Source organism: Peromyscus maniculatus, chromosome 11 (genome assembly GCF_049852395.1).
Source record: "Peromyscus maniculatus bairdii isolate BWxNUB_F1_BW_parent chromosome 11, HU_Pman_BW_mat_3.1, whole genome shotgun sequence".
Taxonomy (NCBI): domain Eukaryota; kingdom Metazoa; phylum Chordata; class Mammalia; order Rodentia; family Cricetidae; genus Peromyscus; species Peromyscus maniculatus.
Window position 1 is genome coordinate 84,657,418 of NC_134862.1, and position 576,716 is coordinate 85,234,133.

The following is a 576,716-nucleotide window of genomic DNA, read 5'->3' on the forward strand; positions in this document are numbered from 1 at the left end:
CCTGCTGGGTGCTCCTGGATAAATTCAAATTCATAACTGCTTATCTTTAGGCAAAGGCATGCTATGAAGATAAAAAATCATATCCACATTTGAGAAAGGACTTGTTTCAGAGGCCAGAGATTCTCTGCTTCTACCTCTGCCTTGACTGCCCTTTCTTAGACCCTCACTCCCCAACCTGTGTTCTTTAATTCTCCAGCAAGCACCCCTCTGGGTAACATCATGCTGAGCGCTGGTTTCGGTTCTTCAGTTCTTTTTCCGAAGAACCTGCTGGAGTTCCTAAGGAGATACGTTTACTTTTCTGTTTAGTACCTGTCTTTTTTTTTTTTAATTTATTTATTTACTATGTATACAGTGTTCTGCAGGTCAGAAGAGGGTACCAGATCTCATTACGGATGGTTGTGAGCCACCATGTGGATGCTGGGAATTGAACTCGGGACCTCTGGAAGAGCAGCCAGTGCTCTTAACTGCTGAGCCATCTCTCCAGCTCCTTAGTCCCTGTCTTAGGGTTACTACTGTTGTGGTGAAACGACATGTGGTGACCGAAAAAGCAAGCTGAGGAGGAAAGGGTTTATTAGGCCTACATTTCCACATCATTCTTCATCACTCAAGGAAGACAGAACAGCCACTCAATTAGGGCTGAATTTGGAGGCAGGAGCTGATGCAGAGGCCACAGAGGAGAACTGCTTACCAGCTTGCTTCTCATGGCCTGCTCAGCCTGCTTTCTTATAGAACCCAGGACCGCCAGCCCAGGGGTGGAGTCACCCACAATGGCTGCCCCGCTCCCCCCATCAATCACTAAATAAGAAAATTGCTCTACAGATTCACCCACAGCCTAATCTTTTGGAGGCATTTTCCCAGTTAAGGCTCCCTTTTCTCTGATGATTGTAGCTTGTTTCAAGTTGAACTAACCAGCACCCCCAACATTTATATGTAATACTCCACTTGGATAGAGATGATCTTTATGAGGTTTATATAAACCCACCAAACTTTTTAAAAATTGAAGGTTTAGTGGCCACCAATCTGTGGCTCTCCTAAGCCTAAAATAGGTCGCTTCCGCCCCCTAGTGGTATTTGTCGGTTCTGACAGCCACCAGTGGAGGCCTGTTGGGTTCTGAACTCCTGGCAGAGGGAGCTACATCTGATGCTGTTGTCACTTAGGAAAAAAAGACAAGGACTGGGTAACTCTGGATTGAAGGGTGCAAACCTCATGCCTGCTCAGGCTTTCCTGCTTTGAAGCCTAGGTAGTTTTTTTTAAAGATATGAAGAAATGATGCAGACTAAATAATCTTAGACTTGCAACACAGACCCTTCCTTTGGACCCAGGACTATTTGATGCTCAAACCCCTGCTCTCCCCAGGACAGCATGCTGAAGACATGTGCTCCAGATGTTGACCTGAACTCTGGGATGGATAGGGACAAAGCATCCTGGTAGTTTTTTTCTCAAAAGATGCCAGGCCGGGTGGCAGTGGTGCACACCTTTAATCCCAGCACTTGGGAGGCAGAGGCAGGCAGATCTCTGTGAGTTCGAGGCCAGCCTGGTCTACAGGGTGAGATCCAGGAAAGGCATCAAAAGTACACAGAGAAACCCTGTCGGGGTGGGGGGTGGGGGGTGGGAAGATGCCAGGTACTGCCAACTCTAAAGGCCATACAAACCATCTGAGAATCTTGAGAAATTGGGGAGCAGTTCTAAGAAGGAACTTGGGGTATTCTACATCCAGTCAAGATCGGAGGTGACGCTGATGTTGCTGGCTTGCTGACCAAACTTGGAGTCTTGAGTGGACTCTGGAGCAGTGCTTAGCAATTACTTACCTTCTTATTCTTTCCTCACAGTACACTTGACAATGTTGGGAGACAGTTTTGGTGTCACCATAGGGGTGCAGCATGCATGCCCTTCATTAAGTACAGTCCATGAGTGTTATAAAACATCTCACCACTAAGGATTATTTGCCCAGAGCCGGGTAGTGGTGGCACACGCCTTTAATTCCAGCAGGAGGCAGGAGGGTCTCTGTGAGTCCGAGGCCAGCTTGATCTACAAAGTGAGTTCTAGGACAACCAGGACTGTTACACAGAGAAACACTGTCTTAAAAAAAAAAAAGAATTATTTGCCCAAATGTCTGGTATGTAAAAACGTGGAATCTCTGCCCTAGATTGGGTGTCAGACGACCCAGATCTGACTGTGAGCCCAGCTCTTACCTGAAAGCAGTTTTGGATACAGGGGCCGCTGGTTTCTTCTACCAGTGAAAGAAAACAACACACTTAGAATTATTCCATACATATTTTAGGAGTAAAGAAGGATGAAGAGGCTTGGAGGACATTTCGTGATAGCAGGATCGAATCACAACTACAAATGCTTTTAGACCCATGAGGAGGTTTTTCATGTACATCTCTGTTCAGCTCCAGGAAAAGCCTTGAGGAACAAAATCAGTAAGATCAGAGGACTTGGCAAAGCTCTTGTCTCCCAAGAGTGGCTTTTTGATCTGGGGTTTAGGGAAAGAAAACCTAGTATCCGATGCATGCCAGGTGAGCATGCTACCACTGGGCTCCCAGAACACCCTTCCCCAGGGATATCTGGATGCTAGAACTCTCATGGTAAATGTAGAGAAAGTAGTCAACCAATGTTTTCCCTAAAGGGTCAGATAGGGTTTTAGGTCATGCAAGTTTTCCAATCTCTGCTGAAGCTACTTAATCAACACCACCATCATCACACAAAAGCACTCAAGAGACAGAAACCAGGAAGCATGAGGACAATCCAACCACATCTTATTTATAAACAGGCCCAGATCAGGTAACCTACTTCCTATGTGGTACTCAACCTTCTTGGGTGCCATGGTAAACTCCATAAAATAGTTCTGCTCCATGATCACAAAGGGTTTGCTTGTGTGGTACAGACATAGACTCACAGTCTCAGTAAATTCAAATATCCATGGAGGGATCAGTCAGTAAGTGCACACTGACAATTGGGAAAATGTCAGGACCTGAGAACCCTCTTCTGTTACCCAAATATATTGTTGTTGCTCAAAAACCTCATGTGTAAACATACTATGGGAATACAGAACGGGTAGCCATCATTTTATAATACCTTAGCTGGGAGAGTGGACTTAGAAACATGAACCTCAGAAGCCACAAAAGAAGAGATCGTATGATAAGAACCTAGGTGAGAAAATTGACTTTATGGTCAGAGGGAATCATGGAATTAGCTTTAAAACACACGGCTTACAATGAGGAAATTACTCAGTTCAAAAAATTTAACAGAAAATCACAAACAACCTAGAAGCAAAGAGATATAATCCATAGTGTACAAATTGCCAATTAGTTCCAGTTACATGAATGGGTGCCAAGAAAAGAAAGGCTATATCCAGACTAAAAGTGATCCGAATCTGTCTCCTGTAGACAGATCAGCTCCTGCCTTGGCTTCTGGGATCACGTGCTCTCCAGCTGCTGTTTGAAGGCTGCTTTGACGTGGAATTCAGCCACTGCACTATGAGTCGTTCCAGCCCTCAGCCCTGCTGTGCCCAGGCTTGAGTCTGAAATGCCTCCAGATGGTTCCTGCAGTCAGTCCTCTGAGTCAGTCCCAAGTTTTTGTGTCTTCATGGCTGAGTCCCCAGACACACATGAGCAGAGTCAGCTGTCTCTGCATATTCTGTAGCCCCCTCATCCACATGGGCTGATGTAGCACGAATCTTAAAAAGTCTTATTAGTAAAAACATGGGAGCCTGACACTTGGGCGAACGCTGAAAGATCAGAGAAACAGAACCAGCCACAGCTAACCCCACCTCACCAATTCCTCAGCTGATCTTGTTTCCTCAAACTGGAAGCCTCCGTGTCCTCATCCGAATGGATCTCAGCTGAACTGCTGCTCAAAAGCCTGAAAACTTAACCAACTCTAGTTCCTGGTTTTCATGCCTTATATACCTTTTCTGCTTCCTGCCAACAGTTCCTGGGATTAAAGGTGTGTGTCACCATGCCTGGCTGTTTCCAGTGTGGTGTTGAACTCACAGAGATCCAGATGGATCTCTGCCTCCAGAATGCTAGGATTAAAGGCGTGTGTGCCACCATTTTCTGGCCTCTCTGTCTATCTAGCAGCTGTTCTGTTCTCTGACCCCAGATAAGTTTACTAAGGTGCACAATATATTGGGGGACACAATATATCACCACAGGCTGAGCTGTTTGCAACAACAGTTACTTTTCGCTTTGTGCTTTGGGGTCCACTTAGTGATGAATGACGCCCACCCCAGCAGAGGGTCTCAAGCCATCCTTAACATCCCTTACACCAGCCAAGGAAGTCAGGGGATGAGAGTGAGGGTCTTTGAGACCAAACATGACCCCAGAGCTCCCCCAGCTCAAAACCTTGTATTGGCAGTATGACAACAATTTCAGACACCGGGCTGCCTGGCAAACCAGGGAAGTGGAGAAGGCTGGATGGAAGAGAGCTGGCTGTGGACAGTTAGGTGGGTGTGAAGAACTTAAGACAACTCCTCAAGTTCAGAGTCAGTTCTAGGAGGCAGATTTATCCGAGGAAAATGTTCACTGGATCAGGGAACAGCAGCAAGATGAATCTGGAGAATGAGTCTGGAAGACAGTGTTGTCTTGGCATTTATCAAAGAAGAATGTGGAGAAGCTGCCCAGATCTGGCACACAGAGAGGGTAAGGACTGTGTCCATCACTTCTCTATCTTGACAAAACAGGACTTTGGAGAGAAAGTTTATCTTCTAGTTCAGAGGGATAGAGACTATCGTGGTGTGGAAGATGTGGCAACAGGGAGGGGAGGCAGGCAGCATGGCATGAGAAACTGGCTGATCCTATTTTCATCCACACGAAGGAGCCAGAGAGTGAGAACAGGAAGTGAGGTCAGGCTATAAAACCTCCAAGTCTGTCCCCAGTGATCCTTTCTCCAGCAAGGTTCAATCCCTAAAGCAATGGTTCTCAACCTGTGGGTCTTGACCTTTCTGGGGGTTGCACATCAAGTATTTACATTACAATACAGTGCAGTAGCAAAATTACAGCAACGAAAATAATTTTCTGGTTAGGGGTCATCACACCATGAGGAACTGTATTAAAGAGTTGCAGCATTAGGAAGGTTGAGAATGACTACTCTAAAGGTTTACATTTTCAGAGGTTTAGTCCATTATCATCATGCAGGCCGACATGGTGCTGGAGCTGAGATTTTATACATTTTGATAGGCAGGCAACAGGAAGTGGTCTGAGATACCAAGCATGGCTTGAGCATATCTGAGGCTTCAAAACCCGCCTCCGCAGTGACACACTTCCTCCAACAAGCCACACCCACTAAAACAAAGCCACACCTCCTAATAGTGCCACTCCCTTTGGGGGCCATTTTCTTTCAAACCATCACATGGCTTAGGTCCTAACCTAACCTAATTGTTAGTTAGAATGTCCAGGAGGAGAGATAGGTTTCTCCTAGGCAGGGATACATGTTGTGTTCTAAGATCTCATGCTTTTAGGCAAAGGGAAAGGATTTGCCTATCATGATTGTATAGAGCAGTACAGATCTTTCAAGCAAACCTTGGAGTTCAAGATTTTCAGTAGTATTGGACCAGATGTTTCCATCCCAGATATCAGGTTCCAAAATGTCCCCAGCCAGAGTACGCTGACCTTGGCATAGCAAACATACTAAGTTCGAGAGTTCAACCTTCATGGGTGTTCTATTGCTCGTACAGCTATGCTCTAGGCCTGACTCTTACCTTTGTATGTTCTGTAGTCACAGACCATGAGTGTCTCCTCTGTCAGGGGTGCCCTCTATGTTTCCTGCTTTGCCCTTAATTGGGTGATTCATCACTTTCAGTGTTTCATTGACGCTGGCCTGGAAAGCATCAATAACCCCTCAGCACTGGATATGAAATTCCGTAGTCCGCATGATTACTCTTTGATCTTTAGCACAGTGCATTTCCTTCCTTCATTTGCCACCTAATTCACTAGCACTCCCTTCAGGGAAGCAGGGACCCCTGTACTGGAACACAGCCTCCGTCTCAGTTGTCACCATTGCCGATGTTTTCTCTTACTATTTTATCATTTGCAAGTCATTAGGATGACACTCGGGAAGCTTTACATTAGGGACTGGGATGGCTAATTTAGTATTTAGTTCTCCCGGGGTGGAAAAAAGGCACCTGCAGCTTAGAGAGTTGAAGTAATTTGATCGGCATCATGCAGAGGGTGAGATTAGAACCCATGGCCATATGCTACCAAACTCTTTTATGAGACAAGGCTTTGCACTGTAGACTTTAATGCCAGCCGAGAGTGGCACTATGACTATTACTAGGAAAACACTTACGGCAGCATTCTCTTTGGCAGCTCTGGGATTGTGAGTGCACATGCACAGAAACCGTTTTTCCTTCACTGACAAGGTCCGTGACTTTTGGTCCTAACGAACTTTGTGCCTGATAGCTCCCCAAGTGCTCACAGCCGAGACCCAAGCCACTGTTCTTCCATTATAACCCTTGGGGGTTAAGACTGAGTAGTACAGATTGGGGCTCAGTGGCCTCCGTCCAGAGCCTTTCCCACCAAGGGACACAAGCTGTGGACTGGCTTCACAGACCCCACGCCCACAGCCGGAAAGCTCGGCTCCTCTTTTCCCCGACTCAGCTGTGCAGCTGTTGGCTCTTGACTCTGATCCCTACCACTCTGGATGAAAAATGATACAGGCAAAAGGAAGTAATCCATGGTTTACTAATCCTTCAGACACAGAGGGAACTGAAAGGAAAAAAAATAAAAAGAACTCTGATGTGATGGGAAAGGGATTCTGGAAAGCGGCCTTTCTGAAAACAGCCGGAAAGGAAGATTAAGCCTGTTTTGCTGTGAGCCAGAGGCATTTACTCTTATACCCAGGGTCTTATAACACTCAAGGACACTGGGAATGTGCCTGTTGTACAAGAGGAAAACCACTGTTAGCACCTGTAGGGGTGGGAGGAGTACCTTCCTGCCTTCACTTCCAAGTGCTAGGATTCTATGCATGTAGTCAGAGCTGACCTCTAGACTATTGGCTGCCTACCTGTGGTAGACGCCCTCAGAGATTCTGGGAGATGATCGAGGAGTAAAATTGAGCACGGTCTCTAGCTTCAGGCAGAGAACCTGCAGTATTTTGGGGAGGCCGAGATGGCCAAGGGGGCACACAGCTGTGCTGATCGTGGGAGGATGGGGTGTAGGTGCTAGGGCAGGATTTGCTAGGAAATACGATTTCTTAGACATAGAGGGATGTGGGAGAAAGTTTTCTGAAGGCATGGGCAGAACAAGGCAGTGATGAGGGTAGAAATATGAGGGGGTGGGGCTGAGGGAGGAGGAAGAGCCTGAGAACAAAGAGGGATGCTGTGTGTTTAAGGAAGCGCTAGGGGGCAGTGTGGTTAAGAGTTCCAAATGCAGGAGGAGAACCCCATGCAAAAGTGCCTAAAGGGAAGCCGGGCAGTGGTGGCACGCCTTTAATCCCAGCACTCCAGAGGTAGAGCCAAGCAGATCTCTGTGAGTTCGAGGCCAGCCTGGTCTACAGAGCTAGGTCCAGGAAAGGCGCAAAGCTACATAGAGAAACCCTGTCTTGAAAAACAAAAAACAAAACAAAACAAAAAAACCAAAAACAAAAAAGTTCCTGAAGGGTTCTGGTGAATCTCACCAGCTGATCAATGATGAGTCCGTGGCAACTACTGGAGAGAGACTCCTAGTTGAAGTACAATGGGTTAAATTTGTACCTTGAAAAAAATTATCTATCTAGGTAGGAACGTGGAGGAGACGGGAGGCACAGCCCTGAAGTGGATGATGGGAAGAGAACATGGAAGTTTGGATTAAGAAGATTGTGATCTGGATTGAAATATTAGACACGTTTGAAAAGTTAGGAAGGAAATAAGGGGGAAACAGGGTAACATTAGCAGCTTGGAACAGAGAGAAAGCCACGTGTTCATAATTAGTGGGTTTATAGCTACAGCAGCTGTGTGAGCAATGCTCAATTATGTGGAAAACTAGGCTAGAGTCAAACCAATGTGGGGCATCAGATTGACTATGGGCATGGCTTTGGGACGTGAGACTGAAGCCAGTGAAGGGTCAGGTGATAGCTGGGCTTGGCCGGATGTGGAGTTGAGGGTCTACATTGAAGTGAGTCATAGCCATTGAATGGTCAGGATGGCTGCAGAGAAAACACAGAATAAAAAGAGCCCTGGGCTGATGTATTCTGCCGTGTTGGGGCTGAAGACTGAGCATTGCACATGAGCGTGGATTGACACGCACAGGGCTGAAGAGCCACCACAACCAGGCACGGCTTCTTAACATGTATCTTAACTGCTGCATCACCTTGGCAATAGCTGTAGTTTCATTATTTGTTTGTTGTTTACTTAAAGTGTTTCTTTAAAAAGTTTTGAGATACAGTCTCATGTAGCTCAGGCTGGCCTCAAACTCTTTGTGAAGTCCAGGATGACCTTGAATGTCCCTTATTCCTACCTCCTCCTCTGGAGTGTGGGGATTACAGGTGTGTGCCACCATGCTAGGCTTATGTTATGCTGGAGATAAAACCCTGGGTTCCATGCATGCTGGAAAAGCACTCTGTTTAGGTACAGGATGATGCAGAGAATAGAAGAGAATTCAGGAATGAGGAAAAGAGGGAAGTCATGAAAGGTAGAAAAGGCCCTTGTCCCCATTGTTGATGTTATCCATGTTCCACTCATCTATGTGTGGCTCATCAGGAGTCTCCAAGCTTCTGTGACAAGGAGAGATTAAGTGCAAAAAAAGGAAATGAGAAATTCAGAGATATTCTCATCTTTGAGACGTATCCTGCCTATTCAGTCTGGGCCAAGAAGACACGTGCCTTCTATCTGCTGTTATATAGAATTTCTCCGGGAGGGCTGGTGAGATTGCTTAGTGAATTTAAAAGGCTTTTGTTCCCAGGCCTGGTGACGGGAGTTCAATTCTCAGTATCCACAAAGTGGAAGGAGAGAACTGACTCCTGCAAGTTGTCTTCTGACCTCCAGAGGCACACCATGGCATGGCCCCCAACCAAATAAATAAGTAAACAAATAAATAAACCAACTAATGTAATCAATTAAAAAAAAAACCTTCCCTGGAACAGTAAAATGAAGGATAGAGAAAGGAAGACAAATCTCATTTTGCAAAATCTTAACTTTGACTCCTCATACCCAAAGTCAAGTGAAGATCCTCATTAGGACCCTTCACAGTTGAGTCTCAGTGCCCACAGTTCACCGTCCTCAGCCACCCCTCCAGCTCAGGCCCTACCTGACCCACTATCTCCACCCCTGCTTCCTTCTTCAGGCCTTGGGTTTAATTTCCACACCCAGAATGTTCTTGCTATATTTCTTTCTAGTCTTGCTTCAGCCATGCTCCAGGGGAGGTCTCCTCTCCTAGCACAATGCCCGTAGTGACGGTATTTCCAGGTCCACGTTCATAGTTGACATTGAGTGTGCTCCTGGGTTCAGCCAACATGATTGGATGTGGCTTATTCTCAATCTACAATCAGTGGGAAATGTGAAAGATAAATGCAGGTGTGCACGTGACCCACTGCCTCCCATCTTGGGGAAGGTAGGAGGGGACCATTTCTTCTCTGTTTGGATTATGCTTGTGCAGCTACTGGCCTGTTTGTTCCCAAGCCTCAGAGGTGCTGCTCAGGCCAAGAGCACAGCTGGGCATGGTCCCAGGCTGGTGGAGAGCATTCCTGGGAAATTGGCACCATGGAAGAGGGTGCACTCACAGTTACCCAAGGACTGCCAGCTCACCATTAAATTCATCCTTTAAAGTCTTAGCTTAGCCTTACATATTTTCAATTTTTTATTTAATTTTATTCTATTTTTGGGAGTGTTTGCTTACATGCATGTATGTGCAGCACATCCGCACTTGGTGCCCGAGGATTCAGGAGAGGGCATCAGTGTCTCTGGAATGAGAGTTGCAGACAGTTGTGAGCTGCCCCATAGGTACAGGGAACTGAAGCCTGGCCCTCTGCAAGAGGAGCAAATGCTCTGAACTATTGAGCCATCTCTCCAGCTCTGCTTTGTCTTTTTGCAAGCAAAATGACTAGGATAATCTACTTGTGAGTAATAATTTAATTAGAAATTTGAATGACCTTGAAACCAGAAGCTTTTGAGTAACAATGACAGGAAAACACCATAGCGGTCCTCAGATCTGGGACTACTAAGTTCACTTCTGCATAGGAACACCGAGAGAACACAGCGTTGCCATGGACACCAACCCTTTGTTGTCCTCATGCTGGGCTTACTAAGTTAATTTGAATCAGCTCACAAGAACACGTTAGGGTCTAACATGGTGCTACATGGCTGTAATCCTGGCACCTGGAGGATGAAGTCAGGAAGATTATGAATTAAAGATAATTCCTGGCTGCATTGTGAGTTTGTGACCAGCCTGAGATACAGGGGACCACTTCTGTGTGTGTTAGGGTTTCTGTTGTTGTAAAGAGACACCATGACCATGGCAACTCTTACAAAGGAAAACATTTAATTGGATGGCTTACAGTTCAGAGGTTTAGTCCATTATTTGTCATGGTGAAATGTGGCAGCGTGCGGGCAGACATGGTGCTGGAGAAGGAGCTGAGAGTTCTACATCTTGATCCACAAGCAACAGGAAGTAAACAGTATATCACGCTGGGCATGGCTTGAGCATAGGAGACCTCAAAAGCCATCTCCACAGTGACACACTTCCTCCAACAAGGCCACACCTCCTAACAGTGCCACTCCCTATGAGCTTATGGGGGCCAGTTACATTCAAACTACCACATCATCTTAAACAACAGTAATAACAGTAACATAATATAGGACAACAACAATACCCCCCAAACCACAAGGCAAAGTTCACTAAGAAATCTGTGTCATCAGGCTGGGAGGTGACTCCGTAGTAAGGTATGTGTTGCATGAACACCTGAACTCGGATCCCCAGTGCTCACCTGAAACATTGGCACAGCAAGTGTGTACTTGTAACCCCTGCTCTGGGTGTGGGGGTGAGGTGGGACAGAGACTGGTAGGGATGGATGGAGGGGGAACGTCCTGGCCAGCTAGGCTAGTGAAAAGGAAAACAAACAAACAACAACAACAAAACAAGCTCCAGCTCCAGGTTCAGTGAGAGACTGTCTTTAAAAAAAAATGGGAATAGGTAGTGGTGGCCCATGCTTTTAATCCCAGCACTCAGGACGCAGAGGCAGGCAGATCTCTGTGAGTTCAAGGCCAGCCTGGTCTACAAAGTGAGTTCCAAGACATTCGGGGCTACACAGGGAAACCCTGTCTTGAAAAAAAAAGTGGGAAGCCAGGCATGTGGACATGTCTTCAGTCTAGCACTCAGAAGGAAGAGGAAGGTGGATCTCTATGAGTTTAGTGTCAGCCTGGCCTACATAGTGACTTCCAGGCTAGCCAAGACTTCACAGTGAGACTTTATCTAAAAATCAATCAATCAATCAATCAATCAATCAATCAGGTGGAAAATAAAAAAGGAGATACCTCTGGTGTACACACACACACACACACACCACAACGTACTCATACACACCCCTCCACTCACACATGCACGTACACACACGTATGCTGTAAACGAAATTCTAAACAGTCTTAGTAAATAAGAAACACAGAGACAAATACAGAGGAAATAGCCAAAGAGATCATAGCAATAGTGATGAGTAACTTTAGCTTACCACCAGCATTAGCTTCCCCATAGAGAGAGACCTCTTGTTGCTTAACCTGTGCTTTTATTGCTTTCCTGTTCTGCCTTCTCATTGGCTCTAAGCCCAGCCACATGACTTCCTTATCACTGCCTGTCAATACAGACCTCCAGGTCTCTGTGGTTGGTACTGGGATTAAAGGCTCGTGTCACCACGCTTGGCTATGTCCTTGACCACACAGAGACTCTGCCTGCCATGTGATCGGATAAGGGCATGTGCTACCACCACTGGACTTCTGCTTAATGGCAATTTGACCTCTGATCTGCATACAAATAAAAGATCACATTTCATCACAAATAAAATATCACCACAGTGCACACATTCATACACCACACACAAGGAATCTTTATCATTACCTACAGCCCAACTGGCAAAGATTAAGCCAGCACCTCTTCCTGCACAGCCTCTGCACCTCTTTTCTAGGTATGAATGAGCTCAAGTATTTCATGTTTTCCTTGTGCACTGCCCTCTCACGTACTGTGGACATTTTCTGTGAATGCAGTACCGAATGGCTCTCTTGTCCTTTTCACATATTGTCCATCTCATTCAGTTTCTGTCGGGCTCCGATTCTTGTTCTACTACTTTGTAAGCATCTCTGAGACTATGAGACATTTTCCAGACACTCTGTTTAGAGTACTTTTCAGCCATAATAAAGCACATCTTTAAAAAATATGTGTGATTACTGTGTATATGCTTAATGTAAGTATGTGGGCGAGCATGCACATCATGCATGTGGAGGTCGGAGGACAACTTTGTGGAACTTTTCTCTTCTTCCACTTTTATATCATTTCTTGGGATTGAATTCAGTTTGCCTGGCTGTCTTTTTTTTTTTTTTTTTTCTGAGACAAGGTTTCTCTGTGTAGTTTTGGTGCCTGTCCTGTCCTGGATCTCACTTTGTAGACCAGGCTGGCCTCGAACTCACAGAGATCCACCTGCCTCTGCCTGCCAAGTGCTGGGGTTAAAGGCGTGCACCACCACTGCCCGGCTTTGTCTGGCTGTCTTAACAAGCTCTGAACCACCTCGCCAGCTCGGAAGTGTGTGTTTACTAGCTCAACGAGACGTTTTCTTACAGTAGACCTTGGGACCTTTGCAGGCCCTCCACTTTTGTTTGGCTTGCTTTTCTTTCTTTCTTTGGAGACAAGGTCCCACTATGTAGCCCAGCCTCAAACTTGTAATTCTCCTGCCTCAACCTTCCAAGTACTGGGATTACAGACATGTATCCATAAATACTCACTGGACAGACTTTGGCCTTTTTGAATTGAATAATTTTTATTAGTAGGAAATATATACTGAACTATCCTGTACTCACTAAGTGTTCCTGTGTGTCACCCACACTCAGATCTCCAGTCTCTTTCACTTGCTGATGGACCCTGAATCTCCTCCTCCAGCTCAGGTCTCCATCATTTCTGTCAGTGGCTAAAAACCTGCTAGGAGGTGGAGTTAACATGTACTTCAGCGTCTGCCCGGAGTTGAAAAGTGACAGACTTCTCTCTCTACCTTCTATCAGGTCTGCAAGCTCCAAAGGAAACACAGGCAGCACATTTTCATCACTGAATCCCCCACCTCAGCATGTAGTGTGGCAGTTTACATGCAAAAATCAATGCTTTTTGGCCCCTATTTACGGATAAACTGGAGGGGGAAATGAAATTAGCATCTCTCACCACTAGATGGCGCACCACACTTGATGCTTAACAGTGAGTTCCAGAGCTGTGACTCCGGACTTCACTGGGGTTGGGTTACTGTGGCCTTAAGTAGACAAAACACTTTGGTTAGGCTCTTCTTCCCTATTAAGGTCTACTTTTAATTACTCATTTGTAAAGGGGAGAGGACGCACAGGCAAAGGCTCAAGTCACTAGTAGCTGGCTTTGGAATTGATAATGTAATAATCATATGATGTCTTTCCTATTGGCTTCCTTCCTTCTTTCCTTCCTTCCTTCCTTTCTTTGCAGTCCAAGCCATCTTCAAGTCTTCAAGTTCCTGATTCTCCTGCCTCAGCTTCCCCACTGCTGGAGATTACAGATGTGTGCCACCATGTCCTACTCTGTTCTTCACTATCCATTTGCATTTCTAAGTATGTGAAAATTAGGGGAAGTAAAATAGGGGATTTCTCTGAAATGAGTTCACCACAATTTCAGCAATGCCATCCTCAGAGTTAAGACCCATTTTATTTTCTATTATTTATATGCATGTATGTAATAAATGTTTTATGGTGTTGTTATAAAGTTGTTATCATTCACATTGCTGTTTTATTTTTTATACATATGTGTGTGTGTGTGTGTGTGTGTGTGTGTGTGTGTGTGTGAGTTCCCTCTGCCTTTAGTTACTTTTCTATTTCTTTCTTTCTTTCTTTCTTTCTTTCTTTCTTTCTTTCTTTCTTTCTTTCTTTCTTTTTTTTTTTTGGTTTTCTAAGACAGGGTTTCTCTATGTAGCTTTGGAACCTGTCCTGAACCTTGCTTTGTAGCCCAGGCTGGCCTCGAACTCACAGAGATACGCCTGCTTCTGCCTCCCGAGTGCTGGGATTAAAGGCGTGTGCTACCACCGCCCAGCTACCTTGCTATTTCTGTGAAGAGACATGTGACCAAGGCAATTTATAGAAGAAAGCATCTAACATACTTACAATTTGCTTACAGTTTCATGATCACCATGGTGGGAAGCATGGCATCAGGCAGGTGCTGGAGCAGTAGCTGAGAGCTTATATCTGATCCACAAGCATGATGCAGAGAGAATACAAGACTGGGTGGGGTGTGAGCTTTTGAAGTGTCAAAGCCCATCCCTAGTAACACACCTCCTCCAACAAAGCCATGTCTCCCAATCCTCCTCAAACAGTTCCACCAACTGGGATCCAAACATCCAAAGGTGGTGCTGACACCACACCTCCTCTAGCTGCCCCAACCTCACCTGCTACCTCTGGACTCTCCAGTCCATCTCCTTAGCCATATGGCTGCTGAAATTTCTTTGGACTTTAATCTAAGAGCCTCCGCATGTGGGAAGGCCCCATGTGGTTTCCTCTGTGTTAATGTCTGCCTGTGACTATAACACAACTGAAGAGAGCACAGACTCATGCGCCTTCCATTTCACCCAGGAAGACTTTGTCACTGTAGGAGTTTGGAAGGGCCACTACTGCAGTGGCTTTGGGCCCTAAGTCTATGTACAGATGCTTCCTCTCTGGATGAGTCTCCCCAGTGACCTCACTATTTCTCACTCAAAGCCCACACAGTTCATTCTACAGTCACCTGGAGAATCTTGTCTACATCTCATCAGATAGTTCCTGTACATGTGGTGTGCATTTATTTTTATTACTACAAATAATAAAAATGTGTGTGTGTGTTTGTGTGTGTATGTGTGCATGTGCATGAATGTCTGTGTTGTGAGTGTGAACTTGTGGGAGTCAGTTAATTCTCTCCTTCCATCATGTGGGACCTGGGTATGAAACAGCCTATTCTCCACTGGAGCACATGCTGGGCCAGTGATCAGTAGCTTTAGTGTATTAACCATAGTTCCAGCTTGTGACAGATCTGTTAGGATGTAACCTCCTCCCTCATTCACTAGGGCCATCTGTGCTGGTTTCAGTTGTTCAGGGTTAGACTGTGATTAAAGAGGAAGGGATCATCATCTGGTCCAGCCCTGTCATGTTGGTGTGCACATCTAGCTTCAGCAAAGTGGCGGTGATGGGAGGGAACAGTGAGCAAACACTGTCTGCTCCTCTAACGTTATCTCATTTCATCGTCGCTTTGTTTTACAAAATAACCTGGTGCACACAAAAAACGAAGTGAGTGCCCAGAGCCGCACACTGTGACAGTCGGGAACTCAGCTGTATTAGATCCTTTTCTTGTTGGGACAAAACACCCAACACAAGCAACTTAAAGAAGGACAGGCTTATTTTGGCTTTACAGTTCGAGGACTAGTCCATGGTGGTGGGGGAAATCACGGCGGTAGGAGCTTAAGGCAGCTGGTCATCGTGCATGCACAGCGGGGAAGCAGAATGCTGGCGCTCAGCCTGCTTTCATTAGGAATGCCAGCTCATGGAATGTGCCATACACTAGGGTGGACCTTTCACCTCCATCACACAGTCTAAAAACTCCTTCACAGACGTGTCGGAGTTTGTTTTCTAGGTGACCCTAGATTCTGCCAAGTTAACAAATAATAGTAATCACCATATTAGTAGTGAACCCTGGTCACTTAAAGGTCAATCCAATCTCTCATTATTGATGATACTGGATGCCTAAATTTGAGGCCATGAAAGCAATCTTCCACCTTTGATAAGAATTTAACACACAAGCTGAAATTATCACAGTACAACAGGTCTTTTCAAATCAATAAAGAAGATTTAGTGATTTCTATGCAAGCATGTATCAAATATCTCTTTTTCCCCCCTCTTTGATACAGATTCCTTATGTTTGTTTGTTTGTTTTTGTTTATTTTGAGGCAGAATTTCTCTATGTAGCTCCCTGGAAATTGCTCAGTAGACCAGGCTGGCCTCAAACTCACAGAGATCCATCTGCTTCTGCCTCCCAAGTGCTGGGATTAAAGCCATGTGCCACCACTGCTCAGCTTATAGATTCATTTTAAACAACTCAGTTTAACCTTGAAATCTTGCCTCAGCTCCCACATGGCATGCTGGGATTACAAGCATGTGCCACTATGCCTAGCAAGGAAAAGTTGTCTTTTAAAATAAGACAGTCTGGGCCAGCCAGATGGCTCAGTGGGTAAAGACATTCACCACCAAGCCTGATAATCTGAGCTAACCTTTGGGACCCGTGTGGTAGAACAGAGAGTCAATTTCTAGGAACTCCTTTTATATTCACAAACACAAACTGCACATGCAGCAGTGCTTACGCATACACACACAGACACACAGACACACAGACACACACATACTAAATAAATGTGGTAAAATATAAGATTGCCAACAATTAAGTTTCTAAAGTAAGGTTTTTTTTTTTTATTTGTTTGTTTGTTTTACTCACTTAGACCTCAAACTACCATTTCATTGTCAGTATATCATCTCTCATTTCAGAAGTGAGAGACAGTCAGCCAGGAGCTCGGGCAGCTGGTCACACTGTGTCTAGTCAGGAAGGAGAGACACAGACAGAGACAGACAGAGAGATAGAGAGAGACAGGCAGAGAGAGAGACAGAGAAAGACAGAGAGACAGAGAGACAGGCAGAGAGAGACAGAGACAGACAGACAGACAGACACACACACACACAGAGATAGAGAGAGAGAGAGAGAGAGAGAGAGAGAGAGAGAGAGAGAGAGAGAGAGAGAGAGAGAGAGAGAGATGCCCAGCTTCACTTATGGCTTACTGCCCGTAAGTGGACTTCTGAGTTCACTCTCCACTGTCTGTACAATGATCCTTCCATATTTTGTGGCACTGTGTCATGGCTTTTAGAGTCCTAGTGATATTCTTAGTCCTGTATTCTGTATTGGGCTGTATTGTTCTTAAGGGCTTCTTGATGTATACACTCATGAGGAGCTGTTGATAATCACACATCATGGCAGTTGAAAATACCTGTTGAACTGTTACTGTTGTAAACATGAGCCTTTATTATGGTTCTATAACTTTTAATTAGAAGAAACCAAACAGAAAGGAGAGACAAATCACCAACGGGGTAAGTGATCACCACAAATGCTAATAACATTAATATATAAAGAGCTTATGCATATTTATAAGATATTAAGTCTCCATAGAAATGCTAAGCATATGGAAAGATTATTCATGGATGATGGAATGAAGCAGTTAATGGACAAGAAAATTCATGCAGATTCATTAATAAGAACATGAACACAAAATTTAAAAATAAGACTCAATTTCTAACAAGTTAACAACAAAAATTTATAAGGATTTTTTTTAGAGACAAGGTTTCTCTGTGTGTAGTTTTGGTTCCTGTCCTGGATCTCACTCTGTAGAACCAGGCTGGCCTCGAGCTCACAGAGATCCACCTGGCTCTGCCTCCTGAGTGCTTGGATTAAAGACATATGCCACCACAGGTCAGCTATCAGGATTTTTAAAATCAGGAAATAATGAGAGTAGTGATATCTTTACATCACTGTGACAAAATTCACTGAGACAAACACAGGATGAAAAGTCTATTTTGGCTCAAATTTTAGTTCATAGTCACTTTTGCCCTGTAACCTTCAGATCTATGAGACAGCAACTGATGGTAGACAATATATGGCCAGTGAGGTGGCCCCATGGTGGCCGAGAAGTGATAGACAGAGATATAAAGATAGATGGATAAATAGATGATAGATAGATAGATGATAGATAGATAGACAGATAGGTAGATAGATAGATAGGTAGATGATAGATAGATAGATAGATAGATAGATAGATAGATAGATAGATAGATAGATAGATAGACAGATGCTTTATGAAGAATTTACCTAGCTGAAAAGTGAAAGACTAGAGGTGAGGACTAGTAAGAAGCAGTTGGGAGCCTGATATGATGTGCATATCCATAAATCTAGCACTCAGGAGGCTGGGGCATGAGAATCATGAATTTGCAGCCAGTCTGGAGACCCCGTGTAAACACATGGGTAGAGGTGGGAGGGGTTGGGGATAAGGAGCAGGTTGCCAAAGGAGGGGAACTGGCTTTGGAAGATGGGGGTGAAGATGGGATATCCAAGTGGAAATGTTCAAAGGAAGAGCATGGAGATCTGGAAGAATCTCTGAAGAGGAGAGGACAAGGGAAGGACCTTGCTTTAACTTTGCTCTGTTCTCGTGACAAGTACCATGACCATTAGCAACTTGGGGGAGGAAAAGGTTTATTTAGCTTATAGTTGTAGTCCATCATTGAAGGAAATGAAGGAAGGAACCGAAGCAGGAAATCTATGCAGAAAACACGGAGGAATGCTGCTTGTTGGCTTTCTCACATCCATGCTTAGGCTAGCTTTCCTATACACCCAGGACAACATGACCAGGGAGTAGTTCTGCCCACAGTGGACTGCGTGTTCCCACATCAAGTAACAATCAAGACAATCTCACAGACATGTCTACAGACTGATGCAAGCTCATCTGGGCAATCCGTCAACCAGTAGATTCCCTTATCAAGCAACTCTAGTCTGTGTCAAGCTGACTGTTAACTATGACTGACCTTGGCAGTGTCTCTTTCTGTACACTAATCTAGCCTCAAACTCATGGTCCTCCTGCCTCAGCCTCTGATGTTTTGGGATTACAGGTACACAACGCCTTGCCTGGCTCAACGTCAATATCTTAATGAGAATGACATCATGAAAAGGGTCCCAAGATGAAGTTGCCACAGTAACAAGGAGAAATCTGAGTGCTTCTAAGTACGGTGGAGACCAAGGGAGATGAGAAGCATAGCATTTCATGTGAGTAGAAGAAGAATCCTGTCTGAAGCCACCAGTAACTTAAGGAAAATAAAATTTAGGAAAGGGATGCTTGTTGACACTGGAGCCTGAAGTTTCAGAAGTCGTGGAGATCCACCTCACTGTGGGTGAGAAGCTGGTGGAAGGTGAGGAAGAGTGTCTGCAGGAGATTGGCTGGAAAGTAAAGAGGTATGCTGTAGCCGTGGATGCAGAGAAGATGGAGTCGAAGAATGGGCTAAACCCTGAATGCTTTTTAAATTCCCAAAGAGGAGCCGGTGAAGAGGACGAGGACGAAGACAGAGGGATAAGAGGGAAAATACTTAGGACACTCAAGGTGAGCAGAGTCAGGGTGGGGATCAGCCGTAGACAGAATGATGTCAGGATGTGGCTTGAGGGCTTTAGGGGAGACCGTGTTTGTAATGGTCACTCTACAGAGCAAGGACAACAGTCAAGGGCCAGTGCGGCTGTAGCTCTGATTCTAACCTTTCATCAGGAAGGGCACAGCTGGTCTGTGCTAAGCCTCATGTTGACACTACTTTCCTTAGTGTATTAGTCAGGGTTCTCTAGAGTCGTAGAACTTATGGAATGAATCGCCCCACTCTCTCTCTATACACACACACACACACACACACACACACACACACACACACACACACTGGGGGCTTTGGTCATCCTGGCACACACACACATAGTGGGGGCTTTACTCCCTCTTGTTATAGAGGTGTTACTTCCACCGTGACTGTATCACCGCCATGACCTCATTTAACCCTGTCGGTCTCCTAGGATACCACACCAAGGAGTAGGGGTTCTCTGAGTCTAGGATGGATGTGAACACTGTATTTCCCCCACTTTGTCTTGTGGATTTCAACATTTTCCCAACAGGGCTGGTCAGAGGTGGGACAAGGAGCATGTGGTAACTCAGAGGTCAGCGGAGGTCACTATCTTACCCAGCTGATGCAATCTCTTTCAAAGTGTTAAGAGTCCCATGGACTTCCAAGAGGCTAGTATTCTCAAGGTCACCTCTGGCTTCCGGCTCCCACTTCCCCTGAATTATGAGGCCCCAGCACATTCACCTGCTAGTGTGGATGATTTGCTGGAAACCCAAGGCAGTGGGAGATTTAAACCACAAACATCTGAAAACACACCGTGACTTCTCTTCAGAAATCCTTCCGTCGCATCTGAAGTCACAGCTTTTCCCAATGTCTCTGTGGCCCCGACCACTTCTCTTAAACCCTGTTCTCAGACGCTGCCTGATGAGATTACTGCCTGTGACCAATGCTGCCCCACGTCACCAGCTTCACCCGCTGCCTCCGTGTTGCTGACTCAGTTATTTCCTGAAACAAAAATCGTTCTCTCTCCCTCCCTGACAGAAATTCTCATCTCAGCTTCTAACATAATACATGTTTTTGGGGCTGGAGAGATGGCTCAGTGGTTAAGAACTCACACCTAAGTTCAGGTCCCTGTAACCAATGTTGGGTGGCGCACAACTGCCTATAACTCTACACCTTCTGACTTCTGTGGGAGCCTGCACACATGTGCACATAGCCCCTGCCCAACACACATACAAATAATAAATACCTTAACATTTAAAAATTAAAACAAACTAAAATAATCTTATACCAATGCATAATTTTGAAAAAAGAAAAATACCCTGGACCTTCCCCTGTAGCAATGGTTCTCAACCTGTGGGTTGAAATCCCTTTGGGGTTTGAATATTAGATAACCTGCATATCAGATATTTACATTATGATTCATAACAGTAGCCAAATTACAGTTATGAAATGAAGTAGCAATGAAATACTTTTATGGTTGGGGGTCAGCACACCATGAGGAGCTGTATTAAAGGTTCACAGCACTGGGGAGGTTGAGAACCACTGCCCTTTAGATTTATCAGTAGATGTTCTAGCCACATCCCCCTGAAGCATGCAGCTTAACTGTAAAAACCGCGTCCACCTTTGGTATAGAGAATACGACTTCTTTAATTTTGGGACGGGAACCAGCCTTGAACTCACAGTCCTTGGCCTCCTGCCTGTTGAGAGAGGTGACTTTCAGACCCACCTCTGTGGTAAGGTGAGTATAGTTGCTTTAGTTTAACAACAAAAAAAAACAAACGATGATTATATAAGGCATCCAAATGTAGCGCATTCAGCCCCCGGCCCACAGGTTCAGTGTCTCTGTGCATATAGCTAATTGTAAATAGAAAATATTTGAGGAGGGCAAGACGGTTCATCAGGGAAAGGTACCTGCCACCAAGTTTGACAATCTGAGTTTGGTCCCTGGAACCCACGCCGGGGAAGGAGAGAACGAAATCCTTTTACATTGTCCCCTGGCCACCATATGTGTGCTATGGGCTGTAGTCACATGAGTGGGCATACACACACACACACACACACACACACACACACACACACACACACACAAATAAATAATAAATAAACAAAAATTTAAAAATAAGAATATTTGGGGAAAACGACGCTTCAACTAAACAGGGACAGTTTGTCCTGTGGGTCCCTAAGCAGCACAGTGCAGCAGCGGCTTGACAGCACTTACTCGCGTTAGGAACTGTCCGTTCCGTAGAGGTGGGTCCAGCGTGTGGAAGGACGGGCACCAGCCGTATGTAAGCCTTATGACCCTACGTAAACCCCACGACGCTTTATGACTTGGGCATGCGCAGAAGGAGGTCCCGGAACCAATTGCGGGCAGATAGCAAGGGACGGCTGCGTCACTTGAGTTTTATAGGAACACGTTGCCTGGGCAGTGCAGGCCCTGTTCCTTACTTACAAAAAGGAGTGAGTTGGACTCAGAGCCAGGGCCATGCTCAATGCCAGCTGTGACCGCAGCAAGGGCAGCGTGTAGGGGACTGTGTTCTTCTGTCCTTTTGTTCTAGCAGGGTAGCTGTCCGGCTGCAGAGCTCTGGTTTCGAGGCCTACTGCTCTGATCATTTCACAGGACCCCTCTAGAGCCACACTGTGGTGCTCGGCTTTTGACCATCAGTGGTGATGATTTCGTCTTACATGTCTTTTGGTTTGAGAGTTGGGGTTTATAAATCTCCTGTATAAAATCCACAAACAATCTAGTAATATATATATATTTAAATATTTTTGTTTTTATTTTATGTGGTATGCATGTTTTGCCTGCATGTGTGTCTGTGCACCATGTACATGCAGTACCCATGCAGGCCAGAAGAGGGTGTCAGATCCTCCGGAACCAGAGTTACAGACAATTGCAAACTGCTGTGTAGGTGCTGGGAACCAAACCAGAGTCCTCTGGAAGAGCAGTCAGTTCTCTTAACCACTGAGCCATTTCTCCAGCCCCTAATCTAGAAATCCTGAAATCTCCTCTTTAAGAATTTTTTTGGGGGTGCAGGTTGGGTGGGCAGTTAGGGTGCGAAGGGAAGGGGGAAGAGAAAATTGTGGATTCTGTCCTCAGTTCCCATTTCCTTTGGGATTTTCAGAGCAACACTGATGAGTCTGGCCAAGTCCAGGATCTGTATATCACCAAACACTGGAGGTCTGGTGCACCACACAAAACATTTTATCATCATTTGTCATCCACAGAGTGGAGAGTCCAAGGTCAGAAGCCAAGTGCACCTGCAAATTTGTCTGCCCTCTTGATGAATTGCCCTTTATCTCATCCGTCTTTGTTAGTGACAAGGCAAGACATCATAAATTGTTTCTCTAGATAACATAACGAATATTGATGCAGCCGAAATGCAATGAGTAGGTGGGATGGATGGTTATTAGATGAGAAAGAAATCGATGTAGTGTAACCTCAGGGCTCGATTTCAATCCCAGTTTGAAAATCTGTTTTGTGGGTAAGAAGGAAGCCATTGTAGTGGAACTGCTGGAAATATGGCAGAGGAGAGGTCCCTGGCAGTCCTGTTCAAAGGACGGACTCTCAAGCAGCAGAATGGACATGGTTCAGTGGAATACAACAGGGTGTGGGAGAGAGGCTTGCTCCAGGCCTCTAGGCAAAGCTAGAGTCCTATCAGCAGGTAGATTCAGGATGAGAAACAAAATATGGCCTGGAAATGAAGTCTCTAATGTCCTTGAAGAGCCATTTGTCAAAGGCTTTGCCTCTAGTATGGTGCTTTTGTGGGGGAGGAACCTTTAAGAGTCAGGGCCGAATGGCAGGTCTTTAAGTCACTGGGAGTGTGTCATGGAAGGGTCTGTGGAGACTCAATGACCTCTTTGCTCTCTTTGGCCCCTGACTTGGAGTATAAGCGCCTTTCCCCCCCACCCCCATCATGTCATGATGTTTTGCCATGGACTCAAGATGGTAAGACCAACCCTTTATGGATCAGAACTTCCAAAACTGTGAGCCAAACAAACCTTTTTTTCTTTATAACTTCATCATCTCAGGTACTTTGTTATAGTGCTAGAAAGCTGACTAACATCCCAGCATTATAACATTGGGCAAAGGTGGAAAGTCACGCAGAACCTTGCTTTATCTCTTTTGCTTGTTTGTTTTTTTCCTGTTTTTGGTTTTATTTTTTTGAAATAGAGTTTCTCTGTGTGACAGTCCTGGCTGTCCTGGAATTCCCTTTGTAGACCAGGCTGGCCTCAAACTCACAGAAATCCACCTGCCCATGCCTCCCAAGTACTGGGATTAAAGGAGTGAGCCACTACCACCCAGCTGTTTGTTTTTTGAGACAGGATCTCACTATACAACTCTGGCTGTCCTGGAACTCACTTTGTAGACCTGGCTGGCTTTGAACTCACAGAGAACTGCTGGCCTCTGCCTCCCTAATGCTGGGTTGAAAGGCCTGTGCCGCTATGCCCGGCTCCTCACTTTACCTTTTCATTGGAGATGCTAAAGTCTGCTTTGCAGATAAAGATTAGCAACAGTACACGGTACATAGCAATGCTCAATAGCAGCAATTATACTTCACACAAGGGAATTGTTTCATAGTCAATAAATTAGAAGGCTTTTTGGTTTTATGTATAAGTGTGTTTTAACATGATTTACTCAAGAGTAAAGTGCACAGCAATATAAAAAAAAAAAGTGCCCACATTCCTTCCCTTGTTTAATTTTCCCACAATTCCTGATCTTTTAAAAATTTTATTTTCTATTTTTTGTGTGTATGTGTCTGTGTGTTCGGGCATTTGCACATGGGTATTTGTAGGGTGCCCACGGAGACCAGAGGCATCAGATCCCCTGGAGCTGGAGTTACAGGCAGTTGTGAGCTGCTTGATATGGGTGCTGGGAACTGAACTCTGGTCCTCTAGAAGAGCAACAAGCCTTCTTAACCCCTGAGCCATCTCTCTAGGCCTTGATTCCTGGTCTTAATATACAAAATGGTAAGGTTAATGTTTAGCAATAATGTCTGTCATTGAATGTATGCCATAGATTGTCACGAGGGCCACTTGGGAAGTATTATCTCAAAGAAAATGCTTTGGGAAGCTCTAGAATGTACTGTAGTGTACTGTAATAGTATTTTTAGGTATATTTTCTCAGCACTGAATATGAGTACACATAGAAGACTCGACTTCTTGGTGCTCTTACAGTGAAGGAAATGTGTCCTTTTGCACACATGTGTTGTGGAGAAGCCTCCAGGCAGGAAAGGTGGTAGACAGGAAAAGTTGTTTCTTGCCCAAATCTCTCACAGCTGACAACCAGGCTCTCTTCTCTCATCTGTCTTCTAGCCACTCTGAGTAAACACTTGCCACACACCATTGAGCAGTGGAGATCATAAATCTTCCAGGAGAGTAGCTAATAATAATTTGGGTTCTGGGCATCAGAGAATGTTAAGCTAAAAGCCACAGATGCATAGTGGGCAATTCCGTCTCTTCCATCAACCTCTTACAGCTCTGGGACTTTTGTTTTGAAAAGATGTGCTGGGGAGGGATCTGTATGCACTTGTTATAATCAGCCAAATAATGTAAAGCCGCATGAGAAAAAGTCAATGTCTCTCCTTCCTCTGTGTCTTCCATTCTCAGTTGTCAGAATCACACGATACTGATGCCTCAGTGCAGGTTTTTTTTCTTCCACAGGTGAACGAGTGTTTCAGCCATGACACAATGGATGGATGGTTTAGCAAAATAATCTATTGCATTTTCTCTTGGCTCTGGAGGTCCCAGTGTGTCTCCTCTTTGGCCGAGTTTAATTCCTGTCTTCCCCTGCAGCAATCCCACAGACATCTTTCACCAAGTTCTCCGAATCCTTCTAGTGAATTGCTGGGCTGGAGTGTGGTTTGGGAACCCCCTGAACTTGCAGTTGGTATTAGAAGCAAGGGTGGTTTTTATGTAAATTCTTCCCTCTAACTTTTTCTTTGGACTGACATAAAATACAAAAAGCAAAGTAAATTTCCTTTTCTCTCTGTTTTGGAGATCAGGCTGCTGATGGGTTTGACCTCTGGTTTTCACAGAAACATCTTTCTATGACGTCCTGTGGTGGAGGGAGAGATCCCTGGCACCTCTCTGTCTTGTGGGACTATTTTGTTTTTCTTCTCCTTTTGTTTCTTTCTCCTCCTTCTTCCTCTTCCTCCTCTTCTTCTCTCATCCTTCTCCTCCTCTTTCTTTTAGCTCTTATCACCTTCTTAGCTGCCCCCATGCAGCTAAAAGCCTTCCTAAGGGAGACATAAGCAACATCTACCCCTCTTCATTGAGTTTCTGATGACAGACTAAGGCACATATTCATTGAAGTTCATTCTGGGGGAAAGTGAGTTTTTTGGGTTTTCTTACAGAGCATAGGTAAGGGGTAACCTACAGGGTTGTGGGAGCTCCTCACCCAAAAGACCACACCAAAAACATTTAACCTAGCAGACATGAGAGTGTTTTCATAGCCATATGGATGGTGCCTCCCTCCTCAGTCTTTCCCTGGTATATACTGTAGCTCTCCCGAGACCACATGAGTGAGGGCAGAGTCACATACAGTGACTTTCTTATGAGGAGAAAGTGATCCTAGCAGTCATTCACCACCCTTCGCTTCCTGAGTGCGGCTGCGATGTGACTAGCAGCTTCAAGCTCCTGACACCATGGTTTTTCTCCAGTGACGGACTGCACCCTGGAACTGTGAGCCAAAAGAAGTCCCTCATTCCTGAAGTTGCATTTGTTGGGTGTTTTATCACAAGACAAGTGCTGACATGCGGGATCAGTTTCTTATGAAACAGGCTGCGGCTGCAGCGGCCTCTTTGCTCCTCTTACCACGGAAGGACGCCATGCAAAAGCAAGCCCTGGCCAGACGCCAAACCTTCCACGGCTCGGACCAGGACCAGAACTATGAGGAAAAAGTCTCAGTTCCTTTTTTCATTATCCATCTGTTGTAGTGTCCCAGGTGGGAAGGGCATCTTCCTAGTCCAGGTCAGCCTTCTGAGCGAACAGTGTGTCATAGCCATGTCTGTCAGTCCCTGAAACAGAGGTCCAAGTGCCCACCAAACACACCCCGCCCCCAGACATACGCTGAGATTCCACTTCTGGGTTAAGAGGGACTGAAGGTCATGCTGAGTTCCATCACATCTGGAAGTGAGGCTCCTTTTCTCTATTGTAGGAATGGGCAGAATTTCCGGGACTCAGGGAGGAGCTAAAGGTCCCAACAGAAACACTTGTGTTGGGTTCTTACTGCTCAGGGAAGGACGTACACAGTGTTAAAGTTATGATGAACATTCGTGGGGTTTCTTACTATGGGAACCGAGGCTATTTTACCTTGTGTATGCATCCTTTGAAAAGTTGTGTACCATAGTCCTTGTCACAGGGAGGCGCTTGATGCCCAGCTACTTTTTATTATAGAAGCATGACTGTGATGAGAAAGTCTGCAGCTCCTTCTCGAAGAAGAAAATAGAAATGCTTTTCTGGCAACACATTTCTAAAACTTTTCCATCAGAACAATCCAGTAATAGATTTTAACAACTATTATATAGTAGGTTATTAAAATAAAGTGTGTGGATACTGGCCCAGTTCCTGCATGGACACAAAAATAGTGTTACGGTCTGTCATACTGTAAAAATGTGGCATTTTGAGAAAACCAAAGCTAACGAAAAGTACAGCATCTCAAAGTCATACTAAATCTTGCATAGCACTGCAGTGTTTATATAAAGGTTTAGTACAATGGAATACTTCATATGTTCAAGGAGAGCAAGAAAAGTTGTCCAGTGATATATTATATTTTAGTATGGGAAACCCAAATAATAAATTAGAAATAGCATTCTATTTAAAAAATATATTATTTGCTTCTCTTTTCCCTGTTTCAAATCCATTTGCATCCTTAAAGTATCTCTCATATATGCACATATGGTATTTTTAAAAAAAGATTTATTTTTAAAATTTTTATTTACATGAATGCTTTGTTTGCATATATGTATGTACACCATGTACATGTCCAGTACCTGCAGAGGACAGAAGAAGGCATGAGATACCCTGGCCTGGGAGTTATGGATGGTTGTGAGCCACCACATGGGTTCTGGGAATTGTTCTCTGCAAGACTGGTAGGTGCCACTAACCACTGAGCCATCTCTCCAGTCCCAAACATACGGTGTTTGTCTTTGATATCTAGCTTAGTTTGCTTGATGTAAGGATTTCCAGTTGCATCTATTTTCCTACAAGTGTCACGTGACCTCTGTTTCTGATTAATTTGCATATATGAACATGCTCTGTCTTCATTTCCAGCCTTCCTACTCAGTGCATGTTTGCACTGGGTGTATACATCAGGATTCACCGAGGACAGGCTAGGGCAGAGGCAATGTACTTTCTTGGTCACTTCTTTCCAGCGGAGACCCTGCCTCTCATCACTCTGGAGGATTGTCTAATCGGGGACACTTGCAGATACTTAGAAAGGGGTTCTAACAGGCTAGGTCCAACTTAAGTGTCCCATGAAGCTTGGAGTTCTTGGGCTTCCTGAATTGCATTAGATTTGTCAACACTGGAAGGGAATGGGGCCACAGAGAGGAAAGGAAGCGAGGGCTAAAAGAGTGTCCTCTGCTCTCTTGTCTTCTGTTCCCCACTCCATCCACTCCACTTCCCGGGGACAGGAGATCAAAGGGGAACCCGAAAAGCAGAGAAGAAGCAGAATAAAGTGCTACTGCTAGGCAACGACCCAGAATGACTCTTAACCTCGAAAGCGGGACAGGATCCATCGTTATGCTCCCATATTTCCAGCACTTGGCCCAGAGACTGAGGCGACAAATGGCACCTGAGACTCGGTGTGTGTCAATTCACTGAAGCGTAGAAGGAGACTTGCCATTCACTGGCCACAGAAGCTATGGATGATATTGGACTTTCACTCCCATGACATTCAAATTGATTCTGTGGTGAACGACCAACATTTAGTCTATTACTTGGCGATAATAATGTCTGCTGAAAGAAACCTGTAAAGCTGACCACAGATGTGGGACTATCCAGCCACAGCATCAGAACATTGGTTGATGAATGATAGTGGAAGAGATTTAAGAAAAACCACCTAGTCAGGAGGACTAACGTATGGTCTCAGGAAAGCTTCAGGCTGTTATCTACATGAGTAATGTGATGCTGCTTGATCCCTCGGTGCATAGACTGAAGCCAGACCATGAGGAAGCCTGAAGTGGGTCCCTCAGGAGGATGCCTTTATTTCAGGTGAGGAAGGAGAGGTGCAGAGCTAGTTAATTTGTGCAAGCCCTACATGACCCCCCCCCCCCAGGAGCAGAACCAACCTCCAAATATTTTCTAGTACTACAACTCTAGAGTCATTGACACTCTTAGGAGTAGATTTGGTTGTTAGCTCCACAAAGGAGTGTTGAGCCCCGGGTCAGCACAGACAAACAGCGCTGCTTTCCGCCCACTACTGTTGTGGTGAGGGGAGCTGTGTGGTGAAGGCCGTGGTTGAGCACCCGAGGAGGAGCCTGGTGGGATCATCCACTGTCTGAAGGAATGCGGAAGGAGGGCAGGAAGAGGAGGGGGTGCTTGGAACCCAAGGTAAACAGGTATCAGTGGACCTAGGATCAGGGTGTCCACAGAACAGACGGCACGGGAATGTAAGGAAGCAAACAATACAGGGGTGGTCGTGGGAGTGAGCAGACAGTAAGAGGAGAGGAGTGGGGATGAGGGGGAGGGGCCAAATCTGACACCACCCACCCCACTGCCCTGGTCACCGACACTTGGAGAGAGCCTTGTCATTTTAAGCCAGTGCTCTACTACGAAGACACACCCCAACTCTCTCTGTAGACTTCTACCCTGAAGTTCTCATTTCTTTAGAAATCATTTTCTGTGAAGATCCCAGGAATTGAACACTGACCAGGAATTGAACACTGATGTTCAAGTCTCTCTCTCTTTCTCTCTCTCTCTGTGTGTGTGTGTGTGTGTGTGTGTGTGTGTGTGTGTGTGTGTGTAGGTCAGAGGTTGACTTGCATGAGTCAGTTCTTTCCTTCGGCCATGTGGCTTCCAGGCGTTGGAATCAGGTTGTCAAGCTTGCCAACAAACGCCTTTACCTGCTGAGGTGTCTCACTGGACCACAGTATGTATTTTTGTTTAAAGCCAAATCTGGCCAGAATGAAAACTGAAAACTCCTAACTAGCCCAGGAAGGAGGAGGACCTGAGGCTTGGCTGAGTCACCCCCATATCCCTTTGTTTCACACCCACGTCTGCTGAGTGGGCATCCTCCTACGTTTTCTTTTCATAATGCTCTGTTTTTTAGTTCTTGCATCTGGTCACCCGAACACCTTTTACAATTTTGAGGTGCTACATTTTCCAGGCTGGCTCCTTCTCTTAGGTTAATTCAAGACTTTGCAGTCCAGAGTCCCAATGGGCTGGGTGGTTATTTCAACATGTCTTGCAAATGCTTAAGAAAAACAAAGGGAAAGATGCTCTTGTGTTTATTTTCAACTTCTCTGAGCCCTCATATCACAGGACATCTTAAAGTAGCAGGGTTAGGCATTTTGTATAAGTCTAGTCACAAGGACTGGGGATAAGCTTAGGACTAGCATGTTCAAGGACCCAAGATCTATCCCCCATACTATAAAAAAAATAAAAATAAAGCCAAGCCAGGCATGATGGCATACACCTTTTTTTTTATAAATTAATCCTAACCTTTAAAAATAACAAGTATACTCCTTACTGCACAACAAAATAAACAACTGTTTTAAATTAAGAAACCCAGACATTTACAGTAAAATACGCTTACACATAAGTATGACCAAATTTATTTGAAGCCCCTAATAGGTCCTAAATACATGCAGTTATCATGTAAAAACAAGACCATGAGTGATGCAAAAAAAAAAAAAAAAAAAAAAAGAAAGAAAGAAAGAAAGAAAGAAAAAGTCAAAAATCACTATCACCAAAACCAGAAAAGAAACACCGAAATGGAAACAGACAGAACAGCTAATAAAATACAAGGAACCCACCAGAGTGGCTATACAAAGAGGCCATCTTAATCCCACCACTGTCAAGAGCTCTTCATTCTCCACACTGCCATCTATAAAATGACATTCTGAAAACCTGTACTTGTAATTCCAAAACTCAGCCCTTAAGAACAACCTGGTCCATGTGCTTGCTTCAGCAGCACACAGACTAAAGCTGGAACATACAGAGGAGATTAGCATGGCCCCTGCGCAAAGACGACACGGGAATCCGTGAAGCGTTCCATATATTTTTTTTTTTCCATTTTTTGAGACAAGGTTTCTCTGTGTAGCTTTGCGCCTTTCCTGGGACTCACTTGGTAGTCCAGGCTGGCCTCGAACTCACAGAGATCCACCTGCCTCTGCCTCCCGAGTGCTGGGATTAAAGGCGTGCGCCACCACCGCCCGGCAACGTTCCATATTTTTAAAACAAACAAACAAACAAAAGAACAACCTGGTCTACAAAGAGAGTTCCAGGAGAGCTAGGAATACACAGAGGAAAAAAAAAAGTCTGTCTTGGAAAATAAATAAACAAATGGAACTAATTAGAAAATCTTATCTTTTAAATGAGGTGGGTATTTCATGTATCTAAAATAAGGTAATTAGAGCTCAGTTTGATTTTGATCCACCATTTCACTATTGCTTACTATAGATATGACCGTTTATCATTATGTCTCCCCCTAATCTTAGCTGCTAAACAATTACTTTTAAATATTTCTGTTTATGTAGTAGGTAGCTAGGTGGCATGCATGTCTGTGTGTGGGTTTGTGGATGTGAGTACAGCTGCCCATGAAGGCTTTAGAGGATGCTCAATTCCCTGGAGCTGGACTTACAAGTGAGCCCCCCCACCCCCCATGTGAGTGCTGGAACGGAACTCGGGTCCTCTGGAAGAGAAGGAGCAAGTGCTCTGAACCTCAGAGAAATCTCTCCAGCCCCAGAATGAGTTATTTTTAAACCTTCCATCTTCTCATAATCTTATTGGCTATTTAGCCTTTTATTATTTATTGAATGTTTACATGCATTATTATATGCATCATTGATACTTTCACATTTATTTATTATTTGTTTGTTTGCTTATTTATTTATTTATTTATTTATTTATTTATTTATTTATTTATTTATTTATGTGTGTGTGAGTGTGTGTGTGTGTGCACATGTGTCAGGGTATACATGAGGAGGTCAGAGGACACCTTATGGGAGTCAATTCTCTCCTCCCACTGTGTGTGGGTTCAGGGGATGGATTCAGGTTGTCAGACCTGGGAACCTTTGCTAACTGAGCCACCTTCCCAAGCCAAGGGAAGAGATCTATTAAAATCTAAGATCAATCGATACCTTCATCCTGCACCAGTGCCCTTACTGATATGAGTTTAAATTTTCTCTTTTTTCATCTCTTTCTCTATATAGCACATAATAAATCACGATTTATATTGTCCAGTTTTATTTGGATGGACCCATATGTCAAGTCTTTCTGTTAAATTCATTGTGTTTTGAATTTCTGAGCTCCCATTTGGGTCCATTTACTTTTGTATATGCTGAGACAGGGTCTCTCTATGTTGCCCAGATGGGCATCAGCCTCCCGAGTAGGTACTGTGTGTGTGGAGAAGGATCTGCATTTTGATTTCACAGGCAACAGGAAGTGGTCTGTGGCACTGGGTGTGGCTTGAGCATATATGAGTCCTCAAAACCCACCACCACAGTGATACACTTCCTCCAACAAGGCCACATTCACTACAAAAAAGCCACACCTCCTAATAGTGACACTCTCTATGAGCTTATAGGGGCCAAATACATTCAAACCACCACAATGGGGCTGGAGAGGTAGCTTAGCCCTATAGAGCACTGGCTGCTCTTCCAGAGGAGCAGGGTTCAATTCCCAGCACCCATATGGCAGGTCACAACTGTCTGTAACTCTAGTTCCAGGGGATCTGATACCAATGCACATAAAATGAAAATTAATTATCAAAAAAGTTTAAAATATTAAAAAAAAAACCCACCACAATGTGTGTGCCCAGCTTCATTTGGCTTCCACATGAAAACCATTGAGATAGGGGCTTTTTTTTTTTTCATAGTCTTGGCTGTCCTAGAACTCTAAGTGGACCAGCACAGCCTCAGACTCAGAGATCTATCTGCCTCATGACGGCTGGGATTAAAGACATGAGCCATTATATGCCCCCCTACCGTGTGTGTGTGTGTGTGTGTGTGTGTGTGTGTGTGTGTGTGTGTGTGTGTGTGTGTGTTCAGGCTTTTGTTTTGTTTTTCTTTTCTGCTATGCTATTGATGCAACTCAGAGCCTCTTGTGCAAGTACTCTGGCCCTGAGCTGCCTCTCCAGCCCGACACCTAATAGTTTTGCTTTTGCTTTCTTTCTTTCCCCTTAATGGTTTTAAGTAACTAAAATAATTTGATTGAATAATTTGGATCTATTCTTTCTTTCCCTCACTCATCTACTGGATTTGTTTTACTGAAAACTTTTCTTTTTCCTTCCTTCCTTCCTTCTTTCCTTCTTTCCTTCTTCTCTCCCCTCCTTCATCCCTGCCTCCCTCCCTTGCTCTCTCTCTCTCTCATTTTACTAAAATTTTGTTGTCCTGTAGTGCCTCCAACACATCACACAGAATCATTCTGAAGCCAGTGTGTAATCTCTTATTGTCTAGAAAACTGATTATTTCTTTCTAGTCACAATTTCTCTTCTATTTTTGGCACATGGTTTTACTTCTTTGAATGCTTATGAACTTTTCATTGGGTGTCAAACATTGTATACTAAAAACAAACAAACAAAACAAAAAATAAAAATAGAGAGAAAGAAAAAAATAGTTCTGACTGTTAAATTTCTCCAGAGAGAATATTGGTTTGCTGCTGACTCATGACTCAGCAGCAGAAAGGACGCAAATAGTCATCTTAGCTCAGCCAGAGCAGAGCACCACGAACTCTCTCTGGGCTTGTCTGTTTCCGGTTCTTCCTACTCTTCCTGTGTTGCTCTTAGCAGCATCCTGCCCAAAGCCTAGGGGCTTAACAGGATCCATTTGGGCAGTGATTTCTAAAATCACATTCCCACCCCACGAGTGTGTGTGAAGCCCTGCTCAGCATCTGAAAAAGTGGCCCAGGTTCTTGATTCTCATAAGTTCTTCCTTCTCAACCTCAGCACACAAAAGCTTCTTGTCTCGGGATACCTTGATGTGTTCAAACATTTGTGGTACTTAATTTTATTTTCTCCTGTTTCTCATTTGTGTGTTTTGCAAAAGAGTTGATAAGCACACTGTAGGGAAGGGAGGCATAGCAGTTTTTGTTTTCTTTCTTTCTCTTTCTCTTTCTCCTTCCTTCCTTCCTTCCTTCCTTCCTTCCTTCCTTCCTTCCTTCCTTCCTTCCTCCCTCCCTCCCTCCCTCCCTCCCTCCCTCCCTTCCTTCCTTCCTTCCTTCCTTCCCTTCTTCCTTCCTTCCTTCCTTCCTTCCTTCCTTCCTTCCTTCCTTCCTTCCTCCCTCCCTCCCTCCCTCCCTCCCTCCCTCCCTCCTTCCCTCCCTCCCTCCCTCCCTTCCTTCCTTCCTTCCTTCTTTTTTTCTTTTTTGTTTTTTTCAAGACAGAGTTTCTCTTTCTAACAGCCCTGGCTGTCCTGGAACTCGATCTGTAGACCAGGCTGGCCTTGAACTTACTGAGATCTACCTGCTTCTGCCTCCCCCCAAGTGCTGAGATTAAAGGTGTGCACCACTAACACCTATTTCCTATTCACTTTCTTATTTGCCTATTGTGTTGGACATCAGTGGACTCCAAGGTCTACTTAAATGAATACCTGAGACTCAGGACCACAATGAAGAAGGTTTTTGTTTTTGTTTAACTACTTACTTTCATGGTTATTTTTGCTCTTCCTTAATTATTGAGTGGGCTGAGCCCTGGAGAGATGGCTTAGTGGTTATAAGTGCCATTCCTGATGACCTGAGTTCAATCCCTTGGACCATATTGTGGAAAGAGGGAACAGACTTCAAGAAATTATCCTCTGATCTCCCAATGTGCATAGGCCACCATGCACACCTTTAATCCTAGCATTTGGGAGGCAGAGCCAGGCACATCTCTGTGAGTTCAAGGCCAGCCTGGGCTACAGAGTGAGTTCCAGAACAGGCACCAAAACTGCACAGAGAAACCCTGTCTCAAAAAAAAATTATTTCGAAATTATGAGTATAGTGTGTTTCTAAATATAAGTGCAGTGCCCATAGAAGCTAGAGGAGGATGCTGTAAACCCAAGATCTGAAGTTACAGGCATTTCTAAGACTGTGGATGTTGGTGCTGAGAATTGACCTTGGGTCCTCTGGAAGAGTCACAAAGAGTTGCTTGTAACTGCTAAGCCATCTCTTCAGGCCAGACATCTCTTTTCTTATTGTACTGACATTGAAGTTTATGATGACCTAGTCTCTTTTCTGCATTTCAGAGTTATATTCTTTTTTTGTTTGTTTGTTTGTTTTGTTTTTTGAGACAGGGTTTCTCTGTGTAGCTTTGGAGCCTGTCCTGGATCTCACTTTGTAGACCAGGCTGGACTCGAACTCACAGAGATCCGCCTGACTCTGCCTCCTGAGTACTGGGATTAAAGGTGTGCATCACCACCGCCTGGCCAGAATTATATTCTTAATCATTCTTAGAAGACATGTATCCACGATTGCTGTCTCTACCAGGTGACTCCTATGCTGTCTTGGGATTCTGCCAGCAAGAAGGCCATCACCTGCTGCAGACCCTCAGTCTCAGACCCCTGGAATCATAAGACCAAATAAACCTATTTTTCTTACAAAAACTACAAACAATTGTTCCTGTCTGTTCCTCTGACTCTGCCCTGAAGGATTGAAGTCTATGTTTGGTAACTAAGAGTGTGAGTCAGTCAGAATAGTCACTGAATGCCACGGATTCTCCACCATTTTAGAAATGTTAAGCAGGATGATATTTCTCGGTACCAGTCTGGGTGAGAGCCTTGTCTTTTCAGCAGAGGTGACTCATGTTACTTCCTGGTTAGAGAATTTGTTTGCATATATATTCCCCTCCAGCCAGCTTTCTTCCTGTTGAACTGGGTCTCTTTTGACCCTGATGAACAGAGAAATCTTGCAGACTCACAGTGAATATTCACTATGAGAAAAAAAAATATCTTTTACGGTTTCAAGTGATTAAGATTTTGAGATTGCTCACAACCATCTGTATCAGTGTTCTATTATAGGAATAGAACATACACACTAAACACACACATATACATTACACACATACTATACAATCATACACTACACACACATATGCTACACACATATAATACACACACATAAACTACACACACATACACATACTACACACATGTAATACACATACTACACATACAGACACTATGCATACACTATATACACATAAACTACACACATATACACTACATGCACACACACACACACACACACACTATCCACCACTCACACACTACATACACATTTATACGGGCTAATTTTGAGTGTAACTTGATACAAGCTAGAGTCATCAGAGAGGAAGGAGTCTCAGTTGAAGAAATGCCTCCATGAGATCCAGCTGTAAGGCATTTTCTCAATTAGTGAACAGTTGGGGAGGACCCAGCCCAAGGTGGGTGGGGCCACCCCTGGGCTGCTGGTCCTGGGTTCTATAAGAAAGCAGGCTGAGCAAGCCAGGGGAGCAAGTCAGTGAGCAGCACTCTTCCATGTCCTCTGCATCAGCTCCTGCCTCCTGCTCTACTTGATTTCTTGTTCTGACTTCCTTCAGTGGGGAGCAACAAGGTGGAAGTGTAAGACAAATAAACCCTTTCCTCCCCAACTTGCTTTTTGGTCATGGTGTTTTGTTGCAGCATTAGAAACCCTGACAAAGGAACACCATACACACCACACACACACAACACATATACACCATGTACACACACACATATATACCACACACACACACACACACACACACACACACACACACATACAAAGATTAATCTGTAGACATGTACTGACTTAAGAGATTGTGTGGGATGCTAGGCAAGAGCAAAAACCAGAGGGCAGCTTATTCTAGAGGTGGGCTGAACCTCAGGTAGGGATGAATGCTGATCAGTAGTGGGATTTCTTCTTGAAGAAGCTTTAAGTCTGTCTTTAAGCCTTTCCAGTGATTGGTCCAGTCTTACGCTGGTCATTGAGGATACATGGTAACTGTAATGATTTGAATGAGAATGGTTCCCACAGGCTCATATGTTTTAGTACTTAGTTCCCAGTTAGTAGAACTGTTTGGGAAGGATTAGATGTGGTCTTACTGGATGAGGTGTTTGTTAATCCTGAGGTTCAAGAGAAAGACCAGTTCCACAATTTTGAGCCAAATTTGAAGCAAGCTTTAGGTAAATACTGTCCAGGAAGAAGGACTCTGGCCAGGTCCACCCCTGGATTCCCAGGGAATGGCCACATTTTACAGGGGCTTAAAAAAGGCAAAACTCATAATTACTGCATTTCCCATCAGGTCCACCCAGAGGCAAGCACACATCCTGACATATTTCCTGTCTATGAGCCTCCTGCCCACACATGATCAAGTACATCTGGTACAGATGGGCCAAACAAACTTTTTTAGGGGAGTGAAAACATGTGGCTTATTTCCCAAGAACTACAGCTCCCAGCATTCCAGGAAATTATCTTGTCCTTGGGCAAGCAGGGCTTACAAGTCCACTTTGCCTCTTGCATGTGTCAATGGGGGCAGGCTTTGAGGTTTCCAAAGCCCATGCCATTCCCAGTGAGCTCGCCCTCTCTTTCTAAGCTGTGCTTATGGATCAGACGTAAGCTCTTAGCTACTGCCCAGCACTATGACAGCCTTCCTGATGCCCTCTGCTGCCTGCCATGCTTACTGCCAAGATGGTCATGGACTCTAACCCTTTGGAGCCATGACCCGCACATTAAATACTCTCTTATCTAAGTTTCCTTGGTCATTGTATCCTAGCACAGAAATAGTAGCTTATGGCCTTCTTTCACTTTATTTAAGTGTGTGCTCACACATGAGAGAGGCAAAGCCTGACTCTAGGACTTCTGACCTTCCTAATCTTCAACCAAACTGAGCTGGAACAAAGTCAGGCTCTGAGCGTCATGACCTCACCAAGACTTCCTCCAACCCTTCCAAATCACCTCCACACTCACCTTCCTTTGTCAGGCTGCCACTTCTATCTCCTACAAAGTCCTGTAAACTACTTACTGATATCAAATACTTAGCATACTGTTAACATCTTCTGTATTTATTGAGTTTGTCATTAGAATTTCTACTTATAAGCGTCATCTAAATTTGCCACATATCTGCCTCTACTTAACCCCGTGAACTCAGTGTGGGTTTTGTGCTTCATTTACCTAAGAAATATTTTCATTACATAAGAAAAGCATTGCCTGACAGCTTCAAGATGTCTAATTTATCTTCCATCTCAACAATTTCTTCTTGCTTTCTTTTTGTTTGTTTTGTGACAGGGTCTTACTTTGTCGCTCTGGCTAGCCTAGAACTCGCTATGTAGACCAGGTTGGCCTCGAACTCACACATAGCTACCTGTTTCTGCATCCCAACAATTTCTGTCATGTAGTTATTGCCTGTGTGCATGATTTCTGTGCTCTGTGCTTCTAATTAATCTTTATGAGTTCAGGATCCTTTGTTATTATTGATTTGGTATTTAATACTTGAGGATTAGATTGGGGTGGTTCACCACAAAGACAATTACACATGACCAACAGGTCACACTTCAATGTTAATTTTTTTTTTTTGTTTTTGTTTTTTTTGAGACAGGGTTTCTCTGTGTAGATATGTGCCTTTCCTGGATCTCGCTTTGTAGACCAGGCTGGCCTCAAACTCACAGAGATCCACCTGCCTCTGCCTTCCAAGTGCTGGGATTAAAGGCATGCGCCACCACCGCCCGGCTCAATGTTAATTCTTTTTAAAAAAAATAAATAATTAATTTAATTTAATGTGCTTTGGTATGAGGGTGTCAGATCCCCTGGAACTGGAGTCAGAGACAGTTGTGAGTTGCCATGTGGTGCTGGGAGTTGAACCCAGGTCCTTTGAAAGAGCAGCCAGTGCTCTTAACCATTGAGCCATCTCGTCAGCCCCAGTATCAATTCCTTTTCCTCCTCTACTTTCAGGCCATTTAGGAGGACAATCCTGGTGAGGTGGCACACAACTCTAATTCCCACACTTGGGAGGCTGAGGCAGGAGGGGGTGCCCTGTGTTTGAGATCAGCCTGTGCTTCACAGTAAACACCAGGCTAGCCCCTTCCATCCCAACCAACCAACCCTCCCCACAAAAAAAAAAAAAAAAAAAGCAACAACAAAGGCAAAAAACAGAAATCAAGAAAGGACAGCTTTCACTTCATTCCACTGTTAGTTGGGAGCCTTTGGACCGTGAAGAATAAACACGTAGTCAAGTTATGCTGGTTAATATGAGTTTATTTATGCCAATACATAGAAAGTAAGGAAGGTAGGAAAACAACCTAGTGCCTGCAAAGTTCAGAGTCATCGTTGAGACTCAGTCATTTTCTCAGTAACAAAGAGCAGAGACAGTGGCCCAGAAGGGCTCTGTCGCTGTCGTCCTTCCTGCTTGAAGGTGGTGCCACCGGGAGGCGAGGCCTGCCGCGGCTGCATCTTACTGCTCCCTGCTTAATTTCTATCTCCTACCGCTTCTCTGATGGTTAGACCAGGCATGTCTGGGTGTGTCATCTGTTCTCCGGCTTCCCCATGGCCTATCTGTCAACCAGTCATTGGAAGGGAGATGAGCAGCCATGGCCTGCGTGGGGAGCTCACAGGGCAGGTGGTGTGCTGGGTGGAGGCTTGCCTGATCTCTCGAGAAAACTTAAAGCCTGTCTTAGAGTGGAGGGAATAACAGAAAGCTTCATCGCTGGGAACAAAGTGACTTTGTTTCCCAGTGACACAAAGTGCCTTTTCACTGCTACAACTTTTCTGAAGATTTGGTGTCACCATTCTGGTGTTATGTGTCTTGGGTGCTGCCTGACATACATGCACCTGAAGGAGAAATAATCCCTGCTTTTAGTAAAAGAAGGTAGAACTGTAGATGAAGCCATTATTAACACGGATGTCATTGAATTGGACATTCTGAGTCATCCTTTGAAATGTCCATCTTTATTTAAGTTGGGAAGTCAGTTGCAGTTTCAGTATTTTTAATCTTGGAAATTGAGGTCATCACTCCCAAGATGGGTTGTGAACCTACACAACAACATTCTAAATTACACACCAGGTCTGTCTGCTTAGAGTTTCCGCTGTTCCTAAGGCTCTCTACCCATGGGAAGGGGTTAAAGTTGATAGTTGAATTAAGTTTTCAATAGGTCTGAGTCTCAGTGGACCAGCAGTGAGACCAGTCATTCATTTTACAAAACAAGAACATTGCCTTTACTAATGTTCCTATTTAAAAAAAATTAAATTACAAGTAATCTTTATCTTGCTATCATTTAATTGGGCCCCTTGCATATGATTCCTATAAAACTATATCATCTCAATTAAAAAAAGAAACCATGAAGCTATGGATCTAGACACTCCTGATCAGAGAAAATTACTGACTTGAAGATTCAGAAATTCACTTTATTACGTCTCTGTTAAAAACTCAAGTGACTTGCTTTGAGGACAGTGTGCCTCAGACCTCTCCTTATAGGCGGGCATGCACCTTATGCACAGGTTTACACAGTCCTTCAGGGGAAGTCCTGCCACAGGTCCAAATCACTATAGTAAATCAATCATTCATCCCACGTGAGCCCCAAGCAAGGCTCTGTCCTAAGTGCTTCGGGTCCGAATGGAACAGCTTCCTCTATGCATCGGTAGGCACTGGTTGAGACATCTTTCAAAGTAAGTTCTTAACACCTGACTCTGAAGGGGGTTCGGTGGGGCTGGGGTGTAGTTCAATGGCAGAGCACTTGCTTACCATCTTCGAGACCCTGGATTTGATGCTCAGCATTGTAAACAGAACCCACAACCAAAGGGAGTTTGCAGAGAAGACACAGGTTTTAGGCATAGATCTGAGAGAGGGTGATGGGTGAGTACTATAGGCAGCTGGATCAGATGTAGTCCAGGGCATGATCTATATAGATATTTCTCCACTAAACAGTGTTTTCTTATTTTCTCAAAGTATCCATATGAGGACAAACTCTTTTTAAATTGTCAGTTAAGAAAAGTATTTCAAAGATGCCTGTTGGGTGGAAAACTCCACAGTGATCCAAATTCTGTGAGGCCAACCATAGCTCCTGTGTACACTGCTTACCCAGCACCTGGCTTCTGAGATCACGCTGAAGAAAAAAGAAATGGCTAGCTTCACAGCATGACCAAGTTTTATAATACTTACGCTTGAAAAAGAAAACCTTAGCATTTGGTTACATGAAAGAATGAATCACTATAAAGCACCCCCTCCCCTGATTCAACCTTTTATTAACCAATTTACTTAGTTATCTGAAGATTGATATGCCCAGATATGTTTATCCTGCTTACATAAGAGTATCTTAAAAATGGAAATATCCGCCGGGCGATGGTGGCGCACGCCTTTAATCCCAGCACTCGGGAGGCAGAGCCAGGTGGATCCCTGTGAGTTCAAGGCCAGCCTGGGCTACCAAGTGAGTTTCAGGAAAGGCACAAAGCTACACAGAGAAACCCTGTCTCGAAAAACCAAAAAAAAAAAAAAAAAAAAAAATGGAAATATCCTTTGTATCAGAATTAAGTCAGTAGTTGCACATAACAAAAGAAAATGCATGATAACTTATTAAATCTTACATTTCTCACCATTTATTTATTTATTTATTTATTTATTTATTTATTTATTTATTTATTTATTTATCTATTTGTTTTTTCAAAACAGAGTTTCTCTGTGTTACAGCTCTGGCTGTCCTGGAACTGACTTTGTAGACCAGGTTGGCCTTGAACTCAAAGAGATCTATCTGCCTGCTTCTGCCTCCCGCATGATGGGATTAAAGGCATGAGCCACCACCATCCGGCTCTGTGTTTGTTTATTTTAAATGTTTATTATTTATTCATTTAGTGCGTACGTGTGTGTGTGTGTGTGTGTGTGTGTGTGTGTGTGTGTGTGTATGAATATATGTATGGATACCCACACACAAGCATGTGTGCCAAGGGGTGCTGAATCAGGTTTTCTCTTTACGCCCCTCAGGTCTGGGGATTGACTCAGGCTGTCAGGTTTGGTGGCATGTGCCTTTGCCCACAGCCATTTTGCCAGACAGGGTCTCATGTAGTCCAGGCTGGTCTTGAAGTTGCTATGTGGATAAAGATGACATAGAATTCCTGACCCTCATGCTTCCACCCTCTAAATGCTGGGATCGCAGGTGTCTACCCACGACACAGCTTAATATCACATTTCCCTTCCAACAGAAGCCCCAGGGCCCTGTGGACTTTCACAACTCAGTGAGTACAAGACGGCTGGGAGATCACACATAAGAAGATGCGATTTTCACAGTTTCAAGAACCTTCTTTGGAATACTCGTGTAGTTGCCATAAAAAGCAACGTATTCTAGTTCATCCAAAGATGGGAACTCTCTCAAATGGAAAATGTAGGCTAAGAGTTGAGGGTGGCCTTACTTAGGTCACTAAAGTAAACGATGATAGGCAGCTTTTGATGAACGAGATATAAGGGGACAAAGAAGGATGCGACTCGATAGCAAACTGGAAAGCACGGGATACGGAGTAATTTATCCGATCTACATTCTCAGTCAAAATGCTTATAATAGAGTGCACCATTTCATTAGGAATAATCAGAGGCAAGGGGGAAGGAGTCCACCCACAACCCAGGGGGCTGTTGATCAGGATAAAATTTGAATAATAACAGCAAAGTGTCTTTCATTACAGGAGCTGACTGCTCTATGGAGGGAGGGCAGATGTTCACATTAAATTTTAAAGACAACCCTTACAAAGGGCACATGCTTAGGCGGGGTGGGGGGTGGGGGGGTGGGGGGGTGGGAGATATGCAGATTCTAAAGGGTAGAATTCCTGAGACAGAGGGTCCTGCCGACCCCACCACGAAATTCTCATCGTCCTCCCCGCTGCCTGCCCTCCCACCCAGAACTTAGTTCCATAAAAGTTTCTATAAGAAAATGGAAATCTCGGAATGAATGAATCCAAGGCACCCAAGAAGAGCTACAGGCTGATGGGAAATGAGTTTCGGCCGTCCCAGGTTCAGTGAGGTACTTCTGACAAGCCCGAAACTGCACATTAATAAAACACCTTCTTCAAAGGGGAAGATCAATCATCAGAATGTGATCCAACACACTCGACTAAGAGTGGTGTCAGACTCTGAGATAAAGCAGAGGCAGATTCCGGGGAAACAGTGCCTGGAGCCACACAAAAGCAGAGGCTTCCACATGTCTTTCATTTCTCTTGCTGAGCCTGCGAAACTCAAAGACATTCATTTTCACGTTATGTTCGGCAGGACCTTGGCAGCATCTCTTACACGCTCCTTAAAGTTAGTGGGGTGGGTAGGGGGTGGGTGGGATGGCACAGGGTTGTTTACAGGATGTCTCAGTTCTGTCAGTCCAGGTCCACAAAGCGTGGTTTTGTAGTGTGTAGATACAACCTCCCTCCATATTCTGCTTCCTTTCCTGTGGTCTGCTGGCTCCGTGATTTAATATGCGAGTGGCCCGTGACAATGTAGTGAAAGCCAACAGGACAGGCACAGGAGAATGTGTGACAGTGACTGATGTGAGGGTGATATGTTCTTGGGAAAAGAGAATGATGCATAGAAACTGTGGATCCTATATGACTGCTTTCAACCAATTGGTCTTTCTGAGGCTCTACTGGACTCCAGATGTGGCCTGTATGGTGGGTCACTGTGGAATTTTGAAAACCAATGCTTGAGGATAAGTAAGGCACTACGTTAGTGTTAGTAATGGAGAAATGTAAAATGTATCTCAAATTGTGTTTGGTCTCCATTCCTTTGGAGAATAGCCCCCAGAATATCCCTGGAGGGAAAGTGTAGGATAGTAGTCACCGTCTTCCTGTTTTTCAGCAGGGTATATCCCCAAATTATAAGTAGCCTCGGGGTGTTTTTGTTTTATGTTCTTTCCCTTTTGAGAAATACCTCCTAAACTACTGGGAATGGGAAGGCTGGAAGTTCGTTATCTACCCAGAAGAGTGTCAAAGCGTAAAAGAAAAGGGTCCCCTGGACAGGGAGTATCCTGATGAGAGAGAACAGTCTCCTGAATTCAATGTTCTCTCAGGAGACATAGACGGCACGGGACCCACAAGACTCCTTTTCCTGGGTGCTGCAGGATAGTGTGGCACGGTGGGGTGAGGTGCTTAGCTGTGGTGGCACTGGCGCTTGGGTTACTGGCTCAGGCAGGGCTCCACTGATGCTGGTGTGCAGCAGACAACCTGCGACATAACCCAGGGCGGCTATGCTGATGGGTTTGTGAACAACTGACAGTGACTGTCATTTCATAAATGGTAATGTTCTCTTCTCCTACTGCATAGTGCCAAAGGCAGCTACAGGGGAACAGCCCGTACTACGGGGCCTACATTTGTCTCATAACTGTTGACAAGTCGTCTGGGAGACGACGAAGCTGAAAAGGAGGTAACCTCTAAAGTTTCCCTTGTATTCTCCTTTGGATCAACCCAGGTTCCTTGGTCTGCCCAAGAGTGACAACACCTCTTTGTCTCCACCTCTACTCGCCGCTTTCCTTCCTTTGAAAACCACCCCCAAAGCTACTTTTACTTGGATACCTGCCAGGATGACTCCCAATTCAAGGATGGAGTATATGGTAAATACTTGAGAGTCTTATGGCTGGCCATTGTTAATGAAAAGTATCTTTGAAAGTCTTCAAATCACTCCATAAAACCTGATACTCTTAAAGCACAGCTCTCTCATGGTGTGCTATGTCTCTGACTCTCTCTGTGTGTCTCTTTCACTGTTCTTGTTTTGTTTTCGAGACAGGGTCTGTCTGTGTGTCCCTAGCGGTCCTAGGACTCTTGATGTGACCTCCCAAGATCTTCCTGCCTCTGCCTCCTGAAAGCTGGTGTTAAAGGTGTGCATCACCATGACTGGATATTCCCCCAGATCTCTTGACTGGTTTCAACACTCAGTGAGTTAAGAGACAGAAATAACAGGAAATGAACTAGGGTGGTCAGTAGGACTGGGAACAGCCATTTTGCATTCGGTGAGCCTGAGCAAGGAACTCTTTTTGGCATAATTAAAACCAAATCTCAAGAGATGAAAGTAAACAAAGAGACTGCTTATCCTCGCTCTAAAGACACATGTAAATCCTGATCCTAAAGGTCCATTACAGCACAGCGTCTGTGTGAATTATTATTTATGTCATGATGACCGGGCGTAATGTTCCATTCAAATGTTCACAATCCAGATTGTCACCAGGACCAACCTTACCCATGCCCCAATCCCTGTTCTTGTCACCTGTGTTTGCAAATAGAAAATTTCCCCTCTGGATTCTTGGGGAGAACCTGGTGTTGTATCAGGATACCACAGAAATTATTTCAAGAAAAAGATTATGCAGTGTAATGCTTAGCATTTATATAGGTTTTTTTGATTCCAAAAAACAACTTATAAATATCGCCTACCATGACAGCATCCTTTCGAGGTAGGTGAGTATTATTGTCTCTACATTAACTATAGAAACCCGAGGCCAAAGAGTGAAGGACTCTGTTCTGAACTTGGTGTCAGGAGCCATAGTGAGCATGGGCATCTTGGCCATTTGCTCTGGGCTCTAAAGAGGTCACACCTCTCTCATGTAGCAACAGTCTCCATTAATACAGGATTATATATTGTAGAGATATAAAACAACAACACACAGTGACATTATAGAACAATAATCCAATATTTCTGTTTCTTAGTAAAATATGTTAAGCACAGTATTTAAATTGCATTTGTCTGAAAAGCATTTGGTATATTAAATAGCAGAAGGTATATTAAATAGCTCTATAAACATTTGCTGGCATACTCTTAACAGCATAATAATTCTAAATAAATTAAAATCCACCAACGCATAGAGACCTTTCCTTTATAATACTGTAAACCAAACACAAATATGAAACGGCATTGTTCTTCAAATGCAGACTCAATGGCTTGCTGACTATTAAGCAGGGGCGCTTCATTTTTCTGAGCTTGAGGAAAGTGTGTATACATACATATATGTGCATATATATATATATATATATATATATATATATATATATATATATGAAAGAGAGAGGGCCGACTGTGGTTTTTAAAAAAAATAACCAATTTGGGAGGGGAAAAGAATGCATTTGAAAGGTGAAAATGAAAGACTGTTATTTCTATATTGTATGCATTCTGGGGAATTCATACCTTTCCCAAAGATATTCTCACACTTTGCACTAGTGCTGAGGTAAACACAGGGATGCTGTTAAACAAGAACATTTAGTGAGAAGACAGACTGATACCAAAGAAAACATGGTATCAGAAGACAACGGGATAAAAATGGGTGTTTTTCAGGGGTCTTGAGGGCTGGCATGAGATGAGGGCGTCTTTGCTCAGCTGCCTGAGGTCTTGGAGATGGTTTATTAGGGCAGAAACTTGGGTCTGTCTGTCTGTGTTTTCTCCCTGCTTCCTCTAACTCCAGACTTCAGCATTATTAAAGGATAGGGCTCACCTCATACTAAAACCTGGGCAGCTGGGCCAGCAGAAAAGGTTCTAAAACCAGTAAGAAACAGGAGACAAGAACCAAGTCTTAAAATCTGTATGCAGACAGAAAAAACTAACTCCTATGCTGGAATGACATTCTCTGTTAGAGCACATAGATATGAAAGTCTTAAATTTAATATACGGTGCTAAGATGTTGTTAGCTAGATATTACATGTCATTCAGAGAACATTTTAATAAGTGTGCTTTTTTATTTCTCCTTAGAAAAAAAGAAAAGATGTAGTAAATCGTTGTCTTTGCTCTAGTCCTTCCTGCATTGGGTCTGAAGCCTTGCTTGTCTGTCAGTGAGCTATGCACTCAGGGGCTCCCTCCCGGTGGCATTGTGAGTGGCAGGTTGGTTGGAGGGAGTCTTGAGTTTGGACAGATTTGAGCAGTTCGGCTGTTTGGTTGGCTGTAAGGATTTGGCATAAGGTGAATACCAGTCTCTTTCAAAGACATCTTTAAGTTGCTTAATGATGCTCCTGTTGTCTCTCACATCTGCCTGGTTGATGACAAGGCCCGTGCCAGCATTCTGGGTAAAGTCGTTCCCTACCCAATCAAAATTTCCTGCAAACAAAGAAATCATAGTGAGAAGGTACAATCAACTGGGAAAATTCCCAATATATGAAATACAGAACAGATTCAAATTAAAAAAAAAGAAAACCATAAACACCCAGGAAAACAAGAGAGGCAGAATCGTGTTGACAGCTCCAGAGAAAAAAATTGCAAGAAGCCCTACATATGGTGGATTAATATTTGCATATTATTTTGGCATTTTCTTCAGCTTTGCTCAAGTTGAAACTCAAAACAAGGAATCTGCTGTTCTTTTTCTGTAAATGTTATTTCTTATTGATGTTCACAAGACACACTAAATACAGCAACATTTAAAATATATAGGAATACACTTAAAAATCCTGTGAACAATTACTACCTTCTCAAAGAGACAACATCGAATCCATATGTATAAACATTATTATGCAGAGACACTTCACAATTGAGACAAAGCTGAAGGCAGAGAAGTGGCTCCAGCACTCCCTAAGGAGACTGCAAGCCATCCCCAGGGCGGGGGAATTGGCTGCTTGGCCAGATACTGTGAGCACAGGCCCACAGGTCTGACTGAACCTTAGATAGATGGCTGATTCATTTCTGAGGACGGTTTTCATGAAACTGGTTGGTTTAAATAGTAGAAATGTATTCTCATGGCTTTGGAGACAAAAATCAAGGTTGGTTCCTTCTGAGAGCTAAGGGAAGTGTGAAGGCTAATGTTTGTTGCCAACTTGACACATCTAGGAAGAACTACCACCATCAGATTGGCCTCTGGCTATGTCTACGGGGCATTATCTGGACTGCTAATTATGTAAGAGGGCCCTGTCCACTGTGGGTATTGACATTCCCTGAGAAAGTGGGCCTGGGCTGGATAAGAAAGGTAGCTGACTATAAGCCTGGGATCAAGACAGCAAGCAGCATTGCCCCTGTGGTTACTGGTACAAGTTCCTGTCTTGAGTTCTGGTCTTTGTTTCTCTTGATGATGGACCTTAATCTGCAAGCTGAAACAACCCTTTCCTCCCTAAATTGCTTTTGGTTATGGTGTTCATGACAGGGAGAAAGAAGCAAATTAGGATGGAAAGGATGAGTTCCAACCCTCTCTCCTGGGTGGCTCTTTCTCCCTGTCTCTCCATGCTGTCTTTCCTCTATGCGTGCCCTCAGCTAGCCCTCTTCCTTATTTTGCTTTTGAAACAGGATGTCACTGTATAGCTCAAGCTGGCCTCAAACTCACAACAGTCTTTCTCCTCAGCCTTCTGAGAGCTGGGATTACAGACACAAGCCACCATGCATAGTTCCTCTGTGTTTTGCTTTCGTTGTAAAGGATATATAGGCCATATTAGAATGTCTACTTTAATGACCTCACTTGGGAGTGATTTTCCTTTTTCACATTCTTTAATACAGGGAATCAGGACTTCAGTATATGAATTTTGAGGTTGGGATAGTTTCAGAAGAGGTAATAATGGCTATGCCATTAAGGCCTAATCCATCTTCAAGGCTGGGGTGGTTTGAATGAAAATGGCCCTCATATGTTTACATGCTTAGTTCCCAGTTGATGAACATTCAGGGAAGGATTAGGAGGTGTGGTCTTGTTGGAGGAGGTGTGTCTCTAGGGGTGGGTGTCTTTCTCTCTGTGTGTCTGCTGTCAAAGGATCGGGTTGTAAAGCTCTCAGCTACTTCTCCAGCACCCTACCTACCTGCATGCTACCCCATTCTCTACCATGATGATAACAGACTAAGCCTGTGAAATTGTAAGCAAGCCCCCAATTTAAATGCTTCCTTTTATAAGATTTGCCTTGGTCATGGTGTCTCTTTAAAGCCATAGAACACTAACTGAAACAAAGGTATGAGAAAGGGCTGAGCAATCCTAACCTCCTATGTATGTTTCTTTGGTATCTAATGGGTAAAATCAAGCTCTGTCCTTAGAAAGGGGCAGTGCTGTTTATTTCTTGGATCTTCCTTATCCTGTGTTATTCATTAGGTACCCAATGTTTACCAGGTCTGATATTAAGAATGTGGTTATAGATCTGAAAATGACAGTTCCTGCCTTCAGGGTACCAATGAAGGAAACAGTCACTAGAACACAAACAGTAGGAAAGGGCACACTAGAACTTTACACCCAAGGCCACAAGCACTGGAGAGAAGGCTTTCTACCCTTGGCTGCTGTGGGATGTTCTGTATGGCAAATGTGTTGCTCTGATTGGTTAATAAATAAAATACTGATTGGCCAGTAGCCAGACAGGAAGTATAGGCAGGACTAACAGAGAGGAGAATTGAGGGAAGAGGAAGGCAGGGAGATAGACCGCAGCTGCCGCCAAGACAAGAAAGATGTAAGGTATCAGTAAGCCATGAGCCACGTGGCAAAGTATAGATTAATAGTAATGAGCTGAATATAAGAGTAAGAGCTAGACAACGATAGGCCTGAGCTAATGGCCAAGCAGTTTAAATAATATAAACGTCTGTATATTTATTTTATAAATGGGCTACTGAACTGCTGGAGCTTGGCGGGACCCGGAGAGAAAAACTCTCTAGCTACATTTGGCTAGATGTACCAAGAAGAAGCTGTGCATTGAGTAATGAGAAGCACACTAAAGGTTAACTGGGACAAGAGACAACCAAACTCCCAGAGGAGGGTGATATTTTGTAGGCAGAGCAAAGGTTGAGAATTTGGACTATTAAGGGGTGTGGTCAAGCTGCAAGGGAGTCTGAGAGGGGAGCAACTATGATTTATTGTCTACTTTGGGCAAAGCACAGTACTTGTATTTATATACAATATTTTGTATGATGGAAAGAATTCACCATGAGGAAGGAGATGTTCACAGAGGTTCCTACATTTGTCCCATGTTTCATGGTTAACCAATGGTACTCCAGAGAAAACTGTTGGAACTGAGGTTCATAGTCAAATATAACTCCAGAAACAGTACTTCTTTGGCTTCTATGTTGTATTGCCTCTGACCCTGAAGGCATCCACTGCCTGCGTCACTCTGGACAATGACCTCAGGCTCTGAGGCATCACAGCCACACTGAGATTTCTGCTTTGTGCACTGGCAGATCAGATTTTCTGGAGGAAACAGACACAGACAAATGTGTTGGGGTAAGCCCTGGGAGGAGGAAAGAAGATGGAGAGAGGTGAGGACTTTGGGGCCTTATCCTGTAAATCTAGCTTTTTCCTGCCATCAGTGAACAGGCCAAGATCAGGGTATTTGTGGATTTCAAATGCTTTAGTTGGCTTCTTTTCGAGATAGCTCTGGGAAACTTCATGCTGACACAGGAATTTTGGCTGACCTTCAAAGTGACATATGCTTCTGTACTTTTTTTTTTTTTTAAAGCTGGGCTACAATTTCATCTGTTATCTATTTAGATGATTTCAGCTCCCAAAAATGCACACCAAGACTGCAATATCCAGAATGCAGTGTGTCCTGTGTGTATATGTGATGTTGAGGGTGCCAAAGAGCTCACTTTGTTGGTAGGCAGCCTTGGGCATCTTGCCAGCACCTTTAATTAACCCCCTACCCCATCTTTAGCTGTCTAATCACTCAGACGCCTTCCTGATAAATTTTCAGAGCTTAACTCAGATCCATTCTGGAGAATTTAAAACGAGAGAGACGACGCTGCCTGAAGATTCTTCTGGAAGTCTCATACGAACTGAATGGAGCTATAATCCCATGCACTGGGGATTTTATTAGTTCCACATTATCAATGAGTATTGAACGAATGATTTAGGAGATTTTGGAGTGTGCTTTATCAGTTATTTTCCCTTTTGAAGTCCTTTGAGTGTTTTTATGTTAAAGCTCTTCTTCTCCCTAGGGAATCAGGGTTTTGCTAAAACTGTTGTCTACAAAAATGAACTCACCTAAAAACATCTTAGCTCAGGAGGAGAAAGAGAGCAAGAATCCAATCTTTGCTAAGATCCCAGAGCCACCAGAGCCAGTGTGTAGAGCCATTCATATATTATCTCTCTTAACCATCACACCACCATCGAAGAGTGGGTGCTGCTGTCCCACTCTCACAGATGGGGAAACTGAGACTCACATGAGATTTACAGGACTTGCTACCATCTTCTACTTTGTGTCAATGCTGTAATTCAATTACAGATTTTTTTTTCTGATCCCCAAACACTGATTTAATTTGTCCAGGGAATGTTTGGATATCAGTGAGCCACTTCAAGACCAATAAACATTCATTACTAAGCTATCACCCCATGTCTGGTCTTGGGTTGAGTTCTGTCTTCCTCTTTGTTTAAGGTGTCACTGGACATGCATGTGACATCTTACTTTAAATCAAAGCTACAATAAAATATGTTGATTTGGGGTCTTAAGCCACTGTGTGTATGATTGGACTCATCCCTAAGTTTTTGATAATTTAGCCAGAAGTTCCTATATTTTTGTAAACATTTTTGAGGTTTTTGTTACTCATTTTTAAGGTCTTTAAATTTATTTATTTAATATTTATGAGAGTTTCACCTGCATGTATCTGTGTGTACCATTTATGTGCCCGGTGTCCTCAGAGGTGAGCAGAGGGCAGTGGATACCCTAGAACTGGAGTGAATGGATGTTGTGATGCCCTATATGGATAGTGGGAATCAAACCCTGGTCCTCTGCAAGAGCACCAAGTTCTCTAAACTGCTGAGCCATTTCTCCATTCATTGTCACTGTCTTAAAAAAAAGCCAATTTTATTGTTTTCCATAGGCTGATAAAGATGAGGAAATTAAAACAATCCCATTTTGAATCACCTTTGAATGTGCTTATAATCTTAAACAATCAGAATTACATATTAAAAAACTTTTTTTTGAGGTAGGCTCTCTCTATATTGCCGTAGCTGGTCTGGAACTCATTATGTAGAGCAGGCTGTCCTCAAACTCACAGAGATCCCCCTGCCTCTGCTTCCTGAGTGCTGGGTTTAAAGGATATGCCACCATGCCAGGCAAGTCTTTAAAATTTTTTCTATTTTATCTTTAACTGTGTATATTTATATGTGTCTGCATATGGGTTTGTGTGCATGAATGCGGTACCCATGGAGGCCCAAAGAAGGTGTCAGATCCACTGGAGCTGGCATTAAAGGTGGTTGTGAAAACGCCCAACATAAAGTGCTGAGCACTAAACTCTGGAAGATCAGTAAGCGCTCCTAACCGCAGAGCTGTCTCTCCAGCCTCACGTATTAAAAACAAAACAAAAAACAAAAAAACCCCTAAGTGATCTATTTTTAAGAAGGCAAAGTCATAATTAGGAAAAATGGAGACCGAGATCCTCAGAATGATATTGCAGTGATCTCATAGTCTGGACAGGACACCCAGCTCCTCTCCGGATACCTGCATGGCCGAATTACTTCCTTATTCAGACCCCATATCCTCACTTCTAAACATGAATTACACCCTTCTCTCTGTTAAGAGCGATGCTAAGAGGACTAAATAAGATAAAAGTGCTTCACGAAGTAAAGGTTTTTTATTCACCCGTGGAATTCAGAGAAATAACTGATAGGGGTTCCATATTCATTCCTGCATTCCACAAACATGTTTTTCTTCTCTGCCGAGGCTGCCACTTCACCCCAATTCTTTAGGATTTGCGTGTCTCCTTTTTATAGACAATGTCAGTTCCGTCTGTGATGATTCCAGTAAAGGAATTACCCTGGCCTCCCACACGCTGTGAAAAGTTAGAATAACCCCACCAGTGTAATAATGATTTATGCACCTGGAATTTTATTGCCTTAATAATAATTGCTAACATTAATTGGGCATCACTCGTGTGCCAGGTGCTTTGTGTACATTATCTCTCATTTAAACGTCACTCAGTGAAGTTAAAAACTGCCACCAGCCTCATTTACAAATCAGCAAACTGAAATTCAGGGAGCTCCAGGGAGCCACTCCAAGTTAGACATTTAGAAAATGGCAGAGATGTCATGAGAAGATGGCATGGATGTCCTTGCTGCCCAAGGGAGCGTAATAACTCCCCAGAACCCCAAGATAGGATGTCTCATGATTCTGTAGACAGGAGAAGAAGCATTTTGGGTCCATATATCTGTTCCATGCTGGATGGAACTCACCTCTCACGAGCCCTCTGTCTCCTTGCTTATAAAATGAGCCAAATGGACCAGAGAATGTCTATAGGATGTAGATGGTGAACTGTCTTCCAGGATCGCCAGCCACGGAGTATAGAGAGGGTCTACCTAGCTGAAGAGCTCTTGGCCTTCACCCTCCTGCTTTTTAGTTGCACAACCTCATCAATAGCTACAGTGGACCCCTAATGTCTGGGTGATCCCCGGGAGGGAGCTTTTTACCCCCATACCCACCAATGTAAGCTGCCCCGTCTGTCACCATGTACTTGTTGCGGTTTAATTTGGGAAAGGTCTGGTTCTTTTGTTCTTTCGTTGCACAAGCATTCTCTCTTTCCAGATCAAAAAATTTCTGTAAGACAAAAAGCCAAAAGAAGAAGAAGAAAAAAAAATGGTAAGAAAGCAAAGCGGGTCAGTTGAGAGTGTTTGGGGTCTTGTTCATAAGCACAAAGGAGTCTATTATCCAAATATCAACAATAGACCTCATATTGGGTTATTAAAATGACACTCTTGTTACTTGTATAGAGGAAGCTATTTTTACTCTCCATCCATATAGGCAACAACAAAGAAAATTAGCATGCTCAACTAGCTCTATAATTAACTCTGCAAAGCTAACAAATGAACACAAAATTCATTCTCTGAGCAGGGTGAGGGCTAGGAGGTTGTTTAATTCTCACTGTCTTATTCAGCAGGGCACACTGGCACTGGAAGCAGCCTCTGGGCGCTCTGTGTCACGCATGCCAACAAACTGAATGAATATTCTTACCCGGTGCATACATTATGTCAATGACTAGCCGATTCATCTGAGAATCTGCAAAGGTCAAAAGAGATTTTGCCGCAAGAACAAATGGTTTCCATTGGAACACCTAAGTTCACGCAGGCTTTTTCAATGGACAACTAAAAAAAAAAAATCACAAATTCATACTATGGAATTCTAATGTCAGCATGACTCCAAAATTATTATTATTATTAGTTAATAATAATAATAATAAATAGCATTCTACTTCACCTAAGACCCAAAGTAGAAGAGCTTGGGGAATGAGGCCTGGTTGCAGGGAAGACAGGCCTTAGAAATTTGGGCAGTGTTGGTTGAAGTGCCCATTGTGAATGAGCCCATGCAACTCTGAAGGCTGAGCTTAGAGGAGACACACACTGAGGTCCAGGGTCTCAGGTCTCCACTGCAGTCTGGAACATGGATTCTAAAAGGTCTTCCCACTCTAGCCTCTGTGTGCTGGAAGGGAAGAGAGGCAGGGGGCAGATGAGACTTCGTGTGCAATTTTAAGGTTCTGCTTGTTCTAATTTGGTTTGGGAAAATACTGAGAGTTGGTCTGGCCTTGTGCTTCATGCTGGGGGAGGGGCAACCTGGTGATCATTAAGGGCCCATCTAGATTTTCCAAAAACTCTATTCTGAGCTTCATGTGGGAAACTTGTGAGATAGCAGAAAACAGATTAGAGTCTTTGACATTATTAGAAGTCTTAATGTGCTGGGAGAGAAGCAAAGAGATAAAAAAGAATTGGGTAATTTATTAAACAAAATAATTCAAGTTAGCTGTGAAAATATTTTTTTATATTATAATTAAAAAAATTAGGCATATGTATGTATGTTGAAGTGTGGGTGTGTGCGTGTAAATGCAGGTGTCCACAGAGGCCAGAGATGTTGAATTCCCTGGAGCTGGAGGTATAGATAGCTGTAAGCCACCTGAATCACCTGCTGTGGATGTTGGGAACTGAACTCGGGTCCTTTGTAAGAGCAGTGCATGTTCTTATTTGCTGAGCCACCTCTGCGGCCCTAAACTGACAATCTTGCAAACAACAGTCTCTCTCTGATGTCCTCAATGATACCAAGCCACATCTGGGCAGGGGATGAGAGCATCTACTTAGAGACAGAGTGCCCTGCCTGGTCCCAAACCATCTCTCTGCCTTGTCAGGGCTCTTTGCCTCCTGCAGACACACTGTATGCAAAGTTTTTATACCCTACTTTTCTTGTAAGAGCTCCCTGGCCATCTGTGTCCTAGATGATAGGGCCATGTTTCCTTCCCACCCATGCTTGTCTTGACATTTAAAAATACATGGCCTCTGTTTTATAAAATGGCCAGCAGTGAGCTATTAATGTATGGCTTATTCAAGATTCATGACCATCTGTGTCCAAAATGGTGAAGCTGATGGGGTTCTGCAGAGGCTACTATGGTGGATTCCTCTTTCTTTGCAGGATTTCAAATGCAAGAGCCTTAGATGCAAGCATGCTGTGGGGAAGACCCCTGACTTTGGATGAAGGGAGATCAAGAGTGGCTGTGGGAGTGAATGTACCATACTGTGTGCTCCAGCTCCTAGAAACCTCATAAACTTGACAGAAGATCCTTTGATTTTACTCACTGACCTCCAGGATGCATAATGCTCACTGAGGATACCAAATCATAGATGCCAACAAAGAAAAATCTGGACAATGCTTGATCCATAGGAGAGTGTCCAAGTCTGGTACTGAAAACCCAGGCAAAGGCCCACATCTTGGGAGGTCATATGCCCTATTGGGAGAGTATTGCCTTTGTTTTGCTTAATGGGCATGCCGTGTCATTCAAATTACCTTCTAAGTAGCTTTGTTTATGCACATAGATTAGTGTTGCTATCAGCTTTGGTCTAGGAAGCATCTTTCTGCAGTGGTCAGTCGTTAATACAGAGACTCATAATTGGTTAAAGCATTGAGGAGACATGACTACTGAATCAGCCATAGATGGAGCATCTATACTGCAAGGCACACAGACCATCAGAGAGAAGGTAAGAGCTGGGAGAAGGAGCAGAGAGAGGTGGGAAGCCCTCACTGCTTGGCAGGACACAGCTGTTGCACCTTTGAATTTAAAATAAGCTGTGATAACCTGCACTAAATTTCCATAAGCCTGGGTCCATCAACACTCTGTCGTGGAAGCAGGGGGTGGGGAACGTGTGGTTCCATCCTTCCCTGGTGATGTATAAGCAGTTCGTGGTTGATGGGAAGGGAGAGGGAGAGGCATTTTCTTCAGGTGTGTGGCTGCTCATGCCAGGTCTATGCTCCTGTAAACAATCCCTCTGTAAACAGCCACAAGGAAACTCACTGGGGAGAAAAAAAGACTTGGGTATTGCTCTGGGTTCTCTTTGCTCTCCTCACTGGCGGTATAGTCTATCTTATCACTGCGTTTCCCAGCTCCCCACCTTTTTTTTTTTTTTTAACTGCCTTCATTTGCGTATACCAGTTCAGCACATATTTTGAACACTACTAGCTTTGTGTCAGTCCTTAGGAATAGTGACTAGACATCTGGTTTCTGCGTCACTTGACTTCCCCTGATGCTGTCCCCGAGCTGAAACCACTCCAGCATTTTCTTCTCTATGAAGAGGCATCATGCACAGCTGGACGGGTCTCTTGGGCCTTGCCTGGCTCCCCGTATCAACCTCTGCTTTTCCTCCCAGTATTTGATTTCAAATCCCAGTTGGAATCCTTACCCTGTCTTAGTTATTTCATATACTTTCAAATCTGGCCTACAAGACAGATGATTGGTAATAACCACAAACTTGTTTTCCTATTTCCAATACTTACAAAGATATGTAAACTCATAGACATGGGGGTGTCTGCTTCAGTTTTAAAAAATTAAAGTTAAGTACAGAGTTGTACAGAGATAGAGACAGAAATTCTGGGGTCCCCCATATGGGAAGAAAGGAAAACAGGTAATGGTGCTGAGACTCTCGGACCAGGATCATCCTCAAGCCTCTGTCTTCTGTCCCAGTGAAACACAGCCACCCTTCTGAACACACTCATCAGCCTCCCTTGTCTTCTGGTGTCACCCTGCGGGTGATGTCTGTAATGGGACGAAAGCTGAGAGGATGCCACCACCTGTAGGTCTAACCACCAAGTCTTCTGCTCCTCCCTCTGTTTGTCTCTGGGATATTGAGGGTCGGGGATAAGCTGGAAGTTGTGATTCAAGATGGATACCTCAGGCACCCTGCCATCATGTGTCCGCAGACGCCTCAGGAAGCACAGGGCCTGTCCTAGAGTGGAGTCTCAGCACACAGCTGTTGAATGCACAGGGGCTTGGTTTGAAAACCGAGGACAAAGGGATTAGTAGTCACCAGTCAGCTGAAGGTGGGGAAGAATGCTGTAGGCTGAGGAAATAGCACCCACAAAGGTCCTGAGGGGAGGAGGCAAGGAAAATCAAAGGGGAGCCTGAGAGTTAAGTTAGCACATTTTGTGGGTACTGTGGTTTGAATGGGGAATATCTCCCATAGGCTCATGAGATTGAACACTTAGTCTAGCCGGTGGTGCTATTTTAGGGAGGAGGTAGGACCTACCTGAAGAAGTAGGTCTGTGGGCAGGGGTGGGACAACCCAAGGTCCGTCCTTCCTGACAGGCCAAGATGTAACAGGTCAAACTGTCAACTCATGCCAGCGAGGCACAAGTCCCAGTCACTGTGAAACTGGGGGATTAAGTCAATCCTGCCTCCCTTCCATCACTTCCTGTCAGATATTTCATCACGATGATGAGAAAAGGGGGGTTATTAGCAGCTCCCCACCTTGCCTTCCTCTGGGCGTCCAGAGATGGATGAGCACGTGACATACAGATTGGAGCAAGCCCAGGGGGCAGGGCTGGTGGAACGGTGGGCAGGGTCAGCGTGTGTTGATGGATGTTTCAACTCTTTGTCAATGTTACGAATAAGATTAGTAGGTGAATGAAGTGGTTCCAACAAAGTGTGTCCTTGAAGGGGCTGAGGAGCTGGTTGGGAGGGTAAACTGGTCACTGTTCCCACTTGATAACCTGAGCTTGGATTCCTAGTGTCCATATAAAGCTTGGCAGGCAGCTGTGTATAACATTAGTGATGGGGGTAGATGGAGACAGGTGGCCCCTGGAGCTTGGTGGCTAGCCAGTCTAGCCAAATTAGTGAGCTTCAGGTTTGGTGAGAGACCCTGTCTCAAAAAAACAAAACAAAACAAACAAAACAAAAAAAAACCAGGTAGAGAGCAACTGAGGAGGACATTTGGTGTTGACCTCTGGCCTCTACCTCCCCCTCCCCCACCATGTGTGTGGTGTGTGCCAACAGCTTTGGTAGACATGTAAAGGGAATGAGCCCTTTTTATTTAATAACACAGGCAATAAAACACTTACAACTTTCAAGCTGCAGTTGGCTATCTCGGTGCAAATAGCTTTAAGAGACGAAATGAAGTTAAACGTGAGGGGGTCAGTCTCCTTCCAGAAGCTAATGAGGAGCCGGACTTTAACGCTTCGTAACACCAAAGCTTCTCTTATTTTCCCATCCAAATCTGGCCAGTATGTCCTGCAGAGGACAAAGAAAGAAAACTAGTTGAGAAATAAATTTTACTCGTCAGCAGAACGCGTTGCTGTTTCTTTGTGTGTTGCTTTATTCTGTAACATGTCAACCATCTTGTAGGATAGCTTGAAGACACAGACCTTTGGAGGTAACCACCAAGAGGTGATGTGTTTCTGGGACCTCCTTACAGAAGATCTTTTTATACAAGTCCCATATACATAGACCTGATAGAAGGTCTCAGGTCCATGGGGTGAAGCTACGTGGAGCCAGTGTGCAGATGGACTGACCACCCTGGGTTGTCCTCAGTTTACCTCCTATGCTTTCCAGGCCTCACTGTGGTGTGAGCATCTACCTTTGGGCAGAATTAGCTATGGGTCTTGCACACTTCCTCCCCGATGTCACGCCAGCCTATGTTCTTCGATGACATCCCTCATTGTCCATTGAACTTCCACTCTGCTTATCTGAGCTGTCCACTGCTCTTATCTCCAGGTTGTCTTGAGCACCATCTCTCCAGCCCCAGCCATCCACAGCTCCCCTCCCTCCTTCCCCTGGGCTGGATACTGGGAAATCCTCCATCAGGCCACAGCTTCCTCTGCCGTCTAAGCCTTTTCCCATGCCAATTCTTCCGGAAGACGTAGCTTCTCAGCTCTTGGCATGTGTTTCTATTGCCATGTGGTCCCTGGGCTGAAGGTGTGTGTGCATGTGGCCTTCTACTCCACCCATCCCCCATCACGTCGTTTCAGAGGTGTCAGGCCACGTTATTGGGAACTGTGGCCTGTCAGTGCTATAACCATGGCATCGCCAGGAGGCTGCTCTCTGTCTGACCCTCCTGCCCTCGAAGCTCCCTTTTCTCAGTCACATGAAGCCTGTCCTTTATTCCTGATGGGATCTATGATCCCCCAAATTCTGACCCCTTTAGCTCCTCCTGGTCTCTTTTGCCCGGACAACCCAATTCCCGTTATGACCACCTGCAGGCCACGTATCCCTCTATCTTCCTCTTGATCCTCGCATGTCCTAAATCCTGGGTGGTACTAGAATGCTCTGTCAGTTTCTAGGGACTACCAGGAATGGTCACCTCAGCCTTGTACTCTAAAGTGATCCTTTACCACAGTTCTTTGCTCTGTCAAACTCACCTCTACAGCCACCAACATGACTGCCTAAAAAACGGGTGTGGTCCTGTCACTCCTTCCATTAAAGCACCAAAGCCTCCCCAAATAATGAGACTCTCTAGTGAGCAGCCTCCCCCGACCCCCTTGCTCCCCATCCCTGCTTCCTCTCCATTGTGGTTTATCACTACCTCATCTTGGCTCTGTAATCCAGCATTGAACCTGGCTGGCCTTTTTCTCCACCCAAAGTTTGCTCACACTGTCCCCTTTACCTGGAACAATCCCCTTTCTCACGACCCCACCATTTTTTGTCTACTTCGTGAATGCTTTGTGATGTAATTTACGTAAGACGTGCTCAATACGCTTCCTCCAATTCTGGCATGGCATTGTGGGGGCCTTTCAGTGTACTGTTTTCTGTAAACCCCTTCAGTCCCATTCATACATCTGTGTTCTAATAATCTTCCCTGTGCCTCTCTGCCCACTTCAGATAGCATTCCAGGGCACATGCATTCATGCTGTAATCATAAATGCACATATCTCAGCAGACAGTTGTTAAATTTATACATGAATGAAGGCTGTTATTATAGTAATTTCCCATTATCCATGGGGATCTTCCAGAGACTCCCAGAAAAGGCTTGGAAAACTTCAGATACTACTGGACACTACATGTTCCCTGATTGTTCTTCAATGTGCCGACTCAGCAAATAAGGTATTGGCAATAATAACTAATAAGGTAGAACAATTTTAGTAATATAATACACTAAAACAAAACTTTTTAAAACTCATAAAATGATTTTTAAATAGTGTTTTATTACTTCCTTGAGAATTTCATACAATATATTTTGATGATATTCATTCCCCTCCACAAATTGCTTTTTTTTTTTCTCTTGGAACTTTCCATTTGATATTTTTAGACTGTGGTTAAACTGCAGGAGGGGAGGATTACTGGACCTCGACATATTCACTCATCCTGCACACATGTACCTATTTCCTTCTGAAAGATGCACTTCACATGACTGAAGAGTCAAATCAGGAGCAACTCCAAATCGAGACCTAATCAGTGAATTCCAGAAAGAAAGAGCATTTGTCGGCTCTGGCAGGAACAAGTGAAACTGAGCTTTCCATTTTTTAAATGTAATGTTAAAAATAATTTTTAGGTTAGCATCCAAGGTAATAAATAGGTTTCGCCATGCCATCTTCATAGCTATCTGCCATTGTGCCTTGCTCTCATTCGTTTGTTTTGGTGGTCACTGTTTGTAGCACAGGGGAATGAACCCAGAGCCTTGCAAACATTAGGCAAATGCTCTCTGTCTGAGTCGATCCCCGTCGGCGGTTCTGATTTTTTTTTAATTGTAGGATTTATTGCATCATCATCACACTCTCTGCAACTTGAAAGGCAGGAATTCCAACCTTGTCTCTAGCTGATGATGTATGTTTAGATCATCTCTGTTCTGAGAGTTCATGACTTTTCTTCTTTCATTTAGGTAGCTGGCAGTGAAGGGACTAACTTTTAAATCTAAGATATTAGTTAATTCTACAAATACACTGAATTCACTTCAGAACCTCCCTATTTTTTAGGATTATGTAAATGCAAGACCAGTTTGATTTCTAAATAAAATGCATTTGTATGATTGAGAAGAATGTAATTATAATTAGAATGTTTGAGCTACGTATTTTTCTTTTCTTTTTTGGTTTTTCGAGACAGGGTTTCTCTGTGTAGCTTTGCGCCTTTCCTGGAACTCACTTGGTAGCCCAGGCTGGCCTCGAACTCACAGAGATCCACCTGGCTCTGCCTCCCGAGTGCTGGGATTAAAGGTGTGTGCCACCACCGCCCGGCTAAGCTACGTATTTTTCTTTGGTGCCCTTTTGTTTAGAAAGCTGAACGTATAGGCTTGAAACTTGATTTGTTTCTGTCCATGTCCTGTAGGTAGTCCCAGTAAGCTTATTTATTTGCTGAGCTAGGCTTGGTGGAAACTTTCTTTGGTCTGTTGACTCTTTCTATATTTGAGGTGAATAAATATTTCTGTTTTTTTTTTTTAATTCATTTTTAAGGTTAGCTCCTGAAACAATGAGTTTCAGCATGGTATCTTCACACACAATGCAAGAAGTATTTGAACAACAGCCAGAATGATAAATAACTAAGGTATTAGCTTTCAGACTGGTCTCTGGTTCTTTAAACATCTTTACATTTTTCCCTACTGGTAAGATTTTTGTTTCTTTGAGACAAGGTTTCACCATGAAGCCTAGCCTGCATTTAAACAATGTAGCCTTGGATGATCTTGGACTCCCTCCTGTCTCAGCCTCCCCAAATCTGAGAATACAGGTGTATACTACCACACACCACAGTTACTGCCCCCAGATTATGAAAGACCTCAGTTTTGCCCATGGGAGTCTATGGGACAGTTTTGTTAGTCTTGAGACATCATCATCCTAGAACCCCATGAACTTAGTCCCCCATCCTCCTTGGTAATGGGATAACCAAGCACAAGATGCTATGTTTCCGGAGGAAAGCTGACATCTAAAATTTAGTCTCAAGCCAAATGAACAGGAGGCATAGGAATGTGGGGAAGTGTGTGGGAAAATCCATGAACATTTAAAAGATTCACAATGTCTTAAAGTAGCTCTGTCTTAATAACATGCCTCTTACAGCTTGAAATGTTTTCCCACTGTCGGGAAGTGACCCATTTCTGGCAGTTTTTTTGCAATCTTATAGTCATTTGCATAAAGATGCTACATATTATGCATATGTGGGATTGGCAAGATGAAAAATTTTCAAGTAATACATGGCACACTTAATCATTTAAGCTCACTAAATGGCTATTTTGAAATTATAATTTTCCCGGAATGATGAAGGTCTTCATTCATTTGCAGTCAGAAATGTGCATTTTGGAAAGTGTTTCCTGGTTAAACTAATTATTGAAAACACTGACAAGCACGGAAAGTTCTGTCCTTGCAGCAAGCAAGCAAAAGAGGGAATCCTGGCTGTGGTCCCACATTATGTGTGAGTATTCTCCTGAAAGCTTTGTTGTATGTTCTGCCCCTGAATCATTTCCCAGTTACTACGTGATCCAACTGGGGAACTGAGAAGTTATCCACTGTAAAGATACTCTTCTTCTCATATGGAAGGGTACATGGTCTGAGAACATGTATTTTAAATTCCCTCCTCCTTCACATTAGGGGCACGGAAGGAAATGCTTTTCTGTCTAGGTAATTTTCAAAGTGGAGTTTACCCAATCTTCTTTCTGAGATTGCTCTCATGCCTGTAGGATAAACTAGTGAGGTACTCCTGCAGAGTGAGACCCCAAGCCTTTAAATTGGACCCCCTTGGGGAAGAACTGCACGATGGGCAAATTGTAGATGCACAACGACAGCATGACATGCACATCTGGAGCCCAGAGGCCCGAGCACCCCCAGAGTGCAGGCTGGAAAGTTCCTGACCTTTTTGTGCTCGTACTGGATATAGGCAGGTAGTCCGTGACAGCAATGTACACGTACTGCTTGGCATCATCAATCACGCTGTAGATGGCGTCAATGTCAAAGCTTCTGTTTTTAGGACAGAAGAGTTTGGGAGAATTCTGTGAAGATATAAAACCCGAGATGTTAGAGTCGAATTGTAGGCATCTGTGCATTTAAAAGTTTTTTTTATTTGTGTTGGTAGATCTTGGTTTATCGTTAATTACGTGATATGTAACCCTCCTGTCTGTTTTTCCTCCCTCCCTTCCCCCCTCTCTCTCCCTCCCCATTCTTCCCTCTCCCTTCCCCTCCCTCCCTCCCTCCCTCCCTCCCTCCCTCCCTCCCTCCCTCCCTCCCTCCCTCCCTCCCTCCCTCCCTCCCTCCCTCCCTCCCTTCTTTCTTTCTTTCTTTCTTTCTTTCTTTCTTTCTTTCTTTCTTTCTTTCTTTCTTTCTTTCTTTCTTTCTTTTTGAGACATGGTTTCTCTGTGTAGCTTTGGTTGTCCTGGAACTAGCTCTGTAGACCAGGCTGGCCTTGACCTTACAGAGATCCACCTGCCTTTGCCATGTACCACCACCACCACCTGGCTTCCTTTCTGCTTCTTGATCAGTTTACAACAAAGCTAGTTTGGGTTTTATCAAAGCTGAGGCAGGATATGCCTCAAGTCCTTGAAGTCTGTCCCAGAAGGGAAATTTTGTTTTCCATGCACACCTTGCTACTGTGAGAGCAACCTGCCTCAGCCTTATGTGATTCTAGGATTCTCTCCTCTTGCATGTGGCTGAGGATTTTTCACAAGTATTATTTACAGACTTATATACACATAGAGAGAGCAATTTATTCTAGAAGTCATTTCATCTGAGAAGTGATATTAGCCATAAAAATATCCAAGACACAAATCTAAAAGTCTTATTTTTCTGGATCTTTCATCGAGTCGGGAAGAGGAGTGCTGACGGTAGAGATCATCTATAACCCTCCAAGAAAAACCCAAGTTACTGTGATGCCCAAACCCATCAAGAGAGTCAGAGAAGAAAGACACTATGCCAGACATCAGCACAATGAGAAAAGAGGCAAATGATGCTGGAGGTATGTTTCTCATGTCTGAACTTCCTTACAAAAATAGGTTCTTTTTAGATGCAGATGGTATAGCAAGGGGAAGATATTCTTCAGAATCTTCATTGTTTTCCCAGTGGGGAGGGTTAGAAAGAGCATCTCCTGTAAGTGCCGCCTTTTTCTGACAAGCAGTTCCCTGTGGGAAGCATGGGTGCACAAAAGAGAGGATAAAGGTTTCTGGAACTGTCTGGAATGAATGGTACCATGGGACAATAAGAGTTCCCAAGTCATTTGTCCCCAGTGCCTTAACCTGCATTAGTGGGAATCTCACCCTATTATATGGTTCACAGAATGAAGGTACTGGGATGAACATCTCCCCACAGAAGGAGCAAAGTGGCTATGTAGGGGCATATTAAGGGTAAACACTTTCCAGGCATCCCTGCCCGGCAAGTTCTTGTGATGGCTAATAGTGATTGTTAACTGGCTAATAGTGATTGTTAACTCAACAGGCTCTAGAATCATTGAAGAGATGAGCCCATGGACATGATTCTGAGAGAATGCTTAGATTAGGTAAACTGAGGTGGAAAGACCCACCTTTACTGTGGGTGGCAGTATTCTATGGACTGGAGTCCTGAACCGCATTAACAGAGAAGGCAAGCTGAGCACCAGCATTCAGCTTCCACTGTTTCCCGACTGCAGATGTGATGTGAGCTGAATAAACCCTCCCTCCATCAAGTTGCTTCCCCAAGATATGTGGACCCAGCAGTGAGAAAGATAAGCAATAAAGTCTTCTTGGCCAGCAGTAGGCAAGGTATACTTTGGATTAGTTATTTTGCTTTTCGAAGGAAGATAAACTTCCATTCTTTAGTGGGAAAAAATGCATTCAAATGCTCTTCCAAACCCATTGCCTAGTCTCCATGACATTTAACAAATGGATACTCGTGGCTTTCAGGATGAAGTCCTGTTTGGGGATGAGTACCCCTGGCTGTTATTCTGCCCCCCACCCCCATGTCCCCAGCCCATGGCTGTGTCCTCATCGCCTCTGCTTCCTGACATTTGATCCACTGGGACCTTGGGTGACACGCTTCCCTGCTTGTCCCACTGGAGCTCTCTCTAAATTCCAGCTCAGATACATGGCTTCCATGAAACATTTCCTTTCTTCCTTAGATCTTCAGATGGAGGCTGCCTCTGGGCTCCTAGGCTGCATGTTTCTTTTTCTTTCTTATCAACTCCCTCCCTCCTTTATTTTCTCCATCTCTCCATCCCTGGGAATGGTGGGAGCCAGGGCTTACCTTAGGCTAGGCAAGCACTTTACCACTGAGCTGCATCCCCAGTGCCAGCCTCACCATTTCAACCATGCTGTGTCAGGGCATTGAGTCACACTGCTACACAACCCTTCCCACAATCCACCTCCAGAGTTTACCCTCTACCTTATTTAGCACATTCGGAGATAAAATTGCTTGAACTTGCTTCTCTGTCAGCTAGACTGTTTCCAGCGTGATTTTAGGGGTTGTGTTTTATTCATTTTCCTATATTATTAAAATCATACATTCAAATGATTTAATTTCTTCAGCCTGTTTGGCCTGTCTTAGACATGGCTCGGGGTGCCACGGAGCAGCTGAGGAAATGCTCTCTGGACAGGTCCCTGGGCTCTGAAGCGTGTCCAAACACTCATGGTTTTGTTTCAGTTAAGAACTTCCTGAGTTTCATCCTGGGATCCCAAACTGGGCTTTGCTTTTGGAGAGAAGCACATTTAGGAGGGGAATGGTTGGGGGCTATTGTGCCCAGATGTCAGGGCAAGAGTGAGAGCTCCTGTGATTTAGGCCAGATTCCACACTTAGAGCCCAAGAACATTAGCATACACCATCTACCTGTAGTCTCCCTTCCGTCTCGCCTCCACCCCCACCCCACCCCCTTTGTCTCCCTCTTTCCCTTCCTTCCCTTCATGAGACAGAGTCTCGCTGTGTAACCTCAGTTGTCCTGAAGTCTCTGTGTGTAACCCAGGCTGACCCTAGATTAGCAGCAATCCTCCAGCCTCTGTCTCCAAGTTCTGGGATCACAGGCATCACTAGGCACGGCTAGTCTGCTTCTTAATGGAGTTAGTAAGATTCTTGCCCTCTCACGCTGGTGCAATCTGAGGACTGAAGAGGAGAATAGCCTGCTCTCTGCATGGGTCATGGGCACGCGGTTGGTTGCTTTATCAGCAGATATTCCTAGGTGTCTGCCATGCTCCGGGCTCAGGTCTAGGCAAGTGGCATGTGTCAGTGGTTAAGGTAAGCTCTGTGTACTGTGGAGCTTCATGATACTGCTTCATTGGTGGCGTGTTTGCATATCTGCCAGCTCTTGGGCTGAGCTTTTATTTATTTATTTTACAGCTCCTGCCCCTTGTACCAGGCACATATTTCATGCTCAGTAAGTAACTGTGAAATGAACATGAATGTACTTCATAAACTGATAAACATTCTACATTTATCTCACCCCATCCTCTATTCTTAGTTGGAGTAGCTGCATTCTAATTTTTTGTCCCCATGTAGACATCATTATGGGCATTAATCTGGGTTAGTCTTTCTTGAGTTCCCTTTGCCTAACACAATGCTTGGGGCCTGGCAGGTGCTCCATGTGTCTATTAAGGGAAGGTGTGATTATTTACACCAGTGTCTTTGCATCTGGGGCCTTGGTTCTACCCCCATAGACAGTATAATGTCCCTTAATATACAACAACACGAAAGAATGATGTACTGCTCTGCTAGAATGCTAACTGGCTTCCACTGTGCAGAGAGGTGGATGCTACATTCTTCCCCTCAGCACTTCAGAAGGAATGTGATAACCTTGGTGAGGTGTGTTCCTTCATTGCACAGTTGAAGTAGAAGCCTGCTTGATGTTTCAGCTGCCTTTACTGATCAAGAATTCTTGAGGCACCCTGTGTCTGGCTTAATCTAGGTTTTCTCTTGGATCAGTAAGTGTTAGATGTATGCATATTTTATTTTGCATACTCAGTCAGTAGGTACCTTGTAGAGAATTTAGTAGGTTTCCAATTTACTTCACAATGGTCTCCTGGTTTTTAAAAAGGTCATGGTGTCTTTCTAGACTATATACATTGAGATAACAAAACATGGAAAGAAAACCTACAGAATAGGAGAGAAGATGTGCAAATTTTCCATTTGCCAAGGGCCTTGTACAAAGAATGTAGAAGACCTCCCTAGGAGCTCTCCCAGTGGACACTGAGTACAAATGAAAGATGTAGTCAGCACATAGCAACATTTAGGGCACACCCACTAGGAAGGTTACCGTGAGACAGAAACAAGAAATGTTGACAGGAACATGGATATATGATGGGTAGGATTTTAGAATGGTACAACCCATTTAGAAAGCAATTTAATAGTATCTCAAAGTGATGAACAATCAGCAATTCTATTCCTAAGTATAAACCCCAAAGATCTAAAAATGCACTTAGATATAATCTTGGATATGAATGCTCACAGGGGACATATATACAAGAGCTCGAATATAGAAACACCAAACGTCTATTAACCAACACACACTTACACAAAGTATTGCATATTTACAATACAATATTATTTAGCCATAAAAAGAAGCAAAGGAACTACTGGTAAATCCATAAATCCATGCTATAACATGCTTGGAGTATGCTAGGTGAAAAAAATAAACAGTCACAAAAGACTACCTTTTGTAAAAAGACTATGTTTAGATAAAATCTCCATGAAAGGGCACATACATAAAGGTCTAGATCAGAGGTTTCTAGGGCTGTGGGAGGGGAAAACAGAATGTAACTGCTAATGATTATGGCAATTCCCTTGTAGTGAAGAAATCATTCTGAAATGTGAGGGTGCTGATGACTGCAGAGTCTTTTGGATAGACCAAAGCTCATGGAACTATGAACTCTAAAAGGACTAAGTTCAGAGTAAATAACTTCTTTCTCAATAAAGCTGCTAAAATATAAGTATTAATAGAAAATAGGAGCTTTAGGAAGGAATATGGTGTGCTACCTTTTCTTCATAGCAGCCCTGAGTTCTTTTCAGTGTCTTCCCCTCTCAACTGATACATCTCCCTGACTGACAGGCAGATGAACTGATTAAGAACAAGAAATGAAACCCATCTCATACCTGATCAATATAAACAAACCATGAACAAATGAAACTTTGGCCTAGAAAGCAAATGTGTAGGGTTTTTTTCAAGTACATTAAGGTCTGTGAAAAGAAATCTACAAGACATAAACCTCATTCTCACCCCTTTCCATCTTCTGACTTCAAATATGTGATAATCACAATTATCTGCTACCTGGGAACTAGAAGTCATATAGATAAGTCTAACCACATGCCAATTTTTGGTTCATGAGAAAACTATAAATAATTCCTATTTTTTTATCATAACTTGAAATTTGTATTTAGTTGTAGTGAGTTAGGAATGATCAAATCTCTATATCATAACTAGAAATTTGCTCTTAATTTTAGTGAGTTGGGAATGATCCACACTCTATATCATAACTGGAAATTTATATTTAATTATACTGAATGATCAAAAGTATAATTTTAGGACTGGTGATTCTTCAAGTCTTCAGATAGTCTCTGCATGTGTTCAACTTAGTTTTGGGACTGTCAACTTCCAAAAATATGATGTACTATTTTTTTTTACAACAAATATATTGAACTTAAATTAATTTGCCTTGGCATTTGCTTGGCATATATTACTGCAGAAGCTATATACATTCTGGAACTTTACATCAACATTACTACCAATAAATCCAGTCTAACATTTATTTATTTATTGCTGCTTTCAAAGCATTGAGTGAGGTCTGGGGAATATGAAGAGGGCATGCAATCTTTAGAGTCTTATAAAATTATGGGGAAAACATCATAAACAAATAATTACAAAGCTCTGATAAATAAAAGAGTGAGAGCAAAGAGCCAGTTCTGAAGGTGGGGCTTCTCTAAGGGTTAAAAAAATACAGGTAAGACTTCATATCTTCTCAAAACCAGGTGTGCGTGTGTGTGTGTGTGTGTGTGTGTGTGTGTGTGTGTGTGTGTGTATGCACATGGAGATACACACACACACACACACATACATATATTGCATATGAGTATGCTGGTTGATTTTTGCCAACTCGACACAAACCCACACATATTTGGGAAAGGAAATCTTAATTGAAAAAAAAAAAATCTCTTCATGAGATTGTCCTGTAGGCAACACTTTGAGGTATTGTCTTGGTGAATGATTGATGTGGGAGGACCCAGATTATTGTAGATGATACTGTTCCTGGGCTGGTGGTCATGGAATAGTACAAGAAAGTAGGCTGAGCAAGCCATAAGGAGCAAGCCGGTAAGCAGCACTCCTCCATGGCCTCTGCATCAGCTCTTGCCTCCAGGTCCCTACCTTGAGTTCCTGCCCTGACTTCCCTGGATGATGGACTACAAGCTGTCAGGTGAATAAGCCCTTTCCTTTTCAAGTTGATTTTGGTCATGGTGTTTTATCACAGCAATAGAAAGCTAACCAAGACAATAAGAGAAAACATGAGATTTATCTTTCTGAATCTGGCTAATTTCATTAAATAATATCTCCATGTCCATTCATTTTCCTAAGAATGATATAATTCCATTTTTTTTATGGTTGAGTAAAATTCATGTATATGTGTGTGTGTACTCACAGGTTTTTTTTTTTGTTTGTTTTTTAATTCCTTTCATCTGCTGAAGGGCATTTTGGCTGATTCTACATCTTACATTCTGTGACTAGCATAGCAATAAATAAAGATCTAAAAGTGTCTCTGTGGTCTGTTGTCCTAAATTCCTGCCAATAGATGCTCAGGAGTGGTTCAGCTAGATCATACGGTAATTCTATTATCAGGTTTTTGAGGAACCTCCATATTGATTTTCACAGTGGCTACACTGGTTTACATCACCAGGAACAGTGATGTATGTGTCTCCCTTTCCCTACATCCTCACTAGCATTTTCTGTCATTTGTTTTCTTGATGATAGCCATTCTAACTTGGGTGAGATAGATTCTAAATGCAGTTTTAATTTGCATTTCCCTGATGACTAAAGATGGTGATTTTTTTCCATATTTTTACTGGCCATTTGTTTTTCTTCCTTTGAATACTATCTGCTTGACTAAACTGCTCATTTATTGATTGGATGATACAGTTTTGGGGTGTTTAATTTTTGATATCTTTATAGATTATAGGTACTAATTCTCTGTCAGATAGATGGTCAAAATTGTTTTTTACTCAGTATCTGTTGGATTTAAATTAAAGGTAGAATTGATATTATTAATGAGAAAATAAAATAATAAATCAAAGAAATGAAAATAGAAAAGAAGGATTATGTAATTTTGAATAGCTAACTACCAGAATATGTATTTTTCAGTTCATTTGCTAGCTATATCTTGGATTAAAAGTCAATCTTTAAGTTTCCCTAGACTAGAGCAAAGGTATACTGTCATTTCTAGTGAAGAGGTGTCAGAAAAGAGACCTTGTACTTTCAGTGGTTTAACTAAGGGCCTGAGACTCTCTATGATAGATATGGCAATGTTAGAATTCACAAAGGTAACATCTGCCCTTTTAAATGTGGACAAGAACCTTATTCACTTATGTCTAAGATTCTCATCTTAAATTTAAGCTACATGATTGTTCAAACAGTTGCTCATTCCTTCATTTATTTCTTGTTGCCTCTCTTCTATTTTTCTGGATCCTTTATGTGAGGCATCATGTACTTTGTTTCCCATTGCTGCTTATGTACAGATTGGGAATACATTCTAGCCTTTGAGTACTATTGTTATCTTGAGATGCAATGAAAACGCTGCTTCTAAAAGGCTCTCTGTAATGATTCTGCTTACTATTGCATTTTGTAGGAGCCAGTGGGGACAAGGACACTGTAAAAACCCCTACAGAATCAACTAACCTGGGCTCATAGGGGCTTACAAAGACCAAACTGACAATCAGGGAACCATGGGACCAACCTAGGCTCTCTGCAAATGTGTTACAGTTGTGTAACTTGGCCTTCTTGTGAGACTCCTAATGGTGAGAGAAGATCCTGTCTCTGACTCTGTTGCCTACTTTTGGGACCTGTTCCTCCTATCAGATTGCCTCATTTACCCTTAATAGAAGAGGAAGTGCCTAGTCTCACTGCAACTTGATATACCTGGCTGGTTGATACCCATTGGAGATCTACCCCTTATCTGAAGAGAAACAGAAGAGGAGGAGTGGATGGGGGAAGGGAGGAGAAACTGGAAGGTGAGGAGGGAGGGGAATCTTTGGTTGGGATGTAAAAACCAACCAACCAACCAACCAACCAACCAACCAACCAACCAACCAACCAAAAGTCCCACTGCTCCATGGAAGTCCTTCCCATCTTGGGCTGTTCACATTTATGTGAATTTGTTATTTTACACAAAAAACTTCACCCTCCTTTTGGCCATCTGGTACTGTCTTCTGGATGTTCAGACTGTGCTTTTACGTGCAAAGGGTAAAAAGGATAGAATTTACTGCTCTCTGATAAATGTTCTCTGGCACCCATTCAGGGAGAAAGAACAGCAGTCATGTAGGAACACGGTTTAGAGAGGACTTGCTGAACATCAGGATGAACTCAGGAGTGTGATTCAGGTCCGACTCGTGAGGTCTCACCCTAGGTCAGGTGCTAATTCTTAGTGGTTCTAAAATTTGGAAAGACTGGGATCAGAGGCCTAGACATACACACCCCCAGTTCCTAGTAACAGCATGGTGGGGAGGGTAGTGGGGTGATAGCAGGAAGTAAGGATGAGGTACTAGTTTTCACCAGAGTCAGAAGATATCAGGGGTAGCCTTGTGCTGGCCTGCCCCAAGCAAATACACCAGCTCTGGCTTTGTTTGTTTTCCATACTAAGTTCCCTCAGATTTGTCTCACGAGGGTTCTACTGTTAGGTACATGTGGGAATCATGGATGAAGGGCTCATCAGCTGTCAGCCCACAGAGCTTGGGCCTCAGTGGTGCTTCCCATGGGATGGACTTCATACCACTGGAATGTGTTTAGTGTCTTCTTTTGTAAAATGGCCCCAACGGGCTCCCCTGCACTCCCCTCCCACAGGCTCAGGGAATGTTGCAAAAGGAAGTGCAGAAAGATTCTAAGAGGCAGAGGTCAGTGGGAACTGGAGCTCAATAGTGTCTTCTGGACATGACAGGGCAATTGTACTCATGAACTCATACAGCAGTTGTGGTTGCATGTAAGACTTACATAATAATATCAAGCCAGTCAGCTTTCCATGATATGGGAGGGATGCCAAGGACCATCTCTAGCTGAGAGTATTGGCAGGTCATGGCTTCTAAGGGACAGAGAGTCAGTTTTCCTCAAAGGTGTGGTCTCTGGTATGCTGCCCATGCTATAGTCAATGGCCTTCCACCCATGCCCACATGGGTAGTGCTAACTGAACTCAATGGGTTATAAGAAAAAGAGGTCATGAGATTGGGATGTGATGGGGGTTAGGGAGGAGTCTGAGGGACTGGTATACCAACCCTTGGGAGGACAAAATTTGAGGGGTGATGAAGCAGTGACGGTGTACGACTCACCGACACAAAGGCTTGTGACTTGGTTTCGTTCAACTGGAGTTGAAGCTTCTTCTCATTGTCATACACTCCGTAGAGTCTCTTGGACCAGGTCTGAGGTACTCTGCTCTTGAATTTTAATGAGCTATATAAAGCAAATATCCTTTGTAAATCTAGGACCAGGCAGCTGCAGTTGTAGAAGATGACACCGAGTTCTTTCATCTGTGAAATTAAAATTGAGAGCATCAACGTGGGGTGCAATCGATGCTGTTATTTTCAGAGAAAAAAATGCATAAGAATGCTGTAGCAGAGACATCTTTTTTTTAATGCATTTTTTGTTACACAGAAGTATGTAGCTAGGACCACATTATAGCATATAGAAGAAAAGTATCCTAAAATGTTCATGTACAGGAATAGAACTTTTCCTCCCTTTTTGCATTTGGCCTTTTACAGAGACAATTTTACCAGCTACAGTTTTCATATTGGCTTTTCACGTTTTTCCCCCTCAAAACCATTTTTTTTAATGGATACTTAAGCAGCAGGACAATGACCCTCCATTGCAACATTACAGAGCAGTTGTAGTCATAGATCCTGGAGCCGCACTGCCTGGAAATCGGCCCACGTTCTGCAGTGTGAGAGCCATGTGATTTTTGAGTAATATGTTTAATCTCTGGACATCAGTGTCCTCTTACATAAAGTGGGGGTAATAGTGTTAACCACACAGATGGAGTTGCTATAACAGACTGGTTAATACACATAAGAGCAGTGCTTACAATCATTAAAAATTATGGCAAATTGTTATTCTTACAAAAATGGCATGCTCCTTGACAGCAGTAGACTAACACCCTGTACCGAAGAGACCATGGAAGTATTTTTTGTCCCTCTTTCCTCAGTGCATGAGAAGGAAAGTGAAGCCCACAGAATTAAGTAAAATTACAAGTCAGAGATCAAATTGGTGGTAAATTAAGAATTTGATTGCAGGTTTTGTGAATGGTGGTCAGATATACCCCGGCAAAGACCACAGTGGCTTCCTCTGAGTCTACCGTGTCCTTGTGGAAACTGTTCATTATATCTGATTTGCTCAAAGAAACAATGTAAAATTTTGATTGGAAGAGAGCAGAACACACATGTGAATGCTTTATATGACTTAATCTCCCAGTCAAGAGTTATTTGGGAGACCTGGGCTCCTGAGGAACCAAAGCAGGAATATGAAATTTCCTTCCCATCTTTTTCTTTCTCCAGGAGAGACTGACTACCATGTAGGGATTGTATGCCCTTGTCCTCCAGGGCTACCAGTACAACATACTATGAGGGCCTTTCCATGTTCATCTGTTTTGAACTGTCTATTTCTCTAGCTCCATGGCAACCACAAATAGATATACATAGATTATTTAACCTGCTCAGGAACTTGTCTCAAAAATAACATAAACATCCTTGGACATATTCTTGTGTGCATTTGTGCAAGTATTTCTTCAGTATTGTTACAGTCAGAGGAACACATACATTAAAGTTAAGAAAAATGAAAGGTTTCAGTGGGCAGGTAGGTCAGGCATATGCAAAGATACCTAGTTATGACATGGGCCATCTACTCAGACCTGAATGGCTGGAGCTAAGCAGGGAGGAGAGACTGTGTATACAGGTCTAAGTGTGCCAACACCTCTTTCTAGGTGATGGGGTTGAACTACAGGGTGGGGATGTTGGATCCCGAGGGTCTTTTAACCTGTGAGCCTGCTCCCCAGCACTCCACAGTAACTCTTAAAATACACCCTTTGTTAGGATCTACACCCCATTGTTTGTAGTGTGGGGAGCTCAGCAAAGGAGAGAAGGCCCACTGACCCATATAAGGCCCCACATTCCTACTGAAGATTGAGTCTCCAGAGGTCTCAGGCTAGCCTTGTCAGGGGGTCTCTCTATGACCATCTTCAGCGTTGTTACTGCTGGACCCTTGCACCACAAAAGCTGTTCTGTTAAATTAAGCTTTCAGTATCAGGGAGCATTGGGTTGATCTGCTGTGAGGACGTCTTGTTGAGAACACAGCTTGTTTGCATTTCGGACTAACAGTTATTTCAAGGGCCAGACATCCGTCCAGTAGACAATATCTGACCAGCTACTGTTACCCATCCCTGAAGCTGGCACAGTCTCTAGCTCCAGACACTCAGCATAAAGTTACAGAAGAGAACTAGCATGCATTATAAAATCATGATACAATCTAAAATGAGCCACACTGGAGACCTCCAGTCAGCAGTGTTTCCTCACATAGGTGTGAATACTTGACCCAAAGCCAGACCAGAGATGTGGAAAGGGGAGGGAAAATGGCTGCCACTGAAATTAGGTAAGTTAATTAGACTTTGGATCTCACTGAGATCAGCAGACAGCCCGATTCTTGAGACTGAATGCAATTCTCTCCATGGATTCTGTCAAGAAGCTCAGCAGGATTCTCCTGGGAAATCAGGCAGATACAACAGACTTTTTCATAAGCTTGTACACTACCATGTGACTGAACTTAGAGACAGGCAGAATTGTATTAGCATCATGGCCCCTCAGTTTATTAGCTGTGTGGCTGTGGTGTGGTGGTAATCTAATTGTATTGAAATATTATTTTGATTTGTACTGAAATATTAATTTGATTGTATGTTAATAAATAAAGTTGTCTGGGGGTCAGAGCTATTAGAGCCATAGCAAGAGTGTGGCGGTGGTGGCACACGCCTTTAATCCCATAAGATCTCTGTGTGTTCAGGGATACAGCCAGCATTGGAGACATATGCCTTTAAGACCTAGGGGGCTGTACATTCAGACAGTGACGAGGCAATCATGTGTTTGGGTTTACAACCAATGAGAAGGCAGAACAACATACTTTAAAAATACGAACCGAGAGGAAGTAGGTCTCTTTTCGCGAAGCTGGGACAGCAGGAGGAAGGGTGAGATTTTAGCTCTGAGCTCTGACCTCTCGGCTTTCTCTTTTACATTGTTTCTGTGTTTCTTATTTAATAAGACGGTTGGTTACATCTACACTGTGGACAAGCTCTCCGACTTCTTTTTGTCACTGAGAAAGGCAAAAGCCAGCTGTGACACCTGGGGACCGACCTGCAACCCTCAGCCATGTCTCTGTGTTTCTGAGATCTGGTTTGAGCCTTCAGCTTTCTGGGAAACAGTTTCATAGAACATTATCACAGATAGGGCCACCCTGCGGGCATTCATGATGAACTGAGGCAAAACTGAGACCTTGTAATTGAGACTGAACACACACAAAAACGTGAACATTATTCGAGCCATGAAAATGACCACACATGCCTTAGCCAAGCTGACTCAGTGTGGTTTCTTCACTACAGCTTAGCTTACCTCATTTTAGAACCTCCTCCCTCACTTCCCACCAGCATCCAATCATGAAAAAAGCCTTGCTTCCTCAAGCATATCCCCAAATCACCTAACAGAAACCTGAAGCCATAACACCCTAGAACTCACTTATTGAGATGCCTCAGGAACCTTCTCACCACATCTGGCTGTCTCTCTATCCTGTTGGCCTTTGGCTGGGGGCAGTGACCCTACACCCACGTCGTAGGACAGTGAGGACAGACAGGTCTGTGGTGCTGCACAGTGAGCATTGCTCAGCAGTTACTTTTAGACAAAGTGCTAGGTAGGTGTTGAGTATCACTCTAGTTAAAGTGGCAAGTTGTTCAGCAGCAGGGCAGAGGAACTTCAAGGGAGATGATTGAATGAACGGCAATAGTGATAGCTGTGGACAAGCACCGAGAAGGATGCTGTATTTGGAAAAGGTTTTCCCATTGGTACCTAAAGCCAAATAGTCCTCTTGGGACACTTCTGGTGTCTCTGTGATAGACTGTATCTTAGAACATGTGCCACCACGGATTTTAATCTGGGTATCTGGTGAACCAAAACTTCAAAAGCGAATGGGAAAATTTGGAGCATGGAATGAAAATGCTTATTTGATGAGAGATAACAGAAGCAGCACTCATTGGTCACTGTGTTCCGGGGACCACTCCAAATGTCTCACCCATCTGTGTCTTAAAATCATTTTCTTGAACAGGCATCCTTTTCTACTGGCACACACAGTGATGAGCTTCACAGAGACATTTTCATAGAAGTCTGTTGTGTACTTGGACCACATTCACCTTCCTCTGCCCTTTCTCATCCCTCTGGCTTGTTACTCCCATTCATTTCTGTCAGGGAGTCTCACTTCCATGATCATATCTTATGTAGCATATGGTTTCACACAACTATATAAAGTGGAAGATCTACAAATGTGAGAAAGGCATGGCATTGATTTTCCTGAATGACTTAGTTCATGTGACGCCATGATCTCCTGCTGCATTCATCTTCATGGGCATGGCCCACCTTTATCCTTCTTGTGGGCAAATCATACTGTGTTGTGCACGTATTCCACATTATTTTGGTCTGTTGAGCTGCTGGCAGACAGCTAGCCTGATTCTGTAACTTGGCTATTGTGAATAGTGGTGCAACACATCTGCTTTCTTAAACTTCTCTTGAAATCCCCCTCATATGTAAGGAAACTAAGGTTGGAGAGATCAAATGCCTAACAAGAAAGGCAGCTGAGCCTAGGGAACTTAATGACAGTTGGATGTTGCATTTGTAGGAATACTTCTTTAGTGAGTGATATCTTTTCATTTATCTGTGTCTTTAATTTCTTTTTATTAATTTAATGTTTTTGAGAATTTCATAGAGTAATAATGTATTCATACCATCCAGCTCCTCCTGTGTCCTCCCTGACTCCATCTCAAATTCATGACCTTTTCTTTATTATTCACACACACACACACACACACACACACACACACACACACACTCACAAATACAGCCTACTGAGTCTACCAATTGTTGCTCATATGTGTATGTGTTTATGACTGACCACTTGGGACTGAATAGCCTATCAAGGGGCCCATCCTTGAAGAAGAGTGACTCTCTTTCTCTCCCTCAGCATCCATTAATTGCCTGTAGCTCTTCATCTAGGGCCTGGGTCTCATGAAATTTCTCTATCCAAGTTGGCATGTCAACTGCCTTTGTTATTGTGTTGGTCTTATTTAGGCAATCACATCATTAAAATTCTGTGAGTATAACTTCCCTGTCATATAGAAGTAGCAGATGTCCTAAGCCTCTGGTTCTTAAAATATTTCCAACTCCTCTTCTATCATATTCTCTGAGCCTTAGGTATAGGGATTGTATTGTAGATGTATCAGTTAAGTTGTCTACAGTACTGGATTTTTATAAGAATTTGTTTTTGAGACAGAGTTTCTCTATGTAACAGCTCTAGCTGTCATGGAATTCACTTTGCAGACCAGGCTGACCACCTGCCTCTGCTTCGCAAGTGCTGGGATTAAAGGCATGTACCACCACACCTGCCTTATAAGGCTATTTTAATATAAATATATAATGAACTTTGGCCATGTTTCTCCACGTACCCTCCTACCCCATTTCTTTCTCTAACTTTTCCATTTCTTTAGTTTCCTTCATCCCCTTAGACAATTTTCTCTCTGCTTTCATTTCATATATAACAAGATGAGTTTGTGTATCTATATAGAATCTGGGGTCCAAAGTGTATAATGTGTGTTGCAGAAACACTCATTCCTTAAGCAGAGCACTTGAGTCAAGATGTTCCCTGGAGGTGAAGGCCCAGTCCTGCTGTTTATTTCTATGTCCTTTTTTGTCTGATCAAGTGTTCTGAGTCAAAAATTAAGAAAATTTTCAAAATTAAGAAAAAATTAGAGAAAACATGACATCACACTAGAGCTTTTTTCCTTTTACCTTTGTTTATTTGTTTGAGACAGGGCCTCACAATGTATCCCTGGCTGGCCTAGAACTTGCTATGTAGATCAGGCTAGCCTCGAAGGTCCAGTGATCCTCCTGCCTCTGCCCCTTAGTTCAGGGATTACTGGGTGTTTTACCACCATGCACAGCTAAAACCCATTTCTAATTATTGTTAATAATTTCTAATAATTATTCTAATTAACTTAGGATGGGCAGAAGGTGGTGATCAAAGTGAACAAAGAGATTCCTCTTCGCTAGGACACAAGTGGAAGCCTAACAGCAGCCAGGCTAACAGCAGCCAGGCCTGATGGGTTTGTGGAGTGGCAGCCAGGGCAGGCACCTGATGGATTCTCTTGTTAGCATCACAGGGAGTGGAAAGACATTATAGCCTCCTCATCTGCTGTGCTTCAGAGTAATTCATGCAACCAGCCAAACCACAGCATCATTTATCATCCACATGTGTGCAGGGTGCTGTTTCCATAATTGTATGGAAACGTAAACAAGTATTTTTAAAAATTTCTTGACGAAGACAAAAGATCCTGCAACTGCGAACAACTTCCAGGCTCCCAGTTAGCTGCTGATTAATATTTTGAGTTACTGCAGGAAACTTAATTACTGTGAGCTCTAGCTTCATTTATTTCAACCTTGAAGGTGAAATCTTTGTTATTGATAATAAAAGAATGAATAATAGCACTTTGGGGGCTCCAAGACATCTCCTGTCTTGAAATGTACCCACTGTCCTGGCCCTTTATTCCCAGTTAGGTAGCTGGTACTATTTAACTAGCTAATGTCAGGTTTTCTATGTCTGCCACATGGGAATAATGTTCCCTGAAGGAACAGGACCAATGGAAGAGACAGGCAAGGACACAGGAACTTGAGAACAGCTAGCTCACCCTTGTTTCTAAACTAAGGAAACGGAAGCTCCCAAAGGAAACTGACTTATCACAGAACAATGTCTTCTGATGTCGGACTCAAGCCAGACCTTTCCCAATAAAACTATGAAAGCATCATACTATGTCATTTGCCTCCCCGAGTCCGCCATCCCCTTCCCTTTCTTCCTCCTTTCCATTATCCCAATTTCATCAGTGCTTCATCTTTAAAAAATGTTTTATTTATTTTGTGTGCACAGGTGTGTATGTGCACAGGTGTGTATGTGCACAGGTGCATACATACACATGCATCCTAAAGCCCATGCGTAGAGGTCAGATGCTAACTTTGGGGAGTCACCTCTCTCCTTTACTCTGTGTATTCTGATATCATCCTCAAGTTGCCAGGCTTAGGGACAGGTGCCTTTGCCTGCTGAACCATCTCACTGGCCCCTCATCTTTTTAAGGATCTGAAAACTTTCCAGACTACCGTAATGTTTTATGAATCTGCCATTTCTGCTGCAAAAAATCCACACAACCACCTCTTGACCTTATTTTGGAAAAGGGAAATCAGTAGGCCAAACCTTGACAGATTAAGGACAGGAGAATATTCATGGAGAAATCTCAGAGGAAGGAGACCGGAGAGTAGAATGGGATCAAACCATTTGGAAACACACTTCAGTTATTTTGGGGGGTATTTTAATTTCATCTTCCTTCTTTACAAGAGTTGAAATTATCCCCAAATAGCACCAGGGTTCTCCTGTCATTCTTGCTCTTGTCTTATTATTAGTATTACTTTTTAATGTTCTTCAGACGGGGTCTTACTGTACAGTTCAGGCTGTTTCAAACCCTCTCTGAAGTGCTGGCGTTAGAGGTGTGTACCACCACATCCACCTCTGTCTTCTTGCCTGCTCAATGACCACAGGCAAGGTGAAGTCATTTCAGCTTCAGGTGACCATCTTTGGTAACCTTTTCAAGCCTCTCCAATGATCTACTGACTCTGATAAAACACAGGGCCAGATCTGAGCAGCTCTATCTTCTCTTCACGTTTATAAAACACCCCATCCCTTCCACACCAGGATAATGATGATGATGATGATGATGATGATGATCAGTTGCCATGCAGAGATGAAGTTATTGAGGAAATCCAGAAGCGTAGAGAAGATCTCCTCTGTAAGTACATTGGAAAGTGTGTGAATCTTGTTCTACTCTTTATTGTCAAAGTGAAGTCCTCAAATTAGGGCAAAATGGACAGGTGGATTGAATGAGTAATTTTCAGCTTATAGTTTGTAATTTGCACAACTAATTCAATGTTAGGTTCTAGTTGGAGATCTTGAGATATAGAAAGGTTTTGGTTTGAAGATTTTCAGAGGAAAAGGACCTCCATCTTTCCTGTTTGTGCCTTTTTAATTCAGAGTGCAGACTCCCAGACTTCTCAGGATTGCCTCTGAGTCAGGGATGCTTCAGGACACTTGTACCCTCATAAAGGGACAAATGAGGGGTGGTGGGTTTTTTGAAAAAAAAAATCCTATCTAGACACCTATCCCTATTGCCTTCCCCTTTTCCCTGCCATGTGGCTCTAGGAACATATCAGAATGACCAGAGGAGGCATGGCCTCTCTAGACCAGAGGGCTGGGCTCCCACTAGGCCCGCTGACACACTGATTGCAACGGATAATCATCCTCAGTTCATCAGCCTGGTAAGGTGAGCAAGGACTCAGGACTGAATTTTAACTACCTCCTTCCTGCTTCAGGGAAAGTTCCTCACCCTTTCGTGCCTGTAACTGACAATGTTCTTAATATATCTGTGAATGAGGAATGAAGCATGCAGGATTTGGAGGAATCTGACTCAAAAGTTTCCCCTCTGAGGACTAGCTTTTGTACTAGTAGAAGATGCTATACAAGCTTCCAAGAAAAGAAAGCATTCAGTATCTCTACTCAGCTGTGATGCCTAGGAACCATAACAATAATCTGCACAGCAAATACCTCTAAATGTGCAATTGTAGTACTCATATTTGGGTCATAATCAACAGCTTTCTAATTGGCCTTATGGTCACTTAGACAGGAGGGATATCATGTCTAGTACTGGAAACCTAGCCAATGGCTAGTGAGGTTTATATCTCAGAGGAGAACGTAGTATCACCACTTCCCCAAACCAGTATAATTCCTAACTGTATTGTAAATACGTATCCTTATACCCACAGACAAATACAGTTCTCATCCCTCAACAATGAAGCTTCTTTTTATAGATGGAGACTACTACAGAAAGCTCTAATTGGTCAAAATGCAGAGAACAACCAACTGTGGGGTGTCCGGCCCCAGTCGACACATCTACAACACTTCCCTTACTTTTAAGGCTCAGGGAACATTGTCAAGAATGAGCTGGTAAGACTGTAAGAGCCAGAGGGCCAGGAAGTCTGCTGTAAGATTGAGTCTTCTGTGTACGACAGGGGACCTACTCCCATGAAATCCCAACAGTATGGTTACTTACACAAGACCTGAACAACAACTACCCATGTTGTCATAGGTCTCATGGATCTGACCCTCGATACAGGCAATTAAAAACTAGAGAGAGAGGGAGAATTAGCCTTCCCCAGAAATGAGCACCCCAAACAGTGATCTGATTCCAAGTGGTCAGCCCTAAAAATTATTATACAAACAACACTAAATGGACTTAGCAGGTTGCATCTATAAACACACACACACACACACACACACACACACACACACACACACACACACACACACCAATAATAATAAAGAGTATGAGGTCATGATTTGAAAAGGAGCAGGGAGGAATACCGGAGGAGTTGGAGGAGGAAGAGGGAGGAGAAAATTAGGTAATTATATTTTAATTTAAAAAAACCAAGTATGTGTTAGACTATACATATATAGTCATAAATATATGCCCATAAATATGCACATATGTATATGAGTAGCTACTTTGCCATTGCTGTGATAAACACCATGACCAACGCAGCTTATAGAAGAGAGGGTTTATTTGGGTTTGTAGGTCCAGAGGGATAAGAGTCTACCACTACACATTCGGGAAGTGCGGCATAAGGTAGGCATGGTGAATGGAGCTGAGAGCTCCTATCTGGAACTGTAAGCAGGAAGTGGGGAGCAAACTGGGAATGGTATGGATCTTTTAGCTTTCAAAGCCTGCCTCCAGTGACATTGCCTCCTCCAGCAAGGCCAAATCTCTTACACCTTCCCAAACAAACTTACCAATTGGGGATAAAGTATTCCAATGCCAAAGACTGTCAGGAGACACGTCATTTGAACTACCACAGTATATATCTACGTGTGTGTGTGTGTGTGTGTGTGTGTGTGTGTGTGTGTGTGTGTGTGTGTAGGTTGAAATCTTGCACATAGAACAATAAATATTTGCCATCATCTTCCTCCTCCTCTCCCAGATTCAGCATTTTTCTAAGCAACCAGCTATCAGAAGGGATCATGCTGGGTGACCCTTCACTTCCATCACAGCCTTACTCAGGGAAGGGCTGTCAGACACCCAGTGACCTGCTGCACTTGGATATGGAAATCACAGAGGACTCGCCATGCCCTGCTGTGGCCTGACTCAGATTGCCTTCTCAATCTTCTTAGTTTCAAGTGGGAAATTTACCTGATTAGACATTTTCTACATCTCAGTTTATCACTATGGCAAGCTGATAAACAAAACACCCAGGGAAGCTTCCAAAAGGAAATGGAGGGAAAGAGGCTGCAGATTACAGCAGGATGAGACATTCACACAATAGCTCATAAGGTTGTCTAAAATACAGAATGGTGAATCATGACTGTGTCTCCACACCACTGTAACCTGGCCATCTGTGTCTCCATCCAGATTCTCAGACCCATGCACCCCTCTCCCACATGTCCCACCTTGCCCAAGACTTTGGCCCAAAGAATTAAGAGCTTCTACTTTTTCAGAAGTATCAAAAAATATAACTTCTGCCTTCTCTCTACCCCAACTCCTCTTCCCATGGTAGGCAGAGTGAGTCCTTCCTAGTGAGGCTGGCAATGGATTCAGCATGTAGATCCCTGGCTTCTCCCCTTAGTACAGCCATTAACCTTTGGGTATCTGAGGCCTGCCCTCCAAGGTCTTGTACAGAAATGACTCACAGATTTATGGCTGGCACATGCCTTTAACTTTGGTGAATTCAATACTAGGGAAGTAGAAGGAGGTTCAGTTTTGATCATACATGTGAGCATACTTTAAACTACACCTTCTGTTCTGACCTTACCAGTAACAAAAGGACATCTGTCCACCATTTTCTGAGCCTCAGGGGCATTAAAAATGGCACAGAGCTCATAAAGATCAGGGTGGCATTTGTTGGCTTTCTAAATGTCCAAGAATGATCTCTGTGTCCAACACTCTCAACTTCACTCTCCTGCTGTCATTCCCACAGGTTTGAATCAGGTAGGAACATTCCAATCAACTTCCATTTTCTTTCCTAGTATTTGCCATCACTGCCAACACAGTGCTCTGAACAGAGCACTGGCTAACAGTTCCAATAGTGATTAATACATTGAAACTGTACCCTTAGAGAGAAAGCACAGGTTAGAGTATGAAAACACAATTGACATGGGCTACATCCTTGTCTGACCCTAGATCCATGTTCCTAGAGCTTACTCCCCATAGAACAGCCAGAGCAGGGCCAGGTGAGATTGTGGAATCAGGTTGGTGACCCTGTGGTGTACCAGTTATCCTTCAGTGCCTATCTCCTGATCTTGAGATGGCAATGTTGGGAAAAGTATCAAAACTCCCAAGTAATCAAAATCCCAGAATCTTGTCCTGCAGGAACTTCACAGTTACGAAGCTCTCATAATCCATCTTGAAGCTCCTGAGATGTAATTCTCTTAGAGTCAGGGTGATTCCCTCTCAAAAGGGTTTAGGAAGCAGACAGTCCCAAAGCTGCTTGACAACAACTGTCAGAAGCCATGAAAGGGAAAGATGGAGAGGAGTAGGAAAGCTTACTGTAAATAATATAGTGCTGTTTCCACATGAATAAGACCAACAATGACTTTAAGTCAAATAACATCCAGGTCTTAGGGGCTTCTTTATGATGTTATATTGTGTACCCTAATTAACTTGCCCAAGGATCAGAGGACAGAGCCAGCCACTAGATTAGACATAGAGGTCAGGCAGTGGTGGCATACACCTTTAATCCTATCACTTGGGAGACAGAGATCTGTCTGGATCTCTGTGAGTTCAAGGCCACAGTGGGCTATACAATATTGATGCAGTATAGGAGAGAAACAGAGCCAGGCAGTGGTGGCACACACCTTTAATCACAGTACTTGAGATCCCATGCCTTTGCTTGGGAAGCACACAGGCCTTTAATCCCAGGAAGTAATGTGGCAGGGCAGAGAAAGATATATAAGGCGTGAGGAAACAGGAACTCACTCTCTTTAGCCTGAGGATTTCGTAAGGTAAGAACTAGTGGCTGGCTGCTCTGCTTCTCTGATCTCTCAGTTTTCACCCTGATACCTGGCTCTGCTTTTTAAAAAAATTTCTTTCTTTCTTTCTTTCTTTCTTTCTTTCTTTCTTTCTTTCTTTCTTTCTTTCTTTCTTTCTTTCTTTCTCTCTCTCTCTCTCTCTCTCTCTCTCTCTCTCTCTCTCTCTCTCTCTCTCTCTCTCTCTCTCTCTCTCTCTCTCTCTCTCTTAAAAGACCATCTAAGATTTGAACATCACTTCTTACTTAGAAACACATCTGCAGTCATACAGATGGAAATGGTTCCAAGAATCTAATGGAAGGAAATGTTTAAGGGTTTTCTACTAACCCACCCAGTAAGGTTATAGCTATTATATAGCTAAAGCTATCATATAGCATGTGCCCAAGTCTAGAACTGTCATATAGCATGTGCCCATGTCTAGAACTGTCATATAGCATGTGTCCAATTCTCGAACTGTCATACAGCATATGTTCAGTCTAGAACTGTCATATAGCATGTGCCCAAGTCTAGAACTGTCATACATAGAACTGTCATATAGCATGTGTCCAATTCTCGAACTGTCATACAGCATATGTTCAGTCTAGAACTGTCATATAGCATGTGCCCAAGTCTAGAACTGTCATATAGCATGTGCCCAAGTCTAGTATGGGTGGGACAGCAACAGAATCCAGGGAACTCTGGGCCAAGCCTGAGAACATCTTCAAAACCACATTGCAACCTCAGAGAGACCAGATACCAGGGAAAGCTGGCCAATGAACATCTATCATTTGATGGGGAAAATTAAGACAGTGTCTGTTGGATGCCCAGAAGGAGATCGCAGATGCTCTGTCTGCCGACTTCAAATTGCTTGTTTGGGCCAACAATGAAAACTGAATTATTCACTTCTTTGCATGGTTTGGGATTACCAGGACATGGCTGTCATCAATAATTCAAATGAACTAGAGGCCTAAGGGCAGTTATAGCAAAGGAAATAGTTTGGCAATCGAACATTACCAGAAAGGTGTGTGGTCCCATGTGTAATTACAAAACAATGATTCCCCCAATCTTATTAGTAATGCATTTCTACAGAAAGCTGGCACCTGTTTAGTGAGCTCATAGTCTGGTATCCAGGGTTTATAAATCAATTCAACCCAACAATTAAAAATGTGGCACCTCCTCTGTGTAAAGCCCTGAATTAGGCACATAGGGTGAGCTGACAGACAAGTCTAGATCCCCGATGTGTAAGTAGATGCACAAGGGCGGCTGGCTATGTGAAGTACTCACAGTAATGAAAAAGAAGAAAAGCACACCCAAAGAACGATGGGGCAAAGTTGAATGGGATAAGAGGCCAAAGGAAAACACGGCCGTTGTTCAGCAGGATTGGATGGAGGGGAATACCACCAGATCAGGATGGGTTTACAACCCCTGGACCAAGTGTGGGGCTCAGCGGTGCAGTGTGCACCTGCATGACTTTAAGGAGAGCTCACGGGGACTGAAATAGCTGCAATCTCGATGGGCAGATCACCGCTGAAGTGGCTGCATGGAGGTGGGGAGATCCCAAATGATCTTGACACTGTAGCTAAAGTTTCAAATGACAGTCGGAAGATGCACCCCAAAGGGAGAAGGTGTGCACAAAGCTGGGAGGTGGGAAGGGTCAGGAGCAGAGGTGGAGGCAGAGGATGTCTGGTGCGTGGTGGACTCCAGCCTGCAGGACCACAGCGGCTGGAGGGCTGGCTGTGTTCAAGGTCAGAACCCGGACTTGGGCCCTAGAATAAACATATAACCTGAATGTATGTTAAGCCTCCACAGGACTCAGGACCCAGCGGAACTTCTGTGCTTGCTTGTTTAGGAACATTTGGAGCTACCAGAGTGCTCCAGAGCACCACCAGACTGCTAATTAATTAAAAATGACTATTCACTTTAGTGACAGTGCTTATTGATTTGAAAAATATTTATTTATTTTTATTTTATGTGTATGTGTGTTTGCCTGCATGTATATACATTCCCCATGTGCAAAACTTGTGCCATCCGAGACCAGAAAAGGGCATTAGATCCCCTGGAACAGGAGTCACAGATTTCTATAAGCTGCCATGTAGGTGCTGGGAACCATATCTTAGCCTGGCTCCCTGAAAGAACAGCAAATACTCTTAACTGCTAAGCCATCTCTCCAATTCCCAGGGTTTCTCTGTGGAACAGCCTAGGCTGTCCTGGAGCTCACTCTGTAGATCAGGCTAGTCTCAAACTCACAGAGATACACCTGCCTCTGCCTCCTGAGTGCTGGGATTAAAGGTGTGTGCCACCACCTCCCAGTAGTACTTGGTATTCTTTTTAACTTACTTTAATTTCATTTTCAGTTTTGAAAAGTTGCATTTTTCTAAAGGCCAGGTGGTGTCACTGCATTTGATTTTAGTTCACATTTCTTTGATGACTGATGGTATATTTTATGAGCTATCTTGCCTTCCATGCAGGGAATGCCTGTTCATATATTTTGCACATTTTAGAAATGGATTATTTTCCTTAATGGATTTGAAGAGTTTCATTCATGTTAAGACTCTTGCATATTCTGGAAACAAATTCTTTATGGGGGTATAGGTTTGTATTTTTATTTTCAAAGCAGTCTACTTCAAACACCAGAAACCCTTGATTTTAATCAACTCTAATTTAGTCAATTTTTTTCCTTTATAGATAATGGTTTGTATATTTTTAGAAATCTTTCCCCAATGTCTGTCTATAAATATTTATTTCTATGTTTTCTTCTGGAATTTTTACAGTTCTGGTCCTTGTGTTTATGTCTACAACTCATTTGAGTTGTTTCTTTTACAAGGTGTTAAGCCTGAATCTACTTTATTTATGGACACCCAATTTTAAAAAGTATTTTAAAAATTCTGTGTAGTGTGTGTGTGTGTGTGTGTGTGTGTGTGTGTGTGTGTGTGTGTGTGTTCATACATATGCAGGCAGTATCTGTGGAGACCAGAGAGAATGTTGAGTCTCTGGGAGCTGGAGGTATAGACAGCTGAGAGCCAGCTGACATGGGTGTTGGGAGCTGAACTTTGGTCCTTTGTAAGAGCAATGCACACTCTTAACCACGAAGTTACCTACCCAGCCACCTGCTTAAAAAATGTTATTTATTTATCTATTTACTTAGTTGTGTGTATGTGCTTGCATACAAGGGGGCCCTGGAGCTGGAGCTACAGGTGTTTGTAATCCACCTAATGTGGGTGCTAGAAACCACACTCCAGCCATGAAAGAACAGCAAGTGCTCTTAACCGCCAAGCCATCTCTCCAGCCCACAGACACCCAATTTCTTTTTTCTAGATTTATTTATTTATCATATATATATATATCTGTGTGTGTGTGTGTGTGTGTGTGTGTGTGTGTGTGTGTGTGTGTACAGTGTTCTCATGTGTATGTATGTCTGCAGGGAAGAAGAGGGCACCAGATCTCATTACAGATGTTTGTGAGCCACCATGTGGTTGCTGGGAATTGAACTCAGGACCTTTGAAAGAGCAGCCAGTGCTCTTAACCTCTGAGCCATCTCATCAGCCCCAGACACCCAATTTCTATAGCAGCATTAGTTGAATATAGTTGTTTTATACTTTGGCTAAAAAGAAATCAGCCATACATCTGTAGGACTGTTTCTGAACTCTCTATTCTGTCTTATTAACCTACATGGCTTCTGTTTTGTTAGTAGGACCCTGTCTAAACTTGCTGGCTTCATGTAGGTCAGAATATCAGGTCACATAAGCCATCCACCATTGCTCTGCCTCAAAATTGTTTTATCTATTCTCATTTTCTGGTCTTTCTAAAGAACTTTTAGAGTACAGTTGTCAGTTTCTATTACAGTTGTGATTGGATTTAGATTTGAATTGTATTGCAGCTGAAGACTAGACTGAGGATAAGTGACATTAGAGTGACATTGCAACTAAGAAATTCTGAAGCCCATTTCTCCATTTAAGGTACTTCTTTATGTTAGTATGCATTCTTTGTATGTTTTGAACACACAAACATACATGTATGTATAGAAATTTACATGTATGTTTGTATGTCCACACATTGTGTATGTGTGTGCACACAAACTCAAGGTTGATGTCAAGGATTTTCCTCAATAATTCTACTTTATTCTTTCAGGCAGGGTCTGTCACTTGAACCCAGATCTGCTGATATGGCTAGTATCATTAGACATCTTGCTCTGAAGGTCCCTTGTCTCCATCTTCCAAGGTGAAAACTACAGGTAGGCTGCAGGACCCATGCAGCACCTGAACTCCAATCTTCTTGTTTCAATGACAAGTATTTCAACAACTGAGCAATTTCCATTTTTTTAAAAGATTTACTCAACTTTATGTATATGAGGGTTTTGACTGCATGTATGTCTGTGTACCACATGTGTATCTGGTACCCAGAGAGGTCAGAAGACTGTGTCAAATGCCTTGGAACTAGTTATAGATGGTTGTGAGAATTGAACACAACACATGGGTGTTGAGAATTGAACCCAGGTCCTCAGCAAGAGCAGCATGTGCTCTTAACAGCTGAGTCATCTTTCTTGCCCCAACCCCTTAATTTTAAGGTAATACTAAACTTTATTTTGTTGAGGATTTTCAGTATTAGCTTCTTTCATAAGATTTATACTTAAATATTTCATAGTTTGGGTGCTATTGTAAAGTTACTATCTTAATTTATAATTACTTGTGCTATTATATAGAACACTGACATTTTAAACAGAAACACTGAATTTAAAAATGTATATACCCAGTGAACTCCATACTCTACTACAAAAATATCTACACCCCATGTTTATTGCTGCTCTATCCACCACAGCAAAGAAATGGAACCATTTAATTGTCCACCAAGAGATAAATGGATGATGAAAATCTGGTATATCTTAGTTAGGGTTTCTATTGCTGTAAAGAGACACCATGACCATGGAAACTATTACAAAGTAAAACATTTAATTGGGGCTGGATTACAGGTTTAGAGGTTTAGTCCGTTATTGTCATGGCTGGAAGCATGACATTGTGTAGATAGACATGGTGCTGGAGAAGGAGCTGAGAGTTCTACATCTGGATTGGCAGGCAGCAGGAAAAGAGAGAGACACTGGGCCTGGCTTGAGCATTTGAAACCTCAAAGCCCACCCTCAGTGACACACCTCCTCCAACAAGGTCACATGTTGTAATCCTTTCAAATAATGACACTCCCTATGAGCCTATGGGGGCCATTTTCATTCAAACTACCACATGGTACATACATAAAATGTAAAATGGAATACTATTTAGCTCTAAAGAAAAGTGAAATCATAAAGTTTGAATGGACTTAGACACATAACATTAAGCAAGGTCATATCACCTAGGAAAGAAAGAAACCACATGTTCTTTTTCATATGCAGATCATGAACTATAATATTTATGTACACATTTAAACAAATGTACATGTGGGTACAGAATAACGTTTAGAAAGGAGAACAAGAAAGAGTAGTATTAGGCAATGGGGAAGAATTGAACTCAGAAAATGGACATGTAGTATGAAAAAAGACATAAAGCTAATTGTTTTTCTCCTTCTATCATTGATATTTTTGGTTCTTTGTGATGGATAAGTATATAAAATATTATTGACAGTGAAAGTGTAAAATCAAAGGTGAGGTTCCATGGCTTTAGAATGGCTGTTTTAACTATGCAGAATCTTATTGAGATGTGTAAACTTTGGATCTGGTTAATCTCACTGTGGAATGTTTTTTTTTTTTTTTTTAATTTGGAAGTTATTTATAATAAAGTTTAAAAAATATTTCTCTTTGTAGAAACACTAAACCTATATGTTGCTTTTGTATTATAAAATTTTAAACTTGTAGTAACTATTTTTGTAGCCTTTTCAGGAACTTCTACATAGATATACCTCTATTTTGCAAATCGAGACAAGTTTTATCTCATCTTTCCAATCCATGTGATTTTTGTTTGTTTGTTTCTTTATTTTTCCTTCACTGCAGTGGGTATGTGTAGCAAGAATGGTAATAATAAGCTTCTTTGCCTTGTTGCTGACCTCAGTGGGGAAGCATCTAGCTTCCCCTTTCATTACTAAACATGATGCTCCCTGTGGGTTTTTGGTAGATAATCCGTATCAGATTAACATATTGGCTTTTTAGTCCTGCTTTCTAACAGTATCATGAATGGCTACTGAATTCTGTCCAAGTTCTTGTCCAGGGCCATTGAGTTGGCTCGGTGGGTAAAGACAAACCTGGTGGTCCAAGTTCAATCCCTGAGACCCACGTAAAGGTAGGAGGAGAGAACTGACCCTACGTAGTTGTCCTCTGACTTCCACACACACTTGTGGCATGCATACCACATATATCATAAACATAAACACACAGTAATAGAAATCTTTTTAATTGCCAGGTGGCGGTGGCGCACGCCTTTAATCCCAGCACTTGGGAGGCAGAGGCAGGCGGATCTCTGTGAGTTCGAGGCCAGCCTGGGCTACCAAGTGAGTTCCAAGAAAGGAGCAAAGCTACACAGAGAAACCCTGTCTCAAAAAACCAAAAAAAAAAAAAAAAAAAAAAAAAAAAAAAAAAAAAAAGAAGAAAGAAATCTTTTTAATAGGTTTTATCTGTACCCATTGTGATAATTTTAGGATGCTTTTTAAGCATTTGGATATATTACTCTGATAAGATTTTAAATCCTCAAGTGTGCATTCCTGGAATCAATGCTACTTGATCACAGTGTATTATCTTTTTATATATTGTTGCATTTGATTTCCCTGTAGGTTGTTGGGATCTTTATAGCTGTATTGAAGGCTGGGTTGGTCTTCCTGACCAGGTATCTGTCTAATTTTGGTATTTGGGAGGTGTTGGCATCATGAAAGAGGCTGGCAAGCTCTTTCTTCTTTCATGGTGTGGAAGATTTTGTGCAAAATTGCTTTTGTTTCATCCTTAAATATTTAATAGAATATTCAGGTGAAGCCATCTGGGGCTGAAGTTTTTGGATATGAATTATTTATCTTCTTTTCAATTTATTTAGAAGACAAAGTAGCGGTATTCAGGTCATTATTTTTCTTAATTGAACTTTGATAGTTGGTGGTTTTCAAGACTATCTACTGCATCTAAGTTGTTAAAATTATTATAATAGAGTTGTTAATGGTATTCTTTCCATTTACATAAAACTCCCTTTCTCCCCACCTCACTGAGGATGCTATGAATGGACACTGCCCTTTGCATTGTTAATGCCCCATAGTCTCACTTCCTGGAGGCATGATTCCCGTGTCTGCCAATTTCAGGAGCATTTTAGTTATTCAGATTTTTTTCTGTCCTGTTTTTTCTCTCTTCTCTTTCTGATAATTCAGTCACATGAAGGTCCAGTCTTTGACGTGGTCCATTTTCTGGACTCTGATCACCTTAGCTTTTAGAATCTTTTTCTTTGTCCTTTCACTTTGAATAATTTCTATGGACCAGTGGTCTAGTTCTTTGATTCTGTCCTCAGTTATGTCTAGTGGCCTGATGAACCTAAGTGACAGAATTTTTTTGTTGTCTGTCTGCTTTTGGGATCAAGCACTTTCATTTAAACTTTCCACATAGTCCACCTCTCCAACGAATTTGACCATCTGTCCTAGCATGGTGTTGACTCTTCTAATAAACTTATTAATGTATTGACCATGGTTGTTTTAATTCTCTGATCTGATCATTGCAATCCGTATTTCATGAATGGCTATGATTCTTTGGATTGCCGTGTTGCTCTTAAAAACATGCCAGTATGTTGTACAGCTCATTTTTTTTTTTTCATGAAAGCTGGTTGTCTTGCATGAGAGCACAGATGGAGACAAACAACTTTATGCTTGTTGATGACAGGCACTTAATTACTGAGTGGGCGAAGAGTGAGCCAGTCAGGGGCTTCATATTACTCGACTGATTCCTTTGCTTTGGGGTGAGCATGGCTTGAAAAGGGGGTGCTAACATTAATACCTCCTCTACAGTTCAGGTCTCTGCTTTGCTCTGGGTCTCAGTCCAGGCCTCCATGTGTTTTTCCCTTTTCTAACAAGAAAAGCCTCCTAGCTCTTTGTAGAAATTGCTTTGCTTTGTTGTGAAGCTTTGCTCTCAGACAGTCACTGTGCATGATTCTCAGAAGTAGAGCATTTCCAGCCATTCCTCCCTAGCTCCAGCTCTGGGTCCACGATCGACGGGTATCTCTCTTCCTACCTCCCAAGGGTAGAAGGTTTGGGGTTTCATGCCCCAATATCAATTTTGTTTCTGTCAATTCCCCAAGGGCACAGAGTTTGTTGCCCCCCTCTCGAGTAGTCTAAGAGCAGCCAGGGAAAAGGATCCAGGTCTACTTTATGCTTTTCTACAGCAGCCACTGTTTCTGAACCCCATACTCTTGTAATAAGCAAGGCTTCGTAAGAATCTTTCCAGTCACTTTGGTGAGACCTGGTGAGGTCCACGGAGAAACTTGGGACTGGGTTCCGTGTCTTCTAGTGTCAGGATCCTCAGTGCTTGGGTCTCTTGGGAGACAAATTTGCTTTTAGGAAGCCACTGAAAACCTTGAATTGTTTGTAGCTACAGAGGGCAGTGACTTCTTCAGCTAACTGCCTGTGTCATGTTTCTTTGCCTCTCAATGATTAATCAATTACAATGTCAATGCAATGCTTTATTCAAGAGGAATTGCTAATTTGATTGCCTGGTTTTCTCCACCCCTGTCTGTTACTCTCAGACACATCTCTCTCTCTTCTCTCTCTCTCTCTCTCTCTCTCTCTCTCTCTCTCTCTCTCTCTCTCTCTCTCTCTCTCTCTCGCTGTGTGTGTGTGTGTGTGTGTGTGTGTGTGTGTGTGTGTGTGTGTGTGTGTGTGTTCTTTTTTGGAGCTAAGGACTGAACCCAGAGCCTTGCTAGGCAAGTGCTCTACCACTAAGCTAAATCCCTAACCCACATCTTTTTTTTTTTTTTTTTTTTTAAATTTTTTTGTGACTTTACAAGACAGGGTTTCTCTGTAACTGGCTGTTCTGGAACTCACTCTGTAGACCAGGTTGCCCTCAAACTCAGATATCCACATGCCTCTGCCCTCACAAGTGCTGGGATTAAAGGCGTAAGCCACCATTACCTGGTAAGAACGAAATTCTTTATAGATTTTTTTCCCCATCATAAGCAGAAGCTCCCCAGAAAATGAGAAGCAGAAGTTTCCTTAAAAATAAAGGTCTGAGCCCACCAGAAGTTTACAGTAAGACCCTTCTGCTGAAAACATCACATACTTTGGTCACAGGACAAGAGGGATGAAGTTGCTGCTCACTAAAAACTTCTCTGCTAGCTAGTTATCATAGCACCCAAAGTTGCACTGGACCTCTGGGGAAAAGGTCACAGCTGTCTTATCCAGTTGTGAATCTTGTGAGCTATGATAATGACTGCTGTGGCAAGATATGTCTATGTTGCAACAGTGGTACAAATATCATGTGTGTAACCAACCCCTTTCTGATTGGATGTAAGGCTCATTCCACAGGAGTCAGTGCATTTCTGGTTTGTGGGGCGTTTACCCACCACCCCCACAGCTTCCCAGAGTTTTCTTGAGTGCGAGCAGCAGGAAATATTAGATAGAAGGATTTATAGCGGAGAATGTTGCGGAGATAAACAGATAGAAAATAAAGGATAGCCTCGAGCGGGCCTGGAACCTATTCCAACGGGCCCCGACTGTCTCTGGTCCAGGGTTTTTATAGAGACGCCAAGGGGTGGAGCAAAAGACCTCCTCCCCCAGCACAGCCAAGTGCAGACCATCTCAAACACCTGCACTCAGGCCCATGGTCATGATCATCCTCTATTCGGACCTGCTGGGTAAAGCCACGAGGAACCCCAGAACGGGCTCCCACACTGGTTCTGTCAATTTGGCTAAGAACCCATGGTTGGGGAGCTCACAGACCCTAGGTGTGAAACTACTGTTGTTATTTTGCTAAATGCCTCATGTCAAATTGTCCTCTAAAGTTGTATTTCTGTACTCATAGGTTTGTGAAGCTCTTGGGCATCGCCAGAGAAGAAGTTACTTTGTGTAATGGAAGGAACCTAGCAACTGATCAAAGTGAAGGAGAACAAGTGTCTGTGGAGTGCTTAGCCACAAACTGAACATCCATATCACCCTTCTCTCTAAAGCTCAGGTACCATTATAGAAGATGTAGTGGGATGATTGTAAGAGCCAGAGGTTGGAGAGGACTGGAGCAATACAACGTCTCCAAGACATGACAAAACCAATGCAGGCATGAACCTACAACAGCTGTGGTTGCCATTGTAAGATCTGCATAAGATCAAATCCATCAACATCCCAGCACTGGGGAGGGAGGGCACATTAGTCCCCACCGCTAACTGAGAAGCTCTTGATAGTTTATGCCTTCTGGGGAAGGGATTGCCAGTTTTCCTTAAAGGTATGGCTCTTGGTAGGTCAAGCATGCCCATTGGATGTATCCCACTGCCCAATCCCTACTCAAGTAAGAAAACAAAAAAGAAAAAGGAACACAGATTTGGAGGGGCATGAAGGTCAGTGTTGGATCTGTGATGAGTTAGGGGAAGAAGTGGGATTGAACATGATCAAAACACAGTATAGGAATGTATGAAATCTTAAAGAATTAATAAAAAGTATTATTTTATATAAGAATAACTGAAGGCATTCCATGTATATACATTAAGAAGCCAAGACTTAGAGAGATCACGTCTCTAGCTGAAATTGCTTAGTGGTTCAATACTACACTCCTGAGAGAAGAGGGACATGTCAAAACTGAAAACGGGCTGCAAATTAAATGACCAATATATTATTGAACCAAGCTGGCTTCAAACTTGCTGTATAGCTGAGTTTGACCTTAAATTCTAATTCTTCTGACTTTACCTGCAGAGTGTTGGGATTACAAGCCAGTGCCACAATATCTAGTCTGCTAGTCTGTGTCGTGCTGGGACCAAAAACTAAAGTTTGCCTCATGCCCAGTGAACAGTCTTCTGATTTATCTATAACCCTCTTCCCTTCCCCCTTGATTGGTTCACTGTCATCTTTAAGATCTTTTCCAGAAGTAGTATGCACCAAGAAATAAGACATAATACATTTCCAGCAAGGGATATTAGAAATATATCTGGAGCCCCTGAGTATTTCTCAATCAAGAGGAAGAAGACTGAGGTTCAGCCACATAGGGACTAGGAGGCAGAGACTGCTCTGATTCAGGCCATGAATTCTCACAAGCTGGACATCTCAGGATTCAACCACGGTAGTGAACACCCTCATCCTCCACCTGCTTCAAAATCACCTCCTACGTAGCAGGTGTGATGGCTAATCTTGCTTGTCAACTTGACTACACCCAAAAAGCAGCTAAAATGCTAGCAGCTGGGCCTGCCTGTTGGGGGATTTTCTTAACTGGGTCATTTGAAGTAGGAAGACCCACCCTAAACCCCGGCCACGCCTCCAGGTGGTAATCTGTGTAAAAGGACAAAAAAGGAAGCTTCTGCTTTTTGCCTTTTTGTCTTCACTCTCACTGGCAAGTGCATCTACCCTGTGGCTGAGGCATTCCTTTGATGGTGTCCTTAGAGCCTACCTCTTTGGGATTCTTTTTTCTTTTTTCTTTTTTCTCTTGGGGATTCTAACATAGGCTGAAGAACAACAGCTCTCTAAAAATTCCCTCCAACTCCAGCACAGCTTAGAACTGATGAGACACCCAGCCTTGTGGACTGAGCAACTCCTGGATCTTGGCCTTTACATTGGGAAACAGCCATTGTTGGACTATCTGGACCACAGCCTGTAAGCCACCCTAATAAACCCCCTCTTAAATATATATACTTTCATTCTATCAGTTCTGTTCCTTTAGAGGACCCTGACTAATGCAGTAGGCCAGGAATAAATATTTGACATACTTTGTGTATGTCTGTGCATGTGCGCATGGATGCACATGAGCATGCCTGTGTGGGGGTACCCACACCCATAGTCACCTGCAGAAGCCTGGGGGAGAATTGAGTGTCCTGCTCTATCACTTTCCATGTTATTCCTCAGACAGGATCTCTCCCCGAACCTGGATCTCTTGCAGCTAGCAAGCCCTGAAATCTTGCCACAGTGTTACAGGGCACATGCATAACCCCTCCAGGCTCGCATGTAGAAGCTGGGGATTGGACTTTAGGTCCTTACACAGCGACCGCTCTTACTCACTGAGCCATCTCCCCACCCCCTACTTGGCATGATTTCTAAGTCATCAAGATGAGGATCTTTATTCAAGTAACAGATTGGATCGGGAGTTGAATTCGGCTTTAAATCTTAAACAGAACTGAATCTCAGATTACAATTTCCCCGAGGCTGACATCCCAGAAGGAAAGAAGCCGGAGGAGGGATCAGGAGCTTTTGTTTAGATTCAATAGGGAGAAAGAGCTCTTTCTCCTCGGAATATGGTGAAGCTTTTTGCCAAGTGTTGTCGCAGCTAAAGTGCCTTCCCATTGTCACACTCCATCAATTGTTCACTCTCAGCAGCAGGTCGCTAATTTATCAGCCGAGAAGCCACTAGACAGTGACTACAGCCATTACCCAGGAAGCAGGTCAATACGAGAATTGTCACTCTGTAACTGAGAAACCTGACATATAAAGGAAACCGTCTAGCCCAGAACCCCAGGAAGCCAGCGTCTGTTATTTCTGGGGCTAAGCTATTTTATTTTGCTTAGTTCTGCAGGCAACTTGAATGAAAAACAAGAAACCTGCCCCAGGAAGAGTCTCTTGCAATTACACAGAATATCACTGAGCATTACTGTGCTTCTGTTTGAAGATTTCCAGCAAACATTTAGTTCCCTCTTAGGTTCAAGATTGTGGTGTTGCCAACGACTTGGTCTAAGGTTCAGGGAACAACATCACGGAGAGAGAGGAAAGAATGTAAGAGCCAGAGAACGTTTCCTGTGGGATGTGTCTCCTAAATATGACAGGGTCGCTCCACCCATGCTACTGCAATATGGCTGCATAAACAAGACACAAAGATGACAGCTCCTACAGACATGCTAATGTGGAAGGGGGACGTCTCAACACTGGTCTTGCATCTGCAAGTAGGGTGGGAAATGCATGTAGTTATATGTGATAAATGGAAAGGCTTTGTTTGTTTGTTTTAATGTGTATGGGTGTTTTGGCTGCATATATGTCTGTGCACCTGTGCACCACATGCATGCCTGGTGCTGAAGAAGACCAGAAGAGGGCAGCAGATCTCTTGGGAGTAGGGTTATGGATGGTTGTGAGACACCAAGTGGGTCTTGGAAATGAACCTGGGTCCTCTGGAGGAGTAGCTAATGCTCTTAACCATTGAACCATCTCTCTAGCCCTAATGGAAAGTATTTTAAAATGCTGTTTTTGGAAAACAAATCATCCCCAGCCCCAATGGGTATTAAAACTGTGGGAGCTTCCAGACTTTATGCAAATGAAAGTATAAGGCTACACCATGTTTCTTCAGTGTGCTGGCTAGTTTTCTGTCAACTTGACACAAGCTAGAATTATCTGAAAGGAGGGAACCTCAATTGAGAAAATGCCTGCATATGATCCACCTGTAGGGTATTTTCTTAATTAGCGATTGATGGGGAGATGGCCCCTCTCACTGTGGATGGTGCTATCCCAGGCTGGTCATTCTGGGTTCTATAAGAAAGCAGACTGAGAAAGCCATGGGGAGCAAGCCAGTGAGCAGCACCCCTCCATGGCCTCTGTATCAGCTCCTGCCTCCAGGTTCCTGTCCTGTTTGAGTTTCTGTCCCAAACTCCTTCAGTGATGAGCAGTGAGTGAGTGATGTGGAAGAGTAAGCCAAACTAGCCCCCCCCCCCCCCCCCCCCCCCGCCCCAAGTTATTTTGGTCATGGTGTTTTATCACAGAAATTGAAACTCTAACTAAGACATCCAGTGAGTTAGGGCATGTTTCAGAGCTTCAGGAATGCTCTCCAGCATGGTTCTTGAGGCATGGCCAGTGTCTCAATTTATATATCATGCAACTACCGAGCAGCCAATGTGCGACTAGCCATGGTGCGGATCTTTCACTTCCAATGAAATTCAAGGCAAGAGAAAGATGCATGAGGTGGAGAGGAAAGGGAGTTTTAGAAATGTTTCTTTCAGGGCTGCTGAGATGGCTCGGTGAGCAAAGCCTTGGCTGCACAACCTGACCCTGGTCCCTGGAACCCATGGAAGGAAGGGAGAAGTGAACTGACTCTACAAAGTCCTCCGACAACTTTGCATGCTATGAGGCACATGCCCACACACCACAACACCGAACAGAAGGAAAATTTTAATGTTTTTTCTTCAACTCAAATTCACTGTTTTTAAGTATAGACGGGAACTCAGGAGCCCAGCAGGCGCGTTTATTCATCGGATGTGGTGGGCCTTTGTGATGGCTGCCACTGGAAGAGAACTCCCACCTCTACCTTACTTGAAGGCGTCTTTTCACTTGCAAGCCTCCAGAGTCCCGCACACATCGGGAAGCCCCTCCTAAGTCTCACCTGAACTCCCGACTACTTCTGTATCTCATGGTGCAGCTGCCCTAACGCCTCTGCACTCGGGTTAGATGTGATTAATTTCCACACATTTAAACTCCCCTTGTAAATCTTTGAGGCCTTTTTCTTTTATGGATTTCCTGCGGCTCTGACTAAAGGGTAAATTCTGTTTCTAGCCTGGCCCAGAGCACAGGTCCGACTGTTTTCCCAGCTGCCACTATCAACCTAGACATCGCAGGAAATCTGTCATCCTGAAAAGGGCTTTTCTAGGCAGAGGAAGAAGTTCTCCCTAGGGGAAGACCATGCTTGGGTGAGGCCTCTCCCCCAGATGACCTTTCTACCCACCCCTTTCTTATCATCCCCACCTTCATTTACAGGGAAGTAAAGTACTCTTTCTTGTGAGGGAGTGAGAGCAGAGACCTTGCTTGGCTTCGACCAAAAAAAAAAAAAAAAAAAAAAAAAAACCCAAGAGCTTGTGCTCTGAGCTTCCTGTCACTGTCCAGCAATAGTGACAGGCCACAATGCTTATGCTAATTCGAGGTTTTGCTGACCTTTAGCGGGGGCATTTTCTCTAATACAAGTTGTAGCTTTTTTTTTTTTTTTTTTTTTTTTTTTTGGTTTTTTTTTTTCGAGACAAGGTTTCTCTGTGTAGCTTTGCGCCTTTCCTGGAACTCGCTTTGGAGACCAGGCTGGCCTCGAACTCACAGAGATCCGCCTGCCTCTGCCTCCCAAGTGCTGGAATTAAAGGCGTGCGCCACCACCGCCCGGCCAAGTTGTAGCTTTTATTTATGGGAAATTAAGAAAAGTCTGCTAATATCCAGAGCCAGATGAATAGCATCTGTGCGTGGCCCTGAGGCAAACAGTCGGCTGTTAGCAACTAGCTAGACGTGAAATATAGGTTGTGCAGAAATCATCTTTCATACCCTCACAAGGGGAAAGAAACATCCAGAAAAACAAGCCACCCTTAGATCCTTCCTGGACTTAGGTACGTGACTTAGGGTCAAATGTAAACAAACGGTGCTTTAAAGCATCCTGGCCTCTGTGCACTGTTGACCACAGGCCACACATCCAACTGGGTATCTCTAGCATAGAAGAATGGAGCTCAGATCCCCTAAACTCCAAGACAATTAAGAGACCATGAGGAAAGAAACAGAATTCACTCACCCAATGATTTTCCACCTTTCCAGTTACTACAGTTTTCTTTTTAAACGGAGAAGGTTTTTAAAACCTTCTGGAGGATTGGCACGCACATTGAATTCACAATAAATTACATTGGAGATCAAAAGCCAACCCTTTCTTCTGGGTCAGCATGACATCATTTTTGTGTGTTTGGCTTTTCGTGCTTTCCTTTTCTTGTCATTGTGTAACACATCATCGATCGTTGTAACCTTTTTGTGCTACAGAAAACCGGGACTAATTCCTCCCCCCTCACCTGACGCCCTTTATCAACCATCTCTCCCTGTCATCTCCCCTGCTCCTCTCAGTCTCCAGCCTCGCTCTCCCTGTCTGTTCTTTCCAGGCCAAGGCTCCAGATTCCATGAATGAGAGTGTGTGGTCTTTGCCTTTCTGTGACCGGCTTATTTCACCCGGAGGCCTCCAGGTCCATCCATGTTGCTAAACATGAAAGGATTTCATTTGAGTGTGTGTGTGTGTGTGTGTGTGTGTGTGTGTGTGTGTGTGTGTGACTGAATAGTAGCCTGTTTGCATACATACCCCATGTTTAAAATCATCCATCCACTCATCCACTGACGGGTGGCATTCAGGTTGACTTCATAGCTTTAGCTGTAGTTATTAAACATAGATCAGTAGGCATCTCTGATAGAGTGATTTCATCTATGTGCCCAGTAGTGGAATTGCTGGGTCATATTGGATTTTGTTTTTAGTTTTTGAGACATCTCTATACCGTTTCCCATAATGGTGGCTACTCACCTCCCCGCCATCCTTGTGAAAGAATTCTCCCTTTCTTCACGCCCTCGCCAGCATTCATCTTCTGTCTTTTGATAACACCCACTCTGTGATGAGATTCTATCCTGTCATGTTTTTGTTTTGTATTTCTCTGCTAATTTGTGAGAATGAGCATTTTGTCATATACCTAGGTGCTTGTGTGTGTTTTTGAAAATCACTGTTAAGGTCTTTATTCCATTAAAAACTGAATTATTTGGACTTGTTTTGGTATTTAGCTTTTGAATGCATCATATGGTCTTCATATCCATGCTCTGTCCAATAAATAACCTGCAAATACTGTCTCTCGTTCTATAGGCCTTGTCTTAATTCTGATGATAATGTCCTTTGCTGTGAAGGGGCTTCTTGGTTTCAAAATGTCAGAGACTAAATGGTGTTTTTGGTTTTATAAAGTGGTTTTTGCAATGCTCGCTATCTTAAAGTCACTGACACGCGTTTTTTTAGCATCCTTTTGCGAATGATAGGCAAATGCAGGGGACTGAGCAGCTATCTAATCTGGCCAGAGCGGGCTCCTGGGTAGCAGCTGTGACAGTACCAGCAGCATTCATGGTGACAAATATAACAATTCTAATGCTGATTTTAATAATTCCCTGACAAAGTTCACACAGATCTCTTAAATCCTCCCAGCACTATGAGGTAGGTACCAGTTTTTCATTCCCATTTTGCAGAAGAGGCAACCAAGCCACAGGGCGGTGCAGGGGCTGACTCCGAACTGCACGTTCATTAAACACACCAGTGGGTATGGACTACCTTTGTGAAGTCAGTTTGAGAGCTGCCGTCTGGTTGGGATGAAAACAAACGGAACAGCGTGTCTCAGAGGGTAGACAGGTGGCTCATGCCTTTGCATTGATCTGCGATTTACCTCCGGGTCAGAATGTTGCAGTAATTGTCTACTGGGTCGCTACTGAGAACAGAGAGGTAAAAGCCATGGGAATTTGTATGGCTACATGTGAGCAGGGGATGCTAGCTTGAGAAGGAGGTACTGTTTCCCCAGGCTGGGCAGTAAAATGTACTGGGTAGGCATTTACAAAAATGCAAAATGATGGATCCAGAACCTCTAGTGTTTATGAAAATAATGGAACAAGTGTCCAGCGGCAATGAGGCAATCAGTCCTTCACTCTGAGGTGTGTGTGTGTGTGTGTGTGTGTGTGTTTATATAGTTAGGCTGTACTTATGTATTTAGGAATGTACACACACACACAGACACACACATACATGGATACACATGAGACAAGTTCTCATGTCGTCCAAATTGGCACCAAACTCCTTATGCCACTGTTGATGACCTTGACCTTCTGATGCATCTGCCTTTACCTCTCGAGTATTGATATTACAGAAGTGGATCACCATGCTGGTTTATGCAGTGCTAAAGAGCTAACCTATGGCTTCCTGCACACTAGACAAGCATTGTACCAATGGATCTACATATCCAGCTATCACAGTTTGTTTAGTCATGTTATTGGAATGTACAACTAAACAAGGATCTTTAAGGAGAGCCTCTGACTGAACACGAAGAATACATTAGTTGATCAACAAACACATTTGCATGTCATTATGCTACCCTAGAAATATGAATAAGCCATTGAAGAATTTCAGTTTTTGGATTTTCCTTTAGTGAGATGTTTTGCTAAGAAATTTCAAAGATGGCAACTGGAACACCCTGGGACTTCAGTACTGGGGCAGCTGTCTGGGACCTCAGTACTGGGGCAGCTGTCTAGGAGAGTAAGGTAACAGAAACGTGGTTAAAATGTAAGCTTTTTCTCAAGTCCATGTTCAAAGAGGAACTGGGAATTCCCTGTTAATTTTTAACACTGTAAATTTAAAATTACAATAATTTTACTAACATGGATGGGGCATTAGGCCTCAACCTTACTTGAAAAACAGCCAAGAAATAGAGTGGGAGAAATCAACTTCCCCAGGAAAGAGCACACTAATGGGTTATCCAATAACAAACAGACAGCCATGAAACCATACATACAAGTAATATTATTATACAAACTGTGAAGGTCTTGTTTACATATTTAAGAACACACACACTCTCACACACACACACACACACACACACACACACACACACACACACACACACACACAGACTCATGCATGTTAGGTTTCGAACCTGGGACAAAGGGCTGAGATGCCTATTTAACATATCAAAGCAGAACTGGCTGCCAGGTTCTTCCCTGCATCCCTCAGCCCCTACCTGTTACAGGGCCCTCCTGGTTGGCATACCCCAGCCTCTACACTAAACTCGCCAGTCCAGGGCGCTGGGCTGCTCTTCTCTATATAATGCAGCCATCTGGGCCTCCTGGCTGCTGGATCTGGATCCCCTGTCTCTCCTCTCTCTTCCTCTCCCCCTCTCCCTACATGGTCCAGTTTAGGGTCATGTACACTTGGGACTCTCCCAGAGGTCCCTGCCTCTGCCTATGTTCTCCCACATATCTATAATAAACTTTCTCCTCCACCATACCTAGGAGCAGTCATGTTTCCTTTCCCCTTTTTCTTTCTTTCTTCTTATTCATGCACATGTGATATGGATATAGCATGGAGGAAGGGAAGAGAAGGGGAATGATGTAATTATATTATAATCGGAAAAAAATAAAAGCAATAATTTTTTTTAAAAGCTTCAGTGAACAACAGGGAAACAAAGACGATAAGATTTAAACAGGAGCTACAGTTAATAGCAAGGAGAGGGGACGTCGAGGGCTCCTGGGACAGCGGCACCACCTAAACACATCAGTGTGATTTGAATACCAGGGCTGGTGTGCAAAGGAGGCTGGTTAAGAGTGAGTTATTGGCTCATTAACACAGCAATCTGCCGCTGCACAGCTGGTGGAGAGCTGAGTCTGTAGCCACTCGGATGCTGTGTATGAAATATGTGTTTCAAACATTAAACTACCATGCCTTTTAGTATATTGCATATATTAAGCTTCACTCATCCACACAGATAACAGTTCTGAATTAATTTCACTTTACAAGCTGAGCTTCTGGGCCTCTGCTCTCGTAAAGACAGAGAACGAGGGGGCCCTAGTGACTGTCAGCCCCAACCACAAGTCATCAAGACTCTCAAAACACCCCGTAAGGCTGAAGGGGTTTTAACTCCCTCAAAGCCAGCTCAGAGGAACACCAGAAGTCTCCTCAAGGTACACACCTTTCTCATTCAAACATCAAAAGCTCTCAAAATCCAGAGAACAGTCCTGCTTAAGTGGTTTTAAATTGTCTTTCTCAAGTCCACCTCAACTGGCTTTCTCTTTACAGACTGAAAACTCCCAATAACCCCACACTTTCCCTTTCAATCTGTGAGTAACTATTCTTCTTTTGAGAAGAATCCTGGTCTCTTCTTTTGAGATCCAGACTCCTAGGAAAGCACCATGCAGGTGTTTCCCGGGTTATTACATTACTTAGCACAAAAGTGCTTGAGGAGGAGGTGTCAGCACAAACGGGTTGGGTTGTGAGTTATTCCACCTCCCAAGACAGCCATTTGCAAAGGTAATGTATATCCTGTGCCATTATATGCTGGAAGTATAGGATCTGCTTTTTGATTTTCATTTTTACAGGGGGATTACAGTTAAGAAATTGCCATGCATTTCAGAAGAGACTTTGGACTTTGAAACAACTTTGAGACTTATAGACCATGGGAACTTTTAAAGTTAGATTGAATGTATTTGTGTGTGTGTGTGTGTGTGTGTGTGTGTGTGTGTGTGTGTGTGTGTGTGTGTGTGTGTGTTATGATATGGCTATAAGCCTTTGAGGACCAAGGAGTTGAATGTGGTAGTTTGAAAGAAAATGACCCCCCAAGGGAGTGGCACTATTAGGAACTATGGCCTTGTTGGAGGAAGTGTGTCACTGTGAGGGTAGACTTTGAGTTCTCTTATGCTTAAGTTTCCCTCAGTGTGACAGGCAGTTGACTTCCTGCTGCCTGCAAGATATGGACCTCTCAGCTACTTCTCCAGCACCTCGTCTGCCTGTATGCCACCATGCTCCCCATCATGCTGATAATGGACTGAACCTCTGAAACTGTAGGTGAGCCACCCCAATTAAAGTTTTTCTTTATAAGAGTTGCTGTGGTCACGGTGTCTCTTCACAGAAATAATAATAATTAAAAAAAAAAAACCCTAACTAAGACAGTGACAAATTTGAGGACATGGGAGAGAGCCTAGAACAAAGACTTGCCCTGATGCTAAGCCCTGGGGGGGGGGGGGGCTGAGCAGCTATGTCTTTGCCTCTGAAGCACTGTCCACCTTTCAGACATTCTAGTCAGTTATTTGTATCAGGAAAAATGGGCTGACTGAGGACAGATGGATTCCTTAAACTGCCCAACATCCTGAACCGGTCTCTCCAGGCTGAAGGTGACTCAGTGTCTAGGACCATCTTTGTGCCTCTCGGTATACTGAAGTGCTACTGTGATTGTTCCGGTTAGAGTTAAGCAATGGCATTCACTATAGACTGCTAACTCATCCACTTGTCCGTAGGTATTGTAGGTGCCCTCATCATGTTTCAGCTTCCACCACCCAGCTGGAGGCAGAGCAGACTCCTCATTTACCCCAAGTTCCTAAGTCCTCACACAGCGTCCCTATCCATGAGGTCCAATACTGTATCCAGGAGTGAAACGAAGCCAGCAGAATGGGAATCTTTCTCCATGAACTCATTCTAGGGCCATCGCTTTCTTTCCAGGGACTTTCCTATAACTACTCTGCTGCTGATTTTGCCCAACTCTCAAGCATAAGTTTTCAAGGAAGACAAGATGGCTCCATTTCCACTGTTCTGTGTAGTGAGCAGGATGTTCATATTTTGCTGCCAGCTATGAACGCATTAATTAACACCGGAATCACAACGTAATCTCCACAGAATTACAATCTGCTGCCATGTTGTAGAATTTGTGCTGCTACAGAGAGAAACGAAAATGATGGCTGGCTTCGGAAAGCAAGTCCTGAATTGGGTCCCATCACAAAGCCACTGACCCGCCACAGGGGGAGAAAGGAGACACACGTGGTTTTATGGTTTAGAAAAATGGCTTGCCAGGGGAAATATCCTGTGGGACTGAAAGAATTGAGACAGTGACGGGGCTCTCCTTAGCTCACACTATGTCTAGCATTGGAAGCTGAGTATTCAAGGGCGTCTGAAGAGAATATCTCAGCAGTTACAAGCAAATGTTCATGTAACTGCTCTGTATAGGCCACAAGCACACCCTGTGAGGTGAGCCACAAAGGCAGGTGACCGAGGGCCAATGAGGAGACATCTTCTCTCATGAAGATGTTTATGGGGTAGACGTCACCATGATATTTTTTTGTTGTTTTTCTTTTCTTTCTCCCCCCCGCCTTATTTTTGGTGTGTATGTGTGTATGTGTGTGTGTGTGTGTATGTATGTGTGTGTGCATGTGCAAGTGTGTACATGCAAGTGTGTATGTGTGTATGTGCAAGTCTGTATTTGTGTGCAAGTCTGTATGTGTGTGTGTGCATGTGTGCAAGTGTGTGTGTGTGTGTGTGTGTAAAAGTATGTATGTGTGAATGTAGGTGTCAGAGGTTGGTGTCAATGTCTCCTCAGTCACCCAGCACCATGCCTGCCTGCATGCCACCCTCAGTGATGATCCTGGACTAAACCTCTGAAACTGTAAGCCATCCGAATGAAATGTTTTCCTTCATAAGATTTTGCCGTGGTCATGTTGTCTTTTCACAGCAATAGAAACCCTAACTAAGACAACGAGAAACTGTTTTAAAGGGTTGCAGCATTAGGAAGGTTGAGAACCACTGCTCTAGAAGAAGGTGCTTCTCAAACCTTAATATACACACTTGAACAATGTCATTAAAATTTAAATGGAGATTCAACAGGTCAGACAGAGACGGCTGTGAGAATTTTGCGTTTTTGAGGATGTTCCCAACGACACCACTATAGTGGTGCTGTGTAGACCACCCTTGGAGAGCCAAGCTCTAGAGCTGTTCTCTCATGTGGCAGCCAGTAGCCACATGTGACTACTAAGCACTTAAAATGGGCCTAGTCTGAGCTAAGTATTTATAAGTATAAAACACACACTGGATTTAGAGTAAAAATGTCAAATGAACTATTTCATATTGATCACATCTAAAATGCTAATATTTTTGATGTCTTGGGTTAAATAAAATATTAATTACTCTTAATCTTTGATTTTATTATTATTAACGTATGTGTGTTGTGGCTGAAGTCGGGGGCCATATATACTATGTGGCATGTGTGGCGCTCAGAGAACAACTTCGCCAAGCTGGTTTTCTCCTCCCATCATTATGTGAACTGTAGGGATCAAACTCAGGTTGTCAGGCTTGTGGATCAAGTACTTTTAGCCTCACAGCTATCTTGCTGGCTTAATTATTTAACATTTAAATTCTTTTTAAAAGGTAGAAAATGTAAAACAGCCTGCAGGAGTCTTGTGAGTCTATCGTACGGCATCATTGTAGAGAGCAGACATTGTCTTCATTACTGAGTCCAACACTGCTTGTGAAGATGCTTCACAATGAGGGGTTTAAAGCATCAATGACTACTTTGTCTTCAGCACACTGTTTTTAATGTCAGCTCTCAAAATATGCCATTCATAAAGTCAACATGAACTATCATTAATGGCCTTCCATGGTCTTAAAACAGTGGTTCTCACCCTTCCTACTGCTGCGTCCCTTTGATACAGTTCCTCACGTTGTGGTGACCCAAAGCATAAACTTATTTTTGTTGCTACTTCATAAATGTTATGTTGCTACTGTTGTGGAACATAATGTAAATATCTGTGTTTTCTGATCACCTTAGGCGACCCCTACAAAAGGATTGTTCGACCCCCCTCAAAGGAGTCACAACCTATGGGCTGACAACTGTTGCCTTAAAAAGTAAATGTCAAAATCGACTCTTAGCTTTCCATCTCATCTTCTTTCCCAATTTATGGATAATTGCTTGTCTCAAGACAAGCTTGAAATGTCAGTGTTTTGTTTGGCTAATGATGATTCTGATCAATACTGAGAAAGCTTTTTCTAGAACAGCCTGGCCTACCCTGCGCTTTTCAAGTTAGATTTATTTTAATCTTTACTTAGTTGTAAAAGTAAAGGTTGTAATTTCTACCAACAATGGTAGATATGAAGCTTTACTGAGGCAACTAAAATGATGAATTACTTTAAAAATTCTAGGGTGACCAAATACAGCAATAATTTTTGCTGTACTTGCTTTAGAGATTTTAAATAGTCCACGGTGCCTCTGTGGATCTGCTGCAATGTCCTAGGGTGCCTAAGTATGCAGTTTTGAACATCTATACAATATCTTTTAACTTTGAGGAGTAAAGGGTTTTTAAAATTGAAATTTCAAACTCACCACTCTTCACTGATGGCATTCACCATCCACTGCTCTAGCAGAGAATAGTGGAATGTTAAGATGGAGTAGGCTGGGCATGGAAGACAAGACTGTTTTAGTGGGGGCAAGGAAACACAGTCTTGTGATGCCATCCAAGAATCAGGTCTGGGGTGGACCACTAGAACTTCCAAGCAGTCCAAAGACTTCTGTCCCCAATTCCCACTTTTCCTTTTCTACCTTGCAGTATGGTAGTTTGACTTAGAACCTATCTCCTAAAACAATGAGTTGAAGACCCAGACAGTGATGACTTATGAAGACCTTATTGTCCATGTTTATGTCATGTGGAATGCACACAGACACACATACACTCATTACAGTATGTTTCTGAAGCAGGTGAGAGCACATCCCAGCTGGCCGCATGACATCACATCAGTTCACACTGCCATTGACCCAAGCAATGCTTTATTTCTCAAATGCTATGGGAACCTACCATAGGCCCAGGGCTTCCAAAACAGTGACGCTGGAGAGTAAGGGAGAATGAAACTTGGTCAAAGTAATTATCAATGCATCCAACTAGAAACTTCTAGAAGAGAACAAGATTACACACATAAGTTATTTTTGATAATATTAATAATGGTGACTAATACATATTCTTTTTATAATTTTGATTTGAAGGCTATTTTCTAGATGGCCAGATACAAAAAGAAAGCACCACAAGGCTTGCCTGCGGCTTAAAGAGATTATAGACAGGAAGTTGTTTATTTGTCAGAGAGGCAGACTCATGCTTTCCCAGGGGCTCTCAGTCTCTTAAATAGAACTTTAATGCATCTCTTTTCCATTTATACTTCTTCTGTCACTAAAACAAACTGAAAAAGAAGAAGCCATTTGGATATTTTTTTTTAAAGTTAGTGGTTTAAATTTAACTTGCAATTGTATTTTTTTCCCCTTTTAAAAATATTTCTTGGAAAGAATAAAAAACAGTCTTCCCAGCTTGTGGTATTGACAGTGTTCCAGAAGACCCAGGACCCCTGTGGCTCCCTGATGAGTGTTGGGAAGCCAGCATCTGTCAGCACTGCTCCTGGTGATCAACCAGAAATAGGTGCCTGGTGACAGTCCCAGTTCATCATCCATGTTGCAGCCCCCAGGATGGAGGAAAGAACTATGCAGTTGCCTGGCAATTATGCTATAATGGATAATTCAATTAATAAAATAGCAACTCAACCTTAACCTATTTATTGGTCATATATTGAGGGCTAGAGGCTATTTTGTATTCTATGGGTAATAAAAATAATAATATCATTATCTTCACAGGAAAAAGCTGAGGAATTACAGCCACACAGCCAGCTACCATAGAAGGCAACAGAGAGGAAGCATAAGACAAATACTGTATTCTGTGAATTCTTGTGAGGAAGAGAAGTAGCTATTGAGAGATGACTAAGCATCCTTGACATTTCTTCATTTAATTTCCACATACTTTCCACAAAAGCCCATAGGATAAGAGAACCCCTCTTTTGTACATGAGGAAACAGTTTCTTCAAAGGCTGTGTCATTTTGTCATGGCCACACAAGCAATTTGAATTCTCATTTAAAATCTATTCTCTTTCTACATGTTACTTGAGGCCAAAAAGAAAAAAAAAAAAAACAAAGAAAAGAAAGAAAATCTACAATAATTTATTAAAATGAGGCCTTATGACAGGCTGTGATAAGAGTGTGACAGGGGGGCAGTTTCTTTTCTTTAACATTTTAAGTAAAATTTTCTTTTCTCTGTTTTGCTTGTATAAAAATTACACATGCAAAATCTTCTACTACTCTAACTGATTAGCTATTTTCTGCGGGCTAATTCCCCATTCATATCCAGATAAGAGTGATTAGTTGGTTGTTTCAGTGTTCAGTCATGACCTCTTTTTTCCAGTTAGACATGTCCAAGAGCCTGGGAGGGAAGAGTAGGGGCTAGTGAGGTCAACCAGGTCGAGTCACACCCTGAGGAGACACTGTTCTTTTCCTTGCACACTAGCAGCCTTCTTACTATCTGCTTCCTGGAAGATGAAATTCCTTCTCTCTTGTGAACATAATGCCCAATCATGAGGATGAAGGTGAAAGAGCTGGGATGATATGGCTTTGGGCTTTTTCTTACATAAAACAACTGAACTCTGAAGACCCCGTCTCAAAAAAAAAATGTTGGTCAGTACTTCAGGAATCATGACACCAAGAGTTCATTGAGATGTTGAAGTTGTTTTCTAGCTTACACACACACACACACACACACACACACACACACACACACACACACACACACACAGTAAATTTGGATCTATTCAAGCCTACACTAGCTTTTGTTGTTATTTGTAGACATGCATTGATAATTGAGATGCACACTATTAATGTTATTATACATTCCGATATCCTTCTGTACCTCCAATTTTGAAAACTGAGTTTTTCATTAACTATGCCTGAACATATAATATTTAATATTTAATGCCTGCACATGGTTTAAGTAAACAGGATGCTATTCATTTTACCACCCCTACATACATAGTTTTTTTTTAGACACTATAAATTGATCTTGGTATTTATCTCCCTGTTTTACATCTTTGAATATCTAATGGGTTAGGGGTGGCACCAAGCAGGAACAAAGACATGCACAAAAAGACACAGAATGAGAAATTTAAGTCTTGTTCGGAGAACAGTCAATGATGTCAGTTGGCTGCTGGGTGGGACCATAGAAATTACTGGAAGAGCTTTTGATGGATGGGAGTGAAGCCAAGGAGAATGTTGCACGACAGGGTGAGGAGAGTTCCTGGAAGTGTCTGAGTGCTAGACGGTGGAGTAATTTAGGGATATGATCTCCAAATAGAGATTGGAATTAATGATGATAAGAAGCCAGAAGCAACCAAGTCATGAGGTTCATCAGTCCCAGAGCAGATGGCTGATGCCACACTCTGGTGTACACATGAGTGAGGTGACTCTATCTGTGGAATATATGGTGAAGACTTTCTACCACTTAGGAGTTGTACGTCTGGACTAGGAAGGAGAGGGGGAGAGAGAAATGAAAAATGGCCCCAGCTTTGAAGTCAAATAGCTGAAGAACGACGTGCAAAAACAGGGATGGCAGTGAGGGAAGGAGAGGGATTAAAAAATTTTGTCCGAGTTTATTTGGAAGGTCAAGATAAGGTGGAGGGTGTGAGGGCAGAAGTTTGGGGTTACAATTGAATTTAGAGCTGGGAAGGAATTTGGGCACAGGGGTGACATGCTGGATGTCAGCAGCATGGGGGTAGGCTGTGATGATCAACCACTGAATGGAGAACTACTGGGGGCCTGACCTGGGGGCAGCTGCAGACAGGAGGAGGTCTGCACTGCTGCTGGCCCTCCAGGATTGGCTGACCAGTAACTGCATTGCTGTGTCAGTGGCAGCCAGCTACTGTGACCTGGGTCATAGACTGTTCCACAAATTACACACATGTAATGGTTTAGAGGTGGTACTTACGTAGCCACTTAAGGGGACCAGTTTGAATTCTAATAAGGCAGTTGTAACTGACAATTAGTTTGCACCTCTCAAGCACATAGAAATGCTGAAACCAGTCACATATTATTCCCCAACACAGATCTTGGGCAGACTGTCAAATAAAGAGAAATATCCTTCATAAGCAGCAATGTTAAACTGTAGGAGGCAGAACAAGAAGACAGAGACTGAACTGGTTTGACATTGCCTGTGCTAGGCACGCAGCAAAGGAGAGAGGGAGAGGCCATAGAATTTTAGAAATCTCTTTAGATACTGTGCAGGGATGCTCACATATCAGTGAGCATCTTTTGTTTGTCACTGTTGTGGGTATTGGAGGCACTGATGTTGGAACAAGAGACAGGGAGCCAGTGATGGGCTGAGCTGTAGAGGTGATGAGGAAGAATTAAGCTGTAGCTATCTTCTGAATGGCCATGACCCAAATCCTGTCTCATATTCAGCTAAGACAGGAGAATTATAAGAGCACAAGGTTTGCTTGGATCACAAAGAGATTCTAGGAAGGGAACTGTTTATCAGAAAATCCACTGCAAGCCCCTTTAGGGCTTCTCAACTCCCCTAATTAGAACTTGAGTGGGTTTCTTTTTATTTTCTCACAAAAGTTACACTGGCCATGTCACTGGTGAAAAAGAAACAACCCACCTCTTTGAGGTTGACGAGCAAGGGGCATGAATATGAAATTGGGTAATAGCACCAGGAATGATGGATGAGCAAGCTGGGGAGCTTAGGAGGGATGCCCTGAAGGGGTGCTGGGGAGCACAGGATAAATGATGCAACATGTAGGCAGGAGCTATGGCAATGGGAGGAAGTGCCAAGCCTAGGAGCAAGAAAGGGGTGGAGGAACACGGGAAGAGGTCAGGGTCAGAGGTGTCTGAGTGGAGACTGCAGAAATGAGTTTCGTCATGAGAATGCAACTGCAAAGTCAGACCGTGAAGCCGTTCTGGGTCTCTCTGGGCAGCGTTCTATCTGGTCCTCCACTGTTGGTCTGCAGACTTCATCTGTGTTCCTTTATGGGATGTGGCTACTCTCAGGACACAACCACAATCTAATCACCTCCATGTGAGCAGCAAGCAGAGAGCAGTGCCTTTTACAAGCCTTTGTTCAACCTGTGCCCTGTGGATGGGCATATCTACTCATTTACTTAAAACTTCAAAGACCAAAGATGCCTGGTGGTGTTTGTTCTTACAGAGCTGGACAGAAGCTCTTGAGTGTGAAGAAGTCAAACAGTCATGTTGCCTGAGGTTTAGACATAAGACAGTCTTAAATCTGATTCTCTGCTGGGCTTTCCCAGGATTTAATCAGAGGCAGTTCTGTGAAATGCTCTGAGTCTGTGAACTGTCAATGGAGGTGAAGAGGGGACAAGTGATCTTACTCAACAGGGAAATGTGTGGGATGACAGGTCAGAATAGGATGTACCAGCACTAATGGAATTACCAGCCTGCTGCCAGATGAGGGCTGCTCTAGGCTTTAGCCAGGAGTCCATGACCAGAGCAATGCCCAGGCTGCAGGAGCTGTGCCCACAGTTTCTTTTGCAGGTGCTGTAATCATTATGCTCCTTGCTTTTTATGGATAGTGTTAAGAAACGAAATATGATTTTCGTACATGTTCAAGGGAGTTCAAAGATATTTATTTTAAGAAAGAAAGAGGAGAATGGCTGTGAAGAAAGGAATAAACTTGGATACTGGGAAAGGAGAGAAAGGCACAGAGCAGATTGGGAAAAGATGAGAGATAGAAGCTCTTAAAGCAAAATTCACAGCTGGGACATAGAGAAGGCAGTCTCTAACTTGGTTCTCAAAAAAAGAATGGATGAATGTAGGTCACTGTTAGGGTACTTGTTAAGCATGTGCTAGGTCCTGGGTTGCACCCTTAATACAGTAAAAAAAAAAAAATCAAACCGGAGAAAGTTTGAAAAGGAGAAAGAAAATGAGACACAGATAGACTGGATGAGGTGATGTTGGGTGTGTGTGTGATATAGAGCCAGGGGTAGAATCAGAGAGGAAAGGAAAGAGTGGACAAGAAAAGATAGACACATGCCTGCCTGCCAATACCTTTACAGAGACTACTAGAAGGTGTGACGAGGTAGGAAGCTGGCAAGTGGACAGGCCACAGTGCTCTGCCACGGTGCAAGGCCAGCATACTCGCCCAGTGGCACATCTGTCCCCTTCACCGCTAAGCATGCCACTTAACTACTTAGATGGCATTGCTTCTTACATTCCATATAGGTTATCTTAAAATTAAAGTGTCTAAAATTGCCCCTGCCACCCAGATGCCTGGTTTAAGAGGCTGACATCACCAGTGCATGGCCCTCCCCGAGTCCATCTGTGCGGTCGACCACTTGTCTCCCCAGAAGGTTGTGAAGCCAGCCTCTCTCCCCACATGCTAGCTTTAGTCATGCCTCACTCCCCCAATCACAGACAATTCAGATATTTTGATCTAAACCCCTTGCTTCACTTCTGATGAAAATTGCAAGAGAGATGTTTAGGAGGGGAGACTAAACAAATACTTTCCTGCTGTGTCTACTCATAGCATTTTTTTTTTTAAGGGAGGGGAAGTTCTTCAAAAGTAAGAAAACATCCACAAGGAGTCGGATGGTTTCAACGCAGAGTCACATGATATGGAAGATATGCTGAAGCAGGGAAGGCACGTAGATGACTTTCTTGACATTCTTGAGGCTACTAAAGGTTCAGGGTGGGGTAGGGGAGAAGATGGAATACAGATTCCTGAATGGCAAAGAAGGAAAAGAGATGTAGGAATGTGTAAACCCTTCCTGGCCCTCAACCCACTGTGTTGGCGCTGGTCACTTGGGCATTCCCTATCTCTAAGTTCCTGGATAAGCCAGGCTAGGAAAGTTCTACAAGTCCTTCATTCTTCCAGGGATTCAGGCTCTGCCATCTCTTCATCAGTGGTAATTCCCATCTCACGGGTTTGTGTTCTGTATCCTTTGAGGGCCCCCACTTCACGACAGGAGAGACAAAACTGATCCTGTCCCTCCCATTGGTCCATCACCATTTATCTCAACAGTCTGTCTACTCCCTTCCTGGTGTCAGTCTAGACACACCCCATTCCTTCAGCTCTGTCCTCTGCAGCTGGCCTCTTCCTTCAGATTCTAAGTTCATTAGCATCAAGGCTATGCTTTTCTATTGGTCTATTTTTACTTCTATGACATAAATTATGTTGGTAAACTGTCATGAGCTATTTGTGTTTCTCGCAGTGAGCAGACTCTGAGAACAAAGCAGAACCCCTTTGTCTCAGACTCATGTTTATCCAAGGGCCTCGGAGATTTCTTGGCCTGAAACAGCCTGGCTCCCTGACACTATGATAAGGAGGAAGGAGAAGAGCAAACAGGTGAACAGTATTAGAAACGCTGTTTCTTTGAGAATAGCTAGGAAGTAAATCATTTCCAATAGAGGTCACTATTGTGTATTCCATGGTGGGGTGAGCAAGACTATTGCTTCTGGTTGTTGTATGTGCTCTGTTCTGCTTTCTACCCACTACTTGCCGTTTGTTCTTTTACTTTTGCTTGCTCTATACTTATAGGCCGACTCACTCAAAAATTAAAGTACAGCTCTGATAGGTAATTCTCCAGACAGAACAATCTCTGATATCGGTCATGGTCTAGATAAAATGGGTAAGTGAAGAAAAGTAGAAGTGATTTTCTGGCTTTTCTCTACAAATTCTTACTACTATAGTTAGGATTTGGATGTCTCATGTATTAGTTACTTTTTGCCACCGTTGTGACCCTACAGAAAGCAGCTTGAGGGGACACAATTTATTTTGGCTCATGGTTCAGGAAGTCACTGTCCATCACAACCAGGAAGGCATGGCAGAGTTTGTGGCGAAGGAAGTGCAAGTTTGGGACCCCTCAAATCTAGAGGAGCAGGAAGAGGGCGGGGAATGCTGGCCTGCTTTCTTTTTCTGCAGTCTAGGATCCCAGCCCATGGGCTGTGCTGCCAAGTTCAGGGAGGGTATACCTTCCTCTGTTGAAACTCTCTGGAAAGTCCACCAACACACTCCCAGAGGTGTGTCTCCTAGGTGATTTCAAATCTGTCATCTCCCCACGGCCCATGTGTCAATGGTTTGTTTCCTACTACATTAGAGTGGGTGAGGTAGGGCCTTTAGGAGGAAGATCTGGCAGAAGACCTTCAGGAATTTGAGGAAATGCTATTGAACTTGTGTGGCCCCTGTCTTGTACTTGCTATCCATGACGTGGTTGTTTACCACCTTGCCCACCCCCTGTGATGTTCTGTGTCACTATGGCACCAACCCATCATGGACTTAAACCAATAAAACTTTGAGTCAAAATAACCTTGTTCCTGGAGACTGACAAACTCCTTTTGACCAGACTTTAAACACAACCTGCCCACCCTCACTTTGGCAAAGTCTTCTTCTCCTTGACCCTGGCCTCAGGCCTTGCACAGGGTGTTTTTGCAGGAATCCTGATACTTCCATTTTAACAATGTTTCCCTTTCCCCATGGAACACAATGAAGTCCACCTATACCCTTGTCTGAATCCTTGACCCGGACTTAGGAAGAATTCTGTTAGGCTGGTTTAGTGTACCCAGAGCTCATCTTGGCAATTGTCCATCCAATGATGCACCTCACCCTATTTACAAGGTATAAATTCCTAGCCCCACATTCATGCATACAGTTCAGCCCAGTTGCATACTGTGATCCACCCCTCCTTTGGCAGCATACTGGCAAAAGTCTGATTTTACTGCCCTTAGAAAAATTCAAAATGCAAATTAAACTTTTCTCTTTGTAAATTGATTATGGCAGGTATTGGCCACAGTAAGAGAAAGCTGATACACTCTGAATATTGTTTGGGGCACATTTGAGGACTCGGGGAGGCTTTGTGAGTAGAAGTCCAAAGTGGTGAGGAAAGTGCCAAGAGGTTTGAATAGCTTCTTTTGGGGAGACAGAAAATACCCCTGGAGAAGGTAAGCTATGTTAGAACAGTCTCTCTGCTGAGGATCTCACTTTGTGAATGACACAGAGGCATGGCCACAGCTTCACAGAGTAACTGCTTCTGGGATTGGGAGCAAAGAAAGCATTTGCCTCATTGCTTACTCTTTGCCTAAAAACTGGAGCAGTAAGCCAATAGTCTAAGTGCCTCTCACTAGGCTACCACCATTCATTTTCCATGCTAGAGACCAGAGCAGTCATCACCGTGTAAGTTACTCCTTGATATCATGACCTCGGGCTAGCCATTTAGCATCTGATTCTTAGGACATTTGTGACCCTAAGACTGTGACAAAGGTTCTTGTTGCTGTCATAGGCTTTGAGAGGATCAGATAAATGAACATGAAAGGAATTGTACAAAATCCACAAATGGAGTTATTGTTATTTGCTGTAATAGAATTTCACCTACATTTTACCTTCCAAGAAGCTGTCAAACTGTGGAAATGCTATAAAAAAACTCACATATGTAACCCTAGATACCTTCTCTGTGCATCTGTGGTAAGTTGGAACCTGAAGGATTCAATGCTACACTTCTCCGTGAAAAGTCTATGATTCCAGTTAAGTATCAGCAGCCCATTGTATCCCTGAACAGATTGAGTAGCTCTGGGAATGCCTAGCCTCCAGGGCCAAGATCTTCAATTTCCTGTTTTCTGATGGCGTGAGCCCTGGATGCTCACGTATGCCACAGTATGAATCTCTGTTATTTTCCTGGAGTCTATGGGAACATGAATCCCAGACATTAATCAGAGGCATGGGAGACTTGGAATTAACACTGAGGGAGATGTCTAAGAGAAATTCAAGAATAAAATGCACAGGCTGAAGTGAACCCTATTACTTGTGTGTGGCAGAAGCTTGTCACCGATGAAGGGTGCTGTCTATGAGAGTTCTGAGATAATTAGGAAGAGAAACAAGCTCCCCTAAATGATTTTCTTTTTCTTAGAAAATGTCCCCAAGCCATGTTCTTCTGTCCTTTAGTTCCACCTCTTTTTGTTTCTGTGTTTGAAACAGTAAGCCTTGCCTTTCTTCTGGCAATCCCTCTTAGTTTTTCCTAGTGCTGCGTGCAAACATTACAGAAATGACAATACTAACTAAAAATAACTTGAAAACAAAAACATCTGCAGGCTGCCATTCTCCATCTGTTTGAGATGAATCTCTGAGACTCTGGAAGGCAATTCTACACTTAGAAAAGGACCTAGGGTCACCTTCCCAGCCCCCTCTGTGTACATGTGTCTGCATCTCAAGAGGAGTCTGCCTGAGGTAAAATACCTCAGGTACACCTAGGAGCTATACTCAGGTATACCCTAAGAGGGCATCACAGGGATTTGGGAAACTGAAATATTCCTCTGAGAAGACTACAGAATGGCAAGAATAACCATCATGTCATCTGACACGTATATAGTCAAGGAGTTAATTTGGAAATTGATAAATAAGGATTAGAAAGCAAGAGTTAATCAATGCAAACCCCAATATGGGTTGAAACCCAAGTGACTGAGGTGAGGAGGCTAAGAGAGAGGGGGATGACGGAAATCTTATAGGAAGGGGACAGGCAGAAATAAAGGAAAACCAGATAGGCCAGGGCAGGAAGCAACAGGCAACAGATTGTGAAAATGGTTTGACCTATACTGTTTTTTTTTTTTTTAGCCAAAGTGTTATCTAGATAGAAGCAACTGAATGAAGTTTCTTAATCCCTACATTTAAAAATGCCCACTAAGAGGTAAATAAAACCATTGACTTTGTATTAATGAGAATTTTGGGAACATCCTATGCCTTTGTTTCTAGATAGTGAAAGCAGGGCAAGGCCTCCCTTGGGGTCTTGTCTTCAGTCATTGTTAGTAGGCTATAGGGACCAGCGGTGATGCCCCAAGGATGAGGCAGATGACCTGAATTCCACTTTGCACTGATGATCTGTAGGCTCAAGTCTCATTCAGCCTTATTCCTGTGGAAGATACTGAGCTTCCGGTCACTGTGACAAAATTTCCAACATAACTAACTTGAAGGAAGAAAGCATGTTTTGGCTCATGGTTTCAGTGGGTGGTGTGTTGGTCCTACTACCCTGGGTTTGCCTGTGAGGGGCTCCTGATGGTGGGGAGCAGGTGGTAGAACAAGATGCTCATGGCACCTGGGATGCAAAGGGGAGCAAGCAGGAGGTGCATGTATGTGTAGTAACCTATTGCCTTCACCAGGCCTTGCTGCCTAGGGGTTCCACCATGTTCTAACTTGAAGACCAAGTCTTCTGCACACAGGCCTTTGGGAACCTAGGTGAAGAACATTCATTATTCAGAGACTCAGGAGGTTAAAAAAGTATTTGATGATAATCTCTTCCCAAAAAACCAAGGCCCTGGGTTTCTCTTTGGCAAGTATAATCCTGGGTTGACACACATACATACACGTGTATTCACACACACACATTCATATGCACAAACACATAGATGTAGACATACATTCTAAATGCTTTTTATGCTGTATGTAATTAAGCTATTGAATTTAAATTAACTGACATTTCAAATACTGTAGTATAAATATGCTTCCTATACAAGGGATACATTCAAGGTGTATAATGTTTCTAGGTTTAATTGTAGAAGTGGTAAACAGTCTGTTGACTAGTTTTTAAGGCACATAACAGAGCACGTATGTGGAGGCAGAGGACCATCGTGGGTATACTTGCTTATAATCCTCACCTTTCCCTTTGTTTGAGACAGGGCCTCTTGTTAGCTGCTGCACATGCCAGGCTAGATAGCTTTCAAAGTCAGAGAATGCCCAGTAGCACTGAGAGTTCATTGTTCTGTAGAGCAAGCCTTCTAGCTGTTCTGTGAGTGAAGAATTTTGTATCAAGAACAAGAATTTTTTCCAATTAAATATTAAAGCCAGAAAGTAAGAAAATGGGTCATAAAATTAACTTAAGTGAATCACTGATAATATAGCTTTTAAAATAGATGTATTGCCTGGGTCTGATAAAGCCTTCAAAGAAACTCAGTGAAACATTTGAAAAAAAGTTTGTTAATAGAAGCAGTGTGTGTGTGTGTGTGTGTGTGTGTGTGTGTGTGTGTGTGTGTGTGTGACAAGATTCTTGTTTCTACTCACAGAAATTGGATTTGGAATGCCACCACTTCTCTATCCAAAGAGCATGCACAGATATGCTCATTCTTTATGTTACACTTAGTGACAGAGCAGTCACCCTCCCCCAAAGCCAATTTAGTACCCAGTATCAATTTGGTAACATTTGCGACATGGCTCTTGTAATGGTTGAGAATATTCTTCATAAAAATAACACTAAAAAGCCCACATCAAGACCTGGAGGATTTGATGATGATTGTAATTTAACACTCTTAACTGGTATAACTTGGTGTGTGTGTGTGTGTGTGTGTGTGTGTGTGTGTGTGTGTGTGTATGTGTATGTCACAAGATTCATGTTTCTACTCACGGAAATAACTTTTCCCTGAAATTTCCAATCTTTAATTTCAGTTCTCTGCTCTAAGACTTACTTGATGACTAAAGACATTCTATTTTGTGAAGTCATGTGTGCATTCATCAATACTTCTTAACACTCAGTATGTGCCAGGCACTGAGTGGGTGCTGAGATTTCATGTCATTAAGTATATTCAGAGGACATCTATCATGGTCCTCAGTATGGCTCCTACACACCTACCAGGGACTGAGAAACCACCTCTAGGGAGACAGTGGGTGGGGGTGAGTGCTTAGGAGGACATTGTCACCCTTCCTCTGACCTTGAGCATACAGTTGGAAAACAGCCAGGCCACATGAAAAGTTGGAACTCTGACTTACAACCTGGAGCAGCCAGCCAGGGCTCCACTGGCTGCCACAGTCCCTGCCAGGAGCCAGCGTTTTTAGCAGTCAGTACCAGTGGCCAGAGCTTGATCTTCAGTGACTTCAGTTTACTTTGCTTTTGTCTTTGCTTCTGACATAAGAATGATAGAGAAAGTGTATACAATACACCCTCCACATCCAGAGGCATCTTGAAACTTCCCTCCAGTGTGTCCACATTCCCCTTTGACTTCCTCTTGTGGACACTCGTCTGATTTATGTGAAAACCCAAGTCTACTTCCCCAAAACTACGGTTTTAGCTCTATTTTCTCTATTTGTTTCACTTGGCTTAATTATCAGGGCATTGTAAGTAACAAAATAAAGCTCTATGGCAGGGCATTAAAGCCTTCAGCGGGTCATAGCCAGTGGGCTTTGGCCCTGTGGTGCCATTGCTCCCCATACTGTATTGTTAAGAAGGCCATTGTGTTTGTGAGAGAGATCAGTGGCACCATCATTGATGACACGAAACAAGCATTACACCGACATTCCTTGTTGGCCTAGACAACCCAGTTTCCTTGGTATCTGCTCAATGGCCACAGTTTAACAGTCCTTAGGCCTCAGCTGTGGGGCCAGGTAAGTTTGCGTAACTCATCTGGTTCCCCGGCAACTTCATAGAACATTATGGTTAGTTCAACTGTAGAGATGAAAAAAATGAAAACTCAAGGAAGTGGCCCAATTTGCTTGAGGCCATATAGCTACAAGAGCAACAAAAACAAAAAAACAAAACAAAACAAAAAAAACCCAGTTTCCATTCTGACTTCAACCTCTGTGTTTTACTGCAGAACAACTGCTTAGAAACAACCAACATGAAGAGCAAGACTGGTGAGCAGGAAACTTAGCAGCAGCCCGGAGCTTGACTGGTGAGAGGAAAAAGTCCACAGTGCGAGAGGAGGGGGAGTTGGATTTGGTTTGAAGGCAAGTCTCTTACTTGAACTCAAGGGAATCATAATTTAGGAGAACCTTTAAACCAGGAGACAATATCTAGGGAAAAAAATGATCAGGGGCCAACAAGATGGCCCAGCAGGTAAAGGTTCCTACTGCCAGATGGTGTGAGCCTGAGGAACTGAGTTCCATCCCAGAAACCCACGTAAAGATGGAAGAAGAGAACAGACCACATGAAGTTGACCTAGACACACACACACACACACACACACACATACACACACACACATACACACACACACACACACACACACACACACACACACACACACAAACACCATGGCACACATGATCCGTCCATCACACACAAAATAATAATAGTGAACAAAATAATTTTTAAAAAGTGACCAGGACAGACATCTCAAGATAAGCCACATTAGGAGACCTCAGGCGACCATGCCCTTTAGCACAGATGGAGAACATGAAGGTGGACATGGCATTGAAGACAAGTTCAGAAATCAGTTTTACTCAGAAATGATGCTGTGGGTGTTCCTTTTGCTAGGAAGGGCAGGAGAAAAGTGAAATGATCTCTTGTTCCTCCATGTCACCACATAAATGGAGGCAGGAGACCATTCAGTGACTTTGTGGGAACAGTACCCATAGGAGACAAGAAGAAAAGATTTAGTTATGCTCCTTTGAATAATACTACTTGCAGAATTGCCACTATAGAAATTGCAGAAAATTTGCATAGCTTTGTTATTGAAAACACAGTCTCCTAATACATATATTTTATTAAAAGCAGGGAGTTCCACCTCCTCATTCACTTTACAATGTACGTGCAAACAAAAACGGCCTTTCTGAGCTGCACAGGTAATTTCTAAACCAATAAGGAAGAGCTAATTATTTGCTTTCCTTTGTTAAATGTTTTCTAAGGAGTATTAATTATTCCCTGCTGTATTTGCGGCTGAATTACCTTTTGCCTTTCATTTGCATTTGGTCTCGATAACTACTTGTCTGGATCACAGGTGCACCCCTTCCCTAGGAGCTGAAGCACGCCTACCGGAGCTTGTCAATTTTAAGAAAAACCTCGGCTCAGTGCTAGCACCAAATGGGAAAGCCAGAGCGGCCTGCACCATGATCCTTGCCCACAGCAAACTGAAGGGAGCTTCAGCACGCTGCCTCTGACCTTTTCTCGGAATGGAAACAAAAAGGAAGAAGACAGACTCAAGGGCTGCAAGACGGGCCAGTCAGGAAATTGCTTGCTGTGTGATCACGAAGGACCCCAGTGCCACCTCTGATCCCTCAGAATCTATTTCATAAGAAGCCAGACCTGGTAGCATGTGCTTGTAATCCCAGTGCTGGGAAGGTAGAGGTAGGTGGATTCTCAGGACTAGTCTAATTGACAAACTCCAGATAAAAAGGGGAGGCCTTGTCTCAAGGGGGTAGTGGTTGGTGGATGCCATTCTAAGGAACAACACCTGCAGCTGATCTCTGTCCTGCAACACATACACATGTGCACATGTGCACACACTCATATGCTACACAATCACACACAAAGGAGGGACTCAGAGACTGGTTAGGTCTTAGCGATGTTTTCATTATTAATTCCAGGCCATAGGGACAGCTGAAAGAAGGGATGAGGCTTAGTGAAGGACTGTGACTCGTGTCAACGTCCATCAAAGGACCACTGCTGGAAACAGCAGCTGCGATGAAATCAGCATCTTTAGGGCCAGTCGAGTGTCCCAGCTATTAACAGCCACATCAGTCCATCTCCTTACTGTTTTCCCAACAGTCCACTGGACATCGGACTTCCCTCCAACAACAGACTGTCTTCATTGACAGTGCTGTCCTCTCCTGGTGGCCCAGCTCCAGGTGCTGGGAACAGTGCCACCTACTCACTCTGGTTCATGTCTCATGGCCCACTAGTCACTGTGACACCACTCTGCCAGCTCTCTCCATCACATCTTCCACTTCTTACTCACCGTCCTTATCAGTCAGAGTTCAGTCAGAAAAACAGAACTAATAGGAGAGGTGTATTCTTGTGAGATGCAGAAGTCCACAGATACTCAGGTCCCTTGCATAAAATGCCACAGTGTTGACATCATCTACCCCTACCCTCTAGTTTACTAACAATCCCCAACGCTCTGAAAATGCACCAAAAATGCTATGTAGGTAGTTGCTGCTTTGCTGTGCTGTTTATGGAATGATGATAAGGGGGAAAAAAATCTTATAATCCATTTAGAAGTGAATTGTAATGAATATTTTTGATCTTCAGTTGCTTGGATTTGTGGCTATGAAACTTCTACAGTTACAGAGGTCAGATCTCTGTAGGTCAGAGGTAAATGATCTACCAGCTTCCAAACTCAGATCCTGCCTCAGTGTCCCTATGCGCGTAAGCTTCAAGGATCATTGGTCATGAAAAGTGTTTCAAAGTCACCCAACCAGATGTGATAAGGGCTGCACCCTTCCCACCCTCTCCGAGCACATTAGCATATGGAAGGCTCTGTGAAGAGAGTGAAGAGGCACATTTAAGGGAAACCCATAGTTTCTCAATCTTAGGTGTGAGAGTCCTTTTCCCAGACAATGGCCAGGACCATGTCCCTGAAATAACCTTCCTAAGATACATCTTAGAAACTAAGTCACTGTCAGATTCATTTCCAGCTCCAAACTGGAAAAGCTCATGATGCAACCTATCACACAGATCCAGGGCTGGTCATGCAGTTCCCTGTCCACGCTGCAGCTGGTCCAGGCAGGTTGCTAAGTTTCGGGGTCTTCCTCACTGAAGCTCTGCTTTCACCGTCCCCACATTCTCCTGCCCACGAGCCGACTTATCTTCACATGTACCTTTTAATTCCTTCCACACACAAAAAAGTAGCTAAGATGAAAATGCGTGCATGCTCAGGGTTTAAATAGGCCTATTCTTGTTTGTTGCCATTCCATTAAAGAACACTATTTAAATCTCTCTCCTTTCCAGACTTGCCAGGTTCTTGATGTCAATGGACCTATTGAATCCCACCTTTCAACTCCAAGCTAAGAAGGATGGTTCAAAGATTATAAATGCAACTTTTTCTAAAAGCCTGATTTTCATAACCCCCCCACCTCCGCCCAGCTTCTCCCATTTCAGCTTCCCGCCTCCAGAGCATTTGGAGACTGCTGTGAACTTCCCTTTCAGCCTCTCTCACTGGCTGGCCTTCTGTTCCCTTTGTTCCTGCTGCAGTTTTCCTTTCCTCCCTGGGGTTTTGAGGTGCTCACAAAGTAGGAAGTATGGAGGGGTGTTCTTTTTCTTCCCACAGGACTCCACATGGGCAGGAATTCTAAGGGAGTCCTTGAAGGAACAGCAGGAGGTGAGGAATACAGAAGCAAACGCGAGCACACACACACACACACACACACACACACACACACACACACACACACACACCCTCTTGGTCTTTGAAATCCAACCCAGAGATGGAGGGAGTTTGCCATATCCCATAGCTCCCACATCACCAAGGGCTTGCTGTTGGATGGAACAGGACTTGTGACAGAATTGTGTTGTTGACTTTTCTCACCCCAACGAAGTAATGTAAACAAGATTTTTTTTTTTTTTTTTAGTTCTTAAAAATCACTTTCATATAAAGAACAAATGAAAGCATGGAGATGGACCTGAGCATGTTTGCTTTAGAAATTCAACACAGAATAAAGAGTGCATCTCACAATTCTCTGCAAGCAGGCTCTCCATAAGCATGTTGTTCCTTATATACTTCAATTTCTTCTGGAGAATCCAACCGCATGGCTATAGCTCCTAGGCTTATGTTAATGCTTGCCAAGGCTGGCCATATTGGGCTCTCAGTCCTCATTGGCATCAGAAGGGGAGAGTTTTTCATGAAGGCCCAATAGGTCTCTGCCATGTTGGGCTTCAGCAACAGCCACAGGGAACACACAGCACTCAGGAATCCAAAGAGGAACTTCATTGTCCTATTCAGAGGGCCTGATCCAGCTGGGAGCCCCTCAGCCTTTGGTTCATAGTTCATGTGTTTCCATTCATTTGGCTATTTTTTTCAATAATTGAGTAAAACTGAAATTTATTATAAGCCACAATCGTCCTAGGGACCTCCATGCTATATATATAGCCTCTATGGTTCTATGGGTTGTGGTCTGATTATTCTTTATTTTATATCTAGAATCCACCTATGAGTGAGCACATACCATGACTGTCTTTCTGGGTTTGGGTTACCTCACTCAGGATGATTTTTTCTAGTTCCATCCATTTGCCTGCAAATTTCATGCTTTCATTGTTTTTCTCTGCTGAGTAGTACTCCATTGTGCATATGTACCACATTTTTTCATCCATTCTTCCGTTGATGGGCATCTAGGTTGTTTCCAGGTTCTGGCCATTACAAATAGTGCTGCTCTGAACATAGCTGAGCATGTATCTTTATGGTATGAATCAGCATTCCTTGGGTATATGCCCAAGAGTGGGATGGCTGGGTCTTGAGGTAGTTCGATTCCTAATTTTCTGAGAAACTGCCATACTGATTTCCACAGTGGTTGTACAAGTTTACATTCCCACCAACAGTGGAGGAGTTAAACAAGATTCTTTGCTAAGTGTAGCTGATTTTTAAAAATGAGTGGCAGGCAAGGTCAAATAAAAGCGAAAAGTTTAGTTTTAAAAGGCATAGGCTTGAATTTTAGCTTCTCCATTTCCTGGAAGGTCACATGACCTCAAGCTGACCTATAGCCTCTCTTCCTTTGTGGAATGAAGTGATGGCAGAATTCTTTACAAGGAAAAGAACAGTGAAAATGGAATGAGTTTTGTTCTTCACATGCTTAGACAGAAGCCAGGCAAAGCTCACAGTGCATGAAAGTTGAAGACCATCTCTATTATTTCCTTGACTTGGCATAGATTTAAGATGATCATTACAAGCAATAATTATGGATTTCACTGGAAAACTTCAAAAGCTGATGGCATCGGCTGAACTTGAGTCTTGGAAGATGTATTATGGTTGAGAGGAACACTCATTGAAGATGACATAGTGTAGAGTCGCTGTTAGGTTTTAGGACCAGAAATGACAGTCTAGGTTCAATTCAAGTTGGGCTATAGAAGGATTTCTGGCTGTTAGATAAAAGCCAAGGTTCCTCGCGAACTCTTGAAGCAGGTTCCTCTTTGCCAAAAGGCGTCATTTCCCTTGCCTCGGCTGAGAAGACACACATGGCCTTCCCCTGCCTTATGCCTGTGGCACCTACCAGCATATCAAAGTCCACGCCTGCCTCCCAGTTCCCTCAGTTTCTGTTTGCAATACCAGTTATACATTCCAAAGCCTCCACAGGAGCATCCTGGCCCTTCCAACCTCAGCTCGTGCTTTCTCTACAGGCAAGGCTTTTCCCCCGACCCCTGCTACTCCCACTGTTTTCTTTTCTTGTTGTCTCCACTATTCTCTCCCGCTACCCTCCCTTCTCACAGATAACCTTGGCCATGTTCAGTCCTCTTCTTTTGCTCTCTGCTCTGGACTCTTCCAAACGCCTTTAGATACTTTCTTCCTCTTATCCACAACGAGAACCTTCCTCCAACCATGAACCAGCCATTTTGGTGGTTTATTACTGGGCCTCCTCACATACAGTAACATGGCACCTGAACTGAGAGTGATGTGGGAAAGATGGCCCGGGGCAGGAGGCAGCGTTTGTGCTCAGGTGTGGAGAAGAGGAGGAGGGAGGACTAGACACAAATGAGAGAGAAGTCCTGGGTGAGTGGCAGTTGATGCAGGGAAACTCCATGGAGAGTAAATGTTCACGTGACAGAATCTTAAACCCCCTCCTTTTTTCTAGATGGTGTCTCCTCTACACCTCTATCAAGAGTGCAGTTTGCTCCAGGTGGAACATGGGGACAATGGCTAAGAGCATAGGAACAAAACTTGTTTAAGTTTCAGAGTTTTGTTTAGCAGCCACAAGATTAAAAAAAAAAAAGTGTGACTTTGGGTTGATTGATAGGAATGCTCCAAATCACTAAGAATGAAATAAATGATGTGGATTTGGCTGATAAAACTCTTAATCTAAGACTGTGAGAGGCGATCCTAGCCAGGTTAGAGTGTATTTTATTATTTTGAATGAGGAAAGGGCAGGAACACGTTCTTTATGTTTTATTTTTTCTGAGATTACCATAAAAGGAAGATAGAGATAATATCTACCATTAAATTGTTATGACAAACGAAGAAGTAATCACAGAGACTAGGGACAGCTCAGTGGTTAAGGCCACACAATGCTTTTACAGAGGACCCAAGTGTGGTTCCTGGCAGCTCACAACTGTCTGTAATTCTAGTTCTGGGGGAATCAATGTCCCTGGACTTAGGACACCTGCACTCATCTGGACACCTCCATATACTAACTCTCTCTCACACACACACACACACACACACACACACACACACACACACACACACACACACACACTGACACACATACATACACACATACTCACAAAATTAAAAATAAAAATAAGATCTTTAAAAATATTCACCAGCACAGTGTCTGGCATGTAAGTGGTAGCCTCTTGGAAACCTGCTCCTGTCTTGGCCCACATCTCTGATCTACAAGGAGTTTAACTTGCTAGTAAATTTACAACCAGCAGAGGAACACATATTTCCATAAGAAAGCCCAGATGGGGAACATCAAATGGTTTAAATACTTCCCATCAGCACACACATCCTCCTGCTTTAACCTCCCCAGAACAATTTTCAATTCTTCAGACAGCACTTTTTAATTTCCTGAATAGATATAAAACAAGCAATGTTTTCTTTGGTGGTGTCTTCCTCTCCAGGGAGTTCTTAGAGTTCCCATCCAAAGCTGGGGTGTGAGACTGTCATATTAGCAACAACAGTCCAACCTAGATTCCTGACTGTACCTGTCTTCTAAAACTGAAACTAGAAAAAACATCTTGGTTGTGATAGAGCTGAGTTGTGAAAACCCCTCTTGCCTTGGAGGAGAGTGAGCTTTTGCCAGACTTGCAGCCATGTTTGCCTCGAGATCACTTAAGACTGGCATGCAAACTGCTATTCTATTGTGTATTCAGCTTATGTAAAGTCTAACCTGCCTTTAGCAAAACAATGTAATCAGCCTTACTGTGCCGTGGATTTCCCATGTAATCAGATTTAACAGTCTAAGCTAAATGCATATTAATCTTCAGTTGTAGACTCTTCCATGCCCCCACCCAGAATAATGTATGTGTGTCTGCATGGGTTATAGTAATCATTTGCTGAAAACAGCCAACGGGTTGAAAGTGACCTTAAACAAAACAAATATCCACCATAAATGCTGGAAGCGATATGCAGATGTAGACAGATGACAGTAATTTCTTTCCTTCTAAAACTCTGTTAGAGAGATTTCTGTAAAGGATTTCTCATTCCTTTCCCATCTGTTTTCTGTGCTGTTCAACAAATACAGAGCAAAGCCCTTTGCGAGGGGCAGGCAACACAGATAGACACGACAGACAGACATACAGACAGGTGCACAGACACACAGAGCAGACACAGTAGTACAACACACAGGCACAGCAGATGGGCAACAGGGACAGGTCAGACACACAACAAAGTACAGAGAGGCTGGTAACCATGGACTTCAGACAGATGGACGGCACAGGAAGAGAAGTGGAGAATTCCAGCTTGGGTTTGCTCTTGGTCATACTATTCCAAGAGGAAGTTCTGCCTTATTCTTTAAGGTGACAATAACACGCTTGCTAAGCTTTCTTTTAGATATATACCATCTTGTCAGTGCTGAGGGAAACAACTGGTTTGCTGATATGCTGTTTGCATAGTGCTTATCTGTTCTATACCCGAGCATGCCTGCCTGTTCTATACCCGAGCATGCTTGCCTGTTCTATACCCGAGCATGCCTGCCTGTTCTATACCCAAGCATGCCTGCCTGTTCTATACCCGAGCATGCCTGCCTGTTCTATACCTGAGCATGCCTGCCTGTTCTATACCTGAGCATGCCTGCCTGGTTCTATACCTGAGCATGCCTGCCTGTTCTATACCTGAGCATGCCTGCCTGCTCTATACCTGAGCATGCTTTTCTGCCTCACTGTAAAGTATGAGAAACAGATGGAGAGAGTGAGGAGGAAGGGCAGTGGCTTAAGAAGGCGAAGGAAAGAATGGAATCAGAGAGGCAAATGGTTACATATGCAAAGCAGGCCATAGTAATATGAGCTCCCATTTCCAGTTATCCCACACAATGCCAACTTTTTCCATGGGTCACAGAGAATTACTAGCACCTTGGTGCTGTCTTCCCTTAGTGCCACTCACTCAAAACCCAGCTAGGATGGGCATGTGTGGGCTCTGTAGTATGAGTGCCAGGTGCCCTAGGCACCCAGTGACTAGGAGCTTTCCATTCCTATAGACAAATGGAAACACAATAGTTTTACAATCTTCTATGGATAAGCCCTGGCAAGCACAAATATATGAAAATTACAGGAGTGTCTAAATTGATTTTCAAGATATTTGACATTAATTAGCTGTGAAGAGTAAGATGATAATATTTCCCTCTTAAGACTGTCTACAGAAATACTTCACATGCTTTTTGTCCTAAATCACACTGTTCTATGTTGAGCTGGCATGTTTCCCTGTCTCACTGATGGTGTGGTATCATCCTTAAGAACCATCTCTGGTTACTACAACCTACATGTAATTTGTTCTGAAGATGACGACAGTAGCATCTGAGTTCCTAAGGCATTGACCCAATGGCAGTTATGTTGTTTATCTGATAAAACGATTCTCCGGAGCAAAGGTTTGTCTTGTCACATTAAACCTCTTAAAACCATACAGTTAAACATAAGAAACACTGGATTTGGGAATGTGTATCAATGGTAGAGAGTAGGCTGAATTCAGTCCTTGGTATCCCAAATTAAACAAACAAACAAATGTCATAGGCATCTGAGTACTCTTTGGAGGCAGACATTTTGATGGCCACAGCTGTTGAGTTTAGATATGGTGGGAAGATTACCTGTCCAAGGGATCTCCAGTCCAAACCCGCGCTGCCGATGTACACATGTTGTTTGTCCACAATCCAGAAGGATGACTGCAGCCGGCCTTTGTTGTAGGCGGTCATGTTCATGTATGTCACCTCGGCTCCTAGAAAGGCAAGCAGACACCAGTCAGCCTCTGCTCCCAGACCACGCACCCACTGGCAATCAGGCATCTATAAGCACCAATACCCAGGGCTGTACTGATCACAGTGGAGACCTGGGGAAGCCAGGTATTTGCATAGGGCTGGGGTGGTGAAGGCTCTCATGATGCTACTTTGTTCCTCACCCTAAAAGAAGAAAAAGGATTTGCCCATGTCTACACACAGGAGGCTCTGTACATTGAGATAAGACCATGGCTTCTCAAGTCACCCAGATCAGCATGAAAACCCTCGGGCTATCTGGACGGTGAGGTAGGAGTAGTACACGCTCCTTCTTACTGTTTTGGGATAATGGTAATACAATTTGTAATTTTTAAAAGAATGCCTCACTCACCATCGCACCTGTCCAGGTAGGAAGACACCTTAGGTTCCCATACCTAATTTCATTCTTTTCCTCTTTCCATCGTCTTTCCTTCTCCACTTACTGTATTCATAGTGCAATTTAGATTTAGCCTCTTCTGGCTCTTTTATTTAATAGTTCTTAATTCAAATCATGATTATCCAGGGCTTAATGAGATGGAACCCAGAGCAGTAAACTGTCACTAAGATGGTCATAAAAACCAAACCAAAACAAAAAAACAAAAACAAAAACATAAAAACAAACAAACAAAACAAACCAAAAAAATCCCCCCAAAAAACTACCCCAAGAGCTGAATGTGACGATTTAATCCGAATGTGATATAATCCACTGTCATGTCTTGAAGCATCACCATCCCAATGACATTGCATTGACAACATTAGTTCATTCTGACGCAAGGCCTGTTAAGTGTATTAAAGTCGATTCTCTTAAAAGAGCAGATGTGCATGGATATATCTAATGAACTAAGCTGTTGTGCCTTCAGATACTCAGTATTAATGAGGAGGACATATCTCACCGATATGTTTCCTTGTCAGGATCACGATTTACCAGGAATCTATAACATGGCATGCATAAGGATACTGCCAGGATATTTGACAAGAGAGAGGGTGATTTACACCATGAACTCGACCTCTCACTAGGGAAAACACAAGCTATGCCTCTGTGAGACAAGGATGAAAAGAATGACCTGTGGGGACAGGAGCACCCTGACAGATTCCTCTGAGAGCACAACAACTTAGTTCTTTCTTTGTTTTCCACTCTAGAAGCAAAGTCCATGCGGTCCTTAGCTTTTAGTTATCCTGGCCTAAGACCAGTGGAGGAAGAGTGACAGATCCCAGGGGAGGAGCTACCAGGTACGGTAGAATTTGAATATCAGCACAGGAGGTCATCATCATGACACCCGTGAGTCTGCATGGAGGGGACATAGGGCTCAGAGGCACAGCTTCTACTACAGCTACTCAGGTGAGCGACTCCTGAAAGATGGTCTTGGTTTCCACAGAGCTACCATGCCAGAGTGGCTGAAAACAGTAGAAACTGCTAACTCTCAGTTCTGGGAGTTAGCAGTCCAGCATTGGGCTGGAGGTGAGTGTAATAGTGGGACATTTGCTTGGTCTGCATGACCCCTGGGCTGTTCAGGTCTCAGCATTGCCAAACCAAACCAAGCCAGACCAGACCAGAATAGACCAGACTAGATCAGATCAGACTAACCAAACCATGTCAAACTACCTAAGACAAGTTCATACTCAGGGGTATGAAGAGGGCCATGCTTCTTTCCGAAACCTGTGGGGATCTTTCTTCCTTCTGCCTGGCTTCCAGATGCTCTTGGATTGTGGTTACAGCACTTCATTCTGCCTGCCTGTCACATGCTATCTGTTTACTGGGTTTCTTTTCTTATCAGGACACCAGTCATATATGATGAAGGACCAATCCTACCATAGACACGTCATTTCAACTATTTATATCTGCAATGATATTATTCTCAGCAAAGGTGACATTCTGAAGCATGGAGGATAAAGTCTCCAGTGTGTCTTTTAGGGGATGTGATTCAACTTTAACTGGAGATATATATATATATATATATATGTGTGTGTGTGTGTGTGTGTGTGTGTGTGTGTGTGTGTGTGTGTATACATATACATACATACATACATATACATATATATATATATTTATTTATACACAGCAATAAAAAGATCAGCACTGAAGAAAGGACATTCCCTTGTTTTATAAGAAAATGAAGGTGCCTTTGGGGCTTGGCCCAGATTTTACCTGTAGCACCTGGCTCCAGGCAAATCCTCCATATCCTGTCTAGAAACAATTGGAATGCTCTGAGATATTGCCTGCCCCTCACACAGTGTTGAAATCTTGGCCAAGGAGCAGTTGTTTATCTTCTGTGTGCTGTTTATTAGTTTCAGAGTTTCCCATCTGTTCTTATTAGGTCCGCTCCAGCCCCAGATCACTGAGCCACCTGAGTTCGCAGGGTCCATGGAGACCTTCCCCTTCGAATTTTCTAGTCCATGCTGCTTAAACATTTCTACACTTTGTTACTTGCAGATCCTTCGCCTTGCCATTTAGCCTAAATAGTTTGCATTTGGAACCCATGAGTCCTAGGTGAATCTTCGGCTACTGCCTCCATAGATACTTAAAGATCCCTAAAATGATTCTTGCATAGAAACAGTGGCTTTTCTTTGGCAAAAGTTTACTGAATAATACATATCAGAACTCTGTTCTAAGTCAAAGTCAAGATAAAAGGTATAAGTTGGTTGATTCAATTCAGGCTTGCTAAAGTGTTCTCAGTTAATGCAGGCTCCCTCAACTAAGCACTATAGACTAGACAGTTATAAACACCTAAGTTTTATTTTTTACAGTTCCAAAGGCTGAATGGCTCAACAGCCAGCCATCAGTCCATCTATTATCAGTTGAGGGTCTGTTTCTGTCATAGACGTCCTGACTTCATCCTTACATTGTGGGGGGTGGGGGCAGGGAGCTGCTCTCAGGTCTGTCTCTCTGTCTCTGTCTTGTTTGACAAGGTCTCAGTATGTAACCCATGCTGGCCTCACACTCACAATCCTGCCTTAGCTTCCTGAGTGCAGAGACTAAAGGCATATACAACCCCATCTGGGGTCACTAATCTTACTCAAGAGGGCTTCATGTTCATGATCTCGTAACTTCCTAAAAGTGCTGTCATCTAAAATCAGCACCTTCAGTGTCAGAATTTCAACATGCAAATTTTTCACAGAGCAGGGCAGTGTACTTTTTACAATGGCCAGGATGTGGTCCATTCTGAGAGAGAGCAGAAAGGAGACTCCCCATCACTCTACTAGGGCACCCATGAGAAGGTGAGTCTGTGAAGTACAGTGACTAATTCACAGTTCTGTCCAGGGCCAGAGGTACTCATACAAAAGCCAACAGAATTGGATGTGGAGATGAAGCAATACACAATAATATCATTTCTCTTTTATTAAACATCTCTGGCAGACTCATTGCAATGCCTGGGGACATTTTCTGGTTTATAATAACTGCCAGGAGAATATTACTAGCATTCAGTAGGAAGAAGGTATGGCCATTGCTATATTCCACAAAGCACAGACTAACCCCCAGAACAAGAGTCACCCACCCCTCAGTGTCAGTCCCAAGGATGAGAAATCCTCTCTCACAGCCGTGTGTGTGAGTGTGTGTGTGTGTGTGTGTGTGTTTGTGCCTGAACCTGTATCCCTGCTGTTCCCACAATCATATTCAAAATTCTCTGTCCTTCATGCTCCTGTTTCTAAAGTGTATTTTCTCACATATATATGGGTCCAAAATAGCATTACAAAAAACATTTGTCACTAGCTTTTGAACCAGTTACCAGTGAGACTCACACATCTATCAGCGAGAGTCACATCAGTCATTATAGATTTCTGGAAAGGCTTTCAGATGTTTCCAGAGAGTCGGGCCTGTGGCAGAATCTGTCTTATTAATCCATCTTCTCTTCAAAAGAGGGTCACAGTCAGCCTGTTTCTATAAGCTTCACTTTTATTACCCAGTACGGCTTAATCACTTACTTCACAGCATTTAGAATTCATAGACTTGAAGGCTAAAGGGGAACACTGAAGAGTAAGTGGCCCCATAATCACACATCTCTGCTTTCTAACCATTCAGGAAGGGAGAGGAAGAAAATGTTAAAAGTATCAGTTAACAGTCCAAATGTGGAAAGAGTGAATCCCGATCAACGGAGATGGCTCGGTGGTTAAAATGTTGGTTAAAATATTATCACACAAGCTGAAGAGCCTGAGTCTGCAGCCCCAGGACCCAACCAAAGCCAAACCCAGCATCTCACATCTACAGTCCCAGTACTCCCATGGTAAAGCGGGTCGAAGAGACAGCAGACTCCCTGGAGGCTCTGGGTCAGCCCACCTGACATACAGAGGTTAACAGGAGACCTTGCTTTAAACACAGTGAAGGGTGAACCTCAACATCCAAGGTTGATCTCTGGCCTTCACACTCAAACCATGGCACATATGCCATACACACACACACACACACACACACACACACACACACTCATGTATACAAACACACACATATCTGTACATACACAAGTGCACACATACACTCACACATGTATGTGCACACTCATACATGTATGAATTACATATGTGCACATATTCACACATATGTACACATTCATACATGTATATGAACATAGTCATACATATATGTATACACATACATGTATAAACACATATAGTGAAACTTAAGAGCTCACCGCAGTTCCAACATCTCTTGAAATATCCTGAAATCATGATGAGGAATTTTTTAAGTGGCTCATGAAAGTCTGTCTTTAGTTTTCTAGTTTAGATTACAAGGGCAATTTTTAGGAGCTGTCTCTTCCTTCCTACATGTTTTCCTGAATATTCTTCTCTGCATAAAGCCATGCTTTGATTATTATTTAATACTCCATTACCAATGTTACCTATAGGAATGGGTGATTTTATAAACCATTGGCTTAAAAGTAAAAATTATGCTTAAAAAGAACAATTCACTCTGATCTGAAAATTAAATTTTCTTAATGATATCCTTTAATTATTCTTAAACATACAAAGTTCTAAACTCACAACAGATCAGCAAAAACATTTACTACAGTGGCTCACCATTCAATCAGACAATGATAAGGTCTGTTAGCTAGAAACCCGACTTACGACATCTACTCTGCCCTTCCTTAAAGCACATAGCTACCTTTTCCACTGCCGAGCTGGGGAGAGGGAATAAGGATTGCTTCTGATCCCCCCCATGGTTTTAATTGTCTTGCCATTTGCTAGCCAGTGACCAGCTTCTACAACCTGTGTTCCAAGATTCTGAGAGAGATTCATATGCTTAGATTACACATGATACTTCAACAGTTTGGAGGCTCACCAGGTAGCAAAGTCACATGGCTACCTTGGTCAGATTGAATGGAAGAAATAAGCATTCACTGGGACATTAATAAGAGCAATTTTAAAATAATGAAGAATAATCTAGGAATAAGGCACTTTGAACATTCTCCCAGGATCTCATGGTAAAAACTGGCTACCACCCTGTGATGCTACCTGGAGCTGATGGAACCTCCAAGAAGTGAGACCCATGGAAGGAAATTAGGCCTCTGTGTTGTGCACTTGAAGGGGATTGTAGAAGCCCTTCTTCTCCTTACCTCCTGGACACCATGAGATAAGAAGCTTAGCTCTAGCCTGCATTCACCACTACAGGCTTCAGAACAAGAGACCAAGACTCTGGATTTAAACCTATGAAACTGAAAGCCCCAATAAACTTTTCTTTCTTCTCAGTTAGGAATCCCAGCTAACATAGTGACATGATTGGAATGTTTTTTTGCTTTTGCTCTTGATTTTCATTTTGAGATAGGGTCTCACTATGTGGCTCTTGGCTGACCTCAAACTCACAGAGATCCACGTGCCTCTGCCTCTTGAGTGCTGGGATTCAAGGTGTGCTCACGATTTGAAGTTTTAAAAATTCAATTGAAGCAGTCAACTCTTTGATTGACAGTGGTGGAAACAAGGAAGGATCCAAATGTTCTAATGATAAAATAATTTACAACATGGGACATCAAGAGATTAGAACTATGATTGAAAAGTCAGTGTATGATGGAGTATCTGGGCCAACTAATATCTCAATGAAAGTCTCAGGAAAGAAAAAGAAACTTCCTCCAAGGCAGGAAATTTAGATATGTGGTGTGATTTGCATGTGAAATGTCTCCCGTAGGACCATATGTGTGAACACTTGGCTGGTGGCCCTGTGTGGGAGGTTGGTAGAACCTTTAAGATGTGGAGCCCCGCTGGAGGAAGTGGATCGCTCAGGACTGGTTTTAAAATTTTATAACCTGCTTCACTTCCTGTTAGCTTGCTGCTTCCTGACTACTGATGTAATGTGACAAGATGGCCACCTGTTCCAATGCCTGTGCTTTCCTGTCATCATAGACTGTGCTGCCTGGAACTATCAGCCCCAATAAATCTCTACTTCTTCAAACTGCTTCTGAACAGACTTTTAGCCAAAGTAACCAAAGAAGTCACCGTTTGCTATGTCCATAATCCAATCATGGTAGTTCTAGAGAGCCAAAGTCAGAGGGGAAGAAACTATAACATAAAGCAAAATCTCTAAGAATTGAAAAATGAAACCTTTTTAAATTGAAAAGCCCACCCACAGCTGATAAGAAAATAAAACAGACCCTACACATCATAACCTGCCAAGGGAGATTCCAAAAGCTATTGGAGTGAATCAAACAAACCACGATAATAACTTGCAAGAATTATTTAACATGCTTTTTAACTGCAACAACAAAAACTAGGAAACTGAGGGCAAATAAATCTGTGCTTGTAACAAAGACTGAAGATAAAAGAAAAATATTTTGTTCTTATAACCAAAACACAGATTCTTCCAGGAACTAATAAAAAAATTAAGTGCTGTTTACAAATGGAAAGATTTTATAACTGTGTAATTTGGGGTAGATGAATTTAATTTTATTGGGGACAACAGTGGTCATAACTGTAATACATGTATTGTCATTATATTTACCAGAAGGGAAACTCAGTAGATTTTAATATTTAGGTGCATATTCAATACCATTTAAATTTGGTTACTAGACACAGTCATGACTGTCCTACTAAAATCACTATGTTCACATGGTGCTTTACAGTAAAAAAAAATCAAAGAGTCATGAAGAATTTGCTCATCTTTGTGTATGGCCATGCCACCCTGAGCATGCCTGGTCTGATCTTAGGAACTAAACAGGGTCAGGCCTGGTTAGAACTCTGATGAAAGAATTAGCTCATTCCCCAGTTTTATATCTAAGACAAGCACAAGAGAATGGTTTTCAAGGGAAAGAGATGACTTGCCTGATACCACAGTGACAAATTCCCCCATCGCCTACTCTCCTCTTCTCTTTTTTGCAGTGCCTGGGGTCCGATCCACTGCCTTGAATGTGGCAAGCAAACACTGGGCACTGAGCTACATCTGCAGCCCAAACCCAAGGTCTTGACTGCCAAGTAAGGATTCTGCTTGCTTCATGGCCAGAATCACATGACAGTCTTTTCTAATAACTATAGAGACTTTACTCTTATAAGTGGTGATGCTTGGAACTTATTAAAAGAGATTCAATATCCTTAACCAAAGGTCAAAAGAAGATAAGAGAGAATAAGGAAGGAGAACATGATATGCTTCCAATATCTGGGCTTTACTCTTTAACTCGAAGAGATAGCACAATTGATGACCCTGTTTTAGGAGCCCAATAGACATGAAAAGAAATGTCAGACAAACTTAATGATTGAATGAATGTGAGCATCTCATCTCTGTCTATGGCTGTAGGCAATTACTTGTGATCTCCATTAAGATCAGAGTAGACCTAATAAGCAGCGAAGGCCTCAGCACTGTGAAGGAAATAAGATAGGAGAACAATCCTTCGTATGTGGGAAGTATGGTTAAATTAAACTTCAAAGCTGGTTCCATTCCAAGCCAAAAATCATAACAAAAGGAAACATCAGACAGTTAGACAGTACTTACTAACACGACTTAAATAAAACTCCCAAATGTTGACATTTCCATTGTTCCTTCCTTTGAGAACCAATAGTTTCAACATTATTCTTCTTTCAAGAATGTTGTGTTCCGTTGCAAAGGAGATAGGAATTCCTTTCTTTACCACCTTCTCAAGGAACTCACTGAAAGGGAAGTAAGGTTTTCTTCCCACTGTTCCTTTCAGCCAACCTTGTATTCAGTGAATGAGGTTTCCTACTGACAGCGTTGGACAGCTCCAAGGGCCCTGAATTCTTGGTGGCTTTGTTCCCAGTCTTCTTACTAACCTACCCAGTACCCATTAGCTCTGAGTTCCTATTAATCTTATATGTATATATACCTATACACACACACACACACACACACACACACACACACACACACACACATATATATGTCATATATATGTATGATGGGGAAAAGACAAGGATATTGACACACTCTGTGAAGTAGCCATGGGTAAAAATTAAGTCATATGTGAGGTGAAGAGGCAGTCCCAGATGTCAGTGAGAACCAAGTCACTGTGGAGACGGAGGAGCTGAAGCTAAAGCCAGTTGCTAGGGAGACAGAGAGTGGGGCAGAAAACAAGGACTGGGGAATGGGTTCGGGAGTCTGATCTACCACTCAAGATGTGTCTCCTCGGAATTTACTGGCCTGTTGAGGTCTCCCTGAGTCTCGGTGGCAGGGCATGCCATAGGCACCTCCCTAGATGAGCCAGCACTAGACATACCTGAACTCATCTACTGTTTATATTTTTTTTTCAGTTCTACCAATAACCCTGATGAAAGGATTGGATGGGAAGGAAGAGTACAAGATGGGAAAGGGAGGTGAGAAGGTAGATTTGGAAGAAAATAATAAACACAGAAGACATCTCTAGCTCGTGCTAGACTCAAGGAAGGGCCCACATGTCAGAATTCTTCATCTGAGCCTCCACCACTGAGCAGCTGAGAGTCTCTGAGCAGTTCACCTAAATTCCCGTGCCTTAGTTTGCTCTCCAAAAATGGGGACTCAATAAGAGAAGACTTTTCAGATGACTATCATGAGATCTCTGTGTTAAGAGAGTGAGGCAGGTGCACGCAGGAAAGGCTCAGACATGTGAATCCACATGCAATTGTTTTCTGTAACCATCCTTAAGAGTCATGCCATTGCTTGTTGAGCACTGTCTTCTTTATTAGAGTGTAAGTCTCATGAGGGAAATGAGAGCTCTGACTCAGCCACATTTGGGGACACATAGTCACTTTCTGTTGAAGAACCACATGTAGATACACCTCCTTCAAAAGCTACTGAGATGTCAAAGCACATACTTTATTGTCATGTGGCAAATTAACCATATGCAACCAAAAGAAATTCTTAAGTTCCAAAATTAAATCCTTCATGGTTAATGTCGATTCACCACACCCAGCGAAAAACTGAGTGTGTAACCAGGAAGCTCCCAACTCTTCATTCAGCCCGAGAAACTCAGAACTTTGAAGTAGGAAACATTCCCAGGACGTGAAAGGAAATGAGAACCAAGAATATGGGGGTGGTCTGGGGGGGGGGGAGAAGGAGAGGAGAGGAGACTGCATGAAAGAGAATGAGAACATGTGAGTTTGTGTTATGAAAGAAAAGGAAGACGCCTTAAATCCAGGCCAAGCAGTAATCTGAAAGTCAAGGACCTGCTGCACCCTCTACTCTTCCCAAAGCTATTGGTGTCTGGCTTCCTTTCAGTGCAGAGCTGTTCCGGCCTAGAGCTCCCTGTCACAGATGTACACTATAAACTGTGATCCTTTTGTCCAGTTCCCTCTTGGCTGTCAATGTAAAAAATGGGAGGAGCCAGCCTGCCCCTGACGACTTCCCTTCTGGACCAGAGGTGAGTGCCTGGGTCCAGCCCGGACCCCATCCCTGGCCACCAGCCACCCCGGGAGGACCTGCCCAACTTGGCACCAGGTTCTGGCCACCGGGCAACTCCCCTTCTAGCCCCACCGGGAGGGATCCTCTTTTCCAAGCCCCCGGCAGCCCCTGCAGTCTCCGCGCCCTGCCCCCACGCCCATCTGCCCAAGACCCCAGCCACTTCCTGAGACTTAGAGACCGGCCCCCAGCTCCCAGCCTGCCCCAGAGGACTTCCCTTCTGGACCAGAGGTGAGTACCCGGGTCCAACCCGGACCCCATCCCTGGGCACCAGCCACTCCTGAGAGGCCTGCCCAGCTTGGTGCCAGGTTCTAGCCACCGGGCAGCTCCCCTTCTAGCCCCACCGGGAGGGATCCCCTTTTCCAAGCCCCCGGCAGCCCCTGCAGCCTCTGCGCCCTGCCCCCACGCCCATCTGCCCAAGACCCCAGCCACTTCCTGAGACTTAGAGACCGGCCCCCAGCTCCCAGCCTGTCCCCGATTGCCATTCTGGACCAGAGCTTGCCCCTGACTTCCCTTCTGGACCAAAGAGTTGGACAAGAGAACTCCCTTTTGGACAAGAGAGAGAGTCTTCCTGAGTCTGTCAGCTCTTTGTGAAACAAGTACACTGATAAGACCAAGAAGAAACCACAAGGAGATGGGCAGACGTCAAAGCAGAAGTACATACAGCAAAATGAAGAGCAATACAGCATCACCAGAACCTAGCTCGCCTCCAACATCTAGACCTGAACACCAAAAATTGGAAGAAGCAGAAGAAAGTAGCCTTATGAGTAACTTCATGAAGAAGGTAGAGGCTTGTGTAGAGGAAAAGACAAGAAAATTGGAAGAACGCTGTAAACAACTAGAGGAAAGGGCAAACAAATTAGAAGAAAACAATAAAGCCCTCCAAGAAAACAATAAAGTCCTGGAAGAAAACATTAAAATCCTGGAAGAAAACAATAAAGCACTGAAAGAAAATCATGAAAAAGCAATGAAACAAACAAAGGAAACAGTCCAAGAACTGAAAAGGGAAATTGAAAAAATAAAAAAGACACAAACAGAGGGAATGCTGGAAATAGAAAACCTGAGTAAAAGATCAGGAACTTCGGATGCAAGTATAACCAACAGAATGCAAGAGATGGAAGAGAGGATTTCTGGCATTGAAGATACAGTAGAAGAAATAGTTCCATCAGTCGAAGGAAACACTAAAGCCAACAAAGTCATGAACCAAAATGTCCAAGAAATCTGGGACACCATAAAAAGACCAAACCTACGAATTATAGGGATAGAAGAAGGTGAAGAATACCAACTCAAAGGCACAGAAAATATATTCAACAAAATTATAGAAGAAAACTTTCCCAACTTAAAGAAGGAAATGCCTATGAAGATACAAGAAGCCTATAGAACACCAAACAGACTAGACCCCCAAAAAAAGTCCCCTCGACACATAATAATTAAACAACTAAATGTACAGAATAAAGAAAGAATATTAAGAGCAGCCAAGGAAAAAGGCCAAGTGACCTATAAAGGTAAACCCATCAGAATAACACCCGATTTCTCAATGGAGACTTTGAAAGCCAGAAGGACCTGGACAGATGTAATGCAGACACTAAGAGACCATGGATGTCAGCCCAGACTAATATACCCAGCAAAACTTTCAATCATCATAGACGGAAGGAACAAGACATTCGAAGACAAAGCCAGATTTAAACAATACCTATCCACAAACCCAGCCCTGCAGAAAGCACTAGAAGGAAAATTCCAACCGAGGGAAGTCAGATACACACTTGAAAACACAGGCAATAGATAAAGCCACAACAGTAAACCCCAAAGAAGAGAAGTACACACACACTACCACCAAAAATAACAGGGATGAAGAATCACTGGTCATTAATATCCCTTAATATCAACGGACTTAATTCACCTATAAAAAGACATAGACTTACAGAATGGATACGAAAGCAGGACCCATCTTTCTGCTGCATACAAGAAACACATCTCAAATTCAAAGATAGACACTACCTAAGAATAAAAGGCTGGGAAAAGACTTTTCAATCAAATGGTCTTAAGAAACAAGCAGGGGTAGCCATCCTGATATCCAACAAAATAGACTTCAAACTAAAATCAATCAAAAGAGATCAAGAAGGACATTACATCCTCGTCACAGGAAAGATCGACCAAGATGAAGTTTCAATTCTGAACATATATGCCCCAAACACAAGGGCACCCACATATGTAAAAGAAACAATACTAAAGCTTAAACCACATATAAAACCCCACACATTAATAGTGGGAGATCTCAACACCCCACTTTCACCACTGGACAGATCTCCCAAATCGAAACTTAACAGAGAAATAAAGGACTTAACCGATGTCATGACCCAATTGGACCTAATAGATATCTACAGAACATTTCATCCTAACAAGAAAGAATATACTTTCTTCTCAGCACCCCATGGAACTTTCTCTAAAATCGACCACATACTTGGCCACAAAGCAAATCTCAACAGATACAAAACAATCAGAATAACCTCCTGTGTTCTATCAGATCACCATGGTTTAAAGCTAGATTTCAACAACAACAAAAACTACAGAAAACCTACAACCTCATGGAAACTGAATAATGCTCAACTGAATCACCAATGGGTTAAGGAAGAAATAAAGAAAGAAATTAAAGACTTCCTAGAGATCAATGAAAATGAAGACACCACATACCCAAACTTATGGGACACTATGAAAGCAGTGTTAAGAGGGAAATTCATAGCACTAAATGCCCACATAAAGAAGTTGGAGAAATCGCACACTAGTGAATTAACAGCACATCTGAAGGCTCTAGAACAAGAAGAAGCAAAGTCTCCCAGGAAGAATAGACGCCAGGAAATTATCAAAGTGAGAGGTGAAATTAATAAATTAGAAACTAAGAGAATAATACAAAAAATTAATGAAACAAAGAGTTGGTTCTTTGAGAAAATCAACAAGATAGACAAGCCCTTATCCAAACTAACCAAAAGACAGAGAGAGAGAATCCAAATCAACAAAATCAGAAATGAAAAGGGGGATATAACAACAGACATTGAGGAAATCCAGAGAATTATAAGGTCATATTTCAAAAACCTCTACTCCACAAAACTGGAAAACCTAAAAGAAATGGACATTTTTCTGGATAGATACCACATATCTAAGTTTAATCAAGACCAGATAAACTATTTAAATAGTCCAATAACCCCTAAGGAAATAGAAACAGTCATTAAAGGTCTCCCAACCAAAAAAAGCCCAGGACCAGATGGTTTCAGCGCAGAATTCTACCAGATCTTCAAAGAGGAGTTAATACCAATACTCTCTAAATTGTTCCACATAATAGAAACAGAAGGAACATTACCAAACTCCTTCTATGAGGCTACAATTACCCTGATTCCTAAACCAAACAAGGATGCAACAAAGAAAGAGAACTACAGACCGATCTCCCTCATGAACATTGATGCAAAAATACTCAATAAAATACTGGCCAACAGACTCCAAGAACACATCAGAACAATTATCCACCATGATCAAGTAGGCTTCATCCCAGGGAAGCAAGGGTGGTTCAACATACGAAAGTCCATCAATGTAATACACCATATAAACAAACTCAAAGAAAAAAACCACATGATCATCTCACTAGATGCAGAAAAGGCATTTGACAAAATCCAACACCCCTTCATGATAAAAGTCTTGGAGCGATCAGGAATACAGGGAACATACCTAAACATAATAAAGGCAATATATAGCAAACCAACAGCCAACATCAAATTAAATGGAGAGAAACTCAAAGCAATTCCACTAAAATCAGGAACGAGACAAGGCTGTCCACTCTCCCCATACTTATTCAATATAGTTCTTGAAGTTCTAGCCAGAGCAATAAGACAACATAAGGAGATTAAGGGGATTCAAATTGGAAAGGAAGAAGTCAAGCTTTCCCTATTTGCAGACGACATGATAGTATACTTGAGTGACCCCAAAGATTCCACCCAGGAATTGATAAAGCTTATAAACACCTTCAGCAACATAGCAGGATACAAGATCAACTCAAAAAAATCAGTAGCCCTCCTATATACAATGGACAAAGAAGCTGAGAAGGCAATTAGAGATACATCACCCTTTACAATAGCCAAAAATGACATAAAATACCTTGGGGTAACACTAACCAAGCAAGTGAAGGACCTATATGACAAGAACTTTAAGTCCCTGAAAAAAGAAATTGAAGAAGATCTCAGAAAATGGAAAGATCTCCCATGCTCATGGATAGGCAGGGTTAACATAGTAAAAATGGCAATCTTACCAAAAGCAATTTACAGATTCAATGCAATCTCCATCAAAATACCAACACAATTCTTCACAGATCTGGAAAGAACAATACTCAACTTCATATGGAAAAACAAAAAACCCAGGATAGCTAAAAGAAACCTGTACAATAAAACAACTTCTGGAGGCATCACAATCCCCGACTTCAAGCTCTACTATAGAGCTACAGTAATAAAAACAGCCTGGTATTGGCATAAAAACCGACATGTGGACCAATGGAATCGAATTGAAGACCCTGACATTAACCCACACACCTATGGACATATAATTTTTGACAAAGAAGCCAAAAGTGTACAATGGAAAAAAGAAAGCATCTTCAACAAATGGTGCTGGCATAACTGGATATCAGCGTGTAGAAGGCTGCAAATAGATCCATATCTGTCACCGTGCACAAAACTTAAGTCCAAGTGGATCAAAGACCTCAACATAAATCCAGCTACTCTGAACCTGCTAGAAGAGAAAGTAGGAAATAGTCTTGAACGCCTTGGCATAGGAGATCACTTCCTAAATATAACACCAGTAGCGCAGACACTGAGACAAACAATCAATCAATGGGACCTCTTGAAACTGAGAAGCTTTTGTAGAGCAAAGGATACGGTCAACAAGGCAAAGCGACAGCCTACAGAATGGGAAAAGATCTTCACCAACCCCACATCTGACAGAGGACTGATATCCAGAATATATAAGGAACTCAAGAAATTAGACATCAAAAGGACCAACAGTCCAATTGAGAAATGGGCTTTAGAACTAAACAGAGAATTCTCAACAGAGGAATCCCAAATGGCTGAAAGACATTTAAGGAATTGCTCAACTTCCCTAATCATCAGGGAAATGCAAATCAAGACAACTCTGAGATACCACCTTACGCCTGTCAGAGTGGCTAAGATCAAAAACACTAAAGACACTTTATGCTGGAGAGGATGTGGAACTAGGGGAACTCTCCTCCACTGCTGGTGGGAATGCAAGCTTGTACAACCACTTTGGAAATCAATATGGCGCTTTCTTAGAAAATTGGGAATCAATCTCCCCCAAGATCCAGCTATACCACTCCTGGGCATATACCCAAGAAATGCTCAATCATACCACAAGAGCACCTGCTCAGCTATGTTCATATCAGCATTGTTTGTAATAGCCAAAACCTGGAAACAACCTAGATGCCCTTCAACTGAAGAATGGATAAATAAATTGTGGCACATATACACAATGGAATACTACTCAGCAGAGAAAAACAATGACATCACTCGGTTTGCAGGCAAATGGATGGATCTAGAAAAAATCATCCTGAGTGAGGTAACCCAGACTCAGAAAGACAAATATGGTATGTACTCACTCATAGGAAGATGCTAGATGTGGAACAAGGATGACTAGACTGCTACTCACATCACCAGTGAGGCTACCTGGAAAACGGGACCCCAAAAAAAGACACGGAGAAATGGACGAGATCTACATGAATAGCCTGGTCATGAGTGGGAACAATGAAGGGCGACAGTCGAGGGAAAGAGTGGGAGATCCTAGCTGGATCAAGAAAAGAGAGGGAGAACAAGGAATAGGAGACCATGGTAAATGAAGACCACATGAGAAGGTGAGGAGGGGAGGAAGCAGAGAGCTAGGGAGGCCCACGGAGATCCACAAAGATACCCCCTCAAAAGACTGCTGGCAATGGTCACGAGACGGCAGGAACTGATCTACTCTGGTGATGGGATGGCCAGACACCCAGATAGTGGTGCCATAAACCCCATCCAAGGACTGAGGAATCTGAAGGCAGACATCCACGTCTGGGTCCCTGGTGGAGCACTGGGAGTCTAATTAGTGAGAAAGAAGAGGGTTTATATGAGCGAGAATTGTTGAAGCCAAGGTTGGATAAAGCACAGGGACAAATAACCAAATGAATGGAAGCACAGGATCTATGAACCAAAGGCTGAGGGGCCCCCAACTGGATCAGGCCCCCTGAACGGGTGAGACAGTCATTTGGCTTGATCTGTTTCGGAGGCAGCTGTGCATTGGTGCCAGGTCCTGGGCTCGTTGCATGAGTTGGCTGTTTGAATCCTGGGACTTATGCAGGGACACTTGGCTCGGTCTGGGAGGGGGGAATGGACCTGCCTAGACTGAGTCTACCAGGTCAACCCCGGTCCTCGGGGGAGACCTTGATCTGGAGGAGGTGGGAATGGGGGGTGGGCTGGGGGGAGGGGTGGGCGAGAGGGGGAGAACAGGGGATTCTGTGGCTATTATGTTGAACTGAATGGTGTTGTAAAATAATAATAATAATAATAAAAAAAAAATGGGAGGCGTTTTTTCAGGAAACAACCCCTGACAAGGAAGAAAGAACTTGAACCATTTCGAGCAAATAGAATCGTGTCCTTATGAGATAATGTCCTCTCTGTCACCCTGCATGGACACTCATGGCATCTATGAGCCAGGAGGTGGCTTCCTGATAGACACCAAATCTTCTAGTGCCTTAGTCTTGGACTTCTCTGCTTCTACTGTTCTTAGAAATGAATTCCTGTGGTACATAAGCCATACCATGTGTGATGTATGGTTACAAGATGTGTGATCACAAAGACTTTGCATAAAAGCAAGCATACATAAATAATACATTATTTTCATATTGATTCCATGTTGCAATAATCATATGTTAGAGGTGTTGGATTAAATATAACTATCAAGGGAGCTTCATTATTTAAAACAGGTGAGTTATAAGAAGTGCTCCAGAGGGATCTGATGTAAGTCAGCAGCTTACAGAAGCCACAAAGTGACCAAATTCCATGTTTGTCTTTACAAGTTCCCCATTTGCTCTAAAATTTTATGGGACTTCTTATTTTGTTTTAAAATAAAAGTCTTTATTCAAGATGTAAGCTGCTATCTCTCAGTCTCCAGAAGGAATTACCTTTGCTTTGGGGCAATATATCTCCCCCAAACTAACCTATAAGCCTGCTGCTTTAAGTCATTCAAATTTAAATGTTACCAAGTGATATAAAGGGAGAGTTACACCATGGGAAATATTTTGCTTTTCAACAAAATACAACTTATGAATACAGAGTTTTCATAAACTATTTTCTATAAGACAGTGAGCATCACTGCTTCTAAAATACAGGCTCAATATTGGTAGGAGGGCAAATATCAGACTAAACTAACTTAGTCATAGGTTCTGGTGGCCATTTTTTCCAACTTTGAATTCCTCTTTTTTTCAATTCCTCCATTAGTAGAATGTGGCCCTGGTTGCAAATCATCCTTTAGGCTGAAATCCATGGAGAAAGAATTTGACTTATAATCAACTGAAATTTGATAGCTGTGATATCCCAGATAAAAATAAGAAGGAAGCCAGAACACTGCAGAATTGTTATCACCAATCAAGTGAGGGACAGAGCATGCATGGTATAGCTCAGGAGAATCCCCTAAATTTATTTGTAAAAATTTTTTCCTCCAAATGCTTAAAGAATAAAAATTGTGAGGGGATTAGGTAAAGAAAGGACCAGATTCCACAACCCTGTACAAATACCAAAGACAATGTGTCATTTTTCTCCTGCAGAATATATGCATGAGTAATGCATTAATTATATCCATCATATTTCATATCACGGGATAGGTAAATAAAAATATTTCTGTGATTGGTGGGGAAAGAAAAAAGCTTCACCTGGTGGTTATTAACTTATGATTTCTAGTTCCAATCTGCCCTTCGATGTGTGCTCCAGAATAATGGAAGCAATTCTCCTAAGTGTCCTGTGCAGACAGTGAGCATGGCTTTAGTTTTCTGAGTAGAGGTGCTGTGAGAACCGTGCAGGGGGAGGGTCCTCCTCTTGCTACATCCAGCTAGTTCACAGTGGTGTGGGTGTGAGGATGTGCCCATGCGCATGCGCACACAGACACACACAGACACACACACTCACTAAGAGAGAGAGAGAGAGAGAGAGAGAGAGAGAGAGAGAGAGAGAGAGAGAGAGAGAGAGAGAGAGAGAGAGAGAGAGAAACCTTGAACCCTTGCTGGTGGTAAAGCTTCCCAGGACCCTTTCCTCATTGACACCATGGGTTTGGAGTCTCCTTCTGTGACTAGAGCTCCTATTTCCTTGCCTTCTTTACTTGCTGGTTACCAGTCATGGCTTACCTGTGCTCTGCCTGCACCCTAGACCAAGACTGCCAGATGGAGGAGAATAAAACAAAGCTTCTGGTTAGATTAGAATTTCAAATAAACAACAATATCGGTGTAAGCACTTCTATAAGTGTAGCCTATATAGTATTTGAATCAACATTTATATTGTATTTCCTATCTTTTTTTTCTAGCAACAGCACTCAAAGGAATGCTACTCTTAGATTCCCACAGACTTGTTCATGCAACACAGCCTATGAACCCGTCATTAGTGTCCCAGTTTGGGCGTGTTACCATGCTTTGGTAGAACTTAGGTGCTGCTTCTCAGTTGCTTGGTCACTACAGATCAGCAAACTAGTGACTTCTCTACTACCCACTGTGTCACAAACATACCTTTGTCACGGCAGCTGAACTCGAGCCTCAGTTTCCCCTTATCTCTAAGGTAACATGTCGAATTTTCTATAATATTCAGTCACTTGAATCAGAGGCAAGTGATCCTTTACCCTAAATTTCCTTTAGCTTAAGCTGTTTTGTGACATCAATCTGCCAATAATACATAGACACGTGTATGGCCTAGGCAGAAGAAAAGAGAAATCGGCATATGAGAAAATGTGAGTGGGGGAATATTAGTTGTATTAGTTAATGTTCAATGCTGTGACCAAGTACTTGATCATATTGGGGGGGCGGGGAGGAAAAAAGAAAAAGAAAAACTTCACCTTTTAAGAGTCCCCGGGAGTTATAAGATCTCAAAAGTCTCTGAATTTCTTTTCAACTCAAATACTTAAAACTTAAACAGCACAAGAAAAACGTCTGAACACAGTGTTCTTTTCTTGTAGCATATGTCATTTGCAAATGACACCCGAGAGTTCGCAAATCTCATTGGAGGGCCGCTAGGTAACTTCCCAGACCTGACAGCATAGTTATTTGGGTGAGCAGGAAAATGACAGGTGAGGTGATTTGCTAGAATCTGCTGCTATGTCAACTCTGGTGATTTAAGTGCCTGGAAACCAGCTCGGCAGAACAAAGAATTCCAGGCAATTTGGCAGATCCAAGGAGTCTACTGGAAAAACATGTGCTCAGGCTGGTGTACAGGTTTCTCCAGCTTTCACAACCATCAATTCACTCAGAACGGCATCCATACCTGCCTCAACTACTACTGATTTCCCATTATTTATTCCTGGGCTGGTTAGGAGGGTCTTTAAATAGAAAGAAATTTCTCTACATCAGTTTATTTACATCTCTCTCTCTCTCTCTCTCTCTCTCTCTCTCTCTCTCACACACACACACACACACACACACACACACACACACACACATACATTCATGCAGGAAGAAACAAAACCTATAGGTTAAATTATCCCAAACCAATTACATTCAAATCAGACATAAAAAAAAAAACCCAACCAACCAACCAAACAAACCAAAAAAAAAAAAAAAAACCCACAAAAAAGCCTCATTGGCTTTAATCTTCATTTTTATCTTAAATTTTTTTCTTGTGGTGATTTACTTATTTTGTAGGTTTAAAATGGGAGGCATATGGTGCACCATGGCATGTGTGTGGAGGTCAGATGACAATTTGCAGGAGTCAGTTCTTTCCTTCCATTGTATCACGTGGCTTCTAAGGATCGAGTTCAGGGCATCAACCTTGGCAGTAAGCATTGCTACTTGCTGACACACATCATCAGCCCATTTTTATCTTTTTAAATGTAAGGGCCATTGAAAACCTTATTTCATTGATTTTTTTAAAAATAATAATACACACTGATGAAAAGATAGAATCTTCAACAAACTGTGGGGAGAAAATTGGATGTTTATATATAAAAGAATGCATCCAGGTTGTCTCTCACCCTGCATAAAAATCAACTCCAGGTGAATCAAAGATCTCAACAAACAACCAGAAAGTCTGAAACTAGAGGAAAGGCAGGGCATCCTTTACAAGTTATGGGTGTACATAGGCTATATTTTGGGATATACGTGTATATGCAAATACTACATGCATGTACTGATAATTAATGAAAAAGGGGCCATGAATTAGGAGACTGAGGAGGAGCATGTGAAAGGATTTGGAGGGAGGAAAGGGAAGAGAGAAGCATTGTAATGGAATTGCATTCTCAAAAATAAACAAAAGAAAAGATATAGGTATAAGGAGTTTGTAAACAAGACTCCAGTTATCCCAGCAATTAGGCTGCCAGCTGACAAACGGGACATCATGAAACAGAAAGCTCTGTGCAGCAAAGGAAAGCATCCATCAAGCAGAGAGGCAGCCTACGGAACGGGTGGAAAACCTTGTTAGCTAATAGAGGATTGATGCCTAAAACCCACAAAGAACTCAAGAAATTAAACATGAAAGAAAGAAATAACCCATGGAAATGAACAGAGTTCTCAAAGGAAGAGCTAGGAATGTTCCATAAACACTTTAAAATGTGTTCTACATTTTTGCCAACAGGGAAATGCAAATTCAAATTACTTTGAGATTTCATTCATCCCAGTCACAATCGCTATCGTCAAGAAGGCAAGTGACAACAGACACTAGCAAGAATGTGGAGAGTGATGAGCCCTTATTCACTGTTAACTGCAGTGTCCGGGCTTCTCAAAAAGCTAAAACCAGAACTAGCATATGACCCAGCTTCACCACTACCGGGTACACACCCAAGGGACTCATATGACAGAGCTATGAGGATATTCACGTTTCTTGCTGTTCTATTGATAATAGTAAGGAAACGGAAGCAGTCTAGATGTCAATCAACTGGTTTCTGGATAATGAATATGTGGTAGAGATATGCAACAGAACACTACCCATCACTAAACACAAGTGAAATGATGAAATCTGTGGACCTGGAAAATATCATACCGAGTAACATAACCCAGGCCCAGAAAGACAAAGGCAGTATGTTCCCTTTCCTATGTGGATGCTAGCTTTACTTTTTTTTAAGTTCATGTGTTTAAGTTGGAGTGAGTGTCCACAGAAGCCAGAATCACGGTGGGAAAGAACCATGGGGGGTTGGGGCCAGGGAGGTCTTCAGTGAAGAGATCATAAAACATAGAAGAAAGTAAGGGGATTCTTTTTTTTTTTTTTTTCCGAGACAGGGTTTCTCTGTGTAGCTTTGCGCCTGTCCTAGAACTCACTCTGTAGACCAGGCTGGCCTCGAACTCACAAAGATCCGCCTGCCTCTGCCTCCCAAGTACTGGGATTAAAGGCGTGCGCCACCACCACCCGGCAGTAAGGGGATTCTTAGGGCTTGGAAGGCTTAAAATGGGGTTGGGATGGGATGAGGAGACAAGTCAACCAAATTTAAAAACAAATGTTGATTCTATTTTTTTCTATTTTCTATTTTCTATTTTTCCTATACATTTTTTTTCTCTTCATACTCTGGTCCCATTTAAAAATTGTGGCGATTCATATTTTTATAATGAAAAATAATTGTAATTGGAAAATGTCTTTGTATATCAAAGATATTTATCTTTTACACAGCACACCAATTAGTTAATCGTGCTGCTGATAGAACTCTAGGTCTTGTTCATTCCAAATAAGAGCCCCACTAGTGATCTAGTCCCTCAGCCCCATTTCAGCCATTTTAAACTTAAAGAAAAAAGGTATCTTTGAAACATCACAAAAAGTAGTGTGGTCGAACCTGAGCAAGGGTAGCTCTGCATTATTACTCGATAAATATAATGGGGCGAAGTTGTGAGGTTTTTACGTTGGGCCTCTATAACACGATGTTACATATCCTTCTTATACATTCCTTCTAGTTGTCATTAGACAGCCGGTGGTGGGGTTGCGTGTGTCTTCACACTGGTGTGGCATTCTTAATAGACAAGGAACATGGTGAGTGTTCTGCCTATGGTACAGCTGCTTCTTGACACTGGGTGTTAACTCTTCCATCCCCTCTTCCAGAGATCTAGCCCGTGCCAGGGGTGTGGTGGTGTATTGTGTTCCCCAAAATATTGTGCACCCTAATAAACTTATCTGGGGTCAGAGACAGAACAGCCACTAGATACAAAGGCTAGAAAATGGTGGCACTCACACCTTTAATCCTAGCATTTCAGAGGTAGAAATCCCTCTGGATCTCTGTGAGTTCAAGGCCACGCTGGAAACAGCCAGGCATGGTGACTCATGCCTTTAATCCCAGAAAGCGAGCCTTTAATCCTAGGGAGTGGTGGTAGAAGGCAGAAAGTTATATAAGGTGTGAGGACCGGAAACTAGAAGCATTTGGCTGGTTAAGCATTTGGCTGGTGAAGCTTTCAGGCTTCTAGCAGCACAGTTCAGCTGAGACCCATTCCGGATGAGGACTCAGAGGCCTCCAGTCTGAGGAAACAAGACGAGCTGAGGATCCGGCGAGGTGGGGTAGCTGTGGCTTGTTTTGGTTCTCTGATCTTCCAGTTCACTCCAATACCTGGCTCAGGTTTGATTTTATTAATAAGAACTTTTAAGATTCCTGCTACACAGGGGCTCTACCTCATCCTCTGTATTCCACATGACAAATGACACCTGGAAATATAAAAAGAGACTCCAGTGGTCTTGATCATGTATGATTGATTAGTCACTTCCTCACGGGGTGTTCTAGTTCATTCCATTGCTGTGATAAACACCATGACCGAAACCAACTTAGAGAAGGAAAAGGTTACTTTGGTTTACACACTCAGGCCATGCTCAATCGATGGCAGACAGGGTGGGAACTCAAGGCAGGAACCTGGAGTCAGGAACTGTGTGAACTGGCTCACTCACCCTCAAGTTCAGCTTCCTTATTCCCAGACCTAGGGAATGTTACTCCCCACAGTGGACTGGAGCCACTTATATCAATTACCACTCAAGACAATCAGTCTCTCACACACAGATAGATTCATGCGTGACTATTCTTCAGCTTCTCTTCTTTCAGAACGTGAGTGTTTAATAACCTCCCATTTCACAGATTTTTGTATATTGTGCTATGGAAAAGTTTTTAAAAGTTCTTCATTTCCATTGTGAGATCTTGATTGAATAGCATTTTTTAAGGATAAGTAACAGGAAGTTTCATTTCCAATGATATGAAGGCTTTATAGTTATCTTTTTTCTATTGGTTCCTAGCTTGAATTCACTGTAGTCAGAGAACATATTAGGCATAATTTAAATTATGTGATATGTGTTGAGTTTGCTTGTAGGTCATCATTTTTAGACTGTCTGTTTTTTAGGATATTCCAGTTGGAACGAGCATGCACTTGTTGAAATGTTCTGCATACATTACATAGATCATGTTTATTCACTGTTCAGACCTTTTACTCTGTATTGATTTTTCTTGTGACTTCTATTAGTGTTCAAATCTCTAGCTGTATGTGTCTCCTTTTAATTCTGCCAGTTTTTGTTTCTCGTTGTTTGAAACTTGTTCCTCCATATAAAATTAGTATAGTTACAGCTTTCTGTTGTGTGGGCTTTCTGATCATTGTGGTAGGACTGTTATATCTCTGGTAATGACAAATGAAAGCACCATTTGCTATTAGGGTAGGTTCATTTGTTTTTCTATAGTTAATATCACATGTAAGACACTTTCCATTCCTGTCTCTGCTACCTTTTCTGTGACCTAAAATATATAAAGTGAGATGTGTATACATGTGTGTGTGCATACATATATTAATCCAGCCTGATTTTTTTTTAAAATCTTTCAGCTTGAGGTTTTAGACAGTTTTTATTTATTATAATGACTAATATATTAAAAACATCAGCTTGCAACTAGTTTTTCAATTAGCTAACCGTGAACTTCATAATTGTGTTTTTGAGTTAGTAGAATCTGACTTGATGCTTCCATCATACATACATACTGTGAGCGCAGCACAAACTTGCATACCTCAATGTAACTGCCTCCCTCTTCTGTCCTTCCCTATTTTTGTCATGTATTTTAATCCCCCATATGTTTTAAGTCTCAGAAGCGAGAGTCTTATCCAGTTCTGCATCTACCAATGCAATCTAGATGCTGGTAGCTTACCAGACTGTACTTCTAATCCTGACTCTTCTTTGTACTTGAAACTCACAGAAATCAGATCCAAATCAACCTTGCTACTTGGTTATGTAGGAAACATAAAGTGGATCTTACTAAATCAGACAGTGATTGGCATCTGCCCCCAATGGCAAGCTATTTCTCCTATTAAACTTCCCATGTCAGGAGATGTAGACAGCTTGTACTCTGTCATTCACAGGGAAGCCCTGACAGCCATTCTTGATATGTTTCCTCATCTCCATCCTCATATTAAACAATCTCTGCCAGTCCTAGTCTTGACATGTACTTTTGAATCATGTTTATTTCCTTCTGTCCTTGTTAGTCCAAGGCACTTTTGTCTCTTGCCTGGGGTTCATCTACACTCTACTAGCTTGTTGCTCTGCCTCAATTCTCCTCTAGCTCATCTTCCACAAAGAGCCAAAATAATATTTAAAAACTCAGATAATTTCCAACAGAGGCTGGCTGTTGGGGGATATTTTGGTTGCACTCTGACACTCCCAAGACTTCCAATAAAGTTAAACCTTGAATCAAAGGAAGGAGTCAACACTCAGCTGGGCAGAATAACTATAGAGTTTTTGGCAGGCCCAGATTAGGATAGAGAGACAGAAAAGAATGGGGAGGGGCTTAGAAAGATTCACACCCCGTTTGGATCTAGGGCAGTGTGGAGAGGTTGGGTCAGCTGATCGTTTCTCTATCACTGTGTAGACCTATTAGGTTTATACCCCAATGCCTGACTCCTGAGTTTTAGTTAATAATAGAACAATAAAATTCAACTGGCATATTGCAGAGACACAATAAATATTCCTTAAAAGAATGAATGGATGGATGAAAGGATGGATTATTTAATAGTTTGCTGAAGGTTCTATAACAGCAGTTCTCAAGCTGTGGGTCATGACCCCTTTAGGAGTGAACGACCCTTTCACAGGGATCACATATTGATATCCTGATTATCAGATATTACATTATGATTCGTAACAGTAGCAAAATTACAGTTATGAAGTAGAAATGAAAATAATTTCATGGTTGGAGGTCACCATGACACAAGGAACTGTATTAAAGTCCTCATTACTAGGAGGGTTGAGAATCACTGTTTTAGAAGGTCTTTCTTGGAGGCCTTCTCACTGACTCTGAAGTTCATGGGTCTACCAGACTTGCCAGTGAGCTCTAGGTACTCTCCTTGAATTCAAATCCCTAGCCCCATGTAAAATGTGGGGACAGCAGCACATTTCTGCCATCCCAATGGTTGGTGTAGGCAGTACAGGAGGGTACCTAGAGCCCATTAGGAAGAGTGTAGAGCTGAGCAAAGAAACGCACAATTCCAGGAGAGCTGGCCATTTCCAGAGGACCTGACTCTCAGTTTTGGAGAAACTTGAGGAGGGAAAGTTGCTCTTGTCTGGAGATTCAAATCAGTAAGTATCCATTGAACACCAGTAGTGCTAAGTATATATGGCAAAGAGTTCAGTGGCATTCAACCAACACAGTGCCTTCTGGTTCACAATCCAGCAGAAGGCACAATGATAGCATGATGAGGGGCTTCTACAGATAGAAGCCCCTCTGGTACCCACAGAATTCAGTCCCAGAGCACATGTCAGAGCTCCTGTCTCTGCCCTGGCTTCCCTGGTTGACCAAGTGATCTATCACAGCCTAACTGCTCTGCTGAAGTCTCCCTGCAGCTTCTGTTTCTTAATTTTAAACACTATAATATCATATCCATTTACATCTTGTGTGATACAGAAGTTCCCTAAACCATAATTATTTTGCATTGTAGCTAATTAATGCTCCTAGAGTTTTCGAGGCCCCTTTAAAAATGGTATCACAACAAATTCAGAATGATCATGCTTCCCATTAAATAAATATGCGTATATTTTACCTGATAGGTGTCAGTCAGTACTAGAATGGGGAGTGTGTTAAAATAGGCAAAATGCCGGGCGGTGGTGGCGCACGCCTTTAATCCCAGCACTCGGGAGGCAGAGGCAGGCGGATCTTTGTGAGTTCGAGGCCAGCCTGGGCTACCAAGTGAGTTCCAGGAAAGGCGCAAATCTATACAGAGAAACCCTGTCTCGAAAAACCAAAAAAAAAAAAAAAAAAAAAAAAAAAATAGGCAAAATGATCACCCCACTTACTCTTTAAACAGCATAAGAAAGTTAACTTGAATCCGACCCCTCCCACACACATTGGTAGTGGTTTTGTGTGGTGTTAGGAATAGGTCACATGGCCCTGCACATGCTAGACAAACACCTTACAATTGAGTTAGATCCCAGCCCTTAGTTTAGTTTTTTCTTTTTCTATGTCTCATTATGTCACCTAGGCTGTCTTCAAACACTGGAGCTAAAGAGATACTCCTGCCTCTGTCTAGTAGTTGGGATTAGAGGCAATCACCCCTGTACCCTGCTGACTTCCAGAGTGATATGATGATAATGATGATATAGCCTGATGTGGAACTTAAGCAGTGGGTACTAAGCTGCCCCAAACTCTGGGGAAGTAGCAGAAGTGATCCAGGAAGAGCTTATCCCTATTCAAGGGAACAGAATAACAATGACAGCATCAAACTAAACTGCAGAATATGTGGTGGATTGGATACTGATGGGAATTCATACATGGGGAAACTCCCTGAGTACTTGAGCTAGTGTGAGAACAGATTCACTCAGGCAAGTATTGGCTTTCACAGAGTGTGAATACATGTTTATCTGCAGAGACGAGTTGGGAGGCAATTGAGAGATTACGAATAATTGGAGTGTGGCATCCATCTGTGATTAAGGAGTAAGTAAGGGACCATAAGGGCGTGTTGTGATTTTTGGAAACATATCATGGAAATTTCAGCATAGTTCACCACTGTTGTGAGATTTTCATGATCAAGACTTCAACTTCTAGCAATAGTATATTTGTGACTTGCATGCCACTGTGACTGCAACACATGGCAGAAACAACTTGTGGGAGGGGAGATTTATTTTGGCTCATGGTTTCAGAGGGTTTCAGTCAATCACAGCAGGAAAGACATGGCAGCATGGCTAAGTCCATGATGATGGAAGTGTTCGCTTTGGATTGTCCCAATGGTAGCGGTCATGATGATGTGAATGTTTGGTTAGGACTGTCCACAAGGCAGTGGTCATGATGATGGGAGTGTTTGGTTAGGATTGTCTCCATGGGAGTGGTCATGATGATGGGAGTGTTTGGTTAGGACTGTTCCCATGGGAGTGGTCATGACGACAGGAGTGTTTGGTAAGAACTGTTCTCATGGCAGTGGTCTACCAAGCAGAGATTTGCCAGAACTAGGTACCTGGTTATAACCATCAAAGGTTTGCCCATAGTTATCTACCTGCCCATGCTAGCCAAAACCTCCTCAAGGTTCCACAGCCTCCTGAAATGTCACTGCCTGCTGGAGGACCAGCACTCAAAACACATCGCTGGGAGAGACATTTTATCGTCAACCATAACAGAGGCTTTGGACGGTGGCCCCACACTGCCTGCTGTATGTTCATAAACTTCTTACCTATGAGCAGCTCTTGACAAATTTGTTTTTCTCAACTGTAACTTCAGTAACAATAAACCAGCAGGTAAAGTTCTAGTTGAACTTGCCAATCAGAATAAAATGAGTATCAGACTCAGGAATTTAGGTAGAACTCAGAACTTTAGCCTCATTAAACTTGCAAGACATTGCCGAATTATTTCCTAGACTGAAAGTACATCATGGTGTAAGGATGGAGGAAGAGGGTAGTTGAATTGAAGGAGTAATGTCTAGTGTTCTATAGCACAGTACAGTAACAGTGGTTCACAAGAACTAATTGAATATTTCAAATAGCTAAGACTGTGCATATTTCTAACACAAAGAAGAGAAGTATTCCTGAGTGATGGACATGATGATTACAGATTGTACAGATGTACCAAGATGCCACACTGCATCCCATCACTATGTGTAGTTAGTTACTAGCTATCATGGCTCTAAAAATATAAAAAAGTTTGTATAAGACAAATCAGGGACTAGAGCTATGGCTCAGAGGTTAAAAGCTTGGCTCTCATAGAAGATCCAAGTTTGGTTCCAAGCATCCAAGCTGGACAGCTCACAAACACCTGTAACTATAGATTCAGGGGATCTCATGCCCTCTTCTGGCCTCTATAGACACCTACATATAGGTAGTATTCACACACACACACACACACACACACACACACACACACACACTCAAAAATAAAAATTAATCTTTAAACAATAACCCCCTCCCCAAATTTAAATCACATAACACTTATGAATGAATTTTGTGAAAACTGATCATTCCAGGAGACTCAAAAATTCTTTTAAGTGAATTGTTACACTGTTGATTTTCCAGCAACATATGAGATACTCCTATTTTTTCCTTCTCAGACCACTATAGCACTGAATAGGAAAAAAGGAAGGAAAAGTCTTTTAGAAGGGTAAATTGAGTTAAGCATGGCTTGGACTAAGGACAAACGAAACCACAGCAATGTTCTGAACTCGGGCAGCAATGCCATGAGTACTCCTCACCCAGGCAGTCCCAGGAAAGTCATGTGAGGAGACACAGGGGCTCAGGCTGAGCTTCCAAGACTGCATGTACCTCCTCATCAGCTTTGCTCAGGAACAGATTTGTTCATCAGCCGCTTTATTGGATGTAACAGCCTCCAATCAGGGCCCTCTTGTTCTGCACACCGTGTGGGGCCCCACGGTGCGGGCTCTCTGTGGAAAATCTGGCCTCCTGAGCAAGCACAGACACCAACGCAAGGCTGGGGCAGGAGTTAGATCCTGTCTTCCACAAAGCAAGCAAGATCTAGTTGTCACTTGGGTTCTAAGTCATTCTTATCCAATATTTATGTGTTAGAAATTTTAGCTGAGAAACCCTTGAGGGTATGTGTGAGGGAAGCTCCCAGGAGAACTGAGGTGAGGGAGGGGGTGTGCAGAGCTGCCCTTCAAGCCCCAAGGACATACTTGCTGACCAAGAGTCTGCTCTGGTGCTGTAGGGCTCAGCACTGCAGCCCTCACTACAGGGCCCATTTGTAACCCATATGGCATCATTTATGGACTAACTTCCTCTCCTGATTCTTCTCCCTAGAGTCTCTTCTTCCCCCTTCCCTCTTTTCCTAGAAATTTTTCCTTTATAAAAATGCTCATTATATTATTATTATTATTATTATTATTATTATTATTATTATTATTATTATTGCTGTTGTTTTTGGGACAGGGTCTCTCTGTACAGTCTTGGGTGCCCGGGAACTCACTATATAGACTGGGCTGGCCTCAAACTCACAGAGATCCTCCTGCCTCTGCCTCCCAAGTGCACCATCCAAAGTGCACCACCACTCTACCAAAGGTGTGCACCATCACACCTGGTTCCCTGTTTTTTAAAAAAATTGAAAATGTTTTGAAGTTCCTGACAGGTGCTGTATTAAATACTTCCTGTGAATTAACTCAGTAATAGCACTATGCAGCAACTACTACTGTTAGCCTATTGTAGAAATTGGGTTTGTTTGTTTGTTTGTTTGGTTTGGTTTGGTTTTTCGAGACAGGGTTTCTCTCTGTAGCTTTGCTCCTTTCCTGGAACTCACTCTGTAGCCCAGGCTAGCCTCAAACCCACTGAGATCTGCCTGCCTCTACCTCCCAAGTGCTGGGATTAAAGGCGTGCGCCACCACTGCCCGGCTGGGACACAAGTTTTAAGAGGTTAAATATTTCACAGAGTTCCACAGGAGCAAAGCCAGGGACACAGTCTTCTTTCCAGAATCTGAGCTTTTGGTCTTACACCCCATACTTCCAAAGAAATACCTTCACAACATTCACCATCATCACCACCACCATTATTACCACCATCATCACCACCACCACCATCACCACCATTATAACCACCACCACCACCACCACCATTACCATCACCACCACCACTATTATTACTACCACCATTACCATCACCACCACCACCATTATTACTACCATCACCACCACCACCACCATTATTACTACCATCATCACCATCACCACCATTATTACTACCACCATTACCACCACCACCACCACCATTATTACTACCATCATCACCATCACCACCATCATCATCACAACCTTCATCACCACCATTACTAACACACACACACACACACACACACACACACACACACACACACACGCCAGGACAAAAGAGCAAAACCAGCTCTAATCTCATCACTGATAGGAACCCATATTAATACTCTAAAGGAATTTCTGGAGAAGATGAGATGACACAGTGGCTTCTATCCTGCAGAGGACTGTTTTGCACATGGCAACGCCATCCCTGCACCGCTGACTGTTCTCCCTCGGCATGGTCTCTATAGGACGAATGGCTGCCTGTCATGTATAATTTCCTTGTGAACCTTTCTCACAGCAGCTGCTATGGCAACCTGAGGGAAACAGGTCTGGAAAACAGTGGGCTAGCTGAAGAAATGTCCCACCTTAAGTCCATGTCTATTGAGGTCATCACCATTTAGTAGCAAAATGCCACCACCATGATCATGTGTCTCTGATCTTAATACTTTCTGTCAAGTTGTCATAACTCTAGTGAAAGCACATGTTGAACAATCGTTTGTGTTCTGTCTGGTTGTAATGCTACAATGCAGCGATTTCATAGTTATTTTACATTTCACCACATAGTTAGTTTGCATGTGACCTCTGCTCAAGATGAACCAGGAGTTTAACTTTTCATAATCAGTCCACAAAGTTACACATCTTCATTTCCCTTGCTGTGTGGTTTAATTGTGGTCCCTTCAAAATGCTTAGAACTTAATGGCCAGTGTGACAGTACAAATAAGTGGGGTCTAAAATGCAATTAGGTTATGAGGAGCCACTTGAGAATGTGACTAAGACCCTTACAGACTTGATGGAGAGTTGGTCCTCTGGCCCTTTCTGCCTTCTGCCACAGGAAGAAGGGTTTCACTAGCTACCTGCATCTCCACCTTAGATTTCCTAGCCTCTCAGATTATGAGAAACATCTGTTCTTTTAAAGTTGCCTAGTCTCTGGGTATTTTGTTATGGCAGAATAAAATAGCTTCAAACCTTCTTTCAAAGAAAAATGATAGTCAGCAAAAAGCTGCAAGAGAGGCAGTCAAGCATTTGTGCTCTTAACCTTCTGTTGAGGAAGGAATCACTTCATGTCTTTGCCTGTCTCCGTTAATTAGTCACATGGATGAAGAAGTTGGACACTTCAACAAACTGAAAGGCTCCCTGCTCATCCACCTGGACAAGTGACCATGTGGTAAGGCATGGTGAAAGTGAGGCGCTCAGCTCTGATCTCCACGGGGGGGGGGGGGGTATTAAAAGAAATCGTGACAAGTCAAAGTACTCTGAATTCCAGTAGCCCTTCCAGTGCCCCTTCTGTTAGGAGGAAGGCACTGTGTGTATTTCCATGGAATCAGCACCTGTGTTAGCTTTCTGTTACCACCACAAGCAACTAAGACAAATAACTTATAAAAAGAATGGTGTTATTTTGCTCAGTTCCAGCCCACGATCTAGCCCATGGCTCTATTTTGGACCAGTGGTGAAGCATCATGTTATGGTGGAAGCCTGTGGTGGAGCAAAAACTGATGGCCTCCTGGCCAGGAAACATGCCAAACTGAGGAAGAGACCAGAGTTCAGTGATCCCCTTCAAAGACACGAGGCTGTCACCCAAAAAACCTCCCACCAGGCCCCACCTCGTAAAGGCTGCACCTCCTCCCAATAGCACCTCTCTGAGGACCGACCTCTTAGCACATGCGCTTAGGGGAGACAGTCAGCTTTAGCATTATTGCAGAGGCGTAGAGCATTTACACCTTCCAATGCCTGTCCCATCATCTGACAACTAGTACAGCCACTGAGAACCAGCTTAAGGTGTAACTCTAGGGCATCACTTTTTAGCAGATTTCTCTTATCACAGAGAAAAGTATCCCTTTGAAATTCCCCAGGTCCTTATTACATTGGATAAAATCTGCCAGCTCTTCCAAATTTTCTGATTTTAAACTTGGCAGCTTGACACAGCGCACAATTTCTTTTTACAAATAAATAGAATTCTCAGTGTTCTAGACACCTGGGAGATACAAGAGGAGCTGCAAGGCTCTGTGATTCTTTCCATATGCAGGCTGGAGTTGCTTCATCAAATATTTCTTTATTGCCCAGGCACACTGAACACCAAGTATCCTTCTTGCCCTCATGTAGGTTAACATCTAGAGGTAAGAATGGTATTATGGTGTAGGGACAGCTATGTGGCAGGATATCTTGGGGCCTGGAGAAATGCAGAGGAGCCCAGGGCTCAGCTGGAAGAAGGAAGGATCTGATTTACCGCTTGAGTTTCACATTTTATTTATTTATTTACTTACTTATTCTCCAGCTGAGGATCCATTCTGCTGCCCAATCTGGCCTGAACCTCAGGGCTCAAGTGGTCTTCATGACTGAGCCTTCTAAGTAGCTAGAGCCACATGTGAACCGTGCCTAGCTTCACAGTGTTGTGTATTCCCAGTCCTAGCTCAGACCTATGTACTATTTACTTAATTATACATAAGTCAGATGTAAAGTGATGAGTTTGTAACCTGGCATTTTCTTAAGTCCCCATGTTTATAAAATGACATGTTAAGCATATTAGCTATTTTATCCTAATATTTAGTAAATGAATACATTCAAATTTTTAAAAATTGAAAGAAAAAAAACCCTTAAAAATCAACTCACATACCTCCTATGAAATTGGTGCTCTTGATTGGGCTACAATACTAATGATGCCAGTAAGCTGCTGAGAAACGTTCAGAATTTGCTTTTTTATTTCGTTTCATTTTATTTTTTTTAGCAGCATCCTTTTATGTGGAGACTAGAACATAGCAAGGCCAGAGCGGGGAAAAATGGTTAGCATGTCATTTGCATTTGTGCCAGAGACAGGATATAAAAGCCCAAATTGGAATAGAAAATTGGGAGGGTTGTTTTGTCAGCAGCCTGGCGTTTTAAACACCCGCAAACCTCATTGAACACCTAGAAGTCAAGCTGGTGCCTACCCAGAACCACTGCATGAATATAAAGGGAGGGGGACCCACCCACGGTCTTCTCAAGATGTCCTAGAACACACAGTTAGAAGTGGATTTTCTTTTCACCAGAAGATCACAGGGCTCGGGGGAGCAGAAGTGAGCTCAGTGTAGACTAAGACCTAACATACTGAAGTAATGTGCCATAAATTACACCAAAGGCCAATGTCATTTGCTTAACTCCCATGTCCTTCAGGGAAGCTACTGTGCACCATTTTACTGACAAGGACACTGAGGTTCAGAAAAAAGAAATTTACCTAAGATTGTACTCCACCCTAATGACAGGACCAATATGTCAGCACCATTTATGTGTATGACACAAAAGGACCTTTCTCTAAATTATGCTGGTCACTGCCGGACAGCATGAGAGCACACTGTGTTCAGATACACACAGGTGGAGCGGTCCCCACTCTACTAAATGTTTTTAGTGTTCTGTGAAGAAGTAGAAGATGGAGTTCTTTGAATGCTCATGGCCAGACACGAAACAAAGGGACCAGCCTTTGTATTCTGTAACATGTGCCCAAATGACATCACCTTTAAGAGGGTGAAATGAGAGCAAAGGCTGGCAGACAATCGTGCCTGGGTACCAGTAGGACATCTTGACCTTAGTCTGGGCCACTGCCAGGACAGACTGAAGAGATGGCAGCAGCTTCAAGGATTCCACACCGTGTAGAAGGCCATCAGAATAAAGCTTCTCCACAACAGGAGACCACTGGGACTTTTCAGTTCCTTTCCATTGGCAAGCTTCCAGAGGGTGGAAGCTGGGATAACATGGTGTGACCTCTAGGGAAATTTCCAAAATATACTTCTCAATGCTGATAGGAAGTGAACACAGACAAGCTTGTCTACCTGAGAGTCAGACGTAGGGATAATTATAAAGCACTCTGACCTAAGTCACACCTAAGCTCAATCATCACAGTATCTTAAATTATACTCCACTCATTTGGAGTAAGTGGCTCAAAAGCCATCGTAAAAATGTTCAAGGTGGAAACCATGGTACCTTTTATTCCTTTTCAATGTGAACAACTCCAATCTCAGACATAGAATGTTTTCCTTTGAAGTTTTCTTAAGTCTACACAGTGGATGTGAAAATGAAAATGAGTTATCATTGATGAATGAGTACAGGTTCCTTGAATTAGAAAAAGCAATGGTAAGGATTGCCTTTGGAATTTGATGACAAGATTACAGAATAGAAAACCCACTCTGTTTTTCTTTTTAAATAAATAGCAAAAAAAGGCAAACACAGTAACTTTTAGACATGGTGTCACTGGTGAAAAGGCTTCTGTCTTGTTTCACATTTAATTTTTTGGGGGGGGGTTGTTTTGTTTTGTTTTGTTTTTGAGACACCGTTTCTCTGTGTAACTTGCCCTGGCCGTTCTAGAATTCTCTCTGTAATCTGTAGACCAGGCTGGCCTTGAACTCCTAGAGATCCACCTGTCTCTGCCTCCTGAGTGTTGAGATGTGTACTACCACCACCCGGCAACATTTAAATTTCTGATGTAAAGCCAGGCACAATAGCTCATGCCTGGAATTCTAGCATTTAGGAGGCTGGAGTTAGATGACCCCTGTGAGACCTAAGCCAGCCTGAGCCATACTATGAGTTCTGAAGCAGTCAACTACAGTCTGAGACCCTGGCTCAGAAAACAGACACAAGATAAATGACATAAAATTCGGACTTAAATCAATGAATTTTGACCACAAGTAAGCATCAATGAAATGTCTGCTGTTGAAGATACTGCAGTGTTCAGTGGACCCAGCAGCTGTCAGGTGTTCCGCAGAACAGAGAAGGCTGTCTACAGAGCTCACCTGCTAATGAGGGAAGTCCCAAATGCCAGTTCCGTTCAAACCCCAGATTGCATCTGTGTGAATCACCTAATGAGATCTTAGTCACAATGGGCAGAGATGACATGATGCAGAGGGTGCAGAGCCTGAGCACTGTCAAGGTGATGGGGAGTCTACCTCAAGCACACATGCACTGTCTTCACAACAAAGGCAATAGAACTGAGAGAGGTACAGTTGTGCATGCCAGTAATTGCAGCTATTCCAGAGGCAGGAGGATTGCTCCAGCTCCAGATTCAGGGACAAAATGAGCAGTGTAGTGAAACCCCTCTTTCTTAGACTTTTTATTAAAAGGAGACAATATGAGCAAAAAGAAAGAAAAGAGAAAAGCCTGGAACTTTAATTTTAAAACAGCAATTTCTGTCTGTCCTGTCATTCATCTATTCATCTCCCTATGTCCCTATCTATCTCACTGTCTATCTCCCTATATCTATCTATCTATCTATCTATCTATCTATCTATCTATCTATCTATCTATCTATCTATCTATCTATTCATTCATTCTTCTATAGGCTTTGATCTAAAATTCCTTCCAAATTCATATGTAGACATTTACCCTCTTGTATCAGTAACAAGAAGTGGGGCCTTTGGGAAATTGCTATGAAAAACATGTCTACCACTTTATCTTGTCTCCTGTGCTGACACAGCAGGGGGGACACTGGCACAGGCTCTATCTTAGACATAGAGAAGGGGCCTTTGCCAGACACCATTGTGAGTGCCTTGAGGCTGACATTTCAGACCCCATACCGTGAGAATATACATTTCTCTTCTTTCTAAATCCCTCAGTCTCTAGCATTTAATTAGAGCAGCATAAGCTGATTAAGATACTGTCTATGTATCATTTATCCATCCACCTACCCACCTACCCACCCATCATCCACCCATCCATCCATCTACCCACCCACTCATCATCTATCCATCCACCCACCCATCTACTCACCTATCTATCTATCTATCTATCTATCTATCTATCTATCTATCTATCTATCTATCTATCTATCTATCTCTTTATCCCTTACTGACAAACCTAAGCCTCTTGTTTTTCACAGCATAATTGATTCTCTTCTGTATTCATCAACACCTCTGCAAGTACACTTCTTTGTGGATAGCTTTATACTTTTTTGTGTGTGTGTTCCTCTATTTATGGACAAAGTTTTAAAAACTTCACAAAAGACAAATTTCTCCCTAAAAAAAGTTTAAAGCTTCTTCTTAAACAAGATACTGAAAAAAAATTTTTACATGACTTCATAAAAGCTATTTCTAAGATGTAGTAGACTATTATTTAATATGTGTCTATTGAGGGGGTAAGAGTAGAGATCAGTAGTACTTGGATTTTAAAGATTCATGTATCTTGTACTGAGACTACACATATATGCAGCACCTACTAAAACCTAGGTATGCCTAACTCTGGACACACAGATACTGTTGCTTCACCAATGTAAAAGCAAATCACTTGTTTTCTTATTGGGATAGTAACTTCTGTTATGAACAGGACCTACACAGACTTGAAGATTCAGACAGCTACTTTTCTACGAGACACAATGGCTGTCACTGAGTTTAGACCTTAGTTCATAGCAGAAAGGAAACCAGGTCCTTATCAACAGCTTTGTTCATTCTCATTCAGCAATGTCCAGGGCAATGCATTCTGCCCCCTAATGCCTCCGTGTTTTAACTTTTGATTGACTTTACAGGATTTAGCAAGGGTTACAGCTAGGAAGACATGGTAACCCTCAGGTCCCCTCTCCCCCCATTTATACATCCAATGTAGGCAAGCGGATTTATTGAGAAAAGGATCCTAAACTGCAAACATAGCCCTGCCCCCCAGTTAACCAAGGGGAATCCCTTCCTAATGAGGGTGTGTTAAATAGCAAATGCTCTGATGGAAGGGACTCAATTTGATATTTTTTTTTTATTTTATTTTATTTTATTTTATTTTTATTTTTTTTTTTTTTTTTTTTGGTTTTTCGAGACAGGGTTTCTCTGTGTAGCTTTGCGCCTTTCCTGGAACTCACTTGGTAGCCCAGGCTGGCCTCGAACTCACAGAGATCTGCCTGGCTCTGCCTCCCGAGTGCTGGGATTAAAGGCGTGCGCCACCACCGCCCGGCTTGATATTTTTTTTTTAAATGAGGAAAGTAATAATACATTTCAGAGCCATGCTGACTGTATCTGAACTGGACATTGTCTGGTTTTAAAAAGTATCGCTAAATGAAAAAAAAAGCTAATTGAAAATTTTCAGATCCAGCGATATTGTATCTATATGTTTTTAAACTTTCTTACACACAGAAAAAAAACAAAAACAAAAAACCAACAGCTATAGGTGTAGCAGCTCATGTCTGGAATCTCAGTAGTCTCAGGACAGAGGCAGGAGGATTGCTACAAATCTGAGGTCAGCCTGAGTTACACAGTGAGGCCTAGGACAGCCAGGGCTGTATAGTGAGATTCTGTCTCACAAGACTAAGATGAAACAGAACAAAATTGGCCATAGTAACATGGTGATAATTTTTGTGATAAGTGTTGCCCAATCTCCATGTCAGACTAGTTTGGCCTTTGGACTCTGGTGCTGTATGGAGTGGTGGTGGAGCCTTTAAGTGGCCTAAAGGCCTAGAAGAAGGCAGCTACATCACTGAAATCGTGCCCCAAAGGGAGATTGGCACCTTGGTCCCTCCCTGTTTGTCTGATGTGCTTTGTGACTGCCTGAAGCTGAACGACCTCCTCTGCCAAGTGCTACCACTCGAACTATTCACCAAAGGCCCAGCGCATTAGCGACAAGTGACAATGGACTCAACTATGAAACTATCTGTCAAAGTAAAGCTTTTCCCTTATTGGGTTAATTATCTCAGGTATAGCAACGTGAGGTGGACTATACATGTGTATATCCAACCTTAGGTCTTTTATTTCTCTATTTAATTTTTTTTTTGAGATAGGGTTTCCTTGTGTAACAGTCTTGGCTGTCCTGAAACTCACTTTGTAGACCAGGCTGGCCTCAAACTCACAGAGATCTGCCTGCCCCTGCCTCCTGAGCGCTAGGATTAAAGGCATGCGCCACCATGCCCAGCTTCAATATGTATTACACCATTTGGGCTCACTTACTTGTGTTGGTCTGTCCTAGTTTCAGAAATTATTACCACTTAATGATGTAAGGACAGTGACAAGCATGCACACTATCTTCCAACAGCAGATAGCTGAGACCCAAGGCAACCCGGTAAAACATGAAGACTCACTGAGAACATTGCCTTATTCTGTTCCTGCAGCTTGAACATTTTCTCTGGTTTACAGGTGTCAATCTTTTCTACACATTAGCAGTTTGGCATAGGAAATGCTGAGAAAATGATTTTACAAAATATATTTTTTTTAATATTTGGAATGGAGAGTCCAGCTAGAGAAGACTACAGGAAAAGAAAATTATGCCAGAAGGAAGATCAATGTGACTGAGGTCAGGGCACACCCCAGAGAGGATGGGTGAGTGGTGCTTTCTGCAGAATTACCCAAAAGTCAGGAAGCACAGAGCTGCAAGGGTTACTAGACCCAATGGTACTATTGAAAATTACATCACACAAAGAGGATTTCCATCTGATTGGCAGTAAAGAAATGGAAACCTAGTACTTCATTCCCTTGAAGCGGCTCTTTCCTTCAGATCAAATTATTGATATGTGTAGAAAAGTCTCATTCTTGACTAAATATCATTTAATGGACAATAGATTATTTCCCATAAACCAATACATAAAACACTACTTTCAAAATCCCAGGAGCATTAGTTAATTAGTTCCCTCACTTAAAAGCTGTAATAGGCTTTTTTTTGGGGGGGGGGGTGTCAAAGGCAAACTAAGAAACATATTAGGTGGAATGTACTAATGAGAAAGAAATGATATATTATTTTAAGTGAAATTCAAGGTATTTTCACAGAATGTCCATGGTAAAGTAGCATCAACCTTGGCCTTACCCTTTAATTTCAAGGCTTCTAATACCTTTGAATCAGCAGTCACATCGCTCACCAGCTTGACTTCGATATTTTGAGATGTCAGTTGGAGCAATTTCTCAAAGAGACGTTGACCCTGGGAAAAATATTCAGAGACAAAGGAAGAGAGAAACCTAAATGTTTGCCATTTTGAGTTGGTATAAATAAATCTTTTAAATTTTATGTATTCAGTTTGTAAAAGGCAAGGGCTTCAATGACAGATATTCACAGATGTGTGAAATTCTCTGAGTTTCATGACTGGAATAGAAACATGAACGTAGATGGCATTCTGTCTTTTCAAGCACTGTGTAATCCAGCAATCTGTAATAACAATTTTAATAATAGGATACAAATTTACTTCCCTTTTGCTTTTAAAGCTGTAGATACCTGCATGAAAGGAGGCAGTGAAAAATATTCAGTAGCCACAGTTTGGCACAGAAAAACCAACTGGCTTTCTAACTTAAAAACTGTGCTTTTTAATCTCACTGATCTCCTGTTCCTTCCTTGAAAATACAGACTATAATTACTTTAAAAAGTTTCTTATAAAATGTCAGCAGAGACATTTATGGTCACTGATACAATTCATCTTGTCTAAAACCTATTTCAATGAGCAGAACAAATGGTATATATATATATATATATATATATATATATATATATATATATATATATGATATATATGTTACGTTATATAAATATTTGTATAACAAATGTAAAATGCAGGCTTGCCTGGTAAAAGTCTTAGAAGCATATAATCTTTATAAGATTTATTTAAGGTAGATTGAGTGATGGTGGGTCCAGGCATGACCTTATCTCCAGGGATTACTCTGAAATAGTATAGTATTTGTTTTCCCTGTATGTTTAGATAGACACTTCTTATCTTAAAAAGAAACTGGTCTGTTGTTATTGAATTTTCATGTTTGTTTGTATGGACCTCAAACACAAATACCTTCAAAAGGGCCAGCCAGATAATAAGGCTTAGGTCTTAATGGGCCCCAAGTGCACCATTAAGCTTACCTTATCTTGATAAAAACCTTTGTTGGTAATGATTATTTATAAAGGATTTGGTGATTGGGAGGAGTTGATGAAGCAAATGAGGATGCAAATGGAGATGCAAATGAGCATGCAAATCAGGATGCAAATGAGGACCCAAGCAGTGATTCCTGAAAAACCTCCTTATGGAGGAAAAGATCAAAGATTAAAAGTCTAACTAACACTCCAAGGAGCTGGTGTGACAGCTGACAGCAGAAACGGGTGTCTGGCACCTCTAGCCTGGAGCTGGCTGGCAGCCAAAGGTCCATATCCCTTGGGCTATGGAGGCTACCCTTAGCCATGCAGCCTGTTAGTAGAGGTTAAGGTTGGCCAGTGTGGTGCTTACCTCAGACTCTCAAAGTTCTCAGTACCCCAGAGCCTGGAGGGTAACTTCACCCCTAGCACACAGTATGGGGAGTGCATAATTGACAGATGCAAATGCCTCTTTTTTTGTTGTTGTTTTTTTTTTGTTTGTTTGTTTTGTTTTTCGAGACAGGGTTTCTCTGTGTAGTTTTGGTGCCTGTCCTGGACCTTGCTCTGTAGACCAAGCTGGCCTCGAACTCACAGAGACCCTCCTGGCTCTGCCTCCTGAGTGCTGAGATTAAAGGCGTGTGCCACCAACCGCCTGGCTCTGCAAATGCCTTTTAACAAGGCCTAAAAAGAAAGGAAAGTGGGGGAGGGTGACCTCTAGCTGCTGGTTTGTTGCTATTGTGAGGCTGTTGGTATGTGAGGCTATTTTTTTTTTCTTACAATTTATCTTTTGTGTTTATTTGTGTATGTGTGAGTGTGAGCCACTGTGCTACATGTATACAAGGGGTTGGCGGAAGCTAGTGGAAGCTATCAGATGTCCTGGAGCTTAGTTACAGGGGATTGTGAGCTGCCGGACATGGGTGCTGGGAACCAAACGGGACTCTAGAAGAGCAGCAAGTGTTCTTAACCACTGAGCCACCTCCCCACTCCCCTTGGTGTGTGATTTTAAGTCAGGGCACAGGCAACAGGAAGCTTCATACACAATATGAGAGCACACCCATATTGTGGCGCTTACGGCTCTTTCTGTTCCACATAAGCAACTCATCCTTGTCAGCTTTGGCCCATGTTGTGCCTGCCACACACTGCTGAAGGTCTAGTGCCGTCTGCATGGTGCAGATTGCTACCCCACCCCTCACCCCGGTCAACATGGATTCACATGCGTTGGTTGTATTTCCCCCTTTCACACAAAAACCCACTTCGTGTCTTGGCAATATCCTATAGATAGTGGGCCAGTGGTTTTTTGTTTTTTTTTTCTCTTAAGTTAATTCTTTTAAAATTTTAGTTAACTAGCCAGGCAGTGGTGGCGCACACCTTTAATCCCAGCACTCGGGAGGCAGAGCCAGGCGGATCTCTGAGTTCGAGGCCAGCCTGGGCTACAGAATGAGTTACGGGAAAGGTGCAAAGCTACACAGAGAAACCCTGTCTTGAAAAACCAAAAAAAAAATTAGTTAACAAAACATATTTAGCACAAACAAAATAGAAGCTACCACCCGACTGTCTTCATTGTTGACCCTGTACCTTCAGCTTATACTCCCCTTGAATTCTTTTGTGCAATTTGAACCAAAGACCAGAAATCTTTCACATGAATGAAAACAGAAAGTCTGAAACCTATAGATACAGGCTGGCTTCCATTAAATGAAGCTGCTTTCCCCCTTCAGTGTGTGGTGATGACTCATGCTGGGGAGTCTGATCAGTTCAACTGTAGCACTCACTATGATGAACTTGGGCTTGAAGAACCCAAGTACTTGGGCTTGAGTGAAACTTCTATTAAGTCATCTGTTTCTGACATGTTAAGTTCCTGCCCCAACATTTTTGTCATAACATTTAGGATGTACCAACTTTCTGGAAGTGTGTGTGTGTGTGTGTGTGTGTGTGTGTGTGTGTGTGTGTGTGTGTTTATGTGTGTGTGTGTTGGGGGGATATACATGTGCCTATGATGGGGGTGCACATGTCTCTCTGTGTGTGTATGAAAACTCAAGGTCAGTTTGGGTTGTTGTTCTTCAGATACTAGTTACCTTGATTTTTTAAATTGTTTTTGAGACAGAGGCAAGGCGGGCTGGCCAGCAAGCACTGAAAATCCACCTATTTCTGTTTCCCCAGTGCTGGAAGCACAAGCACATGTCACTATGCTCAGCTGTAGTGGCTCTTCAGGAGAGGAGCAAGATATCTATATCCTGTGGGGAGATCATTCCCCACTGCACCCCAACTCCCAGTATCACCCGACTCCCCTGAGCAGTCAGGATACCTTTCCCTCCAGAGCTGAGATGTCCTATCAGCTCCAGCTGCCAGAGCTGTCCTAGCAGCTCAAGGTGTTGCCTGACTCACCCGAGCAATCAGGATACCTTTCCCCCAGAGTTGCAACACTGGCTTACAGAGTGGGTGTTGTTTTCAATGTCTCATTACCTCCAGCAAGTGGTTTTAGACCTGGTCACCACATTTTGCTCACATGTACACACCTTGTTCTGAGCCAGGGGCATGAATGGGTCACAAAGGAAAAGTAAAGCACTGCTATAAAAGTAAACCCACAGGTTGTGCATTCAGCTGAGCCTGTAGGAGTTAATTACAGTGGAAGTCCACAACGTAGTAGGGCTGATTACAATGTTTTCCTTAGACGTCAGTTAACTCTGAACAGGTCACCCACAGACTATGTAAGCAGAATGAGTACATAGTCATAAGTAATCTCGAAGTGTATTATTAACTTGGTTATAGGTTGGGTGAAAGGTAGATGTTTTAAACAGAATTTCTCAGAAAATCCAATCCCACAGCGGCAGAGTTAGAGTCTGGGGGTCAAAGGCACCTGATGGGTGTTTTTCACTTTACTCACAGGATCCAAAGTTGTTTGTTCTCCAAGAAGCAAGGAAGGCACCAAGGCAACACCCCCAGGTCTAGGACTGAGAGGAAGGAGTTGATGGGAAGCTGGTCTCCATTTGCCCCAATACAGTACCAGTAAATCCCTCCAATTTACCTTCCTATACCTGGGAGGAAAGGGCTACCAACATTTTGATAAAGAGGAGTATCAGTACATTTAAGTGGATCCAGCAAAAAGGCACGAATGCTTGAGCATCACCGTGGCTTGAGTATTGAGTGTCCTCCAGAGTCTCATGTGTTACTGTTCAGGTCTCCCACAGGGGGAGAGGGATACATGAGGAGGTGGAGACTATCGAGAGATCTTCAGATCTCTGTGATGTGCCTTGAAGGGAAGGGGAAGACAGTCTTTTCCCTTTTTCTTTCCACCGTCCATCCAACAGATGAGTAGTATTGATCTGCCTAAAGCTTCTAGACAGTAGAGCCAATGGACCCTGGCTTACACTTGGCAACACTGTGAGTCAAAATAAATATCTGGTCTTTATAAATTTACTCTCACAGATATTCATCCAAAGGATGGGACGTTGACTGACACAAACATAATGATGCAAAAGCCGGAAGCCAGGACCAGATACAGTGGGAGTTCTCCAAGTTGGTGAGATGTGGTTGGGATGGATGGAAACTAAGCACTAACTTAGATGAGTAATCAAAGGACGCCACAGCCATGGTTCAGGCTCAAGCTAGCGGCCTGAGGAGAAAGTGTTGGAAGTACTTCCAAGAATCTATGTGCATGCACGTACACATGTACACGAATGCGTGTATGTTCATACATATGTATACACATATGCACACACAAACAGCAGGAGGATAATCCGGTAGGCAGAGGGAATATTCAGCTAATCAATGCATTGGAAGAAATGAGGAGCAGATGAACTAAGTCTGAAGAAATAGAAAAACAAAACTATCCAATTTAGGAAAGATATAAACCTAAGAAAAGCTGAAACACATTGGATGGTAGAGAAGTGACTGGATCTCTCTGTAAAACAGCTGGACATCAAAGACTGAAATTTTTACATGCCTCTGGCCAAGGGAAAGAATAAAGTGACTCAGAAAGGAATCTGAGTGGCAAGGAACCAGCCGGCCGCTGCACTGAGTTCCTTCCAGTGGACCAATGACAGCCAAGAATCCTGTGCCTGTGCAAGAACTTTACACGTGGGGCTGAAAGAGAGACATATTTGCAGGTATGTAGAGATTTAGCAACTGTGAATTCATACTGTGAATCCGGAGTTTGCAGAAAGACAGTTTCTTTGGAAGGTGCCAGCAAGGAGAGAAGGCTAGCTAGGTACCACTCAACCTCTCTGAGCTAGCAAGTTTTCACCCCAGACTTGGAGTCTCGGATTTTATTTATTTTATTTATAAATAGAACAATAGAGATTTAGTTAAAGCTACCTTTAGCTGCAGCAGCAGAGCCAGTGGGGGAAAAAACTCCTGCCAGGCCACTGCCAGAGAAGCAGGCAGGCAACTGCGGAGTCGCAATTGCTGTCTGAGACAGCAGTGGATGAAGGTGCAGCCACTGTGCCCAAGTTAAAACAACACACTGGGCACCAGTTCTGCCTGGCCTGTGTAGCCCATATGAGGAACAGCTTTAAGGAAGGACGCCAACCAAAGAGAAACAAAAACAAAATAAAACAAAGGCCTCTGAACACCGACGAAAAAGAAGAAGGAGGGAAAAAACAAATGAGTGGGGTACAATATTTTCTGCATCAATATTTAATACATTTGCTAAGTTAAGATTCTTAGTAGAAGAAATACATTATGTAAAATAGGAGCAGGTGCATCAGGGACCCTGAAACAATAGACTGCAAAAGATTGAAATTTCTCCAGGGAATCCATGCAGGGTGAGTCTTGGTGCCAGAGGAGCAGCTGTCTCCTACGTAATGGATCTCTGTGTGTGTGTGTGTGTGTGTGTGTGTGTGTGTGTGTGTGTGTGTGTGTGTGAAATATCAAGCATCCAAAACCTTTTTGATCGCCACAGAGGGACAATTTGGCTTTTCTTTTATTTTGCTGTTGTTTTTCAGATATTTTATAGCAAGAGGCTATTGCCAATAGAATGAAAAAATGTCCACTTGTCCTTTTTAAAAGAAAGTACTAAGCCACAGACATCGGTGCACACCCATAATTCTTGTACTCAGTCAGTAGAGGCAAGGGGGTTGCAGCAAATTCGAGGTCACCCATGGATATCTCGTGAGTCCTGGTCTCAACTCAAAACATCAAGCCCCCAATGACAAACCAAACAACAGAAGAAGGAAAGGAAGAAAGGAAGGACTGAAAGGAGAATTATTGTAAGATAGGAGGTACATGGAGGGGAGAAGAGAAAACAACCAACCAAACAAACTCGAGGCTCGTGGAAGGCGAGCTTAGCCTCCACTTCATCCAGAGAATTAGGGAGAATGCTCCTGGAGCCGTGATTTATTGACTCCTACGTTACTGGCTTCGGCCGAAATCACACAGGTTAAAGGCCTGCCAAGAGCGTTATTTATGCATTTGTCTCAGAATAATCATCTCCCTGGGAAATAAACTGGAATACAAGCAAGAGCACAATCCTAATTAGTCAACAGATGGGGAGAGAGGAGCGTGGAGAAGCAGCAGAGAGTATCCAGAAAGAATAGACTGGGGGAGGACAGAATCCACAGGGGTCTGAGAGCTGCCCAGCCGCAATGGGCAGAGGCAGGCCTTTCCTGGTGCATTCTCTTGCAGCTTCTTGGGTGGCTGGTCTCCCAATCCTGAGTATTCATAGGTGGTTTGGGGGTCCCCTTTGTTGTACTTCCAAGTTTTACTACTGAGCATTTGTTTTCGTATTTTCAGCCAACAGCACAGTTCCTCCATAAATGTCTGCTCAGTGAAGGCACATTCAAAAGCATTTGTTGTCATATTTTTTTTTTTAATGGGAGAAGGCTGACATAAGTAAGCATTTGCTGAGCGTTGATGACAGGGAGCTGGGGGGAGATGCTATTTTGAAGCAAGAGGCACTCATCATCTCCGGCTATGCTAGCTTATGCTGACACTGCACCAGGAACTCCGCTGAAATGGTGTTTGGTCTGGAGATGACAGTTAGTTGTCAGGAGGCATTTACGGTTTGACATCAACCCACCACTCCCTGCTCGTTTTGGCCATATGCTAGACAATCAAGACACAGGGATAAATACCACCCAGGCTCTAGAGTCCAGGAATCCATGGGTTACTCAAATGTAAGCTGCTGTCTAGTCACTGAGAGAACAATTGTAATACACGGGATTAAACTGAAGTGAACAGAAATCAGGCAGACAAGAGAGGTGGGGAAGGGCCAACCTGGGGCTGTCTGAAAACAGGAAAACCAAACCATGTTTACTAGACTGGCACATCTTCATCAGCAATTCTCAATCTTGGCTGCCCGGTGGACTCCTCTAGTCATTTTTAAGCTTGGCCTCTTCCCAAGTGTTCTAATATGAAAGTGCTCTGAGGGGTGGAGGAACACATCCATCTATTTTCAAGGCCCCCAGATTATTCTGGGCAGTCAGGGTTGGGAACCAGGAGTGGACACTGGGGATCTACAGAGGAAAAAGCATATTTGTCCTTCTGCTTTCTTCATATAAATCTGAAGGACAATGTAAAGTCATATTCTGGGTAGGACCTTGGCCTCCTCTCACAAAGGCTAAAGTCTTTGTGGGCAACCAGATATTATTCCTGTTGACAATACTTCAGACTTGGGTGTCCACTAGATTTAAAGTCCCACATGTAAAAAACAGAAGAAGTGTCTTTTTGAACTCTGTTTCATAAGTATTAAATCAAATTCACAAAGCAATGTGAGGCAGACATTAGCATATATGTTTCATAGATGAGGAAATAAGAATCAGAAGAGTTATGGCATTTGTTTAATGTGGTCACAACTATTAAACCACTAGTTATATCAAATACACCAAATGCCAAATCCTATAGCTATGGTATGCTGAAGGTCCGCCAGGTCTCCCTGCAGTCAGCAGGATATACCATAGGGAAAAGACTGTGGTTATATTAGTCATTTTTTTTTCATATTTTAACAGAATATAAAGGCAAACATGGATTTATTTATTTATGTGGCTTTTAATTTTGGGGCTTCTATGAACAATGGCTCCTTAACTCTGGGCTCCCAATGGAACAGCACCTCAGAGTGGGAACACATGTTTGAAGAAACCACTCACCATTTGAGCCATGAGTGAGTCAGAAGCAAAGAAAAAATTAACATCCCAGAATCTTCTTTGAGGGCCGGGGTCTACCCTCAGTGACCTAAGGACTTCATACTATCCTTTTAGACCTCAAAGGTTCTGATACTTGGTAAGGCTTGAGACTGTCACCGTAGCAATGTAGATAGCCCTGAGGGGCACTGAATTCAGTGAAACCAGTCAGTCACAGAAATAAGAACACTGATGGTCTCCCTCATAAGTGGAGTCTAAGAAAACAAACCCCATAGAAGCTGAGAATACAAACAGTGGTTACCAGAGACTGGAGTGTAATGTGAATCTTAAGAGGTCTTATAAAAAAAATCCCATAACCAGATATTGGAGTAAATGCTGAAAGACCAGAGAGACAAAGGAACAAGCCACAGCCACCACCTCTTACCTCACCAACTCCTCAGCCTGAAAAAGCCTTAGCTTCTGTCTCCTCATGCCTCATATACTTTTCTCCTCCCGGCCATCATTTCCTGGAATTAAAGGCATGTGTGCTTCCCAGTACTGGGATTAAATGTGTGCCACCACTGTCTGGCTCTGTTTTCTCTTCTAGACTGAGTCAATCTCATGTAATCCAGGGATGCTTTGAACTCACAGAGATCCAGATGGATCTCTGCCTCCTGACTGCTAGGATTAAAGGTATGTGCCAACACTGCCTGGCCTCTATGTTTAATCTAGTGGCTTGTTCTGTTCTCTGATATTCAGGCAAATTTTATTAGGTTATACAATATATCACCACATTTCCCCTTTTTTGTCTAAAATAATAAAAGGTTATAACTAATATAAGAAAAACTATATACAATAAGTATATACAATATATACAGTCAAGAATTACATTAACAATGTCCAGTCCATAAACATATGACAGATTCAGAGAAAATACCCCATTATTTATCCTATTTTGGTGAGTTCAAAGTGTTGTACCCAATTCATTTTCTATCCTAACTTGTGTTCCTAACGGAAAACTGTCTTTTGATGTCTTTCATCTTTTACTTTACACCTCTTTAGTGAGTTTCTTTTCTGAATTTGTTAACAGGGAAAACTATAACTATCTAGTCTTAAACTCCCTCAGAGACCTAAAAAGGAAATAATATTTACTGAGTAAGCAGGAAGAGCAAACAAGCAACTTCCAAAAAATGTGAGAAATGACAGAGAATAGCCGGCTGCCTGGACAGTCAGCCAAGGTTCCTCTGCAATGCTGAGGCTTCTGTCTTCAGCCTATAGGTCTAGCTTATCTGACAGACTTATCTGCAAAGCAGGATATTCTGAAGGGCTGTCCTGCTTTGTCATGGCAAGTTTCAACAGTCCTCTCTTTTGTGTCCTGCTTGTCCATTTGGACAGCACACTGTCAGCAGTTGAGGCAAGGGCATTTTCTTGCCCAGTGGCTAACTTTTGCCACAAAGAAAGCAAATTCCATATGGAGTTTCTTCAATGCCCATCATCTTCTCTGAAGTAGATTGGTACTGCCAGGAGTAGACATGTCTCATTGTCATAAAAAAGGAAGAACCTATGTTATTAAAATATCTTAAATGCCATATTCTGTAGATCTCTGAAGTGTTTGAAAATTACCTGTCTATCTAAAATATATTTGTTTGACCTTGAAAACATACCTAATATGACTACAAGTTCGATTGTAATAGGTGACTAACTACTAACTTGCATTTCCTTATATCCTAATTAGTTGGTAATAATTTTCAAGGAATAGAAAATTGCATTGTTAAGTGAATTATATAGGTACAATACCTTGAAAAGGATTAGAAATATATGTACAGTATGTTTTAACTAAAATAATCTCAAATTTTTATCAGTATACAAAATTTGTATACAGTATATAAAAATCCAATCCATTGTAAAATATTTAAAACTAGTAGTTGCTTTTTAAAAGTAGATTCAATAAAATACCTTTTTATCTTATCATATCCATATTATCCTTCTTTTTCTTTTCAGAGTAGATTCAATAATCTACCCTTTTATCCTATTCTCTGTCCAGTATGTGTGTGTATTTATGTATATTTATATATATAATTAAATATATTTATATATATAAATTAGAGTAGATTCAATAATCTACCCTTTTATCCTATTCTCCCTCCAGTGTGTGTGAGTGTGTGTGTGTGTGTGTGTGTGTGTGTGTGTGTGTGTGTATGTATTATACACTAATTTATTAACCTACCTTTTTATCTTTGGAATAGTGTTGGTGGAGTAGGGGGCAAGGGGACCAATGAGACCAATAGGTATGATTCCATTGTTTGGCAAGAGGAACAAGTTCTGTGTCTCATGGGTGAATATAATTAGCACTAATGCTTTAATTACCTCAATATAGCTACAAGAATTTGGATGTATTTGCCACCAAGAAATGACAGAAGAAATGGATATGCTAATTGCTCTGTGCTGATCATTACTTCACATATATTAATCCATACATCATACTGTGCCTCATAAATATGTATAAATAAGTGCCAGTCAAAAATATCTTAAACAGAAGAGATAATAAATCTACAACTTCTAATACTTCTAAAAAGTAGAATTCTTCTGGGTTCCAGAAAGAGTTATTATTTATTATGAAGTGGATCCTTACTATGTATACTAGGGGCTGAAGAGACACCACAAGACTTGAAGGAGGAATAGAGACCAACCAAGGGCAGTGGGGACAGACACTTAAAGGGAAGAGGGCTTAAGAGAGTCACCGACAATGGAGAATTGAGGAGATGGAAACTGGGAACAAGGGGGAACTGGAGTTCACAGATCCACAGATGATGCCACTAGTTGCTAGGCATTATGGGCTAATAGGAAAAGCAATTACAATTCAAAATGTCAGTATCACTTATGAATACGTCATAGGATGGTTGTGAAATGAGCATGCCAAGGAGAAGCTTTACCAGTTAGAGGAAGCAAAGGCTTTTGGTCACTGGCTGAGCCACAGCAAGAGTCAGCTGGAACATTCCTACTGCAAGGAAGGAACGGGTGAGCTACCACGTGGGCCCTAGAGGTAGGAGGCCACCACGGGCATAGCCTCATGAGTCAGGACAGCAGGGTACATCCTACCCATGCCATGGAGCATGGACCGGCCTCAAGTCCTCCCTCCTCCTGTTCATTGAGATTAGAGGCATGTGCCTACAAGCCTGGCTTGTTTTGATTTTAATCTCAGCAAATATAGACTGAGGGTGGAGATTGTTTTCTAATAAAATCACACTTTTCCAAGATCAATATGTCAAGAATATTACAGGATAAAAACTTTGTGATGGCTAATTTGATGTTAACTTGACATAAGCTATGTTAACTGAGGAAAACTTCACTAAGAAAATATCCCCACCAGATCAGCCTATGGACAAATCAATGGGGCATCTTTTCTTGTTGACTGGTGATTGAGAAAGCAGGATCCAGCTCACTGTAAGAGTATACCACCCCTGGGCATGTATTCCTGGGTTGTATACTGGAGCAGGCTGTGCAAGCCGGGCGGGGGGGGGGGGGGATCAATCCAATAAACAGCATTCCTCCAAGCCTCCCAGTTCCTGCTCATGACCCAGCTTTCTTCAATAATGGACTATGAGATGGAACCATAAATTGAAATAAACCTTATCATTCCCACCCCCTAAAAGAAAAAAAAAACTTTCCATATAATGATTGGTGAACCCACAGAATGGTAAAATGAAGCTTAGAGAATTCTTAAGAACACTTATATTTTTGGTTGTGAGCCTAGCCTTTAATGGCTGAGCCATCTCTCCAGCCCAAGGGAATAGGAAGAAGCAGAGTGCTAGAGAGGTCCCCAGAAATCCACAAAGATACCTCCACTGTAGACTATTGGCAATGGTTGAGAGAGTGCCTAAGCTGACCTGCTCTGGTGATCAGATGGCCGAACACCCTGTCATCATAGAACTCTCATCCAGTGTCTGATGGAAGCGGATTCAGAGATCCACGGCCAGGCCCCAGGTGGAGTTCCAGGAGTCCAATCAGTGAGAGGAGGGATTGTATGAGTGTGAGGTATTGGGACAAATGATTAGAAAAAGCACAGGGCAAATTGCCAAACTAGTGAAAACGCATGAACTGTGAACCAATGGTAGAGGAGCCCCCAAGGAACTGGACCAGGCCCTCTGGATAAGTGAGACAGTTGATTAGCTTAAATTGTTTAGAAGGCTCCCAGGCAGTGGGACCAGAACCTGTCTGTCCTTAGTGCATGAGCTGACTTTTTGGAACCTAGGGCTTATGCTGAGACACTTTGCTCAGCCTTGGTGTAGGGAGGAGGAGACTGGATCTGCCTCCGCTGTGAGTCTACCAAGCTGGGCTGACTCCCCAGGGAAGACCTTGCCTTGGAGGAAGTAGGAATGGGGGGTGGATTGGGGGGAGGGCTGGGGGATAGGAGGAGGGAGGACCAGGGAATCTGTGGCTGATATGTGAAATAAAGTTAATTATAAAATAAAAATATTAAATACAAAATATTTATATATATAAAAAAGAATTCTTAGGAATGGGCTTTTGGGGGTGTTGATTGGGGCATATGTTTCAGATCTTTACCAAAACTGAGATAGACCCTGACTTCCTGAACATCAGAGATTGGGAAGATGTTCTTCAAAGAATGAGTTCATCAAAGCCTAACATAGAGATGGGTGAAAGATTGTGCTCTCTCTGTCTCTGTCTCTGTCTCTCCCCCTCCCTCCCTCTCTCTCTATATGTGTGTGCATATGCATAAAAATCTGTAACAAATACATAAAATGAAGCTCAGAATTTCCCACATCATGATGGTTTATCTAATCCTCTTCTCCCTAGGGTCTCACTGTTGTAACTGCTTTTTTTACGGATAATTACCCAGTTTCTGCCAGAGGGAAGCCTTGAACTCATTATTGGTTAACAGTATTAAACTGACTGGAACAAGAGTTATGGTGTATGCACAAATGAGTGAATGTAAAATGATGACATTTATGGTAGTAATAAGCACACACATAGGTTCTAACTCAATCTATAGTATCTGCTACCACCCTGGCTTTGATGCTGAGGAAATGGAGGCACAGAACAGTCCTGGATCCCAGTCAAAGTCACACAGCTGATAAATAGGCAAATCCTACAGGTTTTCTGAGAGCTGCTAACCATTTAATGTGTGGAGACAGGACCGAGCTGTACTTTGCAAAAGACCTTCTGGATCATTGCGCTCCCTTATTCCTCATTAACTCCACCAAATCCTGTGTAATTTAAAAACAATCCAAATTTTCCAAAATCAAACAATTTCAATGTATCATCAGTTGGCAATCACGCCAGTTGGGAGCTCTCTGGGAGGCCAGCATCTAATTGATTTCACATAAATGCATCTCTCCAACATTCCATTGTTTCAGCCCATTAATTATTTCATTTGGTGCCTCACAGTGAAGTCAGAAAGAACTGGTACTCTCACCGCATGAGTTAGGTAGATCTACTGATCAGCCTCCAGCAGCCACATTACCTGGCTTTTCCCAAAAAGTCTTGATTTCATAAAATCCTATCACTTAATCTCATAAATTAGCAATCAAAAAGTCCTGTAAATTTTAATATCGTGTTAGCTAAAGTCATCATCCTGGCAGAAAGAAATAAACTGTCTTTTTCCTGACGAAGCATTTTCATTAATTGTAGGTGTGGTCACCATGACACTTCAGGTTCCACTAACGGTGAGCTGGGCAAATCACACAGACACAAAGGTTAACGATGCCAGTGAGGTGTAGGGAGGACAAAGTGGGGCGTTTAGAGTGGGAATCAAAAGCTGAGGCTTGGAGAGAGCTCTGTGGGTACTTTTGGTGTAAACATGGTTACCTGTGCTCAATCCCCAGGACTCACGTGAAAATCTGGGCATGGTAGAACACTACTGTAATTCCAGGGCTGGGAAAGCTGACAAAGGCGGATCCCTGGGGCCCATTGGCCAAGCAGTCCAGCCTCATCATCACTGAGGTGACCTATTCAGAGACCCGGTCTTCATAAACAGGGTATATAGTATTTAAGGAAGGATGCCTGAGGTTGACCTCTGGCCTTCCACAGACAAGCACACATACACACATGTACCCTTACACACACACACACACACACACACACACACACACACACACACACACACTCACACACACACACACACACTCACACACACTCACACATGCTTACAGCAGCCCTTTGGACACAGATACATAATACATTTTTAACCAGCTCCCATCTCCATGCAGCATTTTTGCAAAGCCCACATTCATCACTCCTGCTGATAACAGCCGCCATTCATTCTTACGAGCTCACCTCTCATCTAGAGAGACCATGATCCCAGAGACCATGCTTATTTGTGTCTGTCTGCTGCTGATCTGGTTGCTTGCCACTGTCTACAGTTTCTCCGTATATTTTGCTTTCAGCTGCATTGTAATAAATAGATAGGTGCTTTGGGTTATACTTCCTATTCATCTCGCTGCTGTTTATGGTCCCCTTGAGCACTTTGCAGGCTCTGTTAGTTTAGAAATAACTGCCATGTGTGACTATTCTCCATTAAATAAAAGGTAGCTTCTTTTAAAGAGAGAAAAAGGGTCAGAAGATGTAACTCAGTTGGTGGAGGGCTTGCCTAGCATGCATGAGGCCCTGGGTTCAATCCCCAGCACTGAATATATGTGGTGGCTTATGTCAGCAATTCCATCACTTGAAGGGTGAAGGCAAGAGGACCCGACATTCAGGGTCAGCTTGGCTACACAGCAGGTTTGAGGGCAGCCTAAGCTACATGAGACTCTGTCCCCCAAAACCAAAGTAAACAAAACCCATCATCATAACAAAGAACATACAGGAAACTTGATGGTTTGATGTGTAAAGAAGTTGAAACTTCTTATGGGATAAGAATACGGGTTGAGGATATGGCTCTACAGTAGTAGAACACTTTCCTGGCATGCCCAAGGCCCTGGGTTCCATTCCCAGCACAAAGGAAAGTACACAGGCAGACATAGCTTATGAGATGAGCAGGTTGGGAAACAACTTGTAAAGAACTAGATCCTAGCTAGGCATAGTGGCACATGACTTAAATTCCAGCACTTGGTAAGCAGAGGTGGGACCTCAGTGAATTCAAGGCCAGTCAGATCTATAGAGCAAGTTCCAGGACAGTTAAGGCTGCCTAGGAAGTCCCTGTCTCAAAACAAACAAAATACAAATGAAGAAACAAAATGGCCACAGCAAGATTCTAGAACATACTCTTGCTTCTAAAGTTGTAAAACTCAAGATATGTGCTTTGCTGGATCTCACCTCACCAGAGACTAATGGCTGATGTGTTCTCCTTTCCTTTCCTTTAGAGTGTAAGTGCCCATGATCATCTCATCCCTGCCTTGACACTGTATGTTTGGAGTGTTCATTAGGGCATATGAACAGTCTTTTAAGCCCATGTTTCCAAAGCAAGAGAATCGTGCATGCAGGTCCCGAGCAGTGATCCTTTCACGACAGGGATTCAATTGCATTTCAAGGAGTGCAGTGGTTTGTATTTTGTATGTGGAAGGGAATGAATTGCTGTGGTCAGAAAGAGGCCTGTGGTGTATCATTTCCAAAGATGGCAACTAACTGGTCCTCTCAGTTCCTGGATGTATCTCTTCTCATCATATGTGTATGGCTTGCTTAAACCAATAAATATGATGGATGCAGCAATCTGGAGTGCCAGGCCTCAGGTTAACAAGCCTCTGAGCTTCTGTTCTTTTTCTTTTATGGATCTAACTCAGGTCCATTCACAGAATTCTAAGAGAGACCCAGTGAGAGACCCGAACACTCCACACATTTCATCCCCCAATTACTGGCTGTCAAACCCTACTCCAAACTACAAATAAGTAAGTAATCTTTGTCTTCCCAGTCACTAAATTGTGGGTGATAGATTATGCAACAATAAACCCTGAAATATATGCTTAAATGATAGAAGTAGGAACACATTGAACACAGCATAACTTAATAAATTTACTCAAAGACTTCAGCATGACCATTGTGATTTTTATTTGCTTTTACTTATTTTCTGATAACCATTACTTAAAAATAGTTCAAGTGCTATAACTGGATGAATAACAGACTTTAGGACAGCACTAAAGAGTGATGATAAGTTCTGCCGACATGATTTGAATGTTAAGCAACAAAACTAGTTTGACCCATGACCCGTAAAGGACATTTAAATATATGCCAATGGTCATACACATGGATAGGAGCTCAATGCAAACCACCATGATTTTTACCAACATAAATAAAAAGATATTAAAACTTATAAGGATCTTTTTTGTTTTTATTTCAGGCCATTAATTCAGAAATTATCTTTTTCTTATCTACCCCAAAATGACAGAGTCAAAAATATACACTGTCTTGGGAAGTTTGACTTGATTATTTAAGAAGTTAGCTCAGAGGTCATGAAGGTGAATTGTATAACATGACACAATTTGACCAAATATATGTCTCAACAGGCATACAGATGTGTAAGCATATATACTACATGGAGCAGAATTCTAGGCCATGCTGTCAAAAGGTGCTATGATGTGGGTGGCATCCTTGTAGTCATGCTTCTTAGCAGCTCTGTACAGAGAACCTCTTGTAGACAAAGATGAAAGATGGTTTTGCCATGAAAAAAACTGGGTTGCTTGTAGGCTGAATGACACATGAGTAACAATGCAACAGCTACCTAAGTGCATAAGCACATAACTGTCCATGAGCTCTGGGGGAAGGTGGAATTGGAAAACTGAGCTGGTCTGGTCCTCTTGAGGGTAAAGTCAGTAAGGAGTGTAACATGCACATAAAACCATCCAACTTGTAGAGGATGTGCCTTACCTGACATGCTGACGGGTGGGTGTGGTTAAGGTCCCAATGGGAAGACACTATGTCAACTGATTTTTTGGCCATGTTGAGTAAGTTCATCCAGCCTTGGAAAAGCGGTAAGTGAAATGGGGCATCTTCAGAGTAGTTAAGGCCTTCAGGAATGTTTTCCACAAGGGCGATTCTTAGAAAAGATGTTGAAAAACAAACAAATAAGAGCTAGTCAGACTTGAAGCCATTGATCTTTCTTCACACATGCACACAGAGAAACATGGAAAGTGCTCTTTAAGTTTTCCAATTATATTTTTCTTAACAATTTATGTTTGTCTATCAAAGGCCTCTTACATATGCCCTACCCTGACCCAAGGGGTTTTGAAAATTGATGTTTTTCTTTAGCACTCACTCATATTTCAGAAAAATCTAGTACATGCCACTAATATTGTTTTAAATTAGTCTTGGAAATGAAAATATGCCAGTGCTTCCTATGAAAGTATTTTCTTCAGAAATATATTCCTAATGTTTCCCCTGGAACAATCCAATTTTTCTATACGATACTATTCCCGGAAGCTGTTTGAAGGATGAATTAAAATTTTCATATCTGCAGTGTCTTATACAATGTTGGATATATATTGGAATTCAATAAATGTAGTTATTGCGGCTTAACACTTCTATTGGTGTTTCCCAGCTCAAGGAGAAAAGCAGCACTGAGAAGAAAGTGATAAACTTCCTGGTTCAGAGCTTCAGTGAAGTCAGAGATAGAGAATGTGTAAATGATGGTAATAGTCACAGCTTAGACAAATGCCAATCAACAGCATCCTGGCAATCTTTCTGCTTCTTTCTGTTTAATATAATGAAATCTTTCTGTTTAATATAATGGAAACATGTCTATGGTGGGCACTCATCTTTGGTGGGTCCTTCAAACTACCTTTTCCACCACTGATTTAGGTGACACATAGATTCTGTGTTGTTGTTGTTGTTTATTTTTGAGATTGCATTTTAACTGCATTTCTCCCTTTCCCCCTTTCCCTCCAAGCCCTCTCATACACCCCTCCCCACCCTCCTTCAAATTTACAGCCCCTTTTTCATCAGTTATTATTAGAGACACATGGAATATTAATGAAAGGATGAATAATTTGTTTCCAGTTTACTAAATGTATATTCTTCTATAAATGGAGAAATCCTCAACCTCATGAAATCATGTGTTAAATGTTTCCAGAACAATGATCTGGTTCATTCACAGCTGAATGCCCAGAGACAGGTAGGTGCACAGTGGGGGGCTGGAACTCAGTGGTGAATCATGTACTTATCATGCATGAGGCTATGCATTGATTTTAGCACCCCCCCACACACGTGCACACACACACACATCCCTTTACCACACAATCAGAATTCCATAAATAATTATCAAATGATGATTTTTAGTTTTCAACACATAATTCAGCATTTCTTAGTAAAATTATTAATTGTTATTCTTTTTGAGATTCCATTTATCCATATTCAGAAATAAAAAAAAACATTGCTAACAAAATGGTTTTGTACAGTAGGTGAATCTATAATATCAGAGCTAGACTGAGGTTTGGGTATGTGGCCCAAAACATTCTCAGTATTGTAGTGCAATCACTCCATTCCTACCTACAAACTTGCTAATGCTTGTTGATTTCCTAGTAGAGAAGGACAATCAAGTCACAACACATAACACAGAAATGACTATGAAAGTTCTCCTTGCCTCCCAGGAGCTTAAGATCTAGTGGAGACCCTGTCCCAGATGCGCTGACTTGAACAGGAGGCATACTGCCGTGAGAGATCAGACATGAGTAAAAACGTCTGATTGGAACATACGTAGAGAGGAAAACTCTAATTCTGGTTAGGGACATCCAGAATTGGAGGAGGCTGGACCTGACATGAACCTGAGACACAGGAGCTTTGCAGAGTAAGTCAGAAGATGAAGACATTCGGGGTCAAGGGAAACGTTTGGTATATCTGGACATTTGTGAGTTGGTGAGTCAAGGAACAAGTGAGGTAGGAGAGTGTGAGAGCAGCTCCTGAGGTGGAGGAGACTGGGAGTATCCACAGAGCCAATACCATGGAGGCTACGAACAGAGAGAAAGAGTTTGGATATAGTTTTGATGCATTGAGGAGCAACCAAATGTGTTTCTGAGGACTAACAACTGTAGGTAGCTTGAAGACAAGATAGGGAATTAGACAAGGACTGGAAGAGGGTAGAGGAGGTTTAAACACTTGGCAAGAAAAGGATGTTTGAGTTAGGTAAATGGGAATAATAAGAGGCATGCAGCAGACATTTTAGAAAGCCATCTCTTAAACATACAGTAGTATTATGAGTAGAGAAACATATAAATGAACAACAGACAGATCACATGGACTCTGATTTTCCTGCAGGGACAGCATATTGTCTCTGAGCTGACTCTAGAGTTACTTCCAAGGGTCTCCTTAGAGGGTCTTATGTCCTTTTCCAAACCATTTTCTTCCATGGTTGGACTAGTCTTTTAAAAGAGTAAATTTGCCGGGCAGTGGTGGCACATGCCTTTAATCCCAGCACTCGGGAGGCAGAGGCAGGTGGATCTCTGTGAGTTCGAGGCCAGCCTGGGCTACCAAGTGAGTTCCAGGAAAGGCACAAAGCTACACAGAGAAACCCTGTCTTGAAAAACCAAAAAAAAAAAAAAAAAAAAAAAAAGAGTAAATTCAAGGTTTTGCCCAAATTGAACTTTCTTCCTAGAGGTTCCCCACTGGCCTTAGGGAACTGCTACCTCCAACCCACACTGAGTGTGGTGTGGTCAGAAGTTTCTCTGGTCCCACCCAGGCCTGTGGTCCTGCAGCTGCTTATAAAATAATCATTCAGAGGCTTAATATTAATTAGAAACTGTATGGCCTATTGCTCAAGCTTCTTGTAAGCTAGTTCTTATAATTAAACTTAATCCATTATTATTAATCTGTGTATTGCCACATGTTCCATGGCTTCACCCATGTCCCATTACATGTTGTTCCTTGGAAGGCAGGCTGGTATCTTCCTGACTCTACCCTTTTTCTCTCTGTATCTCTGTTTGGATTTCCTGCCTGCCTCTAAGCTGCCTTGCCATAGGCCAAAGCTGCTTTATTTATTAGCCAATGGGAACAACACATATATCCACAGCGTATAGAAAGACATCCCACAGCATTTCCCCTTTTCTGTTTAATCAAAAAGGAAGGCTTTAACTTTAACATAGTAAAACTATATATAACAAAACTGTTATCAAGCAAGAACTATAGTTACAATATCTAGTCTATTTGTATTTGGTAAAATTAAAGAAAATATTCTATCATCCATCCTATTTTTGTGAGTCTAAAGTTTCATATCTAATTTACCTTCATCATGATTAAGGAAAACCACAATTATAACTATCCAGTCTTCAACTCTGTCAAAGACCCCAGAAGGATATAATATTACCTAAGTAAACAGGAAGTGCATTGTAAGCAACTTCCAGAATTTTAGAAATGAAAGAGACATCTGGCTGCCTAGACAATCATCCAGAGTTTCTCTGCAACATCGGGGCATCCATCTTTAGCCTACAAAACTAGAGTCTCGGACAGACTTTTTTTGTGAAGCAGGAAATTTGAAGGCCTGTCTTGCCTATTGGCAAAGTTCATCAGTTGCTCTTCCCTGTGTCCTGCAGAATGTCTGGCAATCTCCTCTGTGAAGCAGGAACCTGAAGGGCCATCTTGCCTTGCAAAGTTCAGTGGTCATCTTCCTATGGGTCCTGCATGTCCAGTTTATATAGCATCTTGTCAAGCAGTCGTGGCAAGGGCACTTTTTTGCCCAGTGGCTAACTTTTGCCACAAAGAAAGCAAACACCATAATGAGCTCACCATCCTTTTTTGAAGTAATTGTCTTACTGCCTAGAAAAGTCTAAGTTCCTAAAATATTTTAAATGCCATATTTTGTAGGTCTTTGATGAGTTTGAAGATTACCTACCTAATTGAAATATATTTGTGTATACCTAGAAAACTTAACTAACATCTGTAAGTTTGAGTTTTATAGATGACTAATTATTAATTTGTTTCTTAATTATAAATTATAATTTTAAATGAGTTGCATAAACATAAGACCTTAAACAAGAGTAGAAATATATATATATATATTTATATATATACAGTATAACAAAATTAACTTTAAATTTGTATCAATAAACTAAAATCCATAACAATGTAAAACATTTCAAACAAGTTGCTCTTTAAAAGTAGATTCAATAATCTACCCTTTCATTCTATCATATCTCTACCCCCTTTTATTCTTTAGAAAGAGATTGCTTTTATAATCAACCTGCTTTAAATAAAAATAAACACTCATAAACAATATTTTGGGAATTTGGGTGTAGCTTCCCATACAACTTCCTGCTGATTAGGGGTGCTGGCAATCTTATGGGGATCCTGAGAAAATTAAGAATTATAGTTAAATCTTGGCTGTAGTAGTCTGTGAGGCTGGATCATCTCAGCCAGTTGCCTTGAAGCTGTTTTGGATGTTGGATCATCTGGAGCCCTTTCAAGGGGTCTTCCTTGATGGAACTGTATTAACCTGGAAGGAATCCACAGCTTCTTATCTTCTGTGGAAACAAAAGTAGAACCGAACTTCTTTTCCAAAGCAACAAATCCTTAGGCATAAATTTTGAAGTCAAGATACCTTTAAAGTATACATATTAGTTTAGCTTAGTAGCCCCTACAATCAATTTTTTCTCTCTAGTTCAAAATCCCAATGACAACATAATCCAGACTCTGTGTAATTTCCATCTTCATGTGGCTCCTTTTTTTTATATTTTCCTTCCTAAGGATTTTTTTATTATTTTAACATTATATATGATTGTCTAAACCTTCTTTTATTTCTCCCAAGCCTATGTATATTTTTAAACATATTATAATCCACCTAGAGTTTTTTTTCCATCTGAATCTGTTCTTATTGTGTATCTCTAATTATTTTTTGACCTGGAGAGATTTTAAATTGCTAAGCTTCATGGCTAGGACAAAAACTGCAGCCTTGGCTGCTGACTCTGTCCCTCTCAGCTTTTTAACATGGCAGAGGTATATTTACTGCCAGGTCTGGGAGTCATGCTCACCACTAACTCTAGAAAGCAGTGGGTTTATGCCTCCATCAAGCAGAGTGTAGCCCAGCAACACCCCCCACCACCACCACCCTTGTTTTTTTTTCTGTATCAGCAAAAGCTAAATCCACCATGTAGTGTGTTGCATAGCTTGGAGATGCCTCTGTGTATTGTGGTGGGAATCCACCATGCTTGGCATCCCTGTTCTGAGGTCTGCATGAGAGACGTGAACTAGGAAGCTGCTCTTAGCTACATTTATAATCTCTTTTTAAGCTATCTCAGATTTTAGTGGAAACTCTTGTCCCACATTGGATATCAATTGTAGCTGGAGGTTTCTCCAGTCCCACCAAGCCTTATAGTTCCACAGCCACTTATAAAATAATTATTCCAAGGCTTAATATTAATTACAAACTGTACGGCCAATGGCTCAGACTTCTTGTTACCTAGCTCTCATAATTTAATTCAACCCATTTCTATTAACCTATGTATCACCACATGCTCGATGGCTTTACCCATGTCCCATTACATATTGCTACTTAGACAGCAGGCTGGCATCTTCCCAACTCTGCCCTTCTTCTCTCTGTATCTCTACTTGGATTTCCTGCCTGCCTCTAAGCTGCCATAGGCCAACACTGCTTCATTTATTAGCCAGTGGGAGCAACACATATATTCACAGCATACAAAAAGACATCCCACAGCAGTGTGGCACATGTTTCTACTCTGCGTGCTCCTTTGCAGCTTCACGGGACTCAAATGCTTTGTCTGAGGTTTTAAACTACAGCTGCAACTTTTCCTCCTCCTCTGCTCTTCCCTCTGGACTCTGACACAGCAAGTGCACTCCCAAGTCCTAATTCTTATACCAGTCATTGAGTGATCTCAATAAACCTTCTGATTTCCAATTTAAACATCATGTCTCTTTAGGCTTCCCTACATCCATAACACTGGTTACATTTTTTTTTAATCAGTCCTCATGGTAACCTGTTCTTCCCCTGTCATCCTACACATCACACTGAAAAATATCCCATGTCCAGTATTGTTTTCCTGTATACTCTGTGTGTGTGTGTGTGTGTGTGTGTGTGTGTGTGTGTGTGTGTGTGTGAAGGAACATGCTCAATTGGTCCAGGTTTGCATCTCCAGTAACTAGCATATTGCACATAATGTACCCAAACGCTCCATATACTTCTTTCATTAAAATCTGAACAACTGGAAAGATGGGGGATTAAGTCAGTTAAAGATAATAAGGAACTTGGAAAAGAAGGTAAAATGGGACTTGACATAGTTATACGGGTAGAAAAGATGAAGAGAAAACCACCCTAAAGTCAAGTGTAAAAAAAAAATGCCTATTTTTCTGGTTGGTAGAATGTGAAACAGGTGAGAAGATTCAGAGGGGACCATTAAAGAAGGAAGCCAAGCTAGGCTCAGGAGAAACAAGTGTTTGGGAAGTCAAGGTGGGAGATGGTTAAATGCTATCTACTCCAAAACACACGGAGGCAGTAGACAGTGGTTGAAGGTAGATATTTTAATTCCAACCACACATGAAGCCCAATTATCTGTTAATAGAAGCTCAACACAGCGGAAATAAATGACTCAAGATTGTAAGCAGTTTCAGGCTCTCTGATAAACAATGCACACATTTCAAAACCACCCAACAAACACTAAGGCATCCCCCATCAAACTGAAAACACAAATGAAGGCCATAGAATGATTGTACAACTGTGGATTGCTATACACCAAGCCATTCTTTCTACTATACCACGTGACCTCTGCAGGGCCTACAAATGAGTCAGGGTTCCTCATCTCATTTGGAAACTATCGTCTTTCCATTGAATCTACAGATAGAATTCATGGCTAATCCATGAATTTGAATTTTGACATTTTTATTTTCCTTAATCTCTAATTCATATTTAGCATTCCCTACATGTATGAACACAGGGAACAAATCAGAGAAATTTTAGCATGATCTTTTGTTTGGACAGCATTAAGAATTTTCATACCTTTAAATCCCTCACTAGGAAGCAGAATCAGGTGGACTATGAGTTCAAGGGCAGATAGAACTGTATATCTAGATCCTGTCTGAATTTTTATTTTATTTATTCTTTTTTGATACCTAAGTTGTTTGTATTTCCCACAAAAGAGAGGTATGAAAGATTGTTAGAGTCAGACAGAGTAGATTTCTGCAGTAAAACAACAATTGCTAGATATGACAGTATAGTTGTACACATGCACTCACAAAGGTTGGGACTGCATTTATAAAATCTGCACCAGTTGAAACCATCAAAATCCCAGCAGGGATGAGGAAGGGCTCTGAAGTCTCACCCCTAGCTGAGAGAGCTATTGGAAGTTGATGGTAACAGAGTCACTTTTCTTCAGGGCTGCAGGCCCTAAGAGACTACTCCCCATGTTCTAGTAAATGGTCCCACAAACATGCACATACAGGAAACTCTAAATGGACTTGGTGGGCACCAAATTAAAGAGTGGGGAGGGAGAAGATGGCATTGAGAGGAAGAGAGAGGGAAGTTGAAGTTGAAAGGAAAAAGTGGGTGGTGTGCAGGAGAGGATTTGGAGAAGAAGGAAAAAGAATTGGAGTGGGGTGGACTGGATCCAAACACACTATATCCATGGATGAATATTAAATTATTTAAAAATAATTTTCCTCTTTTTGAGAACATGTCATGTACATTATTCTTCACAGTGCAAGAATAAGGAGTATGAATGACGAGTGGTCTACCACATTTTACAAGAAAGCACAGCTTTTAAAGGTGGTCTGCTCCATTTTCTACAAAGTATCCATTTTGAAAGCCTTCAGCCTTCTCAATATCAGGCTTGTTCATTATTGAGAATCTGGGAAGTTGACAATATACCTTTAATAACATGGAGCCTTATTTGTCATGATCAATAGAGAAAACAGATACTGGAAATTCAAGAACAATAGACCACACTGTTCCATGAACTTCCCAAAAGCAGTTTGTCCTGACAACATGGCAATCTCACATTACTCTCAAGATGATACAGATATTCAACTATAGCTTTAGGATGTGAAAACAGGGTCACATTTGCATCTCCCATCCAAAACAACAACAACAAAACAAACAATAACAAAAAAGATAGTACTCTTGACTACTAATGAAGATGGGATCCTTTGTGACCTAAGTGATAATGGTGAAGTTTAATTCTTTGAAAACATCGATTTTTAACTCAACTACAGATAAATTACATTCAAAACACATTAATGGTTTGTGATATCATCTCTAGCACAATCATGAGGGTGCTGCGTTCCAGGAAGAAAAGAGCACCCCCACTTGTTAGACTGTCCCAGTACCACACCTGCAGTCGACCATGTCATGGATCTTTAGCCAATAAGCATCTTTAAGGATGGCAGGCTCTGGAGAATGATGCAGGTGTGTGATGCAGATGGCCACTCCTAGTTCATGCCTTAAAGTAGCTCGTGCACAAAGCTGACACATGCAAGAATCCTTAGAGAGTAGTGTAAGGGGGAAAGAAGAGGAGGGGGAGTAAGAAGAGGTAGAGGAGGAAGAGGAGGGGCAGAATAAGAGGAGGGGAAGAGGAAGAAGAGGAGGAGGAAGAAAAAAGGAGAAAGAAAAAGAGATGAAGAAAAGGTGGGGGAGGAAGAAAATGTTGGGGGGGAAGAAGAGGAGGAGTAGTAAGAAGAGGTAGAGGAGGAAGAGGAGGGGCGGAAGAAGAGGAGGGGAAGAGGAAGAAAAGGAGGAGGAAGAAAAAAGGAGAAAGGAGATGAGGAGGAAGAAAAGGTGGGGGAGGAAGAAAATGTTGGGGGGAAGAAGAGGCAGGGGAGGAAGAAGAAGAGGAGGAGAAAGAAGAGATGGTGAGGAAGAAGAGGTAGAGAAGTAAAAAGAAGAGAAGGAGGAAGAAGGAGATGGAGGAGGAAGAAGAGGGGGAGGAGGAAGAGGTGGGGAAGAAGAAGAGAAGGAGGAGGAGGAAGAGGTGGGGGAGAAGGAAGAGGTGAGGGAGGAGGAAGAGGTGGGGGAGGAGGAAGAAGTAGAGGAGGAAGAGGTGGGGAGAAGGAAGAGGTGGGGGAGGAGGAAGAAGTAGAGGAGGAGGAAGAGGTAGGGGAGGAGGAAGAAGTAGAGGAGGAGGAAGAGGTAGGGGAGGAGGAAGAAGTAGAGGAGGAGGAAGAGGCAGGGGAGGATGAAGAAGTAGAGGAGGAAGAGGTGGGGGAGGAGGAAGAGGTGGGGAGGAGGAAGGGGAGGAGGGGTAGGATGAGGACTCGTGGGATTGACACAGAGACACAGCATCACAGTAGGTGAGAAAGACTAAAGGTCATGACATGCAGGAGATGTCATAATGAAACCCAACCATTTTTAGAGTTAACATACAGTAACAAAGGAAGAAGGAAAACATGAAATATTGAGAGACCATCAATTATCAAGGAAATCATTTCCTTGCTTAGATAATATTTGTTTGTTTATTTACTTTTTGGTAAGGTGTGCCTGCATGCACATGTGTGTGTACATGTATGTGGGCGCACCATGTACTGTAGTGTGTGTGGAGGTCACAGGACAACCTGCAGGTATCAGCTCTCTCCTTCCACCATGTGGGTTCCAGGGACTGAAGTCATGTCGTTGTCAGGCCTTAGCAAGCAAGTCCCTTTATCTGCTGAGCCAGCTTACCGGATCCAAGGGAAATAATTTCTTACCCCCAAATTCCCTATATAAGTGAAAATATCAGAGGGTTAGAGAGACCAACCCATGTGACTTAGGATGTATTTGGAATACCAGTTCTACCAAGCTTTGTTGATGTAACCAACTGTCTTATTAAATAAGAGACACAGAAACAATGTAAAAGAGAAAGCCGAGAGGTCAGAGCTCAGAGCTAAAATCTCACCCTTCTGCCTGTGGTGTCCCAGCTTCCCGAAAGAGGGCTACTTCCTGTCTGTATGTCTTTTTTATAGTATTATTGTTCTGCCTTCTCATTGGTTGTAAACCCAAACACGTGACTGCCTCGTCACTGTCTGAATGTACAGCCCCCTAGGTCTTAAAGGCATATGTCTCCAATGCTGGCTGTATCCCTGAACACACAGAGATCTATGGGATTAAAGGTGTGTGCCACCACCGCCACACTCTGTCTATGGCTCTAATAGCTCTGACCCCCGGGCAACTTTATTTATTAACATACAATCAAAATCACATTTCAGTACAATTAGAATACCACCACAAAGCTTCATGTTGTTTATGTTTTCAAAGTGAGAATTTTCAAATTAATATGTGATCCTGTGTTTTGGCTATGGAGTTGGTCCTTGCAATGAGCCTACAATCACCCTCACAGACATACTAGGCCTCGCTTGATAGGAGAGTTTGACTGAACAAATGGAATGTGGGATATTAAACACTACACATTTATGTCTTTACTGTGAGCTCTGATTCTGCACAGTTTGCTTGGTGTCTATAGACAGTCAGTCCATGCTATTACCCACATGTGTTCCCAGGTTATATTTTCATACCGGGTACATGATTTGGTATCTCATCCAAGTAGAACCTCTATGATGAGTAGACATCTCATCATAGGCAGAATCACAGCAGGTTTCTTTCTGCACATTTTTATGGAGTATTTATGCAGAACAGTAGCTTCCCAACCAGTTCCAATTGAAGTACTCAGCAAGGCAACTAGACTTGTACACAGATCCCAGCTATAAGAACTGAGACAGCAGGGTGTGGTGGCACACTGATAGTCCCTGCAGACCAGAGGCAGAGGCAGATGGCTTAGCAGCTCAAGACCAGCCTTGGCTAAACAGCCTTGTCTCAAAGCAAAATAAAATAAAAACAGACAGACAGACAGACAGACACACACACACACACACACACACACACACACACACACACACACACTAAAAAGTAACAAGAAAAACATTTAAAAAATACAAATGAACTAAAAAGTCAAGAAGACAGAGAAACAAACAAACAAACAAATAAATAAATGGTGGGAGATCTAAAAGCCATAAATCAGGGAGCAAGAAGTAACAAGACAGATTTGGCACCTGTCTGTCTTTTGTTTTCTAGAAGTACTGGGAATTGAACCCAGGTCTTCCACATGGCAGGCAAGAACTCTAGCATGGAACTGTATCTCAACCTAGCACTCATTCCTGTCCTACAGACACAATCAGGAGAAGTTGCCTCTCAGTCAATTTCTGGAGACCCTATAATGGACTAAAATAAACCAATCATTTAAGTAATTAATTAAATGATTACAATAGAGGATCTAAAGAAGAACCTAGAATCAATTGAGTAATGAGTAACTAAAAGAAAGAGCAGCAACCAGGAAACCTGAAGAAGCCAGGAGGAAAGTGTTAGCAAAGAGAGAGCATCCTCTAGGCTGGAAGACTTGGATATGGGTGAAGATTCAGAACTGAGTTAAAATTCACAGGAAGTCATTTGATTACTAGAAATCAACACTTACACATTCTGTTAAACACGTTGATGTATACAGAATAACTTTGTGCCCATCGATGCCCATCTGCAATTGAAACCACTCAAAATTCTTCACATGTTTAAAATTGCTTATCTATGACCTTCTACATCCTGGAACTTACATCATGGAAATGCACAATGAAAATAGATATATGATTCTTTTTAGCTATAGACACATTGAAAGAAAAAATTTTGGTGGAAGACTGTATCTGTCATATAAATGAATAAAGATCTTTAAAAAAATGGCTGAGCATGATAGTACATGACTACAATTCAAGTACTTAGGAGGCAAGAGGATTGGGAGATCAAAGTCAGTGTGTGATATGCAGTGAGACTCCTGTATTCAAAAACAAGAGAGAGAGAAAAAAAGAAAAAAGTAAAAGTAAAAAAAGTAAAAAAACAGTGACAGCCATTGTCAAGAGCTCTCAAGATGATGTCATTGCTTTGGAACTGTGGGAATGTCCCACCTTGTCATTTCAGGAGTTTTTACTGCAAGACCACGTTTCTACATCAGAAATTTGTTTCTGAAACATATTTTGATAACTTTATTTCAACCTTATTGGAATTCCTCATAATAATTTGTATTTTAAATTATGCATCTGAGGGAAAGATCAAACTTGACAGCTTTATCGTGGGCTCTCTGGCATGGTTAAGAAGCTCTCCTTAGATGGCTGAACCTTGGGATCATTGGTCATTGATGAGCACTGATCCCCTTTTCTTTATTTTACACAGCTTTATTTCCTTAATGTCTGAGGTCTTGGCAATGAAAGAGATGTTCAAGAGAATTGGGTCAAAGCCAAATATGGTAATGCCGGATTGTTTTGGTCAGTAGAGGAGGAGAGACAAGGGAAAGACAGGAAGAAAGTATTGGAGAGAGCTGAAGAGAGGGGAAGTAAAAATCCCTGGGATGCCAAGAAAACCAACTTCATTTTTCCTTTTAATGAATATCAGTTCATGAATTTAGAGTAAAAATGTCAGTGGGGACAAGGCTCAGAGTGAGGAGATCAAGTTTTGGTTGGGTAAGGAATTTCAGGGGATGATCCCCCAAATAGTGACCAGTCTTCTCGGTCCTTTCCTGAAGGTCTTGGTTGCTCCCTCTGTGTTTACTTACTATTCCCAGTCAGGAAAGGTGCCTAGAAATCAGCTTTGAAAGGATTTGACTTATTGCTGCGAGCGACTTATTATTTTATTTCCTCTTACAACCAACAGCTGGCTACTCTCCAGGGGCCCTGTCTAATTAGTTGACGCTTTGAACTCATTTACAAGCCATTACTATCCCTGCTATGTCCCAGGAAGGAAAGAAAGAAGGAGGCAGAGCTCATTAAAATGCACCTGTGCGCAAATCCCTGCCAGGGCTGCTCTGTCTCTAGGAGAATTCAGCCTAAGGCCCTAGCACCCACCCACCCACCCACCCACCCCCCACAAAAAAAAAAAAAAAAAAAAACAGGGAGGAAAGGGAAGGGTGGGAGGACACATGCAGCCAAAATCTAATGTCTCTTTTCACTGTGCTTTAGAATAAGCTATGCATGATGGGAACTGTGGAAGCCAAGAGAGCTAGAAGGAACAGATGGAAGAAAAAGACTATTTGCCTTCTATTACCTTGGTAGTAAATTTAAAACAGATTTCCCTTATGGATAGCGCATATTTATTCTGTAAACTTGTTCTGATCATCAACATTTTAAAACTAGGAACAAAGACTGTGCAATCTTCTGTGTGTGTCTGTCTGTGTCTCTCTGTGTATGAAGTAAGGAACACGCTCCATTGGCCCAGGTTTGCCTCCTCAGTACCTGTATGAAACTGGTACAAAGTGACATCTGCAGTTGCTAGCTTTAACAGGTGTTCTAAGTGTCAGTCTGAACTGTGTTGTTTTCTTTTTGTTGTTGTTGTTTGGTTTTGGTTTCTTCAAGACAGGGTTTCTCTGTGTAGCTTTGGAGCTTGTCCTGGAACTTGCTCTGTAGATCAGGCTGGTCTTGAACTGAAAGAAATCTGCCTGCCTCTGCCTCCTGAGTGCTGGGATTAAAGGCATGCACCACCACTGCCTGGCTCTTTCTTTGTTCCTTCCTTCCTTCCTTCCTTCCTTCCTTCCTTCCTTCCTTCCTTCCTTCCTTCCTTCCTTCCTTCCTTCCTTCCTTCTTTCTTTGTTCTTTCTTTTCCTTCCTTCTTTCCCTCCTTCCTTTTTGAAATGAAGTCTCACTATATAGGTCAGGCTTAAAGTCACAATCTCTCTCCTTAGTTTCCTAGTCCTCAATGCTGGGCTTACAGATTTGAGTGACAAAACCTGGCTTCATTTTATTTTTAAAATTTAATAATTTTATTATTTTTAATTATGTGTAGGTGTGTGTGTCTGCATGTGGGTATTGTGCACTCTAGTGAGGCCAGACGCATTGGATCCCCTGGAGCTGGAGTTACAGAAGATTGGGAGCCGCCTGACATGGTGCTGGGAACTAAACTCGGGTCCTGAGTAAGACCAGCAGGTGTTCCCAAGAGTGAACCACCTCTCCCAACCTGTGGCTCCTACTTTTGATGCTTTCTTTTTCTCACAGGGGTTTTACTTTCATTAACTTTTAAATTGATTTCCTTTGCTTGTTTGTTTGAGTTTCCTTTGTGTTTTTATTTTTTTGAGATAACATCTCACTAAGTAACCCAGGCTAGCCTTCAACTCATGGTCCTCCTGCCTCAGCCTCCTGAGTGTTATCAGTCCTGGCTTAAAATGACCTTCAAAGAGAGCAGCTGCAGAGCACTTGTGTTAAGTTCAAGTTGGCAATTGCAGGTCCTTCTTTCTGCACAGCTGGTGATTTGGGCATATGAAAAGCTAGAATTGTTTTAGTGAAGAACAACTATGGGGTGAGTATTCCTGTTGCTTTAGAGCATATATATATATATATATATATATATATATATATATATATATATATATGCTCTAATGCAAGAGAAGAAATGGACTTGCTAGCAAGAGCAAGAGTAAGCAGGAAAAGAGAGAGCAAGCTTCTTTCCATGTAGTTTATATAGGCCATGGTCCAGATTAAAGGTGGATCCTCCCACCTCAAAGATCCAGATTAGAAGTGGGTCTTCTGTCTACAAATGATTTAATTAAGAAAAAAATCTCTCACAGGTGTGCTCAGCCATTGGGGTTTTAATTAACTCCAGATGTAATCAAATTGATGACCAGGAATAGCCACCACATCACTTTTGAGGGCATTGGAACTTCACTTAGGAGATGAAAAGGGAATAGACCCCATGGCCACATGTCATCTAGCTATGAAGAATGCTACAGATCTAGCCTTTCCCTCAGCAGTGTCTGAAGTTCTGTATATTCTTTTTTTTTAATTTTCTCTTTATTTTCCTTTTATTTTATTTTACAATACCATTCAGTTCTACATATCAGCCACGGATTCCCTTGTTCTCCCCACTCCTGCTCCCCTCCCCTTACCCCCAGCCCACCCCCCATTCCCACCTCCTCCAGGGCAAAGCCTCCCCCGAGGACTGAGATCAACCTGGTAGACCCAGTCCAGGCAGGTCCAGTCCCCTCCTCCCAAACTGAGCCAAGCATCCCTGCATAAACCCCAGGTTTCAAACAGCTAACTCATGCAATGAGCACAGGACCTGGTACCACTGCCTAGATGCCTCCCAAACAGATCAAGCCAATCAACTGTCTCACCTATTCAAAGGGCCTGATCCAGTTGGGGGCCCCTCAGCTAGATGCCCTTCAACTGAAGAATGGATAAATAAATTGCGGCACATATACACAATGGAATACTACTCAGCAGAGAAAAACAATGACATCATGAGGTTTGCAGGCAAATGGATGGATCTAGAAAAAATCATCCTCAGTGAGGTAACCCAGACTCAGAAAGACAAATATGGTATGTACTCACTCATAGGAGGATACTAGAGGTGGAACAAGGATAACTGGACTGCTACTCACATCACCAGGGAGGCTACCTGGAAAACAGGACCCCAAGAAAGACACGAGGATTGCCCAATGACGGAGAAATGGCTGAGATCTACATAAACAACCTGGACATGAGTGGGAGTAATGAAGGGCAAGGGTCGAGGGAAAAAGAGCTTGGGGGAGCAGGAGATCCCAAATGGATCAAGAACAGAGAGGGAGAACAAGGAATAGGAGACCATGGTAAATGAAGACCACATGAGAAAAGGAAGAAACAAAGTGCTAGAGAGGCCCACAGAAATCCACAGATACCCCCACAATAGACTGCTGGGCAATGGTCGAGAGACAGCCGGAACTGACCTACTCTGTTGATGGGATGGCCAAACACCCTAATAGTTGTGCCAGAAACCCTATCCAACGACTGAGGGATCTGGATGCAGAGATCCATGGCTAGGCCCTGGGTGGAGTTCCAAGAGTCTAATTAGCGAGAAAGAGGAGGGTTTATATGAGTGAGAATTGTTGAAACCAAGGTTGGATAAAGCACAGGGACAAATAGCCAAACGAAACACATGAACTAAGTTCTTTATATTCAATGACACCATGGCTGATGCTAAGTCTTCACCCAAGGAGTTTGCTCCAGGTGGAGTCCCTGGAGGGAGGGAGGGAGACAAACTGATGAAGAGGGTCCTGCTTTCATGGAGCAGTGGCTTGAACCAAAATGTTGCTCTTGTCTGGAGACAAGGGAAGGAAGATGTCAATGAGTGGCTTTCTCCCTGAGACCCCTTGTTTTGCCCATCCCACCCTGTCAGTCGGCAGCAACCAGGAAATCTACAAGGACAGGAAAAAAAATCTACTTTTCCTGGTTTAGTATTTCCACATGTTGGAGTAAAAGGAAATGAAAACTAACAGAAAAGCTGGGAGGGCAAGAAGCTCAGCAAGGGGCCAGTTAGAAGGCGCGGCAGGGCAGGGATGTAGCTCAGTGGTACAGTCCATGTTAACACATGTGGGGTACTGCCTTCAATCCCTAGCACAAGAAGAGGAGGAGGAGGAGGAGCAGGAGGAGGAGGAGGAGGAGGAGGAGGAGGAGGAGGAACAGCCACACCTAGGCCTAGGATGAAATGTTAGGGGCTTGAGTTTTGGAGACAAGTATGAAGATGTGGAATACGTTGGGGTGTCTATAAATTTGATTTCTAGCTGGATTTATTTATTTTAAAATAAATCCTAAACTGACAACGTTCATATTCAAGTTGTCTCTGAATTAAATTAACCTCTGGTGACTTTTTCGTTTATTGAGGGTCAGTTATCACCACTGTCTGCTTCTGAAGTAAGAGCCAGGAACCAAGTGGAGGAGCTGACATGGGCTTTTTTAACACTTTCTTGTTGGTTGCTGTTGTTCTTCCCACACTAGGGATGGGACCAAGGTTTGTGTATGCTACCAGTGAGCCATGTGCCAGCCCTGATACCAACTCTTACCTGATAACCAGGAAGCAATTAAGCTTTGCTCTGTCCCTGCTGGAGGGCAGCAGTCAAATCTTTTGCTAAGTATTCTACATCTTTTTTTTTTCACTTTCTCCCCCTTGTCCCTGTGTTGAATCCTAGTAACCCCCAGAATTTGAAGCCACCTCATGAAGTCATATTATTTGTCATGTTCTTCTATGCTCTGCACCAAGAACTGTGCTGTACTGACTTGTGCCTCACTGATGCTGAGCAGGTGATTGTTGACCTCCATGGAGTCCAACCCCTTGCCTTGATACATTCTCTATGCCTTGAGAAGACTCCTCCAACCCTTGAGAGGGCCAGGACCAGGAAAGCAACCTAAGGAAAATGATGTTTTCCTCAGTAAGTAAAGTTGCACATTGCTGGCACTAGCTGGAGACTGAATAAGAGGGGATTCTGAAAAGGATAAGTGTGAAACCAGTGGCCCAGTGAGAGTGAGAAACTCGGAAGTCGTGAGGTACCTCATGAGCCCTCCAGCAGCCTTGTCCTAGGGACTATCACTGCTCAGCATGGTGATGATTTTAGTGTCTGTGTTCCACATTCACCGCACACCATCAGCATCATCTTCAAACATGTGCCATCAAGAGAGGTTTAAAATAGTCCTTCCAGATGTGCCTTTTCACAGCCCGAGTGTGGCTGAAGCTTCTTCGGAGGTGATGAGTGAGAGGGGATGGAATGACCTTGTAATGACTGAATTGTGCTGGATGCTCAAATAAATTCTACAGGTTGAGTCTCTTTCAGGTCCCCAAGAATGGGAGCGTATAAGCCCACATGCAAGGGTTTTTCTTAACACATGTTTCAGTTCCCTTTTCACCACTGTGATAAAACACTTCCACCAAAGCAACTTGGGGAGGAAAGGGTTTACTTGGTTTCCATTTTAGGTCACAATCCATCATTAAAGGAAGTCAGGGCAGTTCTTGAGGCAGGAACCTAGAGGAACAGTGATTTTTGTCTCTTCTCACTCATTCACAGGCTCCTGGTTAGAGGAGTGGTGTTTCCCACAGCAGGATAGGTCCCTATACACAAACTCATAATCAAAACCATCCCTCACAGACGTGCCCACAGTCCAGACTGATCCTGGCAATTCCTCACGTGAGGATTCTCTTCTTAGATGACTCTAGGCTGTGTCACATTGACAACCATGGCTAACCAGGACAGTGTTCTAAATGACTGCCTACCAACTTTACATGCATAAAGAATTTCAACAATCAAATCCAAATTTGAACGTAACCTAACATTATCTTAGTTTTTAAACAATTCAATTGAGAAAAACAACTTCAAATGATTTGTTGAAACAAACTGACTTATTAAATGTTTCTACCAGTCAAGAAGCCTCTTTTTTATCGAGACTCAGTCTCTAGACCAGGTTGCCTTGCTACATAGCTGTAGCTGAAGGTTACCTTGAACTTCTGTCCTTCCTGCCTCTTCTGGGATTATTTCCAGAATGCTGGGACTACAGGCCTACATCACCACAGTTACAACAGTTTTGTTTTATTTTTGTTTTTTTTACAGTTTTATTTATTTATTTGGTTTTTCGAGACAGGGTTTCTCTGTGTAGCTTTGTGCCTTTCCTGGAACTCACTTGGTAGCCCAGGCTGGCCTTGAACTCACAGAGATCCGCCTGGCTCTGTCTCCCAAGTGCTGTGATTAAAGGCATGGGCCATCACTGCCCAGCTTACAGTTTTTTTAAACTAATAAAGACATTAATTTATTTTTCAGAGTCACAAACAAAAAACAAAACTTCTCTACATATGCAGGAAGCCTTGCATGCATAGGTTAGATAAACTCAAATGCTACAGATGGTCCTCAGGATAAAGCCAACCCACTCCTTGTGGCTGTGTGCCCAAGATCTCCAGTGCAGGGTCATTATTAGCAGTAGCTATTTTCTGCAGCGGAAGGGTTCTCTGCATACACACTCATGAACCCACCAGCTCTCTGTGTTTTGATCTTCCAAAGCACTTGTTTTCTTCCGGGACTCAGCTTGAAGAAAGCGAGACCCCAGGAGAGGTTTATTCAAGGGCCTGAACCTGAGGCTTCCCACAGCCATGGTGCATCTCTTTCTACTCACAGAATCCGGAACTGTGGAACAATGGCATTGAATGCTCCTGAGTGGAAGGGGATGGAGGAATGCCTCCAGAAGCAGAGAGGAGTAAGATGCCATGCCTGAAACAGGGAGAGCTCTGCTGTCTTGCAAGCTGGAGAAGACTCAGCACCAGTGTCCAGGACAGCTCAGGAGAGGGGAAAAAAAGCTCCCAGGCCAGCAAGAAGTGAGACAGGACTCCAGACTCAGGGCCCTAAATCCGTGGATTCTAGGACCGAAAGGACACAGGGCTATGTGACCATCAGCCCCAGGGAAATAGCCCAAGGACTCCTGTTGAAAATCTCGAGGATTTTGTAGAGCCGTGGGCAGTCAGTGCTGAGCCTAAATTCCTCCAGTCATGGCTCTGGCAGGTCAGTAACACCTGCGATTCAATGCAGGTTTGTTTAAATCTGATTTTTAAAATGGGTTGGAATTCCCAGCGCATGGAAGTTTAGGAGCGGACATTCATAGCCGTGACACAAATGCAGCCCTTGGCCGACCGGGAAGGTGACCCCGAGCGTTACCTCCCGTGCTCCACCTGCTCAGTAAGCTATGACAAAGGAATAGTCAGTGACGCAAGCAGAGCATCCTGTGGCTGCACCTAGCCATGCAGCTCATCCTGGCAAGGGATCAGAGGTAAAAAAAAAGAAAGAAAGAAAGAAAGAAAGAAAGAAAGAAAGAAAGAAAGAAAGAAAGAAAGAAAGAAAGAAAGGAAAGGAAAGGAAAGGAAAGGAAAGGAAAGGAAAGGAAAGGAAAGGAAAGGAAAGGAAAGGAAAGGAAAGGAAAGGAAAGGAAAGGAAAGGAAAGGAAAGGAAAGGAAAAAGGTGTTCTCTAGCCAGTGCTGTCTTTTAAATATAATGTATAGCCATCTACCTGCACAGATGAACATTTGCTCCTCTAGGATAAAGGGAAGACAAGAGAACATTTAGATTTGTAGTTTTGTTAGAGGGTGGGGGGTCTCGCTATCTGCTTAAGCTGGCCTTGAGTTCCTGGGTTCAATGATGCTCCTGCCATCACCTCCCAAGTAGTGGGGACTACAAGTGACTGCCACGACACCCGGCGTAATTCATGCTTTTCTCCTGTACAAGCCAACTCCATCAGGGAACAAACAGAAAATGCTTACCATCCAAAATATTCCATAAATGATCATATAAACTTAGCTCATTTTCATTCTTGAGACAGGGTCTCATTTTACAGCCCCGACTGGCCCTGAACTCCCACATCTCTTAACTTAGCCTCCTGAGGGTTGGCACTACAGAGCCACTAGGATTTTTTTTTTTTAACAGACGTAATGCACATAGTTATACACAAACATCTTTTTAAGTACATTATGCAAGCAGGAAACCTGGGTGACACTTAACTCATCCCATGAAACCCTTAAGATGGCATCCACACACCAATTCCCTTGTCGGGAGGTGGCATTTTCCATTAACGTTTCGATAGAGAAATCGCAGTAAGCTTCCCAGAGGGTGGATCAAAGGAGCTAAGACTTGTGTGTCTTGGACAGAGCTGCTATTTGCTCTTGTCTCATTATTGGTTTATAGGGCAAAGCTTTGTTAGATGGCTTATTTGTCTCCGGTGGGAGATTTAAATGTTACCGAAAAGGAAGCCTCCAGGTACCAACGGAACGTCTGGTCTAGAGGAGGAATATTAAGTTGGGTCCTCCTCTGTTTTAACTATTTCAGCAGCCTGCAACACACAAAGAGCTGCACAAGCTTATCGCGTGTGTAACTATGCGTGTCAACAGACGATGCCTCTCACCTCAGGAAATGAGCAATATCATGAACATTGGAAACTATTGGGAACATGCACACAGATGCCATTATAGTCATTCAATTTCAGATAACAGGATGACGACGGCAACAGCGATGATGATTGTGTTGCTGATGAGGGTGATGAGGATTATGGTGGCAGCGGGGTTATTAGCTGTCAATCATTGAGTATGAACATGTGTCAGCTACACAGTCACATCACTCGTGTGTCATGCTAAGTATTAGCTATCCTGTTGTAATTTTTTTTTTTACCTAATCGGCAGATTAAAAACATAAAAGGTGTACATATTAACAGAGTACCAGGTGCTGTTTTTACACAGGCATAAGCTGTGTAATGCTTAAATCAGGCTAAATCTCTCCTCAGGCAATCAGCCTTTCTTTGTGCTGAATACATTCTGACTCCTGTCTTCTGGCTTGAAATACAGAGGCATAACTGCTGCAGGTCGAGCCCCTGCCATGCAAGAGCACGCCAGAACGTCCTCCTCCTGTTGAACTGCAGCTTTGTTCCCATTGGTCAGTCTTTCCCACCCTCTGTTCTCATGCCCTCACTAATCTCTGACAACCACTGCTTTATTCTCTCTCTCTCTCTCTCTCTCTCTCTCTCTCTCTCTCTCTCTCTCTCTCTCTCTCTCTCTCTCTCTCTCTCTCTCTCCGAGACAGGGTTTCTCTGTGTAGCTTTGGAGCCTTTCCTGGAACTCACTTGGTAGCCCAGGCTGGCCTCGAACTCACAGAGATCTGCCTGCCCCTGCTTCCTGAGTGCTGGGATTAAAGGCGTGTGTCACCACTGCCGGGCACCACTGCTCTATTCTCAACTCTTATGACATCAACTCCAACTCTTTTAGACTCCACACAAGTGGGATCGTGAGGAGCGTCTCTTATTCATATAATGAAACAATTCCAGAAACATCTAAGATACTGCAAGTGACAAGATTTTATTATTTGTTTGTTTGTTTGTTTATTTATTTATTTATTTACTTACTTATTGTGGCTATATTTATTTATATATTTATTGTGGCTGCAGTGTATAGGTACCACACATTCATTATCCATGCATCAACTGATAGATGCTGACAGGTTGTTTCCATGTGGTGGTTACTGTGCATCGTGTTAAAGCAACTAAACAATGAGTAACTTGGAGTGTGTCTCTTGAGTACTAGTTTCATCTCCTCGGGCTATGCACACAGAAGTGGGATTGCTGGATCATGGTGAGTTCAGATCTCAGCTACTAAGGTGAAGACCATGGGGCTTGGGCAACCATGCAGTGGATGAAGACCAAAGCCATGATCAGTAACAGGACCAGTTTTCAGAGCTTTTTCTGTGTGGTGTGCAAGTCTACCTTGATGCCCTCTGTGTGGTGTGTGTGTACGTTAGCATGCCAGGTAACACGCAAAGGCAGCCCAGTGGGGGCTCAGCAAGGGCAACGGCATGGGTATGAGGACAGAAGAATGCTTGCAAGCCAGGCCTTCCCTGTGTTTACCCTCTGCCATACAATAAAACATATTTATTATCTTTATCAAATATTGTCTATACTCCACCAATACACTGTTGAATTTTTAATACTGTAAGTACTACATTAATTAGCCAATTCTAGCTACAACAGCTGTTATCAATCTTTCAAAAGGCTATTCAATGCTCTCAGGGGTATAATTTCTCTCCTTAATGTCTCTATGGATTTTAATACATTTTAAAACTTATGAACTCTGTTACACAATATGATGTAGTGATTAGGTTAGTATAGACACAAGAAAAATTAACATTCAAGTACCTTCTATGAAGTTTCTTATAAATATGTAAATATTTTAAATAATGAGCAATAAACCTTTCATTCGTATTCACATGATAATTAAATTTTTAATTTAAGTAGCATGCTAGAAGCTATAAATTTGGGCTCCTGATTCACTTCCAATCACCTTCTAATTTATATTTGCTCTCATTACAACAAGGCCGTGAAAAAATTTCAATCTTGTAATTCTCTAATCTTGGAAATTTAAAAATTCATAAGGCAAAATTAGAATGTGTGTAGGAGATATTGAAGCTGAGTTTGCAGTCACAGGAACCTGACTCCAGATGAGAGTCTGTCTCCCACTCACACTGTGACTTTACCCAGCTCTGCTATGATGAGGGTACAGTGGACTCTCAGCAGGGCCTTTCTGTGTAATATAAAAAGGTAAAGAACTATAAAGAGTAATGTAAATATTATTCATTTTTAAATTCATAAGATTATTTAAACTCATTAAATAGTGAAAAATTAAGGTGTATATTTATAGATAGGTAAGATGCATGTATATAACATATATGGATGTTGTATTTATATATTATAGTTATCATATATGATATCAGAAATAACTTGCTTATAATAATGAAACCACAGTAAATGCCGATTGTAGGTATCTAGGTTGAAATATGTTAAATGAAAGGGAAACATTAATTCCTTTTTAAATTTCTTCAAGACAGAGGTTTAACTGTCTAGCCCAGGCTGGTCACAGACAGTAGCCCTCGCTAAACAGCTTAACCTTTTCAAGCTGTTACTGCTGGGAGTAGCTTACCCAGTTAGTCATTTTAATTAGTAGTCATTTAACCTCTCTCTACTGCATTTCTTTATCCTCACACTAAAGGGACATAACAATATCTTGACCAGGCAAAAGACAAAAAAAAAAAAAAAAAAAAAAAGTGGTCCCCGTTCTTGTCTGCTCAATCATGACCACCACCGCACAGTCAGGTATCCTCTTCTGAATTTGTTACTTTGGACGTTGGAGGAGTGTGGGATAAGAGAGGCAAGGGAGGATTAGATAAGGATACAGCATGAGGCAAGAATTGAGGACACTAAAAGCCTGATGAGAATCAAGAGAAAACGAGTTTCCAGGAGGAGGTGGGACCACATTTAGCATACAGAATTTCACCTAAGGGCGGTGGTACATTAGGAGGTGGAGGCTATGGAGAATGTTCAGGCAGCATCCATCCTCCAAGCTTTGTTACAGGAGCCGCCCCCCCCCTCCGCCCCGTGTATGTATCCTCCCTCCCCAGTTTCCTATCTGGAATTCAATCAGTTATTTCTGATCACATTTCAGGATGAAAATGGGAACTTCCGAGGCATCTAGAATCCTTCAATACGGATATCTTGAGCAAGCTCCCGTCTGGGAAGAACACATTGGCTGAGGCTGCTTTTTTAAGGCCATGGAAGCAAATTTCACCCGGAGAAGTTCAGCAGAACACCTTGCCGTGATGAAAGACAAAATGAGGTGGGTTTGGTGGGTCATGTCTGTTTTCTCAGGTTTTGGGAGGCTGAGGCAGGAGGATCGCCTTGAAGTTGAAGCCAGATTGAGCTATGGAGGGAATGTAAGTCCTGTCTGGGGTACAGTCTTGTTTGTAGTATGAAACCCAGTTTCAAAGAAAGGAATGTTAAGAAACAAAACAAACAAACAAACAAAAAAAACAGAACAACAGCAAAATGGCATGCAAAGCTTGATCTTGGGTAGTTGGTTTTGTGTCCAGGCTTAAATGCAAAAGCTGATTTGGACATGGGATTTATTTATTTATTTATTTATTTATTTATTTATTATTTATCTATCTATCTATCTATCTATCTATCTATCTATCTATCTATCTATCTATCTATTTATTTTTGGGTTTTTCGAGACAGGGTTTCTCTGTGTAGCTTTGAGCCTTTCCTGGGACTCACTTGGTAGTCCAGGCTGGCCTTGAACTCATAGAGATCCGCCTGCCTCTGCCTCCCAAGTGCTGGGATTAAAGGCATGAGCCACCACCGCCCGGCCTATTTATTTATTTTTTTATCTTCACAAAAAGTAACACTCAAGCAGGGCACTCGAGCAGCCATGGTACCAGCATGCTGTCAGGATGTGAGACTCCATCTCAAGTGGGTTGAGTTCCCTCCACACACATGCTGTGAGCAGACAGCCTGAGGTCTTGATGCCTTTCTTAACTTTCTCTCTCTTGCAGGATGCGTGCAGACCAATGGGATCCCTGTGGCTTAGATATCTTCCCAGGGCGACCAATGGGATTCCTGTGGCTTAGATATCTTCCCAGGGTGACCAATGGGATTCCTGTGGCTTAGATATCTTCCCAGGGCGACCAATGGGATTCCTGTGGCTTAGATATCTTCCCAGGGTGACAAATGGGATTCCTGTGGCTTAGATATCTTCTCAGAGAGACCAATGGGATTTTTTTATTTGTTTCCCAGCATACCTGATAGAACCAAATTTCCCTAAACTCCAAGTTCAGCAACAATACCTTTTAAAATGACTATGTCTGATATCAGGGCTCTTCCATGATATGAATGATAATGACCACATCTCTGTGGGGAAACACACAGAATCACCCTTTTTACAGTTTGCAGGGGATCAGAGCATCTGGCTTCTTTGTCTAGAGGGAGGTAGGCAGAAGCTGGGGAGAAGTAATGATGGAAAAAAGGAAAGAGCAGCAAGCCCACGCTCCGTCCCCACCAATGGATGGGGAGACAAGAGACTGTGTGATTGGCAACTTCAATGTCTATTTTCAGGGTAGAAAGTGAGACAAAGTAAGAGTGTATTGCAGCAGTTCTCAAACTGTGGGCCATGACTCCTTTGGGGCCACATATCAGATATTTGCATTATGGTCCATAATGATAGCAAGATTACAGTTATGAAGTAGCAACAGAATAATTTTATGGTTGAGAGTCACCTCGACATGAGGAATTGTATTAAAGGTCACAGCATTAGGAAAGTTGAGACCCACCGGCTTATTGCCTCTCAAAGGAGCAGAGACAGCTTCAGCTAGAAGTAGGTCTGGCTTAGCCTCAGGCTTCCAGGAGCTCAGCCTAGTAATCCTTCGTTACTGAGCCAATTCGAAGTTCTTTATGTGAAATCTGAGGGCCAAGTGCGTGGACCACGCCTACCCTACAAACAGAAACCCTCGCTGGACTATGAGGAAACACCTTAGGGTGAGACACACACTAAATAAATATCAAATAAGTAAATAAATAAATAAATAAATAAATAAATAAATAAATAAATAAATAAATAAAATCCCAAGTAAGTAACAATAGCTGTTTTAAATTTTTGCCATCACCAATTGATTTTTATTGTATATGTTTAGTATGTGTGTACATGTATATATGTATGTATGTGTGTATGTGTCTGTGTATATACGTATGTATGTGTATGTGAGGGTCATGTGCTGTAGTCCGAGGAAACCTTGAATTACTTCTCTCTTATCCTGTGGGTGCTGGGGAGGCAACTCAGATTCCAAGGCTTGGCTGCAAGCGCCTTTCTCCACTGAGCCATCTTGCCAGCCCCTGTTTTGATTTTTAGAAGTATAGGTTATATTCTCATGCAGCTAAACTTCTTCCGCAGAAGGGAGTGAAGACCAGTTCCCCAGCATCTCAAAGTAGAACAGCTGCTGTACTTCAACAGGGAAGAGTGGTCCGTTCACACAGGAAAGATTGCTGCCCCCACCCTACAGTTTCTGATTCTGATCCCTAACCACTTTCCAGGACACATTGCTGCTGCTGCCCCAGAGCCACACACACTCTGAGAACCACTGGTTAAAAGCATAACGTGGGGCTGTTGTGTTCAAGTCCACCATTTACTACCCATTGATTGCAGGCAAATTACATAATTGTTCCTGGTGCTGATGATCTTACTGAGGACCCCACACATAGACATATGGGTGATGTGTAGACCCCACACATGGACATATGTCTTATCTTTCACATATGGCTGCCTGGGCTTTATTTTTAACACACTCACACATGACAAAAAAGTAGAAAACTAAGTCACCTTGTTCTTGTCTCAGCTTTCAAGACTGCCCATGTTCCTTGTAAGTAGCTGTCATCCCCTACATTCTGGTTCAACAAGGAGCCTGGTTCTCTCATTTCCAACTGTCTTTTACCTCTCTCTCTCTCCTCTCCTTCTCTCTCTTAGGAAGAACAAATACAATGAATTGCTTTGCAAAAGACATGCCCTGTCTTTAGAGAGAACACGCTTCATTGTTTTTAGAGTGGAAGAGACATGGCTGAGCCAAAGAAGCCAGTGTCAGAGCCAAGACACCGTGGGGCTTGCAAGGTGACAGTCACTTTGGGTTAATACAATCCTGGGACAAGACGACTTTGAATTACTTCTTCAGCTATGCTTATCTTCATTTCTGGCTACCATCATTATCAATGAGGGAACACATGAACTTCAAGTTATTAATTATTTAATAATTACCCAATAAATCAAGTATGAATTAACTTTATAAATGAACCTATAATTTAGAAATATCCAAGAGCTTGTCAAATGTTTTTTTATTAGAAAAATATTAAGTCTGTCCTCCTTCCTACTCTGATTTGGACAGTCATGAAGAAGGGCTCAAATCAAAGCCAGCTGCCTCGTCTCAGAACGAACAGGGCTTTTCTTTTAAGATTTTATCCCATTAGTTTTCAACTTCATGAGGCAAGAACCACATTTGGTGTTAGCTCTGCTTCTGGGGATAATCTTATGAACTGGGTCAGAAGGTAGTTAAAGAAGAAATAGATTCATAGCTAAGAACCTCATTAAAAAAAGAAAAAAAAAACTTGGCAGTGTTCCGTGTTCAAAATAAACTATTCTCTATTCCAGGGAAATCACAAGATATTTTTGAGAAAAGTGCCAAAGAAGTAATCCATGGAGATGAGGAAGAGTGCAGGGTCTGACAGGCTGGCCAGGATGTTGCCCTGCCCCTCACTTGGTCAGTGAATATTCCCTCTCAGTCGATGCTTCTGAGTACTGTGGCTAAAGAGAACAAGGCCTCTGATTCTGGTCAAGGAGCTATACAAAAACTTGGCCTAAGTCAGGCCTGCAATGCCAGCATCGGGAGGTCGCAGAGGGAAGATGAGGGTTTCAAGCTTAGCTTTAGCTATGTCGTGAGTTCCAAGTCAGCCTGGGTTACACAAGAGCCCAGATCAAACCAACCAAAGTCTGGCTTATATTAGAGACTTTATCTGCCACTTGAGGAGAGCTGTGGAATGAGGATGTTGGAATATTCTGGAAAACGTGGCTTGCCTAGGAAGAGGCAAAAAAAAAAAAGTAATACTAGTGGCAATTAGACAGACAAAATGATGTGCCCCAGGACTGTGGAGACAGAGTTAGGAAGGGGCTTGGTTTACAAGTACTCCTTGCCAACATGACTAAGGGATGCAGGGCAAGCAAGGTGATCTGCAGAGCATGTTGTGCTTTCAGGACTCTGGGACCAGGAGAGGCCACTGTGTTTCCTTTGCCGTAGGGGAGGGGAGCTTTGCTAACTTTCAGACCTCTCTGCTTTCCCACCTGCTAAACACCGCCAGGACTTGAACATCTTTGTGCCAATTCTCAGGCAAGTGCATGGGGTGGGGGTGGGGCCCACCTTTGCCCCTACAGGACATACAGTTTATTATTTTGCACTTTGGTTTGCATGGAACTATTTTGTGTGTTGTGAGTTCTCAAGGAGGGTCGTGAGAAGCCTGTCGTGGGAAAATGTTAACTTGACTGGTAAACATGTTTTTAAAGGTGCTGAGGATCACATTTAGGGCTGAGCATGCTAAGCACACGCTAGGCCACTGAGCTTCACTCCCAGCCTAGGATTTTCATTTTGAATGTGGAATGTGGGGGAAATTGGGCACTTAGAAAATGAAAGAAAGTCAAAAGCTGGCAAAAACCATCTTGATGAGCTGAGGCCAGGGAGGGGCAGGAACAAACTTCAGAAACCCTCAGAAACCCTCCTGCATGCTGGAGCCCTAAGTCAAATCTCCACCAATTTTGCTTTAAAATCACCAACCAGTGAAATTAAGAAAAATAACATTGGATAACACTGAATTGTTCACTTTTTATTTTGTGGATGGGCTGGGGTGGGAGAAATCCCACAATTTCTTTTTTCCCCTCTTTTCTTTTGTTTTTGTTTTTTGTTTGTTTTTTTCCTTTTTTTCCATTTTTTTATTAAGAAAATTTCTGCTTACTCCACATACCACCCACAGATCCATCTTCCCACCTCCCAGCCCTCTTTCCCAAGCCACCCAACATTCCCCAAATCGAGGTCTCCCATGGGGAGTCAGCAGAGCCCAGCACACTGAGTCTAGGCAGGGCCAAGCCCCTTCCTACTGTACCAAGGCTGTGTAAGACGTCACACCACAGGCACCAAATTCCCAGAAGCCTGCCCATGCACCAGGGATAGATCTCAATCCCCCTGCCTGGGTACCCCCCAAACAGTTCGAGCCAAACAACCATCTTCCATGTCCAGAGGGCCTAGTCCAGTCCTATGGGGGCTCCACAGCCACCACTACACAGTTCATGGGCTTCCACTAGTGTGGCTGGTCATCTCTGCACGTCCTCCCATCATGATCTTGATGTCCCTCACCGGCAATATCTCTCCTCTCTCTCATCATTTGGATTTCCAGAGCTCAGCCTGGTGCCTGGCTGTGGACCTCTGCATCTGCCTCCATCAGTCACTGGACAAAGGCTCTATGATGACACCTAGGTTATTTGCTAGACCGGTCACCAGAGTAGACCAGTCCAGGCACCCTCTGGACCACTGCCAGTAGACCAAGGAGGGGTCATCCTTGTGGAAAATCCCACAATTTCAACGAGAATGTCATCAATATAGCTTGAATCTCACATTCTTCACCCCAATAGCAAAAAAAAAAAAAAAGTCAGGATAAGCTGACTTTCAGGCAGATTATATTTCTAATAACATACATGTTCACAGACATGCATACGCATAAGAACATATGTATGTGTACCCAGATGTAAGGATTATGTGTGTTTCCTCACATGTGCCACACATGGATGTTGGTTGCAAAGACAAATGTGAAAATTTAATATTGCATTAATTTGTGGTATTTACACAGCTGGTGATTGTTTTCCAGTATCAGTGAGTCAACTGTGAGATCATACTGCACAGTGAAGTTTGGAGTATGGCTCTCCCATGTAACTTGGGGATACTCTGGCTGATACATCTTAATAGCCTACATTTCCTCACAGACCTTCTAATGAAAATGGCAGCATATGGTCAGCTGACGTTACAGTCAGCTGACATAGACACAGCAGTGGAGGGACCAGGCAGAGCTGAGGGGAAGTCTCAGGAGTGGGGCCACAAAAAGACTTCTACTTTCAGAGGCCCTAGATCTATATCGGGAGAGCTGTCCCCAACACAAGCAGCCGGGATGGATGTCACACACAGACAGAAGTTGGACCACGTGCCAGCTCTGGTTTTGGACTTGAGGTGTGTGAACAAGTCATAAATTAAGCTGAGATGAGAAGATGGGGTGGGATGTTTTAAGGTCTGGCCTTTAGAGACATGGAAATTGAAAAGGAAGACACCAGCATACCAAATAGATGAAAAAAAAAAAAAACCTAATGCACTAGCCTACAGGAAGTTGGCAGTCATATTTGGTCCAGAGACTTGGGTAGGGGTTCTCAACCCTGGTAGAACCCTGAGGATGACTGAGATCCCAGCTCTACCTCCAGAGGGTGGGGCATGAAGCTGAATAGTGTGCTTTTAAGTTCTCTCGGTGACTCTAAGACACAGCTGAGAGTCATTTCCTAAAGAGTTGAGAGAAAGATCCCCTCATCAGAGATGTTTAAACTGACTAATTTGCAAATGACTCAGCGTAGAATAAAATAAAGCATGCCATAATCAGTCATTTACAAATTCTCTTCTCACTATAAAACATTGATGGATTTAACAAGCCAAAACTCATCAAAGTGTCAGAGACAGTGGAGTGCAATGCAAAATAGTGTGATCATGTGTTCTCGGGACAGATGGCAGTGTCACCAAGACCCTGAGGACTGAGGTCATTCAGATCTTACATGTCACCCAAAGGCCCATGAGTTAAACATTTTGGTCCCCAGCCTGTTGCTACTGGGAGTCAGTGGAACCTTTAAGAGATGGGACCTACTACCACTGGTAGGAAATGAGGTCACTGGGGTCCATGCCCTGAAAGGCATGCACATTTTCGCCTTTGTTCCCCATAGCTGTAAGGTACTGTGAAACTCTGAACCAAAGTAAATCATTTCCTTTGGGGGGGGGGGTGGTAGAGGGAACAGGGATTTGCCACATAGTTGCAGGATGGCCTGGAACTCATAGCAATTCTCCTGCTGCATCCTACTTAGTGCTGAGATTGCAGGCATCAGCCATCACATCTGCTTCCCTTTCATCCTCTAAGTTGTATCTGAGTGATTTTGTCACAGCAACACAAGTCTCGGACACAGCCTCCTAGGAGAGTCCTTAGGTTACTTCAAGAAGGGCTTATAGTTTAGCAGATAGGCTGGAATAATGGCTTTCTGAAGGCAATGTTCCCACTGCTCTGCATCCTTGGTTCTATGCCAGACACTATGCTGTAGATGCAGTGGTTCTCAACCTTCCTAACGCTGTGACCCTTTAACACAGTTCCTCATGTAGTGGTGACCCCCACCATAAAATTATTTTCGTTGCTCCTTCATAACTATTTTGCTGCTGTTATGAATCAAAATGCAAATATCTGTGTTTTCCGATGGTCTTAGGCTACCCTTGTACAAGGGTCCTTCGACCCCCCCCAAAAGGGGTCACGATCCACAGGTTGACATCATGTCAGGTGGACCCTCAATCTGTTATGGCTGTACTGTGGGAGCCCACAAAAATTCCAACTTGTGGTTTGGCTCAAGGTCAGAGAGTCAGGGTTTATGTTGCTCTCCATGGCTGCATAATAGGGTGCAAAGGCATGGCTACCAGGTGTCTTATACTTCAAGGCCAAATCATAAGATGCTTTGCCGTGGGGCATGGTTACCAGGTGTTTTGAAGGGTCTACACTTGGTTGTACATTGTGTTTTGATCTTGAAACGGGAAGGTCTTTTGCTTCCCTGCTTGCTAGTGTATAAAAAGCCCATTCGAAATAAACTCAAGGCTGCTGGGTATTGACCTAGAGCCCTCCCAAAGCTATTCTATATCTCTTTTTTTCTTCATCTATATTTTCTATCTAGCATTTCCCAATTCCTCACTCCTCTCTTCAAGGAACCCTTCAATAGGTTGGTGCTAAACCCCAACACTGGTCCCCCTGCACTGTACCATCTAGCTGCCATTCTTTCAATATGGCAGCCATATTCTCCCTACTCCTAGAACCTTCTTTCCTTGACAACCAACTCCTTTATATCTGTGTCCAGTACTCACCAACTTTGAGGATGATGTATGTATAGTACAGTAGCTGCCTCTCCACATACATGGCTTCACTGCCTACAGACTCAGTCAATTGTGCTCTGGAACTATTCATCCTATAAATTATTTTGTAAAATGTAAATTATAAGCTGTTCTGGGTAGCATGCTGAACTTTATGTCATACCACTATGTCCCAGGAAGATGTGAATCACCTTTTTGTTCAGTTATCCAGGAGTGTGTGCCAGCAGCCACCCCCGTTATTGGACAGACAAGACAATAGAGGCCAATGTTCCCTTAACCCTTGTGTACCTGAACAGTGGCACCAACATTTGACACTAGCCAGAGAAGCAATGAAGTTGAGGCAGGGTAATGGGACAGAGAGTGAGGTTCTCTCTCTCTCTCTCTCTCTCTCTCTCTCTCCTCCTTTCCTGCTTTTGTTACATGCACACATGTTTGTGTGCATATGTACTTGTTAGAGGTCAAAGTCAATGCTAGGTTCTTCCTCATTCATTCTTCATTGTGTGTTTTGAGACAGGATCTCTCACTGGACCTGGAGCTCACCAATTTTGTCCAATGGATGGCCAGCAAGCTCTAGGAATCTTCCCAGCTACTTCTCTCCAGCCTGCAGTGACAGTGCAGTGACAGGTGTATGCCGCCATGCCAGCAGGCCTTTAACGTGGGTTCTAGGGAATCCGAGTCAGATTTGCACAGCAAGCACTTTACTCCCTGGGCCATCTTTGTAGCCTCAGAAATGTTCTGTCACTTAGCAAACTGCCTCTGCTTCTGAATCTTTGCTCAGTTCTTGCTCAGAGACATAGGAACGTGGGACCATCCCCGGCAGCGCATCTGAATCCTGTATCAGCCAACACCACAGTGCCTACTCTAAGTGAATGGGCAGATGTGTTCTGCTTAATAAGGAAAGGAAATAACCTCATGCTGAGGTTTCTAAAATCTTCGGTAAAAATGAATTTATATACAAAATTGTGCCCCCCTCCCTGTCTACGCAGGAACTTTTCTTTTTCCTGCATCATTTCCATTCTTTAGCATCATTTGCTCATCCATCCCCATGTCTGCCTTTTTATCTACTAATCTCTTCCGGGTTCTTCTTGGTCTTTCCATGCTCATCTAAGGTCCCCAGGACAGTGCTATCTTACCAGTCTCATGTGCCTTCTCCTGAATCCCTTCATTTCCACTTTACCAAGTTTGGCCTTGTTGGGCACTTAGTAAATCACTGAATGAACAAAATGTCTGGTAATATTGCTATTTCTATCTTTAATTTTTTTGACTGCATTTAGTGTATCTGTGTGCATGCATGCATGTGCACATCAAACTCAAATTATCAGCCTTGGCGGCAAGCACCTATGTCAGATGAGCCAACTTGAAGTCTGTTATTTCTATTTTCAGTGACAAAATTCTTCCTGTGCAAAAAAAAAAAGTCTTGTTTAGTTAAAAACAGAGCAGATGAAAATGAAAGTTTGCGTGGGAAAACAAGGAGAAGGGAGGAGAGGAAGCTTCGGTTGGCTGTTGATTTGGGCTTTTTCTCCAAGAGTCAAAGGACGCGTGTGGCTTGAAGCAACAAAGCAGGTTAATTCTCACTTTGGTTGTCTCTACCTCCTTCCTTTGAAGTCAGTGAACTACTAATGTCATCCAAAGGAGCTAGGCACTCTCCAGTCTATCAACAGGCATCCTTCTGGGTGCAAAGACTATCAAGAGTGCCACACTAGTGGCAATGCTCCACTTTCTACAGCTCTAGTATCTACCAGGGGTTATTCTGATAGTGTGGAACACAACAGATCCCAGGTGCCCCTTTGCCAGCAATGCCTGAAGCTTTTCTTGAATTCTCTAGTGCTGTGGGATGCCTTTCTGTACACTGTGACTATGTGTTGCTATGATTGGTTAATAAAGAAGCTGCTCTGGCCTATGGCGAGTCAGGTTATAACAGGCAGGGAATCCAAGAGAGAGACAGGAAGAAGAAAGGCAGAGATAGAGGAGATGCCATCCCACCATCCAGGGAGCAGCATGTAACGGCACACAGGAAAAGCCACAGAAATATGTGGCAACATATAGATTAATAGTTATGGGTTAAGTTAAGTTGTAAGAGATAGCTAGCAAAAGGCCTGCCATAGACCATACAGTTTATAAACAATATTAAGCCTCGGAGTGGTTACTTTATAAGTGGCTGTGGGACCACGGGGTCAGGCAGACTGGAGAAACCCTCCAACTACACTCTAGGAGGCTGCCCCTGCTCAGAATTCTACATGTAAACTCTAAAGCCCTTACTCAGTAAGAAAACACATTAGAACATTTATTTTTGCTTCTAGTGTATCAGCAGGAAAAAAAAATATATTAACAAGATTTGGCCTCTTCTAGCCCTGAACAATTTTAATGAACTAAGTGTTTAGGATCTGAGGTTGACTAGATGGTCAGATACTTATGGCAAGGGAGGAGGATGTCATGGATGACTCAAGGAGAACAGAAATAAAGTTAGCAAATGAAGTGTGCTCCATGGTTGGATCCTAGAGACGCATTCTATTTTCAAACAAAGAGAATGCATATACCTGCCGTCAGATCTTGGCAATCAGATGCTAAGATCTTTATCTTCATCAAATGTATCAAATGGGAAACAAAATTTTGACTGAGAGAGATGAAAACAGGTTTTGCCCTCCGCTTTACAACAAAGCAATCTGTTGTAACTGCACTCCGAGAGGCGGCCCCTCAGGACTATTTTAGGCAAATGGGAGTGCCTGAAAATATAAAAGGTGTACTGAGTCCAAATTCATGATAGGAGAATAAAGCTAGACAAGTCAGGCTGGGAAAGTAAAAGGCAAGCCGGTTTCATTACGGCGATCAAAGGTAGAACTGCATTTCAATTACAACGATAGTTTGCATGCTAAGCAGAAATGCTCTCAATTACTCTTTGCTAAACACAAGGTAAGTAGGCTGTGGAGTACATGCTTGCATTGATAAAAGGTTTATTGTGCATAAAGATAGAAAATATGGCCTGCCTCTAAAACATCATCCACAAAAATAAGCAGGGGCCTGGAATCTAGAGTCTAGGTGGTTATTTTCCAGGCTGTTGCAGGTCCTGTGTGCACTCTCTGTACCCAACAACCCGCTATGAGAGGAAAGCTGAGGTCCAAGCGATGGACAGGCTGATGCCATGGATAGGAATTTTGAGTCTACAGGTGCTTAAAAAAACTCAGGGCTGGGGAAATGACTTACTCAATAGAGCACTGGCTGCACCAGCACAAGAACCTCAGTCTGATCCCTAGCATCCACACCAGAACCCGGGAGAGCATCAATGTGTTTTTAAACCCAGCACAGGGAAGGCAGAGAAGGAAAGATCCCTGTAGCTTGCTGGTCAGGCAGTCTAGCCAAATCAATGAGTTCCAGGTTCAAAGAGATATTCTGTCTCAAAAACACTGGCAACTGAAGAATGATAACACACACACACACACACACACACACACACACACACACACACACACACACACTTTAATCTTATATGCACAGAAATAAGGGTGCCAGTTCTTCCTAGATATTCCTTGCTATACAGCTAACACATTTCATCATGTCTAGAGCCTGAAGTCTTTGTCATCTTGAGTAACAAGTGTGACCGAGACACATCCATGCAGGACCTCTAGGGAGGTGTGCCTTTTCCTTGGCAGCCTGAAGCTCTCAGAAACTATTTAGGAAGCTGAGATCAGGCTATGCCCTGCTCTCAGTTAGTTCATGTGGTATGAAATAGTGGGTTTCCAGGCTGTGCCTTGCCCTGGGTGACTCTATTTGCATCACTGAGTGGAAATACAGGCAGAATGGCTGCACCTCGGAGAGCAAACAAATAACACCGTCTGTCCTGTGCCATCCACTAGGCAATGGTTGATAACATTACTAAAGTAAAAAGAGTGCCATCCTATTAGTTTACCAAAGTGAATCTGGGCCATGTGAGCACATTGGCATATCAAAATTGTATCTAGAAAACCATGCCTGAGGACTTACCGAGCACACTAGATGAAGGGAAACGTGCACCCTCACCTGGACTCCATAAAGAGGATAGCAGTCACTGTGACAGTGACAGCCATCACTGGTCTGCCATCTCATCACCCAATGCTCCATCTGTTCTGGAATCTTTCAGCTCAGTCCTCTTCCTTGCCTCTATGGATGCTGTGGTCCTGTAGCTCTCCTAGACAGCCCAGCTCAACCCTAAGGCTTGGCTTGACTTTCCAGTTGCGCCTCCAGCAGATTTCCAAAAAGATTCCTCATCTAACTCCCACAGAGACTTGCTTGGCTCCTGTATTAGCCTCCTCTGCCTCTCGGGAAACTCTCTGTCTCTCTGACCTTGAACTCCTGCTGCAGCCACTTTAACTCCCTGCAGCCATTCTGAAACATTCTATGCATGTTTATAAACCCAGAGAGATTTACTGTGTGATGTTGCATGTGTGGTCAGAGAGATAATGAGATTGGGATAAAAGAACTTGTGTTTGCCCCAGCCGGCTATCAAGGAAAATCTGGACTACTTGGCAATTTGCCGCCAGCAAATCCAATGTAGCATTATTGTTACTCAATAAATGCTGACACTGGTGAAAAGCACAGACATGGTCATGTGTTTCTGACCTAGTACATTCACAATGGAGAGCCATTGTAAAGTTACGACGAGAGCCAGGAACTCAAGATAGCGTCTTCCTGGATCATAGTTGCAGCACTTCTGATTAGAAATTAAATCACCTAACTTGTCCATCTTCTACTTGTTCAAAACCATCCTACTGCTGGGGCTCAGAAAAAGCAAAGAACAGAAGTTGTCTCACAATCAAGGTCCCTCCCTCTAGCCTTGTCTCGTTTTCTCCCAGCCACCATGCACAGGGAGAGGCTCTCTCCCGAACTGACCCACCAAAGAGGACTATCAAAGAGAAGACAGGACTGTAACCACATTGGGACATGTCCATTTCTAGGCCTCGTGCAAATCCCATAGAATCACATTCCTTTCTGCGTCGACAGCCCAGCCTATCTCCGTAATAATCATCGACTATCCCACTAAGATTGCACCCACACCCGGCCCCGTTTCCTTCTCTTCTATGAACATGAAATTTAAGCCATCAATCCTCTGGCTTCCCAGTGTCTCTACATTCTGAGACTCCCTGTTTCTCCATGTCAGTACATTTGTTACAGCTTTTCTTCTATGAATCTGCTTACTGTGAGTTTTTTCCAGGAAGCCAGGAAAGTGCAAAAGGACTTTCAGGATTCTGGGAGTCAAACCTAGCTGCTATTTTAAACACATGATAATAGCAGTGTTATTGCTCCAATTACTCTTCCTTTGGGTGGGAATGTATGCTGATTCTGGGCTCCTGGGCATCAGGCCTGGATTCCCAGCTAGGCAGCAGCTCTATTTGTGTGTGGATACATCTTGTGGCTTCTCCTAGCCCAATCAAAGCATAAAAAGACACATTTTTTTTTTTAAGTTTCCTACATATGGCCATGAAAATGACTAGATCGTTCACCATCTCTACTCCTGGCTTCAAAAAAGCAAAACAAAGGTAAAGACTACAGCCCGTTCTCCACCTGAAACTTGAGTTAAGGTGGGGGTGTTTGGTATCTTTTTCTGTATTTTATGAGAAAATTCAAGAGCTATGACTGTGTTTAACTCATTTAGTATCATTGCATTTGAAAAAAATGAGTGAATCAAGCACTCTTTTGACAATATAGAATAGATCCACATCCCAAACACAGCAAGCTGTAACTCTGGGTATAGGCACCAGACCAATTTAATATGCTGAACCAACCCTCAGCATTTGCTAACAGTTTTCAATGATACTTACACAGAAAAATAAACCTCACACTGGAAACTTCAGGGCTGAGGGTGTGTCCCAGTGGTAAAGTGCTTGCCTAGTGTATGTGAAGTCCTAGGTTCGAGTCTTAGTACTGAGAAGGGGAGAGAAATGTAAAATGTTCTGACTTCTTGGAAATATTGCAACAAAGCTACCTGCTTCAAACAGAAGAGGTGGCAAAAATACCATCGTTAGGACTGGTGATAGAGCTCTCTCCATCCACCCACCCAAATATTCCCACACTTTAACCTCCAATAGTAAACTGTATTTCATTAATGAAGATTACTAAGTCAAACTCATAGGACTTCTGATTCTTTAGGGTTTGGTCAAATCCAGGAATGGGCATTTGCACACACCTATAGGATTCTAGAACCGACATCTAAGAATGTATTTGGGAAATAACTGGTTGGCCCATCCATCATGACCATATCAACATGTTCCCCTGAAATGTAAATAGAATTGTGCCCATATTCTTTTTAAAAATTTTTCTAAATGATTTATTTTATGTGTGTAGGTGTTTTGTCTATGAGCATGTTGGTGCACCACGTGAGTACCTGTCATCAACAGAGGTCAGAAGGAGGCACTGGATTTCCTGCAACTGGAGTTATGAAGGGTTATGAGTTACCAGGTGGGTGCTGGGAACCAAATCTGAGTTCTGATCTCTGTAAGATTAACAAGTGCTCTTAACCACAGAGCCAACTCTCCTGTCCTCCAACTCGGTATTCTTAACTGTTTAGTGGCTCTCAGTGAGTTTCACAACGAGGCCCAGGTTTCTAAGTCCGGTATGTGGCCCCTTATAGTAATCACAGCCTATCTCTCTTCCTTTGCTTCTCACTCACGTTCTGTACTCTGGCACAGAGCCCAGGGCTTGCTGTTTTTAGAGCTGAGCTTGCATCTCACCAAGTCTTTGCTGTGACTCCCATTAAGAAATAGCTAGTAGCGTTTCAATCCTGTGGCCAACTTGGCTGCTCCCTAGAGTCATCAGCTCTCTCCTGTGCCTCCTGGACAGTAGCCACCCGTCAGTCTAAAACGTTCACAAGGCGATGGGTGATGAATGTGTGTCTGAACTCATTCATCTCAGATAGTCTTAATGATCGTGACTAATAACTTCTCTTTATAGCTTCAGATTTAACACAGTCCCTCCATAACATAGCTTCTTGACAGAGAACCCATCCCATCCATCAATTAAACTTTGACAGATAATCCCAAAAGCTTAAAAATTCTGAAGCTATGGTTAGGCACTTCGCAGACATGTTAATGAAACATGCCATCAACTCTCTTGATCTTCTGTTATTTTATTAACTTACATAATTTAGGGGAAGAGGAGATTTGATAGGTCACCTTAAATGGTTGCCTTTTTTTTTTTTTACAGACAGAAAAATACAAATCCAGAAGAGGTTTCCTTAACTAGTTCAGCAGAGATGTGAGGGTTTTTCTTTCTCTGACCCAGTTCCTCTTTCTTTTCATACCATCTTGTTCTTCTTTCTATAGTCTAGTTCATAACTGATTTGAATGCCCACTCTTGGTGGGCGCTATTAGAAGAGTATTATGTCTGTGTTATATTCTTTCATCCCCTTTGTCTTCAGCACTTAGGTCCTTCAAACACTCGGGCAGTGTTCCAGTTGCCAGAAATCCAAATATCAATAAGATAACCATTTTCAACTCCAGCAAGCACGAAGTCTAGAAGAGCAGACTGCTTAAAATTCAGTGACTTGGATATGTTCTCTCAAGTGTTTGCCCTAACGAGGAGTGTGTCCTTCTGGACATGGCAAGCACCTCTGGGATCAAACAATGAATGTAAATGTGATGATGATGTTTACAAAGACAAATGTCATTTCTCCATTATCTGCCTAAGTTGTGATAGGGACCAAAGAGTCAATCAGATAAAGTGTGATTAAACATATACATGAGAAGTCTTGTCAAGTCTTACCATCTGTCAGGCAAATTGCAGAAGTAAAGAAGTGGGGAGAAGGAAGAGGAGGAGAAAGAGGAGGGCCAGGAGGATGAGGATGAGAGCAACTTCTGAAGGGAGACTGTTTTAATAGATTAAAACTGTGCCCTCTGAAGGTATAATAATTTCTGCCTCCCCCCCCCCCCGTGTGTGTGTGTGTGTGTGTGTGTGTGTGTGTGTGTGTGTGTGTGTGTGTGTGTATTTACATGTGTATTCATCTGTGGCTATGCCTATGTAGGCCATAGGAAGACACTGGGGCCCCTTATTGCTTGCACCTGTGTGTGTGTCTCCAATTTAACATTGGCTCTTTCTAGGCTTGTGAGCTCATGGGATCCCCCTGTTTCCTGTTGCTAGGATTACAGATAAGCATTGCTACACTGACTTTTATTTGGGTGCTATGGATCCAAATTCAGCCTCAGTGTAATTATCAATGCCTAAACCTGAAGGAACTGCAGTAGGTACAAAGCAATATAATCAATCTGTAATGTTACATTTCCAAGCTAGATTGACTCCACTTTAACTGAATGTGTTTTAAGTTGCTAAATCATTGCTTGATTCGACTTTCACTTACCATAAAGCAAGGGCCAAACTCAATGCTCATCTAAGATCATTTTGAGAGATAAAAGGCATTGATGTGGATGTTTTGGGAGTTCTGGAACATCCAAGGCTCAATATTCCTGATGTGTTCAAACTGGGGAGGAAAGTTTCTGTTTTAGCCCTGCTTCTGTGGTTTGTTTTGTTGTGTCTAATAACAAACAAAATAAATAACAACATGAAGGATGACAGCCACACTCCAGACTCCTTCCATCCAGCAGCTCAGTTAATGCTGTGGGCAGAGTTCATAGTGTCTATTGTTCTGATTGTTTGTTTGTTTTTCATCTCTTTCCCCTTCCCTCCTTCTTTTATTCATAGCTCCTCTCTCTCTTCCTGAGGAAGGTTCTTGCCCCGGCTGTTCTGGAATTCATGGGCCTCTGCCTTAACCTCCTGAGTGCTGGCATTACCAGCGAGCATGACCACACCTACCTAGTCCAGATTTCTAACAGGATTTTCCACAGACCTCAAGAGACTTATTTTGCAAGACAAGACTCCTGTGCAGATGGAGATGAGTTAAACTGCTGGGAATGAAAACCCTAACTAACCCTGGTGTCTGTCAGTAGAAAGGGCATTCTGGCAGAGGTCAGCTCTAGATAGCGTGGAAGCCCCCAAGAAGCAAGGTATTCTGAGCATACATCTTATAGTAACACTATCTCCTATGAGACTTGTGAGATGGAGATTGGTGGCAGAGAGGCTGCATTCAGCCACGGAGGTGATGCACAGACAGGCGCTGAGATCTGGTGTTCGAGGGCTCAGGAAGTCATCTGGAGTAACCACAGCAGTGGGTGGACATTGGTAAAGATGGGGAACATCCAGAAATGGAGCTAATCAGGATGGTAGGATGTGCATAGAACACTGCATGTAGGAAAGCAGAGGGATTCCAGGGGAATTTCCAAGAAATTTAACTTAGTGGAGAAAAATAATCTAAACCAATTCCTCAAATAAATTTTGGGCTTAAAAGATGCAGTAAAGGGCTGGTGAGACTGCTCAGCTGGTAAAGGCACTTGAAACCAATGCCGGCAACCTGAGTTTGAACCCTGGGACCCACAGGGTGTGGGAGAAAACTGACCCCTACAAGTTATCCTCTGACCTCCGTATGCATGCTTTTGACCTCCATAGGGATGCAAGACCTAACAATAGCAATATTTTCTGTTCCTCTGACTAAGTCTTGGTTCTCCTTGGCACCCTATGAATGGCTGCACAGAGCTGTGATCCTTGCTGTCTGATGCTGGCAACCATTCTTGGCATTAGTCATGACTATCAGGTACGGCTCTGCTTATAAAGGTTCAGTGAACTTTTTGAGAAATGCACACTACATTCAAATAGTCTTCTTGGAGAACCAACCCGGCAACAGGAAATGTCAGCATCATTAGTCGTATATTAAGTTTCATTAAAATCTTTGAAATAATTAGCTTCTGCTGCTTCCCTGAGTGGTAATTATGGACCACAAGGAAGTGTCACACTCACCTGGATTTCCTCTTTTAAAGCACTACACGTTAAAGATAAGGTACTATTTAAAAAATAATTTCAGATTTCTTTTTAGCTGGGGGCTATATAAACATCATTTTCTGAGTATGACTACTAATAAATATATCTCATATTTAGGAAATATAAATTTGATTGGGCTCAATGGTGAAATAAAAATGTTCATATTTGCCATTATATATGGAAGTCATTTAGAGCATTAAAATGTCTGCTCTGAAATGTGTTTAGAGGCTTCTCTTTGCCTTCATTTAGAATTAGGCTTTTATCTTCTGATTCTAATTATTGTTGAAAGTTATTTACTTAATGCCAGTTAGAAAAATTTATAGTCTAAATTATTCAATTTGGTTTTAGCAATTCCTCCACAAATTTCTTTTCTTTGAAAAAATATAGAAGTTCCTTTGTTTGACCAAGACAGCTTTGGACAGTTTCTCGTTGCTCCTGCTGGCTCTGTCTCTTAGGGATCAGTTCCCACCTACTGTCACCTGAGAAGGTTAGCTAGTGATGTACAAACCCCATTCCTTCCTGACACCTCCTGTCCCTGGTCCCAGGTTAAGGAAGAAGGTTGTTTGTAGGGGAGACACACTGGCCACAACAGTCAAGTACAGGGCACTTCAGTCTCAGTACTTTGATCACTTAAGTCTTCCTGAGATCCACTGATCCTACTCTGTAGACCTGTGTAAATGAGGTTAGGTACAGTCACATTCTACAAGGAGCTTGTGGTGGTTGAATAAATATAGACCCATAGATTCATGTGTTTGAATGCTTGGCTCATAGGGAGTGGCACTATTAAGAGGTAACCTTGTTGGAGTAGGTGTAGCCTTGTTGGAGGAAGTGTGTCACTGTGGGGGATGGGCTTTGACGTCTCATATATGCTCAAGCCACACCCAGAATCTCAGTCTACTTCTGGTTGCCTGTGGATCAAGATGTAGCAGCTCCTTCTCCAGCACCATGTCTGCCTGCATGCTCCCATGCTCCCTACCATGATGATAATGGACTAAACCTCTGAAACTGTAAGCTAGCCTCAATTAAATGTTTTCCTTTATAAGAGTTTCCATGTTCATGGTGTCTCTTCACAGCAATAGCAATCCTAAGACAGGGCTGCTTTCTATATCACTGAACAGCCAAGGCACCTATCTGTCTGGAATTCATATGCCTTCCTTTGAAAAACTATATCAAAGATTACCCTCTTAGGGAAACGGAGGATGTTATCATTAAAAGGCAAACTTGTTGTTGTCAAGCTATTTCTTTCTCAATCACTCTGCCATCAAGAAGCAGAAATCAGAACTTTGTGTGGTTATATGATAACTCATCTTCATGACACTCTCTAGTTGTATCATCTACACTTTGGTCTTTGCTCTCACAACCCTCAGCTGTTACCCCACAGAAAATTCAATTATAGAGATACAAGAAATTGACCCAAGTCACACATATTACCCCAACGAACTGTACTGTCCCAGTAATTTGCACTTGGATTACATGGAAATTCTCGCCTATTAAAAGTTCAGTGCTAAGCTATGGAGGGGTTGGCAGATGACAGTGTGTGGGTTCTTGTTTTCAGGAGTTGTTTTAAAATCCAGCCTGGTATGCAATGAAAGGCTCAAAAGTGCCAATGGCACCAACAGAAGCCAAAGTTGCCACAAAATAATTGGTCATGTATATGTAGGAAGTAGGAAATATATGAATAATCCAACTGGGTTGCAGTTCTGGACCAGGAATCTTGAGATGACAAGAATGCAGATGTCCTTACAAGAGGAAGACAGCAGAGGGATGCAAACCACAAGAATAAGCTGCCTGGGTAATGCAACAAAACTCCATCCTTATACTTAAATAAAAGGTACTGGGGGGACAGTTTTTGATCAGTTTGCATTTTATAGATCTACATGGGAAAATGATGGGTGAGCACATGATTATCTCCTGTTAGTACAGTCATATATCAGAAAAGTAACATGTGGGACAAAGAAATAATGCAAACCAGACAAAAAAGATCACGGGGAAAGACAGTAACAAAAGTGTCAGAGTTGGGACAGCTGACTGAGAAGCCTGAACAGACCCAAGATCCATCATGGGAGAGATGGGCTAAGAGCGGAACAAGATGAATTACAGGGAGATATATTGTTCAAATCTTAAATGGTCTTAAAATAAAAAACTCAGAGCCAGATATCAGGGTAAAAGGTGGAAGATCAGAGAAGCAGAACAGCCAGCCACTAGCTCTTACCTCTACCAAATCCTCAGTCTAAAGAGAGTGACTTCCTGTGTCCTCATGCCTTATATACTTTTCTCTGCCCTGCCAAATTACTTCCTGGGATTAAAGGCGTGTGTGTTTCCCAAGCAAAGCATGAGATCTCAAGTGCTGGGATTAAAGGTGTGTGCCACCACTGCCTGACCTCTAGGTCTAATCTAGTGGCTGGCTCTGTCAAGTTTATTAGGGTAAACACTATATCACCACAGAGAAATTTGGAAAAGAGCATGGGAAGAAAAGAACTTGGGGAGAGGCCATCAAAACACAGAGAAGAGCTGCCAGCTGCCAGGCTGCTTTCAACTTTCAGGAGGGAGCAGACAGACAAACACCGGGAGTTTAATTTCTAAGGAACAGATCTCAGCAGAGGTTGCACTGGGCACACGCACTGTTTCTGGCAACCCTACCAGGGGTAGAGAAGCCTACAGAGAAATTGCACCTCTGTGAGATCACAGCTGTTGGACAGCAGTGTCACTTGACACAATGAGTGTCACCATAAAGTCTGAAAAGAGCCAGAGAGAAGGGATGAGGTGTTGAGAGGAGCCTGAATAAGCACAGAAGGTAAGGCTGATGACGGCCTCTGGGAGCATCTATGGACCAGAGCATTTCTTCCTGCTGGGCTGCATCAGTCTCAGGAACTCAGGGATGGGTCTCTGTTGGAACAGCCTGCTCATTTTTACTAGTGGCATCTGTGCCTGGAGGAAAAACAGCTAGAAAACATGGAGCTCAAACACTTTGAGGGCAAGGGTGAGAGGACCAAGGTAAAAATTAACATCGTGCTTCAAAGAGGCAAGCCATACTTGGTGTGGTGATATTTTATTTATGCTGAAACATGGTGATATTTTATTTGTATGTTAATAAATAAAGTTGCCTGGAGATCAGAGGACATAGAGAGCCAGCCATAAACAAAAATCAGGCGGTGGTAATTGCATGCCCTTAATCTGATCACATGGCAGGCAGAGTCTCTGTGTGTTCAAAGACACAGCCAAGCGTGGTGATCCACGCCTTTAATCCCAGTACCAACCATAGAGACCTGGAGGTCTGTACAGACAGGCAGTGACGAGGAAGTGAGGTGGCTGGGTTAAGAGCCAATGAGAAGGCAGAACAGCAAGGCAATAAAGGTGCAAGTTAGACAGGAAGAAGCTGGTTCTCTCGAGAAGCTACCGTGGCATGGTGAGCTAAGGTTAGTTGGTAGCTATCACTATTTCTCTGATCTCTAAAGCTTTCACCCCTTATTTAGCTCTGTGTTTCTTATTTAATAAGACTGCTTAGAAATTCGTCCACAACTTGGTGCTGAAGAAATCACAGAGATGTGTACACTGTGGTCTAGAGGAAGGCCAGGGCAAATTAAAACAGAAGAGCCTAGCCAGTGTGGCAGCCCGTGTGCTTGGGAGGCACAGGCAGGAAAATCAGCAGGGCAAGGCCCGCTGAGGTTACATAAAACCCTTTCTCAAAAAAAAAAAAAAAAATGAAACAAAACAAAACAACAACAACAAAAACAAACAAGCAAAGGAACACTTAAAAGGGACAGATATGTATAGGAGAAGCTTGTGGAATGAAGACTGGATATACAAAAGTATAACAGCCATGCCATAGTGAGAACACAACTCAACTCTGGCCATAACTTATAGCGACATTCCCAGGAGACCAACTCCCTGGGCCACCAGGCCAGGCCCGCAGGAAGTGAGACCGCTATCTCCAGCAATGGTGCAGGCATCTAAACAACAATTTAGATGACACTGGCCCCAAGTGGCCAGGAATTAGTGATATGTTTACCATCTCAACTCTGGGAAGTTTCTGAGTCCACGCAGCCACCGAGTAGCATGCCACCCGCTGCTCATAAAACCCCATTTAAGTGTTTGGTGGCAGGGGCCTCTTGAAAGAGCCATGTGGTTTTCACCACTAGCACTGAGTCAGGAACCTGTCTTTTAAAGGAGTTGTGCCTTTGCTTGCTGCTAGCAAACAGAGCCCACCCAAGAAAAAGCAGTTACCAAGTAGTCAAGGTTTTGTGTGTTTAGAACCCCTTTTAAAGCTTTTTCAGGCTTTATGTGGAAATGCTCACTAGACCTTTGGGTGCCATATGTAACCAGAAGTTTCCTGTCCCAACCACCCAGATCCCAAATAACCGACTCAGAGGCTGAATATGAATTATAAATGCTCGGCCAATAGCTCAGTCTTGTTACTAGCTAACTCTTGCACTTAAATTAAGCCATATTTCTATTTATGCTTTGCCACGTGGCTCATGGCTTATTACCTCATTTTCTACATGTCCTGCTTGCCCAGCAGCTGGCTGGTGTCTCCTCTACTCTCCTGACTCTGCCCTTCTTCCTCCCATCATTCTGTCTGCTTCAGGCTGTGTTGCCCAATCTCTTCTTGGCCTGCTATCAGCCAATTAGTTTTTTTTTAATTAACAATGAGCATAATCCATAGCTAGTAACTCCCAGTATTCCTGATTTTATCCCTACTTCAGACCCAGAGCCAACCAGAGAAAGCCAAACATACTTCCTCTAAATAGTCACAAATCATGCTAGCCACCTTATTCTGCCCCACATGGGCAGCCTCCCCTTTGAGAGGCTATAGCCACCTTCCTCTCATTGCTATGCCTGCTTCAGAATCTCTGGGAAACACAGTGGTGGTGTTGACTCCCTTGTTACAGTAAGGTTTTGCTACAATAAGCTCTGAATGTACCCTGTGTTCCCATGAGGCGGGTATTCATTTATTTCCACAGAACCAAAGACTAAAATCAGGCTAAAATAATGATCTCAGTTCAATTGTTCTCCTATTAGCCCAATAAAGAAATGTACTTATGACACACATTTCTAATATTGAGGATAGAAATCCAAATGGGTGGCTATTTCTTGTGTCCTTTGCTCTGTATATAATACTAGTTGCCTGGTAACTAGATTGCAGTGTATCAAAGGTGGGGAGGAAAAGTCCATTGCTTTTAAGAACATTTCTCACACTAGAATATTTAACTTCCAGGCAAAATATCCAGGGTAAAATGTGTGTACTCATGACCACACTGCAGTCCACATGACCTCTTTTTAGCAGATGTCACTGTAAAGCTGAACTGAGGTCACCAAATTCTGATAGCGATTATGAAGTAGGGCTGAACATGAGTTTAAATTGTAGCTTACATCGGCTTGAGCATTCATGCTTTCCAGCTTGACGTTGACAACAGCTTCTTCTTGGGATGTTTCTACTTCAATCCCCGACCTCAAAATTTTAAAAAGTAGGATGGTTCAGTGGGTAAAAGTGTTTGCTGCAGACCCTCATGACGTAAGTTCAGTCACTGGAAGGAGAGAATCAACTCTGGTGGGTTCTTCTCTGACCTCCACTTGAAATCTCTGGGACATGTGCCCACATATTTACAAATGTGTGCGCATACACACGTACACAATACACACACACATACATACATGCATACATACATACACACAAAATGTAAAAAGTCACAGTTCAGGAAGAGTGGAAAAGGAGACTTCTTGTGCTGCTAGCTCTACAGGTGAGGAAGACTCCCAGGGAGATGCTATACAGCATAATTGATGTCACACAATATAATCATGTATATATACACAAGAATGGAGACATGCTCTGAGAAACACATTCTTAGTTGATTCCATCAACACGTGAACAGCACAGTGTATTTGCCTATCTGCCAGTAGGCAAAGAATCTTATGGGACCCCTGACATATATGAATTACTGAAATTTCAAGATATGCCCTGTGATAGCAAGTGGTTAGTAAAGCTGTTGTAACATTTAGATTAAAATGAATAAGCAAACAAAACAACCATGTGCTAAGCCAAGGCCAACTTGGGGAACTCCTGTTCTTACCTGATATAATATATCCTGAGATGCATGTCTTAACTTCTGCATAAACAACTAGAACATGTTCTCTGTCCATTCGGGCACTTGCATTTGCCAGGCTTTATCAGAGAGTGGATCAAAATGTCATACACAGAAGTCTCCAGAAATGCAGGCTGTCAGATATTTTATTTGGTCAATCGCCTCTCTGTATAGACTAGTGCCAGGTTGTCAAGCGAATGAAATCATTAATCTTTCTTAGTGCCTGACCTAGTAAACACAAGCATCTCTGAGGAGAGAGTGAGGCCTCAGCTAAGTCTTGCTGAAAGCAGACGCAAGGAGACATTTCTCTCCTCCGTGTCCAGGCCCCTCCCTGACTTTCTCACCCACCCCCTAAAAGAGAATTTTTGGTTGTTACCTCTTACCGACATTTATTTTGGCAATTTTTCTCTGAGAGTCCATCCTCATCTTCTCCCATGATGTCCACAGCTGAGAATATCAGCGCGACCAGAACCGCAAAGCAGCAGACCAGAGCGAAGATCACAATGCACTTTTGCTGGGACTGGAAAGCAAGAGAGGGAAAAACCATCAGGAGCTGAGGGCACGAAGACATGCAAGCCCTGAGACTTTTCAAAACACCATCATGCGTCCTTTGGGAATCCTTAATACATAGTCGATAGAAAGAGGTCACTCTCCAGGAGCAAACACCCAAGATGTTTATGTTTATTTCACAACACAGCCTTCAACCCCTAGTAGATTATGCTATTTATGGCAAGCTAAACATCTCACAGTGGTACCCATACTTCAGAACCAGCCTGTCCTCCTCCCCAACCCAAATACAGGCTACAAATGATGTACAAATGATGGCGATGGCTACAAGCTCTGGAAGCAGAGATGCCAGCATGGCGGGCTATGCAATGGACATACTTCCTCACTCGCTGCCACGAATAACATTCACACATTTGATTTTCAATTAGAAGCTGAAGGTCCTGACTGCCAAAGCCACTAGTTGTCCCCATCTTCAGGTCCAAGCAATGTAATTGCAGGTGCCCCTGTTTCTATGGCTAAGGGAAGTAGAAGGCGGCAACTGGGTGAGAGCTGTGAGCACAGGGAAGAATGTTTTTTGCTTGCATTCCCTATGCAGGGGTCTGAATGGTTGTGCCCAACTCCCAAGTTCATGTTAAAATGTCACCCCACCCCACCCCACCCCCATCCCACCCCCACTCCACCCCCACCCCAATGATGGCTTTTGGGGCCAGGGTCTTTTTGAAGACAATGAGGTTGTGAGAACAGAGCCATCTTAATTGGAGAGATGACCTTAAAAGTCCTAGAGAGAATCTTTGCCTCTGTACCAATTTAGGAGGCAGGATGCAGCAAGAAGGCTTGGCCAGGAATGGTGGATACCCTTTGTCTTTGCTTCATCTTTCCTGCTTATAAAATGGGGATAACAAAAACAGCTGCTTTTGAAGGTTGCAATGAAGAATCCAAGTAAGTGAAAAAAAAAATGTTTTATGTAGACCATCTGTGTCGTAACTAGGTGATGCGCTCAGTAAACATGGGTCACTGTTGAGACCCTCCTCCGTGAGCTGCCCCAAATATTTTATAGAAACAAGGTGAACGTATGAATAAACCAAGAGCATCAGAATGTTGGTTTTGGTTTATTCATATATCGGCTATGGAAAGGGACAGAGAAAGAATGAAAAACAGTACAAGAAAGGACACTGGGTTACTTTTCTTCTCCCCCTTTCTCTTTTTAGACAGGGTCATCTTACTATGTAGCTCTGACTGTCCCAGAAGTCACCACATAGACCAGGCTAGCTTCAAACTCACAGAGATCCACCTGCCTCTGACTACCAAGTGCTGGGATTAAAGGAATGTACTACCATACCCTGCCTTTTCTCATTACTTTTTTATGGTTCTGGGGATTGAAGCCAGGACCTTGCATACACTAGACAGGTGCCAGGCCACAGAGCAACATCCCCAGTTCTTTTTTTTGTATTTTTAATTTTGAAACAGGGTTTCATTCAAAGCTGCCTTGAATTCTCTCTGTAGCATGGGTAGACCTTGAACTTGTCATCCTCCTGCCTCAACCTCTGAAATAGCTAGGGTTATAGATCTGAGTCATCAGGCCAGGCTATAATTTTTGAGAAATTGTACTGGTCCAGTTTCAGAACTTAAAATCTTAAATGGACATTTCTAAACTTCAACACGTATTAAAATTATCTGAAGGGCTTATCATAGTAGATAACCTGAGCCCCCTTGCCATTTCTGATTCAGCTGGTCCAGGGTGGAGCCTCAAGGATGTGCATTTGTGGTAAGTTCCCAGGAGATGCTGATGCTGTTGGTCCCACAGGCTGCACTGAAGGCTGTGCTGGAAGGATATGCTCCAGGAGTGCCATTGGTACCCCAGTCATGGACAGTAAGGACTGGACACAACGGTTTTGGCTAGACACACAGCTATGTTGAGTTTTATTTATAAACTAGGCACAGTAAGAGATCAATAACAATAGCTAGAAACATGACTACTCTGGAACTCTGGGTCCATTATTAAGAAAATAAAGGTTATTGGTGTCAGTTGTTTTTTTGTTCCTAGGACAGGGTCTTACTTTGTTACCCAATCTGGCCTCAAATTCATGATCCTTCTGCCTCAACTTCTCAAGTGCTTAGATTATAGAAGTGTGCAACAATGTCTGATGTTCATTCTCTCTGTCTCTTTCTCCCTTCCTTCTCCCTCCCTCCCTCCCTCCCTCCCTCCCTCCTTCCCTCTCTCTCTCTCTCTCTCTCTCTCTCACACACACACACACACACTATTTCACTATGACATTTCATAACTACATTCATATAATGTACTTTCATCAATCATATTCACCATTCACTCTTTCTTTTATTTCTTTAGTATTTGTTGGTTTTTCATAACTATTTTTATTGATGAAATTTTTCATTTATTTTACATCCTGACCACAGCTTCCCCTGCCCCCTCCTCTTATTCCCTCCCCCCAGGTCCCCTTTGCCCCCTCCCCAACCCACCCCTCCTCCACCTCTGTTTCTCCCCACTCCTCTTCCCTTTTCCTTCCAGACCCCTTATAGTCCTGCTTATACTTTCTTGGACTTTGCTTTTTCTCCTTAGATTCCACGTCCAGGAGAAAAACGTGCAATGTTTGTCTTCGTAAAACTGGCTTGTCTCACTTAACATGATAATCTCAAGTTCTATCCATTTCCCTGAAAACACAATGTTGTCTTTCTATTGTGAATACTACAGCAACAAGGTCTCCTGGAGCTATAGTTACACAATTGTCAGATCTCCCGGAGCTATAGTTACACAATTGTGAGCCACCTGATGTGGGTTCTGAGACCTGAGCTCAGGTTCTCTGGAAGAGCAGCTAGTGTTCTTAACCACTGAACCATCTCCCCACACCTCCATTTAGTTTTGATTTGCACTTTCTGCATGACTAACAGCATTGAACATTTTCCATGTGTTTATTGGCTACTTGTATGGTTAAGTTTTGTACATGCATGTTTGTGGATGTGCATAAGCATGTGGCAGCCAAAGAACAACCTTGTGACCTCGGGTGTCATCCCTCAGGAACTGTCTATCTTTTTTACTTTTTTTTTTTTTTTTTTTAAAAACAAGGTCCCTCGTTGTCCTGGGATTCATTAAATATACTAGGCCAGCAAGCTCCAGGGATCTATCTGCCTGTCTCTGCCTCCTCAGCACTGGGATCACAAGTGTGCACCTTTACATCCAGCTTGGTTCTAGGGATCCAACTCAGATTCTGCAAGCATTCTACTGACTGAGGTGGCCCCCCATTCCTGTACTTCTACTTCTGGAAACTGTGTGTTCAGCTCACTTGCCTATTCATGAACTTGAATATTTTGATTTGAGTTGTTTGACTTTTTGAGTTCCTTATATATTCTGTCAATTAATCCTGTGTCTGAATAGCTGGCAGGTCTATTCCAGAGGTCATTTCTGATGCTTTGCCAAAATTTTCTAACTTAATGTGAGTCCATATGTCAATTCTTGCAATTATTTCCTGAATGATTGGAGTCCTATTCATAAAGTCATTCTGTGCTTATACTTTGAGCTGTTGACCCTACTTTTTTTGCTTTAAGACTTTCAAAGTTTTATGGCTTCCATTCAGGTCTTTAATGACCTTTGAATTAATTTTTGTGCAAGATGACAAACAGAAATATGGATTCAATCTTCTCTATGAGGCTTTCCAGTTTTTCCAGTGCTACTCATTAAAGAGGCTGTTTTTTTTTTTTAAATCTCTCTCGTGTTTTTTGGCATCTACAATAAGTATTGCTTGAATGTAGAGACCACAGTACCTCAACAGCTGATCTGAAAACTGAGACAGCAACTAAGCCATGGGGAGGCAGCACACACAGTGTGGACACACTAGTTAATATGGGGAGGTAGTACACAGTGTGGACACACTAGTTAATATGGGCAGGTAGTACACAGTGTAGACACACTAGTTAATAACTAAGCAATGGGGAGGTAGCACACACAGTGTGGACACACTAGTTAATATGGGGAGGTAGTACACAGTGTGGACACACTAATTAATAACTAAGCAATGGGGAGGTAGCATACACAGTGTGGACACACTAGTTAATAACCAAGCAATAGGGAGGCAGCACACACAGTGTGGACACAGTGGACAAAGGCATGATTCATGTCTCATGTTGAACAGAGCAGGACAGTGTGAGAGTTCCTCATAGCAGTCTAAATGCATGACAATTAGAACTAGAAAACCGTTTCTGGAAGTTTACTTTTTTCTGATCACAGATGACTAAAGGTCATTGAAACTGCAAAGGTGAAATGACAAGTAAATGGGGGGCACTGTGTCATCATTCCATCATTCCAAGTATTACTGGATATACATTTGCCCTTGAACTTCTGTCTTCAGTACTTCGTTTATCTTCCTCCCTCCCTCCCTCCCTCTTTTCCTCCCTCCCTCCCTCCTCCCTCTCTCCCTCTCCCTCTCCCTCTCTCTCCCTCTCCCTCTCCCTCTCTCTCCCTCTCCCTCTCCCTCCCCCCCTCTCTCTTTCTTTCTTTGAAACAGGATCTCTTATAGCCCAGGCTGGCCTTAAACTCACTTTGTAACTGAAGATAACCTGGAACTCTGCACTGTCTGCCTCTACCTTCCAGCTGCTGGGATTATAGACATGCACATACCTAGTTAGTGACTATTTTCAAACCCCAAAAAGGATCACAGTAAATACACCCTAATGATTTAAATATTCATCTTATGTTTTATTTTCTTTGAGGAGATTTAAACCATATTTTAAAAAGAATTTTGTCCTCCCCTTGAAAATTTCATGGTAATATGAGTTGCTCATATAGTCAGGAAATGTTTGCTGTTAAGTTTTTTCTTTTAATAAAACATAATGACATAATGTAAAATAGAAAAGTCTTCACAGTGCCACTCAGTGATGATCACCATCATCTCCTGCTTTGGTTCTTACCCAGCACCTATCTTTCTGACAATCTCATGATGCTCTGATATTCTGTACCTATTATAGCATAGGTTTGGCAACTGACCATATTTTAATGTTATCAAATGTTCTTATAACATAGATTTCAATTCTTACTTAATATTCTGTTATAGGCATGCAGTCGGAAATTTTCCTGTGTCCTGCTTGGTCATGCAGCTGCTTAAACCCAAGTAAACACACAGAGGCTTATATTACTTACAAACTGTATGGTCTAATGGCTCAGGCTTCTTGCTAGCTAGCTCTTACAACTTAACTCAGCCCATTTCTATTAATCTATGCAATTGCCACATGGCTTTGTGGCTTACTAGTACTTTCACATCTTGCTTCTCCCAGTGGCGGCTCACAGTGTTTGCCCCACTCTCTTTTCTTCTCCTCTCTCTCCAGCTCAAATGTACTGCCTAACCTTATTCTGCCTCACCATTGGCCAAACAGCTATATTTAATCAACCAATCAGAGCAACACATATTCACAGCATACAGAAAGACATCCCACAGCACAGGGGCATGCCTTTATCTTCTCCACTCTAAAAATCTAAAGAAAAATCAGTACTAATTCTAATTTAATGTTAATTAATTTGTGGAGACAGAGTTTCACTGTATGGTCTAGACTGGCTTCAAATGCATAATCCTTTGGCCTCAGACTCTTGTGTGCTGGGATTCATTTCATATACTTTGACACACAGAAATAAACAAAAACTTCTAGAGGAGTTTAAAGTACTGTGAAATTATTCATCCATTAAAAGTCCCAGGGGTGGGGAGCTCAACCTGGGTAGTAAAAATAAACATTATCTAAAAAATAAGCCTGTGAACAACATCTTTAACATGCCGTATCAGGTACATATTGGGAGCTTTGCAAATGAGTCCTAGAGAATGCTAAATGCTTAAATTACAACAGTATTGATTTGTTTCTCTTTGTTCTCAATGTCATGGCAAAGCAGTAAATGAAAACCCTATCTAATTTGTTTGTTAGTGCAAGTTCTTTGATGTAATAGCCCTTTACACTTCCATTAACATCTATTAATTTAATTCTATGTTATTAAATTCTGTGAGAGCAATCTACCTAGTATTTTCATTTTAATTTGTCAGAGAGAAATCCACAGTCTGGTCCTTATTTTAAAATGTGTCCTTGGAACAGTGTACCCTAACAACATAAGGTCTCACTAAAACTTTCTTTAGTTCATTTAATTTATATCTCATCAGTGAAATATTTTGTTCAAATATTGTGTAAAAATCTCATGAGACCAAACTTCAGGTTATAAAGAGAATTATTCATTTTAACTCCTGAATGAGTCATTCCAGAAACTGGTATGAACCATACTTTTATGTTTTTATTTAACTGAATCAAAGGAAATTAAGGAGAACAAATAAACATGCATATAATCCAAACTCCATTGATGAACTCAATATATGAGAAGAAAATGAAATTTGGAGTAAACAACCAGACAAGCCTGTTACTGATGTTGTCCTACAAATGGAAATGAATTACTTTCTTGGTCAAGAAATACATATAACTATGACTAACATTCAAAGTATTTGAATGTGATGTATTTACTCTATGCACTTTACCCCAAGTAAGACATAAATACATAAGACCTCTGACTAGAGATAAAGTATTATACCTGAGAATTTGAAATACTATGTGTTTCCAACCAGGCTTCTACATTATTTAACAAGCACTGAGGAACTTGCACCCCACCCATGAGCTTAAAGGTAAAATTTAAACATTCATATTGTTTTTCATTTATTTATAAGTTCTTTTTTATTTTTGAGTTTATAATATAATTATAACATTTCTCTCTTCTCTTTCCTCCCTCCAAACTTTCCCATATATTCCTCTCCACTCTCCTCTCCTTCAAATTCATGACCTCTTCTTTCATTGACTGTTACTGCATGCATATATATATTCCTAAATATATATATATATATACATTATATATATATATTCCTAAATATAACCCACTCTGTCCATATAGTGTTACAAATTCTTTTAAAAGCAAAATGACAGGTTTTTAAAAAGATGGTAAAGTCTTAAAAATACAATGCATTTTATGTATTTAACACTTAATCCTTGCAAAGCTGGCAGTTAATTTGCAAGGAGAGATGGACCAATAAAGACTCAAAGACATTTGAGTGATTCAATGACAAAGGTGATCCAACCAGTTGGTAATACTCTGGTTATTTAATTCGGGTCTCTAGATCCAAGTATTTAAATGTTTTATAGATTCAACTATTTTTCTTTATGCCTTTTAATTTTATGTCTTAATTTTCTACTTCATATCAAATCTGGTTATTGTCTTATTGCTGTTGGTTTCAGTCAACAGATCTTCAAAGTGCTCCATCAGTGTAGAAATCGAGGTTGAACATTTGGCTCTGCACTGTGACATCATACTGTCAGTGGGTCAGTATGATATTCCTGTATCTCAGGTCATATTATACATTGAGTTCTTAGTCATATTTCCAGAAACACACATCACCTGGAAGATCCAGAGTCATCTCTTCTGATGACTTACCAGGTTGCAGGATAATGACTTTATTGAACCAAATCAGAAAATCTAGACCACATACTGCATAAGCGCTTTGGGGGAATCTTTACTGTGGACATTACTTCACCCTCATATTCTTTAGTGTCCTCAGTTTGATGCTTCTATCCCCTGCAGCCCTTCCCTGAGCTATGCTAATTTTCTTCCGAAGCTTTACTAGCCATATATAATGTAGCCAGCAACCTACCATGGATCCTGCTACAAACCAGAGGAACAACGAATGAGCCCAGTGAAGGGGAAGCAGGGAGAATCCACTGATCTAAGCGGAGGTGAGAAAGCTGGGCGTTTAGAGAGACCAAAGCAGCTAGAGCTGGCAGGCAAGAGAGCTCACAGAAGAGCTTTGAAGAGCTTCAGAAAGTCTCACTGAGTTTTGAGCTGAGTATGGATCAGCACACACATGTGAGTCAGCTGCCTGTAGGAGATGCCACTTGAAAGGAACCAGTAGAATAATCTTTGACCTATGACAGGGCCAAAGAGAGCTAGTATTCTGAATGTCCATATTGGAGTGGGGGGAATCCTATAATATATGGGCACCAAGCTCCAGAACCCTCATGGTGGAAGGAGAGAATCCTCTCATGAGCTGTCTCTCTGACATCCACACACTCACCATGGCATGCACACTCACACACCGACAAAAATAAATACATGCAATAATAAAAAAAGAAGCAAGCCTCAAACCCCAAATTGTTGAAAGGTAACTACATGAAAGACTAAAGCTCAAGGATATTGTTAAAGCGCTCTGCTATCCAGCACATAGAAAAATAAAGTCCACAGTGCTTGGTATCCAGAATGAAACTACAAGACCTGCCAAGAGTTGAAAAAACTCATGTGCTATCATGAGGACAATAATCAATTGAATCCGTTCATAAATGATACATATTACTGCATTATATGGAGGCATTAAATGACTACTATAGCTATACTCTATAAATTGAAAAAGATAATTGTGAAAAAGAAAAATAAAATATAAAAATAATACAACTGAATTCCAGACTCAAACAATTCACTGAAAAGAATTAGTAGATTAACTACAACATAAGAAGCAAATTAGGGATCTCTGTGAAAACATAGACTATAATAGAAAAAAATCTTAGTATCAGTATCCATTCATGAATCCTACTATACATGTTCTTGGAGCCTCTGCAAATGAAGAGGGACAAAAATATTTCTAAAATGTTAAATGCCAACATTTGTCAAAAATGTGAGGAAGATTTAAGAGTAACAATCTAATGATAACTAGATTAAGCAAGAGGACTAGTACTAGACATACATGCAACTGATAAGCAATCTTTAAATGCATAAAACAAAAATGAATCAAACAATAAGAAATTAAAAATTCTCATCTACTCAGTGATTTTAAAAAATATTTTTTTCTCATAGATAGATGGAATTACGTGGTGAGAAATCAACATGCTTGTAGAAAATTTGAAGAGTACTGAAAGCTAATTTCACCAACTTAAGATTTACGGAGCATTCTAGTAAAGACTTAGCAGAGGTCTGCCTTTATTTGATCACCTAGAACATTCATCCAAAAGACCATAGTCTGAATTTTAAATAAGTCTCAATGAAGTGGTAATGACTCCAGTACTCCTGTATTCTCTGACTAAAATAAAATTAAATATAAAACAATCAAAGATAGGTTTCTGAAAAATCCTCAAATATTTGGAGTTTAAAGCTAATTTACATAAACCATGGGTTAAAAAAGGAATTAAGAAATGAATCAGAATTTTTAACTGAATGAAAATGAAGGTACACTGTATCGAAAACATGTGAGACACTAGTAGAAACCCATGAACTGTGGACCAGTAGCTGTGGAGCCCCCATGGGATTGGCCTAGGCCCTCTGGATAGGCGAGACAGTTGTTTGGTTTGAACTGTTTGGGCGGGGGAGCCCAGGCAGTGGGATCAGGATCCGTACCTGGTGTATGAGTGGGCTTTTTGGAGCTCAGTGCCTAAGGTGTGACACCTTGCACAGTCTTGGTACAGCAGGGAGGAGCCTGGACTTGCCTCAGCTGAATGTACCAGGCTCTGCTGACTCCCCATAGGAGACCTTGACTTGGAGGAGGTGGGAATGGGGTGTGGGTTGAGGGGTAAGACTGGGGGTGGGGCGGGAAGAGGGAGGAGGAGGGGAATCTGTGGTTGATATGTAAAATGAATAGAAAATTTCTTTAAAAAAATGTGAGAGTCTGCCACCGAAATGCTTACAGGGAAGTTTACAGCATTAAATACATAGACTTTAATTTTCACAGAAGCCTTAAAACTATATAAAGGAAAAAAGTTCATTAAATCCAAAATAGGCGAGTTAGTGGAAATAATAGAGATACTATGCTAAATCAAAACAAGCAAAGACATGAAGTCACAGCACCTATGTTCTGAGGACACCCAACTTATGAATCTCTATATCCCAGTAGTTTTTCTTTTTAATGTAGCATGCTTCAGTTAATCTTGAAATAGTCTTAATGTGTGGGAGACACTCAGGGAAGCAGAGATTAAATCCAGGAGTCAGTACCTGTCAAGTAATTTCTCCTTACGGCAAACCCTGAGAGTGCAGGGCTCTTAATCATAAAGAAACAGAGGAAGAAAAACTTCAATAGGTGAAACAGATTTCTCCCAATAAGTACTTTTGGTGGGCAGGGGTACATGAGTTTGGCAACAGTTCAAGAGACTGAAAAGGAGTTGGCGGGGATCAGGACGATGAACATTGGTTAACAAGGCAACCTGGCAGAATTTGCTTGGATTGAAAGTATGCAATATCCTTGTCTTACATTCCCATTTCAAGACTTACTTTCACAAAAGGGTTTGCAAACGTGCACACGGGTACAACCACCAGGAAGTTCATAGCCACGTTTTTATTAAAAAATTAATTTGGAAAGGTAATGTACCTGAAAACAGAAGATTTTATGGGGTGATTCTATGGGATGGGTTTCACCACTAATGTGCATATGTACTTGTGAATAAATGGAGAAAGATCGTGGAATCACATTAGACACTTTCAGCACGTATCTATGGGGAAGAGAGAGAGGGGCTTGTGAGGGAAACTGAGGTACACTGTTTATGGCACACAAGGTTTATGCTGTGTTTTTATCCACTATTTGGAATTTTATATTAGCCCTGAATCTAAGTTGTCTCTCATAGCAAGAAGGAAGGGAGCTATCTGTCTACTGGACTACACCTGTCACAGGACAAGTTACTTATCCACAACACGATCTTATTTGATTGATTGTTGGTTGGTTGGTTGATTGATTGATTTGTTGATTGATTGATTGACTGACTGACTGACTTTGCAGTACCAGGGATAGAACTCAGGGTTTGTGTGTGCTAGGGAAGTGTTCTACCACTGAGATACACTGCCAGTCCTCCACCATTCATCTGAATTTGCTACTGAGCATAATCAGCCATGACATCTACATTTATTTACAGTGGAGGATACACCCTAACCCAGATTTCACAGATTACAAGGGCAACTACTGAACAACCAGAACTTCGAGAGGTCATCTTGTTCAACCCTCCACTCTCTCTTTTACTTGATAAAGAAATCACTGGGGATAAGGTATTGGTTCTCTGGCCGCCACTATATTTAACTAATTGAATGACATGCCTGTGAGTAAGAAGAAGTCTGGCTTTCACGAAAGACCAGTGTGGCAGCCAGCCTGCACAGCAAGTGTTCCTGACACTTCCCAGTTGGGAAGACCTGTGGAGTAAAGGAGCCTCCCCAGCACCTCACTTTAGCTTGCAGTCATTGGCGACATTGGAAAAGGGAAGAAAAATGTGCTTCATTCAATTAAAAAATACTTATCAAGCATCCAACACAGATGTTTATAAGTGGACACAAAATTTTGCAAAAAGAAAAATTCATCCTTTGTATTCCTAGTGTTTATTTTCTTTCTTATTTTACAAAAAGAGTGTATGCATGTTATACATACACGGCTAATTCACAGTCATGGCCCCATTACTAAGAAACTCTGACTGTAAGGACCTCACAGTTGAACTCTGTGTGTGTGTGTGTGTGTGTGTGTGTGTGTGTGTGTGTGTGTGTGTGTGCTGTAGGAGAGGAACACATCATTCTAGTGTTGTAAGGACTGACCCAGGGGTGGGCAAGGATTAGTGATTCACTTCAGAAAAGAGTTGAATCCTTCCTGATTCAAGTTAACTCCAACATATACAATAAAGATTCTCCCTGTACCCACAAAGCAGGTGGAGTGATTTTGAATTCAGCATATGAGTAAGAGTACTGTGCCTGTCAAGGTGGCACAGCCATTATTCCACAGCTAAGATTCTATACTTTCATGTTCTCACTCCTCCTCCCCTTCATTACAGATAAAAGTGAACAGAAAATGACAAGAAATTGCCGGGTGGCCTTTGATAAACTGATGGCTGTTTGGGTAACCTGAGTTCCACAATCTCCCTTTGACAAGCTAAAGAAAGCTTTGAGCATTTCAATACATCAAACTAAGTCAGGGTTCTTTCAGCTCTGATGGGGGAGTTATTCTGAAGTTAGCTGATCACAATGGTTTCATGTTTCTTTTCTAAGGTATTTGTTTTCCAGTGGTCTCAAAGATGAATAGTTCATCCAATCAGTAGGACAGAAACACTGTTGACAAAACTCAATAACCTGTATGCTAATTAAAAAGCAAAGTTGACTTTGGGTGTAATAGGAAAGAAATCAAAAAGCAAAATTCATCTTTGGTGTCCCCTGTGTTCATATCTGTTTTCAAAGAGAAAGTGCCTGCGTACAGTACAGATACCTCCACGAGAGTGCATTCCAAGCTTAAAGGGGGAATGGGAAGAAAGTGTCCCACTGTCCTCACCTTTAGGACTTCTCCCCTGAGAGCCCACATCACCTTCTGACTGGACACTGCTGGACACCTACACTACTACTTGATGAGACACCAGTGGTTTCTGGAAAGTTTCCATTGACAGGGTGTAAAGGGTCACCCTCGTTGTCAACCTGCCTGGATTCAGAACTGTCTAAGAGACACATCAGAATGTGTCTGTGAGAGAAATTTCCAGAGAGGCTTAACTGAATATAGGTGGCACCATCTCATGGGCTGGGGCCCAGGACTGCATAAAAATGAGCAGATGAGAAAGCATGAATGAGAGCACCGTCTCTCTGCTTCCTGGTGGTAGATGCCTTGTGACCAACTCCCTGATCTTGTTGCCTCTCTCCTCCCTCCCTTCTCCAACTCTATGGGATGAATTCCTGAAAATTGTAGGTTAAAACGGAGCCTTCCCCATCTTGAGTTGTGGTGGTTAGACATTTGGTCACAGTGCTAAGAAAAGCAAACTACAGAAGAACATCACAGGTGAACATCCACATAGACAGGCCCCTCCTCTGAGGGCTTGTCCTTGGCGTCATTCCCCCTTGAGATCTCTCCTCTCTAACCCTCCTTTGCTGCTTTCCTTTGTTTCTCTCTTTTGATACTTCCTTTTTCTTAAAAAAAAAAAAGCATATCCTACCTTATTTATATGTTAAATAATTATATAATAGAATGCTTTGAACAGAAGGGACAAAAAAGGAAGATGAAAGATTTCAGGTCACAAAACACTTGGCTTCCTGACCCCTTGCCCCTCACCACCTGTGAGGGATAAGGCAGCTGACCCCTCCCCCTTACCATCAGTAGCACTTAGGAAAGTGGGCCCTGCTCCTCGCCTGGACAGTACAGCAGATCTGACCCTGTTGGCAGAGTTGGCATGGGTGAGATAGCCCTGAGTGTGGGATAGCTGGTCACATGCCCCCCTCATCTGCCATGTGGTGGCGAGGGTGAGGGAAAGATGCCCTCCCCCCTCCTTGCCCTTGCTACCTGTGGTGGGCAAAGGAGCTGACCCTCCCCCTTACCAGCTGCAGCATTCAGGAAACGGGACCCTGCACCTCTCCTGGGCTACACAGTAGAGCTGGCCCTGTTGGCAGAGGTGTGGATGAGGCAGTCCTGAGGTTGTGAGCATGGGAGAGCTGTCCCCTTTACTAATCTGTCATGTGGCGGCATGGGGCAGAGGAGAGATGCTTCCTCTTCCCAATCAAAGCCTGAGGCAGGTAGAAGAGTTGGCCCTGAGGTCACGAGAGCTGGAGAGCTGTCCCTACCTCTCATCAGCTACAGCATTCAGGAGAGTGGTCCCTATACCTCACTTGGGCAACACAGTACTGCTGGCCCTGAAGGTGTAGGTGTTGGAGAACTGGCATTGCCCCTTGCCTATCACTGCAAGGGGTAAACTAGCCAGGGCAATGCAGGAGAGCGCACCCTGGTGGTGAGGACAGGGGAGAGCTGGTGGACTGACGAACCCTGCAACTACCCAGGCCCGGAACCAGGGTCATGTGTTGGCTTACTCAAACATCCACCCCATCTGTGATCTGCTGTAGCATGGCAGCAGTGGGCTGGGGGGGTGTCTGTCCCATAGACCCAGGGCTGCAAGATCTCCATGACACAAGGCAGCACCAGGATGCCCAGGAAGAGTCTCAGTGAGGGTCCAGCATCAATGGTGTAACAGAGACCAGGGGCCTCAAACCAGACCAGGGAGTCTTTGCAATGAACGCCTGCATGTAAAAAGGTATGGATAAAGGGGTTTACTGAGAGACTCACTGTGTCACACTGCAGCTTCCATGAGATTTCCCCGCCCCCCCACACACACCCCTTTTTCCTTTTTTCTCTTAAATGTTATTTTGTTTTATTCTTGGGTCGGGGAGACAGGTAGGATCAGGAAGCATGATGTGAAAGACACAAAGAATAAATAAAAAGAAAGTTAAAAAATAATTGTGTTGTGGGAAGTAAGGTGCAGTTCTCTAAGATGTAATATACAATTAGGTTAAATGAAGGTGTCCTCATATTTTAATCCCTACCGCTTATATGTTTATAAGCTACTATGAAGTCTCATGCAAACTTAAGTAGATTTTTAACATTTCAATGATTTGTAAAACAATAATACTTTGTGTAGATAGTTCCATCTCAGTGTTGGCTGATGAACTTTTGATAACTCATTCCAAACTGTGTGGTATTTATTTATGAGATTATATCATAAATCAATGTGAAAAAAAAACCCCTTTCCTCAAAAATGATTTTTTAAAATCACCTTTTCTAAATGGTTCGATGTGACAAATATATTCAGTGACCAGCCATGTCTGACTTGTTTTGCCGCAGTGGTCAATGAAATTAAAAAGAAAGCCCGGAGACTGGAGCGATCATTCAGTGGTTAAGAGTGTTTGCTGCTCTTGCCGGGCAGTGGTGGCACACGCCTTTAATCCCAGCACTCAGGAGGAAGAGGCAGGTGGATCTTTGTGAGTTCAAGGCCAGCCTGGGCTACCAAGTGAGTTCCAGGAAAGGTGCAAAGCTACACAGAGAAACCCTGTCTCGAAAAAAACAAAAACAAAACAAACAAAAAAAAAAAGAGTATTTGCTGCTCTTGTATAGGACTAGAGTTCAATTCCCAGCACCTACATCATTCAGCTCCCCACCACCTGTAACTCCAGCCTTAGGGGAACTGAAGCCTAGGTCTGCCCTCTGGGGGCATCCACACACATGTGTATACACATCCACACAGACACACACATACCCATAAAGAAAGATAAAAGCAAATCAACAACAATAATAACAAAAAAGGAGCCCCAGTGTTCACAACCACTGTTCCAAGGAACAACTCATGTTAGAGTCTTTTGGATGTAAAAAAAAAAAAAAAAAAAAAAAAAAAAAAAAAAAATGGTTCTTGCTGCTTTGATATCCAGAAGGCCAAAAACCACAAACAAATCTACTGGAAAATAATGGTGATGATATCCGAAAAACCTATGATGAAGTTGAAACTAGAAAAGGAAAAACATTTTCTATCCTCTTTCATGACTCGTGCCCTTTCTGTCTTCACTGTTTCCACATCAGCCACTGTTCTTGCTCCTTTCAAATCTCTCAGCGCTGCTTCATAGTCCTCTCCATTCAGTGGTTCCCACTCTTTCTCCATCCACAACTAACTCTGTTCGGGGCTTTCCCCACAGGACACACATGATGTCTATAGACAAGCAATGGGAGCCTCCTTGAGCACTGGGTAAAGAAGGGCAATTGTGAAGCATAGGTCAGCAGAGTCACTAATCGAGGAGGAAAGGCAGGGCTAAATATTTCAGCTTCTGCAACAGATGCTGAGAATCTTGTCTAATTGACTTCACCATGGGAATGAAGCACAGCCTGCTGCTTCTGTGGACGCCAACACTATCCTCCCCTTCACCACTAATTTACCAACCTCCGTTTCCAAAGACTCAGGTAAAAATCCCATCACAAGCTATGCACACAGCTCAGCTGTTTCCACCCACAGCAGGGCCAATCCATTGGCACAGGGCAGGGAGCCAGACCAAGTGCAAGGAAATATGAACCCAACCTGAGTCGCCAACCTTCCTCCACTGGTCTTCCTTACAGCTACCGCTCTCTACTGGGAGGGTGGCTGTCACTCACGCCGGTCTGAGCAGCTGTCAGACTGTTTATGACTCGTTGGCTTAGCTATTGACAGCCCTGTTCCTCATTCCTCCATGCTTCCCTAGTGTGGCATAAATATTTATCACTTCTTCAAAAACAGCACAAATACCTTACAAACTCCTGAACCACAGAATAAATTATTAGCCCACCGTGGACTTGGGAGAGGCAAAGAGTAAGCATGCCTCACACATTCTTTCTTTTCTCAGAGCGACACTCTTTCTACCCCCTCCAGCCTTTTCCAGCTGCCCTGGGCTCTACCTTGGAGCCCGGGCTTCACACACAGCACCAGTAAGCACCACTACCGCTTCATATTCAGCTCTGAGGAGTCAGTCTCCTTCCCTGCCCCTCCCTCTTTTCACCTTTGCTGGTCCTGTCTCTTTGGTGACCATTCTTGTGCTGCTGACCATCGAGTCTGGCCTGACCATGCACCCTTAGTCTCTCTCTCTCAGGCTATGGAGACAGAGTCAAGGCTCAGGGCTGCATCCTGCCCGAGTATGCCATCGGAGAGACAGTTCCTCAGAGGCTTCTCGCAGTGTTGTCTGCCCATTTGTAATGGGGCCCCATTCTCCTCAAAGGTGCCCGGGTACTGGCTCCAGAACTTGTGGTTTTAGTTTTTCTGGAAGGCCAGACACTAAATTGCAGGTTTCATAACTTCCCCCACAGGACAATTTAATTCTTTAGAAACCAACAGATGATTCCACAAAAGCTTAGGGAATCATATTCTGTCTAAACAATGGGAGTTCATATTCTGGTTAGAGATGTGACCCCATTCCCAGAAGAACTACACACTGGAGGTTTGTTATACCAGACATATATAGCTTGAGAAGTATGGATGCAAAAACTGATAGAAAACAAAACTAAACAATAATAACATGAAACCCCCAAACAACCCTGTCCAAAAACCGGAAAAGGACCTGAAGAGACATTTTTCAAAGATAATGATGTGCAATGACCAATAACTACGTAAAAACCACTCCATATCTCCAAAGGAAATTGCAAAGCAAACCATAAGATATTTCACACTCATCAGAAATGCCAGTAGCAGGCTGGTAACCTGGCTTAGCAGGTAAGGACGCTTGCTGCCAAGCCTAACGACGTGAGTACAATACCTGGAGTCCACATTGTGGAAGGAGAGAACCCACTCCTGCAAGCTGTCTCCTGACCTCTACACACATGCCATAGTACACATGCCCCACGGCATGTGTGCATGTGTATACGTACACACACATACACAAGAAGGGCAATACAGAAAACCAAAGCCAGAGTAAAACAACAATATCCAAAGCACAGAAATCAGTGTTGTTGAGTGGGTGGAGAAACTGGAACCCTTGCGCATTGATGGTAGGAATGTAAAGAGAGGACATTGTGAAAATACAGTGTGGCATTTTCTTTAAGAATGTAAACAGAAGCACCATATGGCTCGGCAGGTGAAATGATTCTCTTCTAGGTACACCCACACTCGCTTATTAAAAGGTTTTTGTTCCAAGATCTAGTAGATACATAAAGCCACAGATGGCATCGCACAAAAACTATACCAACTCTTCTCCTTTATGTACATGCCTATAATAAAGTTTTATTTATAAATTAAGCACAGTAAGAGATTATCAGCAATTAATAATTGAATAATTATAACAATGTCATATAAAAGGACTATGAAAGGGGAATATCTAAGTATCTGGTACCATGCATGCTTTTGTATCTTTTGATGATGCCAGAAGATATGGTACTATCTTGATGTGATTCGGTGAGCTGAATAAGACAAACATTGTGAAGGGACATTAAGATTCTAAAGACCTTCTGATCATGTGTCACGCTTGCAAACCACTTCTTTCTAGAAACTTCCATTTTTGGACCACAATTGATTACTTGTAACTAAAGCCAGAGTAAAGGAAAACTGTGCCTATGTAAAGACTAATATACAGACAACAGATAACAGGGTCTCCACCATGGATCTGAGGGCCAATGTTTATAGCAGCTTGTAACTGCTGAAAGTGGAAACAATTCAAATCAGCAGGTAACAGTTAAACCAAATGTGGTATATAGAGTCAAGGAAATATTATTTATCCCTAATAAGGAACTTGTGACACATGTGCAACCACAGATGTTACTTGCTACATTGATTAATGCCCATACGAAAGGAAACATGCTGAATAATTTCATTTATATGAAACCCTTAATAGAGTCAAGTTTATGTAGACAAAGAGCAGTGACCAGGACTGGAGTCCAGGGTGGGCAGAGAACAGGGTAAAATGTGATGACGGTTGCACAATGTGAACATTCCACACCACTGAGCTGCAAACATCACAACAAGAATAGTTTACAGGAAAACTCAACAACCTGAGATCTGAACTTCCGCAGGTCTTCGAAGCAGCCCAATGCTGCCTTCTGAGACCTTAGCTCTGTCATCTCATTCCCTGGTCTTCAATACTTCAAAACCTTCTCCTCACAGTCTGCGAGATGATGCCAATTTACTAATTCTAGATTTTGCTCCTTGCCCTTCCTGCCCAGGGAAGCGCTGGCTGGATTGGTTAAGCCAGCTGTGAGGGACCTGAGGTCAACAGATTTACCCCTATGTATACACAGTGACAGACACTGGCACTCTGCCTGCAGTGTTCATTCATCCCTGTGCTCAGGGCTGAGGACCTGGATGAAACCTGTGTTCTCACCAATAACCAACTCAGCTCTCCAGTCCTGAAATATGCTGGAACGCACCTAGACATGAGGCCAGCCTTCACCTTCACAGACTATTCTCTGCATCTACCTGGCCTGGGCTCCCTTTCAATCAATCTCTGCTCATTCCCCACACTCAAGAGACTACATGAATAAACTGTGTATGTACATTCTCTAGGAGGTGGAGATGCAACCAGCACTGCTAAGATATGAGATGTGAAGATAAGGGGAAACGTGTTCCAAGTTCCAAGAACCATGACACTAAGAGCCTCTTCCTTTGAACCCCAGCACAAGGGCTTCCTGGAAAAGAGTACTTCAGTTGCATAATCACAGTCCGGCTGCAGCCAAGCTCTGTTCACCTGGCCTTTGTTTCTCCTTGTTACAAAGAGTTTCCACCATGTCTGAGATCAAAGAGAGAAGCAGAGCTAATGTTTCAAAATGTTTGCTCCGCTATTTCTTTTCCCGACATTTCAACAGTTCTATTAGGAGGAGATGGATGTCCTCTCTCATTTTCTACTGCCTTCTCTGGGTTTATGTGAAGGTGGTGTTCAAAGATGATACCTCACTTTTGCTGTTTATTGCCTGCACCCCTGCTTTTGTTACTTTTCACAGTTCCAACATTCTCTCAGTTTCCAGAAACTACAAAAGTAAGCCCTTGCCAATACATTAATGGATGTTAACAGTTTTATCCAGCTTAGTTTTTTTAAATAGTTTTTTAAAAACCTTTTTGAGTTTAAAATATAATGATCTCATTTCCTCTTCCCTTTCTTCCCTCCACACTCCCATGTACCCAACCCCTTGTTTGCTCTTTCAAGTTCATGGCTTCTTTTTCTTTAATTGTACACACACACACACACACACACACACACACACACACACACACACACTCACACACACACCCCTCCTGCACCTAAGGCTTTGGGATTATTGTGAAAGATAGGGCCAAAAGATTATGAAAGCCAAAGAAACAGAGTGTGGTATGGCATTGTGTCTTCTAGAAATGTCAAAAAAAAAAAAAACAAAAAAACAAAAAAACAAAAAACACTCGTGAAATCTCACCAACAGGCTGCTTAAACATGACCTGAACAATGATGAGACACAAATAGACATGCTAACACTGACAAGGAAAAGCCTCCAAGACCTCAACCACAGGCAAAGAACCACAGGCAACTAAGGAATGCTGAGATTGGGAGAACAAAGAACCACTCTCTAACTGTCTGGGCTTAAACTATGAGTGAACTGGGGCAGGGGACACCCTGCCTTGGTGTGAGAGATTCAGCTAAAGAAGATGGTCTGGGTCTCAGATAGTCAGTTTGCCTATGAAAAGCATATCTGCAAGCAACTCATTTTGTACATCTAGGAATTAGCTACCCTGGAAGGGATCATCTGCCTGGAATTAACAATGCCCAAAGCCTCATAAAACAGATAAAGATGTGATTAACAACAATACAAAGCCATATCTGTCAGTTTTAACCTAGAAATAGTATAAATCAACAGAGAACCCGTTAATGGATGCACACATACAAATGCACACACACATACACATCTACACATCACAGTTATGATGAGACCACAGTTTTTTTGTTTTTTTTTTTTTGGTTTTTCGAAACAGTGTTTCTTTGTGTAGCTTTGCGCCTTTCCTGGGACTCACTTGGTAGTCCAGGCTGGCCTCGAACTCACAGAGATCCGCCTGCCTCTGCCTCCTGAGTGCTGGGATTAAAGGTGTGCGCCACTACCGCCCGGCAAGACCACAGTTTTATGATGAGACTAAGATGGCCAAGACCATGGTGAATTCTATATTATCTCGAAGCTCTACTAGCATATGTTGTATTGCACACTATTTTAACGTTTTATAATACTCTCAGGAATAAAAAAAGAGTTTCCCCCAATGGAACCATGCTGAGAGAGAACAGAATCTTCCGATGTTGGGAAATGTCAGCAGATGAATTTCCAAGTTTCCAGTTTACTTAAATTTACTTTCTACTTTTATCCTTTGAACTTAAAAACACTTTCAGAATTTAGTGTACCTCTGAGCAACTAAAACTAATTTGCAGCCACAAAAATTGAGTGAAAAAAATCTTTGGAATCCGTGCCCGTAGCGTTAAATGTCTGAATAACCCAAAATTGGTCAAAAGCAAACCAAGGATACAGCCTTGTGCTCTGCCGTCTAACAAAAAAAAGGCTTTCATAATGCATTTCAATATCATCAACTGTACCTCTAAGTATCTGGACAGAACCCAGAGGAAATCGAAAGATGTGTATTATAATAAACGTCTTTGGCTAAGAACACCTCTTAGCCAAATTGAAGAATGCTTAAATTTCCATTAAAAAGTCCAATTAATTGAAACAAGGAGTGGGACAAACCAAAGGGCAAGATAAGCAGCAATGGTGGGGGCAAAATTTAAGGAAAGGGGTGGAAGCAAAACCAGGTAACACTAAGGAAAATATTGATCTAAAATGAGGAGACACGGGCACCACAGTTGCAGTAACTACAGTAACGGCTGGTAGAGTCGGAAGGCCAATGGTGACCCAGCAGCACTCCTGTGAGGCATGCCATGGAAAGGCCTAAAAGGGTCCTTGGTGAAATGTGGTGGTATTGTGTTCCCCAAAATATTGTGCACGCTAATAAACTTATCTGGGGTCAGAGAACAGGACAGCCACAATATTAAACATAGAGAATAGGCAGTGGTAGCACACACCTTTAATCCTAGCATTCCAGAGGCAGAAATCCCTCTGGATCTCTGTGAGTTCAAGGCCACATTGGAAACAGCCAGGCATGATGACACACGCCTTTAATCCCAAGAAGTGAGCCTTTAATCCCAGGAAGTGATGGCAAAAACAGAAAGATATATAAGGCATGGAGACCAGAAACTAGAAACATTTGGCCTGGTTAAGCATTTGGCTGATTAAGCTTTCAGGCTTTGGAGCAGCACAGTTCAGCTGAGACCCATTGGGATAAGGACACAGAGGCTTCCAGTCTGAGGAAACAGGATCAGCTGAGGAACTGGCGAGGTGAGGTAGCTGTGGCTGGTTCTGGTTCTCTGATCTTCCAGCATTCACTCCAATAACTGGCCTCAGGTCTGACTTTATTAATAAGACCACGTAAGATTCATGCTACAGTGAAATGGCCTCAAGGAGCCCTAGTGCTCACTGAGATTGCAGGCAGGGTGTGAAAACAGACAGGCAACAAAGATAAAGGACATCCTGGACGACTGGTGAGGGGCCTCGATGCCTTCAGCTGGCCCTAGAGGCCTCAGCTTGGGTAGCCTACCCCGTGGCGCCTCACACATGCCACTTGGCCTGCTTCATGATGCACACCACGCCCTCCCCTCTATAGCCCGGGATGTCCTTGTGGTTTTGACCGCCTCGGGGGTCGCTGAAGAACAGGAAATTCTCTGTTCAATTTTTTTTGTCTCCCTCTGCATCCTTGTGGGCAGATCACCATGGTGTCAGAGAAGACCTGGGTCCTGGCTGGCATGGTACAGGTGGCAGCAGATGGTGGGCGTGGCAGAACTCTTTTCTTCCTCCTTCTGAAGGAAGCAGGTCACATCCTCCTTTATCCCCAGGGTCTTATTCTCTCTCTCTCTCTCTCTCTCTCTCTCTCTCTCTCTCTCTCTCTCTCTCTCTCTCTCTCTCTCTCGTATAAAGCCTGCCTTGGTTCTCGGTTTCTCGCTTTTGGGTGGTGGTAGTTGTTTTTGTTTTTGTTTTTGTTTTAAGCTGTTTTGCTTCCTATTAATGGGGAGATTGGTTCTTTCCATCCATCTTGGTGAGATCTTCAGTAACAGCATCAAGGTTGCCGACAAAGTCCCTCGGAGCTTCTCATCTCCTGGTGGCACTTGAGCTCCATCTCTGCTCTGAATCTTTTGTTCTTGCTGTTCTTAAAGGCCCTTATTTGTTATATAGATCAAGGGTCAGATGGTGGTTCTCATGGTGGGTTGATAGTCATTCTGGGGATACTCCATGATAGAGGACTCAAAAGCTAGTGGTCGCCAGGCAGTGGTGGCGCACGCCTTTAATCCCAGCACTCGGGAGGCAGAGCCAGGCGGATCTCTGTGAGTTCGAGGCCAGCCTGGACTACCAAGTGAGTCTCAGGAAAGGCGCAAAGCTACGCAGAGAAACCCTGTCTCGAAAAACCAAAAAAAAAAAAAAAAAAAAAAAAAAAAAGCTAGTGGTCTAACAAACAGTGTAAGTGGAGCCCTAGGAAGTTAAGATGTCACCAGGGAAGTCATGTTGGGTGAGGATAGAGCCTCAAGCCCTGATGGCAGAAGGGGAACTTATAGAGGAGGGACCATAACCCAGGAGATGATTCTGGTAATTTACTTTCTCTCCCAAGTTCTGGCCTGAATTTTAAACTCATTCACTTTTTACCAATTCCTGTCTCCACTGTGGTAAAGCCAGAGATAGTGTGACCTCAGGTTCTGGTAAGAGCTTTGCCGAAGCTTTAGCCCAGGAAATGAGCCTGAAGGAGCTTGGGCTGTCCTTGGCAAAATTGCCTCAGGTCATGCTATCCCACCAGGCACCGAGACACACTTTCTGCTTTGGGACTGTCCTCTCTCACTCTGATCATCTCGACGTTATCTGAAAAGGAAGCTTTTGGTTTGGGGACCCGTTTGTCTGGTCTCAGCTGAAGCGTACTAGGTTTTGTGATTCGGTGTCTTTTGGAAAACTCCAGAAAAAGTGCCGCCTCGTGCTTGGTTCTTGTCATTTGGTTCTGCTGCCTTTTTCTCAGAGCTTTGCCCTTCGTGCCTTTGGCTCGAGCTGGGTGCCAGTTTTAAGAGGAACTGGGAATGCTGTATCTTCAGCTGTTTTGATGTGCTTGGTTCTCTTGCCAGTGGCCGTGAGGAAAATTTGAATTCCTGTTTTTGTTTTTGATAGTGTACTCTTTGGAGCTATTTGAGTTTACCTGACAGGGAAATTTGGGTTCGTGTCATTTAGTGAACTCTTTGAGCCATTTGGGGATGTCAGGTAGAAACATTTTGGTTCTTATCATCTAAGACTCATTCAAGATGTGGGTATGGCTGAAAGGAAAGTTTGAACTCCTGTCATTTAGGGGGAATCCTTGGGGCCATTTTGGATACTTTTTCTTCTGTTTGGCCAACAGGAAAGTTTCAGTGTGTTCATGACTCGCAGGGGAGGAATACAAGAGAAAAAGGGGTTTGAGATCCCTAGTGATTTTCTGGTCTTACAATTATATACTCTAGCTACTCCAAGTTTGCATTTTTTTTTTTAACTCACCCGGGTTTTGGTTTGGCTGAGCTGATATTCCCAGCATGCCTAATGTAAAAACTTACCTTGCATGTGTGTGTGCACACCTGTGTGCATGTGAACATCTTTCTATTAAACTGCAACTGTAGGGTTTTTCTTCCTTTCCTGTTTTTCCATCTTAAACTGGCTTTATTTTTTTCCCCAAAATTGTTGTCTTTGTCAGTTCTTATTGCAGGTATTTGAATGAACTCTCAAACTGTGACTGAAGAAGGAGGGGAGCTAGTTAAACAAGCTATCGCTATATAGAACTGTTTAGTTTGAAGCTTAGGTAGAACCTACAGTTAAATATGAAGGTTTGGCCATATAACCTAATGGTCTATACTTATTAAAAATTATCATACATAGAATTTAGATTTAGTTGTCTGTGGATGTAGTAAACTTATATTACCATACTGCTTCTAAGTATTCTTGGCTTCTTAAAAATCTATATACTTAGAGCTATTAAACATATTTCTAGAATATTGGCATATAAACAGGTGGATATAATGTGTGATATCTGTTAGAGATATCTGATCTAGTAATTAAGAACAAAGAAACATCTCAGGATAAAGTATATGTCATCTAATGTAAGCTCATAGTTTGGAAGAACAGATGTTCGAGAGAATTAAGGGTAGTATTTGTCTACCAATATCCTTGTACTGGTTAAAATGTGCTGCATGGATTTTCTTTGTTTTTATACCCTGATCAAAGAAGAATTCAGCATGACTCAAAGGGATGTTACTGCACCATCCGAGGGAGGATTAGCCCACAGAGTCTTGGATTATTGTCTCTGCACCCTGTCACTTTCTTCTTTGACTGGTATCTTTAAAAGATGATGCCTTTAAAGTTTTACTCCTCCTAGTGTCCGTTACCACTCATCAACAGAGGTCTAAGGCAGAAACTCTTCTGTCACTCTGGGGACTGCTCATGACTGGTAGTCAGGACATCCTGCAGCTGCTTAGCTAAGAATGAGCAAGAGAAAATTTAAACTGGACAAATAGGAATTATGGTCTGACTGCCTTTTATCAGCTGTTCATCTCCATTGCCTTCTACTGCTTCTACTTCCTACCTAACAATTGACACCAGGGCAAATCACTTGGTATTTGCAGTTTAAAGTAGTCAAAACAAGTAACTGCTATTGCTCTAAATTTGTAGTCTTTGATTTTTAAGAATGGATGGCTCACTTAGCGTGTGTGTGTGTGTGTGTGTGTGTGTGTGTGTTATAAATACAATAGCATTTAAAAATAGCCAAGGGTATTAGAATATGTAGTTCTTAAATTTAAAATTTTACTATTTCTTTTGCCTTTTTCTGTTTTCTTTTTGAGAGAGGGTCCTGCTATGTAGCCCAGGTCGGCCTTGAACTCATAGCAGTGATCTTCTGTCTAGTCTTAAGCCTTCCAATAGCTAAGATTATAGGTATGTGTCAGTGTGCCTAGCTAATACTTTTGTTTCTATAAAAATCATCATATATGATTTATTAAAGATGTTGGATAAATTTGTATGGCACAAACCATCCTGTTCATGATGAAATTCTGGAAGATGCCAGACTCTCAGAACAATAGCATTTGGGTTTGGGTAGGCTTTTGCTATTGCTCAGAATATATACTAGGAAGTCTTGCCAAGAAGGGAGATGACAGATGTTTTGCATTTGAGGGGTAAATTGTAAAATGTGACTGTGCCAATTCTCAGAATTCTCTAGAGATGGCTTCACACCAGGCAAATTTAAAATGTAGATTTGTGAACTAAGAGAATAAAACTTGGGAGACTGGGTATATATGCAAAGACAGTTTTGTATAGCCTCTAGGCTGCGTGTGAGAATGAAGGGGATACACATGTATTTTATAAATGTTAAGTAACAGTGGCTATTTCTGCCATTGCTATAAAGTTACTACTCAATGTTAAAGTAATTAGAACATTAGTTCACTGCTGATGGGTATATCATATGTTAATTATACACAGTGCTGTTGGCTAAATTATTTTATTTGGTTGTTGTTGTTGTTGTTGTTTTGAGATGGTTTTTCTACATAGCCCCGGCTGTCCTAGAACTTATTATGTACTTCAGGCTGGCCCCAGACTCACAGAGATCCACCTGCCTTTGCCCCCCTGAGCCTGTGTTTGGTTAAGCATTTTAATACTTAAATGGCCCATATATATTATGTCAATTATAAATGTTTATAAGGTTATTAGGATAGAGGCAGTATTACTTATCAAAAGCAATGTTAGATTCTCTATGTTCACTGAACCACTGGGCGTGTGTGTGTGTGTGGTGTGTGTGTGTGTGTGTATACTAGATACAACAGGACAGGTTCTATCACTTGCTTTCTTGCATTCTGGACAGACACTACTCAGGATCTAGGGCTCATGCACTCTCCTATAATAAAATGGGAAGGGGAAGCTTAAGAGAGGTTTTCTCAGGTCAGGTGGGCATTGATGCTGTGTGTGTCGTTCTCCACAGAGACTTCTGTTCTCTTCCATGACCTCTTTAAAGGAAGTTTCAATTTGTAAGGGAGTCTCCCATGGCTGATTAGCTCTGCCTTTTTCGGTTTTGTTTTTTGAGACAAGGTCTCATGGAACTCACACTGGCCTCAAAAATCCCTATGTGGGAGCAGGAGAAATGGCCCGAGAGCATGAGCTGAGGAAGCACAGAGACCTGAATTTGAATCTCCAGCACTCACATAAAAAGTTCAGTGTGACAGTGCTCATACCTGCCACCCCGGTACAGGGTGGGGGTTGGAGACAGGAGGGTTCCTCAGGGCTTCCTGACTTCCTGTCCAGCTCTAGGTTCATTAAGAGACCTGTCTCCGGAGATTAAGGTGGGATTCGAGAGAGCAGGATGGTAGACCTCCCCTCTGGCCTCTGCTCATAGGCACGGGCTTAGGCACATGCAAACACAGTGTGTATATAAATCCTTATTAGCAATGACCACCTTGGACTTCTGACCCTCCTGCTTCTACCCCTCAAGTGCTGGGGTAGTGAGTGTGCACCACCACATCTGCCTGGTTAACTCTTAAAATAATGGTACCAAATCTGCAGGACAAGCCTCATCTTTGGGCTTTTCTGCCTTCACTGCCTCTTAGGCCCTTCTCTGTGACAGGTTGTGTGCTGTGTCTCTTTATTGTCTTTGAACTAAGAGTCATGCTTTTGAAGAATAGATCTAGGATTAAGGGTTGCTAGTGCTGTGGAGGAAGTAATCAGGACAGTAGTCTAAAAAACAGTCAAATGATGACTCTGAGCTGTGAAATCTGTTTGTGTATTTTAATGTATAGCTGCATATGTGTACAATAAATGTATAAGTACATATATGTTATATTTGCATATTATTCCCATGGTATCAAATTCGTTTATAGGTAAATGAGTGCTCACGTAAACTGAAACTATTAAATTATACCAAACTCCACTTAGTGCACAGGACTCAAACATATGTTCAAGAAATGTTATATTTGTTGGCAAGAGAAAACAGAAAAATCTCCAGGAATGTTAACATATGTCTTACCTGTATTTATATGTATAAAACCATTATGTCTTTAAAACATAGTGCCTTTGTTTTCTAGGTTTCAAATACAACTTCCCAAGACTTCATTGAAATATAAAAAGTCATTCTGATAAAAAGAAAACCCAATTTTGGAGTATATACAAAAGGAGATACTCTCCTGGCATTACCTCTCTTGTTTTCTAGATGACAGTTCTTAGATTCTGGGGGTCAGAAAATTGCAGATACTCATTTATGAAGTTTTGTGACAAAAATTAAGGCATAAACAAACCCCTGAGTGGGAGAAAGCTATGAAAATTTACAGGTGTGGGAATATTTGGCAAGAAAAATAGTTAAAGAGAAAAATAGTTTAAATGAGAAGAATTTTATATGTCATATAAGATTTGGTCCTAAGACTCTTGTTCCAACATGTAAATTGTTAAGGGCAAACCCAGCTGGTTATAGTATGCCACAAAAGGTCAATGGAAAATTAAACATAAACATATTGGTGTAGGACTGACCAGGTGAGTTAAACATCAAGGTTATTTAAAGGAGCTCCCAAGGTCCACATTTTAACGCATCCATGTAGAGCTAGAACCTGAGTCTATTAAAGCAAGTGGGTTTTCTGAAAACACTGATCTGCCATTAGTGTTGCTTACAAAAACTGGTTTAAAGAGTGCACACTAATAGTTGGTGTTTGTCAAGATCCTTTCTTCTGTTTTCTACTGTATAATACGTTTTCATTGCTTTGACAAACTAAATCATTAAACATGGGAGTCTGTTTTACAGTCTTTCATAACTGCTTTTTAATACTGGTTAAAGAAACACACTTTATGTTATTACATTTGGTGCCCTATGTATGGCTGTAACTCTAGATGTATATGCATCGGAGAGCTTAAAACGTGGTGTGCCTAAGCTTTATGTAAATGTTATGGAAAATCTGTAGTGTTAAGGGCACATGGATTTAATACACACAAAGTAGCCAGTAAGTACCGTCTTTTATATAACACATATTGCGTCTAGACTAGACCTTAAATACCTCAAATGCAAGGAAACGCTTGGCATTTCTGCTGTTTGTATTTGGTCCCATTCTGATCGAGGGACCTCATTACTTAGGGAGTCCTGCAGTTGAGAAGCTGCTATGCATCTGTTTCCTCTAACTAAGTAACTGTTTGTTTTGCTGTATATGTGAGATGTTGTATATGAGACATTAAGTCTACTTTTGATAACAAGTACTCTTCACTAAATTTGTATAGGTCTAAAGCTGTAAATATTCTAAATTTTACTTCAAAAGTGAAAGCTAACACACACACACTACTGTTGGTTGGTTTGAAAATTTGTGTTCCTCCACTATAGGAGTCTTCTTAAATACAACGCTTAGACAGGAGGCACTCACCAGCTGATGTCATCCTAATTATATTAAAATCATTGTGTGAAGCACAAGTAATTATATGTGCCCAAGCAAGCACCTTACATTCCAACAGTGGAACTCTAAAAATGAAAAGGATCAACCGATGTTACCTAGGGATTCCTGACAATAGTGTGTGTGATTAAAAAAAAAAAATACTGTTTTGTAAATGATGAACCCTTCCTGGATTTGCTTTTGTAATTTCCTTGTAAAGTGTTACACTTGTTGCACGCTAGCGTTGTGCAAGAACAACTTGTGTAGCAGAAGAGAAGGGACAAAATTCAACGTGAAAATGGCTCCTGGGTAAACTTAGCCTAAGTGCCCTCCTTTGACCTCTCAGATGCTTGTATATGGCCCAAAGGGTCTTTGTGCCATTAACTTCCAACTACCAGTGTCAGATCAGACTAACTGGGACAGATTTCATCTCACCAAGGACAGTTAAAACCAAACCACAGGATGGTGATCAAAGACATATTCAGCAAATAAATGAGGAGGAGTTGTCGCATCAGAATGGATTTATGACAGACATGAGGACCATGAGTTCATAGCAAGGCCTCATCTCAGAGACCAGCATACACACAAAATGGAGTTACTTATGCCAGTCCTTCCAGAAATAAAGCCGAGAGGTCATTAAGAAAGAGTTCCTAAGCACGGTTACCTGGTACTAGTCGGTATTTTCTGACTGTACTGTACTTCTACTGTACTCTGCCCATGGTGTTCCAGCAAGTCATATTTCCAGAATTTTCACATCACTCCAAAAACTCTCAAGATTGAGGAAGGGACAAGAGAGAGAGGGATTGTAACTATGTATCAAGGACCCTAAAGTTTTGCCGGGTGGTGGTGGCACGCACCTTTAATCCTAGCACTCGGGAGGCAGAGGCAGGCGGATCTTTGTGAGTTCGAGGCCAGCCTGGTCTACAGAAAGAGATCCAGGAAAGGCGCAAAGCTACACATAGAAACCCTGTCTCAAAAAACAAACAAACAAAAGAAACAAAGTTTCCCAAGGAAATCCCATGCCCAGCAAGAGAATAGCCCCAAGCCCTGACACCAGGAGCAGAGCTACTAGAGGAGGCACAGAGGAGGAGGATGTCAGAGAGAGTGAATCAGGTGACTTACCTCACAGCTAAATCCACATGCTCATATTTTCTGACTTTTGTTTCATGTATAATATTGCTTTGGGAAAGGCTGAGGAAAGCTGACAAATTTTCTTTCCAGCTGGAGCCCAAGCTGCAAATAAACCCATTTCATGTTGCTAAATACTCGGTGATGGTTCTTTGGTAGAGCCCCAAAAAGCAGACCTCAGATTCAGGAAGGCAGGGAAGCTCAGACCAACAGTTCCAGAGGACAGGTCCTCACCGTACCTGGCTAGGGTGACCCATTTGAACTTGGGTTTCTTTAGAATAACCTGCAAGTAACTTGCACTTGTGATGTCAGTTCTTTGACAGCTCTCATCTCAAAATAAGTAAGAAAGTGATAGAAGGAGACACACACATTGACCTCTGGCTTTAACATGCACGTGCATCTGCACCTGCATGCACATGTACATACACCCATATGAACACATATATCACACTTACAAAACTATAAAGGTATAACGGTGGCTACAGGACATTGAAGAGTGAATAAAAGATATCTTTATGGAGATAAGAGAAACCTTACTGATTGAACAAATAGAGTAGTCCATAAAAGATTCATTAACGTGCCTTTAAAAGTTAAGTCTAAGGGGCTGGAGAAATGGCTTGGCCATTAAGAGCCCTTTCTGGTCTTGCAGAGGTTTGGAGTTGGGTTCCCAGCACCTACATTGGGAGTCACGCTGATACCTACGACTCCAGCTTCAGAAGATCTGGCCTTCGCAGGCACCTGCACTCACCTTCACACATCCGTCCCCCAACACACATACACATACTTGAACAATTGAAAGAATCTTAGAAGCAAGTGTAAAGCATCCCCAGGAAAATAAGAGCTTTATCTCTATGTTTTTTCAAAGACGGGCTCCGAGTCTCACATTCCTTCAAGGACTTCTATGTTTTCACAGACTCTTTGCAGGTGTAAAATCACTTCTCTTGGGTCGGGAGTGATAGCCTTCAGGACAGAATTAGCAGCGTCTCCACGGAGGTCTTGACTTGCACCAGAAACGAGTACCAGCTGTCTACCAAACATGGGTCTAGCACCTCGCTCCACTCCCCTTCCTCCCAGGAAGTGGCTGCTGGAATGGAATTGGCATTTCTCAGTTCAGACTCCTGCTTCCTTTACCCTGAACTTTCATTTGCCACTCAGTAGTGACTGCTTCTCAAAAATTTCCCTGCCAATCTTTTTTAACTTAGGATTTTCCTCTAGAGTCCCAAGTCTTCCCCTCTCTTCCTTGTTTCATGTTTCCCTCCCCCACCACCTACTTTCCTTCCTGGACTCTCTCCTTTGAGCTCCTCCTTTTGTTCAATTTTCTTTTTCCTTACAGCTCTGAGAGCTTCTGCATAAGCTTGGTTTTATTTCCTATTTCTATGAAACTGTCTCTGTTAATTTTCATAAACACGGTATCTGCTCCTTTTTCACTTCAGTTCTAACATTTTGAGCAACCTTGGAGCAGTCTTGCCAAGACTAGAAAAATTACGGGTTTTTAATTTGAAGACGAAGCTGCATTCACAGTTTGCACGATCTCAGACATGACACAAAATGCTCTTGCGTCCTTTTCCAGCACAGCTCTGCCTGTCAGGGGCTATGGACTGGAAAGGCCTGGTGTGTTTTGCTGGAGTACCTTCCCTGGACTGCTTTTGTATGCTTGTTTGTCCAAAGACAACATCTGGCTCTTCCTGGATGACAAAATCCCCAGAGCTTGGCATCTGCTGTGACAAGAATCAGTGCAGCAACAGGGATGGATGCTTGACAAAATCATGGGCATTGCTGTTGAATCCTCTGCAAACCTCAGTTTACCCAAAGGATGGTTCTGAGCCACCTCATCTCTGGGCTTTACAATTCCGTTTGCAGCCAGTACAATTTGTGTTTGCATTTCACATTCTCTTTTCAATCTCCTCAGAGACTCCAGAGTCCTCCTACAAGATTTAAACCCATTGCATACACACCCTGATAAACAGATGATGTCTCTGGTTCTGATTTTGAAGAAAATGCAACATGAAGTTACATCATCTTCTCTTCTGCAAACCAGGAGGTAAAGACTTCCATGTGCTACTGGCTGGAGCTCCATTCCTTCACAAGGATCCATTATTTTTAAGTGTACAAACATAATTATTAGCAAATGTTAAAAACGGGTTCCCTGATGCGCATGCTGAATTCTGGATAATTAATAAAAAGAGGATTTGTAATTTAATACATGTTTGATTCTCAAAAAGTTTCAGTTATCTGCAATAATTTGCATAAGTTGAGCCACTAAAATAAAAAAAAAATATGCAACTCTTAAAAGAATCTTGCTTAGATATTCTTTATGACACTATTATTGATATACATAGTGTCTAAAACTATACCTAAGAGAATCTCTATAGAATTATGGATATCTCACTATTCTAGGAAAAATCCTGTCAAAGTGTAAGATCTTTGGTAGTATATCTAAACTAACAGACCAAGAAAGAGGCAGCCTACTTAGATTTTCTATGCTTCCTTGTCCAATATAAAGTGATATAAAAGAGCCTAACCATCTTGAATAATAGGCACACATACCAATATCTTTCTACAATGGGCAGAGTGAAGTTTCACTGGGAGATTAATAAACAATAGGATCATAAAATATATCCTTTAATAGCTCCAAGGAGCAGGCAAGTGTGTAGATTTATATACAAGCCACTAAAACTGGACATATCAACCTTTCTCTTTTATGAGCCAAGGAGGCAATATAATCACATCTGGGGAACATACTTTCCTGTGAGATACACTGGCACTCTGTCATGCTGTGGTTAGAGTAGGCAACCATTCTGGTGCCCTGTGCTGGACACATCATACATATCAGCAAAGGTACTGTCTGGACAAACTTGTACTGATAAATGATAAAGGTCATCCCCTGGTCATCAGGGGAGAAAAGTCTTCACCATGTGATGCTTATTCTGGAGTCAAACATAAAGGTCTTCTGCATGGAGACTGGAGATCATCTCTCATTAGGGTGAGTCTGGTCTTTCTGCATACTAAGCTAGATGTACTCTCCTGGGTCTGAGTACAGATTTTTACAGTGGACTGCATACAGAAATGAAAAGATTGTAATATTTTTGCTATTACAGGGTCAATTTTTGTGTTTTGTTATTTTTCTCCTTCAGCAGCATGTTCGACATCTCTACTATTTTTAGCCCTTTAGTGATTGGAATAAACAACCCCACCAGGGTCATTTGACCACGGTAGCAAATACCAAGCATGTTATAGAGTTCCCTCCACAGGATGTTATAAAAGCATATTTCTTTGTTTGGTATCATAATAAAAGACTAAATCTAAGAATGGAGAACTGAAAAAACTCCTGGCAGAGAACAGGAGAACAAGGCCTTGAAAAGTGACCACAGAAACATTGCTGTGCCTAAAATGTCAGCTCCCATGATGGTCAGAAGTTGGGGCTCCACCTGGTGTGTATATTGGTTTTGTTTTTAGTTTTTCTAAGAGGTGATCATTATCTCAATAATTCTATTATGCAGGAAAGTAGGACTGTTTTGTAATGTAGCAAAGTAAATAGAAAATGAGAGGTAAACAGAATTGTCTAAAAATCTTTAAGTAAAATTTAAAAGTATGGAAAGATACTAAAGTCTGTAGAACAATAAAGTTAAATACTGTTCAGAAAGGGATTCTAGTTTTCAGGAGCAGAGGTATCGAGGATTTAACTGAAGAAAAGTTCTTGTATTCTTTTAGCCACACAAGTGAAGGCAGTCAATAATGAAATAAAAAATTTGATCAAACATAAATTTCCATGGGGTTTCACAGTATCTACTCTACTTATGCCTCTCCAAGAAACAGGACATCCACCTGGTGAGAAGTGAGGTTACTGTGAATAAAACAAGGCAGGCAAGTGGATGGCATCGCCAATATTCTTGGCTCTGCCTCAGAGCATGCTTTGGGGACTGGGAAGAGGAACATGTCTTCCTCTTGAAAGCAATGCCACTCCAGGGAATACTCAGAGGAACATGGGCCTCCAAGCTCCCGGCAGACAGCTGGGCTCGCCCCTTCAGATTTGGGCTAGAAGAAGCCTTGAGCAAAAGCTGCCTTGGGGGAGCCACAGCGGGTGTAAGACAGCAAGGAGGCTCAGGGGACCCGGCCAGATGGGACAAAGCCTTTTCTTTTTGTGCCTCCAGCATTCCCAGCCCTGGAGGCCGCCCGTGACCATGCTCTACCTAACCTCACATCTCAGAAGACTAGGAAGCCTTCCATGAAGATGGAAGGGTGACCCAGGAGGCAGGAAGCAAACCCAGAAGTTACCAGTTAGCTAGAAATTTTGTCAGGAAAGTATGAAAACATAAGCTATGGACACATTTTGCTTGTTTTCTCTGCTCAATATGAAGTTTACAACGAAGAAATTAGATACATGCCACATTAGATGAGAAACTAAAATGTGTTTAATGGATACATTTCCAAAACAAAAACCTTTTACTGAGATAGGTGTTTTTATTTACCAACTCAAAATTAATTCTTAAAGTGTGACTTCATAGGCAGGAATGAGTTCTCAACTTCTTCCACCTGGCGTTTAGGTATTAATTCATTTCTGAAATATTTTAGTCGACACAATTCTGTTTGCCTTGTTCTTTGCAGTACAGGACATCAAACCTACAGCCTTGTCTACCAAGCCCATCACCACTGAGCTACTGAGCTACATCCACAACCCCAACATGAAGTTTTGACTAATATGTATATGTATAAAATATGTTATATAATTATATAAATATATATAGTATGTTATATATATGTAGGTGGTGATCAACTTAAAGTAATTAGCACATACATAACCTAAATTTCTATCATTTATGGTAAATTCTTTCTCAGTTTGGATACTCTTAAGTATTCTGAAATATATAAGGCATTGCTGTTAAATATATCTGCCCCCCTGTGCCGAAGAACACTAGGACTTGCCCTATCAAATGATATTATTTAGGTTGATATTCAGGCCTTCCCTTCTCCATCCACCCTCTTTTTACACATCTGGTAACCACTCTTCTCTCAGCTTTTCCAAAATCAGTATCTTTAGATCCTATGTCTAAGTGAGATCATACAGTGTCTATCCTTCAGTGTTTTATAAATTTCACTTGACACAGTATCCTCCAGCCCACCCATGTTCTTGTCCCCTTTCCCTACATGAAATCTACTTTCTGCCTAATTTTTTTTTCTGTTTGAGTAAATGCCATTTCTTCTTACATACCCTAAAGCATGCATCAAACTCGCCACACCAAAGTTATTTTTCTGGTTTTCTGAAGACTCATTAGAGAATTCGGGAACAAGAAGTAGGTGATATATCCAGGAGTCAGCAGATACAAGAGCCGCCTAAGTTTGCAATATGTACTAAATCTTGGAGATGATCAGAGTGCTGGGGAAAGGGGAGGGGCTGTCTTGGAACTTGAGGGTGATAGAAAGGTGATGATGACAACCACAAAGAGATACTGGCCTTACCACCTAGTGGCAAAAGACCAAGCAGAGTTTACATAGCAACTATGCCTGGCAAATCAAGTTGTTTTCTTTTTTAAAGCTACTTAAGCAAAATACACAGGACAATTTCTAGTGAGCTAGAAAACAGAGTAGCTGGCTGTTGGGTGGTCAATAGCAGAAATGTCTCTAAGGAGAATTGATTGCAAAAGAAATGTGCTCCCAACTCCACTACGCTCCTCTTGGTACCACATTACGACTTTCACAATAACTATTTCACAGTATTTGCAACCACCGTCCCAGGCTCTCATTACTTCATAGACTGACTGTCAGCAGCAACAGGTTTCCTGTGACCTCCAGATGGCCGAGGCGGCTCTCACCTCTCACTTTCCTTACTCTACGGATAACATCATTGCCCATTCTTCTAAAACGTTCCTTTAGCAAGCTGTGAAGACAGCAGGCTTGATTTTTCTCATACAATAAAGCCCACTCATAATAAAGAAGCGGCTAATGTTTTATCGAATGATGAAAAGATGGAGGATGCCTATTGTCAAAGCTGTCTCACAAAATGATACTGGAAATCCTAAACAGAGCAAGCAGACAAAGGAGTAAACAAACAAATCAGCAATAAGCAAATAGCATCCAAACTGGAAAAGTCCAATGGTCATTGTTTATAGATAATACATTAATAGCTAGGAAAAGTCTCAGAAACTCATTAGAATTAATAAATTATTACTCTGCATGATCTCAATTACTACAATCTTAGTGTGAGTCACAATTAAAAAAAAAAAAAACCAAAATATGCTTTGGGTAGAGAAGCACCATTTTGCAGTGAATAGTAATCACTGTAGAAACTCATAGCTGCCCAAAGAGCTAAGGATAAGGGATGAGTGCATAGTCCTACTGTACCCATTCTGTGACTCAGGGAACATCACAGAAAGAATGTAAGAGCCTGGAAAATGGGGAGGAAGGCTATGGAGACATCTACACATGGCATGGGCACTGTGCTCATGACCTCATAGCATCTGTTGTTAACTGTACAAGATCGGGCTCCCAAATATTCTACCATAGGTGGGAGAGTGGACCATGAGCCCTCACACCCTTCTCTTGAGGGGATATTGGCAGCAAGTGGTTTCTGGAGGAAAGCGAGGCAGTCGTCCTCAGCACTGTAGCCACTGCTGAATTTCTCGTGTTCCAGTGGGTAATTTCCCGCCCATGCTCATGTGAGCAGCCCTAGCTAAAGCTCTGTGCCCTCCTCCCAACACACAAGAAATAGAAGCTTAGTTGGGAAAAAGAGGTTCAATAGGAGAGGGAGGGGGATCAGAGAAGGCAACGGGGGGCGGGGGGGTGAACATAATCAAATTACATACATCTATGAAACTATTGAGAGATAAATTAATAAGAAAGAAAAGAAACATGAAATAGAAAAGTTTAAAACGTATCTGAATGGGAGAAGAAGCTGTGAGCCTGCGGTCAGGAGTAGCCATAAGGCCAGGGCACGCAAACCACCATGGTCTGTGCTCCATTTCAACAGGATCAGGAGAACTCTGTGCTTAGGTGGAGACAAAGCTTAGGAGACGTGTCTTTCTACAACAATGTGCTCACTGTCTAGGCCACTAGGATTTCTCCGTTGTCACTGTCTCCGAGAACTCCTTGCGCATCCCAGAGTTCTGCAGAAGCACGCACAAATCTTCGCTTAGAAAAAATGTATGAGGTAGACAATGTGCCACATTTGCTGCTCATGCTGTTCTAGAAGCTGGGCCATGGCTGGCAAAGCTAGGAGCAAAACATTTAAGAAAAAAGCCCCGATTATAGACACACAAGCTCCAGCACCTTTTTTGAAAACACCTGAAGATTTATTTTCCAGATTAAAGCTTCCCTATTAATTATAAGACTCAAATACAAACTCTTGGGAAATGAGGATAAATTGATACCAAAGAAAACCAGGCTGGGCTGACTCCCCAGGGGAGACCTTGCGTTGGAGGAGGTGGGAATGGGGGGGGATGGGGGGGAAGGCTGGAGGATGGGAGGAGGGAGGACAGGGGAATCCTTGGCTGATAGGTAAAATTAAATTAATTATAAAATAAAAATATTAAAAAAAGAAAGTCTAAATAAAATCATAGAACAGAAGGAAAACTCTCACATATTTATACCACAGTATAAAGTGGCCAAAGACCACTTTATACTGTGGCCAAAGACCCCAGCATTACAGCACACATGTGCATGAACACACACACACAGACACACACACAGACACACACACACACACACACACACACACTCCAGAAATACAGGTAGTTACATGTAGGCTAAAGAGGAAAATGGTGAGTCCTCTACTCTATAGACTTACTATGGATGAAATATACTACATTTTTAAGGACTGTGTTTACTTACAGAAAGTTATCACTACTCAAACAATTCCTTTCTTTTAAAAATTCTGCAGCCCATTGAAAACATTCTCTCCTGTGATCACTTGGGCCATGGGATGGGGGAGAAATGTGTTTCTTTTTGTCCATAAAACTTTCCATCTACCTGGAGCAGAGCAGGTGTCTTTCCCCATGGAGTGCGGCTATCCATCATCAAGGGCTTTGCTGTGCCTCTTGTAATCACAGACACCATAGTTAGGTGAAACAAATATAGATTTTGGAGTTACAACTTCAAGATTTAAGTCTAGCTGAAAACTTTAGCCGGGCTGTTTAACTTCAAGATATAGTGCCCTCACTGGTAAATGGGGAAAATAGTACTTTACCCTTGCTATGGTTTGGATAAGTGCTCACAAAAGGCTCCTATATTAAAGGCCTGGGCTCCTGCCATTGGCATTACTGAGAGGTGGTGGATCATTTAGGAGGTGAAGCCTCAAAGAGGATTGTGGGACTCTGTCTCTCTGTCTCTGTCCTGGAAATAAGGTGAAGGTTTTTCCCATGAATTCCTGCTATGGCATGCTGCCTTGCCACAATCCCTAAGACAATAACCTGAAATCTCCGAAACCATGAGTCCAAACACAGATTTCTTCTTTCTAAACTGATTGCATCACATGCTCGTTACAGTAACGGGAAGCTAACACACATGTCATAACCACTCTGAGGAGAAAGCATGCAAAGCTCTTGACAAACCTTCAACATTATACAAACCCTAATAAGTGTGAAACTTTATAGGGAACCTTCAAGTTTTTATAGACACGGCAGGGGATGGAAAGGTCAAGTAGAGGTCACAGAGATCTGCATGCCAGGCTATGACCAAACTTTAAGGATCAAAGCTTTTTCAAATTCTAACAAAAATCCCAGAGACTTGATCATCCTCCACATTGACAGGGATAAAGGGGAAGGAAATGGCAAGATGAGAAGAATCTGTGCAAAGGACCGAGGGAGCTGAGCAAGAGGTGAGCTGGGAGCATCCTGGGTTCCTGCCAGCCTTAAGTTTCTCTGGTTTTTTTTTTTTCTCAAAGAGGTTTAATCTCAACTTTCTCTCAGTAATTAATTTGCAGTAATTAATTTGCAGGACTGTGTGCAAGTTTTTGCATTCTTCCCATGCTCTGTGTTGGGTTCCACACATACCCTAGGCTCGATAAATATTAATCGATTGAGAAAAGCTATAATAAGTGTCAGTCTCCTGGAGGTTTGCTCAGCACGAGTAGAAGAGATTTATGTGAAAAGAAATAACTAAATTGCCTGTGTTCAACATAAACATTATTAAATCCAATTTGTGCTTGAAAAAGATGTTGGCACTCACTCTTACATGTCTTGGGAATGATTCCAAATTATATGTATTCCGGACCAAAATAAATAAATAAAATAGAACCAGCTAACAACAATTAAGAAAATGCAGGATATATAAAATTAGCTGAGCTTATTCATTCTTTCCTAGCAATCCAGTCACTGGAGTACTTCCAGAGAATAAAGCCCTACTTGGTCTCAGAAATGTGTTTTAGTCATAAAACCAAAAGGATTCCTAGTGACAAGTTTAGCCTGTTGTCTCTGTGCTTTGTAGGGGACGCAATGATGGCTAAGTGGAGAAAAAAATGCCAATTCATGATAATGTTTTTCTCACTATGTACTGAATGCCAAGCAGTTCTGGTTTAATAATAAAAAAAAATGAAGATATTCCATTGAAACCACTTCTGATGAAAAGCAAGCTTTCCCAAAGACTTTGTTTCTAGAAAGAAAGAAATTTGTAATCCCTGATAGATACACTAAAGATAAGATTAAAACTCATCTTTAGTTAAAAGCATCAAGCACGTATTGTACACCAATCTGCTTGTCTGTGGTCTAGCACCATGTACAGGATTTTAGCCAATAAGAGATCTCATATATGACAGTGGTCCCATAACTAAGGAAATCGTGGTCAGAGTGACTGAAGCTTATAATCCCAGCACTTGGGAAGTAGAGGCAGAATGACTGTAAATTCAAGGCCAGGCTAGGATGGATAGTGAGACTGTGTTTCAAAAAGGAAAAAAGAAATCTAATGGGAGTAAAAATCCATATCACCTATTGACATAGCCACTATGATATTGTAAGGCCACGAGGCTAATGTCTACAAGGCTGCTGTTGTATACATCATAAAACTATCCTCAGTGTGTAATGTTGGAAAATGATAAGTAGCTGCTGGTTCTGTCCTTACTATTCAGCAGTCTGGTTATTATGTCAGAGTGCACTCTACTTCTTCCTCCTTTCCTTTTTATTTTGTGTTGCTGGCATCAGACCCAGGGCCTCCTGCATGTTAAACAGCCCTCCTATCTATTTTTCTTAATATTAAATAATATGCTGTGTTCAGTAGTCAGCATCCTCATAAATCTTGTGTGTAATGAATCACTCAATTACATCAAGAGTTCACACTGAGGACAGATCTATATCCTATAGGGTTGTGTAAGCACAACTGACATCAAATCTATGGTGTTTTCATAACAATAAAATCACCTAATGATGCATCTCTCAGAATCTATCCCGTTGTTAAGTAACATGACTACAGTACACACAGAAGTCTCATGTCAATCACTGTTAAACAACCCACAACTACATCATATACAGAGTCTTAAGTCAGTGTTAAGCAACCATGATTATAGCAAACATGAAAGTCTCATTATAGCAAACATGGAAGTCTCCTGTGATGACTACTCCATGTTAACTATTACCTCCATAATTTTTTCAGATAAAGAGCTTGAAGCTGAAAGTGAGAATATCCCAAGATAGATCTTGAGCCAAGGTGTTCAGATTCCAAGTCTTGGATTCCTTCCCCGCATCGGACTGCTTTTCCAATTCCCTGGGAACCTCAGGTCAGTTAAGCTCCATTATATTGGTCTTTTTGGCACACACTGAGGAGGAAAACTCAAGGAGGCATAAGCCTAGATGGACTACTGCACAGGAGAAAATGTTGGAGTTAATAGAAACCACATACATGCACACACACACACACAGAGAGAGAGAGAGAGAGAGAGAGAGAGAGAGAGAGAGAGAGAGAGAGGTAACAAACTCTGTAGTGTAAGTACCAAACTTGAGATAGTCCTTGATTGTGTTCTTTCTGTACTGATTACATCACTGTCCACACCAGCCATACTTCTAAACTCTAGTCAAAACTGGATCTTTTCATTCTGTTCCCACTGCCATGGCCATTTCAGCTGCTCTCACCTCTTGCCCAGGTAGCTTCAATGATCCTTTGTGTCTATTGGGAACCTCACACTCTGTTTCAGCCAGGAAGCTACAGTGGTCTAAGTAGCCAGAAAGGTGCTCTTTCTAACTCTCTTCTCCAACCTCTCATCACTCTTGAGATAAAAAAACAAATTCCTTCCTATGTCCTGTGGGAATCATCATGATCCAGTCCTTGTTGACTCTCCATTCCCATGTCCTACCATATTTCTCACCTCGGGGTTCCCTTGCCATGTGGATATGACACTTACGCCCCCATCTAGACAGTCCTTCTCTAGGATCTCTATATGCCGTGTTCTTTCAGATGCTTGGATGTCATTTTACCAATCTCTGTGCACTTGTTTGGAGAAGTCACCTTTGACAGAACTATTCAAGGACACCTCTATGCTCTCTACCCCTAGTCTGTTTTGTTCTTCTATGGTTGTTACTGGTTTGAATGCTAGAATTTTCTCATGCACTTCACTTTCCTGATTACAGATCCCCAGGAGGGCAAGGACCCTGCCTGTGCTCACCTTTGCATCCCCAGTCCCTAGGGCAGCTGCTGGCATAGGGGAGGAGTCAATAATTGTGGAATGAATATATGTGTGAGACGGGAGTCCCGTTCCAAGGTCAAGGGGAAAGAATCTATTTGTTTTCTGCATACATTGTTTTCCTGCTTGGGCTTCAGCTTTGTTCTACATGTGGTATTCTCCCAACCATCAGGGCTGCTTAAATAAAAAAAAAAATGACCAGGAGGTTTCAAGCCTATTCATGCTGAGAAGATAAAATGGAATGCATTTCAGGCACCAGGCTGGTCAATTATGTTTGTGGCAGGATAACTGCAGGATATAATTTTATATAAACTAGAGAATAAATGGAATAAATAAGATTATTCATAGTTTTACAGCTCCTATAATAAAAATAGAACATTATAAATATGACACATTTTTGCACAAACCTTCACCACACTGACCTTTGTTGCATTAATCAAGTTTTCCAAAGAGCTATTTTTACTTAAGATTTCTTGCACATTATAAAAAGACAGACTATAGAGTCATAAAGGAAATGATAATTGATGTCAAAGTGTCTCCATATAACACAAAAGGAAATCATTTAAAATAGGAATAATTAAAGTATATGACTGCCTACTTTATATAGCATTTACTTATGTATTGGAAGCTTTATAGTATTAAATTATTATTTATCTGTCCATGAATGCACATATAAATGCACTATTGACACTTTTATAAAATATGGATTTAATGTGTCCATGAAAGATAGATTTTATTTACTATGCCTACATATGAGATAATTCCTCCTATAAATCAAAATAATTTGCTGTTTCATACCCAAGCTCATTTTTCCCTATAATATGAAAGCATTCAAGAGGAAGTTTCCATTAAAAATGAAAAATAGCATCACATCTCACTGTGGATACAGGAGGAGCTGGGCATAGAGTGAATGCAATTTTTGTATGAACTAATCATGTCACACAAGGATTGGGAAGCGGAGGAGGCCTTTAGAGTCCAATAACGATGACAAGAGTTATGAGCACCATGCTACAGCAATAAAGTCACAGCGGTGAATAAGGGAACAGGAATACAATGTAAAGTCTGCATTGTCATGTCATTTCCACAGCAGTATCTTCTAGAATCCTCCCCTCACGTCACCCGTCAATACTTCACGCACCAGCTTGAGACACAGAGATCTTGAGGGGGTGGGCTTCCTTTCTGAAAAGTGCTTGCTCCCCCCAGGGAAAGCACAGCAGTGCCTATGTCAGGATTTAGCAGTTGAGATCCCATGTTCAGAGGTCATCGATCAGAGACTGTCCAGGTTAATTTACTGTGTGTCTCTCAGTCCCATCACATGGACCTTCAGCCTCTGCTAGTGGCTGTGGCCAGGCCTATGTGTTCCAAAACTCCCTTCCCTCTACATCTTCGTGTTGTTGAAATACAGCATGTCATCCTGCTACATGAGCACACAAGTGCATGCCCAAATCACAGGGCTATTCATGCCCAGGGAAGTTCTCCACCCAAGGAAACAAGGTTTTCGGACTTCTCCCCATTATCCCCTGGGTAGGCATTCTCTATCTTCCTGAGTGGGATGGGTCCCATATGCTCACAGGGAAGCCTTGAGAACACAAAACTGTGGGTGGGCTTTTATTCTCTTTCCCCTTCTCTTCAGTTCCACTTGGTGGGAGTGTGAAGTGGGTAAACTCTGAGTTTCCTGCAAATTCAATTCTGTGTTATAACACACACACACACACACACACACACACACACACACACACAGAGAGAGAGAGAGAGAGAGAGAGAGAGAGAGAGAGAGAGAGAGAGAGAGAGAGAGAGAGAGAGAATCTGCTCCTGTCCCCAGCCTCACAAAGCATCAGGAAAATTTTCAAAAATTGGGACGGTTGGTCAAAACTATTTGTTGACCATCTACATTATTACATGACCGTTACAGTTTTATTATTTTGCAGTGGTTGGAATGGAACCCAAGATTTTGCACATCTAGGTGACTGCTCTACCACTCAGCTACATCCTCAGCCCTGGTGGCCAGCTATATACGACAGGCTCTATGCTAGCTGCTGCAGAACAAGCAGTAGCAAGCTTACAGACTAAATGGGAGAGGCATAGCAAACAAACCATCATCAGAGGCAGGTACTACACATGCGCTCTCTCTCTCTCTCTCTCTCTCTCTCTCTCTCTCTCTCTCTCACACACACACACACACACACACACACACACACACACACACAAATACATGCATACACACTCACTCACACACATGCTGGGCAAGAATGACAAATACACACCTAAACTAGGACTGTGGTTAGAGGTCATGGAAGGTTTTCCTGATGAGGTAATTTTTAAGACCTCCAAGAAAGGAGCAGAGGAAGAGAGATAGAAGTATTTCTAGGCAGAAGAATTAGACTTTGAGATGACTTGGAGCAGGAAAGAGCATGGCGCATCTGAGGTACCTGGACAACCAGTCATCTTCACTTTTAATCAGTGTGAAGATCGAAATGTTTATAGTCGGTTTCTATAAGATGATGTGCAGGGAGAGAATGAAAAGACTGGAGGAGGCATCCTGGTGCTCATTGGTCAGAAACACTTCCAAAGATCACCGTTCCATCCTTACAGGTACCTGCCTTACATGATGGGGCTGACTGCGCCACAACTCCATCCCGCTTTACATTCTGCTGCTGACTACGCCGCAACTCTGTCCCGACTGCTCCCTTTACTCCCTCTCCGGCTGACTTTCTATTTGGAATTGGGACGGAATCCTTCCTTTTCTTCACCTTTCCACTTCCCCTACTGAACTTTCATAATCAAATTTTCAAGCCTCATCCTCCTTCCTTCTTCCTGTTTCTACGCCCATCCTTCCTCCCCCCCCCCCCCCCCCCCCCCCCCCCCCCGCACCCCTGTCTGCTGTCTCTCACAACAGCTCCATGTGATTCCATGTTGCTGACTGGTCTCTGAAAATGCATTTCCTATCGGAACAAATCCAAATTCTCAAGGACTTCCTTCCAGGCTTCTCTGGGTTCAAATCCTTTATTGCTGTGTTTCTCAACTGGGCCAATTGACTTCCACGCCCCAGGGGGGTCACCTGACAAACGTCTGTGCTTAGGTTGTGTTGCTGTTACTGTCACAGCTGATACAGACATTGGTATCTAACCAGAGACCAAAGATCCCGTTAAACATTCCATAACTCACAAGACCTGAATTATTTGGCCCCATCTGCACAGGGCTGCCTCTTCCACATCTAGCCCTGTCCAGCTCACAGCTCACCTTTTGCTATTTCAGCTCGGCACTCCCTTCTGCAGCCACAAGAAACCGGTGGTTTGCGCCACATGAAATTGCCAGTTTGGCCTTTAAAAGGCAGCCATTTAGTGATTTCATTTGATCGGACAAGCTATCTGTAGTTTGCTGAGAGCAATTGTGCACCCTCTGCCAGAAAGGCACTTCTTTATCCCTCGTCGCTTTCTCCTGCATGTTTTTTTCTAGGGGCCGGAGTGGGTGACATTTTCCCAGCAGCTGGATCTGAGTTGGGAGGATGCCACACGAACCTCTCTGTGTGTCTTCTATGTTCTCTGCCTCTCTGGCATCTTATTCTTACCCCTATCTCCCTGGGGACAGCTGACATCAGGTGTGAACAGTCACCATGTGCCCTGGTTCACTTTAGTTGACCCAAGACTTTATATCTAAGACTCCTGACAAGGTTTGCTACCCAAAAGGCACCCCACAAGAGGCAATGTAAGGAATGAATATCAAACCTGTTTTATTTCTATCTCCACCAGGGGACCTGACAACAGTATAACCCCAAGAAACTAAAACACATCTTCTGATGTAATTATAGCCATGAAAAATATCATCCTAATGAAAAAGTGTGGATCCCCCAGACGATTCAGCACTAGGCAGGTATTAAGGAGGACAGGAATCAACGGTCTGTGGTCAGTGTTTCTTGAGACAACCAAAGAGGTTTTTTCAATAAAACCCCAGAAAAACCTGTGAAGAAACGGACTCCAGCATCACTTTAGTTGCTGTTTGTTCGGCCAGTTGTTTGGTTTTAGTGCTCGGGATGGAATCCGAGGCCTTCATCCATCCGAAGCACCTGCTCCAACAGTGAGCTAAGGCCTCTGCCTTTGGCATTAGCTTTGAAGAATCATGCTCCGTTATATCAAGATTTTGAACAAAGCCAAACCTTGGCCACGGTCGTGTTTAGGGCTGTTTCCTTGCTAAAAACTTAATACATCTTTAAAAAAGGTTTTATCTTATAATTTCATCATAAGTATTAAACTAAGGCTAGAAACACATACAGAACTTCTCCCTGGTTTCGCAACATGTGAGGGAGACTTCATTTAGCTATTAGTTTCCTACATGGGGACTTCCAAACTGGAAAACACACCTATTTAACAGAGATCTGTGCTGTACGAGTTTTTGTAAACTGGCTTAATCCCGTGTTTATTTTTAGATGTGCCTATCTTTGTGTTACCATAATTCTACATGCCCTCTGATCTGTTTTCTGCTTGCTGATCTATGCGGTCGTTACATGTTAGTTTTATGAGAAACTATCAAAATGTCTTATAGAATGGTTGCTCCATTTTATATGCCTACCAGTGATGGATGAGGAACCGATTTCTCTGCATCCTCTCTAGCACTTCATGTTTTTACTATTTTTGTTTCTGTTTGGTCAGACATCCTGAAACATGTGTGATAACTTTTCATTAGAGCTTCTCAGAAATCTCCAGTGATATGAGCCTCACAGTTTCTTTTTAAAAAGTTTTTATTTTGTATATATGGGTGCTTTGCGTGCATCTACATGGGCCTGCATGGCCCATGAAGGCCCGAAGATGGTTTCAGATCCCCTGAAACTGGAGTTACAGATGGCTGTGACCTGCTACTATGTGGGTGCTGGGACTTGATCCTGGGTCCTCTGGAGGAGCAGACAAGTGCTCTTAACCATTGAGCCATCTCTCCAGCCCCAAGTAAGTCCCACAATTTCTAAGGGAGGGTTTCATTTACTCTACATGAAGTTGTGATCTGTCGATTGGCATTACCCATGCCCTGACCTTTGCTCTGCTTTTCAGAGCTTCTCTCCCATCCTCTTTCCTCCTCATCTCATATATACTGTTTTTTTTAAGACTGCACTATCTGTTATTGAATTATTTATGGAAAGTCGTGTTTTAACAGACTTTTGTCATTATGATATCTCTTTTTTTCTTTCACTTAGCAAATTGTTTTTCTTGAACTCCTATTATGGGTGACACTCTGTTCTGGGCTCAAGAAAATATGGACAAATAAAATAAGGTTTCATTTCATAAGAAACTCATAATGCGGTGGAAGGGAAGACACATGAAATATGCTCTATACATGAAATAGTTAGTATTATTTATATGTATATGATACATGTGCATATACTGTGATGAATGCATTTACAGAGCTTAGACAACGAGTTAAAAACTGGAAATAACCCATCCATGGTCATTAGTTAATTCAGCTAAGTAACCTTCACAGGATGGAGGTACCCAATCCTAAACAAACTTACTAACCATGTATTTGTAGACCCCATCCCATCAAACAGTATCTATCAGAAACAAAGGTAATAAAAAGTCATCATAATAAACTATGAAACTAAAAATAAATGCTACAAGTAAGGAATAAATGTTCTACATTGGAGTGCTCATGATTATAGTCTAGTTTCTTTTAAAGTACTTTATTTAGCGCGTTTGACTTACTTTTATACAATCATAAGCAAAATTAACTTTAAAAAGTAATGCCTAGACCTTTTAAATAAACCAAATCAAATTGAATGTGCATGTACTTGGATGCCCGTGCATCTGAAGGAAAAAATAGAGCAACTATTAAATGTTCAATGACTGGGTTGTTGGTGACAATGTTGGGTGTTGTTTTCTGAGATTGTTTCCTGTGTACTTTGGGGCCTGAGCAAAAAGAAACCTGGAGGAATATTCTGATCATAGCCTTTCCGTTGTCGTTAGCTGGGATTCTCAATGTGAAAAAGAAAAGATGGACAGTGCAGCAAAAGAGACAGAAATTACACTCATGTGTCAAAACATTTGGAAGCTGCATGAGAGATTCATATACCCTTCTATTTTTAAGTTTGAAATATTCCACAGTAAGTGTTAAAAACTGGAAGAGGCTCTGCTAATTCGGGGAACATACTTTTCTACAGGCATTGGGAGAAGAGAACTCAGTATGTTAGATTACATAGAATATGCAAATGTGATGTTCCATAAGAGGGCTGAATGTGAGCAGGATCTTGAAATACTGTGTCCATCATCAGTACTTGGAAAGGAAAAGAATTCAACAAACTTGACTAATCACATGAACTTTAAAATCTGGCAAAATAAATATAATTACCCTTTAGAAAATAATTACTACAGAAACCTACTGAGAAAAAGTGCAACATTTTGGCTTCCTGGTCACTGCTTGAAAAAATGTCATTTTACTTGCCTTGCTTGCTGGCTTATGTTATTCTATCACACAACTGGATACCACAAAGCAATCCTTAAGTTAAAAACCAGCTCCTGTACTTATATAAGGTCACTTATATTTTCAACAAATTAATTTTGAGACACGATCTTACTGTACTCCTGGCTGGTCTGGAACTCCCTGTGTAGACCAGACTGGCCTAAAATTCAGAGAGATCTGCTTGACTCTTGAGGGCTGTGATTAAGGCTGTGCCCCTTTGACAGTTTAAAATGGGCTAGAGAAATACAGTTATGAGCACTTTCCATTATGCATCTGATACCATGCTGCATCCAAACAGGACAGAAATAAAAAGTAAACACTATTCTGGGAAAGATCCCACCCCATTCCCAGAATGTCCCGCATGTTCACCATCTTAACTAAAAAAACTAATCCTTGGTTCAAAATTTTCAGGAAATTTTCAGTAACTCTCTCTTAAAGCCCACATTCAACTTTTGAGTATGTACTTAAGACCATAATCAACTTTATCCCAATTTCCTTTTTTTTTTCTCTTCTGAGAATTCTTTCTTTCTTTGACGTAAGAACCAGGAAACATTTGGCAGAGGTATGAATCTGGTTTATCTTTGGGAGTTCGTTAGCTCTCAACCGGTTTTTCTAGCAGAAGAATGGGCAACCTAGCAATTATCACTCCAATGGATCCGAGGGTAGAAAGAGAAGCTGTTGTCTCTATCTAGGGGGCAAACAGAACAAACTTCAAGGTAGGACATCTCACTAGAAGTTGTAAAAAAAAAAAAAAAGATCCAATTTTGAATATGCTTTGAAAAGTTCTGTATTTATTTACAGACAAGGGCCTGTGATCTAAGAGCAAAAATCAGAGCCAAACAAAGTGCTAAGGTTTGGGGGCTCAACAACTGAAGGAGAAGTTTCCACTGATTAGCTAAGAACTGTTGCAATTTAATCCCAGTTGGGGGTGCAGGCAAAGGGCTTGGTAAAGTCAAGTGGCCACTGGACAGACTCATTGAGCATCCTCAGGGAACGAGCGAGCCATGGGAATGAAGTTGAAGGGCATCGGCACTATAAAGACTGCTTAGTGAGGTCATCAAAAGAAGCACAGTGGGGCTGGGGAGGTGGCTCAGAGGGTAAGAGTACTTACTGCTCTTGCAGAGGACCATAGCTCAGTTCCCAGCACCCACACACACCAGTGGATCACAGCTACCTATAACTCTAGTTCCAGGGGAATCCAGCTCCCTCTTCTGGCCCCTATGGGCACTGCACTCACGTGTACATGCCCATGCACAGATGCACATAGTTTTTTTTTTAATTAATTAAAATCTCTTTTAAAAAGAAGTACACTGGGCTACCTCAGTGGTTCAATGTCAGTAAAATGAAGTGTCATTATCAAAGATGAACCCAGAAGAGCTGGAAGACAAGAATCTTGGAAGTTCAATAAGGTAGGCATTTCTAGGAGCAGGAAGCAAGCTATTTTTACCAGTCAAGGGCTTCTGGACACGAAGAGGAATGGCAGCTGAGCCTGAGAAGCCCTTCTTGTACATGATTTCTTTTCTGTTTCTTTGCCTAATTTAACATTTATCCGACACCCTATGTTCTGCTCCACTCAGCAACACTTCTGTTATATATATGAAGCTATGACCACACACGCTTGATAGAGGGTCCCAAAAGGAGATTGTCTTTATCCCAGAGGCATGTGCCAATGCTAGCACTGAATAATAACTTGGAAGACTATAAAAAATTCACTGAAATCTATGCATTATTAGACTAAGAATCAGTATTTCAATTCCAGGGCTGGAGCTAGAAATGGGCCCTAAATGAGGGAGATGTGTACAGAGATGTGGAATCTCCCATCAAGTTAGAGCTGACACAGGCTTTAATGATACCTCCTAAGGTCCTTCTGAAATACAGCAGGAAGAAAGACAAGATCTGTAGTCTGAGGGGGATAGTGAGACACACACCAGCAACATAGCCTGGTTCATGCTCAGCACGGTGATGATGAGTGGGTAGAATATTAATCTTCTCATCACCCGAAAGACATTTTCCATATCATGAAGAAAAGCAGAGAACTTCCCTCAGTGGGCAACAGAAGACACAAAATTTATAACAATGGCTAGTGGTGTGACTTGTGGTCTCAAGCTGCCCCATACTACAGTCGGTTAATAGTGCACCCTTGACTGTGCTCCTGAATTTGATTTTAAGCAACTAGGAATACAGGGCACAGTCTGCCCAAGTACAAAGGAGCTCACCAGTCCTCAGGGTCCACCCTTGCCTTTCACATTTCAAACAGCTTTAGCAGCCCAACTCACAACCCTGTATCAGAGTTGAATTATATCAGACAGAGTTTAATCCAAGGCTTTTCTGCTTCAGCTACAGTACGGGATGTTCTGATAATAAAACCAAATCCTATTAAAAAGTGGCATTTGCTCAGGGATTCCCAGGCAAGAAATAAGACTATACCAGGGATGCTTAGAGAATTCTTCACTATGCTCATTGCCTCTGAGACTCCTGATTCTTGCTTGCTTTAGAAGGGTTTTCCAGCCTTTCCTTTCTGTTGCAGACACGATGAGCTGTGATGAGCAATTACAAGGAGACAGGCACCATTCTGAACAGTTTATGTGCGTGATCTCATTAAGACTCACAAATCCTCCGTGAGCTGGATCCATCACATGCATGAGAAGACTGAGATTAAGAAAGATTATTTGCCCAAGTTCTCCCAGCAACCAAAACATCAGAGACAGGACCAACCCTAGACTTTCAGTCTCCAGGGCCCCAGTAGCTCACTCATTTCCTTTCTTTCTGGGAAGGGTCCTGGGTGAGGTAGCACTTCATTTTACAACCTCAAATTCTACATCTACGTTACAGAGTAACTGAGATGTCTTATGACTGACTTCTTACTCCTATGCTATCGCTGAATTCTGTAAATATGAAAACGCATTTAAACACGAATTATATTGTATATATAATTTTTATGTATACGTATGATATATAAGTGACAAATTTCTCAACATGTAACTGGAATTACTAATACCACGAATAACCTTAGTCATACTCAAAAGTTTGCTTCTGAACATACTTCTTTTGATGTAGTTCAATGGAAAATTCTGTGCCTTTTATGATTTATTCTCTCACACAGAAACAACAATTCCAGGATTAGAAAGACTCAATCGATGCACAGCAGGGGCTCCAACTCCTCTGTTTAAATATCCGAACTTCATCTCATACGTATACCCGTGAGTCAAAGCTTCCCGAACTTTCCAGCTAAAATGAATGTCATGGTGTGTACCTCAGGCTACGAGGAGTTTGTTGAATCAGAAACATGAATATTCACAGCATTCTAACGCTCTCTATTTTAAAGGAATGCCAGCTGGGTATGATGGGGCATGCTTATAATCCCAGCACTCCAGAGGGTGAAGCAGTAGGAAGACTGAAATTTCCAGGTCAGCTTAGGTAACATGGTGAGACCTACTTAAAAAAAAAAACAAAAACAAAACAACAACCAGCAAAGGACGGATGCCCATTTTATATCCTGTGTCTTCTTCCTGGTGGTTTTAGTATTAAAAAGGATGCTTACATTATTGAATTTTAAGCTACATGAAAATAAAGACATTTTTATCATTTTGTATCACCAACGCCTGTGTATTCCTTAACAGTTTATCGAATAGGTAAGCGATATTCCAGGTAGCAGGTTGGGCTCTGAAAACAAGGCTAAAGAGACCACTTTCATGAGGTCATGACTCCTTCCTGTAGGGTGTGATGCATCACTGAGTTTCTGGTTGCCAAACAGATCACAGCCAAGCTTGACCATAGGAAGGGAAAGTTCAAGGACTGGGGACCAGGGCACTGAACAGCCATGCAACTGTGTCAGTTAGGAACATCCAGTCGCTTCTCAGAGTGCCAAGTCCCAGTTACTATAGATGTAGTGTTGGGTGTGCAATTTTGTCCTTCTTGTTGCTTCAGTAAATTCAAATGCATGTTGAAGATGTTAAAGGACCCCAGTTTTAAAGAAAAAACATCTGATGGAATGTAGAATCCCTGTGAAGCACAAATGCTTCCTGCAGCATGTGATGAACCAGCCTGTCTCCATCTTGGGCTTGAAAGCCATCTTATAAACAAACACAAACTAAGTCCATTCCTGTTTATGATTAAACCCCTGTTTCTCAAGTATTGGGCCATGCCCCACCTGTAAATTTAATTACAAATGTTTCTGCACTGCCTGTTCCAGGAAACGGCAACCATGTCTTTGTCTCAAAAAGTTATTACAATCATCTTGTAACTCCACCTTTGTCCCAAGAGGTTGTTATGACTACCTTGTTATTATTTTCTTCTTCTATAAGAAGAACCTACCTATTTTGACCACCAGATTCCCCATTTTGAGACTCTCTACCCCTAAGTTATAAAAACCTTGTCTTCCTCACACTTAAGGCTGATCTCTTGAATCTTACCTTTTAGGGGGAGACAGCCCATGAGCACGAATAAAAAAAGCATGCTTTAGTTCATTGCTTGCTTTAGGCCATGATGAGTTGGGTCTATGGTCTTTCTCCTAGAATCTTTGGATTAACACATGTGTTTAGCAGCATGTGTCTGGGATGTACCTTGCTTCCCTCAAGCACAACATCCCCTGCCTTGTTTGCAGAAGCACAACACAATTCAACTGAAGAAACCTCGACAGGCAAAATTGTGGTCCAACCCTTAGACCTGATTCTAATTCTGGCTGCCTCTAGAAGGCCCTTGTTCTCCAGTCTGCTTCCTAAGTATTTTTATGAGACAGTCTGTTTCCTTTTTTTTCCAGAGACACTCGGTTTTCATGCAAAGCACTGGTTTATGTCCCAGATAAATGAACAGCCCTAAATATATATGTACCTTTCCTTCCGTATTTACCAAGAGGAGGGAGGGCAGAGAGGAGGCACACAGAAGGGCAACAGCGTCTGCTGCAAAGCTAACTGCCAAGTGCATGGCAAGATGTTTTTGGCTAGTATGTTCATTTACCACAAAGTTGCTTCCAGCCCATGCCAGCTTCCGGCTCATCATGCTGCATTAGGAGAGGAAAAAAAATGGACCTCCACATGAAGGGTGATTGAGAAAAGATATACAGTAAGAAAATAGGTATGTAAGTTATTATTAGGTAAATTTCTGAGATTTCAGCTTGTGTACAGACACACACACACACACACACACACACACACACACACACACACACACACACACCTGGGGATGGCAGTCAGTAAATGCAAACACATCAGAAAAGTGAGAAATAGGCTGAGGTCTCAGCAGAGCTCCAAGGTTACCTGGGAGACGTGAGATCAAGGTGATACACAGCAGAAGGACAAAAGTCTCGTTTCTGGGAGGACAGACTACTTTGGCAAAATAGCTATGTGAGATGAGTTCCGGGTCACCTGTATATGCAGACACTGGGGACTTACTGGTGGCCCTGGAGACTCTCAGGCTGTTTGGCCTGCAGCCTCCTGGTTTACAAAAGGGGAATGAATAGCAACTCACTTGAACAGCATGTGGTCTGTAAATGCTCCTATCAGAAAAGTTTGCTCCCACACCCTGCCATGCCCAGCACTTTGGGGAAGGCTAGCCCCCATGAAAAGGGCACTCTCTGGCTCACTGCCCCACCTGGGCTGCCTGGTGGGATGTTCTACACAGCACCAGAGAATTCACTGATTATGAATCTCGGAGTGGTGCCAGAAGGAAGGTCCTACTCGTTACAGAAGGGAAACGCGTTCCTCCCCCACTTCCATCTTCATCTGCCAAATTCTCGCCTCTGCAGGTCTATCTCAGACACTCCCCTTTCGAAGGATGCTGGTGCCTGCAGACTCCTCTGGGTGTTTAACTCCACATAGGAGAAGCAGAAAAGAAGTCGTTAATGTAACAACAGTGCTGCTGCTGGCCAGGACAGCTTTCATCTGCTCAGCATTTGCTTAGGGCTCATGGCGAGAGTGAGACCCATGTGTAGACCCCTTGCTGATAGATACTGCTTTCTGCCTGGGAAAGGGCTCAGCAGGCAAAGGCACTCGCTCCAGTGGGGCCTGAATTTGATGCCCAGGACCCAGAGGTGAAAGAAGAGAAGTAAATCTGGAAAGTTATCTTTTGACTTCCACTCAGGTGCTGTGGCACATAGTCACATCACACAAATACACAAAAAGTAAATGCATATATAATATATACATTTTACACACACACACACACACACACACACACACACATACACACACACACACACACACACACACCTCATTATCCAGAGACTAATTTCTCTTACTTCCTGTTATTTTTCCACTTCCCTTTTAACCCCCTTCCATCTAACTTCTGCCTTTCCTAATGATAATCTCGCCAGCATCTTCTAAACTCCAAGCCAGGGATCTTAGTCACCAGCCTGCCTGGGGCCCCTAATGCACCCTGTTCTCTTCTTTTGCACTTTTCTGGGTAAGCTGAGCTGATCCCATGGCTTCAAAGACCTGGCTGATAGGCAATGACCCAAGCCTTGATCTGCTCTCAATTACAGATGTAACTTCCAATTGTTTCCAGAACATTTCCTCCCTCTGGCCACCTCATAGTTCATCCCTCTTGTCCTGTTTCCAAACTTTGTTCCAAATGCTTTTGCTTCCGTAGGGGGAAATGAGAATGATCCTTGACTCCCCTCTTCCTGGAACCTCAGATCTACTAAAACACGAGGTCCCATCCTCCATATCCAGGAGCTGTCCTTGAAGTGGGTCCCTGCTCCCAGACACAAAACTATTGCTTTATTATAGCAACCAAGATAGCGAACAGCATTTTAAAAGTTATGGGAGCATACGGCCAGGGTATTTGTGCAGTAGTTCACACATCTCATATTTCTCTCTCTCTCTCTCTCTCTCTCTCTCTCTCTCTCTAACCTTCCTTCTCCCTCTTCTCCCTCTCTTCCTCACTCTCCCCCTCTCTTTCTCTCTGTCTCCCCCACACATACCTCTCTCTCTCTTTCTTTCCCTTCCTCCCTTGCTTCCTGCCTACACAGCTAACAACCTCACTAAACAAATGTTTCTCTGTATTTTAAATTAAGCATAAATGTGACAGGACCTTCTATTTAAAACGTGGGAAGGCCAATAAAAGCTGAAGCGGGAGCAACAAAGATTAGGTTGGGAGCTTATATAAATCTGCTGTTAGATTACGAAAAAGAGAATCATTTTTTTGCCAAACCTGTTTTTTCCTTTCAACAACTTATTTAAGCTACATCTCCAGCCTTCTTGGTAGTTGGGTGTGGCTCTGTGCCTGAGTTTCAGCCAATGGGACACAAGCAAAAGTAACCAGCTCCAGCTCTTCCATCCCGGCCAATAGGGATTTGGGGGCTTTCATGGCTCCAAGGCTTCCTTCCCTTAGTGAACTCTGGCACCATGTGAGTCACATGATAAAGGTGATAAAGCGAGGTGGAGGGCCCCTGCCTCACTGCTTAGACAAACAGCCACACAGCTTGAACTTCACTGGAGACAAAACAAACAAACAAACAAACAAAACCCACCAGAAATCCTCTAAATCACTCATATTTTAGAATGGCTGAAATGTATTCTAATTAACACATGATTGTGAACCTCAGTTATCATCCACTAAAGTAGCAAGTCGTTCATCCAGAAGACCAAAAGTCTCACTGCAGATGACAACTTCTTCATTAACTGTCACTGATGACTGAATTGCTGCTATTGCCAAATAAAAAAAATCTCCTCAACTGAGTTCCTCTTTTTGTATTTTGATTAAGAGGAAAGCATCTATATCACAGCTTCTTCCCCCCCTCCGTGTGTGTGTGTGTGTGTGTGTGTGTGTGTGTGTGTGTGTGTGTGTGTACACCTGTCTACTGAGAGATGGTAGAGTAAGTACCTATTACCATATCTGGCCTTTTTACATTCGTTCTAGGGATGGGGCTCAAGTCTTCATTGTTGTGTGTCAAGCTCTATACCAACTGAGCTATCCCCCAGCCTGTAAACCATGGCTTCTTATGCTGTGGGCTATGACTCCTTATTGGGTGGCCAGTCACATAGCTGATGTGGGATGGGGTTGCAAAACAGGAAAAAAAAAAAAAAACAACCAGCAACAGTAAAAGTTGAATGCACAGTGACCAAAACTTAATTCAAAGTCAAACATGCTATGAGTCTGAGGCGCCTCTGCTAATGCTTGCCTGTGTTGTGCTGTGTGACATGATTGCAGCCTTAGTTCTGAACACACAACATATCCACTTGGCCCTACACACACCTGAAAGACCCAAAACTCCAGTCAATATTGCCTGCAACACCTCAGCTCAGATTCAAGACGTGTTTGCTATGAACTGTTGTGATTTTACTGTACACACGTTTTCTCTCCTTTTAGAAATAGAAATGCTTTCATTCTGAAAAGCAAAGGCTTTTAATATATTTTTGTATCATCATTCCTCAGCATGTGAGTACCACATTTATATTGTAACAAGTTAGAAATGTGCTTGATTAAAATGCTTTGTTCTAAATGCTGCTATTTGAATTGCTGGCAGGAGTTTCATTAAGAATAACCATTGAGCTGGGCGGCGGTGGCACATGCCTTTAATCCCAACACTCAGGTGGCAGAGCCAGGCAGATCTCTGTGAGTTTGAGGCCAGCCTGGTCTACAGAGGACAGGCACCAAAACTACACAGAGAAACCCTGTCTCAAAAAACAAACAAACAAACAAACAAACAACCATTGAATGAATAGTGCACATGTATGGCAATCAGAAGACAACTTGTGGAAGTTTGTTCCCTTCCTTCCACCATGTATGCTCTGAGGCAGGAGCTCAGGCTTGTCTACAAGCACCTTCACCCACTGAGCCATTTGCTGGTCCTTTCCAGCATTTCAGTGAGCAGATGTGAAAAAAGAGTTTCTTCAGGGTTGGGGAGATGGCTTAGTCAGTAAAGTGCATATTGAGAAAGCATGAGGACCTGAGTAAATCCCCATCACCCAAGGAAAAAAACAGCAGGAGAGCAGAGTGCAGATGCAAGCTCAGCACTGGGAAGGCCAAGACCGGAGGACCCCTGGGGGTCTTGCTGACCACACACCCAAATGAATCAGTGAGACCAGGTTCAGGGAAAGACCCTCTCTCAAGAAATGAGGTGAAGAGCAAGGAAGATACCTGAGGTTGACCTCTGTTCTCCACACACATATATGGGCTACCTGCACACTTACGTGCACACACACAAACCATACACACACAGGTTAAAAAATTAATTAAAAAAAAGGCTGTCTTCAGTGTTCTTGGTAAATGGCATTTCTCTAAACTAAATAACCAGAACAGGGGCTGGAGAGATAGCTCAGCAGTTAAGAGTGCTTACTGCTCTTGCAGAGGACTGGAGTTCCATTCCGGGACCCACAGTGGGCATTCCACAACTGCTTGTAACTCAGGTTCAGGGAACTGTAGGCTTTCACACACACACACACACACACACACACACACACACACACACACACACACATTTTTTTTGAATCTTGAATGACAAGAAAAGTTGAAAAGATGGAGAACAAAGAAGAAAAAAAATGTAATCAGATCAAAATTGTTCTGAATCCCAAGAGAATTTCTCCTGAACTAACATGGGAGCCACTTGGTTCTCGGAGCTGTTCTGGAACTTGCACACACAACCCTGTGATAATTCTCTCTCATCTCCTTGCCTCCACTTGAAACAAGCATAACGAATTCTAACAGACACTTGGGGAAGCGCAGGGTGCCATCAAAGCCTCCAAGGAAAGCTATTTTAGACTCTCTGATACAGTGAGCTTTTAAAATAAGTGAAAATGCTCATCGCTGAAATCTGGTGTAGACGCAAGCGAAAGCCAAGATTGCTTCCTAGTTGGCCTTCCACCGCCTTGGCTTATAAACCAGTTGCAGAATCTCACAGTTTTTCTGTGTATGGGGAAAATATTTATTCTCTGGTTAGAAAAATAACCCAACCACTCTTCCAATATTTATTCTCAAACAAAAATTAGCTTAGTAGGTAGAGTTCCTAGTGAGTAGTGGTTAGCGAGTGGGTGGATGCTTCAGCTCCAAAGAAGAAGCAGTTCTCCCAGAGAGTCCTCCAGCTCTGTGAAATGTCAGGTTCTCTCTCAATTTGGGGGCTGCAATGCATGGTCCCCGGTGGCTCAGCTCTCAGCTGCAGGTTATTTATTCATCAGCATCATACTTAACCTAATGGTCTGCTTCCATGACACAAAGCTCCCAGACGATATTTTCTGAGATCTCCATAACCCTCACACCCTGGTTCTATACTGAAAAAGTGTCCTCGGAGAATAAATTTTTCATTGTACTAATTTTGTGGTTGGAAGAGGCAGCAGTGAAGGGACAGGAGAAAGGGGAAGCAGTCTTGGTGATTTCGTTACTGTGACAAAACACCAGAGAGAACCAACTTAATATGGGGAAAGGTTTGGTTTCAGAGGTTTCTGTCCATGGTTGCTTGGTCTCATTTCTTCGGGTCTATGCACAGTGCATCATAGTAGAGAGCAGGTCTTTATATTAGGGAAACCAGAGAAACAAGGAAAGAGAGAGGAGGGGCCAGAGTCCCTATATCCCTTTTAGGGCTTTTGGGGTGTGCCCCTATGACCTAGTGTCCTCCAACTAAGAGCCATCTCTTAACAGCTTCCTACATTTTATTTTGTAGCCCCTACAGGCTGGAGACCAAGTATTCACATGGGCTTTGGAGGACAGTTGAGATCAAACTACAGCAATGGTAACAATGAACACAGGCACAAAGCAGGGTGAAAAAAGGGCAAGCCTTTATCTAGTCAAGATGGGAGGCCATGCTCCTCCTGGACTGATTCCCAGGCAATGATTCTCAGCTGATCTCAGGCATGAGCCTCCACCCTCTGCTGAAGATATCTGTAGTCCTGTGAGGTTTTTTTCATAGTCTCTTCATATGACACTCCATAGTCCCATCAGTCCTGGAGACACAATGGTTCTGTGAACACTGAACTCCGGTTCAAAGGTGAGGGACCGAGCACTCAAACAACAACGAAATCTCTCACCTTATGAGAAACAAGGCGTCCCGTGCCCTGAAATATGAGAAACATCTGATCTTGAGAAAGCTCAAATAATCCTACACACCAAATGCAGTTTCCTTGGATGCTGGTCCAACTTTAAAGTCGGCCAGAAGCCGCTGACTTTGGCTTGGCAGAGAACTTTTGCTTTTAACGTGGGTGAGAAGGGAAACATTCCAGAAACAATTTAAGCCATAGAAAAGCAAATCAGCAGCCTATGTTTAATGGGAGAGCTGAACGTAACAACGACATGGTCCCTCACGTGTTTATCAACATGGCTCCAGAGGGCAGCAACCACGCAGGAAAATTGCATCAAATACTTCAGCTGTTTTCCTGATTGCCGCCTTTTACTCTTTATTGCAAGTACATTCACAAAAGCATCTAAATCACCGGTTCCTTCCTCTAATTAAGATCAATCACTATTTCTGTGTGTTTAGCTCTGCATGACAATTTGACCATAAAGTGAAAGGCCAAATGCAAATAGACAGACGAAAATAGCCATTGCCCCTCCCCTATTCTTCCTCCAAATAACATTTAGCTATTCGATAATCTCCAAGGGAAATACTTACGATATGGATGCAATTTTTCTTTCTAAGACAAATTTGAAATTCATTTACAGGTAGTTTTTCTAAACAATTGACTCACCCCACTACCAATTTTCTACCATGCCAACCAAAGATACACGAGCCAATATTTTCTGGTCCCTACCTTTACCACAGAAAGCCCTGGCTAAGCCTTAGGCCGGGATGCCTAAAGATCAGCTCAGCGGCTCTTGCCACTGTGGAATCTGAATGCCTCTTAAATCCAAAAATAACACTGAGATTTCATGTAGTGTCCCAGACTCCTGCAGGGACATCAGGCTCAGCATATGACATCCTAGATGTCATTGTCTGCTTGGACTGCAACAGCAGAAGGGTTGGAAGTGGCAGCGCGGGAAGGAGAGAAGGAAGAAGTCATAATGGCTGTGTTACTGTGACAACACACTATAGAGGATCAACTTAGCAGAGGGAAAGGTTTGCTTCCAGAGGCTTCTGTCTAAGGTCACTCAGCCCTACAGCCTAAGCCCAAGCACAGTGAGTGCACTGTGGTGGAGAGGAAGTCTTCCTCTCAGGGAAAGTGAAGCTTACCTGAGCAACAATCAATGCATTTTTTTTCTTATTTTTAAACATTTAATTTAACATCTAGATCCATCTGTTTCCTTTTATGTGTATCAGCGTTTGGTCTACATATGCACCGTGTACATGTCTGGTGCCCACAGAAGTCGGAAGGGAGCACTAGATTCCTCTGGATGTGGAGTTATGGATGGTTTGGGCTAAATGTGGGTACTGAGAACTGAAACCTAGGTCCTCAGCAAGATCAAAAAGTGCTGTTAAGCACGGCACCATCTCTCCAGCCCCCAAGAATTGCAAATTCAATATCAAAGGGGCTGTCAATTCCTGTTCTAGGGAAGGACCTCTTCCTGGCTTGCAAAAGGCCACCTTCTCCATGTGTCCTCATATGTTTCTTTTCCTCTCATCATGGGGCCCCACCCTTATAATACCATCTGAACCTTACCATTCTTCAAAAGCCCTGTCTCCAAATATCATCACACTGGGGGAAGAATCCTAGCATAAGAATTGGGGGGGGGGGCACAAACATTCAAAGTCCATAACTCCCAGAAACGACCATGGATCACCCAGTGCCTGCCATTATCCTACCCTCAGTCTTGGTCCTAGTGGTTGCCCACTTTATCTGCATAGGCAATCTGCCCTTTCTATATCCAGGTAAGTCCTTCCTTCCTGCTGCAGAGGCCCTGCCCATGCCTGACACCTGCCCATGCCTGACACCCAGCGATGGAGATAGTCTCAAAAAAGGTTTAGCTTGCTTGTTCAGCTTCAGAGTTGGATGCTGGGTCCCCAACACTGTGCTCTCAATAATCACCAAGGCAAGATGAGTTCTGACAATGTTTTCCCCCATAGAGCCTTTAGAGGGAGGCTCTGAAATGGATGCCCTGTGTTCATTTCATCTTTCATTTGGAAGCAGGAACTGATCCTGAGTCTGCCATTTCTCGGGGTCCTGCTGACTCTGTGCTCCTGGAAGCCAGCCACAAGCTGTGTGTCTAAGCTCCTGATCATTACGCATGTCTCCAACACTTTTCGAAAATGTGATAAAATGCATACATCATACGTTACCCAATCATAGCCACTTGACATGTGTCACTCCATGTCATCAAGTGTGCCCACAGTGCTGCATAACCAACACCACCATCCATGAACCCTCTCCACCTAACAAAGCTGTAACCTTCCATGGAACATAAACTGTGTGAACTAAGTACAAACATCACACTTCCTCTTACACGTGGATCCCAGTTTGTAGTCACACATGTGCTTGTATATAAAAGTGAGGCTACACAGTGGAGTGCAGAGTGAGAAGCCCGAAAAATATAAATATTGAAAAATGTTAAGCAGTGATTATCTGTGGCAAGTGGAATTCTAGGTAATTTTCTTTGTTATTATCATTAAATTTACTAGGCTTTACTTCTCAACTTTTACATAGTGATGAATGTGGACAGTTTTCATCCACACTTAGAAATTATAAAGGAATAGGTGCAGTCAGAGTCTCTATCCAACTTCATACTGATATCACAGGCTGTACTGAAGTGAGGGAAAATGTAAGAGTTGGAAGGAAACAGATTCATTCTTTACTAGTGATCTAATTGTGAAAAAAAATCTAGAATCTTTTATAATGAATTACCAATACTTATGAAAATCTGGGTGAAACATTTTATTATTTTATTTTTGGCACAGGATCTCACTATATAGTTCTGGCTGTCCTGGAACTTACTATGTAGACCAGGCTGGCTTCAGGCTCACAGAGATTCACTCGCCTCTGCCTCCCAAGTTCTAGAATTAAAGGAGTGCACCCTATGCCCAGCTGGAACATTCTATTGTATTCCTATACAACAGCAATAGTCAGAGAACTAAGTCACAGAAGAATAATTTTTGACATTATCTTAAACCCTTCGGTTAGCTTGTAATAAATATCTTAGGAATTCATGAGATCTCTACACAGGAATCCATAAAAAACATTCCAAGAATAAAAAGCAACCCAGGACAGCCAGCAGAGGATATATGAAGAAACAAACGAAAGACTGACAGGGCACAGCTCAATGGTACTACACTTCCTTGGCATGCTTGAGATCTTGGCTTTGATCTACAGAACTCCAAATTAATCAATTAGAACACATTTATTAAAAAAATAATTCCATAGTTTCTCTAATGGAACATGTTTTTATTTAAATATAGCTATGTAGAGTCATGATTCCACCAGGCTCCAGAAAATGGTTCCGATCCAACAGTCACAGAGATGACCCTGGTTCAACTGATTGGGCCATGAAACAAACCCAAAGTCATGATTCTGGGAAAGAGACAGGTAGGGACGAGAGGGCAGCGACAGGGGTAGGCAGAAAGTAAGAAAGCGTAACAGAGAGCTAACCATCAGAATACATTATACACACACACAAAATTGCCAAATAACAAAATTAACCAATTAAAAAAGCACTGGACTGGTTGATTTTTGTTAATCAAGTGCCACGTTGCGGTCTCACTGTATAAAAGGAGACTGATGGAAACCAAAGGAGGAAATCAGCTCATTCCAGAGCCAGGGAGAAGCTGCTGAGGTGGGGGATTCGTCGTGAGCTCAGGGACTCATTGTTCCACAGGAGGATCTTCACCCACCTCTGTGCTCACAAAGGGAGGGTAGGGCTTTAGAAAGCTGCCATTTGCTCCAGTGTAAGCTCCTGATGGCTTCTTTATTTACATTTATTTATTTGTGTGTGCATGTGTGTACATGTGTGTGCATGCCACAGCATATGTGTGGAGGACACAGGACATTTTTCTGTAATCAATTTTCTTCTTCTACCATATGGATCTAAGGGATTGAATTCAGCTCACCAAGCTTTGCAGCAAGCTCCTTTACCTATTAAGGCATCCAGCCAGCCCTCCCGATGACTTCTGAGACCTTTATCTGCAGACATTCAGACTGAGGTATAACTACAAAGGAGCGAATACCATGCACCTCTTATTCCAAGTGTGCCCAGAGAGATGTCCGGGCAGACAGCCTGGCTGGCTACTGAGTGTTTGAGGTCACAGGGGTGGAGCCCAGCAAAGGACAGAACAGGGCTGACAAAGACCACCTCCAGATCATCTTTGTCCATTGTTCCCGAATGTGTGTGCAGTGCCAGAAACCCAAACGGAAGGCTGTAGGGGGAAAGTCACAGGAAGGGAGAAACATCCGAGATACAAAAGGGAGGTTTTAAAAGTAAAATGTGGCACTGTACAGTGAGACTGCGACGTGGCATTGGACGTTTACAGATGGAAATGACATTCTAGATGCTGCCAACTTGACACGCTGCCCATCTCTTCCTGGTGTCAGAACTTCAGTGGCAGATGGCAAGGCACACAGTGACCCAGAAATGTCAATCCTTTTCTTCCCCCTTATAATAAAAAGAATAAAAGCTAAACACACACACACACACACACACACACACACACACACACACACACACACCTCCAAAATACACAAAACAGAAGAGGAAACAAAGGGAAGAAGAAACTCAGGAGTGTGGCAGGAATGGGGCCACACACGCGAACTTCATGAAGTGACTCCCGCATCATGGCTTCAGCTAGTCAAACGCTTCAAACTAAAACTGATCTTAACCTGTCCGGTTGCTTTCCTAGGGGAATGCTGAAACATGTAACTATAAAATGTACATGGGTGTTTAGTGAACATGGCTGCATGCCCACCCCCAGGATACTTTGCCACAGTCCTTTCTAGACTGTTATGCGCCCCCAGGAAGTCATGTTTAATGCTGCCATAGAGAGGGTACAAGCTTGCCCTCGCTTCTACTCAAAATAGTGCAATCCAAACTTTTTCTCTGTGCCATGTGCCCTGCTTTTCTCAGTTGCTATACTGAGTGCATTAGTCTATCATTCATTCATTCATTCATTCATTCATTCATTCACTCAATTGAATGTGCTCCTGTTCATAATCTGGGCACTTGGTATGGCAGGAAGCAGATGCCTTTGCTTTGAAGGAGCATCTATTTAGTTGAGGATGTCATAGAACAAACCAATGTCCAGAAAACAGACACTGTGTCAGATTATACTGGGGAAGATTTAACACACTAAATCAGAGTATGGGGAGGGACATCGTATGCTCCCTTTTCAAAGCATTGGGTGACATAGTATGTATCAGAAACATTCCTAAACATTAATTGGATAGAATGCTAATACAATTTGCCACAACAATGACATTTTTAGGCAGGGTATAAACTCTTGGTTTTTATTACCAATTAAATGACCTAGGGCCTCATTAACTAAAAAAAAAATGTGTATACCTATATTGTGTGTTAAGCATACTCCTCACTTATCGTTCCATGGATACTTTCCTTGTTCCTCTACATGGTTTCACTTTTGTTTTTACGTCACATATTCATAAACAATCTTACACATCTCTGTAAAATCCATGAATCACAAATGAGAAACCACACAACACTGTTTTTCTGAGACTGTCTGCTCTTCCTTAGTATGATCATTTCCAGTTGTATCCATAAAAACAGTGGCTTGATGGGGGAATAAAGAGGCGCACTCTGCCTACACACACGTCAGTAATGACCTCAAGATCGGATCATGCAGACATCAGAGGTGCACCTGTTCAGAGAGAAGGCAGAGCATCTGTAAAGGTCCCAGGGCTCTTACAGTTATTGAGGGGTGGGGCACAAGATCATCATGGCCAGTGCAGATTAACAAGGGACAGGAAGACAAGAAGTGAGGTCAGGGAGTAAGGAATGGGGGACAGGTTCCTCACAGAGATGATGGCACCAAATACTGCTCATTCTGAGTGAGATGGACAGTCACTGACATCTCCAGAGCACAGGAGAGGCCTAGCAGACAGACTTCAGAAGGGCCACTCCAACTACTGTGATGAGGAGAAACCGTAAGGCCCCTGAGGAGATGGTCATATCCAAATTCTCCACACTTCATGCTCAGGGTAACACTGGAACTATTAGTCACTAGGTCTGGTCTTAATCCTTCATACACTTACACATATTTAACCACTCTATGCTTTACAACCGTCTACATAAAATTGTCTCATCTACCTTAAACATTCTTTCTTAGGGCTTATTTTCTATCCTTTAATTCTTTGTACCCCATTGAATGATCCATTGACAATGATATTTCCATGTTGCTACTTCGAGAGCCCATAGACTCATCTTGAATGTTTAACTGGCAAGCTCACCACTAGCAACTGCTTTATGTTTTTGTTTGTTTGATTTTTGTTTTTTTGAGATAGGGTTTCTCTGTGTAGCTTTGGAGCCTTTCCTGGAATTCACTCTGTAGCCCAGGCTGGCCTCGAACTCACAGAGATCTGCCTGCCTCTGCCTTCCGAGTTCCAGGATTAAAGGCGTGTGCCACCACTGCCCAGCTAGCAACTGCTTTAATACATAATTTTTCTCATACTCTTCCTACTTAAGGATTCACTTTTAAAAAATTAGACATACTAATTTTAAATGAAACCCTGTTAATTTTTAAACACAATAGCTCAGGCACACAGACAGAAAAAGCTTTTAATCCAAAAGAAAAAAAATACAATTAAAACAAATACTCTTATACTATAAATGTAAACTAATTACAAAGAGATTTGATGGGTTATTGACCTGTTTTTAGAACAGGCTCACTTTGGGAGCTTGGGGACCCAAGTAAAAGCTCAGGTGTCATTTGTTTTCAGTTCTAATTAGCAATGTGTCTTGTAATTTTCTTATTCTTCAACTTTTGAAGAAACAAATTAATATTATGGTTTAGAGCATTGGTTCAATTGGACTGTTTCCTGTCTACCATCATGATATGAAGTATTTCTATCACATATAATAACTATTCTAATAAGCCAGATGTGGTGTTGTATACCTCTAACCTCAGCAGTTGGGTGGGGGAAGCAGAAAGATCAAGAATTCAAGGTCATACTTGGCTACCTAGCCAGTACAAGGCCAGCTTGGGCAACATAAGACCTTGAATCATAGAACAAATACACATTCTAAGAAATGAGCCTGGGAAATAAAAGAATTAAGAGAATGTCCTTGAGTTATGAAGGTAAACCATCATGCGGTTAGCAAAAACGGAGGTACCATGCAGGGATTCTAGGAATTGGATCATTCTACTAGAAGGCCCTCTGAAGCTTCAGATTAACCACTTGGGCTTCTGGGATCTAAGCATCTTATGAAGGATCAGCAAACTGTGCAGTTTTGAAAGCCTGGACTACTAGGTAAGCTCCAGGCCAATGAGAGATTTTGTTAAAAAATAAAATAAAATAAAATAAAATAAAATAAAATAATAAAATAAAATAAAATGGTAGATGACACCTGAGAAACAACATCTGACTTCATGCTTCAACATATGCATAAACACACACACACACACACACACACACACACACACACACACACACACGCATAAACACACAGAGAGAGACAGAGAGAGACAGAGGCAGAGACAGAGAGACAGAGCCTATGCTTTTACTGGACAAGGTTTGGACACAGAATAGTGACAGCACAAATTTCATATGTCTTCAAGACTAAATTCGCAGGATGGGCATGTGATTATGGTTGGCGTTGTCTATTTGACACAACCTTGACTCCCCTGAGACGAGAGTCTCAGTGAGGGTGTAGTGGCTTGAATGAGAACTGTGAAGAAGGCCCCAGTTGAAAGACTATGGGAACTTTTGAAATTGGACTAAATGCATTTTGCATTATGACATGGCTAAAAGCCTTTGGGGACCAAGGAGTGAATGTGCTGGTATGAATGAGAATGGTCCTCACAGGCTCATATATTTTCATGTTTAGTGCCCCAGTTGGTGAACTCCTTGGAAAGATTAGGAGATGCGGCCTTCTTGGAGTAGTTGTGTCCTTGGAGGAGATGTGGCGTTAAGGTTTCAGAGCCCATACCAGGCCCAGTGTCTTTCTGCTTCTGTCTGTGGATCAGGATGTAAAGCTCTCAGCTACCACTCCAGCACCATGCTTTCCTGCCTGCGGCCATGTTCCCCACCAAGATGACATTAGACTAACCCTCTAAAACTGTAAACAAGCCCCAAATTAAATGTTTTCCTTTTAGGAGTTGTCTAGGTCATGGTGCCTCTTCACAGCATAGAACTCTAAATAAGACAGAGGGTTTGTCTATGATTGGGTTGGCCTGTTGGTATGTCTGTGAGGAATAGTCTTAATTAAGTTAATTGATATCAAAAGACCCAGCCCAGTGTGGTAGTACCATTTCTCAGGCAAATAGTTCTGAATAGTACAAGAGTGAAGAAATTGAGCTGAGCTCAAGAAAGCAAGCCAGTGAGAATACACACATTCATTTTTCTATGTTCTTGACTGTGAATGATGTAACTAGATGTGTGTTAGTCTAGCCTTGGGCTTCCCCTACAGTGATAGACTGTATCCTAAGATTATAATCTGAAATAAAGTCCTTTCCTTCTAAAGTTACTCTTTGTCAGAGTCTTTTTATCAAAGCAACTAAAATGAAGCCAGAATATATATGGTGTTACGTGTGGATGTTTATGCATCTCCTTAGGGTCTACCATACAATGCCACAGTTCACATCTGGAGATCAAACTGAAGCATGTCATTTTCCAATAAACTGAGTGCACCATTCTACTGCAGACCAGCCAGTGCTGCTCTGGCATGATTTTGTGTAATTCAATTCTGAAATTACTACTTAGTACTCTGTCTCTCTCTCTCATACACACACACACACACACACACACACACACACACACACACACACACACACACAGCGTCCATACAATGTCCCATTGTCTCCACACCTGCCTGGAATGAGGACCTTATGTGCCTGAACTTCTGCCCAGGGGACTATTTGATGGTGATGCCTACAACTTCACTCTCCCAGGCTTCAGCAGTTCTAGAAGATAACTCATGGAGCTCAGGAAAGCACTGCACTTACAAAGATAGTTTGATTATAAAAGATAGAGCTGAGGAATTCCAAATGGAAGAGACCTGTATGGTAAAGTATGAGGAAGGTATGAGCTCCAATGCCTCCTACAGACCCAGAGCCTTCCAGAACATCGATACATGCCCTACCTGGTAGCTCCCTCCCTAGCCTTTCTGTCTCAGAGATGGATGGAAGACCACCATGTTCACATAAATGATTAATGGGTTGCCACTGGCAAGTGAACCCAATTCCCAGCCCCTTTGACTTCCCAGGGGTACTGGAAGGAGTATGTAAAGGCTGAGACTAACAAGTCCTAACTATAAATTAGGATCTTTATTGTCACATCCTAAATTGTATATGGGTGGCCTGGAGTCATCTGTTACTATTACTATAACTGGGGTGCAAGGGAAAGGGTCTCATGGATAACACTCTCCTATCACGCAGGGAATCCCAAAAGCCTTGGGTAGGTGTCCCAGCCAATGAGGACAAAGATCAAGTATTTGTTTAGTATCACACATAAGAAATCAGAGTTCTGTATCTTGGTGTCTAGGTCTCAGGCCTGAGAGCAGTGGTGACTTAGCACATCCTCACCTCTGGGGGAGTCTTCCCCGTGTCCTTCTCACAGGTGGCAAAGGACACCGGAAACAACTGTGTTCTTTCCAGCAAGCAGATTCTGGAGTCGTTGACATTTTAGGATCACAGAAATCCTGCTTGCCGAGGAAGCAACTAGGAAAACTGACCCCTGTGACTCATCCATCCTCCTCATATCCCCTCCTACCTGCGTTCTCAGAGAGTCAACTGAGCTTATATAAATACTACATGTCAACTTTATAAATACCCCCTGTGCGTCATAAGTATTTACTTATTCTTGTGTTGTCCTTTGAGGCAGTGGCGACATTGAAGAAACTGACACACAGAGAAGGACTCTGCATAAGGTCATCCATTCAGTGACTGTCAGAACTGAGAACCAAGTCTGGGGACCCCATTGTCACGCTCATCTTTGTGCTGCTTGACTCAGTCTAGTGTCTTGAATGAGACTGTCCCCTATATGCTCAGATAGAGGAACACTTGGTCCTCGGGTGTTGGTGATGAGTGGGGAGGTTTCGAGGTCCACCCTTGCTGCAAGTATATTCCTGGGGCCCACAGTGAGAGTAAGCAACCACTCCTCCTTCTACTTTGCTTTGTCTGCTTTATGCTTGCAGTTGAAGGGGTGAGCACTCAGCTCTCTGGCCCAGCCACCATGCCTGCCCCCTGCAGTCCCCCCCCCCGCCCCGGCCATGAAGGACTCTGGCTGTCTGGAACCATGAGCTCAAATAAACTCTTCCTTTAGTAAGTTGCCTTGGTCACGGTGTTTTGTCATAGCAGTAATTTAGTACACTGTGTAACTCAAAAATGGTGATATCATGGCGGGAGCTTTCTCTTTCCTTCATTTGAGAGCTGTATTTCTTTCTCTTCCTCCTGGGTCTTTATACTCCAGCGGGGGTAAGAAGTTGCAAGCATTTTGGAGGGTTTTGAGTAGAGGTCTTTGGATGTCATGTCTAAAACTAACAAGAAAAATTTTCAAAGCTCCCCAAATCTCCTCCAGATGTACTGGCTATATTCAGCCCACTTAGGGCAACATGTGGTTGGGGAGGGGGTAATACCATATATGTTTGTTTGGTTGTTTGGAAATTTGTAAGACTAGACCTGAAGAGCAGGTCTGTGTAGATAGAAGAAGGTATGTATAAATGGTGGTCTCTCAGTGGAGAATGGCAGATTGCTATTCCTCATCTACCCATTGATAAGTGGAAATTTGACCAGGATAAGCTGTGCTCCCAGACACGGTGAATTGAATTAGTGTCTACACAGAGAAGGGTGTTATGTGCATTACAGTGTTCCCTGAAGTATCTGAGGGTGGGGTGCAGACACTCCAGTCACCTAGATCTGACGGCTATGTCAGAAGGTCTAGTGAGAGACAGTCCTGCGTACTGATTTATTAATGAAGGTGCTGTGAGCAGGAGTCTTCAGGGAAAACCAGGAGAACTGAGATAGAGAGTTTGCAGGGATAGCTCAGCAACACGTGACTCCTGCCTGCTTTGAGATACACACATACCCTCTCCAAACAAAGCAACAGGACACTCCACCCCAACAGTTCCTAGCCACTCCCCAGCAGCCTCTAGCTACTCCTCGTTTGTGTTCAAATTCATCCTGGGACCTATCTTGGAACTGGGGACAGTGCACCAGTCCAGCCTGGCGTAGTTTTAAGTGTTTGTGTAGTACAGCAAACTATGTCCTTTATGTGAACTTTTCGGGGAAACACCCGTCTTTATCATCTTGTGCCTATGCATGGTTGAGTATGCATATGATTAAAATAAAATACATCATAGAAAAGGGCACATGCAGTAAGCCAAGACTGTCTACTGAAACAGAACTGCCACCCCACCCCACACAACCAACTCCTCCTTCAGGGCCCACAAAGGGAAGTCTCCAGCATTAACCCGGGGCTCTTGAGCAAATCCAGTGTGGAGGCTGCAGCTCCCTGGCAGTGTAGTCTCAAAAGCCTTTGCTTCTGAGCGAACTCCTTTGTTACTTCGCTATTTGTGCCTCCTCCTTTATTTCTTTAAAGTAGATACCGTGAACCTGGAACACTCAGTCCAGGTGGAGCCCAGGGGTCAAGGAAGGGAGCTGACACCTAAGAGGAGATGTGAGAGAGGGAGAGACAGAGAAGCCCTGTGGGAAGACTCTCCACAGGAAGAACACCCTAGCTGCTCACAATAATAATTTAAAAATCAACTTAGGTCTTTCTGAGCATGTTTCCATATCTCAGATTTTTCTTTTTAAATCTTCCATGAGTGAGATTTTAGCCTGTGACACAGGTAAGTTTGTGCTTTCAGTGTAAAATCAAAGTCCTAATTTTGTCCACATTTTGAAGACTATTAAGGAAAAAGGAAGTACCTCTCTCAAATTCCTGTTTCACAAGGGGTCATTCAAATTTTAAGGAAACCCCCTCAGTGTCCCTTATTCAATGCTCTTTTCCCTTTGATCATTAAAGACATCAAAAGGAAAAAAATCGATATTAAGCCACTTGGGGCCACGGAGCGCAAGCATCACTAGCCTTTAAGATCTTCAGGAGCCCTCAAGGACACTTTCCCAAACTGCACATCCTAAATGACCACCAAAGTAACACAACCTGCAGATTTTTTTGGTTTTGTCTTTGAGTTTTCATGGAAACAGTGAGGATAGATTTAAAAGGTAAGTGTGGGATGCTGTCGTGCATTTCTATGATTTTTCATCAATACTTATTTTCCTCCTTTCAGAATGTAATAACTCCTATCTAAGAGTAAAGATCTACATTTCACACAAAGCCAGGTGGCTTCTCTGGGACTTAACAACCTTCTCTCCCTGTTAATTTTCTCTGCTATAGTACTTAACCCCAGATGTAAAGTTCCTGTTTATTCTTTCCATGTTTTCTGTTTCCTCCCCCCATGAAGACCCAAGTCACAAGCAGAAACTTTGTTTCCCCTGGACATTGCTACTTCCTCTTCACCTTTTGTGAAGTCTAGACCTAGGAGGCTAAATCAAGGCTCATTCACTGCTGTAAGAAACAGAGAATGGCCGAGCAGTGGTGGTGCACGCCTTTACCCAGCACTCGGGAGGCAGAGCCAGGCAGATGTCTGTGAGTTTGAGGCCAGCCTGGTCTACAGAGTGAGATCCAGGACAGGCACCAAAACTACATAGAGAAACTCTGTCTCAAAAAATCAAAAAAGAAGAAGAAGAAGAAGAAGAAGAAGAAGAAGAAGAAGAAGAAGAAGAAGAAGAAGAAGAAGAAGAAGAAGAAGAAGAAGAAGAAGAAGAAGAAAAGGAAGGAAGGAAGGAAGGAAGGAAGGAAGGAAGGAAGGAAGGAAGGAAGGAAGGAAGGAAGGAAGGAAGGAAGGAAGAGAAAGATGAACAATGGCTCAGCTAGGTTACTTTTTGCTCATGCAGAAATCAAGTCAGGGGCAGATGTGAAAGGGGAAGGGGGTTTCACATAGTAGGGTCACCTGAAGACGGAAGCTGAGGATAGCTTTGCCACCTTCATGACACGGCTTACAAGCACTCCAGTCAGTGGCCAAAAAGGTGTAAGGGGTGCTTATGGCAGGCCTGGGAAAGTCCCATGCAACTGACCCAGTCTTTAAACCCAGTCACTGGGAAAGCAAGGGAAATGGGGTGTACTCATGCCTGGGCAGTGGGAGACGAGTGCCTGCTAGCTGGTGAGCAGTCTGCAGGCCACAGACACCTGCTACAGAAGCAGTAACAAGGGAAGCAAGGGAGAAGGAAGAAGATGGCCTCCCCCTGCTCCTGATTCTACAGAAATGGCTGTTTCCATGCACCCACTGGTCAGCTTTCTGTTACTTTCATACACACCCAAGATAAGCAACCTGGAAAAAGAAAAGGGTTGATTTCCCTCTCAGGAAAGCTCGGTTTTGAAGGTTTTGGTTCATGTGTTATTGGCCCTGTTACTTTGAGTCTGTGGTGAGGGATCACACCCTTGTGACGCGATACATTAGAACAAAGCTCTTACCTCGTGGTAAAGAAAGAAGGAGAGGAAGGGCCTAGATTCACTTTCCATTCCAATGACCAGACCTCTACTTAGGCCCTGCCTCTTAAAAGTCCTACAACCTTCCAACAATGCTCCACTGGAGATCAAGCTGTCAACAGGTGACTTTGAGGAGACTCTTACAATCCAAACTTGAGGACCAGTTGGCTGTGACACCACACTATTACTGTAGGCATAAATTTATGTGTTCTCTGTGTCCTCCTATGTGTAGCAAACTCCATAAAATTTAGAGCCTTTCTTTAAACCCCAGCTCTCTAAAATGAGGCCATGCTTGCACTAAATGCTAAACCCATTTTTGAAGGGAAAAAAAGCAAATCACAATCATTATGTTGCATAGGTATTGAGAGAAAGAGAGGCAGAGATTTGGGAAGCCTCAGGTAGCCCTAAATTCTACACCAACCAGAGTTCAGTTGGGGAGACGGATGTCATTGTACATTCTAAACAGCTACTGAAGGCTGGGGCAGCACTGTGTGATTTGTTTCCCCTAATTCCAATTCTTTAAATACCTTTGTGAATAATGAGTAGAAATGTGAACTGTCTCAAACAAGGTCTTCATAGGTCTTCTGTCCTCGATATTGACAAGCAAATCCCAGGATGCAGTTCAATCTGTGATTGACTAGACAAGCTCAGGTTATATAGAGTAACTTATTGAGAAGTTTTAAAAGTAGGATTTATGATTCTTCCTGTTTTAGGCAGTGGTATGGTTTTAAGTCATTCTAGGGAGCAAGGGATGGTTTTCATCTCTTCCTCTCCCTGCCCCCTCCTGTGGTTCTGTCCACAGTCTATTTCAAACACTTTATTACTTTGTGACAGTTTGTGTCTCTTGCAGCCCACCCTGGCTTTACTCTCCTCCTCTTCCTCCTCCTCTTCCTCCTCCTCCTCCTCCTTCCTCTACCTCTCAAGCACTGAGTTGACAAGCATGTGCCAGTACACTTGGTTTAACACTTTTAAATCCAATCGTTTGCCCTCTTGATGTGGAGTTAGTAGTTATCAGATCTGACTGGCAACTGCTGGGATTTGGATGTTCAAAGACACAGTCTTATTATTAAAACAAAACAAAAAACAAATTAGAGGAAAATTCAGAAAAAAACATTTATGTGCATTAAAATGGTGATGGAGAATTGCATTTGTTAGAATAGAAAGATGAAAAATATATGCAGAAAAAATCCAGGGCTAATCAATATGAATAACATTCAACTTTCAGCATGAAATATGTGTATAAACATTCAGCTGTGGTCATCAAGATTATGAGAGGGGCCATGGTCCCTACCCATGGACCCTTAGAATCTGTTAAGGAGATAGACAATTGAATAATAGTGTCACTAAGAGCACAAATTAAAAGTGGTAATGGCATAGGCAAAATTCAGGATACAGTTTAGCAAAAATGGAAGTTTTACTAACAGTCATTACCAAACTTGTGCATGTGTGTGCGTTGTATATGTGTAAGTGCGGACGTGTGAGAATAAAGCCTGGAAGCCAGCACTAGTAAACGAGGCATGATAGTTCACTCCCAAATTTCCAACAGTGGGGAAAGCTGAGGCAGGATCCCAGGTTCCAGGACAGCCTGGGTTCCATACCAAGACCCTAACTAAAGAAACAACAAACAAACAAAACAATAACAAAAAGGAAAGGTAAGCATAATAGTAAGCTTTGAGAGAAAAGTCCTCAGAGGTCCAAGGTGGCTGACACTGGAACGTGGCAACTTTGTATAACCAAGCCTCTGCCAAGGCCGAAGCATCCATTATATCTCAATATGACAGTCCTCAAAAGGCTATTGAATTATTTCTGAGTTCTTATAAAGAAATGCAGAAATTAACTTGTGACATACTTTGGTCCTTGCGATTTATAATTTATTTCTTCTACTTAAAAGTCTATGGTACTTTTACAAGCTCAGCCCTGAGCTTCATTCTAAGGCAAGAGGGAATGGCCTTCCTGCTGACCACTTAGCGACTCTCTGATGGCCTCAGAACCCATAGCCTGGGGTTCAAGAGTGGCCTGGCCTCGGTCTTCAGGGAGTACATGGGGTGTTCTGATTCAGCCAATTCTAGGGCACCCCAAGGGCTTCCTCTAAGCAACATAATCCCTGTGAAAAATGTTCGTATGATTTTTTTTCTTTGTAAAAGATTTATAATCATGCTCATAGGAAGAATCATTTAAAAGAGAGAACAGCCGGTGCTGGTGGCGCACACCTTTAATCCCAGCACTCGGGAGGCAGAGCCAGGTGGATCTTTGTCAGTTTGAAGCCAGCCTGGTCTACAGAGCGAGATCCAGGACAGGCACCAATACTACACAGAGAAACCCTGTCTCCGAAAAATAAAATAAAATAAAAAAGAGAGAACAATAAGACAATTCTAAAATATCCCCCAATGTTACCACTGTCAGCAGTGTGGAGAGCTCACTCCCCATCCCTATGTACAGGCAGCATCCACTGACAGAATTTTAAGCAATGACACTATTCACTTACTTTTAAAAGGAAAAGCAAAAGAGGACATATAAAGCTCAAAAAAGAAATAGACTTAAACTTGTGGGTTGTAAACGAGACTGTGAGAAGCTGCACCCTGGCTTCTGGAAGCCCACGATTGTGTATTCTCTGAGCTGTGTGCTCATTTTGCAAACATGTGCATTGTACATTTATGATTTATGAATGTTGTCCAGTTCTTATGTTAGCTTAACAGATCATTTGTACTAAAAGGGTCCTGCCTAAGTAAACCAACATGCCAAACAAATTAAGAAGATGGGCAGGAAGAAGAAATGTATACAGTCCAAAATTCAGCAAAATCAATTTTTGTGTAGTATTTAATTTTCCGTGCCTTAAAAAAAACAATTCATTATTGGTTAATGCATTTGTACATAAATTTAAATAGGCAATTCTTTCCAAGTGTTAAATTGGATAAATGAGTACTGGTTTTTCTTCACTGGTATTATAGTTAAATTATAAGCAGTTTTGCAAAGAATCTCCATGATCAATGAACAAAGCTGGGGAAATCTTACATCTAGCCATAGGATGTAAACTGGGAAGACTGTTCATCTACTGTAGTACTTAATCAAGGTGATTGCTGTGGGGCGGTCTGTATGTCAAATTACTCTGATTGGTCAATAAATAAAACACTGATTGGCCAGTGGCTAGGCAGGAAGTATAGGCGGGACTAATAAAGGAGAATTAAGGGAACAGGAAGGGAAAGGGAGTCACTGCCAGCTGCTGCCATGACAAGCAGCATGTGAAGATGCTGGTAAGCCATGAGTCACGTGGCAAGGTATAGATTTATAGAAATGGATTAATTTAAGATATAAGAACAGTTAGCAAGAAGCCTGCCACAGCCATACAGTTTGTAAGCAATATAAGTCTCTGTGTTTACTTGGCTGGGTCTGAGCGGCTCTGGGACTGGCGGGTGACAAAGATTTGTTCTGACTGTGGGCAAGGCAGGAAAACTCTAGCTATAAATGGCGCCCAACATGTTGGCAAGAGTTTCCACCTAAAACCTGAGTAAAAAGATTCTAAAACGGAGCTAAAAAGAGTTCCTAGTTGTCTCTTTTAAGTTAGCAGCAGCCTGAATGTTTGAGCTACTATGGTGGGTTCCTGGCATGTGCGCTCGACCTGCGGTATGGTGGGAATGAGGCCTCTGCAAGTGGCACATTAAGCTGCGTCATGGGTTTAGCCTTTGCTAGTACAAAACAAAAAAAGAAGTTTCTGGGCTACACACTGCTTTGATAGAAGCATAGACCCAAGATGGCTCCCAGAGCTGGTGGTAAAGGTACCACCGCCATGTTGGGAAGCTGAAGTGAGTGGAGCCAGCAGCCACAGTGCCATTTCAGTCTTAGAATGCTACAGTTTAAAGCAATAGGGTCAAGGTAATATAAAAAATAAGCCACGTAAAGATGGCTACCACAAAGAGAATCTGGATTATGTTCTCTTTGATATTTGTAACTGAAGAAAAATATTTGATTGCAAAAGCTGTTGAGTTATGCCAAAATGTATATTTTAAAGATACCTTGACTTCAAAATTTGGATGTAAGGATATGTTGCTTTGGAAAGGAGGTTCTGCTTTTGTTTCCACAGAAAGCCAGAGGCCATGGGTTTGTTCCAGATTAAGATACATCAGGTTTGACCAGGCAAGACCCCCTGAAAGGTCTCTGATGACACCATGGCCCAGATGATCCAACATCCAAAATGGTTTGAAGGCAACTGGTTCAGACAATACAGCCTCATGGACTACTCCATAATCCTAAAATTTTCTTTGTGTCCCCATAAGATACAGCACCCCCCTCCAGCAGGAAGTAGTAAGAGAGGCTACGCCCAAATTCCCAAATTATATGTAATTTTACTATGTTAAGGTTAAAACCTTCCTTAAAAAAAAAGAAAAAGGGGAAGTGCTGTGGGACAGTCTGTATGTCAAATTACTCTGATTGGTCAATAAATAAAACACTGATTGGCCAGTGGCTAGGCAGGAAGCATAGGCGGGACTAACAGAGAGGAGAAAAGAAGGAACAGAAAGGCGGAAGGAGTCACTGCCAGCCACCACCATGACAAACAGCATGTGAAGATGCTGGTAAGCCACGAGTCACATGACAAGGCATAGATTTATGGAAATGGATTAATTTAAGATATAAGAAGAGTTAGCAAGAAGCCTGCCACAGCCATACAGTTTGTAAGCAATATAAGTGTCTGTGTTTACTTGGTTGGGTCTGAGCGGCTGTGGGACTGGTGTGGGTGAGAGAGATTTGTCCTGACTGTGGGCAAGGCAGGAAAACTCTAGCTACAGGTGATGTTCAAGGAACACTAGCAGGAGTCTGTGGTACTGATCAATGAAGAATATTCAAACAAGAAGACAGAAAGGGAAGGAAAGAGTCTATAAGGCAAGCTCAGCCTAAGACAGCCAAGGAAGCCGCCATGCTGCCATTGTGCTCACATTTAGGGAAAGGCATTTCAGCTGCAGTCAGGGATAAAGACATCAACAAAGGTTCCCAGCATCCTGTTAGAGGCTTCATTTGTCTCACGTCTATTTAAACTCTCGCTATCTGCTAACAAATGTCTTGGTTCTGAGTCTTGTGTCTGCCACTCAGCATCAGGCAAAAGAGTCATAGTCATCAACTAGGTCAATGGCATTTTCTCCAATGCCCCCATGGAGTGTTCTTTCGTTTCTCCACCTGATGGGACCAGAGCAGCATCCATGGTGGAGCATCAGCATCCATGAAGCTGCTCCATCAGATGAAAATATGAATCAAGTCCCAATTTGTTTTCAGCTTCATGAGTAGGCCCTTCTCAAAATACTACAAAAAAAGAAATAAGAGAAACACTTGCTCTTATTATATGAGGTTGGCATGTATTTTATAATTTTTTAATGTTCTTGGCACAATCATGAAGAAGAAACTCAGATCCAAACAACACATTCAGTTCCTCTTTCCCAACAGTCAGTAGCTTGTCTGTGTTCTTGAGACTGTGCACACCTTTATCATACATGCTTTGGTTTGGGGCTGGGGACAAGGAGATCTTCTATACATACTCTGTCCTTCACATCTTTCGTTTTATCACCTATGTGGTTACAAGTTACTAAGAAAACAATACTGCAGTCACCATTAATTTCTAGCTGTATTCAATTTGTCCTCTACACATCAGCCCTTAAACTTACAATATGTGGACATGTGAACAATATTCTATATTCCTCTGTTCTTCTGATCCTCTGTGTCCACAGTCTGTTTTTGGAAACACAATCAAAAGGCCATTTCATACTTTGAGCCTACAGGGTCCTCTCAGAACATACTACACTGTTGAAGCAAATATTAAAACACTTCAAGACACTTCAGTAGACTTTGGGTAATAAGCTAAAGTATTGATTTCATATTGTGTGTGTGTGTGTGTGAGTGAGTGTGTGTGTGTGTATGTGTGTGTGTGTATGAGTGTGTGTGTACATGAATGTCCTCAATGACAGAAAGCAGAGAAACATGTGTATGAAAATATTTCATATATAACTATATGATATACACTCTATTGCCTGTTGTCTATGGTCCAACATATAGAATAATATATACCATGTATAGATATATCTATATATGATGTGATATAGTATATGATATATAGAAATATACTCTCATATTTTCCTTTATTTCTATCTTTAATTTATTAATCAAATAATCTAATGTTTTTTTTCACCAATCATCTTACACTGAATCCTAATCTGCAGTATAGTAATAACATAAGGTGTGCATTGGGATGCAATGAGGCCCTATGGGATTTGCCATGGGAATGAGATAAGAACCTTTATAAAGAAGCCCAAAGAACAAGCTAGCCTCTTCCAGCCTGTGAGGACACAGCCAGAATATGTTATCTATGAAGCATCACCAGACACTAAAGGTACAGGAGATGTGAGCTTGGACTTGAGGTCCCTGGAAGGGTAAGAAATGAATTTATATTGTTTGTAAGGGCCCAGTGGAAGGCATTTTGTTGTAACAACCTAAGGAGACTAAAGCAGGAACCCTGGCCAATGATGCATGAACCCTGGTCAGTGAAGCAGGAACCCTGGCCAGTGGCTCATGAATCGCAAGGGGCCCTTCCTTCACTTTCCTTGGGCTACTTGCTCTGCATACAAATCATTGCTTCTTTTCACACTCAGAGTCTGATCAGTGGCCAGTGGGGGTAAATGTCTTCTTTACATGACAGCCTGCTTTGGTTTCCTTCTCCTGTCTCCCATCAGTCCTAATTAGATGATAGTTTGGACAGTTTGGATGCAGTTTGCCCCAAAGGCTTTGTGTGTTGGATTCTCAGGGCAGCATGTGAGGAGGAAGTGAGACCTGGAGCAAAGTCTTTCGGTCTCTGAGAGACTCAAGGGCTCAAGACAGTTCTTGTAGGACCCTTGACACAGACCTCAATAGAACAATTTACTGTAAAAGCTGAGGCTGACACTAAGACCTCAACCTTCCTGCCTGGTAGCACGGCCTCTCTGTCTCACACTCACTTCTGTCACTATGGTGTTGTTCACCATAAAATCAGTCCCAGACATGAGCTGATGGCAACACCCTGTCATTGGAACCTCGAGATTGGGGGCTAAATAAACACCTTTTCTTACAAAGTTAGCTTATTTTAGCTATTTCATTCTATGAACCAAGCCAGACAAATGCAACACACAAATGACAGGGAAACCTGAGCAGGTGACATTGGGAACAGAGGAGAAATGTCAAAGAGGAGTTGAGTTTGGAGGCTGGATCACAAGACGTTCGGTAATTTACTGCCAAGGGCTTGTCTAGGTCTGGCTCTTCTCCTGTAGGCTTGCAAGACTGTGTGATGAGGAGGGGTTCTCTATGGGGAGATGGTTCAGTTCATAAAGTGACAGCCTGTGCAAGCATGCAGATGCATGGAAATGCCAAGTATGTGCATTTGAACCTTCTAGTGCTGAGGCAGGAGAAGCCAAGAGGAGCTCACTGGCCAGCCAGTCTATCCAATCAGTGAACGCTAGGTTCAGTAAGAGACCCTGTTTCAACAACAACCAAAAGGCGGAGAGAGATTAATGCAGACAATCGATGCCAACCTCTGGCCTCCTCACACGTGCACACACATGTGTGCAAGTCCACATAAACACATGCACACACAATGTAAAATCAAAGAATAGCTAGTGGTGTGTCCAGCTAGCACTTCAGCATGCCTTCCATTGATGCAAGTATAAATAATTCTAAAATAGATACTCAAAGACAAGGCTAAAATTTACCAAGTTCATGTTTGTCAACTACTGTTTGAGAGCACCCATGATTATCCTTTGCTTTGAAATAACCCTAAATTGTTTGCAACCATGCAGGATGGATTTAATTATTCACATGTCCTTTACACTTCTAAATAAAATAAATTTTAAAAAGGAATCAGAGGCCAGAGTCCTGGAAGGACTGATTTTTGCTATAACACGCAGCAAGCCCCAACAAGCTCCCTGTTGTAAGGAGGTCAAGGAGAGCCTTCTAAGCAGTGTCTTCTCTCTGGGAAGTAGGAAATCTGGGCAGGTTTGTGTAATGAGAAGCCTGATTGGTTTCTTCCCTTATGGGAAGGACTTCATGATGAACTAATTTTCCCTTCCAATCACAGACTGCCTCACCTCCAACTCACAGTTTTCAGTCGAGAACTGGGATTACGGCTTAGGATGTCTTCCCTGTAAAGGAAAAGCCCATTTAGACTGGCTATAACTAGGGACTTCTTTCCAAACTTCTCAACAGCAATTAATCGACATGCCCAGAGGATGGCTAGACACAATCATCTGGAAGCTAGAATCCATATTACACCTTCTTCCCAATCCCTAAGGTTAAGTCTGCTGTCACTGGGGATCTGCATTCCTTCATTCAGCAAGTTTCCTATTGCAATTCACCAGTCTCAGCCCGACGACCTCCTCATCTTCTGTCTGAACTGTACAAGACTGACCTTGTGTTTATGTCTGTGTCTGTGCCCAGGGTGTTGGCAGAGCACTCTCTACATTCAGCCTGGTCCTTGGTAATCCCCAAAGGAATGTTCTCAGGGGAGAAAGAAGAAAGGAAAATCACTATGCTTCAAGAATTCCAGCAGAACACATCAAAGCACCATGAGTGCTTTCTTCTTTATCTTCAGGTTGGAAATGCTGATTATGGGTTTTTGTTTTTGTTTTGTTTTGTTTTCCTACCCTGATGGCTGGGGAGAAATGGATGAGACTTGTTGTTTTCAACAGGTCAAAGAAGCTGCTAAAATGTTTACAGGGATGAATGGCAGCAGATGTCCACAAGAGACTGGGAACCTTGACCTTGCCATTGCAGCTTCCTTTCCTGGATCTGCATACTTAGGGGTGACCTCAGGACCCATCAGGGGGACAGCAAGGGGAGTGAGATATCTCTGGAAGTCAGTTTCCTCTTTTTCTGAATAGTTGGAAAGACAGACATGCATCTAAAAATCCCTGCACTCCATCAACGGTCTCTTCATTCATCTGGATTATAAACAGAATAATTATTTCCCACTCATCAGCTGTGCAGTTAGATAAATATATTTCAGGCATCCCTTCTAATGCAATTATAGTTTTTGTTTTCTTTTTAATGTTATATAATCTTGCTATTACCAACATCCTTCACCCTTTAATTCTTTAAAGAAAACACTTAAATGCTTCACTGTTAATACTGATGCTTCTTCCATTTTGCCCCCCTCAACCCGTTCCCCCACCTCCCCTCGTGTCAAGGACGACTAGGAAGACAGTTGGAAAAGAGGCAAAGACAGCAGAGACTACGAAACAGCCTCCTGTCATGTCCTCTGAGAATTCTAAGACTCTGTGTTTATGGTAAGGTGCACTTCGCTCTGACAATGTGTGGAGTGAATTAAACTAACTTCTCCAAAGTCCCACAGAGCTTCCCTTGACCTCGAGGCTCCTGTTGCTGTCAACTGCATACAGCAGTTAAAAAAACAAACAAAGACGCTTAGAAGTTGTCTCCAGCACTGTGGAGTGTGTGCAGGAGAGTGTGAGGCTCACAGAACACTGACAGCTCAGGAGGCAGAAAAGAAAGCTGACTCCATACAAAGGGTCTGTGCCCCCACGGAAACATCGGAATGACAACCCACCAGTTCCTTGAAGAGTCACACGGAAATTAAAGCTATTTTCAGGAGAGAAAAGTGTACTCAGACACAGCATTAGGCAGGGCTGAAATTCCAGGTTGCATGGAAGTTTCCCTCTCTGACAGAGGCCAGCAAGTGCTCCTTATTAATTATTATTAATTACAAGGCACAGTTACCCATTACCCCTGGCAGGAAAGGCGTCATTTAAGAAAAAAAAAAAAATCAGGCTCTGGTGTGAAGGGCATCCCTTCCCCTCTGGTGATACCTGACCATGTCCCAGAGCTCAAGTGACTGTTCATTGTCAGTAGCCATGGTCACCAACGGCCGATAATCATCCGACCCCAGGTTGCAAATGAGGTCCGCAGAAAACTCCCAAGAGCCTTACCATTGCGATGAGATGCCTTTCAGAGTCTAGCTGCCCCAGCTGGTGCTGATCTGCTGCTTCCCACGGCCACTGGAGCCTTCCGAGGTAGGGCAGGTCTCATGTGGTGCAAGTGTTTCGCCACCGGCTATATTTCAGTCCCTCAATTGCTGGCCTGGATGCTCTGGCAATCAGCCAGCCGAAGCTCGAAGGGAGAGGGCTGCAGCTTGCGCTCTCAGCATTTCCCGTGGAAGACGGTCTGAGAACCACAGGCCCCTCATTCAGCATTTTAGCGAACACGGAGGGCTGCCGTGCTCAATCACATTTCTTTGGCTTTTCCTCTTCAATCGAGAACAGCCGTGCAGCTTCCTGGAGTGGAATCACAGCACCGGCTCACAGTGACCGGGAGACGGGAGATGCAGGCGTTCAAGGTGGAGATGCCCACACGCCACCAACCTGAGCAAAAACAACTGCTTCCCAATCAGGGAAAAGGAGAATCCTACCTAGACTAGGAACTGGGCTGCTGAGCGATCTGTGGTTACAGCGTCTGGGAGTTATGCAAAAAAACATCAGACTAATTCATTCTGTGAGGCTGTCAGATCTGGACAGGTGGGAAGAAAAGTTCTCCACGGAGACTGCTTATCTTCCAGAATAAACTTGAACTTTCTTTCCTAAAATGCATTCATCTAGCCTGTGCTTTGGTATCACAGTAAGTTAATGGGCATTTTCCTTTTCCTATGTCGACTGTATTCTGTTGCTTGTGTGTATTTTCTCAAAGGGTTGAATCACTACACTAGTACTCAACAGTGATGACACACCATCCAAAGTTCAGCTCCTCGGTAGCACTACACATGAGTAAAGGCTGTCCTGATGGTGAAATCATCATTGCCTGCCTTCTGTTTCCCTCTTATAAGTTCTAACAGGGCAGCTAGCCATGTTCATCACTCCCAGCACAGAATCCACGTCACTCTATTTACTATTTACTAGAGGAGTACTCTAGGTGACACTGAATTCCTTTCATAATTGCCTTTCCTCTCATCAAAGAGGTAATATTGGGGGTCTGGGGAGATGGCTCAGCGAGCAAGGTGTTTACTGTGCAAACATAAGCACCTGAGTCCAAATCCAGAACCCGCAGAAACAGTCAGACATAGTACATGCACCTGTGATCCCAGAACTGAGAAGCTGGTAGATCCATCCCTGAGACAGGCTGATCATCCAGTCTAGTCAAGAAGGTGAACTCTTAGGCTCAGTGAGAGATTGTGCTTCAAAAAACTAGGGTGGAGAAATGGTGGAGGAAGATATTCCTATGCCGAAATCTACTTGCGTGGTGAGCCCACCTCCACCCACACAGACACCACACCCCTCCCACATAGGTGCACAGAGGTAATAGACATACTTCCAGTTAGATCTAGAAAGACCAGGGGTAAGACCCAGTACAGGTAAGCTGTTGTCTCAGGATCGATTAAGCCAAGGACCAAAATTCATGCCAGTGGCCAAGGAATCTGAGCTTGTACAAGAGTCTGTGGCATTTATCAGCATGGATGGCATCTAGAAGTAGCTGACTCAACAGTCTGGAGCATCCACTCACATTTCTGCTCCTCGTGGGCAGCAGTCCTTCTGAACAGAGAAGCTGGTGGAGAGAGCAAACAGGGTACTCAGAGAAGAGGGCACCTGGACAAGATGTAGCTTGGTGCTTCTATGCTGGACACATCCTGGGTACTTACAACACCTGTAAAGTGTCACTCTGAAGTTCTGGAAAGTCAGAGACTTGTTCCCTAGCTGGGATGACACACATTGCCTACTTTGGGCCATTACTTAATCCCCTCCTTGAAGACACATGGGTACACAGCCTCAAGTCTTCCTTATCTGTTCTTTTCCACAAACCTTTGTCCTTGCAAACAGTGGAAGTCCCCAACACACCATTAGGGAAACACTGTCTTTTCTTCTATTGGCTATTCAAAGGGCACCATTAATTTTTCCATCTTCCAGAAGATGCCTCCGATGGCTTCAACCATGACAAACTCTCCTGCCATCATGACAGGCACACATCTACCAATCATGCATTTAATCACATGTTGTTTTGGTTGTGCTGGAGGGGCCTCCAGTGCTCAGCAAGCATTCTATCCTGCACCCTGGACTCTGTTTGAAATTCTCAAGTTTAAGCCTTCCTGGTCACTAACACAACACCAAGATTATTCTCCTCCGTGCTGTTTAATATCCTACACAAAGGCACTCTTGATGCCTCTTCTCCTACCACACCCCACAGGGACCTTATATTTAGTTGCAAAGAACAATCCCAGCACCCTTGAAACACTGTGCTCAGCCTTGCTACCTGGCTTTGCACACAATGTGCTCTCGGTTGTCCCCTTAGACATTCTTGCTCAGTCTCTACTGTCTCTGCCATTCCCTTCCTCCTCCCCAGGGACCAAATGCCAGGCTGCAGGCAAAGTGCATTAAACCTCACTATGTACTTGCTGTCCCTATGGCTTTGTCCAGAGTTCCACACAAACATGAGTAGAGTTAGGATCAGTGGTCTGTCTGCACGACAGAAATGTTCACACAGCATATTGGCATTTTTTTTTCTAAGAAAGAGGCTTTTTTTTTTTCAGTAAGAGATGATGGGAAAAGATTTCCATATAATCATTTGCCTTTTGGGAGAAATAGAATTCTACTGATTAAAAAAAAAGATGACCACTTGTGTTCTTTGAAATTGTTGGACTTCACCTGATTTGGGTAGACCACAATGAGGCACTGAATCACACTGCACTGTCAGAGCCCCAGATATCAACAGTAAGAAAATTTTGAATTTTTGCAGAGAGAAGTATTAAAACAATGGTGGAATTTTTCTATAAATCAGAAATTTGTAAATAACGAAACGCCTCAGATCGATGGAGTAGGAAAGCAGAGGCTGTGGTCTGACTCCTGCCTTCCTCCTCAACACTCACAGCTGAAGCCGGATCCTCCATGTTGATGGTATTCAGAGGAGGAGGTGGGACTTTGGGAGGTGACATGTGCCCTTATAAAAGACACAGGGGAGTCTGCTTGCCCCTCTTGCCACGAGCACACCCACTTCTTAGATGCTGAGAAGGTGCCATCTCGGAAGTCGAGGTCAAGGCTTCCCTCACTAGAAGTCTAAGCTGCCAGGGCCTTCCCTCATCCCAGACGTCTCAGCTTACAACACTGTGAGCCACAAACTCCCGTTGCTTGTAAGTCACCTAACTGATGGCACTTGACATCTGAACAAAGATAAAATGTATATTAGTAGCACCTGTTTCATTCAGTATTTTCTTATAGTCAAGTTTTATCGTTTTAATGAAATCTCTATTGCACCTTTAAAAGGTATCTAAAAATGTATTTAAGAAGCCTAACAGGAAAATTATTACCTCTCTCTATGGAGTACTCATCACTCACCGGTTCAATAGTTTAGAGCATTGGTTGGTGTTACATGGATGGAAAATTTACTAAACGTTCTAACACGCAGTCACAAGACTGGAGCCTTCTACAGTTGTGGTGGCACCCACTCAATTCAGGGCTCTCCTGCAGGCAGGCATGTAGAGGAAGTGAAGGAGGGAAGACTTTCAGTCACTCACAAGTAGCACCCCAACATTCATTTGCCCTGCTCCCCAGAGGACAGAGAGAGCCTGGCCGGTTTCTCTCCCTGCTTTGCTTGTGTCCGGTTTCGATCCCCAATCCCAGGCTCCTGACTTGTCTCGGTGCTGTTCTGTGGCATTTGATAAGTTCAGACGCATGCATTTCCTCCCAGCCCTTCAACGCAAACACCCCAGGCTGTCATACTGGACAGCCTCCACGGACCAGTGACTACAGAGTCCATCACACAGTCAGGACGGTGCCTTCAAATGGAATCTCAAGTCACCTGTGCCTAAGAACCATAGAGCATGGAGGGGTGCCCTTCAGTTCTTAGTTGTTTCAAAGGTTTCTCTTTCAATGGATCTAACAGTTGTTGGTTGAGGCAAGACAGGTCAGAGATGGAAGGAGGAGGAGGAGGAGAAGGAGGAAGAGGAGAAGAAGAAGAAATCACTTCCTAAAACCACCCCCAAGGTTGCCAAGCATCCCCATGTACACAAAGAGTGACATCCAGGAAACACATTTTAGCAAAATATTTACATTGGCATTAATTAATGTATCATTTCTGAGATACACAAATTAAACAAGATAGTTTCTAACCTGACCACAATAGGAAAGAAGTTAAGGAGGCAACGTAAACTGTTGCATGGCCATGGCAAGGCGGTTGCAGTCATGTTTCACAGTGCTTTGGGGGACGGAGTCCTCCAGAAAACAAGGAGTCTGTGTTCAGGGGAAACTGTGAATTACACATAGGCGGTCTCTGCAGACCATCCCAATTCCAGTGGCCGCTTTCCAGTTCCACCCAGAACCAATTTGTCTCCTTCAAGTCAGATATGCTGTGTACCTGGCCCTTTCTACCACAAGAGGGAGCTGTAACATGTAAGGGTAGCACGCCATTAACACGATGATTTTTACTACCAGTGGGAACCCTGGTATGCATGCCTGCAACCAAATAATAATAATAATAGTAATAATAATAACAACAACAACAACAATAATAATAATAATCTGTTGTCCAAAACACACTTCAGAGCTAGCTGTGATATCACATGCTTGTAAACCCAGCACTTGAGAAGTAGGAGTAGTAAGATCAAGAGTTCAACACCAGCCAACTACATAGTGAGTCTGAAGCTAGCCTGGGCTGCACGAGGCCTTATAGCAGACAAAACAAAACGTAAAGCTTCAGCAGCTGTCCTCCAACTGATGTGTGCAAAAAGTGTGACTGCTGCTTTTATCTCTCTTCTATCTACTTTAACACCAGAGTGCATAAATCACTGGAAAGGTTTTATTGAAATGATTATCTAGATACACTTTATGCCTGATTTTCGAAACTAATGACTGCAATCGGATGGAACTCACTGGACTGATTATTTTTACATGGACTAAAAGCAGTCTGTAATTTATCTTCCACTCACTAATTCTTTAGGCATAAATGATTAATCCCAGCACACAAAGTCTTCCAGGACATTCAGTAATGGTGAGTAAGCAGTTTAATGAAGTGAACTCTGCTTATTAACCTTTGGCCAAAGTCACATTGGTACCTGTCCCTCGCTCCAGCTCTTCAGCACAGTGAGAGCGGCGGCCAAGTTGGCTTCTAATTTGTCCCTGAAGAATTCAACACAAGTCCATTTAGGAAGAAAAAAAAAAGATTATCCTTCAACTTGTAGGCAAGGAAGTGGGTGCTTGCACAGAATCCCCAAAGGCATCAGTCAGACCATAGTGCTTGTCCCCATGGGGAGCTTGGTCCTCAAATCATCGATGAGCTCATATCCTGGGGCAGTTTTGCATAGCCCTGTGTCGTATCTTCATATCAATGCCACTACATTCACGAGAAAGAAAAACCACACAGTGGAGACACAGGGGATGCTGAAGACAGCGTCTGAGCTCCAGCTTGGTTCAGTTCACTGTTTCCAGGCTGCACACAGACAGGGACAGGGACCTGTGTGAGGTCAGAGGCCAGATGCCCCCACACCACCTTGTTCCAGAACTCTGGGAGTCTAGGAATTCTGAATTTGTACCTGGCCTTCCAGGCTTTTCTGAAGGGATGCTTTATAAGCAAGAGATGGGGCTGGACATATTTTATTTAAGACTGTGTCAACTCGATTTATAAATTGCATGCATTTAGCCACGAAATTTTTTCATAGTGTTGGGGTAGACTTGTTCTAGAACTTTCTCCTTACTGTTTCATCAAAGGTATACTTTATTTGGTTCAACAAGTCAGTAACTCCTGGCTGGGTTTCTGCAGGGGTGAGGGACCTGCAGGTAAGGCTTGATAGCTCATGGCTGCATGTGGCCATCTAAATTTAAGTTTAATTAATTGTGATTAAATAAAATTTAAAACTCAGTCCCTTAAGTGGGCTGAATCTCAAGAACTTAGTTTTCCCACAGCATGGTGGCTGCACTGGAGAGCACACTTTCAGAACTCCAACATCACTTCAGGATGTTCTGTTGGGCACAACTGTTCTGCAGGACTTTAAGAATGTGTAAAATCTGGGAAGATGGAAACATCTTCACAGCACATGTACAGGCCAGCAGGTAGGCTTGGACACCGCATTCATGGCCTAAGGTGTTGTGATGGTTGTGACAGCGTTTGCCTGGTGATGGCCTCTAAAACTGGCCCCCTGCAGGATGGATGCTGTATTTGGCTTCTGCTCTGTTGTCAACATGGTGGAATTAGTTTCCAGCATTTAAAAGTGAGGACCTTAGGGCTGGTGGGGTGGCTCAGTAAGTAAAGACACTTCACACCAAGCCTTACCTGAGTCTCATCCCTGCATCCCACCTAGTGGAGGAGAGAACCAACTCCTACAAGCTGTCCTCTGACCTTCATGTATGTGGAGTGGAATACACACACACACACACACACACACACACACACGTACACACACACACACACACACACACACACACACGCACACGCACGCACACACTCACACATGCATGCATGCATGCATGCACACTACAGATATATTCACATCAATTCATAAATTGTATACATACCACACATCACACAGGTATACATACACCACATTAGTATATATCACACACTCACACATACACGCAAATACACACATCACACATGCATAGCATACACACTAGCACATGCACACATACACACAATACAGTTACACATACATCTCTCAAATGTGATGGGGATGAAAGGGGGTCGGCCTACGTATAAAGAGTCCACTTCTGAATAAGATTTTCAGTTCCCGAATAAGATTTTTAGTTATATTTGTGGACATAATTCAAAATTATCCCAATAAGTGTCTTCATTCAAGACCTTGCCTCATTCCCATGAATTGCACCATTTAAATTTAAGCTCCATAAACAAATTAGGGACTTCATGTGTCCTGCTCAGTACCAGCATGTAACAGGTACCCACTTCTCAATGACAGAAGCCTCACAAGAATAACATACATCCTATGTAAGCTTTCCTCACATCTCCTTGATCACAGCCCAACAGTGAGAGCTCCATTCATTCACGCAATAGGTGAAGAAAGCCTTCTGCATGCTGGGACTCTGCTGGAGCTACGTCAGAACATGCTGTAGCAGATTCTCTAAGATGCGGGTCACAGGAAGAGAGAACTGTGACTGGAGGTGGGCAAACACGTGTGTGCATCACACCGTGCCCATGCACACACAGAGGCCAGAGGAGGACATCAGGTGTCCTGTTCACTCATTCTCCATCTTATTCCTTTGAGGTGGGGGTCTCTGGAAGAGCCTGGACCTAGGCTGGAGGCTGGCAAGGCCTCAGGATTCTCCTGGCTCCATCCTCACAGGGCCGGGATTACAGGCTTGCCCTCACCAGGCTTTTTATATGAGTGCTGGGGATTCAAACTCAGGTGCTCATGTTTCTTTGGCAAACCCTTCTACTCACTCGCCACCTCCCCAGCCCACTACGAAAGAAACTGATTTTAAGTACCACAGTGTTGTATGCTGTATAAAAGGGAGGGACTCATGGATTTGCACACCAGCCTCCAATCCTCCACCTCCTGCTGTGCTGACTGCTATCCTCTTGGATGGCTGCATCTCTCTCTCTCTCTCTCTCTCTCTGGCCTTGGAACAGGCTGAAACTTCTGAATCAATGGATAACGTAAACCTTTCTTTCCTTTAAGTTGATTTATCCTCGGTATGCGTTATAGCAGCACCAATCTAATACCAAGTAAATCAAAGTGATAACTGTGACTTTTTGTCAAAGTATAGATGCCACTGAATCATCAGCTTTAAAATTATTCACTTTTTAAGTTACGCGTGTTTCACCTCGATAATAATAATTTAGAGAAGACTCCTTTACTTGGTGTTCTGAATCTGTCAGAATGTTGGCTTCACTTTCAGGACTCACCCAGAACCTGGTCACTTCACCTCTTTGTCTTAGACCCACCATGGCCTCCTTTGAGGAGACTATAATATCCTCCTGGTTGCTCTCTTTCATATGATGGATTCTCAGCACAACATTCAGTTGGCTCAGGCACTGGTCAGTTTGAACCCTGGGGTGCCTTCTCATCTCTCTCAAGGGTAAAAGCTGAAGTTGTAAGGCCGATCCCAAGTCTCGCCGTGACGGTGTGATCCAGCTGCCCGAGCCGCCTACATGCTTCCATCTCTTCTAGTTTGTGCTTTGTCTTGCTCTCTGCAAAGCAGCCTGACTTGCCTCACTGCACATCAGAAATGCAGAAATAGCCTGTCGATCCTGGACGCCTTTCTTCTTGAAAATCTCTCAGCTAATTCCTGTATTTCTTACAAGTCTTAGCTCAAATCTCCCCTTGTCAAAGAGGCTTATCTTGACCAACCCATTTTGTACTAAAAACTGTCCATGTGTTACAGTAATTCTGCTTCTCCTTCACCTATTCCAATTTTATTTTTTTCCCCACTGCATGCTTTTCTTCTAATGCAACAGACTGCTGATATCCCCTCGTTAGGGTAATAGATTGCTTATGCCCCCTTGTTAAAGTGACAGCTTTGTAAATAGAAGTCTCTCTGTCTGTTGTGTTCCCTAACAAATCCCAGGTTACCAAAACAGTACCTGACAAATACAAGATTTTTGGTGAAATGTATTGAGTTGAACTTCAAAATATAAGAATGGACCTTAAAGGTATTCACCCAACTGATAACAGCAATTGAAATGAAATTAGGAGTCACATGAGATTAGGGATAGGTTCAGAGTTTCCTGTAAAATATATTTAGTGGAATGCAGTGTAGCCTTTACAGATAGAGCACCTGGGCAGTAGCTTAGTGGATAGCGCCTGTGCCTATCACATGTAAGGATCTGGGTACTAGCAATACCCCCCAACACACACACACACATGCAGAAAACTCTGTCATTAAGGACAATGTGGGTGAACCCTGAGGACAACAGGTTAAATAAAGTAGGCCAGGCACAGAGAGACAAATACTGCGTGGTCTCACTTATATGTGGACTCTTAAATCAAACTCACAGAAGTAAAGTTTAGGGTTATTTCCAGGAGAGCGCGGGGGTGGGGGTGGTTGGGGGTGGGTGGAAAGGACACAGGAAGATAAAAGGCAAAGGATATACACATACAAGTTCAGTTAGGAGGCACAAGCCTAAGACCTATTGCACAGCTTGGCCATAATAGTTAATACCAACACAGATTTCAAACATGGGGAAAGAGTATGCTTTATTATTCTGTTCATAAAACATGAGTATGGGGATATTACTTAAGTAATTGACTTACTTATCTATTTAGAGGTGAGGAGTCTTGCCATGCTTCTTAGGTTGATCTTAAACTCCTGGACTCAACTCATCCTCTTGTGCCAGCCTCTGAGGAAAGAGCAGCTGGGATTCCACATGTGAACCCCCAGGCCTGACTCTAATCATGGATTTATTCCAGCCATCCTTTCTATTTACTCCCTTGACAGTATAAACTGGTATCAGAATATCATGCCAGAATATCATGCTGTACTTCATAATCATGTGTAAGTACCCTTTGTTGATTAAAAACATGATTTTAAAAATAAATATTTTTGATTGGCTTTGATTTTATCTGGACATTTGGTTCCTATTGGTTAAAAAAAAAGAAGTATTAAAAAACGCTATCACTTGTCAACTCTGGTTGCATTAAAGGCATGGTTACAGCATTCTGTGCACTTTTTGTATGTCTTAAATTCCTCCAAAAAAGACAAGAAAATGATGTTTTAAAAGCTACTCTGCTTTTTTACTGCAGAAACTTCCTTTGTTCTTAAAAAAAAAGTTGCCCTCTTAGACTCCCCATAGCAAATTCCTTTATTGACAACATATAGTCGTTCACCAACTACCTCGCCCATCTCTTCTTATGTAAGGATCCTGCAGAGTTGTGGATACAAATATAAGGTCTTCCACTGTCTTTAATGCGCCCTCTGAAAATGCAAGCTGCAACCAAGTCGGCCTGAAGTTACCAAGAGTACCCACCAGGTGGCGTGCTTGCACGGGCGTCGCTCGTCCTCCTCCGCACTATGGGCTCGCAAGCGTCCCGGGAAGCCTGCTGAAAACATCCCCTGTGGCCGAGTCCACAATCTATTTCAATCTGTCTGTGACTTGGACACTGGAGCTGAAGTTCGCAACTCCCAAGGAAGCCCCTCTCCACACTGCCGGAAGTCCCCTCTCTATGGCACCCCCATATTTCATAGCACCATGACAAAACCTAGGCAGCCTTAAATGTGGATTTATTTTGGAAAAAACAAAAGCAAATGCTATACCCTCCCTCAGTGTCTGCACTCACTTCCTTTTCTAACATTCCACAGCAAAACACAGGTTGCATTGCCAAGAGTTATAAAATTAGAAAGGAAATGAAAATCTGTTATTTTCATAACAAGGTCTTTTAACTTAGCCAAAGAATTTTGAGTTTCAAAACAAGTCACGTCCCCAAATGGTAGAGATTTTCCTGATTCACTGCTTTATGCATTTGCAGACTCTAACTTAACCAAATTTTGAATACATTTATTTTTAGACTATGCCAGCCACCGCCAGATAATCCAACACTGTGATTAGATTAACCCATCACAGGTTATGTAACATGCTCATGATATGCTGGGCAAGAGGGTAAATCATGCTGACGTCCTCACTGCAAAGGCGACCTAGCCTTGTGGAAAACAAAACTCAAGCAGCATGGAAACATGAACAATAAAATAGAGTGTTTCTCCTTTTCCTTGATTTTCCTGCTTGTCTTACTTAATTACATAAGTAGTTTCCTGCTTACATTGCTGCGGCCGCTTTTGTGCACACACTTGGAGACCTTTAAATATTTTATTTTTATTTGACTAAATGGAATGTCACCATACACACCGTTCCAAAACAGCCCTCTTCTGTCCCCGTAGCATTTTATGGCAGAATCACGCGTGCCTCCCGAAGGTCATTTGGATACCGTTTAACTGTTTAACGGTCCTGCAAACCATCATCCTTGAAGGTTTGGTTCCCTTGACGGTGTTTAACTGGAGGTGCTGTGGACTTTTCAGAGGTAGGGTCTTACGGGAGCTGTTAGGTTGAGGGGCTGTGCCCTCAGAAGCTGTAGGACCCTCTTGTCCTCTCTGCTCCAGCTGCAGGAACCAACATTCCCCACACTCTCTGAGAATAAAACCTTGGGGTTGCCTAATCTTGGGGTTTGACCCCCCTGCCAAAACTGAGAGCAAAGCCTAGCTCTCTATGCTTTCAAAGGAGTCTGCATCAGGCTTTTACTTTTGGCAGAAAACTCACTGATGGAGGATTAGCAGAATAAGAATAACGCAGGAGTCCTTCCTTATTTACAGCTGTGGCAGTGCTATTTATAAATTAGACACACACAGAGATTAACAACAACTAGTAATATAACATGAAAATGATAACGACACACTAGAATGAAAGTTGTTTTAAACTTATGAGTTGCTTCTTCCTGGGATTAAATACTTAATATTTTGTTACTGTACTTGGCTGCGGTTCGTAGAAGCTACTGAGGGTGAAACTCCAGGTAAGGGAGACCAAAGCACTTCCATTATGTTTCCCTGTGTCTGTCCAAGGGCACTGTGCGTTTAGCTTAGAAGAACCCCATCAGGAAGTGCTGCTTATATACCTTGTACAGATAGGAAAACTGGTACTACCAATAACATCTTCAGAGGTCATAGAGTTAGTGAGAGGTGATGTGAATTCAGGCAGCCAGTTCTATGGTCTCAAGCACCAGGCTAGACCAATTTAAACACATCCAATCTGCCGCTGAGGACAGCTGTGAATGTGGTCCAATACAAACCCATACACTTACCTAAAATATTATAAGATTCATCGTCACTATCATCATCATCATCATCATCATCACCATCACTATTTTACTATTTGATTTTGGTAACTTGATTTTAAGGTTCTATCTTAAGCATAGATCTTGTAGATGACAATGTCAAAAGTCTGGGTATATCAGAATATAAGTTGCTTAATAATCTTCTTAGAAATTGATACTTGGATTTTTTAAGTGTGTGTGTGTGTGTGTGTGTGTGTGTGTGTATGTGTGTGTGTGTAGCAGGAATCCTAGAAGGTCTTATTAATAAAATCAAACCTGAGGCCAGTTATTGAGGTGAACACTGGAAGGTCAGAGAGACAGAACAAGCCACAGCTAACCTTACCTGGCCAAATTCTCAGCTGATCTTGTTTCTTCAGACTGGATGCCTTTGAGTCCTCTCAGCTGAACTCTTCTCAAAAGCCTGGATGCTTAACCAGCCAAAAGCTTCTAGTTTCTGGTCCTCACGCCTTATATACCTTTCTGTTATCTGCCAGTGTGTGTGTGTGTGTGTGTGTGTGTGTGTGTGTGTGTGTGTGTGTGTGTGCAGGTACCCACAGAGGCCAGAAGAGGGCCTCAGACTCTCTGGAACTGGAGTTACAGGCAGTTGTGTGCCACCCAACATGGACGATAGGAACTGAACTAGGGTCCTCCGCAGGAGTATCACATGCTTTTAACTGCTGAGCCATTTCTCCAGCTCTATTTATTATTTTAAACAAAGCTACAATAAGATGATTTTAAAATTATGTATATCAATAGTTTCAGATAGTACATTTCTAAAAATGAGATTGCTTGCACAAGTGTTCAAACCTTTGGTGGATGATAGCAAATTGACCTGAAGAACAGCAGCGTCTTCTACCTATGTTCCTCCAAGTAGGACTGTGTTCTTGCCTTTTACTAACTCCAGCTCCTAACAGTAATTTTTCTTCTGACACACTGGCATAAAAGAGCAACACAATGAAGCCTAACTTTTAATGGCTCTGCTGGCTTCTGGGTCCGAGCAGCATTCAAGTGTTGCTGGTCCTTGGTATTTACTGGTCCCTTGATTGCCACTTTTTCACCTGTGTCCCTTACTCTATTGGGTTTGTCCGTTCTTTCAGATTGGTACACACTCTTTATCCACATGCCTGGGCATCCAGTGATCATGCACCAAGTCCTTCAGGGATCCCCATCTGGAACTGAAGCCACACCTGCAGGGTCACCAAGGCTCCTGCATGTGTCCATAGACACAGTTGAGGACGGAACTTATGAAGTCAGTCACTTTCCCTCAAATAGGATCACCCACAAATAGATGAGAAAGCATATTGGAGATTTGTGAGTGGTCCATGTTAAATCATTTTCTTTTGTGGCAGTCTACTGATCTAACATGGGGAAAGCAAAGGTAGCCAGCCACCAACGGCACCCAGAGGGGGCCTCAGAGTCACACTATCCCCGGGTTTGAATTGAGACCCTCATTTATTTATCTGGGTGCCTTTGGGTAAGTTTGTCACCTACACCTCCAGCCCTTTGAAAACTCATAAACCCTACACATAATTAGTCTACAATTATTAGCGCTACTATTAATATCCATTATTTTTACTATTATTATTATTATTGTGAAGAATATTGTTGGTGGCAACTAAGGACACAAAGGTCCTGACTTGCCAAGTAACTGGTGTGATTGGTTTTGTTTTAGGTGTCGATAAAAAAGACTAGGTAACAACTTTGGTTTTCCAAGTAGAAATCCATGTCTGTCTCCATTTGCTACTGAGTGGTTTTTACTCCCTTTACTATATTTATCACTTCACTAAGGAAGTGGCCTGTCCTCCACTCCCAGCTTTTTCTTCTCTCTTCATATCGAGCTACCTCAGCTGTATTCCAAACCCAACTTGCTCATATCTCAGAGTGCTGACATCAATTCAACTCCTCTTTGGGCATAGTAGGATCCTCCAGTATCTCTCCTCATCTAAGACAATGTCATACAGCTCTGGCATCAGCAGAGGTGGTCCTTTGTGGGAAGGGTCACCTGAACCACTCCAGAGGACTAAATTTATTCAAGGGCTCTGGGGTGGAGTCAACCTGGGGTTACTTAGACTTAGTGTAAGGAGTGATTTAGTCTTGGTCACTAGTCCTCAGTCTAAGGATTCATCTCCTTAGACTCCATAGCCCAGAGTGGCTGAAAGAGGGGGGGGGGAGAGCCCATAGCCCAGATTGGCTGAGAGAATGAGAGAGAGAGAGAGAGAGAGAGAGAGAGAGAGAGAGAGAGAGAGAGAGAGAGAGAGAGAGAGAGAGAGAGAAAGAGAGACCTATCCCTTCCCTACTTCAAGTACCATGAAAGCCCCACCCCATCCCTCATGGACTTCTCAGTCTCTGTCCTTAACCTACAAATCCCTTTGTCTTTGTTACAGCTCATGACATTTTTGTTGTTGTTGTTGCAGAATATATGTAATTATTTCAGGGATAAAGATGCTTGCTATTGAGGGTTTTTCTTTCCTCTTTTCATCTTCCACAAGACCACCTATACATCTAAGCAGTTCCTTAGGAGCCCATCTTATCTCAAGTTGCCTACAAGAGAGCAGGGAGTTAATGATATTATCCCATTAATATGCCCAACTTCTGTGAGTCTATGTTGGGCTAAAAATAAACATAGCCAAATAAATTTTTGAAAGAAAAACAAATTAAGAGTGAATTTTCTTGCTTTCCTGGTGAACAGTCCCCATTTTATCCAATACATGCACCCCAAACATATGATTTCGGGTTACAGAATCCATGGAATGAACATCTTGATGCATCCTTTAATACATTGTGTCTGACTACTTCTTAAACACAACTTTGGGATCATCTAGGACTGCAGGAATGTTTTAAAGGCAAAGTCAAATAAAATAGAAAAATCTTCCCTTTTATGTTCTTAATCTCCAAGTCCCTTGAGATTTTTATGAAGAAGAGGAAAAAGGAAAGAGGCGGAAGGGAATATAAAGACGGATGCTTGAGGATGAGCTGAGATGTGAGTCTAAAAATCTAAAATAGCATGCCAGCATCCAGTAGAGCAAGGATATCCCACAAGAGCCCCCCAAAGGAGGTTTCAATTAGCAATACATTTCATGCTGTCAGAGTTCCCAAGTTGAGATTTAAAGACTTTTTTTTTTATCATTCTTCTGCGTTAAAAATAACCAAAAAAAAAAAAAAAAAGGCAGAGAAACTTAAAACAAGTCGATAGAAAAAGAATTGGGGAGACAAAAGAGACTAGAATCTGGGCTCCCTCTGACTCAATACCAATTTTCAATAACTCTTTGAGTCAAATGCAGCTTCTCAATTTTGATCCACTTTCCTTTTTGTGTGGGGACAGTGTGGAGACAAATGACACAGGACACAGTAAGTGCAGAGAATGTAAAGGTGCACCCACCTGACACAGGCTAGTTAAAACAGTAATGATGTTAGAAAACTCCATTGGGTTTCCAGTGTTACTAAACATGAGTAGATGTGTTCTATGATGCACCACGAGTTTATTGAAATAAAGGTATCCCATAAAAGCTGTTTCCCCATGAAATAGAATGATCTTGTAGAAGATGAACACAGGAACAGATACAAAGAATCATAAGTGAGCTGTGGGCATCAGGATACTGGCAAGAGCTTCTATCCTTCCTGGTAACATCAAAGGAGGAAAACACAAAGTGGTTTGTGTGTTAAAAGGGTCTACCAGGCTAATAGGAGTTAGTATCGGATCAAAGTATTGATAAACATCTTAAAATAATAAGAACTTTTAATAAAGGAATTATAAAAACTAACGGGTGCCTGTTTAGTTGTAGTTTTTAAGATTTAGTTTTCTTTTAAAAATAAGGTTCAATTCCTGGGGACCATTCTGTTTCCCAAGACAGTAATTCTGTAGACAGTAATTACTGTAAATTACTGTAAATCTGTTGAGTTTCTAATACAAATCAATCCAGCACCAAATGGCCTGTTAAACTGTACACTAATAGCTTTATCACTTAGGCATGACAGAATGAATTCCAAGGAGACACTTCTCCAGAATGGGGACCCTCAAGGGAAGAAAACTTGGGCTAGGGAATCAGTGAGAGATGCCCACTTTCAGGCCACTAGCCACATCTAGATGGAATCCTATGAGTCTCCAAGGTCAGTGTAGATCCAGGTACAGAAGTTACTCCCATGCCTAAATCTGTGCTTCGTCTGTGCTCAATGCTCAGCCAACAGCTTCAGGTCCAAGATGAAAGCCGCACTTCCTCCTTGTCACTCACCTGGATTTCATCAGTTTCCAAGTCCCTCCTGTGCCATTCCTCAATGAAGTGCCTGTCCTTCATACCAACTGCCATTGCTTTAACATAGCTCCTACTGCCCCTTATCCAAAAGACTGCAACAGAAAGAGCCTCAACTGGTCTCTCTCTGTCATGTTCTTCTACAACATCACAAAAACTATTAGCCAAATACAGAACCCGATAACACTGTTCCTTTCTGAAAGCCCCACCATGAAAGTAAGCAGAATAACCTGCCTGATTTCGTCCCTTCCAAGAGACTGCATCACTCATCTTTCTTACACCTCTACCTGTGTGTACTGCCATTCTCAAAAGCAGATACAGCTGCCGCAGCATCTGTCAGCCACTGTGCTAACGGAAACCCTTTACGGCCAAGTCTTCCCCATCTGCTCTCTGTGAGTCGGTGCTTCCCCTGTGCCAGGCCTGCAGTGTACTCCTAACTCTTTCCTGCAGCTAGCACACCACATTGTAAATATGTGCTCATATGCAAATTGTCCATGACTTATGAGCTCACAGGGCAGAGCTATTTCTTATTTATTCTTGTGTCTCTTGGGTCCATGGTGCCTGGCAAAACAGAAATCAAGAAACGAAATGTTGAACTGGAAAGTTTGCGACACTGAGGAGGGAGGGACCAGCCATCTTCCTTCTGTCAGCTAAGAGGGAAATAGATCTTGATGGTTAAGCAACAGATACATAGGCATGTGTGGGCCTGTACATATGAACACACAGGATGCACACACATACTAGCAATACACAGTTAGAAGCTGGTTTTTCTAAAAAGCATGGATTCCTCACTTGAGCCTACAGGCTAACTAAAAACAGGTGAAAGCCTAGTATCTCTGCCTTCATTTTCATCTGTCTCCTCTGCGTTGGGTCAGGTGCTGTTTTTGTATGTTAGCATGTTAATCACACAAGAAACACCTACAAGGACTAGTGACAATGACCCTATGTCATTCTCCTTTAAAGTTCAAGGCACAAAGATTGTGGACACTTCACAATGTCTTGTTCCAGATCCCCAAAAAGCTCTTAAAACCTGTAGTCATTGTCTTAGCATATGGTTACCTTGGATTTGAGGAGCAGCAGAGCCTGGCAAGAATACCTATCCACTATCTGAGGTTGTATCCTGAAGCATGATGAAGCACCTCCTTGTCCTTCAAGTGATAGCTTCTTATGTTCCCATCTTTTAGGACTATAGATGAGACAATAATCTTCATTAATGCACCTTGACCAGGACATAATTATGCATACCTCTCAACTCTATGCCAGTTCTTCATAGTCATACTAAAGCTTGCATCTATACCATGAAGATGTACTAAAGGTCACTGGACACCTAAAGGATTCTGCCTCTCAAGAATCGTGGATTAAACCTCTGCTTTTCACCATTGCTCATCTCTTTAACTGGTGTACTGGGTACCAGATCACAGCCTGAGTCAAGGTTTGTGTCCTGTAATTCTGGTCTCTCTCACACATGCACACACACACACACACACACACACACACACACACACACACACACGGGGGGGGGGGAGATCAAGAAACAATAATGTCAAGTTATACCATGAGAGAAAATGAAAGTTTCCAATGATTTTTCAAACAAAATCTGTCTGAAATGACTTGTGTCTTCTCCTAAGACAAACTGTTTAAGGTAGAGCCTAGGATTATCATAGCAGACAACTAAACAGTGCAGAGAATCTAAGCACCATGCTGTCCTTCAAAATGCAGTGTAGAAACCACTACCCCATAGCTTCATTGAGGCTAGCCTCGAATTCACTATGTAGTCAAGACAAGGTCTCATATATCCCAGGATACCTCTGAATGCCTCTATCTCAGCAGCACTGGGATTACAGGTGTGTGGCATCAATCTAGATTTTATAACTTGCTTGGGGTTAACCCCCAGGACTTCATTCATGTTGTTACTTACATAGCCCAGAAATTGAATGAGAGAGAGAGAGAGAGAGAGAGAGAGAGAGAGAGAGAGAGAGAGAGAGAGAGAGAGAGAGAGAAGCATCTTAAGAAACCAAACATAAGATATTCAGAGGTAATCAATTTACAATGATGCTAAGACTATCCTATGAGAAGAGATACCGCCCCATGACTGGTAAGTGGACAGTTCTGAAAAAGATGTTAGCCTCCATGCTCACAGAAGAAATCAGCCCTGCTTACACCTTGATCTTGGGCTCACTGCCTGAAGAATGGGTGAGAATGACAAATTTCTCTTGTGTTAGGCTCCCACTCTGTGGAATTGCACTTGTTATAATACAACATACATGTGTACCCAATGTGCAGGATCTGCTTGGGAAAAGATGAACCCCACATGAAATGAGGTTTGTCTTCAAGTATCTGAAAGTCTCAAACTAGGTAGAGAAATATTTTGAAATCCTATTCCATTTGAATTGTAGTTCAGCTCAAAGTAAAGAATAGTAAGGATTAGGTAACTGTCCAGACAACATCTATTCCTGATAGTCTAGGATAGTTGAAAAAGACATCCTCTTCCATTGCACCCAGGGCCAAGATCAACACTTAAGGGTTCAAAGCACTTCTGTAAATAGACTGTACTTCAGGTGAGACTTTATTTAAGTGTCACAGGATGGCAGAGATCAAGACCAGATCAAACTTTAATTCTGGTTCTTTGTTACCTTTTCTGACTTTCCCCCACAGTAGATTTGTTCTTTCCCATTGGTTGACATGAAAGGTGCAGGACTTCCTGGAACACAAAAGGACAGTTGTACACTATATAGAGGAAATGACTGTGGAAGCCTGGTGGAGTGTATGTGAGTAAAACCACAGAAGAAATAGCTAAGGAAAAAGGAAGGAACCCCATAGAAAGACATTCTTCTCAGGACCAAAAGGTGGAGGAAAGCATCCTGGTTGATCCATTTATCAACTTGACACAAGCTTGAATTATCTGAGAAGAGGGACCCACAACTGAGAAAATGCCTGTGTAAGATTGGCCTCTAGGCAAGCCTGTAAGGGCATTTTCTTAATCAGTGATTGATGTGGAGGGCCACCTCTGGGCAGGTGGTCTTAGGATGTATAAGAAAGTAGGCTGAGCAAGCTCTGGGGAGCAAGTCAGTAATCAGGACTCTTCCACAGTTTCTGCCTCAGTTTATTCCTACCTTCATTTCCTGCGCTGGCATCTCTCAATGATGGAGTGTGACCTAACAGTTGTGAATTGGAATAAACCCTTTCCCCACAAGTTGCTTTTGGTCATGGTGTTTTATCACAGCAAGAAACCTAACGAAGACAGAAGGGAAGCTATTTCATGGTAATTGTTAAGAAATGTTTGACTGCAATGCTGGTCACACCCCTCTCACAGAGACAGCAGGGTACCTGTAAGGTCGATGAAGCTGCCTTCCCATATCCTGCACAATGTCTTGGACCCAGCAACATGATATTGGGCAAAGAATACAGAAGAGCTACAATTTCATAGTGACTAAGGAAAAGAATGCCATGACCCACTCTCTCACTAGAGTACTGAGCTACATCCACTGTAGAAGCAGAGCAGGTAGAATGGTACCCTGGAAGGGAGGAGTATCAGATGCAAGAAACCAGGCAGCAGAGGTGAAGGATGGTGTCTGGTGAGCAGGTGGCTTCCTGCCTTAACTGGTGGTTAAGAGCCTTGCAAATTTCACTGATGAGATGAGCCAACACCTGGCCATCAGGTTTGGAACAAGTAAGGATGGGGGCTTTACCAAAGGTTGGTCCAAGGGGTACATGGAAAATTCCCTGGAGGAAAGAGAGGGTGCCATGAATTCAACCTTGCAACAGCCCATGCCATAAGAAGGCTCACGGAGTTTGTCTGATGTTGGAGAAGATCGTGCGGCATCAGAGCACAGAAACTCCCAAGATTTGTGGGTGACTGGGCTGATTCAGAGAGCACAGGCTGAGACGATAGAAATGGGAACAGAAGAGGGGTGACTGATCCCCGGTCCCATCACTTTCGGTAACCAGGTAGTTGGCCCAACTTCCGGTTTTCCTGTGTCTCAGTGTCTGCCAACACGGCAATACCGACATATATGACCTGTCATATGTGTGAGGCAGTAGATGTTTCCAGGAAATCTTCTAACTCACATAAATTAAAGGCGTACTTCCAGGTCACTTTAAAAGGTCTGTGATAACACTATTTAATAAAAGTCCTCTAATAATCTGATACTAAAGAGATAACTGAATAAATTACATTACATTCATATGATGGCATACTGGACAGCCTTTAGAGGGAAGCTTTTATGGAGAAGTTTTTAACAATATGAAAAAATAATGATAACATCCAATTAAAAGTAATAAACAAATCTAAGATATTTAGAGTAAGATAGACTCTGCTCAAGTTACCCTCACAAGAGTCTATCTTCTAGTGATGATGAGCTGTTCACCAGCTCAAACCTCCCAGGGTGAACAGTTAGGAAACTCAACAAAATATATGGTATTTATTTTCAGACACGCGGCTGTAGACAACACAGCAAATGAAGCGAGGAACACAACAGGCACTCTGAGAAGTGAAACTGTCTGCTCCCTCACAACATGGAAGCCTACAGGGGAAAGTTATAAGGAATCCGCAAAGCCACTAGAACTACTAACATTTAGAAAGGTGGTATAATAATGATCAAAAATAGAATAAAATGAAACAAGCCACAGTCCTATATCCAAGCCAGGAACTCGCAAGTGTGCAAATGTGACTAAGATCACAATTTGCTGAACCACTGATGCATGCATGGTTTATGATTGAGTTTAACAATACCTGTTCACATGCAGATGAAAGAAATTAAAGAAGTTCTGAATAAATGGAGACATATTCTGTGTTCAAAGGTTGAGGGATGGGTTTTGTTACAAATTCAGTTCCCTGATACTGGTTGACAGATTACTCATAACCACAATCAAACAAACTTCCAGCAGAATATATACAATGAAATGAAAATTGTCTAGAACAGAAAAAAAAATTTTCTTTTTGACATGAGGAGCATGGGGCACTTACATAATTTGATTTCCAGGCTGACTGGAAAGAGGAAGGAATCAAGAGAGCATCATATTGGCTTGAGGGTAGCATGCAGATCAATGGAAAAAATAGTGAGTTAAGAAACAGATGAGTGCTTATCTCAAATCGTATCTTATTGCAAATCCGGCCAATTGGTTTTTGTAATGGTGCTAAGAAAAATGAATGGAGTCTAAGTAGTGCTTTCCAAAAAGCGTTGCTGGAACCAAAGGACAGCAATCTAGATTTTTAAAAAATGAACTTGAGTCTCTACCTCATATTACATACAATTATTAGTAAAAAGTAGACAGTAGACAGCTCTAAAAGCCCAGATTCTAAAACTCTAAGAGGAAAACACTAATGATAAATTTTGAAACATTGGGGTAGGCAAAAAAATCTTTAAAAAAAATTTTTTGAGACAAGTTTAAGTTCTTACAATTAGTCAAGGCTGCTCTCAAACTCATGATCTTCCTGCCTTACCCTTCTGAGTGCTGGGGTAGCATGTACTACCAAGCTCAGCTTGCCAAAAATACCTCAATGAGGGCACAAACACTGCTAATCATAAAAAGATACAGTAAATTGGATGTTATCAAAGTGGAAAACATTTGCTCTACAAAAGATGCCATTATGAAAGCAATGTGCAAACCAGAGAGCTAGAGAAAATGTTTGTACTACATAGCAGAAAAAAGATTTATGTGTAACCCCAGAGAGCTCTCCCTAGGATAAGATAACCTATAAAAATATGCAAAATACCTGAGTGGATACCTTATAAAAGTTGCCACATAAAGAGATATTCAACATCATTAGTCACCAGGCAAATGTAAATTTAATCCAAATGAACTTCAAAGACACATATTACTGAGGGAGTAACACTGTAAGTGTTAGCAAAGATGTGGAGAAAACTGAATTTATTTACATTGATAGTGGGGCGTTTGAATTGATATAACCATGAGAAATAGTTTGGAGTTTTCTAAAAATTGATTTTAATAAAATAAAGGCACACAACAACCCATCAACTGCCCATTCCAATGCTCTGTTTTTATGTATGATAAATAAAAACTATGTCCTTATAGAGCTCTACCTGGATGTCCATAGTAACCAGAACAGTACAATGTTGGCATAAGGACACCTAGCATTTACTCACAACAGACAATGGGAATTTCTATAGACAGATGAACAGCAAGAAAAATGTGGTCTATTAATACAATCTGTTACTACTTAACAGAAACAAAGAGGAATGAAGTCCATGTCCTTAAAAAAAAAAAACAAATAGAAAAAAGGGAGAATCTAGTTTGTATCTTTCATCTTTCACAAAAAAAAATTCCTCAGTGAATCAGAACTATAAATTTTACATAAAACATAAAATTATAAAACACCTAGAATGTCTACAGGTGACCTTGGTTTGGCCCTGACTTTTTGGTTTTTTGAAGTTTGTGTATGTATGCCTGCATGTGCGCATGCGCACACCACACACACACACACACACACACACACACACACACACACTCTCACTCACTCTATAACATGCATGAGGACAAAGAACAAGTCACAGGAGTTGGTTCTTTCTTTCCAACACGACCTTTACCTGCAAAGCCATCTCCCTGGCCCTATTTTACTTTGTTTTATGAGGCAGAATCTTGATATGTAGCTTATTCTGGACTCAAATTCATGACCCTCCTATTTTGGTTTCCCCAGTGCTGGGATTATAGATATGGTCAACACACCCATGTGGCCACAAATGTTTAGATATAACATGAGATCAGGAGAAAATCTGAAAAAAACATACAACTGATGAAGAACTAGTAGCCACAATACACAAGGAACTCTGAAAACTCAGCCATAAGAAAACAAACACCCTGCATCAAATACAGACAAAAGAACCCCAGCATGGTGGAGCATGAACAAGAGGACTGCCATGGGTCTGTGGTCAGTCTGGGCTACATAGTGGGTTCCAGCACAGCCTGGCCTACAGAGTGAGGCCCTGTCTCAACAAAACAAACAAACAAACAAACAAACAAAATGGACAAATGATCTGGGCTTCGTCCAAGAAGATGTACAAATGGCCAGTCAACATATGAAAGATGCTGGACATGACTTGTCATCAGGGAACTGCAGAGGGGATCAACCATGAGACAGAGACCAGGACTCTCTACATGGGGAGAAAATGCAGACAACCTGGAGGGACTTCTAACACTAAGTAAGACAACTAAGGTCCGAACAACAAGCACCCCAAATTCAGCAGACTCTGAAGAGGTGGGTGCTCTCACTCTTCACTGGTGGAAATGGAAACTGCTAAGGCCACTCTGGAAAATAGTGCAGCAACTTCTTACAAGGCTAAACGTTCTCTCGGCATCCAGTCTTGCAACTGTGGCCCTTGGTTTTCAGCCAAGTGAGTTAGGAAAGCAAACCTACAAATAAGCAAAGAAACAAAAATCCTGCGCGCTATTTTCAGTAGTCACACTGATAATTGGTCTCATTAGGGATAAACCAATATGTTCTTTGGTAGGTGAATGGATAACAAACTGACATATATACACATCATAGACCATTATTCAGTAGTACTGAAGAGAAATGAATGATCATGTCACAAAAGACACAGAGGTCTCTAGGTGAATAAAGATAAGGGAAATAAACCACCGTACAAATGTTACATGCTACTACATGCTAAGTGATTACAACTACACAGGACTCTGGAAAAGAGATAGTACAAAGATCGACCAGGGGAAGCCATGGACTCAGAGAAGGGAAGGACCAGTCAAATCATAAAGGATGTTTAAGGCAGTGAAACTACTGTGTATGATATTAGAGTAACTGATACACACCGTTATACACTTGTCAAAGCCCATAGACGATATCACCCAAGGAGAGTGAACCTTAAACTGTGGACATTAGCTAACACTGTTAAACACTGACTCATCTGTGATAACACCAACGTTAGATGTTACTAGGGGAGGCTGTGTAGGGGAAGGGGGCAGGGTTGTTTGGGAGCTTTCTGTAAGTTTTTCTCATTTAAAAAAACGATGCATTATTTATTTGTTTAGTCATATGCATGAGTTGTACACACCTCTGCATTTGTATGGAACTAGAAGAGACGACAGCCAACTGAACCTCCATCACTCTCCACCTGAGGCAGGGTCTCATCCCTGAACCTGGTGCTCACATTTTCTCAGCTATGCTAGAATCCAGAAAGTCCTGGCAATCCCCCTGTCTCCTCCACCCTCAGAGCTGGGGTGATAGGTGTTTGTGGAGACGCTTGGCTTATTGCATGGGCTCTGGTATCTGAACTTTGGTCTTCATGGTGCTCAGTGCCTTTCCGCAGCTTCATTCACATATTTTGGGGAACTTTGTGCCAGGTTAGTACATTCTAATGCCTGCTACTGAGGGAAGGATGGTGGCAATCCTGGTGAGAGGTGTGGCTCCAGAAGGACTCAGTCAGGCCTGGGATTGATGTTCCCCAGGATTATCTCTCACCTGGAAGATTTTACACCTTCACTTACAATAAGCCAAGAATTCACAATCATCAGGGTGGCTCGTGGTTCTTTAAAGATCACTTAGTTTTGCTATATAGCTCTAAAACCAACCAAATACAATTGTTATTGTCTTGAATTGTGTGCGTACATATGGATTTTTTTTGTTTAATGTTGTTGTTTGTTTTTATTTTTTTTATTTTTCTTTTTTCTTTCTTTCTTTCTTTTTTTTTGTTTTTTTTTTTCAAGACAGGGTTTATTTTTCTTTAGAGATACGATTTCTCTATGTAGCCCTGGCTGTTCTGGAACTCACTCTGTAGACCAGGCTGGCCTCAAACTCAGAAATCCATCTGCCTCTGCTTCCCAAGTGCTGGGATTAAAGGCATGGGCCACCACCACCCACCTTTTTTAAAAATATATATATATATATATATATGTATGTATGTAAAATTTTAGCTATAAATATGGCATGGGATTGTTAACTTTCGACACACTTCAGTGTTGTCCAGGCACAAGAGCTCTCCTCTGATGGTTCGGGTTTTTCTCTTGCTGCACCGTACAGCTCACTGAGTGCATAGCTTCATCTCTGAAGTCATTTTTGGGGAACACAGTGATGGGTGCTCGCTCACCTGCCTTTTGTCTGGAGCCTGAAGCTGCATCATAGAGTTTTACCATCATAACCTCCTCTTCAGTCTTGAGGATTTCATCAGTGCCCACAAATTCTGCCTAGAAAAACCACTGGAGACACATCTAATAAGAGTTCTGCCCAAGTTCTAACATCCCTCAAATAGCCCTGTAATCTCGGTAAATGCAACCCCAACCCCATTCTTTTTTCTGTCGCCCACACCCGTGCCCTCTCTTCAGCAATGATCCCTGAGCACTGGGCGAAGGGCAGAGTGCAGTTTATCGGCTCCACTTAGGGCTGAGCATTCCATAGTCTCTGATTCTCTGCCCCTTGGCCAGTTGTGGGTCTCTGTGTTAATCACCATCCACTGCAAATAAACACTTCTCAGACGAGGGTTGAGAGACGCCTTGATCTACAGATACATGACAGTAAGTTCTTGCCCCAACTCTGGTGCCGGGTCTGGCTTCCATCTTGTGGAATAGGACTTAGATTCAATCAGAACCCAGTTGGTTACTCCCATCCCTGACCCAGTTCTGTTGGGGGAGGCAGCTGAGGTTCTGCACCTCCAGCAAGATTCCTGGAGAAGCAGCTGGCCCTTTGCAGACAACAAGCTTTAGAGCAACAAGCTTGCCAGGAGCTTCAGGCTGCCAGGCGCTGGCTTTTTTATTATTTTTCACTACATGGACCCTTGGGGAATGGTAGTCTCTTCCTTTTATTTATGGCCTTGACCTTGACTAAAAGAGTTTTCAGGTTCAGCTGGTCCAAATTAGACCTCTAACTCCCACTGGTAATCTTGCCTGCTCAAAACTTCTTGGCATTGTTTTCCTCATCTCATTTTCATTTTCTTGCTTACTATGTTTATATACAGTACTTTCTTCAGTCCTTCCAGCTCCACATGTACTGATGCTTTTAGGGCATTTCGTTGTTTTTGTTTTTCCACACACATTGATTTATCTGCATGTGTCTGTGTCCATGTGTAAGTGTGTAAGTGCCCCTGTGTGAGCAGGTGCCAGCCAGTGGCCGTCCTTCTTCCTGCCTCTTCAGAACTGAGGTTAGAGCCTGTGCTGGGCACTCAGCTGGTGTGTGGCCCTGGGATCTGAACTCCAGCCCTCCTGATGTGCAGCAAGCACTCTTAAGTGCTCCAGACCCATCGCTGCTTTTCTGACCCTGGGCCTCACTGTGCAGAGCTGGGGTTGGACTTGAACTCGTCCTTCTTCCTCAGCTTCCAAAGTGCTAGGATTTCAGAAGTGCACCACCACACCCAGTCATCATTTCTAACTTAATTCACTCCCTCTCTGGGTTTTCAATTACAATTCTCAAAGAGAAGATAAAAGTGAGCTCCTCCCCATCCCCCCCCTTGCCCCATCTTCCATACAACTCATAGAAGGGTAGGGAGATAGGCAGATAGAGAGATACATAGATAGATTGATTGATTGACCGTCATGGACCAATTATCCATAGAGATTCATGGAACACACAGAATCATTAATGAGCACACACATTGCTGCTTAAGAAAACCCCCCAAAGTCATCACACCTTTGCAGGATAAACATGCTCCAATAGATGAGGAACCTAATTCTAGCCTTAAAAAAAAAAAAAAAGGTCAAAATGTAGATTAGTGAGCATGAGACATTGGGGAGGGTGTGTGATGGGGGAATCTGATCAATTCATGAGTGCACTCGGAGGATATATCATACTGAGACACAATTAATATGTATAATTAATACATATTAATTAAAAATAAGACAATTATTTTTGAAACCCAATTAATAAAATAGCAAGGAAATAAAAAGCGGTGATCTCTTGTCTTATCTAAATACTTCAGAAATTTAAATCATTTCACGAGATTAGTTTTGTCCTGTGTCAGAGTTTTCAGGTACCCCACTGTCTCATCTATTCATGGCTTTCTCTGCTGTTACTTCCTCATTGAGTGTTGACTCACTCATTCTTTTTCCTAAAACTGGCTCTGGGATTTTCTATGTTCTTGATCACCAGTCTCTGGTCCTTGCTTTGAAAACTGGCTTTGGGCCACCGTTTGAAGCATTAATCCCTTGGTATGCAGAGGACTTTGCATGATGTCATAGAATTTTCTTTCTGTGCATATTAATAAAACTCAGCTCATTTATGCCTCTTCTCACTCTCCTTACAGCTTTGCAATTGACAGCATCTTACGGATCCTGAGCTGGAACTCCAGATAGTTATCATAGGTCTCAAATCCACAATTCATCTCTTTGCCAGTCAGCATGACCTTTATCTGTGTAAGCAACATATTAGGCTTAACATGTCTTTTTCTTATTATCTTTTTTGGTCTATTTCTTTTCAGTATATCAAATAATCTTTCCCAGGAGCAGCTACTGTCCATTTGTACAGCTTAGACTTATGGACACACCCAACTCTCTAATGCTTTGTCTCTTCTTCCTAGTCATCAATGTCAAAGTGTGTGTGCCACTGTGTCATAGGAGTGAGCACAGCATTTTATTCCTACAGTATTACATGGTGGATGACTACAGGGTAATGCAACTCCATACGTCCCATGAGTTTGCAAAGCAACCTGCAGGTCTTAGGTCAGGCTTCTATAACTGCCATGGACTGTGTGATTTAATAACAAACATTAATTTCTTCTAGTTCTGAGTATTAGGAAGTCTAAGAGCAGTTGTCTGCACCTGTCACATGTACACTTTTCTAGCTAAGGTGCATTAGGAAAAGAAGTCAGAAATAATCCAGCATTTACTATCTGCTACAGTGTATATTTTGAATGCTCTCTAAAGGACTTTATGTTAAAGGCTTGGCTCCAGGTTGGGGGAGGGGTGGTGGAGGGACCTTTAGGAGGTAGGGATAGTAGGAAGAACTCAGGTTACCAAAGGTGTGACCTTGATGGTGATATTAAGACTGGCCATTACCTGTTAATCTCCTTTGTTGTCTCAGGTACCATGTGGCAAGCAATCTCTCTCAACCATATGCTCTGACCATGATGCATTGTGCTGCCATGGATCAAAAGCCACACAGCCAATAGAGCACAGACTGAAACCTCTGAAACTGTGCTAAGAAGAGTTTCTTCTTCTTAAGTTGATTGCCTCAGATACTTGTTATAGCAACAGAAAGGTGACTAATACACTCTCTTAGCATCCCTCAGTTTTCCAAATTGTATTCAGAATGTCTTACTTGGCCACCTCCCATTACTACTGTAATGTACCAGCCCCTGCCTGTGCACACCACTTTGTTCTCAGTATGAGAGAAAAGAGTAAGTTGTGGACATGAAAGAAAGAAACTGAAACTTGGAAAACTCCACCGGGATGACAGGGGTTAGCTTACCCTTTCCTGAAGTTCCTATCTGATGTCACAGCAAACCTCAGCTCAGCTAACCCTCAGCAACAAAGGTTAAGGCACAGGGATGGTGTCTCAGGGCACTGTCAATCTGAGGGTGAGAAGGGATTTTCTAATCCTGGGATGAGCAGGTCCAGATCCAATGGGAAATGCTGGCATGGTGGGTGAGCTGACTGAAGCCAAGTGACAGCTGTTAGTTTCCCCCTTTTACCTAAAAAGCCAAAGGCTAGACCAGGGCTCTCCAGGATAACCAATGAGAGAAGCTTCTTGAGATAGATGGTCCGTTGGTGATCAGGCTGGGCCTCATGGGAATCAGAACACCTCATTATCCCCAACAGCACCCTCCTTGACAGGGGGTGGGGGATGGTTGACTTATAATATTGGTCATTTACAGATTATCCATACCCAGGCTTCCTCAAGTGGCAAGAGGTTGCCCCTGCCTATGGCACTAGGTAGGACACATCCTCATGGAGCCAGCCCCCAAGTGCAGAGCTCTAGTGGACAGGAACTCACAATTCAATGTATTCTAACCCATGCCCACTCCTGCTCCCTTCTTAGCATTCCAGACTACAGTCTCTTGTCACAGTTGAGCTGTGCCAGGATGTAAGAAAGCAATGAGCTTTTTCATTTAAATGTGGCCCTTAGGAGAGAACGCAGCCATCTAAAAAAAGAAAGAAAATAAAAGAAACCTTTTCTCTTTCATCACCTCTAATAATCCCATTTGTCTTCACCTTGATGTACATGTTTTTCTTTCTGGATTCTAATGTTAAGCATCCTTCCTGACCTCTCTTCCTGTTTCTATCCTGAGCCTGGTGACACTTACCCTTCCTACAGGTGGCGCAAGATACTATTTGTACCCCAGAAGCCCTCTCTGTACACTCAGTACGCTTTGGTGTGTGACAGCCCCGTGGATGTCCCACAGACCCGTATGAATTGCCGGCTGCATGCAGATAATGTCTGCAGTGGAGGGCTCTTCCTTGCAGCTAACCGCCTAAGCAGATGGCTTATCCCAGATGTTGAGGACACAGGTTTCCCATCACCTCTGCTGTCCCCATCTCAGGGACCACCCTGAAGGTCCTGAAGCCAGCCAGGCTTTACACAAGAGACCTGCCTGACATGTGGAGTTCTTTGTTGGATATCACCTTAAGCCTGCAAGGTTTTTGTCACGTTCTAAAACGACAGAAACAGCCCCAAACTCAGCTTTGACTGTCTCACCCACAGAGCTGCTGCAGCAGAAAAAGAACACCTCTTCACCGATTATTTCAAAGGAGGTTCCAGGGTAATGTCCGTGGCTCGGTCTCTATTCTTCTTCTCCCTACAGTCCTCCCCTTTATCAGAATATGGATGGTCCCCAACTTATGATGGCTCAGCTGGCAACTTTGCAGTGGCACATTAACAATGCACACTCAGTAGAAACCACATTTCAAATTCCAAATTTTGATCTTTTCCCAGGCTAGCTATAGGTGGTACAATACTCTATTGTAAAGGTTGGCAGGGCCAGCAAGCCACAGCTCCCAAGTCACTGGGGCCACCACAGAAGAAATACTCTGTCTACATGTGCCATTCCAAAGCTAGAGAGCTTAGAAGGTTAGATGCACCAATGTGCATTTTCACTTGTGTGATTTTCAACTTACTATAAGCGTATCGGGCTATAATATCACCCTGAGTCAAGGGGTATCAGCTAATACGGTAATGAATTTCTCTTTTTAGCTTTTATGGAGAATAAATCCAAATTTCCCTTAATTGCCTTGGTCTATTCTTTCAGTCTTTTATTTTTGCTCTTGTGGATTCCTCCCAGGCTGCAACTTATTTAACAGTTCTACCAAGTTTAAAGTAAGAATTCAGTCTGAAGGCGAGGCAGCCCCTGAAGCCACCCCCTCAGTGGCCGGTCCCTGTCATGTTGCCATATGTGTCTGTATTAACCAACACCCTCATTTGGTTCTGTGTCAGTTTTCTCTCTCTAATTATGCCCTAGTTAGTCCCCAAGACTCCCAGTCAGAGTGAGAGACTATCCTGTCATTGTAACAATGAGATTCCCAGGGCACTGTAAACATTGTTGCTACTCCATCTACTTTAAGAGACACTTACACACACCGACATACCATTTAGCCAAGTTAGATACATCTGCCCAGACTGAAAGCCAGATTTAACAAATTATCCAGACCTCTCAGACCTCCAAGGGACCAACTTCTCTATGACTGAATTTCCAAGCCTCTCCCCAGTCTCCCATCATCTTAGCTCCTGACTCTGCACCTAGCAAGCCGTCCACCTTAGCACCTGGAACTGCAAGCGGGTAAGGGCCCTGAGCTAGACCAACTCTGATTCCTCCAGCACAGGATCCATTGTTGTTTTTGTTTATTTGTTTGTTTGTTTTTCCTTTTTCAAGAAGAGAAAGTCCTAGAAGAATTTGATTTTAAACAAATACCTAAGTGAAAACAATCAGGCAGATTCAAGACACTAGCAGAATCTCAGGGAGCAGCAGAGGCAAAGACGTAGCAACCCTTCTAAAATTAGAAGTGAAATAATCCATTTACTATTGCTCAGCTGTTACTTCTATTTTGGAAGGCCTTCAAGATAATCTCGTTGCAGACATGTGCATGTTCAAGGAAAATCTCTGAATGAGAAAGTGGGTGAAGGAGAATGTGGGGAAAAAATGGGCATGTGAATAAGAAAGGAAAAGCTTCGGAGGGTAAATTTGATTAGTGTGATTTGCATTTCTAATAACTGTGGCCTAGCAGACCAGGGCAGCCTCATTTGGACTCAGACTCCCAGTGGCTCAGTGAACACTGCCTCAAAGAACTCACATTCACATTATTCATGTATCTGTTAGGAGTACCAAAGTATTGAATATGATGCTTATAACCAGAACTCACCATGTTACACAAAAAAGAAAGAGAGAGAGGAGGGGAGAGAGGAGAGAGAGAGAGAGAGAGAGAGAGAGAGAGAGAGAGAGAGAGAGAGAGAGAGAAAGAAAGTATTAGCATAAGGACCCAAAGTGCCATATTCTAGGTTAAATTATGGAACCATAACATCCCCCATTAACTCTGAGCATCAAACTGGAAAAATGTAAGTAAAGAAATTATTGTGAGTACTTACATTGAAATGCTGCCTTTTGGTTTGGGGACCATCATTGGCAGGGAAAGCGTTCCTTACCTTAGTGTGTCTGCTACACAACCAGGGACGCTTCTCAGACCACAGAGGTATCTAAGAACCTAAGAATTGCACACCTCCCGGAAAATTATTGCAATGGAGAAAAAAGTCATCCAACTAAAATAAGCTTAATTGTCTTTTAAACTGTGGAAGGCAGATAAAGCCAGGAGGAGGAGGAGGAGGAGACCTGTCTTGCTTGAATTTTCTGCTCTCCCACGACAGAAGGCAGCTGTGAAGGAAATATTATTCCATATAATTATTCTTGAAAATGCCAGTTTTGACTTCAGTGGGCACAGGCTGACACTTCTTTCAATAATGCTTTCAAAATGAAGGTTTCTGTTCATTACTGTCCTATAAGGCAAGGATTTAATGGCTTCCACTGCAGCCTTATCAAACATGGCTTGATTATGTGCCTGCTGGCAGTTTTTGCAAAAGCATTTTTGTAAAATGGGTGGATTTGGGTTCTTACATTTCATCTGACTTTTGAAGGATTGTTTCCCCAAGATGACAAGTAGAAAGGCAAATTTAGAATTACTGATATTGTCATTTTTAATTCTCTTCTTTTGTCTTCATATACACAACATACACACACACACACACACACACATGCACACAGGTATACACACAAAACCGATGTTTTTAGAGGTAACTGAAGAATCACAGAATGCTAGTGATCCTTAGGAGACTGTGGCACGGTTTTGCAAGTGTCCTAGGGACCCTGCACTCTCAGAGAACTGCACACGGTTCTCTCTCTCTCTCTCTCTCTCTCTCTCTCTCTCTCTCTCTCTCTCTCTCTCTCTCTCTCTCTCTCTCTCTCAGAGTTACCAAGCCTCTCCTGCTACGAGGTGTGCACAAGTCTGAGCTCTAGACAATGAGGTGAGTGGGGTTTGCAGTGATACAATCTTTAGCTAACAGGGAGGTGGTTCTCTTCTTGCCTTTCTTGCATCCTGCCGCTGAAAATTTGGACTTGTCTTGGAGAAAAGGACCCACATCCTACAGCAGCTGAGTGATAGCTGAAGGAACTTGGAGAGACAATGGAGACTCTACACAAGCTCGTGAGTGGCCTGCATGTGGACTCCTGCATGAGAAATGAAGTTTGAGCTTCACAGGTCATTGTCCCCAGACCTCTGAGGCAAGCAGCTTGAACTGCCACAGTAGAGACGCCATGCTACTTAGCTGAGACCCATACCCAGGCCTTCTGGGTGCCGTGTTCTCTCCTGTTTCGTTATTGCTTTTTGGTGGTTTGGTTTGGTTTTTTTTAAACAGTGCTGTGCCATACTGGTTGGTTACCTGTCAACTTGACACTAGCTAGAATCATCTGGGAAAGGGGCCCTCAGATGAGAAAATGCCTCCATCAGATTTGCCTGTCGGCAACTTTGTGGGGCATTTTCTTGAATGATGATTTATGTGAGAGGGCCCAGCCCACCATGGGAGGTACCATTCCTTGCACAAGTAGCCCAGGGTGGTATTTAAAGAAAGCAGACTGAGTGATCCATAGTGAGCATTTCTCCCTGGCCTCTGCTTCAGTTCTTGACTCCAGGTTCCTCCCCTGACTTCCTGATCTGACTTCCCTCAGTGATGGATTATGGCCTGGGACATGTAAGCCAAATAAACCCTTTCCTCCCAAAGTTGGTTTTGATTGATGTTTTATTACTGCAATAGAAAACAAACCAGGGCATGGGTGTTGGACTCTGGGCCTTCCGTGTGTCAAATGTGCACTTTACCATCACGTGACATCCTTCCACCCCAGCCCAATTCAATTCTAGTTCTACCAAATAATCTTAGTGAATAGTTGACAATTTTAAAATTGTATCATGCTGCCATATTTTAAAACTATTGATAACTTCTTATATTCACCTACATGAAGTTAGGCCTCATTCATACTGCAATAACATAGCTTGGATCTAAAATGCCCCACCCACCCCAAGCCCATGTCTCATGGGTTTAGCTCCCAGTTTGGTGCTCCCGAGAGTCAGCTGAAGCTTTAGGAGTCACAGCTTCATAGGAGAAAATAAGGAAGGCGCTATTGCAAGGAACATTGGGAATGCTCCTCCCCTCCTCTCTCTCTCTCTCTCTCTCTCTCTCTCTCTCTCTCTCTCTCTCTCTCTCTCTTTCTTTCTCTCTCTCTTTGCTTCCTGTGGCCACAGGCAAGCCGCCTCTTCAGCCACTTGTTCCTGCCATGAACCACAGCCACAGCTTCAGAGCAACAGGACCAAGCCACAGACTGAAGCCCTGAGCATCACATGAAGCCACGAGACCACACATCAGAATTTCCTTCTGACTCCAGGCAGGGCTGAGGATTGAACTCAGGACCTCAGGCTTGTTAGGGGAGTATTCTCTCTGGCCTACAGCCCCAGCTCCAAACCTCTTTCTTGTTTTGAAGTTGATTATCTCAAAGATGTTGTCACAGAATAGGAAACTGACTAACATATTATTCTTGCTAATAAAAGAGAAAATGACCTCTCAGATGCAAAGCACCTAAAAACGCCTCCCAAACACATTTTTCTTTTTAAAATTTTTTCTTTATTTATTGGACACACCGTGTGTGTGTGTGTGTGTGTGTGTGTGTGTGTGTGTGTGTGTGTGTGTGCATGTGCCACAGATTTGCCAGGGGCTAGGGCTAAGTAAGGTTGATGTTAAGGGTGATAAAATTGAGACCTACCATCCAATGCAAACAGGCCTGGGCTTAAGGCCCTTTTTATCTATTTAAATATATCATCTAATTTCTATAAGCCTGTTTTCGGGTCATAAAAAAACCTTCATTCTGTCAAACTGTTGCTGCAGAAGTTAATTGGGATAGCATATATTTTAAGTATCTGACATTTGGCATGAGAGAAATCCTTAATAAATACTTTCTTTTGCATCTGTATATATTTATTCACCCAATAATAATTTATAAAGTACAACATACCATAGCCTTGGAAAGGATTTGGATAATTCAGGAGAGGGTGGCTGCCCTTGTGGAGCTATTCTGTGGGTGGCAAAGAATGAGTATAGTTTAAAAGAATAGTTCAGTTACAGGTGCTTTTAGGATATATATATATATATATATATATATATATATATATATATGTATGTATACATACATATATATATCCTTAATTTGACCATTTAGAAATAAGTATTGTTAGTATTTAGGGATATGCCCTTTCTTTTATTTCATCCATGTTGAATGTAGTTTTACATTCAGATAAGGTGTAAAAATATACAAAGCATATTGGACTTTTTCTTTAAAAAAGAAACTATTGAAATTCACTTACAAAACTGTATGCTATTACCACTTCAGTGGTCCAGTTGTATTCCCTTGCCTAGATATGAGAGTGTTCATTCAAAAGTCCCCGTCTGGGGATATTGAATTCTTTCCCCTTTCCTTTCAGACTGCAGCTACTCTAAGGACACATCCTTGAGAGGATTTCTCCGGTGGCTCTCACGTAGTTTTCCCTCTCCGCAGCTACTCTTTGCTTCTTTACTTCATCACAATTGTAATTTTTAAAGTTAGATCACATGTGGATGGCTTATTGCCTGGTCCCTTACCAGAACCGAGGCCCAAACACAGCCACTGACTTGGCTGTTGTCAACAGGACATCTCTGAGATCAAGGCCTCTGCCCTGCACGGATCAGGCATCAGTGTGTGATTATCAAGTAAATAAGTGCAAGAGGGGCATTTGTGAGGAACAGTCTCACATAAAAACTTTATGCCATAACAGTAATTCCTTAAAAGAAACCCATCAAAGGAAGAAAACTTCAGAGTCAAAGAATATTAGCAATGTCAACTCTGGGTGTCCAGTGTCAAGTAATTAGACGACAATGATTAAAGTCATCACCGCCAAAGAAAAGCGTCATTTCTCTGTCTCTTCACTAACATTTAATATTTTTGCATGGATTTTTTGTTTGTTTTGTTGCTGTGTTTTGAGACATGGCTTCCCGTTGCAGTCCAGGATGGTCTCTAAAGCGTAATAACCCTCCTACCTCAGCTTCTCAAGTACTAATGTTAAAGGCATGAGCCACCACACCCAGGTTCTTCAGTATTTAATGTTATTTCTAGAACATTAAAAGCTCTTCTGTTCTTTAATTTTCAGCTCTAGTTCTTGCTAAGCTCTTTCACATATGAGTTACTCATTAACATCTGAGAGAAAATGAGTCAGGGAAAAATTTGGACATCTTTTCTTTCGTAGGCTTTAACATGTAGCAAGTAGGTTCCATGGAGAAACATGAATTAACAGCAAGAATGATGATTGCTATGATGGACCTTAAATAGATTTAAAGATACAAAGAATTGAGAGATTAAATGTACTAATAAAAGGACTATGTTAAAAGTATACTCAAGCCTTTGCTATCTGTATTTTATTATCTATGTCTATCTGCATCCACATCTATAAATCTTCAGCACTGGAATCCATGTACCTACTATCTATCCCAGTAGTATTTAACATTAACTCAGCTCACTTCTTTAAAACCTAAATGCAACCATTCCTGGGTATTCACAGACGGTGCATTATTACACTCTCTCTAGCATCAAGGTCCACGGATGACAATTCCTTTATATAAAATGTCCTATTTGCATATAACCGCAAATCTCCACATTTATTACTTATCTCTAGGTTACCTATGTCTAATAAATGTGATTGTTATGTAAATAGTCATAGTGCACTGTCTAGGGCAGTGATTCTCAACCTGTGGGTTGTGACCCCTTCGAGGACTGTATATCAGATATTTACATTACAATTCAAAACAGTAGCAAAATTCAATTTATGAAGTAGCAACAGAAATAACTTTAAGGTTGGGAGGTCACCACAACATGAGGAACTGTATTGAAGGGTCACAGCCACTGGAAGGTTGAGAACCACTGCTCTAGGGGATAATGATAATGAGAGGGAAAGTCTGCCCATGTTCATATGCTCATGTCTTTTTCTCAGTACTTTCATTTCATCCAAAGTTGGTTGAATAGTGAGTGGATCAGAAGCCAAAAATACAGAGGGCAGACTATACATCATATAAAAATGATAAGAAAGTTTGTATCTGTATTATATATGGGAAACTATTACTTCTAGATCTTTCTTTCCCTCTGACTATCAATAAGAGAGATTAATGATGGACAGTAGTCAGAGACTCCATAACACTGAATTGAGATTTGTCTCCCCACTGCTGTGTTGGCAGAATTAAAAGAGAACATAGGAAGGAATTGTTCTCTCTTTGAGAGATACTAAGGCTACCTACCCATCATGCCCTCACCTCATAAATCCTCTCCTTCACAGGTGCTATGAGAAATCTCAGAGCACAGCCCCGAGCAGAGAGCAAAGAATCTGAGCAGAGCCCCATCCTACTACACTGGCAAAGGACAGGCCATAACTGTAGCTGCTTCCCTAAACCTGTAACTCCCAACACCCTCTGCTTCTCCCTTCTAGCTTTCCCGTGTTTATTCCATCTTCCTTAGGGGCAAGTCTCTCTGCCTGTTCCATTGACAAAGACGTTGTAAATTCTTAATGATGGATGTTAATAATAGGAATGGAGTAAGCCAAACAGTTTTTATATTTGTCCTGAGGCCAAACACTTCTTAATGGAATTGAGAGATCTGAAATGCTGAGGACTATGGCAAGGGGAAAAAAATCCCAATATTGCATCTTTTAAGTTATAGAATGTATTGTGTGCTTGGGGACGGGGGGGGGGAGCAGAAAAGGTTTATTTTCCTAATGTTCGCTTGTCCAGTCTAACATGAAGGTATTCAAGCTTTGATAACATTGTCAGCAGGGTGGGAATTGAAAGCAAGAGGTAGATTATGATGCTATGAAGAAGTTCAGGTGTTTATCTCATCTCTCCTGTGCTGACCACTCCTAAGTCCTCATCTTCTGGAATCTCATGCACACATCTAGTTCTACTGGAAACCTGTTCCTTGTTGCCTCCCAAGAACCTCACACAAACACACCCAAAACATAACTCATTATCAGTCTCTTCAAATTCTGAGCTTGCCTTTAGGCTCACAATGTTGACGGCTACCATCTTGGATGTTAGCCAAGAGAGGGAAACTTGTATTTCGATCACATTCCTTATCCTGTAGCAGACAAGCATACATATTGCCCCTTTTAAGAAGTTCAGAGAGTGTTCTTACAGACTAATGAGTCTAATGCAGAATAGTAACACAATGGAATTATATACTCTAACAGTTATTAGTTACCAAAACTGCTACTTTTTTCAAATAATGAAAGTATAATGGATCATACAACACTTAAATATAAAATAAATTTCCTTGTATTTATTATCTAAGAAAGTCTCAGGATGCTAATAAAGAAGCATTCAAATCAGATACAATTACTTGTTTGTGGGTGCTTGTATGTGTCCATGTGTATAAGCATGTAGGCATGCAGGTTTGTGTATCTCCTGACTTTGGCAGGCAATTTGAGGCAGAGAAAAGACAAAGACGTGGCATAAAGAGTTGCATGGCAGGACTGAGTCTATTCTAAACAGCCTCGGACCCCTACCATCTTCATTGAGAAGAGGGTCCCAGATCAGATGCTACAACCAGTCCTGCATTTCACCTTGCCCCTCATCTAGGATGGGAAGTTTGATGTTTCCCTTTCCGACAACTAGTTTAAGAAAGGCCTTATAAAGCTCTGGCCAGGGACATAAAGTCAGGTGGTCAACCAGCCCTTAATGAAAATACAACTGGTGGCATTTTATCACCTGGGACAGCTAGAAGTTGGGACACAGCTTCAAGATGAAAAGAATCTGGGGACCTCGATCTTGCTGCAGAATTATCAACCCAACAAAGCTTTTATGTGATATAATAGATTTCCTTATTATTTATGGCTTTCTTATTTGGGTGTTTGCACAGTTAAGGCTTACACTGGTTAGTTTTACCTGTGAACTTCATATGGCCTAGAACTACCTGGGAAGAGAGTCTTAGTGAGGAATTATTTTGATTGATAACTGATACAGGAAGTCTAGGCCCATTGCGGGTGGTACCATACTTTGCGGGGGAGGGGGGAGAGGGGCGATTCTGAACCGTGTATGACAGGGGAAAGCCAAACCAGCTGAGAGCAAGTAAACAAGGAAGAACCCATTTATTGGATTTATATATATATTCTCTCTCTGTTCTTGACTGTGTCTGTGACTCTTTCAGTCCCTGTCTTGACTTCCCTGAACTAATGGACTGTAACCCGGAGTGGAAGCCAAATACTCTTTCCTCTCTGAGTAGCTTTACGTCACAGCAACAGGGTTGAAACTATAGCAAGCCTACATGTATCAGAATTAAGAAAGGTTAAAGCACAATTATTTCCTAGTACTTTCTGTGATTTGTTTTCACGTTATAAAATAGAAATCACTTCTTATCTCATAAACAGAGGAAATGATGTTTATATAGTTTGCAGATGTGAGATAATCAAAGCTTTAAATATACCGAGAGAGGGAGAGAGGAAGTCCCGGTGACTTATTAAAGAGACCAAAACAAATGCATGTTCAGGTGCCCTTTGGAAGTAACTGAGGTCATCCTTAGATGCCTGTCAAAATCAAGGACTTTATCTGCCTTCAGTTGACTTCTTTGGGGGCTTTTCTAAGTTCAAAAAGGACAGACACAGGTATCACTCACTACTCTTCAGGGCTCTGTTAGACTGAAATATCATGCCATTGTGACCCCTAGGATCCTATCATCCACAGGGCCTCTCTGATGTCATCATCCTTGCTTAAAGCCAGAAGGAGCCTCAATTTGTTTTCAGTTTAACAAGCTGGATTCTCAGGAAGATTAGAAGTTGTTCTTTAGACACTGCCACCTTCAAAGATCCAAGAAAAACATCTCTTATACTGTGACTTCTAAAAATAAATTCTAAGATATCCCTAAAACAAATTCATAATTTAAGCTTACTTTTTACGTTACTTAACTCTAAAAAATTAAATATTAAGCATTTTCCCTAAGTAAATAATAAATTACCCCATTTGGATTTTGGAAATTGTTAAATTATTAACTTCAAAATATTTCTTGCAAATTATAACTTTGTTGAGATGTAGCATAATAATATATAACTCAAAAATTATAAAATTACCATTACTATGAAATAACCCATATATTTGAAGATACCTTCCTTAAAAAAAAAAAAAAAACAACTATTGAGTCAATGTGTTTTTTTCTGTTTTTACCAGTGAGTTTTCCTTCTCTATGACAAAATACTAGAGAATATCAACTTAGTAAGAGAAAAAGGTTTTCTTGACTCATACTTCCAGCCTATGGTTGTTAGACACTGTTGATTTGGGGCCTTTGGCAGCACAGTTCACCAAGGCAGGAGCCCATTGTGGAGGGGATGATTCAGCTCTTCACATCACTGTGCTTAGGAAGGGAATCGGTGAGAGAAGAGGCTGGGATCTCAATATTCTTCCTTCAGGGGCACTGCTCAAATGACCTAACTTCCTTCCAGTTGGCCCTAACTCATAAAGGTCGTATCACTTCCCAATGATGCCAGAAGCTATCAATGAGTTTTCAATACTCAGGCATTTGTGGGAGGGGTACTTAGCTGTAAACTGCCCCATACACACCAAAGAGAACAGAACAATGGAGAAATGCTTAATTTATAATGGAGGTATCAGATGCCAAGATATTCCTAAGTAAGGATCTATTTCATTTTTAACTGAATATTGAAAAATTATGATCATGTATGTTTATAGAACTTCATCTCAAGCTTATTGAATTACTCATAACAGCTAAGCTATGGAACAAACCTACACATCCAATGAATGGATGAAGAAAATGGCATGAATTTGTAAGGAAGGTTGTGATAGGCACCTGTTCATGTTTATGATTTTACTGCATCCCACAGACACCACAGCAAGATTCTGTGATATTGTCTCACTAGAGCTAAAGGTCCCATTTAATGGGCCAGAGAAAAGGAGACCTTCCCTCTGAGCTGTGAATTAAATATATATATATATATATATATATATATATATATATATATATATATTAAGAGAATTTAAAAAAAAATGTATCCTAAGACCTCAAAATGAAAAACAGGGCAGACCTCAAGGTGAGGCACTGGGAGGTGATAGACACTGGAAGTGATAAGGATGGGTTCCTCTACACAGTTATGCTACCCAATCACACCCACCATGACTGACCAGACAGCCTTTTGGGAAATCACTACCTCCGACCCACATTCTGCACCAGCAACTCTCAACAGAAGCAATGCAAATAGGAAACAAAAATGAAAAGTAGTAAAGAAGCCTTGATTTAAAAAACAAGTAAGTGGAAAAAAATAAATATAGAGCAGTTGCTAGAGAGAGTCTAACAGTTCCCACTTTTCTCAAGAACTTCCAAGAACTGTTGTTGCTAATCACATGAAAGTAGCAAGGGTCTCACATTGGAATTGTTTGCCTAACATTCACATTCAGCAGACACTTGCATATAGAATTTTAGCACTGGGAGGCAGCACTGGTGTCTCCACGCTTTCTCTGGCAGGTTAATAATCCCCTCGTTGTACAATGGAAAACTGATGCAATTAAGAGGGGGCACATAACTTAGTGGTCTGGAGCTGAGACATTCAGTTGCATGGCAGCTATTCCCTAGTGAGGTTCCAGGATGTGAGATCCCCACTGTGATGCCTTCCCTTTCCTGAGCCATCCACCTTTGCTGCCCCTGAAGAGTTCAGGCAACAAAGAAGATGAACTCACTAGGCAGAGGCATGAGGGATATAGTATGAAGTACATATAAGTATGCATATTAGTATAAGTACATGTAAGTATGAAGGACATATAAGTATGAAGGAATGGACACCCCCCTGAGAAAGAGCTAAGGGCAGAAACATGAGGAATAATGATCATCCTGAGAAGAAATTGTCCCTGAAAGGAAATATAAAAAGTCAAGATGTGTCCCCAGCACCTAGGAGCCACTTTTGAGAAAGATGTATTCCTTGTCTCTCGGCTGTACTGTAAGCTTTGTCTCTGTAAAGTTATTGGTGCTAAGAAGGGGGTGGGGACTGAGGTGGTAAAGTTGGTTTCCACAGAATATTCCAGAGGTTCTGTAAAGCAACATTGCCAGAGAACCCAACCATCAGTGAAGAGAGCAACACCCGTAAGAAGACAGCCAGCCGTTAGCAGAATGAGTTCAGGCCCCAGTCTGCGAAGGGGGAAACAGCAGCTGAACATCTGGCAGGAGTGAAGGTGACCCCAGTGTAGCCACCATGCTCAGCAGCAGCAGCCACCAAAGGCCCAGTAAGTGGCCCCACAGCTTTATAGGCAGCAGGGCACATTACCCTTATCACTGGTCCGTTTCCTGGATCTGCCCAGTCTGCCTCTGGGGTTCATCATCTCTCCAGCCAACTATGGGAATCTGAAGAGTAATCCTTGGCAAAGCTAGAATCGTGAAATTCTTTTGATCCCTGATCACTACAAATCTTAACACTCAGATAATTTTGTTCCTGATTTTAAAATGCTATACACTGGGTGGAGTTACACCTGCCTGCAATCCCAGTGTTCGGGAGGTTGAGGCAGGAGTAACTTGAATTCTAACACAGTCTAGGCTACAGGATCAGACCCTGTCTCAAAACTAAATGTATGAGTACTTGAATAAAGACGTGAATAAAATTTAAATGGTTAGAGGAACAACAGAGGGATTTAATACACCTGGTCTAAATTTTTCACAAGCAACTCTGAAGATCACTGCATTGAAGTAATGTATAAAACTTTGGGACACACATACCATCTCAGATGTCACACATCAGTGATTGAGGCCTGCAGCTTCCTACACTCTGCAGGCAAAGGCAGCTTTGCTGGGCCGGTGTATAGGAAAGAAATAGTTGGCTTCACTGGAGAGACACTTGGTTGGTGATTACAGTGATAGTGATAGGTAATAAAGTGCCATATTCTCCATGTGAGTGTCTATACCTTGTGGATTATTATAGAAGTGAATACGAAGGCCAGGCTAAATCTACACACCCAGGATACCTTCAAACTAGATGACTAATCTTGAAATTATGTCTGGTAATAATTACATTAGATCTCCTTTCCATTTGAATAAGCCTATTGGCTACAACAATGCAAACCCAAAAGTCTTTCCCTATAATAGCTCAAACTACAACTCAGCGATTTATCTGAAAGCATTTCTCTTTATTTCAATGGAGAAACATGCAAGCAAGACTCTCAGAGCAGGTGCTGGCACTGATTGACTTGTTTTAGTGGAATTTAAATTTAATTAATGATTATGGGAATTACTTTGCCTCTCCATGAAAGACATTAAATTTTCCCTTTTAAAATAATTTTATCAAGGAAGACTCGTTTAATCATTTTTTCCCTAATACTGATCTACAATCTTACGCAAATACCATTTTAGCCAATAGCTAGCCTGTTTCTGAGTCAAAGAAATATATTTTAATACCACAAGAATTAAGTACACGAGTGAGAAGATCAAGTATATTTCAAAGCTTTTAGTCAGAGGGCCAAAGGCTCCCTTGTTAGGTTGGTGAGCATCCATCCCTCCCTTCCCCCATTCAAACGTAGGAAAGAAATAAAGACTAAAGGAAGGCAACTAGTTATCCACACCCATGGGTTCACCACTACCTGTAAGCCTGTCACTTGAATATGGTCTTTTTAACCATTCACACTTTGTTCAGGCATGTCAATTATCTTCCCTTGGTTTCATTACCAACTCTGTGACAAGTATTCTAAACCCAGTTGAAACTCCACGGAAATGACTCATCCAGAGAGAAAACAATAATCTCATAAAATAAGAGCAGCAACCATGGAGAAGTCCCAGAGTGCCACTGGCTGCCAGTTTCAAATGTCTCCAGACACACAGCTCACACTGCTGAAGTCCTTACAGTACCAACACAGCCCTCAGGTCTCTGCTCCCCAAGGGCTGTGGGTCTCTTCTTCCTCCCACTCAGAGGATGGACTTCCAATTCATCTTATGCTCAGTGTTAAAAAAGGGGGGGCAGGGTTATGAAAACCCACTCTTCACGGCTCTTTCTGCAAGGCTATGGGAGTTATCTGCCATTTTACAGGCAGGGCAGAATGGAAGACAAGCATCCTATAAACAGGTAGGACACTGGACACAAAGGCCATTCTTCATGGTTTTCTTCTCCTGAAATACTCCACCAAAGGTCAGTGTCTGTCCTGGGGTACAAGACACAAGCAGTTCAATGCCTGTTTCACTATGGTTCTTCCTCTTTTTTTCCAATCTTTTCTTGGTCTTAAGAGGTATTCTTTTTGGTATGAGCATGTTGGTATTGAAAAGTCCCCAAGTTAAATTTTTGAAGAGAATTTCAAAACTCAGATGACCATATCTTGGCTCAGAAAACAAAACACACAAAAGAAAACAAAACAAGAAACAAACCACCACTACTATCATCAGCAACAAAGCACACGATCACTGACGACCCCTTTCTATACACTGGCCAAACAAGCTAAGTATCAAAAAGGAGGCTGAAAAGTGATGCCAAAGTAGGAATCTGGAAACATGAATGAGGATATTAATCCCCAAGTATAAGGCTAGGGATTAGAGCTCACAGGTAGAGTCCTTACTTTGCTCACACAAGGCCCTTGGTTTACTCCTCAATGCTTCAAAAAAAGAATCTTAATTCTTAAGGGTAGAGTTTGATGTTCTTACAACAGAAAAAAATATAGGAATACCTCCATATACATACTGGCATATGTATACACGTGCACTTGAGCACTTATACACACACACACACACACACACACACACACACACACGCACACACACACACACACACACACACACACACACGCACACACACACACCCCTTGTGATACACCATAAAGTCACTGTGTCACTTGACATCTCTGCTATTGGTTTCTTTTCATGATATGAAAGGGATTGCACAGTGAAGGTTATACTCGAGGCTGTAGCTGTTGTTTTTTTCAGTATGAAAATTATTGTATTGGAATGAACTCGCCAATGAAAGACATCATGCATCTAGATGAAGGCAGCCACTCAACAAACACTTACCCAACCCAAAACTTGACGCATCTCAACGAACTTCTAGACAGTCAGAACAGCTATTCTGAAGCCATGGAGCTTCACTCAGGATTTTACAAGTTTACCATCCATGACATGTTCTAAACACTTATCAGTGACCAAAGAGGGAAAAAAATCATGCCAGAGTTAAAACTAGGAAGTGATTAGCTTTATATCCTCTCTTGTGATTCATCTACATTCCATCCCCTTGCCTCACCCGGTATTACCCTCATTTGTTCTCCTTTCTAAATATTATCCTGTACCCAGATTTACATCTGCTTACACATATACATTAAAGACTAGGATCGTTCAACTAACGATGTTTCATCCTCATCAAAATAAGTCCACTGAGCTGTTATTGGAAATGTTAAGTGACTGAGTATTCTCTTACTGGTGCCTTGTGAGATTAGACAAGGCTGGATCAAAGGATACTTTTTCAAAATCTCTAAGGATACATTAAGGAGGAGCAGGAAAAATACAAACTAAGTTTGAAGAATTCTGTAGCATCAGAAAGTAAAGAAACACTTCCCGAACTGGAAGCATGCGGGCATGTCCCAGGGTCCCAGAGCCAACCTTCTGCAGGCTTCCAATGACAAAGTTAAAAAAAACCTTAAGGAGCAAACAGAAATTAGAAGACAACCCTGGTGTCAGATAAACACCAGGTGCTGGGGAGATGGCTCAGAGATTGACAGTGTGTACCGGCCTTGCAGAGGACCCAAGTTCAGTTCTCAGCACCAGTGTCAGGCACAACACAACTGTTTGTAACTCCATCTCCAGGGAAATCAATGCCTTTGGCCTCCATGGGGATCAGCACTCAAGTGCACATACTGAAACACACACACACACACACACACACACACACACACACACACACACACATCTATATCACACATATACATACTTAAAAATAATAAATCTTTTCTAAAGGTAAACATGCAAGAATTTACTAATATAAATAAAAGACTGAACAAATGAATATTGGAGGAGAAAAGATAAATCTCCCTAAAAATACATTTAAAAAAATAAAAGCCATTTCTCTTTATTCCAGGAGCTATTGAATAAGGGAGTCTGGAGCTTAATTTTGGACACGAAGCATGGAAAAGAAAATTTAACAATGTTATAGTGACAAAACCTGCCAAACACTTGGATTTACCCACCTGACCAAGATCCAGTCGTCAGTAATGGCATGTGGCTGCCATGGACAGACACTTTGACAGGTTAACACCAGGAGGGTACTCCATCTCTGTCATGTTCATTCCAAAAGCCCACAATCATATTCAAATAACGAAATAACAAACATCACGGAGACCCCGAGTGGGGGAACTAGTCTACAAAACTCCATGCAGGCATGTTTTAAAGTTGTCAGAGTCATGACAAATGAGGAAAGCCAGAGAGACTATCATGGGCCAGAGGTGATTAAGGGCACTTGACAACTAAATGCAATGTGGCACTTTGGACAGGGCTCTGCAATACAAAAAAGGTAGCCTCAAAGAGACTGGTTGGGGCTGGGAAAAGGCCCATAGAAATGTTTTCCTTGTGACCCTGAGGACTAGAGTCCAATCCTTAGAAACCACATTAAATAAACAAACAAAAGAAATCAATACATAAATAAACAAAAAAAAGCTATGCATGGTGGCATGCCCTCATAATCTCGGCACTGGAGAGGTAGAGACAGACGTATCCCAGAGCTCCTTAGCCAACCAGATTTCTTGGTGAGTTTCAGGCCAGTGAGAGACTCAGTACCTAAAAACCGGTAGACAATGGCCGAGGAATGACATCTGGAATTGTCCTCTGACCTCCACATTCACACACATACACATGGGTGTACAAACACACACATAATCATGTTCTCTCTCTCTCTCTCTCTCTCTCTCTCTCTCTCTCTCTCTCTCTCTCTCACCTGCTGACATAAAAAGCACTGGTGGAATTCAGTCTGGAACAGAAGAGGCAACACTGGAGAAACTAAAATTGCTGAGGAGCACACAGGGAAGGCTTCGTCGTCTTTACAAATCCTCGGTAAATCTAAATTTTACTTTATCTTAGTTACAGAACGAGTTTTTGGCAGTGTGTGCACACCCTGGGCTAAAGCAAGATTTGGGAGGATGAAAAGAGTTTGCAAACAGTGGAGTCAGGAAACTGCCGTAGAAGACTCCTGACGATCAAGGCAGACAGGAGTTAAGGGAGTTGGGAAATTCTGACATGTTCTCTGACGCAGTGTCTTTCAGACTCTCACTAACTACCTCAGCAGAGCAGGGCAGGAGCTCAATAATGAACCAGCATATCGGGGCAAGACAAGAAGTCAGATCGAAGTACTCAGGAAAGGAACCAAACATTTTCATGTTCTTTCTTGACTAGAGAAGCTGAAATATACAGAAAACAACAAAGGCCCCTTGGACGTGATGATGACAGAGATTATTACTAAGGTGGCTGCTGAACCTGCATTTCCCAACTCTTAAAAGAATTTAAAAGCCACAGAGTCTAAGTTGCTGAATGGTTGGGACATAGCCTTGACTGTTATCTTCTCCATCTGGCATGGAATAGCTACTCTGTGAATACCTTTCTTGGGTCACTTCTGCTGTTCCAACTAATTCTTACTGAACATCTGTCTGTAGTGTTCAGTGAGCAAGTAGTATAGTAGACACTTATTCTTCAACTCACATGTTCTGCCTCATTGAGCACAGTTTTCTTCATTCATTTCCTCACCCTTAGTAGCTGGGTTAATCAGTACTGGGGTCTACCAGGCACTGTGCTGAACATCAGGAGTATATTGTTATGAATACTACATCATGGTTACAACACTTTCCTTTGAAAGCAGAGGATAGACCACCAGGACATTTTTAAAACTTAGGACGAGAGCTGTAATGGATGCCTGTCATCCTGTTGGAGGATGAGACAAGGGAACTGTGAGGCTTAATCTTGACTGTCAGTTTAGAATCTCCGAAAAGACACACCTCTGCTCATGTGAGGTTGTTTCCATGGAGATTTAACTGAGGAGGGAAAACACATCCTCAATGGGGACAACACCATGTCCATGGACTGGTGTTCCAGGCTAAATAAAAAGGGAGAGGAAAAGAGGGAACGAGTCACGTATGCATTCATGTCTCTCAGCTTCCTTGAGCACAGAGGCAACATGACCACCTGCCTCATATTTCTGCCCTCATAGTTACAGCTACTCCCATGGCCACACCTTTCCAGCCCTGAGGACTGCACTGTTTAACTGTGAGCCAAAATAAACTCTTCCTATCCTGTACTGTTTTTGATAAATATGTCACAGCATTAAGAAAAGCAACAAATATAGGCACCCAACCAGCCTTTAGTTTTATGGGTTAGGAAATGTCACTTGAGTTCAGATGGACAACAAGATCTTAACTGACCCAAGCGGAAATACCTCGTCATATGCACTTCAATCTTTCAAAGCCAGAAGTTAGTAAAAAGCAAGTACTGGCATGTAATGATGATCAACAATGATATTGATAGTATGGATTGAGACAATACCAGTGTCTTGGGTCCAGCAAACAAAAATGAACAAAGCAGAATTCCAACTCTCGAGGAGTCTTTTGAAAATTGCTGTGTTCTTCAGATTCATAATGCCAGCTGGAATTTCTGGGGCATTCCTGACATTCCATAAATGAAGGTGCTTCCTAAGATACTCATGTATAACCCAGCACCAAGACCTGGAAGCTCTTATTTCACAATATGCCTTGCCTCTCTGTCTCTTTGCTTTTAATTCTTCCAAAGCCTTCTTTGTCACTTCTTGGGCAATTCCCATAGATTTGTAAGAAGCTGAATATCAGTTTTCCTAGTCCCAAGCTCCCTCTTTTAGTAGTCCAGCTGGAAAAGCAAGGTCACTTGCCCGTTACCTGCTTGGGCTTCCTTCTTGCCTGAGTTCATTTACCCAGTTGCTGCTGATTCCTTCACCGATTTCAGAACCAGCACTTCCAGGCTTCCATCTTGGACTAAGGACCAGTAGCACTCCAGAAACCATCTAGTTTTTCAATGCCAGATTTGAATTGCCGGTGTGCTCAGCCTTATAGGCTACACAGCTACTGGGTTGTTCACCTCTCCAGTGAGAGACAGAAACTGTAGAACTACTCCAACTGCTGAGGCATCCAGCCCCCAAACTATCAGGTTTTCAGTCTCCTAGGTGTGGTTCAGTTATTAGTTTATTTTACTATTTTTTATATAAACTAATTTTATAAATTCTTGAATACACACATACACATCCCATTGCCTCTGTTACTCTAGGAAACCCTAAGTAATACATAGTCCATCATCAGTGGAAGTCAAAGCATGAACTGGAGGAAGGAACTGAAGCAGAAACCGTGGAAGAAGGCTATTTACAGACTTGCCTTACCTAGCTTGCTCAGTTACCTTTGTTAGATAGCCCAGGTCTACTTGCCTGGGGATAGCATGACCCACAGTGTCTTGGGCTCTTCTACATCAACCAGCAGTTGAAAAAATGCCTCACAAACACAACCACGGACCAATCCGATATAGGCAATTTTTCAGTTGAGTGTTATGCTTGCCAAGTGGCTCTAGTTTGTGTCCAGTTGACAAAAGGTAACACAGAAGGTCTCTTCACTCGGGTCACAATTCACTGAGCTCCTGGAGAGCCCTTGGTAAGGATTTACTAGAGCCGTCTGGTAGAGATGGTAAATAAACACTCAACTCAAATATACTACAAACTGTGGAGAGGATAGCATGGCAGGTTGAAGAGAGGTGAGGAAAAGACAAATGAGCCATAGGAAGGAAATGCAAGCAGGAGTCATGGGGGCCCACACCAACAGATTAGAAGGGAGGGAAAAGCATGGGGTCTATTGGGAGAAGCAGCAAGCAAGACAAAGGCAACTGCTTAGACTTCCTTTTTTATTTAACCGTTATTGAAACATTCCAATATAGAGTATGAAGGTCTTTAGTGCACACCTCCACAAGATTTAGTTCATAACTACTATTCAAAAAAAGAGAAAACACTACTGCCTCCACAGGATCCTCCCTGTAGGCTCACTTCAGCCTTGAAGGTAGTCATTAACATTCTATCTCCCTAACTGAGTTTTGTCTGCTTTATAAATGGAATCCTACTGCCTGTACCTGACTTCTGTTCCTCACTACACTGTGTCTAAATGAGCAATCTACACTAATACATACATATACAATAGACACACATGTGTCATCCCTTTTCACATGAATAAATTAAGTTGTCCACTCAGCTATGGTTGGATAATTTGGATGCAACTTTTGGGCACTACTAAGTTAATTCTTTAGTAAATAATTTTGTACATCCTTGGTGTACACAAACATGCATCTATTATACAGATAGAATTCTAATCACTGGGTCACAAGATATAAATATATGCTTAATTTAACAGTCTTTTATCATGGTTCTATAATTTAAAGTCTTACCAGGAGTTATCATATATATGATCTTTATTTTCACTAACATTTTGGATACTGTCAATCATTTTAATTTCAGCTGTTTAAGGGTTTTATGTATAATACATAACTTTTGTACATACTTGATGTCTGATGACAAGGGTCATTTAGATACTTTGTTGCTGTTGTTAAGTTTTCTGTTCAAACGTCATGCTCACTTTTCTGTTGGGCTGTCTGCTTTTACTGATTTGTAGGTAGTTTATATATTATGGACATAAATCCTTTGTTAGAGTACAAATTGAAAGTATGGCATTCTAGTTTGTAACTTGTCTTCACCCACTAAATGTAATCTTCTAGAGATCTAATGATTAGTTCCACTGTGGTCTAGGTTATTTATCTTAGTAACTTGAGATTCTTAAAAATGCTTAATTTTTCCCTGGTCCAAGTTAATACAGATTTTCTTTCCTTATTGGTTCTTCAAGTTTAAGTCTATAACTCACATTAAACTGACAATTGTTGATGATTTGAAAGACAAACCAAGATACATTTTGTAATGTACACAGGTCTATTCCTACACTTTCTTAACTATCAATTGATCTATTGGCTATCCTTGTGCCAGGACCACAGTCATAGTAGTTACTTTTCTGTTGCTGTGATAAAACACTATGACCAAGTCAACTTATAGAAGAGTTTATTTTGGCTTATGGTTCCAAAGGGATAAGAGACCATGATGGCAAAGCAGAGGGATGGTGGGAAGAGACAGGCTTGGCAGCAGAAACAGCAAGGTGAAAGCTCACGTGATAAACCATACTCACTAAGCAGTGACAAGAAGTAGAAATGTCATCTTTAAAATCCCAAAGCTCTCCCTCCAGTGACATACGTCCTCTATCAAGGCCATACCTCCTAAACCTCCCCAAACAGCGCCACCAACTGGGGAACAAACATTCAAATACATGCGCCTATGAAGTTACACTCATTCACACTGCCACAACTCTGACTTAATGAATTCATCTCTATTACAAGTGTTGATGTCCACAGCCAGTCTTTGTCACACTTCAGTACTGTCTTGTCTGTTCTTGAACCTCTGCTTTCCATACAAATTTCAGAATCACATTTCAGTGTGCATACATATATGGACAAACTGGCTGAGATTTTAATAGAAATTGCATCTGGTGGAAATTAAAGAGTTTTTTTTTTATTAAACATTCTTAGTAGTTGTTATTTTATGATAGCATAAATGGTACCATCTTTAACTTTACTTTGGAATTATTTCTAATACTTAATTTTACAAGATGACCTTTTATCCAGTGAGCCTGAGAACTCCAAGGACATTCCTAATTTGTTAAATTTATCTATTGTTTACCTTGGATCTTTTAATGTTCATAGTTATACTCTCTGCTAATAGCCAATAACTTCCTTTTATTTTTTCATTTTTAAATGTCTTTTTCTTATCTGATTGTATTACTTGTCAAATCCAGTGAAATTATTAATTTATACAGAATATCTATAATTTATCTTGGATTTCCAAATGTGGACACTTGATCTTAGCCAAAAGGCCGAGAAGCGATTCCAAATGTGGACAATCACATCATCTGACAACAATAATAATTTTATTTTATTTTTAATTATTATAATTTTTATTTCTTTTTCTTGACTGATTTCATTGCCTATGAGTTACCATACAATGATGGGGAGAAAGGCTGATATATGCGTCTCTCTCTCACACACACACATAATCTTTGTAGATAATTTGAAATATTTCGCCATAATATGTGATTCTTTTGAAAGAAATCCATTATCAGAATACTAAAGGTTGTTTTTATTTGGAGTTGAGACTTTTATCATGCATGCATACTTGACCTCATCAAATAATCAAATCCTTCACTTTTTCTTTCAGGAAGTCAAGCAGTCAGGAACCTGAAATAACTAGTTATTTCACATCCATACACAGAGCAGAGAAAAATGAAGACATGCATGCTTCTCTTCTTCATCTCCACCTTCTCTACTCATACATAGTCTAAGAACCAACTCCAGAGAATGGTACTGTCCACACTGGATTGGCCTTCCCACTTGAATTCATATAATCAAGATAATCTCCCACAGATATTCCACAAGCTGTTATAATCTAGAAGATTCCTCATTGAGATGTTGTAGCATGAATCTTAAAGGTACTTGCTAATGAAATCAAACCTGAGGCCAATTATCGGGGTGAATGCTGGAAGATCAGAGAAGCAGAACAAGCCACAGCCAACTTTACCTCACCAGTTCCTCAGCTAATCCTGTTTCCTCAGACTGGAAGCCTCTGAGTCCTCATATCCGAATGGATCTCAGCTGAACTGTGCTGCTCAAAAGCCTAAATGTTTGACCAGCCAAATGCTTCTAGTTTCCGGTCTTCACGCCTTATATATCTTTCTACCATGATTCCCTGGGATTAAAGGCTCACTTCTTGGGATTAAAGGCATGAGTCACCATGCCTGGCTGTTTCCGATGTGGCCTTGAACTCACAGAGAACCAGAGGGATTTCTGCCTCTGGAATGCTAGGATTAAAGGCATGTGCTACCACTGCCTATCCTCTATGTTTAATATTGTGGCTGTTCTCTTCTCTGACCCCCAGATAAGTTTATTAGCATGCACAATATTTTGGGGAACACAATACCACCACAAGACTTTCTTCTGATGTGACTACAGACTGTGTCAAATTAAGAAATAAAAGTAATCATCATAGATACTCAGCGTACCTACATAGTTTGGTTCTGTTATTTTGATAATGTGTTAAATTACATTAATTAACCATATAATTTTGCACAAGATTTGTATTGTTGGAATAAACTCATTTGTTACATTATACTATGAATACATAACAGTATTCATTATTTTTAATGGTAATTTATCCCATTCTAAGCAATGAGACCCTTAACAACCAACAGTATTATACTGTTTTGCTTTATCTTTATTATTCACAAAACTATAATCATATTGTATTATAAAATACAATATGTATTTAAAAGTCTATAAACATCTTGTAAAAAGGAAGCATAGTCTGGTCTTTGTATATTGTTCAGGTTTGATAAGTTCTTATGTCAGATGATGCTTGTTGAATTAAAGCCCTCACAGTTTCCTAACAAGTGTTTTTCACATAAAAGACACTCTCAACAACTATGCTTTCATGAATGACATTGGTAGCAGTGGTTTTGTGTCAATGGGTACCATCTTCCCAGCCTCACTCTTCAGGCCACTTCTGGATCTAATCTCACAACTTCCTGGGAAAAGGACAGTGGTCACAGCTCACTGCAGGTAAATACCATGTTCACGATGCTCACTATGCTCTGGAGAATAAAGAAGCATATTTTTCATCCAATGGTCATGGTATCCATCCCATGATTTGAGCCTCATACACAGGTCAGTCAAGATTGAACTCTGTAATAAAGGTAAGGCTACCTGGGAAAATTTGCCATGGTCTCCATTTAAATTCTTATGAAGGGCTAGAATTATGATTTTCAAAACTTAATTCATCTTTCTGTGTTTAAAGAAAAGTTAGAAAGTTGGGCACTGTGACTGTGGCACACACATGTAATGCCTGAACAAGAGGGGCAGAGGCTGTAGAATTTGCTGCAAGTTGGATTACACTGAGAGTTCCAGGACAGCCAGACTACACAAGAAGCCAGAGAGAATATGGGGAGGAAAAGGAGGAGGAGGAGGAGGAGGAGGAGGAGGAGGAGGAGGAGGAGGAGGAGGAGGAGGAGGAGGAGGAGGAGACTGAGGGGAGGGGAGAATAAAGAGAAAGGGAGAGGGGGAAGGAAGGAATTAAGGAAGGAAGGAAGGAAGGAAGGAAGGAAGGAGGGAGGGAGGGAGGGAGGGAGGGAGGGAGGGAGGGAGGGAGAAAGGATTGTATACCTTTTGTTTAGAAGCTCTATGTCTTTAAGCATGACAGTTTGACATCTCTACTATGCCTTGACAGTGACATTTACGTTGTATCTTAAGATTTCACAGCTCCACTTGCAAAGGTATGAACCCCAGGTAACTTGCTTTGATGTTACCAGTTTAGGCAATATTTCTGGTGTGAGATTTTGCCATGCAGTCTACGTATATACCTATACATTTCCACTAATCAATCTAGTATGAGAACTTACTGTTGCTACTGTCACATCCTAGAGCCCAAAACTATCATCAGATTTCTTGAACCTTAGAGCTTAAATAGAAACTTTAAAAACTATTCCACAGATGTATGCCTGAGATAGACACAGAAGTCTGTAAGGAAAAGGAAAAACTTTTAGAAATACGAGCCAGAAATTGATATTTGACTGCTGCTAGATGAGAAGACAACCCTTCAATTCAATTATCTTGGGCTTCTCAAATTCAATGTATTGAATGTGATACATCACAGACCACATTTAAACTCAACAATCAATAATAAACTACACCCAATAGAGTTCAGACAAAACAAAACTTCTTCAAAACAAGCTGTCATGTTGATCCTCAGAGAAAGAAGTTCATTAGTGCAAAATACATGTTAACTGTGGTAGGGACAAGGACAATATATGGGCCCACTGATATCCATTAGAAGGCACCCATGAGACACCTAAATGTGCCTTTCTCAATGGAGGAGTTAGAGAGACAGAGAACTTTGCCTCTGCCCAGGCTGTCCCTTTATCTAAAATCACAGGAACTAATCCTGGTGACCATTATTGTCCTTGCGTGTTTGCCAGGCTGTTTGGTTGGTTGATTTTTAATGGGGCATTTTAAAGATTCATTGCCTCGAGTTGAGTTGTGTCTCTCCCTGCTTTGCTGATCTGCTCGGTGGGGCACAGTGCTTTCATGGGTGTGTTCTGTGGACATAAATGGCATTATATAACACAAGCCTGTGCCACAGTAGCCAATTTTGCTCTTGTTCATTGCTCATCATGTGAATAATTCATTGTAAGGGGCAAGTGTGAACATGACATTTATTTACTATTTGCTGATAACACAAACAATTGTGTTAAAGCTGGTGTAAAACACACTCAGAGGAGACATCTTTTTTTTCCTTAAGTTAAAACACTAGACCAAAATACAATGCTAACTATAAGTGAGAACATTAAGAATCGTCTTTTATTCTTTGTATTCTCTCTCTCTCTCTCTCTCTCTCTCTCTCTCTCTCTCTCTCTCTCTCTGTGTGTGTGTGTGTGTGTGTACACATGAGTTGGGGGAGTACATGCAGGTGGCCAGATGTCAGTGCCAGGTGTCTTCTTTGGTCATTGTACACCTTACTTTTTGATACAGAGACATTTAGTGAGCCTGGAGCTTCACCAGTACATGTGGATTGGCTGGCCAGTGAGTTCCAGGGATCTGCCTGTCTCCATTTACCTCAGCTCTAGAGTTACAGACATGTAATGCAGATCTGGGCTTTTATGTGGATGCTAGAGTTCCAAACTTGACCCCTCAAGTCTGTGCAGTAAGTACTCCATCAACAGAGTCATCCTTCCATGCCCCTGCTGTGAGGTGTTCTGTATGGCAAACGTGTTGCTCTGATTGGTTAGTAAATAAAACACTGATTGGCCAGTAGTCAAGCAGGAGGAAGTATAGGTGGGACAAGGAGGAGAATAATTCTGGGAAGTGGAGGCTTAGTCAGAGACACTGCCAGCTGCCACCATGACAAGCCGCATGTGAAGATGCTGGCAGGCCACGAGCCACATGACAAGGTATAGATTTATAGAAATGGGTTGATTTAAGATATAAGAACAGTTTGCAAGAAGCCTGCCACGGCCATACAGTTTGTAAGCAATATAAGTCTCTGTGTTTACTTGGTTGGGTCTGAGCGGCTGTGGGACTGGTGGGTGAGAGAGATTTGTCCTGACTGTGGGCCAGGCAGGAAAACTCTAGCTACAGCCCCCTGTCATTTACTCTTTACCAATCTCCTCTCCATCTTTCTCCTTCTAGTTTAAAGAGATTCCCAGACCAATCTTGCAACTTCATCTCATCCGCACAAGGATGTGAGATATCTGTAAAGAGCTCATCTCTGCTTGCATTGGCCAGCAGAGATCACAAGAAACAACGAAGTCAGGTGAGAATGACCAGGCAGGGGCTAAGCAAAGAGCCACTGGCCAGGAAGAGTCAAACACTTGGAAAAAAACAGACTGGAAACATCCTTAGTGGCTCAAAGGTCCATATGTCTTGAGTCTAGGACACAGGGAAGCTGATGTTAAATGTGAGACATGGGAGAAATGGAGATGCTTAGGCAGAGATTGGAGAAGACTGGAGAAGTCATTTTACCTTAGGTGCATTATTGATCATCTAATATAGTCCTAACATGACACTGAGTGCTTAACATTCTAGAGCGGTCCTATGGAGACTAGGGAAAGGTGCATTTCTCTCCTCTCTGAGTTTTGGTTGGTCCTCTTATATTCCTTTCAAGTGAACCTCGACCACAAAACTTGCTTTGGCTAATAGGTATGGGCTTTACAGATGCATCACTTGTGGGTAGAAACTTCAGGAGTCATCTCTAGATTCTCTTAACTTCTAAGCTGCCGTGGCAATAGGGGCAGTAAGCACTGAGACTAGCATTTCCTTCCATCAATCAGGAAGACTCAGAAGAGGAGGATCCCTATCAGCCTGTGCAGATGAGGAGTTTGATGACAACATTTGCTTGACACATAATAGGTTTATTTGTTCCTGAAATATAGAGAATATCTCATTTAATCACCATTGAAAAACCATGACTTTAAAAATATGACTGCATATCCTACATTAAGCCTTTTACATATATTTGGCTTATTTACTGAAAATGAATCAAAATCCAAATTCAGGTCTATCCAACTAGGACCTTTACTTACAACTACTTTAGCAATGCCTGGTGGAGTACACAAGGAAGAAAGCAAGGCTTCTCCCCATCCATATAACCTGGAATCTTGGTGCTTAGAGTAGTGGTTCTCAGCCTTCTTAATACTGCGAGTCTTTAATACAGTCCCCCATGCTGTGGTGACCCCCAACCATACAATTATTTTGTTGCTATAATTCTATGAATGGTAATGTAAATCTCTGATATATAGGATATCTGATATGAGACCCAAAAACTTTTTAAGACAGCTGGCATCAAACTGAAGAGCAGAGCAGACTCATCTCACCCTCTTTCCAATAGAAAAATATAGAAGAAAGCTCAAGAACACCAAATGTCATACTGTCCTCTGAGAAGACCAAGACCTTCAAAGGGTGGCTCCGGCCCAGGTTGCTTTGCTAAACCCCAATCCTCTATAGTATCCCTCAAGGAAATACTTGAATCCTACAAGAAACAAGACTGTCGTTGGTTTACAAGCCCACTGTTCTCTCAAACAATGAGAATTGTTTCCAGAACAAAACAGGATGCAAAAGACTCTAAACCAGTGGTTTTCAACCTGTGGATCATGGCTCCTTTGGGTCTCATATCAGATATCCTATATATCAGAGATGTACATTACGATTCATAGAATTACAGTTACGAAGTAGCAACAAAATAATTGTATGGTTGGGGGTCACCACAGCATGGGAGACTGTATTAAAGACTCGCAGCATTAGGAAGGCTGAGAACCACTACTCTAAGGACCAAGAGCCTCACTCACAATGAGTAAAACAATATTCTGCATGCAACCAAAAAATTTCATTTTCCTCAAATGTACAAGCTGAGTTTGAAGTTCAGAGTTCAGGGCACACAACATGACCTTCTTGCACATTCTAATCGTGGTTAAGGAATGGGAAAATTCCCTACATAACTCTATCTTTCAGGTGGTTAAGTCAGTTTTTTGAGACAGTGCCTTGTTGTGTAGCGCAGACTGGCTTTGGATTACCGATTCTGTTGCTTCAGCATCCTGAAGGCTAGTATCACAGACACCTGGCACTATGTCAGGCCATGTATTTATTTTCCTTTTGTGGCCCCATTTGACCCAGGATCCATCACGCAGCCCAGGCTGTCCCTGCCTCAGCATCCCCGGTGTTGGGATTATAGGCATGCACCATAATGGACATTTATGTAGTTACAAATCTTCATTTTAAGTATCAACTAACTAACTAATGATAGGAATCAAGTTTAGGATCAATTGAATGTATTCCAATCCAACTCATGTCACTTTCTTTTTGCATAACCTGAGATCCCTCTGATGTCTTTCAGCCAAAGTAAGAGATAAATTACTCTCACTTTTAGCAAAGTGGGTAGAAATATATTATTTAGCTGTCACTTTACACGGTGTTATTGACTTTCAGATTAAGCTGTGCCTCTAAAGCCTGGCTAGAATCCACACACTGCCACGTTTCATCTGGGGGAATTCCGTTACTTGTGATGACTAAATGTATGTGTCATTTGTAGTCATAATTTATTTATTCCCTTAATATTTAGATTGATTCAAAGCACCAAAACAACCGAATAGGCTGTTTTCAGGCATATGATCTCCCTCATAATTATTTCTTCCTTTATTTCCACATAATAAAAATGGTGGTCATCCTTTTGATTAGACAGAGCAGAGGAGTAGTTTTTAAGTTACCCTCGACTTTCTATGACATTCCCACCTTGCTCCCTGTAACATGTAAACTAGAAGGTGCCATACAGCTTCTGCATGTTGTTTATAATGAACTTAATATAATATTTTCATGTTTTATGTAGCACCCATATGCCAGGTTACATTTGTTATATGTTTTTAAAATCTCACATGCTGAACTATAAATTTACAGCAATCTACCTAAACATCCTAGCACACAAAACAGGACATATAAACACTGAGTGCTTGAATTTGAATAAAATTTGTATCTGTATATGACTTTAACTTTTCACAACATGTTCATAAACACTAACTCATTAAGATGTCAATATTTCAATGGAGCCAGAGAGTAAACCAAAAATCATTTGAAATAAAATCTCCATTTCTAATTCAAGGTAAACATAGAAGAAGATAGAACATACATCTCATTAAACATCAAATGAAGCACATGATTTTTTTTTTAACTCAGTGTAATTCTCTTTAGGGCTTCTGAGTGAGGGAATGTGCAGATGTTCACATACTTGTGAGCATAACCAGACCTCCCTTCACTTCGTCTCTCATCCTCAGGAGAGCCGAGCATCCCACACTTCAAGCAGAAAGGGGAAGCTGCTGTGGCCCACTAGGTAGGCCTAATACTTTGCATGCAAATCAAAAAGTGGGAGAGCATTTCTGTACAATGCACCCAGCAGCATCTGTGACTTGGGATGACATACTCCCGGAAGGTTGCACTATTGATTTTCAGTAAAAGTATACAAGAAATGGACCAGCCTAAAGCAACCACTGCAAATGAACACAGTTATGATGAACACAGTTGCATCACCACTCTGAGGCCTGAGGCTGGAGCCAGTATTCTTATGAGCATCCAGAGCTGAATTACACGAGATACTGTTTCTATGTGTCCTCTATAAACTCCAGACATCACTGATCCCTTCAAGCATCATTCTGGAGTGAGCATTTTAAAACAGGCATCGCTGTTACCTTTCAAACAACCAACTTGCACGGCAGTCCTTGGAATCCCTTCAGCAACCTCCCCTGTCTCAAGGATCCAAGACATCCATCCTTTTGGTTCTCCCCACACCAAACAGAGCCTGTTACTCAACTCATCCAGGAGCTTTAAATAAGGGCTTTAGAATTAGTCATTCGTGTGACTTAATCAGGTCCTCAAAAAGGCACGGGCTGTCCTTTCGGCTTCTAACAGAAATACCCACTTCCACGATTCTTTCCAGGGACACTGTTGGTGAGGCAAAGCTCGGGAAGAGCTTTGGGGGCCGAATGGGATTTCAGGTGGGTACAGCGCTGGGGGACACGAGTTTCCAGAGTTTCCTGTCTCATCTTTTTGATATGGTGACCCAAATACGAGGAACCCTCCACATCCCATTAACGGACTCTGTTTGGATTCTGCAGCTCTGCTAAGGGCAATGACAGTCCTCTTCCTGCTGCTGACACACTCCTAGTTTCATTTCAACGTTTGGTTAAGGAGGTACTGACGGGTCAGAGTTTTAAGTGTGGATTCTCAAAAGGTCCCTGTGGAAGGACCTCTCTTCTTTCTAGAATAGCCAGACTTAGGGACTCCACACCCGAGCTGAAGACACAAGTCCTCACCCAGGAGAGAAAGGCGAGGGGAAATCCACATCCCTGGGTCCCGCGCTGCCTAGGAGTGGCAGACAGCAGGGGACCTTTGGTCTGTCCATTCTCAGAGCAGAACCTCCCTCCACTTGGGCTCAGATGGGAAGGCTCCCTAAAACCTCCTGCTAGCCTCTCAGCACACACTGCCCAAAGCTCTGGATCGCCGGCGGCGACAACTTTATTGCTGTGTTTTTGTAGTTTCTGGACTGAGCGAGCCGTCTCCAAAGAACCGGGTAAACATCCCACTGAAACCCTCCTCGTGCAAAGAAAGCCCAGTCTCTTGCAATCAACCACCCTCCTCACAGCTACCCCCAAGAACACAGAGCACATGAACTCTGCAGTGAAGAGCTAATCAGGAGGTCCCCTGGATGCCAGAACTGGGGTACCTTAAAGCGAACCTTTCTTTTCTCCATGCAATTGACTCATTACGCAAAAAAAAACGTGCAGGGTTGACAGAGGGTACAGGCAACCTGGGGCTGGCCGCGCGCTGGGGTCCCCCACTAGAGTCCCTACACTCCTAGAGCTCTGTGCTCCGACCACCTAGCCCCCCAGGAACGAGTGGTCCTTACATGTTCTAGCTTATCTTTTCTCCGGAGCCAGACGCTGGCGCTGTAGTCCTGCTGCTTGACACTGCTGTAGAAGTTCGCGCCCACTCGGGTCAGGCTGGGCGAGGGCTCCTTGGGGCGGCTTTTCAACCTCATCTGCTCGAAGCCCTCGTGGGGGGAGGCCGAGAGCCACTCGTGCTGCCGGATCTCCATCCTGACATGACCAGGCGGCAGCCCGGCGCGCAACCCACTCGGGATGGGAGCAGGGTGCCGCCGGCGAGCGCGAGGCCAGGCGGGCGGTGAGATGGAGCTGAAGGAGAGAGAGGGGAGCACAGGGGTGCAGATCGCCCCGGGAAAGCACCGGTGCTGATCGCCCGAGGGGTGCGCAGCGTGCTGGCTAGAGGCGCAGGAGCGGGGACACGGGGAGAGGGACAGAGGAGGGAGGGTTTCGCGGGGCAGGGGATGGGAGAAGAGATGGGGGAGGGGGCGGATGGGGGGGACCGGACAAAGGGAGACCGGGAAGGAGTGGATGCCAGCTCCCGAGTGGCAGAAGTGAGGGTGCAGCGGAGGTGGCCAAGACGTCGCCTGCCGCTGCGGTCCCGGGCGGGAGCTCCGCTCGCGGCTGCTCCGCACCAACTGGAACCCGGGCCCCGGGGCGGGCGGACGGCGGGGGTGGGGTGCGGTGGGAGGGGCCCGGCGGCCAAGCGGGAGCCCGCAGGTTGATGCAGTGAGGAGCCGCCCGAGGCGAGCGCTGGGTCCGGCCGCCGCCCTCTGCGCGCGCCTCTCCCCGGCCCGCCTGCCTCGCCCTTGCCCTCGCCCTGCGCGGGTTCTCGCCGGCAAACCACTGAGCGACTAGGGAAGTGAGCGCCGTCCGCGCGCGATTGCGGGCAAGGCTCCCGAGAACGACACTCTGGGAAGCCACCACGTCCGCCCCGCACCGCTCTAGTTCGTTCTGATTCTACTATCTACCTTCACTCAGAAAGTTCACCAACTTCCCACCTTAGGAACCCAGACATCTCACCCCAGGGGACTTGGCCCAGAGTGCCCCTAGAAAATGGTTTGGAGGACGTGTCTTTTTGCGAACCTTGCACTGTACTTCATCTGGGAGATGTTGCAAAGTATGCCTCGCCACCAGCGAGGGCAGTCCTCTCCCGTCCAGCTTGTTGGACTTGCCACTCCTCAGCCTTCAGGCTCCTGGAAGCTGTCTATCTGGCCCTGCAACCCAGGAAGAGGCGACCCAGAACCAACCTACACCGTGTGCTTAGATTCCGTTCTTTAGGTGTGTGTCGCTGGCTCATGCGCTGTTCTCTCTGCTGTTTCTAGGCTCACAAGGGCTTTACCCCCAAACCCAGTCCAAAGCAAACAAGCCTGAGAATCAGGGTGGCTAGTTAATAATTGAATCTTAAATTCTTTGTCTTTCGCTCTCCCTTAGTCAAAGGCTGAAAACATTTTTGGTTTCTTGTTTTAATCAGAAAACGGAACCTTAACTACTGTTAAGGATTTGCGAGGTCCATTTAAAAGCCTGGAAAGTCAAGATGAACTTGGGAAGCACCCTGGGGTGTTGAAAAGGCTGCAGAGGGTAAACTTTTCTAGCCCCTGGCAGCGCCCACACACACTCCAACCCAACATTCTTGCTCAGGCCATGGCTTCACAGAAAGACAGTCCAAGTTGCAATCAGTCAAATTTGTGAAGACAGGGGTCTCATATCTATTCAGAGCCCCCATTTTATAAGATTGGCTGGGAGTAGGGTGTATCAGGAGGTAGAGTCCAGACTTTGCATGACTGGACCCTGGCTCACACTGCCTCTCCAAATGCTATGCAAAAATAATGGTTAAAATAGAATCCCGTGGGTAGTCCATGTGAGGAAGAAGCAACAGAATGTAAATATACAGTTTTCAGTCCTGGCGTCTGAACTACTGGGCAGAGTGACCAAGGTTATCGCTAAACCTTGCAGATAATCCTGCAAGATAAATGTTCTGAAGCCCATTTTTCCAATGAGGTATCTGAGGCTGAAGGAGAAACCACACTTTCAAACACAAGCACTTGAGCCAGGCTTAAAAAACTGTGGAGGCTAAGTTTGTAGCTCATTGGTCAACTGTTTACCAGCAAGACAAGGTCTTGGCTCTAATCCCTACCCTAATAGATTGAGAATGGTCTTACACCCCATTGTATAGTAGCTTCCATTTTATACTATAATTATCTATCACATTATTCATCATCTCTCAGTTTTTACTATTACAATTTTTAAGTATAACTACAGAGCTTAAATGGATACAATAGATGCAAGCTGATTGCCTTTCAGCAAAGGAAGCAACTGTCTATTACTCTCTGGGATGATGCTGAAAATAGTACGGAATTCCCACACCTTAACACGTGGTAGATAGCCACTTCAGAGTAATAATGAAGTGTCTCACTCCAGAAGAATTTAAACAAACGGCTTCCTGATCAAACCAGATTTTTGAGTTGAGTCAATTTTTTTTTTAATTAAGCTTTTATAGGGGAAAATACTATGGAAGCTCCCATTCTCTCCAGCTTTTCAAGACTGCAAAAGCAGTGTGTATTTCTTGCTACATATATGTGACACAATCGAGCATTGTTATCAACTCACAGATAACGTCTGCTGTGTTAAAAAAAAAAAAAAAAACTCAGGCAAAGCATGAATTCCTAGAGCTTCATGCTGATCCTCATTGGCGTAGCATACCAGGCGTAAAATGGACTCAGTGAGTCCAGTGAGTCTTTGAACTTTCACTCTCAGCCTTTGGCTTCTATTTTTGACTCTTCTTCAAGTTTATTGTTTGTGACATTAGTGTGGAACATTCCGGTTGGTGTTCAAAAGAACATTATATCAAATTGAATTTGATGGAAGGAAGAAAAACATTTCTGAAGATGATCAGTTATATAGATTGAAGCACCAGACAGAATATTAGGATAGGATTAACCTTATGGAACACGCTAAGTACTCCTAGAACACTTATTTCTGAGCATTTCCACAGACCTTTGGACTGCGGAATGCAGTGTAAGTATTATATGTAGTTTATCCTACCAACCCATTGGCTTCTTGCAAGCTGGAGCCATGCATGATCTTTTACTCTGCTGATAGTGCCTCTCTGATAATAATCATACAATAAACCATGGAGAATAGATTAATGAATGTCAACATCCCATAAACCATTTTTCACTTCTTTTTCTTTGAGAGAATGTAAAATTACAATACTCAGAGTTTAGGGCCCACTAGATGGCTCAGTATGTAAGGGTACTTACCACCAGCTTGATAACTAGAGTTCGGTCCTTGAACTGCACTTGGTAAAAGGAGACAGCTAACTCTTGCAAGTTTTCCTCTGCCTCCACAGGCCCACCATGGAACCCCACCCTCCTACACAAGCAAAATAAATACATAAAATATTCAGATTTTAGAACCATCTCCTTTAATTTCTTATTCAATTAATTTTTTAATTAATTTAGTTATAGCATTCATAGTTTGTATTTGGTTTCCATTAGCTTCAAGTTCATAACAACAGATGGGGATGTATTAGTCAACTTTCTGTTGCTGTAAGAAATACCTGAGGTAGTCAACATTTGGAGAGAGGAAAGGCTTGCTTGGGTTCAGGGTTGGAGGGTTCAGTCTATGATTGACTGCCATCATTGTTGGGGCCTGCTGTGAGGCAGCCCATCATAGCAGATGGCAAGCTGTTTGCCTCCCAGTAGGGAAGCAAAGCGAGAAAGATGTAGCAGCTGAGGTCCCCACATCTCCTTTAATGGCACCCCCTAAAGACCAGAAACTTTCCACAGGCCTCCATTTCTTAAAGGTTCCACGACTTCTAATATTGCCAGAGGCTGAGGCCCAAGCCTCTAAGCAACACGGGCCTTCGAGGAACTCCCATTGAAAACCACACTAGACGACTAACTGTTGCTCACTCCAGTGATTGCCGTGGGAATAGAATGAGAAAATACTGAATGAACTACAGAGCTCTCTCTTGTTGTTCTTAGCACCTTTAGACACAAGAATGTTCTCTGCATTATTGTCATGATAGTTATCTTTCCTTCAACAGTCATACCACTTGAGTAATCAATCGCAACTGTTTAATGCAGAAACTGCATTCAGCCACAAACTCACGGCTCACTGATATTTGTATTTATTCTATGAGTACTTTATCTTAGTTGCTACCTGTGCTTCTATACTTTAAAATCGCATGGAATAGCAAATAAAACACCTTTCTATTGATTTCAAACCTGAATTTGAAAGGTGTCCTTGACTATGACATGCTAATAATTATGTGAATTTAGCTATTCTTCACGGACATGAAACCTAAGACCCAAGGTGTTGAGAAGTAACCGAGTATCTTGGGAAAGCCCTCACTACTTTGGTGATACCTGATATCTCCATACTGTTTATATCTGTGGCATGTGCTTACTCCATTTATCATATCCCTTCAGGGGCAGGGGGATAAATGACCTTGAAAGTGCTGTTGCTATTTGCTATCAGCTCCATTTCTTTGCCTTGGGGTAGGAAATTAAAGTTCGGGAACATTAAAGAACCTGTTCAAATCCATTGTCTAATAAGTCACAACGTGAGATATAAAAGGCAAACCCACTGACTCTAAATGAGGATCCTTTCCCCCTTCACTTCAGATGAAAAATCCTCACATGTGTGTGCATGTGGAGCCCAAAAGTTGACACTGGGTTTCTTTCTCAATTGCTCTCCACCAGGGTCTCTTCACTGAGCCCAGAGCTCACCAGTTTGGTTAGACTACCTGGCCCGTGAGCTCATGGGATCCACCTGTCTCTGCTGTTCTCCTAGAGCTGGGAATACCTATGCGAACCTCCCACAGCCAGCTTTCTATATGGGTGCTGGGCACCCGAACTCAGGTCATCGTGGCTGTGTGGCAAGTCCTTTATGCACTGAGTGACCTTCTCAACGACAATATATTGTGTTTTTCTTACATGGGTATTTTCATCAAGTATTACTGGGTTTTGTCAGAGGCTTACCACTAATGAATAAAAAATTTCAATAATTAGATCTTCCCTGATAAATCATAATTATTTTTACACTATGCAAGTCTGTGCTGAAACACTGGCCCGAGAAGGACTCTCTTTTTTGTTATCAAAGAACATATGTAACAGCTAAAATGGCATTGCTTCTCAAAATAGATGTTAATTATAAGCTTATTTCAGTAGAAAATTTAAATGAAGCACTCCTATTTGAATAAAATTAAAATATCCCCAGATTCAAAATGTTTTCTGAATGGATATGCAAGTAGTCATACTCACTGAGAATTATGTTTTATTTTGCATTATTGTCTTTACTTAAAAAAGTTGCTATTGATTAGGTAGAAAATAAATTTCTAAAAGATATTAAATTGCTAATAAAATAGGTAAGTGTCTACTTACAACTTATTTTAGACTAACAGTTCCTTGGGAGTCTGTGTTAGGCACTGGCTGGTCTTTGAAGGCATCCTATCATTTAATTCTCACAAAAACCTCTGCAAGGTAAACAGAACCATCCTGGTGTGGAAGAATCTGTTTTCTGATGTTAGAACAGTACAGACTATATAATTTATGAATAGAAGAAGTTTATTTAGCCCTTGGCTCTGTAGGATGTACAGGTCATGTATGAAGAGGGATTTCTTGTTGCATTGGAAGAGAAGGTGAAATTCTGCACAAAGAATAAAACTCACAGGGTAGAGTTGCTGTTGTAGCCCCTTCTTATAACAACGAACCTCTTCTATCTGTAATGGTTTTACTCTGCACACAATCCAACCACCTCTCATTAGACCACCTCCCAGTATCACTACACTGGGGAATCATGCTTCCAATAATGAATTGGGGAGATGCACTTCAAACTCGTGCTACAAACAGGGGAACAAAGACTCAAAGATACAAGGGATAAAAAAGCACCGTGACTGTTTTAGGGGCTTCATTCCAAATGCCTTTTCACCACCAGTATTTCCCCAGTGGTGACTTGGAGGAGGGTAAGGAGTATTGGAAGAGCATCTAAGTCCCAAGGTGAGAGCCAGGCACAGCAAATGTTTACAATGATGTAGTGCTTACAGTCTTATCTACACAAGAAGAACCAAGTCACATGGCACTGGAGTGTCCTGAGGTCTGCCCAGCTCAGTAGACAAGGTGCCAGCTGTAGAGACTCAAGTGAGTTGCTTTGCTTAGTCAGTCTGTCAGGTTGCTAACATCTGGCCACCAGCTTGGACAGGAAATATAACAATGCCTCACTAGGAAACAGATCCATAAGGAAGGTAATTGAAAGAGTTAGCCAGATAATTCGGAACACCTCAAAGTTTCCAGTAAGAAGCACAACAGTTCAGTTCTCCCAGCTCATGGTGTAGATGGATTACCAGACAATTGATTAAGCTGCTACTTCATTTGGTCAGTGTGCCCATAGTCTGGGAGTTATGATTAAATAATTGTGAAACATTGAGTACTTCAAAGTTATTTCCCCTGATGGTCTAAATTTCATTTTAATTATTTATTGTGTTAGCCAACTTTTGATTACTATAACAAAATACCTAAGAAATTAACTTAAAAGAGAAAAGGTGTGTTTTGACTGAAGAATTGTAGTTTTAGTTCATGATCAAGGAGCACCATTGTTTTGGTTTTCAAGTGGGAGATTGGGGTGGTGAAAGTTGGGACTGTAAGGCAGAGCGAAACAACTTACATCACTCGTCACGCAATCCCTTTCAGGATGCACCCACAGTGACCTAAAATCACTGGTTAGATCTCACCTTCTAAAGGGTTTATCCCTTCCGATAGCACCATGCTGAGTATAAAATTGTAATACACAGGATTTTATGGCCTATTCAACATGCAAGTTATAGCAGCAGCTAGGATGATCTGCATATTTAACAAGAATAATGTATGACCGACTCAAGAATGAGGAAGGAAATATCTAACTGGACTGTATTCTTACACATCTGTAGATCTTTGAAACTGAGATTTACTCTAAAATCAAATGAGGTGAGAAGGGTGCATACTTACTGTCTGTACACATCCTGAATGGCAGGTGTTGCCTGAGCTCACCTTCAGAGCTTCTAAAACTTCCCTTCTTCTTTAAGAGCCTGCTGTTATTGAGAGAAACAATATAGAATTGATGTCATAAAACAATCCAAGCATCCCTGACATCCACCATCTGTGCTAAAGAGGGACCTGCTGACTCCTCAGAACACCAACATTCCTGACACATGGAGTAATTGTTCCTCCAGTAAATCACTTAAACAAGTGTAACCCAATGGGCAGGTGTCTCAGTGCTTGCCCAAGGCATTATGGGTAGCTCTGTACACGTCACAGTACATGTGAAAAGAGGAGGTGAATTCATATTTCCTGGCAACAGAATTCAGAAAACCTAGAGGCAATTTTCATCTTCTTCTTTGTTCATTTATTTGTTTGTTTATATTTTCAAGACAGGGTTTCTTGTAGCCCAGGCTGGCCTTGAACTCCTGACCATCCTGCCTTCACCATGCCCAAGTGCCGAACTTGTAGGCATATGCTGCTGCACCTGGCTCACAGAGCTAATTTTTATGTTTAAGGACTCAAGCTTTCTTTGATCTCAGGTTTTCTGAACCAATGATTTCTTCCTCCATCATAATTTTGAAGTTCTGCTTTTGTACCCTTGTCTAATGATGTTATTTTTGTGGCCTTTGTTTTTCACTTTATGCTGCTCTAATGACATTTTTAATACAGGCAGAATATAAATAATAGATGAAGAATTAGTTAATCTATCATGAACCAAGACTGCCTCACAACATGTCAGACTGATGGATAGGTTCCAAGTTATATAAAGTATTAAATTGATATACAAAGTTGGAAGAAGCATATTAAATATCTGTCATTTTCCTCTTTTAATATTTCTTCTCTAATTATGTTCAAGGCAGTCTTATTTTTTTCCTGAAAGCATGCATTTTAACAATTGATGTGTGCTGGACATAGAGACACAAGATTGAAAAATAAATAAAACAAGGTTAAATGTCACCCCAGCCTGATCTGACCAGGAAAGCAGACAATATTGTAGCACAACTCCAGGGTCTCATTAATCAGCCTGGGCTTGAGGTGAGCGGGGTAAGGTATGGGAGAAAATTTTCCATATAGAGATAAGGTTTGCAGGAAAACAAGGCAGAAAGAGCGTGAGTTGGGTCTACTGAGCTAGAACTCAAAATTTCTACTTGACAAATATGTATTGAGTTTCTGATTAACCATGAGAGTTTGGCAAATACCATGGAGAGTCAAAATTCCGAGAAACCATGAACTCCAACTTAAAGGAACTGATAGTTTTATAAATAGACAGACTCTAATAAGGCCATGACTATCAAGCTTTTGATGAGATGGTAAGGTTAATGACACAGAAAATAAATGCTAAATCAATAGTTCCCAAATGAGATAGCATTTTAAACTGTTGAAAACACTGGTTCCCAGAATTTGGGGTATGCATCCTGGTTTGGGAAGGTGAGTCCAAGAGGCTGAAAAGTCACTTCATTGTAAGTATGAAGTTGATCTTTAGAGTTGTTTGAGATAAAGTGAAAAGATCTTCTCTGGAAAAGAAACACTGATCACCAGACACAGCTCAAGTATTTCTGTGGAACAAGAAGGGTGCCTAGGCCACCATCAAACTAAAAACTGAGCCAACTCTTGGCCTAGTTACAGTATATAATTTCCAGTTTGAAAATGAGAAAATAAACTCTGTATTTTTAATCTCTTTATTGTAAATGGACATGTGAGGAACATGTCATATTTAATACAGTGATAAAAGGTTTGTGATGTTTCTCTCCTTTTAATTGTTACCCATGTGCACAATTGGTTATCTGCTATCTACTCATCCATCAGAATTCTAACATTCTCAGTATTCTTAGGATTACTCTGAATGATGCTGTAACTTGAATTTTATTGTCACAATAACATGGAACCCTTGAAAATTATTTGCTGATATTTGCGATCACCTTTTGCTGTAGTTTGTATCTGGAATGGCCACCTAATGACTGTGTGTTGAAGGCTTGCTCCTAGGTTCATGCTATTGGAAGGGCATAGACCTTGAAAAGATGAAGACTAGTGGGAGGTTTTAAGTCACTGGGCATTACGGGCTGCCAGTCACTTCCCCCACTGTCTCTTTCTCTGTTATCCCTGCTGGGAGGTGAATAGTTTTGCTCTGACACTGCTGCTATGATATACTACCACAGGCCCAACTGTTCTGCGACTTTTCCTGGAGAGATGTGAGCAAATGCCTATTCAACCAAGACATGGCACCAATGGCAGACCATAGAATTGATTCCACTCTAGTCTAGCTTAGTAAGCCAGTGACGTTTCTGAAGTGACTTACAGGAGCATGAAACTCAAAGGCAACTGTATCACTGAAATGCCCACCTCAATAGATGTAATGGTTTATGACAGTTCTAGCTCACCTGACTAGAGGGTCTCTTCTTGTTAGTGCTCATATAACCTTGGAGTGGGGCCTTGTAACTCATAAATTTCAGGAACTTCCTGAGACTTGGAAGTTTTGTTTACTTCCTGAGTCTTGATTGAGTGTTTTCATTTGAAGAAAATAGCCACCAAAAATCAATCAGTAAATAAAAAGGCATAATAACCCCTTTTCTTTATGTAAAGTGACTATTTTAGATATTCATTGCAGTAATGGGAACTATCAGAGCCCTTTATATTTGCACTTGTTGAATTTTTGAGAGTATCAAAGTCAATGTGCATACCATGGGAGGAGAGACAGCCGTGCTATGACTTACACTTAGCAGAAATCACTGAGGTCACCTGCACATGACTGGCCAGAGAAGCCACAAATTCCATGACTGGAAAGAGAAGCCAGTGGAAGAGGGACAAGTAATAGCCAGAAATCACGAGGGAGACATCTGCCAGCATGCAAGACAGATAGGAGAGCTCATCTCTCTCCAGAATACAATCTTAGGAACAGAAACCAGGATACAAGCCTATGAAATCTTCAGATACCAGTCTTTTCAACAGGCTGACAGGAGCCTGCCAAGGAACTGCAGGAGAAACTGTTCTTTTTTATCATAAGTGGTCTCGTAAACTGAATACACCTTGTCATGAAACGATTTAGAAAAAGATACTGCGACAAGCCAATTGAAGTTGCAGAAAATTATTGATTCCATTTATAATGTTATTATGGGGAATAAAATGCTAAGGGAATCCATAGCAAGTCTTGTTCTGGTTTTCTCTTTTGTGCCTTTGCATGTAAGAGGAGACAAAACCTGGCTGGAAACATCACTTCCTGCACATTTCCTGCCATGGGCAGAAACCACAGACTCTATTGAGGAGGAAGTTGGGGGCTGACTCCCAGCCTCATCTTACACTAAGAGCATTAGTTACATTCTCATTGTATCCATGTGGCAATCTTCTGCCCTCCCGTTTCATATTTTGAGACTATGGCATCAAGAGGTTAAAGTCAAGGACACATTACAGGTAAGTGACACAGATTAAAACTGAACCCAAGACTCATTTCAAATACAGATTCTTTTTTTTTTTTCTTTTTTTTTTTTTTTTTTTTGGTGATATATATTTTTTATTTTACAGTACCATTCAGTTCTACATATCAGCCATGGGTTCCCCTATTCTCCCCCCTCCCACGCCCTCCCCTTATCCCCAGCCCACCCTCCATTCCCATCTCCTCCAGGACAAGTCCTCCTCTGAGGACTGTGATCGACTTGGTAGACTCAGTCCAGGGAGGTCCAGTCCCTTCCTCCCAGACTGAGCCAAGTGTCCCTGCATAAGTTCCTGGTTTCAAACAGCCAACTCATGGAATGAGCACAGGACTTGGTCCCACTGCCTAAATGCCTCCCAAACTGATCAAGCCAATCAACTGTCTCTCCTATTCAGAGGGCCTGATCCAGCAGGGAGCCCCTCAGTCTTTGGTTCATAGTTCATGTGTTTCCATTCATTTGGCTATTTTTTTTTCAATAATTGAGTAAAACTGAAATTTATTATATGCCACAGTCGTCCTACGGACCTCCATGCTATATATATATAGCCTCTATGGTTCTATGGGTTGTGGTCTGATTGTTCATTTTATATCTAGAATCCACCAATGAGTGAGTACATACCATAACTGTCTTTCTGGGTTTGGGTTACCTCACTCAGGATGATATTTTCTAGTTCCATCCATTTGCCTGCAAATTTCATGCTTTCATTGTTTTTCTCTGCTGAGTAGTACTCCATTGTGTATATGTACCACATTTTTTTCATCCATTCTTCCGTTGATGGGCATCTAGGTTGTTTCCAGGTTCTGGCTATTACAAATAGTGCTGCTATGAACATAGCTGAGCATGTATCTTTATGGTATGTATCAGCATTCTTTGGGTATATGCCCAAGAGTGGGATGGCTGGGTCTTGAGGTAGTTTGATTCCTAATTTTCTGAGAAACCGCCATACTGATTTCCATAGTGGTTGTACAAGTTTACATTCCCACCAACAGTGGAGGAGTGTTCCCTTTGCTCCACATCCTCTCCAACATTGGTTGTCATTGGTGTTTTTGATCTTAGCCATTCTAACAGGTGTAAGGTGGTATCTCAGAGTCGTTTTGATTTGCTCAAATACAGATTCTTAATCACATGCTACTGCAATTGGTTCACTAAACAATGAACATGGCTATGCACCATACTCCTGTTAAGCCACTCAATGTGCTAGTTCTTGCCCGTGAAAGATGTGTTTGTCTTATTTTTCAGTCTATTCAATTCACTCTTAAATTTTTAATGATTTTTATACACTGTATTTTGATCATATGTTTTATTCTCCAACTCCTCACAGGTTCTTCCCACCTCTCTACCCACCCAACTTTATGTTCTCTCTCTCTCTCTCTCTCTCTCTCTCTCTCTCTCTCTCTCTCTCTCTCTCTCTCACTCACTCAAAAATCTAAACAAATAAATAAAAACCTTACAATAAGATCAAAATGCCAAAAAAAAATTAGACACCCTCTCCTGACAAAACCAAAACAAAATATGGAATTAGTTTTGTGTTGGACAGCTACTCCTGGGCATGGGACCTAGCCTGGAGTATGATTGATACAACCAGTGACACTCCATTGGAGAAAACAGATTTCTCTTTGCCAGTGGGTATTAATTGCAAATAGCCTCTTGGTTAAGGGTGGGCTCCCATGTACATTTTCCCTACTCAGTGCTGGGACACCATCTTCTTGAATCTATGCTGATCTTGTGCATGCTGCCACAACCTCTGTGAGTCCCTATGTGCATTGGTACTGTTGAGTCTACAAGACACTGTTTCTTTGGAGTCATCCGTCACCTCTGGCTCTTACAGTCTTTCTGCCTCCTCTTCCACAGAAATGTCTGAACCTTGAGGGTAAGGGGTTGATGAAAATATTCCATTTATGACTGAGTATTCCAAAGTCTCTCAGTCTCTACACATTGTCCAGTTGTGGGCTCGGGGTTCATTTCCATCTACTGCAGGAATAAGCTTCCCTGATAGAAGTCGAGTATGGCATTGATCTAGGAGTATAGCTGGTATGTCATTAGGAGCCCTTTTATTGCTTTGTTCCTTCAACAGAACAATAGTAGTAAATTTTCCTCGAAGCCCATGACCTGTCTAGTCTCAGGTTCTTGGCCACTTTAGCAGTGTGTCAAGTCTGTGTTCATAGCATAGAATGGGCTTTTAATTTTTTTAAAGTGGTTGGTTAATCCCATTACGTATGTGCCACTTCCTCACCAGTGTATCTCGCAGGCTGCTTGCTGTTGTAGATTGCAGGGGTTGTAGCTGGGTGGTACTGATGATTACCTTTCTCCTCCAGTGGTGTCACATGTAGGGCAACTGGACTCTTCTGCGTGCAGAACTGACATCACTCTTTAATTCTAAAAAATCCAGTCTAAGAATCACATGCAATTGGAACATCCTCCTTCCCCCACTTTAGAGTCAGAATCAGGCTTAGAAATTTGCAGTGGGAGGGGGAGACACCTCCATATCCCCTAACCCTTGTTAGCTGCTGTGTGTGGCCCCACCCCACAAGTCTTATATAGGATGAACAATTTTATGACTTGAGTTCCCCGGAAAGCAAACTCTGAATGGAGAGAAAGGTGCAAGGACTGCTCTAGGAATCACACCTGGAAGTGGGTGGGGCAAAGGCAGAATTTGAGCAACTCTAACACCTACTGGGGGTACTTTTTGCTCATAAGGCTGGGCATCTTAGTTAGTATCTCTCCATATGTGCAGACATTCAAGAGGAGAAAGTTTTTCCAACCCCAGGCTTCCTCAGGAATATATCTTTTATTAAGTCTAGAGTCTGCCAAACTCAGAAGTCACCAGCTGAGTTCCAAGACTCTCTGGAAGGTTCTTCACTTGGTGTGAGTTGGTTTGAGGAAAGTGTCCCTTCCTCTGACAAATTGTACCCATCTGAGAGAATTTTCTGTTTTTTCTCTCCCTCCCTCCCTCCTTCCCTTTCTTCTTCCCTCTCTCTTTCCTTCACTCTTTTTAAAAATAAATCTAGTTTAGAAGTAGATGATGAACTAATAATGGAAGAACTGGTTTTGGAATGGGTGTTTTGAGAGTGGTCTAGTACCTCAGGAGTCCTTGAAATGATGCTCTAAGAAGGTCTTTGTTGGAGTTCTGAATCCTTAATGTATCATTAGACATCTGGTCTCATTAGACTACCTCTGTCAGTTACCTCTCCAAACAGACTGCACTCCCCAAAGCAGAGATAGGGATTCAAAGTTTACCATAACATAGTAGGTTTCTGCTCATCTCAGAGGCTCACCAATGGGAGAGAAAATAAGAGAGAAGAGAATGAGGAGAAGCAAGAGGAGGGGAATGGAGTGACCAAGAAGAGAGAAGAGGGCATACACAGTACAAGGCGATAAGAACTTCTGAAAAGAGTGAGTGAGGGTCTTGAGAGGTGGGTCAGTAGGGAAAGTGCTGAGGATGCAAGTGTGAGACCCTGATTTCAGAGGCAGTGTGGAGCCCTGGAGTGGCAGTAAGTTAACACCAGCTCTGGGGGTGTGAGACAGGCAGATCTTAGGGCTCATTAGTAAGTGAGCCCAGCCAACTGAATCAATGAGAGACCTTGTCTCAAAAAATAAGGTGGAAAGGAATGGAGGAAGACCCCTGATATCAACCTCTGGCCTCCACATGCATGCATGTGGATGAGTTTACCTGCAGTCTCTGTCTCTGTCTCTCTGTCTGTCTGTCTCTCTCTCTTTCTCTCTCTCACTCTCTCTCTGTCTCTCTCTCTCTCACACACACACACACACACCACACACACACACACACACACACACACACACACACACACACACACATGCATTTCATGACTGATAGGACATGCCCTCAGTGCCCCACACTGAATATGTTCCTTTTGCACAATGCCACCACTTAATCGATTTAGAATGGAGCCCAGCTGCTAAAGACTATCCCAAATTGCTTGCTTACTGTACAGATCTGACAGAAGTTTCTGCAGTCAACACCACTCAGCTAACTACTTGCCTTGACCATTGATTATAAGAATTAATCTCTACCCAGTCCTAATACTATTTTATTTATCCCAAATAGTGCTACATTTTTATGAGTCATTCATTCAGCACAGGGGGAAAGGTATCATTATTTATTTTTTTTAGCAACCACGTCCAGCTTTCTAACTGACCCAGCAAGGAGTAGAGCCTTTGTGTGGCATTGATACAGCAACCTTCACAAGGGCGTTTTAACCTGGCCTAGTCCAGTGTCTCCTCCTGAAATGTGCCTGCTCAAGTTCCCAGTTTCTATTTGAATACACTACTGAATTCTTTTACCCTTTGCCAGAATTCCTTAGTTCTAGAAACATTGAGAGAAGTTACTGTAAAGAGGTCAGCAACATCCCTACTAGCCTTTCCGATAGTGCCAAAGGCAGACAGCTCATCTGTTACATGAGAAAGGAATCAGGATTCACACAGGAAGGGTACCACATATCAGATTTGCTGAAAAAATCTGCCTTCCTCTCTCTTCAACGTGATTGGCTATGAGGATAAGATTTATTAATAAGTTATATATATATATATATATATATATATATATATATTCCTACATTTAAAAAAAAAAACTTCACATCCTTTGTCAAGATCAGGAGCTGTCCTTGTCTCCTTTCTGTTGCTGTGATAAAACACTGACCAAAGACAACTTAGGGGAGGGATGGGTTCATTTCAGCTTACCGATCACAGCCTACCATTGACAGAAGCAGGAACTTGGAGCCAAGCCTGCTTGCTATTCCGGACAGCATTATCTCTGACCGAGGAACTCACTCACAGCCAAGGAAGCACAGCAGAGGCTAGAGAGGAACACTGCTTGCTGGCTTACTGCTCACTCTCGGACACATGCGTAGGTGCCTTTCTTCCACAGCCCAAGACCACCTGCCCAGAGATTAGTACTGTTCACAGTGGATTGAGCCCTCCTAAATCAATTAACAAAACAGTTCTCCACGGATATGCCTGTATCTGTGGCAAATCTGACCTGGGCCATCCCTCATGTGAGATTCCCTTCTCAGGAAACTCTAGGCTGTCTCAAGTTGGCACGTAAAGCTAAGTGGGACAGGCGTGTTAAGGGTGACAGGGCTTTACACTACTTGACACATTTTAAAGATAAAAGCCCAAGTAATATCCCCGACCAAGGACATTTGTGTTTCCTTTTCCTCGTAGTTTGGTCCTGCTCATTCTGGACTTGTCTTCACTTTTGTATTTGGGAACTGGTGAGGTCAGTCCTCTACTTTATCGGGCTGTGAGAGTCAATTTTCCCATGGTTATACAATTTGTACAAGAGAATATAATCACCCCAGCTTAGCCCTGAACAGACACATATATCCTAAAATGTACTAGTGGGACTGTCACCTTATGTGGTAACGGAAAAATGGTTTAAATATCAAGTGCCACAGATACCTACGAGTATCTGTGTTCTGTGGTCTCCACAGAGTTCTAATCATTCCTCTGGGATTTGGCAGAGGCTCAGTTCAATTCTCACTCTGCCATCCAGAGTGTGAAGAACATCTAAGGCATTGTGCTCTGCCTCTGGCACAGCAGGCATTGAGGTTAAGGAAGAAATCGGGCAATGCATTCTAGGAACTAGAAGAGAATGGCTTTGACTGAAGTGCAGGACAGGCTGTATGTAGTCATGACTAGAAGCCTGTTCATACTGGTCAGAGTTAATAGCACTTTACACTTTTCAACTGCTTTTGCCAGTGTCTCTACCATAGCTGAATAGCTCTATAAGATGGTCTAGAAGCTCACATTCCCCCAATCATAATAAATAAGTTAGTGGGCAAAACATGTGGGGATAACTGATACCATAGTGCACCACAGAACAAAATCTCTAGGGAGCCTCAGTCAGCTTGGAAGTCCCCACAGTCCAAATCTGAGCCAGGAAGCTCAGTGTCCATCCTGTTATGGCTTTTCCCTCATCCAGGGGAAGCACTCATTTCCTTCATCAAATGACCTGGTCTTGGTTACAAAGGCATAGTCATTTTTATTGATCCATCCATTTCCTTGGCCATTATGAAATGACAAATGATAAGGCAAGGAGCAAATGCACATGGCTAATCAGCAAGAGCTAACACTGGTAGGGCCAGGAAACCATTAGGCTGTCGGGCCTGGTGGCTCACCATGTAATCCTAGCACTTGAAAGGCTCAAGCAAGACTGCCAGCGGTTCAAGGCCAGTCTGAGTTAACATAGAGTTCCAGGCTAGCCTGGGCTATAGAATGAGACTGTCACAAAAAAAAGATAAGAAAAGGAAGGGAGGGAGGGAGGGAATTAGGTGGTTTATAATTAGCAAATATTTTAGCTTTTCAAAAAGTAAATCCCAAAAACAAATATAATCTCAAGTGTAGATTAGATTCAGGTGACCACCATCATCTAGAGACCCTAGGAGGCAGTACCTCCTCTCCCTGTGCTTGTCCAGCATAAAAATAGAAGAGAAAATGTCCTCATGCCCCTGTGTCATAGTCCAAGGACTGGTTCCATTTATTCATGAAATACATTTTTATCACAAAGCTACTCTGTTTCAGGACTCAAAAATATCAAGAGGTGTTAAGGTATTGGACAGCATTGCTAAGGAAAATCAAGAGAATACTCTCTTCTGGGTTAATCTTAAAGTGTTCTCTCTCTCTCTCTCTCTCTCTCTCTCCCCTTCTAGCCCCCGTGGAGTGTGCATGCATGCGTGCGTGCGTGCGTGCGTGCGTGTGTGTGTGTGTGTGTGTGCGTGCGTGCGTGCGTGCGTGTGTGTGTGTGTGTGTGTGTGTGTGTGCATGTGTGTGTGCATGTACATGACTATGTGCACAGGAGCTGGAGGATGGTGTCAGGGTCCCGCTCTATCCCTCTCTACTCCTTTGATGCAGGATCTCTCACTGAACTTGGAGCACTGTTGACAACCAGCAAGCACCAGAGACCCTCCTGTCTTGGTCCATCACAGTGTCAGGATAATAGGTGCATTCCCCGCTGTGTTCAGCTGTTTTCCATTTGTTAATGTGGGTTCTGGATATCTGACCTCAGGTCTCCTCAGGCTTAGGCAGAAAGTGCCATACTCACTGAACCTTCTGCCCAGCTGCAAGAGCTCTCTACTTGTTCTGAGCTGGTGGGTGGGGTGGGGACACAAGCCTCACCTTGACTGCTCTTGGAAGGAAGGATCATAATCCTTTCTCTGGGCTGCAATAAAACAAAAGTACAGCCTGTGACTACTGGGGAGAGTGCCCGTTACATTTCAATACTGCCACAAGTGTTTATAGGAAATCCTGGATTATGAATTTCACTGCCTCAAATGCAATCAAGAAGAGAAGAACATAAGGACATCATCATTGTACAAAGACACCGAGCTCCTTACAAAGTGTCACCAGCACCTTGCTGTCCTGGCCACAGATCCCTGCCTCTGCCTGCACCACCTCCTTTCCCTTAAGCGAATAAGCACTGGCAGGGTGTTGGCCTTCTTTGTCTCACTCTGTCCCTCATGGGCTCTTAGTCAAGAAACCAGAGGAAACAACTGTTTCAAAGAGCGAACAAGCCAAAACCATGAGGAAAGCTAAGTTCTCTGCTGGTAGGCTTAGTGGAGAGAGCAATACATCTATTTTAAATGGCTGCAAACATCATGGCTCCCTGCACAGATAGAATACTGCAGCACATCTGGTTCCCAAGGGGAACTGTACAGGGGAGGAGGAAGAGAGGACAAGGTGAAAGAATGCATGGAATTTTGTGATGGCTATCGTGTGATGCCTTACATTACACAGACAGCACAGAGTGATGGATTATGTGTCCACTTCCTAGGAAGAGCTCACGGGATAAGATAGCTGACTATGAGTCAAAAGAAAAGGCAGCAAAGATAAGAAAAACTACATGCCTGACAATCACACAAAATGTCTCGGAGTCCCTAAGTAGCCTTCCTCTGATATCTTTGCTTTCATTTAGAAATCATTTCTTTAAAAAAAAAAAAATTTAATTAATTGCATGGTGCGCATGCGCGCGCGTGTGAGAGTGTGTGTGTGTGTGTGTGTGTGTGTGTGTGTGTGTGTGTGTGTCTGTGTCTGTGTCTGTGTCTGTGTCTGTGTGTGTCTCTGTGTGTATGCATGTGTAATGTATCTGTGGGTGTGCACGTCACCACCCAGTGTAGAGGTCAGAGAAAAACTCTGTGGAGTCCGTTCTCTCCTTCCACTTCTCTGTGGGTTCTAGAGATTGAACTCAGGTGATCAGAACTGCATCCTTGGATGGCCAGTGTTCTTCTCCATGAGCCATCTCACTAAGCCCTAGAAATAATTTCTTTTTATTTGTCATTTTATCTGACTTGTCTTCTCATTCCAATTTGTAGACGTTCTGATGTAGCAATCTGAACTCCACAGGCAGACTATCCAGAGGAAAGGAGATGAAATTATTTTAAGAGCCTCAATAGAAATTGTATGATGAAAATATGTCCAAAGGGATCCCCTGCTACATTATGTGATGGCCATCCCAGAGTGCCCCTAGGGAAACAAATGACACTAAGGAATTACCATCATTTACCAAAAGAGGCTCCACAAAGCATTTAATTCTGTAACTTGCCAGGAAAGCACAGAGCCATGTGTGAATATAGGCAAAGAGAAGTCAGCTTTATTTTTAGCGTCAATCATACTGTTATGGTCTACTTGGACAGGAAACATACATAAAAAATTCAGTACTCACTACGATGATATCATAGTAACTCATTTATCTTGGTTGAATGCAATCTCTTGCCAAGCCAGGACTCAATCATAAGGGATATTATGAGTCCAGTATAAGGTCAAGTGTCACTTGTAGACTCATGTGACTCAATAGGGTGTGCGATACCCAGAACACTGCCATAGCCAGATATATATGACTTCCTGACTTTGTGTTGAGTAACTTCTGGTTGATAACATGACATCAGCAATGACAGGAATATTAACATCGCGGGCATCAGTCAACACTCCAAGTCAGGACTTCACTCCCACCTCCATTCCTAAGAGCCAATTGTTAAAATATTCTCCAGGTACTGTATATACTTGGGAAAGGAATTAGAGTAGAGAAGGAATGATCTTTTTTTCTATTTTGTTACAATGTAACAGTTCTATCTTAGCAAAATATTAGATCCTACTACAGAGGTAGAGTACTTAATCAGCATGCCCAATGCTGTTGGTTCCTTCCCCAGCATGGTAGGTTGGGAATGCAGTTCTTTTTCTACACAATGCTGGTAAGTACAGCACAGTGCTTACCTAGCTTAAGTAGGCTGGTAGTTGCTCCTCATGGAAATGGGCAGCACAGACTACCTCTGTGATACTGTCTTTTGGCTAAAAGTTCTACAGAATTTCAGCATTTACCTTGCCTCTCACTCTAGGGAAGCAAAGATATCTGCTGCAGCCATTTGCTTCCTGAGGTCTGATACTGAGTACCACCTCTTGGGTTACCAGAATTCTGGGCACACAAGATGCTGTTTCCCATGACCCTGCAACACCCTATTACTCATGCGTTTCACAGAGTTTGCACTTTGGTTTTTAGCCCTTCCATTTTCTTTGCGAATAAACTCGGGATCCAAACATGCTGTTTCTCTTCTTTCCATGCATTACATTAGTAACCTTCGGTGAACTCCATTTGTTTTCTTGCAAAACAATTTGAAGGCATTTGGAAATGATCAAGACAAAATATCAGAAAATAGACAAATCAGGATTCACCAGGGCTGCAAGAGTTATGTAGGAATATACAATTGCATTTGGCCTCTGAGAGTTAACAAATTGCCCTGCCAGGGAGAGGTAAGAAAGGTCCCACAGGTGATGATTTTAGAGCCACAGGGATACCAGCAACCATATTCATTCTACAAGGCTGTAGCTATCTGCAAGGAATGCCCGATCACACACACGCATCTGACAAAGCTCAGCAAGCCGCTCTCTTCTCTGCAAATCCCACTGGCACCAAGTGCAAGCTAGGTCTTGGCAGATGGCTCCTAAGGTACACCCCTGGTTCAGTTATCATTAGTCATTTAGTGAGTAGTCTGACACTTGTTCTATGTGTAACAACAAAAGGGTTTTTTCTTTTCCTTCTTAATTTTGCAAACTGAGCCTTGAAATCCAAGAGCAGTGAAAATGCTCTCAGCTTTTATCCTCTCATGTTTAAAACCTTCATCTCATTTTTCTCATTTGTCTCCTTATGTGGGATACTCAGCATATGTCATCCTGTCTGAATTCATGAGTACATCTTGAATGTTTGTGAATGGAAGAAGGTGCTATGTTTTATTTATTTCTTAACAACCCTAGTCTCTTCTAGCAAAAGATTCCAGTGGATATCTATAAACAGTGGTAATTCAATTTCCCTTTTATCTTTGCGAGAGAAAATTTATCTGTATCTTATTATTTAAATACATCTACTATGTGCAGCTTCTCATACTGACAAGCATGAAATCCAAATATTAATCAACTCTGAAAAATGTCCTGTAGTATCAAATATTTGGCCAAGATTTAATCCTTTATGTAAAAATAAACACATCTATATCATTAATGTTCAAATTTGTCATATACATAATATATATAAATTGTGTTGTCTGTGTTTGTTTGTGTCTGTGGTGCTGGAGTTGAGCTCAGGGTCTTGTGCTAGTTGCTAGCCAAACATTCTATCACTGAGTAAAACCCCCAACTCCAAGTATTGTTTAAAAATAAATGTCTTTATGGTTCATTACCAATAAGCATTTGATTGGGTATCTGTTTGATGTAGCTATATGCCAAGGGTTATATAAATATATCTCAATGGAAAGAATTTAAGAATCCCTGAACTACAGTGAGATCTGTGAATGTATGGGGCTCAAGAAGATCATTCTCCCATAGATCTTACGACTTGAAATACTTAGTTTCCAAAGCAGAAATTATTATTTTGTTCATTAAATCATTCTCCTATAGATCTTATGACTGGAAATACTTTGTTTCCAAAGCAGAAATTATTTATTCTTTTGTTCATTAAATCATTCCCCTATAGATCTTATGACTGGAAATACTTAGTTTCCAAAGCAGAAATTATTTATTCTTTTGTTCATTAAATCTACCGTGTAGTTCATTGCCACCTTAAGCTCCCAGAACTCTGTTTGGTGTACAGTTGATTCTCAGTAGATGTTTGCCTCTTCCCATTCCCCTAATGGCCTAAGATTGTACTCATATCTGATCTCTGATTTGGGGTGTGCTCAGAACACCCTGACATGCATATAACCCATAGCCACTTCAGTCCCGTTGGCACCTGCACTTGTTCGTGACCATGGAGGGTGCCAGTGTAAGGATTTGGGGAGGCAGGATTACAGGCTCTGGAGTTAGCAGATCTTGTTGGAATCCCTGGCTCTCATTAACTTGGTTTACTTTCAATAAATCATTTATCCATCTGAACCTCAGTGTTGAAGACACAAATGAAAGAAACCTGCAAATTCCTGTCAGGGCTAGCAGACATGAATTGTCAGTGAGTACTTAAGACTCCCCAAATTCCAGTTTCTTGTAGTCATGGACAACAGAAGAGAAACCTTGTCTAAAACAAGGTAGACAGCAAGGACTGACACCATGAGTTGCCCTCCGACCTCCACACGGCTCGTGCATTTGTGTACCTGCACATACATGCACAGATGCGCACACACAATGTACACACATCACATATACACATACTTTATGCACACATCAAGATTTAAAAAACTGAAAAAAAGTGAATAATAATAAATAAATAAATAAAACTCCAAGCTTTAGAAAAAGGTGAGAATGTCCACCGTGCACACTCCCTTCACAATTCATCCACTTTGCAGATGGAACAGTGTGGGTGAAAAGACTTCAGTGGAATCAGGACTTCCAGATTTTATTTTGGAAAAGAGCACTTCAGAATAAACTGGACACTCAGAGATTAGCTGTAGTTGTTCCTTCAGTTAATCCTCTTTATCACGAGAAAGCAATTCTGCCATTTCCTTTGGGAGACTGAGCAGGGACATTTGTTAATCAAAATCTCTCTTTTGCATGTTCCTGCAGCCTCAGTCCATTTTTGTAGGCTGACCTGATTTGAATGACAGGAATCTGCTGCTGCCTTGAATGGACCCAATAAACTGGAACAGACTTATCTTGGAGAAAATGGAAACCCCAGTGCCAAATGCATATTTGGAATGAAGCTGGTCTCCTGGGAACATTGTAGATACTTTATTACTATGTCTTCAATTTAAAACTCATTTTTCATTTGACACTTGAATCTTTATTCCCCGGGCTTCTTAAGGCTTCTACAATTTTCATGCAAAATGTGATTCAGGAACATTCATGGAATACTTGCTTGGTACAAGTCACTGAGATAGGCCTTGGGGGGAAAGAGAAAAAATTCAGAAATAGAAAGTTGAATGAGGCATGGTTCCTGCCTGAAGAAACTTCAAATTTACTAGGAGGAGATGTAATAGCTAATACTATCAATTTGATGACTGAATTCACTTATTGATTAAACATACTTTAACCAAGAGACTTTTTAAAAATTGAAGAGAAAAAATCTTAAGGATGAAAACTTGATGAAAAGTGAGTCATTATTTTACTGTTCTTACATTTTGTTCAATCATATTTTAATTTTCTGATGTCAAATGAAAATATGTATCAACTTAATTTTTTCCAAAGTACTTTCTGATCTCTAAAGAGTAGCTATCAAGACTGGTGTGAGAAACAAGGAAACAATAAGTTGAGATGGATAGCAACACAAGTCAAGGTCCCTGGAAAGAAGCGAATCTCGCCCTGAACATTCCCCAAAGACTAACTAACTGATTAGGAGGACTTCAGTAGTTACAGAGTGGGTGGGCTGTTGCAGGTCCAGAGTCTAAAGAAAAATTACCTTGACTTACCTTGGCCTCCTTAAATAGTCATTTACAAACCATTTCTGTACATGGTTAAAACATCCTTGTGACTATTAGGTAAATCCTTTGGAATGTGTAGACAGAGCCCCTACCTTCCACTACCCAAAAGCTAAGAGTATCATCAGACAACATCTGATATACAGTTGAGATTCTCCCACTTTTCTAACATATCTTCCTGTGTTAGAAATTCAGGAATATTCTACCAATACATCTGAAATGTATCTTCATTTATGACTGTGTTTTGATACTAGAAAAGCTTCATAAAATGGTTAACATGTTGAACATGGAATTTAAAGTAACTTAATATGTGTTCCCATGCTATGGTCACTCACATTTGGCTCTAAAATAAATGATCTATTCTACATTGTGAGGTGAAAGTTGTGTTTTTTACATTGTCAAATAGAATTTGCACTAACACTGGCTTCCATATGGTTCTGTATGTGTATAGATAGGCACATACATGCAAGAATACGACAAAAACACATACATGTGTCTCAGTAGGCTTGGAAGCCACTGAGGCTTTAAGCCCCACCTTCCATTTCTCTAGCAGCATTGGAAAGTTCTGGTCAAAAGAAAGAAATACCTCTGACCTTGTGCGGGGTGGGAGCATGATATTCTGACCTGCTCCAAAGACTAGAACATGCTACACTATTGTCTCTTCCCAGTTGGCCTGTCAATCACCTGACTAAGCAGCACCCTCTCAGGAAGGCCGCTTCATCTAAAGTCATGTTAAAGACATGGGCAGAATAAGTATTCCCTTAAGTGAACTCCACGCTCAGTGTACTCACCTACGGAGGCACCATCATGTGACTCTGGTAAGCCTGCCTGCTTTTCTGGATTACTCGGCAAAGTGAAATGTTTTCTTTTCCTTTTAAAAAGCTTTTTTCCCCCACTTTTGGCTATTGGTCAGAACCTGGATATGCTTTCTCTGAAGACTCCAACATAGCATGCACCTGCTTGTCTACCTTGAAACTGCTCGATGACCTCCATGCCTAAAACACCCAGCTTGCTTTCCTCCTTTTCTTTATAGTCCTCGTCCTGGCGGCTGCCAACGCTTACAACTCGCTGCTCTGTTTGTTTGTTTGTTTGTTTTATCTCAGACTCTAACAAAAGCTTATCTTCAAACTTCCTACTGAGTCAGTTTTCAAAATTATTTTATTAAAGACACTAAGAACTCCAAGAGGAGACCCCCAAAATTTCACAGTAACATATAGATGGGTGTTTTATATAAACACACAGACCCATTTTGTGTATATACATGCATTCATCACCAACTCTAGAATATTCAAGGAAGCATCATGGACAGTTTGGTTTTCTGTCCCTTGGACCTTTAATTAGAGAGACTCTGGCCAGCTGTTCGGCCATCTCTTCCTGCTTTTATTAATACCTAGTGGCATTACTGGACACCTAAGGACGTGAACCTATCACTTTAGTTTCTCTGTGTTCTGAAAGATAACAGGAAATCAGAATTGGTAGAAGAAAATGGACTTTTCTTTTTACAGTTTGGCCAAGTAGGTGGTGGCCAAATCTATGAAGGGGAGTTAATTTCCTCTCTACCATGCCTGTGTCCATAGCCATCTTACAATTTTGAATTTGTAGAAAGCCATAAGACGAAGGTAAAAAATATGTAAATTTAGTTTTAATCCTTTCCTTAGGCAAAGGACCCCTGGTTGCCTCCCTTGGTTATATTCTCTGTGGCAGACATAGTTTTTTACTTAAGTCCCAGTCATGGTTCATAAGGGTTATGCAAAAGAGTTAATAAATGCCTTTTACCATATTTATAAAAAAAAAGTAGAATTTCTTACAAGAGTCCTAGAAATTTTCAAAGTTTTGCCTAGGGAAGGAAAAAGGTTATCTGTGCTTAAGGCTTCATTCAGTGCCATACACTGATATTTTAACATTTTTTTTAAAAAAAATATAGCTGTATAAAAGGAACATTTTTACCATAGCAAATGTTGTTAATTGTGTCAGTATTCTTGATTCTCAGCTGGACCAGACTCTGGAATGAGGAGCATCTCATTCGGCGTCCCCTTCATTTCCCCAGTCTTTTTCTCCTGCCTCAGTTAAAGCAATTATGGCAAACAGTAAAGAGCACATGATGGGATTCACTACTCTGGGTTCAGATACCGATTCCACTGCTCATTACTTCCATCTCTCTGAAAGAGGTAGAGGTCCCCAGTATCCCGCCTGGATATGCTCTGCAGTCATGGAATACCCAGGAAGATGTTTGCTGAAACCCACAAAGGCCAGTCAGTTGACTAAATTTAAAAGGAAGGAAAGGGCCTGGGGATATAACGCTCCGCTGGTAGAGTGATTGTCTAAAATGTACAAAGCCCTGAGTTTGATTGCCAGCACCACATAAACCAGGCCTGGTGGTGCACATCTGTAATCTCAGCAGAGGGAGTGTGGAGACAGGAAGATCGGGAGGTCAAGGTCGTCCTCAACTACAACACAAGTTTGAGCCAGCCTAGGACACAGAAGGAACAAAAGGAAAGAAAGAGAAAAAGTTGAGAAAACTTTGGCCTCCCTTTGTTACTGGAAAGTATGGGGGTATTTTGTGGTCACCAAATGTTCCTGGGGAAGTTGGAAGCCCCTCTTAGGACTCTTAGTCTCATTCCTGACAGAATTTAAGAACAGACTCAAATGAAAGCTTGCGAGCAATTTTACTAGGGATTGAAAGAAAACACCTCAGATCAGGCAGGCTGTAAGTCTCAGGAGCCGTCCTGAGGGGGACAATGGGGGAGAAAAGGGAAAAGGTTATGGCACTTAGGTAAGCTGGTGTGGAGCCAGCCATGTGGTGGACAACAACATGGCGGGAGTGGTATTAGAGAAAGAGTGAAGCCCAAAGCCCTGGGAGGGTGTGCTCAGAGCAGGGCAAGAGGTCAGAGAGGGAAAGGCATTCTTCTGAGCAACCCAGGAAGCAGCAGAATTACAGAGGAGCAGGGATGTGCTCCCCTAAGCCACTGAGCTAGGGGCAGGGATTCTGGGAAGGAAAGTGCAGTATTTTATTAAATTACTCTACCTACCTCTTTAACATGACTTGTGAAAGCTTGCTTTCATAGGGGTTAACCCTCCTTTCTGAGAGGAGGTTCTTTGGCCAGGTGACTAATAGGCCTGACTGGAATGTTAAGTCTCCACTCAGGCCAAAGATTGCAGTCTCTTGACCAGAAGGACTTTTTCCTTTATGGGCCTTTACTGCTACTCTAACATTTTGACCTATGTTTCGAGAAGTCTTTGGAAATCCAGTCCAAGCCCTACTCAGTCTTTGCTAAATTAAGACCCCCCAAGCATTGTGCTTGCCCATAGCTTCCATTATGCATCACTCTCCAACTTCCTATATAGCATAATTACGTCAAGATTGGATGTAGATACATCCTATATATAATATCATGTATTTTTCCAAGGGTCCATTGAGGACAAAGTCTTTACAGCTATTGCTTTAGCATTCACGAGCATCCTCCCAATTAGCATTATTTTCTTTATCTCTCAGGTCTACAGAATGAGGTGAAGAGATCCAAAGTAGCCTGCCTAAGGAAAGCTAATTAAGATGTGCAAGAATTAGTGCATCACTCTGAGGCTATGCTGTGCTCCAGAAGAACCAAGGGCAGACTGACCCCTTGTATAAAATCTTCAAATTTGGGGGGGGGGATAGTTTTGGAACCCAGGGAAGAACTGGAGAGTTCCTATGTAAAAAAAAAATCCCTTTTATATGGAGAAGATGTAAGTTTTCTACACAGCCAAGGCCATGCTGCCAGTACCAAGGAGAAAAGGAAGGAGAGGACAAGGGAAAGGGGGGGAGGGGAAGAAGGCATTGAAGAGAGAGAGGCGACTTCCCAATTTTAGCATTTCATAACCAGACACAAAACTTCAGTCCTCAGACAGGAATCTTGACATAAAGTTAGTAAAGTTTGTACATGATGCTCTCCTTAATCTTTTTCCTTCTTTGCTCCAAGATCCCCCAAAACCAAGTCTTCTGTTTTGACAACACCCCAATCCTTTTCTTCCACATGAATGAGAACCTACCCAAAATTAGATTGCTGTAAATGTTGTGAACATTGAAAAAGAGTATCAGTTAATATAAAATTAGCTTGACATTTTAAGAATGCACATTAATACAAAATTTGAGGATTTATTTTTAAAGTAGCCAATATTTTCACTTGCTTATGAAGTTCTGAGTCCCATACATGCTGTCTTAGAATTTAAGGAGGCCATAACACATACAGAAGCAAAAAACACACAAAGAGCCACAGGAAGTCCAGGCGCAGGAGAGAGATGGGACAGTGATTTCTGTCCAAGGTAAAGGGAGAGTGGAGACCAACTCTCCATGGACTTAATGGTCATCATGAGACAACTGACAGGCTGGACCTAGGTGCCTAATTGCATTGGTCCTCAAAAAAAAAAAAAGACCCCATGTATTCAAAGGAGATGGACTTCAAGTCATTACCATCTAAACCCTACTGTGCTGCCTTCAAGGTCTCTCTTCCTACTGACCGAACTGTTCAAGTACTCACTGACTCAGGAACTGCAGAGAACAGACTTTCTGGAACATGACACATCAGAGACAGGAGAAACCAAGAATGAAAATCACATTCCACTGTTGGGGAGATGACACATTGCTAGCCTTGTATAGATTCTTGTGTTCATTCCCATGGAAATGAATTTGTTAACCTATAAGTTGAAATGACCAAAGGAAGAGACAGACTTCTTTTTTTTCCTCCCTCTTATCTTGCCACTCCTTCTTGGATATACTGGTGGCAATAATGAGATCAGTCAGGTCCTAAATGCCGTGGTGAAAGATTTGCAACCTCATCCAGCCTTCTGATTATTTCTTTCATCCCACAGCAAAGGAGAACCCGTGCCTCATTACCTATCCAGTGGAGAGCACAGAGGCATAAATAAACTTTCACTTCCACTCCTGTCTAAAATTTAGTGTTGGAAAATGCAAGTTTCACTCTGAACTAGGGAATTAATAGTCAATAAGCATATTGTAATTTGTAGAGGTGCTCATGATGGAAAAGACCTCCAAAAATGCTTACCCTTGGAGTTCAGTTTTTAGTAAGAAGTAAAAATTTTTTAAGTATTAAGTTAATTTATAGGGACTGAAGATGTAACTCAATTGGTAGACTGCTGCCTAGCATGCACCAAGCTTTAATTCCCAACATGGCATAAACCATAAACTTGGTACAGTGGCTCATATCTGTAATCCAGATAAAATATGAGCAGACACCCTTATAGGACTCAAAGCTAAGGAAACTTAGGAGGCACTCAGGACATTACAAAATCCTTAAGACTCTTCCCCACAATTATAAAGGCAATAATCCATTGCTGGGGTGAGAACAATCTCTTCAGTGAAGTTGTCTTTAATATACGGAGAGCTCTAGGGATTCAGCTTCCATGAGCAATCACCCATGCCAGAGTGGACGTTTTGGTAATGCAATTGTCTTAAAGTCACCTTGCTCTTATAAGTACCCTTCCCCCATGTTCCTGTAGGCAACCCCAATAAGCTTATTGGCTCACTATGCTGGACTTGGGTGCAATCACTTCTTTTGTCTGTTGTTAGTGCCCTATCTGGGATGACATCTGTCCACATTTCTCCAGGGAAAGTCATGCAATGATTCTCTACAGATTGACAACATCTGGCAGGGGGAGATTAAGGTAAGTTTAGACACTATTGGGCTTGGAAAAATAAAACAAAATAGAATCACAGAGAAGACAAGACAGTGGCTTGAACCAGTTGACATCAGTAAAGTTAGTGCTTGAATTCTGGATATAACTTGGAGACAGATCCACATGGTTCCTAATGGATGGCACACAGGCCAGGAGAGGAAGAAGAAACTTGAAAAAAATACAAAGCTTTAGGCTTGAGAAACCTGGAGTGCAGCTGGCATCTCATGTTGCTCAGCATATGAAAACCATAACCAGAGATGATACAAGACCTATGTCCCTTACATACATACAAGACCCATGTCACTTGAGTCTGCTGTTTTGGCCCGCAGAGAGAAAGAGGAAAACCAATATTGTGTAATTATATGGATGGCTGTTGTCCGTAGTTTCTTTCTATTTTAATTTTTGGATACATCCCTACAACTACTAATCATTCCTAGGCCCACGTTTTTTCTTTTTTTGCATTAGAACTTACAAAAATACCAGAATTGCCTGTGTCTGTTAATCCATGGGGATTAGTAATTGCTGAAGAGTTTTGAGCCACTCCTGGGACCTGTGTGGTTTGAGACAGAGTAGTAAAGGATTGAAAAGTGATGTGGGAAGCAGAGCTCCAATGTAACAGGCTTGCCAGAGAGGCATCGAGGTGGGGACGATGCAGTGGAGCAAGAAGGTCTTGACAGCTGGGTGTTGTACAACTTGTTGCTGCCTCAGATCCCCATCACTGGTGTCTAGGAAGTGAGAATCAGTGATTATGTCCTGGAAAGGTTTCCCCTAAGTGATGCCAGATGGACTCAAAGCTCCAGAGTGTTCACCAGGTATAAGTGTGAGACTGTACCACAGAATATGACAGCATCAATAGAAGGGAACAAAGGGATCTCCTGATCATTCAGTGGATATTTTTGAGCAACTACTGTATACCTGACATTCATAGGTCCTGGTGATGCAATAATGAATAGAACCACAAAGATTCTTGTTATAATTGAGAATACCATACAGAGAGAAAGACGGTAGACAAATGGCGAAGTACATCATGTCACAGAGAAATTGGAGCTTTAAAGAACTATAAAGCAGAAGGGGGAACAGTGGGGTGAGTAGGTCTTATTGGGGGTGTGACTGTGCCCAGAGAACTGTCAGGAAAGGCTAAGCTAATAAAGTATTTGATTAGAGACTCAAATGAAATTAGAAACAAATATGAACCTTTTTGACAGAAAGAGTTCTAGCAGAGACAAAGGACAAAGTAAACCTGTTTTCTGTATGTGAAGGAACACAAGGAGGCTAACTCAGATGGGACAGAGCAAGGGAGAGAATGTAATAGGTACAGCCAAGACTTAGCAGGTGGAGTTCAAGGATGTAGAAGGGATCCAACAAAATGAGGCCTTTAAGTCTACCAAAAGTCTTTAATATTTGCTTTGAATGAGAGAAGAAACCATTAGAAATTCTTGGCAGAACAATCAGCTGATTTGCTTGAGGGCTTACCAGATTTTCTCACAGCTATGTGGACAGAAATAATAAGTGTGGTGTGATGTGGGGTGATAGGAAGGCTGGAAGCTGAAAGACTGGTAAGGAAGTCAGTGGAATGACCTCGGAATGGTAGCATGAAGCATGGAACTATCAGGGAGTTGGGTGTTAAGATTCTAATCGTGATTTGAATATAGATTCATGGGATTTGCTGTCAGGTTGTCTGGAAGTTCTTAAAGGGGACTCAAAAAGCATTCATGGATTTTGATGTGAGCAACTAAAGGAATGGTATTGCCATGCTCTTTGGGGAGACAACACAGAGAAAGTGGGCTTGTTATGAAGAATAAGTGAGTTTCACTCTGGACATGTCTAGTTTTAGAGGTGTGTACCTACTAAAGTATAATATTGAATAGGTGATACATTATCTACATTGTATATTATATGTATATATAGTATAATGATATATATATTCCCTATTTACTATTATATACTACAAAATATATATAAAAGTCGGGAGTTCAATAAGAAATATAAGTTCAAAATATAAATCAAAGATTGGCATTTTGGTACTATAGAGTGGATAGGATTATTTAGGGAGGAGTCATAACTATGGACAGATGTAATATAGGACCACTCCCATTTCAGTAAGAGGAAGATTGGGAGGCCCATGCTTGTGTGCGCTCACACACATACACACACAATTAGCCACCATGTAAGACAAGAAATAGTAGAGACTGATGCTTCAGGACCCCTGGGAAGTACAGTGACAGCATTTAAAGGATATGATCATCTGTGGCATATGGTCAGACATATAGAATCAGAAGACTAATTATTAACCACTAGATTTAGTGACATCATTGTTGAATTTGACAAAGGATGCTTCACCTGAGTACTCTGAATGAAAGAAAGCCTAACTGGATTGTATTGAAAAAAAAATGAGATCATAGAAGATGCTCTAGTTTCAGTGTTGGATAATATGAAAATTCTTTGTTCCTATGGTAACAAAAAGAAAAACACAGGACAATGATAATCATACTTTTCTTTTGGGCCTAGTAAAGAACTTTCAAGGCAAAGATGTTATGATGAATTGAATTAAATTGAATTCCCAAAAGAAATTGTCATGCAAAGGAAATCAGAGAGTCTGGTTGCCTCCACACCTATCTAGGCAAACAGAAAAGCAGGTAGACATGAAAGAGAAACTTGGCAAAAGCAAGGAAAAGTCTATCAGTCTTTAGATTGCATACCTTTAAAACCAACATTATTGCACATCACTAATTTCATCTACTAGCTTGAGATGCAGCTTTGGTCCCTTCTGGACCACAGCTTCTATGTGCTGATCCCCAGTAAACACTTCCAAGATTGCACCTCAGTGATGCTGATCTTATATTAATCACAGCTGACTTTTCAGCTCCCACTAACCAGCATCCATTGTCTCAGTAAGTGGAGGTCTGACAGCCACAGAGTCTAAGTCCCCATTGCTTAACACACTGAATAGTTAGGACACAGGACATGGAAGATTCTAGCTGGACTAACCTGAAAGCCTCCTTCCTGCAGTCTTGCTTCCACAGTATCAGAAAATACTGTGTAAGCTGCCAAGGGAAAGAAACAATCAGTAGTTCTATCCATCTGTGAACTATAACAATGACCAGCATGGCAAGATAGCCCTAAAGGTGCAATAATGACATTGGAATCTTTGCAGTAATCAACAACTGTCTAACTAGACTTAATGCTCACTCAACAGACAGGAAATTGTGCTTGGTACCATGTAGCCCCAAGCAGTTGCACAAGAAAAAAAAATAGAAAAGGGGAAATATGGTAATATTTTATTTGTATTGAAATGTGATTTTATTTGTATGTTAATAAATAAAGTTGCCTGGGGATCAGAGCTAATAGTAAGCCATAGCGGAGCTGGGCATTCGTGGTGCACGCCTTTAATCCCAGCACTTGGTAGGCAGAACTAGGTAGATCTCTGTGTGTTCAAGGATACAGCCAGCATTGGAGACACACGCCTTTATTCTCAATACCAACCATACAAGACCTGGAGGTCTGTACAGACAGGCAGTGATGAGGCGGTCATGTGGTTGGGTTTACAACCAATGAGAAGGAAGAACAGAAAGTCTATATAAAGATAAACACACAGGAAGTAGGTCTCTCTTGGCTGAAGAGGATCGCTGAAGCAGGAAGGGTAAAGCTCTTAGCTCTGAACTCTTGGGCTTTTATCTTTACATTGGCTCTGTGTTTCTTATTTAATAAGACGGTTACTTCTATGGTACCAGACCACCATAATTCCTAACTGCATTATAGAATTTATTCTTACTTATACCCACAGATCAGTGTAGCTCTTACTTCTCATCAAATAAGCTTCTCTTTACAGCAGATTGAGACCATTACAGAAAACCACAACTGGACTCAATGCAGAGATTAATGGATTGAGAAAAGCTCAGCTCCAACTTTCAAAGATTCTTAATTTAAATCTATAACGCTAATATCCTTAATAGAGTGAATCTTTTCTTCCTTCTGCAATTTTACAAGCAAGGCCTACAATATATATATATTGTACTATATATATATGTATATATATATATGTATATATATATATGTGTGTGTGTGTGTATGAATGTATACACACAATACACACACATACACACACACACACACACATATATATTCTGTCAACATTCTTATTTTTTCCCAAGCTCTCACAGAAGAGCCCATTAAATTCTGAGCACCCAATGACCCAATGGCTTTTCTAGCCCAAAGTTCCAACACTTTGACAATCCTCATCCCCACAACCCAACATGGTTGGATTATAGTTAATACCCTACTTTCTGTTGCCAATTCCTGTCCGAATTTACTTTCTATTGCAGTAAAAATCACCATGAACAAAAGCAACTCAGAAAGGAAAGAATGTGTTTGGCTCACACATCCCTGTCACAGTCAATCATTGAAGGGAAGTCAGGGTAGGAACTTGAGCAGAGGCAAAGGTAGGAACCATGAAGGAAAGCTGCTTACTGGCTTGGTCCCTGTGGTTTGCTTGTTTTGATTTTTTTATATAACACAGAACCTGTCCAGAGATGGCACTTCCTTCCCCTAGTGGGCTTGGCCCCCCTCCACCAGTCATTAATCAAGAAAATGTCCTATTGGTGAAATTATTAAGGCCAGTCCGCGTAGTTAAAAGGGAGGTTTATTTTGTGGGGTAACTTACAAATGAAGGGATAGTTTACAGGGTCTGGCAAAGGTGTGACACAGTCTGGCGGTGTTCTCTGGAGAACTCTGTTCGGTCTACCTCCAGCATCAAGGGTCCAGGAACCAAGAGGTCTTTAGGGTTCTCCCTTGGCCCCGCCTTGTAGGCGTGACAGTTACCAAAGTCTCAATGGGGGTTGGAACTTCCAGATCAAAACTGGAATGGCTACGCACTACAATGTCCCACCTACATAATCACATAATTCCAATTTTATGGAAGCAATTTCTTAACTGAGATTCCCTCTTTTCAGGTGACCTGAGTTTGTGGCAAGTTGACAAAAAAAAAAAAAAAAAAGCACAGGACTCAAAAAGAAATACAAGTGAGAGAAGGAATCAAGAAAAAAGGAGGAAGGAAGGACAGTGACTGAAGACTGAAAGGAAACAGCTCACTTCCTGTGCTGGATAGCTTTCTGTCACCTTTGACACAAGCTAGAGTTTTCTGAAAGAAGGGAACCTCAATTGAGAAAATGCCTCCAGAAGATCCAGACGTAGGGCATTTTCTTAATTTGTGACTGATTGGGGAGGGCCCAGACCATTGTGGTTGGTGCCATCCTTGGGCTGATGGTTCTGGGTTCTATAAGAAAGCAGGCTGAGCAAGCCACGGTGAGCAAGCCAATAAGTGGCACCTTTTATAGCCTCTGCATCAGCTTCTGCCTCCATGTCTCTGGCCTCACTGCTTTTGATGATGAACAGTTATATGGAGCTATAAGTGAAATAAACCCTGTTCTCCCCAATTTGCTTGTTGGTCATGATGTTCATCACAGCAATAGAAACCATGACTAAGATACCTCCTATGATCCCATAAATTTTATAGAGAAAGCTGAAGTGCAAAAGGAGAGGTGATGCACAGGGCACTCTCATGCTGTATGGACTCCAGAAACTTCCTAGAATTGACTACAAAGGTGATTTTTTAAAAATGCCAGAATTTGCCAATCCCTTTCCAATTTGAGTGGTAACACAATTAAAAAGGCACAAGTAGCATATAGGTTGAAGATGGGGCTAATCAAGACAGCTTCAATTTAATCAGATCCATGCCACATTTAGAGCTCAAAGTGTTTCTTACAGGAATGAATAGCTATTATTCCAGTAAATCCCAAAAAGCTTAAGAAGCTTATACTTGGGAATTAAAAAAAAAAGACAAAGATGGTAGAGTTGAACTTTGTCATAGTGGTGAATATTAAATGTTAACAAATTAAACAACACAATTAAAAGAAAATATTCATTGAAGTGGATTTTTAAAAGGTAAGGCTCAATTATATGCTATTTACAAAGATGTATTTTATATCTAAAATATCTTAGTTATGGTTTCTATTGCTATGAAGAGACACTATGGCATGTCTTACAAAGGAAAAATATTTAATTAGGGTAGCTTACATTTTCAGAGGTTTAGTCCATTATCATCATGGTGCAACATCATGGCTTGCTGCCAGACATGGTGCTGGAGAAGGAGATGAGAGTCCTACATCTTGACCTACAGGCAACAGGAAGTGGTCTGACTGTCACACTGAGTAGAGCTTGAGCAAAGAAAACCTCAAAGCCCACCCCCACAGTGTCACACTTCCTCTAACAAGGCCACATCTACTTCAACAAGGCCACACCTCCTAATAGTACCACTCCCTATGAGCTTATGGGAGCCAATTACATTCAAACTACCACAGATGTATTTTATATCTGAAAGCACCAACAGATAAAAATAAAAGGATGTATAAAAAGTACAACTGTTGTCTCTAACCAAAAGAAACCCCAGGTAATTATCTTGACACCAGACAGTAGAACCAGAGGGAAGAAAAACATTTCAGAACAGTAAAAACAACAAATTATCAGGATTACACAGCAATCTTTGCTACCTATGTTCCAAAGAAGAGAGCTCTATGTGCGAGCAAAACAAGACCAAAATGAAACTTGTGTGATGGTTTCTCTTTGACTGCTTCCTCTCAAAGGAAAGTATTCAGCTGAGACACAAAGACAGTTGAAGCAGAAGTTTATTTAGGAAAGCAAAGCAAAGGGCAGTATGAGGGAGAGAGAGAGAGAGAGAGAGAGGCTCACCAGGAAACAGGGGTGTTGGGTGCTGCACTATGGGTTTCGAAGACTTCTTTTCATGAATATTGATGAGGTTCATGGTATATTCATGAGAGTAAGGTAGCCTTGTTTTCTGCTTGGTGTCCCTCTTAGGGCATTCAAACCACATGCAAATTATACAATAATGAAGTTGGGATGTTCCAAGAATGAAAACATTTTTAGTATGTGTGTGTGGCAATAAGGAAAGTACCATGGTTCCTGGGTTTCTAGGGAATATCCAAGCTGCATCTTCAGGAATGTTTAACCACAAAGGGGAATTCTGGTCAGCGGGAGACACAGCTACCAAGACATAGATGCAGTTTTCCCTGGTGACATCACATCTAACTCCTTGCAAATCCAAGCTCAAAACTAGGCAAACCCAGATGGAGACTAATAGTTGCTGTTCCTGTTGCTATGCTTGGATATGTAACTTAGGGAATGAGCAGTTCATGGTGGCTCACAGTTTGAAGGTACACTCCATCATGGCAGGGGAAGGCATGACAGCTGTAGTAGTGGCCGTAGGTGTTACGGCAGGAGTGTGAGGCAGCTGTGTCCTCAGACAGGAAGCAGAGAGAGATGAATGCTGGTATGTTGCTCATTTCCCCCCTTTTCTCTTTTAGCTTAGTAAAGGACCTTGGCCCGTGGAATGGTGTTATTCACATTGAGGGTGAATCTTCTCTACTCAGTTAAGCCTCTCTAGAAAGGTCCTCAAAGATACACCCAGAAGTGTGTTGCCTAGGTAATTCCAAATTCAGTCAAGTTGATGATGAAGACCAACTACCATAGATACCTTAACTTCATGTCATTAAGAAAGTAGGCGAAAGATGAGACAGAGAAAGACTATGATGAAGCTGACAGGGATAAAAGCAATGAAGATACAGCAGATTTGAACAACAAGTATGAACCATTACCATCACCTGGGGGACTAGCCTCTAGCAGTGCAGAGCTCAAAGGGAGTCCACAGAGTCGGTGCATACTATGACTTCTTTATCTGAGGAGGTTAAGGAGAAAAACATTCACACTCTCTTGATGGTTTTCTTCTTTAGTCTTCTGTGTTCTATATTCTCTTTTCTTATCTCTATTCAGAAATATTCCTTCTGTCTCTTTTGATGTTTTCTTTCTCCTCCTAATTCTCTTGATGTTCTCCTTCTAATTCTTTCATTCATGATATTTTCTTTCTAACTCTATCTTTATTCGTGATGTTTCTTTTCTAGTTCCTTCTGACTCTCTCATTCTTGATGTTTTTCTCCTAACTCATTTTAACTCTATTTTTATGCTTTCCCTTACAGCTTACATACACCAGGAAAATCTTTCAGACAATATAAAAATGACAATGTAGTTACATTCTGTTTTTTAAGTGAATGAATACAAGTAAAAAACAGTATGCTTTCCATACCCCTTGCATGATTAAACATTTTATGTATTACAGGTGAGAAACAAATTATCCCCAAGAACCCACATACATTCATACCCAAGCAACTTGTTATAGATTAACAGCGTGTAAGCAAGCAAGATAATCTTTTATTCGCAGGTTGCATTTTGTCATTAGAAAGGACCAATCACTTTATTACTTATCTTGAGAGGTAATCTTATAAACAATCACAAATCTAAACTTTAGAATATGAAAAAGAACCAGACAGCTCTACTTTAAATCTTTAGCATGCATACCCACTCATCAATAGTTTCTTATATCAGGAGATTGAGGGCAGAAATGGGTATATGGCATTAGTTATCACCTTTGGTCATCAACCAATCCTAGCAAGAAAAGTGCATCAGCTAGTAATAATAGGGCTACTTTGTTCCCTGACCTTAAAGAGTTCATCAATCAACTAGGTGCCTTTCTAAAACTTTAGATTGTCTTCTTGGGTTTTTCACCACAAAGCTATTATCAAAACAACTGATCTAACCTGAAGTTAGCGTAAGGCTTTGTTTCAGCTAATGATGCACACTGAAACCTGTAACTGCATCTTTTGGCATTAAGTTTAAAGCAATTTGAGCCAGCCTGGCTCCTGGGACTCAATTGTTTTCCTTAATATTACCTTGAGCTGTGATCTATGTAGCTTCCTAGGTAGAACTTATAGGCTCTGGCTGTGTAACATTCCCTTGTATGTATTTTTATTCATCAAAACTGTATAAACTTACATTATTATTGTCAATCAGACACCACATCTTAGGAAGAAATCATCTTCATAATAATCCACAAGTAAAAATGTTCAGTAGAATGGGATGTTTCCATGGGATAAACATACTACATTACAGGCAGTGGGAATCTCCCCACACCTATTCACACCATGCCAGATGCCAGAGAAAGATAGCAGCAGCAAACATATAAAGGCACAGAAGAAGCAAAAGATATTCTGGGGTCTGTGATCTCAGGGCCTTTGCCTATCTAAGATTCCCCTCAGGGAGTTGCCTCCTGGTGAGCTGACACCTTGAACTTCAATTGCCATCTGCTGATCCTCTCACATGGCACTGGCAAACCATGAACCAAATGACATTTGTGATGCCTAACAACTGTAGAGTAACCATTATTTTCAACTATACAAAGGACATTAACCAATTTAAAAAAACATACTGTATATCATAAAAACAAGTCTCAATAAACTTCGCATTAAAGTTTGAAATCTCTAAAAGTACAGTCTCAGATCAAATGAAATCTAAACTAAAAATTGGTAACAACAAGATAGATGGGAAATTTTCAAATCTTAGGAAATTAACACACTTTTCTCCCTGAATCATGAACCAAAAAAAAGTTAGGGCAATCAAAAAGTATTTTAAAATGAATGATAGTGAAAGTTTCAGTGAAAACATTGAACTTTGTGAGATGAAGTCCTTAGCAATTCATAACTACAAATGTTTATCACCGGAAGAACAGAGTCATGATCAATTATCCAAGCTTTCATGTTAAAAAGCAAAAGGAAAAGCAAGTCTAACCCAAAGTCTGTAACAAAAACAATAAAGATAAAAGTGGAAATCAGGAAAAAGAAAGCTGTTAGAAACAGAAGATTAACAATGCTGAAATTTACTCCTTTAAAATGCTAAATATTATATATGTATATAGCCACAAAGCTGATTAAGAAAAAGTAAGAAATAAATACTGAGACTACCATATCAGGGGGTGGAAAAATGGCTCAGTGAGTTAAGTGATGAGTGTTCAAGCATGAGGACCTGAGTTGTTACCCAAATGCTCCAAGAAGTAGCAGACAGAGTTTGTAACCCTAGCCCTGAGGTTGGAGACATGTATATCACTAGGTGTTCATTGGTCAGAGAGTGTAGTCAATGTGGCGATTTTCCAGCTCAACAAGAGGTCCTGTTTCAAGAGAACAAGCCAGAGAGAGAGAGAGAGAGAGAGAGAGAGAGAGAGAGAGAGAGAGAGAGAGAGAGAGAGAGAGAACCATACCCTCCTCTGGTCTTTGTGTAAGTGCATATCTATGCATAACTATGTACCCATATGCATGCATCTCTCTTTCTCTTCCTCTCTCTCTATTTTCCTCCCCCTTCTTCCCTCCCCTCCCTTTCCCCTCACTCCTTCACACACACCTAGAACATTAGCAATATGGCTCCAAATGAATTTTTCACTTTGCAGTCCTTAAATCCACAATCTTCCTGCCTCAGCCTCAGTGCTAGGATTATAGGTATGCCCAGCTCTTGTACCACTTTTGTATCATGTTAAAAATTTTAAGTCAAAAGATTGTAATGGGTTTTTCTATGTCCAGAAGAAAAAAGTACATAAATGAGGATCATATGACAACCACAACTATAACATCAAACAAATAAAAATGTGTGATTAAATCCCATGATCACAGTGTCTTTCTGACCATTTAAAGACCCACAGTCCTGTGGGAAAAACAGCTTGAAATGTCAGAAAAGAGAGTCCCTTCTTTTCTTGGAGACAGGAAACAAGGCATCTCATCTATGAGACAAGGACTCGGAGCTGTACAAGTGGGTAGTGAGTAACTACAAGGCAAGTGTGGGCTATTGTAATAGGACAGAGTCCTTGTGAAGCAGGGATCTGGTTTGTTTCCAGCCCTCCCGGTCTCCTGTTCATGGGCCTCCTCTGGTGTGTGTGGGAAAAGCACGGATAGGACCCGATACTGCTGCTGTTGCAGCAGCAGTAAAGGGGGACATAGCTGGAGGACGTAATATGGTTATAATTTACACAGAGAGTGTGCTGTTGACATAATGGTTGTCAGGTAGATTAAAGGAACAAACAAAGGGTTGTGAAGGACTGGTTTTTGGTGAAGACATCAAAATAATTCAGTAGAGAAAGAAAATGTTTTACTTTGCTGGAATAAAAAAATGAACCTTAATCCTCCCTCATAGCATCTGCACCCACACAACATGCAATGTTTGTTAAATGGATTCTAGGTTGAATATACAAGCAACACTATGCAGCTTTGAGGGGAAAAAAAACCACACAAGCTTATATTAACAATATATGCAAAGGACAACATGTCTTGGGCAAGAGATAAAAATCACTAATTATGAAAGAACATAATTATGGTCTGTTCTTTATTAAAATTTAAGACTTTTGCTCATAAAAAAGCAACATTAATCATGCATGACAGACCAAGTTTGTAACCCCAGCACTTGGGAGTTAGTGGGAGGATCAAGAGTTCAAGATCATACTTAGCTGCATAGCAACTTTAAGACCAGAATGTGCTACATGAGACCCTGTCTTAGAAGAAAAAATGCATAGACAGATGGTACCATTAAGTAAGTGTACTGAAACCAGAGTCTGGGAGAAAATATTTGCAATGCCCATATCTGACAGATATCTATTCAGCAGCTATTTGATCTACCTACCTACCTACCTACCTACCTATCTATATCTATCTATCTATCTATCTATCTATCTATCTATCTATCTATCTATCTATCTATCTATCTATCTATCTATCTATCATCGATCTATAAATGCTATGTAGTATAATTAAACTATGGTCCCCAAGGTTCTTATCCATGGGTCATAAGCCCAATGTAATTAATACCTGCCTCCCTTGTTGTGGGCAGGCTGTGAGACTTTGGTTCTTGCCACTCTTATGATTATATTATGGTGTATGGCAAAGGTGAGAGAATTTTTGCAAAGTTCATTAAAGCCAATAATTAAATCAGTTAGCAATAATTCCCATAATAAAAAAGCTTGCAAATACTTATGCAGCTGAGACTCTACTGTGAAAAGAAGCCAAATCTAACATATTTAATTCTGGATAATTTCTGATGTATGAAAGTCAGTAATAAGTGACATGAATCTGTAGTAAGAGAAGTGGGGGCCATGACTACATCCAGAGGAGGAAAAATAATTGTAAAGGAGCACAAGAGAATTATGGAGGGTGGCAGACATGTTCTGTGTCTTGTCTGGGTTTATACGCATAAATGTACTTGATAAACCTTTGCCTTCATGTTAAATTCTTCTTTAAAAGTTGCTTAACCATTAGACAATATGAGCTTAGAGTCAATCAGTATCAATATTTGTCAGCATTTGTTGAGAAAGAAAGCGAGGGAGTAGCTGGGCCCTGGCATGGGCTCTAGTGAGGAATATTTTGTAAGCCTACACATAGAAGAGCTTATTTGTATGCAGACACAATGCTCCAGTAGAGAGCAGGAAATCAATCGTGGAGGTGAGACAAAGGAGATTAGTTGGAATAATGTTCTTGAGCAGGTGAGGTAAAGGGGGAGCTAGCACCTGGGTGAGTTAGGGTGGTTTTACAGAGTTCATTTCATACACAGTCATGGGAGAGAGGCCAAGGTTAGGGCATGGCCACTTGCTCCAAATAACGGAGACAGGGAGACAGACAATTTGGAATCCACAGTCCCAGCTTCCATCAATGGACACTGAGTAAAGGGATGAAATCACTCGGGTTTCCTTCCCTCATGATTGCAGTGGGCTTCTTCGTTAGGCCAGGCTGGTGAGATATTAGAGTTTGTAAAAATAATAAAGGTGGCCACATACATTATAATTATTGATAAGACTTGCCCTGGGGTGCACTGGGATGACTTATAATGTCAGAGGGTCTGCATCTTGGACTGTGTATAGACAAAAGATGCTCATGGTGGGAGGATCTTTGGATCAAGTGACCTCTAAGATGCCTATGGCTCCAAATCAACAACAAAAGCCTGAATGGTGAACGGAGATGATGGTGAGGGAGTTGTGTGAGTGGCTTGTCTTGTGGCAGAATCACAGTGGCTGACAAGCAGCTTCAGGAAGGGGTTGTTTTGGGTGCAGTTTAAAGATACAGTCCATCATGGCGGGGAAGTCACAGGGGCAGGAGTTGGATGCAGCTGATCACATGGCACCCACACTCAAGAAGCAGACATCAATGAATGCTTGCGCCAGCTTGTTTTTTTCCTTTTATGTAGTTGGAGACCCCAGCCCATGGATGGAACCAAATGTAAGGTGGATCTTCCTGTCTCAGTTAAGCTAGTCTAGGTGACGTCTCACAGACAGGCCCAGAGATTTGTCTCTTCTGTGATTCTGGATCCTATCAAGTGACAGTATTAACCATGGTCGGCATCATCCTTCCAGTGAGACATCATTTCAGGCATCCCTGTGCCTGGTTAGGTTTCAGATTGAGTATGACTATGGAATGAAGGCAGGCTTTGGAGCTGCTCGTTCATGGTCATGGTTGCCACTTACAGTAGGTGTGGTTTGTAGAAAGTTTTATTTCTTCAACCACAATATAAATAAATATGAATAATTTAAATCCAAGTAAGCACATTAAATTAACAACCTCCTACTTTTGTTGAAAGGATAAAGTGCTGTAACGGTTACAAAGTATTCAGATTAGAGTATGGCTCTCACAGACATCCCAGTTCCTCTTACTGTGGGCAACCATGGTGCGTTAGCCAGATTTCTATTGTTCTGACAAACATCTAGAGAAAGTTTATTTTCGTTTGTGGTTTCAGAGGTTTGAGTTCACCGGTAATTGGCCCCATCCCTTTGGGGCCATGGCAAGGTAGCACCTAATGGTGGAGAGGAGATAGCATAGTGAACAGTCATTTCATGGTCAGAAGTGTGTGTGTCTGCGTGTGAGGGGGGGGGAACAAACCCCTTCAAAGTTATGCACGCAATGACCCAAGGCCTCCCTTTATACCTTGAAGCTTCCATCACCTCCCAGTAACACCACACTTCTGAACAAGGCTTTAACACATGGAACATGGAGGGATACTTTTGAGATGCAAACTACAGTATGTAGCAGTCTATGACAAAAGCAGAGGATATGACCACCCAAGGAAGGAACTGTTGACACCAATTCAAATGAGCACCAGGACCTCTGAGCCCCCTTCGCTCTTGTCTGCAGCCCCATGTGACCAACAGTACAAAAACACTTCATTCATCAGTAAAATTTCACCCTGACTCCCATCCTCAGATGATTTTCCCCACCCACAGCTACACACGTCCAGAACTCAAGTCCACTCAAACATTTGAACGTGTATCCTTAAATTTAACTTGCCAAAATGCACCCCCCTACCCAGAGGAAGAAAGCAACTCACATATGGTCCTAGTCATAAATGTCTTCCATCAAGTCTCACTGATAAATGTAGTCATCTAAATATCTATCTGACAAGAGTTTTAGCCTTCCTGGCCAAGGCCGAAAGAAGGGAAGCACTATAAATGAACATCTGAACATAAGCAGGTTGAGGAGCTGAGGAGAGTACCAGTTGAAAAGAACTCTATTCATAATTCAGCCACTAACTCAGATTCTAGCGTTGCTTGAAGCCTGGGGTCTGCGAACATTCCCTGTAAAGGGCAGATGATAAAAGTCTTGGGCTATAGGATCCTCTTAGATCCTGGTGTGTAGCTTGTTGACTTTGTAGCAGGAAAACAAGCAAACAATATGACGTGAAAGTAGGTGGGCTCCAATAAAGCTTGACTTCCCTAGGCTTCATGTATAGAGACCAAGGTCAAAGAATGCTTCTGAGAGAAACTTAGAAGATGCAGAAGGTGTGGGAGACGAGCACTGATGAAGACCTGACTATGTACCTGGAACTTTCAAAGTGATCATCTCCCAGAATTGGCACTCACTCTCTGAGAAGGAGACATGTGGTCTCTATCTTCCACTGATGAGAGAAAAATCAGACACATCACATCTCCAAAGTACTTTATGTGACTGGCAGTAGCTTTTAAACTCAAATCGATTTCCAAAGCCTCCGTTTCTTCCACTGCTCCACCTTGGGGACTCCACAAGCACAGTTTTTAAAAGTAGAGTTTGTAAAAATTCTAAACAACCAAGGTTACTAAACAACCAAGGAGGAAACAAGGTAGAACTAACTGGGAACAGTTCAGATCTCCCATAACAAAGTTGTGTAGTGAAGGTCATTTAATAAGATGAGGTTGCCCTGTAATCCAGGCAATGCCCCCGCTGAAGAGCACAGAATAAAATCATCTCCCAACAGCGCCCTCACTGGTTTGTGCCAATGACAGGTGGCAAGGATGGATACTGTCTTCGTGTCCCCCAACAATGTCCCTACTCTCTCAGCAGCAATGTCTTCTCTCTGTCAGGGCCCTGGTGCTTGCTCAGATTTTCTTTTTCTCTGAGGAAAGGAGCCTCTGTGTGGTTATCAGTCATTTGTCCTCTGCCTCCTTCCCCAGGAGACTTCCTTCTCTGAGACTGGCCTATGGAATTTGAGACCCAGGTCCCTCCCTTACTGCGTGAGTAGCATGAGAATTACCTGATAGTAGTATGCCATTCTGAGATCTACTTAGAGATCTGGGTGTGATGGTTCAGTGAACACCATCCTTGTAAGTTCCATTTGATAAGCTGTAGATCTCTATAGTTTTCTAACAAATAATTGTTCTTCTAGCAATATCAGACACTGTTCAGTGAGTAGGATTCATGGGCTTGAGTGTACAAAGCCAGCTTCCTTTAGATCTTAGGTGGTGTGAATAGGAGGAGCAGGACTTTCAAAGAGTGAGGGCAGATAAAAATTGAAGAGCTTTTCTAACTCATCATGCCACTTTGGATCCATCCAATCTTTTCTGTTACAGGAAAAATGACTAGCTCTTAAATACCAGGTCATATGTTATAAATACACACAATCTCATCTGTCAGATAGAAAAGAACAAAAGCCAATATTCTTGTGTTCCAGTTTCTGTGCTGTTGCTGTGGTAAGACATTAACAAAAAGTAAATTAGGGGAGAAAGGTTTATTTCTGCTTACAATTCCAGGTTACAATCCATCATTGTGGAGAAGTCAAGGCAAGAGCATCAAACAGCTACTCACATCACATCTTCAGTCAAAACCAGAAAGATATGGCTTTATACATGCTCATTTGCTTTGCTTGCTTCTTTTTAGCTCAATTTCTCCACTCTCATATAATTAAAGACCCACTGCCTAGGGATTGATGTCACCCACAATGGGCTGGGTCTTTTCATATCAAATTGACCTAATTAAGACACACCCCCTAAAGTGATGCACACAGGCCGACCTGATATAGATAATCTGTCATTTACATCATTTTCCCCAGTGATTCTAGTTTCATCAAATTGATAATGAAAGACAATCATCATATCTTGGTAGCCATGGGACAAATTGTTCCAAAAGAGTGTGTGTTGGGGAGTAAGACACAAGCAGTATTGTTACAGTGTTGTAGGTACCAAGAATACTACACAGCACCTTTCACAGCTGAAAATCACATCCGACTTAGCCTATCTCTAACCTAAAGGTCTTCACAATTACAACTGACTGGCCCCATTCCATTGGTCCCTTTTAGACTTGACATCTTTTGATTCTGCATGAAGGATGGATAGGCCACCACTCTTGAAGCCCTTGTGTCCCAGGAATCCATGGCCTTAGGAGATATGTAGAGGTTTGGCAGGTAGACACAGACAGGATCACACTTTTCCTTGTTGCTCATCTCTCAAGTTTTCTTCATACTCTGATACAAAACTGCACCAACTAGAATGTTCTTTCATGTTGGGAGGTCTCAGGTAGTTTGCAGGGTCGGGCAAGATGAGTAGGCAGTAAGAATGGTAACAATTTAAAATGCAGATGTTGTATTGTACTTGTGCAACACCCTCAGCTGTCTCTTTCCTCAGGGGCGTTTTCTCCAGGCAGTTGCCCTCAGTGGCTGGTCTATGGGTGTGCTGCTGGATCCTCTCCTTCTGTGACCTCAGCGTCCCCACTTATGAAAGGGCAATTGTATTTCTCAGTGTCAGGCTTAGCAGTCCTGAATCTGTAAACATTTAGAGACAGGGGCTATAATAGCACACAGCAATATGCTTCACTCCTAACCACTGAGCAAAGACGAAAGTTTGAGTTAAACTGTCAGGCATCACAGGTGATCCCTATAGGGTAACATAAAATACCGTCATGGTTAAGTGAGAATTGGTCTGACCTGAAGTCACCTACTGCCTATGAAAGTGGAAGTTACCAAGGCTTGTGTTTCAATCTTTGATGGCATCTAATATAAGTGGAATGTGTAATAAGCCAAAGATCTCTAAGAAAGAAGTGTAGGCAGAGGCTAGTTCCCTAACTAATTGGATGGCGCACTCTGCGGTCCAAGCCTGATGTGAGCGTGCCCTTAGATTGCATGGGGAGAAGTAATTTGTCTAGGATTGAAGTTCACCACTCAGGATGATTAATGTGTGACCCATTTACAGGAAGGAAGCTTCCTCCGGTTCTGTTTCATTTGTACTTCTAATCAAGTGTCTGTCACATGGGAGAATTACCAAGATCCTATAGCATTCAGAGCACTTGACCTCAACTTCTACATCTAAGACAAACACTCCTCTTTTTAAAAAAATGTGTATTTATGTGTGGCATGTATATTGCATGTGTGCGGTGTGTATGCACAAATGCACAGCTATATACATCTGTGCATGCACATGCAGAAGTCAGAGCAGCATGTGAGGTGTCTCAATAATGCTTCACATTATTTATTTATTTACCATATTTGTAATATGGTAAAAATGTAATATAATTAATAGTAATACCAATTTATCATTATTATCATTACTATTAATTTAATGCTGAACTTACAGGCACACACAGCCACACCTAGTTTTTACTTGAGTGCTGGGAAATTGAACTTGGGTCCTTGGACTTGCAAAGCAAGTGGTCTCACCTACTGTACCATCTCCCCAGTCCACAAACACATCTCTTTTGATATTAAATGGATTATAGGTTTTTATGACCTTGATTACTGGAAGCTAATAGCTAGTGAGCCACATTTTCTACCAACAATAAGAGGTCTTGAGAGTGAAGCTGAGATTTTTCCCAGTGAGTAGGCAATGCTGTTACTAAGCAGGAAATATTGAGGATATTTATGACTCCAGGGTAGAAACGTATGTAGCGTTTTCTCAAGATTTACAGAACTTACTGCCTCCTGCAGGACTAGGGATCACTTGTGTATAAATCTGGTAGAGAATTTTCCACCTCTGATGACAAATACAGCCCTTGAGGAACAGGCCACAGGAAAACAGTGCTCCATTCCAGGGCTCTGGGGACACACACTGATTGTACTGCCAGCCTTTGCAGTGGGACCCCCAGAAAGAATTAATTCCACCATAAGAGTACACAGAATAAATGAGGGCTAAAGTTAATCAAAATCTGAACAGAGTTTCAACCAGGCAGAGCAGGACTTCACAAGAAGGATGTAAATGTTATTATTGAAGTTCACATCAAACTTGGCAGAAAATTAAATCAGAATCCAGAGAATGGAATTGGTGTCTGAGAGGTCCACAGCTTGGGGAGGGCTTCTGAGGGACCAAAGCCCAGAACTGACAGTCATCCCACACTCCTGCAGACAACGTTTAGCAAGAAAAAGTCTCAAAGCTTTGAATGTGTGCTACGAGGAAGCCTTTCATTTTATTTCCTCTTTGGGGCTTTAGAGACAATATCTTGATGTGTAACTGGTCTTGAATTCATGATCCTCCTGCCTCAGCTTCCTGAGTACTGGCATTAAAGGCCTGTGTAATTATGCCCAGCTAGTTTTTCTTTGTGTACATGTGTGTGCATGCATGCATGTGTGCCTCTGTGTGTGTGTGTGTGTGTGTGTGTGTGTGTGTGTGTGTGTGTGTGTGTGTGTGGTGTCAGTAACAGATGTTAGGTGCTTTTTCTTTTTCTTTCTTTCTTTTTTTTCCTTTTTTTTTCTGAGACAGGACCTCTCACCAAACCTGGATGTCACAGTCTGACTAGCTAGGCTGGCCCGTGAGCTCCAGGATCCTCCTGCCTCCACTTCTCCAGCACTAGGATTACAGGTACACACTGCTAGGCAGGGCGTCTTGGGACGGTGCTCACAATGACACAGATACTCCTGCTTCTCTGAAAAGCATTTTACAGAACTATCTCCCAAGTGCCTTGGTTTTCCATTTCATTTCTTACAAACATATAACATAATCTTTCAACCTTACCACTGGAAAGACTGATCTTTGAAGTTCCAGGCCTCCAAATTCTAGAAGGGTAATTATGGACATTACCAAAAGTCCATGCTGATACTGATTTTGAGGGCAGGGAGTAGGGTGTTTGGTTTGTCCTTGAAGCTCTGGCTTCACCCCGGAGGTTTGGAACTCATGATTGTGAAGTAACGAAGTCAGTCAAGGACTTCATCAATCAGAGGAAGGCTCCTCAGGCATGGGACATTGTGTTAGACTGTAGAGAAGCTCTCAGGCTCATCGGAACAGCATGATGCTGTGACATATGAGGCACAGGAAGTGTGACAGCTCCATAGTCTATGTTAAAATGGTCCTTGGAGTCAGCACACAGGCAGGCCGCAGTCTTAGTAAGTAGAACACTTCAGGGCTTCTCAGTTCTCTCCTGCTCACTCCCTGGCTCAGGATGAGCTGACTACAAAGAAGTCCTGCCCCTGCATTGGCCAGGCTGCATTTGGAAGCCCCGCCCTCCTGGCTGCTCCCAACCAATGACCAAGTGATTCTAGAACAGCTGTTCCAGAGAAGAGCTAGGGCAGATCTGAGGATAAGGCACATCTCCAGGGGTTGATTTTTGACTTGATCGGCTCTCCAAAGCTTTACAGTGAGCCTTCATTAGTGCAAAAGGGAGGTGTCTCCTCATTTTCCTCTCCCTTCTATGTAGTTGAAAGTTTTCTCTGGTCACACCTAGCCCAAGGTCCCACAGTCACTTATAAAATAATCACTCGGAGGCTTATATTAAATACCAAATGTATGGCCTATGGCAGGCTTCTTGCTAGCTAACTCTTTCATCTTAAATTAACCCATTTCTATTGATCTATGTATTGTCTCGTGTTCCATGGCTTTATCTGCATCCCATTACCTGTTGCTTCTTGGACGGCAGTAGCATCTCCTCATCCTCTCCTCTCTCCTCTTATTATCTCTCTCTTGGATTTTCCCATCTGGCTTCATCCTGCCCTGCCATAGACCAATGCGGCTTTATTTACTAGCCAATGGGGACAGCGTATATTCACAGTGTACAGAAAGACATCCCCCAGCACTTCCACTCTCAGGACGCACCTTCTACTACTGCTGTCCGTTCTTTTCCCAGCTCCCACTGGCACCATGTATGTGTGTGCATCACAGGTGTGCTAGATACCCTCAGAGATCAGAGGAGAGTGTCAGATTCCCTGGAACTGGACTTGGGGATGACTGTGAGCTGCCACAAGGGATGCTACAAACTGAAGCCAGGTTATCTGCAAGAGTGAATGCTCTTAACCACCTAGCCACCTCTCCAGCCTCAAATATAGATATTTCATTTTAATGAGCAAAAATTTGCTGGTGGAGTTAAGCCCTCTCTTCAGGATCAAGATGAACATTCTACCAGCTGCCTGGCAGATGGCTATGTTAAAAAAAATTATCTCTGGGATGTGAGAAAACATTACAAAGAACTACAGAAAAATTAAGAGCTCAGATTATATAGTGCTGGTTGCACTATGGGAACCTGATTTTGATCTTCAGTGTCAACATAAAAAGAGAGGCATGGTGACATACAGTAAGAGTGTCAGCTTTGAGGGGACAAAGGGAGGCAGATTCTTCTCCTGCCTTGCCTACTTGGTAAGTCTCAGGTCATATTGAAAGGATCTCTCTTCAAAAAACAAGGCAGTTTGCTTATTAAAAAGAAAGTTTGTGCTGTCAGAGCAGTCCTCCCATTGTGGTGGATCTATAGAAGCTGGGCTCAGACTTCCCACTCCAGTGGGACCAGAGAACACAACAGGGACCAGAAGTCCCACTCCAGTGACCAGAAAACACAGCAGGGACCACATTTCCTACTCCAGCATCCCCAGAGAACTCAGCAGGGACCAGACGTCCCGCTCCAGTGACCAGAGAACACAGCAGGGACCAGACTTCCCACTCCACTGACCAGAAAACATAGCAGCAAGGACCAGGTTTCCTGCCCCACCAGCCCCAGAGAACCCCAAGGATACTGAAGCTACAGAGACAAATGTCTCCCATTTCCCTCTCTGCTACACAGCACTGTGGGGGACCTGAAGGGTCTGAGAAGTTCACTTTTCAGCCCAGCAAAGCTGTGCCAGCTCTTCACCCCATAACTATTCTTATCCCCTGTTTTCTATGATTTGATTCCCACCCTTGCATATATATCTCATAATGGTTTTGCTTTTGTCTGTACACTGCTCAATTGGGTTTAGGACCATTGTTTATGATTCTGCATCCAGTTTCCTGCAAGGCATTCTCCACTACACTCTTCAGCCACATCCCATACACTCCCCCTCTTGTTCATATACTTTTCCTACTTTCTCGAATCCTCATCCCTTCCTCTTGCTTCTCAATTATCACCTTACACAGCTCTTTTTGGTCTGTAAAATCAGTACACACTAGAAGCATCTCCACTTTCCCCTCCTTGCTCCTTTGCTCACCTCAATATTTGTCTTTTCAAAGTTGACCTAATACTTAGTCCTCATTCTTACCCACCCCATATTTTATTTCTTTAAAAAATTTTAAAGATTTTCATTATGAGTCTATGCATATATGGCTGTATAGAAGTATGTAAATGAGCACTGGTGCATTTGGAGGCCAGAGGAAGGTGCTGGATCCCCTGGAGCTGGAGTTAAAGGTGTTTTGTGAGCTGTCAATGTGGGTGCTAGGATATGAACATAGTTCTTCCAAAAGAGCAGTACGTGCTTCATCCTTTGAGCTGTCTGTCAAGCCTCACTCTATCTTTTCAAAATCAATCTTATACTTAATCCTTATCCTTACCCACCTCTCACTTATAATTTCATTAACTAATGTCTGAGCATACTCTACACTATCCTTAGCTATTTATCATCCGACAAGTAATGAACCCAAGGGGCCATGGCTTACTAATTGGCTACTGTGACATTGTATAGGGGTGATATCAAACAGCTGTTGTTGCTATCCCAGTTCATATCCAACTCAGGGAATAACATAGCGCTTACACCAATTACTAAAAACTTTTGGTCTTAGGAATTATTTTCTGAACTACATGTTCAGCACACCCAATTCCCACATGAATATGGGAGATACTTCAACAGATAGAACATAGACGATAAAGAAAATAAATAAACAAAGCAAAGAAGTGGTACCGGATGTGTAAACCCTAATGCAGTAACGTAAGAAACATGAAAACTAAGACAATATAACTCCTCAAAAACTTAGCAACCCTGCAATGGAATGTAGTGGGAGGGAGTTAGATAAAATCCTAGAGAACACAAAACTTTTTTTTTTTTTAACCGAAGAGGGTCTGGGTAAATATTTATTTGAAACTGAATAACTTAGAATCAAGCCCTGACAACAATGGGGCTGAGGGTGTAGGCTTCAGAAGGAAGCACATTCAGCAGAAGAAATGGACCAGGAGCACACCCTTGCTGACCCACCTGCTGTTATCATCACAGAAGCCAGAGAAACCCTATGAAACCATGGGCTGGCTCACCTCCTCACCCCTGACCATAGCTTCACAGACACTGGGTTATGTTCACAGTTGAATCCATGCACTACACCATCATATCCTTTACAGTCCCAGCCCCCTCCTCCCCTCCTGCCTCCTCACTGGCTGTAGATGTCCAGGACAGCATGTTCTCATGCTTTTAGCTTGAATGCTGTTGTGGATCCCAAGGGTACTGCAACAGCTGGAGGTAGAGGAAATACAATGACATACACAGATCTGTTTAACAACTCTCTCCTGCAGCCATGAAAGACCCTCACCCTTGGTTGCCAGAACAGGCTAGACTGAATTACTCTAAACTCAGAGATCAACAGCAGGAATCATTTTATCTAATTATTTTTCTTTTGCAACTTACTTATACTCTATTGGTGACATCTCATAAATTCAACTTAATTAGGATAAATGGACTTTTTAAATGATAAAATATAAATTATTGACTAGTTTTGAAAAATTAATTTGCATTTTTCTCTCATACTAACTTGCCTTGGGGTGGCATTATATTGACAAAATCATTAGGAGGAGCAGTTAAAGAAAATACAATCTTTTACATTTATTCACATGTTTATGAACACCAACATAATTAATTTCTTCCAGGGGTTTGAGTTTCTATTTGGTGACATTTTTTATTAAACATGAAGAACTTTAGCTTTTTTTTTTCAATCTGAAAATGCTTTAGGTGAATGCACTGGCACACTCCTGTAATCCCAGCAGTTTGGAAGGCCAAGGCAGGAAAACCTCAAGTTTAAGACCTGCCTGGGATACACAGTGAGTTTAAGGCCAACCTAGGTAATGTAATGAGACCTTGTCTCAAAATAAAACATAAATAGAGGATTGGGGCCATAACTTAGTGGTGGAGTGCCTGTCTAGTATGTGTAAGGACCGAAAAACAAAAGCAGACAAAAAAAAAAAAACCCTCCTCAAAAATGCAAATTGTCTCATAAACTCTTTCTCCTCCATTTCTCTATTATTAACTTTTTAGTTTAGTATATTTTTTACAGTTGGGAAAGCAATGCTGATATAATATTAATAACTAAAGTTTAGAGTTTACGTCACCTCTCAAGGTTGTACAATCTATGGATCTTGATAAATACAAAATGTCACATAACCACTATCATAGCACCATGTAGAATAGTTTTACCATGCTTAAAAACAAACAAACAAAAAACCCATGCTGTATCTATTCATCTTTTTCTCCATCCCCAAGAACCTGCAAACCCAGATTTTTTAAATATTATCATGGTTTGCTTTTCCACATAGAATCATATGGCATAGTTAATCCCATGTGTTAACTTGGAGTGACCACATGGTACCCAGATACTTGGTTGGACTTTCCTTTGGCTATATCTAGGGGGCACTTCTGGATGCTTTGTGCATTCAAATTGTTGAAGGCCTGGATCGAGAAAGAAGACTGAGCAAGGGGTGGTTCTCTCTGCCTTAGACGGTCTGTCTTCAAACTAGGACATAAGTCTCCTCTATTCAATCTTGAATGTGGGGTAGAACCACACCCCTGGCTCTCCCAAGTCCCCAGCTTGCTGACAGAAAATATTAAACTCCTCAGACTCCATACTCATATGATCAGGTTTGCTATAATAAATCTTTACACATATACCATACTGGCTGTTTCTTTCGGGAGAACTCTGACCAATGCATACAATATAAGACTCATATAGATGGGCTCCTTTCACTTAAAATATGCACCTAAGTTTCTTTGTTTGTCTTTTTATAGCTTTATAGTTTTCCCCAACTCCCTCTGTAGGACTTGAGGTTGGACTCAGAGTTTTGTGCATACTAAGCATATGCTCGCTCTATCATTAAGCTATTCTTCATGCTCATTTCTTTTTATCTCTAAGTTATTTTCCACTCTATGGATGTACTACCATTACTCATTCACCTTCCCAATCATAAGTGAAACTGCTCCAGAAATACATTTGCATATTTTCACGGGGATATATTCTTCAATGCACAGGTAAATATCAAGGAGTGTCTATGGCTGGATCCTCTAGCGACAGAATATGTGACTTGTAAGAAGCCATGAAACTGTCTTCCAAGGTGACTGCACTATTCATTTCCCCCAATAATGATCACTTTAATTTAAAAAATTATATAAAAACATGGGTCAACAGTTTTTCCTTTTGTCTACAAAGATCTCTTTGCCTTTTGTTTTCTAGTTTGATCAGAATTTAGAAGTCATTCATATTGTTCGAATTCATTTACAGTAATATAATGATTGTGCACATATATGTATGTATAGTTTTAGTTTATATTTGTGATGCTAAGGATTGACCTCAGGATCTTAGGAAAGCTAGGAAAATATTCTACCAATGAGCTACAACTCCAGCCTCTTTTTCTTTTATTAGCTTATTTTACTAAGATACAATTCTTCTGAAATGCTACGAGTAGATAAGAATGCTTTAAAACCAGTACAACAAATTTTAGATGAGTTTATATAAAGCACTTAGAATCACACATAATATCAGCTGTCACCATTAACCATGTTTTTAAGTTAACTGCAAAAAGTGCACTAGCACTAGGCAATACTAATGGAATACTTATCATTCAAGAAAGATTTATATCTAATTGAAAGAGCAAAGATAAATGACAGCTATGCATTATCCATGATAAACACATATTCTAAGTGAAATGAATACAAATTAATATGGATTTTTCTGTATCCTTGTACCTTAAAGACAGAAATGTAAATATTAAGGTTCACTAAAGATGTCAGAGTAGCAGGAGGCAGAGCCAGGTGGATCTCTGTGAGTTTGAGGCCAGCCTGGACTACCAAGTGAGTTCCAGGAAAGGCGCAAAGCTACACAGAGAAACCCTGTCTCGAAAAACCAAAAAAAAAAAAAGATGTCAGAGTAGTAATCTTGCATGAGTAAGCAAATGAAGGAAGGCCCAGGGCACACTTATTTCTGTTCCAGGAGGAAGCTGTTAATACTCTTTAAACTAGAAAGTACAAATGAGTTCTCTGAGAGTTGTGAAACACATTAAATTTGGGTCATGTGAAGCCAGTAAAGAATGTGGTTTTTTTGTAAAGAAACATGAGCTTTCTGGTGGCTCTTCCTAGGAGGATATTCTTTTCTCCTAAAGAATGATACATTTTGAGAGATTAATAACTAAGTTATACAAAGAATTGTTCACATATACTACCTTATTTAATCTCTATCGAAGTCACAGGTTTTGCACAGGATGCCTAAGTAAGTTAGTTTTCTAAATCCAACACATCCAGTTAGATGTGAACCATATATTTCAATGTCAAGCTCAATACAGCCCAACACCCACAACATATCGCCAATGCAATTAACAACTAAGAATATTCCGAGGGGAAGCCACAGTAACTAAAACACAAACAGGACTCAGCAAATGAAGCATTACTAGAAGTCTAAGCATGGCAGAGTTCCGGAGATATGCAGGGGGCTGTAACATTAGAGAAGACAACAGTAGCATGTAACAGGAAAATACAAGCACGATTTTATGCAAGTGCACTGCATGAGGATCCATAGAAAAAGATAAATAGAAGACAGGGAATGCAACGCTGAGCCCAGCATGGGAAATAACAAGAAGACAAAGAAGAGTAAAAGGAAAACACAAGAGAAAAAAGCAATCACACAGAAGAGCTAACAAAACCACAACATTTAGCAAATGCTTCAGATATACCACTTGATCCACTACAAAGTCAGTACTCATGTTGACCCTGTATGCAGAGGAGGAAATGGACATGGAGGGAGTTAGCAGCAAACTGGGTCATGAGTCTTATAAGAGATGATAAAATATTTAGACTAGATTGGCTGACTCCGGAATCCACCCTCTTAGCATCTGTGAGAATCTGAAATAGTGCGCTTGTAATGTACACTCTACTGGTAAATTGTTATGTGCTATTTAAGCCCACAGAGAAGCTGGCTCGGGGAGTAGGGTTGTCCCCTCCCCCATTTCAGACTCAAGCATGTTTGTTTCAAAATGTGTCCTTTAAGACTTCTTATCTAGGGTGGGCTACTCCCCTAACTCCATGGCAAGAAAAGAAGAGAAAAAAAAGAGAGAGAGAAATTGTTGTATCCTTGAAAACATCTAGAAAGTGAACTATCTCTGACATAGGTTCCTCTAGTTTATCTCATAATATAAAGAAAGGTGTCTATAGTGAGAAAGAGAAGCTAGAAGTTCAGCCATGGGATGCTCATCCATCGAGAGAGTTCAACTGGGCTACTAGAAGCTGTCTTAAGAGAACTTTCTCAAGAGATTTTGCTAGGTGTTTAGAGCACCTGACTGATAATGTTTTCCTATCTATCTATCTATCTATCTATCTATCTATCTATCTATCTATCTATCATCTATCTACCTATTTATCTATCTATCTAATCTAGCACATATCTATCTATGTATTTATCTATCATCTATCTAGCTAATCTATCATCTATCATCTGCCTATCATCTATCATCTATCTATCATCCATTTATCTATCTAATACCTATCTATATCTATCTATCATAAATCATATACTTATCTATATATCATCTATCTATCTAATCTATCATCTATCTATGTATCTATTATCTATCTACCTATTTATCTATCATCTATTCTATCACATATCTATCTATGTATCTATCTATCATCTATCTAGCTAATCTATCATCTATCTATCTAATATATTATCTATCTATCATCTGTCTATCATCTATCATCTATTATCTATCTATCATCTATCTATCTAATCTATCATCTGTCTATCATCTATCATCTATCTATCTAATCAATCACCTATCTAATATCTATTCTTTTGCTTTGACTTGCTGTGTACTTGAACTCATTTAAAACTGAAGGCAGGACTATCATAGCTCAGTCTTTGGACTATACAGAACAGTGTTACTGGATCCTGTGTGGCTGGGGTAAATCACAGGGTAACGTGGTAAATCCATGAACAGGTGCAAGAGAGCGCCTGACACCAAGGTATCAGGAGTGTAAGGTACAGGAATAAGCAGGCAACATTGACATAGTGATGTCTTCATTCTGATAAAAATGGAGAAGACTAGAGACCAAAGTTGGAGATAAACTGCCAGCACCAACTTAGCAACCATTGCCAAGATTTCAAAATGATGGCTTCCTATTGAAAGATCTTTCTTGCATTGGTGACTGCAGGGAACAGAATGATGCCTATGGCTACAGTAGTCAATTATGAGATGATGTGGTCAGGAACAAAAGATGATAGGGTTCCAGTTTGCAATTTTACAGATCACTTTTGGAAACAGGACATATAATACAGCAGTAAAAAGATAACAGACTAGCATACAGCAAACCCTGTGATTTGAGCTGTAAAGTCTGATTTGATAGGTCAAAAGACATTGAAAGTGTCATGGTTCTTGCTTTTATCTGTTTGTTTCTGTCTTGTTTTCATTCAGTAATTTTTCCCCTTAGAAAGTTGGTAGCAAAAAGCTTGTATAGTTTCAAAATCATCCTACTATATAAAATCATAGACAAAAGAAGCATCATCTAAATTATTTATGTAATGATTCACTCATTCAATCAATAAATATTGATTGGCTCTAAAACAAAACAAAAAAGAAAAATAATTTGAAATCTGGAACATCTTCTATAAAAAGCTATGTCTCAGTTTGCCCAGAGTGAGGCTACTACTTGAAGATAATGTCATTCTCCACTTAATTTTGCAGTGAGAAATCCTCTCAGGCTTTACTGGAAGCAGTGATAGTATTTAACATTGTATTTTCTTTTTACAGCTTTCAGAGATGCCTTGCACACACACATCCTCCAGACCACAAAACTTCTGAGCAGACACTACTGATGGCTCAAATCTTTTGAGAAGTAAAAACAAATCAATCGGGTAGAATTATGGCTGTGTTTGAAATGCCTGACCAAGACATTAGACAAATTTGAGTTTACTTCCTGGATACAACCTGACCAATTACTTGTGGAGCTGGGCAAGTGAGGAATCCAGCTTTGAATGTTTTTGTTAAAGTCAAGAGAAATGGAAAGTGGGGTGTATCCAACCAAGTCTAGAAAAAAGTTGAGGTTCAATTAGGAAGACTTTTTGTTTTTCCAGATTAAGATGAGGCAGAATAGAAAGACAGAAAGTTATGGGGACATGAAAGGAAAATGAGCCTTCTGTCTCCAGTGTTTAGTTGGTGCCTCTTGTCAGATGAGAATTAGAAATTCCAACAGTGAATGAGCAAAATGGTTCAGTGAGAAAAGGTTCATGCCACCAGTCCTGGCCACCTGAGTTCTATCTCCAGGATTCCTATGATGGAAGGAGAGAACTGACTTCCACTAACCATCTTCTGACTTACACACACACACACACACACACACACACACACACACACACACACACACACACACACACACACATTGTGGTATGCATGTATCTCACACGCACACAATAAAAAAAGTAAAAAAAAATAAAAATTAAGCAAATTAATTAATTAAGCTGTTTGTCATTTTCCAGCTACAAACCTAAGAATTCACCAGAAACCATTGCCACCACTTTACAGTAAAAGAACACATTTTAAATCCTTTATGTAACCCTCATGGTACCTGTCTTTATTTGTCTGTTTTATCAGAATGTAATCCCACATAACTCAGGGTTATATGTTACAATCTCACTTATCAAAAAGAGGAGGGTGGGAAGATATTTTTAAACTTTTTGGCAACTCTTTTACTGGATCATAAACATTTCACAAAGTGAGAGCTGGGGAACTGGCTCAGTTGTGGAGGACCAGCTCCCGCCCTTTCCAGGATTCCTATGAGGAGGAGAGAGGGAAATGAAAATATTAAATAGAGAGATCTAGTTGATGAGAGAAAGACAGAAACACAGGATAGCTTCAGGAAGACCTGGATTAATACCCAAGGGCCTTTTCTGTTTATTCAAAGGGACTTTTTGTAACAATGCCAAGGGGTGGGACAAAAGACCTGCCCTTTGCTAAATCAAAGCACACCACACAGCCAAGTGTAGACCCTTCCAAACACCTGATAACCATGCCCGCAGTCAGATCATCCCCTTATGTAGCCCTATGGGGTAAACCAAGCTCAGATTCTCCAACTCTGAGTAAGTTCTTTCTAGGAAACCTCTGTGGGTCTCTACACTCAGTGGGCAAGGCACTTGCCCTCAAAACATGAAGACTGGGTTTGATCTGCAGAACCCATGTTCTTTTTAAAAAGTCAGGCATCATGGAATGCTTGTATCCCAGTTCTGAAGAGGTAGGGACAGGCAGTCTTCTGGACAGTCAACCTAGCATACTTGGTGAGTTCCCGGCCAGTGAGAGATTGTATCAGAAAAATTAAAAAACGAGAACAAAAACCATAAACAATGCTTGAGGAACAGCACCAGAGATTGTCCTCTGGCCTATAAATGCACACACACACACACACACACACACACACACACTCTCTCTCTCTCTCTCTCTCTCTCTCTCTCTCTCTCTCTCTCTCTCTCTCCCTCCCTCTCTCTCTCTCTCTCTCTCACACACACACACACATGCATATATATGCACACATACACACAAGCACACACACACAAGCACACAACACATGCATACACACACTCAAACACAGTCACACACACATAAACACACATATACACATGCACACACTCATACAGTCACACACACTCACAAACACACACATACATGCACACATACACTCATACACACAGACTCACAGACACACAGGAAGAAACATACACACACATACACACAAATCACAATTTGTCCTTATTACCCAGGCTCTTGTTTCTGTACCTGGGCAGTTCTTAGTCATTTATCAGCCCACTGAGCTGTTCTTTTTTCCGAGCCAGAAATACTATCTCCAAGTTTTTGGCTAGCCTTCTTTTTAAATATCATGGCTTGCTGAATCAAAGCAGTTGAGTTTGAATAAGTTCAATGTCATTTACTTCAAGGATTAAATCATCTTTCTGGGCTTGAAATACAGAGCAAGCAATACCCGCCCTCATCTAAACCCAGCAGATGTATTTTTCACCCAAGACATTTCAATTTTCAACAAGACTGATTCTCCTGAATAATGATGTTGATGGGAACATGAGCATACACAGACTTAATGAAAGTCCAATGTGACACTCCTGATTGAGTTCTGGTCATGGCTGCAGGTAGTGGGGATGGCAGCCCATTCCTTTCTATCCCACAGTGCTTGTCAACTGGGAGCCTCTTAGTTTTTCTTTTCAAAGAGACGGAGCTCTACACTGATGTATTTGGATGTCCTCCCCAGGGCTCTTCACAACAACTGCCCGCCCTATCAGAGAGTCACATCCACGTTCTCTAAACTGTTGACAGCTTGAGTGCTGAGTGGGGGTCATGCTCTTTGCTCTATGGTAGAGCTGGGCATGCTCAGTAAGTCATAGATTCTTTTTTAGACAACATTCTTGGCTTAGCATGAACAAGGTCTGACCCAAAGTATTTATTATCTTAGAGGACATAAACAGGTATTGAATAGCCAAACTGTAGGAGAAGCAGGATACATTTGAGCCTAAGAACTATAATCTGCGATGTGAAGGCAGTCGAGAAATCTCTTATCTTCCAATTTTTCTCTGATGTCTTTTCATTCTTTTCTATTACAGACCATGTTTCTTCACATAGTGGGAGACATGGCTACCAAGCTCTACTTCCTTTACCACTGAACAGAATTAGAACCCACTTAGTCACGTGAGTGGAGGGGCAGTGTGAGTGTGGAAGTGCCCAGAGAAGTTAGATATACCTTGGAATACAATCCTGCTGTAGTTACTAGATAATTTAACACCACCCACCCCCAAATCAGAGACCCAGTATTAGAGGTGAAACTTCAATGCAGATCTAACTCTAGGTCCACTTTTACTGTAGTAGTGCATTGAACTGAGACAAGCCTCCAGTTATTCCCCAGTAAGGTCAGCAACAGCCTCTCTCTGTGAGTGGTCCCTGGAGACCACACTTCTTGACTTTGAGGAAAAGTAGAGTTGCTTGATTGGTAAAGGCAAAGATTGTAGGTTGCATCAAAATGATGACATCTCGTAAAGACCAGTGATCCTCTGGAATCTACTTTGCCATAGTAATCTGATGGGGCATAGCTCAGGAGGCAGTCTTTGGGTGGGGGACTGAATGCAGGGGACATGACTGGCTGCAGAGCAAATACCAATTGTTTTCCCCTCTAGGAGAGGGTGTTGCACTGCAGGGTTGGATCCCTGGTTCTGATCAGGTAGTGTTCCAGCTCCTTTTCCATTGTGGGGATAAAATGCCCCAACAAAAACTAGCTTAGGAAAGACTGGGTTTATTTTGTCTTTCAGCTACAGAGGGATGGCATCTGTCATGACAGGGAGGGCTACAGAACCAGAAAGCTCACTGATCACATTTCATCCACACACAGGAAGCAGAGAGAGAGGGGGGAGAAGGAGGAGAATAGGAAATAGGCAAGGCCATCAAACCTTAGAGCCCAGCCCCAGTAACGTTCTTCCTCCAGCAAGGCTCCACCTCCTAAAGGTTCTATAACCTCCCCAAAGAGTGCCACCAACTAAGGACCAAGAAGAGTTCAGATACAAGAGCCTATGGGGACATTTCTCATGGAAACCATCACAGGGGGTGGCTCTCTTTAGGTCTCCTTTGGGATTGACCTCCTTGTCATATTTGGGAGGCCAGGAATGACTGCTTTTATAATTCTTACTGCCCTTTGAGTTCTTCATGAGCTACACCACACACACACACACACACACACACACACACACACACACACACATACTCACTCACTCACTCACACACCACATCACTGATTTAGTTTACCATTATTTTAGAAGTTTTAGTTGGGTCAAGCAAGAACCATGACTTTGAATGAACAAAACTGTACTCCAACCTTGCCTCAAAGACAGCTCAAGCAAAGAGAAACCTCTTCTCAAACCTGTCCTTACATGGCCCTACTTGAAGCTCTGCCCAGTGCACAATAGTAAATAAACCTCGTATGGTTCCTAGAGGATGGAGGGGAAACTCATAAGGGCAATGACTTCTTGTCAAGCCCTGCAGTCTTTTTTTTTTTATGAGTGCTGGAATAGTAGGTTGCTCTCACAGAATAGACAAACATTCATTTCTAATTGTTTGGGGTCCCTAGCAGTCCATGATCATACTGTCAGAAGATCTTGTGTCTAGTGAGTATACTTTCTGGTTTATAGATAGATACAGCTTTGTTTCCTCACATAGTGGAGAGCAGAAAGCAAGGTCTCATGTCCCATCTCATCAGTGTACTAATGTCATCCTTAGGACCCCCAGGACTTAATCACATCCCAAGGTCTCCATCTCCTAATACTGCCACACTGGGGGAACTGAAAATTTAACCAAGGGATTTTGGAGGAGCACAAACATTCAGTCATTACTATAGGGTGCTGTTACCTCTGCCCATACACCAGATGACTCTTGGCTCAGCCTCTTGTCTCTGGGGTCCTATTCCTTGTCCAGTGATATAAAATATAATTCTTTTATAGACAGAGAAGAATGTTGAATAGTCACACTCAGGCTCTTTCTGTCATAATAGATAAGAATCCATAACCAAGGGAATCCCAATGCTGCTAAACCCTGAATCATCTGTAGTGCCAGGCCTCAAACTTATTGAGGAGCCCACAATAGTACCCTGGTCCTTTATCAGACAGTGGACCAGTGTTACTCCTCATTATCAACCTGACTGGATTTAGAATTACCCAGGAGACACACCTCTGAACATGCCTGCACTTTCTAGAGACATTTAACAGAGGAACAAATTTCCATATTAAACATGGACCCCATGGGCCGGGGCCCCAGACTGGATAAAAGAAAGAGAAGAAAGCTTAAAGTGCTGTGTGATCTGGCCCAGTGTGATCAAGGAGACTCTGACCACCACACCCTTCCCACATGATGGACTGCACATTCTCAAAGTGTAAGCCAAAACAAATCCTCATTTTGAAAGTTGTTTTCTGACAGGTGTTTTTCTCACAGCAAGGAAAGTAACTGGATCCAAATATCGAGGTGCGAGCTCACCATGTATTGGCATTATTCTCATACAAAAAAAAAATCATCAAATTAGAATTGAAATTTAGAATGGTGTTTAGGGCTTGTTACGTGTTATAACAGACTTGAAAGGTCTTCGTGAGGTTTCCATTTTGCCTATTGTTCAATAAATTTGACGTCTGTACTGCACAGTGATCCATCTTAGAATGATAGACACTAAATGGATAAGTCAATTGTTTGATGTGTGTGTGGACTGATAAACCTTTTTTCATTTTTCTAGCTCATGGTGAGTGCACAAAATACAGCTCCATGGAAAGTCCCAGTTTGACTGCTGATGTTTAAAATGATTCACGATTCACTCAGCTTTTAAAATTCTTTCTACAACATTTTTTTTTTTAAATTTTGGAGTTAGTAGGATTTGTATGTAGATAGGTATGAGAGGAATTTTAACAAACAGAATTCACTGGATGTGATGGTTTGAATGACAATGTGTGTGGAATAATCCTTCTGAACACTGTGTGAACATATGTTGCTATGATTGGTTTAATAAACAAGCTAACTGGCCAGTAGCTTAACAGGATAAAGCTAGTGGGGAAAGCCAAACTGAGATGATAGGATAAAGAAGGGCAGAGATAGAGGAGATGCCAGACAGACACCGAGGAAGCAGGACCTGTAGAAAATAAGGGAGCAAGCTATGAGCCTCGTGGCAAAGTATAAACAAAAAATATGGGATAACTTAAAATGTAAGAACTAGTTAATAATAAGCCTGAGCTATTGGCTGAGCATTTACAATTTATATTACATCTCTGAGCTAGTTATTTGGGAGCAGGCAGTCAGGACAGAAAAACTCCACCTACAAGAATGAACATCATAAGTGTACATATTTGAATGCTTAGTCCCCAGATGGTGGAACTGTTTGGCAAGGATTAGGAGGTGTGGCCTTGTTGGAGGAGGTATGTCACCTGGGGTGGGGGTAGGCTTTTAGGTTTCAAAAACCCACACCATTCTTAGCTCTTTCTTCCCTGTGAGTTTTGTCTCAACAAATAAGCTTCCAGATGCTGCTCCAGCACCATGCCTGCCTGCCTGCTGCCATGCTCTATGACATAACAGTAATGGACAAGAACCCTCTGGAACTACGGGCCTCCAAATTGAATGCTTTCTTTTATAAGTTGCCTTGGTCATGGTGTTTTGTCCCAGCAATAGAAAAGCATCTGACATGACAGATGAACTTTGAATTTTTACTCTTGGTTTGTTGTTAACATTGTGCCATTTTGCTTTGGAATTTTCTGGAAGTTCCCATTAAACTTTCCTGCCTTTCCCCTGTGTGTAGACCCACAGGAATGCATCTCTGTGTATCACTCTACCCTCCTCAAGGGACCACATGCCACAGAGGAAACCTAGAGAAGCAACCCAGTCTATCTCTCCATCCACACTGTGCATCCCATAACTTGACTTCCTAATACAAACAGATGAGTTGGGGCCTTGACCTTGTTCTGTCAAAACTCCTATTCTTTGGGAAAAAGTAGTCTTCAGTTTCTAAGTTGTTTCTGGAGCTTTATGAAACATCTGGAATCACGAGAGAACTTGAGCCCGAGCTATAGCTGCACCTCTTGCCACACAGTCCAGTCCTAGGCGCGTTGTTCCCCCAGCACAGCATCCTGACATCCTAAAGGAACTACCTAGGCCTGTCTACATGATTCTAATCTCTTGGTCATTTGACTCAGCAACACTTATCCTCTTATGCATTGAAGACAGTAGCAGAATACAACTCACAGGGATTCAGTGAGTGCTGAACATAAGAGATGACATAGGCTGAGATAGTAACTGCTCACTGACTGTGACTAGAAGAGAATCTGGGGACTTGTTTGAGGGTTTGCTCATGGGTAACAATGGGGTCAGGAGATATTCTGAGAACTATGTGCAAGCTCTCAACCTTGTTTTCTAAAATCCTGCCCATGGGGGGGGCAGGAAAGACATTGAAAGGGCTTCCCATATCTAAGGGAGCAGCACAGAGAACATTAGACAATGACTCCCTTGTTAACTGGTGAGATACGTCTTTTCCTGATTAGAACCTTGCAGTGAACTCTACCTGGCTGGTTTCTTATTGTGCTCAGGGGGATTGCAGTTTTCAAAGAACCATGCTGGTGAATCAGCATTTGCAATTTCACTTGTTTTACCCTTAGCTCTTGGGAATTCAAAGAATAGATTACCTTGAGGAAAATTCCTAGTGTGGATGCTCAAAATCCCTTGAACAAAGGTACTGAGAGTGTAGATGCCCTGTTTACTTACCTGCTTAATCTACCGCATCCTAGGAAACAGGCTTGAGAACCTATCACACCATGTTTTACTTGCTATTTAAGCTAACTCACTCTTTGAATTGTGATATTTCTTAGAAGTACATGGCTTGTGCGTTTTTGCACAGAATATCTATCATAGCATGTATCTTTATGCACCTCTGTCAAAGAAAAAATGTATTCAACAAACAAGAAAGTGTTTAAATTACCACTCTTGGCAAGAAAATATGTTTTTATATGTTTTCATTTTGTTTTTGGTGATGCAGTGACAGACTCCTGAAAAACAGTATTTCCTAAAGAGAGGAACTAATTAGAATTGTAGCTGCTCTCTTAGTGCCAATTATAAAGAGAAAAGTCTAAGCTTCTGTCATCCAATGAACCAAATGAAGACTCATGCTCTCCTCCGCACCCTCACACTTCAGTGTGGAAGGCAGAAGTCACTCAAAACAGAGTCAGATGGGGAAGGGAGTTGGATCATGGCATAGTGGAAAGCATCAAATGGCCAGAAAGCATGTGTTCAGAAAAGGAAAGAGAGGTCCAATTAAACCATTGACCAGGAACCTACTCCCATGATACCTAACTCATCTCTCAGAGTGATGTCAATGTCTAATCCTTCAGGGCAGAGGTGCCATGACCTGACCACCTCTTGAAGTTCCAAGTTCTCAGAGCTGTGGCCCTAGTGATCACATTGCTGACACATGAACTTTGCAGAGTGCCTTAGAACCACAGCAGATAGTATGGCAGGGAAAGCTATCACTGCCTCGATCCCACAGATCTGTAGAATGGGCAATGAGTTCAGATGAAGGCCCTGCCTTACGTTTGTTTTTTGCATATCATGAATGCTTTAACTGAGAAAATGATTTGCATTCAGAACTCTTGTTGGAAGAGAGCTAATGAAGCATTGTTAATGCAACTTCACGTCAATAAGTTTCCTTTATTTTTCAATACTGTGACTTAAACGAAGAGCATCACACATGGCAGGTTCAAGTGCTTCTTCTCACTACAGCACCAGCCCTTGGAAGTCGCCTGGAGTGTATAATTTTCAGCTACTCAACATCTCTCCTACTACTAGTATGAAATGGAGGAACAATGGTGTGCAAGCTCATTTTATGTCAACTTGACACAATCTGAGTCATTTTAGAAGAAAAAACTGAGAAAACATTCCTACTAGATTAACCTGTGGGCAAGTCTGTGTGATACATTTTCTTGACTGAAGATTGATGCAGTAGGGTCCAGATCACTGTGGGCGGTGCCATTTCCTAGGATGGTAGTCATGGGGCCAGTCAACAACATTCTTCCATGGTCTCTGCATCAATTCCTGCCTCCAGGTTCTTGCCCTGTTTAAATTCCTGCCCAGAATTCCCTCAGTGATAGACTGTGATGTAGAACTATAAGCTGAAATAAACCCTTTTCTTTCCAAGTTGCTTTTGGCCATGGTGTTTTATCATAGTGATAAATTATCCTGAGACAAGTAGTTTAGTTGAGAACATCCAGCATGTTGTTTATCTAGCAAATGACTCACAGTCCATGCTTTTCCCCATTGTGCCATATACTTACCTCCTCGTGTAGTGCTAATATTGGCATGTGCATATTGGTGATGCTCCCCATAGATGTTTGCATGCATATGCCTTGAAATGGTCCTTCTATCTCTAGAATCTGGCATATAGCAAGACTAAGCAAATATCTGAAAATCATAAATGAACAATGAGTGATGCTTATCATTATTGCTTATCACTCACTTTTGGTGCTCCAGAAACTGGGTTAGATTGACAGTAGAGAAGAAAAGGAAGTGACTTACAGGAATAAGAAAATGCACACTTTATTAGTCTTACTGGCTTGCCACATTAGCTAATTTTTAAGCCAATATTACCACCTCCTTGCACAGGTTTTACTTTAAAATCTTACTTTATGTTCTGACTACAACTGTTTATTTGTCCATGCATAGTTAGTGCTCACCACATTCAAGTATGCTTCAAAGAGCTTTTATAGAAGTATTTGTGAATTCTCTTCCTGGAGGTGTAACTATTATTGACTACCACCTTTATATACAATTATCTGCATGCCAGCTGTTCAGCTTAATGCAATGCAAACACCCATGTAGCCACAGCTAAGATTAAAAAAAAAACAGATTATTGTTAGCACCACTGACACTCCACACCCCCACCCCCTGCCAATCATAGACTCCCTTTTGCCTTTCTAAACATTTCCCTAATAGCCATCCTTATCCTTTTCTTGTTCCCCTCCAAACTTGTACCTGTTTAATTTGCATTCTTAAGATGGTTTTTCAGCCTTGACTAATTTTGAGCTTTATATAAATGAAATCATATAGGAGAAGATACTTCACTGTTGACCTGTTTTTACCTATGATGTTGTTCAATCGTATGCCTGTGAGTTTCCCATGCTATAGGATGTAGCCCCACTGTGTTCCTTCCATTGGATCCACAGCATTCCCATTTGACTGCCACTGACAGCTGATTGAAGGACATGTTCTCTGTGTTGGCACATCGGAAGCAATACTTCTGAGAGAATTCTTGTATATCTTTTTCTCAGAGCCAGTGTGTGCCAATACATGCTTACCAACTGAACCTCAAGGAAGAAAAGCTAAAGCAACCGCCCATTTCCATAGTGTGAATTCTCCTATATGGCTGAATTCATGCCACCAAAGAAAAGTCACTAAGAGTGAAGTTGGGAAGTAATTTACCCAAACAGTTTTTGTTCAAAGGTGATTTCTGTGCAACCTTGCCTGGGGCATATTTTGCTTATTTCTGCTTAGTGTATACCTAAGAATGGATTGATTCAAGTGGATATTAACTAGGAGATATAGCGTATCATTTTCAAAGCGATTATATCATTTAGTTGCCTTCCACAGTATGTGGTACTTCCAGTAAGCAGCATCCAACAGGGTGCTCTTTCCATTCTTTTTTTATTTTTTTTTTTTGGTTTTTTCGAGACAGGGTTTCTCTGTGTAGCTTTGCGCCTTTCCTGGGACTCACTTGGTAGCCCAGGCTGGCCTCGAACTCACAGAGATTCACCTGACTCTGCCTCCCGAGTGCTGGGATTAAAGGCGTGTGCCACCACCACCCGGCTCTCTTTTTCTATTTTTAAAAATTTGTTTGTAAGCCGGGCGGTGGTGGCGCACACCTTTAATCCCAGCACTCGGGAGGCAGAGCCAGGCGGATCTCTGTGAGTTCGAGGCCAGCCTGGGCTACCAAGTGAGTTCCAGGAAAAGGCGCCAAGCTACACAGAGAAACCCTGTCTCAAAAAACCAAAAAAAAAAAAAAAAAAAAAATTTGTTTGTATTAGTTTTAATTATGTTTATGCAGGTTTGTCTGTACATGAGTATGTGGAACCACATTTGGATCTTCTGTGTTCTCTCAACCTTTGAGCCATTTTTCCAGCACTCCATTCCTTTTGGGGGAAAAAAAAAGCTGGTTTCTCCTGGTGATTTTAATAGACATTTCTCTCATATTATAGCATTGACATCTTACCACCATTTGTTGTCCATTTGAATGTCTTCTGTGATGTTCCTCATTCAGTCTCTTCTGTAAATTCCTAATGAGATACTTGAGTTCTTTTATTGGTTTGCATGCCTTTATATGTTCAGAAACCAGCACCTTAGTTGGCTTGCAATGATTGAATATGTTTTTTTTCCTTCTGAAAAGTCATGCTGAAATTTGCTTGCTGGGGTGGCAGTGCTGAGCAGTGGGACCTAATCAGAGATTTGTATTGTATGGGTGGGGTCTCATGGATACATGCTTTTCTCTTGGGAACAGGTTACTCATTGTGTGAATCTGGCTTCCTTTTCCTCTTGCAAATACAATCAGATTTCTCTTCCATTTTTGCTGGTATTTGGGGTTTTACCAAGAGTTGCTGCACATGGTCCTCAAAACTAGAATTTGGACCTTCCAGTCTTCAGAATATGAGCAAAAACAAAACAAAACAAAACAAAACCTCTTTTCACTATAAATTGCCCAATCTGAGATATTTTGTTATGGCAACATATAAAGTATCCAGATAGGTTTATATGATACCTCTCATTTAGTGGGCTTATCTTTTATCACTCTGTTTTAAAAGTCTATTTATTTATTTATTTATTTATTTATTTATTTATTTATTTATTTATTTATTTATTTACTAACTTACTTACTTGTTTTGTTAGTGTGTATGTGTGTGTGTGTGTGTGTGTGTGTGTCTGTCTGTCTGTCTGTGTCTGTGTGTGTACAAGTTCATGCCACGGCATGTGGAGGTCAGAAGATAACTTGAAAGAGTCAGTTCTCTCCTTTCATCATGTGAGTTCTGGGGATCCAGCTCAGGTATCAGTCTGGTGGCAAGTGACTCTACCCACTAAATCATCTCACCAGCCCCTTCTCATTACTCTTCTTGAAAGGGATCTACCTTTGAGAATTTTATACATGCCCAGAATGGAAAATGACTGTATCTATATCATGTCCACCTCACCTCCTCCTATGAAGTCATCCCTTCCCAACATCATGTATTTTTTTTATAACCCACTAAATCCAGCCAGGCCTTTGTAACTTTTGATTAAAAGAAGAACTCAACCTCATTTTTATTTTAATACTTTTATTTAAAAATACTTTCATTGTCATGAGAACCTAAAGAAACTCTGCATTGCTCTTGAAAATGCCTCTGTCTGTCTTTTCTCACTCTGACCTGGAATTGATTTTGGATGTGAAACCAAAGTTTCTGTGGATATCTGACTGTTCCTATGCCATTTATCAAGGAGAGATAAATGTTTACCCTCTACAGTCCATCCATGTCGTCTTTGTCCTAAATTAAGTCTCAGTGCACGATGAAGGCTACCCTGGGGTCCCCTACTGTGTTCTGTTGTTTATTAGCCTATCTCCATGGCAATGATAAATTGAACATTTCTTTCCAATAAATATTGTTACTGATGGAATAGGTTCTCACAAATGGTTTTTCATTTGTGTTTTGGCTATTTATGCTCTGTGTTTTCCCCTAAATTTTCAAATAAGCTGACCAAGATGTAGAAAACAATTACCTGGGATTACAGTGACCTGTAGATCAACTTGTGAATAATTAACATTTTAAAATACAGTCTTCAATCATAAGAAGCTAGTGTACTCTTGACTTACTCAGATGACCTGAAGTTTGCATCAAAATATAGTTCTTTATGTAAAACTTCATCTAGTTTTACAAAATTCATTTGTAGGTAGACGATATTTTGTACTTATTGAAAGTAGTAATTTTAATGTAAATTTGGGTATTAATAAAATTAAAAGTTGTATATTGTCTTTGTATCTATAAACTATAAACTCACTAATGAATAATTTGTCCATATATGGTTAATTACAGGAAATACAGAGTTTTCTCTTTCCTTTTATCTTTCTTCTGTGGCATTGGCACCTTCTACATGTGCCCATTACTTCAGTCCTCTTATTTGTTTTCAAGTCCATCAACTGAAATGACTTATAATGTGTTTTAATGACCTGTGCTGTCATGACCATGTGCTCCATAGCTATTTCTGGAGATTGGCATTCATGATCTCCTGACACCGGCTTCTCTGTATTATGTTCACAGTATGTGTGTCTTTGCACATTTGTGTATGCATGTGTGTTTCTTTACATGTGTGTATGCATGAGTAGATTTGTCCTGTTTAAGGGTTACTGGGTCTTTTGTCTTCCAGGAATTTTATATATGAATACTGTATGAAATAAATATTATATCTATACATGTATGTCATATTAAACATATATTTGAAATACATTTCACATAGATATGAAATATACATATATATGTATTATTAGATTAGCATCACTATGCGCTGGCTCTCATTCATTTGTGGTATGTATACATGCATGTGTAAGTGTATCTGTTAGTTTTTGTTTCCCTATGTTCTTTTTTCAGGGTTTCCTTCTGTCCAACTTCCAGACCCCATTCCTTACTGCTCTTCATGTAGCCATGTGTGAGCTTCGGAGATGACACCATTCTCTGCTCTTCTCTATGATTTCCTATGGTTCTCTAGACAGCCGTGTGTGATCTGAGAAGGTGATTCATCACACTTTTTATTTCAGCTTTGACTTCTTTAAATTTAAATTTTCTGGTTGATTTGTCTCCAAATCTATGCTACATTTAAATGGTTTTAGTTCTTGGCTAAACTCTCCAACCTAGACAAGAATATATTCAATGCAATGAAATGATCTGAAGTATGGCTGAAATCTATGGAGTCCCAGAGGGTCTTCTCCTTTTCCTAGTGTATCTGTGAGGTTTTTAGTATTCCTGGTAGTGTTTCATGTTTCAGAAATGTCATTGTCGGGAGGGTTGAAAGACTTGGAGAATTGTGTTCCATACCATGAGAACAGTTCAGTGGCTTGCCTCTGCCAGGTACAGGGTCACTTTAGAACAATGATTGATTCATGTTTGGGTTCCTTGTTGGTTTCCCTGCTGCTTGGGAAATTTGTCTGCTATTACTCTATGAGAAAGAACGAGACTAGGATGATCTCACTATGCACTATTGAAAACTTCTCATTCCAGGCTCTTCTGTGGCTGTCCATGGTACTTAGAAGAAAAATCTAAATTCTATTCACACTTAAAGCCCTGGAGTAGTCAGGCCTCTCACTTTTTCAGTTATTAAATTCTTATTCTTCTCCTCCCCCCTCCTCCTCCTTCTCCCCCTTTTTAAAAATTTTCTCTGATATGAATTCCTTTTTTTTGTTTTGAAAACAAAGCCCAACTTTTTCCTCCTTCTACCTCAACTATTTTCTTCTGGCCTACTGCACGACTTTTAGTTTATGAGTTATGATTTCCATAGGTTAGATCTGATTATCTAATTTGTCCAATTCACCTTATTACTTTCTGTCGCTGTTCACCTTCCTGATATCAAAATCTATAATTAACCACTGTAGCTCAATGGCAGAGTACTTACCCAGAACGTATGCAGGCCTATGTTCAATCGCTGGTTGGGGAAGGGACCATAAACATTGATTACTGTAATTTTTATTGTGTTTAGCTTATTTTGTTTTTCAAAGGTGTCTTCATCTTCAGAACTGGGACTGTTTTCTCCAGTGACCAGCATGATACACCACAAGGTCATTACTCAGTAAGTGAAGGTGACGTGAGTCAAAGCTGTGTTAAATGTAGGAAACGTAAATTAGAGGTAGGAGCAACTGTTGCTTTGTTATTATCTTTGTAGTAGTTGTAGCATTGTGGCTATTAAAAGATTAATAAAGCATAACACAGTTAGTCATGCTGACTGAGTGTGGGCCTATACTGGGACCTCTTAACTATGTGACCTTGGATGGATTAATGTCTTTGTAACTCAGGTTCCTCGTCTTTAGAAGAGCAGTAATCAAGTGTTTATCCTTCATCCAATATGAAGCTTACTATGTCTTAGAATTTAAATTATTTTTATCTCAAAAAATAATACATACATACACACACACACACAAACACATACATGAATTTTGTAGGAGACTCCCAACCAAATATACTAATAATTTCATAATAAGACATAGATATATGTGGAATATTTAGAATATAAATATCTTTGTGTCAATTCAGTTCTGGTTTTACAATGCAAAAGTTAAGAGCTGATTTTCAGTGTTTGTTCTTAAGAACTTGGGTGCACATAAAATGATACAATTTATTATTGTTACTACTATCACTACAATGATGATAATGACAATGATGACTTTTTTTTTTGGACAGGGTTTCGTGTAGGCCAAAGCTAGCCTCAAACTTTCTGTGTAGCTAAGGATAACCTTGAAATTGAGGTTCTTCTTGTCCATACCCATCTCCCAAGTGTTGGGATTATAGGCGCAAGCCAGCACTCTTGGTTTTATGCAGTTCTGGGGATCAAATAGGGTTTTGTACATGCCAGGCAAGTACTCCACCAAAGGAGCCACATCTTCGAGCCCCTTTCCAGTTTTAATATGAAATTAAGAATCAGGGATAACAGCCAAACTTCCTAAGGTCTCACATAGCTAGTTTTCAATGGTGCTGGAACATGGCTTTTAGGTCCGTGTTCTTCCAGGCAAGCATGACCAAAAACGAGAAGATCATTTTTTTTTTTAATTTTTTGGCCTAGAATACAAGAACTAGACAATCTTTTGTGGGATTCCTTCTGTTCTTTAAATGGTAATTTTCTTGTGATCAAGGAGGATAATTTATCTTGATCGCTCCAAAGTATGAGATGGAGATCACGAGAAGAGGAGATGCTGCAAAAATTCACCAAGGTCGTGAAGAGACGCAGGGAAAAGATGAACAACAACAAGAAAAAGGAGTCAGTGCGTGCAGCTTCCTGTGGGACACTGAGGGTGGCATGGTTATTTTGTGTTGTAGAAAAAGCTACAGAGAGCTGGCAGGGAAATCAGGCATGTGGTAGGAAAGACTAGACTCCTATGGGTGCTTCTCTCCTCAGAATGGCACATGAACATTTCACTCTTAACTATTGTTTATTGCATGTAATTCATGTACAAATAATATTCAACCTGACATTCAGCTATTTATAACTGAACTACTATTAGTGGCATGCTGAATATAGATCATCTTCATGTCATGAAAATACTAAAAGTGCCAGCAAAGGACATTAATGTATGGTTTTTACATAAAAACATAGAGAGGTATATTTTAATCTACTTATAAAAACTGCAGAGCCCAGCCTACTTTTGAAAAATGTTTCGGGATTAAGCTTGAAATAGCATACAGTGGGGTGGACTTGGGCTTGTTTGTCATTAAAGCATTAGCTGTAGAAGCATGGGGTGACAGAGACAGTGATGCTACAAAGCGTGCCTGAGTGGGTTCTCTTGGATCCCTTCAGGCAAGAGATTCTCTGAAGCCAGAGAGAAGGACACAATGAAGGGCCTGTCTCCAGCAGCTGTTCACCAGCAGCAGAGTTAGAGAATGATAGTGTAGACACAAAGGATGCACACAAATAGATGTAAATCTCTGTCTGCAAGTGCACACCTTTTCATTGACACCAAGAGATGTACCAGTGGCCTCCGGGAAGAATGTATACTCACTGGCAGCTTTTTGGAAAAGAAATTGCACATTTTTTTTATAAGTGAAGCTAAAGATGTATTTTCAGATTCCCCCAAATGCCTTGAGAATATAAAATTATAGGAGAAGAGGACTCATAATTTATAAGCTACTTGTCCTATGCTGTGCACATAATCTACCTTTAGTTACTTTTTGTTGTAAGGATTCTATTGCCCTATTTCAAAGGGTACATAATGGCATACATTGAGGTTGATCATGTGTGTCTCCATTTTGGAGCATCTTCTAGATTTCAACTACAGACATTTAGTACCCTAAGCAAGGAGTTCTGATAATACAAATCCCTTCCACATCAATAAGCATTTTCCTGCATAATTTGATGACAAGAATTATTTATGTGCTAAATATGTTATAGTCTCTTTTTAAATTTTAGTCCTCATAAAACCTTTATAAGGTTGATGTTATTATTCTCATCTTACAGCTGGAGAAATCAAAGTTGGACTTAAATGATGGATCCTTGTATACATATTAAGAAGTGGGGGAAATGGAGTCAAACCCTGACTCATAACACCCAGTCTTTCCTTGGAAGGCACAGTCCACAAATGTTGTTAAACCTAACCGTTCCTCTCCTCTCTCCCTCTTCGCTTCCCTCCACCCCTTACTTCCTTCTTCTTCCTCTTCCTCACCTCCTTCTTTATTTCCTTTATTTTTCCCCTTCTTCCACTCTGAATTTCTATCTTTTCTTTTTTAAGCATTTTGAGACAAGATGCGACATAGCCAAGAGCTGGCATTCAGCTACTGGTCCCGCTGCCTTCACCTCACGGCTTCATTTCTATTGTAAACAGGTTTCTGCCGAGCACCTGGTAAACAAAATCTTGTTGCGGGACGTGAAAGAGGGGTGATCTTGGAGGAGCTGCTGTTCACATTCTGACCTCTTGAGCTCCAACAGACTCACAGAACAAGTTCTGGTCACGTGTGAGGGGTCAGTCTCTGTTCAGATGGTGTCACTAAAAGACAGGGTATGTGAGAAGTGTCAACACCTCCTGTGGTTTTTTGAGCAGACTCTAGTCTCTGGAACACTAGATGACTCATAATGGAGTCCCAGCTAACTGGAGACCCTTTAATTTGGTGTCAAAGCCCGGGGTGCTGCCTGCTTCCCACCCTTTGCAGACACACTGCCTGGATACGCTGCCCCCCACCCCACCCTACCCCAACTATCCCCATCCCTGTACACCCTCACATAATGCAGTTTGTGTGTCATTTGAACTCATTGGACAGTACTTTGATATGAGCTTAGCTGATTGGATAATATATATGCCAGTGAACATACACATTAAACTAGATCTGCACCTCAGTGCTGGTCTCTGGAGTCTGCTTTCAGAGAAACTCGTGACTCTGTCTCCCTCACCCATCCCACACCCAGTCTAAGGTGAGAGGGAGAAAAATCCCACACGTGTGATCTACAACACCTTGTGGGCAAGGCATAGACATCTTGCAGAGTTCTTCATGAACTCCTCCCTATCTGAACAGCCTGGAGCAATGAGATGGTGGTTCACAGGGTATAAAGCTGTTAGCCTCGGTCTCTGGGTCACCTCACATCTCAGTATAGCTAGCTGCTACTGATGTACTTGAATGAGAAAAAAATAAAAACAAAACAAACAAAAAAAAAAACAAACAAACACAGAGCCTTTGTGTTAAACTATAGGGCTGAGAGGTTTAAATAGGTATTCAGGCGATGGCCAGGCAGAGAGCTAGAGAACCTGTATCCATCTGCCATCTGGTTTAGCTCCCTGGTTCTAGGATTTTTCTCTGGTCATAATGGAAAGAAGGGAAGGGGACGGGATGGAAAGAATGTGAGATGGCACTGGAGGGAGGAAGATCGAGAGAAGGGAGGGAGAGATGGAGGGAGGAGGATCAAAAGAAAGGAGGGGGAGATGGGGAAGGAAGATAATGAGTCCACGAGGAGGCTAAAATGTAGGGAAATGACTTCTGAGCATCTAAACAACTGCACAGTGAACGACATGACCTCACTCTTTACTTTCCTAGAACTGAACATGTCCTCCACGAGAAAATTAAATTAACACCTAATGACTTTGGAGTCACATTCTGGGGACATTTGTGCTTTTTTTTTTTTTTTTTCCTGTTTTCTGACTGTGCACACACAGAGTGTCCTGATTCAGGATGAGGACAGAAGAAGCCTCCTCTTTTTATAGTGGATGTCTGGCTAGATGCACCAAGGCTAGATGCAGAAGGCCAATAGTATCCTGAGTTCTCTGTGGGACAGTTGGATTTTATTTTTAGGAATTGAGCTAAAAATCGGTAAGAAACAGGGAGATTTGGGAAGACTCTAGGCTTTGTTTTCCACACAACCTGTCACATCCTTTCAATTTCTACTCACACAGGCACAACATATAATATTCCTCAAGGGACTGGAGTTCATTTGCATTTGAGAGAGTGCAAGCTTGCAAGGTCTGTTTTCCTGTTTCCCTCTGAGCAAATAGCCAGGATACTGTCTTTCTCTACAACCTTCTGGAAGACACACTGCCTTCCACATCTCAGTCATCAGGGTTTCCGGGGGAACTGGGAATCTCTGATGACATCCACCTCACACTGGGGTGTGCCTGTGAACATTTTTCAGTGAATTCCTGTGTTCAGGAAACAGCTCTTTTCTCAGCACCCACACCCTGGCCTCCTGCCACATTCAGAAAATGACCTGTGACCACCTGCACACAGAAATGGAAAAATCACCAGCATGTGGAGAATGCATAATGTACCTGGAGCCGCCAGAGGTGGCAGAAGCTGGCCTTGACAAATCACTGTGCCACTTTGCTGCACACAGTGACGTGGGAGGATGCTGAGGAGGGAATCTCTGCCCTACGCAGTTCGCAGCTGGGGCGTGACTGCAGTCCATAATGAGCAGGCAGCGGCTGAGCTCAGAATCACAGTGATGCCAGCTGTAGCTGTACTGAGGGCTTGGCGAAGCCTGTCCTGTACTGGATGCTACAGAGCAAAAAACAAGGTGCAAAATGTAAATAATAGGGCTGCTTCATGCATTCATAATAACCATGTCTTCCTAAACCCTGGACATAGAAATATTGTAAATGGGAATAAATGGTAAGGGGGAAACCATCACCCTACAGAGCTTAAGGGGAGAGAAATTGCTTAGGAGATGGTGTTTGGTGGTCAGAGGAGGTGGAACCTTTGATCACTTAACTACATGTGGATTGCCTTTTTTTTCCCCTAGTGCATGTTGGAGAAAGCTGTGCTCTTTGTCTCTGTCATATTGTGAGCCATTTCTTTGTCTATGTAGAAGAGCCCACAGAGTGTTGATTGACTTGTGGGGTCCTGGGTCACTTTAAGCTCTAGTGCCCACCATGGGAGCATCATGCACGGATGTGGGAAGTCAGGAGAGTCTGTAGTGAGTACCAGCTTTGATGTGCTGGCTTTCAACTTGTACTGTGGTGTACAATGGAGAAGTCTGTTGAAGATATAGAATGCAAGGGAGAGGGATTAAGTCCCAATCCTCTACTTAAAGCTTAATTTTTCTGCTAACCAGTTCCTGTCTTGAAGCCCCTTCCAAGCATCATGTCATTAATATGCAAAAGATATTCATTATGCAGGAGACTCTGCACCAGAAAACCAAGATTACATAACGCATACATACGTGTGTGTGTGTGTGTGTGTGTGTGTGTGTGTGTGTGTTGATTATGCCACACTATGCTGCACAACTTCTATAAATGTGCTGTTTAGAAGAGCATTCTCTTGCTGGGTTCATCCTAAATCTCTCCTCTCTGAGCCTTTCCAATCCTGGAGACTTGGTCCTAGTCAGAGAGACTCACTCTCACCTATCACAATGATTGCGTCCTTCACAAATGCAGAAGAATGCAGGTTTGAGCATCCACATGCTAACATGCAAGAAGTGTTCTTCTGTCATTGGATGCTCATCTGTTCTCTATCTTGGTACTATCTTTCAGTATCAGAATCCCTGTAATGCCAACATAGCAATCAAAAGACTGCTTGATAAGCATCTTCTGGAACTGAGAAAATAGGTGGTGGTGGTGGTGGTGGTGGTGGTGGTGGTGGTGGTGGTGGTGGTGGTGGTGGTGGTGGTAGTGGTAGTGGTAGAGGTGGTGGTGGTGGTGGTGGTGGTGGTGGTGGTGGTGGTGGTGGTGGTGGTGGTAGAGGTGGTGGTGGTGGTGGTAGAGGTGGTGGTGGTGTGTGTATATTCTACTGTAGAGTCCTCTCTGATCTGGAAAGCACATTATTTCAGTAATTGGAAAGAGTCTCTAACTAGGGTTTCCTGTCTCTACCCTTAGATGGTACTAAGAAAACACAGCCAGAATGAAACTTTTAAGCTTTATTCTTCTGACCAGACAAGTGACATCTGTGTGAAGGAACACTCAACTGAACAGCAGAGTTTCTAATTAGTGTTTTTGGTGAAGACATGAGTCTGATTTCCCCGCACTCTGCTTAGAATCTGGCATGTGTTTAAACTGCTAAACTCCATATTTAAGTATGGGCCTTTTGAGTTCTCCTTCAGCTGTCTCATCATATCCCACTTTCTTTTGAATGGTTTGACCCCAGTGTTCTATGCATTTCCGAGTCGATAATGACTGCTTTGTTTTGGTGGGGTGGTCTCAGTGTGCACGTGTTTCAATTAAAACTCTTTCAGCTGGTTATAAACCAGTTCAAGAAAAGGAAAGGGTGGAGGAAGAAGGAGTATTGTAGGTTAGGGGAAACAGTGCTGCATTGGAAACCAGAGATTCACTCAGCTTCCAGAGGATGATCGGAAGAAATCATTGATTTTTTTTTTCTCAAGAATTTACCCATGAAAAAAGCTCAAATACTTTCTTTTTTCTTTCTGTTGCCTTTAGCTCCTATTTTGTGTGTCTTTTCTCACAGTCATAGCTTCTGCTGATTCATAATTGAAATTTGTCATGCACCTTCATGGTCTGGACTGAACTTCATTATCTTTCTCAGTTTTGTTATTGCATAGTTGATGGCTAATTGTCTTGGTGTTTTCCCAATCTGAATCTCAAGCAAAGCAAATGATTAGTCCAACTCATGTTTCTTAGGAGGTTTTCTTTTTACAACAAATTAATTGGCACACTTGTGGCTGCATTGAGTCCCAATCCAGTGAGTCTCAGCAGAGGACAGTCTGCAGAACTTAACTACTCAAGGCAACTGTCTCTGCAGATGGTGAGAAGAACCATTTTCTCCAGCACAGCAGACATCAAGACTGGCCATTTTATTGAATGTCTTGCTAAATTGCATACATTAGCTCACTTCATCTTCCCAAAAACATATGGGGGAGATATTATTAGTCGTCCCTCTTTGTATAAAAAGAAACTCTGGTTTAACAAGATTAAAACCTACACCATGCAATCTCTAAGTGTTAGGAATATGACTTTGATGGAGATCATACTTTAAGTGTGCCTAAAACCCATATCCTAGAGGCCTAGGTTTCTTTGAGGCTAGAGACCTATTGCCTAAAGGCAGAGGTCATGGCTTTAAGAACACATCAAGAATATACTCCATCACAAGAATAAAGTAGCATTTTCTCAGTGTTTTAAAACCTAGAGTCTGTCCTTGAATTCTTCAATCAACCCTGCAAAACAGATAGAATTCTTAGCCCCATTTTGTCGATGAAAATTGAGACAGCAAGGGAAGTAGTCATCCAGATCAGTTGTTGAGGGCATACATGGGACTCAGGTCCAGGGTGACTAAATTCAAACCTTAGGTGCCTGATGGAGGCAACAGCAATGGAGAAAGGCATTCCCAAGTTTAAGTGCTTTTCTTGAACAAGCAGTGGCTACATTTTCTGATCCAGGGAAGGGAATAAGGAACACACACTAGTGACAATTTCATGTCTACAAATCTTGGCTAAATAGAACCATCTGAGAAGTTTCCAGATCTTTCCTGAAAACGTCTCTCACCTTTTGCCTCTTGGTATCCAAAGCCCCCCTCCCTCAAAGGTGGCTAATTATTGTTCTAAAATTGTTTAGACACATCTTTCCCTACACCTCAGGCTCTGAAATCATAAGAAAATTCTTTTTCCCAGGTCAGGCAGATGTTGGCAGATATAAAGAAGACAGGCTGATGTGTGCCAGAGTGGCTACAGCTGTTGGAGGGCAGGATGGATGTGATTCTCTGGTGGAAACAGATTCCCAGCCCCCTCTCTGTTCCTCTGTGTTTCCTTGTCGGAACACACCCCGACATCATCTGTCATCAGAAATGACAGTCGATTGGGTGCTTACTGAGCTTTCTCTGGCTGCTTGATGAGGAGGTATTTGAAAGACTAATGGCCAGACGTCTAAATGACGGAGCAGCTCATGCCAGGAAAACCTGCAGACAGGAAAAGGCTCTCCTACTCAAGGTAAAAGGAAAGGGAGAGGATTCGATGAGTCATCTCCGAGTCCTCTGCCTCTCAGATCTCTGCTGTGCCTGTTGCCACACTGAGTACTTGGTCATCATCCCTTTCTGTCTCACTACACTGTGAGCTCCTAGAGCCAGTCAGTGTCCAAGTGACCAGGACAGAGCTAATATAAAAAAAAAAATGGTTCAGTATTGTTCTTCATATACAGTGACAAAACCAAGATATACAAAATAGCACCACTGCGACTATTCAAGACTCAATGGCGCTGCCATCTACTCCCTGGAACAGTCTTGTCTCATGAATCTCAGCTTCAAGAAGTTATCTACATTTGCTGGACTCGTCTCTAGGTTTCTGTCCTGCTGTTCTTCTCTTAGTTGTTGGGAAGATTCTGCTCTGTAGTTTGACTCACACAGGCCAGCCCTTTAATCCTCAGAGGCATAACAAGCCCACATCCTCTTAGCCTCAGCTCCTTGCCTGCCTTGGGTGAAAACCCAGTTAAGAGCTATGAGGAAAAGCACCGCTGGGTGCCTGACAGCAGCCTCGACTCACACTTTCAGCTGCAAAACTTTCCATAGCCCCACCTCTCCATCCACTACTACCAGAGAAAAAGGGGACACTGCCAGACATGATAAGGACTGGACCTGGTTGGGTCAGACAAAGTGTGACCCCAGAGGGAGCAAATTATAAACAATGGAGGCACTGCTGTCCTGTCTCCAATCCTTCATCTCACTGAGGGAGCATCCAGCAGGAAGGTAATGACTTCCTGGGTCTTCAGTACTGTGTACAGCTTCGCAGAGATCTGAGCATGACCCGGGGCAGGAGAAAACTTGGAGTAGAATGAGCCAGCTCTTCTTGCTGCTTTTGTTGCAGACTTCAGACCTGCTTTGGGTTTCTTTTCATCTCTGGCTTCTTTCCTCCTTGTCCTTTCGTGTTGTCTCATCTTCCCATTCACAAAGTGCAGCGAGGCAGGGAGCAAGAGAACGGACTGGACCGTTAAGACAGGTATCAGCGGAGGAGTCTTAGAGAGTGCTTACCACAGAAGGGATGAGAGAGATCGAAGTTGATGGGTCACATTCAAACGGCCTGCTCCAAATCAGGGGGAGACTGGGTAGCAGAGAAGGAGCTAAATCTACTGTCTTTGGGTTTTCAGTTCTGACACTCATGGCATACACAGTGTACCTGAAAGGGCAAGGCAGATGAAGATGAGACATATATATCAATATTGCTGCCAAAGCAGGTCGACCACTGGGCCGTACACAGCTTAACAATACTCTGCTTATAGAAAGACGCGATCCCTTGTGCATCTGGAGTTTTAGCAAAGATAGAGGCTCCTTTTCCATAATTTTTTGGCATTTTACTTCTTAGTATCTTAGAACCCAGCTGGATTAATTTTCCTTCATATTAAAAAGCTTTCATCCATAGCTTTCAGGCACCGAATTAATTGGTCAGCATTTTGCTCCTGAGGTTTCACAGTGCGACTGTCTCCATTTTATAGCTTTTGATACCTCGGCTTCAATAATAATGGCAATAAACGCTCCCTGTGACTTTGCAGAGTTATGCACACATCCCGCAGCTGTGCTCTGAGAGGGGAGTTTAGTTATTATAAATTCAAAGAATGGACAGCTGAGCAGTAAAACCAAGTCTCAAGCCATGAATGGTGCCATCCAGGGGGTTAAGTTAGTAGGCACAAGGGATGAATAAAGCTTTAGTAAGTTCTGTTAACTTTGATATATTATGCAGGCATTCTCTGTCCTGGAGTTTTCCAGTTCTGTGTAGGAGATGGAATAGGGAAGAGGGAGCTGATGCTAGGCTCGTGTGTCAAGTTGAGGAAAAGAGTACTAGATGCAAACACAGTGTTTAAATGGGTCCAGCATTCCCTCAGCATTTTCCAGTGTTGGCTCCTGAGCTGGGAGAACGGCTCAGAAGCAATGATATGGAGACTGTGTAGCTCAGTCTTGGGGTGGTTTAGGTGAACTAGTGGGTAGGAATTTGGAGAGTTAGAGAGGAGATGGGAGCAAAATGGCAGGACATTGGTCCACTCTGCTGATCTATAAGCATTCTCCAGAATAGTTCTAAATACATACCAATGCTATGAGGGCAGTCACGTCATCTACTTAAAAGGCAGATGGTGGACTAGGGACTTTTCCATTTGCTTCCAATCCTGTGATATGAATCTTAAAAGATCTTAGTAATAAAAACAAACCTGGAGCCAGGTATTGGGGTGAATGCTGAATGATCAGAGAAACAGAACAAGCCATGTCCAATCTTACCTTGCCAATTCCTCAGCTGATCTTGTTTCCTCAGACTGAAAGCATCTGAATCCTCATCTGAATGGATCTCAGCTGAACTGCTGCTAAAAGCTAAAAGCTTAAAAGGGCTCTAGTTCCTGGCCCCGCCTTATAAACCTTTCTGCTTCCTACCATCACTTCCTGGGATTAAAGACCATGTGTCACCATGCCTGGATGTTCCAGTGTGGCTTTGAACTCACAGAGATCCAAACAGATTTCTGCCTCCAGAATATTAGGATTAAAGGCATGTGCTACCACTGCCTAAACCTATGTTTAATGTAGTAGCTGTGCTGTTCTCTGACCCCCAGGTAAGTTTATTGGGGTACACAATATATCAACCACATCCTCCTATTGCTGATTGCCAACAAGTCTACTGTTTCTCTCAAAGAAGACATAGAGGATTTGTCTCAGGAGGAGATTTTTAAGCAGATGACAAAACTGAGCTTTTATTTGGCAACTCTGTCATTATTTATCACCACCATCCTACCACCTTTGGACAAGAGGATAGTGATGGACCTACTACTCCACCCACCCCTAATCATAGGTCTTGCAGCAAAAACAGCTCTCCATTAACCAGGATTCAGAGATGGATAGTCATTTCCCCTGATCTCTCTTTTAATGGCTGCTAAACGAAGAAGAGCAAACCAGCACACATTCTTACCCAGTCTCCTCTGCATACCAGAAGCCAGAGAACCATTATATACCCAGTGACATGTCACATGTTGATTGACAGTAAGTGCATGCTACAGTCACCCAATATGGGAAGCTATTTACTCCAGCTAACTCCAGAGTAAATAACTTTACCCACTATAGATAGTAAACATGAGAAACATTATTGAAATAGTGTGTTTGTGTGTGTGTGTGTGTGTGTGTGTGTGTGTGTGTGTGTGTGTGTGCGTTTGAAGGGTAGGTACAAAATGTTATAGGGCTTCAGTCCCCTCTGCAATTGCATTACCAGACTTTAATATGATCTAAAATAGTAGCCAGGGCTACCAGGTCAGACCTTGTTTTAATTCCTTGGTATATCAGGGGCAACTGGAATACAAGCTGTAATGAATAGATTTAGGCTCGAATTTCAAATTGAAATGAACATTTCCGTTTACCCTTGTGAGTCTGGCCCCTGCTCCCTGATGTTTGTTTTAAGTAAGTTGGTGGGGTAGCTGCTTCTGTTTTCAGGCAGAATGGGCGGTAGGGAAAAGGGTGAAGCAAGCTAGCAGTCTCTGTCAATTTACTCTGAGACCCTGATTTTGTGTCAAAAGCTCCTGTATCTGCTAACCCCTCTCACTGTCTAGCCACAAGCTCCATTATGGTGTCTTATGGAGCTTTATTCATTTAACATTACCCTGGAAGAGAATCTTGATATTCACCTCTGCTCCTGCCTCCTTAAAACCTTCCAGGAATCCGTTGCATTGCTGGCCAAACTGATGGTTAAGGTAACGTAAAACTCAGAGATGCTGATACCTGGAGTGACCAAAATCATTTTTAGCTTATTTTGTACTTTTAAATTTCATTTACATTTTTTGGGGGATCCTGTTTCATGTAGCCCAGGCTGGCCTGAAACTATGTAACTTAGAATGGCCTAGAATTCTTGGTCTTCTTGCCTCTACATATTACGTGCAGTAATTATAGATGTATACCCCAACATCTAGCTATTGTGAGGTAAATGGCCTCCTCTGCCACATGATCTTACCATGATCTACCCATAGGCCCAAATCAGTAGGGTCAAGGAACCGTGGACTGAAACTAGAGACCTTGCCTTCCTGTGAACTGATTGTTAGGTGTTTTGTCACAGTGATGGAGAGCTGACTAACACACTTGGTTCTTTTTCAAGTTAAAAATTTGCACTCTCAAAATGTGATTCTGGGTGAGAAAGGGTACATTTCCCTCAGGAAGACCCTTTAACTTTTTTTTTTTGGTTTGTTTTGGTTTTTCAAGGCAGGGTTTCTCTGTGTAGTTTTGGGTGCCTGTCCTGGACCTCCCTCTGTAGACCAGGCTGGCCTCGAACTCACAGAGATCCACCTGGCTCTGCCTCCAGAGTGCTGGGATTAAAGGCGTGTGCCACCACCGCCCGGCAACCCTTTAACTGTTATCAGGCCACACAAGTAGACATCCTTGTACTAGTCAGGCAAGAGTTACCTTGGAGGGATCCAACCCCTATCTTTATTATCAGTCTTAAGTGAAACTATTGTTTTGTTTCTTATTTGGGAAAGATGCATATTCATTATAAGAAATAGACATGATAAAGGTTAATGAAGGGGCCCAAGATTATCACCATTGAGAGAAAATAAAATTCAAATACTAAGCCCTGCTCTTCCTAGCTCTTCCTATATTGATGTGCCTCTTCACTTGATGATTGTAAAAACCAGACTGAAAATGATAACTCTGTCAGACTTTAGTTCTGGAGAATAGGTCAAGGCAAGCCTTTTAAGGAAGACGGGAAATATGAATGTCATTGTGCCTGCATCCAAGGATGCTTTTTCAAGACAGTCCAGGTTGCATGGGTAATGTGTCTGAGCGTGATGCAAAGATTCTGGCCCCGAGGCCATCTTCAGAGCTGCAGGGGAGGAGTCAGAAGGGCCCTGTTTAGAAGAGAAAGGACTTTGATGTCAAGAAAACAAAGGAGAGCCAAGAATGAAAAGGAAAAAGAGGAGAATTGCGGATCAGCCCTGCTGCCACAGCCTTACTCAGCTCCTTTACCCAAACATCCCGGGAAGGCTGAAACATGGCTGCTGTGTTTTCCCTCACAAATCTAATAAAAGGTGGCACAATTTCCAGGTGCTTTGCCTTAGTCGTTTAGCAACAATCACCCTAACTTGACAGAGAAGCAGCTCCACATGCTTTAATATTCTTTTTAAAAATAGATTTTTATTAATTCCCTGAGAATTTCATGCCCGCATACAATGTATTTAGGAGATATTCACTCCCTTGCTCCCTAACTCTTTCAAATCTATCCTTCAACTCTTCCTAACTTCACGTCCTCTATTTTTTCTATAGCCCACTGAGTTCAATTTGTGCAACCCATACACTCACATGCATGGGGCCAGCTGGTAGAGAGGTCATGGTCAACCTACCAGGGGCCACACCCTTAAGAAAAAACGGACTCTTCTCCTCCAGAAGCCATCAACTGTCATGGCTCCGTAGGTAGGAGTGGGGCTTATGGGCCCCTCCCTGCTCCATGCTGGAGTGTGGAATGGCTTGATCTTGTGCAGGTCTGGTGTAGGCAACCACAGCAGCCTTCAGTTCCTGGGTTCCCTGATCTTGTTTCACCCCAGTCTTCCCAGGCCTCAGGTTCTTAAATCTTTCACTCCCTCTTCTAGGATGGTCAATAAGGTTTTACCCCTCTTCTAGGAATGAGGGAATATGATCCAAATGTCCCATTTATGGCTAAGAACTACCTCAGACACTTATTTTCTGCACTGTGATCAGTTGTCAGTTTCTGTGTTAACCGCTAACCACTGCACATAGAGACTTCTCTGATAAGATCTGAGAGCTATGGTAATCTCTGGATTTAGAAATACAAATTTGAAGGCAGTTTGATTCTATCTCCATTTGGCAAAATAATAGTAGTTTTTGGATTGGGGCCTAGAAAGTTCTCAACTATAGGTTCTTGGCCAGAAATGTTCTTCCTCCTATGAAGCAGACATTAAAATCAATCATAAATCAGTTGGTTGGCCTTATAACATCTGTGCCACACTATTGAACCCATGGACTAACTTGCCAGGTTGGTCATTACCGTAGCTCACAGAGTTCACAGCTGGTTAAAGACTGTTGATGACTTTTCTTCCCCAGGAGCCTTTAGGGCACCTCCCAGAACTGTGAAAGCTGTCAGTTGGGAGGAAGCTTTCTGGTCAAAACCAGTTTGACTTCTCCAAGTCCTGTGACCAAAGTGTGTGGTATTTTCATCTACTTTTGATGGGAAACAAAAGAGTAATGGCAGTAGTTTTCTTGTTTTGGGAGGTCTCTGAGATAGCCCTGGCTTACCATTTGAGGGGAGGGAGCCCATAGTTGGCACTGGGCTCCTCATTTGACAACCTGTAGCTTCAGGAAGGAACCTCTCTGTGCAGGGTAACTCTGTAAGATTATCCTATACAGGATAACTTCAATTAAGCTTTTAGGAACCTTATAAAATAGTAGGTTTCTATATGACTTTTCCAAACATCCTTAATGTCAGCTGTTATTCCTTCCCTGCTCTGCTCTCCCTGTCCATTTAAACCTGCCTTACCCTTATTCCTCTTCCCCCTTCAAATCATGTGTTCTATACCACCCTTAGATCTTCCTTCCCTATCCTCATCGATGGCCTTTTTCTAGCTTCCCTGCTGCTACAAGTACTCCAAATTAAACATACAAACCTAAAAATGAGAAGTGAGAATATTAGTTAGCCTTCTATGCTTTAGGTCTACAAAGTAAAAGATTATGGGGTCCCTCACAATGATCAGAGACAGTGGTAAATGAGGAATATGAAGAAAGCATTTCTCAACTCTGACAAGGGGCAGACATAAACAAAGCACTCTAGAACACGATAGCATGGCCCAGGGATGGTGGTGCATGCCCGTAATCCATCTCAGTTTCTGTGGTCAAGGGTTCAAGGTCATCTTTGACTGCACAGAAAGTCTGAGGTCAGCCTGGGCTATGTGAGATCCTGTGGTAAAAAAATAGAGAAGACAATGAATGAAACATTGGCAGATTTCCTGAACAAGGAAGGCAGACAATGAATGGAGAGGAGCAGGCAGTGTCTGTAGGAAAATGACTTTGGTGCTTCAGTGACCGACCAAGCTTGAAGCACATTCTCTAGAGAAGCATTGCATAACGGTTCACCCTCCTTTTATTCAACTCAAGTAAACTTCATTTGGAACACAGGGAGGCAGATAAACCAATTGGGAAGACAAAGCGGCACTTATCCCTCAGTTAACGGGGAAAGTTAATTAAATAAAGGGATTTATTTTGGTTCCAATACCTTTTGGTAAACAATAGGTACAAACAGATGAAAGCAGTAGAATGATGGCCAAGTCTCTCTTTCCAAGACTGATTCCCAGATGGGTGCCCTGGAGTCATGATTTTCTCCGTTGCTTGACATTCAAGTATAAGAAGTGTCACAAGGAAACATTACAATGAATTTAGTTACAGACAGAAATGACTTAGATTTGTGGTTGACTAATCAGAGCAGCCTCCTTCTGCAGAACACATGGAGTGCTCCATCCTGGTATAAATGAATGGTGCTTGTGGTTAACGTAAAAACAAAGAAACAGAACAATAGAGGAAAGACAAATGATGATATTGGGTGACAGAGTTTATCTTCTACTATTCTTTAACATGCTCAGCCTGTTATTCTCTCTTATCCCCCTTCACTCCTACAGAACCTTTTCTTCCCAGCCAGCCTCCCCCTCCTACTTTGATGCCTTGTGTGGAGGTACAGGTCTATGGTGGTAGCCCTAGTCAGGGCATACCCAGAAGAAGACATTTCATAGGACTCCTCCCCTTCCTCTAGTTCTTGTAATCTCCCAGCTTCATTTGAAGAGAACTAAAGCAGAGGATTTTCCCATGACACCGACACAAGCAGATTGGAATCTCCCACTTTCAGAAGCACTGGCCTCTTCTGGAAGCTCCCAGATTAACGTTTGATTTGACTGAGTGGCATTTAGCACCAGTGACTCCAACTTGCTTTGGTCTGGTCTGTTGGGGTCTACGTAGTACAAGACCTCACTTCTAAACAATGTCCTATGATGTTATGAATGTAGATATTAGAACTAATTAGAGTTTTTAAAATGTAGATTCCGGTCCCAGTGTGACAGGGCAAGACAGTGCAGTGGTCCCTCCATCTTGTATTCTTACTGGAGCCATTTCAGGTTTAACTAGAATTTGCTCTCCTTGATGCAGAATCCTGCTGTGGGATGTTCTGTATGGCAAATGTGTTGCTCTGATTGGTCAATAAATAAAACACTGATTGGCCAGTGGCTAGGCAGGAAGTATAGGCGGGACTAACAGAGAGGAGAAAAGAAAGAACAGGAAGGCAGAAGGAGTCACGGCCAGCCACCGCCAGGACAAGCAGCATGTGAAGATGCCGGTAAGCCACGAGCCACGTGGCAAGGTATAGATTTATAGAAATGGATTAATTTAAGGTATAAGAACAGTTAGCAAGAAGCCTGCCACGGCCATACAGTTTGTAAGCAATATAAGTCTCTGTGTTTACTTGGTTGTATCTGAGCAGCTGTGGGACTGGTGGGTGACAAAGATGTGTCCTGACTGTGGGCCAGGCAGGAAAACTCTAGCTACAAAATCCCATGAAAATTATCCAACTCTATTCTAGGACTTGAGGCCAAGGCGCCCCAGCTGATTTACCTTAGCTTCTGTTTAACTGCCTGGTTGTGCAAACCTTCCTCTGCAGCTGCAGAGTGAGGTAGCAGGGTGTGGGTTTGCTTTGTTTGTTTGTTTTTGTTTTGTTGTTGTTGTTTTTAACCTGTAAAAGCCTCTTGCTTTAATGCTCAGGACTACGCTTAGGTCCTGAATACCTGAGTGTAGTTCCAGCTAGCTTGAATAAAGACATCCAATTGGCTGTAAACTGTATATGAGTAGTCATCTCTGAGGAACTCCCTATAACAACACCAGTGCAAGAAAGAAATGTCCTCATACTGTGTTCTCTATGGAGAAACTGAGGAATTATCCGAGTAGTGGGCATTCCCATGCCAGACATGTGCAAGAGTGCAGCAGATCATTTTCTCAGGCAGGTGGGAGTTTGAACTTGGTCTTCCAAAGTCAGTCCATTACCAAGTCTTAAAATCAGCTCTTTTCAAAACTCAGGTCTCTGGCTTAGCCTGAGATCCTTGAAAATATGAAGCCTGAGGTAAACACGTATCAAGGGTAGACCGGAAGGCATACTTTTAGGGTAGTCTGTAGGGGAAAGAATGCACTACAGGAAAGAGGGGAATCAAAGTCAAAGTGACAGCTCTTCAGTGGGCCAGGACTTCACAACAGGCCTGGAGAGACGGCGTGGCTCCCTGCAGTGGGAGGCAGAGCAGAAGAAGCTGTTGGCTGGCTCCTCTCCATCTCTTATTTCTTTCTTGTCAGTCAAGCCCCAGAGGGCCTCAATATAATTGCATTTCTAGCTTGTGTCTTCTGGCCACTTGGCATGGATTCTAAAAGCTAGATCCTATGTCGTGCAAGTGGGGTTCTTTATCCACATGTAGAAGTTTTAAGGGAGCCAGCCATGGTCCATCTGGTCAAACAGAGGCCATATGAGATAGATTGCCTGTTACTGCTGGCCCTCTTCCTTCTGTGAAGCTGAAAAGCCAGCGATATTAAGAAATCAACCCTGGTAGCACCAGGTCCCCCTAGCAGGAGGACGAATTGTGGATGCATGGGAGGCAAGCGGACCTGAGGAGGCACAAGAGCCGAGATCTCTGGTAAAACTCATCTATCCTTTGAACTGTTTACCCACCATTAAAACAGTGTGTAGGGCTGAGAGCAGAAACCATAAAAACAAGGACCAAATTAGTCAAACATGAAGAAATAGCTACTCAAAGGAAAGGAGGAGATTGGAAAGAAACAGAGAAATTAAACAAAAAGCAGTTTCAGAGACAACACACTCTTCCTTCCTGCACATTCTCTCACAAATATTGAGTTCCTGTGATCCCCTGGAAAATGCACTTTTTCTTTCCAGATGCATCTTCTGTTTGTTTAAGTTTATTTTCTCTCAACCTATGTATTTTCTTATTTTTTATTAAAAAAATTTTATTCATTTTACATACCAACCACAGATCCCCCTTGTGCTCCCTTCCTCCCCCCCCATCCCGAACCCTCCCCTTCCCCTCCTCCAAAAGGGTAAGGCCTGGCATATTCAGTTGAGGCAGGTCCAAGCCCCTCCCCGCTGCATCGTGAGTAAGCAAGGCGTTCGACCATATGTAATAGGCTCCAGAAAGCCAGCTCATGCACCAGGGATAGATCCTGATCCCACTGCCAGGGGCCCCTCAAACAGACCCAGCTACACAACTGCCTCCCCATATGCAGAGGGCCTAGTCGGGTCCCATGCAGATTCCACAGCTGTCGGTCTAAAGTTTGCGAGTTCCTGTGAGCTTGGTTCAGTTGTCTCTGTAGATTTCCCCATCACGATCTTGACCCCCACTCCTTGCTCATAGAATCCCTCTTCCCTCTCTTCGATTGGACTCCCCGAGTTCCTCTTGGTGTTTGGCTGTGGGTCTCTGTGTCTGCTTCCATCAGTTACTGGATGAAGGCCCTGTGATGACAGTTAGGGGAGTCACCAACATGATTACCGGGGTAGGCCAGCTCAGGCACCCTCTCCACTATTGCTAGTAGTGGTATTGGGTCGTCCTTGTGGATTCCTGGGAATTTCCCTAGCACCAGGTTTCTCCCTTACCCCAGAATGTCTCCCTCTATCAAGATATCTCTTTCATTTGGCTCCCATTCCATCCCTCCCTCAGCTCAACCATCCTGTTCCCTCATGTTCTCATCCCCTACCCCCCCCTCTTATTGCCTCCCCCCAATTCCCAGTTTACTCATGGAAATGTACTTCTTAGATCCTGGGATACCTGTGACTTTTAGATCCCTTCAAAGCTTCTACTAAGAGAATGACTAATTCTAAGTGTGCAGTGGGGGAGGCTTGCCTGTGCAAGGCAGGGGAAGACATCCTTGGGACTCTGCACGGACTGGCCGAGGTGCTGTTTGCTAAGCGATGGGTGGGAAGGAAGGTGGGCTAAGATCATACGCACTCAGTTCGAAAGGACCATGGCTGCCTGCTCCTCACTGTGGCAGGTACCTCTTTCTGACAGTTCACTCTTTCCACAACCTAGACAGAAACTGGGGAGAATTAAAATAGCTTGGAGGAGTTAATAGGAAGGAAAAAAACCCACAAGACAGAAGGCTGGTGGTTGGAAGAATCTGGCCTCTCCCATCTCACTTTCCATTCCCTTGGACTCAAATGTTCCCTGCTTAGCTCATGGGTTGAAATATTCGTTGAAACCATCTAGAGTCTCTAAGTTGTAGACGACATTGGTCGGTTCCTGTCACTCACCCACTTCAGCTCCCCAATATGCTGAATATCTGGAGTCATCTCCTCTTCACCCTTTCCCTTGCATGGCATTGCAGCTGTTTCCAGGTTTGCCTCTTCCCCTTGGAGCTTCAGTGATCTCTCCAGCTGCTTTTCCCTGATACATGAGCTCTCCAAGCTTTAGGCCTCCAGAGCCTGTTCACAGACCACTCCTATCCATGCAAGGACATGGTTTCAATCGGTGTTTAATTGCTGGTGCCTCCAGATCAGCATTTCTGCCCAGCCCTGTGACCTGGGATCCAGAACATGATTGCAAACCATTTTCCAGGTAGTATCTCACGGGAAAGTCACAATTTAAGAAGCTGTGGGCTGAATTCATTCTGGAATTTGCCTTCTAGAGGGGCTTGCTCTTTTTCCTTGTAAATGATATTGAAGACCCTCAAAACTGGAGCATCAGCCTAGACTTTTTTCTCTGCTCCACATACCCTACAATGACATACTGAAGAGATGAAATCATGTCTTCTCACCTCATCTTCCTGATGAAGGTCCTGACGCAGGCAGGCCTTCAAGAACACTCACATCTCTTATCTCTACACTTTGCCCTCTGCCAAAGTCTCTACATCCTACCATCCCAAGATTTCATCCTAAAACATAACAACTCTGATCAGTTTGTTTTCCAATGTCTTCAGACAGGTCTGCTAGAAGCAGGGCCCAAGATGGAAACTGGGGTGTTTGTGGTTCCCAGAGAGAGGCTTCCCAGGAGAAAATTTCAAGCCATGGAGAAGTAAAGGGGGTAGGAAGAGCAAAGGATAAGAGAGAAGAATGGGGTGAAGACCAAGCCTCGGCCCCAGAAGGTTTACAACCTACAACTGGCAGCAGAGGGCTGGTGCTACATCCTCCCACAATCCCATTACAGGCTGTGCTTTGCCCAAGATACGGGTGGAGGAAGAGTTGCGCGACTTTCCAGGCAAAATAGCTTGCTGCCACAGTTGTTCCAAGATAAGAAGGAGTTAAAACCTTGAGTTGCCAGTGCATGTACCAGTAGGAAGAAGTATGCATGGGATAAGAAGAGAGCCCTGGGCAAGGCCTTGAAGCACTTTTGCATCCTGCTTACTGGCCTGTGTCTACATGCAAGTGGGACCGAATAAAAGGCAATTGCACAGTCCTTCTCTGCCCCTAGCCAGCCGTTATGAAGTCATCTTTCCTCTTCACCCGTCACTCACTCGCATCTTGCCTATCTCCTGAGCTGACTCTCCTCTCTGTGTCCACACCTGCATTCTTCTCCCTGTGCCTTCTGCTTGGTGTGATCTTCAGTCTTGCTCACCGGAACGACTCCATCTCAGCTTTCTCACTTGCAAGGCCACTATTGAAATTCTTAGCAGAATTAACTGCTCCTTTATCTGGTTGCCATTGCACTTTATATATAGCTCCGTTATGACAATCTCTGGCTTGTAAGATTTGCTAGAATATTCTTCACTAGATCATCTGAGGACAGGCATTGTGTGCCTCCTGATCTTTGAAACCCTGAGATCCAGCAAAGTCATGAGACTGTAGAAGCTTCACCGGTGTTGAATTAAACGCCATATTTGCACCCTTTACATAAGCACCAGGTGCGGCATCTCCCAAACGCGTGCTGTGCACAAGGTCTCCACAGCATTGCAGTTTCTGATTTGAATGTGCTTCAGCTTCCTGATACAGATCCCTTTGATTTCCCCCCAGTGTTTACTATATGTTCTCACCCACTCATTCCATCCCTATTCCTTCTGTTTCTTTACTCTGATGGGACTCAGACAGTGATATCCCGAAGCGTGACTCTTTAGCATGCTGTGCTCAGCACTGAAGAAGACTGGAAGCCCTCGAAAGCAAGTCCATCCCTGACCTTCTGACCTTTTGTCTCCCATGCCTCATTTTCCTCTGAAGTGGGTCATAGAAACTAGAATAACTCTCCCCTAAATCAAGCCACAAATCCTAGAAACGTTATTCTTTCCCAATCACCTTTGCAGGCCCTCCCTGCAGAGAGATCTCACATAATACACGGAGGAAAGAAAGCTACACAGAGACATAAAAATCTACAGAGAATTCACAGGTTCTACTGAAATTTCCCTTTGTCGGTATATACCTATGAATCAATTGCTCCTATATCTGAATGGACAAGAGATCAAAACTTCATGTAGTCATATTTCTATTACCATTCCTTCTCATCACAAAGAGTTCACATGGGCAAGTTTTCACCAGGTCCTTTGGTCTTCACTTCCAAAGGTTCTGGCATCAGGTACAGTTCTTATTATATAACTCTGTTACACATTTTGCCTGTTAGTATGTCCTTTGTTATTGAGCATTGGCCAGGGCCCTGATGGGCAGGAAACCCACTATTCTTTCCTACCACTAAAGGTTTACAAATACTACAATTAGACAAGTCAGGTTCTGCAAAAGAGACTTGAGAGAATATTGGCTACATGACTCAAAAAGTCAAGACGGAAAGATTCTGATGAAGGTCTTTAAGGAGGCATATTTTCTGAAAGTGAGACCCAGCAGGCAACAGGTAAACTGGAGAGAGGGTAATGAGATGACCTTTGTTCTTGTTACATGTATTTGATTCAGACATCCAAGCCAACAGGGTCATATGCTCACAGGCATTTCTGTTTTCTCGTCTTATTTCCAGATTATTCAGGTTTCGCTCACAAAATTCGTTCTTTTAAGTGTATAGTGTGTAACACAGTCTCAAAACTATCATCTCCACCCCAGTCACTGTCCCCAGTCACCTCACCTGCTTCTTCTAGAATTTTATAGAAATGTAATAATACAATGTCTTTGTGTGTGTGTGTGTGTGTGTGTGTGTGTGTGTGTGTGTGTGTGTGTTTTCTTTAGCTTGGCACCTTTTCTTCCCCAATAATCATTCCTGATTCTGAGTGTTTAATACTTTGTTCCTTTGTTGCCCTGTATGAAAATTCTACAGTTAGCTTAGCCATTTACCAGTGGATATTCACCTGGTTATTTTTGTTGTGGACTTTTATGAACAACAATGAACATTCATGAATACAGAAGAGTTTTTTTGAACATATATCTTTGTTTCTTTGGGGATGAGATTGCTTAGTTGTAAGGTTAGTGTATGTTTGATAAAATTATGTCAAACTGTTTTCCAAAGTGGTTGCAGAATTTTAGAATATCAAAAGCAATTCGTAAAAGCTTCCATTGATTGGTTGGTGTCCTCTCTAGAAGTGATATTGTCTGTTCCTTTGGTTTGGGTCATACAGAGAAGAATGGTCTGGGCTGAATGCTCAGTCATAAATGAGATATCTCCATCAACCCCCTGCCCTACAAGACTCAGGGAACATCACAGAAAAGAAGGCAGATGTTTTTCTTACTCATTAATGTCTACCAAATACCTGGAGTAGTGCCTGATTTACAACAGATTGAATGGAAAAAAAATTGATGATTTAATTGTCCACATAAAAACTGCTTTTCCTTCACAGTATCTCTGCTACCCAGGCAGAACAATATCTGGAATCCCACCTTAGAAATTTCTGCATTGGGGTTTGTGGTTTCATTTTTCAATTATTGTTGTTGCTGTCATTGTTTTATTATTATTATTGACACAGGATCTCATACTGTGGCTCAGACTGGCCTGGACTCAATGTGTAGCTTGGGCTGACCTTGAACTTACAGCATTCCTTTTATCTCTGCTTCTTGAGATTAAAGGCCTGGGATTAGAGGGGGAACAATACCAGGGTTTTTTTTTGTGTGTGTGACTTCTTTAGGTCAAGATGCACATATATACTTCAGTGGTGACAACATTCACCTATCCATCTCAAAGCTCCTTAAAATTGTTATTCATTATGAACAAAGCACTGTGCCAGATACCTTGAGGACGTGTTGCTGAGTCAGATAGGTCCAGGATTCAAATCAGGCTTTTATTTTCTACTGAAGTGGCATCGTTCTCTTAGGAGAGAGACCCACAGTTGGTGGGCAGCAGTCCCCTTCCCTCTGGGAGGTTCAAATCCTCCAATTCTGACAGTACATTTCTAAAAACAGGGAGAGAGTGATGAATGGAGCCTCTCAACCATTCATTCACTCGCCTCTTCATTAATTTCACATATATTGACTTTCTTCCCTGTGCCAGGCATTTGCTAAGTCCTGAGGATACAGCAGTGAGTAAGCAAGACAGAGCTCTTGTCTGCAAGGAGGTCACAGTTAGCTAGAAGGTACATATTAAACAAGAAACAATTTCTATTTAATGTAGCAAGGATTTCATGGGGACTATGGAAGGGCACATAGTGAGGACCCCAACTCTAATCTAGGCCTGTGACTGGGGCCAGTTGTGTATAACGCTTGCAAGGGAATCCTGGGGACCGCTCAGGTTTGTATCTGAGCCCCGGACATACACACACGGGTGTGTAGTTCGGAGCTCTCTGTCTCCAACTTTGTCACATTGATGTGTTAGTTACTCAAGTGTCGTCGTCTTCGTCGTCGTGACCAAAATGCTCGATGAAAATCACGTGGGAGGAAATGTATTTTGGCCGATGACTTCAGAGGGTACAGTACACATTGTGTGTGGGGCCCCACGTGCTTGAGCAGAGCATCATGGGGCAGCATGGGGCAGAGGAGAGCTGCTCACATGGTGACAGACTGGAAGCAGAGAGTTTCCCAAGGATGCTCCTCCTCCTCCAGGAGTCCACTTCTTCTAGCTGTGTCTCGGCAGCCTGAGTGTGAAGAACCTCTCAAATAGCACTACTAGAGGGGGTGGAACATTCATATCAAGAGCCTGGGGGGGCATTTTGGGTTCAACCCATGACAACATTTTTCCATGGTTGACATCATGCTGTTACCACTGTGCTTTGTTTTATTGTATCTTGTCATGATATGCAATCATCATGAGACCCCAGGATTCTGCCTCCATGTGAGGTGGTAGCTAGTCTTTGCTCTGCAGTTTAACATATTCCTCCATGAAGACATGGTTCTCAACCTTGGCTGTGCCTGAGACCCACAGGCATATAAATACTGTTGTCCTACCACCCCGGTTTTAGAACTCACCATCCATGGCAAACTCCCACATCATGGCTCATCTCCGTGTGGGGCCCTTCTACCTTTTGTCCTGAGCCTCTGGAAAGTCTCAGCTTATTTACCAAATCCCATGAAAGGCTCGTCAGGTGAAAACCTAGGATTCTTGGGTTTCCCATTTCTTAAGCTAACATTGTTCCAAATCATTGGCATCTTTCAACTTCTTGGTAAATCTTCCTGATTCATAGACGTTCCTTGTCATTTGTTCTTGTTAATTTGCCTTTCCAAATAGAGTCACTGATATTAACTGAACACCCGCCATAACTGGCACTCTTCTAGGTGTTTGCAAAACACCACAGTGAGAAACATCGGCAACATTACCTACTTTAGTAATGACCTGACATTCTAGGGAGTGAAGGACTAAATGTTCTCACAATACAGAGTGCAGGGGACACATTTAAAGGGGCTGCCAGAAAACCAACATGGATAAGACAGGGATGGTTTTGTGCCCAGCAAACTGTTCCTCAGAACATTCAGTCCCAGTGAACAAAGTATACAGATGGTGGGAAAACAAAGACCATGAGATTTGAGGTAAAATGAAGATGGAGAGCCAGCTCTTGTCTTGACTCTGGATCTTCACTTGGCCTCACATCTTCAGGCTCACCCTCTCCTTTGAGACTACACAAGAGGTCAGGCTTTCCGTGTGGCCTCTCACACTTTCATGCTGTCTGTGTCAGAGATGGAACTTGTCTTTAGATGTTTCTCCTCTTCCTATGCATGCAGACCTAGCATCCTAGAAGCTTCTCTAAGGTTTTTTTTTTCCCTAAGCGCCTCTTCTGCTCACTTCCCATACAGCTGGACATTCTGATTTCAAACTTAGAAACCAAGTGTGCCCATTGCTATAGCAACAAAGATGCTCTGCAGGTTACACAACAATCACTTCACCTGGGAAACAGATCTCAGGGTTGAAAATGCCAGAATTCACATGACAAGTTTGTTGGCAAGGCTGAGAGGACCTCCAACTATATCTCACTCCAAATCTCCCACCTTCAACAACCTCTAGGAATGCTTTTGGGACATAGATTTTACTCCTGATTATTAGAGACTTGAGGAAGACTCAATGTAACTTCTAAACTCTGAGCTGCAGTTTTGAACCTAGATGGAATCATAGCACTTGAATAGAGGCAGAGGAGCTAGGAAATGGTCATGGCTAATAAATGAGCTTGTTTCTATTGGTGGTAACAACTAACTAATATCTAGAGACTCAAAACACTACTTTCACAGTTGGTGAGAGTTGACAATTGGGAGTGTCTTAGCTGAGTGGTTCTGGCTCAGGGCTGCCCATATGGGTAGAGTCTAGTTGGCAGTATTGCAGTCACCTGAAGGCTGAACCAGAAGGAAGAGTCTGCTTCCAAGATGGCTCCCCCAAATGGCTGTCTACTTTGTGCATAAGAATGTCTGTGGAGGACAGCCTTAAACCTTCATCCCGTGGGCCTCTGCATGAGGCTGCTGAATCAATCACACCTCAGTGACTAGCTTTCCCTGGGTGACCAGGTCAAGAGAGTAAGGGAGGTGGTGCAATGCATGGAAGTCACTTTGTGACTGATTCAGTGCTCTGCTGTTGACTCACATCAGCCCTATTTGTTGTAAGAGGAAACCACACAGGGCTATGAACATAAAGAAGGCGCCATTGCTGGAGGCCACCTTGGAGTCGAGTTACCACCAAAGAAAAGGTACTAAGAAAAACACAGGCCAGCCTCTTGTTTTTAGGCTTCCTAATTAAACACAACCAATGAATTTTTGGTAACCTGTGTCCACATGATGGCTTGAATGCCTTTTATCTTAGAGCGCCCAAGAATCTTCTCCACAGCTTTACAACTTTGTCATACCTATTTTCAGCTATGAGTGAGTTAAAAGTACTTTGAGAAACTCATCCCCTCAGCCCAGAGGGCAGCTGAACAAGGCCTACAGAAAATTTTAAAATATGACCAATATCTCTGTTTTGTGACTATATGCAGACTATACATGTGGATACCATACCCAAATAGATACCCCTGGTTGTAGGGAAAGTTCTCTGGCCAGTGTTTCTAAAAAAGCATTAGGCTCTAGCTATATGGAAAGAATATAATAAGCACAAAGACATGGGTATATGGCATGCTCCACTTAGATGCATTCTTTGAGTATGTGGTAGCATTGTTCAAATCTTTTACAATATAGTTTTCTTCTACCTTGCTTACATTTTCAGATTTTTTTTTCAGGTGCGTACTTTAATCCCTTATTATTCATTTTGGTCAGTTTTTATCTTTTACATTTTGAAACCATTATTATCTATTACTTATAAATTTAACACAATAGGAACTTGACTGTAAAGGAAAACCCTTACCTTATGACGTGAACCTCTATCATTAGGGATGCTCTTCAATTTTATGCTTAACATCACTGATTCTCTATTAGGGTTCACATCATTCATCTCTTCAATGTATTTTATATACAAATTTTCCAAATGTATGTGTTTTTAGTTATCTCTTATAGACAGCATATTTCTAGATTTTCTTTTTTGTTTTATTTTAAAATACTATCTGATCATAAATTTTTAGCTCAGTATTGTTTCTATATAATTATATCTATATAATCCACTTAGGTTCATTTTGCCCTGCTATTTTCTATTTATCCTGTTTACTATTCCTTTCTCTGTCCTGAACTTTTTAAAAAAATTATTAACCATATTTTATCATGTACCTTCTATTTTTATCATTTGAATGCTTACCATAGAAATTACATTATACTTACTTAACTCATCCAGGTTAATCTGGACTTCCTCCTCTCATAGACAATGCCTGATTTTAAGAACGTTTTTACTTTTTTCATCTTCCTCTCAACCTGTATATTATCTATACATGATATTTCCTTCTTAAACCCTCTTTTTTCCTATTGTCCCTTAGTCTCAGCAGATATGTTATTACTGCTGTACATTCACAAGAGTTTGGAGCCCTGAAGCCATGTACCTTCTCAGGAACTCTCCATTTTTTTCTTTCTGGTTTTTGCTTTGCTTAACCTCCATATAGTCTTGTCTTTCTGAGATCCTCTGGATTGAGGGTGCAAGTGACTTTGGTTAGATATGGTTTGTCCTTATGCCGGGCAGTTCCAGTCCCCCTGTCTCTGGTGAGCCTGTCTGGCCTGGGCGTCTGTTCCTGCCTGCACAGTCCAGGATCCAGGCCGCACGCTGGCTGCACGAGCATCTCAATCCACAAATATGCAGCTCCCTCCCGTCCTCCAGTATTCTGCTTACCTCTCAGTTTTAGGACTTCATCCAAAAATTAATTAGCTTAGGAGTTCTTGTCTGTCTTTGAAATTCTTCAAATTAATGAGCACTTTAATATGTGATATTTGTTATAAACACATACAGTTGTTTTTACCAGGAGAATTTATCTAACTAATTCACAGTTACAGTTTAAAATGTAGATGGCTATAAAGGCTACCTACATTTCACTTAATAAGAAATACTATGTCAAGCATTTATATATGTTGGGTAGTAGCCTAAGGATTTCACACAGATTATTTAATCAGCATAATTTATTAAGGTTCCTACTATATATTATATACCCTACAAGTTTCAGCTGCTATTATATACTTTTATATTCACCTTTCATTTGAAGGTTTTTACACTTTTGTTCTGCCCTCCTGGAACAGAAAGTTACAGACCCAAAGGTCCCACTTTTGAGATTTTTCTAGACTTCTCGTCAGACCACTGAGGCCAGTGAAACACGGGCAGTGGTATAACACAGCTGATTAATATATTGCCCTCTTAGGTAAGTTTCATTTTCGCAGGGTCGTGCCTCTGTGCACAAGGTGTCATTTGAGGGTATATAAGGTGTGACATCCTCAAATTACACCATTTGTCACTGGCCCACGCAGAGAATCTCTGCCTCTTCCAAGGCTTCTCCTAAACCCATAGTTTTCTCCCTTTCTCTCTGTGCAAACTGAATAAAATCATTATTGGATCAGGGTTTGGGATTTCTTCCCCATTTCCATTTTTCTCAATAAGCACTGTGGAAAAAAAAACATTTTAAAATTTAATTTGAACAGGTGCAGTAAAGAGCATTTTAAAAACACACCCTTGACTTTGATTGTGTTTGTTTGAGCTGGATCTCACTGTCATTTTAACAGACCTGCACTGTAAATAGCTTAAGTTCTGGTGCCAAGAACCAATTATCTACAGCGAGCACAAAAACCAAATGATTTCTATACAGAATGAATCATGCAGGCGCTTCGGAGTCTCAGCAGGCAAATTGGCCCAGATAAGATGGAATACTGTTGCTTGATTAGGAATGAAATTCGCCAGCCTGAGGTGGCTGCTCTTAGGGACTGAGGAAGATACAAATCCAATACGATTCCTGTGGAATTCCCCAAGTTTCATCATGATGCAAGGCTTCTGTGCTTTTCCACACTGTCTGAGACTAAAGATCAAAAATCTTATTCACAAGCAAAAACAGATTTATTTGGTGAGTATACAACCTCAATGGTACAACATGCTGGGAGCTTGTTTGTGTATGCATGTAATGTGAGTGTGTGTGTGTGTGTGTGTGTGTGTGTGTGTGTGTGTACATATATCTCATAAATATATTTAAAATTTAGAAACTTACACAATATACTTTTCAAATTATTTGAATCATGAACTTATTAGAAGCTGGTGAAAACTACAATCCAGTAGGTCTGTGGTGGTGTCAGTTATATTGCTTTATGGTCAAGGACATTTGTGACCAGTTTTGATGAGAAATGGTTGTCAATAATGGTTCACTCATGGTGTGTGCTGCTCTAGCAAAAGTCCAGTCTGCTCCTCCACACAGCAGAATCTGGTAGATCTGATGGAGCCATACTCTTTGACTTTGTCTCAGGTCATCTAGCTGGATATTAAACCCTCTATGACTTAAATTGTCACCTCCCCATTGCTCCACAAGCTAACTTAGAGAACTGGGCAGGCTAACAGCCTTGGACATCGTCAGGGAGTGTGTGTGTATTTGTGTGTGCTCCTATATATTCAGGTGCACTTTGTATCTGTAGATGTGCAGGCACATGAATGTACATGTGAAGGAAATATTTTTCTCAGATGCCACTCATCCTGTTCCTCTGAGAGAAATTTTCTCACTGGCCTGGAACTTGTCATGCAGGCTGGGTTGCCAGGCTAACAAGCTTCAAGGATCTGCCTTTTCAGTGGTGGTGTTGCAAGTGCATCCCACCATGTCTGGGCTCAGAGGATCGATCTCAGGTCCCCATGCTTGCAAAGCAATCCCTTTAGCTGCTGAGCTCTCCCCCTGGTCCCTCTTCTCATGCTAAACTAAAACATTCCCTCATGCATTAAGTAATGCCCATGGGGTTGCAGCAGGTGCTTCAGGATGGTTATGAAGTGATGGGAAGCTGATGCCCAGCTGGTAAATGGACCTCCAACACTGCCTGAAGCAAGAGCGTTCTAAACTCTCCAGTGAAATACTAAAAAGCAAGGCAGACCTCTAAACCTTTCTAACTACCTGTAGTGTCTAACTACCTGGGCCCTTTTCCTTGTGTTATTAATAGCAAACTACCTGAGATCTCTTTATGGAGTTGAAGTTTCCTTATGGCCTTGAACCTTAAGCAATATTTAGTTAAACTGAATATTCTCTGATCATGAGAAGAAATGTCTAAATCAGGTACATGTCCTTTGAAGAGGAACAGATCTGGTGTTAATTTCTACCTTGTTTGTTATAAACTGGGAAACAACATGAAAGTGTTTAACCTGGAGCTTCAGTTCCTTATTTGGTAAAGACCCACTTCTCTGGTTTCTGTGAAGATATGAGGTGATGCACAGAGATCCCCAAGCACAGTGGGGCAGTCCATGATAGGTATCAACTGGAGATGATGAGAATATTTTGGCCATACTGGGTGAGGTTAGCAGATGACTCTGGACTGCTGAAATCAGCTTGAATGCACAAATTCTTGAAACCATGTCAGCAGCAGTGGGGACCCCCATTGCAAGCTGCTGCCCACAGCAGCCTGAGGAGTTCCTTTAATCCTTTAGGGACCTCAAATCAGATAAATGGGTCCTTGCCTTCGACTCAGAAAAGAATTTCAGAATAAGTCAGTATGAAGCAGAGTAGGAGTTTATTACAATAGAAGACACCCAGGGAAAGAACATGGGCATGGACTTCTTAACAGTGAGGTACTGTTAGTGTCTTAGCAGTTGACATGTCTACCATGTGCTTTTAAGTTTCATCTAAAGAGCTAAGAAATCTTTTTTTTCTCTTTCCCTTCATGATAAGTGAGATTATAGAGTAGCTCCTAAAGTTCTTTGGATGGGAAATAAAACCAGGGGTTAGGGCTGTACAAGAGGTTAGGATTTTTTTTATTCTTACTATAAATGAAGAAGGGTTCTGACGACATTTCTAGAAAAGTGCAGGTTAATAGTGGAACGGAAAAAGCCTTTAGCAAATTTAGCTGTGCTGAATTACTACTTCTCTGCTGGAAAGAGGCATCAGCTGGAATCCAGAGTGAGGGGCCCATTTCCCAGCATCCTCCTGATTTCCGCTGTCTTCAAATCCAGCCTCACTTTTAGTGCCCATGTTTGTGCTATGTGTACCAAAGAAAGACTAACCTTAGGGAGACTGAATCCATTTTTCACATCTGTGCAGTAGATAAGGGGCCTGGAATAATCTTCACTATTGGGTGAGAATATCTTTGTGTCAGTTTTCTATGTTGGTTTCTGCTGTGCTTAATGAAGCCTGAAAGAATAGAATTTCTTGACTCTTCCTAACACCAGGGTGGGGTTATTATCAAGTGAATCGAACCCAAAGGAATGATTAATCTCATCACCAATTAATATCTTCTGAGCACCCGTGGTTTGATTTACACATAAAAAGCAAATTGGAGTCATCATTAAAATAACTCTAATCAAAGACTATTTTTTTAGCTCAATTAGGATAACATTTTAGTACCTGTGATTAAGCTAGTGTTGCATGATAAAATGAGGGTGACTTCACATCCCTCCCCTAATTTAATCCATTTCTTTATAAATGCTATTTTGGTTACTTTGAAAACTCTGGCCTGATCCTGGAAGAACATTAATGATTCATTAATGAGTGTTTACTTAGCTACTCATACAGAGGCTGATGTTCATGTGAGGCAAGAACAATTAGCAACTTTACAGCTTAGGATCTTGTTTATGCAGGTTATATCAAAGCAAATCATTTTGTCAGTGTCTATAAAAGGTAAATGATAATGTATTTGGAGCTTTTCCAATTTCATTTTTAGTGTGAAAACACAGTATTAATTAATCCTTCTAACACACCAGTGATCAAGCATGCTGGTTTGTAGAACAGAATACAGTACTGACAGTAGGAAGGCCTTCATTCTCTCTCTCTCTCTCTCTCTCTCTCTCTCTCTCTCTCTCTCTCTCTCTCCTCTTCTCTTCTCTTCTCTCTCTCATCTATCTATCTATCTATCTATCTATCTATCTATCTATCTATCTATCATCTATCTATCTATCGTGGTTACATGTAGTGCATGCATGTGAGTGTAAGAGTGTGTATAATATGCATGATATTATAGGATGTGTAGATGTGTGATGTGTGGTACATATATGTGTGAGCTGTGTGAATGTATGTTACATGTGGCATGTGACACATGCAGAAGAGTGTGTTTGTGTATATGTAAACTCATGTGTGTACATTTTGAAGCCAAGACAGGATATCTAGCATTTTGCACTGTGACTCTCTGACTTATTGTCAAGACAAGACTGTCACTGAATCAGAAGTGCACTGTTTGAATAGACTGGCTAGTAAGTGAGCTCTATTATATCTGCCTGTATCCACCCCACTTATGGGTGCCTGGCTTTTTATGTGGATGCTCAGGACTCAAACTCAGGCCCTCACGATCACAGAACAAGCTTCTTCACCCATTTTTAAAGGACAAATACTAATTAAAAGTGAGAGGATAATTTTTCCACTTTTGTAGAGCATTCACTTTAGAAAACATATATAGGAATTATTAAGATGTTAAAAAAATGACATCAGGAAATTTGAAGGCAAATGGATGGAACTATAAAAAAAAATCATCCTGAGTGAGGTAACTCAAACACAGAAAGACAAACATGGTATGTACTCATAAGTGGATACTAGCTGTAAAATAAAGGATAACTCTGCTACAATCCACAGACCCAGAGAGAGTAGGTAACAAGGAGGGTTGTGGGGGAGCACTAGATCTCCCTGGAAATGGGAAATAGAAGAGATTTTGTGAGTGGACTGTGGGTGGATGGGGATAGAAACATGAGCAATCAGGTTGGGGGAATGGAGGTGGAGAATACTGTAAGAGACTACTAGAGGGAGGGGCATTTGTGGGTCAGGTAGAAACCTGGCTCAAGGGAATCTCCCAGGAATCTACAAGGATGACCTAGCCAAGACTCCTAGCAATAGCGATACATAGGCTGAACTGGCCATCTCCTGTGACCAGGTAAGACTTCAAGTAGAGGGAGTGGGAAACCAACCTCGTCACATAACCTTTGACCTACACTGTGTCCTGCTTATGGGATGTTCTGGGATAAGGGTGGCCTAAAGATTGAGACAGTAGCCCACCAATGACTTGTCTAGCCTAAAACCCATGTCAGGAGAGTAAGCCCACTCCTGGCACTGCTTGGAGCATCAGGACCCACAAGCTAGACCCAGAGACCTAAGACAGGACCACCACTACTAAAGGAAAAAAGTCAATGTAATGATATCCTGCTGTACTCATAGAGTAATGCCTAGCCCAAATGTCATCAGAGAGGCTTTATCCAGCAATTGATGGGAGCAGATGCAGACTCACAGCCAAACATTAGGGAGAGCTCAGGGAATCCTGCAGAAGAGGGGGAGAAAAGATTGTGGGAGCCAGAGGGGTCAAGGACACCACAAGAAAAGCCACAGAATCAACTAACCTGGTCTCACAGGAGTTCACAGAGACTGAACCAACAACCAGGGAGCCTGCATGGGACTGACCTAGGCACTCTGCATGTATGTGACAGTTGTGTAACTTGGTCCTCTTGTAGGACTCCTAACAGTGGGAATAGGGCCTGTCTCTGATTCTTTTACTGGCTTTTGGGACCCTACTCCTCATTCTGGGTCACCTTGGCAGCCTAAATACAAGGGAAGGTACTTAGTCTTACTGTAACTTGATATGTCATGTTTTGTTGCTATCCATGGGAGACCTGTCCTTTCCTAAACAGAAACAGAGGAAGAATGGATTGGGGGTGGGAACGGGCCGGGAGGGAGACTGGGAAGAGAGGAGGGAGGGGAAACTGCTGCTGCCAGGATATAATATTAATTAGAAAAGAAAACATATTTTTTTTGTATCTTGACATATACATGTGTTTCTGTGTGTCTGTGTGTCTATCTTCTTCTTTTAAAGTCTAGACAGTATTTGTCAGTCTTGTGGCACACACATATCTTTCTAAAGACCTGAGCTACCTTCTAGAAGTGTGAATGTCAAGGGGGCTAGCTCTTCTACCTCCAAGATTCCTGGCAGTAAAGGCCTAACTTCAGTGAACTCCTTGCTCTGGTTTGCAAAATGACCCTATATCATAAAGATATGAGAAATTGATATTTTTCTCACTAGATAAAGCCAGTATGCTTTTATGGGTGATCACTCCACATACCAGGAAACGTTAAGATGACCTATATGTAGTGACGAGCCATGTCCTCCTGTTCCAAGGTCTAGTTTCTGTTTCTCTTTGGAGACATGTCTGTGGGGGCTGTATCTGCTTGACTGTATAAAACAATCTGATTTCTTTCTGTCTCCATGGACTATGGAAGTCTTAGCGGATCGTCTATTGCAAGCACTGCTCTGTAGATTATTTGGTGTGTGTTCAGTGCACAGGAATAGGCGGGTATGCATGCGTTCACGTGTATTCGGAGGTCAGAGGACTGCTCAGGTGCCACCATTCGGGAGCCGTCCGCCTTGGTTTCTGAGACAGATTCGCTCACTTCCCCGGAGCTGGACAAGTGGGTGGGACTGGCTGTGGAGGGAGCCCCTGGGGTCTGCCTGTATCTGCCTTCTCTACAGTGTGATTACAAGTACATGCCGTGACACCAGGTTTCAATGCACGGGCTCTGGCTGACCTTAGGTCCTCACACTTTCAAAGCAAGAACCTGAGGAACTGAGCGATCTTCCCAGGGCCCCCACACGATAGTTAAAGGCATTCACTAAGGTTTTCTTTCTCTACCATCCTTGAGGAAAAGATTTTTTGATTAGAAGATTTGGTCTTTAATTTTGTTGCCCAAACAATTTAATAAACATTATCGGGTGCGTTTTCTGTGAATTACTTCTCCACCAGCATGTGTGCCTAACAGAAGCAACTCAAAGCAGGAAAGCTTTATTTTAGTTTATGGTTCCAGGGAGTTCTGTCTACAGGATGCCAAAAACGAGTCAGGAATCAGGAGTGGATAGATATAACTCTCAAAGGCTGTCCCCACCTCCCAGTGACCTTTTCTATCAGTTAAGCTCCACCCCTTACAGACTCCACAGCCTCCCAAAAGCTGGTTAGCCAGCATCCAAACCTTGAACCTGCAGGGCACATTTCACATCTAAACCATAACAGGTGCCTACTTGCATCAACATCATGTTAAGGAATTAATAATAATAATAATAATAATAATAATAATAGGATTTTCCTGTTGGAGTGGTTTGAGCAAAAATAAGCCCAAATTTGAATTCTTCACTTCTCTCCCCTTGTCCACCAGTCTGAAGTCTGTGGTTACTGGCCTGTGTGTAATCTGGCTGGTGTGTGTGTGTGTGTGTGCGTGTGTGTGTGTGTGTGTGTGTGTGTGTGTGTGTTTTCTCCTCTCCTTAACAAAGGGTTTTGCTCTGTATTTATTAACAGCTCAGGGTATAGGAAAGGAACAAGAGCACTTTTCATACAGAGACCTGTAACAGAGTCTCACAAGGAAAGAAGTGACTTTACTAACTCCCAATTGACCCAGAATAGCACTCAAAACTGCAAACAGATATTGTCACCCTACATCCACATGTTGCGTCCAACTTTTAAGAGATATTTGTTTTGTTTAAGGTTGCTTTCAATTTGCTGGCTGCTTTAAACAAACGATTAACACAGCACATATACACACACATATGTTTTCCTGAGTCAGGGGCTTGGAGGAGTAGGTAACATTAAAACTATGCATTGGCTTAGGTTGTCAAAGTTGATTATAGGACAGACAGGTTAAACTTAAATAGGTTGATTTAACACAGTAGGGCAGCAGCAAGTTAAGAACATAGTCTTAAGTGATCTCAAGGCATGCTATTAATTTGGTTGCATGGATGGTCTAGACAAAGTTCAGTCTCTTTGAAGGCAAGAGAGAGCATCAAAAGTGTATCACCACATCCATTATTGCTGGGTACTCTCACATATAAGAGAGACCACTCCGTGACCACTGTGGACAAAATCTTTGCCATTATAAACCTTAACAGTCTAATGACATCTTTTCTAAAAGCCAGCTGTGTTTTATTAGACAACATTATTTTATAGCATATAGACCAGGGAACGACAACTTTTCTTTTTAGGTTTCATTATCTGAAAAATTAAATTCTATCACTTACATTTTGTACTGAGCAGAACTAATATGAAACTTGAACTCAGTGACTCCTATAAAGAAACATAGCGGTTTGGGCAATATTGCACACTGTTTCTGAGGACATGGAAACACACACACACACACATACACACACACACACACACACACACACACACACAGAGCTTATAATTATCAGTACTACTTCATACTACCTAAATTATACAGCTATACAGCTCCAAGCCAGATAACTTTTCCACTTACCAGTCTCCGTAGTTCTCACAATGGAAAATTTAGAATGTTGCAAAGATACCCCAGATTAAAAGCCATGGAGCCAAAAACACATTAAAATAATTTAAGGCGATGCAGAAAATGATTGCCGAAAGAGCAACAAGGTTCACGAGAATTCTCACTTTATAAGCCAATAGCTCCTCAGTGAGGGGTGGAATTTTTATTGGTAGTGGTTTATAAGGTGAGAATTCTTGTGATCAATGCTGTTCTTTTGGCCTCATATCCAATCCAATTCGAAATGGTTTATTTACTCCCATGACATCACAGAGTTCACAGCTGGGTAAGTTTGCTGATGACGTTACCCTCCAGCAGCCTGCATGGTATATTCTGGTACCATGAAAGCTAGCCAGCAAGGAGGAAGTTCACTGGCCAGTCGCATCTCGATTTCTCTTTGTCTTGTGTGGTCAGAGTATGTGATGCCATCAGCAATAGGGTTCTAGTGAGTAACCAAAAGCAATGGCAATAGACTGAATTATTTGGAGGGGGAGGGGGTAGTGCTGGGACACATATGATAACAATTATTTGAGGGGAGGTAGCCCATATCTGGCACTGAGCCTTTTTAGTTGCCAGCCTATAGCTTCTGGGAAAAATACTGTCCCCTATGAGGGGTAACTCCCATTAAACTCTTTTCCGTGAATATGTAAGCATAAAGTCTATATAATAGTAAGCTTCCACATTGCTTTTTCAAACATCCCTAGTGTGTGTACCAATTGTCAAGAATGTGCTTGTGCTATTTTTAGAAGATTCTCTTGAAAATAGGTTACTATGCTAATATCCTGGCTTATATTTTATATTTACACGGAATTTGTCAGTGTATCATTTACCCATCTTTTCAATTATCTGTAAAGATCAAATCTTACTTGATTTATACCCACATCAAATGAAAATCAGCTTAACCTCCCAATGGAATCATGCCGATAACCGCTTTGGAAAGGTGGGCTGTGTGAGAGGGATGTCAGAAAACAGTGATTACCATGGAGAATACAATAAGCATTCATGTCCATCATTATTTTCTGCTCTGAGTATAACTAGGAAGCAAATGTGTTTAGCTCCTGTTTAGACAGGCAGACCGGTGTTCAATATGCTATATATAACTAATAAGCATAGAAGTGGGAGATGATCCTAGACAACCATCTCCAAAACGTGTAGTCACTGTGGAATGGGTATATGTATGTTTGTATGTATGTGAAGGTATATGTGTGCACATGTATGCTGGCTCACTATGTTTTATATATATAACATACATATATATACACAAACATACATACATATATATATATACATATATATATGCTTGTGAATACTCATATACATACATGCACATACATTTTAACCAAATCCTCCTTAAACCAAAAAGGAAACATTCATAGACCTGAAAAGCCATACTTACCATGAGCTATAAAGACATACTAAGTGAGTGAATTGAACAACTGAAAAGCCATAAGAGATGCTAGTTAGGCTATTTTTAACAAAAGAAAAGAAAAGAAATGTCTGAAAATTCAGGTAGGAGGAATAAGTTAGAAAAGGGTCTGACTGTCTTTTTACATTTCCACAGTTGCTGCTAAATAATCATGCCAGACAAATTATTGACAACAATGAGTTCCTACAGACTTGTCTCCTGTGTCTGAGCCTGTCAGGAAGCCTCCTTGAGATCTGCAGAAACTATTAAATGCTGAAGACCCATAGGCTTCTGGGACTGGAGAAGGCATGTTGTCTAGGCCTTGAGTTGTCAGTGTGACATGCCACAGGGTGTCTTGGGAGACACTACATCACATAACAATGTCCTTGGCAGCCATGTATGATGGCTCATGCTGGCAATCCCAGTACTTAGGAAGCTGAGGCAGGGGACTACCATGAGTTCTGGGCCAGTCTAGCCTAAAGAGTGAAGCTCTGTCCCAAAAATGAGCTGCTCCCTTTGCTTTATTCCAACATAAGATACTTGTTGGTGACTTTTTACTCCATGGAGTCTCTTCACATTAAGGCCTACTTTGAACCTACTTTGAACAAAAACTATTAAGTCAAAATTATGTCACAATCTTGGAGCAGTGTTCTACTTATCACAGCTATGGCTTCTAAATTCATGCATGTTTTTAAGAGAACACTCTTAATCCTTGTTTTGGATGGTATTTAGAATTTAAACTTTATTACTAGGTTACCACAGACCTTCTGGCAATTCACTGTCAAGGGGCTATCTTTGTATTTTGCAGATGGAGTATAGATTCCTGGAAATTCTCCCAACTCAGAATTATCTTGAGTTCCAGCTCTCCTAGCACTAACCCTTCAGTAGACTGTCATCAAAACTGCCCCTCCCCCAATTTTAGAGGAATCTCAGGTTTTCAGGTGTGAATGCAACCAGTTTCCTGTCTTACTTCTAAGAAACATTATCCTGACTCCACCTACCTTGCCTTGTCTGTGACTTTCAGCTTCCCAGTGTTCTTGGCTGAGTTAGTGGGTTGGTCTTTGACCTCTCATCCTACTCTAGACATAAAATACCTTGTGTTCTTCACTTTCCACCAGAACTGCCATTCATTCTTTAAACAATCATCTGACAATGCCTCCCCCATTAACTAAGCAATGCTCTCCACAGCAGAGACCTAGAATACAAGATCTGCCCACCATTCTGGATAGTTCTTCTTCCTGTAAATTAACTGTTCTGTCTCTAATCATATAGCCTCTTATGCTGGCTGATGGAAAACAAAATTATGGTTGAATGGTTCTGCCACCTGTTGGCTGTTAATGGGCAGCTGCCATGTCGAGAAGTGGGTATAGGGGTGGAAGACATGATTCAAAGGTGAAGAGCACAAACTGCTCTTTTAGGAGACATGAGTTCAGTTCCCAGCACCCATAGCAGGCAATTCACATTGCCTGTAACTCTGTTTCAGGAAATGCAGCACCCTCTTCTATTTTCCATGGACACCTGCACTCACATGCACACATTGACACAGGCAGACATGAGCATTATACACATAATTAAAAATAAAATAAATCTTAAAGCAGCGAGTCTGACTCTCATGACTCTACTTTTAATTGTTATTATTAAAATATTTTTAATTTTAAAGATAAGTGTCTGGGACTTTTAGCTTATTTGGGGTTTCAGTTCATTTGGGATTTTTGGTTTTAGTGATGTTTTTAAAAACCTTCTTTATGGTTGGGTTGTGTACTATATTAGTTATTTTTCTCAATGTGACAGAAGCAACAATGGAGGAAATGTTCGTCTTCGCTCCCAGTTTTAGTAGTACAGTCCATTACGGTGGGGAAGGCATAGTAGCTAGAGTGGCCAGTTTGTGGTCCTAATATTTGCAGCTGCAACTTGCTTACATCTAGATGATTTAGAAAGCTGAAATTCTGAACCAGATGCAAAAGCAGATGTCACCTTCAATGCCTGCTTCCAGCAGTCCATGTCAGCCAGAGAGCCATGACTCAAAGGTGCCACAATCTACCCAAACAGCACCAACAGCTGAGGCCAAATGCACACACACAGGATCCTTTAGGGGACAGCACAGGCCTCCAGCCACTGTAACACATAGCCTCTCTGCTAGCTTTTATAGTTATCTTTTTAAATCAGAGCTTTCCTGGGGAGAGCCAGACTAGATGAGTTCACTGCTGGCCTTTAGATGTTCAGAAGTATGTTGTTAAAGCAACACCTCATTCTTTGTGGGGACATTTGCCTTCGAAAACTTTGTCCATGGAATTAGAGTTAATCTTCTGAATAGTTCTGCTATCTGTGTCTGGTGCTCATGAGCCATTGGAGGATGAGCATGAACACTTTGGCTAGTACATATTTTCTTAACTTCCAAATTACTGAAACATTTGATGCCTAAGTAAAGGAAGTGAAGAAAAGAAGCCTCTACCAGCTTCTGTGGAGGGATGAAATTGTAATCAAAGTCAAGCAAGAAGTTTTCATTAGATGTCTTCTGCAGAACATTTACCAGCCTAGGGGAAGAAGTCTAATGTAATTATATCTTATCTTGGAATAAATACTTGCATTTTTATGCTTACTGTGTGCCAGGACATTTTCTTGTCTGGGATCTTTCTCTTTGTCTGTTTCCATGCATGTAAATGTGCCCAGAAAAAAAAAGAGATCTATCTAGCCATTTGCATGTTTTAGGCATATACATTCCCATCTCTCCAATCCTCAAGTATATGTGTAAGGTCATTTTATTGCTGATTCTTTGCAGGTTATAATGCAAGGATTAGAAACTATGAATACCTAAGAACAAATAAATATTATCTCCTAACATGAGACATCTGGTAATGTCTCCCAATTGTGAAGAAACTTTATGCATGCTACTTCCACAGCTCCTCATCTTGCTGTTTTGTCTCTAATGTCCCCCTTTTCTCAAAAAAAAATCATCTAAAGGTGTTACTGTTTCTCTTTAAATTGCTTTCAATGTGGAACTTACACTCAGCATTTGTTACAGAGTCCTCAAACATGTCCATTGTAATGGTCTTTAGTGATTTAGTAATATCCACTCAGCATTCTGGAGTGTAGATGGAATTCTTGGCTCCTTTAAGATCATGTGTGTCCTGATGACCAATAATAATGAGAAGTGATGACTATTGCTTGTGTATTTATTGGATTGCCTGAGAAAGATCCCCTTGATCACAGCAGGAACAACTGAGATTTGTGTTGCTCTGAAAACAGAGACAAGGAGAAAACAATAATGAGAGAGGCCTGAAAATTTTCAATACACTTGACACATAAGAGAGAGAGGTTACTGGTTAGCACAGCACAACTTAGCTCATTCTAACTAAATCTATCATTCTAGAATGAAGTTACAGACTAGGAAATGCTAATCTAGCAAGTTCACACACAAACAAACATCTCTGCTGTGTCCTTATCATTCTGAAACTTGGGTTTTCTATCTTTGGGTTTCCATTATAGAATGTCAGTCATTCAGAGTGCTTCCTCGGTTCATCTGTCTTTGTCGTATAAAACCAAGAACACTGGAGGTAATGCTGGGAGCTATGGAAGCTTGCTAAGCTTTCTGTAACATCTTAAACTTTCATTAGATTTCAATTATTTAGATGCACTTTATACGGCCAGATTTGATGCTAATTTTCACCGAGCATGTTTCAAAATCAGAGGATGTTTGTACCCAAATGCTTAGCTTGATAACATAAATCAGAAATATCTACTGGGAGCATCCTTCTCAGGTGTCAGAATCAAATGCTATTCCTTTTAATATTTGCCATCTTATTTGTATGTTTTTCCAAAAGCATACACTAATATTGCCATCTAATCAGAAATTCATATCTGATCTTCATTTCCATTTTCTGGCATAGATACCTTAAAAGTTCTCAAGTTTTCTGAATGATAATGTGAGCCTTAGCTTTGTTATGCATAATAAACCCCTTTCAATCATACTTGAGCATATGCTAGTGAGGTGAAGGCTCTTAGTGTCTACAGAATGTGGGGCACTGGTTGCAGGAGAATCAACCATGTGATAGATAAACTGGAACTTGAACCCCACACCTACCTATAAGAATGGAGATTAATCTAATCATAATGGTCAATGGTTTATCAGTCATGCCAATGCATATAAATCAGACCTTCATAGGAGCTCTCAACAATGGAGGGGGGGAGCTTCCTATTTGATGAACTCAGCTGGGTGCTGTAAGGTGAAGCCTCTGGAGATATTATGGATGACCTCACCCATCAGTTTCTTGTCCTATACATCTTCCATTTGGTTGATCCTTTATAACAAGTTAGTTCATTTGATGATCAAATGAACTAATTTCCTCTGAACTGTTCTAGCAAATTCTCAGACACAAAGGAAAGGTGTGTGGACCTGATTATAGCCAGTCAGAACAGTAGATAGCCTGGGTTTGTACTTGGCTTATGGAATAGGGCTGTCTACAGTACTTAACTTCCTGACTTGGGGAGTCTGATGCACCAGATAGATCATTAGGTTATGGGGTAGTGTTAAGAGTTGAAGTAAATTGTCTGATCCCAAGTTGGAGTCTGAAAGCTAGTGAAGTTGTGAGCACACACACACACACACACACACACGCACACACACACACACACGCACACACACAATTTGCTGTTAGAAGTATGTATAAAAATAGCTACTATTAGTAGCACAAGTCACACTCACTGCATTTGACAGTCTCTTGTTAGAAATTTGATTTCACCTTATAAACTTGTGTTTATAAGGCCAGCATATGACAGGGAATCACACACACTCCCCAGGTTTTCACACATAAAAAAGGACAAACTGCTATATTCTGTGATCCATACAGTTCATTTCCAAAAGGTGTGAGAAATTTAGGGCATGTGATATCAATGCTGTTTTATTTAAATATGACTGACCCGCAAATTAAAACTTTAAACAGTTAATAAATATCTTAACATGATTTAATTAGAAATCCTTGAAAGGATAAAATAATTCAGAGAAATATTTAAAGGCATATAGTAGTTAATACAGTTAAGTGGCAAATAACTATTCAGTGTATTGGTTTTTTTCACTAAATGTAAGTAAGGATCTAGCAAACCTATAATTTCTTATCTTAAAGTAGGATCTTTGTTAAAACTGCCCATGAGCTCCTGCTTGTCTTCCTGAACAGCCTTGTAGATACTATCACGTAGCAAATGCTTCTTTTCTAGAAGGAGAAACTTCTAAAAACCTCAGAAACCCAAGAAAATAGTATTGAACTTATTAGGCTGTTGGGACCATCTGTTCAAGCAGGTACATCTGCCCATCTACCCACGCATACACACATCTACCCATTTATCTATATGTCCATCCATCCATCCATCCAACTATCCATCTACTCATCTGTCCATCCATCCATCCAACTATCCATCCATCCAACTATCCATCTACTCATCTGTCCATCCATCCATCCATCCATCCATCCATCCATCCATCCATCCATCTACTCATCTGTCCATCCATCCATCCAACTATCCATCTACTCATCCATCCACCCATCCATCCATCTAACCAACCATCCAACCATCTACTCATCTGTCCATCTATCCATCCATCCATCCATCCATCCATCCATCCACCCATCCATCCATCCATCATTCATGCAGGATGAAGAGGAAAGACACTAATCCTAACACATGTTCTCGATCTTTTGTCAGTTTCAACACCATGGAGATATAGAGCTCTCTCAGTACCTACTCCTCAGGTCCAGACTCAGAGTTGTCTTCTTGTTGAACCAATTGGCATGTTGCTTCAATCCACATGTCAGGTCAAAAACCCACTCACTGCCTGGTCAAGTAGGATACAGGTTTGCTTCTTGGACACCATGGAGCTCAGAAGCCCCTCAAAGATTTAATGAGCAAGACATTATAGTTGAGCCTTTGTGTTTTATTTCCATCATCTCTCTAAGCCAGGTGAGCAAAACAAACCTCTGCTTGTAAATGACCAACGTCCTTCTAGATACAGTAGTTGCTCCAAACACAGAAAGAACACACTAGGCAGAAAAGGTTATGCACTCTGGTGAGTGGATGGGTGGGCTCTGAGTCAGCACCTCAGTTACTGCGGAGCTTTCTTAGGCCCAGTCTGTTTGGCCCAGGTGCACAGTCAAAGTAGTTCAAGGAGGTTTTGTAGGAATCTCACCAGCTGGGAGTTGTTGGGAGAAGGCCTCCATGATGTAGTTGATAGGCACAGTCTATGGTCTCCTGAGAAGAAAGAGCTTGGAATGGCTGGAAGTTAAAAACACACTGCTTGAGTTTCCTAGATGAATGGACTCAGGCACCTGTACCTGCCAATCCTTAAACACCCCTTCAGAATTCCCCTACACCCAAGTAGAATGCTGAAGCCTCCTCTGAAAAGGGGTTGTGGGGAAATAAAGGGATGCCCTGCTCATCAGAAGAGTTTGTGACTACATTTTCCAATCAGTGATTTCCCTGACAGTTTCTAAATTGCTTTAGGTTCTCCTCTTCCATTTATTTCTAGCAGTCAGATGTTTACTGATGAAATAGTTTTTGCCTATAATTTGTCTTAAGCGTCCTAAAGCTAAAAAGAACACAGGCTCTGTACTTTTCCAATTACTGCCTTGGTAATCTGGGGCAAGTCATTAAAACACTCTGCTGGGAAGATTTTCACCTATGAAAGGGGATTATCAGTTCAGACCATCTTCTCAGGGTTGTGGACCTACAGTGCACAATGGGTTTATAAGATACGACAATATAATACCTGAATTGAGATGATGGCTTCTTTGTAGATAATTTTATAAAAGGTATTAGATATACAATTTAGCCAAATTCAGCTTTCATAAATTTACATGTCTGTTATTGGTGTATCTGCTAAAAAATGTTAAAACAGTGCCCGCTATGTACAGATATGATATAGCTTAGAGAGATTAAAATTATGGATAATTTTTTCATCTAAAATAGAATTCAGTTCTCTCTTTCTCTCTTTCTCTCTCTCTCTCTCTCTCTCTCTCTCTCTCTCTCTCTCTCTCTGTAAATGTTCCATGGGTGTACTTGTGTGTGTGTGCATGTGTGTGTGTGTGTGTGTGTGTGTGTGTGTGTGTGTATGTAAATGTTCCCATGGGTGTACCTGTGTGAGTGTGTGTGTGTGTGTGTGTGTGTAAATGTTCTCATGGGTGTACCTGTGTGTGTGTTAATGTTCCCATGGGTGTGCCTGTGTGTGTGTGTGTGTGTGTGTGTGTGTGTGTGTGTGTGTGTGTGTAGGCTAGAAGACAACCTTGTGTGTCATTCCTCAGTCATTATCCGTCTTGTCTTTTGAGACAAGGCAGCTCACAGGCTCGGGAAATGCACATCAGACAAGGCTTGGGCAGAAACCCCAGGTTTTCCGTCTCTACCTTCCCAGCACTGGGATTCTAAGATTTATCTTATAAGAATATAAGATGCCACCATGGTTGGCTTTTTTATGTGGGTCAGATCAAATACAGGTCATCCTGCTTGCATGGAAGGCATGCAATTTACCAAATGAGCCATCACCTAAACCCAAGAGGACTATTCTGAAAATGCTCCAATGGGCTCTGTGGGAGAGTCATTTCATCGAGAGAACTTGGAAAAGACAGACGATGGCGGTCAGGAAAGTGAACAACTGTTTCCAAAATGTAGGTGCAGAGGAGCTAAGGAATAGATTTCAACTCGATCTGTAGTGGAGGCTGCAGAGACGGGGCCACAGCTGCTGTGGCTAATGGAGCTGTGTTTGCATTCCGAAAATCAACACCTGAGGCCGTATTTAAATTATTCGGCAAGGGGTTACTGTAGGGAATTGAAACTTCGGTAGATCATTTATCAAATAATTTTTTCATCACTTCATCCACAGGGATGATTTAGTTTCTAGCAAATTAAGTAATGTTGTTTGAAAGGATATGTGTATAGCTTGTATAATCACTCTCAGTTCTATAGTTAAGATATTAAATGTCCCCAAAGGCCCGTATTAAAGGGTGGGGGTTGGCGGGCAATATTGGGAGGTTAAGAACCTTTGGGAGGTAGGGTCTTATGAGAAGTCTTTATGTTATTGGGCTATTGAGTGACATCAAGGGATTTAGGAACATGAGTTCCTTCATGCTTCTCTTTTGCTTTCTGGTCAAAAGGTGAGCAGTTTGCTCTACCACACATTTCCTTTACCATTGACATCCAGTCCCATCACAGGAGATCCAGAAGTAATGGGTGCTTGAACTGAGACCTTCATGAACTAAGACCTTCAAATCTATGAGACAAAAATAACTTGTTCTTCTTATAAATTAATTCTCTTGGGTATTTTATTATAGTGGCAGAAACTGACTGATGCTGAGGAATCAAGATAGTTTTGCATTTACGAGCTACCCTAGATACAGAGTTTAGAAATCTGAATTTTGGAAAAGTCACAATAACAAAAAACATCCCATCATATCTTAATTTGATGGTGTCCAAAAACGCATTATAAGTAATTTCATTTTTAAGGAGTTTATGATATATACCCAAAGGTAACAAGTGACCTACGTGAGTAGACAGTGTAGACACAAGTGATATCTATGACTGATGTCCAGATATCTGAGGAGCTTCTGGGAAGGTAGTCATAGTGGCCTGTATAGGACTTCTTCTGAGATACCAGGAAAGAAATCTTCATGGGTCAATATTACCAAAAACTGATATAACCTTGCTAATTGCCAATCATGCTCTAGTGCTTTCTGTGTTAAGTCACCACAATTTCATAAAGTGAACACAACCATAATAGCCACTGATCATTTATGGAAGCCGAAATTTGAAGAAACTAAACAAGCTGCCTCTAATGAATTTCTTCTTTGCAGTGCTGGGATTTCATTGGGTTTGATCCTGTACAGGTCTTGTGCATGCTGCCACAGTCTCTGTGATTTCATATGTGCCTCAGTTTCTATGGGATTTTCTATGTCTGGATAGTTGCTTCTTAGCAGGATGGAGTGGAGTAGACAGTTTCCGAAGCTAGAAAGATCCATATATGTGTGAAAGGCTATAGTAGGTGCTGGACTCAAGCCAGTGTGGATGGATGAAAGTGGATCTTATGTTTTCTTAAAAGGGATTGCCTGATGGACTAGCCAACGCCATCAACTTTGCTGGCTCTGTTCCTTCTCTCTAGTCTGAGCAGACTCCAGGCTGAATGGGCAGAGATGCTTGTTCATCTATCACCCACCTAGTTCTAGCTCCAATGTCTCCTCCAGGAGCTTTCTAAAGCAGCTTCCATCTCTCACATTTCTAGGCAGAATTCCATCCTGTCCTCTCATTGCATTTATGTATGCTTACTCACTGCCAAATGTTTCTTAGCCACATAAACCAATGGGTTATAATCCTTTAAAAACCTGATAGAAAATCTATCATCAGTTGGCCTATTTCTATTCTAATTCAATTAACTTTCTAAAAAACATTTTAGAGAGATATCTGAAATCTCAGCCTCGAGTTCTGCAGAGTGACAGATAACAAAGATTTATTGTATTGATTTATCTGGTACTGTGTGAATGGCCCTGAATCCTCAATGCCAAGGAAATAATATAGTAAATTTCTATCCTGTTTTTTTCTTTGAGATTTATCTGGCTTTACAGGGTTCTCCTTCCATCTTTTGTGTCCATTTCCTTTTATCTACTTACCATCAAATTTGAATTTAAGCATTACCTCTTCATGACCTCTTTCTTCTTTCTTCAAACCCAGGTGGCAGACACAGTGAGTGCTTGTGTTTCATGGTATCAAAGGATTGGTATGGATCTAATTCTGATAATTCATTCTCAAATATAAAATCCCAAAAACATATGGTGGAAGGTCAGATGTCAATCAAGACCTGCGAGTCATGAGAATACCTTTCTTCAGTATTGATTTTACTTGAAAATTGAAGAAATATTTTAATCCCTTAAAATTTCGAATGTATGTAAATTTTAGTACATATTAATAGAATTCCTTTTTCATGTTGACCTACTTCAAATTGGATGTGTCTCTATGTATAGACATGCATATGATTGTAGTAAGATACCAAGATGGCCACAATTTTTTTTTATCCCTGGATCCACAACCTTGTGCTGCGACTTCATAGCATTTTGATACTAAAAGCTACAGTGCTCATCTATTCCTTGAGTCTGGAGGAATTTCATAGTTGTAAATGTGATGGTGCTTAAGATTTGGAAAGTGTTGTGCACTGGGCTAGTGCTCCCTAGATCGTGAAGTGCAGTTAGCTTGCTGGAGAATAAAAGGCCTTGAATAGAACTGTAATGCCCTCAAGCAATAGTTAGAGCTCTAAGTGCTGTGTGAGTGGAGCAGGATACCTTAGCAAGCTCCAAGAGAGATATGTCTGGTCCATAACAAGAGAACCACCCCGCTGAGCCCAGCCACAATTGCTGTCCTGTATAATCACGAGCTTCACCAATGATTTGTCTTTCAAGCTTCCACATTTGAGGGTGGTCCACAATGAAAAAAATTAACTAGTAGGGTGAAAGAAAGAGAAGGGAACACCCTAGAAGTAAATTTTGCTGTTGGGAAGAAATAACTGGAAAGATTTAGTAACTTCGGGGTTACCTGAAAATCCAGAGTTACTGCTCATTTTTCCTTACTCCTCCATTTTACCAAGCACTCTGGGCAATCAGTGTAAGCAGCTATTGTTACTGTGGAGATGTTTGTCAGTTAGCCATGGATAATTGCAAAGATATCCCCAAGAAGATTTGCAAACAAAATAATTCAGTCTTGTCCAGGATCAGGATGTCAAATACAAGTCAATTTCAGATACACTTTGCAGAGCCAAACAAAGGAGGAAGAGGTGAAGAATCTGTGAAACTAGATCCAGCTGCTTTAGAGAGGAGGAGGAGGAGGAGGAGGAGGAGGAGGAGGAGGAGAAAAAAAAGAAGAAAACAGTGTATACAAGGACCATTGAGACAAATAAATATTTCTTTTGCTGTTGTCTAGAGTTGTGCATACAACTGGGTAGAAAACAAATTTAACCCGGTGGTTGATACTGCATTTGAATGAGTACATAGGAATGATGAACTGTTCCCTCATGTTTATAGATGATGTTTATGAAGTGTTCGTGTGTGTTCAATGAGCTGGTCAAAAAGATAAATTTTATACAGGAATAATGCATTAAATAATCACTTTGGAGCAAGGCTGTAAGTGCACTGAATAACTTTTTTTTTTTCGTAGCTAAGCTGTAATAGAATGGGAAGTTACTGAGAGTTAACAGTACTATCCAGAGTGACTACTTAAGTAGGACAGTGGAAATCATCTGTCAGAGGGACATACAACAAGGGGGTGGATCGTCTGTAAAGAATTTAAAATTCTTTAACTTTTAAGTTACATTAATAATAGGGCTCCTTACAGCATTGTCTTACAGATTTATTTTGATTGACCACCCCCTCCATCTGGTCCTTTTTCAAGCTCCCTATCTACCACTCCATTTATACCATTTCCCCCCCACACCCCCGGCATTTCCTCGTTCCACTCTCAGATCACATGTGTTCTATTTGTCCACACTCTTCCCTGAGTCACTAGTTCCTTCTCTTGCCCCCCCCTTAGTTTCCTGACTTCTACCCATCCTTGCGTGCTCTTGTGTGTGTGTGTGTGTGTGTGTGTGTGTGTGTGTGTGTGTGTGTGTGTGTGTGTGTGTTAGAAGCTAGGATCCATACATGGGAGGGAAAATGCAATATTTGTCTTTCTAAGCCTGAATTATTTCTCTTAATGTAATTGTGTCCATTTCCATTCCTTTTCCTGAATTTTTTTTTACTATTTAATCTTCCTTTATAGTCCAATAAAATTCCATTGTGCTGCAAAGTCCGCTAAGATTAGATCTTTTTGTCTTATCATTTTGTGTTCTGAATTCTTAGGTAGTTTCAAGGATATGGTATAGACTGTTCCAGGCAGGCACAGACAGATCGATCCCTGTGCTCCCTCCCAGCCTACCCTGCTGCCACGCACCGATGCTCTGTGGATGGATGCTGGCTCAGCTGGGAGGAGATGTTTGCAGAACGGATGGACACATGGCCTCATTAGTTTCCATCCTGAGCAAAATTACAAGGGAGAAAACCTTGAATGAGGTGAACGTGTTAATTGTTAATCATAAGAATCAAAGATAATTCACAAAGTGATACAGAGCATAAAATCCTGAAGAATGTTGCTATTAATAGGTGTGTATGTAGGTGGGCCTAGATTTCAGAAAAATTCTGACAGTGAGGAGAAGGAATTTCCAAGTCCAGCATCAACCCTCTGCTATTTTAGTTTCATTTTCTAAGAATAACAGACCCAGTATAATAAGTCTTTTTTGCTTATAAGCAAAAGATACTTTAATAAAAACTTATTTAAAATAAAAATGCATATTTTAAACTAAGTGTTGTTATAAAGTAAAACCAAAAAGCCCACAAGAATTTAAAAAGTAAACTAATGCATCAAATATTTTCTTTCTTCCTTTCTTTCTTTCTTTCTTTCTTTCTTGCTTTCTTTCTTTCTTTCTTTTTCTTCTTTTTTTTGTTGTTTTTTGAGGCAAGATCTTATGAATCCCAGGATGGCCTCAAATTTGGTATGTAGTCAAAAATGGCCTTGAAATCCTGAGCCCCTTGACTCTACCTCCCAGGTGCTGGGATGATCGATACGTGCCACTGTGCCCAGCTTCTTTTCTCTTTGAAATAGGAGCTTGGTGTACAACCCAGTCTAACTTAAAATTCTTAATCCGCCTATCTTAGCATGAGCCACCAAGCCTAGATATCATTCCCATTATACACACAACTGATTTAAGCTATATCCCCCAGTATTTGTTTATGGTTCAGGGATATTTTATTTATTTTTTATTTTTATTTATTTTTTTTTGTTTTTTTGAAACAGGGTTTCTCTGTGTAGTTTTGGTTCCTGTCCTGGATCTTGCTCTGTAGACCAGGCTGGCCTTGAACTCTCAGAGATCTGCCTGGCTCTGCCTCCCGAGTGCTGGGATTAAAGGCGTGTGCCACCACTGCTTGGTCTCAGGGAAATTTTAATGAAAAATTAGACTTGTATTTTCCTACCATAGAATTTATCCTATTATCTTACAATTATTTGTTTGTACTTCTTTCATATGAATTCCTTTAAGGATGTTGTCCAAATTGCTTATCTTTATATAATTAGAACCTGACTTAAAATCTGAATGCCTGTGTATCACAAGCCCTTTGAAGAGCCTTGCTCAAGGCACATGCCTCTGCTCCATCCTTAATAGACTCTATCTCTCTTTTTATATGTTGCATATAAATGTTTACACATATCTAGAAATAAACATTGTTGCATACATGTGTTAACATCATATTATGGAATAAACACAGAAAGTTCCTCTCAGATTAGTTTGACTAAGAGGGAGTGCTGTGGGATGTTCTGTAGGTCCTGTGGGAGCCCATTCTCAGGTTCTTTGTGGTGTTACCCAGCAGGTCCGTATAGAGGATGATTAGGACCATGGGCCTGAGTGCAGGTGTTTGAGATGGTCTGCACTTGGCTGTGCTGGGGGATGGTCTGTATGTCAAGTTGCTCTGATTGGTTAATAAATAAAACCTGATCGGCCGTGGCTAGGCAGGATAAAAGGACAGAAAGGCAGAAGGAGACGCTGCAGCCGCCGAAATGACCAGAGAGGCTGCAGCCGCCGCCATGACCAGCAGCATGTGAAGACGCCAGTAAGCCACCAGCCACATGGCAAGGTATAGATGTATGGAAATGGATCAATTTAAGATAAAAGCACAGTTAGCAAGATAAGGACAGTTGGCAAGAGGCCTGCCACGGCCATGCGGTTTGAAAGCAAATTAAGTCTCTGTGTTTACTTGGTTGGGTCTGAGCGGCTGTGGGACTGGCGGGTGACAGAGGTTTGTCCAGACTGTGGGCGAGGCGGAAAAATCAAGCTACATTTGGCGCCCGAACGTGGGGCTAAAGAAAAAAAGGGTTAAAGAAAAAAAAGGAAGAAAAAAAAAAAGGGACTAAAGAAAAAGGACAAATGAACAGGGATAAAGGCCGGTGTTATGAAAAAAAAAAAAAAATACTAAAGACAAAGTCCCTTAACCAAGAGGCGCTCCAATAAAGTGTGATCTGAGAAGAATCCTCGCGTGGTGGTAAAGAGGATTCAGAACTCAACACACGGAGCGGTGACGTCGGTAAGTTCTCCAGGAACGGTGACGTCGGTAAACGCCCCACAGTTCCTAATTCTCTCTTTCAAATGAGCGGCAGCCGCCGGTTTGAGTTACTGGCGGGTTCCTGGGGCTTGGAAGAGAGAGGAAAAGGAACATAGACAGTTATATAAAGAAATAGAAAGTTTAAAAAAATAAAGTCTTTAAAGAGAAAGTAAAAAGTAATATAAAAAATAAGCTATGTAAAGATGGATATCACACAGAGAGTTTGGATTATATTGTCTTTGGGATTTTTAACTACAGAAAAACATTTGATCGTAAAAGATGTTGAGTTAAACCAATATGTATATATTAAAGATATCTTGACTTTAAAATTTGGATATAAGGATGTGTTACTTTGGAAAGGAGACTCTGTTTTTGTCTCTACAGAAAGCCAGAGGCTATGGATTTTTTCCAGATTGAGATACATCAGGTTTGACCAGCCAAGACCCCCTGAAAGGTCTCCGATGACACCATGGCCCAGATGATCCAACATCCAGAATCGTTTCAAGGCAACTGGCTCAGACGATACGGTCTCACGGACTACTCCATGATCCTAAAATTTTCTTTGCATCCCCATAAGATACAGCGCCCCCCTCCAGCAGGAAGTAGTTAAGAGAAGCTACGCCCAAATTCCCAAATATACCAAGCTGGCTTTGGAGATGTGTAAAAGTTAAAACCTTCCTTTTTAAAAAAAAAAGAAAGGGGAAGTGCTGTGGGATGTTCTGTAGGTCCTGTGGGAGCCCATTCTCAGGTTCTTTGTGGTGTTACCCAGCAGGTCCGTATAGAGGATGATTAGGACCATGGGCCTGAGTGCAGGTGTTTGAGATGGTCTGCACTTGGCTGTGCTGGGGGATGGTCTGTATGTCAAGTTGCTCTGATTGGTTAATAAATAAAACCTGATCGGCCGTGGCTAGGCAGGATAAAAGGACAGAAAGGCAGAAGGAGACGCTGCAGCCGCCGCAATGACCAGAGAGGCTGCAGCCGCCGCCATGACCAGCAGCATGTGAAGACGCCAGTAAGCCACCAGCCACATGGCAAGGTATAGATGTATGGAAATGGATCAATTTAAGATAAAAGCACAGTTAGCAAGATAAGGACAGTTGGCAAGAGGCCTGCCACGGCCATGCGGTTTGAAAGCAAATTAAGTCTCTGTGTTTACTTGGTTGGGTCTGAGCGGCTGTGGGACTGGCGGGTGACAGAGGTTTGTCCAGACTGTGGGCGAGGCGGAAAAATCAAGCTACAAGGGAGTCCAAATTGGATTCTCTACTTTTTTCCCTATGACTTCTCTTTTGTGTTGACTGGCCTGTCTATAATCTGTTCACTGTGTCTGCCTGTCCTGTTTGTCTTTCTGTGTGTTGTGCCTCTCCCTAACAAAGGACTTTGTATTTATTGAATGGTACAGAAAACATGGTATGGGAAAGGAATGAGAACACTTCCTTGGATATAGATCTTTAACAGAGTTTCACAAGAGAAGAAGTGACTTTATTTATCCCCAACTGATCCAGAGCAGCACTCAAAACCACAAACAGGTATCACCTACCCACATCCACATGTTGCTCCAAATACCTACAGTGTATTGTTTTGTTTAAGCTTGCTTTCAACCTGTGGGCAGCTTGCAGCAAGTGATCACTACAACACACCCTATATACACATACATTATTCTGGCTCAGAGGCAGGGAAAGTATATAAGTTAAAATTAAATCTATGTATTTAGTTTAGGTTGTGAATGCTGATTGCATGGTATGGTGGTTTGAATGAAAATGGCCCCCATAAAGGATCATAGGAAGTGACACTACTAGGAGGTATGGTCTTGTTGGAATAGGTATGGCTTTATTGGAGTAAGTATGTCACTGGGGCCAGGTTTTGAGGTTTCAGAAGCTCAAGCCAGACCTAGTGGCTCACTGTCTCTTCCTGCTCCCTGTAGTTTCAGATGTAGAACTCTCAGCTACCTCTCCAGCACCATGTCTGCCTGCATGCGACCATGCTCCCCACCATGACAATGATAGACTAAACCTCCGAACTATAAACCAGTCCAATTAAATGTTTTTCCTTTGTAAGCATTGCCCTGGTCATGGCATCTCACAGCAATAAAACCCTAACTAAGATATATTGGAAATCCAAAGCAAAGTAAGGTTGGTTATGCTGTCCGTATAAGGATAAGTTAAACTTGAACATGCTGTGTGCACAGTAGGACAGCAGGTCAAGTGCATGTTCTTAAATGATCTCAAAGCATATTATTAACTTCACTGTAAGATCTGGTAAAAGTTCAACCAATGAGAGCAAGAGGTATTTTCTGTTTTTCAGAAGAATGTATACACACACACACACACACACACACACACACACACACACACACACAAATATATAAACCCAAACGTATACAAGAAAAATTAAATACAATTATAAAAAATCAGATGTCAGCCTTCATATACTGTTTGGATTTTCTTTCTTTTTTTTTAAGATTGATCTATTTATTATGTATACAGTATTCTGTATGCATGTATGCTTGCAGGCCAGAAGAGGACACCAGATCGCATTCTAGATGGTTGTGAGCCACCATGTGGTTGCTGGGAATTGAACTCAGGACCTCTGGAAGAATAGCCAGTGCTCTTAATCTCTGAGCCATCTCTCCAGCCCTGGATTTTCTTTTACAGCTCTTTAGTGTGAGATAATTCTGGATTAGTTTCTGTAAATCTGTATGGTGATATCATTAGGTATGAGGATGCTTCCTATAGCTTTGTTTCTTAACATGGGCTCTAAGCCTTTTCTAGAGTTACTTCTTGTATGGCTGATGCTAAAAATGTCAGGTTCCCTTGCAGCTGCCATTCCCAGTGGTTTCCAAATGTCCATTCACTAGCTCACAAGTCACAAAGGTCCAAGAGAGACCTGGGATGGAGGGAAACGCAGTGAACATGGAACCACGAGGAGTGTGGAGGTTGTGCTGGAGACAGTGCAGTTCTTTAGGGTATAGAGCCAGCAACTGCCTGATATGCCAGCATTCCCACTTACCACCCAAACAGAATAACTCCATCTACAGCCTGATCCTCTAGGCCTCTTGGTAAGTCTGTAAACCCCCTGTTATTTTAAGTAAACTTTGAATAAGAGTTTAAGTGTGTGTGTGTGTGTGTGTGTGTGTGTGTGTGTGTGTGTGTGTGTGTGTGTAAATGTTTCCGTGGATGCACCTGTGTGAGTGTGTGTGTGTGTGTGTGTGTGTGTGTGTGTGTGTGTCCATCTAGCATCATATCTGGAGCTCAGACTTCCACTCCCCTCTTCGTAAATGCAGCTCAACATGAAGCAGAATTTAAAACATTGTGAGCATCTGGCAGTCCAGTTTCATGAACTAAAGTCTATTAGTTATATATATATAAGTTTTCAAGGTCATTGTTTAAAAAAAATTCACATCAAAATCTAGTTTCATTAGGTTATTTGCCCAAGGCAAATTAAAAGAGAATGTGGATATGAAGGAAGAGCTGAATAACAGTGAGATGTGTTATCTAACTTCCTGACAGTGAAGAATGAGCCAGGAAATTAAGAGCAAATGTAAGAACAAAGGGAAGCTTGCTAACTCAGTCCATTAGTGCAGGATACATGGAACTCTGTACCTCACCAGCCCAAAGGACACCACCCGCTTACAATGTAATTATGGCACTAACGCTAGAGGAGAAGACTTCAATTGTGTTATCTTTCCTCTCTTTAAGACTAAGGAAGGCTAAGCCAGAGAGGCAGCTCCCTGCCTGGTGACATTAGTTCCATCCCTATGATCCATGTGGTGAGGAGAGACTCCACTGCAGCAGCTTGTCCTCTGTCCTCCAAGTGTGCGTAGTGGCATGTGCATAAACAAATAAATGTAATAAAAGATGTAGGGAAATTTGCATATTTCAATTCTCAAGAAGCCAGCAACATCCTCCCCAAGTTGAGGTAGAGGCCAATGCAGGAAAGTCTACTTTGTGGGTGAGCTTCCTCTACTTTCTCCATGGCCTCCACCATCCAGAGAGAGCAAAAAGATGCCCCAGCATCAGAACCAGTGCAGATGACCATTCCCGGAGACCCAATGGTGATTCATAGAGTAGACATGAAGCACGACAATGAGATCTTTTTGGAAAGGATAGTAGGTAAGATTGTAAGGGTGTGGGAGATGAGTTTTAGCTGATTTGGTCTCCAACATTTTGTTATAGAAGCAAAATAAATTGTGTTTTTTTTATTGTCCCCTTTCCAGTCAGAAGTGGTTGTTTGATCTCAATTTCCTTTCCTATTGGTAAAATTTCAATCATGGCCCATTGAGGGGAAGGATGGGCTTTACCATTGCCTGAAAGATGCAGGGTGGAGGACTCACCAAACTCCCTGGCAAACTGAAAGACACATGCCAACTGTATGCCATGAAACCATTAGGAGGTTATGCTAAGGGAACCCTCAAACTTATCCAGTCAGAGCCCCAAAGTGAACTCCAAGAAACAGCAAAGGACGGGTTATGCCTCTGAGCTCTGAACAATACAACCAAGGAAGCAATGTAGAGGATTTTATTCTAACAGCTACCTGTAAATGCCATGGCAACACGCCACCAGGGAAATGTGAACCAAATGTGAACGTTGACATGGTAGTACTGAAAATGAAGAATTTATTAGGCAGTTTCCACTGTGAATACAAAGGCATGGCTCCCACCCATATTGTGGGCTTTAATGCAAAACTCCCTATATCTAATTCACGAATCTTCAAAATCTTTCCTCTCCCCCAAAACATTGAATTTCTGTCCTTAGAGATGGGAAACACTACAAACTCAAACTGACGGGAGCAATTGCCAGGGAAAGTGCATTTGGAAGAGTTTGCAAACATTGATTGTGAATAAATAGCCTTGAACTCCTGTGGATGCTGCCAGAAAGATGACATCAACATTGCCCTGGACCACAGTCCTTTACCTCCTTTAAATATCTTGTAGCCTATACAGCACATAGGTCCTCACTGACTCCCTGACAACTTTTCTGGCCCTGTCTTCTGACATTGGCAATGTATCAACACAGATACATCGGAGAATACAAGAGGCATTATGAAGACCTGATCCTGAGAACAAGACAGTCCCAGAACCTCAGTGTTCTTCAATAGCAGAATAACTACTGATGGAGGATTCCCCTTCTTCCTTACAAAGTACACTTGAAACTTGATACAGATGCTGGATCCATCTGACAGAGGCTGAAAGTAGCACTAATCTATGAGTATAAAGATAAGTATTTAGAAAGCATTTTGACACTGTTTCAAGAATCCAACAACAGCAACAATAGCCAAAATCTAAAACCAAAAAACCAAAAAATCCTTTAATTAACTAACTTCCTTTGTTATGTTCCCATAAATTAGAGAGTGTGCCCTAAAAGGGCAAAACTAGCCACTTATGAATTAGCTTACTTTGGGTTCTGTTCTTAAGCCAAAAATGACAAATGAGCTTGTATTTTAAGTATGAAATAAAAAGGGAAATGGCATTGCTGATGCTGAATTAAATTGTGGAATAAAATGTAAAGGATGACAGTATGCAGTTTGAAAGCCCATTCAGTAAGATTATGTACTTCCGTTCTATTTCCAACCCATGGTTAATTAAAATTGATTTTGTAGTGTTTACCTTATACTCTTGAATATTTCTTAAACTGAGACAGTTGTAATCATACTCCAGCAATGATAAAGTACTACAAGAGCCCAATAGCTCAAGGAGACTATGTTTTTATCCACACTAAGTCCTACAAACTTCAGTATTTCATCCTCTCTTGACAATAATGGTGAAAATGCATCTGATATCTAATTTTTGTTGGGTTTGGTCCTCTTATATAGAGAGATTTTTTACAGACACACACCATGATGACATGACCCATATTCTTTCAAATAAATTCTCTTCTTTGCCATGATAGGTAATTTAATAATTAATCTTAGAAAGGCTTGTTTTCCAGCTCAAATTCCATGGAATCTATTCTACTTTACACTCTTTATCTGACCATATAATCAACAGAAATTATTCAGTGAAATTACAGACTCAAAAAACAGTGTGCAAGACCTTATCTTAATAAAATTTAAAAACACATTCTCATCCATATTAACATGCATAAGCAGAGTTGTATTCACAGGACTGCAAACAACAAAGTCCAGGGAAAGATCATATGTGTGTGGTGGGAGATGAATGGTTACTTTTGAAATCTCTACAGTCAGCACAGGAAGAAATAACAAAGAGCCAAGTCAACGAAATTGAAAACCAAAACACAATAGGAAAGTCAATGAAAACAATGGAGAAAAGTAATGAACCAAAAAGAAAATCAATGAAACCCAGGAACTGAAATATTTGTTGTAAAAAAAATTCAGGGAAATTGTAAACCTTTAGTTAGACTAATAAGAGAAGGAGACAGGAAGAGGAGAAGGCAGAGAAGGAAGGAGGGGAAAATTGAAAACATTACCAATATCCTGAAGGGAAAAAAAGACAATATTGATATAAATGTCATAGAAAGTACATAGTAAATATTGCAAACAGATTCTGACTAATAAATTTGACACTGACAAGCAGTTCTGAACTAGTGATCCCCAGTCTGGTGTGACTAACAAAAGGGAAGCTAAGCCTTGGTCGTGTGTTGGAGGTGTCCTCTGAGCTGCACATACAATACACACTACATGCCAAGAGTAGCATCTCAATTTGACCCAAATGTCTTACAATGTTAGGAAATGTTCCCTCAGAAGACAATTATCCATTGTAGAGAACCAAAGCCCTAAACTAACTGAATGGATCATTTGAATTAAGAATAACTAAATTACTGGCTTAAAATATCACCAGGGAGTTCTATCAAACACTAAAACAAGAAACATGAGTCATATGATAGTTCTTTCTGTGAAGGAGTGAACATTTGCCAACTCAGCTTTTAACACAGTCCTTGTCTTGATACCTAAATCATATAAATCATCAGAAGAAAGGGAACCACTGGTCAATATCTCCTATCTAAAGACTTGGAAAATATCATTAATAATACAGTGTCCAACAGGTATGGTGCAATATATGGAAAAATACATAATCATAAAATGGATTTCATCCCAAAAATACAAGCTTGGCTTGTCAACAGAATATCAAACACTATCCATCTATCCTATAAATAATACACTAAGAAGAATGGTAAACTATGCAGAAAAATCATGTCTAAATAACTACAGAAAAATATATGACAAATTCAACCATCTTTCATAAAAAACAATTCTCAGCAAACTAGAAATAGAAAGAAACTTCCGGACTGGAGCAAAGGATATCTGCAAAGGCAAACAAAGAAACAGCAGCCTACAGCTAGCTACCATCATGTATAATCATAGGTAAGAGCAGTGTGATTCACCTCTCAGAACAAAGCTTAAGGCAAGAAGCAAAAGTCTTGTAGATGTGTATGTGTGTGTGTGTGTGTTTATGTGTGTTCACACACATGTATGTGAGAGTGTATGTGCATGTGCAAGGCAGAAGTTGACTGTGAGCATCTTCTTTGATTGCTTTCCCTTTTATCTCTTGAGACATGGGTTCTCACTAAACCTAGAGCTCAAGGATCCTCTTGTCTCCCCTACTCCTCCCTAGGGCTGGGATTAAAGGTGTCCACTATCTTGCCTGACTTTTTACCTCATGCTTGAACAGCAGGCATTTAACCTACTGAACCCCTTACTAACTCCCACCCTGAACACTTCGTTTTGGATTTACATCTTTTCTTTTATGTATATGAGTGTTTTGCCTACATGTATATCGAGGCACCATCTGCATGCCTGCTACTCCTCGAGGCTGGAAGAAGGCAATGGATCCCCTACAACTGGGAGCCGTGGGTGTGAGCCATATTGGTGCTGTGAACTGAAACCAGGTTCTCTGGAAGAATGGTGTTCACATTTTAAGTGTCTAGTGGCACCATGCATATCTTCATCACTGCAGAAAGGTCTAGTGGACATTAGTACTACAGAGAGTGATTTTTTATTGTTTTATTGACACATGTATGCATATTTATAAGGTACAGTTTGGTGGTTTGATGCAGGAATACAACATATAATAATGAGACCTGAAATTTTAATCTCTTCAAATCATATTTCTACATATTTGGAACCTTCACACTCTTCTAGTTATTTTAATATATATCTTAGATGGTTGTAGACTATACTGTCTATGAGGTGAAAGGTTACCAGAACAGCTGGGCATGATGCCTTATGCCTGCAATCCCAGCACTCAAGATGCCACAGGAGGATAACTGTGTGGACTACAGTGTGAGGCTTCATCTCAAAAACTAAACCAAAACTAAACAAAAGGACAGGCATAATGAAGTCTTCTGATGTGTTTGGTAGGCCTTTGTAGCCTGTTTGTTTTCCTCCACCTGCCTTTCCCAGGCTGTAGTCACACTACTCTCTTCTTCTAACAGACTGATTGTTTAGCAGGGGGGGGGGGTGTCCACAAATGAGCAAAAACAGTGTAAACATGTAGCTTGTGTTTGTTATACCTAGCTGAGAGTGAATTTTAACAAACATGCTAAGCCAATTTAGTAGAAAGAAAGGATTAGTTTTTGGCAGATGGTGGTGGAATGATTGGAGATTTGCATGAAAAAATATATATTGAATCTTTGTTGGTACCTCACTCTCTACACACTACAAATGAGCCACAGACCTAAATGTAAAGTCCAAAGTTACAAAATTCTACAAGAGACAACCTTCATGACCTTGGTCATGGTCTGGACTTGGGTTCCCTAACAGGATACAAACTCTATGATGTATTAAAAACCAAGATGAATTTTCAAACATTGAAATGTACCCTCTTTAAAAGTCATTATGAAGAAAATAAAAGCCAGGTCTGGGTAATGACATTGCCTATAATTTCAACACTTAGGAAGTGGAGGCAGAAGGATTGTGGGTTGGAAGTTATCTTAGGCTGGTAAGTGAGATATTGTCTCAAGGAAAGGATTGAGGGAAGAACAAAGGGAGGGGTAAAGAGAAGGGGAAGGAAGGAAATAGAAGGGAATGGGAAAGAGAGATCAGAAATCTGGGGCTAGCCTTGGTGACATAGCAAGGCCAGCCAGGGATGCATGAGACCCTGACTCAAAAAACAATTTCATAGAAAAGGGAAACTGCATTTAGGGCTGCCATGATGGTGGAACAATAGGGGTTGACCCTTTTCTATTCATTAGGTGACACAAAGGTATAGGAAAAGGGTGACTTGTGATTTATTCTGTTTTATATCTCGAGAAACTGGGTGGAATATGTCACTGCTTACTAAGAGGATCTAGATTGTAGGGAAGCATTAAGCTGTCTGTCTGTCTGTCTGTCTGTCTGTCTGTCTGTCTGTCTCTCTCTCTCTCTCTCTCTCTCTCTCCAGTTTTATGGCCAACAGGTGTGCTTTGACATTGTCTGCTCACAAGGCTACAGATGTAATCATATGCAGAGAAAGTGTAGACAGGGAAGAAGAGGGGCCTGGACCAGTCATCTTCCAAATGACACTAATGGAAACCAAAGGAGGAAGAAATATAAAGCAAAACAAAACAAAACAAAAAATGTCCAAGAACTTTCCAGGAAAATTGTTTCAAGATGATACATTTGCATTAAATGCCATTGAGTAGTGAAAGAAAGAAAGAATAAGTAAGGAGAGAGAGAGAGAGAGAGAGAGAGAGAGAGAGAGAGAGAGAGAGAGAGAGAGAGAGAGAGAGAGAGAGAACAATTTGTGACATCTGGAAAAATATAAATGATGCTGCTAAGTCTGGCATAATATCTTCCCATCATTTTTGAATTGTTTCAAAGACACATGGAGATTGGTTCTAATGGAGTAAGATAAAAAGAAAACAAGAGATAGAAAAGCAAAAGTGTGTAGTTATTCAGGGCTGAGAGATGGCTCAATGGTAATGTGCTTGCTATACAAGCCTGTGTTTGGGTCTCTAGCATCCATATGAAAGCAGAGTATAGATGTCGGTGTCTGTAAACCCAGTTCTGAGTGGGTGGAGACAGGCAGTTCTTGGGGGCTTGCTAGCCAGCCAGTCTAGCCAGAATGGTGGACTCCATGAGTACTGTCTCAGAAAATGAGGTGGAGAATGAGAGAGGCAGACACCAATATCAGTCTCTGGCTTCCACCAACACACCTGTGCGCGCGTGTGCGCGCGCGCGCACACACACACACACACACACACACACACTTTTTGTAGTTAGTTCATTTTTCCCCTAAATAAAAACAGAGGATGGCTATTGCCAAAAGGGCATAATGGCTTGAAGAAGCAGTTGTTTATATGGCTATTAGTACTTGAGTGCTGCTATCAATGAGAGAGGAAAAAGCAACGAATCAATAGAGAGTTTTTGAAACTGCAAGAGGAAAGAAAAGACGGAATTAGTACAAGAAAAAGAGCCAACCCCTCATAGGCACAAAATGCCTTGTGTGTTGCAATGGGAGAAAGGGCAGAGACCTAGAGTCAGGTAGGCTGCTGGGTTGGCAGTGAGAGGATGAAGTTATTCACCCGTGACAGCATCTATTTTTTGAAATGAATTGTTAGCCATCAGTTGACGATGGCTGAGAATGGATATAGGATATTGGAAGGCTAGTTGCGAGTATGAGAGGGTGAGGAAGTAAAGTTATAGAAGAATAAATGGAATATCAATACCCATTTACGGTTTCCAGCAAGAACAATAAAGTTTATGTGATTGTCTCCAGCGAGCTCTAAAGACTGGGGCACACATGTGAGGTTGTCGGCTCATTCAAGTTTGGAGTTTTGCCAGGTAAATACAATTATGGGAAGAGGAAATAGAAGGTATTTACAAGGCAAGTGTCATTATGCTGAACTGGGAAATATGAGCTGATTCAGCACAAGCTTGTAACTCTTCATGACATCTTTTATGCCCAAACACTCAACTTCGGTGACCCACCAGTCCTGGTGTGTGTGAGATAGAAGGCACTCCCCGGTGCAGGGATTTCAGTGCTAAAACAAAGGGGAGTGATAACATCTCATTGAACTCATCTAATTGCTCTTCCAATGAGCTGGAAAAAACAAACAAACGGCAAACAAAAAACCCTCCCAATTTCCACTTGTCCAGTCAAAGCAGCAGGAGTATTCTGATCTCATCCTAAATTATCATGATCTTGAAAGACCTGAATCTCAGGTCATACTTAAAGTCATACTATATATGGGTAATTGTATCTTTACAAGAATGGAATGCTCTAGGTCTGCAACCTACTGATTCAACAAATATTTGCATGCCCATGATGTGGTACATTGAAGGAAATCCTCAGTAAATATTTATGTTTAGTTGTGCTTCCTACAATTGAGATTTCTTTCTGTGAACACAACTAACAACATCTAGAATGAACACACCCACTGCCATTCTACAGACCCTGCATCAGAGCCAAAGCACATTCCTCTCGTGATTGGTCTTACTTTATTAAGCATTTGCCTCCCTGAAACTTCTCCTGTCAGCAGCCACTATAATTCTATGCATTCAAATAATTGCAATGCCAATTTGTAAGTATAAAATGTCACATCAGTTGTAAACAAGAACATGGATGACAAATTTGAATGTATTATTGTAACAAGAAACACATTAATTAACTCTGTTCCAAACCTAAAAATGCATTAAACTAGTCAAGAATGCTAAGAAAAGAACATCATAGATTCCCTCTGCTTGTCAATAAATATTTTCAGAGAATAGTTATACTATAAAAGCAATGTTTATAATTTGGAGAAGCTAATGCAAGATTTCAGAACAATTGCTGGTTGATAATATCTTAGCCAGAAAACTTAGATTCCAACATTCAGAAAAGATCTTTGACATATAGTTTAAAGGGTGTCCAACCCTCACAGGTGGCATGTGGCCCACAATTGCCATGAAGGCAACCCAATGCACTTCTTTGAAAGATGAGGAATCCTAGACTCAACAAAATTATATGACTTCATTTAAGGGTGAATAAAAGTTTAGGGAGTTATTTACAAAGTTCTGAGATCTGGGCATAGAGAACTTGAGATCTGAAGTTGGAAATGAGGGTGATCAGTGGGTCCAAAGAAACAATGTCATGTGGTGATATTTTATTTGTACTTTAATAAATAAAACTTGCCTGGAGATCAGAAGAAATAGCAAACCATTTTAAGTAAACAGAGAAGTCGGGCAATGGTAGCACATGCCCTTAATCCTATCACTTGGCAGGCAGGATCTCTGTGTGTTCAAGGCCACACTGGAAACAGAGCCAGGAGTGGTGGCACATGCCTGAAATCCCAAAACTAGTTAACCATGGAGGTCTGGAGGTCTGTACAGATAGACAGGAAGTGACAGATCTGGGTAGGAAGAGGAAGTGATATAGCTGAATGGAGAGAGCAAATCAGATGGCAGAACAGCAAGGTATATAAAGGTATGGGTAGAAAGGTAGCATCTCGCATTTGGAAGCTGCAGAGTTGGTGAGGTAAGGTTGGCTGGTGGCTTTCCCTATTTCCCTGATCTCTCTAAGGCTTTCACCCCTGTATTTGGCTCTGTGTTTTTTTATTTAATAAGACCATTTAGAAATTCATCTACAATGCCATGCAGACAGACCAGAATTTGTGCTTCTGTAGATACCTGATGAATAAATACAAGCCTCGTGTTACCTTATCATTAGCAATTCTCTGGCTTCCTGATCAGTAGAGAAGGGTGTGCCTTCCTCAGGAAAGACAGCAGTGACTCTAAAGGATGGATGGATGACACAAGATTCCTTAGAGTACAGGGTAGATGATGGAATGGTCACACTTCAGTAATATCCAAATATTATCTCAAATTAAGACTTAGTCATAGTTTATGTATGAACTGATGCTGGTAATAATGAGTTACATGCCGTTCTTTAAAAAAAAAATTGTGTGTTCAAATGTTTAGCCACTTTATGATGATGAGTTTACTGCTGTGTCCAACAATAAAAACTCGAGATAAAATGAAAACAGTTAATTACCCCCCCTTCTTTATCAGGGTGATTTTTAATAAATAAATGAGAATAACTAACTTTGAAGAGGAAAAAAAATGTATGCTATGATAAAAAAATCATTTGATGAAAATGATGCCTGGGACTATTTCTATTGTTATAAAATTTTGTTATAAAGTACTTGGGTCCACAGATTTGGGTATCCACAGATTTGGCATCCTAGAGGGATGATCTCATCTTTTTGACACTAGAACTTTGCAGTCCCGAGTGTTTGGAACTTCAGGTTAGAATGCATCTCTCCACTCAACCCAACAGAGCATAATGAGAATTTACTGCAGCAGTTTTGTATTGCGGTAAAAAATGCATAGCCTAACACCAATTGTTTTTGAATATACAGTTCTGTAACTCTAAATGCTTCTCCATGCTGTATGTAATAACTGCAGCTCAGTCATAAATTCTTGGTTTACAGAGTACGAGGAGGTAGATCATCTCATTTGGGGCTCACTGTAGTGGGTAGCCATTCCAGCTTGGATCTGGAAGTTCCAAACCCCATTGAGACTCTGGCAACTGTCACGCCTATGAGGCAGGGCCAGGGGAGGCACCTGGAGACCCGAGATCTGGATGGGTCAGAGCTCTCTCTGTTCCGGGACCCTGAACGGTGGAGGTAGACCTAGCAGAGCTCCACAGACCGCTGGACTGTGATACACCTTCCCCAGACCCCACAACCTACCTATCCCTTAATTTATAAGTTACCCACTAAATAAATCTTCCTTTTAACTACGTGGAGTGGCCTTAATAATTTCACCAATAGCTCACCACCATTTATAAGAAAAAAAGTTTGCCGGGCAGTGGTGGCGCACGCCTTTAATCCCAGCACTCGGGAGACAGAGGCAGGTGGATCTCTGTGAGTTCGAGGCCAACCTGGGCTACCAAGTGAGTTCCAGGAAAGGCACAAAGCTACACAGAGAAACCCTGTCTTGAAAAACAAACAAAAAAAAAAAAAAGAAAGAAAGAAAAAAGTTAGGCATTAAGTCTTTTAAATTCTAGAAAATGCCAGAACTAGTGTTTAAACACTGATCATGTAAAGTGACATTTTTCTCCACACTTACACCAAATACCAAATCCAGACATATATGATGGCCCTGAACTTTCTCCTATATTGCCTCAGAACCTCAGACTTGTCTGGCAGGGAACACAAATGGTTCTGTTAACATCCCAAACTGCAGAAACACTGAAGGGTGCAAGGAGTATTCAAGCCACAAGATTGAAATGATCGCACCTTATCTGTGTACTTAAGACAACTTCACACACATTTATGATAGCATCTTCTCTCCTTGTGGTCTGCCTCCCACTGCCAAGGGATGGGGGGGCTTAGGTTTGCTGGGAGTCTAGGTTATCTCCCTTCATCTGGAAACCCTCATCTCTCTGTTCTACCCCGTTCTTCTTGACTCTTTCTTATAGCCTCGGTTCAGAGAGTAGGTCTTTGGGAGAGCTTGGCCAACATGTCTCTAATTAAGATGACCTCTGTAGGTGGAGTTTTCTTTCCTGGCCACCAGTCTCAAATGACCACTCAGAAACTTAATATTAATTGTAAATGCTTGGCCAATAGCTTAGACTTATTACTAACTAGCTTTTACAACTTAAATTAACCCATTTCTATTAATCTATATATTACATGGCTTGTGGCTTTACCTGTCCTCCAGCATGTGTTGTTCCCTCTGTGTCTCTTGGCGACTCTACTGACTCTGCACTTCTTTCTCCCAGCATGCTCAGTTTGGCTGTCCTGCCTATACTTCCTGCCTGGCTACTGGCCATTCAGTTCTTTGTTAACCAATGAGACTAATATATATTCACAGTGTACAGGAGGATTATTCCCCAACAGACCTCCCTGAGGTTGTCCCTTGGCACATCCCATCAATGGTCATCTCCTTTCGTAACTCTCCAGCTTTTCTACTATCCACAGGGCTCTGGAGGTCCTGAGCATAAAGCTGGTCATAATCAGTTCTCTGTGTCCTTGAGAAGGCTGATTGAACATGTTCATCTCTATCAGCCTGTGTGTGAAGCTTCCTCCTCTAGTGGTGGTTAGCATGTTTTGGTCTATTAAAATGCAAGCCAGAATGTCCTCAAATCTTGGTGTGCTGTGGGATGGTCTGTATGTCAAATTACTCTGATTGGTCAATAAATAAAACACTGACTGGCCAGTGGCTAGGCAGGAAGTATAGGCGGGACTAACAGAGAGGAGAAAAGAAAGAACAGGAAGGCAGGAGACACTTGCAGCCGCCATCATGACAAGCAGCATGGGAAGATGCCGGTAAGCCACGAGCCATTGGCAAGGTATAAATTTATAGAAATGGATTAATTTAAGCTATAAGAACAGTTAGCAAGAAGCCTGCCACGGCCATACAGTTTGTAAGCAATATAAGTCTCTGTGTTTACTTGGTTGGGTCTGAGTGGCTGTGGGACTGGCAGTAGACAGAGATTTGTCCTGACTGTGGGCAAGGCAGGAAAACTCTAGCTACATTGGTGGCAGGGGGAAATGAGAGTCAAAGTTACTTTGGGGGTTGTATCAGCAGGTCCATTTATTCTAGTGCAGTTGTACCCCTTACAATAAACACAAGCTCTTCCCCCAGGTCTGAGGTAAGCTCTCTCTCTCTCTCTCTCTCTCTCTCTCTCTCTCTCTCTCTCTCTCTCTCTCTCTCTCTCTCTCTCATCCCTGAAGTTACCAAACATCCAAATCTCTACTTGCCCTATGTGTCCCAGAAGGTCAGACCTTGGCAGGCTTGTGCAAACAGCTGCTGAGTGCTCTTATTTAAGCCTTTGACGTAGAGGTCCTGGTGCCAAGCAGTTTTTGGGTACACAATAGGGCTGATTCAGGGGCTAGACTTGGTCCCTCAGAAACTGCCGTCTGGATGTGCTCCCCCACAGAGTAAAATGTCAAACTCAGGAGGCCAGCAGCAAGGAGGGGTTCCAGGTGAATCTTGGGGCTGCATTGCTTATTAATTTATGCTTGGTAGACGACAGTATTAATGTACCATCTGAAATGGTCCACCCGCCATATATACCATAAGCAAATACTGACTTTGTTATGCAGAACATAGTAATGCCTGATATGAACATCCTGGTGTGAGAAGCCAAGATCAAGGCCAAGGTTAATAGATTCAAAGACAACATGAGGGTGCTTATCTGTCTGACACACCTACCAAGTACCACAAGTGTGGGCTCCCCCACTGGAAAGCTGTCTCTGTTCTGTTTATTTTTTTTAAAAAAAAATAAAAGAACAAACTAAAATGGATTTATGGCCAAAGGATGAACACAAACAAGAACAGTCAAAGGAAGATGTTACTGAATGGATGGAGATTTTAAAATAGAAAAGTTTCCTTTACCTCAAGCCATGCATAATTTAGAATTATTTACATTTTGGCTCAAATCAATGCATTAATAAATGAGCTATCACTTTTGCAAGAAAAAAAAAAGGTACTTACTTCTTTTGAGCCTAATTGGCAGGATGTGTTGGCTCTCAGACAGATGCTAGTGTTACCTCAACTGACCTTAAATAGTTGTCTGCTGAGTAAATGTAATCTTAGCACCGGCTCCACCTGGCCTGCTGTAAGCCTTGCTTCTAAAGTGTGGCAGGAAAGTAGAGAAGGCAAACCCAGTGACTCCCCAAGATCGGGGTTTCCAGTGAAGACCAGGTCCAGCCTGGGGTTTTCTCCTCCTCCCCACCTGTGTCTGGCAGTGTCCACTGAATGCTTTACAAAAGTGGAGGTAGCTTCAACTTAGCCTCAGATCTTTCCTTCTGGGCCCCTGGCTAAGACACAGGAGCACACATTCAACAGAGTCAGACTTTCATCTCTGCATTCCCCCTTCCACTTGCTGCTTGAAAAAGAGTCAGAACATGGCAACTCATGTTTGTGCATAACTCAACTGAGTTACCAGCTTAAGCTTAGGCAGCAGAAAGGGGAAAATGATTCAAGGACTCTGCCAATGATTATATTCTATAGTATAACCCTGGCAACTAATGGCCTAATTCCTTATTGGGTATTCCACTGACTCGGGCCCCCAAAGAGGTCAGTTTGCTTTGACACAGAGGGTGGGATTCAACCTAGTTCTTCCACACAGACACTCCACAGCATCCACCCACTCACCTCTCCAAATGTCCCAGGACTATGCACAACGATGATGCTTTTCATTCAGAACTAAGTCCCTTGATGACACTTCATTTCTCACCCCCTGCTGGTGAGCCAGGCACCTGCCAGGTGTGTGCAAGGAGGACTTCAGGGGCATGCTGCCTTTTTTAAATGTTCCAGAGTGGCATTTATTTATTAGCAGACGTCATCTTTGTCGTTTTTTTTAAGATGCCTTCTCTCTCTGCTCTATAAAATGGAAACAATGATAATTAAATTTTATTTCCTAGCATTTTATCTTTTCTGAGCAACACAATTACTGAAAGGGAGTGGTGGAACAAAGGAAACTGTAGCGCAGATGGAGAAAATGTCTCAATTGTTTCAAAATGAGATGAAGTTGATGGAGTGATGAGGTGATAAAACCCTCTTTCAGGCAAAAAGCATTGCCAGGACAATGCACACACATGTGCATTACATGCTTGCACATGTATCACACACATAAACAACACACATATCACACACAAATAAAATGCACATATCACATTCATTACACAGATATATCACACATACAAACAACACACACAAATCACACACAGTTATCACATATCACACACATAACACACACAAGTCACACATACATATCATACACATAATACAGATACATTGCACACACATGCTCATACACACAAAACACATATCCAATTACAGAGTAAACAACACACACTTGCATGAACACATATCACACACATTATAAACAATACACACATATCACACTCATCACACACAAATAAAACACACATCCCACACAAAGCACAGATATATCACAAATATAGATTACACAGTTATCAAGCTCATCACACACATCTCACATACATAACACATATACATCATGTACACAAGCAATAGACACTAATTACACACAGATATCAAGCTGTTATGTATGTTATTAACGTGTGCTGTTATGTGTGTTATTAATGTGTGGACACACATATGCATATGTGAGTTTTGCCCATGAATTTATGTCATCCATAGATATTATCAGATCTATTTGGTGCAATGCTGAAGTCATAATGGAAAGCCATCATTGATATTTGCTCTCAGTAGGAAAGTTGGAAATGGAAAGCAGTCATTTCAGTGTAGTGTGATAATTTACCTGAAGAGGTGTGACCAAGTTCCTCAAAAGATCTAATTAGCAAAGATGTGAAAACTTTTCTTGGAAAAGGCGATATGTGTGCTAAAATATGCATCATCCAGAAACAAGGAGATTCTCCATGTTGGCATGGCAGGTGGCCGTGCCTCCTGTCTTGGTTAAAGCACCTTGCCTGTCTCCTCCATGCCTTCCTGAACCTCACCAGTAAGCCATCCAGACTCTCTACATAAATGATGGGTTGCTAAGGGATCCTGGTGACTGGTGCTCTAATGTCCTCTCGTCAGCTGGATGTGAAAGAGTTTAGCCATAAACCTGTCCCTGTGCAGTCAGCATGATTTTAAGTGACATAATTTTCTATAGGTCCACATTTAGCAAGATGAAAACTCTGCTGGTGCCCTCACTTATTTGTGCCCGACGGCCTGAAAGTAATGATTTTGATGCATAAAAGTGAGATCCAATCAATAGTCTCTTGAAATTTTTCCAACAAAAAAAGCTTTTAAGAACCCTTCCCTCTTCAGCAGCTCATGTTGAAAAGACCAGACAGATAACAGATATCTTTAAATTTTATATCTGAACTCCAATATAGAATCATCCACTTTAAAAAATATATAGCCAAGTTTCCTAAAATCTGACCCTTGAATAAAATTCTGGTGTAAATGCATAGTGAATTAAAATACATTAATCGACCATCCTTTTTTTTTCTCACTTCCCTTGATAAAGTATGTACAGTCTATGTAAAACCCAAAGTCAGCAAATGCCTATATTTCCAGAAATTCCTAATGGAGGCATCATGTGTTTATGAAACCTTGACATCCCTCTAAAGCATGTAATTAACCTGAAAATGCCCTGTCTTGAATTTCAGCCTACTATGAGACCAAATTCATTAGCACATATATGGCATTTAACATGTAGAATTATTCTTCCTCCAACAATGAATTCCAGGAGTCAATAGTTATTTAAAGGAGGAGAACAGGGCAACACACCGTGTTCAGATCCACCTGATAAGGGTGTCTCAAAGAAGATACTTGTCTCTTCTGCAGGTCAGTGGGTCTCTGAATCATGGCCATGGTCTCCAAGCCAGAAAACCTGGCTGTTTTCTTGGTTGAACCAACAACTAACAGCATGACTTCACTAAGTCACTCTGAGCCTTAGGTTAATTGTTGATAATATGGGCATTATAACTGGAAATGCCAATGGATTCAAAACAATTGTAGCATGGGCACTTTTTACTTGATTTGCCAACTTTCTTGGCTCCTTGCTTTGTTTTTAACAGAAACAAAAGGAAAAATTCTAGGAAGAATCAACCATTTTAAAGTTTAACAATAGTCTTATTGTATTTGTTGATTGCTGCCTGTCTTGTGTATCTACACACAGTCAAATATGTTAATCTTTCAGGCAATGATCTGCTTCAGGAAGGTGAAGGTACGCAGGACTTTCTCACATGTTTAATGTCTACTGTGTCAGACACCATGATCATATGATAGAAAACAATTCCCAAACCCAAAGAGTAAGATAAAGAGGAGGAAGAGACTGTGGGTAACAGAGTGAGGGGAGCCAAGTGATGGGTCAAGGAAAGGGGTGATCAAAAACTGGGGGGCAGGAAGCATAACTTCACTTGCTTGCTCATTTCTTATTTTTACATTTAGGGCTTTTCAAATTTCATGAATGAAATGGCACTCACTTAGGTGGATAAAAACAGAGGAGGAAGAGAGAATTTGGGTTCCCGCAATGCAGAATTAACCATTTGTTTTGGAAACAGTAAGTTTGAAGTGTCTATTGAACATCCAGATGTTACATGGGAGCCTGGAGCTTTGGACAGAAGCTGGGGATGTGACTTCAGTGTAAGAATCATCATCCTTTTAGGGTACAGAGTCCAGAGAGCCTTAGGTATCACAAGGACCCAGGCTTGAGCCTAGGGGACTCAGCACTTAGAGATCAGAGAAAGAAAGGGGCCTCAGCATAAAAAGGGAAGAAGAAACAGAGAATGTGGAAAGAAAAGAAAGAGCATAGTGAGTCAAAGCTAAGAAAAAAAAAGACCATTAAAAACTAAGTGACTGTTTGGCTGTGTAAAATACTGTGCAGGAGAAGAAAGACACAAACAGAAATGCATCCATTTGGTTTGGCTACGTGAGAGTCCATGTACCAAACTGTGCTTTCCAAAGCCCAATTTTAGTCAAGTGGTGGGAAACAAAACCACAGTGATGAAAGCAGTCATACTGAAATTCTCTTTTATGACTGTAAAATTAGTAAGAAGAATTAGATATCATCAAGACTTCTAAAATTAACCTGTATCTGCCACTTCTTTATGAAAAATGGGATATTAGAATCTCCCTGACAACGTCACGGAGTTCTGAGAATCAAATGATAAGATGGATATGAAATGGTACACTTTGAGCTGCTAATCAAAGGTGAACTCCCCTTGCGGTTGTTCTAATTGAGTGGCAGACATAAAGGTTTGTTTAATTAACGACAATAACCGCCGGTAATGAGTACAGCTTAGTCCCTTCCCCAAATACAGCCCAGTTCAGTATAGAAATGTAAGAATCATTCTTAATGAATGAATACTTGAGCTTGGGTTTGAACCCATGCTCTCAGGCACAGAAAAGGAGTGCTTTACCACTATACCACTATTTACCACATCTGCCACACTTAAGTCAGCCATGAAGGAGAAAGGGAGCAGTTCTATGGTACTGGCACCAATCCAACTCAGGAAAAGAAAAATAGTACCAGAGTAAGCAAGCTACAAGGTACTGTTCCACTGGGGAATGATTCCATGAGAGAAATATCAATGGGTCCAGTGCTTCTAGGCCATTGGGCAATTCCAAAATGTTGACACACTTTAGATATCCTCATGTTTCTCTTTTTCCCTGGAAAAGAGAAAAGAACAGAGAACAAGCTCTAGTTACTTGCTCTGATGCACTTATCCACCCCTAAGGGGGTTGTATATTTTCAGGAGGGAAAGAATGTGAGAATTTGTATCCCAGACAAAAGAGATCAAGGTACCAATAAAGAATGATTAAAGGGGCTTTCATTTCATTTGACTCCCGCAGCTCACATCAGACTTACAGAAGAGGCCAATATGATTCCCACACATCTTCCAACACACACACACACACACACACACACACACACACACACACACACACACACACACACACACACACACACTGCCCCTGTGCCCACCAGATGATTCCATCATAACTTTTCACATCTCTTATGGCCTGCAGGAATTCCTGCAAGGAGACACTCTGCCCGGGGTAGCCCCTGGGAAGGACATTACTTCTCCATTCTCTTTTGCAATACTCTCTGGTATCCTTTGCTCACAAGATTAAAAACAACCCTTTCAAGCAAGGAGAGTATGTGTCCCAACTCCAGTGTGCAGCCATGGCCCCACCTAGCTTCTGAGGAGCCCCACAAGTTTGACAAGCCAGGAGAGGTTCTTGGGGTTGGCACTGGGCAAATGCTGAGGGTCCTGAAACGTTTAGGAAGAGAAACTCCCCAGAGGCCAGCATCCCTGAGCTATAGCCCGGCATTCTCTCACTGCAGACCACAGTCACTGGCAGACATTGCTTCCACAAGGTTGCTAGGGTCAGTGGTCAGTGTTACCCCAGGCCCATGGGATTCTAGACCTCTGCAATGAAAGCAATGAACGCAGGGCCTGAACAAGCATCCTTACCAAACATCATTATCTCACCTACACCCGTCATGCAGTGTCCCAAGTATGAGCCAGCTAAAATGCAAAGATCCAAAGCCAGCCCAGCTGTACCTTTCCTTAGAGCCTCCAGATGTTAAGGATCACTAGGAGGGCTGGCTATAGGCATAGTCAGTTCCAGTATAAGACCCTCATTTCTCTTGTCCCTCAGCAATCCCCTACCATACCCAGTGATGGGTCCTGGACTAAACACCATGTATACACCTTCTGGGCCACTCTTTACAGAAGGGTACCAGACTTTTCTCTATGCTGTGCCCCTCCCATATCACTCTTTTGGGGGGACTTCCCAGCAACCAACAGTGACACTGGGCCAGAGGTTGAGCTACAGAAGGAAGAAGCCCCAGTTTCCTTAAGGAATCACTGCCACCTGGCCCCATTGGCACCCATACCTCTGGGCCCCAGGAACCCCCAAGGAAGATGGGGTGGGAGTCTCAGCTATATGGAGCACAGCAATGAAGATCTTGGAGAAAGAAAACAAATAAAAGAAACGTTTGTTCCTAAACAAGAGTTTGGCTGATATTTGGCAGGGGCGGGGGCAGGGGGCGGGGGTAAAACTTGCTGATGATTGAATAGGCATGTTCAAAAGAGTTTTCTTTTTTCTTTTTCTTCCTTTTTTGTTGTTGTTGTTTTTGTTGGTTTTTGGGGGGAATTATATATGATCAAATATACACATGTCAACTCAACATATATAGCTTTAAACTATACTAACCTAATTCCTGATCACAGATGACACAACAGTGGGTCCTTTGGAGAGAGGTGTCATAATCTGGGCTCCCCAGGAAACAGACTTCTAGGGCACTGGCTGTGATCTAGTTCTTACTCTGGGTGGTGGTTATGGACATAGTCTCTGTATAAAAGTTCATAGAATAACATTTTTATGATTTGTGCATTTTTCTGTATGAATTCTATTTTTGAAAGTTTACTTAAAACACAATTTTAAGACTGTGTATCATTCGACCATATGGATATCCATTATTTGTTTAACTTATTTCTTCTTACTGTCCATGTTAGGTATTTATTATAATTCTCTGCCAGGAACCTGTTATTGACATTTCCCCCCATGATGCCATGATGCTCATGTTTACTTTTCTAAATAAATGCTTAGCCTGTTTTCTAAAAAATTAGTCCCTAGAAGCAGAAGTGCTGGTCAAATAATGATATGTGTTGTGTGCTCTAGGGATGGGACCCAACACCCTACACATGCTAAACTCATGTCCTACCCACTTAGCTACAGCCCCAAAGATGTGAACCCTTCAGACATGGCCAACACCTTGCTCAGTTGGCCTCCAGGAAGACCTCACTGTGGCAATATCAAAGGTCATTCTTCTCCCAGGTGGAGTTAGATGTTTGCAGCCCACATCCTTCCTGACCTTTAGGAGTTTGACAATGTCAATCTCCTCTTCTCTCATGAAACTCTGTTTGGCTTTGGCTTTCTCCGCGCCTCCCTGCCTAACCATCCTCCTCCTTTCTCTCCTCATGCCCAGTTACGCAGCTCTCTGCAGTTCGCTTCCGGGCTTTTTTCTCGCCTTCGAAAGTCTGTGTCTTATACTTTCACTTCCTCTCTATGCTCATAGTTTTCTTTCCAGTTTCAGCTCCATATCTCTTCTGCACAGCCAACAGCTGTCTAGTGGCTTTCATGTCTCGACTTTATCTCCAATGTAATTAAGTATTGCAAATGATGCCTAATGACTTGATGAATATTTGAAAAGGCGGGAGGCAGGAGTGACACTCCTTAGATGCTCAAAGGCCACAGGAATCACGCAGCACGTCCTCCAGCTAACATTTCCTCCATCTCTCAGCATCCTTTCCCTTCCCTTCCTTGCTCACACCATCACCATTTAACTTTTTATTTTATCTCTGAAAGTTCTTTCCATTCATATTTTCAATGATCCTATTTTTTCATCAGAAGCACTAACATTTGAAATAAGTAAGCTAAAGGTTTTGTTTACTAAAAAAATGATAATTAACTTGCTACCCTAAATATTATCTCTCCTCAACCCCCTCAAAAAAGCATCAATTGATTATTCTACATTTCTTAAAGTGTCACACTAGTATTGTTTATTGAATATTTACTATATCAGATACTTGTGGCAAATCCATTTTCTGATATTTTTAAGACTGTTGCCTGTGGTACGTTTATCTATCCTCAGATGCAAAACAAAGATGCAGGCTGGGCATCTTAGTTGCTAGGCCACTGTCTGGCAAAGCACAGACAGTTTTATTCAAGCGTGGGCTGTCTGATATACCTGAGTCCAAGGTCTTTGTGGAGGGAGCTCCAGGGATATTGTTAACTTAAGCAATATTAATCTCTTTGATCCTCACTCTCTAGAGAAAGGAGCAGAGAGAATGCAACTCTGAACTGGAGATATCCACAGTGCTCTCTTCCTCCTGTGTTACCCTCTTTGATGATCACAAGACAGATTATTGAAATTAACAGTGCTATTGGAGCCCTGGATGGTAGCCTGAATCCTCAGAACAGAGGCCTGAGACTGCTCAGAGTGGGAGGTAGAGCAAGTGCAGGTCACATGGGTTAGAACTTTGAAGGGGCTGAGGATATGTCAAAGTAGAAAACATGCTTGCTATGAAGCATGAACCTGGGTTTGGACTATCAGAACCTGTGTAGATCTGGGCACTGCCTATAATCCCAATGTTCCTATGGGAAGAAGAGAGGCTCAAACAGGTGACTCAGCAGGATGTGTTGGCTAGCTAGCCTGGTATACGGTGACAAACAGGACTCTCTCTTTGGGTAATGTCTAGAGGGTGCTCACTAACCTAAGACAGAGTACCTGTGTGGCCTGGGCAGGTGTCTCCATGATGGGTAAGGTGACCTGCTGATGTCCCATGCAACCTAAGTCAGAAGCTCATTTTTTAGTAAAAGGGGACCCTGGTCCCCTTTTTGGGTAACTGTTGCCTTGCTTGCTGACCTTGATATCCTCCCTATGCTAATCCCATGCCGGGTTCCACCCTCCTGAATGCTTAAGGGAAGTTCCTTGTCTGTGTATCCTGCATAATGTGTGTTAACAGCTTAGATGCAAGTTTGTAAAACATCGATAGCGAACTTCTGCCCTCTGGGGTTCTCCCATTGTGCTGTAAGCCTGTATTTAAGACCTCCTTCCTCCTTCAATAAACAGCATGTGGCATTAAAATAAATAAATAAATGAATACTCTCTCTTGAACAAAGTGGAAGATGAGAACCAATATCTGAGTTTGTACACTGACCTTCATATACATGCTAGAGCATGCACACACCTGGACCCCCATACACACCAGATGCACCCACTCAAAAGAATTTTTAAAGAAGCATTTGAACCAGATAGACATTCAATATGAAACACTAAGAATGGCCTCTCTTTTCCAACCCCTATCTTCTTCACCACCAAGACTACTGAATAAAGGAAGGCAGAGAAGGATGGTCCAATCTCCCTCACTTGTAAACTGTATGACTTATTTATGAGCTGTTCAAGGTAAAGCACATGTCAGGGATGACTGAAATCACATTTTTAATGTGTAAGCTTTTGAGGCTATGTGATTTATTGCAGGCATTGGATCACTCTGGGCTCTGGGTATATTATGTATAGCTCTAAGACTTTTGAGCTGGTACTTACTCTGGTATTTCGGAGCACAGCAAGACTTTTATTGAAGCTCTTCCTTTCTTTGTATTGGCTTGTTTCAAAGAAACCCAACCATCTATTTGTTTGCCTATATGGTGCAATGCACACTACATCATTCACACCCATGTAGTTGTTTTCTCTATCTCCCTATCTATCTATCTATCTATCTATCTATCTATCTATCTATCTATCTATCTATCTCTCCTTGTAATCTCCACCCCTATAGCAGCAGTCAAGAAGTGATTATACTTAAAATAAAGAGTAGCATGATACTCAGGGAAGGAAAAACATGGTGTGAGCTGAGAGGCCCATGCTAAGGACTGTGGTTGAGGACTGGGTGGCATTGTAGGGCTGCCGCTGTGGAGAATGGGATCCAGGCTTCCCAGGCAGATATCCAACTTAGATGAGGCTCTTTCTGATTCTTCAAGATCCAGACCTGCCATCATGCTATGTGAAGCCCTTGGTGATCTTCAAGGTGAGTGAATCGCACCTGTTCCTTTTTTGCTGCCTATTTTAGAATCCAAAGAAAAGATGTAATAGTCCCCAAATTTCTGAAGCCCTGAGTGTCCACTGGCTCCCAGGTTAGAATTAGGGCCTGAACTTTCTGGTGTGAAGTTAAGAAGAACATTTGTTTGAGGCTTCTGGAGGGAAAACAGACTTTGGAGAAAGTAGGGGGAGGCCATCTTTTGTAGGTCATCAGTACACAGAGAACCAGCTAACTTCTAGATCCACCCTGGCATGGAAAACTCTAATGCTTAGGATATATTTCTGTCTTTCCTACCAATGAGGGATGTCCCTGAGGGCAGCAGCTTTCTCCAAGCTTTACACTGTCACCCATGTAGAGGCTAGAGCAGGGTAGATACAGTGAACATTTGCTTAAAATGGCATGACAGCCTGTGGCCATCCATGGCACAAGAGCCTTCAGCCCATTATTTCTACTTCCCCTGAAGAGAAAGCAAAGTGCTTTGTTTGGCTCTTAAGCTATTCATAGATGTCACAACACTGTTGGTGATCGGAGCCCAGCGGGAATGCACAACACTGGACAAAATACCCCCTCAGCCTCAGCCTGTCACGATCACACCTTGCTGGGAGTATGAAGACCCTCAAACTGTCATCCCTGCGCGAAGATGATAGCTATGTATTGAATTGAGGCTACATTCTCCTCAAAGGCTCACAGACGAAAGCACTGGATCCACCAAGATGTTTGTACGATATGCTCCATCAGCCCACAGCCAGGCTGTGAGGCATCAGCAGTTAGCTGGGCCAGGAGCCAAGCCAGAGCTGAGTCTCTTGGGTGGCTGAGGTCCTTTGCGCCTCAGCTGTTTATCATCATCTTTCTTGTTCTCCCCTTGCTCCTGCAGGGGAGCTTCATTTATTGTTTGTTTTGTAAATTCCAAGTCTAAGAGGATGAGGAAGGAAGGAAGAGACCTAAGGACCCAGGCAGTCTTGCTACTGCAAAACTGAGAATGCGTGTCAGGGAGGGCACCACACAGTAGAGCCTGCTGCCTGTGGCCTGGTCCTGCAAACAATGTAAGGGATGTGTCTGTGGGCTTCTCTCTCATCCTAACCGGCAAGGCCAGAAGCTATTTCAATATTCAGCAGACTTCATCTTACAGTAAGGTAATTGGAGCCTTTTATAGAGGTGGGGGAGTAGTGAAAAATCTGAAAGGAGCCAAGACATTGGGACCCAGGGAGAAAACACAGACTCTTTCAGCTGTTAAAAACAAAGAAACAAAAGGTTACTTTATTGCAAGAACGTTCCCTTATCCCCCAGTGAGCACTGGCGCACACACACACACACACACACACACACACACACACACACACACACACACACACACACCAGCGTCCTCTAGGAGAGACAGTTCCTCTGACAGTATTTGCCTGTCCTCTCAGGAGTCGGATGCATTTGAGACTGCCCGCCTTGTTGGGAATCATGGCTGTCCTCTCAGAGAAGGGTCTAAAGTGGTAAGGAGAAGGCAAGGGAGCCACCGCTGTCACCTTCTCCCAGGCTGGGAAGGCAGTGGCCCTTCTGATGGTTCTGCCTTCACAGGACAATGTCAAACCCTTTTTAATGTCTACTCTGAGATGGCCTTCAGAACAAGCTCTTTCCTGCTTACAGAGCTTCTTCCTCTCGGACTATGGCGAATAACATATACAAAGTCAAATGCTCCTTGAATCATCCACGAATATTTTGTCATGTGTTATCACCAAACTCTGAGCAGGAAAAAAAAAAAAAGCATTGTTCATTGACGTAACAAATGCTTCTGAGAACCTTAACTACACCCATGTACCAGCCTTCTGTGGCTGTGAAAAATGCCCGAGTCAACAGTTCATTTTAATACACAGTTTCAGGGTTCGTGCTGAAACTTGCATGCTTGCCTTCTTCATCACCGTGGGTCTGTGGAGTGGCAGAATATCACAGTGGGGAGGGCCTGCAGAGCAAACCTATCCATCTCACCTCACGGGGCTGGGACACAAAGCAAGCAGGGGAGGAGTCGGTGCTGACATACAGTCCCCAAGCAGTCCTCCAAGCAACTGAGACTCACCTCCTAAGTTTCCACCAGCTCCCAACAGCCCCCCAAAACTAAGAACCCATCAGTGGATTAATCCAGTGATGACATCAGAAAGCTCTCAGGATCCAACCTCTGTATAGTGCTGGATTGGGAAACAAAATTTCAGCATGGAAGCCTCTGGGGAATTCCAGATCCAAACTATAATGCTCAAGGAAATGCTAGAGTTTATAAACTAACACACACTGCCAGCTACAGATTTTAATGTGGCTTCACTTCTGAGTGGACGAAAAGAAGTTAAGTGTGTATTAATCACTCAGTCCCTGTAGTTTCTCTCTCTCTCTCTCTCTCTCTCTCTCTCTCTCTCTCTCTCTTTTTGCCCCCACCATCCAGCTCCCACATAACCACACAGAGACTTATTATTGCTTATAAATGCTCAGCCTTAGCTTGGCTAGTTTCTAGCCAACTTTTCTAATTTAAATTATCCCATCTCTCTTTAACTACATTTTGCCTCTCAGCTTTTTCTAAACCTTTCTTTATTCTCTCTATATATTTCTTTCCTTCTTACTTTGTGGCTGGCTGGGTGACTGGGTGGCTGGCCCCTGGCATCCTCCTCTCCTTCTTCTTTTCTTGCTCCTCACCTCTTACTCACTTCCCTAGATTTCTCATCCTGTTTATTCTCTCTACATGCCAGCCCCGCCTATCCTTTCTCTTGCCTAGCTATTGACATTCAGTTCTTTATTAAACCAATCAGGTGTTTTAGACAGGCAAAGTAACACAGCTTTACAAGTGAAACAAATGGAACATAAAAGAATACAACACATCTTTGCATCACTAAACAAACATGCCACAGCATAAACGAGTGTAGCACATCTTAACCTAATAGTCCACAACAGATCCCACCATGTTCCCTCCTGAACTGTCAGCCTGCTTTGTGTGTTCATCCCAGTGTTCAGTGACTTTCTGCTGTGTGCCAACTGTGTGGACAGTGACTGCATAGTTCTGACAGTCTAACTCTGTCTGGACTCCACTGAAGACTTCCTGGAGCTTGCCTGTCAAGCACTTGCTGAGTGTAATTTAATCTTCTAACCTTTGGTTTCCCCACTTTTCAAGCAAGCATAAGACCAGTATCTAATTCATCAGGCTGTGTTTAGTACTTAATGAGAAAAATCACACATAAATTATACTAGATGAGCTGGGGCCAGTTAGCTAGATGTAATGGCGCTTGTAATGGTCATTTGGAAGGATGACTCTGAGGTCAGACCTAGGGAAATACGCCACAAAAAGAAGTGAAACCACAGAAGTCCATGATTATAGAGAAGCAGAATTGGGCTCCAGTGGATATTGTAAGCTCTGCCCCATTTGTGTAATAAATATCAAGGGAAACTAAGCAATAGCAGCTGTATCCTTGCATCTATGCATGCTCTGCTACCCTTATCATCATCATCACCATGACTACCAATACCACCATGGCTGTATCTTCTGACTCTACCCAACACATTCACCCCTAGTCCTACCATCACCATCAATGTCTTTATCATCATCATCAGTCATCACCATGTCCATTATCACCACACTTCCATCACTGTCACTGTCACTGTCACCATCACTATCTCCATTATCATCACCATCATCATCACCAACAACATCTCCATCACCATCACTGCCTCTATCCCCATCTCCGTCATCACCATGCCTCTCTCCCTTATCACCAGCATTACCAGCAATATCTGTATTTCTTCTATTACCATCACCACCACTGCCACCATTAGCATCCCCACTACTATTTCTATTCCACTGACACTCTAAACTTTTCCAGCATCCAATGACAGCAATAGCTACAACACTGAGCATATCAGTGTTTGTAAGATGGATGGTCACCATCTGTTTCAGAGTCTTCTAGGCTCTCATTCAAATTCTAGCAGTCTGTGCCTCACTCCAAATTTACTGAATCCTGAATTTTTTAAGTATTCTCCAGGAGTCTACTTTGAGACAAGATTCTAGTTGGTTCTCCAGCAGGTAAAACAGGAAATCACTGATCCGAGAACTTGTTTCTAGTGAGCAAAGATGCCTAATTCACGCGCTCGGACTCCAGCTTGTGATGCTTCAACTGGGAAAAGATTTGATTAGACTCCATTGGGTATTAAAGATGTCAATATTAAAAAATGAGAAAAAATCTAATGGAATGCATAAAGACTGCATTGCACACAGGCATGCACATGTGCTCTCAAGGAAGCTTAATCCATCTCTCTGGCTATGGAATCATTCCCCCCATAAAACGAGGAAAGGCTTACAGCTTACATGTCTGCAAATGGCAGAGCCAGGGCTGGAAACCATGTCTTCCAACTCTCCATCTGGTCTGGTTGGTTTACAGAGCAGCTGGTGCAGGGGAAAAAAGGCAGGGAAAACATCAGCAAATTCCCTGGACAGAAAAGCACAGGAGCAGAATAAGTAGACTTCAGACTTCTCATTTTCCTTCCTCACCCTCGTTTACTAACCCCAGGCTGCACCAAAGCCCACCTCCCAGGTGGACTGTTTGTGTCTCCCAGGACAGTTCCTACCTATCTTTCCTGCGGCTACCCTCACCCCTCCACTGCTGCTGTCCAGCCTCCCAGGAACTCTTATCACCGCCACATACCATGATCACATCTAGAGCTTCTGCCTCTGAGCCTCCATGCTCCCTGGGCATTCTACTCAGAAGGCTGCTACGCCTTTTCTTCATTCCCATTCAACCTCGTTAAAAAGCTCTTTCTGATAACTCTGCATAAAAGGGATCAGCCCCTTTTCTCCCCTTCCCCTTACTATACCATGGTTTCTTTTACACCATCTGAGACATCCTCTTAATACGCATTAGGCACCTTTGTATTCTCTCCTTTCAATAGGAGGTAAATATTTTGAGAGCAATAAATGAATGTCTGTTTTATTAAAAAAAAATGCCCAACACATGATAGGTACTCAACAGATATGCCTGAAATAAATGAATCACCCATTTTGTTGGGCATCTAAGCAGTAGCAGCATGAGTGATGGTATTTTACCCTTTTCCAAACAATGCATTTGCATTTCAAAGTGTCTTTCAGGAGAACGTATTCCAATACAAAGAAGTTATCCCAGTGGTGGATATTATAGCATTCTCGCTGACCTGCATGAATGTGCTCAACCACCATACAATTACCTTGCCACCACTGTGAGCCTAGCACCTTGTCCTAGACTTGACACATGGTAGTTGTTCAATGGTGGCTTATTGAACTTGACTATGTGGGATGCTCTGTTTTGCCCACATGGACTGCTTCAAGCATCCTAATTCAATGTTCACATCCAGGAGGCTAATTGCTGGCTGCTAACCTCTTTTGCTTCAAAAACTCTCATCTCCCAGCCAGGCACAAATTCAGATCTTACTTTTGTTTCAATGATGACTTCCTGGTCTGCTCTCGTGATTTCACAGTGTGTGACAGGCAGAGAATATCAGACAGCCTTAAAAAAAAAAAAAGTCCAGAATTTTCTTCTTGAGAACGAACAGTTGTATGAATTCATGGGCAATTAAGAAGTTTGGATCAAATTATATGTTTTCCACCAGGCTTTCTTAGAAAGTCATTTCCCTGTGAGGAAGCGAAAACAGTTGTGCTAAGCAATTGTGCCTCATCTTACAGCTCACGGATTCAGTTTTTAATCAGTGCTAAATTTATCAGCTCTCACTTGGATTTGCCGTAGAATGAACAGCTACCAAGCAAACTGTGAAGGAACAGAACACATCAATGTTCTGCTGAACCTGCAAGGAAGCCCTTCCTAATTAAATCCTGCAGTCACTTTGCGATGAGCACACATTGAGTGACGGCCTCTGATGTGGGGAACACCCTAGGTCTGAGGCTCCTGCGGAGACCCTGAGCATGTGCCCACAAGTGAGTTTGCACACAAAGAAAAGAGTTTCCAGCCTCTGGGCAAAGATGTCAGTGCCAGGAGTCCTGTACTTAGTTATGTCTGTTTGTTTTGTGTGTGCACATTCTTGTGTGTGCATGTGTACATGTGAGCACATACATGTGGAGTCAAGAGCTTGAACCTCAGGTGTTATTAGTCAAGCCACACCATCTTCCTTGTTTTCAGAGACATGGTATCTTACTTGACAAGTAGGTTAAGCTAACTGGCCAGTGAGCCCAGCAATCCACCTCTTCCTACTGTCTTGGCGTTAAGATTATACAAGCATGCTCTGTCATACTTAGCTCTTTTATGTGACTTGCAAGGATAAGACCCAGGTCCTCATGCTTGCACTGGCCAAATTGTCCCCCAGCCCAGAGGGACTCCACTAAACTTTTTTTTTTACACGTACTTATTTATTTAGTATGTATTGGGGTGTGGGGGTGGTATGCACACATGTGCAGGTCAGAAGAGAACTTGCAAGAGTTTTCTACTTCCACATGTGGGTTCCAGGGATCAGACTCAGCTCCTCCAACTTAGCAGCAAGTACCTTTATCCACTGAGACATATCACCATCTCTGTACATCACTAGCACTGTCATAATCCAACTCTTAATGCATCTCAGATCATATTAATGGTTTGCTATTACCCACAAGTTCTATCCACTATATAGCTTATTTTCAAGATCGCATTTACCAGTTACCTAATTTAATCATTATAATCTAATGGTTTCTGGTTTAACTATATCTTCCTTTATTTAAACCAAGGATATTTTACTCTGATGTATCACGGCTCACCTCTTCTCTATAAGACCTTTGCCAATGCTAATACATGTGTGAACTCTCAGTATCCTCTATTGCTCTTTCCATTTGATTACCCTTGAAGCACTTAACATCTAACACACTATTTCTTACTAATGCATCATTCCTGTCCTACCACCCACTCCTGCTACGTTCACCACTAAGGGCTGACTTTTGCTGGCTCTGTTGACACAGACCATGTGTGATCTACAAAAGCTATCCAAATAATATTTGTTGAACGAATCAACAACAGTTAAGAATATTGGCTTCAGGGTCAGACTGTGATTTCAATTCAGTCTTGGTCACCCAAAAGAGATGTTAAAAATGTAGAGCTCAGTTTCTTTCTCAGCAGAGTGGGGTGGTAATGATGGCCACACTTAGGGCAACTTCTGTCCTCCTAGTGCCAGTGCCAGCCCCCAACCCTTATGCTGTCTTTGCAACTGACTCCCAGCATCACTGTCCATGCTACCTGGAGGATGAGAAGGACTTGACAAGTTGACTGAAGAGAATTACAGAAGCCAAGTCACATCATGTATTAGGGGCCATCCCGGGCACAAAGCTGGTACTCGGGAAAATGCAGTTCCTGCCTCTTTGCGGGAATGCAGAAGACAGACATAAATATACATCCAAAGAGGCAGAAAACTGTTCCAAGTCCCAGCATCCCTGTGCCACTGATAGAGGCCGGCCCATCACTTTGGACTGTGCATAGAATAGCTCTATGCACAGCAAGGACTAGAAGTCCAGCATTGTAATATCTTGCAGAGTTTTTGTGACATCCAGCCTGATCATCATTTCTATTTGCTTACCTGCATGCACCAAAGAACTAGGTGCCTGTGCTCGTCCCAGGAGGAACCCCTTCTTACCTCCTCGACCCGTATAGAGTTCAATTCACTGAAGAGAAGATGCCTGGGATTCTCTCCTAAAAAGTGTTCTGCCAAAAGTAAAGGCCATAAGCATAACAAAACATTACTGCAGGATTCCCTGGCCCTGGTTCAACCCACGGCAGTTCCCGCTTCTGGGTGACTAATGTGGCCACCCTGAGAAACCTCCTTGGCAGGCTTCTGAACTGAATCCCTCCTGTTTGCCTCCTGACTGCCACATGCTGAGTCCCAGGGAAAGGTCTCTCTCAGCTGACCTTTCAGAGTGAGGGATGGGCACAAGGCCACTGTGGTACAGGGAGGCAGGTCTAAGAGACACAGAACCGGGGGAAGAGTGAACCGGGCTTGGAAATGGGCTGATGGGCAAAGAGTGAGACTGAAGAAATAAGCTGGACCCCTTAGTGGGTAGCTCAGGGAGGACATGGCGGCAGAGGGGTGCTGGGGAACGGCCCACAAGTGTCACTGTGGCAGTGAAAGGGTCTGGAGGGGAGAGGTGGGGGTGAGACATCCTGGGCAAGGACCGGCTGACCCTGTCGGGGTGAGACATCCTGGGCAAGGACTGGCTGACCCTGCGTCCTGCAACTTAAATCACGGCGTTTCTCTTGGTCAAGGCCGAGTTGAATCTCTGACTCCAAACCTGCCTCACGTCCGACTTTGACTTCACCCTGAACGTTCACTTGAAACACCACTCGGCCCAGCCATAGCCACAGACCACCACAACGGACGCCACCAACATATCTTTTTATACCTGGACTTGTCATGTTTTATGCTTACCAGGCCTCTTAGCCAGTGCCACTGACACTTGTGGGCAGCTTGCCTCCTCCCATGACCTCGAACCCGCCAACACCAGCCCTGCCCTTTTTTCAACATAAACGTACTCAGAGCAGTGGTTCAGGAACTGTGTTAGGTCCTGTGGGTACGGCCATGAATGTGGCTTTCTTCAGTCTAGGGCAGCACCAGCCCTGAGTTGGTGGAGGAGGCCCACAAGGAATCAAGAGTATTACAATGCAAAAATGGGAAGTTTTATTCAAAGGTCAACAACCACAGAGGAGACATATTCAGTCCACTGAAGGCAAGTAACAGTAATAGGGTCTGGCACCCCTGCAGAGTCTGGCTCTGATCGACCACCCACTGCCTCCAAGAGGACCCAGGAGAGGGACGGTAGGTGTGATCGGGTCTGAGACACTAAGTAAGGGGAAGGATTGAGAGAGCAAAGAGAGGTTTCTCAGGCTACAGTGTCAGCCTGCAGAATGCCAAGAGACAGAGAGCTGGTCCTAAGTGGGAAGGTTCCGAACGGTGGTGAGTGGGGCAGGCAGAACTTCAGCCCTGGGCCACTGGGAAAAGCTATAGAAGGTACTGAGTGGGTCAGAGGTCAGAAGAACATCCGGCACAGAAAGCAAGACATGTTCCAGCATTGGAAGTAGTTAGTCTGGGACAGATGCTGATTTTAAACCAGAGCGAGCACTGTGTAATAGGCGGGAGGCTCTTGACAGTAAGGGAGAAAAGATGGAATTCAAAGACTAAGATGCCGCAAAGATTTTCCTCTTTCTGGCCTTCAGATTCCCCCTCAGCCTTCAGGCTCACGAGCGGGGTGGGTACCAGGCAAGTTTGCTGGAAAAGGCGAGGGCAGATGAAAATGACTGTGCCAAGGTCGTCCAGCTGAGTCACAGCAAGGAAGGGACAGAAGGCTGCTGTCCTGTGTGTCCTTTGGATTGGTGCCGTTTAACTTGGTACTCACTAGATCTCTGACCATTCCAGTTACAATTTAATTTAGTGTGAATTAAGTTTTGTGAAATCAGCTTCTCAGTCATACTAGCCACAGTTCAAGAGGTCAGAAGAGGCCTGTGGCCAGCGGTCATCACAGTGGGCGTCTTGCCATCCCGCTCCATTCAGTCCTATTCTGTTACAGGCAGCCTTGTGCGGTCACATCCCAAGTCCTGTATCCATCACTGGTGAAATATCCATGATCTAAAGAGCTGGGGACCAGAAGTACTTCAGATTTCAGGCCTTTGTTTCCACATTCTGGAATATTTATTTCATTTGATGTTTATTTTGTTTAGGGGTGGAGATACAGGCACATAAGTGTACAGCCATGTACTGCTACAGTACATGTAGAGACATGTACTGGGCCTGGCCCAGATGCCACCTAAGGAGTTCATTTCATTGGTAGGGAGCTACCGGGGAGAAATGGCTTGTTGAAAGCCACATGTTTGATAATAGCAAGGCAGGGCCCAGAGCCTGGGTCTCTGAAAAATACCTCCCATGGGACTTTCCTAGTCAGTATTGCACAGTTTTGCAAGATTACACAATTTTGTAAAGGATATTTCTTTTCTTCACAGTCAGACGACAAAGGGAAGAAGAAGAAGCCGGCCAGCTCAAAGTCCACTCTTCATGAGTGAGCACCCCTCTGGTCCTGCCACTGACTGTGGACAGCAGACTTCAGCTTTTCCCTGACTTTCCAACATGGACTCATACCTGTGACTCTCCAGACAGCTTCCAGGCCTTCAGGCTTGGACTTGGCTGCATCACTGGTCCTCCTTGTTCTAGGGTTCCAGTGTCTGGGACTGAGCAACTGTCGAGATGTCTGTCTTCAGCATGCAGGTGGCCATTGTTGGACTGTCCAGCTTCCAACTGTGCAAATCAATCCAATAAGCAATCTCCTTTCTAATTATACCCTCTCTGCAGCTGCATCCATCACTTGCTTTCTCCAGGAAAATGGCATCAGGGCCCTCTAACAAGGTTACATAAATTGCATGCTTACTCTAGAGAACCCTGACTAAGACAAAGTCCAAGCCTATTGATTTGCTAGCTGGGAGCCTCTGAACATAAGAGGTTTGAACAGAATATGAATTGGTGTGAGAACCAGTAGACATGCATGTGGTAGAAGGTGAGCAAATTAGATTAGTTGCTTTCTCCACTTTGACCCTTAGCCTTTTCTCGTCAGCATCTCCAGTGAGTGAGCAAATGTGAAGACATGCCTGGTCTGCCTTAAAAAGCTCTGTAAAAACATCACTAATGCTCCAGGACCAGGCTAGCCTAAGCACCAAACTGAAATGTCCTCTTACCTGTTCTTGTTCCTACCACCTGACTAAGCTATACATTCATCGGGTGTACTACCTTGCAGCCAGTATGGTTTGGCCAAGGACTTTGCTGTTTGTATAATAATTAGTACCAGCATGCACTGGGAGAGTAAACCCTTAACAATTATAATGTGACTACAGCTCTAAACTACAGCAGTGTCTTATTATCTGTGGTTTCATTTTTCTGTCTTACCAGCCATGATCAAGGAAAAAACTATGACTATGTAAGTAAAGATAGATGATAGATAGATAGATAGATAGATAGATAGATAGATAGATAGATAGATAGATAGATGATAGATAATAGATAGATAGATAGATAGATAGATAGATAGATAGATAGATAGATAGATAGACAGGCAGATAGATACACAGTGGTGTCAGTCCTAGGGCTTTGCATGTGTTGGACAAGTGCTCTTGCACTGAGCCCAATCCCAGCTCTTGAAAATATTATTGTTTGCTCTGATGTGTCAAGAACGACCATTTGTGTGTTTTCTCCATATAATGTCATGACTGTTCTGTTGGATGACCAGCTATTGTTCCTTTCTTACTATGTCTAATCTGTAGGTGATACTCTGTCATAGAACCATAATACAAGAAGCAGCATGGCATATGTAGGGTTCTGTACCACTCAAGATAGTAGAGGGTCTCCATACCTATCTTATGGGCATAAGTGGTGTATGTGGCTGTGTTCACACAACTGGACCTCTTGTATCTCTTTGATTGGCGTCATAGTGTCACCTGTTTCTAGAAACTGCTTGGCATGCAGGAAGCAGAGCCTGGTAGACCTGTGGTCCTCCCCAGAGGAAGAGGTATGGGTGAAATACAATGATGAGTGGCTTTGCTGCTGGCAAGCACTTCTTGTGCCCAAAACCATGCTCATGGCTTCTTTTCTCCCAGAAAATGCCGTGAGGACCACCTAAGGAAATGACAAAAGTGCATGTGGGTGGCCCCAAGTGCTTCACCACCTTCCGCACAGTGGAAACCCTATCTCTGTCAGCCTTGCTAACAGCACCAGATTGCCATGGCTCCTAAAATAAAGAAAATGAAATGAAACACAATCATCTGGTCTCAACAGGCAGGGCACAAAGGAAGATAAGCAGCTTGGGTTCTCCCAGCACATCTGTGCAGTGACTGTGACCACATTACTGCTTATCACTTCCGACTGGGACTCTACTGGTTTATTCTCGAGTGTTCCGTCCAGGTCCCTACCTTGGCTCCAATGCCTCCATTTATTGCCCAGAGTTTTCTTTCCAAACCATATAGAGTTTCCTGTCATTTTCGAGACATGAAAATGATTTTGGCTTTTTTCCCTCTGCAGTTATTACATGAAGACATGAATAACATTAATGCATTATTTATTTCTGGGGGCTGGTGCCTGTGGCTTCAGCTGAGCCCTGAGAGAAGATGGAGGTGGGGGAGGGCATGCAAAGCTTTCTCCATCCCTGTCTGCCCTAAGGCCCAGATCTAAGTGCAGCCAGCCCCCGGTTTCCAGAGACTGCTGTCCTCTGATCTTTCCTTGGCGTGGGAACTTTAACCAATAAAAACAAAGGAACTTAATGCATTTTTCCAGAACTTTCAGGATCACTGCTGTCTGCAAGACAGTGGAGTCAATTCTTGGCACTCATTGAAACCTTTGGGAGGATCAGCATGCTGTTAAGGGGGGCAATGTTTTGACCTAAGCGTCTATAGACCCATCTACTTATGATCTAAGCATCACGATATAAGCAACTTTCATTTCTTTAGGCTCAAGCTATCTCCTTGACTCCTTAGGATCTAAAGGCTTATACAGCATCCACTTTAACAGGGGGGTGATTTCCCATCCTAACTATAAAGAGCTCATTGTCCCGTAGAAAGAGTGTACACAGGACTCTGCAGAGTCGTGATTCTGACAGGCAAGAAGAGTTATCTCAGAAGTTTGCCTGTTCCATTGAGGAACCCACAATCTTCTCGGACAGGATACTGAGTGTCTCAGTTTGCAAGATGCATGATGATGGAGCTGTTGCAGCGTGGAGGGATTAGGAGGAGGGTGGGAGCTGGAGGCACATGCATCACTCTGACCATCTCAAACCCACCTCCAACAAAAATGAATCTTTCTGGGCTGAAGAATGTAGCAGTTGGCAAAGTGCTTGCCTGGCATGCACAAAGGCCTGAATTTGATCCCCAGCACATAGTAATCTCAGCTCTGAGAAGGTGGATGCCAGACCAGAAATTCAGGGTCATTCGTGGATCCTCAGGAGGTAGTAGAAGGTGAGATGCACATGGGTATGCATGGTTGTCAGATAGATTTACTGGCTTTAGCAAGAAGTGAAAGAAGAAAAGGAAAACCAAAATAACATCATGGGATATGCTTCTATGAGAAAATCATGCATTGCTTATCTGAGGTTCAAATTCAGCTGGGCATCCTGCAACTGTTCCTGGCATTCCGGTCCCCACTTCCCTGTACCCTCCTGCTGAAGTAGCTCCAATACAATCCATTCTATACAAAATCGTCTTAAAGGGAGTTCTGATGCCTTGGAAGACATTTTAAAAGGAAGGAGCTATTGCAGGATACCTTTATATGGTAGCTGATGTCTATTGTGTCTGTGTATGTGACAAGAAAAAGATGTGCCTGTCCTGTACCACTGTCCTGCAGGAAAAGTTGAGAGCCACACTTCTGAAAGTTATGAAATATATTATTAATGAGAATTTTTAAAATATTTTATTATCATTTTGGATACATTCCAAAATAATCTACATGTCATCTGTTGAATTTTTGCCTCCAATTCTTTGCTCTCTTCTGTATCCATACAATTTTGCCCTTTGGTTTTACAGTTCTTCATACTATAGCAGTTTAGGGGCTAGAGAGATGGCTCAGCGGTTAAGAGTGCTTGTTGCTGTTGCAGAGGATCTGAGTTCTGTTTCCAGCACCCACAATTGGTGGTGGGGGCAGGGAGTTTCACAACTACTAGTAGCTTCAGCTGGGAGGGACTCTGTCACTTCTGGCTTCCATGAGCACCTGCATGCACATGCAAATACCCCCCCACACAGACACACAATTTAAAACAAAAAATAAAATTACAAAAAGCAGATTATTTTTTTACTAGCCATTTTGGTTAATGCACCTGTTTGCCTGAACCAGTAGCTTATCACCCGCTGTATGTTCATGATCAGACTTAGCCCCTTGCACCTTGACATCAGTATGAAAAGAACATGCTGAATGGGAGAGAAGTTCCCATTTGTCTCAGAAAAATAAGATAACTATAAACAGATATTTACACTCGTGGTTTGGAACTAAGTCTAGCTGAAGACAAGCCAACTCACATATTAATACTTTCCACTAAATGGCTCTTAGTTAGGGTTTTCTATTGCTGTGAAGAGACACCATGACCATGGCAACTCTTATAAAGAGAACATTTAATAGGGGTGGCTCACTCACAGTTTCAGAGGTTCAGTCCATTATCATCACGACAGGGAGCATGGAGGCATGCAGGCAGATGTGGTGCTGGGGCTAAGAGTGCTACATCTTGCAGGCAACAGGAAGTTGACTGACTGTCACACTGAGTGAAGCTTGAAAAAAGACCACAAAGCCCGCCCCCAAAATGACACACTTCCTCCAACAAGACCACACCTTCTAATAGTGCCACTCCCTTTGGAGGTCATTTTCTTTCAAACCACCACAATGACCCAGAGATTAGGGGTGTTTATTACATTAGCATCACTGTGGCCAACACTGACTGGTATGCTCTACTTTATGACCCTCGAGGATGCCAGATCCTTCAAGCACACAGAGTCACATGGGTGTACACGACACAGACTTAGCAATTTATCTGAGAATCTGTGAGCAGAAAGCTGAGTAGACAGCAAACTCCCATGATTCCCCCAAGAAGCGCAGAGAAACCATCTATGAAATGAAAGTGAACATCCAGATTGCTAATGGGATTATCAGCGATCTGCTCAACTTAAAAACCAAATGTTCTTCCTGCGAGTTCCAAAAAGCATTTCAAAGATGGAAATGAGAATTAGTGACCATGCTAAACAGTAGCACTAAACGGCTGTGTAGCAATTCATTCACCAGAGTCAACATTTAGCCAGGCAAGAGTTGGTTGATATTTAACATGCAAAATATGTTTCATTAAACTTAGTATTTGTGGCCGGGCATTGGTGGCGCACACCTTTAATCCCAGCACTCGGGAGGCAGAGCCAGGCGGATCTCTGTGAGTTCGAGGCCAGCCTGGGCTACCAAGTGAGCTCCAGGAAAGGCGCAAAGCTACACAGAGAAACCCTATCTCGAAAAACCAAAAAAAAAAAAAAAAACAACTTAGTATTTGTGGGCTGAATCCAGTATGTAGCAGATGGGAAAGTTGGAGAATTGGTTTTTAAATTTTAAGTTAGCAGCAATCCCCAGAAATGCCTGCCATGAAACCGCCCTCTCCCTTCTCCCTTGAAAAAATATTTTGAGATTAACTTCTATGTGTGTGCCTCCTAAATCACCACCTTTCAATGTGATAAAGCCAAATATTTGGACGAATGTTGCTAAACTACAAAAGAAGGACAGTGTCTTATAGGGTTTCTGTTGCTGCAGCAAGATGCCCTGACCAAAAAGCCAGTTAAGGAGGAACGAGTTTATTTGGTTTATACTTCCAGATTGTAGTCCATCACTGTAGGAAGTCAGAGCAGGAAATCAAGCAGGGCTGAAACATAGAGGCAGGAGCTGATGCAGAGGTCACGGAGGAGTGCTGCTCACTGGTTTGTTTCCCATGGCTTGCTCAGCCTGCTTTCTTATAGAACCCAGGACCATTAGCCCAGGGATGGTACCACCCACCATGGGCTGGGCCCTCCCCCATTGATCACTAATTGAGAAAATGCCTTCCAGCTGGATCTCCTGGAGGCATTTCCTCAACTGAGGCTCCTTACTCGGATGACTCTAGCTTGTGTCAAGTTGACAGACAAAACCAGCCAGTACAGATGGGAACTCTGAAAACCATACTGGACAAAGTACCATTTGATTTGGAATTCTCAATTCCATTTGAAAACCAAAACAGATGCTCCAGTGGGTCTGTATCAGAAGCCACAGTCAAGCAGCTATGAAAATCCAGGAATTCTGATTTTTAAAATCTGAACTGTGAAAATGACTTACTAGGCGTCCCAGTTTACTTCCTTGTTGCTGTGATAAAACACTGACCGAAAACAATTCTGGGAGGAAAGGGGTTACCTGGCTTCCAGCTTTCAGCTTATTATCAAGGGATGCCCAGGTAGGACTAGAGTCAGGAAGTGAAGCTGAGACTGTGCAGGAGCCATGCTTATTGCCTTGCTCCCCCTGGCTTGCTCTACCCTCTCTCTTATGCAGTCTAGACCCATCTGCCTAGGGCTGGGGCTGGGCCCTCTCACAACATCAATTAGCAAATTAAAAAATGCGTGACAGACATTTCCACAGGCCAACTTGATAGAGGCAATTCCTCAGTTGAAATTCTCTTCCCAGATATGTCCAGGTTTGTATCAAGTTGACAAAAATTATGACACTAGGGAAAAGCGTCAAGAGGAATCGGAAAAGAAACAAAAACTCAATGTGCAATATGTAATCTGTAAGTGTTAAATTAGACAAGCTTAAAAATCTTCCTAAAATTAACATTTGGCTTTGGCTATGATGTCATGTGACAGATGGAAGGTGACTGAATTGGAATGGTGATACTTCTGGCAAAAAAAAAAAACCACTTTCAGGTAGAGGGAGAAAAGACCTCAATAGATCCAACACCAGTATGGACTGCAATGGCTTACAGCCAATGAGGTGTCTCCCATTTAGAGTACACCATGTTTGTGTTCTGTTTCACAATGTGAATGTGTGGTTTAACATTAAACAGTATTTCTCATCACAGTACTCCAATTTTTTATGGCCAAATTATATTCCACTAGATCAACTGATGGACATTTGGGTTGTACCCATTATGATCTGAACATTACTGTACAAAGTTCATGTGAAGAAAGGAACAGTTGGGACCCTGTCTGTGGTAATTTCATCTTCGACTTTTTGAAAAAAAATTTCACAGCATTTTATTTATATTCAGATTGATTTTTGGCTTTTGCTTTCCAACCAACAGTGCTTAAAGCTTCAAATTTCTCCAGTTTCTCATCCACTCTAATCTGTTCCAGTTTCAGACACCATCATGGTTTGAGGTGTACCGCATAGTGGTTTTGAGTTGTGTTTCCCCAATGACAAATGCTATTGGACATTTTAATGTACTGGTTTTCTATTTTGGATGTTGATTCCTAAACAGTTTTCCTTACATTTTAATTGGGTTCCTTATCTTTTTTTTTTAAATTATTGAGATGTAAGAGTTTTTACATCTGGATGTAAAACTGCTGTCAGACGATTTTCAAATATGTGTGTACATGTACATGCACACACATATTTGAGACAGGATCTCACTATGTAGCCATGGCTGGCCTACAATCTCTATGAAGACTAGGCTGGCCTCAAAGTCGCAAAGATATCACTTTACAAGTTCTATAATTAAAAGTTGAGCCACCACACCTGGCTATCTTACTCTTTAATTTGACTTTTAATTTTAATAATGACCTTTGGATTTTTTGAAGCACAAATTACTTGAATTTTGATTAAATCTAAGTTATCTTTTTTCTTTTTCTTTCTTTTTCATTGATTGCTTGTTATTCGATGTCACTTTAAGAAAATGTATTCTAACCAAAGTCACAAAAACTTACATGGTATTTGAGTAACTCAGATTTATACAGTTTCTGGCTTTCAATTTAGACCTTGTGTGTGTTTCAAATCCTATGTAGTGTAAGAAAGCCCTCCACATTCATTCTCTACTTAAAGGTTTAATTGCCTCAACATTATTCATTTGGAAAACAACCACCTCCTTAATCAGTTGTCTTGGCATTCTTGTTGGTCAGTTATCCATAGACTATGAGTTTATTTTTAATTCTCAATTCCATCCCACTAATTCATATATCTATTGTTATGGCTGTAGGTGGAGTTTCTCTGGGTTTTGGCAGCCAATTGCCAAATAACCACTCAGAGGCTTAATATTAATTATAAATGATCAGCCATTAGCTCAGGCTTATTACTAACTAGCTCTTACAACACAAATTAACCCATATTTTAATCTAAGTTCTACCATGTGACTTTTTACCTCATTTCATACATATTCTGCTTCCTCTTCCTCTGTGTCTGGCTGGTAACTCCTAAGACTCCACTCCTCTTCTTCCCAGCATCTTCCTAGTTTGGCTCTCCTGCCCAATCTCTTCCTGCCCAGCAATAAGCCAGTCAGCTCTTTATTAGCCAATGAGAGTAATACATATTTACAGCATACAAATATTGTTCCATAGCATATGGCAGTACTCTTGCCTTGAGCAGAGTATAAACCAAGCTACAATAATAAAAAGTGTGTCTTCTAACTTCATCCTTTTTTCTCAACATGATTTTGACTTCTTTTTCAAGGCCTGGTGGGGCTTTTACATTTTCACTCAAAACCATTTGTCAATTTCTGCAAAAAACTATGATACAGGTCGTATTAGAGTGGTGTATTAATGTAAGGAATGTTGCATTCTTAATCACGTTACTGTTTACTCCATAAATTCAGTGAGCTCTATCTACTTTAACTTAGGTACTTAATTTCTTTCAATGATGTATTTTAGTATTTCACTTCTTTTGTTGAAGTTTATTAGTTTTGGTATCTAGTGCACAGTGCACATAAAATTCTCTTAACTTTTGTATTATCCATTTCTAGAACATACAACTATTATTGACTCTGTGAGCTGGGGAGATTGAACAGGTAAGAGTGCTTGCTGCACAAGAATGAGGACCTAAGTTAAAAAAATCCCAGAACCGATATAAAAGGCTGGGTGTGGTTGCATGCACGTAAAACCAGCACTTGGGATTGGGGTGGGGGAACAAAAGAATCCATCTTAGTGCTTATTTGCTGACTTAAGGCTTAACTACAGGTTCAGTGAGAGACTGTCTCAAGAGAATAAGGCAGAGTGATAGAGTAAGACATCTGACATACTCCTTCTGCCTCCACACAGCATGCATCTTCAAGATACATAACACGTGTATATACCACCCCTGACACACACACACACACACACACACACACACACACACACACACACACACACACTAAATAAAAAAGAAACCCTGACTTTTGTATATCAGTGGTCGTTTCTGCAAGGTCGCTGAGTTTACCTATGTGTCCTAACAGGTTTTCCTTCGTATTTCCTATACATGGGATTGTGTCATCTGCAAATAGAGACTTGTTTCTTTCCAGTTTTGAGGCTTTCCACTCATGTTTTCTTCTGAGATGTGCTAGTTAGACTCTCCAGCAAAGCATTGGTGGAAGTTGTGATAACCCACACCCTTGTCCTGCCCTTTGTTAGGGGAAAGTGTCAGCATCTCACCGGAAGTGTGTTCCCTGTGGCTTGTCACAGCCAAGACAGTCCCTTCTCTTCCCAGTATTTTGAGTATTTTTAACTTGAAAAGGTGTTGGGCTTTTGTCAACTGTTCTGTCTATGTGTTCTGAGATCCCTGTGTGTGACTTTTGCCCTTTGCCCTGCTGATATCCCATGCTGTATGTACTGGCTAGTTTTATGTCAACTTGACACAAGCTAGAGTCATCAGAAAGGAGGGACTCTCACTTAAGAAAATGTCTTTCTAAACAGGTATTTGACAAATCAGAGAAAATAATCCCATTATCTATCCTATTTTGGTAAATCCAAGATGTATCTAATGCACTTTCTATCCTAATTAATTTTCAACTATAACTAACTAATCTTCAACCATAACTAACTAATCTTCAACTCCCTCAGAGACCCAAGAAGGGAATAATATTAGCTAACAAAAATAAAAACAGGAAGTGCATGCAAGCAACTCCCAAAAAATTTGTGAGTTGACAGAAACAGCCAGCTGCCTGGGCAGTCACCTGAGGTTTCTCCGCAGTGTTGGGGCATCATCTTCAGCCTATAGGCTTAGTGTATCTGACAGACTCATTTGTGATGTAGGATGTATACAAGGTCAACAGTTCAACCTCACATTGGGTGAGAGCAGTCCACGTACCAGAAACACCTGAATTCCACTAGTGTTCTGTCATGAATCAGGATTTTAAATTCTGGAAATTGTTGACAGTTTTTATTACTTGTATATATTGTATATAGTTATTGTACTTTTGTATATAGTTTTTCTTTTGTTAGTTATAACCTTTTGCTTTTTTTCTTTTTATTAAAATAGAAAAGGGGAAATGTGGTGGTAATCTAATTGTACTGAAATGTGATTTTGATTGTATGTTAATAAATAAAGTTGCCCGGGGGTCAGAGCTCTTAGAGCCATAGACAGAGTGTGGCGGTGGTGGCACAAGCCTTTAATCCCATAGATCTCTATGTGTTCAGGGATACAGCCAGCATTGGAGACATATGCCTTTAAGACCTAGGGGGCTGTACATTCAGACAGTGACGAGTCAGTCACGTGTTTGGGTTTACAACCAATGAGAAGGCACAATGACTGGAAAATCGATTTAGAGACAGGAAGTAGCTCTCTTTCGGGAAGCTGGGACACCGCAGGCGGAAGGGTGAGATTTTAGCTCTGAGCTCTGACCTCTCGGCTTTCTCCTTTAAAAAAAAAAAAAAAATGTCTTTCTAAGATAGAGCTGGAGGCAAACCTGTAGGGCATTTTCTTAATTAGTGATTGATGGTGGTGGGTGTCTCTCCTATTGTGGGTGGTGCCATGCCTGGGCAGGTGGTCCTGGGTCCTATAAGAAAGCAGGCTGAGCAAGCCATGAGGAGCAAGCCAGTTAAGCAGCACCCCTCCATGGCCTCTGTATCAGCTCCTGCCTCCAGGTTCCTACCCAGGTTTGATCCCCCCTGTCCTGGATTCCTTCAATGATTCCTACATTGTGGAAGTGTTAGCCAACTTGCTTTTTGGTCGTGGTGTTTCATCATAGCAGTAGAAACCCTAACTAAGACACTATAGAATGCCTTGGCATCATGGGAACAAATTCCATTTTGCCCTAGTATATTGCTGGTTGTTTTTTACTTTTTACTCTTTTGGGGGCCCACCACCCAGTCCCCAAATGAATCACACACGGAGGCTTATTCTTTGTTATGAATGGCTAACTTAGCTTGGCTTATTTCTAGCCAGCTTTTCTTAACTTAAAGTATCCTGTCTACCATTTGGTTCTTGACTTTTACCTTTCTCTATTTTTGTATATCTTTTCTTTCCTTCTTATTCTGCATCTGGCTGTATGTCTGGCCCCTTCTTTTCTTGCTCCTTCATCCTCTCTTCCCAGATTTCTCCTCCTATTCATTCTCTCTGCCAGCTAGCCCTTCCTATTCTTTCTCCTGCCTTGCTATTGGCTGTTCAGCTCTTTATTACAGGTGTTTTAGACAGGCAAAGTAACACAACTTCACATAGTTAAATAAATGCAACATAAAAGAATGCAACACATCTTTGCATTATTAGACAAATGTTCCACAGCATAAACAAATATAACATACCTTAAAATAATATTCTATAATACTAATATAATCTCTTTTATTTATCACTGGCTTTGGCTTGTTGATGACTTTTATGTCTACATTCACATAGAATACTATCTCTAAAAGCCAGGTGATGGTGGCGCACGCCTTTATATCCCAGCACTCGGGAGGCAGAGCCAGGCAGATCTCTGTGAGTTCACGGCCAACCCAGTCTCCAGAGTTCCAGGAAAGGTGCAAAACTACACAGAGAAACCCTGTTTTGAAAAACCAAAAAAAAAAAAATACTATCTCTACTTCTGTTGTAATATCTTTCTCTGTTTTTGTTAGCAAATTAATATTGGGTTGAGAGAAAGAGTTGAGACTGGTCTCACTTCTGCTATTTTTCTAAAGAAATCAATTAAGTAATAGAATATGGAGCTGCTAGATTGTCATTATTCCTTCATCTGAGTACTTCCACAATCATTGGACACTCTGCTGAGAACAAGCAGAGGGAAGTACTACAGCATGCAGGTGCAGATCTTGCCATCAAAAGAATGGTGTGGTGGTACACCCCAAAGGTTTTTCCCATCAAAATAATGGTGTGGTGGTACACTCCACAGGTTTCCTCCTTACTTAATAATTCTATCCCTGAAGCTAAAAATCACAATGTGTAGGTGCCCATGGGCATAGACAAATAGCCCTGAAAGAAACTTGTTTTCTTTGAAAGTAGGAAAGATGCAATGCAGCAAGCCAAAACCTTTTTGACAATAACTATTCTAGGCTGGCCAAAACCACAGGGTGAGGGTGGAGACAAAAATAAATAATAACCTGTATCCTCATCCCTTTCCACTCCTGCAAGGGCTGAGTGATCTACCTAGAATCTCTCATAATGCTATAATCAGGTTCCCAGTTCTTTCTAGACAGGGTCAGAGATGGCTAAAACTGTCTGTGACTTCCATGCTCTCTAGATGGCATCTAGAATGTCAGTAGAATAAAGGCCATGGATGGGAATGATATGCTGAGCAACTACAGCCATCTCAATGATCAGATGACACCCCCCAATACATATATCAGATAAAAGCCCAAAACCCATCCTGTCCCAACCAATAGCAGCAGGAGTGCCATCCTGAGAATGTCCTTAGGGACGAATGAGTGGGGCCCACCTTCTACCCCCATCCAACATCAACAAGGTGTAACTCTCAGTCCCCCACAAGAGTAACTTCAAAAGCAGGCAGCTAAACAGAAAGATTAATTAGTATCCAGTTTCATTAGGAAATCATTTATCAAACAAAAAGCCAGGAAGCTTTCAATCATTTGTTTTTTCCATGCTGGGGTATTATACCAAGAGCCTTCCATATGCTAGGCAAGAACTTCACTACTGAGATAGAGTCCTACTCTTTTTGTGTTTTTCATTTTGTAACAAGGTCTCATTAAATGGCCCAGACTGGCCTTGACCCTGAAATCCTCCTGGTTCAAACTTCTGAATAGCTAGGATGACAGGGCTAGACCACTAGGCCCAGCTTTAATCAAGTTTTTGGTTTGTTTGGTTTTTTAGACAGAATCTCATTATGTAACCCAGGATGGCCTTGAACACCCAGCATTGATTCTCTTGCCTAAAACTCCTGAATGTTGGGATTACAAGAATGAACTACCAAGACAATGAGTATAGGCTGACATTGGGGTGACAGAAAAATGTCAGGATTATCTTACAGGGGTTGGAGACATACATTACCACACTTGACTTCAACCAAGTTTTGAAAGATATGCATATGTATGCATTTTATGTATTAATATTCAAGTTAGAGTATCCAAAGACCTCAGGATGTGGTAGAGGAATCAGGGCAACCAGTTGAAGAAAAATACACTGGCAGATGCAGGTTATTAACTTCCATTCTTATATTGGGTGGTGAGTTCATAGGTATCCATCTTATAATTAGTAAGAGTTCTTAACTAAGGAACATAAAATTGGTTTATAGGTAAATTAAAGACGACAGGATGAAGTGAAGTATAGTGACGATTCACTAATACTACACTCTTGAGGTCCGTTTAGGAAAAATAAATTCTTTCTTTTATTTTATAATTTAATTTAATTTTACATATCAGCCACAGATTCCCCTGTCCTCCCTCCTCCCGCCCCCATCCCGCCCTCTCCTCAGCCCACCCCCCTTTCCCATCTCCTCCAGGGCAAGGACTCCCGTGGGGATTCAGCTCAGCCTGGTAGATTCAGTCGAGGCAGGTCCAGTCCCCTCCTCCCTTCACCCAGGCTGAGCAAAGTGTCCCTGCATAGGCCCCAGGCTCCAAACAGCCAGCTCATGCACTAAGGACAGGTCCCAATCCCACTGCCTGGGGGCCTCACAAAAAGTTCAAGCTGTCTCACTTATCCAGAGGGCCTGATCCAGTTGGGGCCTCCTCAGCTATTGGTTCATAGTTCATGTGTAGGGAAAATAAATTCTAATAAATACTTGTCTCTGCCTAAGCCAGCTTTCAAAGGCCTTTCTGTGTTTCTGACAATTTTTTCCTTAAAAGATTAAAATTGTAAGCAAGTGTTTTTATAGAAGCCATGACCTAGGTCCCACACTTCCAAATGAACACACCAAGAATGTGGAAAGCTTTCTTTCCCAGGAGAGGTGTCTTGGTCAAAGGTTTGATGGCATCTGTCTTGTTGCATGTGCTGCCAGTCTGGGTGTGAAATAGCCTGGTTCTCCACTCAGCTCTTTTAAACATGGTGCCATCTGTGTACATGGCCACACATTTCTCTCATCAATATAGCACCTGCTAAATGCCCCATGCATCTTGTTGAGCATGTCTTAGGGGTTATTTTGCCAAAAATTGTTTAGAAGGTAACATATTCCCAGACAGCATTGTTATAAGTACAGCAACCTAAAACAAGCAAGCAAGCATATTTATGCATGCCTGTGCCTTCTACCATTCGTAATGGAAAGACTCAGGTTAACTCCAGCTTCTCAGCCAGATGTTTAGATGTGTGTGTTGCATATGTTAATATCTACCCTATAAAGGAGTCACTTAGAAATTGTCTGCCATGTTGGTAGGCATGTGGTATTCAAAACAGATGCAGGGTTTCACACAGGATTCTTCTGTTAGAGACCTGCAGTGGCTGGGCTGCCAACTGCTGTCCCTGAGGTTGTGACATACTGTCACAATTGTTTGCTTGGAGATGGCATTTCTCATTGTATGGTTCTGACCCAGATTCATCTGGTTTTGATTAGATGTTTACTATTCCAAATTAATATTACTGATTTTTAAATCATAGTTACAAAATAATGCTAAGTGGTTTCTCTCATGCTTTTGATCTCTGTGCATCCTGACCAAGATTTTCAAGTACATCTTCTGCTTTGGGAACAGCTGTCAACCTGGCCCTGATTCATAGTTATCATGGTTTGAGTCTGAAATGTCTCCCCAACAAGGTCACCTCTTTGGACACCTACTTCCCCAGACAGTGGTGCTGTTTCTGGAGATTACAGACCATTTAGGAGGTAGAGCCTGGCTGACTGAACTGGGTCATTGTGAACTGACCTCTGGAGATTACAGCCTAGCCTTATTTCCAGTTCCACTCTTGGTTTCCTGTCTGCTGTAAACAAGCAGCTTCCTGGGGCTTCCAATGCATGCATTCCCCATCATGATGACCTGAATACCCTGAAACCATGAGCCAACATAAAGCTGCCCTCCTTGAGTTGTTTATGCCACAGCAGCAACACACACAAAAAAGTAACTGATGTACTAAGTAAGGATCAATCTTTCTGATGCCATCTGACCCAGTATGACCTTGAACAGACTGGGGAAAAGGGAGCAGGGGTCGGGGGAGCTTCCAACTTTCTGCCTGAGCCGTAATGTTGTGTCTTCTTTCAAAGACAGAATTTTGTAAATTATTTACCATTTTAAAATTAGTGACACTAAATTTAATTTTGTAAGGGGGTGAAGAGATAAGGAGATCACATGCTTCTGGTGAAATCAATGCAGTAAGAAATAAAGTTCATTTGAAAGTCTGTCAGTTAAACAGTTTACCATCATTAAGGCAAGACATTTGGGATGATTGATAGTAGCTAACTTTTTCATTTAGCCATATGCTTTAATATCCCCTTGTGTATACAAAATGTGTGAAACCATACAAGCAAGTGAGAGCTTGTGGCTGCCCATGTCTCTGAGAAAGAAGGCATGGCACACTCCCCTTGGCAGTCCGAACATACTTACATGAGCCAAGCATCGTTTGTCATCATAATTCTTCTGTGACATAATTATAACCATTATAAATATTCCCTTAGAGTTCAAAAACAACTAGATTTTCCCAGTTGCTCCCTCCCCACGAGTTGTCTGACATACACAAATTACAGTCTCCTCAACTGCCACATGCATCTTAAAGATATTTGAGAATCATCAGAATTCAAATCTCCATTTCTACAAATTTTCAGACAAAATTCATTTTCCAGGATTATGGATCGTTTTGGAACTTTTGAGTTGCCTTTGGTTAAACCAGTATAAAATACACAATATTAAAAAATCCAGCTGATAGAACCTTACGACCTCCAATAAGGATAAAACACAAAGCAGAAAAAATAAATAAAACATAAATTTCCAAAGAAAGTGTGTTTTGTAAGCACTGCAATCCCTAGAGTGTAGATCTGAAGGGAAACAGACCTCACTTTCTATCGTATGTGTTATGCTGGTGTGTCCACCACTGAAATATACTGAAGACCTACTCTTCAATAAAACAACAAAATCATTCAGTGACACAGAAATGCACAGCACAGCCTCTAGCCTGGGTATTAATTTATTGCTGTGTAAGGATGCTGCCAGACTTAGTGGTGATTTATCATCTCCTGGTTCCTGTGCTCGGGAGACTGGGCTTGGCTTAGCCAGGTCTCCTGCTGTATGATCCCAGAGAGCTTGCCAGGATGATGTCACCAGGCTGAAGTCTCTCAGAGAGCTGGATAGTGGCCAAGATATTATTTATATGTACCTAAAGCAGCATGGCTGAGATCCAACTCTTGCCTTGGCCCTGGTAAGCTGCCCTCATCCAACTTCCCAATATAGTCAATAACACCTCCTCAATCTTTCCAGTTCCTCAGCTCCTCAGACCAAAAAAAAAAAATTATCGGAGTCATCCTATACTGTCAGAGTCTCTGAGACCACCAGGGCCATTAGAGAGTGGATCCACATGAGGCAAGGAAGAAATCCAGTTCAACATGACTCAGTAACTGGTGTTGGTTCAAACTTCTAGAGTCAGATACTGGGCAGTTTATTTTAGGCATATTTAAGCACAGACAATTTAGGGGGAAGTTTCCTTATGATAATTAACTCAGCCCCATATGTACAACAAAGCTTAAGAAACTTTCATTGAAACTTTACAAAGTAATATGACCTCTTCCATAAAAATGGGTTCTATTGACTGAGAAACAATGCTCAAGATAAAAAGTCTAGGGAGCATGACTGAGATAAACATAAGGGTCTAGAGACGTCGGATGTGGCCTGGCCTTAAGGATAGCACAGAGGTCACTGGGCTATTAACCACACCCACTCCCAGCCTTCTGGGTGGAAAACAGGTTAAACACCGCTTTCTTTGAAGAGACAACCCTGTGTGTTTAACATTGCTGATTTCCCTAATGCTCATCTGTGAGTGCAAGGACCTTGTGCCCTCTACACTCTACCCCTCCCTTCTTCTCCAACCCTACTTTCAGTCTCTCAGTAGATCCCCACTCTACCATCAAAATGTACCAGCAGCCAGCATCTTCCCCATCTCCACGGCTACCACCCTTCAGCTGCCATGGTCTCTCCAGTTAGATTCGGACTCTGCGATAACCTTCTAGTTGGGAGCTCAGCTTTACACCTTCAGGTAATTCTTATCAAAGGGTCCCAGAGGGACTGTGTCCAAATGTTAACCATTTCTACTCCAAACATTCTATCATATCATCTCTCTCTGATTATAAAGCAAAGTTCTCCATTGGTGACAAAGCCTTTCGTATCCTATTTCCCACCCTTCCTTTGGTTGGTCACCTCCCAACATTTGCTCCTTGATTTCTGACACAGGAGATTAGTAAGTAAAATCCAGTCCATGCTCATGGTGTGGAAACCAGCAGCACACTGTGGAGCCTCAAGAGGGATTGTAAAGAGGGTAAAAATGATCAATCCTATCAGCCACATCCAGGAGATGTAGAATAAGAAAAAGAGATAAGCTGTGGCACTGGGTTCTGTTGAGATGAACCTCATCAGAGGCCTTGGTACCTTGATACCTCATATGTATCTGTAGCTGGAATCATCAAGTCTTGAAGAGAAATGAGGTAGGAATCTGAAAAGGTAAAGGAGAAATTCAGTCAAATCCCACAAAAGTTTTGCTCTAAGATGAGTGGAGAAATGGGGTAGTAGCTGGAGAAATTCAAGATACAGTATGTAAACTGCATGTATTTGTGGGTGTGCTCATATGTATGTGCATTCACGTGTGTAAGCACTGGAAGGCAGATATCAATGAAAGGTGTCTCACCTTCCTCTGCTTCCTCCCTCCCTCCCTTCCCCTTCTCAATTTTGATGCAGGATATCTCACTGATTCCGTGAGGCAGGCAGATCCAGGGACCATCCTGTGTCTTCCTTCTTAGCACTGGGATTACAGATGCACACTACCAAGACAGCTTTTTACATAAGTGCCTGAGACGGCTATTCTCCACCCATATGAAATCATGATAACAAATTAAATGTGACTTGTGGGCACATTTTGTGATCCAAATTATTCAGTTTTTAAAGTATAAGTGTCTAGTAGGGAGATGCATAGACAAATGCAGAATTAACATTCTTCTGAGAAGTTTATGTGTAGGGAGAAAGAGACAGTTTGGTAGAGAACTCATGTCAGGAGTTGATATTGCCGAGTTCCATAAGCAGGGGGCAAAACAAAGCAAAGACAATTGGAAATATAGGACTGATGAGAGGAGTAGACAGACTAGAGGCCATTTTCCTTGGAAACTGTCTGGTTAGGATTTCAGGGGACCCTACTGTAGTGGAGAAGGCCCAAGTATAAGAGAAAGCAGCAGCCCAGAGACCAATGGATAGTACTGAGATGCCTCATCCTGAAAGCCTGGTAAAATACAGAACCTGTGTCAAGCCTTAGTAGCTCTGGGGTATGATCAGGGTGGCTGATAATTTTCCTGCATGGCCACTGTGATTCTGATATAGTCTACCCAAGGAAAGGAACTGGGGACCCTAGGAGGTCATACTGATGAGTGTGCCACTCTGAGGGTATGACCTCTGGGGCTCAGGCAGTGAAAAGCCACTCTGAAGAACTGAGATTGAAGACAGTGAGGACATACCACTGGCTGTTTGTCACTCCAGGGCAATCCAGAATTGACTGACTTCTCTGGAAATAAGCTGCTTGGCTATTGGAGACATACATTTCTTTGGGGACAGAGAGTAAAATATTCACAACACATAAGAAAAAAAGAAAGTAAATGCTCCACCCAGGTTTCCTAATGGAGCCAACAATAACCACATAAACATCATCCCAAATTAGTAGCCTGGAGACAGAGTGTCTCTGTGGCCCATGGAGTCCTGACAGACACTAACCTCTCTAAAGCATCTACCACCAGCTGTGGTCAGAGACCATGGAGCCCTTTCCAAGCCTGTGGTTATCTTTCCTTGGTGGTGAGCTATGCAGGATCTGATGAAAGGGATTACTCTCCGTCAGTGGAACCTAGGGGGAGAGAGAGAGAGAGAGAGAGAAAGAGAGAGAGAGAGAGAGAGAGAGAGAGAGAGAGAGAGAGAGAGAGAGAGAGAGAGAGAGAGAGAGCCCATGCATGTATATTTGGTTTTTCAAAGCAGGGTTTCTTTGTGTAGCCTTGGCTCTCCTGGAATTCACTGTATAGACCAGGCTGGCCTCAAAATCACAGAGTTCTGCCTGCCTCTGCCTCTCAAGTGCTGGGATTAAAGGTGTGTGCCACAACTCAGCTGTTTTATAAAATTTTCATTGTTTATTTTATTTACAGGGTTTTTAATATATATATATATGTATATATATATATACATGTTTATTATAGAATGCTAAAGTACATATAGAATGCTGGAGTACAGAGAATATAAATATAGACGAGCATGGTTCAAAAAGATATGTATAAATGTAAACATGCATGAGCATGGTTCAAAAGGAATGTGCTGTAGTTGATGCTGTAGGAAATGCATCAAGTCTGGAGTTATCCTCACGGGCCATGGCAGGCTAATATGAATGGGTGGGAAAAATTCTAGAGTGAGAAACAGGAAAGAAAATAAACAGGCCATCCAGAAATATGTATACAACCACATTTTCCCTCACCGGGACAGGTGTACAGATTTATTCAGCAATGCATGGCAAATTAATGTGCAGAAGGCAGTAAGTATGGGAAAGGCCATTTTCTCAGTTCTTCCCAGTCTCTGGAACTTACTAGATTTATAAATCACCTACTCATCATACATCTCAGCTTCACTAGCTACAGAAAATTGCTAGAAACATCTAGCCCTTAAGAGTGTATTAGACTTGTAATGGAATCATAGAAGACAAGCTCGTAGCACTTGCCTGGCTCATTGTAAATACTGAATAAATGCTAGCTATTATGAATTAACAATCAGTCTAGTAACAGTCTCATAAACTAATCCTAAACACAGCACGGCAAGGTTTAATATAACATGCTATACGAAGATGAGGAAAACAAGGTTTAGATGAACGGTTCACCCAAGGCTAAGAAAGAAAACTTGTTTGTGCTGGAAGCTGGCAGGACCAAGACAGAGTCTTACCAGCATACAGTATAGAACAAGGTTTTTTAATAAGTGAAGTGAGAACACAGTATCCTTCAGACTTTATACCTGTCAAGCATTTGTGTTACTATCTCTATGACGCTGAGTTCCCACCAGACAGACACTCTCCTCATCTAACTCAGTGTGGCAGCCATTTGCCCACTTTTCCCGGGACTGTGCTAAAGACTGAAGAGTACAACATGATAAAGAGGCGCGTAGGCAGTAGAATGTGATAAGAATACCATCACCAAGAGCAGCCTATGGTGCAGGTCATGTTGAAGGCCTGCATCTTAACAAGGCTCCTACAAAAAGGGAGGGAGATCATTGTAGCTGTCTCTATGCAGTTGCTGCCGTGATGAAATGGGATGAGAAACTGACGGTTTGCTGTGGTGTGGTGATGGCTGTTGATGATGGCAATGCATGCGCATTCCCCGTCCGCCGTTTTTCATTTGTTTGTTATTGTTTTGTTTTTTCCTGATCGCCATACTTCTCCCTCCTCTTTTCTGGGAGAGCTGAGAATGCTTTTTCCAACTTCTCAGTCCACTATCAGTCCTGCCTACTAAATCAGCAACAGAGGGTCTTCCCGGCTCTTCTCTTCTCTCCCACACAGAAGCCAGATGCTGTTCTGCCAGGGCATTCCCATGAATGCCACCCAAGCACCTTTCCACTGTGTTTGAAAATGATGCACACACCTTCTTCCACATATGTCCCACTTAGCCCCATAGTCCAGAAACCTTTGTCTTTCCTCTGTACCTTGTACAAAAGGGAGCACCAGGCAGCATCCTGCACCCAAGGCACCAGCACATACTGTTTCATCCACAAGAAACACTTGTCTCCCTTGCCCGTCACTCATCACCATGCGTTCAAGTCTCTACCAAAGCGATCCACCTCAGGTCAGCCTTCTGTTATGTGTATTTCTAAAACAGCAGCTTCCCTTCTCTTCTTGTCACTGGACTCTCTCCTTTCCGTTCTCAGCACCTCCTGCTTCAGCAGATCACAGGCGCTTGTCTGTTCTGTAATGTCCTGTCTCCTTTGTTAATGGTCTGTGGCTGAAGACAATGCAGCATCTATTGTTGTAGCTCCAGGCACACAATATTGCCTGTCTTCTATATGAATACTAAGAAAATATTTTAAATGGGAGTTTATTAAAGCTACTTTAAAGATATAAAATTAGAAACTGCTTAAAAGTTTGGAATCTCTGGCTCTAAGTGAAATAATTATTTTAAAAAATCCAAATTATAACACAGCTGTGTGTTTTTGAAGACTCAAAACTAGATTAAAAACCAGTTGTTAACCATGGTTGTCTCTGAATAAGAGTATTAAAAACCATTTTTTGTTCTCTTTTCATTATTACTTTTAGTTACTCTTCAGCAAATAATTTAATCATTTTAAGGCTTTAAAATAGAAACATGTATCCAATAGTGAATAGCATTATTAAACCTTTGAAAGCACAGAATTGGGGCTGGAGAAATGGCTCAGTGGTTAAGAGCACTTGTTCCACAGTCATGAAGACCAGAATTTGGATCCAGCACCCAGATAACAGGCCAGGCATCTTCACAAATTCCTGGTACATCAGTTCTGAATAGCACCAAGACAGGAGGATCACTGTCTTGCTGGCTTTCAGCTGAGATGAGAGAGAACCTCAGGCTCAGGGACAGACCTTGCTTAAAAGTATTGTGCAGAGAATGGTAGGAAGACATCCAATGTCTTATTCTGTTGCACACACACACACACACACACACACACACACACACACACACACGTACATCTGTATACACACACAAGTGATACACCTGTACACATACACAGGCATACACATAGGTGTGTACCCTGTACACACATGTGCACACTCAGGAGTATATGCAGGCACACTTGTTGGGATAATCTTTTTGTACACTGTGTGAAGATGTGTCTCTGTTTAACCTCACCTGCCTAAGGTACCTTCTAATTGATTTAATAAAGAGCTGAATGGTCAATAGCTAGGAATAAGAGGATAGGTAGGACTTTCAGTGAGAAATAGGAACTATGGGAAAGAATCAGAGACTCGAGAGATTCGCCAGCCAGATGCAGAGGAAATCAGACATACAGTACTGAGGAGAGTTAACGAGCCATGTGGCAGAATTTACATCAATATAAATGGGTTAATTTAAGTTTTAAGAGCTAGTTGGAAACAAGCCTAAGCCAAGGCTAAGCTTTCATAATTAATAAGAAATCTCCATGTCATTATTCAGGAGCTGGCAGTCCAGAGAAAGACCTGTTACACACACATTCACACACACACAGAAGTGTGTACCTGTATACACTTACGTAGGTATGTACATTTGTATATACACACGCAAAGGCAGGCACACATTCTCACACACACACACACACACACACACAGAGAGAGAGAGAGAGAGAGAGAGAGAGAGAGAGAGAGAGAGAGAGGAGTGTGTACCTGTATACACTTACATAGGTATGTACATTTGTATATACACATGCAAAGGCAGGCACACACACACACACACACAGAGGAGTGTGTACCTGTATACACTTACGTAGGTATGTACATTTGTATATACACACGCAAAGGCAGACACACACACACACACACACACACAGAAACAGACAGATAACAGCCCACTGCTCTCAAGGCTCAGAGACCACTGAAGAAGATGCTTAAATAAAAACACAAAGGTAATATTATGAAAACAGCGTAATGAAGCCCATTTTTTGTATACTAACTTAAAAAATAAGTTTACCAAAGAAATGTGGAATAATATTGTTTTCAAGCGTACATACAGCATTCATGAACTTTAGCTGTATGCTAAACTATAAATGAAGTCTCTAGCCTTTTTAAATTGGGGTAATACACTCTGAGCTCTCTGACTATAATACTGTCAACTTACAAATGACGAATAAAAGATAACTTACAACCCTTACATTTAAAACATATTTTTAAATCACCTAAAGTCAAAGAAGAAATTTGATTGAAATTGGAATTTAAAACTCAATTTTAATTTCATATCAAGGCTTGTGATCTAGATAAAGCATGAAATACATGGAAATCACAGCTTTATTCACTTAGGGAAAAAGAAGAAGAAAAGCTTAAAGCCCAGAGGCAGAGCAGCCATCTCAGCTGTGCCAAGGAGTCACCACAAGAACGTGGAAGGAATCACCAGGATTGGAGCAGATGTTACAAAGTGGAATATAAAAATACAAAGAAAAATATTGAGAAAACTAATAAGAAATCTCTGGTAAAATGAACAATCTGTGGCAGGGAGGGTGGATAGCATCTAAAGCCATCCAGGTTGAGTAGGGTCTACAAGCTCAGGAAGAAATAAACCCATGTTCTCTCTCCTATGTGGAGTCTAGCTAGTCACATGTGTGCATAGGCAAGCAAAAGTACATGTGGGTATGGGATGACATTAAGGAAAAAGAACAGAAAGGCTAAATATAAAGGGATGAGGAAGGATGAAAGGACAGTAATGGACATGAGTTATGAATGAAGACATAAAGTTAATTGGTTTTCTAGTTCCAAATCTGTCTTGAATTGTTTTTTTGTTTGTTTGTTTTTTGCTTTAGTCATTGATAAGTGTATAAAATATACTCGATACTGGAGCTGGACAGATGGCTCAGTAGTTAGGAGCACTTTTTGTTCTTGCAGAAGATGCAGGTTCTATTCCTGGCATCCCCATGGTGGCTCACAATCATCTGAACTCAAGTTCTCGGGGATCTGACCCTCTTTGGAATTCCACAGGCACTAGTCATGCATGTGGTGCACAAACACACATGAAAAACATGTATATGCATAAAATAAAACAAATAACTATAATTAAAAATATATTCACTACTGAAAGTACAAACTCAACATGAAGCTTCGCAACTTCCATTTTGAGTGCCAAGGCCAACTGTCATAAGTTCATTAAGTTCTGTAGACTTCAGATCTGATCAATTTTGGCATGTGTTTATTATTTATTTGCAAGGGTTTTTTTTAAAATAAAGTTCATTTTTAAAAAGCCATCCCAAGAGAGAAAAGACAAGAATATGAATGACTGAGAAGAACAATAATCAGTATAAATTCCCAGAATAGATAACCTGTCAAGATGAAGGAGACCAAACAGGAAGCTTGTATAAACTTCAGCTGTAGCCTAAAACAAACGAAATAAAACGATTTTAAATCTTCCTACAATACAAACTACCAGGCTCAAAACATTTCATAGAATGCCACGAAGTGGTCTGTAAAGAGGCCATCCCATTATTTCAGTAACTTTCCTTGATAATAATTAATCCTCTGCTTCCTTTAGGAGAGAAACAAAACTATCACGACATCTTGTGTACTCATCTCTCACACACAGACATCTCTGCAGGGGGAGGGGAGATACACCCATGCACAGCACGCATGTGCAGGTCAGAGCACAGCGTGTGAGAGTCAGTTCTCTCCTGTGACCATATGGGTCCCAGAGATTGAACTGAGTCCATCAGGCTTGGTGGTAGGTGTCTTTATCTGTGTAGCCATCTTGTTAGTCTGGCCTTTTAGAATCTTTGAAAGTGAGCTAGGAATTTTGAAGGCTCCGAAAGCCAACCAGCTACAAGCAATCTCACTCCTCACTCTAATATGACAGGAGGATTCCATATTCTTTTAGCACAGGATGGCAGGGCCACGGGTCACAGTGGGTGACTCTCACACTCAGGAGGAGGACAAGAAAAGCTGCTGCAGAGTGAGGTGTAGAGTCATTTACATGGGAAATTCACCACGGGCTCAAAATAAATCATGCCGTGCCATGTAGCATGATTGCATGTACAGGATAGTTACAGACATGAAGGAGACAGGCATGAAAGTCAGGATATCTGAAGAGGAACAGATGTGTTCAGGAAGAAGAAGGGGCCCTCTGCAGCATGGAGGAGGCTGGCAAATTAGAGGAAGAAATAGAAATTTCTGCTTATCATCTTTGTACTTTCAATGTTTATTATATCCCATGTTACTTGTAACAGTAGTTTACAACAGTGTGAAACTCTTAGGTGTACAGTATGGTAAATTTTCACAGATGTAGATGTATCGACAATATTTTTTTTTTGTAAAAAATAAATTACCACACAAATGAAAAGAAAACAGATTTTGATATTGATCTGCAATTTGGACTTACTTTTAAAAAAAACCTTGTCCATTACAAATAAATCCATTACCAGTATTTTCTTTGCTTTTGAGGATGTGGTTATTTCAAGAAGAAATCCAACATTTCTATTAAAATTCACATAAGCGCAAGAAAACCTTTTCAACCTAAAATAGTCACTTTTTAAAAACCTGCTTAGGGAGTACATGATTTTGTAAGTGACCATGCCTTGCAGCTGATGTGGAATGGAGTGAGAGAAAAGCCCTGTAACAGCTCATTCGAGGGAAAGCACCCAAGCCGCAGACACCAAGGGCTTCTGCAGGGACCACTGTTGTAGCTTGATTTTTTCACCTTGCCCACTGTCAGGACAAATCTCTGTCACCCGCCAGTCCCACAGCCGCTCAGACCCAACCAAGTAAACACAGACACTTATATTGCTTTCAAACCGTATGGCCGTGGCAGGCTTCCTGCCAACTGTCCTTATCTTGCTAACTGTGCTTTTATCTTAAATTGATCCATTTCCATACATCTATACCTTGCCATGTGGCTGGTGGCTTACTGGCGTCTTCACATGCTGCTGGTCATGGCAGCGGCTGCAGTGTCTCTGGTCATGGCAGCGGCTGCAGCCTCTCTGGTCATTGCGGCGGCTGCAGCGTCTCCTTCTGCCTTTCTGTCCTTTTATCCTGCCTAGCCACGGCCGATCAGGTTTTATTTATTAACCAATCAGAGCAACTTGACATACAGACCATCCCCCAGCACAGCCAAGTGCAGACCATCTCAAACACCTGCACTCAGGCCCATGGTCCTAATCATCCTCTATACGGACCTGCTGGGTAACACCACAAAGAACCTGAGAATGGGCTCCCACAGGACCTACAGAACATCCCACAGCACTTCCCCTTTCTTTTTTTTTTTTAAAAAGGAAGGTTTTAACTTTTACACATCTCCAAAGCCAGCTTGGTATATTTGGGAATTTGGGCGTAGCTTCTCTTAACTACTTCCTGCTGGAGGGGGGCGCTGTATCTTATGGGGATGCAAAGAAAAATTTAGGATCATGGAGTAGTCCGTGAGACTGTATCGTCTGAGCCAGTTGCCCCGAAACGACTCTGGATGCTGGATCATCTGGGCCATGGTGTCATCGGAGACCTTTCAGGTGGTCTTGGCTGGTCAAACCTGATGTATCTTAATCTGGAACAAATCCATAGGCTCTGGATTTCTGTAGAGACAAAAGCAGAGTCTCCTTTCCAAAGTAACACATCCTTATATCCAAATTTTAAAGTCAAGATATCTTTAATATATACATATTGGTTTAACTCAACATCTTTTACGATCAAATGTTTTTCTGCAGTTAAAAATCCCAAAGACAATATAATCCAAACTCTCTGTGTGATATCCATCTTTACATGGCTTATTTTTTATATTACTTTTACTTTCTCTTTAAAGACTTTATTTTTTTTTAAACTTTCTATTTCTTTATATAACTGTCTATGTTCCTTTTCCTCTCTCTTCCAAGCACCAGGAACCCGCCAGTAACTCAAACCGGCAGCTGCCGCTCATTTGAGAGAGAGAATTAGGAACTGTGGGGCGTTTACCGACGTCACCGTTCCTGGAGAACTTACCGACGTCACCGCTCCGTGTGTTGAGTTCTGAATCCTCTTTACCACCACGCGAGGATTCTTCTCAGATCACACTTTATTGGAGCGCCTCTTGGTTAAGGGACTTTGTCTTTATTTGTCCTTTTTCTTTAGTCCCTCTTTTTTTTTTTCTTTTTTTCTTTAGCCCTTTTTTTCTTTAGCCCTTTTTTTCTTTAGCCCTTTTTTTCTTTAGCCCCACGTTCGGGCACCATTTGTAGCTTGATTTTTTCACCTTGCCCACTGTCAGGACAAATCTCTGTCACCCGCCAGTCCCACAGCCACTCAGACCCAACCAAGTAAACACAGACACTTATATTGCTTTCAAACCGTATGGCCGTGGCAGGCTTCCTGCCAACTGTCCTTATCTTGCTAACTGTGCTTTTATCTTAAATTGATCCATTTCCATACATCTATACCTTGCCATGTGGCTGGTGGCTTACTGGCGTCTTCACATGCTGCTGGTCATGGCAGCGGCTGCAGCGTCTCCTTCTGCCTTTCTGTCCTTTTATCCTGCCTAGCCACGGCCGATCAGGTTTTATTTATTAACCAATCAGAGCAACTTGACATACAGACCATCCCCCAGCACAGCCAAGTGCAGACCATCTCAAACACCTGCACTCAGGCCCATGGTCCTAATCATCCTCTATACGGACCTGCTGGGTAACACCACAAAGAACCTGAGAATGGGCTCCCACAGGACCTACAGAACATCCCACAGCACTTCCCCTTTCTTTTTTTTTTTTAAAAAGGAAGGTTTTAACTTTTACACATCTCCAAAGCCAGCTTGGTATATTTGGGAATTTGGGCGTAGCTTCTCTTAACTACTTCCTGCTGGAGGGGGGCGCTGTATCTTATGGGGATGCAAAGAAAAATTTAGGATCATGGAGTAGTCCGTGAGACTGTATCGTCTGAGCCAGTTGCCCCGAAACGACTCTGGATGCTGGATCATCTGGGCCATGGTGTCATCGGAGACCTTTCAGGTGGTCTTGGCTGGTCAAACCTGATGTATCTTAATCTGGAACAAATCCATAGGCTCTGGATTTCTGTAGAGACAAAAGCAGAGTCTCCTTTCCAAAGTAACACATCCTTATATCCAAATTTTAAAGTCAAGATATCTTTAATATATACATATTGGTTTAACTCAACATCTTTTACGATCAAATGTTTTTCTGCAGTTAAAAATCCCAAAGACAATATAATCCAAACTCTCTGTGTGATATCCATCTTTACATGGCTTATTTTTTATATTACTTTTACTTTCTCTTTAAAGACTTTATTTTTTTTTAAACTTTCTATTTCTTTATATAACTGTCTATGTTCCTTTTCCTCTCTCTTCCAAGCACCAGGAACCCGCCAGTAACTCAAACCGGCAGCTGCCGCTCATTTGAGAGAGAGAATTAGGAACTGTGGGGCGTTTACCGACGTCACCGTTCCTGGAGAACTTACCGACGTCACCGCTCCGTGTGTTGAGTTCTGAATCCTCTTTACCACCACGCGAGGATTCTTCTCAGATCACACTTTATTGGAGCGCCTCTTGGTTAAGGGACTTTGTCTTTATTTGTCCTTTTTCTTTAGTCCCTCTTTTTTTTTTTCTTTTTTTCTTTAGCCCTTTTTTTCTTTAGCCCTTTTTTTCTTTAGCCCTTTTTTTCTTTAGCCCCACGTTCGGGCACCATTTGTAGCTTGATTTTTTCACCTTGCCCACTGTCAGGACAAATCTCTGTCACCCGCCAGTCCCACAGCCACTCAGACCCAACCAAGTAAACACAGACACTTATATTGCTTTCAAACCGTATGGCCGTGGCAGGCTTCCTGCCAACTGTCCTTATCTTGCTAACTGTGCTTTTATCTTAAATTGATCCATTTCCATACATCTATACCTTGCCATGTGGCTGGTGGCTTACTGGCGTCTTCACATGCTGCTGGTCATGGCAGCGGCTGCAGCGTCTCCTTCTGCCTTTCTGTCCTTTTATCCTGCCTAGCCACGGCCGATCAGGTTTTATTTATTAACCAATCAGAGCAACTTGACATACAGACCATCCCCCAGCACAGCCAAGTGCAGACCATCTCAAACACCTGCACTCAGGCCCATGGTCCTAATCATCCTCTATACGGACCTGCTGGGTAACACCACAAAGAACCTGAGAATGGGCTCCCACAGGACCTACAGAACATCCCACAGCACTTCCCCTTTCTTTTTTTTTTTTAAAAAGGAAGGTTTTAACTTTTACACATCTCCAAAGCCAGCTTGGTATATTTGGGAATTTGGGCGTAGCTTCTCTTAACTACTTCCTGCTGGAGGGGGGCGCTGTATCTTATGGGGATGCAAAGAAAAATTTAGGATCATGGAGTAGTCCGTGAGACTGTATCGTCTGAGCCAGTTGCCCCGAAACGACTCTGGATGCTGGATCATCTGGGCCATGGTGTCATCGGAGACCTTTCAGGTGGTCTTGGCTGGTCAAACCTGATGTATCTTAATCTGGAACAAATCCATAGGCTCTGGATTTCTGTAGAGACAAAAGCAGAGTCTCCTTTCCAAAGTAACACATCCTTATATCCAAATTTTAAAGTCAAGATATCTTTAATATATACATATTGGTTTAACTCAACATCTTTTACGATCAAATGTTTTTCTGCAGTTAAAAATCCCAAAGACAATATAATCCAAACTCTCTGTGTGATATCCATCTTTACATGGCTTATTTTTTATATTACTTTTACTTTCTCTTTAAAGACTTTATTTTTTTTTAAACTTTCTATTTCTTTATATAACTGTCTATGTTCCTTTTCCTCTCTCTTCCAAGCACCAGGAACCCGCCAGTAACTCAAACCGGCAGCTGCCGCTCATTTGAGAGAGAGAATTAGGAACTGTGGGGCGTTTACCGACGTCACCGTTCCTGGAGAACTTACCGACGTCACCGCTCCGTGTGTTGAGTTCTGAATCCTCTTTACCACCACGCGAGGATTCTTCTCAGATCACACTTTATTGGAGCGCCTCTTGGTTAAGGGACTTTGTCTTTATTTGTCCTTTTTCTTTAGTCCCTCTTTTTTTTTTTCTTTTTTTCTTTAGCCCTTTTTTTCTTTAGCCCTTTTTTTCTTTAGCCCTTTTTTTCTTTAGCCCCACGTTCGGGCACCATTTGTAGCTTGATTTTTTCACCTTGCCCACTGTCAGGACAAATCTCTGTCACCCGCCAGTCCCACAGCCACTCAGACCCAACCAAGTAAACACAGACACTTATATTGCTTTCAAACCGTATGGCCGTGGCAGGCTTCCTGCCAACTGTCCTTATCTTGCTAACTGTGCTTTTATCTTAAATTGATCCATTTCCATACATCTATACCTTGCCATGTGGCTGGTGGCTTACTGGCGTCTTCACATGCTGCTGGTCATGGCAGCGGCTGCAGCGTCTCCTTCTGCCTTTCTGTCCTTTTATCCTGCCTAGCCACGGCCGATCAGGTTTTATTTATTAACCAATCAGAGCAACTTGACATACAGACCATCCCCCAGCACAGCCAAGTGCAGACCATCTCAAACACCTGCACTCAGGCCCATGGTCCTAATCATCCTCTATACGGACCTGCTGGGTAACACCACAAAGAACCTGAGAATGGGCTCCCACAGGACCTACAGAACATCCCACAGCACACTGTGTTTCAGCTTCCCTCTGAAGGGGAACAGTCTCCATCCTTCTCACACCACTGCTCATCAAACACACAAACACTTTTAAACATTTTTCTAGCCCATTTGGATTCAACATAAACTTAATCCTTTATCTTAATATTTTCTGAGGAAGTTAACTAGACTTTATTCCATGTCTTCTGTGCTAGTGAGCTTTCTGCTACAATAGCAAAATATCAGTTTATGAAGAGGAAACTGTTATCTGGGCTCACAACGTTGGAGGCATCAGCTCATGACTAATTGTCCCATCTCCATGTTTTAGGTCTGAGGAGAATAAGATAGTGAATGCTCTTCTTAGCAGCCAGAGAGCATAGAGAAATGGAAGAGGAAAAGATCAGGGTCCCATATGTCCTACAACGAGATTATCTTAATGACTAAGGACCTCCACAGGTTCAAATTCTTGGTTTCCAACACCTCTCCCATGATGTCACACTGGAGATCAAGACTTTTGCACATGGGGGATGTTCAGCATCCAAACAATATCAGTAGCATCCTCCGTGCATATTAAACTTGAATCACATGATCAGCTTAAGTTTACCAGTTCACTTGAAAACTAAGTCATAATATGAGCAATCTGAAAGCTAAGGATACTAGAAGCCAGTCATGACAAGACTAGTGTGGATGGTTGGGCAGAAACAAGAGGGCATCATAAGTTTCTCTTTTTCCAATGAGATGTCTGCCATTGTCTGTCAATTACTTCTGCTTATGCACAGGTCCAACCCTGGAAATTCTCATCATAGAGAAAAAGATGAGTCTGCTCAAATGCGGAAGCATGCCTATTCTGTCTCCTCATATTGAAATGAATGCAGTCTACTCAAGGCTTCAAGACCATGTGCTGTTCTCAAAGTTAATTCAGAAAAAAAATTCATACATATATATGATATATATATATTGTAAAATTACTTAATTTCACAGGGAAGGATGTATATGTATACATACATATGTATAGGTGTATACATACTATATAGTATATACTGAATTATAGTGTTGGTATGTATACTATTCAGTATATACTATATAGTATGTATACTATATAGAAGTATATATGTGTGTATGCATATATATATATATATATATATATATATATATATATATCCTTTTCCTGTGACATTTTGATGTAGTTTTATGTGTTTGAGTTACATAACTTGTAATTATTTTGAATTCACACTCTTTCTTGGTATTTTCTAGGACACACAGAAAAACACTTTTACTGTAATTTCCACTTGATTAATTCATTCTTAATCCTTTGGAAAATCACATTTGTTAATGATGACTGGTGAGGGACAAAACTCTGGTCTCCCATCGCCTCAAGAAGAAAGGCACAGGGCAAGTTAAAAACAAGGAAGCTGTGTGGTAGGAAGGAGCACGTGTTGTTTTGAATCCTTGCAATTCATTTCTGCCAATGAAAGAGAAGGCAGCGTCACTCCATTCTCTGCCACTGCCACTGGTCTTGTTCTTGTTTTAGCAGATGAATGAACAGGCATGCAGGGACCTTATTAATTATTTGTGACCACATAGTTGCTAAGTTGGCAACTTAAACCATGAATTCCTGACTCTAGACATCACATATTTTTTTTCAGCACTAAAGAATGACTCTTTTGCTGTTGTTTTATATCCAAGAATCTGCATCAGACAGCTGAAATAATATTTTCCCCCTCTGGTTTCCAAACAGGTTAGGAGCGAGAGGTGGTGAGATTTTATTACTAGCCTTTAGTAGTTCTGTAAGAGACAGAAGTTTTCCACCCCTAACTGAGTAAGGACCTCCCAAAGCTCCAGTCAGACAGGTATGGTACTTGATAGAAAGGCCCACACTGCCTGGGAGGTATATCCTGAGAAGCCATGACTAGGTTTGAGATGGAACTTAGTCCCAGATTGGTGGATTTTCCTAAGATAATGAGACCTGCTATTAAAATGGAAGGTTTATTTTATCTGCCTCTTTGGCAGGGAGATCATTAAAACAAGAGTCAAAGCAAGGAAAAAACATTAACCTGAGACTACATAATCTCATGCTGGAGGGTTGATCTGTTTAGTGGAGCAGCTGGCTTAGATGAAGTTTTCATAGACACTGGGAGGTGCTTGGAAACAATGGGTGGTCTAAAGAATTTGCTCAGAGATTGAACTGTATGGAATTAGACCCAGTGAGAAGAATCAGACTCAGACATATCAGACAGACTCCCTGCTTCAAAATCCAAGGACTGCTGAGAAGACCTCCACCCCACCACTATACTGTGCTGTGGAAAAACCCTTCTGTATACTGTGAATATGTATTACCCTCATTGTTTAATAAAGAACTGACTGGCCAGTAGCCAGGTAGGAAGTATGGGTGGGAGAGCCAGACTAGGAGAATTCTGGGAAGAAGAAGAAGAAGAAGAAGAAGAAGAAGAAGAAGAAGAAGAAGAAGAAGAAGAAGAGCACAGTCAGAGGAGTGGAAACCAGTCTTAGAGAAGCAAGATGGGCATGCTGTACTGAGAAAAGGTACTGAGCCACATGGCAAAACTTAGATAATAAATGTGGGTTAATTTAAATGTAAGAGTTAGCTAGTAACAAGCCTGAGCTTTAGGCCAAGCATTTATAATTCATATTAAGTCTCTGAGTCAGTTATTTGGGAAGCGTCTGCCAGTTATTTGGGAGCAGGCAGTTGGGACAGGATAACTCCTCCTACATTACTGCCCCTCCACCTTTCTACTCTCTACTGCTTTCCTGATACATGAAATAATGCATCTGAGTCTCACATGATTGTGCTGGAGTCTGTCTCTTCGTATTCTGCCTATTTTAAAATGGAATTATCTTAGGAGATATTGTTGACTACATTCCTTATAACAAACATGCATTTGTGATATTTTCTCTGCAGCTGGAGGCATAGCCCTCAGTTCCAGGTCATGGGGGAAATGATGGGAGGGAATGCCTGCTGGTAGGGTAATGATTTCCCAACTTTCTTGTTTTATTTGAGACATCACCAAATGACAGGTTCTTGGTGGTTGTTGTTATCAGTGGAAGCAGTATCCTAAGAGAACACGTCCTGATGTCATGAAAGAGAGCTTTGACTCTGGAAGGAACTTCACTCTGGAGCAGAGCTGAGAACAAACACAGTGAACAGCTTTGCAGCAGACCCACTCCCAACCTTGGAGGCAGAACCCAAAGACCTAGAAGGCATCTCTGCTTGCAAATGAGAAGTGGTGGTTATGACAGACTTTGAGCTTCTGCTCCAGAGGGTAGTGTGTGCTAGAACATCATCCAGAAAGCCCAGTGGCTCCAAGTCACAAAAGTAAGGTGACAACTTGAATCTCCTTTTGAAAAAATGTGCTTAGAGAAGCAAAGAACCTCAGAGGTTTCCTGGCCCAGCTGTTTCCACTTCACAAATGAACTCACCAGCAAAGCATGTTAGATACACGCCACTCTCCTGTCTTTCAAGAAAAACCCAGAGGCAAACTTCTCTTCCTCTTGTTTTCAATGTTCAGAGACAAAATAGAAAGGTGGGTGAAGGACCTGGACAGTATTAAAGGAAAACTACACCAGAAATATGTCACCTTATCTTCTTTGGCACTGGGAAAACCCACCTAAAATGACTGCTAATGTTAAGTATTCTTCTTCTTCTTAGGTATGGTGTGCACATTGACATGCAGGCCAAAGACTGCATTTCAGAATTTTTACGGGTTATTTGAACTTAATCTGCTCGCTTAGTCAACTTGATTCAAGGTATTGGTAAAGCCTCACTTGTATTCTGTTTAAGAGGCCAGGGTCCTTCACAAAGGCAACAAAAGGATCTGTTTGTTACCTGGTTCTAGGTCCCTAGTCACTGGTCTCAGTTCTTGCTCATCTTTCTGTGTGTGTGTGGAGAGGGGCAATCTCTGCACCTGTCTCTTTATATCTATACATATATGTGTGAATATGTACATGCATATCTATACACACATATATACATGAAGCTATGGAGAGCTCGGGGTCGACAAATAAGAAGCATAAAATAGGTTTTCCTATAACTTCCTGTTTAAACACCAAGAGGGATTGAGCTAAGTGCAAAAAGTCATGGTGAAACTGGAAGCAAAGTGGAGTCTAACTAAATCATAAAACATTTCACACCAGTCCCACAATATTAACTGGGTGTAACCAGGGAAGGTATAGAAGGTGTATGGCTTCAAAGCTCAGTGACTTCATAGCGCTGAGATTTATATCTCACTAATCAACATATATACAGGCAGTTTAACCCAACCCTCTTTTCTCTGTGGCTACAACACATTGAGAAATGTAGCTACCTATCCAAAAGTGCCAACACTGAGGCTTGGCCATGAGGAGAGACACTCCAGGAAACTTGGCTGATTCCAAAGACATGAGGAAGTGGTCTGGGGCGATGGTTCAGTGGGCAAAGGCACTATGTGCAAGCCTGGCAACGTTGATCTCAGAACCCAGGTTAGTATTTTTTAAAGGTGTATGTGATGGCACACATCTGTAATGCTGGTCCTCCTACAGCATGATGGGGAGGAAGAAAGGACAGTCCCCCAGAAGTTCATGGGACAGCTAGACAGGAGCAGGCAGCAGAGCAGCAGAGACAAGAGGGACCCTGCTCCAGCAAAGTGGGAGGAGCAAAATGGCTCCTGAAAGTGAACCTCTGACCCCCACATAGGCATAGTGGTACACCCCTACAACACGTGTGTTCACACACCTCCATACACATGTGTGAACACATATACGACGAACAGATACACAAAAATTTAAACTCTTTATAAAAAAAACCGTGTGCCAAAGAAATCAAAATAACTTTAAAATCAGGAAAACCTCAAAAAAAAATACAAATAGGTAACCCAATGAGATGAGAAAATAAGGAACTCGAATAAAAGTTTCTGGTAAAATGAAAAAAAAAATGTCAAGCAGAAATCCGAAAGATGAAAACTGTAATAGAAAAAAAAAATGAATCAAAGGCAATGGAATCATCCACCATGGACTTGATCAAGCAGTACATGAAGAGAAAGCTGTACACAAGGGAGTTCCAATATGGCTAGCCACTGAGTTCTCAGCAGAGATGGATTGGGGCCAGAGCAGAACAGATTTGCAGTGATGAATGAAGGAAGCCTACTAAAACCCAAACAAAACAGAAAAGCTGCTCTTCAAAATGAAGCAGGGCTGAGGCCATAACTCAATGGAAGAGCACAAGTCTACCATCCACAAGCTCCTTGGGTGGATCCACACCCAGTGTTATAAGAGAAAGGAAGAGACCGTGGAAAAGGAAAGGGGTGATAGGATTTCCCCCATACAAGCAAAATCTGGAGGATTTCATCGCTACCAGATCTGTTCCACAGTAAATGCTAAAGGAAATACTCAAGCTCAAAGAACGAGATGCTAATGAGTAGCACAATAATGCTCGACATTGTTCATTAATTGTTGAGAAATTTAAAATCAAAATCATAAGCATGCTGAGTGTTGTAGTGCACACCTTTAATCCCAACACTTGGAAGGCAAAAGCAGATGGATCTCTGTGAGTTCCAGTCCAGTCTGGTCTACATAGCAAGTTCCAAGCCAGACCGGGTACATGGTAAAACCCTGCTGAAATAACATATCACAGTCATATTATCCCCTTCTGTTAGAATGTCTGCTATTAAGAAGAAAAAAGATGCATTAGCAAATGTGTACAGAAAAGGGAACCCTTGGTATTTTTGTAAAAATGTAAACTAGTGAATGTACTACAGAAAACAAAATAAAGATCCCTCAAGACATTAAAGTTATAGCCACCATACAACCCAGCATTCCCACTACAGGAGATATAGCTAAGGGAAATGTAATTATGATGTTGACAGAATATATATGCTTCCTTTTTTATTATATCACAACTCACAGGAGCCAAGCTATGAAATAAATTTCAGCATGCATCAACAAGTGAATGAATTAAAACAAAAAGTGTGAGATATATATATATGGTAGTATTTAGCCATTAAAAAGAAACAGGTGAGTGAATTTTAAAAGTAACTGGCATACACAATAGGATACTATTCAGCCATTAAAAAGAGGGGAAATCTGTCATTTGGGATAATGTGAATGAACCCGGAGGACTCTGTGTTAAGCGAAATAAGACAAGGACAGATGCTGCGTGGTCTCATTCACATACGGAATCTAAAAGAGAGACTCTCAAAGAAATTGTCAGATAGCAGCTTCTAAAGGCTAGAGCACTTGGTAGTATGGGGAAAGTGTTCTAGAGACGGGTTACTCAAAGGAGACAAATAATCAGTTAGACAAAAGAATAAATACCAGGAGATCTACCATAGTACATGATGACTATAGTTAATGACATTGTTTTCTTGACAAGCTGCTAAGAGAATGGAAGCAAGGAATAATCATCCCACAAAAAAAAAAATGAGGACCAGGGATGGCTGAGGACACAGAAGAACATAGTAGAGCAGTTGCCTAGCACAAGCAAGACCCTCTGTTCCATCCTCAGTGCTATGGAGGGGGGGGCAAGCAACATGCTAATTAGCTAGATATAATCATTCCACAGTTCTGTGTACTTTGAAGCATCATGCTGCCCATGACAACTACATGCAATTTTGTCTGTTAATTACAGATAATAATAAAACAGAAATACATGCAATAAGATTGGATGTGTGGGCTTCGGTTGCAAATTGGAGTCTGGGGAAAGGGCTTGCCACTAAATGTTTGCAGCATCTTGAAGCATTAGCTGAAGAGTATATGCCCTAGAAAAATTTCAATCTTCAGAAAAAATTTCAAGAAAAGGTATTTCCTATCAGATATGGCAATAAAGCCATCCATAAGCAAAGAGCAATGGTATTTTTCTTGGCTTCCCTTCCAGCTCCAATTCTTCCTTCCATCTTTTCTTGGCTGAGACAGAAGTTTGAACGAGCCAACCATGGAGTTTTGCTGACCATGGAAGTTACCAGTTGGCAGAGCGGCGTATTTCCTGAAAATGATCTTTGCTGGGCCCTGGCCTCACAGATAAAAGAAAACTGAGAACCCTGGTCCTGGGCTCAATCCAAACCTACACAATGCAGAGCCTCTTGGCCTTCTGATTATACTAGAGACAGGTTCAAGGTGTTACATCTCAGATCATTCATTATTTCGGCTTCATGGGGATTTTGGCAGGAGAGTACTGGCTCAGACTGAAAAGATTTACTTGTCTATAAAAATAATTACAGATAAACCAAAGTCTTTACAATTCTTCATTTCTGTGTGGGAAGTGTGTGTGTGTGTGTGTGTGTGTGTGTGTGTGTGTGTGTGTGTGTGTGTGTGTGTGCTGAGCACTGCCTCCATTCCTGAGCAAGAACTGTGCAGTCTTTCCTCATTCCTGCATGAATCATTGTACTTGTCTCTTCTCTTGTGACTTTTCACCTAAAATGTCTCATTTGTGGAACCTTTGTCCCAATTTTCCTAATTGCCCCTCCTCCAGAATCCTCTATGTATCTCTCAATAAAACCATCCCTGAGTCTTTACTGACAATCACACATCTTCCTTAAGGCTTCCCAGGACATGGCATGGCCCTACGCCTCAGGAGCATTTTCCTTCTGGGATGCGTGGCTTAGTATCTGGCACACCAACAGAAGGTAATTCCAGGAGAGAGAGAAAACATCTATAAGATTTATCACTGAATTCAGATTTCTTTCTACCTACTTTAAACCTTCAGCAGAGATGTAGTCTAAGGCCTCGTGCAGGCTAGACAAGTGCTCTACCACTGAGCTACATCCCCAATCACTTCTCTCAAAGTTTTAGTTTGAGACAGGGTCTTGTTAAATTGCCCAGGCTGGCCTTGAACTCACCATACAGTCCAGGCTAGGCTTAACCTTACAATTTTATCCCAGCCTGCTGAACAGCTGGGACTTCAGATGTGCACTACCACACCAGGCTTGAATCCTGACATCTTGTGTGCCCAAGTCATTTAATATTTGGTAAATACATAAAATCTTGAGTGTGGATCCAGCTCTCATGGATATGAAGTATTAAATGTAAAACATTTAGTTCATAGACCAGGGTATAGTGAGGGCTTGGAAAACGTTAATTCTTTGCCAGTTGAGTCTTGCAGACAGTACAGGAATCACATGACATCCTTAATTTTTAAGTAAAGAAATAGACTCAGACATGTTCCAGGTAACAAATGAAAGCCAAACTACAATGGAAGATTTGGAATGGCACTTGCTGGGTGAGAGTTCACCTGGCTGCTAGAGGAGCCTCGGCTTCCTGCAGCCACTGCCACACTGAGAATATTGTTCCTGAGTGCATTCGTGTCTGGTCAGAAGCAGATAGGAAGGCGACATGGTTTCTTCATTGGGTGGCAAAGGCTGCATCTCAGAGGACGTCCAATCTCCTCGTCTTCAAGATACAGCAACATCTGGGACAGCAGTGGCTCAGATCGGGGAGTCTGCTTTGTTTGGGTTCCCGTGCATCAGTGAAACCATTTCATCAAGTTCTAATCAATGAGATCCAATTGACAGCAGCACAGGACTGCTCAAAGATGGCAGACACACCACCAGCTATGCTGGCTCATGCCTGTGATCCCACCAAGGAGCTTGAGGCTAGCCTGAGCTACATAGTAAGTTCTAGGCCAGCCTGGGCTACAGAATAATACCCTGTCTCATAACAAAATAAAATCCCATAAATAAGAAGAAAGCTGATTCACATGGAAGGTACAGTACAGCCTTTTGTCACAGAAGGACAGTTTGAGGATTGGTGTCCCAGCAGCCATTTGGGAAAACGAAGAGAGGGTAAGGTTGGAAAATGTGCAGAAGATGATGGAACAGCATTGTAGGTCACCCCCAGATGATGGTGGAAACAGCATACTAGCCTGAGCAGGAAATCTCAGGATTTCTTTTGTATAAAGGATAAGCATTTTTCCAACTTATTTAAGTTCCTGTGATCTTTTTTATTGCAGCCAAATATAACCCTTACTAATACAGCCATTTACTAAAGGATGGAAAAAGTGGTGGTGGGGCCGTTTGTTACTGACTCATCCACCAAGTGGGAACCTGAGATAAACCTGTACTTTCCCAGGGCTTCTTGTGGGAGCCCATTCTCGGGTTCCTCGTGGCTTTACCCAGCAGGTCCGAATAGAGGATGATCAGGACCACGGGCCTGAGTGCAGGTGTCTGAGATGGTCTGCACTTGGCTGTGCTGGGGGAGGAGGTCTTTTGCTCCACCCCTTGGCGTCTCTATAAAAACCCTGGACCAGAGACAGTCCGGGCCCGTTGGAATAGGTTCCAGGCCCTCTCCAGGCTATCTTTTATTTTCTATCTGTTTATCTCCGCGATATTCTCCACAATAAATCCTTCTATCTAATATTTCCTGCTGCTTGCACTCAAGAAAACTCTGGGGAACTGTGGGGGTGGTGGGTAAATGCCCCACACATTCTGAAGCAATCCTTTGAAATTCTGAATTGTAAATAGCCCAACAGGTCCCTGTGACTGCATCTGTGTGAAGTGTGCCCTTTAGGAACTCATCCGAGTGAAATTTATGAGATAAATCTGGGGTCATGTTGTTCTGCACCAAGCCTTTAATCATCAGCATTTTGAGAGAAGATTCTATGCCAAAGAGGAAAAGAGTGAATTTCAAAGCAGTGTCTTC

General features: G+C 42.2%; 1 protein-coding gene and 1 non-coding gene across 6 annotated transcripts; one reads left to right on the forward strand and one right to left on the reverse strand.

Annotated features, from left to right (window-relative positions):
• The first annotated feature begins 30,445 nt into the window (after window positions 1-30,445).
• LOC121821483 (U6 spliceosomal RNA) lies at window positions 30,446-30,551 on the forward strand. Its single transcript, XR_006062303.2, has one exon. It is a non-coding gene; the product is annotated as a U6 spliceosomal RNA (small nuclear RNA).
• Window positions 30,552-45,498: 14,947 nt separating this feature from the next.
• Pld5 (phospholipase D family member 5) lies at window positions 45,499-425,312 on the reverse strand. Of its 5 annotated transcripts, XM_076548018.1 has the most exons (13): window positions 425,133-425,312; window positions 384,052-384,134; window positions 382,453-382,544; window positions 380,326-380,437; window positions 234,056-234,192; window positions 185,873-186,041; window positions 168,981-169,092; window positions 129,855-129,982; window positions 71,966-72,163; window positions 62,351-62,487; window positions 57,644-57,812; window positions 52,756-52,870; window positions 45,499-46,493 (listed from the first exon to the last, which is right to left on the reverse strand). In XM_076548018.1, the coding sequence occupies exons 5-13, from the start codon at window positions 234,106-234,108 to the stop codon at window positions 46,237-46,239; spliced, it is 1,338 nt and encodes a 445-aa protein (XP_076404133.1). In that variant the 5' UTR covers window positions 234,109-234,192; window positions 380,326-380,437; window positions 382,453-382,544; window positions 384,052-384,134; window positions 425,133-425,312; the 3' UTR covers window positions 45,499-46,236. The 5 variants fall into 5 exon arrangements, with proteins under 5 accessions (XP_076404133.1, XP_042114593.1, XP_076404134.1 ...); XM_042258659.2 differs by lacking the exons at window positions 380,326-380,437; window positions 382,453-382,544; window positions 384,052-384,134; window positions 425,133-425,312 and adding an exon at window positions 377,089-377,675; XM_076548019.1 differs by lacking the exons at window positions 380,326-380,437; window positions 382,453-382,544; window positions 384,052-384,134; window positions 425,133-425,312 and having other exon boundaries at window positions 234,049-234,192.
• Between the last annotated feature and the right edge of the window lie 151,404 nt (window positions 425,313-576,716).

Excerpts from the sequence above, each read along its gene's own strand:
- Pld5 (XM_042258659.2), bottom strand. The coding sequence starts at position 377,277 with ATGGAGATCCGGCAGCACGAGTGGCTCTCGGCCTCCCCCCACGAGGGC. Across the intron at positions 186,042-234,055 it reads AATTGCCAAAATAAATGTCG|AATCGCCCTTGTGGAAAACA; the intron begins GTAAGAGGTAAC and ends ATCTTTTCTAAG. Across the intron at positions 52,871-57,643 it reads CCAACTGCAGCTTGAAAGTT|AAATTTTTTGATCTGGAAAG; the intron begins GTAAGTGTTTTA and ends TTTGTCTTACAG.